Below are 475,605 nucleotides of genomic sequence, written 5' to 3'. Positions count from 1 at the left end.
AGCTCACAGAGAAAAAAATGTGACAATGAATCTATATATGTTCATGTATAACTGAAAAATTGTGCTCTACACTGGAATTTGACACAACATTGTAAAATGACTATAACTCAATAAAAAATGTTAAAAAGAAAAAGAAAGAAAGAAAGAAAGAAAGAAAGAAAGAAAGAAAGAAAGAAAGAAAGAAAGAAAGAAAGAAAGAAAGAAAGAAAGAAAGAAAGAACCTCTATTACCAAAAAAAAAAAAAAAGAATAGCAGTTCTGAAATTATTTTGTTTTTCTTAACTGTGATGAAGAAAGGCTATTTGTACTATGAACATATTTGAAATTGGTCACAGTAGTTGTCAAGGGAAAAAACTAAAAGTCTATCATCAACATCATAGTATATTTTTCAAAAGAGTAATACATTAAATTTTTCTTAGTGATATTTTAAGCTTTTAGAATATGTGAAATTAATACTTATTGCAAACAGCATATAGAGAAACACCTAACAAGAAACTCTATTGGGGGAATGTATAGCTCAAGTGGTAGAGCACGTACTTAGCATGCATGAGGTCCTGGGTTTGGTTCCCAGTACCTCCATTATAAATAAAGATAATTACTTCCCATTTCCCCCCCAAAAAAAGAAAATCCATAAAAATTTTATAAGAAAGGCAAGAATCTGTAGTATTTGAACCAAGACCACTCCCTTCCTTCCCATTCCCACACCCCACTCAGCAAAGAGGAGGTGCCACTAAATTGTAGCTTTCTTTTCCTTCAATTCCTAGTTGGGGGGCTCTCTTCCTGGAAGGATCAGTATGTCAACATTTCTCATCCTGAGCCCAGCTATGTGTTGCTGAGGCTGAGTCCCAGGCAAGTGTGGTTGAAAAGAGAAAGTTCCCTTCTTGCAGCCCCCACTTGTCAGATTGAGGCACTACCCTGGGTGCAGTGTGTTAAAAAGATTGGGATCCTGATCATCTTGCTCTTTCCATGGCTCATGAGTTGGTGGTTCCACTTTAGGCTGATGCCCCCTACCAAGTGTTCATCTCCTAGAGCAATAGTGCCACTCAGAAAGAAGCTTGCCAATGTCCCCAACCCCAGCTCCAGAGCCCTGACTCGGAGATTTTGCCCAAAGGGAGAAGCAGACCATAAAACAGATAGCTCCTAATCTCTTCCCAAAGGAACTGATTTTATTTACAACAGAGTACGGGGAAGTTCAAACCTAAGAACACTCTCAGGAACAGTAGAGGCTATAGTGAAAGACACTGGGTAGGAGACTTGTAGATTTAATAAAAATCCAGACTACGGGTCAGGTAGGAGTCTTCCTGGGGTCAGAACAACTATCAAGCATGAACCTCAAAAACTATTCTTCAAAGGAGCCACAATTTGATTGATTTAGTCTGAAGAATAACTTTTGCCCTCAAGGCTTTGATGAGAACAATAGAGTAATTAGCTGGCAATTTGTGGGGTTTAATAGCTGGACATGGTCAGGCAAAAAGAGCCTTGTCAACATCACTGTCATTCTAGAGTAAAACATCAGAGGCTTAACACTGTGTGTGAGGATATAGGGGGGTGGGAGGTAGGGGGGTTGGGGTGGGAGGTAGGGGGGTTGAAGTGGGAGAATAGACTTCACTAATATAATCCAGGTAATCACCAAAAAAATAATAATAATAAGTAACAATAACAAACCCTGGGGTGGGGAGGGGATCAATACTCAGAGTTACTATGTTACCTAAAATGTCTAGTTTCCAACAAAAAATTATGAGACATGCAAAGAAACAACAAAGTATAATTCATACACTGGGGGAAAACAACAGGCAACACAAACTATCAATACAAGTGATAGCAAATGCATGTTGGGTTTAACAGAAAAAGACTTCATAGACGTCATTACAAATATGTTCACAGAACTAAAGGAAAGCATGGTTAAAGAAGTAAACGTATAGTAAGTCTATTCCTAGTCTTTTGAGGAATCTCCATACTGTTTTCCATAGTGGCTGCACCAAACTGCATTCCCACCAGCAGTGTAGGAGGGTTCCCTTTTCTCCACAGCCTCTCCAGCATTTGTCATTTGTGGATTTTTGAATGACGGCCATTCTGACTGGTGTGAGGTGATACCTCACTGTAGTTTTGATTTGCATTTCTCTGATAATTAGTGATATTGAACATTTTTTCACGTGCCTATTGATCATTTGTATGTCTTCCTTGGAGAATTGCTTGTTTAGATCTTCTGCCCATTTTTGGATTGGGTTGTTTATTTTTTTCTTATTGAGTCGTATGAGCTGCTTATATATTCTGGAGATCAAGCCTTTGTCGGTTTCATCGTTTGCAAAAATTTTCTCCCATACTGTAGGTTGTCATTTTGTTCTACTTATGGTTTCCTTTACTGTGCAGAAGCTTGTAAATTTAATTACCCAGTAATCCCTCTCCTGGGCATATATCCCAAAGGAATCCTACTTCAAAAAGACACCTGCACCCCAATGTTCATAGCAGCACTATGTACAATAGCCAAGACATGGAGACAGCCTAAATGTCCATTGACAGATGACTGGATAAAGAAGATGTGGTATATTTATACAATAGAATACTATTCAGCCATAAAAATGACAACAAAACGCCATTTGCAGCAACATGGATGTCCCTGGAGAATGTCATTCTAAGTTAAGTAAGCCAGAAAGAGAAAGAAAAATACCATATGAGATCACTCATATGTGGAATCTTAAAAAAAAAAAAGAACATAAATACAAAACAGAAACAGACTGATAGACATAGAATACAAACTTGTGGATGCAAAGGGGGACTGGGATTTCAAAATTTGTAGATACTGACAGGCAAATGCAGAATAGATAAACAAGATTATACTGTGTAGCACAGGGAAATATACACAAGATCTCGTGGTAGCTCACAGTGAAAAAAATGCGACAGTGAATATATGTATGTTCATGTATAACTGAAAAATTGTGCTCTACACTGGAATTTGAGACAACATTGTAAACTGACTATAACTCAACAAAAAATGTTTTTAAAAAAGAATAGCAGTTACAATGCTTAAAATAATATCAAAAAGTAGTCTTTCCACACATTGCTGAGTAAAATTTAAATTTCTAAATATTTTTGCAAAGTATAATGCCCATATCTGTAACATTTAAAATATTCATACTCTTTGACTTACTGGTGTTTCTTATAAGACTGTATTTCATAGAAATAAAGTATGTGTGACCATACTTAAGGGAATATTGCAGCATTGTTTTGGCAAAAGGAAAATGAGTTGGAAATGGAGAGATGAATGTGATTCTTCATTAATTGCAAAAGGCAAGTGTCAGAATAATGGTCCAATTTGATCCAATTTTTGTGAAATCAAGTAGCAATAAATGCACATAGACATGCATATTTTCATATAAATAAATGTGGGAGATTATATATCAAAGAGTTAATACCTTGAGAGGTAGGGGACAGATAATTATAGAATTTCCTCTTTGTGTGTATTTTTGTGTTGTTCCGTTAATTTTAATGAAAAGGTGTTACTTTTGCAATTTAAAGTAAACAGAGAAAATTTTTAATTAAGAAGAGGGGGTGGGTGGAGTAATTAGGAAGGAAGGGACCAGAGTAGGAAGGGATAAACTGGAAGTTCAAGATTTACAGATACTAACTACTGTATATAAAATAAATAAACAAAAAGATTATACCATATAGCACAGGGAACTATATTTGATATCTTGTAACTTACAGTGAAAAAGAATATAAAGACGAATATATGTATGTTCATGTATGACTAAAGCATTGTGCTGTACACCACAAATTGACACAACATTGTAAACTGACTATACTTCAATAAAATATATATTGGGGGGGAAAAAAGGAAGGGAACGAACTGCTTTTGCAGCCATTTCTGTGTGCGCTCCTCTTACAGACAGTGCGGCCCTGGGAGTCGCCTCTACGTGGAGGATTACAGTAACCCTGTTGTCAGTGATGAGTCAGAGTGCGTGGTGCTGATGCTGCTGCCATTTCATCACTTCTGTGAGCGCAGCATCCATCCCTCTGCTCTCCTTGCGCCTGGGCCTACCTTCGCCTCAGGCTCCCAGGCCAGCGATGCGCTCCTGGCTGATCTAGATTAGGACAGAGCCACGCTCTCCAAGGCCTCGGCGGGGCGCCCCTCTCGCCGCCCACAGCCCAGGCCAAGGAGACTTGCCGAGCTCCGGCCATGGAGGCCATCTGGCTGTACCAGTTCCGGCTCATTGTCATCGGGGATTCCACGGTGGGCAAGTCCTGTCTGATCCGCCGCTTCACCGAAGGCCGCTTCGCCCAGGTTTCGGACCCCACGGTGGGGGTGGATTTTTTCTCCCGTCTGGTGGAGATCGAGCCAGGAAAACGCATCAAGCTCCAGATCTGGGATACCGCGGGTCAAGAGAGGTTCAGGTGGGAGCGCAGCATGGGCCCGCGAGCAGTGGGACGGTCTTTGGGGCTCGCACAGGCCCTGGGGAAAGAGGACTTCCTGGACCTGGTCGTGGCTTTTAGGGATGATACCGAAGGTCTGAGGGTTTCTGCACAAGCTCACCTTCAGCTAGCCAGGAGTTCAGTGCAGGGAAAGCTGTGCACTGGCAGGGAAGGCCAGTCATTAAGACATACTGCTTGCACCACTACTCCACCAACCTGCCCCTTGGTGGCTGATAAACTAGCTGGAATTGATCACTGTAGTTCATTCTAACATAACTGACATATATAGATAGATGATGTAGAGAAAGAGCTAAAGATAGCTAGATATAAAGATATAGATCTAAATATAGATACAAATACAAATATATATATATATACACACATGTATATTTGCATATGAAATAGACACAGATGATTGATTCCTTCTTGCAAGCAGCACACATTCAACGATCATCCACTATATGCCAGACATTGTGCTGTTTCTGGGGAAACAGCCCAAGGAAACTCATGCAAGGGGATGCTATGTAAACAAAATAGACACAAACATTTCCCTCTTAGAACTTCTGTGCTAGCAGAACAGGTTTAATTTTCTCTTACAACCCTTTGCCAGCTGGAGAGGATGAGGCCTGATGAGTATGACTACCCAGGCAAAGATAGGAAAAGCCCAGGGAGAGGAAACAGCATGGATACAGACAGAAGTGAGAGAGAGCAGTGTACACAGAAAACTTTGAGCCAAAGTCATGTAAGAGCAGCAGGAACTAGATTAAGGGGACTCAATAGCTCATATTTAGAATCATTTATTCATTTATCTCTTGAACACTAATTGAGCATAGGAAATACTGGTTAGGTGGTTGGAGAGAGGGAGGGAGAAGAGAAAACTTCAAACTTCAGTTGTATCCACCTCCCTACTTCCACAAATATCCTTGTACAGGTTCACTTTGAACCTGTGATAGAAAAGGATTAATACTCAATATATAAAGAGCTGTTAGAAATCAATATCACCCAATTAAAAATAATCAGTGAATATGAAAAGGGTGTTCATGCAGAAAGAAATTCCAATAAACATATAAAAGACACCTTTCTCCACTTATAATATGAAAAATGCAATCACAGGTTCAAAGCACAGGAGGTTTTAATCTTTGTGTAGCTTCATGTTGTACTTAGAAAGGGCTTCGCTACTTTGAAAATACTCATAAACCATTAAGTAATAAGGTACTTTAGAGTTTTGACTACAGCTTGCTTTTTGATACCTTGAATCAAGCTGTTCATGAATCAAAATCTTTGTTCATGTAGAATTTTCTGTACACCTACAGGATCTGTTCCATGAATCTTCAAACATAATGGAATTAGAAATGCTTTCAGTCCCCAGGGCTGATTTGCCTGCTTCTGGAGACTTGAACTCATTTACAGTTTGTTCTTAGCATCATCTAGCTTGCACTTTCATTCCCTGGACAGTATTTGTTCTGTTATCATTGGGCCACTCGCCCTAAACCTTAAGCTATTGAGTCCCTCATTGTTTATCTCCTTCATCCAAAGAGAAAGAAAAACTAAAAAAAGACATAGATCAAAAAGCGTGGTAGTCTAAAGCAAGTGATTGTACAAGTAAATCGTTCTGCACCGTCTAATACACTCTAAGAAAACTACCATAGTGCATATTGATAATGAAGTTCCCCAAATCAAGAAGTTGAAATATACGAGGTTTCTTCTGTTTAAGAAGTACAGAAAATGCATAATAGGTTTTAGAAATATTCTACTTACAATGTTTTAAATAAATCATGTCATTTTAAGGGGTAGCTTTGGCTGTTTAGACAGTTTTTTCCCAGCTGATGACTCCTTCGCCAGCCTCTTTGAAATATGCCAGGAAGTAGATTAAAATAGAAATAATCGTAATAATAGAAAGACAAAGATGGTAATGGGAAATGGGAAAATGGAGTATATTGTAATATACCTATCTACTTATAAGCATTTTCTGTCACCTATCATAAATTCATTTTTTATTTTTTAAAAAAATCCTGTTTCAACTACTATAATTTGTCACGAACTCTCCAGGTCACAGAATACTTTAACATTCATTATTTCATTTTGCTTCATGATTACCTGTTACTTAGGTAACACTTATTTCTAGAAGATGCCATCTTAAAGTTTTGCCCAAGTGAAAATTCATGTATCATTATTATTATGGCATGACATTTACATTCTCTTGTTAAAGAAAAGAAAATCATTTTCACTGAAGGATGGTGTCAGTAACCAGAGGCTGCAGAATACACTGAATTTGTTGAAGTGCAGGAGTTTGGGCATGGCCTTTATTCTTTACTTCTTTCTTGTGTTTTAGATCCATCACTCGTGCCTACTACAGGAACTCAGTAGGTGGTCTTCTCTTATTTGACATTACCAACCGCAGGTCCTTCCAGAATGTCCATGAGTGGTTAGAAGAGACTAAAGTACACGTTCAGCCCTACCAAATTGTATTTGTTCTCGTGGGTCACAAGTGTGACCTGGATACACAGAGGCAAGTGACTCGCCACGAGGCGGAGAAACTGGCTGCTGCATATGGCATGAAGTACATTGAGACGTCAGCCCGAGATGCCATTAATGTGGAGAAAGCCTTCACAGACCTCACCAGAGACATATATGAGCTGGTTAAAAGGGGGGATATTTCTATCCAGGAGGGCTGGGAAGGGGTGAAGAGTGGATTTGTACCAAATGTGGTTCACTCTTCAGAAGAGGTTGTCAAATCAGAGAGAAGATGTTTGTGCTAGTTAGCCCTTTCATTTTCAAAACATGCTCTCCCACTTGAACTTAAAGTGATCGTCGTGTGACTGAAGAGAACTGAACCTCCATATTGGATACCAAGTGAGCCTCCTTCCCAAGGGGCCCTCTGACAGGCAGTGAGTGGGGGGGATGGGGGAGCCTGGGCTCTGTACATGGGACTGACACGGGTGAGGCACTGATTTGTGGCATATGCCGGGCAGTGGCTGCTCTGTGTGCCCTTTGTGGACCACATGTCCAGGAGCTGAGGTTTGGGGAGCTAAGCCCCAGGAAAATACACTCACAGACAGGAAAACTCTTTCTTGATATTTCAGCTCTTTCATAGGTCACGATCATAAAGAAATATGTATAGAGGAGAAAAGTAACATGCTGGGAACAATTAACAAAACTAACAAAGACTATGAGATCAGCTTCATCCATGAGAGTACCCTACACCAAATGTATGTGCTGGCTTTGGTTAAGAGGTACCGGTTAGCTTCTAAACAGCTCATCTGGAAAATGAGGGGCATGGACCAGCTATTTACTAAGACCCTTTCAAGGCTTGATGTTCTAATAAAAATGGTGTGAATGTGAAAAGGGAGGCTATTTACACACTGTTATTATTACATTAAAAAATGTATACCCTTGTAATAGAAATAACAAGCTGTGTGTAAGAAACTGTCCCAAGCAAATTATCATGAGAGGAGAAGAAAGAAACACTGTAACCCAAACACCATTCCCTCTTTTCCCTCTGACCGTGCCCGTGGGTTCACTGGCTCTTCAGGTGCATTGGCGGCAACAAGGCAGGGATTGTCTCCAGAAAGAGCCCTGAGGTTTTCTTCCCCATTTTATGAAAAAATAAACTAAGAGTCAGGAGACTCAGTTGGCCAAGGTGAGGTCTCCTGGCTCCTGGTTCTTGTTTCACCGCGTCATCCTGCTGTCCGATGAATAAACTGTTACTAACTTGTTTACTTTGGAAGAGATATGACTGTAAATAAATATTCTCTACATGTTAGGATATGTTTCCTCGTTGATTACAACTCAGCTATAATCCTGAGGGAACCTGGGGTTGAATCAAAGGTAAAACTCATTCAGGTATTATTGTCACAAGGATTTTACACAAGTGAATAATTGTACAACTGAAAAACACATTGGAACTGTGTGGGCTCTAAGTGTTCTTATCACTGGAACACAGTGGATATATTATTGAAAGGAACCAAATACAGCAATGGGGAGTGGGATGGGGATAAAATACTCACCTCACAATGACCTTGGCCACTTGTTTGCCATATACCTACACTGGGTTTCTGTCTACCCTAGAAAGTCAGCTCTTAATTCTCAGGTGAACAGACAGCTAACTGCATCAGAAAATTGGAATGCTTGGCTTGAGGTTCCATTATCTTCTTAAAGAGAGGTGATGCTTTAAATTATTTTTTGAATTGGAGCCAGTTCAGCTAGACAAAGCCTTAGTTTTCACAGTAAGAAAACAATTCTGATGAGAGTCAGGTTTCTCATATCCATTGTGAAAGGAAAGCCTGAGAATGGTAAATTGCTTTGAGATATATCTTTTTTAACATTTTTTATTGAGTGATAGGCATTTTACAATGTTGTGTCAAATTCCAGTGTAGAGCACAATTTTTCAGTTATACATGAACTTACATATGTTCATTGTTGCATTCTTTTTCACTGTGAGCTACCACAAGATCTTGTATATATTTCCTTGAGATGTATTATTGAACTTCAGGATGAATGTAACTGAATCTGGAATTTGGGGGGATCTACTTCAGCCGGAATAAAAAAGCCGGCTTCACCCAAATAATGAAAATTATGGAAACAAAGCACCTTGGACCTACCTACCTGCAGCATCAACTACAAAAGCGAGCCAATCACCATCTCCACATTTAACATGACCTGGTTTGGGTGGAGCTATTAAGTTCCCAGCTTTGTGGTTGTAGAAGGCAAATGAAACATAATACATTGGGGTAACACAAAGTTTCATCAACTACTGTCCTTAATTATGTTTAGAAGAGTCTGAAAGCAAGATTATCCAGTGGCTAAATGATACTTGACTGGATTCTCAGTTCAAAAAAAGGATAGAAACAAAACTATAGTTTTCTTGACTTAAATATACCGTATGTACACTTTCCCCAGTCCTTGCACTTTTTAAGGCAGATTTGAAAATACGCAGCATAGATCCAGCAGAAGTGGCTGAGCTTAACTGCTTCAACAAGTTCTAGAAACTTTAAAAATCATTTTAGTAGAATTCAGTGCTGTGGTCACTGCAACAAGTGGGTTTTAGAAAATGTGTGAAAAAATCAGGTGTTAATACAATATTAAGGGTAAAGCTTTAGAAGCTATTTTACTACATAGGTAAAGAGAAGATAAACTACCTTGTAACAAAGACCACAGCTGCATGTTGGATTAGATTGTCTCATATTTCAGAATAAAATGTACTGTATACCTTTCCTCACTTTGTTGTGCACTGTAATGAAATGTGAAAAAAAAATGTTTTCTTTAGCTGTATGTGGATGAAATTATGCTTGTATTTAGTAAAATAGTTGATTATGTGACTGTGAGATTCCAAGTGTGTGTTGTAGCTGTTTCCAGAGGAGTCTGTAACCGCAGAGTAGCAACCACTACCAGGAATATCAATTAGGTATGACATGTACTATGCACAATAGTATTCACCAGGATCTTAAACCCAGAAAGAGAATATGACTTTTGAAAATCATATGGTCACCATGCTGAAAGTCCCAGAGACCTCACAAGTGCCTGGGAGTTCCATACTTTTGGAAAAATTGGTTCTGTCAAGCCTAAATCTGAATTGCAATTCTTCGTTAAGGATCTTTTCTTTAAAAAATTAAGCATTGTAAATTAAATACCTTCTTTTGTTTTTTTAATTGAAGTATGGTTAATTTACAGTATTATATTAATTTCAGATGTACAACGTAGTGATTTGGTATTTTTGTAGACTATACTCCATCTTAAGTTATTACAAAATAATGGCTATAATTCCCTGTGCTGTACAATATATCCTTGTTGCTTATCTATTTTTACATAGTAGTTTGTATCTCTTAATCCCCTACCCTTATCTTGTCTCTCCCCTCTTCCCTCTCCCCGTTGGTAACCACTAGTTTGTTCTGTGTCTGTGAATCTGCTTCTTTTTTTGTTGTATTCACTAGTTTGTTGTATATTTTAGATTCCACATGTAAGGGATGTCATACAGTATTTGTCTTTCTCTGACTTATTTCACTTATCATAATACCCTCCAAGTCCATCCATGCTGTTGAAAATGGCATTATTTTGTTCTTTTTTATGGCTGAGTAGTATTCTATTGTATAAATATACCACATCTTCTTTACCCAGTCATCTGTTGATGGAAATTTAGGTTGTTTCCATGTCCTGGCTGTCGTAAATAGTGCTGCTATGAACATCAGGGTCTGTGTATGTTTTCAAATTCGTGTTTTTGTTTTCTTCAGAGAGATACCAAGTAGCTGATTACAACTGTTGGCTTCCTTGGAAAGTCTTCTTTCCCCAGACTAAATTGCCTAGTAGTTTTTTCAAGTCCTACTATGGTGTACGTTTAGTGTCAGGATCACTTAGAGTGTGGAGCCCAGATTGGAATATATTTAGGGGATGGTTCAAAAAAAAAAGACATATGTTTGATTCTGAGTCTGGGCATAGGTAGGCTGAGTTTATAGTCACAAGTGAATAAGGGAGGGAGGGAGGGAGGACCAACAATGCAACAGCATTTAACACGCACTCTATCCTCCTTAAAACACTCCTCAGAGCCTGATTAACTTTTCTTCAGTTACGGTAATTCTCTTGGTGGCTTCATTCAGTCCCATGGCTGTAAATAGCGTCTGTAAAGCCAATGAGTCCTGAATTTGTATCTTCAGTTTGTCTCTTTCCCATGGACCCCAGACTTTTATAGCCAGCTGCCTACCTGACATCTCCATATGAATGTCTACTAGGCATCAGAAATTTAACTTGTTGCACTGTCACTTGTTGCCTGAGCTATTCTTTCCTGTTCATCACATACACCCAGTGCGGTCACACCTCACACCTCAGGGCCTTTGTACTTGCTCTTCACTCAATGTGGAATTCTCTTTCTTGAGATATCTGCATGGATTTCTCCCTCATTTCTATCAAGTTCTGAAACCAACAGCTTCCAAAATCTGTAAGTAGCTTCCTGATCCTAGAGACAATGTGGCTCCGGAAGTTTTTCCTGATAGCTCAACATAGAGTCTCTTTAGTCTTCCCTGGGGAACAACAAAGTTTAGGTTGTACAAAAAAGGGAAAGCAAACTTAGAAGGAGAGAATGGAGGACCTGGAGAGTTCAGTTTCACAGGAAGGAATGGATAATACTATCACAGTGCAGCAGTGGGTTCAGAAAGACAGGGACTAAAGCATATCCATAGGATTTGAGGGAGCAGGAAGTCATGTGCGACCTTTGCCAATTCTTTTCTCACTCTCCATCCTCTTCTCTCCAGACAGTCTCACCTACTCTCATGACTTCAGTTACTGTCTTTGCATTGCTGACTCCCAAATGACGGACTCAAGCCCACTCTGTTGAGCATTATACCAACAGAGCCAACTTCCTACTGAACACATCCACAAATTCCTCAAATTCGACATAGCCAGTAGGAAATCAACATTTATCAAAATGTGCTCCTTCAACTCCAGTCTTTCTTGGGGACTGACTTATGCATAGAATGTGGAGGTAGGGATAACAACTATTTTCTTCTAAATGGCTAGCTATTTACCCCACACTATCCATAGAATACTCCATCCTTTACTTCAATGATTAGAAATTCTACCCTTTTCAAATATTAAGTTGTCATATATATAATCTGTCTATTCCTGTCCTAACACTACATTGTTTTAGTTACGCTAATTCCTTAGTGTGTATTTATTATCTTTTTTTCCCTTCAAAATTTTCTTGGATATTCTCATGCCGTATATTAGAATTTAAGAATAAATGTGTAAAAAAGAATAAAATGTGTCAAAATCTTAATCCATGCATAGGTTGAAAAAGCCAGACACAGAAAGAAAACAACTGCATAATCTCACTTATATGTGGAAACTGAAAACCTCAAATACATAGAAGCAGAGGGTAGAACGGTGGTTGCCCAGCAAAAGGAAGTGGGGGAAAAGGGAAGATGTTGGTAAAAGGTTATAAAGTTGTAGTTGGGTAAGATGAATAGGCTCTAGAGAGCTGTTGTACAGCATGGTGACTGTAGATAATACTGTATTGAAAGCTGGAAATTTGCCAAGAGAGTAGATTTCAGATGCTGTCACCACATACACAAAAAAATGATAGCTACGCGAGGAGATGGATATGTTAATTAACTTGACTGTAGAAATCATTTCACTATGTATATGTATATCAAATCATCATGTTGTACACCTTAAATGTATACAATTTTTATTTGAAAAATAAAGTAAGAATAAATGTGTTGTTTCCCCCCAGGTAGGGTTAGGATTTTGATTACACTAATTTACTGACACTGATAGAATATGTCATTCCATTAGTTTAATCCTTTATGTCCATCAGAAATTCTTATATTTCACTTATAAATTTTAGCTATTTTCTGTTTATTCCTAGATATTTTATAATATTTATATATCATAAATATAATGTTTCTATTTTATTTAAATGAGTTATTTTACTCATTACATGTTCTACTTGGTGACTGGAAACCCTTGGTGGGTTTATGTATGTTTACATCTTGTAACTGGACACCTTACTAGACTCATTACGTTCATTTTTCAATTGATGTCTTCTGTTTTCTAGGTAGTCATCATGGTTTACAAATAATGATAGTTTTCTGTCTTCCGTTCTAATATTTATTCTTCTTTTCTTTTCTTTTCTTTTCTTTTTTTTTTTTTTTTTTTTTTTTTGTCTTCTTACATTAGCTAGAGCCTGGAGTAAAATGAATAACCACAGTAATGGTGGGCATCTTTGTCTTGTTCCTACTGGAAGCATTTTAACTTTAAATTATCTTTATTAGGTTATAGAACTTTTCACTGCACTACTATTTTACTAAGAACTTTGAAAAAGAATGTTGAGTTTTTCAAACATGTCTTTTTTGTATCCACTGAAATAATCAAGTGATTTTCTTCCCTTAACCTATTTTTTGTTGTTTATTTACTTACAGTTTACAATGTTGTGTCAATTTCTGGTGTACAGCACAATTTTTCAGTCACAAATGAATATACATATATTCATTTTCATACTCTTTTTTCCTGTGAGCTACCACAAGAACTTGTATATATTTCCTTGTGCTACACAGTATAAACTTGTTTTTCTATTCTATATATATCTGTCAGTATCTACCAATGTCGAACTCCCAGTCTGTCCCTTCCCACCCTCCTCCCCCCTGGCAACCACAAGTTTGTACTCTGTTTCTGTTTTATATTTAAGTTCATTTGTCTTTTTTTTTTTTTTAAAGATTCCACATATGAGCGATCTCATATGGTATTTTTCTTTCTTTTTCTGGCTTACTTCACTTAGAATGACATTCTCCAGGAGCATCCATGTTGCTGCAAATGGCATTATGTTGTCATTTTTATGGCCAAATAGTATTTCATTGTATAAACATACCACTTCTTCTTTATCCAGTCATCTGTCAATGGACATTTAGGCTGTTTCCATTTCTTGGCTATTGTAAATAGTGCTTCTATGAACATTGGGGTGCAAGTGAATTTTTGGAGTAGGGTTTCCTTCTGGGTATATGCCCAGGAGTGGGAAACATATTAGAAAACACTGACCTTTTGTCTGTTTCTTGAAAGTTTGACAGATTTCACTCATAAAAGCTTTTGGGTCCTGCATTTCTTATTTATTCTTTATTTTGTGAAATGGGGTGTAGATTTTTCACAATCCTTTCTACTTATTTCATGATTATGGTTAAACTATATTTTAAACCACAAGAGAGACTGCTTTGTTGTTCACATGTATCTGTTGCCCTTCCCTGGAATAGGATTATACCTCCCTCCTACCATATAGGCTTGGCCATGTGACTGCCAATGTCCTGGCTAGAGGATCTCCATCAGCCTGGATTCCAGAGCAAAGTGGACATGAAGCAGAAGCGCCCCAACCTGCAGTGGACATATGGCCACAGGGATTGAGGATGACTAACATAGCAACAGATAGTCCATCTAGATTAATATGTACATCCTTGTGAGTATATTTTGCTGATTTACATTTTCCTTGAAAGTTATCCTTTCCATCTAGATGTTCAAATGAATTGGTAAACAGTTGTGCTTAGTATAATTTTAAAATATCTGTATTGTTGGATAGAAACCTCTTGTTTATGTGTTTCTGGTTTTCTTTTTATTATTCAGAGGAGTTACAGAGGTTTGTCTATTTTTATCAGTATTTTGAAAGAACCAGTTCTGTTCTTGGTGTTATGAATTTTACTTTTTCTGCATATTTTTATGTTATCAACATAAATGTATACTTTGTCTTTTTTCATGAGAGGGAATATTTCTGTGGTTCTTAATATGCCAAGTAATCTTTCATTGTATTCTGGATATTTTGAATATTACATGACTCTGGATCTTATTTAAATTCTAAGGCAAATATTGGTATTTTTGTTTTAGTAGGCAATTTATCTGGATGGGTCAAGGTCACATATTCCAACTTGGCCTCTGTGGGCTGTCCTTCCAATGTCAGTTTTCAAAACTTTTGCTGAGCCAAGGGGTTGAGGATTAACAGACACACATTATTATATATAAACAGCAAGGACCTACTGTATAGCACAGGGAACTATATTCAATTTCTTTCACTTTGCTATATACCTTAAACTAACATTGTAAATCAACTACACTTCAATAAAAAATTAAAAACATTTTTTTTTGCTGAGCCACTGGGATCTTTCCTGTGTTGGTGCACCACTCAGTGGACAGTCCAAACGCTGGGCAGTGGCTTATCGTTTTCTTCATTCTTCAAAGTAGTTGGTATGCTGATTGGGAGGAGTTCATAATCAATACTGTGTGGTCACTTTCCTGAAGTTCTCCCTCTCTTTCTGTCTCACTCCATTCCTTTACAGTTCCCTGGGGCTTTCCTTTTCTGTGCTCCAGCCAGAGGTCCCAACCAAGCTGAGACACTATTGACAGTAGAAGGGGGAGCTAAAAATAATAGGTGTTAGCTGCTCTACAACAGGTATAAAGCAGGGCTGTCCCTGGTAAACCATGGCATACACACCAGAGTTAAATACTAGTGGGAAAACATCAAAGAAGAGGGACAAGGACATGCATTTGTATGTGCTTTGCAGGGGGTGAGTCATTTCAAATATATATATGGCAGCCAGATGAAGCTTATTTATGAAGTTCTATTTGAGCGGAGACCTGACAGAGTTGAGGAGTGAGTCATGTAGATATCTATGGATTCCCGGGGAAGCACTTGCCAGGAAGAGAGAACAGCAAGCGGAAAAGTTCTGAGGGAGGAACAAAAGGAGTACATTCCAGAAACAGCGAAGAGACAGGTGTGCAACAGCAGAAGACACAAGGGGAAGAGCGGTAGGAGGTCAATGAAGAGAGAGTGGAAGCTGTTCCAGGTAAATGAACCTAGGCAGGGAGCAGGAGGGCTCTGTAGCCCATTGTAAGGACTCGGGCTTTGCTCCGAGTGAGATGAGAGACACGAGATTCGACTTACACTGTACCAGAATCCATCTCCTCTGGCTTCTTTAGACAATGGACTGAAGAGAGACAAGGGTGGAAGCAGGGAGCCCACTGCAGGTGAGAGATGTTGGTGAGTTGGACCAGGGTTGCTGCTGAGGTGATAGTGAGTCAGGATTTGCTGATGGACAGGTGTGAATATGAAATCAGAGTATGTTGTATAACAGTGTGGGTAGACCTGGGTGGGGGAGAAGGAAAGGAGGACTTAGGTGTTAAACATGTTAAATTTGAGATGCCTATTAAGTTTCACATATGGAAAGAAATGTCAAGTAAGCAGTTGCATATGACAGTCTGAAATTCTGAGGTCTAAAGGCCAAGCTGAAGTTAAAAATCTGGCCACCATCAGTGCAGAGACAGTATTTTCCAACATGAGACTGAAAAAAGATACACTGAGTTCTTAACCCTCAGTACCTGTGCACGTGACTTTGCTTGGAAATAGTTAGCAGATGTAGTTAGTTGAGGTCATATTAGAGTAGGGTGGGCCTCTAACCCAATACGATTGGTATGCTTATTAAAAGGGGATATTTATTTATTTATTTATTTATTTATTTATTTATTTATTTATTTATTTTTAAAGGGGACATTTAGACATAAACATGCACACAGGGAGAAGGCCACGTGAGGAAGAGTGATGGCTGCCACAAGCCAAGGAACTATCAGAAGCTGGGAGACAGGCCTGGAACAGATCCTTCCCTAGTGCCTTCAGAAATGTGCCCTGCGGACACCTAGATCTCAGAATTCTGCCTCCAGAACTGTAAAACAATACATTTCTGTTAAGACCCTCAGTTTGTGGTATGTTTTATAACTGCCCTGGCAAACTCATAGAGCAACAATAACAAGGCCTAAGGGAAGAAACAACAGTTCTGGGTCATATCACTCAAAACAGATGTAGTCATTGGCACCTGGGATATACCACATTTACTGCCCAGGCTAGAGCCTGGCTGGCTGGAGGCTGCCCTGGGTTTGTTGAAAATGCTCCACACTGCCTGGAAATACTTATAAAGCTTCTAAAGTTTTGGTTAGGGCGGGGCTGGGTGGAGGCTAACGTGGAGGATGGGGCTGACTCGGTGGGACAACCATGGAGGTAGGCACAGGAGGCTGTGTGACCTGCCAGCAGACTGTCCCAGACTGGGGCTTGCACCCAGGAATAGGGCTCCCATTCAAAAATTTATTTTGTTGTATGGGTTTTTTTTAGCTTTTGTTTTTGTCTTTTACTGAGGGACATAAATACTGGCAGATGGTGGGTAGATTGACATGGAGTGGAGCACATGTGGATTCCTCCCGTTGCTTCCATCTTCTTGTCCAACGAGGAAGTAGGGGCATCGGCTGAGAGCAACAGCAGGTAAGGGGAGGAGTGAATGAGTGATTGCCCACTGAAGACTTGCAGTCATGACTTTAAAGTGCTGGGAACTAGCAGAGCCAGACTGAACAAGACAGTGGCTTAGCTAGGTCAGCATAGCAAAGCAGGATGAGGACAAGAGCATTAATGGTGTGTACAAGGAAGTGAATAGGACAGAGCAGTGAAAATCTGGGAGGGAACAAAATGGCTTGGAGCTGCAGTGACTGGTAATGACAAGGTCTCAGCTGTCACTGGGATGGGGAGGACAAGCTCATGGGAAGGGAGGAGGTTGAGCAGGAGGAGCAGTATTACCACAAGGGAAGGGTCATCCGTAACCTTTATTGATGGAGGCAACAAAAGTTAGTTTGTCGGACATTGATTTTTATCCTTTTGAGGTCAGCATCAAGAGCTCGTATTTTCATCTGAATCCCCATTAATACCTATGGGATAGGTTTATTACTGTTCTCATTGCATTAAATTCTAAATAAACTATAATTCTAGCTCTGATTTTTTGACCTAAAAGTTTTTAAATAGTGTTTAATTTTGAAATGTTTCAGTTTTCTTCATTTAAACTGTTACTAATTCCTACTTTAGCTCACTTATGGTCAGAGGATGTCTCAGATGATTTGCCTGTAAGTGACTTGAACGCCTACTGCAAATTCCCTGGTGACCTGGTACTTTAGAACCCACAACACAAAAACATTAAGCACCAGCATGAAAGATGTCAACAAGGGAGAGTTTATACTACTAGAAGGCCGCAAAACTGATTCTCCAAAACGTCCCATTGCCATGTCATCTGAAGTGTTTAAACATTTTTAAAAAGTATGTTACTCTGAAATACTTTACTTGTATTAATTACAATTCCATAAAAATATTTTCCAGAGTGGGAAAAAGGGAGCAGAGGGAGGCAGGTTAAATGAATAAAAGTCATACTAAATAATGTTTATAATAAGGATATGGTTGGTGATTTCCATAATCAGTATTCAATATACTCCACCACTTTTAAGCACCTATTGGTATCTATTTGACATTATTCACCAATCCAAATAATTTTGTCTCATGACCTATGAAGAGCCATGCATGAAAAGTCGCCCAGTACAAAGTCACTCTGACCACATTCCTTCCCTTTTAAAAACCCTTCCAAGCTTTGTTCTTATTATCTGATTTAAAAATGCTCTTTGCTTTGGTCATTACTATGGGTGAACAGTTACCCCTACAGTTACTATCAAGATTTCTCCCAGAACCAGTTTGGGCCTCATCTACTTTCAGAAGTTCCTGGTGTAACCAACTTAATACCTATGAGACAGATGGAGGGTCAAGGACAGAGGACTGATAGGGAGCAGGTAGAAGGGAAGGGGCCCCAGGTTTAGTCCCTCACTTGCCCGCCTCTGTATTGCTCTTCCTGCCATCTGTCCTCCAGGACAATATTTATTGTCTTGAACCACTCCTTCCCTAGGATAAAATTTCTTTCTCTAGGACCTTCTTTCTCTACATCTGACCTGCACAGCTTCTATCCAGAAAGCCAAGATCAGTCCTAGACCTTGGGCATCTCTCAGGTAGCGGAGGACCAAGAGAGAAGATGAGGACAACCACAGCCCATTTTTAACTGAACACCAGTGTAGGTGTTTCACTGTGACACCAAATAGATACTGAAAAGGTAGTCTTGTCACTTTGTTCTGGTATTGCAACCAATAGTTATAGTACAGTTGAAAAGTAAATGTCTAGGCTCAGCTAAAGTTTAACTCTTAAGCTGCCTCTGGACCATAAATTATTGCCCATTCCAGTCCAGATGTAAGTATTAAGGAAAAGAGATTGTTATCTCTTGACCTTTCCCTTTTTAATTTGTGTATATTTTACTCTCTTAGAATCCAAATCTCATCTGAGGAAAATCAGCTGATTCAGTCTAAGAAGGGTTTGTTTGGGGAGCTAAAAGATCTAGAAAAATTCTTCCATTTGGTCATGGTCTATCTCTGAATAAAGCATCCCCATAAGGGGAATATAGTTACACAATCAACTAAACATAAATTTATTTGAAAACCATGGCCAGGAGGCACAATCCTTTACACACAAACTGCTCAAATATACTGTGCACACCAGGTCCAGTCTTTTTGTTTAATATGGCTATAACCAAATCTGACATAAGACAAGAAAGGGACGGAAACAAAAGTAAATTCTTCAACTGAACTTTGAAACACCATCCACACCTGAGTTTTCAGGTGCAGATAAACCATGGGCCATTTTCTGCTAACAAACAAGAAAAGTGGTTCTTTGCACATAATACATTAAGCAGTTCCTCCAGCTTCAAACACTTCCAATCTCAAACTGATCCCTTCTCACACCTGGTCATGTAAGCAGTACTCCCTGGGTATAGAAGACTAGTCACATATAGAAAAAAATGGTTAATTATAGCAGGCCCAACTGTTCTGCCATGATGGTTGTAACTATAAAGTTTTCAAAATAAAAACTATAAAAATGAAAAATTGTATCGACTAGTTTTTTGGCCACAAGACTAAAAAGTCACTCTGCAACGAGGTCATAAGATTTCATTAAATTTATAGCATCACTTGGTTTGGGGTGAAGGAGAACAAAGCTCTTCAATCCATCATATAATTATGAAACTCTGGACCTCCTAACTGATGCCTTAGTTTCACCTAACTCGGACAGAAATGTTCCCATTTGGCCCTTTAAAATACCTGAACTACTACTACCTTTTTTGCAGAGGCAGACATAAAACTGACCAGGATTATGCAAGGCCCAGCAGGCTGAATGAGAGCTGTTCAAAACCCACTTCTCCCTCGAGGTGAGGACCTGACCTTGGATTAGCTTTCTAGTTTGTTCCCCCTGGAAATCTGATAAAGGTGGACTGTCAGCTGTGAGACAGGTGGGCCTGCTCTTGGTCAAATGCCCCAGGTGGTACCCTGTACCTGGTCTGGGAGGGCAGTGAGTCAACGTAAACACCTGCTAGAAGCCACAGCTCAGGGCCGCCTGCCGAGTGCTCTGCATCTCTTGTTCCTGGGCCCGGGCCCAGGCCCTGGCCGGGACCAAGGCTACACATGGTAGACTGTTACAAGAGGCAGTGGTATCTTATGGCTTCAAAGCCAGGGTGGCTCCTGCCTCCACCTATATAGTCTGTGGGAACTGCTGCAAAAACTTCCACAGAACTGTGCCTAAAGCTGCCCCTGGCATGCTGTCCATGGTGTCTTGTCTGTCCTTTGTCCTTCAGAATAAACTGGTGTCAGACATGGCCTATCCAGGTCTTGAGAGTTTAAATGATAAGTTGAACCCAACACCAGCTACAATGACTGTTGCATATGCACTCGGCAGAGACAACACAATCCTATGTTACCACCAGATAGACACAAACATGGCTATGTATTGGATTAGAATCAACCAAGATAAACCTTTAAGAAATGGTTCAAGATCCTTAAAGGCATCACTGAGGTTTAGGGCAGAGACTATGAAACATACAAAGAAAGGAAAGTACTCATTCATTAAGGGACTGGACTTAACATTTTTAGCAAACTTAGTCATGAGTTATTTCTAAATAAAAGAGCAAGGTACCATGGTACAGAGGGAAGGCGATTTATCCGGGAACCAGATCTGGGTTTCACTCTGGCCATGTGGCCTTAGATAAGATCCTTCCGTCTGCAGCCATCAGTTTACTATAGTTTACTCATTAGAATACTACTGTGAAACCAGTCGCGTTTATGTAACAGCACTACATAATAAGCAAATTCCATGTTAAGTAAAAAAAGGATAAAAATTATAAAGACAAAATTATTTCAATTATATTTTTAAAAAACATGCACAGAAAAAGAAATGGAAGCCACAGACATCAAGGGGGACTGTAAATGAAACTTAAATATCTTTTTTTCCCCTGTTTTCTAAATTTTCTCAAATGAACATATTTTATAGTGGAAAAATAAATTTCAGTTGCATTTCCAACACCCTTGTTACTCACTATGACATTCTGTAATCAATCTTTTGCTCATTATCCTCTTTGGGCATACCATACTAAGATTAAGATTAACCCTGAAAATATCATCCCATATCAGGCTAGTTGTATTATCCTGAAAATGTAAACTGTTTATATAAGAGAATCTAGCAGAAGCAGGATTTAAATATCTTTTATTTAATTAACAGAGCTTAATTACTGTTTCTGACATGTTTCTGACATGGGTATTTATGTATATTTGTTGAATAATTAACGTAATTTTTACTCTTTAATTCATATCTCTAAAGAGCTATGTTTCTTCATATTGCCTGGAATACCTAATTTTCATATTTAGATTTCCATGGACTTTAAGTTTTAAGACAAAATTAAGACCTTCTGAGCAAATCATTCTTGTCCTAATATTAACAGGGACATTTTGTATCAATATACTTACCATAATAAAGTTTGGGGAAAAGTAGGACTTAAAACATCTGAAGATACAAATTCCAAATTCTAAAATATGGGTATTTAAAATTATGAAAGAAAAACTGACTCAAGGAACTTTGGTATCTTTCAGATTTATCCTGTCAATTGTTTGCTTATCTATATTCCTTCCAATGGTATCTTATGTTGCTTCTACAAACATAAGAAGTTCTTGGGACATGCTATTTACATGTGCAAGTAAATAAACTTTACAAATATGTAAAAAGACCCATGTTAATTTTAGAAAGAATAACATGAAAAAAGGTGCTATGCCAGTTTTAACTTCACTGTTTTAATATCATGAAATACAAGTACAAAACATTGTACAATTATATTCTGCTACATGGAGATGGAGTAATACATTTGTGTTCTCACCCGAATCCGTATTGCCCAGTGGTAGCCGCTGTGCCAGTGGCTTTCCACAGGGCTTTTCTACTACTCTTACGAAGTTTTATCAGGAATAAAAAAAGCTTAGAACTCTTTTAAACCATTGCAGATTTATATTTATCTTAACATTCTTGTTCAGCTGCTTTGGAGAACTCTTAAGAAATACAAAACTGCCTTATGCAAGAGATTCGAGTAGGTAATTTTGTGATTTCACGTTGGCCAAGATCTCCCTTATGCTGGCACTGCAGAGCCTCTGTGCACTTACATCACCTTAGAAAAAAAGTGTTGTCGCGATAGCCCTCTTGTTGTTTAGGAAAGCAAATTACCATTTCCTGAAAAGCACAGAATGTTAGTTATTGGCTAAGCAATAATTCATGAAACTTCATTTACATAAGACAAATAACAACAACAGAGGACCATAAAGACCCACGTGTACTAAAGAAAAACAAGTTCTCAAATATTCAAACTGTTTTTGCTACCTCTAAAGTGGTTTAATGACATCAAGTGAGAACACCAGCTAATAAAGAAAAAGTAGACTCTGTGAAACTGTCCAGACATCAGCTTTCATAACATACCTCACAGTTTTCAGCCATTTCAGGTAAGACTTTTCTTATGACAAACAAACAAAAAAATGATGAAAGCAGCATTTACTTTGTTGGAAATGTGAAAAAAATAAAAATACTGCTAATTTCATAAAATATTTGAAACTAATTTTGTTTTTATAAATAAATAAAGTGGTGTTTATCTTTTTTTAAAGTTTTAATTACCATTCTTGCTGTTAAAATTATTTAAAGTTATGTCAACCTTTAAGGATAAACTTCGGGGTACTTAAAACAACATGTTTGGAAAACTGAACCACATTTTTTACTGCCAGGATTATGCTTTGTTCTTGGTCGAATCATCTTTGTTTCTTCTTTTTACATCCCAGTTATAAACCCTGGCCATATCTGCAAGAATTGTCAAAGAAAATGCAAATACAATTCTAAAGATAACATACGCAATGCCTAACTATTCATTTACACAGTGAATCAAAAATGGCAATCACACAAAGTACTAGTGACAATATACCAAGAAAAGACTGAAACTAAATTCCACCAAAGCCAAGTCAAGGCCTCAAATCAGTCACTGCTTAGCATGTCTAGTCAACTATGGCGTTCTATCCGACAAACACAGGCCTTACAGTGTCAGCAGCTTTTAAGACAGCCCCTCATGCATAAAATTTCAAAGATTGTTCAAACCATGCCTTGACATGTAACACTTAAATTAGTACAATTTAATTATCAGTAATTTTATCTCTTACTCTCTGTTTAGTTTAACAGGACATTCACCCCACTTATTAAGCCATCTACATCTTTCCCTTTCCACAAGCACCATCCAGCACAGGCCTTCACACATCAACTATTTCTTTCATCACCGTATTGGTCATCTACATTTTCTCCAATCTTCTAAGAATTTTATTTATTTTTTTTTCTCTGAATGAAGTCTCCACCTTACCAATCACATGCCAACCCTGCTCTAGGCCTCAAGTAGGCCTGCCTTCTCTCACCCCACCACTCAACACCTGTCATATTCTCCATGCTATGGAGAAAAGGGAGAAGTGCAGCCCCTACACTTGAAGAGCTCCCAGTCCAGCATGAAAAACAAAGTCCTACAAGCAAAGTGCTAAGTAAGCACACAGTAACAACAAAACGCCCTGAGAGGATTAGAAAATATTCAGAAATGTTCCGCTGCTCGAGCTGAAATATGAAACATAAAAAGGAGTAAGCAGGTAAGTAGGGGGAAATCATTCCAGGTAGGAGGAACAAAGTGTGGAAATGCGAACTACATGGCACATTTGAGGGGTGAGCAGGACAACTGACTGGGTTACTTAGAACTCCGGGTGTACTGTGGGAGGGCGAGGAAAGGAAGAAATCAGTGGCTTGAGGTAAAGCTGGCTGCAGCCCCTCAGAGTGCCCATGTGCATACCTTACAAGTCACAAGGAACCAGGGAAGTACTATGACCAGAGGAATACACATAACATGCGTGACTCAGTAAATTCAGGGTGGAGATAGTGTGAATGACAGATGGGAGGAAAACAGACTAGAAAACTACCAAGTCCAGGTTCTGGAAGGCCAAAATGAGAGTCACAGCAATGGGCAGAGAGGTTTACAAGGGAAATCAGACAAGAGTCTGCTGATTAGTGGCTTTAGGTGACGAACAAGGAAGCAGTGAAGGCCTACTCCCAGGTTTCTGTCTTGGGTGACTGTGTGGGGCAAATGACTGTGACAGGAACCAGGAGGAGAGACAGGTCAGAGAGCAAAGGCCAAGAGCTGTGTTTCAACATGCCAGCCTTCCGCCTTGACGAGAATACCCATCCCCTGCCTCTTCTCTCCACTGATACAAATCCTACCCTGCCTTTAAAAACAGCCTAAGTTCTACCTTCTCAAAGCCTGCTCTGAACTAATTCCAGTTCATACCTATCTTTCTGTAACTTTAAAATTGCCTTGGTGTTCTGTACATGAAATGAACATACTTATATTTGCTATGAAATATGAAATATTTGTTAAGAAATCATCATTTAGCTGGTTTACATGTACAGTTCTAAACAGCAAGACTTTGCCACTCTTTTTCTTATTTGCACTGATTCCCTCACCATCCCATGCCCCATACAGCTTAGCACACTTGTAGGAACATAGGAGACCCTTAAAATAATGCTTGAGGAACTACTTACTTGACAAACTATTTGGAAGGAAAATGCTCATGTGTTAAATTGAATTTGCTCTTCCCATACTTTCATACTTCAAATTCAGATTAGTCTACCTACAAAGTTATTTAAGTACTAATATTAAGTATTAGTTCCAAATACATCATGTACTACTCTCATAAAATGTGCAACTTACCATTACTCTAAGAATAAGTACATTTTTCTCATTAAAGCAATGCATGTAAGAATGTTAAAAACATCTTTCTCCTTTCCTTCCTTTGCCTTTTTTTAAGAAAGGATACTGACTTCTGTGGTAGTAAATTGATCTCGAAGAAAGTCCAGGTCTTCCTCAAGAGAATCAAGATTCTTTGTGGCAGTCGATAAATTCTTTTCCAACAAAGCCTGAGCTTCATCAATATCATATTCAAGCATTACATTAGCCTGGAGAGACAGAACCATGACAGTCACTAAGCATTTACCTAGTACTTGATAGGTTAGAGCAGGGGTTGGCAAACTACAGTCCTTGAGCCAAATCCAGCTGGCTGCCTCTGTCATAAGTTTTATTGAAACCCAGCTATTTTTTATTCACTTAGACTTTCACACCACAGTGGCAGAGTTAAATACTACTTGTGACAGAGACCATGTGGTCTGCAAAGCCAAAAATATTTACTCTCTGCCCTTTTACAGAAAGTTTATTGACTCATGAGTTAAGAGTGTTTCTTTACATATATTATATCATTTACTCCTCATAACAACCCTGTGAGGCAAGTTATCTGCTTTACAGTTAAGAACAGAGGCTCAGAGAATGTGACAATGAATGTATGTATGTTCGTGTATAACTGAAAAATTGTGCCCTACACTGGAATTTGACACAACATTGTAAAATGACTATAACAAAAAAATGTTCAAAAACAAAACAAAACAAAACAAAAAGAACAGAGGCTCAGAAGTCAGGTGACCTATGCTTGCATAGACAGTAAATAAATGGAAGAATGAGGATAAGAACCACTATGTTTAACATGGATGTTCCTGGAGAATGTCATTGTAAGTGAAGTAAGCCAGAAAGAGAAAGAAAAATACCATATGAGATCACTCATATGTGGAATTAAAAAAAAAAAAAAAAAAGAAATACAAAACAGAAACAGACTCATAGACATGGAATACAAACTTGTGGTTGCCAAGGGGGCGGAGGGTGGGAAGGGATAGACTGGGATTTCAAAATTGTAGACTAGATAAACAAGATTATACTGTATAGCACAGGGAAATATATACAAGATCTTGTGGTAGCTTACAGAGAAAAGAATGTGACAATGAATATATGTATGTTCGTGTATAAGTGAAAAATTGTGCTGTACACTGGAATTTGATACAACATTGTAAAATGACTATAACTCAATAAAAAATGTTAAAAAAAAACCCCACTATGTTTAGTTACCAGATCCTATCTTTCTACTACCTCCATCATGACACTAACTAGTATTACATTTCAATCAACTTTAAAAGTTGTTTCTGAGCTTAAGATACAATAACTTAAAAGTTTTCAAAGACATATATATTACCTATATTTAATCCATTAAGAAAAGCAGCTAACTTTTACTGTCTCCTTCTCATTTCCAACAGATGGTAGGGGCAAAGGCAAAGTTACTGACTTACCACTTTCATCATCTGACAGATGGAATTTAAAAATTACTCAAATGATTGTCATAAGGATTAAATGAGACAACATGAAAATATTTGGCACAAAGTAGGTGCTACATAGATACTTACTGACTGAATATGCCAATCTATGATAATTAGAAAACTGCATAAAAATTCAGGGACAAAAATATTCAATGAAAAGCAAATGCCTCTCCAAACCCATACCCCCAATATCATTCCTCAATCAATTACTGTTGTCTCTTATTACGTTTTTTTTTTTTTTCAGAAAATGTCTACACTTTGCCTACTTTTAATAAGAAAAAATGGAATACATTTAAAAACACTTCATTCACGTCAAAAACCATCAGTATCAGGCATTCATTTGGGAAGTACCCTGTGCCAAGTATTTCTCCCAAGCTGATTCACTCCTCAAATACTGCCTTATCAGCTTCTCCACTTGACGGTGTAATAGGAACCTCAAGACTGACGTGCCCAAAACACAACTCCAAGTCACCGTGAAAACCTGTTTCTCCTTTGCCTGTGATTTGAGTTACAAGTATTTTTTCTATTCATTGCCTTTGACTTTGCTTATGGTTTCTGGGTTTTGTGGCCTAAAAAACCATCCTTATTCCAGGGTTACAAAATGAGTTATCTATGACTTGGCCTAGAACTTTGATAGTGTCAGTATTTCATATAAGTATGTGATCTATTTGGAATTCATCCTCCTGCAAGGTGGGCTCCAGGTGCAATTCTTAACAGAGAGCTCCCTGTTGTCCCAGTCTAGTTTATGGAATTATCTTATTCACACTTGTTGATGGAATGTGAGCCAAGGGAAAGCGAAACCAAGGAGGATAACCCCCAGGATTTGAGCCATTGGGTGGATAACTGTTCCATTTACAGAACCAAAACTAAACAAGTATGGGAATAATGGTGGCAGAATTAAATGTAAAAACTCTGAAAATATTACAGCTAACAAAAAGCAGGAGAAGGAACTAAGGGATAGAGAAGCGAGTGCCTCTCAGGGATGATCCTATAGGACAGGAGGGAGAGCTTCGAGTAGTACTGACTTGCTACTTTGTATGGGAACTTGCCTGAGACAACAAGATCGATGGACAGCTAGCTGGACAGTCAGGAGTGACTCGGCTGGTTGGTCAGGGGACTGAGAGGAGTAAAGTAGGAAGAAATCACAGACAAGGTCTATGAAATCATCAAAATTGAAATACATGATTTAAAAAATGTATTCTAACCTCAAGTTTTTTGTAATAATCTTTTCTCCCTTTAGAGAGAAACTTCTAGAACTAACTCTTACGGTGAAGAAACATTTATCTGAGGTTCAACAGTACTTTCTATTTTACATCTATTGCTCTTCCTTCTGTTACATTTAAGAGAGGAAGCATTAGCTGGAGGGGAAGGAGGGTTGTGATCAGTTTTGTTTTGAGTGGGACAGACTTGAGCATGTTTCTGCAGTAATCTTCATCACACTCCTGATCCCCACTGGACACCACCCCCTCATTCCTTCCACAGTCAAGGGAGATGAGCACTTTACACAGCTCAAACAGTACCACTGTGCAAGGGAAAACATCCTGGTTTACAAATGTCAGCCAAGGAAGCTGCGGCTACTACACTTACTTACCCCCAACCACAGACACACTTTATCAGTAGGAGGAACTGAAGCTTTGCAATACAAGTTATCTGCCAGTAAGAATCTGGTCTCCAGTGAATTGGTGGACTCCTTCAAAAGAAATGACAGTACTGTAAACAGTCCATTTTAACATCAACATTATAAAGGAGAGATCACAGAGCTGAATCTAAGCCATTTAAAACAGTACCATCATGCAGACTAAATACAGTGGTAAAAGAAATGAATGCTGGAGCCAGACAGCTGGGCACGGAGGGCGTGGACTCTGGCTCAGCTACTTACTACGTGTGTGCGCATGCACACACACACATCCAACAGTACCTGGCGCAAGGTAAGCACCATTCAAGAAACATCTAGCGTTAATTATTGCTTCATCAGTGCTTCATGCTCAACTAACCAGTTTTCTGAAGTTTCCTACAAAGTTCAGGACAGAAAAAATGTACTAGAAATGTAGTTATTTTACCAGTCAACCTATAAATCATATATATACATGTACACATAATCTTGTAAATACAATACGCTTAGGAAATTTAATCTTTACAGCCTGCTTTTATTTAATAAATACTGGATTAAGACTAAAAAGATTCTCAAATCCAGTTTTCCCAGCAACTAGCTATATGACACTGGTCAAGTGTAACCTCTTTGCAAAGTTTCCTCGACTGTGAAATGAGAACCCAAAATATAATTTCTAAGATTCTTTCTAGCTCTGTAAGTCTTGGACTCACTCCTTATTCTGAGAGAACAACAGCAACAACAAAAACTGACTTTTGGCGGAAAGGCACATGTATTACAGAAGCACAGTGTCTGTAACCTCAAGACATGTGCTCAAGAAGGCAGACTGGATCTCCCAGCACAGTTCAAATACCAAAGAGCACGTCTCTGCTGAAATATCCTGGTTGGCTCATATTTACAAACAAAAATGCACTTACTTTTTTCTTCTGCATGTATTTTAGAATTTCCAAAGTCTGCTTAATTTCAGGAATCTGACTTTTTAGCCTGTGAATAAGAAAAAGGTTAGCTTAATATTTCTGCCACCAAGACACAGTCTTACTAGCTTTGCATTTTCTGTTGATATGTTTTGAGGGCAATTTATACATATGAAATCTTTAAGATATTTAATAAATTTTGTTTATTAAAATATCTATCCCAGACATAAATATTTACTAAAATATTTAGATATAATAGCAAATATTTATGGAATGCCTACTGTGTACCAAAGCCCTGTTCTACGTGTCAAACACCACAGTAAATCATATTCCACATAGGTGATTCAGAGGTTCTGCATCTGATTAGAATTGGATTTTAAATAGACTAATTTTAAAAATAACATGCATTCAAATATATTCTAAATTGGAAACCACTGGAAACCACCAACTCTGTCAGGCGTGATGAGACTGACTGGACTTAACAGGTAAGTTATATAATAGCTACTAGCCTGGAATAACTGGACATCCACACATAAAAAATTACTCTAGACACAGACCTTACACATTTCACAAAACTTAAGATGAATCATACCTAAATATGTACAATGAAAAACTATAAAGTTCCTAGAAGATAACACATGAGAAAACCTAGATGACCTTGGGTATGGTAAAGACTTTTCAGATACAACACCAAAGACACAATCCATGAAAGAAATGACATGCTAGACTTTATTAAAATTAACAACTTCTGTTCTGCCAAAGATCCATCAAGAGAATAAACAGACAAGGTACAGACTGGAAGAAAATATCTGCAAAAGACACATCTGATAAAGGGCTGGTATCCAAAATACACAAAAAACTCTCAAAACTCAACAATAAAACAGACAACTGGATTTTTTAAATGTACTAAAGACCTTACTTAACAGACCCCTCACTAAAGAAGATACACAGGAGGCAAATAAGCACATGAAAAGATGCTCCAAGGAGACCGAAAGTGGAGTCTTCCGAGCATTTCAAATATCTGCTTAGAAATAGCATGCGATAAAAAGGAACATTATTAATACACTGGTGTTCTTCACTTCATTACATGAACAGCCACAGGAAAACTAAAGGAAATGTCTTCATTATTCTGACTGTAAATTCTCTGTCATGTGATAATGGAATATGGGATGCTACATATATTATATACTTATATATATGTAAGACTTAAAGAAATGGAAAGATATCACATGTTCTTGATTTGGAAGAATTAATATTGTTAAAATGGCCATACTACCCAATGCAATCTACAGATTTAATGCCATCCCTATCAAAATACCCAGGACATTTTCCACAGAACTAGAACAAATAATCCTAAAATTTATACGGAATCAATAAAGACCCAGGATTGCCAAAGAACACTGAAGAAAAAGAATGAAGCAGGAGGAATAACCCTCCCATATTTCAGACAATATTACAGAGCTACAGCAATCAAAACAGCATGGTATTGGCACAAAAATAGACATATGGATCAATGGAACAAAACAGAGAGCCCAGAAATAAATCCAAAGGCCTACGGCCAATTAATCTTCAACAAAGAAGGCAAGAATATACAATGGAGTAAAGACAGTCTCTTCAGCAAGTAATGTTGGGAAAACTGACAGCAGCATATAAATCAATGAAGTTAGAACACTCCCTCACACCCTATACACAAATAAACCCAAAATGGCTTAAAGACTTAAATATAAGATATGATACCATAAAACTCCTAGAAGAAAACATGGGCAAAACATTCTTTGACATAAATCTTAGCAATGTTCTAGAGCAGTCTACCAGGCAATGGAAATAAGAGCAAAAATAAACAAATGGGACCTAATTAAACTCATAAGCTTTTGCATAGCAAAGGAAACCATAAGCAAAACAAAACAACAAACTAAGGAATGGAAGAAAATATTTGCAAATGATGCGACTGACAAAGGCTTTATTTCCAGAATATATAAACAGCTCATACAACTTAATAACAAAAAACAAACAACCCAATCCAAAAACGTGTAGAAGACCTAAACGAGCATTTCTCCAATGAAGATGTACGAATGGCCAATAGACATATGAAAAAATGCTCAATATCACTAATTATCAGAGAAATGCAAATTAAAACTACAAGGTATCACCTCACCCCAGTCAGGATGGCCATCATTCAAAAGTCCAGAAATGATAAATTCTGGAGAGGGTGTGGAGAAAAAGGAATCTTCCTACACTGTTGGTGGGAATGTAGTTTGGTGCAGCCATTATGGAAAACAGTATGGAGATTCCTCAAAAAACTAAACAGACTTACCATATGATCCGGCAATCCCACCTCTGGGTATATACCCAGAGGGAACTCTGATTTGAAAAGATACATGCACCCCAATGTTCATGGCAGCATTATATACAACAGCCAAGACATGGAAACAACCTAAATGTCCATCGACAGATGACTGGATAAAGAAGATGTGGTATACTTATACAATGGAATACTACTCAGCCATTAAAAGAAAATAATGCCATTTGCAGCAACATGGATGGACCTAGAGACCGTCATTCTAAGTGAAGTAAGCCAGAAAGAGAAAGAAAAACACCATATGATATCACTCATATGTGGAATCTGAAAAAAAAAAGGACATTATGAATTCATCTACAAAACAGAAAGACTTACAGACTTAGTAAACAATCTTAAGGTTACTGGGGAAAGGGCATGGGAGGGGATAAATTTGGGAGTTTGAGATTTACAAATGTTAGCCATTATATATAAAAATAGATTTTAAAAATGTTTCTTTTGTAAAGCACATGGAACTATGTTCAATATCTTATAATAAACATTAATAGAAAAAATATGAAAATGAATATATGTATGTATATGCATGACTGGGACATTGTGCTGTACACCAGAGATTGACACATTGTAACTGAGTGTACTTCAATTAAAAAAAAAAAGAAATGAGTTATCAAGCCATTAAAAGACATGGAGGAAACTTCAATGCATATTACTAAGTGAAAGAAGCCAATCTGAAAAGGCTACGTACTATATGACTCCAAGTATAAGACATTCTGGAAAAGACAAAACTATGGAGACAGTAAAAGGATCAGCGGTTGTCAGGTTAGGGGGAAGGGAGGGATGAATACGTGGAGCACAGAGAATTGTTAGGTCAGTGAAACTGCTCTGTTTGATACTGTAATAGTGGACACATGATATCGTCCATTTGTCCAAACCCAGAGAAGATGTGGTATACTCTGGCAGAACACCCAGAGTGAACACTAATATAAACTATGGACTTTAGTTAATAATAACACATCAATATCGGCTCATCAACTGTAACAAATGCCCCACTCTGGTGGAGGGTGTTGGTAACGGGGGAGGCTGTGCATGTGTGGGGGCTGGAGGTAGGTGAGAAATCTATGTATCTTCTGCTCAATTTTGCTATGAAACTAAAACTTCCCTAAAAATAAAGCCTATTAGAAATAATTTTTTAAAAACTACTAGCAACTGATTCTCAAATGACATGAATCTCACTGACAAGAAAATAAAGAGATAAAATATGCTGAAAACACTCAGAGAGGAAAGAATAAAACTTTTAAGCTTTTTTTTTGGACAATTAGAAGCTACCCAAGGCTTTAAGTGTTTTGCGTGGAAAAAAGTGCAAAATAGTTCTGGGGTTCCTGTCAAATCACAATGTAATTTGTAACAAAACAGACTAAGGATACAAAAAGAAAGGTGTGGTCCTTTAAGAATACATTTAACTAAATATTATTGGAGATCAGCATGTAAACAAAGTTTAAATATGATAATGAAAATATAGTTACTGAATCATATAAAGGAAGTCACAGCACATGTGAAAGAGGCTGGCATGGCAAACTTTGTTACACCCTGTGCTACTGACTTGGCAAGAAATGTGTTAGATGAGCCTGACGCTTAAAAAAAATAGTATCACTATCTAGTCATATAGCCTAATGAATAATCTAGAAACACACATTTAGCATTGATTTTTTTTAACTTAGTTTGAAGGCTAATGTTCTATGAATTCTTTACAATTCAACACATGCTGTAGATCTCTCCATTCTGCTTATTTTTGTATATGCTGATATAGGTAAATGCTACAAAGATGTACATTTATTCATTTGTAAAATATCTGATACACATACAACATAAGTATGTTCAAATCAAGTTTTTTTGGTCATGTAAATGACTTCTATGATATATTTTTGCACGTATTACATGTAATAGATAAGCTAGGAAGCATATCAATGAATCAAGCAGCTACAATCCCATTCGACTTAGGAACCACATCACCAAGGCCACTATGCATGTCTGAGAAATACACCCCTCCCCACCATGCTCTGTCCCAAAAGATAGCAACTCTCCAGAACTGTGTGTTTACAGTCCCTTTTTTACCTTTTCAAATAGTTCATCACATCTATGTGTATCCCTAAACAATTTATTCTTTGCGGGTTTCTCAGCTTAATACAAGCAGTCTCTTGTACATGCTTTTCTGGGGTTTGCTTTATAACTCAATTAGGTTCCTAAGATTTGTTCATTTATTTTCACTGCTGTGTAACATCCAATTACAAATATAACACAACTTGTTTTTCCACTGCCCTGTCAATGGACACTTGGTTTAGTTCTAGGTCTTTGTTATTATATGAACAATGGAAATCTCTAGGTCCTGGGAGTGCAAAGGGCAGTGAGAGGGGAAGCAGCAGCTTAGAAGTGAAGTGGATCAAGTCCTCAAAAGGGGAGTTTAAGGTTAAAAGGAAACTTTCTAGGTGTTATTCCTCCCCCTAAAGTGCCCTGTGTGAATTGCATTACCTACCCTATCACTGCTAAAGGGCAGAAAGCCAGTAGAACTAGCCAGAGTCAGGGAGAAGGTAAGGCTGAGGAGCTGAGAAGACAAGTTCCCAGCAGTTCCTCTTTCTCCACTTCCACTCCCAGGGGAGATGATAAAGACAGAGAAACAGAAAGAATCTCCCAGTGGCCAAGTTGTCTGGCTGGGGAGAAGGAACATTTGTTCAATGGCTGTGCCACAGACTGAATAGCAGCAGCATTCTTCCTAACCCTACCCACAGGAAGGGACTTAAATTATTCCCACTCCCACATACATTACTGGCCAAAGTAACTTGATATCCCTGAGCTGACAGGCACAATAATCTGATCAACTCAACTACAAAATTAAATAAAGACAATAAACTCAACAACCTCTACAAGATGAAACAAAATTAAATAGTAAAAGATTATACAAAAAAAGATTATACACACAACATTGTAAACTGACTATACTACAATAAGAAAAGAGAAATGGAAAAAAGATTATACAGTGAGTATTAAAAATACCTCTAAGAGAAAAGAAGATATTGGTAATCTGAAGAAAAAACAAGTAGATGTAAGAAGAGCCAACCAAAAATGACATAGGGATCCCAGGAACTGTAAGATAATTGAAAGATGGCAGCTTATTAATAAATAAAAAATACATAACTAAATTAGAATATCATCATTCTGCAACTCATAATTAATGGATCTAGGCATTGAGTATCATAGTAAGAGACAATTAGATACTATCTGCCTCTTAATGGAAAAACAATACACAAATCTATGAAGCAGTGTTGCCAAAAACAAAAGAAAGAAAAGAAAACCTATGACCAAGACTACAGATCTAATTATCACTTTACTGTAAACAGAAAGTACAAAGAAACATGCCTGAAAACCCACAATTGCTTTGAAATTTAGCAACACACTTCTGAATAATCCAGATTATAGATATAAATGTGAAACAAAAAACAATAAAGCCATGAAATACAAAATTGGCTTTCTTAAGCAATACACAAAAAGCACTATGAAGAGAAATTTTGACTGAAAACATTTAAATTAAGAACTACTTATCAACAGAAACCATAACAGGGGGAGGCTATAGCTCAACTGGCAGAGCATGTGCTTAGCGTGCATGAAGTCCTGGGTTCAATCCCCAGTACCTCCTCTAAAAATAAATAAATGTAATTACCTCCCCTCCCCAGGCCAAAATAAAATAAATAATACAATAATGAACAAATAAAAAATATAAAAAAGAAATCATAAGAAAAAAAGACAAATTACAAAAGTAAGAAAAATTTCTCACACATATAATCTAAATGTGTCCAATATATAAAGAATTCCTACAAATAAAAAGACAACCAAGCCACTATTAAAATGGATAAAACTCTTCAAAAAAGTTTTCTGTATTCACTGTGTCCAATTTTATCATTCTTTTCTGAATCACTGGACCAACACTGTTCCCATTCAGAATATCAATGTCTTCCACTTAACTAAGTCCAAGTCCATTCTCAGCCCTTATCCCACTTGGGCGAGCTATCAGCAGCATCAGACAGGGGTGATCATTCCCTCCTCCAGGACACATTTTTTTTAGCTGGGCTTCCAGAACCCCATGATCTCCTGGCTTTCCTGACCTCACTGAAAGCTTCTTTTCAGTCTTTTTTGGTAGTTATCCCTCTTCTCCCTGTCGCAATGCCTAGATCTTTGATCGTCTCTCTTGGTAATGCAGCTCACTTCAGTCCTCTGACTTTAAATGACTTCCAAATTTTTATCTCCAGCCCAGATTGCTCCCAAAATTCAGACTCATATATTTAATCACCTACTTACATCTCCACCTGGATGCCCAAAAGGCATCTTAAATGTGTCCAGAATTGAACTGCTCCTGATCTTCCCCCAAACCTGCTCCACCCAGTCTTCTCAGGTGATGGTAACTCTCCTTTCCAGTTGCTCAGACCTGGGAGCCATCCTACATGCCTCAGTACGAGAGTCAGCAATTTAAGTCTATACAGAGATTCTCTCCTCTTCCCCAGGGCTTGGTTGTGAGGTGCATTTTCTCCTCTAACTATAACTTCCCTACAAGTGATCTCAAATCCGATGGCTTTAGTCTTCTTTTTCAAATAAAAATAAACTTTTATTATAAAAGCAGCACATGTACACTACAGAGAATTAAGAATACAGATAAGCAAAATAAGAAAAATGCCATATTCCCACCACCCAAAGATTACCACTGTTAATGCAACACTATTGTCAATTCTTCCAGGTATGTCTATGCACATACACATTTTTCCCCCAAAATGAAAGCATACTGTTTATAGCATTTTCTATTCTTTCTTCCATTAACACTCTTCATCTGTCCATGTCAATGACTTTTCATATCATCTAATACCAAGCCCTTATTCAAATTTCCTCAATTGTCACCAAACTCAAAGAAGAAAATGTATCTAAAAACAAACTTTTGTATCTTTGCACAAGTGGTACCCTCATACCCAGACTACCCTTCCTTACTTTAGTCTGCCTCCAAACTCACAACCAGCCTTCAGAATTCTACACAGCCGCCTGCTCCTCTTGGAGCTCTTTGTCTGCCTGCTTCAGATCATACCTTCCCCTGTATTAACTCATTATTTTGTACTACAGTGTCTTGACTGCTACACTTTGTGAACCTAATTTACTTACAAACCTATCATGCCCCTAGATTATGTCCCTGTGTAGATACTGGAACTTATTTCACTCAAAACAGTATCTGGCACCTATTAGGAATTCCATAAACACTTAACTGACAGAAGAATGCTGGCACATGTGCATAGCAGACAGATACTCATAAGTATTTATTACTGGGAACTGATTTCATAAGCTACTATAAAAATACAGGGGAATAAAGGATTGAAAGCAAGGATACTTTTATTCTATGCCCATTAGTTACGTAGTTCTGGGAAAGTCATATCCTCTGTGGGTCTCTCATCTCAACAGCAAAATGAGAAGGATGAAGTGGACACCTAAGATGTTATGCTCTTAGATGCTCTGGAATAAGTACTTCAATATTCATCTATTATGTTTCTAAACCATATTTAGACTGACAATATCAAGTGCTGACAAGGATGAGGAACAAAACTCCCATACACTGCTGGTGGGAGTGTAATATGCAATAGCAACTTTGGAGGATGTTTGGCACTTTCTCATAAAATTAAACATACACTTACCATGTAAGTCAGCAATTCCACCCCTAGGTAATTTCCAGGAGAAATGAAAACAAACGTCCACACAAAGACTTAAAATCAAATGGAGAAACAATCCAAATGTCCATCGACAGGCAAAGAGATAAAAATAGACAAAAATTGTGGTACATCCACAACAACAGAAAATGACTCAGTACTAAAAAGAAACTAATTTACTGCTATAACACCATGGATGACTCTCAAAAGTATTATACTAAGTGTAATAAGCCTGACATAAAACAGTAGTTACTATATGTTCCATTTATATGAAGTTTAAGAACAGAGAAAACTAACCTATGATTAAAATAATCAGAAAAGTGGTCATCTCTAGGACTGGGCAGGGTTGGCTGGAAAGGGGTGGGAGGAACTTCCTGGGGTAATAGAAATGTTCTATATATTGGTCTGGGCAATGGTTAAAAAGTAGATACATTTATCGAAGTTAACCAAACTAAACATTCAACAAACAGACATTTTATTTGTATGCAAATTGTCTCAATCTTTCAAAAGTTTAAGCTATACAAGATTACTCTTTAAAACTTGGAAATTTTCACTCTTACCTCCTTTTCTTTTGAGCAAGGTTGAGTTCCATAAACTTATACTTCTGGTACTGTTCATCCAGCTTCTTTAGTACTGTATCTGCAGTCTCATTCCCAGGCTGTTTCATAAAGGAATCTACATCTTCCTTTAGCATCAGAAAGAATACATTACAAACCTTAGAATTCATACCTCTAATCAGATTTTTGACTGCTTTAGCTTTATTTTTAAAACATAAAGGAAAAAGAGCTTGTGTTTCTTTTTCTCTAAAGGCTTATAAAAAAAGTAGTTATAAAAGTTAGGGACCATTTCAGACAGTGCACATACACTATGTAGCTAATTTATTCTTCCTCCATCTTCCTCTTTTTACTTACACATGGGGAAAGATGACCTTGTCTACTTCATGCATCCTCCATGCAGCACTAGTAGCAAATATGAAAATTACCAACAGTCAAACACATTGCCTAGTCATGTGCCCTACCCACAAAATGATTCAACAGGTTGCCTGCCAAAATTATCAATTTTATCACTTAAAATTTTAATTCAAGTACTGCCACAGAAATCAAGCTAAACATGGTCAGTAGGTTCCTAAAACAAGCCACAAATGCTTCCTTAAGTATCAAGTGGTTGAAATAAAGCAAACCTAAGAGGCAAACAGAACAATCTTTTGTAACAGGAATAATTAACCAAAAGACAAGCAGTAAAACCCAACAGCATTTTTTAAAAATGCAAACTACACAGGCTGGCCCTTGAAGAAAAGCTAGTTACTTAGATAAGGATCAGGTACTAAGTGAAAATATATGGAAGTTTTAAGGAGATTTTATAAGGGCTTTCCAGTAGTTTAAAGAACTGTAGTCCTTCACTGCAAGTATCTTACAGTTCCTGGGATTGCTACATCAGTGTTCTCATCCATGCTTACTAGCTATAAGGAAGCATTTTAACCAAAACAAGGCAAGAAGAAAAAGGAAGAGAATCACAGCAAGGGAGTGCACTAGTAAGTGCTCAGCAAACATCAGCTGTGTCTATACAACGTGCTAAGGGAACAGATGGAAGTGCCAAGAATGCCGTCCTGGGGTGGCAGTCAGGGAAAACTACAGGGAGGTCATATCTGAACTACATGTTGAGATGAAGAGGTCAACAAAGGGACAAGGGGGAAAGGGACAATTTAAGCAGAGAAAGAAATTACTGCACCAATGGAAATGGGGAAAAGGCACAGTCTGGTTTCTAGCCAATATGGTATACTGCCTCCTCTCACCACATACAGTAATACATATTAAGCATCTACCTGCAATACTGAAAGGACAATTTCTGTTTCTCTTGGCAACTCTAAGTACTGCCACCCCTATTTCAGTTAAAGAAACGGAGGCCAGAAGCTGTAAATTAATATGCTCAAGACTAAGCGGCAAGTGGGAAGTAGAGGCAGGATTCAAACCTTGGGCTACTTAGAAACCAATGTTCTTTCTACAGTATTATGCTATTTACAATTGTTTGGGAACATAAAAATATTTATGCAAAATTTGGATTATTATATTAGATTGGTAGAAATTTTAAGGTCTAAAAAAAAACCCATAACATTTTAGGGAAAAATGCATTTTAAGATAAGACTTTATTAAGCCTTCAGATAAAGTCTATCCTCCTGAATTAGATTTGTGAAGCCATCTCTCCGTGACCACCGTGAAGGTAGTATTTTAAGGCACTATGGAAACTCAATTCCACATCTGGTCATGAGCTTATACTGTGTGTTAGGTACTGTGCGGGACCAGGAGAAATGACACTGAGCAAGATAACGACCTCACTTTCCTCCCAGAGGCAGAGCATGACATGTAAGTAGAGGCGATGGAGCTCCACAGACTGCCGAATTCAAATCCTGGGTAACTCACACCCTGCGTGACTCGGGGCAAGTTACTCAGGGGCTCTGTGGTTCACTTTCACCATCTACAAAATGAGAGTAACAGTACCTGCCTCCTAGGGTTTTGTAAAAGCATTAGGAAAGTGCCCTGTATTCAAGACATTTTATGTGTTAAGCTGGGAGATGAGTGTAAAGAAACAAATGGCACAGCTCAGGGAGAAGTATAGAAAATTCTATAAAACTGAATCAGCAAATGTAAATATACAGAGTATACATAAAAGTGGTCTAAATAAAAGAATAAATAAAATAAATGGGTCTTTTGAAGGGTGTAAGATATGATTAGCAAAAAGACAGAGATAAGGCAATATAGATTAAGAAAATTCCCTTAAGATTTTGTAGCAGTTCAGCCAGAAATGAGTAGGGAAAGATAGATGACACCGGGCTGGAAGGTCAGTCACGTTTTCTCTCATTATTCCAACAGTTTTCAAATACTATTTCGAGAATAGCGTTATGGAAGTACTGGGTTGAAACCAACTACTTGCTTCTCTCTGGACTTAGGTTCGTCTCCCTGTTCTGTGAAGATTCCAAATTGCATTCGTCGCTTCCTTTCTGAACTCCACACGATTTATTCTCTACTAAGTTGTTAGGACAATGTTATCTAAAAGCAAATATGATTATACAGTGGCTTTAACTAGACACCTTCCGTTGCCTACTGGATAAAACCTCAGTTCCTCAGCAGGACACACAAGGGCTTCACGTTCTCACCCTCTCCGACTTCCCCAGCAGTCCCTTCCTCCATTCTTCAAAGGAAGGAACCACTGCAGTCCTTCCCCAGACTAGGTATCACTTCCTATCTTCACACCTTAGCACCAGCTCTTCTGCCTTCTCATTGTACCCTAAGTCACCACTCACACATCGGCCTCTCCAGAACCTAGGCCGGGACTCAAGCTTCTCACCGCCTCCCGTTCTCCAGGAAGCAGGGGACGAAATCCAGCTTGGGGATTGGGGTGGCGGTGGGGGTGGCGGTGGGGTAGGGTGGGGGCGGTCCCGAAGACCACCCCGCCCCTGCTCCCGAGCCCTCCGGCCCCGCACTCCCTTATCTTCTGGAGCCTTTTCGCACCGCGTTCCCGCCGAGCGGGTCCCAACAGGGCTCAGTCCGTCCAGGCGCGGAGGGGGAGAGCGGACGGAGTGCTCTCTCCCAAATCCTTTAGCTGAACTCGTTCCCACAACAACCGAGGCCAGGGTGGGGACCAGGAAGGAAGGGGTACCCCACAGAACAGCGTCAAGATACCGAGGAGCGGAGTGGCCCTTACCACAAAAACGGCCTCAGGAATTCCTAGGTGGAGTCGCCGCCCGTTCCCTGCGGCCACGTCTTCCAAAGCACAACCGTCCTTAGCGGCCGCCATCTTGGGGAAGCGAGCGCGCGACTCACTCCCTCTCGAGCGGCCAGTCACCGGGGGCCTGTGATTGGCTCGCTCACAACTTCAGGCCCGCCCCCCGCCTGTGAGGCTGCGCATTCATTGGCACACAGGAAGTAGCTGCCCTTTCCCCCTCGGCCGAGTCGCCCAACCAATGGGTGCCGTTTGGCTGCGCACGGGTGAATGACAAGCGTGGAAGGGCCGCGGAGGCGAATCTAACGCTGCAGGAAGGACCAATACAGTCTCCTGGGAGAAGGGGTTCCGGGGGTTTTTGTGGGTGGGCGGGCTGGAGGCCTCCGGCTGTCTGGGACCTAGCCAGAACGGACCCCACTGCCACCTCAGACAGGCGGCACTCTCCAGAATAGCCTTTGAAGCGACCCGATGTCTTCTCTGATACAAGCAAATCCAGAACCTAGATGCCACCATCGAGCTTGAGCCTCAGTGTCTTTCTGGTCATACCATCTTGACAAGCTTCCAGGCCCTTGAAGAGGACTTGTTTTGTGCCTGCTTCCCAGTGTAGCCAGTGGCCGGATTCTAATAAATACCCCTCCCATTGCATCAAACTTTACCGAAAGCCACCTTTGATTAGACACTCACCACCCCAGCTAAAACGTTTTCAAAAGTTTACAGTCTACATTGCAAAATCCCAAGATCTCTTACGAGGCTTCTAGGCCCAAGAACTTCACCATTTTGAAAGCCAAGTGCATTATACAGACCCAAGTAATTATTCTTCGATCTGTTTTTTGACACCTAACCACCGTATTTGTTCCTGCCTTGGCTGTTCTGGAGTACATCGCAGCGAAGCAGTGCTTCATTCACTCACTGAAAGCCTACCATGAGCCAGGCCCTCTATGAATAAAGGATAAATGTCAGTCCCCTTACTTAGTGAGTGTATATGTATATATATATAATAGTGATTAACATTTATTAAAAACGAACTATGTCCAAATCACTGAGTCATGTTATTTAAACCCCACTGCCCAGTGTGAGGACTGCTATCACCCCTAACTTGCAGACCAGTAAAGGAACTATTGTAAAAATGAATGATTGGTAACATAATAGACTAAATGTTATAAAAGGAACACAGGTGAAGACACTAAGTCGTATTTTAAAATGAGAATAACAGCGTGTACCAACAACACTGTTGTAAAGGTTAAATGAGATTTTGTAATGTAGAATACCTAATAAGTACTTGCCACACAATAGGGCTGAAGTAGTGAGGAAACTAGGCAGGGCTGGAGAAGTGGGAAGATGGAGGCAGGCGGATTGGAGAGAGGGGTGAGACGGGAGGGAGGGAAGTGGGCGGGGCTTTGGACTGAAGGAAGTGGTAAAGGACTGGGTAGGGGGAGGGTTTGCAGGACTGGAAAGAGGGTGGGATTAGAGGACAGGAAGGGGTGGGAGCTGGAAGACTGGACCTAGGGGTGGGGCTGAAGAACTGTTGATAAGGGCAGGGCTAGTAGACTCAGAAGAGGGAAGGGGTTGGAGGGGTGGGAAAATGGGTGTTGCCTAAGGAGTTAAGAAATGGAGCAGGGCAGTAGGACTAGAGGGTGGAGAGGCTGAGGACTGGAGACAGTGGCAAGGCTGAGTCCTGGTAACGGGCGGTGGTAGAGGACAGTGGGAGCTTCTATAGTGTAGTAGCAAAACCTTAGAATATGAAATTGAACAATACCATTATATTAGAATTTAAAAACATAAAATACTTGATAGTTATATAATGCAAAATGCTAGTTACTATTAAAAACCACAAATCAATGGAAAAGAAATTAAGAATGCCTGAATAAGTAGTGTTATACAGTGCTCATGATTTGGAAGTGGTGATATTGTTAAGATGTCTATACGTCTGTCTTCTCCAAATGTAACTATAGATTCAGTGTAGTCCTAATCACCATGATCTTGGAGGCCTTTTTTAAATAGAATTGATCAGCTGATTATAATATTTTATGTTCTTCAAAGAGAACCTGAATACCTGAAACAATCTTGAAAAATATGAATGAACATGGAAGACTATCTGATTTTGAGACCTACAGAAAACTCTTCTAATCAAGTGTGTGTTTGGATCAATGGAACAAAACAAAGTAAAAAAGTAGACCCATAAATATGTTGTCAATTGGTTTTTGAGAAATTTACCAAGACAACCCAAGGGGAAAGGAATTTGTTTTTCCCAAATGTTGCAAGAACAACTGGATAACTACAGGTAGGGGTAGAGATTTACTTTTTACTACCTGTCACCAAACATGAAAATGTATTTTAGATAGATCATATATCTAAACATAAAAGCTAAAACTATAGAGCTTCTAGAAGAGAACTGGAGGATATCTTCATGGTATTGAGATAATCGAATTATTTCTGAACATGCAATAAGCATTAATCATAAAAGAAAAGCTTGATAAATTGGACTTAAAAATTAGAAAACACCTATTCATCAAATGATATTACAAATGTGAAAAGGCAAGCCACAGACTGGGAGAAATTATTTGCACAATATATCTAACAAAGAATTAATATTGAGAATATACACAAAACTACAAATCAATAACAAAAAACAAAGAAAAATATTAAAATGAACAAAATAGTTGGACACTTCACACACACAAAGATTGGAATGACCAGTACGTATATGAAAAGTTACTTAGTCATTAAGGAAAGGTAAAATAAACCATTATGTTATATTACTTACAAACCCACTAGAATGGCCAAAATTTAAAATACTGATGGCAGTAATTTGAGGCCAGAATTCAGAGTACCTAGAATTATCATACACTGCTGTTGGAATAAAGTGATACAGTCATTTTTGGACAACTTTTAGCACTTTTAATTTTACATAAACACATACTCTATGACCCAGCCATTCTACTCCTACATATTTACCCAAGAGATAGACCCACATTTGTCCACAAAAAGACTCATACAGGAATGTTTATAGAGTTTATGTGTGTATCCATTTAAAATTTAGTTTAAAAATAATGAGTATGAAAAATATATTTTCAGATAAACAAAAACTGAGTTTATCACCAGCGTAAGTACCCTAAATAAACTTTTAAAAGATGTACTTCAGGAAGAGGGAAATTATTACAATGCAAGAAGGGATGGTGAACAGAGAATTTGTGAACACTGGTAAATCTAAACAAAAATGTTTCTATATAAATACTAACACTTCTAATCTGAGGGGCTAACAAAATAGGACAGGGCTAAAATACTGGACCATCATAATATGTGAGTTGGGAGAGAATGCCCTTGTAGTTTTAAAGTGTTCTAAGGTCCTTGTGTTATTTGGGAGGGGAGATTAAGATATTAACTTTATTTTTTGATAATTTTGAAGTTTTTGGTAAAATTTCAAGGATAACTAGTAAAACAAGAGAAAGACTGCATCACCTCAAAAACATTGAATTGAAGACTCTCAAGAGTATTGAATGTCCAAATGAATGTTTATTTTACTTGGAAGATGGGGGTGATTCAGTTCAGGCTGCAGAGAGATCATCATTTGTTTTCACATCTGATTCTGAATCTTTTTGCTTTGGTACTTCTACATGGAATTTTGCCTGCATGAAAGGAAGACAGATATGTAAATCTTTCATTATTTATATGTCTTTTTTCTTGTGGTTATAAAATAAATGACAAGTATTTTTACACAAAACTCTGGTCAGTCTTCTTATTATCTAATAGTTGAAGATTTGTCAGACCTGCTGAAACAGACATTCAGGAACCAGGGGACCCAATACATTGGCTGAAGATTGAAGGCAGAAACCTTGTAAAGGTACTCTCTATATTACAACTGACAGCTTACACTTCTAGGCTCAAGATGTTTTCTCTGCCTCTAGCTCTAAAGTTCTACCATCTATACATCTACTAGTTGAAATCCTCCTTACCATTTGATATTCAATGCCCTGGTATTCAACTTAGGTATCACTTCTCTGGAAAGCTGTCCCTGAAACCTCCAGTCTGAGCTACCCACCTCTTCCAGCACTGATCACAGTTGTGTTTGTTGAATAAATAAATGAAACTATTGCTGAATAGGTATCAGAACCCAGCTGAGGTTTGACAACATCAGTTTCTATAGGACAAGGTCTGTATATTCTGTGTCTTTTTACAATGCTGAAACTGCTAGAATTAGTTTTTCTTCTGTGAGAGACCAACAGTGCACAAAATATTGTAAAACTCTGTTCTAACACTGGTCTTGCCTCCAATGACTGCAAATCTCTACCAAGGCCCTAAGGAACAACAGCTCAAACATACCTTATCTCTTGTAGGTGGAGTGGAAGGATTGCTGGTCCTTAAGCCCGGTTGGGTATAAATCATGGGTTGACGTGCCATTAGGGAAGGAGCTCCCAATGGAGTTGGAAGCTATGAATTCAAATGGAAAAGAAAACAAAGTGAAAAATTAATTAGTCTGTGATTGCTGTCCTAAAACAATAGTACTGAGAGGACAAGTAACCCCTCTAGAGCAGATATTACATTTCAAGAATGTCAACTGAAAGGAAATGTCAGTTACAAAAAGAGAAAGCCTCCATCCCTAAACCTGAGAAACTGGCACTGAAGAAGCTGTTGAAAAAAACCTCCAAAGTAAAAAAGAAAGGAAAACCATAGCTTGATGAAAAGAGATACACGTTCCACCTCTGCTGGATTTTGAACAAGTTGAGACATAAGTCAAAACAAGGGCATATGGCCTTAAATCACTGGAATCTATATAACTAGATGTTCTATTGTCCCCTCCTTCAGACCAGAATATACTTCAGAAATATTTACAAAGAGATGGAATGTGACCAGGCCCTCTGCACCTCCTGCGGTCGTCAGAGTCCGCACACTAAGGGTCGTATTTGCTAAAGTTTCAGTGGGCCTGCTGTTTTCCAAAGACTAGCATGTTCAGTTTTGATTCTAGAAAAACAGTTTTTGGTGAGCTGTTTAAAGCTTCCTGATCAGGACACAATAGATAAAAGCCAGCGCCACTCCTGTGAAAAACAGGCACAAGAAACAATAGAAGCCTTTGCAAACAGCTAAAATAAAAATGTCCCACTTGTTAAACCACTACAAAAACATCAGGGCCTTGCCAGGAGTCCCAGTCTTTTATTTTTCTCCAGGGGCATTCCTTGCTTAATTTTACTGGTCAAGACTGCGGCTGTTGGGGCTTGAGGGGGCCCAGTAAATCGCAAAACTTATCCCACAGGAATTCTGAACTAATTGAGATAAAGAACATGGAATAAGATAGACCAAAAATGAAATATCCCCTTTATCACTGAATGGCTAGATTGGCATATGGTGCTCAGGTATGCAGACAGACATGATATGCTTCCCTGTTCAGAATCCCAGAATTGGATGTACAGACCTAAGGCAGTGCTAAAAAAATCAGTCTTTCTAAAGGGACAGGACTGGCAGAGCAGATCATTAGGGATACTTCTGACAGGAAGCTGACTCCCAAGAAGAAAAAAAAAGGCAGATGGGCACAAACTTTTGACTTCATTCCAGATAGAGGCCAAATTGAGGAATGGATCTTCAGGGCTGCTTGTCAAGCCAGACTTGTACTGATTTCAGAATGAGGTAGACCTACTCAGCAAGGTACAGACCAGGCTGGACCAGTGAAGCCCACCTTGATAAGGCAAAGCTCCCACACAAATGACCACCTGGAGGGGTGGAGGGAACTCTGCTCTGTGCAGCAGGCTGGCTCTAGACCAGAGGCTGTAGGCCAATCATTATTCTTCCCACATTAATAATCAGGCAAAACACAGCCCCCTCCCCCACTTCGGGAAGAGTGGGTAAAGGAGGGAGCTTAAGAACACACTCAGGGAGCACCTGTCCACATGAAAGCTAGGAGTGGGCAAAATGTGGTTCTAATACAAAGCAATTAGAGAAAGATTAGAAAGGGCAGTAACTGTGGACATTGTTCATTGTAGATTCAAATAAAGACATATTAAGGAAATTTTAAATTTCAAAAAAAAAGCTATGTTTTAAAAAAGAAGATGTGTGGGGGAAAAAAGGAGAAAATAATCAGCCTGTCCTTAGGCTATTCTTTCATTATTTTACATTCTTACCTATTATATTTTAAAACTATTTATTTTTGTTTTCTTTCAGCTAAAACTCATAAAAATATGTGCATTCAAAAAAAAAAAAAAAAACCTCCAAAGAAGAAAAAGGAAAAGATGACCCAGAGCCACATAAAGTGGAAGGAGTATGATAATTTGGAGGTCATTTGTGACTGAGATAAGAACAATGAGGGCAGGCAGAATCCTTACTGGAATAGGTTCAGGAGAGAATGAGAGGGAGAAATTCAACAAAGTAGTGAATATAACAAAAAGGAAGCCTACTCACAGAATGCACAAGTGGCTACCAGTGGGGAGAGGGAAGGGGGAGGGACAAGTTAGAGGTAGAGGAGCAAGAGGTACAAACTATTAGGTATAAAATAAATAAGCTACAAGTACATAGTGCACAACACAGGGAATATAGCCAGTATTTTATAATAACTGTAAGTGGAGTATAACCTTTAAACATTGTGAATCACCACATTGTACACCTGTAACTTGTATACTATTGTACAGCAACTATATTTCAATAAAAAATTCAAAAAAAGAGAGAATGAGAGGGAAAGAAATAGTGGCATAGCATACAGATAACTCTTTTAGGGAATTTTTCAGTAGCATATTCACGTATGAAATAGCACTGAGCCATTATAATGGACCAATCTAAACAGATCTCAAAAACCTAAGTATAAAATAATGCCAATTATAATCAATTTTTAAGAACCATGTAGAATAGTACTACATGTTTTTCTTTAGTAAAAGTATGAAAATGTTCTGGAAGGCCATACATAAAATTCATCATTGTCATTGTCTCTGGAGAGTTCGAGGGTGACTGAGACAAGGGGTGTGCCAAAGAGCCTTTAGTTTTATTTGTAAAATTTCATTTAAAAGTGATCTAGGAAAAACTATGACAAAATGTTAATATTTAGTAATTCACAGTGCTGAAGCATGAATGTTTGTTTTCCTCTATAGTTTCTTGCATTTTTATTTTTATTTTTTTCCTGTACTTTTAACATTTTTCCAAATTGACATCAACAACAAAAACACGAGTGAACCGGTGGCGAGGCTGTGTGGACTGAACAACTTTAGAGTTCCGGTTACTTGTATTATAGCACATGAGATTTATGTAATGCACTGAACCTATAAAAAGGGAACTGGTGATTTCAATCAATTTTTAACTAAGTAAAGAAAATTTTTAAATCATGAAAACATTGCCAATAGGCAGAACAGAAATAACAAACTAAAAATGAGTTAGAAGAAGGTTGGATAAAAAGCCAGAAAAAATCCAGATAGAATTCTACCTGTCTAAATTCTCCCATTGGAAGTCTTGAACAATAAGAACAAATTCAGCCTTATTAAATTCCACTAAATTATACTTGAATCTCTATTATGTATATATTGATTATTCCCATTTTGGATTCTCTATTAATTCTGGAACAGCTTTCCCTTAACTAGTCCACTTCTACAATCTCTCCTCCTTCCATTTAAAATTATCCCTATCATGCTTTTTATCTGTTAGTGCAAATCATGGGGAGTTTTAACTTTATCTCCCACTCTTTATATCATAAAACTGGTTTTTATTACCATTCTATACATAGGCACTTGCTGTGAAGTCACTGGATAGGCCATTGGAGGTGGAACCTTGAAGAAAAGTGTCAATTACTATATAGTACATTTTTGACTAGTATTTAATAAGAGATATCATAAGATACAGAATACTTTCTGCTATGTATTTAATATTGAGAACAAACATAGTGAACCATTTACAGTCGGGACAATGATCTTTCCTGGAACATGACAGATTTAGGAGGTTAAGGACTTCCAATTACTGCTATGTTGCTTTGGAAGCCATAGCAGAGTTCACAGTAGCTCAAGTTCCCTTAAGAGTGGGAATGGGTAAAAAATGAAGATATTTTGGCTTTTATCACAACAGATGGAAAAAAGTAATATATTTAGTGCTACTGATGTAACATCAAATTATGCTGCCTCCCAACCCTGATTTAGTCTCCTTGCCTATACTAGTCATAACTTTAATCCTTGCCTTAATCTCTTTGTTTATTACTAGGTAATACAACATAAGAGACAAGTCTTTGACTTTAGACTTTGACCCCAGAGTGCTAGTGCTCGGCCACAAGGACCTGAACAAAGAGGCAGAAACACATCTTTAATACCAATGTTTCTGATCTTTCCAAAGTATTCTTCTCCTCTAGCTCCTAATTACACTATTAAAAAATTCTTCATTCTGATATATATCATCTGAGCCAAAATTGGTAACTGGATCATGAATAATTTCTATCCTTGTTGTTTGTGCCCTATTACCGGCACTTACCATTAAGCCCTGCTATTCAAAGTCTGATCATTGGACCAGAAGTATCGATATAAGCTGGGAGCTTGCCAGAAATGCAAAGTCTCAATCTCCATCCCAGACCTGCTACATTTTAGCAACTCCCCCAGGTGAGTCAGATGCACATGAAAGCACAAGAATAAGAAAGTGTAGCAAGGGTCTAAAAAATTCTGTCAAGGGAGAAGCATATGAGAAGCTTCATTATGGTTAGGGGGGATGCTTATTCTCCTTGCCTTCCTATTTTCATATCCCTCTCTTAGCACTGAGGGGATGTAATTTAATGGTCTATGTTTCACATCCTAGTGGGAGGAGTACTGTGCCACAAATCACTATTATCATCGTCATCGTCACCATCAGCAGTATGCTGCTAATATTTATTGAGCACCTACTGTGACCTAGGCACTACTTTAAGCAGTTTACATGTCTCACCTCATAAAACCATAAGAAAAAGACAAATAACCAAACAAAAAATAAGTGGAAGCTTGAACAGATATTTCACAAAAAAGAAAACTTAATGGTTAATAAATATATCAAACAATGCTCAACCAGATTATAAATTAGACACGTACCAAAAATAAAACATACCATGATACCATTAAACACCTGAAAGAATGGCTCATTTTAAATTATACTATTTATATTTTAATTTTAGGTAAGTATTCCTATTTAAATATTAATGAAAAATTAACATCACTATTATTTTATATTAATTAAATAATTAAAATAATGTCAAGTGTTGATGACATTGATAACACTCTTATACCACTGGTGGGAGTACACATTGTTACAGCCCTTTTTGAAAACACTTTAAAATTACCTAGTGAACCTAAACCCTATGGCCAAGCAGTTCCACTCCAAGGTAGATTCTCTAGTGAAACTCTTGCAATGTGTTCATAATAGCAAACACCGTGAAACAACATACATGTACATGTCTAATATAAATGTCTATGCAATAAAATGTTACACATTAACATAAATGAATCTTACCAACATAATACTGATTGAAGGAAGCAGGCCACAAAAGAATATGTACAGTATGATTCCATTTATATAAAGTTCAAAGAAAAACCAACAACACAAAAGAGGACTGAGGTGACCTTATAAAAGTGAATAGAATAAAAGCAAAAAGAGAAACCTCTGTGAGCAGAAGAGAACATTAAATTTCTAATTATTAGTCTCAGAGTGATATAGAGCAATATTGTATTTATGAAAAATGGACAGGATATTGTGAAAAAAGAGCAGATAATGAGAATGTATTCTTGGAAATTAAAAAAGCACAACTCATTAAATAAAAACTTTAACAGAAAGGTTGAATGACAGGAGGACTTGTTTGAAAATGGATATGTTCACTTCATGAAAATTCATTTGTACACTTTCCTATATGAATTTTATGTTTCAATAAAATTTACCAAAATAAAAACAACAAGCAAACAAAAAAACACAGAAACTCTCAATGAATGGGATGAATGGCAAATTAGACAGAGATGCAGAGAGAATTTGTAAACTAGAATATAAATTTGGAGAAAGTACTCAGAATGAAGCACACATAGTTAAGGAGATGGGAAACATGAGAGAGGTGTTAAAAGACAGGTTCTATCCCTAGATGCATCATGGTAAAATTAATTTGAAAAAGATAAAAATTTTTTCCCCTGAAATATTTATTGGATTCTTGCTGAGGTGAGTCTTGGAAAGTTACATATTTACACTATATGCAAGAACAAAAAATACAAACTATTACACGCAAGAGCCATCAGAAATAAGACACAAGATCATATCAGAGTGAAGGAAAAATATAGGAACATTGAAGGGTGCAGATAAAGAGTGAACATAGGATGGAAGGAACAAGAATGGAGATAGGAATTCCTGTGTTCGGAAATATACCTGTTCACTTGGAATGGGTGTATGTGCATGTGTGTGTATGTGTATGTGTAAAACAGACATGGAGGGAAACAGTGATTGAAAAGCTGGACGCATGAAGACATATTGGGGAGACTTAAGAATGGAAAAAGACAAAATCTTAAAAGGAATAAAGCAATTCAGATTAACTGCTGTATTCATTTTCTATTGAAGCCATAACAAATTACCTGAAATTTAGTGGATTAAACAATACAAGTTGGCTTCTGACTCCCCTACTCTATCTTTAAAGTCAGCCACAGGGCATTACTCTGACCTTGCTTCCATCATCACATGTCTTTCCCTGGTTCTTTTGCCTCCATTTTTTACTTTTAAGGACCCTGGTGATTATATTGGATCCACGTGGATAATCCACAATAATCTCCCTATTTTAAGGTCATTTGATTAACAACATTAATTTTATCTGCAAACTTAATTCCCCTTGTCATGTAATGAAATACATTCACAGGTTTCATGGATTAGGATATGGAAATATTCGAGTGGATGTTATTCTGTCTACCACACCTACAGAGGTAAAATAATTAGACTGAAAGCTGACTTGTCAGTGGTGGTGGTGGTGAAGGCCAGGAGAAAGTGGAATGATATCTTTAGAGTACCAAAATGAAGTAACTGTCAGACTGGAAGGGGATACCCACACAAAAACTGAGTTGGCCAGCAATAAATACACTCTTATTAAAAGAAATTTTAATGATGTACTTCAGGTGATCCCATTCAGAGATCTAATACATAGTAAGAAATTATGAGAAAGAAAGTGGCAAATAATGTAGTTAAATCTAAACAAACATTGACTCTGTAAAACAATGAAACAATGTATCACTGTTTTGTGGTAATTTAAACAAAACAAGATACCAACTCATGAAGAAACAGAAAATATGATAATAAATCTATAATTAGGAAGGAGACTGAATTGGTAATCAAAAACCTCCCAACAAAGAAAAGCCTCAGACCAGATAGCTTCATTGGTGAATTCTACCAAACATTAAAAGAAGAATTAACACCAATTCTTCCAATATACTGAAGAGGAGGGAACATTACCTAATTCATTCTACAAGGCCAGCATCACCCTGATACCAAAGCCAAAGCCAATACAAAAAACGAAACAAAACAAAAAAAAACCCTATAGGCCAATATCCCTTATGAATATTGAGGCAAAAATCCTCAACAAAATACTAGCAAATCAAATACAGTAGCATATGGAAAGGATTATATACCATGATCAAGTGGGATTTATTCCTGGAATGCTAGGATAGTTTCAACATATGAAAAGCCAATCAATGTAATATGCCCCATAAATAGAATGAAGGGAAAAAATATGATAATATCAATTGATGCAGGAAAGTATTTGACAAAACTCAACACCATTTAATGATGAAAGCACTCAATAAATTGGGAATAGAAGGGAACTTCCTCAACATAATAAAGACTATATATGAAAAGACCAAAGCTAACATCATGCTCAAGGGTGAAAGACTGAAAGCTTTCCCACTAAAATCAGGAACACAACAAGAATGCCCACTTCCACCATTTCTGTTTAAGATATAGCTAGAGCTATTAGGCAAGAAAAAGAAAGGCATCCAAATTGGAAAGGAATAAGTAAAATTATCTCTGGTTGCAGATGACATGATCTTATATGTAGAAACTCTAAAGATTCCACAAGAAAAGTGTTAACATTAATGAATCAATTCAGCAAAGTTACAGGATACAATATCATCACATAAAAAAGCAATTACATTTAAATACACTAGCAATGACCAATCCAAAAAGAAATTAAGAAACAATTCCACTTACAATACCATCAAAAGGAATACAATACTTGGAATAAATTTAACCAAGGAGTCAAAAGACTTATACACTGAAAACTACAAAATATTGCTGAAATGAATTAAAGAAAAAGACCTAAGAAAGTGGAGATACATCCCATGTCCGTGGATTGGAAGATTTAGTATTGTTAATTTGACCATACTACCCAAAGTGATCCACAGATTCAATGCAATCATATCAAAATCCCAATAAATTTTTTTCAGAAATAGAAAAACTCACCCTAAAATTCATATGGAATCTCAAAGGACCCTAACTAGCCAAAATAATCTTGAAAAATAAGAACCAAGTTAGAAGACTCATACTTCCTGATTTCAAAAGTTGTCACAAAGCTACAATAATCAAAACAGTGCGGTACTGGCATAAGGAGAGACATGGCGACCAGAGGAATAGAAGACACGTCCAGAAAAAACCCTCACATATATAGTCAGTTGGTTTTTTACAAGGGTGCCAAGATCATTCAATGGGGAAAGAAAAGTCTTTTCAACAAATAATGCTGAGGCAACTGGATATCTATATGCAAAAGAATGAAGTTAAACCTTTATCTCACACTATATACAAAAATTAAGTCAAAATTGATTAAACACCTAAACTTAAGAGCTAAATCTATAAAAAAAACTTAGAGGAAAACATAGGGGAAAATCTTCATGACATTGGATTTGGCAATGAATTCTTGGATATGACACCAAAAGTATGGACAACAAAAGAAAACAAATAGATACACTGGACTTCATCAAAAATTTTAAAAATCTGTGTATCAAAGGACACCATAAAGGCAGTAAAAAGACAACCCACAGAACTGAAGAAAATATTTGTTAATCATATATCTGATAAGTGATTAATATCCAAAATATATAAAAAGCTCCTACAACTGAACAACAAAACAAACAACCCAATTCAAAAATGGCCAAAGGTTTTGAATAGACATTTCTCCTAAGACTGTACACAAATGAAAATAAGCACATGAAAAGATGCTCAACATTAATAATCATTAAATAAATTGAAATCAAACCACTATAAGACACTACTTCACACCCAACAGGATGGCTATTACAAATAAAAAAGAAATCCAGAGAATAACAAATGTTGGTGAGGTTGTTGGGAAGTTGGAACACTCATGCATTTCTGGTGGGAATATAAAGTGATTCAGCCACTGTGGTAAATGGTATGGTGGTTCCTCAAAAAATTAAATTCAGAATTATCATTCGATCCAGCAATTCTACCTCTGGGTATATGCTCAAAGAATTGAAAGCAGAGATTCAAATAGATATTTGCACTCCAATGTTCATAGAAGCATTATTCACAATAGCCAAAAGCTGAATACAACCCAAGTGTCCATCAGTGGATGAATAGATAAACAAATGTGGTACATCCATACAATGGAATATTATACAGCCCTAAAAGGGAACAAAATTCTGATAAATGCTATAATATGGATGAATCTTGAAGACATTATGCTATGAGAAACAGCTAGAAACTGTATGATTCCACTGATTGAGGGAAATTCAAAGAGACAGAAAATAGAAAAGTGGTTACCAGGGGCTGAGGGTGGGAGGAATTGGAAGTTAATTTTTAGCGAGTAGAGTTTCTGTTTGAGGTGATGAAAAAGTTCTGGAAACACACAGTGGTGATGGATATACAACATTTTGAATGTATCTGAATGCCACTGAATTATACACTTCAAATGGTTAGGATGATAAATTTTATGTTACATATATTTTACCACAATAGCATATTAAATCAACAGGGAGTGTGGTCAGGGTTTTATAAAATCTTCTGAAGTCCTCATGTGGTTTCAGAGAGTTTGGTGATTATGTATGTTGTTGTCTGTACAGTAACCAAAAAAAAAAAAGGATAGCAATGGAGTATAACTTAGAAGGTAAGAGGCAAAAAAAAAAAAATGAAAGGAGAAAAAAGATTTTAATCATTGCAAAAGAAGGCAAAAAATGAGAGGGGAAAAAAGAAAAATAGGGTGAAACACCGTATACTAGAAATATCCAAATATATCCATAATCACATAAAAACATAGTAACTAAACTCAGGTTAAAAGACAAATTGGATTCTAGTGCAGTTAAAACTGAGTAAGCACAGACAATCTTCCTCTCTCACTGAACACCTAACTATAAAACCTGGATGAGATGCATGGTCAGCTATCAGAAAACTCTGAAAAGTAAGTGTCAGCAGTTAGATCAGGAAAGAAGACCAGAACTCGAAGTAGCACTGAACAGGCAGTGGCCACAGTGGCAGCACAGGAACACTGAGAGAGCCAAACATGTGAGTGAGACGAACTCTACATTAGGTGGAGCTGTGGCTCCATGAAGGGAGGGACAAAAAAAAATGTTTTTCTAATTCTCTCTGTCCTACCACTGCTTGGAAACTTGACTTATTTCAATCAGGGAAATGAATGGGGTTTTTGGCCAGAGAAAAGATACTGGGAGTCCCAGGAAATTGGAAAATACTAAGCCAGTGGAGACACCAAAGCCCAGGTCTCAGGCTGACCACTGAGTGGAGCACACGCAGGACAGACCCAAAGAGGAGAGCAAAGGCTGTGGGAACTGAGCAGACACTGGAACCACGGGCCAGAGAAGTGGGCTGAATGTACAGCTTAAACCTAACCAGGTTAAATGCCTGCTAAAACACAAATATCAACATTCTCCATAATTTAACAAGAACTTGAGTCTTATAAATTAACAGTCAAAACGTCCAGGATGCAATCCAAAATTAGCACATGAAGAACCATGAAAATCTGAACTTGCATAGGAAATGGCCATCAACTGACAGTAATGATGAGATGACACAGATGTTGGAATTATCTGACAAAGACTTCAAAGTGTCTATTACACAAATGCTTGAATGAGCAATTATGAACACTCTTGAAACAAAAGTTAAATAGAAAGTGTCAGGCAAGAAATAGAAGATACAGAGAAAAGTCAAATAGAAACTTCAGAACTGAAAAATATAATAACTGAAATAAAAACACCTAATGGAAGGAAAAAAGAAAGATTCAGTGAATTTAAAGATAGACCAGTACAAATCATTCATTCTGAAAAACGGGGGGTGGGGGGGATTAAAAAGAACAAATCAGTCTCAGAGACCAGTGGGACAACATCTAAAGGTCTAATATTTGTGTTATTAGACTCTCAGAAGGGGAAGAGAATGAGTGCAGTAATAGTTGTAGAAAACTTCCCAAGTTTTAAAAATGCAGATTCAAGAAGTTGTACAAACCTGAACAGAATAACCACCCCCCCAATCCATGCCAAAGCAAATAATAATCAAACTTATGAAAATGAAAGACAAAGAAAAAGTCTTGAAAGCAGCCATAGAAAAATGCAATATCCATGATTCAGATGACTATGGATTTTCTCATCAGAACCACGGGGGCCAGAATAAAGTAGATCATTTTTAAGTGCTGAAAAAAAAAAGAACTATCAATCCAGAATTCTACATCCAGTGAAAACTGCTTTAGGAACAGAAGTGAAATAAGACCATTTTCAAATGAAGGAAAAATAAGAGAATTCATAGCCAGAATTGCTAATACTAGAATTGCTAATGGATGTTCTTCAGGTAGAAGGGAAATGATACCAGAAACAAACTTGGCATATCAGGACTGAAAGAATAGCAAGAGAAGTGCTAAATATCTGAGAAAGTATAATAGGCTATTCTTCCACTCTTGAGTTCTATAAAACATGTTTGATGGTTGTCAGCAAAAAGCGTAAGATCATCTAATGGGTTTTTTTTCAATGTAATGTATGTATAGACAATCATAACGTAAAAGGAGGAAGATAAGGGAACTTACATGATGTTAATGTTTCTACATTACAATTGAAATACTAAAATACTGATTCTAAATGGACTGAAAAGTATGTATTTTCTAATTGCTAGAGCAAATACTGAAAAAAATATACAAAGCTATACTTCAGATTATAATATATAAATTAAAATAGAATACTAAAAAATGTTCAAAGAACCCAAAGGAACACAGGAAAGATGAAACAAAGGAACAGCAACAACAGAAGGGACAGGCAGAAAACAACTATAAAAAGGTAGAACTAAATACAAACACAAATAATGAAATAAAATGCAAATTGTCTAGATACACCAAATAAAAGACAAAAATTGTCAGAATGGACTTAAAAAGTAACCCAACTATACACTGAAGACAGGAAACACTTAAGCGCAATGACATAGGCAACTTAAAAGTTAAAAAAAAATGGAGAAAGATATACTATGAAAACACTTTTCAAAGGTAAGCTGTTATATTAATATCAGACAAAATAGACTTCAGAGCAAAGAAAATAACTAAGGATAAAGATGAACATTATGTACTGATAAAAGGGTCAATCAATCAAGAAAACAATCCTAAATGCGCATGCACCAAATAACTGAGCTTCAAGTTACATGATGCAAAACCTGGCCAGACTGAAAGGAGAAATGGATGAATCCACAAGTATAGCTGGGGACTTAATACTCCTCTCTAAGTAACTAACACAATGACTACACATTAAATCAGCAAAAATACAGAAGAACTGAACAACACAATCAACCAATAGGATCTAATTTACACTTACAGAACATTCCATCCAAGAGCAGCAGAATATACTTGTTTTCAATTGCTCATGAAATGGTCAGCAAGATAGACCATATCTTCCATCATAAATCAAAATTTAACAAATTTCGAAGTATTTAAAGCATGCAAAATACTTTATCTGACCATAAAGGAATTAAACTAGAAATCAGTAAAAGAAGGATAGCAAGAACATCTTGCAACACTTAGCACAATACAACTGATTAAAAAGAAAACATTTCTTGCTCTACCTACTTCCCTAACACAAATTACTATGTTGTATGTATGTACCAAAAAAGAGAAAAGGTAATAATACATCACAAATATTACCATGTTGGGGACAGGAGGGATAGGATTCCAGATGGTTGACATACAGGTGCAGGTATTCAACTGCCAGTTCATTCCACCAGTAATTTCCATCTCTGAAGGCTGACACGACTTCATGTCAGATCTAAAATTGAATTTATAAATCAGCCCATTTGGGGAAATGACAAATCTACTATTTAAACATCTAGTTAGGATATAGCCTTTGAAATAATGTTTATGCTTATAAATAGGTAAGATATAATAGGAGGGAATCACACCAAAAAAAAAAAAAAAAAAAAGCTTTAACAAAAAGATGGCTGTTTTCTATATGAAATTAAGAAATCATTTACAAAACTACATGTTTCAGCTTAGCTTTTATAGATAATTCTGAATTTAAATTTCCCACTAACATAGTTTGCGAGTTCCTAGAAGGAATTCAATAGTAGCAGTTTTCCATAAATAAAGTGACTTGAATGAATACATTTTATTCTAAACTATTTTAATAGCTTATCTAGAGAAAAACCCCTATTATTCCCCATGGTAGTAGGTCAAAAGCGCACCAGAGTAAGAGGCAAAAGTATTGAATTCTGAGCCCCACCAGGTGATTAACTAGCTGTGTAACCTTGACTAAATAACTCAACCTCTTTCCTTATTTGTAAAATGGGGATAAACTATGCTTCATAGCATTAGAGTTATTAGGAGAATAAATAATGCCAGACACGAAATACTTTGCATAGATAAGAGAATAAACAGAAAAAAAGGAAACAAAGTCTTATCAAACATTTATTCTCACTAGGCTGTGTGTTAGCTGTTTTCACAATCTTATACATCATTTAATTTTTATAACAACTATGTGAAGTAGGTATTATAAATTCTCACTTTATGGATGAGGAAACAGTCTCAGAGAAGGCAAATATCTTGCTCAAGGTCTTACAGTAATTTATGGCAGGACTAGAAACCCATACTCTACACCAGTGGTTAAGATCATTATCCCTATTTTCTACATCTATTTCTACTCATCCACTGAATTATGTAATAATCTATTCTGCATACACCTTAGTTTTAATTTTAAGAAATGGTCCCTGTCTCTAAAAGCTCATATTTATTCTGTATTCATCATTTGACTTATCCAAATTTAGTTTTTATCTAGGTGATACCAAGTTTAAAAAGTCAGAGTGCTGAAAGATCTAAAACCAAAACATCAGTCACTGTGTCCTCTTCCCCAAAGTAGCCACTTTTTCCCTTATGCCATTTAATTCCATAATCCTAAAGATGTTTATAGTACATGTCTTAATTTATACATTTTATACATTATTGATTTCCTTTGGAATTAGCACTCTGACACCATATCCTACTTGCCTGCCCACCTCCCCTCATCTTTGAAATATACAATGCATATATATGATGTGTGTGTGTGTGTATGTGTGTGTGTGTGTGTGTGTGTGTGTGTGTGTGTGTGTGTGTGTGTGTGTGTGTGTGTACACACATACATACATATATCCCTAACTCTAGAGCAAGACTGCCTGGGTTCAAATACCACTTCAGCCATTTAATAGCTGTATGAGATTGGACAAGTTACATAACCTCTGTATCTTAGTTTTCTCATATGTGAAATGTAGATTCATTGCATTCATTCAACACATATTCATTCAATATCTACTAGGTGCCAGGCCCCATTCTTGGTGCTTGGAATATATAAAAGAGGTGAAAATATTTGCCTTCATGGAGCTTATAATCTAGTGGAAATAATAAGTATCGCAAGTAGAAAGATTAATCAGTTATTATGTGTAAAATACTTAGAATGAACACTATCTGCCTCAGAGTAAACAATAAATCTTAGCACCAAATATGTCATTTTGATTTTTTCCTGGAGACATCGCTCCTGGAGCTCTCCACCCTTCTGTTCCATTCTAAACTGGCTGCTGTACAGTAAAAATCACCCTGGGACTCCCATTGTTGTTATATTGGGAATTCCCTCCACCTCTCAGTTAAGTAGGGTTCTCTGTTTCCTTGAATCTTATGTGCTACTCTTTATTAATTTACTTCTCTGTTCTTTTGGAGCACACCCTGTAGGATCTAGCTGAGCAAAGGTGCATGGTACATAAATATTTTTAGAGTTTGGGTGTCTGAAAATTTCTATCCCTTGCACTTCTTTGAGAGCTTATCTGAGTACAGAACTCCAGACTGGCAATAAATTTCACTAAAAATTTTTAACAGGTTGAAGTATTGTCTTCTAGTTTACAGTATTATTCTGTAAAGGTCCAATGCTGTACTTATTCCCGGTCCATTGTTTGTGCTTTGTTTTCCTCAATTCTTGACACTTTAACTTCCTCTATTCAACCTCTACAATATTAAGATGTTTTCAAAGTTCCATTCTGGACCTACTATTACCTCTTTATTCTCTACCAAGATGAGTTGATCAAGTCTTATAGCTTTAACTACCACATTGATGACTCACAAATTTTTAACTTTAGGCTTAATATCCAGAGTCATATGTACAACTGCCTCTTGGATATCTAATACACACCTCAAACACAACATGTCAAGAATAGCTCTTGATTCAACTTACCTACTCAAACTATTTCTCCTCCCATCTTTCCCATCATGATATGTGACACCACCATCCACGTAGTAGCTCAAGCCAAAAACCATCCCTTGATCACTCTTCTCCTCACCTCTGACAGCAAGTGCTATCAACTCTACCTCCAAAACATGGCCCAGATGCATCCACTTTTCATTACACCACCTCTAATACTACCATCCCAGACAAGGTGTTCAATATGGCAGACTCTAAAAGAAAAGAAGCAGTCTGTACAGGCAGTGGAATTTTAAAACATACTCCTGGATTTTATTTGTGACTATTTTATCTAGAATTCTGACATCTGTAATGAATAAGAGAGACTAGTTAGCAGTTTTCTTTCTTTGTTCTATCTTCCTTGAGCTTTGATATGAAAGTTAATGGTATTTCATACACTGAACTATACACCTTCCCTTTTTCCTAAAGCCTGGAATTGAAATTTCCTATTCTTCAAAAACTTATGTGGTAATTGGTCTATGCATGTTTCTGCTTCTTCTTGGATGAATTTTGCCATTATATTTTGCTTGGAAATCATCAATTTCCTCTAGATTTCCAAATATGTTGTTACCAAACAGTTGCACAAAGTATTCATGTATAATTATTTTAATATCTTATTCCTCAAGTTGTATACTTTTACATTATCTTTTCTGTTTAATCAGAGGAACTTATTTTATTGGACTTGAACTAAGTTTTGGATGTATTTGGTTTTGTTTGCAAGTATGTTAATTTAAGCTTTTTCTTTATAAATTTTATCTTCCTAATATGTTTTTGTTATTTTATGTCTGTTTCCTTCAGTAAAACAAAATTCTTGTTAATTTCTCTTTTTTTAACAATGATGACTTTTTTTCTGTTTAGCTTCCACAGTGCCCCATTAGCTTTGAGATGAAGTTCTCTTTTTCACTCCCTTCAGATAGGTGATAACTTTCCTTTTGATTTTCTCTTTTGCAAAAGGATTATATTTTTATTTATAAGTAGTTAAGATTGTCATGGTCAACTTTTTATTATTTCTCATTTTATTGGATTATAAGCAAATATAGCCCATAAAATTCTTTATTTTTTAAGGCTTTTTTTGTGATAGCTTTGAATAAAATGAATATTCTGTGTGTGTGTACACTCAGGTTTACTATTTATTATCTATTAGTTAAATTCTTCTATGTCCTTATTTATGTTCTTCTTACTAAATATATCCAACAATGAAAGAGATAGTTTGAAACTGCCCATTATTACTGTCCTTTCTCAAGTTCTCCATGTATTTCTTTACTTTATGTATTTAGCTATTAAGACTACTATATCTCCAGAAATAGTGTCTTATTCTGTTTAGTGCTTTTAACCTCACATTCCACATTATTGTTGTTAATGTTATCACTTCTGCCTTCGTTTAGTTTCCATTTGCCTCTTTAGTTTTTTTTTTTTTTTTTTTTTTTTTGGCTGAAAATGCATGGAATCATTCCCTGAAGTGTTTGTTTAATAAAATAAAAAATAAGTATTACTCATTTAATACAATTTATATCATAAAGTAAGAAAAAGAACCAAGAATACAAAGAACTATGAGGAATGCCAATTAAGACATGCTTAGAAAGAGAAGACCCTTCAGACAAACCAAGAACTTTACTTACAAAAATTGGAATAATATATAACAGATAAATTTTCTACTTTAATTATTTAGGTAAAAAATTCACACATTATAGAACTTTATAACAAATGATTCCCCTATCTAATCTAAAAAATCATTATTTTCTGCGCATTACTCTCATTACACATTACTCTTATTAGACCCTTTCTCGAACATGTATTTATTGGCTCTCTTTTTTAAATAATAAAACACTTACTTGGTGATTGGGCCTTCTCCAAAGTTGAGATCTGTTTTATAAAACAAACACAAATTTTACATTGTGTTCCTACAAATACTTTTTATTAAAATGCATTTTAAAAATACATATCAGAAAATTAATTTAAAAATAGATGCTTACTTCCTACAAGGCTAGCAAGTGAGCCATCCAGGTTGTCTGCTGTGATTGCTCCATCTTGCTGTCTGGCTCCCACACGGTTGTGGGCTTGTGAAGGCAATGTTAGTTGTAATATATCACATAGGGAAAATAATCTGAAAATAATAGAATTAGATGAAAACGTAAACCAAATTTAGGTCAATACAGTAATGATGTATATGTACCTTCCCATTACAAACTAAGAGGACTTCAAATTATTAGGTTAATTAGTATAAAGTCATTTTAAATTAGTCATTAAATAAACTTTAATTGAACACTTGTTATGTGCTAGGCACTGTACTCGGTACTAAATATACAGTTGTGAATAAAGAAGATAAAAATCCCTGCCTTCATTTAGCTTACATTCTATTAGAGACAGAAAATAACCAAGACAAATAAGGTGCATAATATGTTAGATCATGGTAAGTGCTAAGGAAAAAAATATCAGAGAAAGGAGCACAATATGTTGGTGGGATGGTGAGTATTTAAATTTTAGAGATGAAAGGCTCACTGAGAAGGGAACTTTCAAGAAAAGACCTGACTAGTGTAGAAGGGTGAACCATGTCGATCCAGCAGAAGGAGCAGCATGAACAAAGGCCCTGAAGAAAGAGTGTGCTTGGTGTGGTTGAAGAACATTGAGGAGGCCAATGTGTCTGGAGTCAAAGTGATCAAAGGATTTGGAAAGGCAATGGAGGGGTTTGTGGGAAATTCTAAAGACCTGGACTTTTACTCTGAGGTCACCATCTCAGGCTAACTTCCCTGGAGGGATCTGAACAGAGGAGAGACATAATCTATCTGGCATGTATTTTAATAAGATCACTCTGTTATGTAAAGAACGGACTGTAGGGGGCAAGGGCAAAAGCAGGAAGTGGTCAGATGATGGTAACTTGGACTATGGTGGCAGTACTGGAGGTAGAGAGAAGTGGTCAACTTTTGCACGTTTTGAAGGTAAAGTTGGGAAAGATTCCCTGGTGAATTAGATGCAAGGTGTGACAGAAAGAAAGGAGTCAGGGATGACTGCAAGCCTGAGTCACACTGGCCCTACTCACATTGTTCCTAGAAGAAATGAGTTGTTGTTTGCTATTAACTGAGTAAGAGAAAATCATGGATAAAGCAGGTTTGATGTCAAGTATCAAAAGCTTAGTTTTGGACATATTGTGTCTTAGAATCCTACTAGATAGTCAAGTGAATACAGTGAATAGACACTTGGATATACAATCCTGGAGTTCAGGAGGAATGGCTGTAGCTGGAGATACTAATTTGGGAGTCCTTATCTATGAAAAGAAGAGAAATGAGGAGAGATCAGTGAAAAATGTCTACAAAGGAGCCAAGAGTTAGACAAGAAGAAAGCCGAGAGGCAAACTGAAGAAAATGTATCAAAGAAAAGGGAGTGATGGATCACATCCAATGCTGCAGTAAGATGAAGACTGAGAAATTACCACCTGATTTTGCAACACTGGTGACTTTTACATGAGCCATTTTAGTAGTGTGGTGGGAACAAAAAACCTGACTAGTATTATATAACTACTTAAAGTAGTTTAAGAGAAAACAGGGGAAATGTTAACACACTGTTTTCTTACTAAATGTAAGAATAAGCAGAGAAAACAATCAATGAACAACAGAATTAAAAACCTCAACAACCTAATTGGCATGCATAGAATATCGCACCCAATGATGATGTGGTACAGACTTCAACTGCACATGAAATTTCTGCCAAAAAAAAAAAATGGTTACATGCTAGACCATGAAGCAAGTATCAACAAATTCCAAAGGACTGAAATACAGAGGTTCTCTGACATTGTGCAAGTAAGCTAGAATTCAATAACAAAAGAGATTATTAGAAGGTCCCCATATACATGAAATTTTTAAAAATCCACTTCTAAGTAATACATGGGTCAGGTCCTGTTCTAAGCACTCTATATTTGTATTGACTCGTTTCTCCTGACAGCAACTTTATGAGGATAAGGAAGCTGAGGCACAGAGAAGGTGAGTGGTCTACCCAAAGTCAAACAGTCCATGAATGGTAGAGTGAAAATTAAACTCCAGCACTCTGGTTCCAAGGCCAGTATTTTTAAACCACAGTGACTTAAGAGAGAGTGGTTTCAATTGGCCACAGGATTTTCAGCACAACTGACTCAAGCAATGAGGGTTACACAACCTAGTCTAAGTGCTCAGGGTAGCAGGCGCAAAAGTCACCAGAAGTCAGTTTGGGTCTGTTGGCCTTTACCGCCCCTTTCACTCTACTTGGGATTTACATTCATATCAGACTGAGTCCACAGCTTGTCAATCACTACACTTAACCATCTTATAATAGGTATGATAAGCACTAATGATTCCCAAAACACAGGGCCTCAGGAAAATAGTCATTCTTTTGGAAATGAGGCAAACATACAGGTTTTTGCTCTACATAGGGTTTTGTTCAAAAGACTTCTGTTCATAAGAGTTTTGGTCAAACTCACCCGTTGAACATGCAGAAAGTGTGTCCATTGAGAATATATGTACAAAAGAAAAACAGAAACATTTAAAATAGATACAGTTTAAGTTGTCAAGTTAAATTAAGAGCAAACAAATTCTAATACATGGAAACTTTATGATAGCATAGCTTGCTATTACATGGATCTGTGCCCAGAGCAGAGGATTGAGTAGCATTGCTGACACACAATCACCAAGTAAAAAACAGAATACAGCTGATTATGAGCAGTCGTATGCCAATAAATGTATAACAACTAGCTCTCCAGAGAAAAAGGCCTGTTTTGTAGTGTTTGATCAATTCTGTGGTCTTAATATTTCCATCATAGCCAATTTCAAGTTACCAGTGTGACATCAACCAGCTTGCAAATTTCCTGAAAATTTAGCAATTGGGCTCTTGCAAGTTGGTATGAGCTGTATCTTACACACTTACTGAAGTATGAGGCAAACTAACCTTAAGAGATTACCAAGGACGTCCATGTGAAGCACTACAAGGTATGCAGACATACCTTACAGTGTATTTATGTATGTATTACATGTTTCTTTGTAAACTTTCCGTTTTATTTAGTAATTATTTGCACATACGAAATTCAAAAGTTACAAAATGATAACAGTGAAAAATTTCCCATCCATTCCTTTCCGTGAACAAGCACGTTCTTCTTGGAGGCTGCACATTTTAGTCATTTCTTATATACCCTCCCAGAAGGATTCTTTAAGAAATTAAATAAACATATATATTCTTTCTTTTTTTGTTTTTAAAAAGGTGGTAGCATACTACACACTGTTTCACATCTTGTTCATTTTCTATTTGACAATACGTTTGGAGATCAAGCCCCTTATTGATAGTCATTTTGCTATTACAATGTTGCAATGGCTATCCTTCTTCATACACCACTTCACAACTGTGAATATATATATATATATATATATATATATATATATATATATATATATATATATATTGCATAAATTCCTAGAAATGAAGTTCCTAGGTGAAAGATACTTTAGGAAGAGGCAGCAGACATAGTATGTGGTTAGGAAATGGAAGAATTAAAGATTTTAATCCTGTCCTCAATTATTACTGACAATCATTTAATAGAGTTATATTACCTTCAAACCAACCTCTGCTTGCTGAAGCTTTCACAACTGGACTGTTTGGGATGGAGGGAATCAGTGTATGCTGAAGTCTTAAGAGATTACAAGAAAAATGAGGCACTGGGGAATTAACTGAATTACATGTACCCTACCCATTCATCTTAACAGTCCATCCACCCAACTATATACTAACTATATACCTATTTCTGACAAAGAGATAATCAAGAAATAGTGAACAGACTTGTTGTCTAACAGAGGTTGATAGTACAAATCAATTACAATCAACATAACCTTAAAAAGTGGAATGAATAAACAATACATGACCCTTATGGAAATATTGGACAATCTTGAAAAGTTTAAAACAGAAAGTTGAAATAAACCATAATTTTTCCACTTAGAAAGAGCTAATGTGAACATGCTGAAGTAGTATACTTCAAAATTTTTATTATTCAAGTTGTATATATATATGCATATCTAGAGGAAAATATGCACGTGCATATGTGTATACAGGAGTATATAGACACACACGTGCTGAATGTTACTATGCACACTGTTTTCTGAATAAACATTTTGCCATACCATTAAATAATTCTACACAACCATTATTCTCACTAGGGGAGTCCAAAGGAAAGAAATCAGATTCTTCAAAAGAGGAGTTATTCCAGTCCCAATCTCTGACTTTGAGAATCAATCAGTATTATAAAAGATGTTCCTTTGGGAAGTACACCACCCTTGTAAACACTGTGGGACTCCACAAACACAGAAAACTGTATCCCACATTATCATTTAAAATGGCTATATAGTACTTCACCATACTCAAAGCCAGTAATTTATTTAAGCACTCTGATGTTGCTAAAATGAGAAAAATTATTTAGATGGGAACAAAATTAACCTATATGAAAACATTTGTTAACTTACCTATAAGGAGGCAAAATGTCATTTTTCTCTTCCAAAGAAGCTAAATGCTGTTTTAGTGCTTCAAGTAAACTGCAGGGTGCCTAAAAATAAAGTTATTATGAGAGAGTTGTTTTCTGATAGATAGTTCTTAGCAAATCCATACTCCCTACATCAGAAAAAGTTTTGAGCAAAAATCAAGACACCTGTAGAGCAAATGCATTAAAGCTAAATAATTTCTACAAGTCAATTCCTTATTAAAAGGGGCATCTTGGTATGAAATCAAATTTTCAAACTATACATTTACATACTTTTTTAAAAACAACAAAAAAGCCTCTTACATGATGAAATGGCTGCTAGAACCTGTCTCTCCTTTGGTCTCTGGTCTCTGCTGGAATTTCCTTGACTACCCTATGTATGAAACAGTACACACCAAGAGTCTTTCTACTCTATGTTTTCTCTCTCTTCACACCAATTATCTGCACTGAAATTACAGGTTTCTTTCTTTGTATGTTTATTGTTCATCTCATTGGAATAAAATATAAAACTTCATGAAGACAGGGATTTCGTCTGTTTTGTTCAGTGATATCTTAGTGTTTGTGACATAGTAAGTGCTTAATTAATATTTGCTAAATGAATGTGGCTGCATCTTTTTATTCTCCATTCCCATTAAAAATGGAGTAAGTGTTTTTCTTACATTAAGGTCAATTCCCCACCATGTCTCTCTGGATCCAAACATTTACTTCTCAAGAAACATTTACTGATAGACTATTATACACTAGGCACTAGGGATAAAGCCACAGGCTTCATGACCTGGGAAGCTCCAGTCTACAGGTCTGGGGGAAGAGAAATATCACACAATCCCACGTATAAATGTAAAATCAGAGTTGTGAAAAGTACTAGGAAAGACAGGCACATGATATTCATAACAGTGTTCAAATGAATCTGAACAAGTCACAGATGTCAGAGAATCAAGCCCTCCTGGACGAAGAAACAATGAAGCTGAGATGGAGGATGCCCAGGAGAAATGTAGTAGGAGAGAAATAAGCAAAAATCGAGAGAGCAAACTGGATATGGAGGAGATGAAGCTGGAGAATAGGGAGCGATTCGACAATTCAACACCTTAAATGAAAGGCTATGTTGGTGACTTTGGACTTTATCGTAAGAATACTAGGTGACTACTGGAGGACTCTTAAGTGAGGAGTAGATCACATCAGGGTGAAATCATCTGTAGGTCCCCGAGCTTGTGCCCCTGCAGCCGGGATGAGGGGTGCGGCCCAGAGACGTCAGCTTGAACTAGTTCAGTGCAAAGTAAAACCACACAGGATTGCAGACAGAGCAGACACGGCTACGTGAGTTTCCAGGAGTCGCGCTCAACGTGAAGTGCAGGGAAGGGTGGAAAGCAGAAAGATGGACACGGATGGACACCGCAGACGGCCACACACAGAAGGCGGCCTTGCGGGCCCTGGACAATGTCGAAATCCAGGCGGAAAGGATTAGCCAAGGAAAGGAGGGCGATTTCCCCTTAAGAAAACAGAAGCGTTTGGGTGAGCCTTAAATGGTGAGCCTGCACCAGACAGGGTAGCCTCCATGTACATAAAGGAAAGGCTATTGGAAGCACAGGAGAAACTGGCCAACCACAGTCCCAGAGGAAGACCTCAACACCCTTGGAGGGATCCAGCGGCAGATGGGCTGAAAACACTCCTTGAAACTGTGTCATTTGAGGAGATCTCTCTCGAGGAGACTGGTTCAGCAGGTAAAGATGAGGCTGACTTCATTCTGGCCTCCCCAACCTCCCTCCCCCAGGACCCTTGCATTTCACTCCATTCCAGGGTTTCCAGGACGCCTGAGGGAGTGTGTGGAGGGAGCAGCTCTGCCAATCCAAGGCCGTGACAAATGACTTCCCACACTGGCTGAGGGCCAGAGGCCAGTGTCCTGATAAGGAAGCTCTTCCAGTAAAAGGAGCTGATTTACTGAGGAAGGAGTGGGGCTGTGCATGAAAGTTTACCAACAAAGATCCTGGCCTGCCTTCCACAGTCTCTCCCACAGCCATCTACTTTGTTTTTGATTCAGGGGTCCTGGGGACCCTGGGGACCAGAGCTGAGGTAAGGAGGACAGCGGGTGGCCTAGTGGGAAATGTGGACCTCCAGCCTGGGGTTCCTCCTGTCAGGTGTCCCCTGGAGCTCTGGCCACAGGCACTGAGTGCCAAAGGAGGCCAAGGGCAAGATGCCAAACCCAGGTTAACTGATGTTCCTCTGTGGTTCTCAGCAAAGGACCCCCTTCTACCTCCACCACCGCTGTCCAGGAAGTGAGGTCCACGTAGAGAAAAATCAGAGGCCTCCATTTTGGGCAATATCTAGTCATGCTTCTGTAGCCTTTGTTCTGTCTTTTTTAGGAACTCAAGGGCTAGGACTGGATCTCCTTCTTTCCGGTAGGGGTCCAGCCTGTATCTGTGAATGAATGTTGATTGAAATGCGACATCTCCCCCACTAACCCAGATGATCTCACTGTCTGTCAGGTTACCAGTAAGCTCTGCATTATTTCACCCAGCAACATTTCCCATCACAGACCACTCTGTGGGGTTCAATGTCTATGCACAAGTCCCCTTTCTACTTCTATGTACATGAAGAAATGCTTGTGAGGACACATTCCTTTCCTTTAAAGATTTTTGAGAAGACATCAGACAGAAGCTCACTCCCTATCTGCCACCAAACCTAACATTTATTTGCATCTGCAACTACCCTCTCCTCCTGGCCTCCTCCATCCTCTTATCTGATGCCACTACTGGATCCACTGTGTTCTGGATCCAATATCCTCCAGTCTTCTCCTTCTCTCTCCCCCACATCTTCCCACACACATGACTACTCTACAGTCCTGACCAAACATTCCTCCAGTCCCAACCAAGGGACCTGGTTGGGAAAGAGTAAAAGTGCTGACTTAAGGAATGGGGAGATCAAGGAACATAGCTGTGAACGCCCTAAGTCTCCTGGTTCCTCAGAAATCTCTGAGCCTGAAGAAGTTTTCTCCTCCTCCTTTGTAGATGATACAGAGATCTGTACCCCACAAGTTACACACCCCAGCTGCCTCCTAGGCCCAGCCCCCTTCTGGCCCCTAGGTCTCTACAGTTAAGTCACAGCATAGCTCAGCCAGGGTCATGCCTCTGAAACAGCCTTCTCCTGCCCTTCAGGCAAAATAGTAAATAAAAAACAAGATCACCTCCTATGAGGATGGAAAAAATTCGTTGTAGTTTTATCTTAAAGATAAAAACAATGCAGGGGTGATGGTCCCAATTATATCTTCATATAATTCACCAGGATGGCCTCCAAAACCAGTCAGGCTCTGGAGAAAGACAAACTACAGCATAATCAATCCAGCAGTAACCCAAATGCAGCCACTATGGTTTCTTTGATAAAGGTGGGTAAGCATAGTCTCAGGGACATGGAATGGGGCTATCAGTTTGGTGAATATTTCATCTAGAGTGTGGATCAGAAAGAGCCTTCTAAGCATGTGGAAGGGAGAATGGATCAGTGTGATCTTCTGAGGGGTAATCAGATGGTCTAGACTTCTTTTGACCATATTATGACAGAGGGTTGAGAGAGTTAACACAGCCTGGGTCAAAACTGTAAATGCATACCATTCTCCCTCATGCTAAATGGATCAGATGAGCAGGAAGTGGCCAGTAGACTGCAGACCTTGGAAAGTTATATGCACTCCAGAGGATGGGAGGTAAACGCTACAAAGAATCAGGAGCCTTCCATATCAGTAAAATTTTTAGGGTTTCAGTGGCCAGGAGTCTACCAAATATTCCCATTCAAAACAGAAGATAAAGTGCTGCATCTTGAAGAAGGAAATGTAACTACGTTAGGCCTCTTGGGGTTCTGTAGACGGCATGTTCCCACACCAGGGAAGACGGCTTTGGCCCATACTCTAGGTGACCTAAAAGCCTGCCATATTAGTGGGGGCCCAGAGCAGGTCCAGGCTGGGCCAGCAACCGTTCTGCTCGAGCCCTATGGCACCTCTGGGAGGGACCACAGGCAAGTTCAGAGAGCATGAGCCAGACCCTCATCTCACCCATGCCTGCTGCTCTGCCACCTCTGCCTCACATCACACCCGTTGCCATGTGAGACATTCCTGATGAGAAGCTTCCAGGGGAGGAAAAAACCTGAATCCATCTGATTCCCACAACACTGCTCTGAGCCTCAAACCTAAGTTCATTATTCCAAACACTCTGCTGTTTCCACTGATCAGTTCTGTGTGTTTAAAAATCATGCTCTAGTTGTCTTACTGTGAGTCACCATTTCGCAGGCAGCAGGGAATGGCCTCTTTTATAAGAGCAACAGCTCACAGACTTGTTCAGAAGACACGTGTCTATGTGTACATAAGTATAAATATAAATGTTACTATGGGGGAAATGAAAAGACACATGTAAGTATATGGAAAATGATGGAGTCTCAGATGATGATTAACATACTAAACACAAACATAAAGACAAAAAAGTCACTTAAACACATACAAGAGATACACTGACCTGAGTAAGATATGGAATGTCCTTCTGGTCAACTCCAACTTGCTGAAATCACAAAAAAAGGGGAAAAAAGAATACATTATAGCACGAGGTGGTAACAAAGAAAATAACTGTGAGGCCACTCTCAAAGCCAGGAGAGTGAAAGCCTTGCTGGGCTGGTACAAAACCAGATCAAGAAAAACATGTCAAGCTAAAGTATGCCTTGCACACTTAAGCACAAACTTACATTTGTTCCAGGGGTAAAATTAAAAAAGGAAAGGCTTGCCAGATATTCAGTCTTTGCTATTTTGGGAAGACTTATGTCATGTATCTTTTGACTCAGTTTTAGAGCTGTTTCCGGTGGGAAGATAAGTTTGATATCAGTTATCCTCATGGCTGCAAACAGAAATCCTTGTAATATTACTTCTGAGCACAAGTGCACTGGCTGGTACATTTGAAGTACCTAATTTTAGCTTTTAGTTGTACTGTTTACAGAATAGTTAAAAGTACCAATTCCTGTGTGTTTGGGTGGTGGTGGTGGGCAGGAGGAGGTGCAGGCATACTGGACAGTAAACTAATACAGAAAACACCAGAAATGCCTTGGAAAGAAATAGATTTCTATACCTCTGCAACTTTCAGGAACTGTGCCAATTTGGTCATTCTTCCAAGGAACTTCATGTAAATATCCAAACTTTCCTTGCATTGGTTCTTCCTCATGTCAAAATACTTGCCTAAAAATAGGAAAAAATTACCACAAAGGAGCCAGTATCATAGCAATTTCAAGTTTAACTCCATTCTGATGATTCTATTTTAAGCCAACTCTGGATATGATTTTAACTTGTTGAAAACAATTACAATTTAAATCCAGTTATTTTCTGTTTTAACAAACAACAACACTGCTCAATAAGTATAATCAACAGATTTTTATGGAGTAACTACTGCATACTGAATACTGGTGCTAGTAATATATATGACATTTAATAGCATATACAAATAATTTAAATAGTTTAGTTTAATTTCTACAACTTCTACTCTGGAATCTTTTTGATTAACATGAAGCTGTGATGTTCTCTGAGGGAAGGGGCTGTGATTCCTACCCTTTATAACCTTCCAAATGTACTAGTACTTCTTCAGTATAAGAAAAATCTCAAATTCTCATCAATGAATTCTGGAGAACCCTTCCTATGAAACAAATCACTCATCAGGGCTAAATGATGACTGAATTTTTCTGAAAAGTCTAATATATGCTTGTATATAATCAGAACAATTACTTATATTATAGGCTTTATCTTCTTAGGAAAGTCAGAACTGTATTATATTTGACATTGGTGGAGGGATACTTAATGTGTAATGTATAAATGTGGCAATCCATGTCGATTTCCTGATAAATTTCCCGGAGATATCTGTTAGCACTTATATAAAAACTTGAATGTTCAGTGGCTGATTATCCAATAATTTTTAACCAAAAAAGCAATATAATGTCTCATTATTTAAAAATATATATGACCCTATTTTGAATCTAAAACACATGAGTCTAAATGTAGAGATAAAAGGTTTTTATAAATAAATTATTTTTACCAGTTTATTTTTTAAAAAGTAATGTCTATTCTTTAGCTTACCTAGCAGATTAAGGATCCCTTCATTATAGGCTGCAAAGAGGCGAAGAGAATCCTTAAAGAGGAGCATGAAAGCAGCATGTATAATACCATTGGTCAGTTCATCAGGATTTGCCTGTAAATTAAAGTGTAATCAATTACCATTACACTTTTAAAAACTTCCTTCTCCCACCTACAGTTATACAATGACATTTACAAAAATTTTTAAAAGGATTTATAAAGCTCTTACATTAAAATTAAGAAGAGCATCAAACTGAGTTTGAATAACAGGAAGCGTGTTGAGCAGCTCTTTAGTGTTCATAGTTCTCATCAAGCCATCCATCCTATAAAAGAGAAAACAAATTCCTAACATCAATAATTAAGTTTGAGAAGCACGGTGACATTGGCATCTTGAAATAAACCTGTGTTTTTTAACAAACTACATATCAGGGCATGTATGTATTTCAGGATTTCTTGCTTACAAACTAATGGTATTTACTTACCCTCTCTTGGTTTTGGTGATATCAGATGCAATCAGTCTATATGCAAGTGACTTTTCATTCAAGTACCTGCTATATCGTCTGATGAAGGTTGACATAGCATAGCCTAACAATGAAATATCTTTTATTATTTCCAGTTTAACCAATATTAACTACTTACAATATAGCAAAACATCATTTTTCATTCACCCGTATACCTCAACAATATCTCTGAAGCACAAACGCCAGAATGGCTTTGATTAATCATCTAGTACAACATTCCTCAAATTTTCTGTCAAAGATTATTTCTTATTTCCTCAAAGCCTGGATAACACCTCATGTTGTGGTGTTGATGGTGACACTCCTGGACAGAGGAGATAATTGAACTTTATTCGTTCCTTTCACATTTCCACTGAAACTATTGTAAAGTCTTAGCATTTTCCTGAAACTCCCTATCCGTTGTTACAATCCCTCCCCTACCCTCCCTTCAGTCAACAAATGACCTTTCCCCTACTTCACAGACAAAATGGAGAAAGGCCATGATAAAAACTCAACTCCTCACTACTCAACCTCCAAACATACCTTTGTTAATTTATTCAATTTATTTATTCATTCAACAAGTGTTCATGCCTACTATGATCCAGGCACTGTCCTAGATGCTAGAAGTACAGTAGTGAACAAAACAGACAAAAATTCCTGCCTTCATACATCTTACATTCCCATGGCAATTGACAGACAAGCAAAAGAAAAGAAAAACACAGAAATGGTTAGTTGCTGAGAAGTGGAAAGAATAAAACTCAGGCAGAGAAGAGACAAAGGGATTTGGTAGACTGAACCAGGAAAGCCTCACTGGTACATACCTGCATATTTTCTTGTTCATAGTAAGTACTCAAGTAAGTGTTCTATCAATGAATTTAGAAATTATTTACCATCATAAAATGTGCAACACACCACACCCTTCATAATTAAGAAGAATTTTTTTAAACCAGGCATGGTTTTCAGAACATTTCCCTCCTTGCCACATAGAAATACTTCCACCAAAGAATCGTCTTACCTTCCACGACACTTTTATCCAGGAAGTTGTGCAAAGTGAACAAAGAGTTTCTAGATGCAAGATGTTGGATAAAACGCTGTCAAACAAATGTGCCAAGTTCTAAAATTAGTTTCTGTCCACAAATAGAGCTCATTAATGATTTTGTCTATCTATTTCAGGAGCAGTGATTAACGTGAGCACCATCACACCAACCCATTTTAATTTCTGAGGCATTTCAGTTACAGTTGACCCTTAAACAACTCAGGGGTTAGGGGCACCAACCTTCCATGCAGTCAAAAATTCACATATAATTTATAATGAGCTCTCTGCACATGCTGTACCCCTCTGTAACCATGATTCCACATCCACAGATTCGACTGACCATGGATTGTAGTATTGACTATTGAAAAAAATCTGTGTATAAGTGGACCCCTGCAGTTCAAACCCATGATGTTCAAGGGCTGACTGTAATTACAGAATTAATTATTTTAATAATTAATATTAAATCATTTAATAATTTAATTAGTAGAATTGCATTTCCAATCATATATTTTTGCTTTTATTCCTATTCTTTTTTTATGGCTGATATAGTATTCCATTGTGTGTGTGTGTGTGTATACCACAATTTCTTCATCCAGTCATCTGTCAATGGACATTTAGGTTGTTTCCATGTCTTGGCTGTTGCAAATAGTGATGCTATGAACAATGGAGTGCATGTATCTTTTCAAATTAGTATTTCTTCCAGATATATGGCCAGGAGTGGGATTGCTGGGTCATGTGATAAGTCTATTTTTAATTTTTTAAGGAACCTCCATATTGTCCTCCATAGTTGCTGCACCAACTTACGTTCCCACCAACAGTGTAGGAGGGGTCCCTCTTCTCCACACCCTCTCCAGCATTTATTATTTGTAGAAGTTTTAATGACACCCACATATTCTAACTGGTGTGAGATGATACCTCATTGCAGTTTTGATTTGCATTTCTCTAATAATCAGTGATGTTGAGCATCTTTTCATGTGCCTGTTGACCATCTGTATGTCTTCTTTACAGAAATGTCTGTTGAGGTCTTCTGCCCATTTTTTGATTGGGTTGCTTGTTTTTTTCTTATTGAGTTGTTTGAGCTGTTCCTATATTCTGGAAATTAATTCCTTGTTGGTTGCATTGTTTGCATTTTCTCCCAGTCCATAGGCTTTTTGTTTTGTTTATGGTTTTCTTTGCTGTGCAAAAGCTTATAAGTTTGATTAGGTCCCATTTGTTTATTTTTGCTTTTATTTCTATTGCCTTGGGAGACTGCCCTAGGAAAACATTGGTACCACTTATGTCAGAGAATGTTTTGCCTATGTTCTCTTCCAGGAGATTTAAGGTGTCCTATCTTACGTTTAAGTCTTTAAGCCATTTTGAGTTCATTGTTTTGTATAGTGTGAGGGAGTGTTCTAACTTCAGTGATTTACATGCAGCTGTTCAGCTTTCCCAATACCACTTGCAAAAGGCTTTATTTTAAATTGCATACTTTCCTCCATGTTTTTAGTGCCAGTAAGCTCCCATGTAAGTACAGTTCTACGTCTGAGCTCTCTGTTACCCCAGTATATATATGTTTCACTGTGTAATTGCTGTTGCTTTTTAATAAGTTTCAAAATCCAGTCAAAAAATCAAACCTTAATTTTTTAATGCAAAACTTACTGAGAGAAAAGTTAAAGTAGAAAATAACATGTAATTTAATGTTGTAGAACATTTCAGTTGTTCTGTAAAATAGAAAGAGTGTATGTGGGGAGAGGTGGAGAGGTGATAACATAACTCAGGTATCCAGGTTTTCCTGGTAAAGTAAAGCAGTTATGCAGCAATACATTTTTGAGGGCTTTTTTTTTTTTTTTTTTGGTCTAAATCCTCCAAAGAATTGAGAGCAACTGCCATTCTATTATTCACTTTATTATCCAGGGGCTAAAATAGTCTACATCAAATACTGATTACAAAGATATATTCATAAGTGAAAATGGAAAAATCGGGGGGGGGGTTGCAGGAAAAATGGTAATTATTCATATCTTATCAGGGCAAAGGCAGGGGCAAAGGGCATTTAGCCCAGGTCTTTCAGAATGAGTAGGAGTTCACTATGGGAGAAAGACAATCCAGAAAACACAAACAGTATGCCAAGGAGGCCAAGCATGAAACAGCATGATGGGTTCAAGTAAAGATCAATAATTCTGAAGTAATTGAACTCAAATGGCCAGTAAAAGGAGATCCAGCAGATGGGTAGATGTCAGTCAGATTATGGAAGGCCTTAGATACGTGCCAAGTGACCATCATTGTAAGAAATTTAAGGTAACGATGGATAAACATTTGTTGGATACCTGAAGAATGTTTTGTCCCCATTTGTGTCATTCTAGAATCTTACAGCACATCACGAAGCAATTCCTTTTGTCTACTTGCATTTGTGGTTAAAACCAAATTTTGCAACCTCTTTTCTGACTCCACACTGTTCACATGCACAATTCACATACACTGATAAAAGTTGTCATGAAATTAAGCAGTCATTCTTAAAGGAGCTAAACTGCTCAGGTCAGCATTCTTTTTCCAAATTAATTGTTTTCCAAATCTGGCCTTTTAAGAAGAAAACCTAGGATCAATCATTTGATGCATGCTCCCTCTTCCTGCCACACACCCAGACATAAAATGTCCAAGCACTTCAAAGACTTATTTAGACAAAAGAGAGACTTGAAATTCCTTCAGTCTATATGTGCTAGGTTTCAGCTACTGTGCCCATTGAGACCCAGTCTCACTCAGTCCAGGGGGATGAAACTTGTCATTCCTCTTGCTTCAACATTAGAGTGGGCTCCACAATTAGGTCTAGCTGTCATGCTCCTGAGCTGTGGCTCCCCAAATTACTGCCCTATAAGCAAGCCTAGAAGAATTTCAAGTTGTAGCTACATATTATGGCAGAACCAATTGCCCCCACATTAAGCTCACAGGGCTAAATACTCTGCCCAAGGTTCCACAGCGAGAGAGAACAGAGCTTGGATGCAAAGTCAAGTCTTCAGATTCCTAGTGATTTTCCCATTAAGCTCTTCCCCCTCCAATAAGAAATGTGTCGTGGTTCTAGGGACTGAGAACTAAGAAACAAGCCTTGATATCTATAAAGGGTTTAGTGAGATAACTGAGCCTTCAGGATTATTAAGACCTGGATCAAGTTATTGAGAACCTCTTTTCGTGCCTGGCTGATCTTTTGAAAGGAAGGATTCCTTGAGCCTGAAGTAGAATGTCTCATGCTGTATTTGGCTGCTTAGAGCATACAACCTTGAGTTTGAAGGCATTTGGGACATGTCTTCCAACACTTCATGCAAAGCTACTTTTCTGCCTCAGTGGCCTGCTGGCATCATGAAGACAGAGCCTTTTGAATGCTGCATTTGCTCAATGAAAATATGTACTTCATAGAAACATGAGGGATGGGCAAACACAAAGCACAATGCAAAGATTTCAGAATGCATCATCACATTTGGGTGAAAATTAGTTTTTTGGTATCTACTACTATGAACTTCTCCCACTTGTCACTAATGAAAGTAAAATGTAGTAAGCCCTTGACAAACAAAGACTATTCAGCAATTGTGTACAGACAATTCTTTGCACTAAAAAGAAGGAAATGACTACCATTTGAATGTACGCCATGCTCACCTCATTTCCGTGCACCATCAGGTGATGCACAGTAACCAAGGCTTTGAACACCACCACCCAGCTGCTGCTCCCAGTTTTCTCAGAAAGAACATCAGCCAGATGTTTGACACTCATATTTGTTCCATTTATGTACTGGATTAGATCTAAATTAGAGACAGTGACAAACATTAAAATACAGACTGAGAAATAATTTTCAAAACCCAAATTGGTAACTTTAACAAATACAGATGCAATCAAATATCAGACAAATGACAAAGGGAATAATCCAAAACATTTTCTTCATTGCAAGTATTACAGTTTGTATTGACATCTGTTACATAATATTTAATGCTTGTCTACTCTGTTGTTGGATAGGTACTGAGGAGGGTGCATGATAAATATGCTAGTGGATTAGAGCAACAGGCTGACTCTGTCAACTCAAATTCATTTATTCAACAAATGTATATACTCAGTGTCAATGTCAATGCCTAATATGTGCCAGTTGCTGTGCCATGTTTGAGGTTATGAAAAATGAGATGTTCTGATACTTTTTTTAACTCTAAGTCTGCTTCATTACTTTTTCTGTAAAGCTTCCTCTGCCACTTTCTTTTGTTTCTGCATTCCCATGATTTCAGCCTTGGGACTGAACTTTTGGGCTATCAAGGTATTGATTTCAATACCCCTCTTTGGTTCCACACATCATTCACATAGATAAGTAGTGCTTATCCATCAGGTCTTGAGAAGCCAATCCTGGTACATGTCACATTACAATCCAGGGTGGGATTATATATATTGCCCAAGAATCTAGTATGGGGGCCTGTTGAGAATAATGTTCAGGAAACTATAAAATATGTATAAAGGCAATTAATCTCTGTACAGCCTAGTGAACTGTTAGGTGCTTTAATGCATGTATATTATCATGATGATAAGAAAAAACTTCAGAAGGCAAATACCGTGAATGAATAGTTTTAAAGTCAAATACCAAAATAAAGAGGTGATCAGAGGAGTGAGTCAGCTACAAAGGCTTCCAAAGCAGCAAGATTTATGTCTATTGCCAACAGCCCATATTGTATATGAAGTAACTGCTCACTATGAGCTCAGACAATAGAGAGGAGGGTGGCCTGGGAGTCCATTCTGTCTTTGAGCCACAGATAACTAAGACTTGAGACCCTTCTAAGAAGCCTGGCTTGTTTTTCTACAGCCTGTTGTGTCTTAAGTTATATGAATATGTTGTGAATCATTGATGTTCGAGTTTAAAGGGCCATTCGTTGTCTTCCAGGCTCAATCAGAAGTGGGAGGTGATGGTGCGAGTAGGGGAGGAAGCTGGAGGGGAGGGGAGCTGGGAGAGGGGAGGTGGGGGGAGGGGAGCTTGGGGGAGGGGGGCAGGGGAGGGGAGCTAGGCAGAGGGGAGCTGGGGGAGGGGAGCTGGATGGGAGGGGAACTGGTGGGGAGGGGGCTTGGGGGAGGAGAGCGGGGAGGGGAGCGAGTGAGGGGTGTGGGGGAGGGGGCTGGGGGAAGGGAGTGGGGGTGGGAGTGGAGGTGGAGTGGTGGGGGAGGGGCTGAGGGAAGGGGAGCTGGCGGGGAGGGGGGCTGGCAGGGAGCAGAGCTGGGGAGGGGAGTGGGGTGGGCGGCGGGGGGAGGGCTGAGGGAAGGGGGGCTGGCGGGGAGGGGGGCTGGAGGGGGAGGAGAGCTGGGGGAGGGGAGTGGGGGTGGGCGGCGGGGGAGGGGCTGAGGGAAGGGGGGCTGGCGGGGAGGGGGGCTGGCGGGGAGGGGGGCTGGCGGGGAGGAGAGCTGGGGGAGAGGAATGGGGGTGGGGCGGCGGGGGAGGGGCTGAGGGAAGGGGGGCTGGCGGGGAGGGGGGCTGGCGGGGAGGAGAGCTGGGGGAGGGAGTGGGGGTGCGGCGGGGGGAGGGGCTGAGGGAAGGGGGGCTGGCGGGGAGGGGGGCTGGCGGGGAGGAGAGCTGGGGGAGGGGAGTGGGGGTGGGCGGCGGGGGGAGGGGCTGAGGGAAGGGGGCTGGCGGGGAGGGGGGCTGGCGGGGAGCAGAGCTGGGGGAGGGGAGTGGGGGGGGGCGGTGGGGGAGGGGCTGAGGGAAGGGGAGCTGGCAGGGAGGGGGGCTGGCAGGGAGCAGAGGCTGGGGGAGGGGAGTGGGGGTGGGCGGCGGGGGGAGGGGCTGAGGGAAGGGGGGCTGGCGGGGAGGGGGGCTGGCGGGGAGGGGGGCTGGCGGGGAGGAGAGCTGGGGGAGAGGAATGGGGGTGGGCGGCGGGGGAGGGGCTGAGGGAAGGGGAGCTGGCGGCCACCATCAGAGGCACTCCCACACGGGCCAGGCCTCGACTCACCCGCTAGGTGTTTGGGCCCGGGTTCGGTTGGCTCGTCAGTGGTCGCTCTGAGGGCAGCCTTGGACGCAGACGACCCCATTTGAGCGAGCGTCGCAGGCTGCCAGCCACGAGGGTGATGGCGGCGGCGTCTGGCCCTCCTCCCTCGGACCAGCGGTCTGAGCCCGGGAGCCGCAGCCCTAGCGACGGAGGGGGCGCTAGAGATGATGGCACAAAGGCTCAGCCCAGCAGGTGGCCCTCACCGGCGACCTTTTCCTCACACAGCCCAACGCGCGCCGGCACAATTATGAGGTGAGACTTGAAGGCGCGAGGCGCGCGGCCGGGCCCCGCAGTGTGCGGACGGGTGGGCTGGGGCCGAGCGACCCCCCGACAGGCGACGGCAGATGCCTTGCGTAGCGGACGTCCAGGAAGAGAGCCGATGCCAAGCACCGAGTGAATACTGAGAGGAAGAGGGGTGGGTGGGGGCTCTAGGTGGAAGGTCTGGGGGGCTTCAGGTCTCGGGCAGATTGGCGGTCCTGGGACGGCTCTGTGGAAAACCTCCCAGCGGAGGCGGCATGGCTGGGGAGGCTTCTGCCACGCGCCATGGGGGCTGTATCCTCCCTGAGGTCAGGTCCTCCCACCAGCATCAGCTACAGAAGTTCGTAGACTTGTTCATAGTGTTCCTTCATCACCACTTTAATATCCTGGGAATCTGTAGTGATGTTAACTCTCTCGTTCCTGATGTCAGTAGTGTATGCCTTCTCTCCTTTCTTCGTGGTACGTCTGGCTAGAGAGTTACAAATCTTAATCGATCCTTTCAACGAACCATCTTTTGGTTTCATTGATTTTCCCTATATTCTTTTTTGCTGTTTCATTGATTTCTGCTCTTATCCATATTACTCTGTTGCTTCTAGATGCAGTTTAGTTTGCTCTTCACTTTCTGGTTTCTTAAGGTACCTTAGTTTACTGATTTAAGATTCTTCCTCTTCTATAAGATAGGACTTTAGACTTAAGTATTGCTTCTGTTGTTATCAAAGAACATTTTTCTTGTGGTGAGGGCTTAGCACTCAAGAGGTCCTGGGTTCAACCCCCAGGACCTCCATCAATCAATCAATGAACCCAATTACCTCCCCCCCCCAAAGAACACACACACACACACACACACACACACACACACACACAGCGTTTCTTATTATTTCAACCTCCTAAATTTTAGGATTCATTTTATAGAACAGAATACATGCTCTATCAATGTAAATGTTCTGTGTACCCTTGAAAAGATGCATATTTTTCTAGTGTTCAGTGCTGTGTTCCATTAAATGTGTGTTACAGTTCTTGATATTATATCACAAGTGACTGAGGCCCTGTTCCTTTGCACTTTTTACACCCATTTTAGCCCCTGTGCTTCAGCTTGGAGACTTTCTTTTGCTATGTCTTCAAGTTCACTGAACTTCGTCTTTGTTTCTTTTTTGCAGAGTCTAATCTTAATCCCATCCAGGAAGTTTACATTTCCAATAATGTATTTTTCATCTCTAGAAGTTCCATTTGATTATTTTTATGTCTTTCACTGCTCTCCTCGTTATGGTCACATTTTCCTTTAAACCCTGGAGAATTTCATATTACCTAACAAGGTTATATGTTTGTCTGCTTATTCCTTTATCTTTGACATTTCTGGCTCTGTGTCTATTCACTTATTTTTCTCTTGTGTATTGGTAACATTTTTCTGCTTCTTCCTATGTAATTTTGTAATGTTACTTCATTGTGTGCTGTATTTCTATGTGTTCCTTTAAAGAATGTTGAAGTTTGTTTAGACAGTCACCTACATTGATATCACTTTTATCCTTTCAGGGCATGTTTTCTCGAACAGCTTTATTGATACTTCATTCACATATCATACCTATTTAGTCTACAAATTGGTAGTTTTTAAACTATATTCAGACTTGTATGACCATCACCAAAATCATTTTACAACATTTTCACCACCTTAAAAAGAAACCCCAGACTCATTAGCCATCACTCCCTATTTCTTCCTAAACCTCCCATCCCTAGCCAACCACTATTCTACTTTCTGTTTCTGAAGATTTTCCTATTCTGAACATTTCATATAAAAGTAATTAGTTAATATGTGGGCGTTTGGGACCGCCCTCTTTCTTTAGCATAATATACTCCAGCGTCATTCATGTTTTAGCATGAATCAGTACTTCATTCTTTTTTATGGCCAAATAATATTCCATTCTATGGGTATACTAAAATTTATCTATTCATTCATTAATGAACACTGGGACTGTTTCCCTTCTTGAACTATTGTGAATATTGCTTCATGTACAAGTATTTCAATACCTGTTTTCAGTTCTTTTAGGTATATACCTAGGAGTGGAATTGCATAGTCATATACTAATTCTATGTTAAACTTTGTGAGGAACTGCCAAACTATTTTCCAAGGTGGCTGAACCATTTTATAGCCCCACTAGCAATGTATTAGCATACCAATTTCTCCACATCCTTGCCAGTATTTGTTTCCCTTTCTTTTGATTATAGCCATCCGAGTGAATGGGAAGTGGTATCTCTTTGTGGTTTTCATTTAGATTTCCCTGATGACTAATGATTCAGAAGACTTTTTTCATGTCCTTATTAGCAATTTATAGATCTACCATGGAGAAATATCTGTTCTGATCCTTTGATAATTTTTAATTGAATTGTTCATCTTTTTTCAGCTATATTGAGGTATGACTGACAAATAATTGTATATATATTTAGATTGTACAATGTGATGTTTTAAAGTATACAGGATGAAGTTTTATATAGTATACATTGTGAGATGATCACCACAATAAATTAACACATCCATCACTTCACATGCTTACAATATTTTCTGTGGTGAGAACACTTAAGATTTATTCTTTTACCAAATTTCAGTTATAAAATACAATATTATTAACTGTGGTCACCATGTTGTACATTAGGTCCCCAGGACTCATTCATCTTTTTAAAAAAATAATTCATCTTGTAACTGAAAGTTTGTACCCTTTGACCAGCTTCTCCCCATTTCCCTCATCCTCCAGTCCTCGACAAACTCCCTGGTTATGTGAGTTCAACATTCTCAAATTCCACATATAAGTGAGGTCATACATTATTTGTCCTTCTGTGCTTCCTTATTTCACTTAGCATAATATATAATGTCCTCCAGGTTTATCCATGTTGTCACAAATGGCAGAATTTCCCTCTTTTTATGGCTGAAGAATATTTCATTTTCTTTATTTACCTGTCAACAGACACTAGATTGTTTCCACATCTTGACTATTATGAATAATGCTGCAGTAAACAGGGGAGTGCATATATATTTGAGCTCCTGATTTCATTTCCTATGCTATATACCCAAAAGTTGGATTGCTGGATCATATGGTAATTCTATTTTTAATTTTTTTTTAACTGTATATGCACTAAATGGTTTTTTTAAACATTTTTTATTGATTTATAATCATTTTACAATGTTGTGTCAAATTCCAGTGTTCAGCACAATTTTTCAGTTATTCATGGACATATACACACTCATTGTCACATTTTTTTCTCTGTGAGTTATCATAACATTTTGTGTATATTTCCCTGTGCTATACAGTGTAGTCTATTCTACAATTTTGAAATCCCAGTCTATCCCTTCCCACCCTCCACCCCCCTGGTAACCACAAGTCTGTATTCTCTGTCTGTGAGTCTATTTCTGTCCTTTATTTACGCTTTGTTTTTGTTTGTTTGTTTGTTTTTGTTTTTTAGATTCCACATATGAGCGATCTCATATCTATTTTTAATTTTTTGAAGAATCTACAAACTGTTTTACATAAATGCTATACCAATTTACATTCCTACCAGCAGTGCATGGGGGTTCCCTTTTCTCCACATCCTCACCGACATTTGTTATTTGCTGTCTTTTTTATAATGGCCATTCTGACTGGTGTGAAGTGATATCTCACTGTAGTTTTGATTTTCATTTCCCTGATAAGTGATGCTGAGCATTTCTTCATGTTCCTGTTGGCCATCTATATGTCTTCTTCGGAAAAATTCAGGTCCTAGTCCTATTTTTAAATTAGATTGTTTGTGGGGTTTTTTTTTTTTTTTTTTGCTATTGTTGTATTCGTTCCTTATATATTTTGGGTACTGACCTCTTATCAGGTATATGGTTTACAGATATTTTCTCACATTCCATAGGCTGATTTTTCATTTTGTTGATGGCTTCCATTGCTGCACAGCTTTTTAGTTTGATGTCTCACTTGTTTATTTTTGATATTGTTACTTTTGCTTTTGGTGTCAAATCGAAAAAGTCATTGCCCAGGTAGATGTCAAAGAGCATCCACCTAGGTTTAACTCTAGGAATTTTATGCTTTCAGGTTTCACATTTAATCCATTTAGGTTAATTTTTGTGTATGGTATAGGATAGTACTCCAGTTTCATTTATTTGCATGTGGATATGTAGTTTTCCCAACACCGCTTATGAAAAAGACTATCCTTTCCTCATGGTGTATTCTTGGCTCCCTTGTCAAATATTAGTTGACCATGTGTGGGTGGGTTTATTCCTGAACTCTATTCTGTTCCATTGGTCTATGTGTCTTTTATGCCAGTACCATAGTGTTTTGATTACTGTAGTTTTGTAATATCACTTGAAATAAGGAAGCCCACAGCTTTGTTCTTCTCACTCAGGATTACTTTGGCTATTGGAGGTTTTTTGTGGTTCCATATGAATTATATGATTTTTTTCTATTTCGATGAAAAATACCGTTGGAATTTTGATAGAGATCACATTGAATCTGTAGATCACTTTAGGTAGTATGATCATTTTAACAATATTCATTCTTCCAATCCAGAAACACAGGATATGTTTCCATTTATTTGTGTCTTCTTTGAATTCTTTCATCAATATGTTATAGTTTTCAGTGTAGAAGATCTTTCATCTCATTGGCTAAATTTATCCCTAAGTATTTTTGATGCTATTGTATATGAGAGTTTTTTCTTAATTTCTTTTACAGATAGTTTGTTAGTGTATAAAAAATGCGACTGATTTTTGTATGTTGATTTTGTATCCTGCAACTTTACTGAATTTGTTTATTCTAAAAAAATTTTGGTGGAGTCTTTAGGTTTTCCTACATTTAAGACTGGAAATTGACACAACATTGTAAACTGACTATAACTCAATAAAAAATGTTTAAAAAAAAAAAAGACTATATCATCTGCAAACAGAGATAATTTAACATCTTTCTTTCAAATTTGGATGCCTTTTATTTCTTTTTATTGTCTAATTGCTCTGCCTAGGACCACCAGTATTATGTTAAAAAGTGGTGAAAGGGCACCCTTGTCTTATTTTTGATCTTTGAGAAAAAACTTTCAGCTTTTCACCACTGAGGGTGATTTGAGCTATGGGCTTGTCATATGGCTTTTATTATGTTGAGATACATTTATTCTACATCTAACTTATAGTTTTGTCATGAAAAGATGTTGGGTTTTGTCAAATGCTTTTTCTGCATTTATTGAGATGGTTATATGATTTGTATGCATCATTCTGTTAATGTGGTATATATCATGTTAATTGATTTCAGTATTTTGAACCATCCTTGCATCCCAGGGATAAATCCAAATTGATCATTTTGTATGATCCTTTCATTATGCTGTTGAATTCAGTTTGCTAGTATTCTGTTGAGGACTTTTGCATCTTTATTCATCAAGGAGATTGGCCTATAATTTTCCCTCCTTGTAGTGTCGTTATCTGACTTTGGTATAAGGGTAATGCTGGCCTTATTAAATGAATTTGGATGTGTTCCCTTGTCTTCAATTTTTTTGGAAAAGTTTAAGAAGGATTATCATTAATTTTTCTTTAAATGTTCTGTATAAATCACCCATGAAGCCATCCGGTCATGGGTTTTTTCCCCTGGGAGGTTTTTGATTACTGCTTCAATCTTATTTATTATTGGTTTGTTCAGATTTCCTATTCATAATTCAGTTTTGGTAGGTTGTAAGCTTCTAGGAAATTACCCATAACTTCTGTTATCTTATTTGTTGGTATATAATTTTTCATAATAGTCTCATGATTCTTTATATTTCTATGGTATCAGCTGTAATATCTTCCCTTTCATTTCTGACTTTATTTGAGTGTTCTTTTTTTCATTAGTGTAGCAAAATGTTTGCCAACTGTATTTATCTTTTTAAAAAACGAACTTTTAGTTTTGCTGATCTTTTCTATTGTTTTTCTGGTCTCTTTCGTTTATTTCTGCTCAGATTTTTATTATTTCCTCCTTTCTGCTAACTTTGGGCTTAGTTAATTCTTCTTTTTCTAGTTCCATGAGGTGTAAAATCAGGTTATTCGTTGAGATTTTTTTTTCTTAATGCATGTGTTTATTTCTCTAAAATTCTCTCATAGAATTGCTCTCATTGCATCCAATAGAATTTGGTATGTTGTGTTTCCATTTTCATTTGTCTCAAGGTATTTTTACTTTTTTTCTTTAATTTATTCCTTGATCCAATGATTATTTACAGTGTGTTGTTTAATTTTCACATATAAGTAAGTTTTCCTCCTGTTATTGATTTGGTTTCATATCACTGTTGTCATAAAAGATTGATATTGATTTCACTGTTCTTAAATTTGTTGACTTGTTTCATTCTCCAATTGTGACCTATCTTGGACAGTGTTCCAGTCCAGTTTATCTATTTTTTCCTTTGTTGTTTGTGCTTTTGGTGTCATACCTAAAGATCAATTGCCTAATCCAATGTTATGAATATCTACCCCATGTCTTCTTCTAAGAATTTTATAGCTTTAGCACTGAACATGGTAGTCTGTGATACATTTTGATTAAACTTTTGTAAATGATGTTAGACAGGGGTCCAGTTTCATACTGGTCTCTAGTTTTCCTTTCTTGTGGTGACTTTGGTGTTGGCATAGAGTAATATTGGCCTCATAGAATGAGTTGGGAAGTATTTCCTCCTCTTCTCTTTTTGAATAATTTGTGAAGGATTGGGGTTAGTTGTGAATCTGTATTAATTGAAATATTTGGTAGAATTCGCCAGTGAAACCATCTGGTCCTGGGCTTTTCTTGGTGGGAAGTTTTTAAAGCACAAAAATACAATTATATTGCCTTTTATGTTTATCTATGTAGTTGCCTTTACCATTGATCTTTATCTCTTTATGTGAATTTTACTGTCTAATGTCCTTTCATTTCAGCCTAAATGACTCTCTTTAGTATTTCTTGAAAGACAGGTCTGTTAATAGTGAATTTTCTCAGGTTTTTTTGTTTTTGAGGAATGCCTTTATTGTAACTTCATTTTCAAATAATAATTTTCCTGGATATAGAATTCTTCATTGATAGCTTTTTCTTTCAGCATTTCAAATATGTCATCCCACTGCCTTCTGGCTTCTGGTTTCTAGTGAGAATTCAGTTGTCAGTATCTTTGAGGTATCTTTGTATGTGATGAGTCATTTGTCTTTTGCTGATTTCAAGATCCATTGTCTTTGGCTTTAGACATTTCAACTGTGTGTCTAAGTATGGATCTCTTGAGTTTATCATATTTGGAATCTTTGAGCTTCTAAAATGTGTAGATTCAAGAATTTCATTAAATTTGGCAAATTTTCAGTCATTACTTCTTTTAATATTCTTTACGTCCCTTTCTCTCCCTTCTCCTTATCTGGACCTCCCATTATGTGTATGTTGGTATGCTTGATGTTGTCTGATGGGCCTCTGATGTCATGTTACTTTTTCATTTCTCTTTCTGATTCTCAGACTCAGATAATTGACCTGTCTTCAAGTTCACTGATTCTTTCTGCCTGTTCAAACACGTTGTTGAGCCTCTGCAGGGAATTTTTCATTTTAGTTATTATTTTTTCAGCTCCAGAAATTCTATATTGTTCCTTTTAAAACATTTTCTGTCTCCCTGCTTTTATTTTTTATTTGGTGAGACATCATTCTGCTGGTTTCCTTTTGCACTTTGAGCATATTTACAACTGTTGATTTAAATTCTTTGCCTAGTAAGTCCAATGCCTGGGTTTTGTCCAAGATAGTTTCTATTGATTTCTTTTTTCCTGTCAGTGAGTCATATATTCTTATTTTTTGGCTTTCATAATTTTTTGCTGAAGTATGTAACTCTGAAAATTGGATGCTTCCTTCCCCAGTTTGTTGTTCTTCATTTAGTGAATGATTGAGTAAATCACAGTACTGCCACCAGAAAGAATAGTAAGCTACTATTTTAAATGATAATTATGAAGTCTATGCACCATGTAAAATTTTAAAGATTATGTCAAATGGAGAAAATCCACATACAGAACTATAAGATGCATTAGTACTAGAAGTGGATAAAAACTGAAATAACAAGAAAAACAAGAAAGAATAGCAAAAGTGATACTAATTGTATTATGATGATGAAATGACAGATGAATTTCCCTTTGTATTTTCCAAGTTTTCTTTATTATATTCCTTCTTTTACTTTTAAATATTGGACATTTTATTTTAGTTTTGTGTTATGAAAGTAATACATGTTCACTGTTGAAATTCAAAAAACAGTTTACAGAAGATTTCAAAGTGAATAAGATTCCCTTTCTCTGGCCTTAGTCTCAGTCACAGAAGGTAATTAGCCAGTTATCATTTTCTCATGTAGCCTTTCAGACATTATACATATATGTATATATAGGATCTAAAGAGTAATTCTTTATAATTTTCAACTTACAGAAAAATTGGAAGAACAGTACAAAAAAGTCTCATGTACCCTTCACCCATATTGCTCCATTGTTAATATTCCACCACATTTGTGCAGTGTGTGTGTGCATGTGTGTGTACCATCATTATCATTAGGCTTTCTCTGAACCATTTGAGAACAGCTGCAGACATGCTACTCCATCACCCCGAAATACTTTCATGTGCATTTCTCAAAATCAAGGGCACTCTTGTACATAACTGCCCCATTGTCAAGCAAAAGGCGGGGCACAGGAGTGACTGCTTTGGCTTGTAAAGTAACAAGTCCTTTTTAGATACTGATGACTGCAGCACCAGTTGTGGCACACTCCACTGCCCAGGAGCCCCTTCTAGACCGCAGCTAAGAGGTTTTATATTCTGTAGTTATACTCTGAGTGGGGCAGGGCTGAAAGACATAATACCTCATCAGAATCCAAAAGGTAATGAGAAACTGTCTGGAGACAGCCTCTCAGGGGAGATAAGGAGGGAGGGAGATGGCCTTACAAGCTTCCCATTCTCTCGTGTTCCAGTTGGATCACAAGGCATCCTGCCAAGACCCAGATAAATCCTGAATCAAGCTTTGTGTGTATGGATACATGCAAGGTCATGAGGGTACCATGGTGGACCCATTCTATTCAACCCCTACCACTGACTTTTCACCAACCCAACTAAGACTTCTCAGGAGCATGGGACACCCCATCAAATATACTCTAATAAATTGTACTGATAGACGCTTATACAAATTCATTCTGTTTGTTTTAGGCACACAGGACAAGAGTGACCATGACTATGATTCTCTAGTATTATAATCAGGCCCACTTGGAGGATAGACTTCACCCAGGCTCCAAAACTGGAACTAAGCCAGTTAAATATGCCATTGATCCAGGTGCAGTAACGGGTTTTGACAGCTGTACATAGCCTGCCTTGACTGGCAGCACAAAGCCCAGGGCAATGTGACACTGTTCGTTATCCCTGCCGCTTCTACCAGAGAATGTGTAACAGTTTGTGGGTGGCAGGCTAGTATAGGCCTGACATTCACGAAAGAAGCTGTAGCAACGTCTGCAGCAGCATTTTGTTGAGCTGGGGGTCAGAGTCCAAGTCTATTAAGTTTTGTACAAAAAAGTTTCATTAGCGTCCAGAAAGTCAATCTTGTCCTGTCATCTTGGCCTGAGGCTCTTCACTCTTAGAGTCGGCAGCTGCTGGGATCTCTGGGAGAGTCCTTACAGTCTTTGTTGGTCGGCCATCAAGTTGAGAGTGGTGGTGGCAGGCTGGGTTCACTTGTTCAGGTTCCCTGCAGGCATCCTGGGGTTTAAGGGGTGCTCTCTCTACCAGCCAGGACTCTTGCTCTCCTTCCACAGCCACGTGATTGGTGTGACAGTCACTGGACTTCTCTGGGAGTGGCTCAGTAGTTTCCTTTTTGTACTCCTTGTACCTAGAATAATGGATATGGATGATAAAGATCAGGAATATGATGTGACGACTCCTTAAAGTGATGCACCCACATCCAGCAGGCAGAGCCGGATGACAAAGAAGACCTACCTCCAACTCCTCTTTGCTTCTCCCGGATTCCAGCAGCCAGGATTCCCAGGGGTAGGCATGGGTGGAACAAAGGTAGAGTGAGTAGGGTTAATGATGCACTTTAGGCCTCCTACAGCCAGCCTAAACTTCTACCTGCTTCCACTGCTCATAATTAAACATCGTGTTTTGATGTGAGGTACCCTTCTGCAGAACTGCCACAATTACAGCTCAGACTGACTCTCAGAAGTGTGTGCTGCACTGAAAGCTGAGCCTGTCTTGTTAAGTGTTTCCTTAGAGTCCATGCCATCTTTCAACAGCCCCTGCTGCCTGGGCAGCACAAACATGATGCACATTCCCCGAGGTTCCTTGCCCTGAACACCCACACGGCTCACGTGGTCTTGTGCAAATGCTGCCATGACGTTTGTCCCACAGAGGCTGACTTGATCATCTGTCAAGTGCCAGTTCACTCGGCCCAAAGTGACAATATGTTGGCTACTGCCCATATCGTCGTGAAAATACAAGAAGGTGCATTTGGGAGGATGTTGCAAGGCAAGCACCACAGGTTTAAGCCATTTTCTCAGGGGCCGCACAGCTGTGGCTGTCCATTAGTGCAGAGGACAGCTGGATGACTGAGGCTCGGGCCTGCTGCAGCACACGCCTGACGCAAGAGGATTGGCTTGTAAATGTCACAATTCCCTGGAAAGATACCTCCCGTTTGAGTAAAAGATCTGATGAAGAGGTTGGGAGCGGGTATCTGGCCTTAAGTGGGTTGATCCATCTTTGAACCAGGCCCAGACATCTTCAGGAACCAAAAGCGTCAAGGAAGAAGAAGGCAGTGGTGTAAAGATAACTCTACTAATGAGGCGCTTGTAGCAATAGTACAGTGATCTTCCTGCTGCATAGTTTCTGCAAGCACTCCTGTTTCCACAGCTCCTTCAGCAGGACAGTGATCGGCCACGTCTCCTGTCCTGGCATCCTATACTGCTTTCCTCACAGCACACAGCTGAGCTGGGGAAGCCATGTGGGCTCCCAGCAGTGCACTCACTCCTCCATCACTGTTCTGATTGCGGCGTCCTCTCACTGGAAACATCCCTGACAACCTGAAGAAGTATGAAGCAGCCTCAACACATCTGGCCCCACAGTTGTAAGCATGGGGGTATGAGGAATTCCATCAAATCAAACAGAAAACACATTAGCTTCAGGACTTCAGTAGTGTGACCATAGTCAGCTGAGTGAACCAAAATGGCAACACTGTAACCTGGAAAGGTCTTAGCAGTAGTGAGGCACCACCAATAGCCCAGGGGGACGCCACAGGTCTGATGCAGCCTTTTCCTTTTTGTACCATAAAACAGATGGGCCAGTTTGGGGCAGGAGTTAACAGTTTGTTTTTATTCTTTAAATCAGGAACATAGAATTTTTTACCTTGCAAAAGACAGCTCTTTTTCTTTGACTGACAGAGGACTAAGCGTTGTGAACTGACCCCATTGTTTCAAGAAATGTTCCTTGACAAGCAGGCGTCTGAATTCTGTTGGGGCTTATCAGTCGTTCCACCAGGTGGGCAGCCACAGCCATTGAGACTGGGAACTTGCCAACAACCAAGACATTATTTATACAGTGAAAACTGGATATCAGAGAAAATTCCTAACCCTTTGTGAACATGTACGGTTTAAACATGTTACATATTTCAACACCAGTTACACATTCTTGCAATTAATTGGGCCAAGCCTCATGCGCAAGTTTACTTTAGCGCTCTTTCTTTCCTTTTCTTTTCTTTTTTTTAAATGGAGGTACTGGGGATCGAACCCAGAACCTCATGCAGGCTAAGCATGTACTCTGCCACTGAGCTATACTCTCCCCACTAACAAGTTTACTTTTAACGGTTTTTTTTTTCCCTCTTCACTTCCAAGTTTTGTCCAAACTCTAAGAGGACTTTTTGTTTATGTTTTAGCAAAAAGAGGTACTACATCTTATCTCCTCAGCTAGGAGTGTAGGGAGCATGGGGCAGACGGGAAGAAGCCAGCCTGCGGGGTTAGCTGGAGCTTCAGGGAAGATTCTCTCTTTCTTTCAGTTTTATAAACAGCTTTAGTGAGGCATAATTTACATACAATTCACCCATTGGAAGTGTACAACTCAATGGTTTTTAGTATAGTCAGAGTGTTGTCCAACCATCACCACAAGTCAACTCTAGAACACTTTCATCACTTCAGAAAGAAACCCAATACCTTTCTGCCCTGCAGCCTCTGGCCACAGCTAATCTGTTTCTGTCTCTGTGGATTCCCCTGTTGTGAACATTTCACATAAATGGAATTATACAATATGTGTCCTTTCATGTCTGCCCTTTTCCACAGTGTTTTCAGGGTTCGTTGATATTGTAGCAAGTGTCAGTACTTCATCCCTTTTTATGACAGAATAATATTCCATTGTATAGATAGACCTCATTTGTTTATTACAGTTACAGTTTATGGACATTTGGGTTGTTTTCACCTTTTGGCTATTGTGAATAGCTCTGTTATGAACATTCATGTCCAACTTTTTGTTTGAGTACCAGTTTTCAATGCTGTGAGAAATATACACCTAGGAGTGCAGTTGCTCAGTCTTATGGTAATATTATGTTGAACTTCTGGAGAAACTACCAGGCTATTGTCCAAATTGGCTGCACCATTTTACATTCCCATCAGCAGTGTACAGGTGTTCCAGTTTCTCCACATCCCCATCAACACTTGTAATTAGCATACTTTTTTATTCTGGTCGATGTGAAGTATCTCATGGTTTTGATTTGCATTTCCCTGATGACTAATGATGTCAAGCATCATTTCATGTGCTTATTGACAGTTTTCGTATCTTGTTTTGTGTGTATGTGAGATCAAAGTTCTTCATATATTCTAGATAGTAGACTCTTATTTATATGATTTGCGAATATTTTCTCCCATTCTGTGTTGTCTTTTCATTTTTGATAATGTCATTTGATGTACAAAATTTTTTAATTCTTATAAAGTCAAATTGATCTATTTTTTTCTTTGTTGCTTGTGCTTTTGGTGTCATCTAATAATCCACTGCGCAAACCAAGGTTATGAAATTTACTACTATGTTTTCTTCTAAGGTTTTTATTTTTTAGCTCTTACATTTAGGTCTTTGATACATTTTGAGTTAAATATTTGAATATGGTGTAGGGTGGAGGTCCAGCTTCATTCTATTGCATGTGGATATACAGTGGTCCAATCACCAGTTGTTGAAAAGATTCTTTCCCCATTCAGTAGTCTCAGCACCCTTGTTGATAATAAATTGACCATAGATATATAGGTACATCTCTGGGCTCTCAATTCTATCCCAATGATTTATATATCTATCCTTGTGACAGTACTGAACTGTCTGGATTACCATTGCTTTGTATACATTTTGAAATCAAGAAGTGTGTTTGTTTTTCAAGGTTATTCTGGCTATTCACTGAGTCCACAAATTGGCTTTCACCACAATCTCTACAAGTACACAATTTTTACAAGTACCTTTAGACTTGAACTTCTCCATATTCTGTTGCACATGAAATCAGTCATCCATGGATGACTCCCACCTGAATCAGCCACTATGATGTTCACCCAAGGGTGACTTTCTAATTTCATCATTCATTTGACATTTACTAGTTAGTTTTCTACTTAAGTGAGAGTTTTTCTTTCTTCCTCCATCTGTTTTTATCAGTGTGAACTCAGATTCTTATATTATTCAAAGGATTATAATCCTTTACTCTGATTTTGATGCACAAATTGTCCCAGATTTGGCCAATGGGAACCCATTCAGACTGGACATTTCCTTACTTTATGGCTCAAAAAGATGGTCTGGTTTATCTCATACTTTCTGTGCCCCAGCTCTGGAACCAGCCATTTCTCCCAGGGGGGGTCCTGGTTACCTTTAGTGAAGGATAGTATTTGAGAACCAATATCTGGGTGCTAGATGTGCTTATAGCTACCAGAGTATGACTCCTTCTAGACTTAGTGGACAGAGGGAGGAAATGTATGTATGTACACGTGCACATGCGCATACACACACCCCTATATCTTTTTTGAAAAAAGTTCATATTAATACTTCCAATTTCAATCCAACACCATGTTCATTTTATCCTCCCCCCTTTTCATGTTTGTAAGTCATTTCTCTGACACTGAGAAACCTAGCTTGCACTTTACTCAATATATTTTTTGCTCAGTTTACTTATTTGTTTAATGTAACTGATTGCTGGCAGCCTCCTCACCCTGAGAGCACAACCCAACTTTAACTAGATCTCTGCCACATGCCTATTTTACAAATTACAGCTCAGATTATCAGGTTAGAAAAAGAATTTCAAATTGCCCTAAGTCTACCAATGTAAATAGCTTGGAAGGGACATGTGCTGAAGGTTGGCCTGTAAAAATATTCAAATCATTTTATTCCCCTCAGAGTTTCTTTTTAATCACTCTTCTTATTTCACAAAGTAAGTACCATATCTGCTAGTTCCTTATTTAATACTTACAACATTTTATTTTGCAGTAATTATAGACTTGAAGGAAGTTGCAAAAATAGTACAGTGAGTCCCATGTATCCTTCACCCAGTTTCCCCATGGTAAGATCTTTCACATAATTATAGTACAAGTTCAAAACAACATGTTGACAATGGTACAGTACTGCTAACTAGACTACAGACCTTATTTGGTTTCACCAGATTTTACATGCATTCATTTGGGGGTGTGTAGGCCTATGCAGTTGCAGCACAGATCTAGGTTCATGTAATTGATACCACAATCAAGATACAAAACTGTTCCATCAGCACAAAGGAACTCTTTGTATTATCCCCTTATAGTCATCCATATCCCATACCGCCTCCAGTCCCTATCCCTGGCAACATTCATCTATTCTTCCTTCCTATAATTTTGTCATTTTAAGAATGTTACACAAATGCAGTCATACAGGATGTGACCTTTTGAGACTGGCTCTTTTTCATTCATCACAATAACCTTGAGGTCCATCCAAGTTGTGTGTATCAATAGACTGTTCCTTTTCTTTGCAGAGTAGTATTCCACGGTGTGGATGGTTGGTTTAACCACTCACTCAATTGCACGACATCTGGGTTGTTTCCAGTTTTTGGCTATTATAAACAAAGCTGCTAAGAATGGCTATACACAAGTTTTTGTGCTAACATAGATTTTCATTTCTTTGGGATAAATGTCCAGGAGTACAGTTGCTGGGTAATAAAATACATGTATCTTTAACTTTATTAGAAATTTCCAAACTCTCTTTCAGAATGGCTTACCATTTTATATTCCTGTCAGTAATGTGTGAGAGATCCACTTTGTATGTTCAACAGTATCTGGTATTTTCACTATTTTTTCTTTAGTCAGAATTCATTGTGGTTTTAATTTGCATTCCCCGATGACTAATGAAGTTCAACATCTTTTCATGTGCTTACTTGCCATCATAAGTCTTCTTCAGTGATATGTCTATTCATGTCTTCTGTTCATTTTCTAATTGGATTGTTTGTAGTTTTACTCTTGACTTCATACATTCTAGATTGATATAGATAAATGGTTTGCAAATAATTTCTCTCAACAATTTCCTCCTCTTAAATTTTTTGCAGAGCAAAAGGTTTTCATTTTCATGAAGTCCAAAATATCAACACTTTCCTTTTACGATTGTGCTTTTGGGGTGAAGGCCAAGAACCTGTTGTACAGCCCAAGATCCTGAAGATTTTTCTATGATTTTTTTTTCTAAAAGTTTTATAGATTTACATTTACATCTAAGTTCATGATACATTTCAAGTTAATTTTTGTATAAGGTGTACAGTTTAGGTCAAAGTTCTTTTTTTTTTTTTGCCAATTGCTCCAGCATCATTTGTTGAAAAGACTATCCTTCCCTTATTAAATTGTTTTTGTACGTTTGTCAAAATCACTTGGGCATATACCATACTGTATTGATTACTGTAGCTTTATTTGAAGTTAGGTAATGTGAGTCCTCCAAATTTTTCTTCTTCAAAATCAATTTAGCTTCATTAATTTTACATCTGGATATTTTCATCTTTCCTATAGGGAAAGAAAAGAATAGAGAAGAAATGTGGCTGTGGGAAATTAGGGAAAATACATTTACACTGCCTATGCCCTAGGGGTGTTCATGAAGATTTCTGGGTTCCACTCCCAGAGATGAAGTTTGACCTCCAAATGATTATGGTGCAGGTGGCTCTGGACTACACTTTGAAATGTGAAAAACAATAATCTAGGGAGAAACAAGAAGAAAAGACAAAAAATCAACCCCTTGTCACTGTTGTTGAGATTGGGGCTTGCTTTGTTTTCTTTCTTTCACATTCCTCCAATTCCCACTTTAATTCCCAGTATATAATAGGCTTGACTCATAGATTTTACCCTTGACAGGTATCTCAGAATATATATTTTAGACATCAGGAAGGGAGACATAAGGTAGACTCCTCTCAGTGGGGACAAAGAATAGAGGAGGGTGCTGATGCGTCACCTTCACTTCCTTCCACTCACTCGTCCAACATAAGCATCACAACTACAAAACTGAAACACGAAATACTCTTTTTCCTTTAGCTTGTTCTAGGGAGGTGAGTGTTTCTGAAAGTGAAAATAAAGACTTCCAAGTAAAACAAGGGAAATATAAACATTTGAAATATATTCCCTGGGATTTTACTACAGGATGTTCTTGCCAATGTACCTTCCATAGCCTTTAAAAATCTTTCATATTCTACTTAAATCATCTTGCATATGCTTTTTGTAAGCCAGTGACAGGTAGGAGGGTTCATTAGGCCCTAATGAAACTTTCAGGAAGACATCTTATGTTTATTTCTTGCATGCATAAAACTCATCTGTGGGGATATAAAAAGAGCTGCCCCACTGTCTGCTTTCACATGCTGCATGTGAATTTTCAGACCATGTTTAGCACACTAATTGGAAAAAAAAAAAAAGGTTTTTACCCCATTTTGTCTCCTGCTTTATTCTAGAGAAGAAAGTTCTTGCAAAAGCTCTTCCTTTTCCTGTTGCAACTCCTGCAGATGCTGCTGGTTTTGCTCCAGTCTGTCCTCCAACCACTGTAGTAGAGGCCCGCTAACTGCTGACATCTGACTGCACAGGTTCTTGGTAAACACTTTAATAGGAAAAACACAGAGATAACACCCCACCACCAGCAGCCCCCCAACAGTGAGTCAGGAAGAAAGGGAAGGAAGAGAAAGTAGAAAAAGTGCAATAAGCAGACTTGGCAGACAATTTTGTATGGTCAGCCAAGGGACAGTCGGAAGAGCTGAGAAAAGAAGATACCTGTTCTGAGGCCATCCTGAACATCTCCGGATCCTTAAGCCAGAGGTGGCCTGGCTACGCAGAGAGCAGAAAAGAACCCACTTTTTCCTCCCTTAGTCAAAACGGCTAAGAGCAACAGAAGGGTCTCTTTCCCCAGGTCTCAGACCTTCCCACACCATAATGACCGTAACTTCCCAGTAAGCTAGAACTCTGTCTTCTGCAACTTAATCTTACACAAGTCCAGAAAGAAAGTTGTTCACCAAATGTTACATACACTGAAGAAATAAGTACATTAATTCAGCTTCATGTGAGACAGAGATTCTATGGCACTCTTTTTAAAACAAATTCCACCTAATGGAAGTAAATTTTTTCCTTATCATATATGACTTGTTGCAAATGACCACTGTAATACTATGGGGTGTATCTACCAAGATATATGTATATGTGTGTGTACATGTGTGTGTGTATACTTTTGAATAAAAACTGTATGGTTTTGGATGTTACTTTTACCCCACATAACAATAAGCCATAGACATCTCTCTTTGTCAGTAAAGACTCACCTTTCCTTCTTATAGGCTGTACAATATTCATCAGAATGGATGTACCAATTTAATAAGTCCTCTATTGGTGGACATTTCAGTGGCGTCCAATTTTTTGCTACTGTACAGACTGGAATTAATATCCCCTTATTTTTGCACAGTTGTCCTATTTTGAAGGATACATTTTTAGAAGTGAAGCTCAACTTTTTTCTGTAGGGATCTATAAAGTCTTTAATTCTTATTTAGTTGGTCTTTTGAGTTCAGGGCTTCAGATTATACTTAAGCCATCACCTCCCTAGACTTTGAAAAACATCCTCTTATATTTCCTTCCTGTATTTTTTTAACTTTTAAAAGTGATTTAGTGTGTATACTGTATTGGGCTTTCTGCTCCTTGGCCTTGTATAAAAAGTACTTGTATATTTACTGACATGAAAAGATTTCCTCTTTCATGCTCTCCCTTTTATCTGTCTGTCTGTGTATCCATCTCTGTCAACTCCCACCACAGTAGGCTCATTGTTGAAATTTCAGGAAGTTTGGAAACTGGTATGTAGTTGTCTGTACATATAAGGCATGTAAGTTGTCTGAAATCAGCCACGGTAGGGGTATCACGTTGGAAACTGGCAAATACAACAAATTAGGATTCTTCCAGCATCCCTGAGAACTGAAAAGCCCTATCATAAAGCTCGCTCCTGCCTTTCCTCCAGTCTTACTCTAGGTAGCAGGTAGAGTACTCAATTGTCTACAGCATTCAATAGAAAAGTTTGGAGTGGGATTAATGAATGGCAAAGCTCTTGGCAAAGAAAACTCAAGGATAATTTGTACTCATCATTTCAATCACTTCAGCAAAATTTGCTTGTCACATGAGTATTTCACCACCCATACTCAAGAAAAATATCTTACCTGAGCCATTATGAATCTTGGTTACCGAGTCCAGATGCGTAAGGCTAAAGGGATAAAATAGTTTCGGTTAGTAGCAAAGCAGCAATTCATCTAATCTAGGCTGCAGAGGCCCTGGGCAGTGAAACGAGAAGGACGGGCTTGACCTGTGGATCCGCCTGTATGCATCCTGCTCCTCTTGGCACAAGATTTTGGGTAGCTCGACTGCTGATTCAAGGCACACTTTTCCAATGGTTACGTGAGGTACAATGTGAATTGGGATTTCAATTCTCTCATACCTGTAAGACAGTCAATTCAGGTCAGTTTTTGTTTGTTTGATTCCAGCTTTATTGAGGTATAATTGACAAATAGGAATTATACGTACATATTTAAGGTGTACACATTGATACTACACATTGTGAGACATACACATTGTGAAATGATTATGGCACTCAAGCTAATTAACATATCCATCACCTCACATAATTACCATTTTTTAGTGGTGACTTAACATTTATGATCTACCTTAACAAATTTCAACTATATAATCACCATGTCTAGAATCACTTGATCTCTAGAACTCATTCATCCTGAAACTTTGTATTCCTAGACCAGCACTTCCTCAGCTTCCCCTCTACCACCTCTGCCCCAGCAACCACCATTCTACCCTTTGCTTCTATGAGTTGGACTATGTTAGACTCCACATATAAGTGAGAGCACGCAGCGTTTGTCATTCTGTGTCTGGCTTATTTCATTTAGTATAATATCCTCCAAGTTCAGCCATGTTGTTACAAATGGTGTGTGTGTGTATGTATGTATATGTATGTGTGTGTGTGTATACATATATGCATACATATACACATACCACATTTTCTCTTCCACTCATCTACTAACAGACATTTAGGTTGTTTTCATACCTTGTCTATTGGGAATAATGCTTCAGTGAACATGGGAGTTTAGGTATCATTTTGAGATGCTTTATATCACTTCCTTTGGATATATACAAAGAAGTGGATCCATTTTTAATGCTGAGTTGTCAAAATCAGATGTTTTCTATAGTTTATTTAATAGACATTTGGGGACACAGCATACTTCAAAGATTAAACATCCCCCTAATTCATTTAGTAGCTCGATTTCAAAGTAGTCAGAGTTCAAACTGAATTCATCTGGGGAGCAAATTGGAAGCACATTTGCAGAGCCAACATTCTGATAGAAATTCTGAAGTCACTTTGTAAACTTAACAGAAGCCTTAGAGGCTCAAAGTCATTACACTCACTCCCCAGACAAGGGACAGATCACTAATTAATACTGTTTTCAGTCAGGGATTTGCCAGTGAGGTTGAACACATTGATCACGAAGCCTGGGAAGAGGAACTTTAGACTCTTCAGTGACTCCATCAGATTCATCATGTAGAAGGGATGACTCATATAAATACGCTCTTGTTGTAACACAGTGTTCACCAGTTGCCCTCACTTCCCATTTTCTCCCCTGGAGGGAAAATAGGTAAGTAATACACAAATAGTTCCATTTTCATGCTAGAATGGGCTTGTTACCAAGGCCAACCAATCTACCTCTACTTACTTCTCACCCCAAACACACCTAAACTCCACCTAACAGTGGGTTCAGTGGAGCATCTGGGTTGAGGGTCCTAGCACTGTGTGGCCTCGTTGGCACATGGTGGTACATCAGCATAAAATCTAGCTCCCTCCCCTCTCTTTCCCACCCAGCAGAATGTGTCTGGGCCCCACACCACAATCTAGATGGAACAAAAATGATGGAGGATTACAAGTGCCCTCCCCTCCTCACATCCAACTAGTCAGGGAGAAATTCATGGAGTATGCTGTGTGTGGGTTGAACACACTACTTTGAGTATATACTTTCAGGAAGAAGACAAAAAGAACTTTAAACAAATTTTGACCTCCAATTAGTAGGTTTTTGCATTACTCAGTTTAGGCTGCTATAACAAAAATACCAGAGACTGGGTGGCTTCAACAACAGGAATTCATTTCTCATAGTCCTGGAGGCTAGGGAGCCCAAGATCAAGGTGCCAGCTGATCTGGCTCTTGGTGAAGGCCCTCTTCCTGGTCTGCAGACAAATACCTTCTTGTGTCCTCACCTGGTGAAGAGAGTGATCATCTCTCTTGTGTCTCTTCTTATAAGGGCACTAATCCCATTCAGGAGGGTTCTACCCTCATACCTAATTATCTTCCAAATGCTCCACCTCCAAATACCACCATATGAATTTGGGGGTGGTAGGGGGACACAATCAGTCCATAGCAGTTTGTTTTTCATAGTGGTATAGATTAGCAATTCTGAAACTGCTTTTTGTACATTCTAGGATTGAGCAATAAGTAAACATATTATGGATAGGAGGACTAAGTTTCTCCATGTCAGAGGAGAGAATTGTAAATATGGAAAGAGAGAATGCTAGAATGAACCCTAAGGTGTGCGAATGGATTGGATTATCGGTTTGAATTCATGGTGTGTGTGTGTGTGTGTGTGTGTGTACGTACATACATACCTGCATGTACATACATACATACTTTTTGCCAGCTCCATCTACTGAGAGTCTAGAAGCTACTAGAGTAGTAATAATGGGTATACCTAGCACCCAGACCTTGGTTTCTAAATACCATTTTTAACTTGAAGGAACCACAGTACAGGCTAGAATGAAGGGATGGGGACCAGACTTACCTCCTTCTTGAAACAACTAAAAAAGTATTTTTTAAAAAGTGAAACAGTGACTCACAAGATCTTGGAAAAAAGGCAGTGAAGGACAGTGAAACCTGGGGGATTAGAAACAAGCTTGTTTCTCCATGAAGAAAGTTTCCAGGCTACAGCACAGGGAGGGGAACCCCACCTAGAGCTTGATGGTGTCCTTGAGTCGAAAAGATAGAGCCAAGGCTCTGGGAAAGCCAAGGAGGCTTGAATTTGCAGTGCAAAGGACTATAGAAGAGACAGCTGCAAAGAGAAAGAACTCCAGAGATCTTTGGATGGTCCCGTTCAAGTGCTCAGTTGAGTAGCAACCAGGGCATATATGTAAAGAAACTACACAAGGCCACAGAGATAACAACCTAGAAGGAATAAAGGGATAAAGGGAATAAGTACTATCCTCAAAGTATACCCAGGGCCAGGAACAGTGCCTGTTCCCAAGAGCCTTAATAGGAAATCTCATAATTCAGTAGATGACAGAGTATTAAAAAGGTTTGTGCCTATGAGCAGGGAAAATGAACCTTACATTAAATACTGCTTTGTTTTTGCCTGATAAAGCTTAAAAGCAAGACCCAAAAGGATCAAACCATTTCCTATTAACAGCATCTCAAAACAAAGCTCAAGAATATTTAAAGGAATATCTAACACCCAAAAATGTAAAATTCAGAATGTCTGCATCCAATCAAAAATTGCCAGGCATGCAAAGCAGCAGAAAAATCCAACCCCTGAGAGAAAAATCGAATGAAATTGACCCAGAAATGCAACAGTAATTAGCAAAGACCTTAAAACAGATATTATAACTATTCTGTATATTCAAAAAGCTAGATGAAAGACTGAACATGTTAAGTAGACAGAAAGAAAGAAAAAAAGACTCAAATCAGACTTTAAAACATGCTTGAGATAAAAAGTAACACTGGATAGGATTAACAGAAAATTAAACATTACAGAAAAAGGATTAGTGAACCTCAAGGAACAACAATAGATCACAAATAGGAAAAAAAAAAGACTGAAAAACAATGAACAGAGCATCAGTGAACTGTGAGACAGTATTAAGTAGCCTAAATATGTGTAATTGAAATATCCAAAAAAACCAGACTTGCAGACTTAGTAAACAATCTTCTGGTTACTGGAGAAACGGGTGGGAAGGGATAAACCTGGGAGTTTGAGATTTACAAATGTTAGCCACTATATATAAAAACAGATTTTTTAAAAGTTTCTTTTGTATAGCACAGGGAACTATGTTCAATATCTTATAATCACCTTTAATGAAAAAATATGAAAACGAATATATGTATGTATATGAATGACTGGGACATTGTGCTGTACACCAGAAATTAACACATTATAACTGACTGTACTTCAATTAAAAAAAATAGTAATAATTTTAAAAATTTAAAATACAAATACCCAAAGAAGAGAGAATGAAAGAGAAAAAATTTTGTAGAAATAATGGCTGAGATTTTTCTGAATTTGATGAAAAATGTAAACCCACAGGTCTAGGAAGCTCAATGAAACCCAAGCACAGGATACATGAAAACAATTATACCATGGTACCCTATAATCAAATAGTTTTAAACCAATGATAAAGAGTCTTAAAAGAAGTCAGAAAAAAGCCAAATTAAGTAAATAGGAAAGGGTAAAGATGATTGCCACTTTCTTGTTGGACAGTGGAGAAATATCTTTATAGTTCTAAAAGACAAAAAGGTCAACCTAGAGTTCTTTACCCATTAAAAATACGTTTTAAAACTGGAATTGAAAAGATAACCAACTGTTTGTAAAGTAAAACTAATAACAACATATGATGGGCTTATAGCACACATACAAGTAAAATGTATGACAGCAGTAGCACAGAAGCCAGGAGAGAAATGAAGTATAGTGTTGTAAGGTGCTTAATACCACATGTGAACTAGTATAATATCACCTGAAGGCAGACTGTGACAAGTAAAAAGAAATGTAAACCAATATTTCTCTACCAGGGGTGATTTTGCCCTGCAGGGAATATTTGGCATGGTCTGGAGACATTTCTGACTATTACAACTGAGGAAGTGCTACTGGCATCTAGTGGGTGGAGGCCACTGATGCTGCTCAAAATCCTACAATGCATAGAACTTCTTGCCACTATAGTTATCTGGCCCATGGTGTCAATAGTGACAATGTTGAGAAACCCTGCTATATACCCTAAAACAACCACTAAAGCAATATAACAAAAAATTATCACTAATAAACTCACAAAGGAGATAAAATTAAATCATAAAAATTATCCAATTAATCCAAAAGAAGGCAGAAGAAAGAGGAAAAAGTAAACAGAAATTAGATGAGCCAAATATAGAAAACAAATAGCAAGTTGGTAGATTTAAGCCTAACCTCATTAGTAATCATATTAAATGTAAAGAATCCAAATATGTCAATTAAATGGCAGAGATTGTCAGATTAGATAATTCCTAGACCCAACTATATGCTAACTACAAAAAAATCACCCTTTAAATTTAAAAACACAAATAGGTTAAAAGTAAAGATACAACATGTTAACAAAACTCAAAAGAGATTAAGTATGGCTATACCAATATCAAAATTGATTTCAGAGCAAAGAATATTAACAGGGATGAAGAAGGTAATTTTGTAATGATAACATGGTTAATTCATAAAAAATACAAGACAGTCCCAAACATGTACACATATAATAACAGCTTCAGAAGATATTGATAAAAACAGAAGAACTATGAGGAAAATAGACAAATGAACAATTTTGGTTGGAGATGTCAATACCCTTCTCTCAAAACTTGATAGAACAGTGGACACAAGTACCACCTGACCTATAGAAGAGTCTCCTTATTCCTAATCACTGTTTTTTTTTTTTTTCAAGATTCAGGCCAGTTGTAGTACAGAATGTGCCACATTTTGGATTTGTTTGATTATTTTCTCATTATTACACCCAGGTTTGGCAAGAGTACTACATAGGGTTTGTTGTACATAGGTGTTGTTGCATATATGAAGTTTTAAAAACTCATTCTTATAGAAAATCTTACTAAATACATAAACAAAAATATAAAGCATGAGGTTAAAAAAAGAAACATTCTAGCTTGGTTTAAAATCAAATTTCCCCTTTCCTTTCTTTTTCCTTGTGCTTAAGAAATGAGTACAATCAGAGGGGAGGGTATAGCTCATTGGTAGAGTGCATGATTAGCATGCACGAGATCGTGGGTTTGATCCCCAGTACCTCCATTAAATAAATAATAATAAACCTAATTACCTCCCCCCACAAAATAAAACAAAAACAGAAATGAGTACAGTATTCATATTTGTACCCATATATTTGCTGGCATTCTGTCACCTGTGTATGCATTGTATTTTAACAAAAAATATCTGAAGGCCAAAGCTTTTCTCTTCCTTTATTTTTCCCAAAACATGTATTCCAGTCCTCTTATGTCTTATTACCACAAAGTAAATTATATTTAAAGAAGGGGAGGGGGAATCAGTATTGGAAATATTTAAGGGATGAATTGGATAGGGAAAATCAGCATTGGAAATTAAGAGAAAAAGGCAATTACTAGCTTAGGTGGCCTCTGGAGAAATTATTACTATATAACCTCAGACTGCACACCAGCTATTAAGTTGACTAAATGTCTTTATTTTTATTGATTTTGCCCTTTATATCTCTAAATAAGAAACAACAAAGAGATTTTGATTACCTTTTTAAAAAAATATTGACATAATAGATACTTATAAGCACACTCCACTCAACATCAGAATGCATATCCTTTTCAAATGCACACAGAAAATTAACTTATAAAGACCATATTCTGGGTCATAAAACATTCTCAATGTACGGCATATGGAACATAGTCAATAGTACTGTAATAACTCTGTATGGTGACAGATGTAACTTGACTTATTGTGGTGATCATTTTGTAAGGTATAGAATTATCAAATCACTACGATGTGCACCTGGAACTAACATAGTGTGGTAGAACAATTATATATAATTTTAAAAATTAAATATAAAATATGTGTAAACAAAACATTCTTAATAATTTTAATAGGATTCAAGTCACAAAAAGTATTTTTTCTGACCACAATGGAATTAAATTAAAAATCAATAACAGATATCATGAAAACCCCACAGTATTTAGAAACTAAATAACATACTTTCAGATAACTTGTAGATCAATGAAGAGTTCAAAAGGAAAATTAGAAGAGTATTCTGAACTGAATAAAAATGAAAACACATACCAAAATTTGTGGGATACAACTAAAGCAGTACTTAGAGAAGGAAATTATATAATAGGAAAGAAGATAGGTCTCAAATAAAGGAACTCAGATTCCATCCACCTTTTAAAAACTAGAAACAGAAGAACAAATGAAGCTCAAAGTAAGCAAAAGGAAAGAAATAACACAGATCAGAGTTGACATAAAAGCAACAGTAAACAGAAAAAAAGAAAACCAATGAAACCAAAGATAATTCTTTGAGATACTCAATAAAACTGTTACACCTCTAGCCAGATTTATCAGAAAAGAGACACAAATTACCAATATAGGGATGAGAGAGATGACATTACTATAGATTTTACAGATAATAGGTAAAGGATAAAAATATTATGAACAAATTTATGCCAATAAGTTCAACTACTTGGATAAAATTAATAAGTTCCTTGAAAAACACAAATTATCAAAGCTCATTCAAGAAGAAATAGATACCATGAATAGCCCTATACTATTAAATAAATCAAACTGGGAGGTAAAAAATGTTCCCACAAAGAAGTCTCCAGGCCCAAAAAGCTTGACTAGTGAATTCTACCAAGTACTTAAGGAAGAAAGAATATCAATTGTACACAAACTCTCCAATTAAACTGAAAAGAAGGCTATACTATCCAACTCATTTTCTGAAGCCAACATTTCTCTGATACCAAAGCCAGAGAAAGACCTTACAAAAAAGAAAACCATAAACTAATATCCCTTATGTACATAGATACAAAAATTATTAACAAATTTTTAGCAAAGCAAATCCAGCAAAACGGAAAATGAATAATTCATCTTTGTTGATGGGGTTTATTCCAGGAATGCATGGTTAGTTTAGTAATAAAAATCAATCACTGTAACTTATCAATGTTAACAGACTAAAAAAGAAAAAGAACTATATGATCATCTAAATAGACATAGAATGAGCATTTGATAAAATAAAACATATATTATTGATGAAAAAGGAAACTCTCAGCAAATAAGGAATAGAAGGAAACTTCTTCAAAGTGATAAGAGAATCTATGAAAAATCTTCAGGTAACATCATACTTAATGGTGAAAGTTTGAATGTTTTCTCCAAAGATCAGGAACAAGGCTAGCATGACTGCTCTCACTGTCATGAAATTGTATTCAACAGTTTATTAGAGGTTTCAGTGAGTGCTGTAAGGTGAGAAAAATAAACATAAGCATCCAGACTGGAAAGAAAGAAGTAACACTGCCTTTATTCACAGATGATGATCTATATAGATAACCCAATGGACTCTTCAAAAAACCTAGTAAAATTAACAAGTGAATCTAGCAAAGTTGTAGGATACAAGCTCAATATACAAAATCAAACGTGTTTTTGTATAGTAGCAGTGGAAATAGTAGTAGGAAACTGAAATTAAAACAACAGTATTTACAACAGGATAAAAATATGAAATGTTTCAGGATAAGTCTGACAAAGGATATGCAAGACCTGTATACTGAAAACTACAAACCATTGTGGAGAGAATTAAAGACCTAAATAAATGGAGAGATATACCATGTTCATGGAATGGAAGACTCAATATCATTGAGATGTCAGTTTTCCTCAAAATGATCCATAGAGTCTATAATCCCAATCAAAAATCCCAGCAGGCTGTTTTGGAAAACAGCCTAGTAATTTCTTAGAAAGTTAAATACACCTACCATATGATTCAGCCAGTCTGTTGATAGATATTTCCCCAGGGGAAGAGAGAGCGTATATCCATATAAAGACTTGTACACAAATGTTCAAAGCAGCTTTATTTGTAATAGACAAAAACTGCAAGTAACTCCAAACATCTATCAACAGGTGAATGGATAAACAAATTGTGCTAATATTTAGACCATTTAATACTATTCTGTAATAAAAATAATGAACTATTGATACATGCTATAACATGGATGCATCTCAAAATAATTCTGTTGTATGAAATACAACATACTCTACTCTATATTCTACACAACATATTCTATGATTTTATATACTTCTTGGACCAGAGTAAGGGGATTTTTCCTACTATAAGGGATATTATTAGGGAAACTGGTGAAATTAGAATACCATCTACAGATTAGATACAGTATTATATGAATTTTAATGTCCTGATATTGAATGTTATATAAGAGAATGTCATTTTTTTCTTTAGGAAATATCCACTGAATTGTTCAGGAAAAATTATCTATAGGTATAAAGAAAAAAATTATAATGAAAATAAGATAAAATTCTGATATTTGGGGAATTTGGGTGAAGGGTACACAGGAATCCTTTGTACTGTTCTTGCAACTTTTCTGTAAATCTGAAATTATTTCAAAACAGAATATAATAAAACATTAAAAGTCATAACTAAAAGAATCAAAACACTAAGGACAATTTCTAAAACTGAAAAACAGGTAACAGAAAATTAGTGTAATAAATGGCAGGAGAGGTAAAAAGAAATTAAAAGTATGGCAAAAAGAAAGCATAAAAAATGGCAGGAATACTGCCACATATATCAGCAATGATAATAAAATGAATGTATTACACTCACCTATTAATAGACAGATGTTCTGATTGTTTAAAACCAAATAACTCAAGATCTTGCTATATTCTACTTAAAAGAGATATACCTGAAATAAAACAACTGAGGGAGGTTGAGAATAAAGGGACAGGAAAAGTTATAACAGGAAAAGGATACTAACAAGAACTACAACATGCAACAAACAGGCAGTGGCAGAGATTGCTAGCTGCCCTAACCCAAATGTCCTTGGTAACAGAATGCCAATCTTCAGCCAAGACAGAGCTATCTGACAGGCCTCCCTGATACCTTAAGTGTGGCCACGGAACTAAATTCTGCCAATGAGATGAAAATAGAATTGCTTTCTGGGGCTTCTGGGAAGGTCACTTATGAAAAATTGGCTGAGCTGGGACCAGCCATCTTTTGCCCTCCTACCTTTCCTCTTCCTTCTGGCCCTCAATGGAGATGTGCTGGCTGGAGCTCCAGAAGTCTCGTGGACCATGAGGGGACCTTAGGATGGAAATCATACACCAAGATGGTGAAGCAGAAGATAGGTGCTTAGACCCCTGATAATATCACAGAGGCCTGGAATATCTATCTCCAGACTTCTTCCCGAGAAAGAAAGAATCTTTCTTGTTTTAAACTAATTTTATTTATTATTTAATTTTTCCCTAGTATATGTAGTTGAATCTAATCCTAACAGAACAGTGATATTCTTTAGAAAGAAAGAATTCAAGACATACATAAATATATACATACATAAATAGGACAAAGAGAGCTATTTCATATTTTATAAAGGTAAAATAAAGCAGGACAATATAAAAGTCATGAATCTTTATGCACTAACAATACACCTTCAAAATTATAAAGCTAATCCTGACTAAAATACAGGAAGTGGACAAATTTAGTTATGATGGGAGGTTTATACATATCTCTCTCAGATATGTATAATCAAAACAACAAAGAATGAGGAAGGATATAAGCTTATTCTAACAAGGATATACAGGACTTGTGCTCAAGAAACAATACACATTTTTCAATTCATAAAACATTATAAAAATTTACCATGTTTTAAATAAGGGGTCAGCAAACTTTTTATACAAAGACGAAACAGTAAATGTTTTAAGCTGTGGGGGCCACAGGGTCTCTGTCACAACCACTAAGCTGTGCAAATGGGCATGGCTATGTTCCAATAAAACTTTGATTTCCAAAATAGGCACCAGGCCCATGTGGCCTACAAGCTGTAGTTTGTGGACCTCTGATCTAGGTAACAAAAGAAATATCAAAAAATTTATATAAAGATGATATCACACAGGCCACAGTTACCATAATATAGTGCTAAAAATGAACATAATAGCAAAAAATATGCCCCCGAAACCCAGCCCAGATATTCACATCTAAAATCTTTAAATGCACTTCTAAATAACTCTTGAGTTGAAGAGAAAAACAGAAAACACAAATGAATTGGAAGTAAAAAAAACAAACAAAAAACATTGGAACTACTATACAAAACCTATGGAATGGAGCCAAAGTGAAGAGGTACATTTGTGGCCTTAAATGTATTTATTTGAAAACAAAAGAGACAGAAAGTAAACTTAGTTTTCACCTGAAGAATTTAGAATAAGGATAACAGTAAGAACAACACAGCAACAATGCAACATACAGAAAACAGAAGGAAGAAATTAATAAAGAGAAAAGCAGAAATTTTTAAAAAAGAAGAAATCTGAGATACTCAGTTGATCAAGAGAACCTAAAGCTGGTCCTTTGAAAAGACCAACAAAATAGATAGACTTTGCCAATAAAATCAAGAAAAAAGAGAAAACACAAGTTAACAGTGTTAACAATGAAAAAGGGAACATACTTAAAGAAAGACAGACCACACAATCATCCACTCAAGAAGTATTTACTTAATGGCTACTATGTGACAGGCCCTGACACAATACCCACAGTCAATGATCTAGTGAGAGACCATAACAATAACTTTACAGTATACTTAAAATAAACGTCAAATAGCTAGGAATAAATTCAACAAAAGATGCTGAATCTATACTGAAATAAAGACAACAAGTAAAAAATATACAATAGTGGTTGCCAGTGGATGGAGGTAGGGGAAAGGAGAGTTGTTATTCAGTTATACTAGATGAGTAAGTTCTAGAGATTTGTTGTACAACATAGTGCCTATAGTTAACGACAAGGTATTGTGCATTTCAAAATGTGTTAAGAGAGTAGATCTCATGTTGTCTTCTTACCAGAAAAACAAAATTAAATGAAACAAAACAAAAACAATGAACACAAAGAAACTTTGGAGGTGTTGGATATGTCTATTACTTTGATTGTGGTGATAGTATGATGTCTATTTACATATGTCCAAATTCATCAAGTTGTATAAATTAAATATGTGCATTTCTTTGTATATCAATTATGCCTTAATAAAGCTGTTAAAAAACAAACAAAACAAGAAAAAATAGCACTGTGCAGCAAAAATAAGGTCCTAAAGATTAAAGTGATTAAGAAAAGACAACAGAACACTCAATGAGTGTCATAATTTTAATTGTTCATGATTATCTCTATTATTTTATGTGTGATGACATTCAAGCCCTATGTCTGATTTATATGTAAGTTCTAGATAATTTGTAACCCAAAGGAAGACAGAAGCAAAAATTTAAAAGCAGAGTGCAAATAAAACAAGGATAATAAGGCTCAGGAATTCAAACAGTACTTCTAGTAAGGACTGGTGATCCTGTCAGGGTCTTCTAAAGTTAAATAGATTCAGGATTTGACATTCTTCAAAGGAGACAGAGTGAGCATTGGCCTTGGTCTTGCCCAGCAACATGGTCTTGGATGAGCCACTTTACTTCTACAGACTCAAGTTTCTGAAAGACACTCAATGATCTTTTAAAGTACTTTATGCTTGGGGGAGGGTACAGCTTAGTGGTAGAGCACGTGCTTAGCATGCACAACGTCCTGGGTTCAATCCCCAGTACCTCTGTTAAAAATAAATAAATAAATTTAAGTACCTCCCCAAAGAAATATATATAGTTATATATACATTTACACTTTAGGCTCTAATGACTGATAATTCCATTCTTCTTCTTTTCTTCCATTATGATAGCGTTTCTCCTTTATAAGATTAGCACCATTTACTCAGTGTAAAATGAGAAATACATTCTAAAACTCTGGTAGAACTAACATGGAGAATAAGTTTCCAGCTAAAAACTTTCTCCTCAAGCAATGTACTCCCAAGTAGATTTTCCAGACCTCTAATCTTTACCATCTTACAAAAATAAAATTGTTCTTCATACTTGAAATGCTTCCCTTAAAGCATTCCAAAGTTCAGAGAAAATCAGTGCTCTGTACTTCAATTAACAATAATCATCTTTGCTGTGCAGAAGCTTGTAAGTTTCATTAGGTCCCATTTGTTTATTCTTGCTTTTATTTCTATTGCTTGGGTAGATTGCCCTAAGAGAGCATTTTTGAGATGTATGTGAGATAATGTTTTGCCTATGTTTTCTTCTAGGCGGTTTATTGTATCTTGTCTTATGTTTAAGTCTTTGATCCATTTTCAGTTGATTTTTCTGTATGGTGTAAGGGAGTGTTATAGCTTCATTGATTTACAAGCTTCTGCACAGCAAAGGAAACCATAAGCAAAAAAAAAACAACCTACGGAATGCAAGAAAATTTTTGCAAATCATGAAACCAACAAAGGCTTGATCTCCAGAATATATAAGCAGCTCATATGACTTAATAAGAAAAAAACAAACAACCCAATCCAAAAATGGGCAGAAGACCTAAACAAGAAATTCTCCAAGGAAGAAATACAAATGATCAATAGGCACATGAAAAAATGCTCAATATCACTAATTATCAGAGAAATGCAAATCGAAACTACAATGAGGTATCACCTCACACCAGTCAGAATGGCCGTCATTCAAAAGTCCACAAATGACAAATGCTGGAAAGGCTGTGGAGAAAAGGGAACCCTCCTACACTGCTAGTGGGAATACGGTTTGGTACAGCCACTGTGGAAAACAGTATGGAGATTCCTCAAAAGACTAGGAATAGACTTACCATATGACCCAGGAATCCTGCTCCTGGGCATATATCCAGGAGGAACCCTACTTCAAAAAGACACCTGTACCCCCAAAGTTCATAGCAGCACTATTTACAACAGCCAAGACATGGAAACAGCCTAACTGTCCATCGACAGATGACTGGATAAAGAAGATGTGGTATATTGATACAATGGAATACTATTCAGCCATAAAAAATGACAACATAACACCATTTGCAGCAACATGGATGCTCCTGGAGAAGGTCATTCTAAGTGAAGATGGCCAGAAAGAGAAAGAAAAATACCATATGAGATCGCTCATATGTGGAATCTAAAAAATAAAAGCGAACATAAATACAAAACAGAAACAGACTCATAGGCATAGAATACAAACTTGTGGTTGCCAAGGAGGAGGAGGGTGGGAAGTGACAGACTGCGATTTCAAAATTTGTAGATACTGACAGGCATATGCAGAATAGATAAACAAGTTTATACTGTGTAGCACAGGGAAATATATACAAGATCCTGTGGTAGCTCACAGTGAAAAATAAATGTGACAATGAATATATGTATGTTCATGTATAACTGAAAAATTGTGCTCTACACTGGGATTTGACACAACATTGTAAAGTGACTATAACTCAATTAAAAATATAAAAAAACAATAATCATCAATCATCCATAAAGAATAATGCCATCAACAAGAACATATAGTTACCTAGAGGAATTCATAAGCAGTTGCAGACATTTTCAGAAATGAAAACACCAGATGCAGTATCCCACTTGCATCCCTGCATTTGCTTTCCATCTAGTGAAATAGCTATTATCTTTTTCCCTTGCTGAAAGAACGGAGACTGAAAAACAGAGGGTCTCTCATCTTAATTCTGCTTCTGATGTTTTATTTATTTATGAGCTCTCATCTTGCATGTAATTTTTTTCAGGTTTCCTGAGGTATAACTGACAAAAATTGTATACAATTATAGTGTACAACTTGATGTTTTGATATACATATAAAACTGTGAAATAATCACAACAATCAAAACAATATATCCATCATATCATATACAGTTACCATTGAGGGGGGAGGGGTAAAAACACTTAAGATTTACCGTCTTACCAAATTTCAAATATTCAATACAGTATTGTTAACTATAGTCACATTGTTGTACATTAGATGTCCAGAATTTATTCATCCTGAATAACTAGAACTTTGTACCTTTTAACCATCATCTTCCCATTTTCCCTTCCCATTTTCCCCTCCCCTGAGCCCCTGGCAACTACCGTTCTACTGTCTGGTTCTATGAGTTTGATTATTTTAGATACATAAGTAGAATCATGCACTCTTTACCCTTCTGTGATTGGCTTATTTCATTTGGCACAATGTCCTCCACTTTCAAACATGTTGTAAATGGTAGGATTTCCTTCTTATTTAGGCTGAATAATATTTCATTGTGTGTGTGTGTGTGTGTGTGTACATCTCTGATGATTGATGATGTTGCCTTTTCATATACCTGTTGGCCATTTGTATGTTTTCTTTTGATAAATGTCTATTCAGTTCCCTTGCCCACTTTTTAATCAAGTTATTTGATGTTTTTTTGTTGTTGCTGTAATTGAGTTTCTTGTATATTTTAGATATTAATCCCTTATCAGATACATGGTTTGCAAATATTTTTTCCCATTCCATAGGTTGCCTTTTTACTTTGTTGATGTTTCCTGTGCTGGGGAGAAGCTTTTTAGTTTAATGCAATTCTACTTGTTTTCGTTTTTGTTGCCATATCAAAAAAAATTGCCAAAACCAATATCAAAAAGATTTTTCCCTATGTTTTCTTCTAGGAGTTTTATGGTTTCAGGTTTTACATATAAGTCTTTAATCCATTTTAGGTTGATTTTTTTTGTATAGGGTGTGAGTAAAGGGTCCAATTTCATTTTTCTGCAAGTGGAAATAAAGTTCTCCCAAAATCATTTATTGGTTTTATTGTGTACTGTTTGCACTCTTGTCGAAGATCAATTGACCATAGGTGGGTGGGTTTATTTCTGGGCTCTCTATTCCATACCACTGATCTGTGTGTCTGTTTTTGTGCCAATACCATGCTGTTTTGATTACTGTAGCTTTATAGTATAGCTTGAAATTAGGGAGTGTGATTCCTCCAGCTCTGTTCTTCTTTCTCAAGATTGTTTCCACTATTTGGGGTCTTTTGTGTTTCCATACAAATATTAGGATTTTTTTTGAAGATTGTTCTTCCTATTTCTGTAAAAAAAAATATCATTGGGATTTTGATAGGGAATGCATTGACTTTTTACATCACTTTAGGTAGTATGAACATTTTAACAATTTTAATTCTAATCCATGAACACAGTATATTTTTCCATTTATCTATGTCTTCTTTAATTTCCTTCATGAGTGTTTTTACCATTTTCAGTGTGTGTGTATGTATGTATGTATATGTATGTATGTATGTGTGTATATATATGTGTGTGTATATATATATACATGTCTGACTTTGGTTAAATTTATTCCTAAGTATTTAATTTTTTTGTTGTTGCTATTGTGAATAGGATTGTTTTCTTAATCTCTTTTTTGGATAGTTCATTGTTTGTATATAGAAACACAACTAATTATTGTATGTTGACCTTGTATTCTTCAGCTTTACTAAATGTGTTTGTTAGTTCTAAAAAGCTTTTTTGTTGAGTCTTTAGGGTTATCTGCATATATGATCATGTCATCTACAAACAGGTAAATTTTACTTCTGATTTGGATGCATTCTATTTCTTTTTCTTGTCTAACTTCTCTGGCTAAGACTTCCATTACTATGTTGAATAGGAGTGGCAAGGGTGGGAGTCTTTGCCTTGTATTGGATCTTAGAGGGAAAGCTTTCATTTCCCCTGATTATGAAGTTACTTGTGGATTTTTTATATATGACCTTCTTTGTGTTGAGGTAAGGTCCTTTTATACCTATTTTGTTGAGAGTTTTTATCATGCTTTTTCTGCATCAAGTAAGATGAACATGTGGTTTTTATCTTTCATTCCATTAATGTGGTATATCATAATGATTGATTGGCATATGTTGAAACATCATTATATCCCAGTGATAAATCCCACTTGTTCATGGTGTATAATCCTTTTAATATGCTGTTGAACTCAGTTTGCTAGTATTTTATTGAAGATTTTTGCCTCTCTGTTCATTGTGGTATCTTTGCCAGGCTTTTATTATCAGAGTGATGCTAGCCTCAAACAATGAGTTTGGAAGTATTCCCTCTTCTGAGTTTTGGAAGTGTTTAAGAAGGAATGGCATTAATCCTTCTTTAAATATTTGGTAGAATTCACCCATGAAGCCATCTGGTCCTGGGCTTTTCCTCCTAGTCCATCTTGCATATGTCACCCTTCATGTAATTTATAATGTATGCCAGTAGTTACTTCCCTTCTGGATATATCACAAAGATGAATGAGTATTGTTTTTTAAGTTATTTTTCATTATTATCTTTCTGCATGGTGGGAGGTTGGCCTTATCTGTATACACACAAAAGCTATAAGCTTTGGAAATGTTGCTGCATTTAGAGAAGGGAAGATTTTGTGCAATTGGAATAATTTTAAATTAACTAATGGCTCACAAGATCCCTAAGATGCTGGGAACATTCTACTTTTATCCCTTTGGATAAAGACAGGAGTATAAACTTCAAAAAGGATGTTTATTAATACAAGATATATAATTGATTATGTATATGATATTGCACTAATCCCTCAAAGTATAACCCACCATTATAAGTATTTAAATGTTAACTCTCTCACAGTATTGTGTGTCTTTGAGTTGTTCTCAGCTGAAAAAAATTATTGAATGTTCATTTATTCTTTCCATAATTAATTCATTCATTCATTGAATGTTCATTCTTTGCCTATGTTATATTTTCTGTGTTTCTGTCCAGGTTGCCCTCTTCCTTTCATGAATTCCTAGGTCCCTCAAATTTCCTATCACAATGTTTATTCCTTGTACTTTATAGTTCAATCTTGGGCAATACATTTGAGATTCTCTGTAAAAATAGGAACTACAGCTTTTAATTCTTTGATTTCTCTCTACCACTTCCTGTAGGAAATAAACTGCTCTAAATATCCTCTAACTATCTTTCTTAGTAAACAAAGGCCCTAATTTTTAGCTGGTACATTGCTTCTAAGCTAAAATACTTCTTAGTATCTCTTGCAACTAGTTGTTACCATATAACTGCTAGCCAATAAGACATTTATGAAAAGGTTATACATACTACCAGGAAGATTCCTTAAAAGGAAGGTTTTTTTTTTTTTAAACAGCCTTCCATTTGCTGTTTAGAATATCATTGTATGTCTCAAACTTTAACATCCATCTTGGACTATTTGGAGACCCTGTAAATGCAGCAAGAAGATATAAGACACTTGTTTCCCTAATAACGCCATTTACTATCTACCCGTTTACTTTTTTACTGTGATGGAAAATGTAACTTTAACTTTGCTGAAGGCAGTATTTTTAGAGTTTTTGCTTCGTTCTCAACCAAATTTAATTAAAACTAATTCAACCTAATAAATTGTTATGAACATATTATGGACCTAAATAAAAACACCCTGATCTTTTGACTTTCATCTTAGAGCTATTAACATAGGGCTTAATCGAAGGACTATATCTGTGTATAAGACAGATACTATTCATATAATAATACAATGCTAGAACTAAAAAAATACAAAAAGGTTTTCAACTTTATTAGTGATCAACAAGATGAGAATTAAAGCCACAATGCAATACTACTATACACTCAACAGAATGGCGAAAATGAACAAAACAGACATTACTAAGTATTGGTAGAGATGTGGAGGAAGTAACTCTCCAAGATTGCTGTTAGAAGTGAAAATCAGTAAGGACACTTTGGAAAACTGCTGGCTTTGTCTACTAGAGCTGAATACATACATATATACATATGTATTCCACTCCTATTATGTACCCAGCCTAAATATCGAACAAGTGTACATATGTTCACAACAAGAATATTCACAGCAGCACAATTTGTAAAAACCTCTTAAAAATTGAAACTATCTCTCAATGGTAGAATGAATAAACAATGGTATACTCACACAATGGAATATTACACAGCAATGAAAATTACTGAACTATTGCTTCATGTAACAACATGGATGAATCTCACAAACATAATACTGATTGAAAGAAATTAGATCCAAGAGTACATGCTATATTGGCTCCATCTATATATGGTTCAAAAATAGGTGAAAGTAACAGAGTGTTTGACGTCAAGACAGTGACAAATCAGGATTCCAACTAAAGCATCTGGCTACAGAGCCATGTTCTTAATTATTATCCTACATTGTCTTTCTAGGAAAGAGAAAAAAATCCAATTCATTTTATAACTTAATAAAATATTCCTGATACCAAAACTAGACAAGAGAAGTCCAAGATAAGAACATTTTAGACTAATCTCACTTATGAACACAGATGTAACAGCCTTACACCAAATATTAGCTACTAGAATCTACTTTGTATTAAAAGAACCATACATCATAGTAGAGTAGGATTTATCTCAGGAATGCAACAACAGTTCACTGTTTAAAAAGCTTTGAATGTAAGTAATTACCTTTACTAACTTAATGGGAAAACAACCACATCATCATCTCAGGAAATGACAAACAGGCATTTGATAAAACTTAAACATTCATGATTAAAAACTCTCAGTAAACTAAAATTAGAAAATCCCTTAACTTAGTAAAGGAATTGAGGGTCTCTGCCACAAAATCATAACGAACTCATACTTAATGATGGGATGTCAGAAGTATCTCAATTAGAGTCAGAAAGACAATGATATTTGCCACCCAACTCTGCTATTCAATGTTTACAGGTCCATACTAATGAAATAAGAATACTCCTGGGAAAAAAGGATGGACACACACAAATACTGGAAAGAGTCAAACCTGTCATTTGCAGATGATATGATCATCTACCTAGAAAAATCCAACATAACCCAAGGACAAACTATTACTATTAAGAGTTCAGCAGTGTGGCTAGTGAGATCAACATAGAGTAATCCATAGCACTTCACAGCAAGAATAATCATCTAGAATTTATAACAGAAAAAGGAAAAATCCTATTTAGAACAAAAACTATGAATCTAATGAGAAATACTACAGTAGATATCTGTTGGTTTTGCTGCCACATATTCTCTCCTCCGAGAAATAGGACCTGTGAAAGTAAAATTACCAAAACCCACTTCTCCCTTAAGGTGAGGACCTAACCTTGGATTAGCTTTCTAGTTTGTTCCCCCTGAAAATCTGATGAAGATGGACTGTCAGCTGTGAGACAGGTGGGCCTGCTCTTGGTCAAATGCCCCAGGTGGTACCCTGTATCTGGTCTGGGAGGGCAGAGAGTCAACGTAAACACCTGCTAGAAGCCACAGCTCAGGGCTGCCTGCCGAGTGCACTGCATCTCTTGTTCCTGGGCCCTGGCCCTGGCTGGGACCAAGGCTATGCACAGGACAGAGTGGTCCCTAATTTGGGACATGGGCCTCTAAGCCACAGTGGCTCCTGCTCCCTCCCACCGCCACCCAGCATGCTCTCATTTCTTCATACCTGGGCTGTTCACTGGGGGCCAGAAAAGAGCCTAGACTGCTGTGAGTATGCTTGCTGATGCCAGCCTGCCGACAGACTAGGTTTCTTGTTCTGCATCCTGCAAACCCGAGTATATACAGGTGCCAGGATGGCCTATTTCAGTTTCATGAGTGTGAAACATCTACCTGATCCAGAAACCACTGCTGCTGATTGAGCAGAGTGAATGCTGCAACATGCCAACTGAAGAAAATGTCAATATATTTCTGAAGATTAAAATGAGATAAATGAAGGGAGGGACATATACCACATTCATGGATGGGAAGAGTGGAGTATAAATGCCCTACTAAGTCCAAAGCCTGGAACAGTTTGCATTTCTGAGTCTTTTCCTCTAAAACTTTCATGGTCTTATGTTTTCTATTTGGACCTATGCCTTTTAATTTTTATGTCTGGTATGAGGTTTAGACTGACATTTATTTTGTATATGGTAGTCTAACTGTTCTAAAACCATGTGTTGAAAATGCTATCCTTTATCCACTGAATAGCTTTTTCAGTTTTGTCAAAAATCAATTGGCCATCTTTGTGTGGGTCTATTTCTGAACTCTATTTCATTCCATTAGTCTAGGTGTTTATCCCTTAACTACCACCACACTGTCTTGATTATTGTCATTTCATAGTGTCTTAAAATTGGTTAGTATGATTCCTCCAACTTTATTCTTCCTTTTCAAAATTATTTAAGGTAGTCAAGTTTCTTTGCCTTTCTATATAAATTTTAGAATCAATTTGTCTATAGCTACAAAAAATCTTGCTGAAATTTTGATTGCTACTGCTCTAAATCTATAGATTAATTTGAGGAGAACTAAAATCTTTACTGTGTTGTCTTCCAATGAGTAAGTATGGTATATCTTTCCATTTAATTAGGTTTTCTCTGATTTCTTTCATCAACGTTCTGTGGTTTTCAGCATATAGATTTGATACTTTGATTAACTTACACCTAAGTGTTTCATTTTTTGTATTGTAAATAGTACAGTTAAAATTTTGTTTCCAATTTTATATAGAAATATGATTGCTTTTGTGTGTTGATATTGTATCCAGTGACATCACTTAACTCATTTATTACTTCTTGGGATTTCTTTATAGACTCCTGGGGATTTTCTATGCAGACAACCATGTCTTATGCACATAGGGATCAATTTGTTTTTTTTCAATCTATATGCCTTTTATTTCTTGCTTTATTACACCAAGACTTCCAGCACAAAGTTAAATAGAAGTGGGGAGAGGGAACTTTTCAGCACCACACTCTACTTCTAGGAGTATTATGAATGATACACCTTTTGATCTACAGGTGTGATTCTGTTCATTTTTTTAAACTGAGGTAAAAATCAGAAAACATAAAATTCACCAAGTTAACCATTTTAAAGTGTGTGATTCAGTGACTTGTTGTACATTTACAATGTTGCACACCCATTACCGTTATCTAATTTCATATTTTCATCACCCCAAAGCCTATGCCTATTAAGCAGTCACTCCATGTTATGGTGTGAATTGTGTCCCTTCAAATTCGTATGTTGAATCCCTAACCCCCAGTACCTCAAAATGTGACTGTATTTGGAGACAGGGCCTCTAAAGAGGTGATTAAGGTAAAATAAGGTCATTAAGGCTGGGCCCAAATCTAATCTGACTGGTGCCCTTATACGGAAGGGGAAATTTGGACATACAAAGTGGCACCAGGGATGTGCATTTACAGAGGAAAGGCCATGTGAGGACACAATAGGAAGGTAGCCACCTGCAAGCTAGGAAGAGGCCTCAGAAGAAACCAATCTGCCAGCACCTTGATCTCTGACTTCTAGCCTCCAGAACTGTGGGATAATAAATTTTTGTTGTTTAAGCCACCCAGTTGGTGGTATTTTTTATAGCAGCCATAGCAAAGTCAACATTCCCAATTTACCTCTCTCCTCCAATTTCTGTCTCTACAGATTTGCCTGTTCTGGACATTTCATACCATATGTGGCCTTTTGCATCAGACTTCTTTAACTTAGTATTCAGGGTTATAGCATTTGTCAGTACTTCATTTCCTTTTATGACTGAATATTCCACTGTATAGCTACACTACATTTTGTTTATCCATTTATCAGTTGATGGACATTTGGGTTGTTTCCACTTTTTGTCTGTTATAGACAATGCTGCTGTGAGCATTCAAGTATAATTTTTTGTTCAAGTGCCTGTTTTCAGTTGTCCTTGGTATATACCTAGGAGTGGAATTATGTATCAATTTTTGAGGAATCATCAAACTTTCTCACAGCATCTGAACCATTCTAGGTTCCCACCTGCAATGGGTCAAAGTTCCATTTCTCCATGTCCTCAGCAACACATTATTTTTCTTAAAAGAAAAATTATAGCGATCCTAGTGGGTGAGAAGCAGTATCTCACGATGATTTTTATTTGCCTTTCCCTAAAAACTAATGCTGTTGGGCAGTTGCCTTTGTGCTTAGGGGCCATGTCTATGCAAGTCCTTTGCCCATCTTTGAAAATTGAGGTGAAATTCACATAACATAAAATTAACCAATTTAAAGTGAACAGTTCAGTAGGATTTACTACATTTACATTGTTGTGGGACCACAACCCCATCTAGTTCTAAAACATTTTCATTACCCCAGAATAAAACTGCATATCCATTAAAGCAGCTGCTCCCAAGCCTTCCCTCTGATCAACCCATGCCACCACCAATCTGCTTTCTGTCTCTATTCTGGATATTTCATATAAATGAAATCATACAATATGCAGCCTTTTGTGTTTGGCTTCTTTCACTCAGCATGTTTTCAAGACTCCTCCACATTGTAGCATGTTTCAATACTTCATTCATTTTGGCGGGGGGGGGGCGGTGATGTAGTTAGGTTTTTTTAATTCATTTTTAATGGAGGTCCTGGGGATTGAACCTAGGACCTCATACATGCTAGTCATGCACTCTACCACTGAGCTATACCCTCCCCGCTACTTCATTCATTTTTTATGAATGAGTAATAGTCCATTGAACAGATATACTAAATTTTGTTTATCCATTCATTAGTTGATAGACATTTGGGTTGTTTCCACCTTCTAGCTATTGTGAATAGTGCTGCTATGAATATTCACATATAAGTGTTTCAGTACCAAACTGTTTCCACAGCAGCCTCACCATTATACATTCCCTCCAGGAATGTCTAACAGTTCCAGTTTCTCTACATCTTTGCCAACAGTTGTTATTTTCCATTTTTTAAATTATGGTCAACTTAGTGAAGGTAAGGAATATCTTGTTATAGTTTTGATTTGCATTTTCCAAGTGACTAATGATATTGAGCATCTTTTCGTGTGCTTGTTGGCTATTTGTACATCTTTGGAGAAATGTCCATTCAAGTCCTTTGCTCATTTTTAAATTGAGTGTTTGTCATTTTGTTGCTGACTTGTAAGAGATCATTATATATTCTGAGTACTAGACCCATTCAGATAGAAGATTTGCAAATATTTTATCCTGTAGGTCATCGATTCACTTTCTTGATAATGTCCTCTGATGCACAAAAGACTTTAGTTGTTATACAATCCAATTTACCTGTTTTTGTTATTCATGCTTTTGGTGTCACATCTAAGATTCCATTACCAAATCCAATGTCATGAAGATTTATCCCTATGTTTTCTTCTAAGCATTTTATGGTTTTAGCTCTTTTATTTAGGTCATTAATGATCTATTTTGAGTTAATTTTTGTATACAGTGTATGTGGATAGCCAGTTGTCCCATCACCACTTGTTGAACAGACTCTTCTTCCCTCATTGAATGACATCAGCACTCTTCTTGAAAATCAATTGATCACAGATATGCAGGCTTACTTCTGGATTCTCAATTTTATTCCTTCGGTCTCTATGTCTCTACTTGTGCTAGGTCCACACTCTTTGGTTACTAAAGCTTTGTAGTAAGTTTTGAAAGCTGGAAATGTGATTCCTCTAACTGTGTTCTTTATATATATATGTGTATGTGTGTGTGTGTGTGTGTGTGTGTGTGTGTGTGTGTGTGTGTGTGTGTGTGTGTGTGTGTGTGTGTGTGTGTATAATTTTGGCTATTCAAGGCAACTTGCAATTTCATATGAATATTAGGATCATCTTTCCCATTTCTGTAAAACGGGGCATTGAAATTTCAATAAGGATTGTATTGAATCTGTTTATCTCTCTGGGAAGTACTGTCATCTGTGTCTTGCAATACATGAACATGAGATGTCTTTTAATTAGGTGTTCTTTAACTTTTTTCAGCAATATATTCTAGTTTTAACTTTTACAAGCCTTTCCCTTTCTTGGTTAAATTTTTTGCTAGATATTTTATTATTTTGGATGCTACTGTAAATGGATTTTTTAAATTTCCTTTTTAGATTGTTCATTGCTGGTGTGTAGAAATAAGATGATTTTTGTGCATTGATTTTGAACACTTCAACTTTGCTGAATTCATCTATTAACTCCAGTAGCTTTTTTCTACATATAGGATCATGTCATTTGCAAATACAGATAGTTTTACTTCTTACTTTCCAACTTGGATGCTTTTTCTTTTTTGCCTAATTGTTTAGGCTAGAACTACCAGTAAAATGTTGAATTAACAGTGGTGAAAGTGGGCATCCTTGTCTTATTCCTGATCTTAGGGAGAAAGCTTCCAGTCTTTCACCACTGACTAAAATGTTAGCTGTGGGTTTTCATAAAAGCCCATAAATGTTGAGGAACGTTCCCTAGATTCCTTGTTTTCTGAGTGTTTTTATTATGAAAAGATGTTGGAATTTGTCAGATGTGTTTTGTGCATTGATTGAGATGATTGTATGGGTTTTCCCCCTTCATTCTATTAATGTGGAATATTAATTCATTCTCTTATGTTGAACTTCACTTGTATGCCAGGGATAAATGTCACTTGACCATGATGTATAAGCCTTTTAATGTGCTGTTGGATTCAGTTTGCTGGTATTTTGTTGAGGATTTTTGCATCTGTATTCATAAGGAATATTACTTTGTAATTTTGTGTGTGTGTGATATCTTTGTCTGGCTTTGGTATCAGATTAATGCTGGCCCCAAAGATGAGTTAGAAGTGTTCCCTTCTCTCCTGTTTTTTGAGACAGTTTGAGAAGGGTTGTGTTAATCCTTTAAATGTCTGGTCTTGGAGTTTTCTTTGTTGGGATTTTTTTGATCCAGTCTGTTTAATTTTCAGAGGTATTTTTAAGTTTTCTATTTGTTTTTGAGCCAGTTTTGGCAATCTGTGTGTTTCTAGGAGTTTGTCTATTTCATTTAGGTTATCTAATAATTGTTCAGTTTTACTTTATAATTCTTTATTTCTATAGTCATTAGTAATGTCCCAACTTTTACTTCAGATTTTAGTTACCTGGGCCTTCTCTCATCTTTTTCTTTGTCAATCTAGCTAGATATGTCAGTTTTGTTGATCTTTTCAAAAACTAACTTTTGATTTCTTTGATTCTATTGTTTTTCTATTCCCTATTTATTTTGTCTTGATTCTATTATTTTCTTCCTTCTGCTTCCTGCTTTGAATTTAGTCTGCACTTCTTTTTCTAGCTGCTTAAAGTGTAAACTTAGGTTACTAATTTGAGATATTTCTTTTTTAAAGTAGGCGTGTACAGGTATAGATTTCCCTCTGAGCACTGCTTTTGCTGAATCCCATAAACCTTGTATTTTCATTGCAATTAGTCTCAAAGTATTTTCTAATTTCTCCTGTGATTTCTTCTGTCTCCCACTGGTTGTTTAAGAGTGTGTTCTTTAATTTCCACATATTTGTGAATGCTCCAGACTGCTTTCTGTAACTGGTTTCATATTCCATTCCATTTTTTGCAGAAGATGTTTTGTACGATTTCAGTCTTCAAACATTTATTGAGACTTGTTTTGTGAACTAACATGTGGTTTATCGTGGAGAATGTTTTATGTGCACTTAAGAATGTGTATTCAGCTGCTGTTGGGTGAAGTCTGCATGTGTCTGTTAGGTGTAGTTTATAGTGTTGTTCAAGTATTCTATCTGTTTATTTCTTCTAATTGCTCTATCCTTTATTGAAACTGGGGTACTGAAGTCTCCCACTAGTATTGTTGAGCTGCCTACTTCTCCCTTCAATTCTGTCCACTTCTGTGATATATTTTGGGGTCCTTTTGTTAGGTATATGTATTGTTTATAACTGTTATATCTTCTTGTTGGATTGACACTTTTATCATCATACAATGTCCTCTTTTTTCTCTTATAACAATTTTTGTCTTAAAGACTATTTTTTTTCTGATATTAGTAAAGCCACTCCAGCTCTCTTTGATAACTATTTGCATGCAATATCTTTTTCCATTCTTTTACCTTCAACCTACTTTTGTCTTTGAATCTAAAGTGAGTCTTTTGTAGATGGGTTTTTTTTTTTCTTTTATTCATTCTGCCAATCACTGCCTTTCAACTGGAAAGTTTACTTATGTTTATATTTCATATAATTACTGATAAGGAAAGACTTCTGCCATTTTGCTATTAGTTTCCTATATGTCTTATGTTATTTTTTGTTCCTCAATTCCTCCATTACTGCCTTTTGTATTAGAAAGGCATTTTCTAGTACACTATTTTGCTTTCTCTCTCTCTCCCTCTTTCTTTTACTATATATCCCTATTTTATTAATGGTTTTCCCTGGAAATTATAATTAAAATCTTAATTTATAACAGTTTAGTTGAAATCAATACTTAGTGTCAATCAAATACACAATGTTCCTAAGTAGCCACTCCCATCCTTTTATGTTATTATTACCCATTATATCTTTATAAAGTGTCTATCAACTTAGATTTGTAACTGTTGCTTTATGTAGTTGTCTTTTAAATCATATAGGAGAAAAAAAGAGGAGTTACAACTGAAAATACATTAATACTGACTTTTATATTTAATTATGTAGTTATCTTTCTGGTGTTATTTCTTGGTGTGGATTCAAGTTACCATCTAGTGTCCTTTTATTTCAGCCTGAAGGATTCCCTGCAGCATTTCTTGTAGGACAGGTCTACTAGTGAAAACACTCTCTCAGTTGCTGTTTACCTGGGAATGTCTTAATTTCTCCTTCATTTTTAAAAGATAGTTTTGCCAGATACAGAATTCTTGCTTGGTACTTTGTGTCTTAATCAGCACTTGAATATGTCAGCCCATTGCCTTTTGGCCTCCCTGGTTTTTGATGATAAATTGCCCCTCAATCTTATTGAAAATCCCTTGTATGTAATGAGTCACTTGTCTCTTATTGCTTTCAAGATTGTCTTTGGCTTCTGACACTGATTATAATGTCTTGATGTTGGTCTTCTTGAGTTTATCCTGTTTGGAGCTGAGATTCTTGACATGTATGGGTTCATGCGTTTCATGAAATTTCGGAAGTTTTTGACCATTATTTCTTTGTATACATTTTCTGCTCCTTTCACTCTTTCATCTTCTACTGGGAGTCCAATTATGAGTATATTGATAATGTTTAAGATGTCCCATAGGTCTCAGGCTCTGTTCATTTTTCTTCATTCTTTTTTCTTTCTGCTCCTCTGACTGGGTAATCTCAGTCCACCTATCTTGAAGTTTGGTGATTCTTTCTTTTATCTCCTCAAACCTGCTGTTGAACCTCTCTAGTGAATTTTTCACTTCCCTTACTGTACTTCTCAGTTCCTGAATTACTATTTGGTTCCCTTTTATAATTTCTCTTTATTGATATTCTCTATTAGATATTTTCTGTCATTCTCATGGTTTAGTTAGTGCTTTGTATATCATTTCCTTTAGGTTTCTGAGAATATTTTAAACAGTTGATTGACATTCTTTGTCTATAAGCTCCGTGTCTTGGCTTCCTCCAGGAATGTTTTCATTAAATTTCTTTTTCCTGCTTATGGCCCATAATTTTTCTTTGAATGCCAGGTTTTTGTTGCAGTTAAAAACTGGACATTTTGAATATTATAATGTGGTAACCATGGAAATCATGTTTTACCCCCTCTCTAGAGTTTGTTGTTGCTGCTTATTTTATTTTGTCTGTGTGTTTAGTGACTTTACTGAACTAATTTTTTATAGTCTATACTCTGTAACACGTGGCCACCGAGGTCTGTCCTCTTAGCTTAGTGGCAATCTAGTTAATTGACAGAGATTTGCTTAAATGCTGAGATTCTGGTGTTTTTTTTCCTTAAGTATTTGCCCAGTTGCTATAAAATATTGACTAGTTTCTAGAGTTCCAATAAAGTTGATTGTGACAGTTTTTGCCAGATTATTCACTGCTTTTGTGGAGGACTTTTAAAGTTTCCTGAGTCTTATTTATAGTCTATGGAAAATATTGTTGTTTTTGTTTTAGCAGGCAATTTACCTAGTTAACGTCAGGCTGAAATTTCTACAGTGGGCTGTGGTTACAATGTCAGTTTAAGATCTTTCCTGCATGTGTGCCACCCAGACCTATGTGGTGGTCTGCTGGGATACAAAAGAAAATAAGAGCAGAGAATGTCCCAGAGCTGAAATACCAGTTCTGTCTGATTGAAAGCAACCAGCAGTTTGACTCATAGAATATCCACACTCTAGATCTATCATAGAAAATTTCACAACATCAAAAATAGAGAAATTCCTAAAAGCTGGCAGAAGGAAAGAAAAAAGTCCCCTACAAAACAGCAAGAATTAGACTGGTAAAAGATTTTTCATCAGTATCACTGGATGTTTTAAAAACAATGATACAATGCCTTTAAAGTTCTGACAGGGAAAATGTTGATTTGGAACTCTTTATCCACTAGGGTTATTAATGAAGAATAAAATATTTTTAGGCAAGCACAGACCCAGAATGTTTAATGTAAATGCACACCTTTCTTAGGAAGTTACTAGAGGGCCTTTAACAGCAAAATGACAGAAAAATGACATGCAATCCAGACAACGATGGATCCAACCCAGGAGAATAATAAAGGAAAGTCCCAGGATGTCAGCTGAGACCTGAGTAGTGTAGGAAGATGGAAGGCTTTAGGGAGTGATCCTAGGAAAAGAAAGGACCCCCAAGATTTGTATATTACTCCTAAGAATTTGGAACTCAGGGAGGTGATGATAAAGGCAGAAAACTAAGGGAGAAAAAAACCACTCAAAAACCCATGAAAAAGCAAGAAGCTATACAAGAAAGGAAATGGAACCATAGTATACTACTTTACCCTGCTCAGTTGTATATGGAATAATATTTACAAAATTGTAACAGTATAAACACTTTTCTATTCTTAGAATCAACTAGTAGACAAAGCACAGAAAATGCAATTGTGGTTATGACACAGAAACAGATTATGACACAGAAACAGATTTTTGCAGCTGTGAAAATATAGAGGTTAATGGTAAAACTGCAAGTAACAGTAGGAAGCCAAAAGATACTGTCTGTTGTTTGTTGTTGACAAAGAAGGGGCAAATTCCATTTTAAAGACCAGAAAACTAACAACAAAAGAACAAAAAGTAGTAATATAACTAAACCGGGGAGAATGGAGATGGGGCAGTGTAAGTGACCTAACTCATTTGTGAGAGCAAGATAACATAAGAAGAAGAAATAATATCTAACCTTAGTAAATCAAGAAAGAATATCCAAACTATATTGCTTAGAGATATCAGAGTAAACTTCAGAAGAACTAAAAACAAAATTAGGAGAAAGGGGTTCCTCCTGAGTAGTGAGACTATATGTCATAAATTTTCATGTACCATTTGATATTTTTATGCATGTGCATCTATTAGTTTGATGAAATTTTGTAAAAATTAAGACTTTTGTATAGTTCAACATTCCAGAGCTATGTAAAGATACAATTAAGTCTCCACACACTCTGCTCCCTCATTCCCACCTCCTCTCTGCTAAGATGACCAATGTGTTTCCTTTCACATACTGTGTGTATTTACAAGCATCCTATACATACTATTCTTGTACCTTGCCTTTTTTATGTAACAATATGTCTTGGAGATATTTATGTATTAGTACTGAGCTTCTTCATATTTTTAATGGCTGCATATGATTCCATTATTTAGATGCATCATAATTTATTTAGTCAGTTCTGTACTGACAGGCATCTGTTATTTTCCCCAATTCTTTGCCATTTCAAACAATACTATCATAATAAATTGACAAATATTTTAAGAAAAAAATTTAAGGCATTCTTTGCTTCTGTCTCTCAATTAGATAATGAACTTGGCTTTCATATCTGCATCCTTAGCATACAGAAGCTATGGAATATGTTAATTTAGGTTGAATTGAATTTAAATGTGGAAACTAACCTATGCAAATATTTAAATAAGATACTGTAATTCTAAAATCAATTTTATGGCACAGCAAAGACAAGAGTATTATGGCTAGAAATTCATAATACTCTGCATACTCAGTCTTTGCTTTACAATTAAACAGAGAAAGGAAAAGTAACACTGCAGCTCAGTAAAGGAAAACTGGGACAGGGCTATGGTCAGGTAATTGCAATGAACAGACTGCTCACATGATCCTAGCTTTCTAGATAACCAATATTCAAGATGCTGAAGAGCTTCTAACTTCTCACAGAGATGTTAATGGGTATACGTAGACTACAGAATCCTTAGTATCTTACTAATGAGAGAAAGAAAATGGAACAAATCAATCGATTTCCTGGACTGGAAATTAACCCACCAATACATACATACTTACTCTGAGCTCTTTTGGGCCTGTATGGATTGAAAGCAAGTGTAGAGTACCCGTCCAGTCTACAAAATTAAAAAAAAAAAAGAAAGAAACAAAGAAACAAAGAGAATAAGGTCACACAGAGGATTAATACTGAAAAAGGTATAGCAATTTAGTAGACTCTAACCTAAAACTCAAAGGCCCCTCTGGGAATGGAAGTTTAAAAGAGATTCCAAAGATGGAACATGGCATAAACGAAGTCTGTGTAAGAAAGATCAAATACTCAGTCAACATCTGTTCACATGACAGCAGAGAACTGCTCACAGACTCAAGAACCAAGAAACTAAGAACCAGACCATTCACATTGCTTTGTTGGACACTGACAAAGTCCTTCAAAAACTATTTATAATGACAATAAATAAATTTATGATGACAAAGCCAAAGCATTTCAAATGAAGTATGAAGTTCGAGATACTGAACTTTAATGTTTCCAGAAAAGACTGATTTTGTGAACAATACTTATTATTAACATAGATTTTTGAGAATATAGCTAACATACTAAACAACAGGACACACTTGCTAAGTCATCAAAATTCACCCTCATTGTAAGATGACCAAATGAGTTATCATCCAAACCAGGACACTTCCAAAATGGAAAGGTGCTAATTGAATGGGAGCCTGGGACTGACAGAGGCAAGCTGGGATACGTGGCCAGGTTCTTCCTCACTCTCCTGGAGCCACACTGACTTCCCTGATGTCCCCCAGACATGCCACACTCACCTCACGGTCTTTTCACTGGCTATTCCTCTACCTGGAGTGCTCTCCCCCAAGAAATCCACAAGACTTGCTCTCTCACTTTCTTCAGGTCCTGACTCAATCACACTTCTTATTGAAACCTTCCCTGACCACCCTATTAAAACTGCAGAAACATTTTCTCTATTCTGTGTGTATGTGTGTGTTTATACACACAGGCACATATGTGCATGCGCACACACACACTCACACACGCAATACCTTTGTGTTTTTATCTTCTATGAAACAGGAAAATATAAGTCCTACAAAGCCTTGATCCATCATCTGGTACATGGCTTGCGTGCGGACATCTGCAAATAACAAAAATTAAAATCTGCTGTCAATAAACTATATCTCCCAGACATGAAGATTTAAAGATAGTAATAGCATACAATCCTCCCAGGATTCAGATTCTAAAGGCAGAACAGGGATATATTCTAAGGACAATATGATTGTCAAAGAATAAACATTTTGGTAGGTTAGGGAAACACCATGGGAGACTGCAATTAGATAAGAAAACATTAATAACTCTAGGCTGCCTAGCAGCCCACGACTAACCGTGCTATGAAATGTACATAAATGGAAAACTTCAGTTAGTCCAAAAAATCCTGATAATTTCTTCCAGGAGAACTGTGAAAGAAAGGAAGGCATTGGAAGGAGTCAAAAAGATTTCTTGGAATAAGCCTTTTGGTGGACAGCTTCTAGGGAAGTGGGTATGTTAGACCTGATACTAAAGAATGGAAGTGTGGAACTATCACAGAGCAAATGCTTATTGAGGAAACCATCAAACAGAAATGACCGCAACAGAATTAAACTCAATGTTCCAGGGAATAGAAACAAAACATCACAATATGGTTATGCAATTTTTGAAAAGGAAGTAATAACAATATTTGAAAGGATTAGTTAAAAGATTCCCAAAATCTGAACAGAGGCAAAGTTTAAAGATCTTAATTCTTCAGACCACTGTTTATGGATACAAAAGATCGGGTATTACAACCAAACAGTGCAGAGCATGGTCTGGTCTGCTGACTTATGCCCACTTAGTTTGGCAGTATGTTCTTAAATATACTTAGCATTTATACCTTTTGACCTGGAATGGGACTTCTCCCCAATATCTTCCTAAGAGTTAAGACCAAACAGTACCCAGCAAAGAATATGAAGGAAACACTGTCTGAAACTTGGTGAAAATACACAGCATTGTATAAGTGGTCTCTGTACCGTGGTAAAAATTTTAATACCTCTAAGCCTATTTCCCGATCAGTTAAATACGGATAAACATCACCCCTACTTTGACAGGGCTTTGTCTGTATTTTAAAAATTGCAAGATCTTTTAGCACAATGCCTAGTACATCAAAGGTAGTTCAGAAGCAGTCATTACATTTCGTTTCACCCACAACCACTGATGAAGAATTAATAATCTGAGTCTGAAAAGGATTACTGTCCATACTGTGCCAGCCAAAGTGCTTTTGTCAAGATCTATTTTTGGTCCTCAATTTACCTGATCGCTCCCTCCTTGAAACACTGTCTTCACTTGGCCTCACATTCCCACTCTTCTCACCTCTGTCCTCTTAACTTCTTGGCTCTTCTTTTCCAGTCTCTTTTGCTGGATCCTTCCTACCTGCCCAAGGCTCAGTCTTCAGTCACCATGTCTTCTCTCTCTACACTCACTCCCTGCGGGATTTCATCAAAACTCATCTCTACACTGGCCACTCCCAACTCCCACCCAAGAAACTCTAGTCCCAGTCCTCCACCCAAACTCCAGATGCACATCTGTAGTTGTGTGCCTGGTACTCTGACTGGTTGTCTTAATACTGTGCTACTCAGAGTGGCAGGTCCGAGAACTATTTGTTACCTATTCACAAGGAGAGAAGAGCTTGAGCTGGAATGGAAATTAATGTTCCGTTTCCTTCATTGAGAAAGTCTTCTTAAGGAAAATGTAAGCTGAACTAAACAATATGCTAAGTTGACATGAATAATTTATGTTTGGTGTAAGCTCCTTGTGTAACTGGTCATGGACCAAGGCCAGTGCAGGTGAGCATCACTTGCCTGCCAGACATTTGAAACTCAGTATGTCCAAAACTAAACACCTGACTTCCTCCACAAAATCTGCCACTCCAAGACCACCCCCCTTCTCAATCAGAAGCAACTCCATCCATCCAGGTGTTCAAGCCAAAACACTTGAGCACATTTTTTACTCCTCTTTTTTCTCATATCCTATACCCAATTCAGCAGCAAATTCTGTTAGCTCTACCTTCAAACCATAACCAGAATTTGATCCCTTTTTACCACCTCCTCCTCAACTACTACCGTGATCCAACAAAGCCACTCTACAGTGGCCCTCAAGGGCCTTCGGATCTTCTGCTGCCCCTATTACCTCCCTGTCCTCACTTCCTATCACTCTCCCTCCTCCTCACTCAGCTCCAGCCATACAGGCTTTTCCTCATACAGTCCAGCCACGCTCCTCAGGACTGCTGCATAGATTCTTCCTCTCTGTCTGGAACGCTCTTCCAAAGATATCTGCATGGCCAATTCTCTCAGTTCCTTCAGGTTTTTGCTTAACTGTTACCTTCTCCCTGCGGCCTAATCACATTAGTTAAAATGTAAACCCCACCCCCAGCCCACAGGCACCCCATGCCCCTTAGCCTGATTCACATTTTTTCCTCAGATACCTTAATTCCTTCTAACTTACCTCCTAACTGCCAAATCCAAGAGATACAGTTTAGCCTAAATGCATGCCATCCAGGAGAACTTTCTGCAGTTGTGCTGTCCAGTTTGTCTTTCAGCATTAGAACAGGTCATTATTTCTTCAGTTGAATATCATATGAGGCAGCCTGCTTGCATTCAGGGGCCACATTATATGAGAAATATGTATTTGTATACACTAGAGACACATTCTGAGAGGAGATGTTCACATTTATGAGACAGTCTGAAGGGACAACAGAATCACAGCCCCCAGTCCCTGGTGTGAAAGCAGAACAGCATCGTATTTGTAAGCATCATATTCTTTAATTTACTCTTGACTTAAAATTTCCCTGAAACAGAAACTACAGGCGCCAGTTAATAATAAAAAATTTTAAAAGGAGACTATATGTACAAGTGTTTCTAGAATAAAAGGCCTAAGATAGCCATTGCATTACAATAAAATTTTCCTCCAGCCTTCACTTATTCTATACCTTGTCCTAATAGAGTTTCCATCTAAGTCTGTTTGGTAAAAAGCGCATAGAAATGTATTAGCATATCAAAAATTGTTTATAATGATTCTAAGGAGTTTTGACTTCTAACTTCTAGAACAGAATGCTAGTTTGGGAAAATAAACTTTTTTAAAATGATTGGTTATAGAAAACTGCTTAATTGTATTTGTAATGGTGATAAATTAACTCACTACGACATTACTGCAGCAGTTCTGATTATGTCACTTCTTATACAGGGATCAAGCAGATCTTAGAATTAGGAACAAAACTATAGGCACATTTCTTCTTTTACTATGCACTTACAGGGACAACTTAAATCAGTGCCAAGTCTCATGAAGTTTATGAAATAGGGCTGCATTATTTAAATTACTTCCCTTTTTCTTTTGAAAACCATGTCCTATAGGTAAAATTTGGATAAGGTCATTGCATGCATATATGATGTAACTAAACTCTCTCTTTCCCCACCACCAAACCTACACTTCCTCCCCCATTTCCTGTTTTCACTTAACCAGGCAAAGCAGACGCTGATCCATAGAAATCTCAGTTCAGATACTGACTCTGTCACCTACTAAACCATCTGGTTTGGGACAAGGTATTTCAGTTCTGAGCCTCAGCTTAGTTTCTTCCCTTAAGAGCCACACTCAGGAAGTGTTTCAAGAAGCAGAGAGTGGTTGTAGTGCCAAATGCTACGTAATACAGAGACTTAAAATGTTTATTAGATTTCAACATTGGGTGTCACTGATGATTTTAGCAAGATCCACTTCAACAGTGATGGGCTAGAAGCTAGACTAGCATTGGGTGAGGAGTATGGGTGAATGGGTGAGAAAGTCTTTCAGTCTGGCTGTGAAAGAGAAGACGGACCTGAAGGGGTGGGACTTGGAACTGTGTTTTTCACTGTGTTCTCTTCAACATGGGATGTGTGAGCATGTTTGAAAGCTCTATGAAGGCAGAGATCTTGCTTCTCTCATTCACCGATTTATCTCTAGCACCTTGAAGACACGGTCTCTGTTGTAAGAGGGAAGGGGGAAGATGGGCACAGTGATAAGTAAAGGGAAATGGTGAAAATTCCTTTCTAAGTGACTCCTGTTTCCTCTATAAAGGAGGAAGCAGTGGCATCTACTGAAAGTGAAGGAGGAAGTAGGGAGCTCAGAGGTGTGGGGATAAGCAAAAAGCTGAGGAACTAGTTCAGATTGAGACAAAAATGATGTGAGACTAAATGCCTTGCATGATCTGAGACTGAAGCCCTGGAAATCCACAACAATCTATTCATCGTACACATCAGCTTGGCTGGGAGAGTTTTCCTTTAGTTCTGCCCATAGTTTTACTACCACAAACACTTTGAGATCTCAGTTGACAGACCTGCTGTATTCTTATTGTTAATCATTCGAATGTTGTCTGCCCTTCAACTCTAGATATGTAATTGTGCTCTGTGTCCTCAAAAGTTTTACTGATAAATACTTTGGCATCTTTCTTTGGTATTGTGATAAGCATGGGACAAAATGCCATATACAGTCATCCCTCAGGATTGTTCCCAGGACATGGCCCCCACCACCCTACAATACCAAAATCCACAGATGCTCAAGTCCATTATATAAAATGGCCAAGTACTGGCATATAACCTCTGCACATCCTCCTGTATGCTTTAAACTGTCTCTAGATTACTCATAATACCTGATGCAATGTCAATGCTGAGTAAATAGTTGTAAATACAACATAAATGCTATGTAAAGAGTTGCCAGCACACAGTAAATTCAAGTTTTGATTTTTGGAACTTTTTGGAATTTTTTTCCCAAATATTTCCAATCCATGGTTGGGTGGATCCATGGATACAGAGCCCACAGATATGAAAGGTCAACTGTACTTGACTTCACATGCTTCTACTAACAACTCTGTCACAGAGGAAACAATGGCACAGAGAAGTTAAAAGACCTTCTCAACAAGCAAGTGACCAAAACAAGATTCTAACACAGGCCTATTCACTAACAGAATCCAAAGCTAGGGTTCCCAACTCTCGTGCTATTACAACTCTCTGAACTTTCTATCTGCAGTTTAAAAAATTAACACTCTCAGAAGTGTCTTTCAGCAGAGCTTTTATTACATTTTCTGTTATTTGTTCCTTTTGCTTTCCAGGGTGAATTTAGGGGTAAAGGGGAATAGAGTCTGCAACTTACTCTCAGACACAGACACATATACACATACACACGTATGTACGAAGAAAACAATACAGCAAGTGTTACAAACTGTTACCATTTGGCAAATCTGGGGGAAGAGTATTCAGGAATTCTTTGTACTGTTTTATTAATAAGAGACTGTAAACGTCAATTTTGTAAATTTCACCCTTCACACCTTTGCTTCTTCCAAATGGACTGTGGTATTCAGCATTCAGCAATTTTCAGTTTATAGTTTACTTATTTATGTATTTTTTGGTTAGCAACCAATTGTCAGGCTTTAGTCTTGATTTCCTGAATACTGTCAAAATGGAGTACTGAAATGTTATTTCTATTAAAAACAATCAATATGACATAAATCATTACTTTGAAAACTACAAAATAAGAATAAAGACATCTGTTTAAAGATAGTTACATTTTGATTTAAAATAAGCATAGCCCATGTAACAGTGAAGGAAAAATGATACTCATTTCTGAAAACAATAAACATTGCAACCACATGATACTTACCAACATGTGAAGGCCAAACAGTTATATGTGGGTGGGAATGATACCAGCCCACAACCCTCATGGGGCGGCCTGTCAGTTCAGCCAACCTGTGTGTCTGTCAAGGTATTTTCAACTTGTGGGAACAAAACCTGCAATGCTAGTAAGGGCTCAGAAAACATCTTGGAGTTTAAAATAAACCTATTACAATTTAATGTCAACAAAAGAATGAAAAAAGACCAATGCCCAGAATCTCCCAGACTTCCCATTTAAAGCCAAAGGTGTTTCTTTTTTTAAACATAGAATCCATCTGGTTTCCATTACTGTATAGAGTTATACCCTCTTAATCCAATTTAGCTAATACTTGACCACTCAAATACTTATCACTGTGCTACGTGAAAAGAAGTTTCTAAACCTTTGGAAGTCACATTATTAAGTAATCTATCCTCACTCTAGCCCATCCTCCTCTCATTCTTGAAAAAGTACAAGAGTTTAAAAATTCATTTGATTTCTCTCTGGCAGGCTGCCAAGGTCAATAATAGCAACCAAGTTGGTTTCAGAGACAAAATGAACAGTGACCCCCACTTGTCTAGAAATAGCCCCCCAAAGAATATGTGCCTCCTTTGTTCTAGAAATTAAAATCTACCATAACTATCTGAGACTGTAACTTGAGATAAAAACTCAACTGGAGATAAGCTGTCCCCTTCTGCAGCTGATTGATTCTCCCACAAGTTACTTACATTAAAACCCAATCACCCTTTCCATACAACTAAGTCTAACAATACTTTTTAAATAATGTTTTTTTTTAATTTTCAAATGCCAAGAGAAGTTACTTAACTTCTCTAGGCCTATTTCTTCAGCAGCAGCCTGGTGGGAATTCTGCTTCACGTATGGCTAGAGCTACACCTACATACCACCTCTGCCCCAGCAAGTCCACAATCTAGGAATTGATCCTGCAGATACACACACACATTGTGAAATGCAGTACGTAAAAGGTTACTTGCTGCAGCACTGTTAGAGTAAAAGGTTACAAATAACAGCACAGTCATAAGGATGAGGTGTTGCTGTATCTCTAACTGATGTGGACAATTCTCTACATACACTGTTATGTAATGTCATAAGCAATCATATATATTAGATACTTTTTTAAAAAGAAAATATTCATATATGTTTCTGTGTACACAGAATTCATCCATAAGGACACATGAAAACCTAACAACCCTGGTTATGTCCAGGGAGGGAAAGGGCGGGGAATTGGGGCATAGAGGTTGCAGAGAAATACTTATTTTGTACAACTTTTCATACCTTTTAAAGTCTGTACCATGCATATGTACTATTTTTTAAAGTTTCTTTTTAACTGACTACAAGACTTAATCCAAAAGAACAATAAATTATCAGAACCACTGATGCAAATTTAATTTGTTATAGCTGAGGTATGGGGTCACATCTGATCATTCTTCCGTTATATTTAACATGGAATCTTACATTCAGTTCTCAGTATTGCACTTTTTTGAGAGGCAGCCTCAAAAGAGAATCTCAAAAGGGCAGAGACTAAGATGGGGTTGGGGTACTAGGGAGGGTGTAGGGAGGAAGGAGGAGGTGACCCCCGTAGAGTTCATTGTCATAGGATTTGACCCCGGGATCTTTGGGCATTTAAGAGCAGGAATGTTAGAAATGTCTAGTTCTTCCAGTAAAAAGTCACTCAAAATGAGGAACAGAAATAAATTCTGATTAATGAAGCAGCTGGATCTAAGGGGGTAAACATGAAAACTGGGAAAGAGTCACCAAGAAGAAAACCTGTGAAATCTCCTAAAGCAGCAAACAAAGGAAAGTGGGGCTTCCAGAGCACAGAAAACTGTCTCATCGACCAAGAAGGATATCTCTGCCTCTGTTGAGGCCGCTGACAGCTGCTCTGGAGAAATTTCCACTCGGTCCTTCCTCTTATCAGAACGTCGCAAGATGATGACAGAATGAATATGAACAATTCTGACGGTGTCGACCTAAAGGAAAATCCACAGAAATGTTTACTTCTGCTCCTCTCAAATAACAATTAGAGGACTGTGATGTATTACATTATCAGGTTCAAGTTTCCATGTTAGAAAACTGGCATTTTTCTCACAAATAATGGAATGTTTCAAATACATCCAACCTCAATATATACATTTTAAAACAAAAATATGAAGGATAATATTTAGATCAAGGAAGGACTTCCTGAATGATCAACTAATTGTTTGTTTCCAACTATGTGCAAAGCACTGTCACACAAAAGAATACAAGTCAGAGTGCTGACATTCCAAGTGTTCATAATGCTAACATCTGGTTGAGTAGCAAGTATCCCACATGAAACTACTCCAAAATAAATGCAGTTAATCAATGCTACAGGAATTAAGAGGAAAGGAGTCACTTAGACTAGAAAAAAATCTTCATAGAAACAGCAGATGAGTATATCTATTTCCTGATTGCTGTGTGTGTGTGTGTTTGTATGTGTACACATATAAACAGAATTTCTGTAGATACTAAATCAGTATGAGTGAGATGTTTGGGAGACAAGTTGGCCAACTGATTTAAATACACAACTTGAGGCAGAATGACTGACAGTAAGGCTAAGGAGGAAGGTTAGACTGAAAATATGCTTGACCGTGAAGTAATCATTCAGTGCTGGACTAAGTGTATGTCAGAGATGTAGAGAGAAGCAAGATGGCAGAGTAGTAGGATGCTCATAGCTCACCCTCTCCCACAGATACACCAAGACTCACATCCACAGGCCCACTCAGCCAACCAGAGCACCTGCCAAACTCTGACAGAACATCGCCCTCTTTGAAAGACAAAGACGCCAAAAATCTGGTAGGAGAAAGGAAAAAAGAAAGAAGGAAAAGCAAAACAGTGTGGGACCGGTCCCGCGAGGAGGGAGCGGCAAAGGAGGAACAGCGCTCGTTCGCTGGGGCTCCCCTCTCCAACGGGACAGAGGGGGAGCCTCCAAGGCTTGGATCTGCCCAGAGCACACCTTGACCGACAGAACTGAGTTAAACATGCACTAAGGGTGCCCGCAACACCCAGCCCGAGACGCGAGCTGGCAGCTGGGGGCCGGGACAGGCCACCCGAGCCGGGCAGAGGACTGGGGAGGCTGCGCTGAGGTGGACCCAGGGGACTGCAGGGGGCTGCGCGCCGTGGCTGGGAGGGGATACAGAGCAGAACAACCTCAGTCCCCTATACATTGTGAAAAAACCAAAGCAACACGGCTGGTGTGCCCTGGGGGGAGGGGCGCCATAGCCTTTGTCTCCTCAGACCTGCGCCGCCATTACCTCTGCTTCTCGCCAGAAGAGAGGCAGGCCCGGCCACAGCCACCGTCGCCTCCCGAGCACAGCGCCCAGGCTGGGGCAGGGCCGGGCCCTGAATCTGCACCCGGGGACTCCGCGGCCTCCTGGGCAGGACTGAGACTTGTTTACAGCCCGAGGCAGATAGGATCTTTCTGCCCTGGCACCTCAGAGAACACGCGCTGCCAAGATAAACATGGAGCAGGGGCGGGGCGGTTCCGCGGTCTTCCCCAGCCCGCCTTTGGGGCGCCAGCCCGAGGCGGAGCGGGCAGCTGCACAGAGCAGTGGAGCGACTGGCACCTGGAAAGGGCGGGCAGCCACCCGCTTTCCTGGCAGGAACGCAGCACCTGACCGCAGCACCTGGGAGGGGGCACGACCCGCCCACCTGCCTCCCCCCCCCCCCACGCAGCATCTGACTGCAGCATCAGGAGGGGGAGGGGGAGGGGGAGGGACCCGCCCGCCCACCAGATAAGAGCTCAGCATCCGACCGAGTGTTGGGAGGGGGCGCAATCTGCTAGCTGACAGCCACTGGGAGCAGCACAGAAGAGGGTGCCAACAGAGGGCCCCTGGAAACAGCAAGCTGAGTTCGCAAAACAGGGCAAAGACACAAAGACCTCTCAATTAAATCATTAAGAGCACATCGTCTCCAGGAGAACTAGATAACTGATACTCCTTAAGCCATAGTGCCAGCGAGATATGAGCAATATGAAGAAGCAGAGGAACCACTCCCAATTAAAAGAGCAAGAGAAATCCCCTGAAAGCATGATCCAGGAAATAGACATTGATGGCCTACTAGATCAAGATTTCAAAAAAGGAGTCATCAAAGTACTGAAGGAACTAAAAGAAATAGTGTTTAGAGATAAAAAAAAATATGTCAAAAATGACATAGAAGCTATAAAGAAGAACCAAGTAGAATTAATAAACTCATTTGCTGAGATGAGAGCTGACCTAAAGGCTGTACAAAGCAGACTAGATAATGCAGAGGAACGAATAAGTGACCTAGAAGACAGGACAACAGAAAGCACCCAATCAGAACAGCTAAGAGAAAAACAAATAAAAGATAATGAAAACAATATAAGGGACCTATGGGACAATATAAAGCGTGCCAATCTATGCATAATAGGGGTTCCAGAAGGGGAAGAAAGATCAAAGGGAATTGAAAAGGTATTTGAAGAAATCATGACTGAAAACTTCCCAAACTTAAAGAAGGAATCAGATATCCAAGTACAGGAAGCTCAGAGGGTCCCAAACAGGAAGAACCCAAATAGACCCACACCAAGACATATCATAATCAAGATGGCCAGAGTCAAGGATAAATAAATGATCCTAAAGGCAACAAGAGAAAAACAAAGAGTGAGTTACAAGGGAACTCCCACAAGGCTCTCAGCTGATGTCTCTACACAAACACTACAGGCCAGAAGGGAGTGGCAAGATATATTCAAAGTCCTGAATGAAAAAAAGATGCAGCCTAGGATATTCTATCCAGCAAGGCTATCCTTTAGAATAGAAGGAGAGATAAAGAATTTCACAGACAAGCAAAAACTAAGAGTTTAGCAACATTCAACCCATGCTAAAAGAAATATTGACAGGTCTACTCTAAATAGAAAAGCAGCAGGATGCTACAAAAATGAGAAACTCATAACTGGAAAGGAGATAACTGTCATGAATTCCAAATAGAGTAAACACAAAATTGTCAAAGAAGACATCTAAATCATTAAGAGTGGGAGATGGAAGCAAGGAAAGCCACTGTGGAAAACACTATGGAGATTCCTCAAAAGACTAGAAATAGACTTACCATATGACCCAGGAATCCCGCTCCTGGGCATATATCCAGAAGGAACCCTACTTCAGGATGACACCTGCACCCCAATGTTCATAGCAGCACTATGTACAATAGCCAAGACATGGAGATAGCCTAAATGTCCATCAACGGATGACTGGATAAAGAAGTGGTGGTATATTTATACAATGGAATACTATTCAGCCATAAAAAATGACAACATAACACCATTAGCAGCAACATGGATGTTCCTGGAGAATGTCATTCTAAGTGAAGTAAGCCAGAAAGAGAAAGAAAAATACCATATGAGATCGCTCATATGTGGAATCTAAAACAAAACATAAATACAAAACAAAGCATAAATACAAAACAGAAACACTCATAGACATAGAACACAAACTTGTGGTTGCCAAGGGGGCGGGGGGTGGGAAGGGACAGACTGGCATTTCAAAATGTAGAATAGATAAACAAGATTATACTGTATAGCACAGGGACATATATACAGGATCTTATGGTAGCTCATGGAGAAAAAAATGTGACAATGAATATATGTATGTTGATATTTAACTGAAAAATTGTGCTCTACACTGGAATTCGACACAACATTGTAAAATGACTATTACTCAATAAAAAAAATGTAAAAAAAAGTGTATGTCAGAGATGGAAGAAACAGATTTGAGATTCATTAAGAAGGAAGAATTCACAAGATTTGGTAGCTTATGGACCATGGGTGATAGAGGACAGGAAATTGTCCAGCATGACTCTAAAGTTTCAAGGATGAAATTCAGTAGAACACAGGACTAGGTGTAGAAAGGATCAAGAAGGAAGGGAGATGAGTGTGTTTTCAGATGAGCTGAACTGAGATGAGAAGCTGTAAATAAAGGCAAGGAGTAGTGTGGGGAGAGGGAGCTGAGGTCCAGGGTGAGTCAAGGAGGGACTCACAGGTAGGATGCGGTACAGTAAGAGAAGCCGGGAAGGAAGACAGAGGAGTCAAAACCAGAACAATGACACGGTTCAAGAGTTTCAGGAGAAAAAATGGGGATGGCATTGCCAGATATTGCAGGCACAAGGGTGAAATCTGAGAGGAGGGTTTGAAGGAAGTTATAGATCTACACTGTGCAACCCAGCAGCCAGGAGGCACATGTGGCTACTAAGCTTGAACGTGGTTCTCCTTCTAGCCTTTAAATTCCTTGCTCATCCTATAAAGAATAAAACATTCTCCCCTCTCATACAACTTTCCTTAGAATACACATGTATCTGCTAGAGCTTATGACATGTTCTGTTCTATTTGTTGACTTAACCTCCTCCTCTACTAGAACATAAGCTCCTTTAGAGCAGGAGACAAAGAGCTGATCTTTGACCAGAAACAATGAAAGCATAACGAGAATGGGGTGACATGTCAGAAAAGATCTGCCAACCGAGACGTCTATATTCAAAGAACATACCCTTCATAAATGAAGGCAAAATGAAGACATTTTCAGGTGCAAAAAATCAAGAGAATTCATTAGCAGCACAGAAATGCTACAGAGAGAAAGGAAGGGATGAGGAACACTGTCAAGGGTAAAATATGTGAGCAAATACAAAACAGTAATAACAATGTCATGTGGGGCTTAAACTAGAATTGAAATGCATGACAACAATAATCTAAAAGGTAGGAGGATGTAAAGCTCTGGTATTATTCAGGAAATGTTAAAACAGTCATTCATATTAGACTAACAAATCAAGAATGCATATTGTAATATGTAGGATAATGACTAAAAGGAAAATAAAAGAATGTTATAACTAATTAATGGAGGATTGAGGGGAATAATAAGATATATTTGATGAAATACTATAAATATGAAAATGATGAATATTTTGAAAAATAAAGTTACATCATTAAGATTGGCAATGTGTTTATCAGGAGTTGATGCCCAGGCTGAATGCTCTCTCTCTCTCTAGTCAGAGAGGTTTCACTGCCTAAGAGGAATGAGGAAAAGAAGTTCAGGATAGGATGGTGAGGCTGGCCCAGAAATAGATTTTTAAAAAATACAAGCATAAATAAAGGTCACAAAGAACTGAAGTGTTTGGGGAACAGACTGTTATGGTCATAGTCACACAAGAAATAAGGTACTCCAGCCTGGGTAGATGGGTCCCTACACTTTTCCAGTCTTGGAATTAAGGTACTAAAACTCAGTTCCTTTTGCTCCTCTGTCCTGGTACAGATCAAAGGTCAGCAGACTATGGCCTGCCCCACTTCCCTCAGGCCAGACCTGGCCACATTCATTCATTTGCTACACTGGCAAAGCTGAGGAACTGCCACAGACACTAGATGGCCCACAAGGCTAAAAATATCGACCGTCTGGCCCCTTACAGAAAGTCTGCATGCCCTGGCCTGGCTCTCCAGGGATCGCGGGCAGGTAACACGAACTTCCTATCACAGGGGATGTATGTTAATTCATAAAATATGTATTATCAAGTATGTACTACATGCGAAGCACTACATGAGGGCCTAAGTATAACAAGATACAGCAGTCACATCCAAGAAGAGAGACAAGTGAACATACATGCACTGAAGTAGATATGCTCAAGGAGATAGCCTATGGGTCACGGCAGGTTCCTTAAGGAGGCAGGTGGCACCTGGGTTGAACTGCAAAGGATAAGGAGTTAGCCAACCGTAGAAGGAGGGGGAAGCAGTCCAGGTATAATACCCAGCAGATACAAGCAGTGAAACAGCACAGTGTAATCTGGAAGCCAACATAATTTACCATGGTTAGAACCTGGATCCACGCAGACAAATGTACAGAGATAAACAGAAAGGAGATCATGAAAGGCCCTGAGTGCTTCAGTAATGAGACTTCATCCTGAAGGTAATAGGAAACCCTTTGAATTTTAAGCAGAGTTACATGAGACTTATGTTCTCAAAAGGTCACATCCTAAGCAGTCAGAAGACTAGAGGTGAGAGGGACTCATGGCAAGGAGGCTAGTGTAGAGGCTAATGCAGTGGTTGAGAAAGGAAGTGATGAGGACCTCAAATAAGGCAGCAGTAGTTGGGAAGAAGTGTTGGGAACAGACAAGAAAGCAATCCACATTAATGGTTCTGAATGGCAGGCAGTGGTTCCCAACTTGGCTGCACATTGGAGTCCCTTGGGGAGCTTTTCAAACTCCTGCCACACAGGTCTCACCCAGGACCAACTGAGTCAGGACCAGGAGTTTGTAGAGATTACTAGGGGATTCCAAGTTGCTGCCAGGTGGTAAGGGGACTACTATGGCAGGAAGAATGTTGGAGGAGCAGGTTTGAAGAAGAGGAAAGGTTAGCTTTGAACATCTTAGTTTAGGATGCCTGTGTCTAGCTACCCTTGGATATCCAGAGGGCAGTTGTGTATGAAGTTCTGGAGCTTGAGATAATTTATACTAAGCGGCATGTATAGAGCATTAACCACAACAAGCCAGAATGGTCAGCATTTATTGGCAACCTGCTATCAGTCAGGCATTGGAAAAGTGCTTTTCCTGTATTAACTTAATGAACTCTCCCAATCACCCAGTGAGGTTGGTACTGTTGTTATACCCATTCTACTGATGAATGTCTTACATACCTTACCCAAATCCAACTCTCCCCAAAATTCTGTGAAGTTTGTGGCTGTCATTATCCTTGTTTTACAGATAAAGACAGCAAAGCTCACTGATGTTAAGTAGCATGTCCAAAGTCACACGATAAGTATCAAAGAAATTATTTGAAGACAGATCTGTCTAACCTCAACATCTGCTGCAGGTAAAGCCATAGGGAAGGTAATGTTGTCTAGGAAGACATTCTGGGAAGAGGAGGCCAAGACAGAAACTTTGAGAAGACCAACTTTAAAGCCATGGAAGAGAAGGAAGAGCCCATAAAGGATGGGAGGGAGAAGGGAGGAAAAGGCAGACACCGCAAAAAGAAAACATACAAAAATCCCATGAGACTTCAGAGTTGTAAGGACAAAGATGTAGTAATATAAACACCAAGGAATAATCCACTGCTGGAGCAGTGTGGATGTAGCTGGAGAGGTGGAACTAGAAACCAGACCTGGCGGGTTTCACTGGAGAAGGTAAAGAAGTAGTGATTGTATCTGATTCTTTTAAGAGGCCTGGCTCTTACAGGAAGGATATAAGACTAGTTAAGTACAAGAAGATACAGCATTAAGAAGTTATTGTTCTTTCCCTTCTGCAAATGAGGGAAGCACAGCTGAATCCTAAGGGAAAAGAGCTGGGTAACAGGAAGAGGTTGAAGACTCAGAAGAGAGACAAGAGATTGGATGTGCAAGGTCCCTGAAGAAGCTGCAGAGGAGCTTCCTCTGGAGAGGAAGTGGACTTCTTTCCTTGATATGGGAAGAAGGGAGGCAAAGTGGTTAACACGGAGAAGTTTGTATCTAAAGGTAGTAAGTGGATGGAGTTGTTGCCAGATAGCTTTTATCAGCTCCACTGTCTGCTTGGCAGAAGAGGACATAATTTATTTTTATCATATTAAAAAAAGCCATAGGTCTGCGATACAATGGGGAAGCTAGAACATGCCAGAAAAGGTGGGGTGGGAGTACAGGCAGGAGAAAAGTCAAGGTGGGCTAAGAACTGCACTCCCCAAGTGCAAGTTTTCATCATGCAAAATTATAGCACACGTACCTTTTCAGCAACTGTGCGCATTTCAGTTCCAGTATATGTAAATTTGGGGTCACTCCTTTTGGGGATAAATTAGAAAAAAAAGGCAACTGAGGTTTGGAATATACAAAGGTATTACAGCAAAGTAACAGGACTAGCAGGTTTTGCAGTGAAACCTTAGCAGAGACAAAGGAAGAGGAGGGAAAGTAAACTGAGGCTAGAGCTGTGCTCATACACCTGTTAGATGCAGTATTAGACCCACGCATAAGTGGCTGAGTGCATGGTTTTCATGGACAAAACAACTCCTACGATTCTGGGTATTAAGGAGGTGGGTTTGACCAGTAGACACCATGCTAAGTTTTGAAGTTTAAATAAAGTTAACCCAAAGCTTTCACCACCTCAGGCATTCAAGACAGCAGGGATCTCTGAGATCACTGTAGAGCCCACCCGGAGGAGGCAGAAAGCCACTGACAGTTTGGATGGAGAAATGAATGAGGGGGGGGGTGTCTCTTAATATGCACATTATCTGTCACAAAGAGCTTTCACAGGTTCACTTATGATCTTGGTTCCCCTCACCATTTATTTCAGATAGGGTCATACATATTTCAACTGAAAATCGTCCTACTAGAAAGTAAGGTGGACACCAACCTTCAGGGTTGAGGCGGAAATCAAAATGTAGTATTGAGGGCGCTCCAGAGTTACAACGTTAACTTTAAATGCAACCCTTACAAAATATTGCCAAACTTGTGATAACTGAAGTTAACAATGGCATAGAGATGAAAAGATAGGAATAAACAAATATAATCTTACCTTGTGTCATCATTCAACTAGAGTGGGAAAGAGCAGAAAACATTATTGATCACATTAAGCATATCAGATGTACATGGATGCAGATTATATGAAAATTAGGTCATGCATTCCTGTACACCGGCATTGAAAGCCTGGAGAAATCCTACTTCGGACTGTCAACAAGTCAGCTCTATTTACTTATCCTCTTTTGCCCCTGTGCAACATTTAACGGAGCAGACTTTCGCGTCTTTGAACCCCATGCGTGTCTTCGGTTATTTGGTACCCTCAAAACGCTTCCTAGAGGGGAGAGTGGATGGACGCGAGGCTAGGGGCCCTAATCGTGGTCAGCTACTTCGTAATAAATTGATGTCCTCGTTATACTATAATGTCTGTCTGGTCTGACTTGCGGTTTTGGTCAATGGGGTGACAACTCCAGAACTAAAGAAAAGCCACAGACTTCAAGTGAAAAAGCAAGCCTCCCCCTACTCCCTGAGGCTTATGCGGATCGCTGGGGGCTTGCGGAAGCGTTAGACGACCAGAGGAAACGGGGCCCCAAACATAGTACCATTCAGAAGATATGTCCAAGGAGCTAAGCCAGGGGTGCTGTGGCCTCCGCAGCCCTGGGCACAGCCAGCACCCGACCTGGGGACGCGGGGGGACTGCTCGGCAGGGTTCCGGCCAGGCTGAGTGGCTTACTCACCTCCCCTATACACAGCCCCATCACCTCCTCCTTCTCTGTGCTCAGAGCGTGGTTGAGACAGACAAGGAAAGCATCCGACTCGAGATGAACCGCCTGCACCGCCTGCACCACCTGCACCGCCATCTTGGTCCGACTGTGCTCACGTCCGCTTCGGGCCCACTCGGGCCTGGCCAACCGGGTGCTCCGGCGCGCGGGTTCCGCGGGGGCGGGGCTTGGAGGCGAGAGGCGGGCACGCGGGGGCGGAGCTCGGCCGCGGGGGCGGGGCCGGCCCAGCGGCACCTGGGAAACGCCCGCGCCGGTTGGGGCAGGCGTGGCCGTCGGGGCGGAGGGCGGTGGCCGGCCGCGGTCGGGACGTCAGGCCGGGCGCAGGGGGCGGCGAGGAGGCGGTGCTCTCGGGCCGCAGGCGGACGTGGTCTGTAAGCAGCGCCCGGGCGGCCGGGCTGGCGCCTCCCGAGCGTCGGCGCCCATTTTGCCCGCCCGCTGAGAAGAGCCCTGCGCGGCCTACACGCTCCGGGGACCTCCCTCTGAGGCGGCATCGCCGCGCGCGCCGGCCTCTTTACCGAGGGGCCGCTCCTTTGAGATTCGGTCCGAAGTTCAGGTTTTGTTTTATTTTGTTTTGTTTCCAAGTTAGGGCCCCAGAATTTTGTACAACTCTCTTTCCTTGGACCACTTCCGGTTGCCGGCCCGTGCCGTACCACTTCGCTTCGGGTGACCTCGGCCCGAATGCCCCTCGGCTCGCCCCGGGCTCACGTCCCGATCCCGGCTTGAGTGGCCCGGGGTGGGTGACCTGAAGTTTTAGCCTCGCTGCTCTCGAGGCGGATTAATTAGCCCAAGAAACATTATATTCATGTGAGTAACCTCTTGGCAGAAACAGTGCTATACTGTATCTGAAAAGTATCACTCTTAAGCTTGCCTGCTGCTACTTTCTGTAAAGGCTTTTAGGTATCGATTTGTTGGAGACAGGGAAGGGGAATGGGGAACTTCAGTTTTTATTCAAGGTCGGATGTATCGCAGCAGAGATGCACAATACAAGTTTCCCTGACCGTCCCTGTCTCGATGATATCAGACATGGTGAAATTACGTGTAAAAGTAATTTTCTTTGGACGTATAACAAACGTGCAATAGGTGAAAGTACAGATCTTCCAACTCCCAAGGTTAGGAAGTACACGTGGATTTCAGGAATGATTCTAAATCGAAGGAAAATATATGGGCTGCATCCACAGCCCATCAGTTTATGGCTGTGTTGAATCTGCTTTTGTATGCCCTGTGTGGTTTTGAAGCCAGTACTGGAAAGGGAACGTGCCCACGGTGCTACCTGAAGAGGTGTTGATGCTTTGCTCTTTTCTCCCAAGTCAGTTCCAACCCAAGGCTCCCCATAAATAGTTCCACTGGATGTGGGCCCTATCTCTAATATTACACATGCCAGCAACCTTCATTTTGACCTAATGCTTAAGAACCACATTGTACATCCTTCCATGATTAATTTTGATAACGATGAACCGTGGGCAAAATTGCAAGTGTGTAATTACATTGGACCCATCTAACTTTTCTCTTAAGCTTCAGTTTTAGTTTTACATCATCTATTATTTTCAATTGCTGTGCGTGGCTAGTGTGCCCAGCCCTGATGGTGCTCTTATTATTATGTTTTGTGATGGTATATTTTGCATTTATAAGCATTTTTAGTCACCTTCGAGAAGAAAAACACCTTTGTCTGTGGTTGGTGTTAGTCAGTTTCATATTCCAGACTGATATTTTCAAACTTTTATATTGCTCATGGCCACATTTTACAGCTCTAAACGTTTCATTGGAGTACAAGAAAAAGCCCTATTAACATTTATGGCAAGCTTATTATGTGCTAGACACTCTACTAAGCATTTATATATCTTGTATGTGTAAACTGCCCCAATTGGAATTACCCTCTGCAACTTCCTAGCTGTGTTACCTCATGCAAGTTACCTAACTTCTCTGTGCCTTACTTTCTCATCTTTAAGTGGGGGTTATAATAGCATCTATCTAATCGGGTGATTGTGTGAAGATTAAAAGGGTCAATATATATAAATCATATAGGAAGTGCTAAGAAAGTATTGACAATTATGATCAGTATGTTCTTTAATTCTCATTTTACATGTTAGAAAACTGAGGTGTACAGAGGTTAACTTGTCCGAGGTCACAGAACTAGTAAGTGGCAAAGTCAGCATTCATACACAGGCTGGGCTGACTTCAGGGCTTGCGTTCTTGGTAACTTCACTCATTGTAATTAGATGAGTTTATTAATTGACTTCAAATAAAATAAGTGTATTCAACTGATTAATGTTTAAAAACTGTTCAAACACCTGGAAATTAAACCAAATTATACTTTTTTAAGACACAAAATAATTCATTCTGTAAAGGAAAAATTACGGTTTTACTTAATCTACCTAGGGAGGCCCATCTGTGTTGTCTATCATCTATTTAAAACATAGTTTACAAAATGCCTCACTAAGATACAGTGTATCTCCACCAGTGTGGTCCCTGGCCGGTGGCATCAAGGTGGGAACAATCTCTTTTAGTGCATTCATGGGTAATAAAGCTACATAAAAACTTTTTTTAAATCTATTTGAATATGCAGCTGGTAGTATCCCTTGAGTTGAGTGGAACAGGTCTATGTTTTGTGTATTGTACTGCACCTTGTATCTAAGTTTATCTTGAGGTTTTAAGACGTTATCTTAGTCCAAGGGGTCCTGAATTTTGTGAACAAGTATCATATGCAGAAAAATGTTCTCTAGTCAAATAAATTTGGGAAGCGTTAAAATAAAGTTTCTTTACTGCATAACAAGATTCCCAAACTTATTTTGACCAAGGAAAAAGTTAGGACAAGTGTTCCAAGAGTCCCATTTAGGGAAATTGTGTTCCATTCATACAACCTGTGATTTGGTGGCTTTGCTCTTAATCCCTTGGCTGTTCTCTGATTCATGCTCATCTGGCAGCTTCTCAGGCCCTTGATCACTTCAGTCACCTTTCGCTAGGCCTTCCTGCCACCTCCAGGTGGTGGCATACAAGTCTGGGGTTGTGTGCAGAGGTTTGCTCCTGCCCAGCATGTTGTCCTCTGGGTCACAGCAGCACATCATGCCACCTTTCTTCTAAGAATATTTTGTAGTGACTCACAGGCCTCTTGGTTGTGATTCACACTAATTCAGACCATCATCTCCAATGTGTTTGCCCGCTATTGCACTGGAATTATTTCCTTTTAATGTCAGTGTAACCAGTAAAAATTTGCTTTTCATTCAAAACAAATTTAAATGTCAGTGTTTTAGTTGTGGCTGGAACCTATCTGTGATGTTGAAATGGTCCTTAGACCCTAACACTTGATTTCTACTTTAAAGGAGGGAGGGTGTGGCACACTTTGTTGTTGTTGTTGTACTCAAAATCCAGACTTTAATATATTTTATTTTGACATTGGTATTTACTAGGTTTTTGTTTGTACCCTCTCTGAAGCCTTAGGGAGGAGAGGCAGAACAATTGTATCTGCTAAATGGGAAAAAAAATGGCTTTGAAAAAATAATATATCGCTATCCAATACACCTAGAGAATTGATCTCTACCCGTGTCTATGTGGCCTTTGTCCGTCTACCCTCTCTACTCACCATACACACCCATCCACTCACAGGAACCCTGTTTGACTAGTACTGTATTAGTCCTTTTATTGACGGGCTTCTAATACTGTATTTGGGGGTGGGGTGGGGACAGGACTTGTGAAATAAGCAGAGCAAAATGCAAGGCACTTTACAATTAGAGGTCAAAATATGAATTTTAGTTGAGACAAACGCTACAGTAGTCATAAAAGGCAAGTTGTTTTCATAGAGAAGGCAGGCACCTGCACTCTATTGTCATAGTTCTGAGATAAGCACAGGGGCCTGGGGAGCCAGGATATGGAGCTAAAATGAACTGGTATTGGGGGAAAGTTTGTCTTAAATACAGTGGCAGTGGTGCTGGCTGGAATTGGTGAGAGATGGGATGTAGCAACTGAAGAGGAAGAAGTCCACAGTAACTCCTCATAAGTTTTGAGTCTGCAGGATCAGGAGAGGTTGTGTGGCCACTGAGAGAAACAATGTTAAGGAAAAACAACAAAGTAGTCAGATTGTTGTTCCTGAAAAGAGGGCTTGGTTTACCTCCATTAGTTCTTTCTGGCACCATGCTATGTTCTGGCATCTTGTTTGCTCTTAACAATCTCACTTTGAGAGTTTAACAACCTCCTCAGCTGTATGGCAGTTCCTCTTCTACCTGATGGCCACCTAATGTGAATGGAAGGCCTTGGTTTTGTGGAGCAGGTCCCCCAGTGCTGTATCTGGGCTCTCTGAAGCACAGAAATCTAGTGAAACCATGCCTTGATGCTGTGAGCTGGGTCCAGACGATTCATTCCTGTAAAATGCAGGTCAAGTTATTGTGAGGCCCTGAAATGAGATCCAGGACTGGGCAGGGGGTTCTTACGGGGTTAGAGCCGAGGCTGCATTATGGGAAGAGTTTGCCCAGAAGGTGTGCTTCCTTTACACCTGTCAAAGGGTGCAGGGGCTTTTCTGGCCTTCTGACTTAGGAAAACAGAATTTAAACCGACACCTCTATGGAAAAATGAGCTCCTGTGACATCCTGAAGCAGTATTACAATGACACAGTCCAGGACCCAGAGGGATAACTATCATTTGATCTCACTCAGCTCTGAACTGTCATGAGCCCCAGATGTCTCTTGCAACTGAGAAATTCCATGATGCTACCTTAAATACTTTCCCTAAAATGAAAACCCCTTTCTGGAAATGCCCAGCCGCTGTAAGTAACCTTTCTAAGTAAACTGATAAATAGGTCATTTGCCCTTAAAATGAGCTTTTCTTTTCAGTTTAGAAAGCCATGCACATGATTACGTGATTTGACCATCACAGTCTTACCTCTTAAAATGGAAACTGCTTGGAAGGGGCTTTTACCTGGGGAATGTGGCATGCATGTGTCTGTGACACTGCTTTCCTGCCCAAATAAGCGTGCCCTTCAGCACACTCCTGTGCGTATTCCGTTGCCGGCTGCATTTTCAGATGCTGCTTCGTGAATGTAAAGACTAAGACCAGTGCCCCACTCCTGTAGTGCTAGTCCTCCATTTCCACAGTCCTCCTCACCTAAGAGAATTCTTGAGTGCTTCACAGTCACCAGCATTACCCGAGGCTCTGCCTGAGTGTCACTTCAGTGTCTTGCAGGAAGCTTCAGATATCCTCAGTTCTATTTAGGCTGTGCCAGTAGACATATACGAGGTTTGGTTCTAGTTGGTGGTTGCTAGTTCCAGGTCACCTTGCTCCTTGGTGAGTTCATTGAAACACAAAAAGTCACACCTGTGTCCTGTGCGCGGGTGCTGCAGGCTTAGGTGGAGAAAAGCAGGGCTAGAATTGGAATCCAAAGCCCAGAATGGCAGGAGAGGATGTGGGGGCTCCACCCGATCACCTCTGGGTTCACCAAGAGGGTATCTACCGCGACGAATACCAGCGCACGTGGGTGGCCGTCGTGGAAGAGGTAACTGTTTACATTTTGTTTATTTCTTTATTGATTTTGCTTTCAAGAAACTTGGTTTCTAACCAGTCTCAATATCCTGAAGTCTTTGGTTTTATTCTTGATCATTTCTTTCCATTAGGAGACGAGTTTCCTAAGGGCACGAGTTCAGCAAGTTCAGGTTCCTTTAGGTGACGCAGCCAGGCCAAGTCACCTTCTTACCTCCCAGCTACCTCTCATGTGGCAACTCTACCCCGAGGAGCGCTACATGGATAACAACTCTCGCTTGTGGCAGATCCAGCATCATTTAATGGTACACATGTTGCTTAATAACTTTCCATTGCATTGGGACTCTTATAACAGAGTACTCTATAAACTTTTCTTTTTCTGACAGGTCAGGGGAGTGCAGGAGCTGTTGCTTAAGCTTTTGCCTGATGATTAATCTGGTAAGTGTTTCTGTCTCTCCCCTGTCCCCACCCTCCCTTCTTTTTCACACTATTCGGCTGTGGTGATTTTAATGATCTATTTTTTTTCCAGGTGCTGGGATGCTAGGAAGATATGCTCCTCTGTTCTGTTCAGTACATGGCAATCACTTCATCCACTACCACAGTGCACCCACCTGTGGGCCTGGGGGGAGGGAGTGGGTTGAAAAACTGCTCAAGAACACAGAAGTTTAGGAAGGGTCATGAAGAACACAGCAAGTGGAACTGCAGAGGAAGGGTTATGCAGGCAGAAAGCAAGTCAACAAAAGTACTTAGTTAGGATACGTACCTTGAAATTGACTCCTTTGGAAATTGCCATAGAACCTTTAATGGACATCATCAGCTGGAACTGGGATCTGATGAATCCCACAAAAGTCAGCACCTGCTGCAGAACAGATGCCCTGATCACCAAGGACTTGGTACTGATTTAGAGAGAAGAGAGCAGCTCCTAGCAGCATCAACATCTATTTGTCGCTTATTTGCCCTGCAGCAATTCACCTGCCTTTCCTTCTCCCATCCTGTAAATATCCTAGGTTTTGCTCCAGTGTTTCCCATCCCAGTACTGACCTAACTTGGATCTACTGAGAACTTAGGGGGCTCTGAAAAAAAAAAAAAAAAAGGTTATTTGCAGTAATGAAGTTAGCTCCAAAGGCTCCTGGGCCTTTTTCCTTTCTGAAATATCTTCAAATTATTAGACGTTGCTGGTCAAAATCGTGGGCACGTTGAAATTCATTCTCTGGTTACAAATATTTTAAATAAGTTGGTTTCTGTAAGAGCTCCAGAAAACATTTTAGCTGCCTAACTAGCGCCTTTCTCAGGAATAATAACACCAAGTATTGCTGATTCCTAGAAAAGCATTTACTACCTAATTACTACAAGAATTTCCTGAAGTAAAATAATCTTAGCAGTTTATATACATTAACAGTAAGGTTTTGCTTTCTAAAAGTCTTGAGGATAATAGCTAGCATGTCTTGAGTCCTTACTGCCTTCCAGGCAGTGTTCTATGCACTTTATATACTTTATCACATTTAATCTTTCCATCAATGCTTTCAGGTAGGTATGCTCCCCATTTTACACATGAGTAATAAGGAAAAAGGCTCAAGGGTGGTTTACAATGATCAAGATGACTTGAATTCAAGGGTTTTTTCCCCATGTAAAGCTATTTATATCTTCCAAGTCAAATGGAATATTATAAAATACAGTTGATTTATCCTATGAATGGGAAGAGTATTTTTTAGTGTAATTGTTTTGCAGCAATTGTATGAACAGACTGCTTGTCTCAGAAGAAAATTCCATCTAGAGGGGGCTTTGAAGTCTTTATGTACAGAAGACAAAGTAAAAATTATTTTTCTCATTTTAGTTTTCTGGATATGCTGCAGAAGGATCCATGCCAGAAACAAGCCTGTGAAATACAGAAATGTTTACAAGGTAGTACGTTAAATGCTTTTTTTAAAAAATATTTTTCCACTTTGTGAACTAACTACAAGAGACCAATTGTTCTTTTTGTCAGCAAACTATATTAAGTCCTCTCAGAATGTAGTATTTCTGCAATTAACTCACCCTGAAGATTTTCCTAACTATATCATTAGAGATGCAGAAAATAAGAAGTGATATGATCTAAGATTGGGGTTTGCAATCTTGGTTGTACATTTAAAATCACCTGGAGAGCTTTAAAAACTTGCCTAGAACAATTAAATCAGACTCTCTAGGGATGGGGTCTGGGCAGGAATCAGTCAAAAAAAGCTAACCAGGTGATTTTAATACACAGCCAGAGTCGAGAATTACTAAGCTGAGCAAAGTCCTTTTTTTTAAAAAAAAAAAAAAAGACTCATTTTAAATGGGTTGGTTATACTTCACTGTGGCTGACAACCCACTTTTTAAAAGCAATCAGGTTAGAGGGTGAAAATACAATTGGAATTCACGCTCCCAAAGTCAGCAACTAACTCTTAAAGGCAAAAGCAAATTTCAGCTAAAGCACACTTGATGTGATTTGTCCATTTGTTGTTAAGTTTGACCAAATGCTAGAAGATTTTACTTTTTTAAACCTGTGAGTTATTACTATCAGAGCAACTAGAAAAAGCTGCAAGGCTATCTGAATTTGAAAACTGACTTTTTAAATAATTTTCCAATTATTAAAGTAATAGAGATGGATGCCCATGAAAATATAGAAAGATGGGTGGGAAAAATGTCCAGAATTCACCCAAAGACTCACCACCAAGAAAACCTCTGTTTGTATATTTCCTTTGACTTTTCACTTTCATTCTTGGACTTTTTATGATGTAAGCAATATTTTCTAAAATCTTTTAAAGTGTTCATGTATAATAATAATGCCATTTTATTCATCCTTTTCTTCCCTTCCTCCAAATTTAAGAAAAAGGAAAAAGGTTTTTCACAATTTCTTCTCCCAAGGAAATTCTTACCTGATTCTGATTCTTACCTGATTTGAATTAGAAACAAGAATCAAGTTAGAGCTGGTTCCACCCCCTTGCTAGTGTGGAAGGATTGAGGGCTGGATGGACTAAGAGTACTCCCGAGGTGACAAGCACAGTTTTAAGGGCTTCAAACAATATTAAGTCATTTAATCCTTTCATCCATAAGGTAGGTACTGCTATGACCCATTTTATAGATAGGGAAAGCAACACAGAAGTCATGTAACTTGTCCAAGATCACACAACTAGTAAGGGGCACAGTGACAGTTTGAACCCTAAATCTGGACTTACACACCCAAACATACTCTCTTTCTAGTCAGAATTCTTTCCTATCCTGGGCTAACATGCATGCCCCCTACTTTAGTACCAGGGGACTCAGATCAACTGCAGCTGATATAAAACCTTTAGGCCAAGTGCTTCTTGACCCAGGGTCTGTGTATAGCAGGAATCTGCAAATATTTTATGTAAAAGACCAAACAGCAATTACTTTAAGGCTTTGGAGGACAGGAAGTCTTTTGGGGGTGGTGTGTTTACAATCTTTTACAAAAACCATTCTTAGCTCAGCTGTAAAAAAAAGAGGGGAGGTTAAAAACCACTGCTTATATATATGTATAACTGAATCACTATGCTGTACACCAGAAGTCAACACAAGTCAACTATAGTTCAATTAAAAAAAAGAATAAAGCCACTGCCCAATACACAATACTACATATAAAATAAATAACAAGTTTCTACTGTATGGCACAGGGAACTAGATTGAATATCTTAAAATAAACCATAATGGAAAAGAATCTGAAAAAGATACTATATATAAATGAATCAGTATGCTTGTGCACCTGAAATTAACACAGCATTGTAAATCAACAACACTTCAACTTAAAAAAAAAAACCACTGCCCTAGAAAAAGGCACATAAGTACTCATCTTTAAAGAAAAGGAAATTATATGTAAAAATACCTTTCAACCACTTTGTAAATCATACTTTTCTTCCTCATTAGCCTGTTGACAGGTCTCTAAATGAGAAACAATTCACTGGTCTTGGGGACATGCTGTTTCTCCCAGGTCTGTAGATCTAGACCTCCTGGTGCCCAAGTCCTGTGAGATGGTGACTAGGGTCTGCCTGTCTGTTTTGCAGCCAACAACTACATGGAATCCAAGTGCCAGGCTGTCATCCAAGAACTGCGTAAGTGTTGTGCTCGGTATCCCAAGGGAAGATCTCCCGTCTGCTCAGGATTTGAGAAGGAAGAGGAAGAAAAGCTGATGCTGAAGTCCACATCCAAGTAAAGTTCTGCTGAGAAGTCAGACGCTGCTCCGCACTTCCACCATGCGGGTTTTATTTGTCCTCCTGACTCTTTCTTCAGGTCAGGTAGCAGCAAATAAATATCAAATGAAAACGTCAACTATAAAAGTTAACGAATATGTCATCTATGCAGAACAAATACAAATATATTAAACAACTATGTAGAATGTAATAAAACTGAGCTGCTAAAATAAACCTTTTAAGTGAAAAAATTTGGTTTGGTACTTGTGGTATTTTGACTTAAAATATGTATTTGGTCTTTGTCTCGTTCCTGGCAGAGCTCCTGAAACCCTTGGAATGTCCTAAGTGATAAGTGCAATAAAGGTATCTTTTGTCACCTTAATGAGATGACTGGAAAGCGCCCAGGTACCTTTGGATGGGGGCTGGTTGCCAGGGGAACCAACTGTGGGATTTTGACGGTTGGAACTTTCAGTTCCCGCCCCCACCCCAACCCTGACCTCAAGGAGGAAGGGGGGCAGGGGCTGGAGAAGACTGAGTTTTGTCGCCAATGATTTCATCAGCCATGACTGTCGTCAAAAATCACAGTAAGAGAAAACCAATGAATCATGGAAGAAATAATTAGTGAATGTTTATTGTGCCCACACCAAAAAGAGTGTGCACACCAGGAGCACTCCAAAACAGGCCCAGGCCCAGGGCTATGCTGGTATACAGCAGCGTATATAGCACGGAGGCAGTGGCTGTTTATTCTTCCAAGTGATTGGTTATATTAGAATTGTCTTAGAAGGTAGGGAACTGGTTACAGGTTACCTCCTAACAGCCTTGGGAAACAGTTTTTGTTTTGCTTATGATTTCCAAAGGCATAAGGAAGAAATGACCCAGGTTAGTCTTGCAAAATAAGCTAAATTAAGCCTAAACTGGCTTTGTCTGCTCAGGGAATCTTCAAGACTGGTCTCAATTTTTTATTTTAATGCTGTAATGAAGCATCCATAAAACCCAAAGCGATGGGGTTCAGAGAGCTTCTGGGTTGGGGCACTAGAATGCATCCATGTGCTGAGAGGGGGACACACCCCTGTTCCAGAGGAACAGCTTACTCTCTGTACCTCATCTGGCTGTTGTTCATCTGTATCCTTTAGAATGTCCTTTATAATAAACTGGTAAGTGTTTAAGTGAATGTTTCTAAGTTCTGTGAGCTGCTCTAGTAAATCAGCCAAACCCAAGGAGGGAGTCAGTGGGAACCTCAGGTAACAACCCAGATTTGCAGTAGGTGTCTGAAAATGTGGGAGCAGTCTCGTGGGAGCAGACTAAGCCATCAACCTGTGGGATCTGATGCTAACTCCAGGTAGCGTTATAACTGAATTAAATGCGTAGGTCACCCAGTCAGTGTCCAATAATTCAGAGCCAAGTGCCCTTCCAGGTGCATCCCCACCGAAGTGCTAGCCAGAAGGCACTTCATATTTGTTCAATGACTGGTAGGAAAGGCATAGAAATGATTCTTGTAATGTTTAACAGCCTTAATTTATCATGAGAACTGGAAGAAAAAAACTTCACTGGAAGTCAGGCAGCGACAGAACTAGAATTCTTAGGTGGTTTAGTCTACACTTCATATCCTTATAATCAGGACCTGTTACAGTGGCTCCTGATGATGTTAAGAGAAGGAACAGGTGGGGGCAGGACTAAACAGGCCATTTGCTTTTCTCAAACAGGTGCCAGAACCACCATCACTCCACTCCCACCCCCACCCTCTGCAAAAAGAAAAAAAAGAAACAGATTCTGATAGGTCCTCATCTTAGTCCATTCAGGCTGCTGTAACAAAGTACCACAGACGAGGGGCTTCCACAACAGGTACTTACTTCTCACAGTTCTGGAAGCACGAAGTCTAAGATCAAGGTGCGTGCGGGCAGATTCAGTGTCTGGTGAGGGCCTTCTTCCTGGTACATAGATGGCTGCCTTCTCGCTGTGTCCTCACATGGAGGAAGGGACAAGGGAGCTCTCTGGGGTCTGTTTTCTAAAGACAGGAATCCCACTCACGAGGGCCTTATGCTCCTGACTTAATCACCTCCAAATACCATCATCACCTTGGGGGTTAGGATTTCAACATGAATTCTGAGGAACCACAAACATTCACTCCATGACAGAAAAAGTCTACATTGCAGTGAATGAACTAAAATAGTCCCTGATGTTCAAAGGCTGTTTGAGACAAGTGTTCTTTAAAGCAGCATTCCCCACATTGTTTCTAGGAATTGCTGTAATGTGGGAAAAACTGGTTTTGCAGATAGCATCTCTCAGGGTGGGTGAATGTTCTCCAGAGAGACTTGGACAAATGTTGCCTTAGAGATGTTTGGTCCACAAACTAGGGTAAAAGTGCTACATTCTCATGAAGTCATTTAAATAAACTCTTGTGTTACTAGTAAAGCAATTTAATGAAACATTTTATAACTAATTTTACATCATATACAAATCTAAGTTACATTTAAAGTTGTCAACTGAGCTCAAGATCACTAATTATCAGAGAAATGCAAATCAAAAGTACAATGAGGTATCACCTCACACCAGTCAGAATGGCCGTCATTCAAAAGTCCACAAATGACAAAGGCTGGAGAGGCTGTGGAGAAAAGGGAACCCTCCTACACTGCTGGTGGGAATGCAGTTTGGTGCAGCCACTCTGGAAAACAGTATGGAGATTCCTCAAAAGACTAGGAATAGACTTACCATGTGACCCAGGAATCCTGCTCCTGGGCATATATCCAGAAGGAACCCTACTTCAGGATGACAGCTGCACCCCAATGTTCATAGCAGCACTATTTATAATAGCCAAGACATGGAGATAGCCTAAATGTCCATTAACAGATGACTGGATAAAGAAGTGGTGCATTTATATAATGGAATGCTACTCAGCCATAAAAATGACAACATAATGCCATTTGCAGCAACATGGATGTCCCTGGAGAATGTCATTCTAAGTGAAGTAAGCCAGAAAGAGAAAGAAAAATACCATATGAAATTGCTCATATGTGGAATCTAAAAAAAAAAAAAAAAAACATAAATACAAAACAGAAACAGACTCATAGGCATAGAATACAAACTTGTGGTTGCCAAGGGGGCAGAGGGTGGGAAGGGACAGGCTGGGATTTCAAAATTGTAGAATAGATAAACAAGATTACACTGTATAGCACAGGGAAATATACACAAGATCTTGTGGTAGCTCAGAGAAAAAAAATGTGACAACGAATATATATATGTTCACATATAACTGAAAAATTGTGCTGAACACTGGAATTTGACACAACATTGTAAAATGATTATAAATCAGTAAAAAATGTTAAAAAATAAAGTTATCAATTGATAGAGGTGTCGGATTGACATTAGCAATCACTACGTGATCAAGTAGACTGCTTTCCTGTGCTTTATTACAAAATTATTTTTATTGAGTTAACTACTCAAGTTTCAGGCTTTTAATTTTTTCCCCAGGTATATGCTTTTATTTAGGGCTCCTAAAGCTTCAAATCAATTGTTCCTTCCTATCTTTGAACTCAGTCCTTTCTCAGTTTAAGGCAACATCTATCAGCAGACATTGATTTAAATCTTATTCTTAGCTATTACTATGACATACAAGAAAATAAAACCCATCAACGAAGCTGAACATTTATTGAGTGGGTTTTGTTGTTTATGTGTTAGGGACCATGATATGATTAGCACTGAATCTCCACACGATTCCTATTACATTTATGTTCAGTATTTGGAAGGCATCTGAACTTGTATGGCACTTACTTTAACAGGTTTTAAAGCCCTGCTAAGTAGTCACATGTTAACAGCAGAGCTAGAATTTTATTAGCAACAGCTCCCAACTCTGTATTTCAGTGGTTCTCAACTTTGGCTGCTCTTTAGAAACATGTTAAAAACTCAGGCTGCCCCACCGGTTCCTGAGACCAGTGAAATCCGTCTCCAGGATGGGAGGCAGGTGTCAGTAGTTTTCAAACTTCCACAGGTGATTCACATGTGCAACCAAGGCTGAGACACCAGCTCTCACTAATCCTCAAAGCATTTCTTACCATTTCACATTCAGAAAGGTAGACAGTTTGGGCAAGTCAATACATGATTAAGAAGGCCCCAGAACAGCCATACAACCCTGAATGCGCCTAATCTCGTCTGATCTTGGGATATGGTCCCAGACCTGGGGTTCATGACAAAGAAATGAAGCTGATTAAGTTGGTGGAGGGAGCAGAGAGGGCAGCTGTCAGATTTTGCCTTAAGTTTCCCTCAGGGAAGACACTGAGATCATCATGAAACATTAATGAGACTCAGATATTCCAAATCTAACCCTACACCATTTTTTTCACCCAGAAATTTATTGCATTTACCAAACTATACAAAAGTAGACATTTCCATTAAAAGCCCAAGCATTAGTCATGTCCATCTTTCTGGCAAATATCAAACAAAGGATGACGCTGAGAACATTTTTACAACAGCTGATTAAACAGTAACCGTATTTCAAAACCAGAAGCACCCACTCCAAGAGCATCTCAGTGAGAATGATGTGAGATTCACTCCTTTACTCATGTCCTGTGTTCTGCCAGGTCCAGTAGGGGGCGCTGTCACCTCTCCTGGACCAGGTAGCGGAAGACTAGGTGCAGGAGTCCAGACCCGCCGCTGTCCTGCTGCTGATAGTCCAAGTCTGAGTGGTGAGAAGCCCAGACAGCAGGACAAAAGTCTTGCTTGTACATTATCAGCCGCTAGTCCCCATCGTACCTGGTCCCGTCACAAGGAAGGATGCTGGGGGGTGGGGGGACAGAAAGAGCACACAGGGGCTCTGGGGCCAGGAGGAAAAAGGGAGAGAAGCCTCACAGGATGTTTCCGTGCTGGTACGGGCAGCACTCAGGGTCAGAGGTCCTCCCCAGCCAGGCCAAACTACAGGCACAGAAGCCCCAAGTGTGGTGTTACCATCCCCACCAGCCCAGGGAGCCAAAACCCCAAAGACGTTCAAAGCCAAGACTGAAAACACTCAGTCCCTCCATCAGTCAAGGAAAAGCTGCCCCGCAGAGGAAAGCACGCGCCTCATGACACAGGCCTTGCCCATCGCATGAACACACAGCAGTCCTGGGCGCGGTTGCCTGGTCCTGGGGTCTCGGTTTTGCATGAAGGGGTGGCAGGGGTTCTTTCAGTGGAAGTCTCTCTCCTTTCAGCACCTGAAGCAAAGACGCTGGCAACGGGGCCTCAATTTGGAGGCTCCCCTAACTGCCATCAGTGAAGTACACTTCGGCTTAGCTGCAACCCGAGGTGCCACCGTTCAACATCGGCACACTCACCAGGCCATTCGCAATGCAATAGGATGAAGCCACCCCATGATAGCGATCTAAGCGTGGCCCTTGGGAGGGACCTTAGTTCACTCTATCATCTCTCATAACCTGCTCGAAGCAGCTCACATGAACCTGCTCATCTCCGTTGTCATCACTGATACAGGAGAACAGACATGGAAAGGCCACTCGCCCCACAAGCAGTGCACACGGGCACAGGGCACCTCAGTTAGGTTCTGCAGCCCCTATTCCAGTGGTCTGGGTGGGGTTATGTGGGTATGATAATAAGGTATCATCCTTATGATGTTTAAAGAGAGTTCTTAACCTTTTAAAGACACACCAAAATATGATAAAACAATACATTTGGCATTTTTTTATCAACAAGCTATAATTTAATGATCTTGCTTGATAGGTAATATGTCTGAAAGTTTCCATAATAAAAAGAGAAAAAAAATGTTTTGAGTTCTGGTACAAAAATACGGAACAAAGTGGCTCGTACCGTTATGACTCAGGGATGACTCACACATACTGCAAGCAAACTAACTTATGCTGCCTTAAAATACTAGCATAACATAATAAGGAGAAAAATGCAAATGAATTCTAAAAAATCCCACACATCCACTGGTAGCTACAATTTCCAAATTCAACACACCACTCCCAAGATAAAAGTCAAACATTTCAAAAGAAAGGCATTAAAAACATACATTTTGCGAGATATCACCTGCAAGTTGAAGAGTTAATTCCAAGTTTTCTGCATTTTCAGAATTCAAATTCTCAAGTAATCCTGTGTATCAGTCCCTTTTCCAGATACTTTTCTATGAGTTCATTATTCATACAGTCAACAAATACTGAGCACCTTTAGGCACTTAGCTCCCTGGGTGTGACACCGAAGACAGAAGCCCTGCCTTCCTGGAGGGGATGTTATAGACACTCTAACAGGCCATTAGAGAAAAATGTGTTATGTTTCTAAGCATGGGCATGTCTATAAACTTTTATTTTAAAGAAAATTCCTAAGAGTTGAGGTCATCCTGAAATGTAATCTGTAAAAAATTTACTTTCCATGTGCTATCGTTACCGTTCTCAATTCTCAAATGCTTGGAATGCCACCACTTTAAAACCTTGTCTATTAAACAGAAATCCAAGAGCGTCTTCACTCTTCCACCTAAAGTCACCAATTTTGCCATAATAAGTCCTTTGGAAATAGCCACAATATGCCTTATCTCATATGGTGGAAAACATCCCTAGATAATACCTTAATGCCTCTAAATGATTTGCCCAGTCTGACGAATGCACCTATTGAGTGGTCTCCTTAAAGACCTTCCCACCAAGGACTACGCCTCCAGCTCAGCATCATGTACCTTCAGTACAAGGTCGTTCCATGTTCAGCTTTCTCAATTATAGTGTGTATGCTGCCATTTTGTTGGGATAATTTCTAGCCAATCTGAAATCTACTAAAAAAGAAAGCAGACACCAGGGTACCAACATCTTTCATGCTTAAAGGCAAATGTATTCAGTCCCCTTCCAAGCGGCACAAAATCAGGTATCCTATGCGCTTGCTATTTCTCTTCCAAATCAAGCTGGAGACAACTTTTGAGGATCCACTCATCCTCCACCATCTTGCACCATATTCTGGTAAGTAGCTTACATAGGGAGAAAGGAATATTCTCACTGACCTACAGGTTAGTCAAGTGGGGAGCAGGCTGGGAGGAGAGCTAAGTCTATGGTGTCTTCCGCTGCCATCAAGCTCACAGTAGGGCCGCATCACCTTGCACCAGCAGATAGGCCATGGCAGGGATAAAGGCACGGGAGAAGAGGAGGAGTAGAGACTGGGTGTCCTATGATGGAGTGAAGAGGCTGCTGGTTGGAAGTGAAGTCATCCTTTTTAGGATGCCATGCCAAGGAGAAAGCCTCCAAAAAATCCACCAGTCACCAGAACATTCTTCTTCACAAATGACACCACCTAGGAACAGAAGACAGCACATCAGTTATTCTGCTAAGGATATTGTTATTAGGAAGTAGGACACAGATCAGAAGGTGAGATGCTGGGTCTTTGTCTACCCATTGTCCATGGCTATTTTCATGGTATACACTTTGCACCCTCACTCGCCAACAAAAGTCACCAAACCTTCTATTGATCCTTGTGGGTTTAACCTTTGAAAATGCCTCTAAGGTGAAGATACTCCAGGTAAGGCCGACAAATTGGTGTGTCTACACACACTGTACGTGAACAAGGTAAGTCTCACCTCCTCTGCTTTGCTTTTGACCTCCGTAGGTATCTGGTTGCTCTTACGGATCTTCAGCTGCTCCTTGGCTTTCTTCATGTCCTTCTCCACGCGCTGCCAGTCGACTTTGATGTACCCAGTATGGTTTGCAAGCTGTAGTTTCAAAACCAACAGGAAGAAAAGAAACACATTCTTATTTCTCTTTCTCAGAATAAATCACTGAAATGCATTGTCAAAAACCCTTCTTACTTGCTATTTTGTAGACACTTGCCATCCAGTTTTTTGTATGACAATGACATTCATTTAACATCTACTCAGCACCCACCGTACATGCAAGGCCCTAGGCCTGGCACCGGAAATCAACAAACTGGCCTTCAGTGACTGCTGGCAATTCTTTTACTGTATTTATACTCTTACTAATCTCTATAAAGTTTTAAGTTAGCTTAAAAAGAATGGCAAAATGAAAATCAGAATTAGAAGTCAAATGGAACACAAAGAAACCTTAAAGCCAACATAAGTCTGAGTTTCTTGACAATATGAACAGAGCAAGGCTATCAGGTAGTGATCACTGCTGCTCAGAAAGAAGTCTTCCAGAACGTGACCCCACTGAGCCTCTCATAAGTAAGTTCATTTAAGGGGAACCGGGAGAAGCACATCCAAATATACCTAAGAATATGCCTTCTTCCCTTGGGAAAGACAGCAGGCCCAAACACAGCAAAAACAATTTCATCAGGAACGTGTGAAGAGAATAAAACTGATTCAAGTATGTGTCATACTTGACGGCTCAGCGCTATCCAAGGACTGAGGAGCCTGATCACAGTCCACCAATCTTCCACGATAAATTAGCTCTACCTGGATATCTCGAAATACCTAAAACTGAAATTCTTCTCTACTGTCTAGTCTTTTTCTACATCCTTGCTCTTCCTCTAGTCTGTTTTAGCTACTTCACAAGTAATCAAGGAAATGAACATTAAAATTAATTAGCTACTATCATTTTTTATCAGCTTTTCATAGCAGCTTTACTTGTAACAGTCAATAACTGGAAACAACCCAAATATCCATCCACACAAATTGGGCCATGTTCACCCAACAAGATATTACTCAGAACTAAAAAGAACAGACCACTTATAGCAGCAACATAATCGAATCTCAAAAACTGTATGCTAAATTAAAATTCTGACTCCTTTACTCCACTCTGTCTCCCACAGGACAAAGTACATAGAACTACTTGAAGATTCTGATGGCAAAGAGGGCATCTGACTGGAGAAGGCCAGAGCTGTGCGTGTCGCATTGTCCCTCCAGTATCCCCTGGCCTAGACTCCAGGCAGGACTCAAAAACATTTTGTCAAAATTCAACACACATTCATGATAAAAACTCTCGGAAAAGCAGAAATAAAGGAGGAACTTCCTCAACGTGATAAAGAGCATCTACAAACACGCGCTTCCTGGGCACAGGCGGAGCGCTTTCACCCAGTGCTAAGAACAAGCCAGAGGCGTCCGCTCGGCCTGCTCCTATTCAACACTGTCCTGCAAATGAAGTCAGATACATGGAGAGGCAGGCTGTGTGCATGGAATGGAAGGCTCAACATACAACCGAGGTCCAATTCTCCCCAAACTGAGCTACAGTGACTGCAGTCCCCATCCCAGCAAGACGTTTTACAGATATATAGACAAGCTGGTTCTAAAACGTGTATGGAAAGACAAAGGAACTAGAACAGCCAAAACAATTCTGAAAAAGAACAGACTTGGAGGAATCACACTATCTAATTTTAAAACTTACTACAATGCTACAGCAATCAAGACACTGAGGTAGTGAAAAAGGGACAGACAGACAGACAGATTAACAGGACAGAATAAAAAGTATAGAAACAGACAACTCAATTTAAAAAAGGGCAGAAGATCTGAATAGACACTTCACCAGAAAGGATATCTGGACAGCAAATAAGCACATGAAAAGATGTTCTACATCAGTAGTTGTATCATTGTGAGCCCAACTGGGACACAGCCTTAGGGCAAAGGTGAGTACCTGAGGAAAGCCAGAAGAGCACCTAAAGCTGTTATAAGGTACAGGAATAAAACTGAACCACAGATGTACAAGATCTAAATGGGAAAAATAATAAAAGTTTAGGCAAAGACATTAAAGAAGACCTAAGTAAATGGAGAGAAAGCCCATGCTCACAGAAAGATGACTCAATATCATAAAAGATATTAATTCTTCCCAAATGTATCTATATGGTTCCCATGCAACTTAAACAGAACTTTTAAAAATAATTAAACAAGGCTGCTCTAAAATTTAGGAAAAAAAGTATGCGGGAGACCCTGTCAATCTAGAACTCTATCCCTGGCCCATCGGTCAGCAGCTTCCCTCCACCACACATTTAACTTTCACCCAACCCATCTGGAAAGCCCACTCCAATTCTGATTCTCATGTAGAAGTTACCTTGCTAAAATGAGGGCTCGAATCCAGAGACTCTGGCACAATTCAACAAAGTATGGCTCGTACAGAGCAGTGGTTCTCAAACTCTGCTGCATATTAGAATCACCTTGGAAGTTTAAAAAGATTCCGACAGAGAAAACTCCAATTCGAAAAGACACGTGCACCCCAATGTTCACAGCAGCACTATTTACAACAGCCGAGACATGGAAGCAACCTAAACATCCATCAACAGATGACTGGATAAAGAAGAGGTGGTGTACAGATACAATAGAGCACTACTCAGCCATAAAAAAGAATGAAACAATGCCGCTTGCAGCAACAGGGATGGACCTGGAGGGGGTTCTTATGCTAAGTGAAATAAGTCAGAGAAAGACAAAGACTGTGTGATATTACTTACATGTAGAATCTAAAAAATGATACAAATGAATTTATTTACAAAACAGAAACAGACTCACAGACATAGAAAACAAACTTATGGTTACCAGGGAGGACATGGGGAGATAAATCACAGATTTGAGATTAACATATATACACTACTATATATAGAATTGAAAAACAATAAGCTTCTACTGCACAGCACAGGGAACTATATTCTATATATTTGTAATAACCTATAATGAAAAAGAATCTGAAAAGGAATATGTGCGTATATATATGACTGAATCACTTTGCTGTACATCTGAAACTAACACATTTGTAAACCAACCATACTTCAACTGGGGGGAGCGCAGAGCTCAGTGGTAGAGCACATGCTCAGCACGCACGAGGTCCTGGGTTCAATCTCCAGTACCTCCATTAACAAAAAAAACCATACTTCAATTAAAAAACAAATTCTGAAAAATATTCTGATATACAAGGACACCTACCCCCATGAAATCAAATGGGGGGGGGGCAGGCCCTAAGCATCCGTGTTTTTTTTAAAACTCCAAGGTGATTCCGATATGGAGTCAAGTTTGCAAACCAACGCTACAGACCAGCCTCAAAAAACCAGCACCCAGTGGTTCTAAAATAAACTCTGGGCGGAGAGACAGCAGAGGACATCTGACTGCAGTGTCATTTAGCCCTCACTTCTCAACACCAACTGCTCTGGATCCTTGTCAAACAGTACACGAAAACAAGTACAAAGGCTACCCCAGTGTCACACTGCCACACACTCTGTTCTATTCCTAACAGACAAGTGGAACAGCAAGCAGAGAGGAACAGTTCACATACAGACCTGAAGGAGAAAAAATCCACCTCCCACAGCTGTTGCAGCCAACTTTCCAACCTTCTGGAATATGAAACCCGTGCACCTACAAAAACCAAAGCAACATCAGACAAGTTAATACGTTGTCAGATAAACACAAACATGCACTTGGAACAACGTTCAGATCCTACTCACCTTGGGATGTTCCAGCCCCTTCCTTCTCCAGACACAAAGCCTCAGAAAGACCCTGGCTCCACTCTTGGCTCTTCTACTTACTTAATTTTGTGCTCTTGAGCAAATCCCTTAAAACTCCCAAGTATGTTTGTAAAAGATGAATCTGGCTACATTGTGGAGAATGGATCAAAGCAGGGAGGAAGAACAGCAGACTCCGGCGTGCAGGCTGCGCCGGTGGCACAGGAGGGAAGGGGGCTGGCGGGCTGGGCCAAGGCATTCGGTGGAGACGGCAAGGAGGGAGCAGCGAGCACATAAAACACAAGTGTGTCCTTTCCAGAAAACTTGGCCCTGAAGACGGCTTGTAAAAGCCTACCCGTACGTCTAGGCTCCCCATTTCCCCATTACCTGTCTGCCTTCATTTTCTACCACTTTCCCCTTGATACAGTTCAGCTCAGTAGGAGAAAATAATAAATATATCTTAAAATAGAAGACCTCACCAGGATTTTAAATGTTCTTAAACGAAAGCTAGATATATCTCAGAAGGGACTTCTAAAGTGGAGGTGGTAGGTCTAGTAAATAAACAGTAAGGACTCATCTTAATTCTTAAATCTGATTATAAACTGAAGTAAATTGCCTGCACCCTGCATCCACTGGCCCTAAGTCCCTCACATGAAAGCATTAACTGACATTCTGCAACTGAGACTGTTTAATCAGAGATAAATGCAACCAGCTGGACCATGACCTAGCCCTCATTTCTCCCACCTTTTTTGAAAAACCTAACATCATAGATAAAGGTGTTTTTCTCCTTCAAAGAAATTGGGAGAAAAAAGGAAGTATATATAAACTCCAGTAATTTTCTTCTCAGTCTCTTTTATCTTTAAAATGAGTTCTATAGAGTAAAGAACAGAACATATGTGGAATTCTTTAAGCCATGTGTAAATGTGTCCCAGAACAAGAACCAAGAATCAATTATATAGCAATAGAAAAGATATCCTGCCCTCAATAAACGAAAATTCACAATACTGCCAACCAATTAAAAATTACCAGGCATGCAAAGCAGGAAAATAGACCCATAATGATGAAAAAATAAAATAAATTGAAAGCAACCTAGAAATGGCACAAATGCATCCAAAACCATTAGAAGTTTTTAAGACTGTATTCCTTCCTCTAGCTTCTATGTATTCAAGAAGCTAGAGGAAAGAACGTACACTTGATGGAATTAACAAGCTTAGATACTATAGAAGAAAAGATTAGTAAAACATGACATAACAATAAGAACTATCAAAATGAAACAGAAAAATACATGAACATGGTTGTGATACTGAATTACAGTCATACACTGCGGAAGCCTGGGGGAAGGGTATGTGGGTTCTCTCTGGGTTAGCTTTAACAAGCACCTGTGAATCTACAGTTACCTCAAAATAAAAAGTTGAAAAAAACAGTGTCAGTGAACTATGGGAAAATTTCAAGCAGTGAAATTTGTCTAATTGGAATTGCTGAGGGATAGAAAAAATATTTGAAGAAATAATGAGAAAAATATTCCAAATTTGATGAAAACTGGAGGGAGATCTGAAAAGCTTAATGAACTCAAAGCATAAGAAACACAAAGAAAACTATACAAAGATACAATACAATCAAAATGCATAAAACAAATGATAAAGAGAAAAATCTTAAAAGCAGCCTGAAAGGGAGGGAGGGACATATTAGGTACAGAGGAATAAAATTCAGAAACAGCACATTTCTCACAGAAAATAATGCAAGCCAAATGATAATGGAACATTTTTAAAGTACGGGGGTGGGGGGAACTCTGTCAATCTAGAATTCTTTACCCAGTAAAAAATAGCTTTCAAAAAACAAAGATGAAGTGAAGACATTTCTCAGATATATAAAAGCTGAAAAATAAATCATCAGCAGAAGAAAAGTACAAAGAATGTTAAAAGGAAATCTTTCAAGCAAAGGAAACTGATACCAGATGGAAATCTGGATACACACAAAAGCATGAAGAGCACAAGAAATAAACTATGGGGTAAATATGAAAGGTTTCATTTTCATTATTAAAAACTATGAGAATTCAACGTTTAAGGAAAATAATGAGAATGTATTATGCATTTATAACAGATGTAAAAGTAAAATGCATGACAATGAAAACAAAGGGTAAAGAGGTAAAATGGAAGTATTCTATGTGAAGTGGTTGTATCTTTTGATGAAAGAGCAGGGTAAGTAAAAGATGTATCCTATAAACTCTAAAGCAATCACTAAAATTACACAATTAAGAGACAGCTAATAAACCAAGAAAGAGAAATTATGAACAGAATTATGAAAAGTATGTGATCCAAGCAAAAAAGAAAAGAGGAAATAAGCTGGACTTCATCAAAATTAGAAACTTTTGTGCATCAATGCACATTATCAAGACAGTGAAAACACAATTTAAAGAACAGAAGAAAATAAAATCATGTCTGTATCAAAAGAAAGAATTATTTCAACTCAACAACAGAAACACAAACAGCTCAATTTAAAAATAGGCAAAGGACCTGAATAAACATTTCTCCGAAGCAGATGGACAAATGGCCAGCAAGCACATGAAAAGACGGGCAACATCATTAGGCATAAAAACCACGACACTTTACACCCACTTTTTAAAAACAGGAAAATAACAAGTGTCGGTGAGATGTAAAAAAACTGGAACCCTTGTACCCTGCCGATGAAAGTGTAAAATGGATCAGCCACTATGGAAACAGTTAAATGATTCTAAACTGTTAGACACAGAATCACCATATGATCACGCAATTTCACTCCTCCTAAAGACCTGAAAACAGGAACTCAAACAAATACCTTGTACACAAACATTCATAGCAGTACCATTCACAAGAGTCAAAAGGTGAAAACAACCCAAATGCCCAAAAATGAACAAATGAATTAAAAAGCCATAAAAAGGAATGAAGTCCTGATGCACACTACAATGTGAGTGAGCATCAAAAACATTTTGCTAAGTGGTGTGTGGAGGGGAGAAGACAATGGGGAGTAACTGCTCAACAGGGATGGGTTTTATTTTGGGGTGGTTACACAAAAGTGTGAATGTACTAAATGCCACTGAATTTTATACTTTAAAATGGTTAGTTTTTTGTTATGTGTATTTCACCTCAACCAAAAAAAAGGTACATACACACACACACACACATACACAATATACCTATTTTTATTATACATATATACACATACATGTATATTTGATCCAAAAGGAAAAAAAGAGAATACCAAGATGATAAATTTAAACCCAATAATAACAAAAAAGGAAGAGATTGTCAAATTGGATTTTAAAAAAGGAAGACACATCTACATGCTGCCTACAAGAAGCCCAGTTTAAACACACAGAGTCCACCTTCCTGAACTTTGCCCCAAGCGCCTCTGTACCCTTTTGCTGTAAGAAATGGTATCCACGAGTACAGCAGCCCTCAGCAAGCTCTGTGACTGCTCCTAGGGAGTCATCAAACGTGAGGCTACGTTTGGGGACCCTCAAACTCTGCAAACTAGGGACTTCAGTGAGGGTCAATATACAAAAATCAACTGCATTTCTATAACAAAAGCAATGAACAGTGACAAATTGAAATTTTAAAAGTAACAGCATTTACAGCAACACCAAAAAACAAAATATTTATGGATAAATATGATATAAGATGTGCAAGACCTGCAAAGCATTGTTGAGAGAAATTAAAAGAAATCTAAACAAATGGAGAGATAAACGATGTTTATAGGTCAATGCTGTTAGGCTTTTTGTAGAAATTGGCAGCAAGCTGATTCTAAAATTCATATGAAAATGCCAAGCACCTAGAACAGCCAAATCAACTTTGAAAAACACACTTGTAAGATTCACATTAACTTATCTCATGACTTACTATAAACTTACCTTAATCAAAAACAGGGTGATATTGGAACCAAGATAGACAAATCAATTCAACAAAGACATACAGTCAATCGATTTTCAACATAGGTGCAAAAGCAATTCAGTGTAAAGAAGTATAGCCTTTTCAGCAAATTGTGTGGACACATCAGATATACATGCAAAAAAGGAACTCAGATTCCTACCCTGCAACATACACAGAAAGTAAACCAAAATGGACCATGGAACTAAATGAAAATCTAACCCTATATATCATGCAGAAGAAAACGTAAGAGAAAATCTTGGTGATATAACACCAAAAGCTATAAAAGAAAGAGTTCATAAACTGCATTTCAACATTACGAACTTCTCTTTGAAAGACACTGTCAAGATAATAAAACTAGAGTAGAAAAATATATTTGCAAATCACATATCTGATGTAAGACTTTTATACAGAATACATAAAGAACCCTCACAACTCGGTAGTGAGAGAGAACACCCCAATAAAAATATGTAGAAAATACCGAAACAGATGCCCCTCCAAAGATACATGGATGGTAAAAATAAACCTGTGGAAAGATGCTCAACATCTTTATAATCAGAGAAATGTAAATTAAAACCACAGTGAACCATCACTTTATACCCACTATGATGTTCACAAGCAAAAAGACATTATGCCAGAAATAGACTGACAGATACAGAAGACAAACTAGTGGTGACCAGTGGGGAGAGGAGAGGGAGAGGGGCATGGTAAGGATGGGGATTAAGAGGTACAAACTTCTGTATATAAAACAGAGAAGCAACAAGGATATACAGTACAGCATAGGAAATTTTAGCCATTATCTTGTAGTAACTTTTAATGGAGTATAATCACTAAAAATACTGAATCACTATGCTGTACACCTGAAAGTAATATAGTATTATAAATCAACTATACTTCAAAAAAAAGACATTATGCCAAGTGTCAGTGAGGATGTGTGGAAATTGATGAAGATGTAAGATGGTACTTTAGAAAATTGCTGGGTAGGTTCTTAAAAAGTTAAGGCATTCACTTACTATGACTGAGTCAACCTATTTCTAGGTATTTACCCAAAAGAACTGAAAGTATATGTTCATACAAAGATTTGTGCACAAATTCATAGCAGTTTTAGCCCCAAAGTGGAAACAAACATTATTCATCAGAGGTGACTAGATAAACAAACTGGTTCATCCATATAGTGGATGACCATTCAGCAATAAAAAGGAATGAACTACTGGTTGGTACACAAACAGCAAAGATGAACCTCGAAATTAGTATGCTAAGTGAAAGAAAAAGGCCAGACAAAAAAGAATGTGTCCTGTATAATTCCATTTATATATATAATTCTAGAAGATGCAAAGTGATCCATCGTGACAGAAAGCAGATCAGCAGCCACGGGGGCATGAAAGGGAGGAGGGCGACATCCCAGAGAGGAAGAGGAACTCTCAGAGTGATGGATATGTTCACTATCTTGCTGGTGGTGATGGTATGAATGTGTACACGTCAAAACTTTTCAAATCTATACGTTCAACAGGTGCAGCTTATGATATGCCAATTTATTAAACTGTTTAACAAAGTAAGAAAAAAAGAGACTAGCCAAGAAGTTCCAGAAGGACAAGATCGCACCTGCGCACACACTGCTGCTGACGTATGCAGAGGTGTTGCGGCAAAGTAGCAGGAAAATGCAATAAACTGAGTTGGGACAATTGGATATTCCACATGGGGAAAAAAGATGAAAAAAGGACTCTACCACACATCAAGCGCCCAAAAAAAGTCCAGGTGGGTCTATAAATCTAAATGTGAAAAGTATAACAACAAAGTTCTAGCACATGGGGTAGATAAAGATTAAATAAGACACAAAAATTATTAACCACTGAGGTAAACATTTATAAAACTGACCAACATTAAAATTAACATCAGTTCATCAAAAGATACCAAAAGAGAAATGAAAAGACAACCACAGGGGAAAGGGGGGGAGGGATAAATTAGGAGTTTGGGATTAGCAGATACACACTGCTATATACAGAACAGATCAACAGCAAGGTCCCACTGTAGAGCACAGGGAACTATATTCAATGTCTTCTAACAGCCTATAATGAAAAAGAATATGAAAAATTGTATGTACATACATATGTATGTATAACTGAATCACTAGGCTGTATGTATACCAGAAACTAACACAACATTGTAAATTAACTATACTTCAATAAAAAAGAAAAGAAAGAGAAGACAATCACAGAAAGCAGAATGAGTAAAAATATCTGCAATATGTACAACCAACAAAGCACTTATGTTCACAATACAGACCTAATCAAAGGGGAGTAGTGCAATGTAATGAAAAGCACTGGAGATACCACCAGCTTTCAGACTGGTAAAAATGTAACAGTCTGACAATGTCAAGTGCTCACAAGAATGTAGAGGATCATCATAAAAGAGAATTAAATAAAGGCCATTTGCAGCAGCAACATGGATGGACCTAGAGATGATCATTCTAAGTGAAGTAAGTCAGACAGAGAAAGACAAATACCATATGATTTCACTCATATGTGGAATCTAAAAAAGAAAACAAATGAATAAGCAAAACAAAACAGAGTCATAGATGCAGAGAACAAACAGGTGGTTGTCAGACTGGAGAGGGGAGGGTGGTGAGAGAAACAGGTGAGGGAGATTAAGAGGCACAAACTTCCAGTTACACAACAAATGAGTCACGGGGATGAAACGCGGGGAACACAGTCAGTAGTAATTCAATAACTTCGTACGCTGACGGATGGTAACGACTTACTGTGATGATCATTTTAAAATACATAGAGGAACCGAATCACCATGTTGTGCACCAGAAACTAACATCTAATTATAGGTCAATTATACTCCAAAAACAAACCAACCCATAGAAAAAGAGATCAGATTTGTGGTTAACAGAAGCACGGGGGCGGGGGATTGGATGAAGGCAGTCCAAAAGCACAGACTGCCAGCTATAAGATAGTAAGTACTAGGAACGTAATGTACAGCAGGACAGATGTATAACTAACACTGCTGCAGGTTACATATGAAAGTTGTTAAGGGAGTAAATCCTAAGAGCTCTCATCACAAGCAAAAGTGTCTTTTTCTATTTTTTAATGTTGTATCTACTTGAGATGATGGGTGCGCACTCAACTTATTGTGGTCATCACTTCATGATGTACGTAGGTCAGATCATTATGCTGCACCCCTGAAACTCACACAGGGCTGCATGTCAATTACATCTCAGAAAGACTGGGGGTGCAAATGAGGATAGATAATAACAGTGCCAATTTCAAAGTTGTTGTGAGAAGGAAATGACATATCTATATACTTAAAAGAGTACCCGGCATGAAGTAAATACTGACCATGCATAACTATTAAATAGCACTTTAACATGTTTAGATGTACGGTATACATTAAATGATCAATTTCACAAAAGTCAATGTATTTTCATTGGTTAAAGACGACAGTTCTTATAACCACAACACTGAATCATACAAAAAAAGATACCGGACCTGTTTCACAGGACTTACCATCCAGTGACACCTCCAATTAACAGCTGGGTTGCCACGCTATACTTTTCTGCTGAAGGCCCAGATTCCTGCCCAAACAGCTTGCGCCACCATGGCTGCTTTTTAGCCAGTTCTGCAAGGTCCAGTGACTCAAAATTTCCCTCAAAGTTTCCTACAAGAATTAGGATACTGAATAAGAAAATAGTTTTACAATAAATCAGTACCATTTGTAACTTTTAAGGTAACCAAGATAGTTATAAGACCCTTGAAATATTAATCTATTTTAAATAGTAAATTAATTCAAACTCTGACCAGCAACTTTTGAAAATCAGACTAAAATCAACAAACATCTTAGAGAAACAAAACCTGGAGAATTCAGAATTAGTACTCTAGTTTTTCCTCTCAAATTTAAAAACAACCGAAAGGACCTAGGAAAAACTGTTAGTAATGATAATGTATCGTAACTGAACTGGAGTTTCTTCATTTGTCTCTCTCAGGAGTAACTCAATACTACTCAGCAGTATTACGTGGATCTCCAGTGATGGCAAAGATAAGAGGTAATGTTCAATTGAGGTCTTAGTACTTATGTGGCAATGCGCTAAGGAATAAATGTGTATATCTAATTAAATCCACAGAACAAAGTAGGTATAGAACAAGATACTATTTATCAAACCATATTTTACTAATAAATGAAGACTCAGAGGTTAAGCGATTTCTCTGCTCAAAAAGGGAAAAAGAGTTAACAAAATGTCTAATCCCTCTCTCTCCGGGAAGATAAATTTAATGAAAGATGCACAAGACCTGTACATGGTAAGTGAAACAACACTGTAGAGTGGCAATCTCAGTCAAAAAGTAGGCTTTCATCTGGAAACGGAGAAGCTGCTTCTAAAATTCATATGCAGCTGCAAAGGACCTCAAATAGTTTTTTCAGTCGGTATGGCTGCACAACAAATCACCCTAAAACTTCATGGAGCCAAAACAATCATTTAGGAAAATACTGTGTGCCAAAAGTGGCCAAAACAGTTGTGGGAAAAAAAGAACAAAGTTGAAAAAATTTCAAGACTTCTTTAAAGCTACAGTTAACATACAGGTAACCAGTGCCAAGACTTAAAAACTACTGTATTTGGCACAGTGTAGAAGTAGATGTACACATATAGTCATCTAATTTTCAATAACATGGCACCGAAGTAATTCAGTAAGGAAAAGAAAATGTTTTCCACAAATTGTGTTACAACTACTAAGTATGTGTTAAAACAAAAAACACCTCTCACACAAAATATAATTGAATACTTAATTCTATAAGGATCACAGAGCCCAATTTAGCAGAACGAAAATATGGACGTTTAAGGAACTGGGTCTTCTATGGCCTCACAATTAGTTCAATGAAGTTTTATTCTAATGTAATCACAAAACATCACTGCTGTGTTGAAGAAGAAACTGCCTCCGTGGGTTAAAGAGTATCACTGAAAACAAAAATGACTTTTGAGGTTTCTTTCATGTAATTTTGCCAAATTACAGTCATAGGGGATCCAAAGCATAGATATTTAGTTCACCCAACTTCAGTCATTCAACAAACGCTAGTAAGCACTATGTTGACAAGGCAGCAGACTTGCTTATAGGCCCAGGAAATCAATGCTCAGAGTATTACGTGATCATCAGTATCATAAAGATTGAAATTCATGACGTCAATCACCAACTTTCTCACAGCAGTTTCCTAGGTGCAAATTATCTGATCATCCTACATATTTGAAGTGAATGAGGGCAGTCTGGTTTGCGAGGAAATGCACTGTGCAATCCAACACCTCAGAGTCACCTAAGTTCAGTGGTGTGCTGTTGTTGGAGACGAAAGTCCAAAGAGATAAAGAAGCCTCCTAGGTCTAAAGGTGCCAGAATGCTTCCGAGAACAGGGACAAAATGTCTCCACGCCCAGGCTGCCAGGGGCGGGGCCGGAAGGCTTGCTGAGCCGGAGCGCGGACAACACCCGGGAGCAGTTCGGCTCCCGCCCGGCTGCTGACCTTGGCCGGACCTTGGGAGCGGCCGGGCCAGGGCCGAGCCCCAGGCGGCCTCCCCGCCCCTGCGCCGCTTGGGCCCCCGGGGGAGCTCCGCCGGGACTGCGAGGCGCGGAGCCCTCCCTCTTCCGGAGCCCGGGCAGGCGGCTCCTCGCGGCGCCAGACGCGCGCGCGCCTTCCCTTACCTTGACTGGCCGCAGCCATTTCGACGAGCTCGTCTCGCGATGACACCCGCAGGGGCTCGGCGCGGCAGGACGCTGAGTGGCGCGCCGCCGTCACCGTAAGGTGGCTTCCGGCACGTGGAGCAGATGTTTCCATTCCCACGGCGGCGGCGGAAGAGGGCGGGCGGGGCGCGCGGCGGGCCCTCCCCATCTGCGCGCGCAGCCGCGTCACAAGGTTCAGCGGCCGGGGTCACGAGCCCCTCGGCCCCGCCCAGCAGGCGCGCCGAGCCGCGCGTGCTCAGAAAGCCTCCACGGGCGGGGCTGTTCAGCCAGATGCTGTGGGGCTGGCTTCTCTCCTAGAAGGGACTTAGTTGTACGGGACCGCAGCGCGGCCCTTCCCGAGTCAAGACTGTTCTACCCCTCACTTTACTAAAACTCAAGAAAGCTGGCTTGTCGTCTCCGTTCATGAAGCATTGACCAAATATTTATCAGGGCCTGCTACGTGCCCGATGCTGTTCCACTAGGGGAAGACACATTTAAAAAACAGCTACCGCTATAACCAAGAGGAGCACTCAGAAAGAAAAGAGCTTTCTTGCGTACGACGCCTACGGAACCTTTTAACCACGTGCCAGAGCACCTCTCCGCCCCCACCCGTAAGCCACTCCTCTCGTCACTCCATCCCAGTTCAAGGCAACTTCACCTTTCCCAAAACCTTGCTGTTAATCTGAACTCCTCTCTCAAATCCACAAATCCAATTCATCACCCAGCACTGTAAACGCTACCTTCACAGTGAATTCAACCATTCTCACTCCTCCACTGCTACGATCCTAGCCCAAGTCACGATCATTTCTTGTCCCCCTCCCCCGTTAACAAGTCTATTGCTCCTGCCCTTGTGCTGCTAATGTCTATTCTTTCCACTGTTGCCAGAAAGCTCATGGCCCTCCGCTACTCAGAACTCTACCGTGGCTCCCTATAACCCTTAATGTAGAAACCAAAGTCCCTTTGCCGAAATGTAAACTTCTCAGTGAGACTTTCCATGACTGAAAACTGCAAAACCCCTCCTTCCCGTCCTGCTTACTTTCCTTTTGTGCACAGCACTTACTTTACCTTCTAATAGACATAAGGTACACATATAAGTATTGCTTATTGTCTGTCACTTGTTTCTATCGCGCGCTCTTGTGCACACTGTGCCTAGGACTGTCTCCCTAGGACAAATAAGTAGTTGTCTGCTCTTGGGCAAACCATTTAACCTCTGACCCTTACATGGTTCATCTGTACTCACTTTGCAGTCTCATTCTGAGCATTAAATCCGATCGTGTGTAAAGCATCTGGCAGAGAATTATCACTCTATATTGTAACTGTCTCCCCGACTGTACTGTGACTTCCAAAAGGCAGAAACTGGATTTAATTCATGTCTGAAGCCTGGAGGTATAGCATAACTGTTCAGAGCATGACTTCTGGAGCCAGATTAAATGGATCTGAATGCTACAGTTTACAAACTGTGAGACCATGGCCAACTTGCCTAACCTCTCTGGGCTTCAATGTCATCACCTGTACAATGAAGACAAAAACACTAGCCACATTAGAAAGCACTTAGAACAGTTCCTGAAATACATAACCTGCCAGCTCTCTGCAAACTGGTGCCTGGCAGAGAGAAGGTCTCAGCAAATGTTTACACAACAAGGCTTCTTCCTGATTGTTTCCAAGCTGGACAACACCTTGCCAATTGCTCCCAAACACGTTCTCATCTGTGCAGAATTGGACTGTCAGTAATAACATTTCTTATAGAAACCTTGGTCACTATTCTTATCAGAACCTATACTTTGAGGTCCTTGGGGAGATTCTCACGGCTCCTAATATACATCAAACTGAGTAGGGGCTTTGCTTCAGCTCAGCAAAGCTACATTTTGATGTAAGGAGATAATAGCCTCAACCAGGGCCAAATGTAAACAACCTCAAGAAGCCTCAATGCAAGATGAGTAAATACCTGAATGCTGGGTGATTGTGAGTGCCATGTAGAAAAATGAAGCAGAGAGAGATCAGTAGAGCCAGTGTGGGCAGAAAGCTTCCAAGGTCCATATTTGAGCCCACTGAGAAGGCAAGATTTGAGCCAAGACTTGAAGGAGATGTGGGAGTGGAAATGTGTGGAGATCTGGGAAACGTAGCCAGAGTGAGATGAGACCTTGGAGATAGGGAGAAGGGACATGCAGATTGTGGGGAATACTCTTGGTCATGGTAAAAATGCAGGAGTTTACTCTGAGTGACATCAGAAGCCAGTGGAGTGTCCTGAGCAAAGAAGTGACAGGATCCGCTTTATGGTTTTAAATAGTCATTCAGTGGTGTCTGTGAGAGGAAAGGGTAGAAGCAGGGAGGGCAAGTGGATTCCAGCATCTTAAACAACATTTAGAGCATTTCTTGCTGCGGCTACAAAGGAAGGGGGTTGGGGCACACTAGGAATGCAGATACAAATTAGAGCTCCACTTCACCTTGACTCCCCCTTCCTTTCCTTAAAGCTTGTGGTGGAAGCAGCAGCCCTGCGCCCCTGCTGCTTTCAGAGGGGAACGGGTTAAGCTTTAGCTCAGCCTCCCTTTTCCTACTCACTTCTTCCTGTGGCTACTTCTTACTGCCAGAAAGGAAGCAATCCTGTCCCCTAGAGCTCAGGGCTAATGCTGCTGTCACATCCAACCAGTAAGGTTTCCTAAAATTCTTTGCGAAAATTTTGGGACTTTTCACCAAATCATAAAAAAAATTTCCTTTTTTTTTTCCCCTGGGAGCCAAAGATATTTTAGAGAAGAATTAATCTTGCATTTCTCCAGTTGAATGTTTTCTTGCAATAAGAGCCATGCAAATAGAGCTACCCACCTGTTTCTTTCTGTGCCTCTTGCCACTAAGCTTCAGCGCCATCCGAAGATACTACCTGGGCGCAGTGGAACTGTCCTGGGACTATAGGCAAAGTGAACTGCTCAGTGAGCTGCACATGGACACCAGGTAAAGGTATATGCTAGAGGGACCCATCGGGATTGCGGGGATGTGACTCTGGCTGGATGAAGGGGCAGACATCAAGTTAGGGTGGCTGTGATGCTACTTAAGCCCTGTAAAAGCATTTCCAGGTAAGGTGTGCAGGCATCTATGTTATTAGCACAAATGCTAATTGCCAATCCTTTTCATAGATCTAACCTATGTATTGATATTTTTTCCTGTTTTGTCCACTGCCTCTATTTGCCACATGCTGCCACTCTGGAAACTAGAGGGTACAGGAGAGTGAGGGCATAAGAGACAAAACAGAACTTCCCTCAGCTTACCCCCAAGTTTCTGTAGAGGGAAGAGCAGTAAGAGCTGTCAATATTACACACAATTTTGGCGTAAGGAGACTCTTCGCCATTAGTTCAGAAGCTTTTCATCTTTTGTGGTTCTGGTACATTTTGGGAGAGTAGTGTTAAATAATCTTTCCAATATTATCTATGATCATTTACTTATTCAGATTTTCTACCTCTTCTTCGGTCAGTATTGGTTATATATATTTTCCTAGAAAGCAATCTATTATGCCTAGATTTAATAATGTATTGGTATCAAGTTACATGATAATCTTGTGATATTGTTAAACTGTCCTGTGTCTGTAGTTACATCTCCATTCTTATATTGTGTACGTTCTCTTTAACTCTCTTAAATATAGTATTTCCAGAAAGTTTCTCGGTTTTATTGGTTTTGTCAAAAACCATCTTTTGGTTCTATCAGTTTTTGCTTTTATGCTTATTAATTTATTTCTTCTTCCTAATTTCCTTTGGTTCATTTTGTTGATTTAAGTTTTTGCTTATCGAGTTGAATGCTGACATCATTTCTTTTAAATTGTGTTTTGTTTTCTTTAAATGTGTATTATAAAGATTTAAACCCAATACATACACAACGGTAATTAGTCTTTTTTGTTTTTTTTTTTCTGCTTTGCTGAAATGAAGGGAATATTTCCTTTTAAGTTTTAATTTCCAAAAAAGGCCAGAACTCTTCAAACACTCTACCATCAACATATAGGGATGCCCTTCTCCATGCAATCACATCAGCAATAAGTTTTATCTTGCTTTTTTACTTTTGCCAGCCTAGTAGGTATAGAGTGATGTTGCATCATTACATTAATCGCATTCTTTTTGTTTCTAATGAAGTTGAGCATCTTTCCAAATGCTTGTTGGCTACATTATTTATATTTTAAGATTTTACTATTCATATGTTTTGCTCATTTTTCTTTGCGCTTTCTTTTTTTAATTATGAGAAACATTTTATCATTACAAATGTTAACCCTTTTTGACGCTGCATTCATATACTAATGTATATTGCAATTTTCCCCAAGACCTGTTGTTTGTCTATTGACAGTGTTTATAACTTTGACCAAAAACATTTTTAAGTTTTATAGTAAAATACATCTCTTTTCTTTCATATCTTCAGAGTTCCCAGTGTTGGTTAAAAATGTTTTATGCAACTCACAGACATAGTAAACAATTTTGTGGTTACCAGAGGAAAGGGGGTGGGAAGGGATAAATTTGGGACTTTGAGATTTGCAAATGATAACCACTGTATAAAAATAAATAAAAAACAAATTTCTTCTGTATAGCACAGTAAACTATATTCAATATCTTGTCGTAATCTTTACTGAAAAAGAGTATGAAAGGGAATATATGTGTGTATATATATATATATATATGCTTGACTGGGACATTATGCTGAAAGCCAGAGACTGACACATTGTAACTGACTATACTTCAATAAAATAAATAAATAAACTTTAAAAAAATGTTTTCTGCACACAAAGGTTGTTTATGTATTCTCCCGGATTTTCTTGCAAGATTTTTTTACTGTTTTGCCTTTTACATTTATGGCTTCAATTCATCTGATAATTATTTTTGTATATGGTATGTGAGTGGGATCTGTCTAGTTTTATTTCCATCCAGACCGATAGCCTATTGCAATGGCACCTTTTATCAAATAATACATCTTTTGCCACTGATTTGAATAAAAGCATTCATAATATAAAATTCTCATATATATTAGTATCTACTTCTGGATTCATTATGCTGTTCCATTTATCTACTTTTATCTTGTTGTGCCAATCCCATATTGATTTAATTACAGTGGGTCTATAAATATCTTCTGTTATCTAGTAAGTGAAATCAATCCTCAACTGCTCTTTTTGTATCTTTCTTAACATTTCTTAGGCATTTTATTCTTCCATGGAAAAACATTAAAATATTTTTTCAATTAAAAAGATCCAAATCCTGTTGTGATTCTAATTGGAATTTCATTAATCTTACACATTAATTTTATTAATATAATAAATGTAAGTAATTTATTTTTACATTTATGCCTATGCATTTTATAAATGTGTGGCTATTTTTTTTTACCTTTTTTATTGAGTAGTAGTCATTTTAAAATGTTGTGTCAAATTCCAGTACAGAGCACAATTTTTCAGTTATACATGCACATACATATATTCATTGTCTCACTTTTTTTTTTTCGGTTTGAGCTACCAACAAGATCTTGTGTATATTTCCCTGTGCTACACAGTATAATCTTGTTTATCTATTCTACGTTTTGAAATCCCAGTCTGTTCCTTCCCACCCCCCACCCCCTTGGCAACCACAAGTTTGTATTCTATGTCTATGAGTCTGTTTCTGTTTTGTATTTATGCTTTGTTTGTTTGTTTGTTTTAGATTCCACATATGAGCACTCTCATATGGTATGTTTCTTTCTCTTTCTGGCTTACTTCACTTAGAATGACTTTCTCCAGCAGCATCCACGTTGCAGCAAATGGCGTTATGTTGTCGGTTTTTATGGCAGAGTAGTATTCCATTGTATAAATATACCACATCTTCTTTATCCAGTCATCTGTTGATGGACATTTAGGCTGTTTCCATGTCTTGGCTATTGTAAATAGTGCTGCTGTGAACATTGGGGTGCAGGTGTCATCCTGAAGTAGGGTTCCTTCTGGATATATGCCCAGGAGCAGGATTCCTGGGTCATATGGTAAGTCTATTCCTAGTCTTTTGAGGAATCTCCATACTGTCTTCCACAGTGGCTGCACCAAACTGCATTCCCACCAGCAGTGTAGGAGGGTTCCCCTTTCTCCACAGCCTCTCCAGCATTTGTCATTTGTGGATTTTTGAATGACGGCCATTCTGACTGGTGTGAGGTGATACCTCACTGTAGTTTTGATTTTCATTTCTCTGATAATTAGTGATATGGAGCATTTTTTCACGTGCCTATTGATCATTTGTATGTCTTCCCTGGAGAATTGCTTGTTTAGGTCTTCTGCCCATTTTTGGATTGGGTTGTTTGTTTTTTTTCTTATTAAGTCGTATGAGCTGCTTATATATTCTGGAGATCAAGCCTTTGTCGGTTTCATTTGCAAAAATTTTCTCCCTTTCCGTAGGTTGTCTTTTTGTTTTACTTATGGTTTCCTTTGCTGTGCAGAAGCTTGTAAATTTCATTAGGTCCCATTTGTTTATTCTTGCTTTTATTTCTATTGCTTGGGTAGACTGTTCTAGGAGAACATTTTTGAGATGTATGTCAGATACTGTTTTGCCTATGTTTTCCTCTAGGAGGTTTATTGTATGTTGTCTGATGTTTAAGTCTTTGATCCATCTTGAGTTTATTTTTGTGGATGGTGTAAGGGAGTGTTCTAGCTTCACTGTTTTACATGCTGCAACACATAGTGGACAATATTTGATGTTGCCTGTACTTAATTTTAGTCATTTTAATGACTCATGTATCTTACTGTATGTTTAATTTGCATTTCTCTGATGACTAAAGATGTTAGGCATCTTTACATGTGTAATTGGCCATTCCTGTGTTTTCTTTAATGAAATGTTTATTCAGATCTTTAGCCCATTTTAAAATTGAATTGTTTGTCTTATTATTGTTGAGGTTTGAGAATTCTTTGTATATTCTGGATATAAGTACGTTTTCACATGTATCTGTTTTCAATATTTTCTCTCAGCACAATTGTTTTCATTTTGATGAAGCCCAGTTTACCTTTTTTTCTGTTGGTTGCTTGTGGTTTTGGTGTCATATCTAAAAAGCCATTGCCAAATCTAAAGTCACAAAGATTTACACCTGTATTTTCTTCTAAGAGTTTTATAGTTTTAGCGCTTACATTTAGTTCTTTGGTACACTGAGTTAACTTTGGTGTATGGTGTGAAGAAGGGGTCCTTCTATAATCTATATAACCTGCAGTTGTGCAGTGTTAATGACCCTGAAGTGGAGGCCCAGATGGTCAGTAGCCTGCTATCTAAGTGAACCATCAGGCACTTGTCCATTAATGTTGGTCTTGTTAAATATTAATATTGAGATAATTATATTTAATGCATTGTGCTTTTTACTGTAGCTTTTGCCTAGCATGCACCCTCAGACTGTTATAGTGAATAATAGTCTGAGAATAAAATTGAATTGAATGAAGAAAATGATTTATTTGTTATCTAGCTTTCTGTTGTTTTATGGGCAGCCACATGTATTTACTAGGAAAAAGTTGATAGAATTTTTGTTTTGATGACACCACTTTATAGTCTAGATCATTTTGATCCTGATTAACAGGATAAGCTGACTCTGGACACATCCTGACAAGTTCTGCCAAGGTTTGAAGTAAACATCTGGGGAAATTCAGTTTTATATTATCTATTCCTGCAGCTGCTCAACTTCTAAACAAGGGTCAGGGAATATAATAGGTTTTCCGATTGGGTTTAGGTAAAATGTGAAAGAACAGTACAGGTCAAGGACATTGTTGCCAGATATATTTGGCAAGACTTATACATCAAATCCCAAGGGAAATAGCAAACAAAAAAGCTCACAAAGGTTAGGAAGGAGTAAGACCCGTGAACCCAAGAACATTTTGTCACTTATCATGCAGATTACCCTGAAGTTGAGACATAAATCACATCCCACTTCACTTGGGCCGAGGCCTTCTTTTTCTGTCTCAGAATCCTGTTCTTTTACCCGGCCGTTGGTTTCCACTCTTCCATCAGAGGGAGGAAAAAATGTTTCTGTGTACACGTGATCTTGTTCCCTCTGCTCTTCCACGCTTGGTCTAGTAAACTTTTTTTATGTGTCTTATAATTTCATTTTAGTCAGTAATATTAAAGTGAAAGCACTGTGCTCGTGTATGTCAAAATACCTGTCTCTGGACGTGGGTCTGAGTCTTGTTAGAAACTAGTGAAAACTTTGGAGAAGCTGAATAGGGTAGACTCAGCAAAATCAAGGAGATGGAATGGGAAAAGGGGACAGGAACAAATTAGGGGCGAGTTGATGACTGTGAAAGGGCATAGTCTGAAAGTGGTCAGGAGATGGGACAAATGAATTGATGGGAGGAGTCTACCCAATGATATAGACATCAAATAATGTTGTTAAATAACTAAAAACCATAGAGGTCTATGCCAAGGCTAGTGCCATGGAAATTTCTAGAGACGAATGAAATCAGATCACATTTAAATGTCAATTAATATCATGGGTTCGGTTACTCAGAAGGGACAGTGAGATGGAAATTAATGTGCAGGAATTTTATTTAGAGTATTCTTGGGATCAACACCTGGGGAAGCAGGGGTGGGCGGGCGAAGAGGAAGGCTGGGCTGCAGCGCAGGGGTGGACAGAGGGGAAGGCTGGGCTGCAGCGCAGGCCCACCTCCGAGGAGCTCTGGAGCTGGAAGGACCCTTCTGAGGCCCCTGTATCTTCATACTGATCAGTCATTAAGCACTGGTTGTGCTGGGAGGGGGCGTGACCTGCTCCGGAAAGAGGTATGGTCTATTCTGGGAATGGGCGTGGCCTACCCTCGGAAGGCCCAGTGGGCTGGTTCAGGAAAGGGAGGTCCAGGCCCCTCTGGGTTGGGGGTGACCCCGGGCAGGCAGCTCTCTGAAGAGACTGAAGGTTGTCTTAAAGCTGCACCTTCCCCCAAGTGGCTGTGGTTCGAGTAGGTTCCTTCCTCCCCACTTCCTCCCCTTCCCCCTCTTTCCCCCCTTCTCCATCCCATCCGCCCCGCTCCCTCGACCTCCCCGTCCTCACCTGTATGGGGGCAACTTCTCCAGGTCCCAGACGCCATGGCACCGTGCCCCCCAGGTGGTGTGGCTGCCCTGGGGGGTGTGACCCGTTGCTGGTCGCCTCGTGGGACCACTCCCTCTTGTTCTCTGCTCGTGCCCTGGGGCTCCTGTCCTGGCCTGCTGCTCCTTTGGTTCGAGTAATCCCAGGGGCCCACATGGTGCCCCTAGCTTCTGAGTCAGTGAGACTTATGTTTTCCCAATGGGGACTGGACCTAGGCGGTGGGCGGCACAGGCGCCCTAGATGGGTCTTGAGGAAAAGAGGTTCTTTTGCTGCCGTTGTTTGGTTCCTGAACCCATGTGTTCTTCTTATTGGGGACACAGAACCATCTCTGAATTGATGCGTATACAGCACCTTGCAGGTTGGACATCTGTCCTCACTGGGCTCTGCCTCCATGCTGGAGCTTTATCTGTGCCTTTAAGAGGTCATTCCACTGCTGTCTCTGGCGGCTTCTGGGTGGGGTGATAGGTGATAAAACCCATGCATGCCATGGTCATGGGCTCACTCAAGCACTTCCTCTGCGGTACAGTGGTCCTTGGTCTGATGTGATGTTACATGAAGTCCCACATCAGTGAACTAAACCATCAGATACTAGTGCTGAGTTAGGCCCTGCAGGAGGGAAAGGCTAACATAGACCTGGAATCCAGGTCTTTTCCTGTTAGAGTGAAGCGCTAGCCCTTCTAGGATGGAAGGGGTCCAATACAGTCAATTTGCCATCAAGTAGCTGACTGGTTTCCATGATGGACAAATTGAGAAGTCAGGATTGGTTTCTGTTGCTGGCAGATTGAATTTAGGGGGGCAATGCTAGTTAAATCAGCCTTCGTCAGTGGGAACCCTTGCCACTCGGCTCACATCTTGCCTGCACTGAGATGGTGCGTGTAGAGGCTGCTGAGGTGAACCGTCGATGATTTTGTCACGATATTGTTTGGGGCTTCTTTCACAGTACAGACTCTCTGATGGCATTAACATGTGACCTGAAGATACTTTTATTTTGTATTAGTCACTGATATGTCTTTGCCCCAGACATCCTTGTCCCTGATCTTTCGGTCTTTTTCCTTCTAGGTCCCTGAACACACAGCCAAGCCATTTTCTGCTGCCCATGAGTCTGTGTATATCTGAACCGTGAGCCCTTTCTCCTTCCACACAAAGTGAACAATCAACATTAGCCACAGTTCGGCTCACTGGGGGATTTTCCTTCACCACTGTGAATTAAAGCCACCCTGAGTGAGCCCATAGCGCAGCGCGTCAAGCTGACGCGGCTGTAAGCAAAGCTAGCAATTGGTCGTCAGGGACCCCTCACGTGGCTGTGCGTGCGACTCGAAGTAAATGCGGATGCGCTTGTTCCCTCTGCTCCAAGCACAGCCCCACTCCTTCCTCAGTAAATCAGCTCCTTTTACTGGAAGAGCTTCCTTATCAGGACACTGGCCTCTGGCCCTCAGCCAGTGTGGGAAGTCATTTGTCACGGCCTTGGATTGGCAGAGCTGCTCCCTCCACACACTCCCTCAGGCGTCCTGGAAACCCTGGAATGGAGTGAAATGCAAGGGTCCTGGGGGAGGGAGGTTGGGGAGGCCAGAATGAAGTCAGCCTCATCTTTACCTGCTGAACCAGTCTCCTCGAGAGAGATCTCCTCAAATGACACAGTTTCAAGGAGTGTTTTCAGCCCATCTGCCGCTGGATCCCTCCAAGGGTGTTGAGGTCTTCCTCTGGGACTGTGGTTGGCCAGTTTCTCCTGTGCTTCCAATAGCCTTTCCTTTATGTACATGGAGGCTACCCTGTCTGGTGCAGGCTCACCATTTAAGGCTCACCCAAACGCTTCTGTTTTCTTAAGGGGAAATCGCCCTCCTTTCCTTGGCTAATCCTTTCCGCCTGGATTTCGACATTGTCCAGGGCCCGCAAGGCCGCCTTCTGTGTGTGGCCGTCTGCGGTGTCCATCCGTGTCCATCTTTCTGCTTTCCACCCTTCCCTGCACTTCACGTTGAGCGCGACTCCTGGAAACTCACGTAGCCATGTCTGCTCTGTCTGCAATCCTGTGTGGTTTTACTTTGCACTGAACTAGTTCAAGCTGACGTCTCTGGGCCGCACCCCTCATCCCGGCTGCAGGGGCACAAGCTCGGGGACCTACAGATGGTTTCACCCTGATGTGTACCTGGCTGCATTTTCCCAGCTTCACCACAGCATTTCCGTGGTTTTGGTGGGTGGAGGGCAGCTGTACCTCACAAAAGAGGTCTTACAGCCTCACATCCACCTTTCACTCTAAAGCACTTTGCTGCATTGTACATTTTCAGTCGTTCTAACCAGTGCTCTGCTAACCTGGGGTGACAGCATTTCCACAGATTTATAGCTGTCAGTGAATTGTCTGAAAGCAAATCAGATGAAAAAGAATGTTTCCAACCAACATTGTTCAAGTAATGACAATGTTTGTGCTTCCTTGGATGGTTTTATAGCTGTTTAAGCACACAAATTATTTTTGCCTTTTATAAAGCCTTTATTATGGTATAATTCCTGTACAGTAAACTACACATATTTCAGATGTACAATTGGATGAATTTTGATAGATGCCTACACCCATGAAACCACCAGCACAATCAAGATAGCTAACATTTCCATCACTCCCCAAGCGGTGCAATGTTCAAATTCCCAATTTATCCCTTCCCACCCTCTTTACCCCCTGGTAACCATAAGTCTGTTCTCTATGTATGTGAGTCTGTTTCTGTTTTGTGCATAAGTTCATCTGTGTACTTTTTTTTAGATCAATATGTAAGCGATCTCATATGGTATTTTTCTTTCTCTTTCTGGCTTACTTCACTTAGAATGACATTCTCCAGGGACATCCATGTTACTGCAAATGACATTATTTCATTCTTTTATGGCTGAGTAGTATTCCATTCTATATACACCACATCTTCTTTATCCGTTCATCTGTCAATGGACATTTAGGTTGTTTCCATGTCTTAGCTATTGTAAATAGTTAAGCAAACAAACTTTTAAAAAAGAGATTTTCTGCTTTCTTCTTGTGTGTGAGAGTGTGTGTGTGCACGCACGTGCACAGAAAGTTTATTGCAGGAGTTTACTGGGGCTTACTGAGGCTCACCAAACCAAACTTGGGTCCTCTCACTTGACGCATAGCAAAGCCAATCTATTGACTCCAGGTTGTGGTCAAGAAAAGAGTGGTGTTTATTGGAAGATGCCCAACATGGCATTAAACAGAGAGAATGGGCAGCTCATGCTCAAAAGACTCAAACTTCCCAATGGCTTTCAGGGAAAGGTTTTTTGTTTCTTTATTTGTTTGTTTGTTTTTAGGATTTTCAGGGAAAGGGTTTTAAAGGCAAAGTGAGGAAGAGGGCCCCGGCATGCATGGTCAAGGTTCAGATGTCATCATCACTTACTCATTCTCTGATGCTTTTCATTTCTTTATGTAGATCCAAGTTTCTGACTTATATACATTTTCTTCTTTCTGAAGATTTTATTTTACTATTTCTTGCAAGGCAGGTCTACTGGCAACAAATTCCCCTAATTTTTGTTTGTCTGAGAAAGTCTTTATTTCTCCTTCACTAATGAAGCGTAATTTCACAGGGTACAGAATTCTATGTTGATTGGTTTTTTTTCTCTCAACACGTTAAATATTTCACTCTACTCTCTTTTCACTTGAAAAGAGAGAGTATCTGAAGAGAAGTTGGTTGTAATTCTTTTTGCTCCTCTTTAGGTATTTTTTTTCCTGTGATTTCTTTCAATAATTTTTCTTTATCTTTGGTTTTTTAAAGTTTGAACATGATATGCGTAGGAACAGTTTTTGAGCATATTTCCTGTTTTGTATTCTCTGGGCTCTCTGGATCTGTGGTTTGGTGTCTAACATTAATTTGGGTAAATTCTCAGTTATTATTGCTTTAAATATTGCTTCTCTTTATTCTTCTTCTTCTTGTACTCCCATTATGTGTATCTTTTACCTTTGTAGTTGTCCCACAATTCTTGCATATTCTATTCTGTTTTTGTTCAGTCTCTTTTTTTCTTTTTACTTTTCAGTGTTGAAAGTTTCTGTTGTCTTAATCTCAGTCTCAGAGACTTTTTTCCTTAACCATATCCAGTCTACTAATGAGCCTATCAAAGGAACTCTTCATTTCCATTACAGTGTTTTTGACCTCTAGAATTTCTTCTTGACTTTTTCCTTAGAATTTCCATCTTTCTGCTTACATTATTCATCTGCTCTTGCATGTTGTCTACTTTTTACATTAAGGTCTTTATCATATTAATCATAATTTTTTTTAATTTTCTGGTCTAATACTTCCAACATTCTTGTCATATCTGACTCCAGTTCTGCTGCTTGTTCAGTCTCTATGAACTGTGGGGCTTTTTTTGCCTTTTAGCATGCCTTGTAAGTTTTTGTTGAATGGTGGACATGCTACACTGGGTAAAAGGAACTGTGATAAATTAGGACTTTAGTAATATGGTGGTGAGGAGTGGGAAAGCCTTCTCTAGGTCTATGGTAGGTCTCAGTCTTTTAGTGATCCTGTGCCTCTGGACTATGAACTTAACCACTGCTTCTCAGTCTCCCCCACTTAAGTGACACAGAATGGCTAGTGGGGGCTGGAGTTGGGTATTTCACTTCCCCCAGGTAAGTTAGGCTGTAATTAAAATCCTAGAATGATAGGCTGTGGTAAAATTATTTCTCATGAGGGCAGAATGCTAGGGCATTTTTTAAAATGGCTACTTCCCCCTCCCCTACTGGGAACACGAGGTTTTTTTCTCTGATATTCACTGTGAAGACCTAACTCACAAAAACCTGGGGGGTTCTGATAACAGGGTCCCCCTGAAGTTCTTAACTCTCAGACATCTACACAACAAGCCTCCAGCAATTCATCAATTACAATTCAGGTGTTCCTGCTCCAGCACTGGATCCCACCGGCATTTCTGCTTGCTGCTTTCTGTTCTACTAAGTTGTGATTCTCTGCATTCCCCTGTCTGTCTCTACAATGCGAGGGGCAGCAGTTTTCCCTGTGACTTCATTTCTCTAAGAATCTAAGATTTTTTGATTTTTCACTTTGTTCAGCTTTTTACTTGTTGTTAGGATAGAATGGTGATTTCTAAGCTCCTTACATGCTGGATTGGAAAGCAAAAGTCTAATTGTCTGCTTTTTGTTATGTTGCTTTTAAAGAAAAATTAAAATTTTCCTAACATCGATTGTCCTCAAACTTTTCCAAAGAATTGGACAGAAGAGATCACTCCCTAACTCACTGTAAGGCCAGCATTATCCTGATACCAAAGCCAGACAAAGACACTATAAGAGAACTACAGAACAATATCCCTTATGAACACTGATGCAAAAATTTTCAACAAAATACTGGCAAACTGAATTCAGCAGTATAGGAAAAGAATTGCACATCATGAGCAAGTGGAATTTACTCCTGGAATGCAAGGTTGGTTCAACATATCAAAATCAATCAATATAATGCATAACATTAATAGAATAAAGGGGAAATATCCAAATTATAAAGGAGGAAGCAAAATAATATCTGTTCATAGATAGTATGATCTCATATGTAAAAAAACAATAAAAAGAAATTCCACCCAAAAAAACCATTAGGACTAATAAATTCAGGAAAGTAGCAGGATACAAGTCAACACACAAAAATTCCTACATGCAAACAATGAACAATCTAAAAAGGAAACTAAGAAGACAATTCTATTTACAGTAACATCAAAAAGAACAAAATACTTAGGAATTGACCAGAAGGTGAAAGAATTTTACAATGAAAACTTAAAAATTTTTCTGAAAAAAACTTAAGACATAAATAAATGGAAACACATCTCATGTTCATGGATTGGAAGGGTTAATATTGTTAAGATGTCAATACTATCCAAGTAATTGAATGCAATCCCTATCAAAATGTCTATGTTGTGTTTTGCAGAAACAGAATACCATCCTAAAATTCATATGTACTCTCAAGGGACCCTGAATAGCTAACATATTCCTAAAAAAGAAAAAAGTGAGAAGACTCACATTTCTTGATTTCAGCACTCACTATAAAGCCATCAAATTTTGTGGCAGTGGAATAAACAGAGACATGTAGACCAATGAAACAGAATATGAAGTCCAGAAATAAACCCTTGCATTTATGGTCAAATGATTTTCCACAAGGGTTCCAAGACCATTCAATGAGGAAAGACAGTCTTCTCAACAACCATGCTGGGAAAACTACATATCCATATGCAAAAGAATGAAATTGGACCTTTACCTAATACCATACATAAAAATTAACTCCAAATTTATCAAAGGCCTAAATAGAAAAGCTAAAACCATAAAACTCTTAGATGAAAATATAGGGCAAAACTTCATGGCATTGAATTTGGCAGTGATGTCTTGGATTTGACACCAAAGACACAAGCAACAAAAGAAAAACAGACAAATTAGAGTTACTGAAAAGTTAAAAATTTTGTGCATCACAAGACACTATCATCAGAGTTAAAAAAAGGAACTCACAGAATGGGAGAAAATATTTGCAAATCGTATATCTGACAAGGGATCAATATTTGGAATATATGGAGAATTTGTTAAAACACAACATGAAAGCAAACAACCCAATTCAAAAGTGAGCAAAGGACTTGAACAGACATTTGTCCAAAGAAGATATACAAATGGCCAATAAACACACGAAAGGATGTTCAACATAACTAATCATTAGGGAAATGCAAATCAAAACTACAAAGATATACCGCCTATCACCTATTAGGACAGCTATTATACAACAAACAAACAAAAAACAGAAAGTAAGTGTTTGTGACAACGTGGAGCAATTGGAACACTTGTGCACTCTTGTTGGGAATGTAAAATGGTGTAGCTACTGTGGAAAACAGTATGGTGGTTCCTCAAAGAAAATTAAAAATTTCTATATGGCCATCAATTCTACTTCTGGGTATGTACTCAAAATAATTGAAAGCAGGGTCTTGAGACATTTGTACACCCACTATTCATAGCAGCATTATTCTCAATAACTAAAACATAGAAGCAACCCATGTACCCATCGATGGATGAATGAATAAACAAAATGTGGTAAATACATACAATGGAATATTATTTAAGCTTAAAGGGGAAGAGAATTATGACATTTGCTACAAACTGGATGAACACTGAGGACTTCATGCTAAGTGAAAAAACCCGTCACAAAAAGATGAATACTGTGTGGTTCCACTTATGTGAGGTAGTTACGGTAGTCAAATTTATAGAGACAGAAAACAGAATGGTGGTTTCAGGGCCTGGGGGAGTGGGGAGTTATTGTTTAGTTAATAGAGTTTCAGTTTTACAAGATGAGTTCTGGAGATGTATAGTGGTGATGGTTGTACTTATATTAATGTACTTAGTACCACTAGACTGTACACTTAAAATGCTTAAGATATTACATTTTATGTTTTGTGTGTTTTACTATAACATAAAAATTGGGAAAAAAATTAAATTCTTGTAAGTCAGTGATTTTCTAATTTAGTAATCTTCACCATTTTTAGATTGCATCTTCCTTCTCTAACTCAGCATTCCCACTAAAGCCTTTATAAGAAAAAACAAGATTTCTTATGGGAATAAACAGTTCTCTTATGTGGCTGCTCCTGAAAGGAACACTGAATTTTTTGTTATTTCAGCATAAGATTGAGAAAGGAATAAGTAGCAACAAACACCAGATGCCTTGTTATTTATTTCATATCGTGGCAATTCAGATATGACGTGGCTATCGCTCCAAGCCTGCCAATACCTACAGTCAGGTGCTGCCTCTCCTCTCCTTGCGTTATTTGTAACAAGACAGTGTGTGTCCTACTGGCTGATGTTCAGGGTTCCTTCTTCAATGGTCCCTCATATGAAGCATATCCACCGTTTATTTGTGCCATTTGCCAAAAGCCCCTGAGGGTCAACAAGACATAAGAAACAACACCCACTCCACATCTATTTATGTATCTTTAAAAACCTCTTTTTTCCGTATTTATTTGTAACATACGTTTTGCACACAGTGGCGTGAAATATATGGTTTATAACTGAATGCATATACATTTGTAGGGGATGAGTGCTCAAACTGTTGACCAATTGAGGTTTGGAGAACAAGCTCTATGTGTGAAAACTTTCTTCCATGCCTTGTGCCTATACTTCCTTGGCTTGTTGAAACAATACCAATTGGTAAAATATGATGAGACATAAGAGCTAGATGTCCAGAGCATAAGCCAGAAACAGAGGCTTTCCATGGCATATAGAAAACTGCAAAATTACTCCATGGGGTTCAAAAACAATTAGGGATATTCCTGGTATCCCTAAGAAGGGACATACTGACAAAATCTGAATACTAGGTACTTAGATGAATGTTATAGCCTTTTTTAAAATTGAAGGATGCTGTAGTTATTATTTTGGCAAAGGATTTTTTTTTTTACTGGCAGTTTATGAGTATCTATTTTACAACTTCTCTTATCATATGGAACCTAATGTATCAGATGAGTTTCAAAAACAGTGTTTTGATTTGATAAATGTTAGGGATTGTCTTAGTCTGTTTGGGCTGCTATAACAAAATACCATAGACTTGGTGTCTTATACACAACAGACCTATTTTTCATAGTTCTAGAGGCTGGAAGTCCAAGATCAGGGGGCCAGCTGATTTGGTGTCTGATAAGGCCTCTTCCTGGTTCATAGATGGCTGCTTTTCCTTGTAACTTCACTTGGTGGAAGAAGTGAGAGATCTCTCTAGAGTCTCTTTTATGAGGGCACTAATCCCATTCATGAGGGCTCGGCACACATTCAGTCTATAGCAGAGATTTATACACAACTTCGAATTTGGCTTATTAACAATAGAGGAGAGTGGGATGGAAGCATTACCTCCAGCTGTTTTTCAAAGTGGGCTCAAAAAGTGTCAACCAAAATGAATGAGATTTTCCCTTTCTTCACACAGGTTTTCTCCTAAGGTGCCAAGATCTTTTCCATTCAACACCTCAGTTATGTACAAAAAGACTGTGTTTGTAGAGTTCACGGATCAACTTTTCAACATTGCCAAGCCCAGGCCACCATGGATGGGTAATGTAAATAATATTAACTCTTCATTATGAAATTGGGTATCTTATTTCCTTGCAAGGATTCCCCAGTCTTGGGGCTGCAGTTAAAGAGGGCAGCAACCAAAGAGAATGTTCTCTTGGTAATAAGGCTTCCCTTATCACTGGCTCTCAGGGAAATACACTGGCTGAATGGTCTCCATCTGTTTGCTGGGCCCTCCTCCTCTGCTTGTTCTCTAGATGTTAGAGTGCTCTTTGTCATGGAACTGGGTTTGTTTTATTTTCTTTCTGCTTTTAATCCCTAGCTGATCTTATCCAGTCTCATAGTTTTAAAATATCATATATAATAACTCCAAAGTTGATATCTTCAGTTCAGACTGCTTATTTGATACCTCCACTTAGATGTCAAATAAGCATGTAACAAGATGTTAAGCTGAGACATTTCCTACCTTAGAATTATTGCTGAAATCCCACTCCTGGGCATATATCTAGAGGAAACTCTAGTTCAAAAACATACATGCACCCCAATGTTCACAGAAGCACTTTTTACAATAGCCAAGACATGGACACAACCTAAATGTCCATCAACAGATAAATGGATTAAAAAAATATGATATATATGTATATGTATACATATGTGTATGTGTGCATATATAATGGAGTATTAGTCAGCCATAAAGAGGAGTGGAACAATCTCATTGGCAGCAACATGGATGGACTGAGAGATTATCATACTAAGATACTAAGTAAGTCAAGCAGAGAAAGGCAAATATCATATGATATCACTTACATGTGGAATCTAAAATATGATAGAAAAGAACTTATTTACAAAACAGAGACATATACATAGACATAGAAAACAAACTTGTTGTTACCAAGGGAGAAAGGGAGAGGGAGCGATAAATTAGCAAATACACACTACTATGTAGAGAATAAACAGCAAGGTCCTACTGTGTAGCACAAGGAACTATATTCAGTGGCTTGAAGTAACCTGTAATGAAAAAGAATATGTATGACTGAATCACTATGCTGTATACCAGAAACTAATACAACACTGTAAAGCAACTATACTTCAATTTTTTTAAACGGGGGAAAAAGTAATTACTGCTGACAATTATAGGTGACAAGTATCCTCAAATTCTAAAGAGAGATACGGTTCTGCAACCCTTACCCCATCTTGCACCTCTAGCCTGTATAAATGGAGAACCATTTAGAAGATTTGACACAGGAGTTTGGGAGATGCTGACTAGTGCATGATTTTTATAGGAAAAAGTGCATGGAAAAACTTTCAAGACCAGAGTCTTGCGGAGCTTCCCCTGATGGCATAGTAAGGAGAGTGGGCCATAGCAATAGCTAACTGCACTGCCACTGTTAGGTATGGGGCCAGAAAGGTCACAGGACAAGAGTTGCCTCAAGAAGACTCTGCCTGAGAGGTCTTCCTGCCACGGCAAGGTGACTCCAACAGAAAAGATCTATGTGATTGTACTCTCAGAAGCAGAAACTGAGAGGAGAGGTAAAAGTGACAGCTGGAGAGGACATGTCCCATGTCAGGGAAAGGGGAGTAGAATGTCCCCATATTAGGAGGGAGAGAGTCTCTAAATAACTCATATAAGTTCCCTAAGAAAGAAAGATCTAGAACTTCGGCATGTGCCACTTCCAAAGGGTACCAAAGCCACGTAACCACTGAAAGATCAAGAAAGACCTTGTCATCATGCCCCTTTTTGCGTCGCTGTCCTTTTCTCACTAGTGCCAAGCTTAGAGTGCCCAGAGGCAGTAAGGCGAGCAGGGGAGGAGGCTTAGGCGAGGAGGCTGAGAAAGCACTGGAGCTGCCAACCAAACTACCTTTTCCCATTACAGGTTTCCGAGCCTGTCAGAACTGAGCTGGGGTGGGGGTGGGGGGGCTTAAATTGAAGGAGACATAAAAAGTTTGATATTAGATCAGACTGGATTTATTAGTACCTTAAAATGAAACTGTTAATATGTGAAGGTTACTGAAAAAAAAATCGGATTGTTCAAAGTGCAAGAAAGACAAATTCTGCATATGATTAAAAACTGTGAAAAAATAAACCTATTTCACATTTTCATCCCATTGAGTCCAGTCAATTCAATAAACCATTTGTAGGCATCTTATACTTAGTGTGCGTATAAGTCAGAAGTCTTGATTTTCCTGTTAATTTTCTGTGCCATGGCCTGACTATCGCCCAGTTGCACAGACCAAAATCACAGGACTATAGTAAAGAAAATATCCCTAGCTTTTCATTGGCTGAGTCCTTGCCAGGAAAGGAGTCTTTCTTCCTACTGGGCTCGGCTATCATCACAGGACGTGAGAGCGCCCCCTTCTGGTCTCCCAACTCTAGTTAATTCAAGTTTCTGGTTTTTATTTTTTTTACAGACCCTTCCTCCAAGACAAGTACCAAGTCTGCTTTCTTCTTTTATTCTTTTTAACATTTTTTATTGAGTTATAGTCAGTTTACAATGTTGTGTCAAATTCCAGTGTAGAGCACAATTTTTCAGTTATACATGAACATACATATATTCATTGTCAAACATTTTTTTCGCTATGAGCTACCACAAGACCTTGTATTTCCCTGTGCTACACAGTATAATCTTGTTTATCTATTCTACATATGCCTGTCTGCTTTCTTCTTTTAAATTCCAAATTCGTCCAAACTGCTGTAGCCCATAAAATCCTGCGTGTTATTTTCCCTGCCTTCCTCTATAACCTTATTTATTCACTTTGCTGCAACCGCATGTTACTCAACTCGGCCAAGCTTATTCTCGTCTGAGGACTTTTGCATTTATTTTATCTGATTTGAGTGCTTTTCCACCAGATCTTTGAAAGTTTTGCTGGAGTTTGCTGCATCACCATTTTCTAGCACACTGCCTTCATTTATAGCATTTATAACAACCTAAAATTTTCTTGTTTATTTACTTACATGATTAATGTCCCTAGAACATGAGCTCCATAATTTATCTTTTCAACTACTGCATCTCCAGTGTTCAGGACAGTTCCAAGAATATAGTAGGAACTCAATTACAAGTTGAATGAATAAATGCATTGAGTGAATTGCCAGAAACCTGTCCTCAGAACAACCATGAGGCTGAGCTGGTGACAGGAGTGAAGGCATTCATTCATTCATTCAGCTACTGCTTTTTATCAACAGTCACAGGGTCATACTTCTCTACTGTGACTTTCACTATCACTTTTGTAATAACAGCTTTTCTGGAATGCCACCCTCCAAATAACCTTTGGGGGGCATCTCATTCTTGCAGGTCTGCTAGGTCCTACCATCCAGGCTGAAGTTTATGACACAGTGGTCATTACACTTAAGAACATGGCTTCTCATCCTGTTAGTCTTCATGCTGTTGGCATATCCTACTGGAAATCTTCTGAAGGTGAGTAAAACACCCTCCTGTTTCCCTGTCACCTAGGGACAGAAGAGGACTGAGTACAAGGTCATACAGCTAGTGAATGGTGGGGTCGAGATTCCACCCTAGGCCCAATACATGAAGACAAAAAACAGTGTCATTTTAGATTTTTTTAGATTCAGATTTTCCAGATATTTCTTCTGCCTCTCCTTCCCCCAATTTCTAAATATGGATGCCACCATGTTATTAGAGCCAACTAGCAGAACCAACAGGGAAGAAGGGGCGACGCTGTGGACCTCAGCCTGAGACACATGACAGTGCCAGCTGACCACACACACCCTGTCCACACTTCCTCTGCTCTGCCGATGGATGCCTGCTCCTGAAAGCTCCCTGATCACAGAAGGATAGCCCCCGCCCACTGTGGCCGTACAGCAGAGGTGGGCAGTGGGGGAAGCAGATATAAGGCCACAGACAGACAAGGGACACAACCAGATTAGAGCTAGGGGTGGACAGTGGAGACCAAAGAGATTCTCACAGTCCCTGGGCCACAGGGTCTTTGTATAAGCTACCCAGCAGTCTTGCTGAGATAGCTAACAACTTCAAAATACCTGGTTGCTTATTTTCACAATGCCCTGGTGTGGTGCTTTTAACGCATGGTAGCAGGTGCTTTGATATTCCTCCCATCAAAATCTGTGCTCTATAATTCTTCCCCTTTAATCTGTGTGGGTTGATAACCGCTGTGATACACGTACAATCGTTTGTGACTTCTGAGGCTGTCATTAAACCTTCAGCCCAGCTATTAGATATGTGATTTAAAAAGCCTCCAGATGATTCTAGCCCTCAGCTAGCCATCATGGGGCATAGAAGCCAACCTATCTGTGCCCTATCTGAATGCCTGATCTACAGAATCAATGAGCATAATAAAATTGTGATTGTTTTACACCAGTGTATTTGAGCCCGTTTGTTAGCCAGTCTTCTCAACTGGAAGCTCTATGATTTCTTCACCAACTTTTCTCTTTTCATTGGGTATCTCAAGCTCAAAAGCACTTGAGAAAGCTTTGACTGGCTCAAGGGATAACTACAAAATGACTGCCTTTTAGGAGTGGGCTCTGTTGATTCTGTACACTCATTAGGATATCTTCCATGCAAAAGGCGCACTGGAAGCAGACAGGCAGACTCCTTGAACTCTCAGATGTTCCCACAATGTTGTTCCTCATATAAGATGAAAATTACACAAAACACATTCTGCTTAGAATATTTTCATCTGGCTGATATATAAGCTCAGGTAAGACTCTGATGGAAAGGAAATAAACATTCTGAGCATCACCTCCTATTTTTCCAGCTGTCACTCTCTCACTGTCCACTCCAACAACTCTTCATTCTCATTGGGATCCACTATCCACGGACCCTAAAGTTTTCACCATCTGCCTTGCCTCTTAAGTCTTTACTTCCCTCCTTGCCCAATTTGTATGCCCTGGGCTCACCACAACTTTGCACAAGTTCCTGGCCTCCTTGATCTCCATTCTATCCACTTGGCTAAACCACTACCTTGGTTAAATCTCTTCCACACCTATTGTCCTAGCAACCAAGTGAGTGGTCATGGTTGAAGTGAAAGTCACACAACCAAGTAGAATTGTATCACTATGTTGATAATGCCACACCTCAAATGGTCCCTCAGCCATCCTACTGCTACACTTCTCCCAATCCATTCACCGTCCTTCTCCTCAGCCTTATTGTTACGAAAAGGGGTATTCTTTTCCTAATGAAGTATTTCAAATATAAAAGGTACAGGAAATAACAGAGCAAACAAACATGTACCCATCACTTCACTTTGCCAAATCTTAACATTTTGCCATCTTTGCTTAATTTATTTGAAAGAATTAAACGTTATAGACACAGTTGCAGCCATTTCCCTATTCAAACGTACTCATGGTTCAGAATTTGATACCAATCCACAATCACACAAGGGCCTGAACCACAGTCTCCACCCCTATGTGTAACTCCAGGCATTTCTAAATGTCCAACACGGTGTTCCAAGCACAGGTGTTGATCTGCCGTTGCTTCTGGATGAAGCCAAGTGTACCCAGTGCACACTGGAGGGGGCGCCCCTTTACCAAAGAGGCTGACCTTATAGTGGGGACCACCCACCTGCACTTTCACAGTGGTCTTTGTTTGCTGAGAGTTTGTAATAAAATATGGGCAGAGTAGGGGCAGTGCAGGGGGTTTCCTGTACTGTTCTGCTGGAGATGTCCCTCTTTTAGACGTATAGATGCTGTGGGATAAGATGGGGTATAAATGAGGAGCACCCTATTCGAATGCCTTGGGCTGCCCTGGAATGCCAGAAACCATTCTAAATCCAACAAGTTAAGGTAAGTTGCTAAAAAAGTGTTTCAGTAGAAGTGTTAAGGTCAGTGCCTTTAAATATTTTCTACTTCTGTCTACTGAAATGACCTAGAAGCAATAACATTTCATTAACAATGAACACATAGAGCGTTCAGCTTAGAATAAAGGTATCAGGCTAAGCCAGGGATCAATTTTAACATCACTAAGGATGGGACAGCCAGAAACTATCTACCCCCAACGTGGTCTGCCCTGCCAGAGAAGAACCAAGTTTAAAACTTTTTTAAAAACCCTACATCTCACCCTTCCCTGAGCTTTACCAGGTGCTTAGTAAAGAGTCTAAGACAAAATACATACCCAGTGTATATCTACTAAGTTGAATTTGTTACCGCAAAAGGTAAAGACCCCGGTGCTTGTCATAGCCGAAAGACAAGTTTGCAGTCGGGAGATGGCGCGGTGTGTAGTGAAAGATTTTAAAAGATCTATTTTTAAAAAGGAAGCATACAGCCCCAAGAACGGGAGGCAGGCTGACCCAAGGGAGGAAAAGCGGCGGCTTTTGTCTCCCTTCTCTTGCACCTGGCTTGGAGGTGCTCTCTTGATTGATGGACGCCTCTTGCTCCTGGAGTGCTCAGTCGTGTTCGGCCCCTTTGCACATGTCCTTCCCCATGATGCGCACAGAAAACCCATGGGCGGCGGGGGCTAAGCCGCAGTGCTAATTATAACACAATGAACATCGATCGTGTCCAGTTAAGTCCTTTCTGCTACTGCACAGTCATGGCTGTCGGGTTTTAACCAGGTTTGGTCTTTTTGTTTCTTTGTTTTGTTGGCACTCATTTAGAAGAAGTAAAATCCATTTATGCTGGAGGCGGGCATAACATCATCCTACGAACCATCCTCCCTCTCCTCCACCTGTCTGCCCAGTGGCCCCACTTGTCTGACAACCTATCAAATGGACTTAAATTAGACAAAAAATGCAATAATGGAAGTAGTATTACTCGTTAGAATCTGAAGGTCTCAGAGAACTGCTCAACCATTCATATTTGCATTAGTGGTGAAGAGCTGCTCTGCAGTACGAGGCTTCTCACCATTTGTAACTGCTGCTTGCAGGTATTCCAAATTAAGTTTCAGAAACACAGTTTCTTGTGTAGAATCTAGTGGCAGCAGTAAATTGATGTTTCCTTGAGTGCACAATGGACACAAAAAGGACAATTTTATCCCTTCTTGATTTAGGTGCTGAATACAAGGATCAAACCAGCCAAAGGGAGAAGGAAGATGATAAAGTCATTCCTGGTAAAAGTCATACCTACGTTTGGCAGGTCCTGAAAGAAAATGGTCCAACAGCCTCTGACCCACCATGTCTTACCTACTCATATCTTTCTCATGTGGACCTGGTAAGGGATTTGAACTCAGGCCTCGTTGGAGCCCTGCTGGTTTGTAGAGAAGGTAAGGATAAGCAAGGGTAAGACGGAGCTGAAGCGAGTGCAAACGCCTGGGTCTGCACTTTCAGTGCATCTGAAAGAGGCTTCTGTGCCCAACATGATGCCCATGAAAAGGGGCATGATCCAGTCTCTGAGAGGAACATGTGCCCATCCTATGTAGCCGTAAAAGTTCTGGAATTAGGTCTCTCTTCTCAAAGCACTTCTACTTTCTACTACAAATATCCTATGGGCTGTCTCAGTAGTGCCTTTCGTCAATTTTGTGTTAGGTTCCTGGAAACCTCCATGCAGGTAAACATATCCAAGTGTATGATCAATGGTGCCTAGCCCACTTCAGGGGTTTAGTTTGTCATACTGGACCCAGAAACATAAAAATCTGAGAAAAGCAAGCATTTATATATGTTTACAAGTTTTTATTCTAAAAATCATGTACTTCCAACTGACATAGTGACTCAGTATTTCTGTACATTAGAAAATGATCACCACCATAAATCTAGTTACCATCTGTCAAATGCAAAGTTATTACAGCATCATTGACTATATTCCTCATGCTGTACATTTTATCCCTGTGACTCATTTATTTTGTAACTGGACGTTTGTACCTCTTAATCTCCCTCACCTATTTCACTCATCCCTTCAACCCCTCCCCTCTAGCAACCACCTGTTTGTTCTTTGTATCTGAGTTTTTCTCCATTTTGTTATGTTTGTTCATTTATTTTGTTTTTTTATATTCCACATATAAGTGAAATGACATGATATTTGTCCTTCTCTGTGTTACTTATTTCACTCAGCATAATGCTGTCTGGTCCATCCATGTTGCTGCAAATGGCATTATTTCTTTCTTTTCATGGCTGAGTAATATTCCATTGCATAAATATATATATATATATATATATATATACCACATCTTCTTTAGCTAATCGTCTATTGATGGATACTTAGATTGCTTCCATATCTTGGCAACTGTAAATAATGCTGCTATGAACATAGGAGTATATACAATTTTTTGAATTCGAGCTTTCATTTTCTTCAGAAAAATACCCAGAAGTAAAATTACTGGATCATAGGGTAGTTCTATTTTTAACTTTTTAAGGAACTTCCATACTGTCCTCCATAGTGGCTGAACATACCCACCAACAGTGCACAAGGGTTACCTTTTCTACACATCCTTGTCAACACTTGTTATTGGTTGTCTTTTAATCCATTTTGAATTTATTTTTCTATATGGTATTAGAACGTAGTCCAGTTTGATTATTTTGCATGTATCTGTCTAGTTTTCCCAATACCATTTGTCAAAGAGGCTGTATTTTCCCCCATTGTATGTTCTTGCCTCCTTTCCTTTAGGTTAATTGACCATAAATGTGTGGGTTTATTTCTGGGCTCTCTATTCTGTTCCACTGATCTCTGTATCTGGTTTTGTGCCAGTACCAGACTGTTTTGATAACTAAAGTATAATCTGAAGTCAGGGAGCATGATTACTCCAGCTTTGTTCTTTCTCACGATTGCTTTGGGTGTCCTGGTCCTTTATGGTCCACACAAATTTTAGAATTATTTGTTCTAGTTCTGTGAAAAATGCCACTAGCTTTTGAAAGACATTGCATTGAATCTGTAGAATGCCTTGGGGATTATGGACACCTTAACAATATTAATTCTTCCAATCCATGAGCACAGTGTACCTTTCCATTTGTTTGTGTCATCTTCGATTTCTTTCATCAATGTCTTATAATTTTCTGAGTACAAGTATTTTACCTCCTTGGTTAGATTTATTCCTAGGTATCTTATTCTTTTTGATGTGATTGTAAGTGGGATTTTCTTAATTTTACTTTTTGATTGTTCACTGTTCTATCCCCTTACTTTCAGCCTGTATGTGTCTCTAGATCTGAAGTGAGTATCTAGGGGTCTTGTCTTTATACCCATTCAGCCACTTTTTGTCTTTTTCTTGGAGCCTTTCATTCATTTACATCTAATTATTAATAGGTATGTACTTATTGCCATTTTCTTAATTGTTTTATGTTTGTTTTTATAGGTCTTTCTTGTTCCTTTCTTCTTTTGTTCTCTTCTCTTGTGATTTGATAACTTTTTTTAGTGTTATGTTTGGATTTTTTTCTCTTTTGTGTGTATCTATTATAGATTTTTGGTTTGCAGTTACCTTGAGGTTCATATATAACAATCTATATATATATATATATATATATATATATATACATACTATATATATATATATGATTTTAGGTAGATGACCTCTTAGGTTTGAATGCATTCTAACAACACTACATTTTTAATCACCTCCACCACTTTTAATATTTTTTACTTCATATTTTACGTCTTTTTGTCATGTATGTACCTTAACTACTTATTGTGGATGTAGGTGGTTTTGCTCCTCTTCTCTTTTAACATTCCTACTAGCTTTATAAATGGTTTATCTCCTGCCTTTACTGTACATTTGCCTTTACCAGTGAGAATTTTCCTCTTATAATTTTCATATTTCTAGTTGTGGTCTTTTCTTTCTCCCTTAGAGAAGTCCCCTCAACATTTCCCATAAAGCTGGTTTAGTGGCACTGAACTCTTTTAGCTTTTACTTGTCTGTAAAGCTTTTAATATCCTCATCAAATCTAAACAAGAGCCTTTCTAGGTAGAGTATTCTTGATTATACGGTTTTCCCTTCACCACTTTGAATATATCATGCCACTCCCTTCTGGCCTGTAGAGTTTCTGCTGAAAAGTCAGCTGATAGCCTTATGGGAGTTCCATTTTATGTTACTTGTTGCTTTTCCCTTGTTGCTTTTAAGATACTATCTTTTTTTTTTTTTTTTTAGAAGAGGTGCTGGGGATTGAACCCAGGACCTCATGCAAGCTAAGCATGCGCTCTACCACTGAGTTACACCCTCCCCTCAAGATTCTATCTTTGTATTTAATTTTTGCCATTGTAACTACAGTGTGTCTTTGTGTGGCTTTCCTTGGGTTGATCCTTTTTGGGACTGTCTGTACTCCCTGGACTTGGATCTGTTTCCTTTCCCAGGTTAAGGAAGTTTTCAGCTATTAGTTCTTCAAATATGTTTTCTGCCCCTTTCTCTCTCTTGTCCTTCTGAGATCCTTATAATGCAAATGTTAGTATGTTTGGTGTTGTCCCAGAAGTTTCTTAAAATGTTCTCATTTTTTAAAATTCTTTTTTCTTTTTTCTGTGCAGCTTAGGTGATTTCCACTACTCTGTCTTCCAGTTCACTAGTCTGTTCCTCGCTATCACTTAGCCTACTGTTGATTACTTCTAGTGTATTTTAAAATTTCAGTTATTGTATTCTTCAGCTCTGTTTGGTTGTTCTTTATATTTTCCCTTTGTTAAAATTCTCACTGTGTACATCCATTCTTCTCCCAAATTCACTGAGCATCTTTATGATCATTACTTTGAACTTTTTTTTAACACTTTTTATTGATTTATAATCATTTTACAATGTTGTGTCAAATTCCAGTGTTCAGCACAAATTTTCAGTCATTCATGGACATACACACACTCATTGTCACATTTTTTTCTCTGTGAGTTATCATAACATTTTGTGTATATTTCCCTGTGCTATACAGTATAATCTTGTTTATCTATTCTACAATTTTGAAATCCCAGTCTATCCCTTCCCACCCTCCACCCCCCTGGCAACCACAAGTGTGTATTCTCTGTCTATGAGTCTATTTCTGTCCTGTATTTATGCTTTGTTTTTGTTTGTTTGTTTGTTTGTTTGTTTTTGTTTTTGTTTTTTAGATTCCACATATGAGCGATCTCATATGGTATTTTTCTTTCTCTTTCTGGCTTACTTCACTTAGAATGACATTCTACACGAGCATCCATGTTGCTGCAAATGGCGTTATGTTGTCGGTTTTTATGTCTGAGTAGTATTCCATTGTATAAATATACCACATCTTCTTTATTCAGTCATCTGTTGACGGACATTTAGGCTGTTTCCATGTCTTGGCTATTGTAAATAGTGCTGCTATGAACATTGGGGTGCAGGTGTCATCCTGAAGTAGATTTCCTTCTGGATACAAGCCCAGGAGTGGGATTCCTGGGTCATATGGTAAGTCTATTCCTAGTCTTTTGAGGAATCTCCATACTGTTTTCCACAGTGGCTGCACCAAACTGCATTCCCACCAGCAGTGTAGGAGGGTTCCCCTTTCTCCACAGCCTCTCCAGCATTTGTCATTTGTGGATTTTTGAATGACGGCCATTCTGACTGGTGTAAGGTGATACCTCATGGTAGTTTTGATTTGCATTTCTTTGATAATTAGTGATATGGACCATTTTTTCATGTGCCTATTGATCATTTGTATGTGTTCCTTGGAGAATTGCTTGTTTAGGTCTTCTGCCCATTTTTGGATTGGGTTCTTTGTGTCTTTCTTATTGAGTCGTATGAGCTGCTTATATATTCTGGAGATCAAGCCTTTGTCGGTTTCACTTGCTAAAATTTTCTCCCATTCCGTAGGTTGTCTTTTTGTTTTACTTATGGTTTCCTTTGCTGTGCAGAAGCTTGTAAGTTTCATTAGGTTGCATTTGTTTATTCTTGCTTTTATTTCTTCTAGGAGAAAATTTTTGAAATGTATGTCAGATAATGTTTTGCCTATGTTTTCCTCTAGGAGGTTTATTGTATCTTGTCTTATGTTTAAGTCTTTGATCCATTTTGAGTTGATTTTTGTATATGGTGTAAGGGAGTGTTCCAGCTTCACTGTTCTACATGCTGCTGTCCAGTTTTCCCAACACCATTTGCTGAAGAGACTGTCTTTATTCCATTGTATATTCTTGCCTCCTTTGTCAAAGATGAGTTCACCAAAAGTTTGTGGGTTCGTTTCTGGGCTCTCTATTCTGTTCCATTGGTCTATATGTCTGTTTTTGTACCAATACCATGCTGTCTTGATGACTGTAGCTCTATAGTATTGTCTGAAGTCTGGGAGAGTTATTCCTCCAGCCTCTTTCTTTCTCTTCAGTAATGCTTTGGCAATTCTAGGTCCTTTGTGGTTTCATATAAATTTTATTATGATTTGTTCTAGTTCTGTGAAATATGTCCTGGTGTGCATCCATTCTTCTCCCAAATTCTCTGAGCATCTTTATGATCATTACTTTGAACTTTTTATAAGATAGATTACTTACCTCCACTTTGCTTACTTCTTCTGATGTTTTTATCTTTTTCCTTTGTTTAGAACATAATTCTTCTGTCTCCTCATTTTGCCCTATTTTCTGTTTTTATTTCTGTGTATTTGGCAGGTTACATTTCCTAGTCCTGGAGAAGTGGCCTTATGTAGTAAATGTCTTATGTGTCTCAGCAGTGCATTCTCCTCTCATCACCAGAGCCATATGTTCCAGGGGTGCCCCCACATGTGGGCTGTGTGGACGCTTCTGTTATGATGGAGCCACACTATGGGCATCCTGGTAGGGAGAGTTGGCCCCCAACATAGTTGGCAGCCAGGCCCTTCCTTGTGCAGAGGCTGTTGGTCCCTGTTGGGTAGGGCTGGTCCTGGTGCAGCTGGCTGCATAGCCCTGGGAGGCCCAGGGCTGGTGCCACTCCACTTGTGGGTAGGGCTGGGTGCCAACATGGCTGGCAGGGGGGCCTGGGGTCCCAGGCTGGTTCTGGTCTGCTGGTGGGCCAGACTGGGTCCCCATATTGCTGGCTGTTTGGCCTGAGAGGTCCTGGGACTGGTGCTTACTGGCTGGTGGCCAGTGCTTAATGGCTAGAGAAAGGGCTCCAAAGTGATGCTTGCCAGCACCAGTGTCCTTATGGTAGAACAAGCTTCCAAAATGGCCACCACCAGTGTCTATACCTAAGTTTTCAATTTTTTGAGCTATTGTAAACATCATTCTTTCTTACATTTTGATTTCTAGTTATTCACTGATACTACATAGCATATAATTTATTTTTAACAGCTTTATTGATATATAATTGATATACAAAGAACTGCACATATTTAATGTGTATAATTTGATGACTTTGGACATAGAAAAACACTTAGCACCAAATCAAGGTAATAGACATATCCAGCACCTCCCAGAGTTTCCTTGTGTCTCTTAGGGTTTGTGTGTGTGTGTGTTAAGAACACATATGAGATCTACCATCTTAAGAACTTTTGAAGTGTACAATACTGTATCATTGAGTATAGGCACAATGTTGTAAGCAGATCTGTAGAACTTATTCATCTAGCATAACTGAAACTTTATACCCCTGAACAACAACTCCCCATTTTCCCTATCCCGCCTCCTGCCATTATATGAGATATGTAAGTGGAATCATTTAGTATTTGTCTTTCTATGACATTTTACTTAGCATAATGCCTTCCAGATTCATTTGCATTTTTGCAAATGGCAGAATTTTCTTCTTTCTAAAGGCTGGATAATATTCCATTAATATTCCATTCTATATATCATGTATCTCTTTTTAGTAATTAATTTTTAGAAACACTGATATAGGAGATGTGACACCAAAGAGATAACATTGCTTTCTAACCAAGAGACAAAGGACACATTTGTGCTCTCAAGCAGTTGACGAAGAAATGTGTCCCCCTAGTGTCAATTTCCTGTGATACGCTTTTCAATAAAAAAATGCTCTCACTTCTTTTCCAGGGAGTCTGGACAAAGAAAGGACACAGACCTTGCGTGAATTCGTACTACTTTTTGCTGTATTTGATGAAGGTTAGTGAGCTGCTATGTGATTTTTGGTCTCCTGAAAGAAATGAAATATATTAATTTAATCTGGTCCTTAAACATGAGGGCCATTATTGTCTAGAGGAAGTGATTATAGAAAAAGCATAAGCTACATTACTGTTCAGGAAGGAAGGAGATGGGGATTGAAATGAATTCCAAGAAAAAAAGTGCAACCTGAGTTCCAATGGAAGAAGCTTTTTCTTGCATCCTTTGCTCATGCTGTTTCTTCCACTTGCAAAGCCTATCTCCAGCTTCACACCGGTAAATTTCTCCTTCTCCCCATGCTCTAGGTTAGATGCCTCTTTATATATTTCCACAGTACCTGGAGCTTCCTCCTTATCACATGAAATCATCATTGTCTGCTTTATTTAATATTTATCTTCTTTGACCCCGTATTCCTTTCCATTCAAGCAAAGTTAAGCTCCTTCTCTTTTCTCCCATAATACCCTGTTCTCATGTCTATTACATCACTCTTCACTCTTTATTACAATTGTCCACTTCTCTGTCTATTCAGGCTAAATTGTAAGCACCTTGAAGACAGAGGCTCTGTGTTCTCTGTCATCAGTACTTAGTGTTCAGTAGTGCTGAGTAAATATGTTTGACTGAATGAATAAATGAGTGAATGAATGTATAAGAATTCTCCAAAGGCTGGGTGCTTCAGAAAATTTCAGTCCTTTACACAAAGGGGCAACTTCAAGGAGCTGCTGTCTACAATAATATTTATAGTGTTTTCACTCTTATTAATTGAAATTAATTTCTGCCTGAACGAAGAAGGTTGGGAAGCTTTCGGGTTCTTGGGTTTTCATTGCACCAAGCTAACGAAGCAGTTAGGACAGGGACAGGTACTGATGAATTTCATCTGCTTCCTTTTAAACATGTCACCTAATGAATAAAATGAAATCATCATGGTGCAAACTTACCAATATTCCCCCTTCTCCTAGTTAACATTTGTTATTCCTTTCCACCTACTGATATGGATAAATATAGGGACAGATAATCAGTTTGAGCAAGAAATTTCTTCTCCCTTTTTCTTACTGACTTTGAAGGAAAGTCATCCTTGCCTACTGTGCTGACAAAAATGCTTAAGGAGTGAGAAATCTTTGCCTCATGGAAGGGAGGGAAGGAGAAAGGGAAGGTCAGTCGTGAGACAGACACATAAGTGGCCCTCTCTGTTTGCCTCCTCTCTCTTCAGGGAAAAGTTGGCACTCGGGAAAAAATGAGTCCCTGACGCAGGCTATGAATCCTCCATCTGCTTGGGCCCAGCCTACAATGCACACAATCAATGGCTATATAAACAGATCTCTGCCAGGTATGTACAGCCTGCTCAAGAATCCTCAGGGTCTTCTGCATTCACTACCAGAACTCTCTTCTCCAGTTCTCAGACAGTTCTGCACCCCAGAGGAAAGCCCACTGAATTCTCTCTGGAAGGTCTTATAGTACAGTGGCTGATTCTTCTTCCAGTCACCTAAAAATCATGGACTGCCCATATACACAGAGCTCACAGATTTCTCTTTTCTTTTGCTTAAATTAAGATGGGCATCCAAGAATGAACAAATATTTAAGGAAGCCTAAAACATGAAGGGAATATGCAAAGAGAAACAAATAAAAATAGAGAATGCTTAAAACAACTTATCAAAAGCTCTAAGTAGTATTTTAATAAAGATTCAAGAAGATACTGCATTGAAACTACTATACATAAAATAGATAAACAAGTTTGTACTGAATAGCACCAAGAACTATATTCAATATCTTGTGGTAATCTATAAGGGAAAAGAATAAGAAAAGGAAAATATGTATGTGTATGTATAACTTAAACATGATGCTGTACACCAGAAATTGACACAGCATTGTAAACTGACTAGACTTCAATTAAAAAAGAAAAGAATATACTGCAGTGAAACAGTAATAATATGATTGGAGCTTCTGAGTTGGTGAACACATGGAGATTTGGGCAGAGTGCCCTCTCCAGGGGTGCCACTCTTCCATCTGGCTGTTCCTGAGTGACAGCCTGTTATAATAAACAGGTTATCTAGTAAGTGAAAAATAGTAGTAATAGGATTATATGAAAAAGTAACAATCAAAACAAGAATAGCTCTCACTTGCATAGTTGAATGCAGGATGGTGCCATTCACAGAAATAAGGAACTCTGGAAGAAGATGAGGTGATGAAGATTGAAAATTTTGTTTTGTACATGTGGGCTTTATGAGATATCCAGGTGAAGATATGGAGAAGGTGACTGACTGTGTGAGTCCGGATTTCTGAGAAAGATCTGAAATAAGAGCGTTAACAGCATATGGATAATCATTAACACCATGAGAATGAATGATTGTTCAGGGAGGGAGAGAATTTGATTAAGAAGAGAATAAGGCCTAGGGATGAGCCCTGAGGTGATCTAGCATTTAATGGATGGATAGAGGAGACATCAAGAAAGGAGACAGAAGAAGGAGCAGTATAAGAATTAGGAGAACAAAACCCTGAGAGATTTTGGCACAGAGGCCAAGGGAGGAAAGAATTTCAGGAAGGAATGAATGGTCAACAGATGCCATGAAGACTGAAAAATATCCATTGAATTTGGCAGCATGATAGTCATTGATGACCTTGGCTTGAAAGTACCCCTACTGTCTTAGGAAATTTGGTTCCAGTCAAGATAATAAAATTTGTAGGGACAATTCATCCATCTTATCTTAGGAAGTGTTTTCCACTTCAAATTCTCTAATTCTTGACCGTAGTTGTCTTATTCCTACTTTACAGGTCTGATTGGATGTCACAAGAAATCGGTCTATTGGCATGTGATTGGAATGGGCACCACCCCTGAAGTACATTCAATTTTCCTTGAAGGCCACACATTTCTTGTGAGGAATCATCGCCAGGCTTCCTTGGAGATCTCGCCAATAACTTTCCTTACTGCTCAGACACTCCTGATGGATCTTGGCCAGTTTCTATTGTTCTGTCATATCTCTTCACACCAACATGGTAATATCTGTGCATCTTAAAGACTAGCATTATAAATATCGAGCTCTTCTTTTAATGGAATTTACTGTCCACTGTCCAGTATAGGATTATATTAGACCTCAACTGAGTTTCCCTAGTTTTAGCCAGTTTTCAAAGTAAATATTTTACCTTGAGTATAAGGGGGCTTGATTATTAGTAGTACTTGTGAATTTACTGGTGAATCTACCTGTGAAATAGACGGAGGGGAAATGGTCCAGGGAAGAATGAGGTGGTGAAAGTGAGGGGGACAGTGTATCTATCATTGGTTTCCCAGCACGATACCATTAATGAGGCTTCAATACTATGAAGAGAGGGATTTGGGGTCATAGCTGAAGAGATGTTTTATGAGAAATTCAGGGAAATGGAAAAAAGTACAGTGCATAGGTTGTAACCATAAGGGCTCCAGTATATTGCAGTGCTCAATATGAAACAACAGACAACTGGTATACATGGAGATGAAGTGTAGATACTTGGTAGGAGATGAGAGACATCTAGGAAACTCAGGGCATGTCAGGGGATAGAGGATACTGGGAGAAACAACATGCGAGTGGAAGTTGGTGAGCATATGTGAGGTACTGCATGAGGTTTTCAAGGACTACTTGACTTTGCAAAGGGTCAAAGGTCCTGTATAAGCAAGTTGGGACAATGGTACCTACAGTTTCAAATTATTGTTAATATGAGCCCATTTCTCACTATAAGCTATGAAAATTCGTGTTACATGATCATCTCACCTTTATTTTCCTTCTTGTATATTCACTCTGATAACTCTTAATCTTGGACTGATCTAACAACCCTCTTTGTCTACTCCTTTATTGTCACCATTGAGAGCTTTTGGAGGAAAATGTTGAGGAGGCCCAAGCTTTCATGTTTAAGAGCACTTGTCAAATTACCCAGGACATACTTCACAGAACTAGAACAAATCATAATAAAATTTATATGAAACCACAAAGGACCTAGAATTGCCAAAGCATTACTGAAGAGAAAGAAAGAGGCTGGAGGAATAACTCTCCCAGACTTCAGACAATACTATAGAGCTACAGTCATCAAGACAGCATGGTATTGGTACAAAAACAGACATATAGACCAATGGAACAGAGTAGAGAGCCCAGAAACGAACCCACAAACTTTTGGTGAACTCATCTTTGACAAAGGAGGCAAGAATATACAATGGAATAAAGACAGTCTCTTCAGCAAATGGTGTTGGGAAAACTGGACAGCAGCATGTAGAACAGTGAAGCTAGAACACTCCCTTACACCATATACAAAAATCAACTCAAAATGGATCACAGACTTAAACATAAGACAAGATTCAATAAACCTCCTAGAAGAAAATATAGGCAAAACATTATCTGACATACATCTCAGAAATGTTCTCCTAGAACAGTCTACTCAAGCAATAGAAATAAAAGCAAGAATAAGAAAATGGGACCTAATGAAACTTACAAGCTTCTGCACAGCAAGGAAACCATAAGTAAAACAAAAAGACATCCTACAGAATGGGAGAAAATTTTAGCAAGTGAAACCGACAAAGGCTCGATCTCCAGAATATATAAGCAGCTCATACGACTCAATAAGAAAAAAATAAACACCCCAATCCAAAAATGTTCCTATCACTCTTGTATTAACCCTCTCTTCAGGTTTCTTGGTTGCCCTGGGAAAGAGATTTAATCTTACCATGCATCAACTATTCTCCCCTTATGTCCTGTGAGTGACCTTGTCTATAGTCCTCTGTAGTGATGAAGAATAGGGACCTCTCTTCCTCAGCTGTTACATAATATTTATGAGATTTTTGACAAGACATTAGGGGACAAAGGATGTCATACAGGACAAGTAAGAGGAACTTGATCCTATAGGGACAGAGGAATATGCACAGATACTTGTCACTATCTAGTTTGAAGCCTGATTCAGTTTAAGAGGAGTTTGTTTTACACTTTGTTTTTGTTTTATTCTTTTGACACTTCTTTACACTGATTTTAATCCTTGTTTTTCAGGGGAAAAAATGCTTTGTCTTATTAGGCCTCGGACAAAACCCTTCATTTTTAGATCCAGAATGAATTGTTTAAGGCCACATGAACCCAGACTAGTCATTTGCTGCTCCTGAAATATGCCTTGTTCCCCATCAACCAGTAAACAGGTCTCCCTTCTTGGTATTGATCTTCAAAATACCCACAAGGCATAGATAGGTTAGGGATTATTATCCACATTTTATAAAATATGAAGATGAAACTGAGATTGTTGAATAGACTTGCTATAGGGTTTACAAGTAGTCACATGTAGACATGCTCTTAAGACATATAAAATATTTCCTTAATTCTAAGTTGTACCTTTTCATGTCTTATGAATTTGGAATATGTCCTGAAATTTATATATATATTAACATTTTTTCCTGATGAGCTGTTATCGTAATTCAACTGAGTATATAAAAACAATCACTAGGTAACTGTGGGAATGGGGAGTTGGTCTGACCTAAGCTTCCAAATGCTGAAAATATGCAGTTCCTCAGGTGTCCTTGTTTATCATTTGGGAGTTGGGGAGTGATAGGCCCAGAGTAAGTTCCAAAAGAGAAATATTCATATGTATTATAAGAGTAAACAAGTGAGTCTTAAAAAGGAGGTAACACACAAATTGGAGCTGAGTCAGGCAGAAGGGAAATGGTGAGTGCAAAGACCAAAGGAAGAAACCAGCAAGTCCTAGATATGGAGAAGGTAATCCATACAGGAGACTTGCAAGAAAGAGCATTGGTGTAGAGAAGGGAACACCTAGGAGAGGGCCTTAAAGGCTAATAAGAGAAAACAAAGTTGTAAGAGTTAAACCAAGGAAGTCTCACTGTAACCTGACATGGTTTGGTTTGTCTGTCTCCAGATGGTATGGAAGCTTATGTCAAAGTAGACAGCTGCCCAGAGGAACCCCAACTACGGATAAAAAATAATAAAGAAGAGGAAGATTATGATGGTGATACCTACGACTCTGACATGGATGTGGTCAAGTTTGATGGTGACAGTGCTCCTCCCTTTATCCAAATCCGCTCGGTTGCCAAAAAGCATCCTAAAACCTGGGTCCATTACATTGCTGCTGAAGAGGAGGACTGGGACTATGCTCCCTCCTCCCTCACCTCCAGTGACGGGTGAGCACCTTCTGACCCTTGGTGCTTTCTCTTCAAAAAATAATCAAAAAGTTCTTCCTAGTTATTCAAAGCAACAAATCCCTGAGCCATGTTTAGGGTTGGGCACAGGTACAGAATCAAAAGGCAGGGTCATTAATATGTTTGAAAATTAACATCATGGATGCTTGTATTTTTCTCACTCCTTTCCTTGATTAAATCATGACAGCTGTTTCAGAGCTGGATTTTAGCTACCTGTCCCTTACCTAGAATTCTCTATTCCAACCTCTCATCTTTTTGTGTCTCATACAGAAGTTATAAAAGTCTGTATTTGAACAATGGTCCTCAGCGGATTGGTAGGAAGTACAAAAAAGTCCGATTTATAGCATACACAGATGAAACATTTAAGACTCGTGAAGCTATTCAGTATGAATCAGGAATCCTGGGACCTTTACTTTATGGTGAAGTTGGAGACACACTTCTGGTAAGTTGAGGGAAAGCTATAACGTTGGGATGGAAGAGAAACTCTAGAGGACTTTGAGTTTTTTAAAACTTCCTAATTGAGCCTTGTCTACAATGGGCATGATCTTTTAAAAATTATAAATGTTACACAAATAAATGTGAATTATAAACTTGTTTTAAAATGTTAGTATATAGAAAACAAATTTAATGCTATCCATTAAACATGTCACTTCTTTGAAATACTCATTGCTTAGACTTTGATACATATCCTTCTAGAACTTTTCCACTAGTTATATAGTACAAAAATCAGCAGACTAAGGCCTATGAGCCAAATTTGTCTCATGGTCTGTTTTTGGAGAGCCTTTGAACTTAGAAGGATTTTACATTTTTAAAGAGTTGTAAAGAAAAGAAGAGACTGGATGTAGCTCACAAAGCCCAGCACCTTTACTATCCATCCTGTTCCAGAAAATGCTTCCTAACCCTAGACATAGAATATTAAGAATTCTTATGCTGCAAAGAACAGAATACTCAATGAACAGTGTTTTTAAAAGTTAGGACTTTTTTTAAAAAAAATCAATTTGGAGATGTATTGTTGGTTTCATCAACTCAGCTACTAAAGAATGTCATGAGACTGGATAAAGAAGAGGTGGTGTATTTATACAATGGAATACTACTCAGCCATAAAAACCGACAACATAATGCCATTAGCAGCATCATGCATGCTCCTGGAGAATGTCATTCTAAGTGAAGTAAGCCAGAAAAAGAAAGAAAAATATCATATGAGATCTCTCATATGTGGAATCTAAAAAAAAAACCCCACACAAACAAAGCATAAATACAAAACAGAAACAGACTCATAGACATAGAATACAAACTTGTGGTTGCCAAGGGGGTGGGGGGTAGGAAGGGATAGACTGGGAGTTCAAAATTGTAGAATAGATAAACAAGATTATACTGTATAGCACAGGGAAATATATACAAGATCTTGTGTTAGCTTACAGAGAAAAAAATATGACAATGAATATATATATTTGCATGTATAACTGAAAAATTGTGCTCTACAGTGGAATTTGACACAACATTGTAAAATGATTATAAATCAATAAAAAATGTTTAAAAAAAAGAATATAATGAGACATAAAAGGGCAAAATAGCATTTGATAATCTCAATAGTTTTATAAAAACATTTATCAAAATTCAGCTTCCATTCTTAATAAAGTCATTGGGAAATTGGGATTGCAAGGGACATCCTTATCCTGATAAAGATCTGCAGAAAACTTAGAGTCACTTTTGTACTTGGTAGTGAAACTCAGAAATCCTTCTAAGATCAGGACAAGACACAGCTAACAGGTATCACCATCTCTATTTAATATTTTACTAGAAATTCTAGCCAGTATCCTTAGGAGAAAAAATTAAAATTTAAGATTGAAAAGGAATAAAGAAAACTGTTACTCTTTGAAGATTAAATAAATGGATGACAGATAGTAGGACCTAGATTTCTAATTGTTCGAGAGGGTAATTATAAATAAATAAAAGGAAAGGCTAGAATAAATCATGTGATGCTGAATTAAAGTTGCAGACAATAATGTGAATTCATGTTTTCCTAATACAGATACAAAAGGATATTTATAGAAATAATTATAGATATATATATATATATTGGGGTTAGTATATTTCCTAGCTCTGCTGACCGAGAGGGCCTAGAAGCAATGACACCCCAGGTCTATGTTTCTAATACCATGCTCCAATAAAAAGAACCAAGGATCCATGGAGAATGAACAACTCTAGGACTGGGCCAAGGAAAATGCAGGATGAACCTGGAGTATCTTGTGGTTCCAGAAAGTAAGAAAGTGCTCAAAAAGGGGGGGGGTGGATGGGACAATGTCAAAGAAATACAGGCGCTTCTAATGGCCAAGCTGGAAGAATATGAGCCAACAAAATAAATAAAGTAGCAATTAAAATTTGGATGTCTGCTGAAGACACTGCTTCCTCTCAGTCTTTCCCACCATTTGGGCACTGAATTCCCCAACAATGGTTCCAGTGGTAGAATCTTCATTGGATGAGCAGGCATGAATGACTAGGAAGATAGTTGATTACAGCATTAAGCAAGGATAGGAGAGCAACAATGTGGAAGCAGCAGTTAAGAACCCTGAGGACATCAACACAGCTTCTATGTCTAAGGTTGCGTGATATGAGGATAAAAAACTGACTTCTACTTGCAGTCTTGTCTTAAACCCACTCATTTGGTAAAACCCACTAAGCAGCAGAATGATGGAGGAGAAAAATCACACAGCTCTGCAACTAGCGTCTTTAAATCCATGACCATAAATTGCTAGTGTGAGAAGGTGCAAGGAATGCCTCTTGAAGCAATTAAAATCACTTTAAATGAATGGAAAGGAGCCTTTAATGAGAAACTTAAGTAGCTGTCTCAGCAATCTTATGCAAAGACTATTTTGAGCTTTATCTAGGCTCAAACTCCCATACTGTAGATATAATGGAGTTTTTGTTTTCTGCAGAGAGGCCACACTTTTCTTGTTGATCCTAGTTGTCTTAGTACTTGATCTTATATTTCATTTATACTTTCAGATTATATTTAAGAATCAAGCAAGCAGACCATATAACATCTACCCTCACGGAATCACTGATGTCAGTCCTTTGCACTCAGGGAGATTTCCAAAAAGTAAGTGTTACCTCACTTTTATATGTCTTACTTACCTGTAGATACAGATGAGGTCACAGCCCCAATAATAATTTTATACATTCTTCCCCACATGTGTCATTTTTCTCTGGCCATCATTTTCTTCATGTTTATCCTACTTGGGTTCACTGATCTTCCTTGATCTGTAAATGTATGTTTGAAAATATGATTTCCCACACCCTTGATAGCTAGTCTTTTAAAATCCTACTAATCTGGTAGTTGAAAAGTGGTATTTCATTGTTGCCTTTATTTTAATTTCTTTAATTTCTTTTTTTTTTAATTTCTTGTAGTATTGATCATCTTTTCACACTTTTATTGACCATCTGGGTTTTTTCTACTGTGCCCTTTCCCATTCCCTCTCCTCTATTCTCCCATTTCTCAATGGCTGCCAGCCATACTTTTACTTTTATAAAACTAAAGGTGATAACATTTACATTTTGTACTGTTATTTTAAATAACTCCTTGCTTTGTCTATATATTTATTCTAAACTTAAAAAAACAGCATTTATATTGCTTTAGTGTGTGTTTCTTATTATAAGTATATGAGTTTACTGTAGAACTAGGTGATATGCTATGATTGTTCTTTTGTCTACAGCTCTAGGCTTTGGCATCTATTCAGGTCACTGTGGCTTTGATATCTGTTTTTTTTAGCACTTGAGATTTTTTTCTTCTCATACATTTTCAGTTACGTAGTTAAAATGGTTTTAAAATATTGCTATCTATTTGTACTAGTGGGTAGACCTGCCAATTTCAATTCAAACTAACGTGCTAGCAAAAATCTCCTGGACACATTTTTATTCTAAAAAAAAACGTGTGAATCTTAAACTTATAAGAGGTACAATTTTAGTTTTCATTTATTGAGAAATTTCATATGTGCATATAAATTTGTAGAGCCCTTGCAATAAAAACAACATGATTACTAATATATGGCTTGTTACACTTCTAATCAAGCTATTTGGGGTTTTGGATGTGGGTAGGTGTGAAACATTTGAAAGATATGCCAATTCTGCCAGGAAAGATATTCAAGTATAAATGGACAGTGACTGTAGAGGATGGGCCAACTAAATCAGATCCTCGGTGCCTAACCCGCTATTACTCAAGCTTCGTTAATCTAGAGAAAGATATAGCTTCAGGGCTCATTGGCCCTCTCCTCATCTGCTACAAAGGATCTGTAGATCAAAGAGGAAACCAGGTGAGTTCATCTCTTTCCAAGTGCTGGGTTTGAAGCTAAATTGAAATGACAATGCGTACGAACTTCCAGATAACGTTTCCTATACTCTCTCAGAAAATATTGGCAATAAAAGAAATGAGCTCATTTATTATACGACAGCCTAGACATCCTCCCTGCATGTTTTATCGTGGGTGACTACAAGTTAACTTATCTGCAGCATCTAGCATAGTGCACAAGATTTAGTAGGCGTTCAATAAATATTTGTTGAGCAAAATACAGGGCAAGATATAAAATATTTCAGAATGTGATTAGAATTTGGAGCACTTCTGCTGTTTTAGAAAAACAAGGTTAAGTACTCTGAATTTGAAAAGCTTAATTCTTCACAAAAACTCATTGTTTGGTTCCATATTGCTTAGGCTTGACTACATGTCCATTTGGTTATTTATGATATATAGGATTCCTACTTGTCAGGAAACATTTTATGACCTTTAATGCAGGTAAAACATGTAGCACACAAATCCAGAGAGGTGTCAGTTTGGCCATGTGTCTGTCCTGACTAATTTTTCCTAATTATAGCTTTTCCATCAGTTTTTGGAAGATGACTAAAATATACCTGTATTCTGCAATCTCCTCCCTTCAGCATTTTGGTTTCTGTAGCAATAGGCTATACAAAATAAAATTTATAATATTAGTGAAGTTTGCACATCTTAGTGGACTCAATTAGCAAGTGACTAACTCATGACTGTGGTTCATATGCAGTGTTCTTCTGAAAAAAACTTTAAACTTTGTGAATGGAAAACTTAAAAGTATTAGTGTTAGCATTTCACGGTTCATCTTGGCTTTGTTATTTGATTTCTGTTTTGTATTTTTAACTTCTTATAGATTAGTAGCTTTGTGGAAGGGCATTTGCTAGATGAAAGTTTAAGGAAGGCATTAATCTTACTTGACTTGACTAAATTGTTTAAGAAAGACATTGAATAATCACTTAGGTCTTTAAAGAGTGAAAATCCTGTAATCTGAACACAGAAAGAATGATGCTACAGACTCTACCCAAAAAAATCAGCCAGAGTATGGACTTGTGACCGGAGGAAAATTAAGTTTAATGGGTCCAGTCACCCTCTTGCCCTGAAGACACATTTGCTCTAAACATACTCACTGTTCATAGCACCCACTCCCACTCCCAGGCCCTGGGACATGCCATCGTAGTAAGTGGAATTGAACCAACGGACTATAGATATATCATATGCATGCCATCACTTCCATCACAGACTGCTAATTTCCACCTGTCAATACTGGTAGCATTTCTTTCTTTCTTTCAATGCATATAATTAACAGATGATGTCAGACAAGAGAAATGTCATCCTGTTTTCTGTATTTGATGAGAATCAAAGCTGGTACCTCACAGAGAATATTCAGCGCTTCCTCCCCAATGCAGATGGAGTGCAGCCCCAGGACCCAGAGTTCCAAGTCTCCAACATCATGCACAGTAAGCAAAGCAGCACTTGAGTGCAGTGGGTAATGAATAAAGGGAAACTGAAGCCACCAAACTGAAGTCCAGTTAATGCATTAATTTATATGCCATGCAAAAGTCATGTTTCCTTAAAAATTGTTACATATGAACATATACAATTTTATATAAATGCATAAATATGATCATATAATGTATTTTTTTCTTTTAGAAGGCAATCAAATATCTAGAAAAGTTTGTTTTTAAAGGGTAAATCAAATAAAGATACAGTTTTCATTTACTCAAACATACACAAGCCATCCTTAATATAAAATGCACTCAGTTGGTAAATTACACCAGAAGGACACAGGGAATGCAATTTTACATGTGAAAAACAATTGCCAGCTATAACAATTTAACAGTCAGATTAATGAAGGCATTATACCCTTATGAAAAAAACATCTTTTTTTCCAACTTTATCAAGATGTAATTGACAAATAAAAATTATATATATTTGGGGGGGAGGGACATAGCTCAGTGATAGACCACATGTTTAGCACACATGAGGTCCTGAGTTCAATCCCCAGTACGTCCTCTAAAAAAAATTGTACATATTTAAAGCATACAATGTGATCTTTTTGATATTTACTTGGCTTCGCCTTCCCTTTTACCTGCCCATTGCCTTCTATATTATACCTTTCCACTAACCATTTTGTGTCCAGGTAACCCATGTTAGAATATATTGTTACTGTGACTATATAATCATGTACAAGGACATATGGCCACTGTACTAGTCTGCTAGGCTTTCCATAACAAAGTGCCGCAGACTGGCTGGTTGCGACAATAGACATTTATTTCCTCACAGTTCTTGAGGCTGTTTCCTCACATGGTCTTTCCGCTGTGCATGCACATGTCTGTGTACAAATTTCCTCTTCCTATAAGGACACCAATCATATAAGGTTAGAACCCACCCTAATGACCTCATTTTTAAAGAATTACTTGTTTACAGACCCTATCTCTAAATGCAGTCACATTCTGAGGTATTAGGAGTTAGAACTTCAACACACGAATTTGAGTGGGAGGAACATTCAGTCTATAACATACATACCTATGTGTTTATATACACACACAAATTTGAATGGTCAAAAATATGATACAAATTTCAACCTCACTACAGGGAAATGCAAAATAGAATACCATTGCCGTAGCACTTTTTACCTATCAGACTGGCAAAATTATAAGACAGTACTAGTGGGCTTGTGAGTAAAAGAGTGTTGTCATACAATGCTAGCGGATAACTAGAAGTCTTTTTGAAACCAATCTGATTGAAACCACTGAAATTAAAAGTATGTGCCTTCTGGAGCCCTGGTTCTGGCTAAGACAGAATAAGCATGTGTCACTCTGTCTATCCTACAAACTGCAACCATTCTTACTTGCATTCTGTAGGATAGTTAAGGATTTTACCTTAATGTATGGAGCAGCCATCTGAGAATGTTGAAAAGGTAAATTAAGGAAGGAGACTAGAAAGAATTAAAAGCATGCAGATTGGAAGAAATAAAACCGAATATGACACGATTATCTACATAAAAAACTCACAAACTACACAAAAAAGCTCCTAGAACTAATAAGTGAGTTTAGTCTGATTGCAGAATGCAAAGTCAACCTGCGAAAGTCATTCATATTTCCATGTAACAACAGAAAACTGTTGGAAATCTAAATTACAAAAATAATACCATTTATAATAGCTCAAAACTGAAATAAATGTAACAAAACATGTGCAGGACCTGTACACTGAAAATTACAAAACACTGATGAAAGACATTTTAAAACATCTAAAAAAGTGAGACACATACAACGTTCACAGATTGGATGACTCATAAAGATGTCAGCTATTCCCAAAATCATCCATATATTTAATGCATTATTAAAATCTCAGCACGATTTTTTGTTGGTAGGGAAAAGTATATTATAAAATTTATATGGAGAGGAAAAGGAACTAGAATAGCCAAGACAACTTTGAAAAAGAAAAATTAAGTTGGGGGGCTCCTATTACCTGATTTTAAGACTTACTATAAAGCTACAGTAACCAAGATAGCATTGTATTGACAAAGATGAATGACTTAGAATACATACTGCAGAAACAGACACATACATACATGATTCACTGATTTTTGATGAGGATAGAAATGCAATAGCATTGGAACAATTGATCATCCATATAAAAAAGATGAACCTCGACCTAAATCTCACACTTACAGATTAAGTCAAAATGTCTCACAGAAAATGTAGAGGAAATTTTTCATGACTTGGAGCTAGGCAAAGTGTTCTGATAGACGATGCCAAAATCAAAATTCATAGAATGAAAAACTTGATAAATTGGATTTCATCAAAATTAAAAGCTTTTCCTCTAAAAAAGATATTGCTAAGGAGAATGAAAAGACAAGCCACAGATTGGTAGGAAATATTTGCAAATCACATATCCGTATCTAAAATCTCAGACTCAATGGTGAGAAAACAAGCCAACCTCTAAAACTGGGCAAACGATTTGAACTGACACATTACCACAGAAGATATATGGAAGGGAAATAAGTACATGAAAAAAATGGTCAATATGATTAATCATTAAGGAAATGCATATTAAAACCACAGTGAGATACCTGTACATGTCTGTGATTAGAAGGTATCATACTGTCTTGAAATTTTACAGAAAGGCTGCAAGGATAGTAGAGAACTCCCATATACCCTTTATCCAGGTTCACTCATTTTTAACATTTTGCTGTGTTTGCTTTATTTCTCTTTCCCTTATGTATCTATTTTTATTACTTATTTTCCATTTGGGAATAGGTTGTAGAAATTATTAGCCCCTTTAACTCTTAATACTTCATTGTGTATTTCCAATGAATAATGATATTCTCTTACATAACTAAAGAGTTGTGAAATTCAGAAAATTCAACATTGATGCATTATGTAATACATTGACACAATACATTTATCTACCTGGCAGCCAATATTTCAGTTGTATCCATCAATGCTGTCTTTTGTAGCTGGATCTAGTTGTCCTACTTCTTTGAAATCTGTTTCCTTGAATTTGGAACATGAGCAGATACTAATTTTTATCACCAGATCAAGTTTAGTTTTTCTGTTTTTTTCCTCTGTGTAGTTGTCATTTTTCTCCTTGCAACTAATCAGGAATTTGTAGGGAGATATTTTGAGGCCATGCAAATGCCCAGCTCTTCATCAAACTGCCCCCCAACATATAGCATCTAAATCCATCATAACCATGATGGTTTATGACTCTCTTCACTTTGAGATTAGATCTTAGCTGATCAAGTATTAATAATTTATGTTTTTGGAAGGTATAATGTTATCTCTTCTTGGGAATAAGGTAACAGACATAACATATAATCATTTCTAATCATATCATGACAATCCAAAATAATAAATCCAGATACTGCTAAAAAACTTTTATTCTCCATTTCTTTTGCAGGCATCAATGGCTATGTTTTTGATAGCTTGCAGTTGTCAGTTTGTTTGCATGAGGTGGCATACTGGTACATTCTAAGTGTTGGGGCACAGACTGACTTCCTCTCTGTCTTCTTCTCTGGATATACCTTCAAACATAAAATGGTCTATGAAGATACACTTACCCTATTCCCCTTCTCAGGAGAAACTGTCTTCATGTCAATGGAAAACCCAGGTTAGTTATTTATATTATTCTTTTACTAACAGCTGTGATTGCTTCATGAGACATTCATATGGTCTTTTGCCCTCTAGATCATATTTGTGTCAATACTAAATGATTCAAGTGATTTTGGTAATTGCAAGGCATTTTAATGATAGCACCACATCAAGTATTTAACTTAAAAATCTTTGCTCTAAAATGTTCCTTTACTTACTGTGGGCCAAAATTTTAAGTGTGTTTACTGAATTATAGTGGCAAATATACTTTTATATATGCAATTAACATGTAGGCTCTAAATATACTTCTACGTGCCTTGTGAACATTGGTATTGTTGGATAAATACCAGCTAGAAGCCTTTGGGAAGGTCATAATAATCTCCTTTAAGACACATACCCTAAAAACCACTCTGAAGCCTTCAGGACGAACGTGGCTGTCAGGATCTTGAAGAGATATCTATACTCCCATGTTTTTGCAGCTTTATTCACAGTAGCTAAGCTGTGGAAACAACCTAAATGTCCATTAAAGGATGAATGGATTAAAAAATATGATATAGGAGACAGCACAAGATGATGGAGTACAAAGGCCCTGAGCTCACCTCCTCTCATGGGCACACCAAAATCATAACTATGTGTAGAACAACCATGAATGAAAAAGATCAGAACCTACCAGAAAAGATGTTCTACAACTAGAGATATAAAGAAGGAACCAAATGAGATGCGTAGGAGCAGAGTCTTGATACAGTCAAGACCCATAGACTCAGCTGGGCGACCCAGAAATGGGAGAATAATTACAACTGCAGAGACTATCCAAAGGAGTGAGAGTTCTGAGCCCCATGTCAGTCTTCCCAGCCTGGGTGTCCTGCACCAGGAATATGAGCTTCCAGAATATTTGGCTTTATAGGCCAGCAGGACTTACTTTTGGGAGTCCCAGAGAGCTGAGGGAAATAGAGACTTCACTCTTAAAGGGTGCACACAAAATCTCATCCACTCTGAGACACAGGGAAGAAGCAGTAATTTGACAGGAGCCTGGGTCAGATCCACCTGCTGATCTAGAGAGTCTACAAGGTAGGCAGGAGGCCAGTGCAGCTCACCCTGGGGACATAGACACTGGTGGCAGCTAATTTTTGGCACTCCTTCTAGCACATGGACAGTGGTGCTGGAAAGCACCATTTTGGAATCCTCTCTCTAGCTTATTAGCCCCAAGACTCAGTCCAGCCCTGGCCCAATGGTCCATAGGCACAAATTCTGGGACAACTCAGCCCAAGCAACTAACTGGGTACAGACAGAGCCCTACCCACCATCAGACAGGCTGCCTTAAGAACCCCTGAGGCTACAGTTGCCCTTGGACATGGCCCTGCCCACCAGGCGATCAAGGACGTGCCCCACAAACCAGTGTACAGGCACTACACTTGAGACCCCAGGGCCTTCCAGCCAGAGACTCTGGGTCCCAGCTCTACTCACCCAGGGGCAGAAATCATCCCCATAGTCCCCTGGGCCTTGGCCCCACCCAATAGGGAGCCTGCTCTAAGCTTGGGACCAGCCTCACCCACCAGTAGGCAGACACCAACCACAAGAAAACCACAGCCCTGCAACATGCAGACCCAGCCCACCCACCAGCAGGCCAGACTCTGCCAGGGACCAGCAGGGCCTAAGCCTCTCCCACAAGCAAGCCAACCAACACAAGCTAAAAGACACCCCAGGCCCCACAGCCAAATTGGTCAGGAACTGGCCCCACCTACCAGCAATCTGACACCTGTTCTGAGACCCCTGAGCTCTGCAACTGGACCCCAAGGATAGGTTCTGCCTGCCAGTAAGCCAGCACTTGCCTCAGGACCTGGCTTTACCCACTAGCTGAGGGCAACAGCCCAAGGGTTTCCTGGACCCTGACTCTGCCAACCAGTAACCCAGCACTAGCTCTGAGACCCCTGGAGTTCCACAGTCGTACGCCTCATCACCCAGTCCCACCAACCAGCAGCTGGCAGCCTCTACACAAGGCAGGACATGGCAACCAACCAGACCAGGGGTCAGCCAAGCCTACCAGATTGCCCACTTAGCCAGCCCACCACAACAGAAAGACCCATGCAGCTCTCTTAAGGCAAACCCCTAGAGCACATAGCTCTGGTGATGAGAGGAGACTTCACTGCTGGGATACATGAATCATCTCCTACAAAGGGCCACTTCTCCAAGGGGAGAAATGTAACTAACCAACCACATACATAAAACTATAAACAGCAACTGAGACAAAATGAGGTGACAGAGGAATATGTTCCAGACAGAGGAACAAGATAAAACTCCAGAAGAAGAACCAAGTGAAGTGGAGATAGCCAATCTACCTAAGGAAGAATTCAGGGCAATGATCGTAAACATGATGAAAGAACTCAGAAGAAGAATGGATGCACACAGAGAGAAGTTAGAAGTTTTTAACAAAGGGTTAGAAAATATAAAGAAAAACCAAACAGAGATGAAGAATACAATAATGGAAATGAAAAAATACACTAGAAGGACTCAACAGTAGACTAAATAATTCAGAAGAATGGATCAGTGAGCTGGAAGACAGAGTAGTGAAAATCACTGATGGTAAACAGAAAAAAAGAATGAAAAGAAATGAGGACAATTTAAGAGACCTCTAGGACAACATCAAGCCCACTAATATTCACATTATAAGGATCCCAGAAGGAGGAGAGGTAGAAAGCGGCTGAGGACATAATTTAAGATATATTAGCTGAAAACTTCTCTAACTTGGGAAAGCAAACAGTCACCCAAGTCCAGGAAGTGCAGAGAGTCCCATACAGGAGTATCCCAAAGAGGAATCATGATACATTGTAATTAAAATAGCAAAAATTAAAGATACAGTATTAAAAAGCAACAAGGGAAAAGCAACAAATAACATACAAGGGAAGTCCCATAAAGTTATCAACTCACTTTTCAACAGAAGTGCTAGGCCAGAAAAGAGTGGCACGATATATTTAAAGCAATGGAAGGGAAGAACCTACGACCAGGAATACTCTGTCCTACAAGACTCTCATTCAGATTTGATGATGAAATCAAAAGCTTTACAAACAAGTAAAAACTGAAAGAATTCAGCACCACCAAACTAGATTTCCAACAAATGTTAAAGAAACTTCTCTAAAATGAAAACACAATGATAAAAAATCTATGGGACACAGCAAAACCACTTCTAAGAGGGACATTTATAGTGATACAAGCTTCCTCAGGAAACAAGAAAATACTCAAATAAACAAACCAACCTACCACCTAATGGAACTAGAGAAAGAAGAACAAAGCCCAAAGTCAGTAGAAGGAAGGAAATCATAAAGATCAGAGCAGAAATAAAGATTTTAAAAATCAGTAGAAAAGATCAAAGAAATCAAAATCTAGTTCTTCAAAAAGAGAAACAAAATTGATAAACCTTTAGCCAAATTCATCAAAAAAAAAGGGAGGGAGAGAAGGTCCAAAACAATAAAATCAGAAATGAGAAAAGAGAAGTTACTACCAACACCAAAGAAATACAAAGGAGCATAAGAGACTACTACAAACAACCATATGCCAATAAAATGGACAACTAGAAGAAATGGAAAAATTTTTAGAAATGTACAATCTCCCAAGACTAAACCAGGATAAAATAGAAAATATGAACATACCAGTCACTAGTAATGAAATTAAATCAATAAGTTAAAAACTCCCAACAAATGAAAGTCTAGTACCAGCTGACTTCACAGGTGAATTCTACTAAGCATTTAGAGAAGAGTTAGAACCTATCCTTCCCAAACTAATCCAAAAAATTTTAGAGGAAGGGATGCTTCCAAACTTATCCTAAGAAGCCAGCATCACCGTGATACTGAAACCAGACAAAAATATAACAAAAAAGAAAATTATAAGCCAATAACACTGATGAACATAGATGCAAAAATCCTGAACAACGTATTACCAAATAAAATCCCACAAGACATTAAAAGGATCATACACCATGATAAAATGAGATTTATCTTTGGGATGCAAAGGTTTTTCAATATCCTCAAATCAATTAATGTGGTACAACACATTGACAAGTTGAAGAAGAAAAACCACATGATTATCTCAATAGATGCAACAAAGCTTTTGATAAAATCCAACACCCATTTATGACAGAAACTCTCCAGAAAGTGGGCACAGATGGAACATATCTCAACATAATAAAGGCCATTTATGACAAACCCACAGTTAACATCATACTCAATGGTGAAAAGCTGAAAGCATTCTAAGATTAAGAACAAGACAAGGATGCCCACTCTCGCCACTTTTATTCAACATAGTTTTGGAAATCCTAGCTACAGCAGTCTGAGAAGAAAAGGAAATAAAAGGAATCCAAATTGGAAAAGAAGAAGTAAAACTGTAACTGTATGCAGATGACATGATACTATACATAAAAAATCCTAAAGACACCAGCAAAAAACTACTAGACCTCATCAGTGAATTTGATAAAGTTGCAAGGTACAGAATTAATATACAGAAAATCTGTTGCATTTCTGTACACTAACAACAAACTATCAGAAAGAGAAACTAAGGAAACAATCCCGTTTACAATTGCATCAAAAAGAATAAAATACCTAGGAACAAACCTACCTTAGGAGGTAAAAGACCTGTACTCAGAAAATTATAAGACACTGATGAAAGAGATGGAAAATGACACAAAAACAGATGGAAAGATATACTGTATTCATGGATTGGAAGAATTAGTATTGTTAAAATGACCACACTGTTCAAGGCAATCTACAGATTCAATGCAATCCCTATCAAAATACCAATTGCATTTTTCACAGAACTAGAATAAATAACTTAAAAATTCTTATGGAAACACAAAGGACCCCAAATAGCCAAAACAATCTTGAGAAAGAAGAACAGAGCTGGAGGAATCAGGCTCCCTGACTTCAGACAATACTACAGAGCTACAGTAATCAAAAGTGTATGATACTGGTGCAAAAACAGACATATAGATCAATGGAACAGACTAGGGAGCTCAGAAATAAACTAATGCACTTATGGTCAATTAATCTATGACAAAGGAGGCAAGAAAATACAATGGAGAAAAGACAGTCTCTTCAATAAGTGGTGCTGAAACACTGGACAGCTTCATGTAAAAAGAATGGAAATAGATCATTTTCTAACATCACATACAAAAATAAAGTCAAAATGGATTAAAGACATAAATATAAGACCAAATACTATAAAACTCCTTAGAGGCAAACATAGGCAGACACTCTTTGACATAAATTACAGCAATATTTTTTTGAATCTGTCTCCTAAAGCAAAGGAAATAAAAGCAGAAATAAACAAACGGAACCTAATTAAACTTAAAGGCTTTTGAACAACAAAGGAAACCATTGACAAAAAAGACAACCTGCTGAATGGGAGAAAATACTTGCAAATGATATGACCAACAAGGGGTTAATATTCAAAATATATAAACAGCTCATACAACAACAACAACAACAAACAGGCAACTCAATTAAAAAATGGGCAAAGACCTGAATAGATATTTTTCCAAATACACACAGATAGCCAACAGGCACATGAAAAGATGCTCAACAGTTTAATCATCAGAGAAATGCAAATCAAAACCACAATGAGATATCACCTAACATCTGCCAGAATGGCCATTATCGAAAAGAGCACAAATAACAAATTTTTGCAAGGATATGGGTAAAAGGGACCCCTCCTACACTGTTGGTGGGAATGTAAATTGGTGCAGCCACTGTGGAAAACAGTATGGAGCTTTCTCAAAAAACTAAAAATAGAACTACTATATGACCCAGCAGTTCCACTACTGGGTATTTGCCTGAAAAAAAATGATAACTCTAATTTGAAAAGATACATATGTACATCCTAATGTTCACAGCAGCATTATTTACAATAGCCAAGGTATGGAAACAACCTAAGTGTCCAACAACAGATGAATAGATAAACAAAAAGTGGTGTGGAATAGTACTCAGTCATAAAAAGTGAAAGATAAATACTATATGATATGACCTATATGTGGAATCTACAAAAATTAATAAATGACTATAACAAAACTAAAACAGATTCACATATATAGAGAACAAACAAGTGGCTACCAGTGGGGAGAGGGAAGGGGGAGGGACAAGTTAGAGGTAGAGGAGCAAGAGGTACAAACTATTAGGTATAAAATAAATAAGCTACAAGTACATAGTGCACAACACAGGGAATATAGCCAGTATTTTATAATAACTGTAAGTGGAGTATAACCTTTAAACATTGTGAATCACCACATTGTACACCTGTAACTTGTATACTATTGTACAGCAACTATACCTCAATAAAAACTGGTTCCAGGATTGAATAACAGCCTAAAAATTAATTGGTTCACTGAAAGCCCTGGTTATATCACTGAGGCCAGAGACTGATCTGTATATTTGTAGCACTGGCCAAGTCATCTTATGTCTGTGTCACAAGTTGGAGTAGGAGACTGGCAGCTGAAGTGTCTCCAAGGGAATTATAATTTAATTTTCTTTGCATCTGTGATAATGTCTCCTTTCTTATTTCAACTGTATATATGTGGAATTTCTAATTTTTATTTGGTTTTTATTTTATTGAGTTTCATCAAAGAATCAAGTCTTCTTTAAGCTCTTGGATTGAGATTTATTAATTAATTAGTATAATTTTAAAATTTATTTTTATTCACACATAATACAAAAAGATGTTCTCATTACAAAAATTCAACTAGTACAGATATAACTAAGGTTCCTCTTGATCACTATTCCCAATCCCAGGCCCTCCTCAGAGTATGGCAGATGCCACTCCAAATCTGTTCATGGGATTTTCATTTTTCCTTTTCTCACCCAGTTACTGTCTTCCTCAGGAAAAGGAAGTATTTGTTTTATTTAAGCTATAACAGTGGAATTTTAGAGTCAAAAACTGGATTTAAATTACTCATTCCAGCTCAGTCCTGGACTACGCTGAGCCAACGTGGGTTTATACCATCAAAAATATGCTTCAAATATCATGAAATTGGGTTCTTATACTCCTTGTCTTCCTATTTTGTAATGTACTCCTTTATTTTGGTAGAAAACATCCTCTAGTCACTTCCTGAGAATGGCTGCACTAGAGGTAGATTTTTTGAATCCTTGTATATTAGAAAATTTCTTTATTCTCATTTCCCATTTCATTGATTATTTGGCTGCACATAAAATACAGGGTATTCAGTTAAAATTTTGCTTGCAAATATTGTGTGAGTTTATGAGGCTGTTGAGGTAGCTGATGGGTAGGTATATTTTTTTCACTTAGCTTATGCATCTACTTTACCACCATGAGATTCCTTCACTCAGGTAATCCTGTTCATAGTAGAAATATTTCACTTGCATTATGGTGGGATTTTATATTATTTGTATCCTTACTTATCCTACAAATTGGCCACAATGGAGGTTAGGCATTGTGTTATGTGATTTGAATGCATTATTAGATACTGTTAGCCTCATTTACAAATTAGAAAATTAGAGCTCAGAAAGCTCAACTGACTTGCTTAAAGTCACACAGCTGGTAACTCGTAGAACTATGATTTGAACACAGGCAAGCTTATGGTAGAACCTGCACCACTGTGTTATACAGCAATAACAACTAGCCTATATAAAGTTTCCAGATTAAGTCATCGTCATCATCAAAGTGTTCTGTGTGACTATTAAGACTCTTCATTATTGTGTATGTTAATTACATTTCTCTATTTTATGCCAATATATTCGTTTTGAATCACAGCCTTTTCTTGTGGTCACAAACATATATCACAACAGCAGCAATGCAAAAACCACTTTTACTGCCATTGTTTGAGTGTTGTTACATGTGTCAGGGATTTAACCTAACAACCTGCAATATGATGGTACTGACTAGAAATTTTTTCATTTATCTGGGAATAGAAGAGAACGTCTAACACAGATCTTGCTTACAACCTAGGTATTGAGTAACCAGAGTCTTATTCTTCCTCATCTCCAGGTCTGTGGGTTCTGGGGTGCCACAACTCAGACTTTCGGAACAGAGGCATGACAGCCTTACTGAAGGTTGACAGTTGTGACAGGAACACTGGTGATTATTATGACAACACATATGAAGATATTCCAACCTTCTTATTGAATGAAAACAATGTCATTGAACCCAGAAGCTTCTCCCAGAATTCAAGGCACCCTAGCACTAGGCAAAAGCAATTGAAAGCCACCACAACTCCAGAAAATGACATAGAGGAGATTGACCCTCAATCTGGAGAGAGAACACAGGTCTCTAGTGATTTATTGATGCTCTTGGGACAGAATCCTACTCCACATGGATTATCCTTATCTGATCTCCAAGAAGCCAGAAATGGGACTGATAATCATTTACCTGGAGCAATAGAAAGAAATAAGGGCCCATCTGAAGTGGCACATCTCATCCTAAAGCTCCATCACAGTGGGGAAAGAGTATTTACTTCTGAGCCAGAACTATCATTAAATGAGAATTTAGGGACAACCGTAACAGCAGAGTTGAAGAAACTTGATTTTAACATTTCTAGTTCATCAAAAAATTTAATGACTTCACCAACAATTCCATCAGGCAAGTTCTTGACAGATACTGAAAAGACAGCTTCCTTAAAACCCCCAAATACACCAGTTCGTTTTAGTAGTCAATTAGGCACCATTGTATTTGGTAAAAATTCATCTCACTTTGTTGGGTCTGGGGTAACTTTGGCCTTCAGTGAAGAAGATAATGATTCCAAGTTGTCAAAAGCAGCTTTAATGAATAGTCAAGAAAGTTCACTGGGAGAAAACGTATTATCAATGGAGAGTGATAGGTTAGTTAAAGAGGAAAGAGTTCGTGGACCTGCTTCATTGACCAAAGATGATGCTTTATTTAAAGTTAATATCTCTTTGGTAAAGACAAACAAGGCATCAATTAACTCAACAACTAACAGAAAGATTCACATTGATGACCCGACATTATTAATTGACAATAGCACATCAGTCCGGGAAGGTGTTATATTAGAAAGTAATACTGAGTTTCAAGAAGTGAATTCTTTAATTCATGATGAAACATCTATGGACAAAAATACTACAGCTTTGGGACTAAATTATGTGTCAAATAAAACTATTCCATCAAAAAATATGGAAATGGTCCACCCTGTGCCACTAGATGCAGAACATCCAAACGGCAAAAGCATACTTCTTACTAATGTGGCTAATGTCCAAGAAAATGATACACACAATCAAGAAAAAATATCTCAGGAAGAGATAGAAAGGAAAGAAAAATTAATCCAAGATAATGTACTTTTGCCTCAGGTGTCTCCAGTGAGTGAAACTAAGAACTTTCTGAAGAACCTTTTTGTACTAAGCAAAAGTTTAGAGGAGGGGAGATACACTTCAGTACTTCAAGACACCAAGTTATTAAATGATTCAGCAAAAAGATCAGGGATTCACATGGCCCATTTCTCAATAATAAGGGAGGAAGCAACCTTGGAAGACTTGGAAAATCAAACAAAGAAAATGGTAGAGAAGTATCCAAGCACCACAAGTATCTCTCCAAATCCAAGTCAGTGGAATGTTATCGCTCAACGTGGTAAGCGGGATTTGAAACAATTCAGACTCCCACTGGAAGAAATAAAGATTGAAAGAGGGGTAATTCTGAATGACCGCTCAACTCAGTGGCCCAAAAACATGAAATATTTGACCCAGGTAGAAGACAACAAGAAGGAGACAAGGGCCATTACTCAGCCCTTCTTATCAGATTGTCATGGCATCATTCAAACAAATGGCTCCGCATTCCCCATTGCAAAGGTATCAGCATTTCCATCAATTAGACCTACAGATCTGATCAAGATCCCATCCCAATACAACTTGTCTCATCTAGCATCAGCCTGTAGTTATACCTTTGGGAAAAGGAGTTCTGGGGTCCACAAAAGCAGTCACTTCTTACAAGAAGCCAAAAGAAATAACCATTCTTTAGCCTTCCTAATGTTGGAAATGATCAGAGGTCAAGGAAAAATCAGTACCCTATGGAAAAACATCACAAACCCACTCCTGTACAAGAAATTTGACAGCACTATTGTTTTGAAACCAGCCTTGTCTAGAGCATCTGGCAAAGCTGAATTTCTTCCTAAAATTAAAGTTCATGAGGAAGACTTTTTCCCTACGAAAACTAGCAATGATTCTCCTGCCCACCCGGAACTTAGGGAAGAGATCTTCCTTAAGAAAACACAGGGACTTGTTAAATTGGATAAAGTAAATAAACCCAGAAAAATGCCCTTTCTGAAATGGGCAACAGAAAGCTCTGAAAAGACTCCCTCCAAGCTGCTGGGCTCCCTTGCTTGGGATAAACAATATACTACTCTGGTACCAAAAGAAGAGTGGAAGTCCCTAGAGAAATCAGAAAAAAGCACAGCTTTAAAGATAAAAGACACAATTTTTCCCCTGGACCCTTTTGAAAACAAACATTCAACAGCAGCAATAAATGAAGGACAAGATAATCCCGAAAGAGAAGCCACCTGGGTAAAGCAAGGAGGGACTGGAAGGTTGTGCTCTCAAAAGCCACTAGTCTTGAAACGCCATCAAAGGGAAATAACCTTTACTACTTTTCAGCCAGAGGAAGACAAGATTGACTATGATGATACTGTCTTGATTGAAACAAAGAGAGAAGATTTTGACATTTATGATGAGGATGAAAATCAAGGCCCCCGCAGCTTTCAAAAGAGAACACGACACTATTTTATTGCTGCAGTGGAGCGGCTCTGGGATTATGGGATGAGTGCATCCCCCGATGCACTGAGAAACAGGTATGGCTACATTGGTTGTTCCTTTGTCCTACTATTGTCACCTTTGTCTTTACCACGTACTAAAACAATAAGAAAGACATGAGTCTGCAGCAGTGAGACTCCAGAGGTCATTGAAGAATAGAGGAAACTGAAAAAAAAAGTGGGGCTTACAAAAGGGTAGAGGAGTCAGAGTCAAGAAGCAACAATGGGGAGCAGGAATAAAGTCAGCCTCACCTATCAGCCTTATGAGGTGCAGGATAAGTCCCATGAGCAAGCCCTGAGAGAGGCATCAGGAAGAAGTGAAGTGTGTGGTAAAGAGGCTGAGGATACAGGGGAAGTTGTTTTCCATAGTACTGGGGATCCAGAGGGCAAAGTGGGAGAATTTGATTCTTAGGGGAGCAGATGGAGGTTGGACAGGGAAGAGAAAGTACAGAGAAATTTGGAAGATAAACATAAAGAGAGTCAATCAGTCAACAAATATTTATTGAGTACCAACCATATAGCAGACAATTTCATAGGCACTGGAGAGCAGTAAAGTAGGTGCTTATATTCTATCAGGATGGGCAAGAGATGATAAACTAGTAGAAAACTAAATAAGGGAATGTTGACTAAATAAAGGGATGGTGCTGCTCAGAAGGCAGAATCGAATAATATGGTTATTTGCCTGTGCTGGTCAGAGAAATTCTCTTTGTGGAGTTGAGACCTAAATGATAAGAGGTCAGCTAACAGAGCTCTGAGAGTAGATGTTGCCAGATAAAGGGAACAAGAAATGCAAAAGCCCTGAGAATGAAGCAAGTTTAGCATCTTTGAGGAATAAAAAAGGACCAACATGAATAGAGTACAGTAAAGAAGTGTAGGGTAGGGGGGAGGGACATGAGGTGGCAGAGATGAATGGTCAGATAATATAGTTCCTACAGGAAGGGTAGATGCCCTCTTCATTACTCGTTGTCAATTTCTGACCTTGCTTTCTGCCTGTTTTCTGCCACAAGTGAGCTCTCATTGCTGTACAGCAGCAGTAGAATATTTCCCCTGTCTTTCCCACTCTCCCAGACCTGTAGCTTACATTTTCTGCTGTTTCATTAAAGCTCCAACAACCCTTCTTACTCCTAGCTGATGCTGTGCAATGAAGCTCAGCAGCCTTCCAGCACCGCATTTATTGACATCTGTACCTATATAGTGTCGTCATGCTTACGACAGTAAATGGACTCTCTGTGCTCCTAAGGCCAACCACTCAGGTTTTCCACTTGATCCCATCTTTTCTCCCCTCATAAAAAACATTGCTTCAACAATTCCCTTTTCCCCTCTTACATCATCTGTTTCTCCCTCTCCACTGAGTTAGTCTCATCAGCATCAATCATGCTATTGTTTATCCCCTTATATTTTCAGAAAACATTTAAAGATCATTTTTCCTCCTTGCTGCTTTTGCTTCTTTTCCTCTCATTTTTTCTTTAAGCCACTCCAAAGAGGCTTTTATCTCCATTTTTCCACGAAAACTACATTTTCAAGGTCACTTGCTGATGTTTACATTACTACTTCTCACTCCTCATCTTAGTTTAACTCTCAGTTGTATTTGATACCTGATTACCCCGCCCTTGATACATGGTCTCACTTGGTCTCTCTGATGCCACATTTTTCTACTAAATTCACTGCCAATCTTCCTTTGTCAACTTTGCTGGTTCTTCATCTCCCTAACCTTTAAAAATTAGAGTGTCCTAGGTATAGTTCTCTCTTAACCCTCCTCTTTTCTGTTTACACTCAACCTTGTGATGACCTAATTTACTCTTATAGTTTTACATACTATCTATATGCATACAATTTCCAGTTGTATACCTCCATCCTAGTACTCTCCCTTGAACTTGAGATTTGCATATCAATTCCTTATCTTAACAGGTACACAATTAGACTCTTAATTTCTGCCCCTTCCCTTCTCAGAGCCTGCTGTTTGCCCAGCCTTTTCCATTGGAAGTCAATGACATTTCCTTCCTTTCAGTTACTCAGACCCCAGACCTTGAAGTTATTCCTAACTCCTCTTTTCCTCTTTCTCTCTCATGACCACATCTAATCCATTGAAGAATCTTGTTGCCTATCACTTCAAAAATAACCAGATTTTGATAATGGACTGAGTATTGGATAAGATGAAAATGTAGCGAAATGGAAAGTTGGAGATGGTTGGCAAGGGAAAAAACAGGTTACAAAACAACAAGAGAATACATAATAAAATGTTACTCTAGATGCTGTGAATGTAATGTTTTTAATTTTAAAATGTTGTTTCTCTGTATTTTCAAATTTTCTATAATACATATGTACTGCCTCTATAATAACAAAAAGCTATTTAAAATAATAAAATCAATAAACACACACTCAATCCAACTACTTCTCTCCACCTCAGTGGCTACCATCCTGGTCTAACTCCTCATCAGTTCTCACCCAAATTATCATAATAGCCTCCTAACTAGCCTTCTGACTTCCAGCCTTGCCTTCATGCAGTGTTTTCCCAACACCACAGTTAAAATAATTTGTCAAATTATAATTTTGATTACAGTTCTCTGTCTCAAATACCCCAGTGGATTCCCATCTCACCCTGAGTAAATTCCAAAGCTCTCATCACGCCCTTCAAGTCTGTGATATTTGACCCTCTGAAACTTCGCGGCCCTTATTTCCTAACATTGTTTTCTGCTCACACTTCTCCAGCCACACTGGCCGCATTGATCTTCCTCAAATGGAACAAGTATGCCCCTATCTCTAGGCCTTTGCATTTTCTGTTCTGTGCTTAGAATTCTCTCCCCTAATATCCTAATATTAATTCTATTACTTCCTTCAGGTTGTTGCTCAAATTTCATTTTATCTGTGAGCCTTTGCCTGAATATATATCTCCTGCCACTCTTTCTCAATGCACTTACTACCACCTGAAATATTATACATTTATTTGTTTATTATATATCTTCCCCAACTAGACGGTAAGCTCACTGAGAGCACAAAATTTGAAGATTTTGTTCAATGGCACATCCCCCAAACCTTGAACAGTGCCTAGTACATAACAGATGCTCAAATAAATATCTGTTGATTGAATTAGTGAATGATGAATGTATAGAGGCAAGGGCAGGTCTTTCATGTATGTCCAAACTCCAGGGAATACCAATTAAATGGAATTGTGTGACACAGCTTCCACGGGCAAAAATGGAGGCAGGGAGACCAGTTAAGAGGTTATTGCAGTCATGCAGATAAGAGAAGGCAGTTTTTCAGAACACGGTGATGGTTGTGAAAATTAAAGAAATGGAAGGGTGTTGAGTATAATTTGAAGATGAGCAGAGATTGTTAGACTGAATATGGGGGGAATGGTGAGAGAGGACTCAGGGAACATTTTTAATTTTTGTCCTAAGCAACCAGGTGGATGATGGTGACATTTAATGAGATGTGGAAGGCTTGATATAGAACAAATTTATTGGAGAAAATACTCAACAGTCAATTCTGTATATACTTGAGATGCCCATTAGACATCCAAATTGAGATGTCAAGCAGGCACTTGGATAGGCATCTGGAATCCCAGAAAGAGGTCTGTGCTAAAGATATAAATTTGGAGGTTATAAGCATATTAATAGCATTCACATAACACTTGATGGGATGATAAGGGAGTAAAAGTAGATGTAAACCATGCCCACTTTAAGCTAGGTCCCCAAAGGGCTACGTCCTCAAGACAGGTAAACTAGTTAACTTGCACTTTATTAACTTACATCCCAGTTTTCTGTCATTTGTGTTGTCCATGAAATCTCTATTCTTGATCATAATTTGAGGAAGTCTTGGATTGGCAGTGCCTGCAGACATCTGACAGAAGAAAACATAAAACCTCTATAGTGGAAGAAACTCACATTCTAGGCCTCAGGTTATTTTCACAGATCTTCCAGATACAATTTTCAGGTCCAGGAATTATCAGATACAGTTATTAAAACACCTATGCATCATGAAGAAAGAATTGGTGAAGTAGTAGATAAATTAAAAGAAATACACAACATTGTAAACTGACTATATCTCAATAAAAAAGTAAAAATTAAAAAAAGAAATAACACAGAATGCAGCATGCAGAGATTTTCTTAATGTAATATAGAAAACAGATAATAAAAGACCATAGCCAACTGTATTTTCCAAAGATGGATGTGCCAATATATCCTGTCTTATATGCTCTTGTACGATGTGACTTTGCCACTCTCCTATTCAAAAGATAGAATCTAATTGCCCTCCTTTTGATCTGGGCTGGCATTATGACTCATTTGAAACCAATAGAATATAACAGAAATTTGTGACCTGTAGATGTGGTGTAAGTGATGCTATGTGATTCCTGAGGCTAGGTCAGAAAGTATCATGCAACTTACATCTAGTTCCCTTGGGATTCTTTCTCTGGAAAAATCCAGCCACCATGTAAGAAATCTGACTACCCTGGTGCTGCCATACTGGAAACGTGACATATAGGCCCTCTGATCAAGAGTCCCAACCGAGTCCAGCTTTCCAGCATTCTCCACCAAGGCACTAGACATGTGAATGAAGCCATTTTGGACCCTCCATACCAGCCCAGATGCCCACTGGGTGCCACTGAGTGACATTAGACACCATGAAGAGCAAAACTATTACTTAGCCAAGCCCTGCTGGGATTCCTGACTTAACAGAATTCTCAAGTTTAATAAAATGGTTTCTGTTTTAAGCCACTAAGTTTTGAGGTAGTTTGTGATACAGCAACATATAACCAAAACAGAGACATAGAGGATAGAGTGTGAAGGACAAACCTATTTTTATTTGAAATCTCAGAAGGGAAGAGTGACTAGAAGAGGAGAAGCAATATTTGAAGAGGTAATGTCTATTCTACTCCTGGGTATATAGCCAAAGAAAATGAAAACACTAATTCAAAGAGATACATGCACCCCAATGTTCATAGCAGCACTATTTACAACAGCCAAGATATGAAAGCAACTTAACTGTCCATCAACAGGCTATTGGATTAAAAAGATGTGATATATATATATACACATACACACACACATACACACACACACACAATGGAATATTATTCAATCATAAAAAGAATGAAATTCTTCCATTTCCAGTAATATGGATGGACCTAGATGGTATTATGCTTAGTGACAGAGAACGAAAAATAGTGTATGTTATGACTTATATGTAGAATTCTGAAAAGTAAAACAAATGAATGAATATGCAAAACAGAAACAGATTCACAGGTATAGAGAACAGTCTGGTGTTTACCAGTGGGAAGAGGAAGGGGAGAGAGGCAGGATGTGGGTAGGCTACAGGGATGATGGAACAGCACAGGGAAATATAGCTATTATTTTGTGGTGACTTTAAATGGAGTATAATCTATAAAAATGTTGAGTTGCTATGTTGTACACTTGAAACTAATATGATGTTGTAAATAACTATACTTCAATTTTTTAAAAATCAGATAGACTTAACCCCAAATATATTTTAAAAAGTAAATGTAGATGAATTAAACATACCAATTAAAACATCAAAATGTCAGACTTGATTAAAAATTAATGCCAACTACATATTGTTTACAAGAGACACACTTAAAAATCTAAGGACTCAGGTAGAAAAAGACTTTAAAGCAAGAGGTTTGTAGAGATAAGGAGGAAATGTTACAATAATGAAAGAGTCAATTCAATAGGCAGCCATACATTCCTAAATTAGTATAAACCTAACAATATAGTTTTAAAATACATAAAGCAAAACTTGACAGAATTAAATGGAGAAATAGATAAGTTTACAATCATATTTAGAGATAACTTATTTAAAGAACAGCCTCAAGCATCAATAAGGATATACAGTTGACCCTTGAACAACACAGGTTTGAACTGTGAAGTTCCACTTACATGCAGATATTTTTCAGTAATAAATACTACAGTATCACACAGTCTGTGGTTGCTTGAATCTGTGGATGCCAAGGAACCGAGGGTACAGAGAGCCAACTCTAAATTATACTCAGATTAATCCCCTCATTGTTCAAGGGTCAACTGTAGAAGATTTGCACATGACTAACAAAGCACACCAACACTGCAGAGTCAACATTTTTTCAAGTTCACATGAAACATTTAATAAAGTAGACCATATGCTGTGCTACAAAACAAGAAATTTTAATGGATTAAAAATATATAAAAATATAAAATATGTTCTCTAATGAATTAAACATTAATCAATTAGAAAGTTAACTGAAAATTAAGCAACACATTTCTAAATAATTTGTCAAAGAAGAAATTACAATGGGAATTAGAAATATTTAAACTGAATAAAAATGTAAATATGATGTATCAAAACGTAGTATGTAGCTAAAGCAGTGCATAGGGAGAAATCTTAAAGAAGAAGGAATGACAGTCACTGCCAGATATCAAAACTTACTGTAAAGCTACAGTAATTAATAAAGAGTAGTACTGATACAAAGACAGACAAATACATCAAAGTGTAACCCTGGATTATAAGGTTAGTTTAACATCTTTTTAAACCACTGTAATTTGTCACATGAACAAGATAAAGTAGAGAAAACGTATAACTCTCTCATTACATGAAAAGAGGTGTTTGCTTAAAATTCAGCATCCATGCATGATTTTTAAACTTTTAGCAAATTAAAATAGAAAGAAATTCTTATCCTGAGAAAGAGTATCTGCAAAAATGTACAGCAAGCATTGTATTTAATGCTGATCCATTGAAAGCTTTCTTTTAGAGATTGGGAACAAATCATCACCCCTCACTGTCACTTCTATTCAATACTGTGCTGAACGCTCAAGCAATAAAAAAATATATATATAAGGTATAAAGGTTGAAAAGAAAGGACTAGAACTGTCCTTTAGTACAAATGATATGGTTGTATACATAGAAAAAAATTTTTAAATCTACAAATAAATGATTAGAATTAACCAGGAAGATTCACAGTTTTGTAGAATTCAAAATCAACATACAGAATCAATTATATATCTATGTAATAGCAGGAAACAGGTAGAAAATGAAATTAAAAGAACATGTCAGTTACAATGGAATAAAATAGTAACAGGTACCTAGAAATAAGTTTAACAAAGATTTTTCAAGACCTCTATGGGAAAAATATGGAAATTTATTAGGAAACTTTAAAGAAGACCTAAGTAAATGCCAAGATATACCATGTGCATAGACTGAAAAATACAATATTATGAAAATGTAAACTATCCTCTAACTGAATACAACCCAAATGAATATCTCAGCAAGTATTTTCTCTTATATAACTCAACAAGCCTGATTTTAAAGTTACTAAGAAAATGTAAAGGGCCAAGAATAACCAAGACCCTCTTGAAGAAGAACACAATGGGAGGAATTGCTATATAACATACTGAGACTTATTTTAATGCTATAGTAACTAAAACAATGTGATGATTGGAATAAGGATAAATAAGTCTAAACATAACATAAAACCATAAATCTCTTAGAAAAAATAAGAGAATATCTTAATAACTTCAGGGTAGGAAAAGAAAGAATTGATATCAAAATACAAAAAGTACCAACCATAAAGAATTTTTTGATAAATTTCATTACATTAAAATTATAAGTTTATGCTCATCAAATGATAACAAAAAAGAATGAAAAATTAGGCACAGAATGGGAGCTGTTTGCAGCACAAAAGGCCAACAAAGACTTATATCAAGAATATATACTCCTTTGACTCAATAAGAAAAAAGAAGATTATCCAGTAGCAAATTTGGCACAAAAAAGAAAAAAACAAATTTGGATAGGCATTCCATAAAAGAGGAAATCCAACTGGCTATTACCCATAAAAAAGATGCTCAACGTCATTACTAATCAGGAAAATGCAAAATAAAACCACAGAGACACAGCTGTCCAACCACTAGAATGGCCAAAAATGTAAAAACACAGTCAATATCAAGTGTTTGTGAAGATCTAAAGCAAATGGAACTCTCATATATTGCTGATGAAAATGGAAAATGATGCAGCCACTTTGGAAAAACAGTGTGGTAGTATCTACCAAAGCTGAACATACGCATATGCAGTTCCACTCCAAAAAGTGCATATATGTGTTCACCAAAAGACCTGTGGAAGAAAGTTCATAGCAGGCTATGTATAAGCACTAAAAACTAGAAATAACTTGAATGCCCATGATTGTGGTATATTGGCACAATGGAATACTATACAGCAACAGGAATGAACAAACTGTAGCTACACACAACAACACAGATGAATCACAACCACAATGCTGAGTAAAGGAAATCAGAGGCAAAATAATGTATGCAATATGGTTCCATTTAAAAAACAGGCAAAAACTAAAGTATATTCTTTAGGGGTGTGTACAATTATGAACAAAAGCAAATAAATAGAAATATCAGAATAGGGGTTACCTTTAGTGGGAAGCAAAAGGATATGACTGGAAAGGTAGATAACAGTGAGTCTTCTAAGCTGCTGGCAAAGTTCTTGATCTGGGTGGTGGTTGCATTTTTGTACCAAAAGCATTTATATTTTATGCACTTTATTGTATAATTTTAGTTTGCAATTTTAATAGAATTTTAAAAAGTAAAGAAAAGCCATCCAAGGACTGAACCTTGACGCTGTCATATTTAGAATATGTTTATAAACCATACATCCATTAAACACTCAGCAAATATTTTTCAGTACCTACTATGTGCCACGCACTTGTTCCAGGTGCTGGAACTTCCAATTCATTATCAATTCTACTAAAAGTGTCTCTGATACAGTGAAGGCAACAATATGAGTTGTTTCTACTCACTTGGTCATGAAGATGTTGCTTTTCCTCTGCCTTTTCTCCAGGACTCAGAATGGAGATGTCCCTCATTTCAAGAAGGTGGTTTTCCAGGAATTTACTGATGGCTCCTTTACTCAGCCCTTATACCGTGGAGAACTAAATGAACACTTGGGACTCTTGGGACCATATATAAGAGCAGAAGTTGAAGACAATATCAGGGTGAGTTGAGGACAATGGAATTACAAGAAAATTAATCCTATATATGTTTTTTTGTTTCTGATTCTAAAAACAATGTATTCTTACTTTTGAAAAAGTTGAAAGTATAGAAAATAAGGACGTTGAAAAGTAATTTCATAATTATCATTTTGGTGTCTGTTCTTTTCTTTTTCCTATGTATTCTCTTTATGTATTCAAAATTATAAACTGCATCATTCTACTTCTTTTTAAATAAATATAATGTTATAAACATTTCTTGTGTCATTAAAACACTTCCTACATATCTTTTTTAAGTGATGGAATATGAGTCTATGATATGAATTTATGGTTTACTTAACCATTTACTTTGAACAACCTTTTAGATGGTTTTTTTCCCACTATTTAAGGAATTTTGCAATCACAACCCTTCTCCTAGGATAAAACTCCAAAAGTGCAATGTACATGAACATTTTAAGGCTTTCTCTAATGAATTATCTGTTAATGTCCTTTGCACAGTTAACTTTTCTTGTTAATTTATATTACCATATTATAGAGCATTGATATATTAATGATCATTGATCATTTTAATGAATAACATTTTTCCAAGTTTGTTTTAAATTTTATGTATACTGGTTTTTTAAATAAACAGACTTGAAAGTTTAGGTAGTAACCCATAAATCTTTCCTTTGTGACACTTTCATAGCTTTAATGTTTATAAAATCATTTCCTATACAGAGATTTTTTTTCTTAAAATCACCTATAATTTCTTCAACTTTCCTTTACAGTTTAATTTCTTAACATTTAACTTTTTAATCCATCAATAATTCCTGTAGACCAGAAATTGTTTTGGTGCATTGTGTGAACCAAAGATCTAGAAGAATCTAAGATGGTGGGATTGTGAGTGAATTTTTTTCTGACTTGGATTTTATTTTACTTTCCATATGTTCTATGAAAATACATATTTTTTAATCTGAAAAAAGAAGTCTTCTTTAAAGATCATATGCATTCATCCTGGAATTTGTCATGAAGAACCTTAATTGAAGAGTATCAACTCCTGGGGTTATGGTCCTTTAATATGCCTGGTAGTGACATGTTCCCTTTTACTTTGGAATTGCTTTTAAGTATTTAGAAATTTTCTCCTTTGCAAGTTCGAGTTCAGACCTTAAGGATTTTGGAATTCAAAAAAATTTTAACACCTTTATTATGATATGGTTCCTATACAGTAAACTACACATATTTCAGATGTACAGTTTGATGAATTCTCATAGATGAATACACTTATGAAACCACCACCAAAATCAATATAGCTAACATTTCTGTCACTCCCCAAGAGGTGCAATTTTTGTGGAATTCAACAATTCCTCAGTTTCCTTTGTAGATCTTTAGGTTTGAGTTCTAACAACATCCATTCTCTGTACCACTTCCTCCAGGCATTAAAAACTTGGATAAAACTCCCTAAACAAACATTGCTATTAGGAATGTAAACCTTAAGCTAAGAACTTTACAAGGTCATAAGACATAATACTTGCTTTTTTTGTTCTTCCGTCTTGGTCTGCAGGTAACTTTCAAAAACCAGGCATCTCGTCCGTACTCCTTCTATTCTAGCCTCATTTCTTATGGGGAAGATCAGAGGCAAGGAGCAGAACTGAGAAGAAAGTTTGTCAAGCCTAATGAAACCAAAATTTACTTTTGGAAAGTAGAACATCATATGGCACCTACTAAAGATGAGTTTGATTGCAAAGCCTGGGCTTATTTTTCTGACGTTGATCTGGTAAGCGGGTCTACATGGTGCTAGACATTTTCTGGTTTAAAAGAAATGGTCTTTGTATTATCTGCTAAGAATCTGGTGTTTATCTTAAGCATAATGAGAAGCTTGAAGAGGGGAGATGCCATCATATTTATGTTTTAGAAATATCACTCTGGAATCTTCTAAAGAGGAAGAATTGTACTGTGGGAAGATGGGCAGTGGGTTGGAGTGTCATAAAAGTTGATGAGAAATCCAATCTGGTTCAAAGGTGAGAGAACTTATGCTCATAGGATTGGTGTCTTTCCTCTCAGGAAAAGGATATGCACTCAGGCTTGATTGGGCCCCTTCTGATCTGCCGCACCAACACACTGAATGCTGCTCATGGGAGACAAGTGACGGTGCAGGAATTTGCTCTCTTTTTCACTATTTTTGATGAGACCAAAAGCTGGTACTTCACTGAAAACATGGAAAGGAACTGCAAGGCTCCCTGCAATATCCAGATGGAGGACCCCACTTTTAAAGAAAATTATCGCTTCCATGGTAACATACTCCACACCCAGATATTGCTCACTGTGAAAGGCAGTATGCTCTATGACAAATGAGCCTTAAGCCTGAGGCTTGGACATTGTATGAATTGAGAATATATGTACGGGAGTGGAACCCTATAGGTATCAATATTTTTGAATGGAGTGGAGGGAAGGAAACCCCCACAGTAGATTTTAACAGCTTTGTCTGTCTTCTCTTTCTCCAGCGATCAATGGCTATGTGATGGATACACTACCTGGCTTGGTAATGGCTCAGGATCAAAAGATTCGATGGTATCTGCTCAGCATGGGCAGCAATGAAAATATCCACTCTGTTCATTTCAGTGGACATGTGTTCACTGTGCGGAAAAAGGAGGAGTATAGGATGGCGGTCCACAATCTCTATCCGGGTATGAGCTGGTTTGTGCTCTTTCTTCACCTACAATGCCTGTTGAGTACTTTCTTTAAAGGTCTAGGCAATGGGGACACGACCAGCAAACAAAGCAGACAAACTCCCTGCTCTTGGGTAACCTTACCCTACAGACAGATAATAAATAGTTTAGCCAATGAACATGATAATTTCAGATCCAGATAATGTGGTATAAAGGAAATAGAACAGAATAAATGGATAATTAATGTCACAACACTTTCCTAAGAAAAAGGGATTTTTTTTCCACTTCAAATCCCACATAGTACCAGTAGTTACCCAAAGAGGGATTTGTTTATGTCAATATGTCAATTAATATGTCAATTAAGCACTACTCACGATGCTGAGCAAAACACAATTTCATTTTAGTTCTCCACTGTCCCTTTGAAACAGGTTTAATAGTGGAAGTAAACTTCCCTTGTTTCTGTGTAAAAATTCTGATAAGCTCAGCGACTTTTCTGCTCACTCTTAAGTAATAAGCAGTCCTGCAGCCAATTTACATTACAGATATAGTTCAAGTCAGAAATTACAATGTCCACTGTTTCTCTACCTTATGCTTACTGTGCCTCCCCCTCAACCCCTTGCTGGCAGATACTTAAAGTTGGCTCTTTGTCTTGTGGGTTACTTCCAGGGGCTCTTCAGACTCTCCCTTTTGGGAACTTCTCGGATGAAATCCCCTTGACCTGGGTGGGTGGTCACGTATGACTCATTGCTCAGCCCCTCAGCATTCACTCACCTCTAGCTTCTTGCTCCTGGCTTACTTCCACCTGCGAGGCAGCCCTAGAGGACTAGATCCATGAGGACCTCACCCTGACTTCCTTCCCTCTCCCAGGGAGCCCACATCTCGTCCATGAGAAATGCACCTTTGGCCCTGAACATCCTTGACATTGCAGGCCAGTCCTAATGCAGTGGCTGTCTCCTGTCTCCACCACCTAAGCGTTCTGTACCCCAGCTCTCCCATTTCCCAGGGCCAGAACTCAATCTCCAGTGTCTGCAACTGTAGGAATCACACAGCAAGCGCTTTGGGTTTGAGGGTCCAGGAGTGGTGGAAGTGACTTAGGCTGATCTCCTTTGATACTATGTATAAGCCAGTGTGTCTTATGCACATTTTTTGGTAAAAAGAAATAACTTTTGTTCCTTTTGTTTTTGAGAAGGTGTTTTTGAGACGGTGGAAATGCTACCATCCAAAGTTGGAATTTGGCGAATAGAATGTCTTATTGGCGAGCACCTACAAGCTGGGATGAGCACCCTTTTCCTGGTGTACAGCAAGCGTGAGTAGCACTCTGGGCAGAGGCTCCATGCCTACCCGCCTACTTCTATACAGCATTTCTCCTTCCTAGAATGGTTGCCTTCACAAAAAATAAATACGAAGCTCAGAGTTATCATCAAATCTGAAATGAATGATGCTGGTAGAAATCATCCTCAGAGGAGGGCAATTATGCCTGAAGCTTTGAACACTTCCAACCTGAAACTCCAAGATCTCCAAGAGCAAATTTTTGAAATGTAATTTTGGTTCAATTACCAAAGATAACTTATTAAATATAAATATAAAGAGTTTGAGATTTAACTCTAAACAAGTAAGAGAGATATGGACCCTACTTTCCTCAGCTGCAAAATGTGAATAGTTCTAGCACCTACCTGTGGGGGTGAATTAAATGAGATAGTATAATAAAATATTTAGTACACCTCTTGGAACATGGTAAACACCAAAAAATATGAGCATTTGTCAGTATTCTCACTGACTCGCATCTGTGAGGCTGAATTTTCTGCACTTCTAATATTGTGTTCCCCTCGTTTGATTTCAGAGTGTCAGACTCCACTGGGAATGGCTTCTGGACACATTAGAGATTTTCAGATTACAGCTTCAGGGCAATATGGTAAATACTATCATTTTCTCCCAAAGAGCTGGGCTGATTATATCTTTTTATTTCTGTTGGAGAGATTCAGACGGCCAACCCATCTGCATGCTTCTATTAATTCCATTCCATAGGTGCCTCTCAATTCCATTTTCTCTTCTCTGCTTCCCACTGTGACCACCTTAATTCAGACCATCATCACTTCTTCTCACCCAAGTAATGCCACTGTCTCCTTAAATGTCCCACCTGCCTGCAGTATTGCTTCCCTCAAGTCCATTCTCTTCACTCTGAGCAATGGTAAGTAAAGCTTGGATCAGAGCTACAGAGAGTCCTCAAACATTGTCTCAGAGCCAGAGTCAGCAAGCTACAACCTGCAGGCCACATCAGTGTGTATGTCCTTCAAGCTAAGAACCATTTCTCTATTTTTAAATGATTGGGGAAAAACCAAAAGAAGAATAATATCTCATGGCATATGAAAATTACATGAAATTCAAATTTCATTGGCCATAAAGAAGCCACACCCATTCATTTACAATCATCTACAACAGCATTTAAGTAGTTGCAACAGAGACCAGATGATCTGCAAAGCTTCAGTTATTTACCATCTGAAAAAAGTTTGCCAAGCCCTGTTTTTGATGGGAAAAAAATTCCCTTTGATAAAGAAGCTTGAGAATTATATACTAAAATAGTATTGTTTTTCTCTGGGTGGAAGAGTGATGTTTTTTCTTTGATTTTTATTTTTACTTAGGCTTCATTTTTATCTTCTAATTTTTCTCCAATGAACATACATTATGTAATAAAGAAATAATAACAGTATTTGATAGTTCTTGTAATATCAGCTAATTAGAGGTGCTAACAATCAACAAAATTATTAAATTTTAGAAAATAAATGGACAACAAGGACAAGCAAAAGACTTCTGTGCTTTTACGACTTTACTGCCTCCACAGCTAGGATTAACCTTCTCAACAGAGTAATTTTATTCCCAAGTGTCCAGAACCAACCCAACTGAATCTAGTCTCTCTCACCTTTTTCTGCCTAAGGACAGTGGGCCCCAAAGCTGGCCAGGCTTCATTACTCCGGATCAGTCAATGCCTGGAGCACCAAGGACCCCTTTCCCTGGATCAAGGTTAGTAAATGCATCACATTCAGTCATATCACACACCCGTCTCACAAGCTCAAAACATGATATATCTCCCTTATATCAAAGTCATTTTCATCAAACTCCAGGTAATAGATGGGGAAAGAACTGTAAGAATAGAGTGGCCTGTAATTTGTACCAAAATAGTCAGGAATAGAATTCAGTACACTGATGTGTTCTATTTCTGTGTTTTCAGTCTTTCTACTGGGATTAGAACACCTGAATGCTTTCTATAACATTGAACTTACCACCTCCCAAGACAGTTTATTCTATTATCAGATGCCTTCAACTGCCTAGATTTCCTTGTGCCCTCCAATCTCTTTATTTTAACACAAAAACAAATGGCTCAGTGCCTCAAACCACAAGCCAAGAGGACATGGCTTCTTTATTTTGTAAAACAATCCATCTTCTTCACAAAGTCTACAGCACTGGGTAGTAAACGCCTACTGAATTTAGTCCAGTCTGGTAAACTAACTTGGAGTCAACAACTTAAACAGTGTCCTTAGGTTAACTCAGTTTTGTTTTAAATGACTCAGTCTTTCATATTTTCTATTGAAAAACAATGTGGGGAGAGGGTCTAGCTCAGTGATAGAACGCATGCTTAGCAAAGTCCTGGGTTCAATCCCCAGCACTTCCATTAAAAAATAAATATATTTTTTAGAAAGAAACATAATATGAACCACAAAGGCAATTTTACATTTCTTGGTAGCCACATTAAAAAAGAAATATGCAAAATTCATTTTAGTAATACATTTTCTTTAACCGAACCTAACCAGAAAGCTGATGCACCATGGGGAAAGGGCGGCGGCGGGGGAAGCTGGTGGTAAACCGTGTGCACATTAGTGCTGACTGATCACATCAGCTTTCTTCTTCCTCTTCCTAGTCGGCTGAGGAAATTCCCCTGCATATTTTCTTCCTTTGCAAGGTTGCATCTGGTCTCCTATTTTTTTTTTTTCCTGAGGTTAAAATAATAAATAGGGGCCCGGGAAAGATCAGCTGAGTCACCAGTAAGCAGGCACAAAGAGTACCTCTGTTAATGCCGCATCGGCTCAGCTGCTTGGCTGCTGTGCGTCTGTTCTATTTATTTATTTTTGGTAATAGCATCCTCGTTGCCATTTAGGGATTTCTAGCTGCCCCACCAGACACAATCTAATGAGACTAGTAAATAGAGTTCCTTTTCCACACCTAGCCAAAGAACCCTGAGCGATACAGCCCATGACATATCCACTAATTAGATTTGACCAATGTTCATTGACTTGAGAAGTAAGGTTTTTTTATACTTTAGCCAGTCAGGAGCAAAATATTAAAGGGTACAAGGCTTCCTTACTATGTACTTAAATCAAGCTACTAAAATCCTTACCACAACCTTTTAAGGTAGATGTTACTATCACCTGCATTTTAGAGAAGGAAGTTGAAGCACAGAAAAGTTAAATAACTTGGCACACAGCCAATAAGTGGCTGGGCCAAAATTCAAACCGTCGTAGCTGGGGGCCAGCATTTTATATATAGATATATAGATATATAGATAGATCTGTTTTCCCAACTCAAATGTAAGTTCCATGAGGGGAGGGCTTTGTTTTTGTTGTTCGTTTCTTTATTCCCAGTACCTAGAACAGTGCTTGGCACATAACAAGTGCTAAAAATATATGCTTTGAATGAATGAATGTACATATAGATTGAGTTTACAGTCAACTGAAAGAGACAGTCATTAAGCACAAGAGTCACGATCAGTCCTACCTGAGTGAGACAGGCATCTGTGAGACGTTAAGTTTGCTTGTTAGAGCAGTAACCAATGGCAAAATTCCTGTAGCGGCTGCCTCCTTAAAATGCTTGCATGACCCATGTTCTCTTCTTTAAGAATCAACCATTCCTTACAGTTCTGCCACTCTTAGTCACTCATTCATTCCAAAGCATTTTCCAAGCATCAGTATTATATCAGATGCCGTGTTAGGCTCTGCGGCTAGAGAGAATATAAAAGTTGACGTTTATCAAGTGCTTCATACGTGCCAAGCACTGGTCTCATCACATGACATGTATTAACTCCTCAATCCTTCTGATAACTCTCTGAGATCAATACCATTATTATCTCCACTTTACAGATAAATTGAAACAGAAAGAGGTAAGGTGTCTCAAACAGGTTTACTGCCTTAAGGATCTCAGTCTAAGAAGGAAGGCAAAAAGCAAAGAAAACTTTACAGTATGGTGCAATAATTTACTATAATGAAATTGTCTATAAAGTGAAGTGGAACACAGATTTGTCTGGTGAGTCAGGAAAGTCTAACCAGGAGAAATAGTTTCATCTAGGCTGAGGCTGAAGTGTGGGGAAAGCGCTATGTTATGGGTCAGTACGTGCAGCACAAAGGATGTGTGTAGAGGAAGCTGGGACTCAGTGATGTGAGAGTGACTTCCTGTGTCAGGAAGTAGTCTGGGAATTCAATAAGCACACTTCCTGCTCGTTCTCATCATTTATTCCGCAGCTTCACACAACATTGGTATCTGCTTCACCTGCACATTGAAGGTAATACTGGGCATATGTGTGTCAATGTAGATTCTTCTTAAGCCAGTAATTAATTTCAGAAGGTGGTATGTACATTTAGAATAAAATGTTGTTTTCATTCGTAGGTGGATTTGTTGGCACCAATGATTATTCACAGCATCATGACCCAGGGTGCCCGTCAGAAATTCTCCAGCCTGTACATCTCTCAGTTCATCATCATGTATAGTCTTGATGGAAACAAGTGGCAGAGTTATCGAGGGAATTCCACGGGGACCTTAATGGTATGTAATGGGTCCTTTCAGGGGAATGCATGAATCTTTTAAAGAGCTTTTGACAGATTTCACATGTGGAACAAATACTCATAGCTTCTACACATTCAACCCCCGCAAAAGAATTTTCCACTCATGGGCAATAGGAGTGATTATGGACATATGGACAAAAAGTGGTAGCATCAAGGATCTCACAGATAATAGAAATGAAGAGATGCTCTATTGACAGAAATATGTGATTCAGGACTATGTCGATTGATAAGATTGTGAGTTTGCTTGTGAATATTCTAGGTCTGAAGTGCTAGTACGGCAACCAGGCTCAAAAACACAGCAGCTTCATCTACACTTCCCTCATTCTTACATCCTCTGATGAATATCCCCAAGCCCAGCCAGCTCTTTCTTTCTCATGCCTCTCGTGTCACTTTGGGGATCCTGTGATCAGTCCCCTGCCTAAAGCCTTTCAATGTCTCCCTCTTGTCTTCAGAATAAAGTTCAAAGTCCTCAAATGGCTCTGTGCAGGGTAACTCCTGTGCGCTCTGTAGCTCCAGCTTCCTGCTTCTCTGCCCTGCTTCTTGTTCTGTGAGCCTGGCCTGTGTGGAACCTATCAGTAGGCTACCTTAGCCTCTAGCTTTTCAGTTGGGCTTCACCAACAGGGAGAACTGGCAAGAGATCAGAGGAAGGGAGGAGAGTGATAGCAGGATATTTATTCTCCTGGCTCCCTCCTGGTAGAGGATTTGGCTGTATCTCTCCACTGAATGTCACTTTCTCTACCTGTTCCTGTTACTACAGCTTAGTACCAAACTACCTCAAAACTTAGCATCATTAGAAAACTCATTTTGTTTTGTTGTTGAATTCTGTGAGTCAGGACCTTGAACAGGGTACAGCAGGGGTGTCCTGTCTCCCTTCTCCACAATATCTGGGGCTCACCTGGGAAGATTCAACAGCTGGGTGTGGAGTCATTTGGAGGCACCTTTACTTGCATGTCGGGTGGTGAGGCTGACTAACCTAACCTGGATTTCTTACACGGCATCTTAGGGACTCCACTTTGAGTGTTCCAGCTAACAAGATGAGACTACATCACCTTTTCTGATCTAGCCTCTCAAGTCACCAGAATCTCTTCCAATATATTCTATTATATATAAGCAAGTCATATATCCACCCAGATTCAAGGGGAAGGGACACAGACCCAACTCTCAATGGGAAGAATGTAAAGAAGGAAAGTAAAGAATTTGTGGTCTTTTTTGTAAACCACCACAAGAACCTACCTAATTTTTCCTAGAACCCTGTCTCATACAGTAATTGGTGCCAGCAGTAGACTGAAGTAACAGGAATTCTAGGATTATGTCACTAATATATTCAAGGAACACAAGTATAATTCTTGGATGTTGGGTAATCCATGGCATGTGGTGGCATCAAAATTCCTCAGATTATCACCAGTGATACTATGGGATGAATTTCAGATGGTAAGGAAAATACTGGGAGATTAAATTGATAGTGCCAGTTAGTTGCCATGGCAACAACGGTAGCATCACCTAATTGTAGAGAGACCTGTCTTCTTTTTATGGACTTCCGTTTTACAGCATACATAAGCAAAAAAGAATACACACAAAGAAGAGCACCCATGAACATACACAGAGAATCCGGACGCATCCATGGAGCTCTGAAAGAGCCTTCCATGTCCTGTGGTTGTAGGCAGATACTTGGACTTAAGATCAAATCTAGGGGATAAGCATATGAATTGCAGAGTTGCAGTGATAATTAAGTGGTAAATCCTACCAGGCCTATTATGCTAAGATAAGGGCACTGGTAGAAAGGACTGGAACCCTGAGACCTGTGATGAGGCTGAGAATTGCAAACCTCCACACTGCCCTGAACCTCCTTTGCCTGAGGAGGCATCTCTCCCTAATCTCTGAAGCAGCCATCCCTTCCCTGAATAATTCTTTCAGTGACCACACCTGGAATAGTTGCCTTACAAGCCAGTGGCTAGTTTCCTCAGAGCCCATGGTTGGCCACTGGCAAAGCCAGGTGAGTCATGGAAAAATGATGGATCATCACAAGTTAGATCAGGTGATGATGACAACAAAATTGCAATTCCAGGTGTGGTATCTCTTCTGGAACAAATTAACACAGCCCCAGACACTGGATATGGAACTTCAGACCTGGAAAATGCTTTGTTCTTCATTCACATTGGGAACCAAAATTAGAATATTTACACTTACAAAGTAGGAACAAGAGTATTAACTTTGTTGATCATGACTCAAGGTGATGCCACTTCCCCTTTCCTTATCATAATATAGACCCAAGGAACCCCAACACCTTGACATCCCACAGAACACCATACTGGCTGGCCCACTACATCGATAACATTGTGCTGATAGGGCCTGGTAAACAGGAAGTAGCAATCACTCTAAACACTTTTGTGACTAATATACACACACACAGAGACATAAATATGATATATATGTGTGTGTGTGTGTGTGTGTGTGTGTGTGTGTGTGTGTGTATCATTGTCTACTAAAAGAAAAATGCACAATGTGAGAGTTGTGAGTTAAGGTTTATTCAGGGTCTTTCTAAGGACTATAGTCCAGGAGACAGCCTCTCAGATACATAGCTCTGAGAAAATGCTCCAAAGAGGTTGGGGGGAGGCTAATTCATATTTTTTTTATTAAGGAATATATGCAGCCAAGCATAAATCTTGGTAAAAGATTACTGCTAGTCCCAAAGAACAGATATCTCAAGTTCATGATTATAGTGCTTTTCTATGTGTGGGAAGATGCACGATTCAGGGTTCATCAAAATTCTTCCTAAAATGCATCTTAACTATTGAAGGGCCTGTTTGCCCAAAGCACAGAGCTTCCTGTTATCGTCTGTAATTTCCTGTCCAGAGCACAGAGTGCCTCATCCTGTTATTGCCTTCATCCTTCCCTCTGCAGCACCACGTGCTGTCCATCAGAGACTGCAGCAGGTTAATCTTTGTAGGCCTAGATAGTAAGCAAAATGCTCTTCTTTCGTTTGTAGTGTGCTATGTGTGCATATAGATATTAGCATGTCTTGTTCCTGACTTTCATGAGAATGGATCTCATATTTTACTGTTTAATATAATGTTCACCATTAGTTTCAAACAAATATTTTTCTCATGCTTAAAAAGTTTCTTGCTCCTCCTGCTTTATTTGGAATGGCTGTAGAATTTCATCAAATGCTTTTTCAGCGTCTTGATATGATCTCATTTCTCCTCTTTGCTATTATCAAATTATCCTTACGTTCAATGGTGTGCTGGCAAATGTTTAACAACCGGCTCTGGGGTGAAGTCGGGGGCAGTTAGGGGGACAGGCCTTTATTTGTAGCGTTTGCTGATTTCCATGATGTGCATATTTCCATCACACCTGACTTCAAGCCAAGTGCAGAGTTAGGGGCAGAGGCTCCTGGGGAAACTGCCCTTCATCATGGTGTATTAATCATTTAAAATTTATTGCTAGGGGGTATAGCTCAAGTGGTAGAGTGCATGCTTAGTATGCACAAGGTCCCGGGTTCAACCCCCAGTACCCCCTCTAAGAAGATAAATAGTTAAGTAAACCTAATTACCTCCCCTCCCCCCCAAAAATAAAACGTTTTAATTAAGAAAATTTTAGCTGGATCCAAGTTGCTAACATTTTATTTAGAATTTTTCTATCTACACCAATCAGTAAAGTTGGTTTACCTTTTGGGGGGTGCTGTATTGATCAGTTTTTGGCATGAGAGTTATACTAAACTTGAAAATAAAGTGTAAAAGCGTCCATCTTTTTCCATTAAACTATGGCTCTAGAATACTTCAATGTAGTAATCATATGTTTAATGAAAGTTAGATGGAAAAGCCACTGTGTCTTATTTAGTGCTAATACTTAACCTATCTTTTCCGTTCCTTATCTGATTGATACTCTCATTTTGTTACCTGTAGTTAGTTGCTGTGAATGTGTACATTAAAGTTCTGTCTCCCTTCCTATGCCACACCTTAATCTACACACACGCACACATGTCTCTTTTTTCCCTTGTCAGCGTTGGTTTTTGTCTATTCTATTGGATTGTCAAAAATCAACTCTTGGTTTTAAAATCAAACAGATTTGAAGGTGTCGTTTTCTAATTCATTCATTTCTGTCCCAAATTTTTTAAATTCTCCTTTACTTTCTTTCGGTTTATTTTATATTTTGTTTATTAGAATGTGGAGTTAAGTGACCAGTTCATTTATTCTCAATCTTTCTTGTTCAATGACAAAGATAGAATAGTCATTAACTACCCACAGGAGGGTCACTCCTCCAGCAGTTATTGAGTAACTACTATTTTCCAGGTGCATAAGCTGGAGCCCCTGGATTTGGCCTACAAACTGCCTTCATATGGACTAAGAGTAAAGAAAGTTTTTACATGTTTAAAGTTTCAAAAACAAAGAAGACTATGTGACAGAGAATATTTGTGGCATAAAAAGAATTTCCATCTCTTTCTTTACAGAAAAAGTTTGTGGACTGGTGGTCTACTCTAATGGCAGTAGAGACACCTAGACAGTTAACATTAACCAGAGCCCTTCCATCCCAGAGTTTGCCTAATCTACAGTTTTCAGTCTTAATCATCTTCCTCCAGTACAGCGGCTCTCAAAAGTTTTGATATCTGTGTATGATTCATACACAAAATATTTTTTCATAAGCAATACTTCTCATCCTAGAAGTCCCTCTTAAAAGGGGGGAAGGGAAACCGAAATACCCTTTAAGGATCATTGCTTTACTGCCACTATTTTCAATATTTTATAAAATTTTGAATGTTACTTTTGAATTGTCAATGAACATTTCAATGATGCAGTTCTTTCCCTCATTCTCAAGTTAAAAAGAACACTAATCAAGTCCTTTTAAACTATCTTTGGTCATGTTAAATCAGTGTTAATTTTGAAACAAGTTGATATATAGCAAGAGAATTCTGTCAGAATCACTGTAATCTGGCCTTGGCCCAGCCATCCGTGCTATGAAGATTCTGAAGGAGATACATAAATGAGGCAACAGCAAAAGCGTTTTCTAAAATTATTCTCGTGTGCCCAGCACCAGGCTATGGTAATCCCTCCCCCGACCTCCTCAACGCAATTTCGGACTGGAGGTCTAAGGAGGCATTTCCTTAAGCCGGAACCCAAATGCTATCACCAGTCACACGTGTCCTAAGGACAGTAAGGCAGCCGGCCAGGACTGCAGCCCAGAGTGAAGAAGAGTGTACCCGAAAAAGGAAAAGCACAGAGGAGCATGCGCCCTTACCACCTTAGCAGTAAGGTGGACTAGGCTTTGGGGCTCCAAAGGACCGATCCTGGCGGCCAAGTGAGAGCACAGGACCAGGGGCTGAATCTGCCCGCCATGGGCCTCTCCCCTATTTCCTTAGCCATTGCTTCCACACTGTTGAAACAGAAGTGGAAAAGAATACCCTAAAAGCCCCGCCCATTTTGAGGCGCTTAATTCAGAGTGACAGCGCTCCACACGGTCTCCCTCCCTCCCTCCCCTACCCCCAAATAGGCAAAACCAAACTCTGCTCCCAAAGGGCGTCCTTAAATCTCACCCCCAAAGATGAGTGCTGAACACTCAAGCTTCAGCCTAAAGGATGCACTTTCCCAAGCTGAATGATTGAGGGTGAGATTATGTTCTGAAGAGGTCTTGTTACCACTCCTCTCAAAACTAAAGAAAATAAAACTGAATTAAAACGACAAAAACAAAAAACAGCCAACTCGGTTTGCATGTAACATTCGGACCAAAAAGGCTTGGAACTTGAGTGTTTAAAAATGGAACGCCACCCCGTCTTCGGGGAACAAGGACACGGTCTGGCACATACAGGATCGCAAATACCAAAGAAGCATGCTGATTTTACGTATCTGAGTTACGTAAGAGTCGCAGAAAGATCCCTCCTACAAATGCAAGCTGTCACGTGGACTGCCCGTCCCTCTCGGAACAGAACCTGAACTGAGGATTCCGAGGCACGTCGGACGCATTTGCGCCGGAGCCCAGCCCACCCGCACCCCAAGCCCACCCCCGGCCCGGCTTGGCACCGGACACAGGTGCACTGCAGCTGTCGGAGTAAGACCGCATCGCATAGGCTCTTTGTGACTCATCGCCTGGCGCAGCCCGCATCCTAGGCACACTGTCCATTTCAGACGGACGAATACGTCTGGCAGCTAAAAGGGAACTGTTTCTCCTTTCTGCCTCCTGACATGGAGAGAAGGTGTTCCCGGTTCATTGATGAAGTAAATCTAAACCGCAAGTTACGAGTCTCAGAATGGCTTTCACGGATTTGGGGCTGTGGCGGCAGCAACGTTGTACTGGATCAAATGATCCCACGGACGAAACAAAGAAAGGAGAAATTGGTTGATCACACAGACATCAAATAGGCTGAGGAATCAGTCACCACAAACAGATCACATAGCTCAGGGATTTAGCCAGACCTGTGCAAATTAACCCTCACTAGGGAACAAAGACCGGGGGGAGGGGGGTTTTGCAGGCGGGGTGGGGGGCTGGTAGGGACAGTTGGGTGAAAAGATACAGGGGTGACGGACTGTCACGTTCGTGCTGGGTGCAGGAAGAGAGCCATGTCCACCACTCCGATCCTATCATATTGTTTTTTTCTCCCACTATTGCGGAAGTAAGGTAACTTTTCGTCCACTTAAGTGTTAGGGTGGCAACAGGAATAAGGCGAACAAAGGCAGAACCTCCGGGACCATCGTCTTTTATTTCCCCCTAAACGCAAAGGTGGATGCGTGAGGTCTGGGAACAGGCGAGAGGGAAGGCACCGGGATCATGTGACTCGTCAGATCCCCTGGCCCGAGGGGGAGATGCTCTCCTGCAGCACGAGGTGAAGGAGGTGGTTCTGCTCGGCACTCAACAGCGGCCACATCTCCACCTGCAGCGACTTGACGGCTTCCGTGTCCTTCTCGTGGGTGGCCATGACCAAGGACTGGAGCAGCAGGAAGAGCTCCTCGGGAAGAGGGCCGCTAGCCTCCTGCCCGTGGCCGTCAAAGGCCTCCCAGCAGTATTTCTCCAGGGTGTGGGCATGCTCCGGCAAGAGCTTGGCGGGCGGCGGCTGCAGCAGGAGCAGCAGCAGCACGCGGGACACCTCGCAGCGGACCAGCACGTCCGAGAAGGCGCCCAGCGCGGCCGGGGAGGGCGCGACGGTCGCGGAGCCGGCGCCGGGGGGGAGCAGCGCGAGCGGCGGCGGGGCGGGGGCCGCGCTGGAGCCCGGCTGGGGCCCGGGCGGCGGCGGCGGCGGCGGCGGCGGCGGCGGCGGCGGCGGCGGCTGCAGCGGGTGGCTGCCGTGCTCGCGTGCCAGGCGCTGCATGCGCGTGAAGACCGCCAGGGCGCCGTTGTAGTCGCGCGCCAGCAGCTGGCAGGACGCAGCGTCGCCGAGCGCCTGCAGCGCGGACAGGGGCAGCTGGGGCAGCTGCAGCTGAGCGGCGCGCTGGAAGTGGCCGGCGGCGGCGGCCGGCTGGCCCAGGTCGCGCAGGGCGGCGGCCAGCTCGAGGCAGAGGGCGGCGGCGGCGGCCGGCTGGCCGAGCTCCAGGTGCAGGCGCACGGCGGCGCCCAGGGCGCTGGCGGCGGCCTGCAGTGGCTCCCCGTAGGCGGCGGGGCAGACGAGGCGCTGGCGCGCTTCGCGCTCCTGCCGCAGGAAGAGGCGCGCGGCCTCGGTGAGCGCCAGCGCCTCCCCGGGCCCGTGGAACAGCGCCTGCTGGCAGCGCGCCACGGCCAGCTGGCACCAGGCTGCGTACGGCAAGCACTCCTGGGCGCGCAGCTCGCGGCCCAGCTGTGCGAACTGCTCGCCGGCCTCCGCCACGTTCGGCTTCCGGAGGAACCGCTTCTTCAGCTTGTTCGACACCTGGCGGTAGCGGGCCAGAAAGTCTCCGGCCTCGGGCCCCGGACCGGCGCCGCCGCCGCCACCCAGGCCGGCCGCGGACGCCGCCATGTTCGCCGTCTGGACGCTTCCGGGCGCGCTGACGACACAGGGCGCACGTGCGGGGGGGGGGGCGGTGGACCACGACGTGCCCTGCGTCCGCCCCGGCCCTCCGGGCAGCCGCGCCGGCTCGGCGGTCCCCGCCCTCCCGCTTGCCCTGGTGATATGCAAAACAGCCAGCTCGGAGGCCGGGCCGGGACTGGCTGCGGGCCGCGTATGCAAATCGAGGATCCTGAGGCGGGGCCTGGCCTGACGTCCGTTGCGTGTGTAGACCCAGGGTGCAGGGGCGCGGCCAGGCGTCCGCTGTTGCTAGGCGACAGTTTGTTTACGCAGGTTGCTACGCAGGGCATCTCGCAGCATCTTCTAGAGAACATGACCCAAAACTAAGCTCTTGACCCCACAGGAGCCTAGTGCCGACTTGGCATATTTCCTGATTGTTTCCCGCCCACCCCGTCCCCCATCACGCCTCAACCTTCCCGTCAAAGCCCCAGCCCCAGTGGAGTTCGCGCCAAGCGCTCGGTCCACGCGTCCATTCCGCACCAGAGTTGCCATCTCACGTCCGCCTATCTATTACGACGCTGCGGCCATGGTCTTGAGCGCCACCTCAAGGACACTGTCCTCCTGAAGACTTCCGCCTGGCTCTGACCTGCTCGGAGCCAATGGGGGAGTCTTCCGTCGCCCAGCCTCAGCCCAGACCCCACTCCACCCCTCCCCCATCCCAGTCGGCCTCTCCCATGCCCAGGGCCACCCCAGGCACTGTCCCCGTGAGACACCACTCCTCTCAGTCACCCCCCCCCCCACCACGTCCCACCCCCTAGGCCAGACCCCTGCCACCGCCCCAACCTTCCAACGAGGGATGTTCCACAACCACCTCCCCCGCAAAGTGACTGAAGCATGCGCACATGGGTTTCCGAAAAAACACTATTGATTTCCAATGACTTTGCCCAAGGCACCAGGCAGGCCGCGGCTGCCCCGGCTGCCCCGGCTGCCCCGGCTGTGAGCGGGCCTGGTGCCCGTCGGCCGAGGCCCGGAGCCCCAGGTCATGTTGGGCAGCTACTGCCGGGCCGGGACCACTTGGGAAATGGTTGTGGTCCCAAAGAAGCCACCGAGGAGTGCACTGTTGTGGACCGCCAAGTCCACGAGCTCTGGAGTGATGCGCCTCCTGCTGCTGTTGTGGGCCTCGTTGCCCGCCAGCTCCAGGACCTTGGCCGCCAGGTACTGGATGATGGCCGCCATGAAGACTGGTGCGGTGGAGCTCAGGCGCTGGGCATAGTGGCCCTCTCGCAGGAGGCGCTCCATGTGGCTCACGGAGAACGACAGCTCGGCTCTGGTGGTGCGGGAGCAGGAGCGGTTCCGCCTCTGGTGACCATGGGATGACCCTCGACGGCTGTTTTCCTTCGGCATGCTGGGCGTAGGGTGCGGTTTCTCCCACTGGCCTAGCTCTGCGGTGCGGCGGGATGCTGGGCGAAGCGGTGCGGTGAGGTGCAGTGGGATGTGGTTCGGTGAGATGAGGTGCGGTGGGATGAGATGGCGGCAGTTGATCCCAACGTCTGCAGACAGCGGGTATCCAGGCCTCTACTCCGCAGCCTAGCGACCATGGGCTGGCCCCTCATTGGTCAGGGCGCACGCCCCGTGACACGTAGATCCTGTGACGTCACTGCTTTCCCATTGGCCCCCAGCCCCCACCCCACCCCCCGCCCCCGCCCCCGCCCCCTTGGGCCTGGGCTGGCAAAGAAGTGGTGCTGGCAGGACGCTTGCTCACTTGCTCGCTGGACCCTCTCTTTGAGGGAACTCCCACTGTCCATGGGACGGGAACTCTAGGATAAGAGCAAATGGCGGACGATCCAGTGGTACCAAGTATACACTGGCGGTGTTGGGCCACCGTCACGGCCATCTAATTCCAAAACGTTGAAACCACCCCCAAAAGAAGCCCCTGTATCCGCCAGGCAGTCATCCCCGCTGCCCCCGCCTGCAGTTTCCCCCACCCCACTCCCACCCCCATAGTCCCCAGGCGACCACTAATCTGCTTCCTGTCCACAGAGGTTGGCGTGTGCTGGACACTTCCCGGAGACGGAATCATACAATACAGAGGTGGCCTTTTGGGTCTGGCTGCTCTCACCTAGCGTAACGCTTTCATCGTGGTTCATCCACCTGGTAGCACAATCAGCACTTCATTCCTTTTCGTGGCCGAATAGTATTCCACCACATGGCATGACCACACAGGTTGTGTATCCTCTCCTTAGTTGATGGACATTTGGGTGACCGCCACCTTGTGCCTGTTGTGAATAGGCTGTGGTGAGCGTTCCTGGACAGGGTTCTCTTTGAACACCTGTTTTCAATTCTTTGGGGTTTATACCCATGAATAGCTTTATGGGTTTACTTCTGGTCTCTTCATTCTACTCCATTGATCTATGTGTCTGTTCTTATGCCAGTACCACATAGTTTTGATAACTGTAGCTTTATGCTAAGCTTTGAAAGAGGCAAATGTGAGTCCTCCAGCTTTTTTCTTCTCTCCCAGGATTATTTTGGCTATTCAAGGTCCCTTGAAATTCCACATGCATTTGGGATTGGCTTTTACATTTCTGTAAAACAGATCATTGGGATTTCGGTAGGGGTTGCAGTAAATCTGTAGATAAATTCGGGTGGTATTGCCATCTCAACATTATTAAGTCTTCCAGTCCGTGAATGCTGATATTGTTCCCTTTTTGGGGGTCATTTTAAACGTCTTTCAGCAGTGCTTTGTAGTTTTCAGTGCACAAGTCTTTACCTCCTTGGCTGAATTCATCCTATGTATATTTTATTCATCTATCTTATAACTGTTGTCAGTTTTACGTTTGGACTTTTCATTGCTAGTATATGGAAATACAACTGATTTCTGTGTGTTCGTCTTGTGTACTTCAACATTGTTGAGTGTGCTTATTAACTCTAATAGCGTTTTGTGAATTCTTTAGTGTTTTCTGTACATAAGATCATGTCATCTGAGAACAGAGATACTTTTACTTCTTCCTTTCCAATTTGGATGCCTTTCCTTCCTTCCTTCCTTCCTTCCTTCCTTCCTTCCTTCCTTCCTTCCTTCTTTCTTTCCTTCTTTCTTTCTTTCTTTCTTTCTTTCTTTCTTTCTTTCTTTCTTTCTTTCTTTCTTTCTTTCTTTCTTTTCTTTCTTTCCTTTCCTCATTGCTCTGGCTAGGATTTCAATGACAGCCTTGAGTAGAAGCACTGAAAGCAAGCATTTTTCTTTTGCTCCTGATGTTAGGGGAAGCACTTTCAGTCTTCCACCACTGAGTATGACATTAGCTATAGGAATTTCATAAATGCCCTCTAGTGTGTTGAGGAACTTACCTTCTATTCTCAGTTTGCTGAGTGGTTTTTATCATGAAAAGTTCTTGGGTTTTGTTGAATGCTTTTCTGCATCAACTCAGATGATCATATTGGTGTTTCCCCCTCTATTTTATCATGTGGTGTTGATTAATCAGTTTTCTTATGTTGAGCCATCCTTGCTTTCCTGGGAAAATTCTTATTTGGACATGGAATGTAATATTTATTATATGCTGCTGGATTCCATTGGCTAAAATTCTTTTGAGGATTTTTGCATCTATATTCATGAAGACTATTGGTCTGTAATTTTCTTTCTTGTTGTATATATGTCTAGCTTTGGTATCAAGGTAACGCTGGCCCTATAGTGTGAGTTAACATGTTTTTTCCCCCTTTTCTATCTTTTGGAGGAGTTTGAGAAGGATTGCCATTAATTCTTCTTCAAACATTTAGTAGAATTCACTAGTGAAGCCACCTGGCACAGTTTCTGGGACATAATAAATGGAATCAAGGATTTATATAGTCATTAACTATTTGTTGAATTAATACACTGTCTCCCTAAGAAGGTTTCTAATCAAGAAATAAGAATTGAGTTTAAATGAAGCAGATATATTTATCAAAAATAATGCTATGATTTCTGGGGCAATAATATAAATTCATTAATATTTTTATCCCATAAGAAGAAAAAAATGTTACATGGCAGAACAGATATTTTAAATCCTCATAATACTATAACTCTGCTGTCTGATTATATAACAGATGTGCATTTATTCCTGTTTCAGTGTATTCAATCACATACAGGATGCCAGGTGTTTCCTGAGAGATGACTTTCAACTTTCCTTATAGTATACGCTGTGGTTTAAATCTAAGCCTTTTGAATGGGCATTGCTACCGTATTTCTCAAACTGTGTACCTTTTCCCTTAAATATGTCATGTACTCTTCTCTAGAACCTAGGCACGCCAAGGTCCTAAACCCCACATGTTGGATATATTAATGCCCCACATTTCACACACACAGCCCATTCTTGGAAAATCATTCTGAGAGCAGCGTGGTATGCTGCTTACTCCCAGTTCTCTTTCACAGCTTATTCTGCCCCAAGGTGGTGGGTGCTTCTCAAACTTCATGATCTGATTCAGTTGATCTGGAATAAGGCTCAAGACTATGCATTTCTAAGTGCTCCCAGGTGATTCTGTTGCTGCCAGTCTGTGCCCCTCACTGGCTTAGCGAAGGCCTGAGTGGCTTCCTCCACTTTAATGAGCCTTTTACAGGACTCCCAAAGTAGACCTAATCTCCATTGTTCCATTCTTCTTCCCGTGGTTTTTGTCCTTCACATATTATTTCTAACATCTGTCTAGCCAGGGTGGTTTCATTTGAGTGTGGGGTGCTGTTGAGAAATACACAAAGCAAAATTAGAAGAAAGATACAACTGGGAAGGATTGCTTTCTACTCTGCCTTCACTTTACGTGTGTCTGTGCTAATACCCTCCTACAGGTCTTCTTTGGCAATGTGGATTCATCTGGGATAAAACACAATATTTTTAACCCTCCAATTATTGCTCGGTACATCCGTTTACACCCAACTCATTACAGCATCCGCAGCACTCTTCGCATGGAGTTGATGGGCTGTGATTTAAACAGTAAGTGTCAAGTCATCCCATAGCCTTCCCTCTCCCAACCATGGGAAGGGTGAGTAACCATCCTAGTTTTCCTGAGACTAGGGGAATTTCCCAGGACTCAAAACTATCCATGCTAAAACCAGTACAGTCCTGGGCAAACCCAGGACTTGGTCATCCTAATCATGGGATTCCCCAGGGGCAGCCACCTCCTACACAAGGCAAATTATTAAAAAATTAACAAGGCAAATCAAAGTCAGACAGAGCTGAGCAGAGCTGACCAGAAAATATGGGGCATGTTAACAATAACGTGCAAAAGTTAATGCCTTTGAAATGATGTCGTGATGATGGTAGCCCTAGAATGTCAGTGGAGGCATGCCAGCAGAACCTCAGCTGCATCTGTTCCTTGTAATTACATTCTTTCATTTCTTTGAGGTTGCAGCATGCCGCTGGGAATGGAGAATAAAGCAATTTCAGATACACAGATTACTGCCTCATCCCACTTAAACAATATATTTGCCACCTGGTCTCCTTCACAAGCCCGACTTCACCTTCAAGGGAGGACTAATGCCTGGAGACCCCAGGTAAGAGGGAACAAATTTGCCATTTACCTGATACAGAGAAAGAAGTAGTGGTTGGGAAAGAACAGGAGAAGCTCTTAACTTCTTCAGAGTTACTTCGAATACTTGGTTATTCCTAAAAAGAGTGTCAAGGAAGGTTGACTATGCACAGAAAACTCCACAGATTTTTAGTGGATTTGCCATGCAATTTCACACAGCATTCACTGGAGGAAGTGATCCTGAATTGAACTTCCTGGAGACATCTCTATATGCAGTACTGGGCTTTGCAGTATTGCAGTACAGTCACAGAACTGTAGTAGCTGAAGTCCAGTTTTACAGAGAAATGTCAACAATTAGTCCTATTTGCAGGTTTCTCGGTGTCTCAAAGGAAAGAGTCGGTTATGAATGTTCATTGGGCACAGTTCTCTTCTGGAACCACTCAGTTTGTGATTTTCAGTCACTGAATAGCTTTGGGGGATGACTGAAGTTAATGGTCTCTGCTCCTCCAAGAGTTAAACAAAACAGGTTGTAAGACACATTGCCAAATTTTCAATACTGCAGTATTTCAGCCCTCAAGTTGCTTAGAATCTAATAAGGAAGACTGAGAAACAGATCCTTAAAATGCAGAGTGATAAGTGCTGTGATATGATTAAGAAGAAGGGATTTGGGGATTTCTGGGAGCAAATACTCCCAACAAGATACTACTCTATCTTCCCTAGGGGAATAATCGAAAAGAGTGGCTACAAGTGGACTTGCAGAAGACAATGAAAGTCACAGGGATCACCACCCAGGGGGTGAAGTCTCTCCTTACCAACATGTATGTGAAGGCGTTCCTCATATCCAGTAGTCAAGATGGCCGTAACTGGACTCTGTTTCTTCAGAATGGCAAAGTGAAGGTAGGCTGGTCTCCTAGGAAAGGCACAAAGCCTCTCGTAGAGTTTGACATTTAGAAACCTAACAAGATCGATATATGACTGGACTTTCAGGATAAACTGTACTGTGTATCTATAGTAACAGGACACTATGAAAGGCACTCTGGGAGGACACAGTAACTTCAAGCAAGAATGTGTAATCCCAGGAAAAGGCAGAGTAGAGCCAAGAGCTAAGTATCCTCATGGATGTTGATGTCATTCAGGATGATGGCAAGAATCTGAGGGATGGAGAAGAAGAGTTATTCACCAAATGCTTAATGATGTCTGCATCCTCATCAGCAACTTAGATTCACCAAGAATTAACCCTGGCATGGCCCTTACCAATCTCTCTAGTACAGTCTCTTGACATTTGCTCTTTTGCTCTCTAAGCTCCACCCATCCTAAGACTGTCAAGTCCCTAAAAACAGTGTGTTCTTTCTCATACTAGGTTTTATACATACTGTTTCTTCTCCCTAGAACATTTTGTCTAGGTACTTCCTCCTGTCCTGCCCCTTTCACCTGGCTCATTCTTCAAATCTCAGATAGACATCATCTCCTCCAAGAAGAATTTCCTGTTCCTTCAAGGCTGGACTAAAGACTTCTGCTTCTAGCGGTTGAGTTGACTAGAGGATTAATAATACATGCTCTAGAGGACATTGCCATTTTAAAAAGGGTATACCTCTGATGCACGCTACAATCGGAATGAACCTTGAAAACATGCTAAATGAAATAGGCTGGACATAAAAGGACAAATATTGCATAATTCCACTTATATGACTATATTAGTTCTCCAGAGAAACAGAACCAATAGGACGCATGTGCATGTGTGTGTACAAAGAGATTTATTATAAACAATTGGCTCACAGTCAGACAGAAAGGATTCTCTCTTACTCAGAGGAGGGTCAGCCTTTTTGTTCTATTCAGGCCTTCAACTGATTGGATGACACTCACCCACATCAGGGAGGGCAATCTGCTTTATTCACTGTACCATTTAAATGTTAATCTCATCCAAAAACATTCTCACCAACACACCCAGAATATTGTTTGACCAAATATCTGGACACTCCATGGCCCAGACAAGTTGATACCTGAAATTAACAATTACAGTGAGGTACCTGGAACAGGCACATTTACACAGACTGAAAGTAGAATAGAGGTTACCAGAGGCTGGGAGGAGGGGACAATGGAGTTATTGTTTGATGCGGACAGAGTTTCAGTTTTGCAAAATGAAGAGTTCTGGAGATGGATGGTGATGATACCGGTACAACATTATGGATGTACTTAATGCCACTGAGTCATACACTTAAAAAGAGTTAAAATGGAGTCGGGGTATAGCTCAAGTGGTAGAGTGTGTGCTTAGCATGCACAAGATCCTGGGTTCAATCCCCAGTACCTCCTCTAAAAATAAATAAACCTAATTACCTCCTCCCCGCCAAAAAAGGCAAAAAAATTTGTGATGCTTTGACCAATGCTAAGAACATTTTTTTTAAAGACCAGTTAAAATGGTAAGTTATATATTATGTATATATTATCACAATTAAAAGGGCTGTGTCACTGACAGTATATACTTCACGCATTGCTACACTCAGTAAAGAAAAGGGCATCTCCAGCCCCCTCACCACCAACAGCAAAAAAAAAAAAAAAGAGCTTTTATTTTAAAATAATGAGCTTAAATCAGGGCTAAGAGAGGTGAAAAGTGAGAAAATGTAAAATGGAGGACCTTTTGTAAAGAGAAATGATTATTTTACTGTTGTTATTGGGAGACCAAGCTTTGAGCAAAATGCAATAACTGAACGTGAGACTTCTGCATTAAGTAGTGAACCCCAGAAAGGAGCTAAACTAGTTGCAGATAAGTAGCACCTCTTGGCATCTGGAAGAACCGTTCTCAAGTCCACTCTAGAAAATGCACTTTAGGTCTCCAAGATTCCTACATAGTAAAATGACGAGGTCATAAACATAGATCAGCAAACATGCAGGATACAAGCCAACTTGACAAAAAGTGAGCAGAAACAATCAACATCAGATATTGACATTATCAGATTTATATCATAAAATAATTATGCACAAAATAGTTAAAGCAATAAGCTATGGAAAGATAACAATAAATGACAAATTATCCAAAATTATTAGGCAGTTTTGGGGAAAAAGTAGTATAAAAATACAAAATAACTGTTGAAGTTTAAGTCAAAGAAAGACTTAATAGTGAATTAGGCACAGCCAAAGATAATTTAGTCAATTGGAAGATATATCTGTCAATTGGAAATTACCCAGAATGGAGCACAGAAGATCAAACATATGAAAAAGAAATTAAGAGACATAGACTATATAGAGAAAGCCTCACATATATGTGATTGGATTCCCAGAATGAATGAAATAAACGACCACTTTTGCCACTTCTATTCAACATTGTACTGGAAGTTATAGCCAGAGAAATTACAAGTGAAAAATAAATTAAAAGCATTCAGATTGGAAAGAAAGAAGTAAGACTATCTCTCCTCACCAATAATTTTATATGTAGAAAATCCGAAAGAATCCACAAAAAAAACTATTAGAGCTAATAAATGAATTCAGCCAAGTTACAGGACACATGATCAACACATAAAAATCAGTTGTATTTCTATATACTAGCAATGAAAAATCCAAAAAGAAAATTAAGAAAACAATTTCATTTACAATAGCATCAGAAAGAATAAAATAGGAATAAATTGAACCAAGGAGGTACAAGACTTGTACACTGAAAATTATAAAACGTTGCTGAAAAAAATTAAAGAAGACCTAAGTAAACAGATATCTTGGGTTCGATGATTGGAAGACATTATTAAGATGGCATTACCACCAAAAGCTTTCTACAGATTCAATGCAGTTTCTATCCAAATCCAGGCCATTTTTGCAGAAATGGACAAGTGACTCTTAAAATTCATCTGGAATTGCAAGGGACCCCAAATACTGAAAGCAAACTTGAAAAATAACAGTTATAGGACTCACACTTCCCAATTTTAAAACTTACTTCAAATTACAATATGCAAAGCAGTGTGATACTGATACAAATGTAGACAGATAGATAGATCGATGGAATAAAGTCCAGAAATAAGCCTGCACATCTATGGTAAATTGATTTTGAATAACAGTGCCAAGACCACACAATGGGAAAAGAATAGTCTCTTCAACAAATAGTGCTGGGAAAACTGGATAGCCAAGTGCAAAAGAATTAAGTTACTAGACACCATATACAAAAACTAATTCAAAATAGATCAAATACCGAAACAAAAACTAAAACTATAAAACTCTTAGCAGAAAATATAGAGGTAAATCTTCATGACCTTGGATTTTACAAATGGTTTCCTAGATGTAAATCATAATCACAAACAACAAAAGAAAAATAGATATAGTGTAATTCCTCAAAATTAAAACCTTTTGTACATCAAAGGACAGTATCTAGGAATTAAAAATACAACCCAGTGTGGGAGAAAATATTTGCCAATCATATATTTGATAAAAGGTCTAGTATCCATGATATGAAAAGAATTCTTAAACTCAACAAAAAGACAACCAAATTTAACAGTAAGCAAAGGACTTCAACATCAGCATCATTAATCATCACAAAAATGCAAATCAAAACCACGAACAGCTATTACTTCACACCCACTAAGATTGCAATAATTTTGTTTAGTATAAAAAGTAAAAAGTGTTAGCAAGGATGTAGAAAACCTGGAACCTATATTGTTGACAGGAATGTGAAATGAGCAGCCACTGAATAAGACATCTTGGTGCTTCTTCAATAAGGTAAATGTAGAATTACAATATGATTCCAGCAATTCTTCTACTAGGTATGTACCCAAAAGAACTGAAAATAGGCAAGTAACAAAAACTGGTACGAAAATGCTCATAGCAGCACTATTCATGATAGTCAGCAGGTGAAAATGACCCAAATGTCCATCAACTGATGGATAAACAAATTCTGGTCTATCCATACAACAGAATATTATTCAGCGATAAAAAGGATAGACTTACTGACATATGCTACAGTATGACCACATATTGTATCATTCCATTCATATGACATATCCGGAATTGGCAAATAAATACACAGAGATGGAAAATAGATTAGTGATTCCCAGAGGTTGGAAGGAAGGGTAAGTGGAGCATGGTTCCCTAAAGGAAGTAGATAGTGGTGAATGTACTAGATGCCACTGCATTTTACACTTTAAAATGGTTAAGATGGTAAATTTTATGTTATGTACATTTTACCACAATTAGAAGGAACCAGGAGAAATATACATTACCATGATAAGAATGGCAAACTGACATGTGATTTCTAAGCAATAATGAAAATCAGAAGATAATTAATGATATCCATATGATGCCAAAAGGAAAAATCTGAAACCTCCCCCAAAATAAAATCTGGTGAAATTTTTTTCATGCATTCTAGCAAAAACTAAAAACTTTTCCAACATGTATAAGTGATTTTACCACCCAGTAAGATCCTGCCAACATAAAAAAAGAGGATACTTATTAACCTTATGACAGTAAATTTAGAAAATCAGGTAAAATAGATTAATTTCTAGTACATATAATTTACTCAGGAAGGAATAGAAAACCTTGAAAGTCCTACAACCTTTGAAAAATTGAATTGGTGTTCAAAAATCTTCCTACAAAGAAAATTCCAGATTCAGATGGCTATACTAAATACTCTACCAAATTTTCAAGGGAGAAATAATACCATTATTACAAAGATTCTTCCAGAAAAACAGAAAACGATTGTACATTATCTAGCTTTTTTAATGATGACAATTTTTCTACAAAGGAAAATAATAGGCCAATTTTATTCATGAACATAGATCCAAAACAAATTATTTGCAGTATGTATTCAAGTTGGATTTATCCTAGGAATGCAAGTTTGGCTTAACATTAGAAAATTAATGCAATCCATCACATTAATGGACTGAAGGATTACATGGCCAATAAATACTGAAAAAACATTTCATAAAATTCAGTATATATTCTTAATTGAAAAAATTAGCAAAGATATGGAAGCATCGTAAGTGCCAATCAATAGTTGAATAGATAATGGAGATGCCATATAGATATATGTAATGAAACACAACTCACCCATAAGAAAGAAGGGCATTTTGCCATTTGCAGCCCTTCATTCACTTTTTTTCACTTCAAAAACCAGAACCTTATAACTGTCAGAGACATTTCCATTACATCAAAAACAACAAAATACCTAGAAATAAACTTAACCAAGGAGGTTACCTATACTCTGAAAACCGAAATGACACAAAAAAATGGAAAGATTTCTTGTGCTCTTGGATTGGAAGAATCAACACCATCAAAATGGCCACAGTACCCAAAGCAATCCACAGATCCAACGCAACCCCCAGCAAAATACTTGCAACATTCCTCACAGAACTAGAACAGACAATTCCAAAATTTATAAGGAACCACAAAAGACCCCAAACAGCCAAAGCAATCTTTTGTAGGTCTCTATTTTCCCCCTTTCTTCTTTTTGTTCTCTTTTCTTATGGTTTGATGACTAGAGACGGTCCTTTAACATTTGTTGTAAAGCTGGTTTGGTGGTGCTGAAATCTTTTAGCTTTTGTTTATCTGTGAAGCTTTTGAGTTCTCCATCAAGGCTGAATGAGAGCCTTGCTGGACAGAGTGTTCTTGGTTGTAAGTTTCCCCCTTGCATCACCACTCCCTTCTGGCCTGTAGAGTTTCTGCTGAAAACTCGGCTGATAACCTTATGGGAGTTCCTTGTATGTTATTCATTGCTTTTCTCTTGCTAGTTTTAATATTTTCTCCTTATCCTTAATTGTTGTCAGTTTGATGACTATGTGCCTTGGTGTGTTCCTCTTTGGGTTGATTCTGTGTGGTACTCTCTGCGCTTCCAGGACTTGGGTGACTGTTTCCTTTCCCAAGGTGGGGAAGTTTTCTGTTATTATCTCTCCAAAGATTTTCTCAGGTCCTTTCTCTCTCTCTTCTCTTTCTCGGACCCTATAATGCGATTATTAGAGCACTTCACGTCGTCCCAGAGTTCTCTTAAATTATCCTCATTCATTTTTATTCTTTTTTCTGTTTTCTGTTCTGCAGCAGTGATTTCCACGAATCTGTCTTCTAGCTCACTGATCTGTTCTTCTGCCTCGTTTAGTCTATTCTGGGTTCCTTCTAGTGTGTTATTCATTTCAGTGATTTTATTCTTGAACTCTGTTTGGGTATTCTGTATATTTTCCACCTCTTTGCTAAAAACTTCGCTCTGTGCATCTACCCTCCTCTTGAGTTCCCTGAACATCTTGGCCATCATTACTTTAAACTCTTTCTCAGATGGATTGCCTATCTCCTCATCACTTATTTCTTCCTCTGGGATTTTATCTTGCGCCTCGGCCTGGGAGATATTCCTCTGCCGCTTCATATCTTCTGTCTCTCTATGTGTTTGCGGACTCCTTCCACAGGCTCTGGGATTGTTGTTTTCTTATTTCTAGTATCTGCCCCTGGTGGATGAGGCTGGACTAGAGGCTTATGCAGGTTTCCTGGCAGGAGAAGCCAGTGCCTGCCCACTGCTGGGTGAGGCTTGGTCCTGGACCTCTGGTGGGCAGGGCTGTGTCTAGAGGCCTCTGTGGCTCAGGAAGTCTGCTGATGGGTGGGGCTGTTCTCCCACCCTGTATGTTGTTTGGCCTGAGGCTTCCTTACAGGCTGTTGGGTGGGGCTAGGGCTTGGTGCTAATGATCCAATCAAGATGTCAGCCTCCAGGAAAGCTCATGTAGATGAACACTCCTGGAATGTCCACCACCAGCTTTTATGTCCCCTGAGTGAGCTGCAGCCGTCCCCCATGTCCCCAGGAGATCCTCCAAATCCAGCAGGCAGGTCTGGCCCAGGTTCCTATGAAATCACTGCCTCTGCCCTTGGACCTGGCGGATGCGAGTTTCTGCGTATGCATCCCAAGCAAATGACGTCTCCGTTTCTCCTAGTCCCTTGGGGCTCCCTGAACCAAGCCCCACTGGCCTTCAAAACCAGATGTCCTGGGGTCTCCTTCTCCTCCCAGTGCCAGGGCCCAAGCTGGGGATCCTGACGTGAAGCTTAGAGCTCTCACTCCTGTGGGAGGGCCTCTGCAACTTAACTATTCTTCAGCTTGTGGGTCACCCACCCTGGGGGTATGGGGCCCAATTATATCAGCATTACGTCCCTCCTACCATCCTGCTGTGGTTTCCTCTTTATGTTTCCAGTTGCAGAAGATCTTTTTTGCTAGGTCCCAGTCTTTTCTTCAATGGCTGTTTAGCATTCAGTTGTGGTTTCGTTGTAGTCACGAGGAGAGGCAAGCTAGTGGTCCTATCACTCCGCCATCTTGACCGGAAGTCTGCCACATCCACTTTTATTAAAAACTGTACTGGAGGCCCTAAGCAGTGCAGTAAGATAAGAAAAATAAATAAAACATGTTAGGATTGGGAAAAAAACAAAACATTCATAATATGTGGATGATACAACAGCATTCATAGAAAATCCAAAAGTATCTATCTAAATTATTAGAATTAATAAGAATATTTTGCAAGGTTGCTGAAACAAATCAGTACAAAATTTAAATGTATTTATACATGCTGGGAACAAATAGTTAGAAAAAATAATTTAAAATAGTATCTAAAAATTCCAAGTACTGAGTTGTACTCTCCTTACAGCCTACAAAAAACCATCTATCGATCTATCTCTAGATATATTTTTAAATTCAAATAAAGCCACCCATACCTCACCTGCAGAATAACTAGAAGACAAACAATACCCTAAGTTTCAACTTACAAGTAAGTAGGACATAAAAATGCCGAGCTAGCTGACCGAGCTCCACAGCTCAGCCTGGAGAGAAGAGTCCAGGAGAGACTGTGCAAAAAAAAAAAAAAGAAAAGAAAAGAAAAGAAAAGAAAAGGAAATTTCAGTGTGAGACCTTTCACTTCTGACCCTGAGTGATGAAATACTAATATTTGAGACTTTCTGGATCTTAGCATTGGCTTCTGGAGAACTGAAAGGAAAGAGATTGAAAGCATGTAGGACTACATTTGGAAAGGCACTGTTTCTGGTGAAGGAGGATACATCCCTTGGAGGTTTGGTGCTGAAGAAAAAAAGAAGTCAAATGGTGGAAATTAAGTGTTCTGTGAAAGAAAAACGAATCACAAAAATCACAGGACAAACCCATCCCATCTGCTAAAGAAACTGCACTTCACTTTATCAACAGTAGAGGGTGCTCCTGGACTGAGAAATCTAACAAGGTACCCACACCTCTTCCCTCTGCCTCCATAAAGTCACCTTATTTCTGGAACGAGAATATATAAGGAATTCCTAAATGAACAGAAAATGGCAGATGAGGTAAAATGTATTATTCTTGATTTTTCACTCCCTCCTTTGAAAACTCCATTGACTTTGGGCTTGACAACAGTACTCATTTTGATCAATGCATGGTGAACATGCTTGTCCCGTGGACATGACAGACATGCTTTCAAACAGAAGCTTTAAATGTGATTGTATGTTTGGCTGGGGCTCTTGTGCCACTTTAGGCATTTTGATCTCACAACCTGAGAAGACACAGTCTACATGAGCCTCAGTCTGAAGCAGAGTTTCAACCAACCAAGAACACTCTTGGTTTCTAAATACCATTTCCTACTAGAAGGAATCTTCTACTGGGAGCAAAGGAACTGCACAGTGATCTTGGAACATCTCAGTGTGCCAAAGTGCACAAAGCCTAATGAGGTCACATGAAAAGAACACAGGAGCTGGCTGGAAGGGGTTCCTACTGGCCAGATCGGAGAGACTTTGAGCATCAAAAAAAAAAAAAGTGACAATAATGGATACAATACAATGGATACATACAAGAAAGAAAGCATCCAGGAGTCCACAATCATTGCAAAAATATAAAGGTGGGAGGAGTGGAGTTTTCTCCACGGAAGAATTCCAGCTAAGAAATGTAGAAGTGACAAAACTAGGAAATCAATTTGTAACCATCAATATACTATACAATGAGTCATCTACACTTCAATTTAAAAATCTACTTTTAATACTTGTAATACTTGTAAGGAGATTTAATGGATACTAAAAGTGTTGGATGAAAGCTTAATGCAGAACAGAATATTTACACAGTCTCAAAGTATCGCCCCACAGACTGTTAGGAAAAGGAAATGATTACCTTTCTAACAGAGAGATCTGGTGCACAGCACCTTAACTAAGGAGTCAAACTTTGCATCGTCAATAATGGATCAAATAGGCATCATGTGTCCTCTATTGTGAGATGAGCAGTCACACAAATTTAGAATGTGGAGCATTCTATGACACAATGGCCCTAGACTTATTAAAATGTCAATGTCAGGGGAGGGTGTAACTCAAGTGGTAGACTGCATGCTTAGCATGCATGAGGTCCTGGGTTCAATCCCAGTACTTCCTCTAAAAATATATCAATGAGTAAACCTAATTATCTCCCCCTCATAAAACAAACAAACAAAGTAAAACATCAATGTCGTGAAGGACAAAAAGAGACCAGAGACTAGAAGTCTGTTTAGACTAAAGGAGATTTAAGTGTTCATTGTATTATTCTTTCAATTTCTTAAGGGGAAATGACGAGGAATATGTCTCACAGAAGGAGTACAAGCCTCCAAATACAGCACAAATATTTACCAAAGAATCTCTTTTGTGTCTTAAAAGTTTTATCAAACACACAAACTTTAACAAATGTTCATAGTATATTTGCCATGTGTATACATTATGCTACATATTCTGTGTGTGTAAGGTAATTCAGTGACCAAGGTCTCTGCTGTCATGGAACTGGTATTTTGGGTGGAAAAAGAGCAAATGGTCAGTAGGGAGGTAAACAAAAAAATGAGAAGATAGGGAATGCCATAACGGAAATGTGCAAGGAGAGATTTCAAGCTGACAAGAGTCCTGTTTTAGAGGGTGTAGAGCTCTCCAAAGAGATAACATGTTGGGGGAGGGTTTAGCTCAAGTGGCAGAGCCAGTGCTTAGCATGCACAAGGTCCTGGGTTCAGTCCCCAGCACTCCATCAAAAAACCAGCTAAATAAATAAACCTAATTATCACCCCCTGCGAGGAAAAAAAAAAGAACCTATAAAAAAAGAGATAACATGTATAGCTCAAGGAAGTATATTCAGTTTCTCATAATAACATAACGGAGAAGAATCTGAGGAGAAAAATATATATACATAATTATATGTATAACTAAGTCACTTTGCTGTACACCTGAAACTAACATTGTAAATCAACTACACTTCAATAAAAAAAATTTTTATAGTATCTGGGACTAAAATGCCATGATGTTTGTAACTCCCTTGAAGTAGTTTGGAAAGTGGGTGATAACATTCCAGAGGTTAGGCATCACCGCAACAACAGGCAAGCAAGGGTGCTCTTAAGTCTAGGTGCATGGAACAGAGTTATCCAGTCACCTCCCAAGGTTCAGCCCTGGACTCCTGGAAGCATGGATTAGTCGATGGGAAGTGAAAAAACAGTCTGTGCCTCATGGTAGCCATTGGGATGGATGCAAAGGAGGGTGAGGAGACTGGCGGCGGGGGGGGGGGGGGCCGGGGGAGAGGAGTATCAACGTTATCCTTATTCTCCTATTAGATGACTAATAAATGCCATCTTTCCTCTTGCAGGTTTTTCAGGGAAATCGAGACTCCTTCACACCCGTAGTGAACACTCTAGACCCCCCACTATTTATTCGCTACCTGAGAATTCACCCTCAGAGCTGGGAGCACCAGATTGCCCTGAGGATGGAGATTCTGGGCTGTGAGGCACAGCAGGTGTACTGAGAATGGCGCCCCCACCCCCGCCGGTTCCATCGCCCCTCTGTCCCGGCCCCTGTCCAGCATCCCTCTCAGCCTGGCCTCCTGGTTCCACCCTTTTTCTGTGTATTTAAAGTATACAGTCCTAGCAGATCTGCCCTGAAGCCCCCGAAATTGTCATGAATCCTGCATCTTCTGGGAGTGTTGCATCCATTGGTGGCAGCTGTTCCCAGATCGCTCCTTCCTTCCAGCGTCTTTAGGCAAAAAAGAAATGAGACAATCCACCTGGAAAGCATTCTCTTCCTGACAAGTTAGGTCTCTTCCACAGCCGCCACTTCCTCCTCTGTGGCAAAATGAGGCGTTGAAAGGGGGCAGGAGGTATTCACCATGGGAGCATTTCTGATGAAGCCTTAGACATTGAAAATGAAACTCTCACTTGTTCACCGAACATGTTTGGAGATCATATCACCACAGCCTTGAAGTCAAAAGATAAGTTATTTTGACAGTCTGCAAAATGGAGATAATATGAGAACTACTGCATTAAAGTCTGTTCTTGCCTCTTCATAGACAGATATAATGATCTTCGTTAGTCATCTTGGGGCATTGTTAGTGGCACATTCTTACCTCAAAAACTAGTATTCTTGGAGTAGGGGGGTGCAGCTCAGTGGTAGAGCAGGTGCTTAGCATGCAGGAGGTCCTGAGTTCAATCCCCAGTCCCTCAGTTAAAAAAAAAAAAACTGTTGTTCTTTGAGGCTCGAAGATGGGATTCAATAGCCCCCTAAACCCCCCATCCCCCCGTCCCTTGAGACTATATATAATATTATGTATGAATGTGTATCTACATTTTCTCTGACAGAAGTGTCCAAAGATTTAATCAGACTTTAAAGGGTTAAAAGGCTTTAAAAGAGTTCATTTTAATCTCAGAAAAATAAATAAAACCCATGGCTATCTGGGCTAGGAGATACAACATTATAATTCTAATAATGCACTCATTTTGCTCCCTCCCTCAGCTAATTTCCTGCTGAAATGACCCAACAAAAATGTAGGGGGAAATTCTATAACATGACTGAAAAGCAGTCCCACTTACATAGTTGACGTACTGAGGAGTCAAAAGAAATGAGGTAGGCCCGGTTGTGTTCTTCGTTCACAGCGACCTGAGACACGCCAGACGGCAGCGCGAGGGAGCGTCCCAAGGCAAAGCGATCTCGAAGCAGAGGTCCCTAGTGTAAGAGCAAGATTGCTTCGTTCTCAGAAAAGGCAAGGGAGTAACCGCTTTTCCCCACGCTAGATCGTCTTCCAATAGTTCTTCTTGACCCTGATGTGACCTTTTGGGGGACTGTCACGGAATCACACCCCACAACTGATGAAGCTGCAGTCTGTTAATGTTAGAAGTCAACTTACAGAAATCAACATGCTGCTTTGCTTTATAGCCTGGTAGAGAAGTTAACCCCAAAGGTGATATGGTTTTAATCCCTGTAAAAGGTTAACCAGTTTTATGTCTAACTTAATTATCTTTCTTTGGCATTCCTTTCCCATGGGCTGCGTACATCTCTATTTCTCAAATGCTCTTGGAACCAGCTCTTCTGTCTTCCTGTTGGTTTCCTCAATAATCAGTTAAATAAAACATTGACACATATAAGCAAATGCCTTTGAAACTTGTGTTTTTATACCGGAAATTAAAATGTAAACAATGATATTTTAAAAGAAAAAACAAATACAGGCACTGAATCACAGGATGGACAGTTTAGAAAAACAAATGAGTGAGTTAGGAAACCAGATTAAATTGAACTCAGAGTTGAATGATATAATTTATGAGAGGGGAAATAACATTTTAAAATGAGAAATGGGGCCTTGATCCAGGAGCCGAGCTTACAGAGAGAGAGATTGAGAAATGGGGAGTTACTGTTCAACTGGTCTAGACTTTCAGTTCTGCGAGATGGCTCAGTTCTAAAGACCTGCCTACAGTTAATGACATTTTACTGTGCAAAATCTAAGAGGATAAACATCTAAGAGGATAGCTGCATAAAGCGCTCTCACCGCCATAAAAATTCAAACTTCTTGAAGGAAAGATAAGAGTGGGTGTGGTCATACAAAACAATAGGAGAAAATTTCTTTGAGATGAAATAACAATAATAAGAATAATAAAATAAATTTGAAGAATGAGACTGTGCATTGTTTGCCGACATCAACCTACTCAAGTAGGACAATAGACATTGTTGCTGAGGCCAGAAGCTCCACAGCATTTTACTGGTTGAGTTATTTGTAAGATCCCTGAGATCACAGCAAATTAATTATCAGAAGGCCCCTGAGCACGACGGAAGGTCTGGCTCAGTGGTAGAGTGTGTGCTTAACATGCAGGAGGTCGTGGGTTCAATCCCTAGTACTTCCATTTAAAAAATAATTTTTAAAAGAATAAAAAAATAAAGTGGATGTGTGTTTAAAAAAAGATTGCTGAGCAAATTCAATCTCCTATGAGAAACATAATTTGTAACGTTAAGTGAACAAACCAATGTAATTTTCTGTCACAAACATTTTATCAAACATAATCTCAAGATTACAAGAAACAATCTTCAAAACATATATATTAAAACAAGACTATGTCTCAATATTATAGAAAAATCTATATCCTTTTTAGTAAACAGACTGTGTAGAAGCTTAGGTTTACAATGACAAGATACAGGTTAAGTGTGGACTTAACTGTCATGTTTACAAACTGACCATAACTATTTCTAACCTTCTTCTAATCAAAGAGTAATGACTGACATAACAAGTCCCAGAAATGTGTGGGTATTATGTCATCCATATTGCTAACCAAGAGTGAGACTTTCAGTCGCATACTCTTCTACAAGTAAGAACAAAATCTTCAAAACATGCTGTCAGAATAGATCACCTACAAAGAACATTTAACTGATATCGATGGTGTTCTCCTGTTCTTTGTCTAACCTTCCTTTGGGAAACTGCCCCCTCACATTCCACTGTATTCCTACTTGGTTCCTGTTTGTGAACCAAGATTCCTTTTGGTTCCCAAATAAGTTTGAGTTGGGTTTCTGTCACTTGCAACCCAAAGAGTCTGTTCTAAACTGCATAATTTCTCCATTGCAATCTTCAGTTCAACAAGACACTGAGGAAACATTTACAGAGATGTGAAGGAAACATTTCCTCAGTGCAATCCAAGAAATTTTCAAGCCAGAATATGTATCTATTCCCATACGTCTATTTTTAGACCAACCTTTCTCCTCATGTGCAACATCTAAATATTCAAATACCTACTTCACCAAGCTAGCTAATTCCTGTCCATCTCTTAAATATCACTTAATCCGAATCTCCTCTGGGGAGCTTTTTCCTCCCATGAGTCCCACTCATACAGTGCCTTAACCTTCACTCCCTTCTGAAACGCCAATAAAATACCAATAAAATTTAAAAGATTGGGGGGGGGGACTTCAGTGTAACAAAATTTTAGAAAGTAGAAAGAATACATAAAGGGCTAACTAACTTAGAAAACTCTAGAAAGCTGAATCCTAGGCTGTCAATGGGGAAAACCAGAAGCAACTGGATTTACACTACAGAATGTGCCGAAACAGGCAGGAATTGGTCGCTTTGGGTTATTCTGGAAATGGAGGTGAAGATGGGGGGCTAAACTAAGTAAGATTACTTGAGAAGCTGTCTAATTAGATAATGTGAGAAATACTTTAATCCTACAATCCTCTTTTCAGCTCCACACAGCAACAGTAGCAGAAGCCTGGAGGTTAATTCTCTGGAGAGGGTAAGCTGCAAGGTCTAGGAACAGGGAGACAGCAGGCATGGTTGTTTACTGAAAACAGAAGGATCGAGGAAGATGCTTACTCAATCTTGACATTCAGTAGCACGCCTTTCTTTCTTACCTCACAGATGGGAGTTACCATACTAGAAGGATGTTAATGAGGACTTTGGGCTGCTGCTGCATAGTACAGACAGAGAGGGATATGCTTGGCACTTGGGTGATCCACTGGGGCATTTCTTAGGACTAAATGCATCAGTTAGGGCTGTGGCCCATCCCACTAGCCCCCTTTGTATAAGTTTTCTAGAGGTTATGACCAACCAGAATCCTGGAGAAACTGTAGCAGAATGCAGTGAACCTAATGTGACAAATCAGTGGATCTGAGTGGTGCAAGAGGTAGACCATAGCTGTTAAAATATGGTGGCCTCCAACCAGAAAACTACTAGAGCTCATCAATGAATTCAGTAAAGTTACAGGATACAAATCAATATACAGAAATCTGTTGCATTTCTCTACACTAACAACAAATTATCAGAAAAAGAAATGAAGGAAACAATCCAATTTACAATCACATCAAAAAGAATAAAATACCTAGGAATAGACCTACCCAAGGAGGTAAAAGACCTGTACTCCGAAAACTATAAGACGTTGATGAAAGAAATTGAAGATGAGACAAACAGATGGAGAGATATACCGTGTTCTTGGATTGGAAGAATCAACATTGTTACAATGATCATGCTACCCACAGCAATCTACAGATTCAATGCAATTCCGATAAGATATACCAATGACAGTTTTCATAGAACTACAACAAATAATTTTAAAATTTGTATGGAGCTACAAATGACCCAGAATAGCCAAAACAATCTTGAGAAAGAAGAATGGAGCTAGAGGAATCATGCTTCCTGACTTCAGACTATACTACAAAGCTATAGTCATCAAAGCAGTCTGGTACTGGCACAAAAACAGACACATAGACCAGTGGAACAGGATAAAGAACCCAGAAATAAACCCACACCGGTATATGGTCAATTACTCTATGACAGAGGAGGCAAGAATATACAATGGAGAAAAGACAGTCCCTTCAATAAGTGGTGCTGGGAACACTGGACAGCTTCATGTAAAAGAATGAAATTAGATCACTCGCTAACACTATATGCAAAAATAAACTCAAAGGGGTATAATTATTTTGCAAAACAATCTGGCATCATCTACTAAAGTTGAGCATATAGCTACCCTATGGCAATTCTGTTGGCTAATGACCTAGATGTAGAACTGCCATGTGAACCAAGAGACAGGACAACACTAGCTGTAACAGCTCCAAACTAGAAACAAGCTTTATTGTATATATGTCCTGACAGCTCAGTTTGATTGCTGTACAGTAATCCATTATATAATATATATTACAATTTATTTATCCACTGATTTTTCTCATAGAACCCTGACTGGTACATTATCTATGCCAGTTCTTCCATGGAGATGATTATCTTTTTTTAAAAAATTGGTTTGTAAGAGTTCTTTGTATGTTAAGGATATTAATCTATTGTCTGTCATACATGTAATGAAATCTTTCACCTAATTTGTTATTGGCCTTCTATCTATCTTTCTTTACAATATTTTGCTGTATGAAAGCTCTATATTTTGATGCAATAAATTTATCAGTATTTTCACTCATAGCTTTTGGGTTTTACAAAATGCTTAGCGTAGCTTTTGCACACCAAGATTATAAAAATATAGACTCATATTTTACTCCAATGTGTATATGGTTTTATTTTTGTTTAGACCTTGATCTGTCTAGAATTTATTTTTGTGTGTAGGGCTCTCACGTCTTGCCACACTGACATGAATGTCATCTTCATCATGTATTGAAGTCCCATATATACACTATTATAAGCTGTGGTAGATACCATGTGGCAAGCAAAATATCTTGGAATTCTTCAAGCCCAAGAGGGTATGACTACCTTGAGGATGGGTTTCAGTATCAACACAGTTGTTTATGCATAGCCAGAAGAAGTGTGCATGCGTAGCTGTCAGAAAGACTGGGGGCGGATCCACTGCAGTAAATGATATCATAAGGAGCAGTGGAATTCCATTTGGAACTTCAGAGACCCCAAAGGAAGACTCTGGCCAGCTTATCCTGAAAGCTCTCTTGGCGCTAAGTCAATTTATGGGTAAGTGGCTTCCCAGTTGACACTGGTCTCTTTAAGCCCTATGAAACAGAGGATGAGTGTATCAGTTATAAACGTCTTAAGTAATATAAAATTCAAATTGGAGTTTCTTTTTCTCAGAGCAAGCAATTGAAAGGTGGACAGAGAGAGGTGTTGGTTTGGTGGCTTGAAATTGTCAGAATAGATGTACATTGCCTCATGGCTGCAAGATGGCCCCTCCAACTTCACGTAACACTTAAAGAATATTCAAGGAAGCACAAAGGGAAAATGAGAGCACCGACTCTTTCATCAAGACAGCAGAAAGTCTTCCCAGAAGCTACCCAGTAGATTTCTGTCAGGCTTCATTTTCTAGCTTCATTATCTAATGATGCCATGCAGCCACTGCTAGCAGCAAGATGGCTGGGAAAAGGAAGACTCAGCTTTTCTAGCCTCTCTAGTTGTATGAAATAAGTGAAAAGGGTGTGAGAATGACAGGCAATGAGAAATGTCTGCCAAAATTCACCACGCATTCATTTATTCAAAAAAACTTAAAAAGGGGGGAGAGTATAGCTCAAGTGGTAGAGCTCAAGCTTAGCATACAAAAGGTACTGGGTTCAATCCCCAGTACCTCCTCTAAAAATAAATAAGTAAATCTAACTACCTCCTCCCCTCCAATATAAATAAATAAAAATATATAAAAGAAATTAAAAAAAATTTTTAAACATTTAAAATTTTTAATTAAAGAAAACAAAAAGAAAAAAAATTTATTGAGCATCTGAACACCCTGTGTGAACAAAACAGACCAAAATCCCTGCCCTCAAGGAGCTGACATTTTAATCAGGAAAGACATGATAAAATAAGTAAGTAAACCAAGGGGAGAAGGCCTAGCTCAGCGGTAAAGCACGCGCTTAGCGTGCATGAGGTCTTGGGGTCAATCTCCAGTACTGCCGTTAAAATAAATAAATCTAATTACCTCCTCCCCCCTAAATTTTTTTAAAATAAAATAAACATGTGAACTATATACTATACTATATTCTGATGAAGTTCATGGAGAGACAGCAAGCAAGTAATCTGATTAGGAAGTTCATGACATAATGATACGATTTTAATAAAGCCTTCTCAGGAAAATCGTCATTGAGAAGGTGATATTTGAACACCTGAAGGAGGTGAGAGAATGAGTCATGAGCAGATGGAGGGGAAAGCATTCCTTGGAGAGAGAATAGCAAGTGAAAAATTCCAAGGTAGGAACCTGCTGGGTTTGTTCAAGACGAAGTGAGGCTAAGTTCCACTCAAACATGGAAGTATGCAGTGGTAACTTATTGTTGCACAACAAGGACTTTTCTTTTGTGGCAGTACATGGACACTGTCCCTAACCTAGTAATAAAAATGGCAGCAAGCAGGAAGCTCTGAACTCCTGTGATCTGGTGGATTATCCATCCACATCAGATTCACTGGCTCCAGAACTTCTTATCTGCTGATTCAGTAATAAACCCAAGTCAAAAGGAAACAAAACAAAATAAAGACATGGGACTGAAAATGACGAAATCAGGTTTAGGAGGGAATGTCAGGTATCTTGTCTCCTACAGAAGAGTACATTTTTGTCTTGTGCTTTTTTGGGTTTTGGAGGGAGGGATGTGGTTCGCTTTGGAAGCTGTGTTCAGGATTCAAGAGTGTCAGTCAGTGAATTATTCTTGTGTTCATGACAGGTGAGAAGTTCTGCAGTTAAAAAGTAAACCACCATTTTCTAACGTTTCAGACAAAGCTGCTTTGGAAAGAAAACATCCACCCTTGGCATCAAGTCCATGGAACCCCAGCAGCTGCTGAGTGTTGGGTTTCTGCTGTGCTCTCTGACTTGCCTCTTGTTGGAAACTGTAGCTTCCTCTGTGTCACCCCTATCTGCCTTTGGACTACAAGACAAAGCAGGATGGAATCCAGGCTCAAGGGGTGTGTTGGCTGTTAGGATGAATATTCCTATCTTCATAGGGTGTAAGATTTATGTCTCAGGTCAGGAAAAACTGCTTTGTATTTAAAAAATAATGTTTGCAGGAAAGCAAACTATTCTGGTTTCATTCCATTTAGTTCAACAAGCACTTACCCATCCACTGTGTGCCAAAGCCATAAACCTTCAACCTCTCCCTGGGGAGACAATAGGACAACCTCTCCCTGGGGAGACAGAATGACCATTAAAGTGTAGGGGGAGGGATCGGGGAGGATTTGACAAAGGAAGTGAAATGTAGGCTAAACCTGATGACCCACTGATCCTTGGCCAGCACTGGAAACCATGTTGCTGGTGAGTGGGGAACCCTCTTGACTTTTCCATGGGCACATTGGTTTTACCCACATCTTCCAGTGATCAGCACACTCCCTCTAAAGTTCCTTCTGCCAGTTGCCCTGGCCTCTTCCTGCTCCAGATGCACTGGAGTACCTCCATCGAAAAAACCAAACAAAACAAAAAACAAGCAAAAAAGATATTTGGTCGGGGGAGAGTATAGCTCATTGGGAGAGTGTGTGCTGAGCACGCACAAGGTCCTGGGTTCAGCCCTCAGTACCTCTACTAAAAATAATAAATAAATAAACTTAATTACTTCCCCCCAAGAAATTTTTTTTAATTAGAAAAAAGATTTTTAAAAAAAATCTGTGGCAGAGATTATTGTTCCTATTTGACATCCAAGGAGACAAAGATGATACCCAACTAAGGATACCTTTTTTTTTTTATGTGCATCCCTTTAACCTCTTAGAGGAAGCACGGCCAAGTAGTCAAGAATATGGGCTATGGGCAACTATGAGAACTTGATATCTGGGACAACCATCTGAACTTGAACCAGGGTTCACATCCCAACCACATTATTCCCTTGACCTCTCCTCAATAAACATTTCTGCTTTTCCTACAGAAAACCATAGGTCCTGGCTGAGCAACTTTGGGGATTACTTATGGGATCTGATCAAGAGCTCCATCCCTCCAGCAGCCATCTTGGCTTTTCTTATCACCACGGCAATCCTGGGGACCCTCTACTGCCTCACGTAAGCAGCCGCGGGATGAGGCGAGGGGATGGGACAGGGAACCAGAGGGAGAGACAGCAACAACCCAGTTCCCTGCCCGTCTGCACATCTGTCATTAAGGGAAAGTTTTAAGGAAGGTGATTCTGGGAACAAAAGTCTGAAAGTTCATACAACTGGAAGAGGAGAAAAGTGACATGATGGTTATTGAGCTGCGCAGGCCTGCACTTCTAGCTAACCTGATCTTACGTCTAACCTGCTACCCTTCCCTGTGCACGCTTCTCTTGGAATAACTTATCCTTTTACCCTAGAGGTCTTGAAAGAAGGTCATGGACTGAACCTCAAGAAAATGGGCAGACCCTCCTCAATTCCTCCATAACGACAACAAATTCTTATCAGGATGAAAGGAATGTAGCCCCTGCTCACACCCTGACTGTCATCACCCCCCTGTTTCCATTTTTCTATAAAACCCCAAGACGCTTAACCCAAAGTGAGCTCACAGTCTTTAAGGCATTAGCCTGCTGTCACTCTCCTTGCCTGGCAAAGCAATAAGGCCATTCTTTTCCAATTCTCCCAAAACTTTGCCTCCAACTCTCAATTCAGCTATCGGGGTACAGAGGGCAGTTTTTTGGCAACACAACCCCCTTTTAAAAAGTCTCCTCATTCTCTCTTTTTTCTCCAACCTGCTCCATCCATTACCAACAGCTTACAGGTGACACTTAATCACCAGTGTTTGCAACTTATCATTTGTTTCACTAACTTCATTAACTCCCAATTATCCTTCCCCTTGATTTAGGAACTCTCAAGGAAAACATATGATGAACTGTGTTATCAATTGCCTGGCAATTTACCAAAATAATTATCTATGTAAATCATATGAAGCCAAAGAGATTCCTGAAATAGCAAACAAAATAGTTAAGCTTAGCTAGATAAGCCCAAATTCCATTAATTCAATCACTGTGTACCAAGAGATGACTACTAGCCTGTCTCTGTCCTGGTTGCTAGAGACAGAGAAATAAGATGATCGAATAATTGCAAACTGGTGAGTCAGTGGTGTGATGGGAGACAGAGTCCAAGTGGGGAAACCCATGAAAGTGTGGGACAGGGTTAAGAAAGGCTTTGTGTAGTAAAGAACTGTTGAAACTTCATAATCTAATAAAGGGGCTGAGGGCAAAGATCAGATTAAGGGTATGGCAATCCCAGCTAAGGCTCTTGATAACCTCGAGAATAACCCCAGATAAAGAACCATGTCTAGAAAACAACCTCTTCTCAAAAGGGAGCATTCCTGCTCCATCTCTGTACAGGGGGTGTGGAGATTAAGGGCAGATAACCTGTTTTCGGCTCAGAGGTCTCTTAACCAAGAAGAGCCACACCCAGACTTGAGGGAACCAGATACTCTGGACTTTGCGCTTGACAGAGTCAGGATAGAATTTTAGTCTTGAGGGAAAGTTGTATCATGAATCAGGTGTTCTGGAAACAGACAGGGAGACAGGAGTTTGGTGGGCAGGGTATTATCAGGAATCAGTGGCTGTGGAGGATAGGGGAGGAAGGGAGAAACAGAACTGCCTTCAAGCCCAACAAAGCTTGGGTGATGCCTTCAGAGATGTCCTACCTTTATAGCCATGTCTCTGACAGTTGGGAAGTGGGAGGCCCCAGGAAGTACAGGCAACTCCTGGCAGCTCAGGCAAACTCTGAAAGAGCTAACAGCTGAAGAAAGAAGGGTGGCATATTTCTGTGTGCACAGTGGGGCAGCTGTGTTCCAGGTATGGAAGGAAGAGTGAAACATATCAGGTTGTCAGGAAGACAGGCTGTGCTGGGGACTGGCTATATGTTCACCAACCCTGTTACTTCCTCCCAAGCACAGAGGAAGACTGCATTTCCAAACAAAAGATGCCAGGACTCAAGTCAATATACAGTGGATTCCATATCTTTTAAGTCTGTGACTCAAATTAAGACCAGCAGGCCAGCTGCCTCAGGAACAGCAGAAGTATTGCTTAAACATGCACATTCAGAGGGACTTCTGTAAAGATAAAGCAGACAACATGCCAAGAGAAATACTTCCTTCTTTGAAGTAAATGTCTCAACCTGAGGAGAAAAACCACCAAGTCTTTGCTGGGAACAAGTGAGATACAGCAAAACAAAGGAAGACATTGATGAAAAAATATTAAAGGAGATGTGGAAAACAGGCTACAAAAAGCTAGCACTATTAAGTAGAGATCAACAAAAACTTTAGTGAAAATAAGATTAGAGAGAATAAATGATAGACGCAAGAGACATATAATGAATTTCGTGGTGGAAAAGAACCAAAGTAGTACAACAGAAAATACTTAAAGGTGTAATTTTTTTAACATTGCAGAAATAAAGTAAGGCTTGAGTCTATAATCACAAGGGCACATCAAGTCCCAGGAAAAACTGGCACTTGGTACTGGACACATCGTAGTTTGTCAATAACACTTGTTGATTTTTTATTAATGCATTTCACAGTAAGGACTGCAAACAGTTTCTCTGTGACTCTTTATTCATCCTCTATACACCACTAGCTGCAACTGTAATGAAGGCTTAAGCTAGCTGCTCATTACCTGAGGAAATCAACATGGAAGCCTGGTTAATCCCTTGGCACTCCAGTGGCAATCAGGGGAACTGACTGGTGCTAATAAGTATGTGAAAATACATATATGAGGAATAGTTAGTATGGTTTATAATAATGAAATATAGAACCAGCTTAATGATTCTTGTCTGGTGAAAGAAAGCATGAAACATTCCTACCATGAGTACTATTTAGTCACCAAACGTTGTACAAGGATAATGACGCGGAATCATATTTTTGAAATATTGTTGAGTGGAAAAAAGCAGATTATAACAGGATATATAATTTTACTCAATTTGTTATTTAAATCATATTTAAAAGCCTTTAAGGACCTAGCCGAAGTATTAGATGTTGGTTATCACCTTGTGGTAGTGAATAGGTGATTTTAATTATGACTATTGTTGTTGTCGTTATTTATTTTCATGTTTATTTTTGTCTATCTGCACTTTCCAATTTTTCCACAACAAACTATATTGTTTAATTAGTAAATTTTTTAAAAGATACTTTAAAAACAAAAGAAAAACTCTCTGACCATACTTCTACTCTACCTCCACCTCCAATCCCGACTATACTAGAAACACACTCTTACTCTTACTTTCTCAAGTCATCAAAGCATTTTCTCTGTATGAAAGCGTGTTCTCCCTAAGATATCATTTGGTTCATATTCAGAGAAGAAGCTGTCTAAAATCCTATCTTGGAAAAAGTGATGTAACTACAGGGTAACTGTGAACACCAAGAGAGTGTATTGGAATTTAAATTCAGTTCAGTTGTCGTTATTTCCTCTTCCTTTCCCAGTATTCTTATAGGTGAACCAGTCCAATCGAAGTACTAGAAGATTCAGTTGGGCAAGTGTAGTGTTTGGCTTGCTGGATTCCAAGAGAGTGGAGCGTGTGCTGTTGGCTTACAATGAGGAAGTATCTATCAGGTAAAATTAAATTGTCTTCCATCTCAAACTGTCTTTGCCTTTGTTTTCTCCTTTCAAACATGCAATTGAAAAAATGATAATAGCATTATTACTGTTTTAATTATAAAACAGTACATAGTTATTGCAAAAAAAGTTTATAAAATATAGAAAGAAGAAAACATACTCATAACTCTAGCACCCAGAAATAAACATTGTTTACATCTTGCTATATCTTCTTTCAAAATTTTTCCATGCTTATATTACTGTTACCAAAGTCCTACCCTAAAGTCATTAAGAAGTCTCCTACATTGTTTTCAAAAAGTTTTATAGTTTTGTCTTTTACATTTAAGTTACTCAGAATAAATTTTTGTATGGTGTGAGGTAAGGTCTAATTTTATTTTTTTTTTAATATTGTGAGAAGCTATACTTTCCCACTTATGAACTTTGAACTGAATTCCTGTGCCTAAAGGAAGTTCTAGGGATAGGGAAAAGCAGATAGTTGCAATAAATTCCAAGAAGCAATAAATTCTGAGGAGTAAAACCAGATTCTGAGCAATTAGCACCCTGAACTGGAACCAGCCAAGCAGAAAAAGGTGTGGGAATGTTGACAAAAGACCATCCATCCACTGAGTCAGCCAAACTGCCCTCCCGGTAATTTTCCACCCTAAGTTTGCCTCAGTAAAAACTTTAACTAAATTTTGTCCAAGGGAATCACTCACTCTGAAGTTCCTCCGATTACAGTAGTTTAGATAAAGTATCTACCTTCACCTGTAATCAGTCTTGGTTTCCCTTTTGATAATATGAATCCTTGATATGCCCCAGTGCCACTTATGCAAATCTGTCCTTTCCCTACTGCTCTGCAATGTCACTTTCGTGTTTTTTTAATTTAATTTTTAAAAATTGAAGTAGAGTTGACTTATAATATTGTGTTAGTTTCAGGTGTACAGCAAAATGATTCAGTTATGTATATATTCTTCTTCATATTCTTTTCCATTATAGGTTATAACAAGATATTGAGTACAGTTCCCTGTGCTCCTTATTTATCTCTTTTATATATAGTACTTAGTATCTGCAAATCAAACTCCCAATTTACCCCTTCCCACCCCCTTTCCCCCCGGTAACCATAACTTTGTTTTCTATGTCTGTGAGCCTGTTTCTGTTTTGTAACTAAGTTCATTTGTGTCCTTTTTTCAGATTCCACACATAGGTGATATTATAAGATATTTGTCCTCTGTCTGACTTACTTCACCTAGTATGATAATCTCTAGGTCTATCCATGTTGCTGCAAATGGCATTATTTCATTCTTTTTCACTCTTTTTATGGCTGAGTCATATATATAATATATAATATATATACATATTATAGGTCTTGCTATCTAGAAGACAAATCCCCCCCCCCACATCGTTCTTCTAGAATGCTTTGGCTATTCTTGTTCTTTACAACTCCACATACATTTTAAAATTCAATTACCCAGTTTCACAAAACATATTTGCTGAGATTTTAGATTGTCAAGTGTCACAAAACCTATCTGTTGAAATTTTTCATTGGAATTGCATTGATACATATACCTAGGACTGAAATTGGTGGCTCCGAGGGTAGATGCATGCTCAATTTTCAGAGATAATGAAAACCTGTTTTCCTCAATAATACTACCAATTTGTACTCCCAGGAGCAATGTTCTTGGGCATGGGAGCCATCAATCATGTGAGCTCAGCGTCTTAGCAAGAAAACTGGGAGATCTGGCTCCAAACTCTTGCTCTTGGATTTTCCCGTTGGCTGTGAGGTACTGGAAGGTGCGAATAAGATTACATAAAGTGATGAAGTGCTTATAATACTGTGAGGTTACTCGCTTGGGGTCAAGGGGGCAAGGCCTTTATCAGGTAAAGATGTGCACAGATGGTCGGCAGACCTGAGCTGTGTAAGCCAGTAGATGTTTGTTTTGTTCATAAAGTGTTTCGTCATTTAGGCCGCTGTTTTAACGCCACGAAGGAGCTAGGATATTAAAGAATGTTGGCTCCCTTTGCTTCCACTGATCCATCAATTTTTGGTGGCATTCACAGTAGGAGATGTATCCTAAGACGAGTAAAACCAGTTTGCTGTTGGTGGCAATCAGGTCTTCCATCGCTGAACTGCAGACAGCCATGTAAATGACAGGGTACCAGCAGCACAGGCGCTAAGAGGTACTTTCTCAACGTCCTGCGCCCGCATCGATTTATGGGTAGAGCCTGGAGTTGCAGGGACGGCCGTCGCAGCCCTCGGATGCTTCCCAGCATCCCCCCGAATTCGGCCAGGCTGTGCGTCGGGTGTTCATACAGCGCGAGTCTGGGGGCCTCTGCGGTTCGGGGGCGGCCTCATTCCTAAGCGCCCCTGTGGGATTCAGCCCCAGGGCCCTCAGCAAGAGCGGCGCCTCCTTCCGGCGCTCAGGGGTCCGGCGTGGGCGGGTCGGGGGCGGGGCGTGGGCGGGGCGTGGACGTGCGCGGAGCTCCTCCCGCCCGGCGCGCCGCCTGCGGGGTGGTGACGGGCCCGGCCGCGCCGCGTCCCCGCCGCCTCTGCTGCCTCCGCGCCGCAGGCCCCGAGCTCTTGCACTCCAGACTCTGCCGGGCCCCGCGTCCCCGCGTCCCCGCGTCCCCACGTCCCGGCTCCGGCAAGATGACGCTCAAGGCGAGCGAGGGCGAGGGCGGGGGCAGCATGCGCACGGCGCTCTCCGACCTCTACCTGGAGCACTTGCTGCAGAAGCGCAGCCGGCCCGAGGTGAGCGGCCCCGCGGGTCTCCCTGGCGCGGAGAGCGGGGCGCGTACTCGTCTCTAGGCCGCGCCGCCAGCCGCGGTACCTGCCCCGTCTGCGGCCCTCTCCTCGGGGGTTCGGCCGCCGCGGCGGCCAGCGGGGTTCGTGCGGGACTTCGGGTCGTCGCCCCTCGTCGCACTTCCAGATGGGAATCTGGAGAGGCCAGGGCGCTGATTAAGGTCAACGAAAACTTCTTCATGGACGGAAGTAGGGTAACAGAAAGACTTGAAGGAACGGATCCAAGAGTGAGTCTGCTTGGTTGTTGTCGAAATGCTTGTTTTTCTGTCAGCGGAAAGGCTGGTAAAAGCCGAGCCTGCCTCAAAAGTGCTCACTCATTGTCCCTCTGCATTTAGGCAGGGCCCCGGGTACTAGGGTGCAGATGGGTGGTCCGTGGCAATTTGTGAGCAGAGGATCATTGCAGAGGTAATTCTGCCCTCCAGATTCCTGTGATGGCCAGTAAGTACTGCTAACCTCTGTCCCCAAGGATGCCTGGAAGGGAGGGTGATCATTTTCTTGTTATCTCTCAGACTTCTGGGTGTGGCGTGGACCCAGCAAGGTAAGGTTGTCACTCAGGGCCTCTCCCACCCAGGCACTGCCAGCAAATGCTTCCGCACTCACTCCTCTAAACGCTGAGGCCATCTCCCAATTGGAGCCATCAGCCACGGCACAGGCTGGCGGCCCCCCATGTACCCCAGCCTTCCCTGTCACGGTGGCCAGGCCCCAAGAGTAAATGTCCACAGAGACAAAGAAACAGAGAGAGGCAGGCAGAAGCTGTGTTGCCTGAGATAACCCAGCCTCAGAGCTCACAGACTGGATCTCTTTCCTAAACTGCAAGGTCTTCCACGGCACAGCTGTTTCACCCTCACTTTTTACATTTTAAAAGCCTAGTAAGTGGGTCCTCAGACATGTTTGCTAAATTGATAAGTGACTGGAGAGGTGGACATTAGAGATTCAGCAAAATCTTCCACTTTCACAGATGAGAAAACTGAAGACCCGTGAGGTAAAGCAGACTGTAGAGCTGGGGATTCTGAAACGATAAGCGTCAGAACCCAGGCCAGAGCTTGTATCTGCAGCGCTAAAGCTCAGTGTGCTGTCTGCTTCGCCACATCGTCTCTCCTTTCCACTGCAGTCAGAGTGCACCCTGCAAACCTGCCTGTCATTTCAAATCAAGACTGCAGTAGTCTAGGCTTAAAGGAGTGGCAGAAGGGGAACAGGTGGTGAAGACACTATGGTTGTTCAGATAACAAGACAAAATTAGAAGTTATGCGGTAAAATGTGCACTAGGAGGAAATCAGGGTCTAAAACTACCTGCTACCTCATGAGCTTGGACATGTGATTTTTTTTATGGAGGTACTGGGGATTGAACTCAGGACCTCATGCATGCTAAACATGCACTCGACCACTGAGCTAGACCCTCCCCTAGCCCTGATTTTTTTTTTTTTTTTTGATTCCTCACAGTCAGCTCACTTGGCTGAGTCTTAACTTTTTCAAAAAAAAACTTTCTGAAGTTTACTTTTAGCAACTTCATTGAGGTATACTTAGCAGATATATAATTCACAAATTTGATTGTACAGCTCCATGAAACTTGACAGATGCATACAATCATGTAATCATAAGCATAATCATAATGTAGAACATTTGCATCACTCCAGAAAGTTCCCTTGTGGTCCTTTATTAGAGTTATTCCTTCCACCCCTGGAAACCTGGAAACCACCCTGAAAACATCTGGGAAACATGAAACTTGGTCTTTTTCAGACTGTCTTCTAGATGGAATCCAACAGTGTGCAGTCTTTTCCACCTGGCCCCTGCGCTCAGCACAACCTGAGCCTCAGCACCCAGACCTCAAGTAAAGCTGTCTGCTCCTTGTGAGTAGGCTTGAGAGACTGTGTGCATTTTTGAAGAGAGGCCCTGTGGAGCTGTGAGTTTGTCCTGGAACGTTGGAGACAGCCTACTGGTTAGGCAGTTGGTTTGGCTGTATGTAAGGATATGAATAAGAAGAAAACTTGCTAAACTTCCACAGGGTGAGAGATTGCTTGACCCCCTGAGACCTGCCTGTCCAGTAGCAGTCAGCATGTTTTCCTGGACAAGCAAGAACCAGGAAAACTTCTAAGGAAGTCACTGGCTTGAGAGGAATTCATAAACTTATGTTGCTTCATTTAGGGGGTGTTGCTTTCTACAACAGTTCTAAGGACTCAAAACCCAAAGTTTCACTTCTGATCGTAGCCCACATTTACTATTGAAAAAGCATTGTCAAAAGATAATTTTGCAGTAAGTTTGAACTATATCCTGCCTCCTGTATTTAAATATACATTTTCTACCTTGGGGAAACTGATTTTATAAGCTGTCTCTGGCCTTCTTTTTGTGTGTTGTAGGGGGAGGCAATTAGGTTTATTTATTTATTTTTATTAATGGAGGTGCTGGGATTGAACCCAGGACCTTGTGCATGCTAAGCACGCGCTCTACCCCGAGCTATAAATTCCCGCATCTCTGTCCTTATTATTTATAGCAATCCATTAGTGCACATAAAATTGGTTGTAAAATTCCTAATAATGCTTTTCTCTTCAGTCCTACTTGAAGTAGCACTTTTCCCATGACCGGAAGCAATAGGTTGACAGTCCCTGAAAATTCACATGGGCCTATCCCACATCGAGAATGACCTAAGATCTAAGTCAGGCTCCAGGTGAGTTTCCACTAAGACCTGTCTGTTGGCTCTTAGGCCGTCAGATGCCACATGACTGCACACTGCTAGTCACTCATTCTGATGCAGCATTGTCATTGCCTGCTGTGCCCAGGCCTGGTGCCGGGACCAGGAAGGGAATAAGGTGTTGGAGCCTGACTCTTGGGGTGTTCAGGATGTAATTGGCAAACAGAGGTCCAGGGCAAGGGACCTCCATGTGCAAAGATTCTGGGCTGACAAGGTCTTGTCCCCTGGGGCAAGGGAGATAGAATCAGTTGACATTTCTCTGATGGCAGAGATTTTTCCCCTAATCTGTGAGTTGCTCAAATCTTGCACTGTTGCTAAAAAAGAAGGAGTCTGGGAGGAGGGGAAGTGACCCCAGGGTGGGGAACAGGAAGAAAAGCTCTGAATTAGGGAACCAGAGTACAGGTTTTGTAACATGGAATTTTCTTTGCGGATTCTTCACTTTGTCCCTTCATATAGAGAAATATACATAAGCAAAATACAGACAGTTGACCCTGGAGCCAAGTTGGGAGAGCGATCCTCCAGGTGGTTGGCCACTCCATATAACTGGTAGTTGGCCATTCTTTCGGAACCACGGTTCACCTGTCACCTCGATTCCGCGTCCATGGAATCAGCCCACTGTGGGCCGTGCGGGGCTGTAATATTTGCTAGGGAACAAATCCGACTGTAACTGGAGCCATGCAGTTCAGAGCTGTGATGTCGCAGCCCCAGCTGTGTCGGTTTTTGCCTTTTCTGGACAGGTGCCCTGTGCTGCTTTATCTGCCTAGTTCATTGTGATTTGAAGACAGTTCTTGCCAGAAAATCCTGACTCTTAGGCCTTCCTCTCCCCCCAGCTCTGTCCCCCAGCTCTTGTCATTTGTGGTTAAACAGTGCTAACCTGTTTCTAATACCTTCAGCATACTTGGTTTTCTCGCACTTTTTCTTGTTTTTTTGTTTTTTTCCACAAAGCAGAATATGATCTTGACCAGGCCTAGGTCTGTGGGAGGCTGGCAGCTGTGGCTGGGCAGGTCCCAGGGTCTGCCCTGTCCAGTGATCACTTGCCTCCTTGTCCTGGGCCTTGTTTGTTTGTGTTTTTTTTTTTAATTTTTTTTTTTTGGTGGGGGAGGTAATTAGGTTTATTTATTTATTTATGATTTTTTTTAGAGGAGGTACTGGGAATTGAACCCAGGACCTTGTGCATACTAAACATGCACTCTACCACTTGAACTATACCCTGCCCTGGCCTGGGCCTTCTGAGCCTCCACGGAGAAGCAGTTGGCAGAGAGCCTCATGGTGGGCTGGGCGAGCATTTGTTCTTAGCTGTGTTCGCTGTCACTGGCTCTTCATCCGATTGGATGAGAAGCCAACTTTTTAGTCGCCCCTGCTTGGTTTACCCCCCTCACCACCACCCCACCTCAGCCAAGTTTGCCATCTCTTTTTAATACCAGCTTACTTTTAGCGACTGCCCCTGCCCTTTGAAACCTGCAGATGTTTCCTCAGAAGGGCTTTCAGAGCAGGAGGCGTGGCCACTCCGGCAGTTCGTGTGATTAAAGGCCAGGAGGCTGCAGAGCAAAGGGCAGCCATCTTCCACTAGAGCCCCTCCTGTCCTGCCCAGTCCCTGGTGGGGAACTCGGCCGAGTGCAGTCTGCTACCTTTCACGTCCATTGCTCGTCCACCATCGCTCATGTCGCTCATATCGCTCATGTCGCTTCCGAGTCGCTTGGTGGTGGGGAGGACTCAGAAACCGGCTCCAGCCTGGGAAGACAAAGTAAAGGGAATACACAGATACGTATCTTTAGAGCACGTTGGAAGGTATTAGCAGCTGTGGAAACAAGAAAACAGAGGAGTGCAGGGGCCCCGTGACCAGATGAGCAGGTAGACCCTGGGGCAAAGTCATGACCTTCCCTGTTCTTCTTGGTCTGGGCCTCTGAGCAGTAGGACGGCCTGGGGCCAACTTGTGTCTGCAGCCCGATTCCTCCCTGCTTCCCCGTCCCCCTGTGAGGCTCTGTTTGCTTATTTCGAGGAAAGCTGTTCCCCCAGTCTGTGTTCTATGACCACCTTAAGCTTGATGGAGGCTGTATTTCCCATATGTCCTCTCTGCTGTGTAAATGAATGATTGAGTGGTTCCTCCTCAGACCATGACTTGACAAACTTGATGATGCTGGGATCTCGTGCACTTTGTGTGGGCCCAGAGCCGCAGGCTGAACTGAGGAATCACCTTTACCCTGTGTCTGTCCTTTCGTTCCCACATCTGAGGTGTCCGTTGATCTTAGTCACCATTCGCAACCTCTGGCTAAGTGTGATTGTGGCTTTTAGTCATCAGAACGGGAACATCTTGATGGATAAGCACATTTAAAAGACCAGCCTTTGCGATCGCAACTCTGAACTTTTCTGGATGGAATGTGCCCTGCCTCTGGTGAGCTTTGCTGAGTCCTTAATTTAAAGGCTGACATGTGAAAAGTCATCTCTGTAATAAAGCTGAATAAGACGAATATCTGCCTGTTCCAAGCACACCATCACGTAGGCTTCTCCTCCTTTCAAAGGGCATTTTGTTTTCTGTGAACTAAGACTTCCCGAGCTGTCACTGTTTAGAACGTCAGGCAGGGGTCCGCCCAGGCTGGGTCACAGGTAAATCATCACAAACGGTTCATCAGTGATACATTACAGCACGTGATAAAATAATATGATCCACATTTCCAGACTTTATGGCCACCTGTAGACTCTGCTGTCGTTGCTAACACGCTTCAATGATAGTTGCTGATAAACCTGTAGAATTCATTTCTGAGTTTGTTTTTCAGCTTTCTCAGCCCCACAATTACTAGTAAAAAGACACTGGTCAGCGAGGATCAAGGAAAGTCCTCACTTCTATTTCATGCTTTGAGGCAAGAAACTTGAGATTTGAGTTCATCATTTATTCACAGCAATCATTCAGTCAGTGATCCTTCAATTCCTCATTCCATACATTCAACCTATACTACACATCCACAGGAAAAGCATACAATAGTACAGATGGTTCATTTGAGAAAAAGATTTCTTCTTTCCAAGTTAGTGCTGCTTTGTCTCCTGTTTTCTTGAATCTGCTTAAAGAGAGATTTGATCTCAGACTCTTTAAATGGATCTGTGGCAGTAGCTACGTAGCTTTGAAGAGTTCCAGGTCACCATCGGCAGTGCTTTGATCACTGTGTATCGTGGCCTCTCACTTTCCCATGCCAGAGTAGGAATGGGAATCTCACAGTATGGGAACTGAACCTGCACAATGCATATTTCTCAAGGATCTGTAGTTCCCATACCATTCTTTGGTACCAGACAAGATCTACTACCACAGTCAGGATGTAGAACTGCTCCATCACCACAAATACCTCCCCAGTGCGTTACAGTTCTGTCTCCCCTAGTCCCGACTGTCTCTGAGCCCTGGTCTCTAGCTCTATAATTTTGGCATCTCAAGAATGTTATATGACTACAGTCACAGAGTACGCAGTCTTTTTATTGCTGGGAAATGGCCCGTAGTGAGGATGTACCATAGTCTTTTGAACTGCTCACCTACTATAGGCCGTCCTGGTTGTTTCCCAGTTTTAGTAATGGATTAAAGCGTTACGAACCTTGATGCACAGGTTTTGCATGAACACTTCTGTTGTGCTGTGGCTGGGATGTAAAGTAGTTGTTTAGGTTTTTTTTTTTTAAGAAAGTGCCCAACTCCCTTCCTGAATGGCTGTATCATCTCTCCCTGATACGTAACGGTACTGAACACCTCTTCATAGCCTCATTTGCCATCCTTCCTCATAGCCTCTTCTTTTTTTGGGGGGGGGCATTTAGGTTTATTTATTTACTTATAGAGGAGGGACTGGGGATTGGGCCCGGGACCTCGTGCACACTAAGCGCGCACTCCGCCCCTGAGCTGTTACCTCCCCCACTTTCATATCCTCCTTACTGAAATATATGCTCATGTCTTTGCCCTTCCACTTTCTTCCTTTTCAAAATTCTTTTCACTACTCAAGGGCCTGTGCCTTTCCATCATGTACACGTCGTCCAGAGGTGCTTTTAACATACCCTCCAGGGCTCAGGCGAGTGGAACCACTTGTGTGTGAGGAATCACATCTCAGGTGCAGGCGAGTCAGAAGTGTCCCACGGCCAGGTCTTCTGAGATTTTAAAGGGCAGTCGGAATCTCCTGATTGTCACTAAACAAAACAAGTGTGTAGCCAAAGTAAAACAGATCAGGGAGACATTACTTTGTCACTTCTGCTTTTTTGGCTACCATTAGAACTTTAAATTAGACACTTGTTCCTTCATTTATTCTCCCTCTTGCTATAGTCACACGATCAGGAGCCTCTTCCCTTCGTTTCTGTTTTCCTTCCAACCCCCATCACGTGTGTGCGACTTAGTGTTGTCAGGGTGTGCACGTGTACCACCTGTCCTTTACCTGTAATTGTTCGGTGATTCGCTAGAGGCAGATTCTGAAAAGGGAAAACCATACTATAAATGCGTTTTACATTATTGTGACTGGCTACCGACCCAGCAGCTTTATCCCACTTCTCCTGGTCGTGCTTGCACGTCTGCTCAGGAGACATGAACAGAAGTCTGCTGGGGAAGTTCTGGGCCACATGGCCCTGGCCTGGCCCTTCTTTCTGCCTTGACAGTGGAGCTGAAGATTGGATTGGCAGCTTTTTGGGAGAGCGTTTCACCCCAAGCCTCATTTCTTTCTCTGTGTTGAGACTTCTGAGTCGAGAAACTCTGAAATCTCTCACCCCCGATGACTTCCTTTTTTGTGTGGGGGGCTCTCTATCTCCCTGCCCGCTTTGCTCTCATTTAAGCAGGGCCCAGAGTACGCGCAGGTTGTGAGCTGCCAACCTGAAGCCCTGCGCAGGCCCGCAGGTGCAGTGTTCACGGGCTGACTGGCTCATCTAATGTAGAGTGCCTGCAAGTTCTGTGCCCCCTGGTGTCATAAGTCAGCTTTCTAAATACAGCCCTTTGTCACACAATTCGGCATCATGTGACTTCTTTGCAGTTCTAGCTGCTAGCCAAGGCGGTTTCTCTTTCTCACCACTTCCCTCATCTGAAGATGCCTAGTAACCAACACAACTTCAAATGTCACCGTGTTATCAGGATGAAAGTCCATTCAAATTAAAGTGCTATTGTATATTATTTTGTAAGGAGCACCCTTATCTTATGAGACATGTATCCATCCGCAGGCCTCTCCCATCCTTGCCTCTGATCTTCCAGTCCTTTTCTCTCTAGGCCCTTGGGTAGGCCACTGGGCGCTGCCCAGGAACAAGTGAATGAGTGAATGAATATAGATCTAGATAGATGGACACACAGACAGACAGAGATTTCTCCACAAGGTGCACCACTCATGCCCCACCCACTGGGAATGTCTTCCCTCCACTCTGTCTGTAAGGGGCACCCCTGGGGGTGGCTGTATTGCAGCTGCCATCCATTTTCAGCTTGTACTCAGATGCTGAGTTTGGAGTAATCTCACGGATGATCACTCCTTCTCAGTCTCCTTTGCTTGGATTTGTTCCTCTTCCATACTGTTTTTGATTTACTATTTTATCAGGAGTGGCCAGTGGGCACTTTGAGAAGTTTCTACGGGCCTTGTCTAAGACCTGCGCTACTTCAGCAGCCATAGATGAGAAAGATGAGAAAGAACCAGCAAAGGAGACTGAGAAGGAGCGTTTCAAGGAGAAGAGAGTGGTCATCTGTGCGATTACTCCATTTGTTCCTCATACTGTTGATGGATTTGGGAGGTGCTCCAGGTTTGGGCTTTTCAGAGTAGTGTTGCTCTGAGAAGGGCACAACACCACTTCCATGGGATCCCCGCCAAAAAGCCATAACCTTAATCTAATCACAAGAAACCATCAGACAAACTCAAGTTGACCACGTACAAAACTATAGGCCTGGCCTCTTCAAAGATGACAAGGTCATGGAAGACAGAGAGAGCCTGAGGAACTTGTGCACACTGGTGGAGATTAGAGAGATGTGAAAACTGAGCATACTGCATGCTCCTTATTGGAGCCTGGACGAGGTACATGATGATTGGCACAGATGATGAAATTTGAGTATGAACTGAGGACCAGATGATGGTATCATAGTAATGCTCAATTTTCACTTTTGAGAGTGCTTTTCTTCTTGGAAACACATAGAAGTTGTCCTCAGATTACGCTCAAATGGCTCAACACTTACACTGTATAACAGTAAATCCCTTGGTGCACATGATTTCCGCAGTTCATGCTCTTACCTGCTGGGCATGAGGGTTCTAGTTACCCGCTCCATGGCCCTTTCCCCCTCTTTTTTTTTTAGTATTTTATTTTCTTGCAGGGAAGTTACTAGATTTATTTATTTTTAGAGGCGGGACTGGGGATCGAACCCAGGACCTTGTGCAGGCTAAGCATGCGCTCTACTGCCTGAGCTATTCCCTCCCCCATTTCAGGCTCTTAATGCCATTTCTCTACAGTGTTTCATTTGAAAGTTTTTAAACTCACTGAAAGATGAAAGAATTTTATAGTAACTTCCATTAACCATGCCTCCTATTTTCCACACTTAACATTTTGCTATGTTTGCTTTAGCACCTATCTATCCCAAAACCATCTGTCTATTTATCTTTTTTTTGCATTTCAAAATAAGTTGCAAACATGAGACTGCTTCACCTCTGAAGGCTTCAGCATGCATACCATTCGCTAGAGCTCAGTATTTCTTTACGTTTCTTTTTCCTAATTTTGTGGTTAAATTTACATACAGTGAAATGCACTAGGTGAGTTTGAACACTGCATGCACCCCTGAACCAAAACCCTTGTCACAGTATGGAACATTACCAGCGTCCCACCAGACGCAAGCAGTGGTTTACATTTTTTTTACTATACTTTTGCTTGTTCTAAAACATCAGAAATGGGACCATTGTAGTAGCTACTCTTTTGCGTAGAGCTTCTTCCACGCAACATCGCGCTTTTGAGGTCCATCCGCATGGGAACTTGTACCGGCAGTTTGGTCCTTTTACTGCTGAGCACTATTCCATTATGTGGATGTGTGACAAGTAGTTTATTTGCTCTCCTGTGAGTGGACACCTGGACACCTGTTTCTGCTTTCAGCTACCAAGAATAAAACTGGTATAAACATTCATGTATGAGCCTCTTCGTGGGCACGTGTTCTCCTTTCTCTCTAGGAGTGAGACTAGGCACATGTGTGTTTAACGTTATATAAGAAATTGCCAAGCATTCCCACAGCAGTGGATGAGAGTTCCCAGCACCTGCCTTTTTCATTTTAGCCTTCCTCGCGGGGTGCCGTGGTATCCTGTGGTTTTACCTTGTGTTTCCCTAATTACAGTGATGTTGAGCATTTTGTCAGGTGCTTATTGGCTGTTCACATCTTCATTAGTGAACAGTCTGTTCAAATCTTTGTCCAGCTTTTCATTACGTGTCATCCTGTTACTGAGTTCTAAGAGTTCTCTGGACGTTCTGGATATCAGTCTTTGTCAGATGGAAGAATCACAAACCTTTATTCTCAGGCTGGGCCATGCCTTTCTGGTTTCTTAAGTGTCTTTGGTGAGTAGCTTTCAGTTTGGATGAAATCAATTGTTCGCTTTGATGGTCATCACTCCTCTGTTTCCTAAGCCGGCGCCTCGCTCAGTGGCCTTTCTTGATGAACAGATGTTCTTACTTTGAAGTACTTATGCTTTCAGTTTTCATTTTATGGTTTGGATCCTTTATATCATGTATAAGACATTTCTGCCTACTCCAAGCTTACACTGTCTTAAAGTTTGGTCGGATCACTTTTCACCTTTGGGCTTTGTGTATAAAATGACGTGGAATCCACATTCATTTTCCCATATGGGATCGATCCAGCACCACTGATTACAAAGACCATCCTCCCATCAGCACTCCGGTGCCTGAAATTACCTCCAATTTATGATAAAGACGTCTTTCCATCTCTTAGTGTCATTCATCTAGCTTTGCTGTCTTGGAGATCTGGGTAAAGGAGTCACAGTGGGTGTGTCACATTGGGGCAGTGGGAGGGGTGGGAGGGGTGGTGGGTGAGTGAAACTGGCTACCACAGGAATAAGCATTGCTTTGCAGAGCCTTTGGGGGTTTCAGAGTGCTGCCCACTTCACACACCACTCTGTTGTTTTGACCCAATAGGCCGCATCGCCCCAGTTGAATGCTGTGACTGAGGACACGTGCACCAATGGCTCTGCGGCCCCCGGGAGCCCAGCCCAGGCCAAGGGCCAGGAGGTGCGGAAGGTGCGACTCATACAGTTCGAGAAGGTCACGGAGGAGCCCATGGTAATCCTTGTCCTGTTCTCCCCGCACGCCAGGTGCCGCTAGGCCCAGCTCCTCCTCAGAGCAGCACCTCGGGTAGAGATGAAAAACATTTCTCCCAATAAATCACCTTAAAATAAAGCTGACCATGTCACTGCTTCATTTCAGGGCATCACCCTGAAGCTGAATGAGAGGCAGTCGTGCACGGTGGCACGGATTCTGCACGGTGGCATGATTCACAGACAAGGTACTCAGCTGGGCTCCTCAGCCCTCGTTCAGTGATGAGCTGGTTACTCCCCGGGAGTGTGTTTGTGTCTGTGCCAAGAGATTTTGTTGTGGCATCATAACTGGCTCTTTAGAATAGTTGTGTGGTGACATCTTCGTGTGCTTGCCCAGTGGTGCCAGCTCTCCCTCTAATTAGTTAAGCCCCTTGCAATAGACCTAGAATACATAGCAGTGAAGAAAGCAGACCGTCTCTGCCTCCTGGGGCTAACAGTTAAACTGAGATAATACTTGTCAAATAAATGATGCCAAGTAGATGTTGTATCTCCTTGATGTGAAGCCGCCATCAGTTTTCAGAGGCATCCTTTAGTGACAGCGCTTGTTTGGTGTCTAGGGCGGCACAGATGTTCATAACCACTCTTCACAGAGAATCTTAAGCGCTGATTAACTTTACCACATGGTAGCATTTGGCGGTTTTAGGTAAACGGTCAAGTGCTTGCCTCAATACGTCCCTGGAGGCAGTCTAAAGAACATTCGCATCTCTCAGGGTTGAATGTTTTCAGTCCTCTGTGTCTGACACAGTCTGTCTGTGGCGTCTCGCGTCTCATTGGCAGCTCTTGTTTGAACATCTGTTCTGCTGGGGACTGACTTTTCATTTTGTGCTAGGCTCCCTTCACGTCGGGGATGAGATCCTAGAAATCAATGGCACAAACGTGACTAATCACTCGGTAGATCAGCTGCAGAAGGCAATGGTGGGTATTCGCGATGCCATTATCTCCATGAAGTGTGGCCCCGCATTGGTGTCATGGGCCTCATTTTCCGTCACAGGGTTTCTGCCTCATTGAAGGGACTCTTAACCACTGTTGGTCCTTGTTCTGGGCAAGAAATGACAGCTCTCTGTTTTCATTTAGCAAACTTCTGATACAAGGCAAATAACCTGCAGTGTTTATCTAGAAAGAACATCAGACTGGGTGGCAGACAGCCCCAGTCTTGAGTGGCAGCCCTGAATCCCTGCGCTCCTTTTATTCCACCCCCAAGAATTAACTTCTCTAAGGCACCTGTAAGGGGGAAGATGAGAGTAATTGCTCTTCTCACATCCTGGATCTGCTATGAAGAGTGGATGGAAAAGTTGAATGTGCTCTTTAAATTCACTTGATCTTTGTCAAGCACCATCTCCACCCCCACCCCCCGCCCCGAGCACACCAGAGACCACTCCTGTCACCACAGCATGACAAAACACCATGCAGTGCTTGGGGGTCATTGGCCACCACCAGTAGGAACCACACCTCAGGCACTCAACAACTTGGGGAAAAGTGTAATTTCAACCAGACTGTGGTTGTTCACTTGGGACAGAGATGAGGAACCTGTTTAAGGATAGACCTTGTGTCTGACCCAGATGAAGGAACGGGGACCAGATTTACCCTACTTCTTGGAGCACCTCAAATCCTCAGTGTCCATGCACCTAATGAGTGGACAAATACTTGAAGTATTCAAAATACTCGAAACAAAAACTGATAGGACTGGAAGGAGAAAAAGACAAATCCACAGTTATAATCCGAGATTTGATATCCCTCTTATAATAACTGACAAAACAATTAGCCAGAAAATCAGTGAGGGTCTAGAGGATGCAAACAGCATTATAAACCAATTTGACCTAACAGACATGCCACATTCTCCAGGATAGACCATCAAATGAGCTTCAACATATTTAAAGGACCCAAATCATACAAAAGTGTATTGTCCACCTACAATGAAATGAAATTAGAAACCAAAACCAGAAAGATGTCTGGAAATCTCTAAATATTTGGAAATTAGCACACTTCTGAATGACTCACAGGCCACAGAAGAAATCACAAAGAAAATTAGAAAATATCTTGAAGTGAATAGAAATGGAAACCAAGCCTGTCAGATTTTATGGAACATCACTGGAGAAGTGCCAAGTGGAAGTTTCAAGCAGGCATGCCTGTATCAGAAAATGAGAAAGGTATTTTTAATCACTGGCCTCAGCTCCCACCTTAAGAAACTAGGAAAAAAAAAAAAAAAAAACGGACAGGACCATGGCAGATTAATGTGGAAGGCAAAGGGGTTTATAAAAGAAAACTCTGTAGTAGGTTACTTGTGGTGATGGGGTGTGTGTATTTACACATTTATATATGAGCTAATTGGAGGCGGCGAGGGAACCAGTTCATTACTTTGAAAACTGGTAAATCAAGAGAAAAAACGATGCGTTTGTCCTTTTTTCCATAGATGAACTCTACTGCTGGGTAATCAGAGAGTTAATTAGGGGAAGGTTTGTCTATAGAAGTGAAGGGCTGATAGAGTTGCACTGTCACCATTTGGCAACTCTGAGGGGAAGTAATTGACCGAGCATTGAGCAGCCACAGCTGCTACTGTCAAACAAAAAAGTATAGAAAAGATACCACCTCTGAAATTGGACATGAATCTGATTAAGCGTTTTTCTTGATTCAACTGCTGACTGATAGCAGTGAGAAACTCTATAGGACCAACAACCCAGCTCCTCCCATAAAGGAAAGACTAGAAAACACTGTAGGGAGAGCAGGTAGGTGAAAAGCATCTTAGAAGACATCAACCAACTGCATAACAAACATTTTGAATATGTGAACATTCAAAATCTGTGCTGCTTTTTAATTTATGCAAATATAATCAATTATGTAAAAGTTAACGTGTGTTATGTGGCAAAAGATTTCATAAACAATAGACTTGGAAAAATATTTCTTGTGCCTCTAATAGGTGGACAGTTAATAACTCTAAAAGTTATTAAAGTGCTTCTAAACTGTATTATAAAAAGACAAACAACCAAATAGAAAACCAGACAAAAGGTAGAAAAGAAAAAGCATATAGCTAATGAGCTTTTGAAAAGCTGCTCAACTTTGGTTACGGAAATAAATTTACAAAATAAAGCAACCATGAAATATATGTAATTCTGGCAAGAATTTGGGGGAAAGGGCTGCTCATATATTGCTGATGAGGGTGGAATTTCTACAGTCTTTTGGAAAAATAACGTGGGATAGCCATGAAAACGGTTTTACCGTTTGATTCTGCATTTCCATCATGGGGTTCTAGTCTATATCAATCAAATGCAGATATGGAAGGATATATGTTCAAGGATGTCTGTTGCAGAAAATGGGAGTAAAAATAAAAAACCGGCAACAATCGACAAGCCCAATAATGGGGGTGATGGCTGAATAAAGTAGGACCCAGCCACAGCCATTAACAAGAATGAGCGAGGTCTCCATGTGCTGGTCTAGAACTGTACCCATGAAGTAACGGAAACCAGGTAAAGCAAGTTACAGAGCAATGCATATTGTATAATCTCATTTTTGGTAAAAACAAACAACAAAAACAGAAACATACAAATACGTATATACGTGTGTCAATATTTGTAAATGTTTTCATTGGTGTGGAGACAGGTATGTGCCAGGGTTTGTTTTAGGTATTTCTCAGGACCTTTTGGGTCAAGTGTGGAGAGAAAGAAAAATCATTAACCTTTTCTTCTTTGTCCGTTGTACATCTCCATGTTATTCTGCTGGTTTATGGGGCACATGCCACTTTTGCATTGAACGAAGTACTGTCCTATGAGATTTCAAAGTGTGCGGTAAAGGTAGCTATTGGGAAAAACACTTGACCTAGTGAAACCCCAGCTCACCCAAGTTAGTTTCATTTCCCTTTTCTTTTTTAATAGAAAGAAACCAAAGGAATGATCTCATTGAAAGTAATTCCCAACCAGCAAAACCGTCTTCCTGTACTGCAGGTAGGTGGCTCCGTTTTCTCTATCGTGAGGATGGCTGGATTCTTCCGGCTTTGATTGCAATGCTGTGATTCTAAATATCCCAGCAAGTGTAGCTGCCTGGTACCCTCTGAACTAAATGAATATCTGAATATCCGTTACCAACAGGCAGGCCTTGTTTCTGACCACTGGCATGACTGTGCTTTGCCTGTCTGTAGTGGATGTAAAGGCACAGGGTAGTTTCCTAACTCACAGGAGGAAAAATACAAGTGGCCAGGGAGCAAATATTCTCTAATCTCACCAGTCATCAAAGGACCAGAAAAGGAAATATCTGTGCGATACAAGTTTGCACAAAGAAAATTGGCAAGTGTTTTTTTAAATAGTAATAAATAAACCCAGTAATTAATAGTGCCAAAGTAAAGAGAGTCTACCATGTACAGGTCACTTTGCTAGAAAATGGGGGTGCCATAAGGAGAGATGACTACACACCCAGTTCATACACAGTTAGCTCATCAGTGGCAAGGAGAGAAACAGCTTGAACAGGTCCTTGCGGGTAAATGTGGAAGAAGGGATTTAAAAACAAATGACTCTGAAGTTTCTGTCACAGATTAATTATAGTATGATGCTATAATTTTCTTTGAGTAAACTTTTTAAATTGAAATTTTGCTATATATGGGCATATATACAACAAAGCACAACAAATCGTAAGTATAAAACTAGTTGAATTTTCACAAACTGAACACCCATGTGACCAGCAGCCAGCTCAAGAGACAGAACGTGCCCAGCACCCTGAGAAAGCCCTGTGCTCATTTCTAGTCACCCCAACCCTGACTTCTAACACCAGGACTGAGAATTATCTGGGTTTTTTTCCCCTCATTTTGGCCATTGTGATGGTGGTATTATATTGTGATTTTAATTTGCATTTATCTGGTGATTAATGAAAGTAAGCTCATTTTTATTTTTCTATTTTTAAATGTACTTTATTTCATTTATTTTTGGGGGGTTGGGGAGGGAGGTAATTTGGTTTATTTATTTATTTATAACGGAGATGCTGGGGATTGAACCCAGGACCTTGTTTCTTGCTAAGCATGTGCTCTACTGCTTGAGCTGTACTCTCCCCACCCCACAGCAAGCTCATTTTTATATATTGGCTATATTTCTTCAGATAATGCTTGGAGAAATTTACCATTGAAGCTGTCAGGACCTGTGTGTGTGTTTGGGGCAGGGGAGGTTGATTTTCAATAACAGGTTCAAGTTCTTTCATAGATACACGAATGTTCATATTTTCAATTTCTTATTGTTTCATTTTTGGTAAATTGTGTTTTTCAAGGGATTAATGAAACATATTGGTGTGAAACTGTTTATCATATCTTCTTATAACCTTTTAAATGTCTCTAGTGTATCTCCTGATCTCTAATGGGAAATTGTGTCTTCTCTAGTTTGAAAATCAGCCTTGCTAAGGCTCTTAATTTCATGAATCTTCAAAGAACCAGTGTCACCTTTGTTGATCCTTTCAACTCTGTTTTCTATTTCATTGCTTTCTGCTCTTTATTATTCCTTTCTTTATTTCTTTGGGTTGGATTTGTACCCGTAATCTTCCTATCAGAGGTAACCGATGTTAAATTCTGATATAACTTCTTCCAATTTTTTTCTATCTGTAAACACATTTTTTTTATTTCAAGCATACAGGGTATTGTTTTTATTTAATGATATTCTCATTTAATATTGTATTAGCAGCATTTTCCAAGGACATTAAATATTCTTATACAAATTGGTTTTTATAGTTGCATGGTAATATATTCAGTAGGTAACCGTACCTAACTAATGCCCCATTCTTGGAAAATTAGATTGTTTCCAATATTTCACTTTTATGGATAATGCTATGGTCAAGACATTTATCCATGTATTGTAACTGACAACTTCTGCGTAGAAATAGATTGTGGGGTCAACATATATCAACGTTTCAAGACTTCAGGCACATTTATGTTTATTTATGGTATTTGTGAAAAGATTTCTCAGTAAACACATGCATTTCAGATGGTAGCTGCTTTGTGTTCCAAGCCTGACAGCTCAGACCCAATAACCACAAACGTGCTGACCCAGAAAGGCACTTCAGGGCTGCCCCCTCTGCAGTCACTTGTCTCTCCGCCTTTAGTCAGTCGGTCCAGAGCCTGCTTATTTACAGCAGAACTTTCTACTTAGCATTTCTCTTGAAGTTGCTGCTGCAGTCCCCCGCCTTCTTTTTTAAAATTTTATTGATTTATTTATTTTTAATTTAATTGTTACTTTGTGGGGGGGATAGATTTATTTATTTTTTAACAGAGGTCCTGGGGATTGAACCCAGGACGTCAGGCTGTCCCCCGCCCCCCGCCTTCTCTTGCAGATGTTCATGAGAGCACAGTTTGACTATGATCCCAAAAAGGACAGTTTGATCCCTTGCAAGGAGGCGGGACTGAAGTTTGTTACTGGGGACATCATTCAGATCATCAACAAGGATGACAGTAACTGGTGGCAGGGACGGGTGGAGGGCTCCTCCAGGGGCTCAGCAGGGCTGATCCCGTCTCCCGAGCTGCAGGAATGGTGAGCTGCCCAGGTCCGGGCGGAACTGGCGTGTGGATGGGGCCCCATGCCTGCACAAACAATTGCTTCGCTCCAGAAATCTGTAATCTTACATCTAGTTTCCGTCTACCTGGCATCATGGAGGGGGTGGGCAACAAGGAGTTCAGAAGCTTGACTGGCAGGCACAGGTGCCGGAATAGCTCTTCGCTCATCTGCAGACCTCTGTTTCCCTGAAGGCTTTCCCTTTGGTTGTAGAGCAAGTGACCACGCTGGGACTGGAGCCCCCCCTCCCTGGTCTCCTGCCTCCCAGACTGGTGTCCTGGGAAGATATCTTCTGAGTCCTGCAGAAGACAGTCAGATTTTAAATATGTGTTCTTTATGCAAATTCCTGGCGTATAGGAAAAGTAATCCCTGTCCCCAACTCAGATTGCTCACTTAGGCCTAGGTTACACCAGGTGGCCCTCGGACAAGGTGGTCTCACAGCTAATGCTGGACTGCCCTCTACCAAATAACTCCAGGGTAAAGATTATAACCTCAAGGGGTTTTTCACATAGCAGTATTGTAGTTTTAAGCCAGGATTCTGGGCCTCATCTCCAGGGATGATCCAGTGCACAGGGAGTTTATAAACAGGAAGTGTTGTATAGAAATCAGCAAAGTAGAAGTATTAGAATCTATTTCATGTAGTAACAGATGGTATTGTATTATGAAAGTGTTGCATGTGTGTGTTATTATAGGTGTACAAGTGTGTAATACAGGCTTGCAGTGTACAGTATATTTCTCATAGTGAGGTGGGCTCATCAGAATTCAAAAACCACTGGACCAGAGAAAGTGAGTTGTTTCAGGGTTGTGTTTGGAATCTGCTGAGAAGCACACAGCAGTCACAGCACACAGGGGACCAAGTCCCTTCTGAGGGCCACTGCTCCAGACGCTGTCTTAGGCACTTTGCGGACATCCTTGCCTTGGACACATGAACCCTCATCACGTCCTCCCTCACCACTCCAGCTGGGTCCTTCTCCCTCTGTCTAGGCCTTCCTTCTACACATAGAGACAGGCTGAGAGAAGGGGGGCCGGCGTCAGGAGAGATGGGGGCTCAGTACTGGCACAGGGAAGAGCATTGGCATGAGTGAGGCAGGAGACAACAGAGAGTGGCTTACAAGAGGGACATGGAAAGAGACAGAGAAACAGGGAGACTGCGGGGGAGCAGCTGGCGGAGGGTCGGGGTGACCCTGGGGCTTTGACACCGAGTGTCCCCCAACACCCTTGGTCATCTTGTCCTTCCAGGCGGGTGGCAAGTGTGGCTCGGTCCACCCCTAGCGAAGCTCCGAGCTGCAGTCCCTTCGGCAAGAAGAAGAAGTACAAAGACAAGTACCTGGCCAAGCACAGCTCAAGTAAGCTGCCCAGGGCAGGTGGCGCAGGGGGCACCCAGCACGCAGAAGGCAGGCCACCTCCTCAGGGTTCCCTTGATCACATTAAGTGCGGTTGGTGAGACCGAGCCCGCACGTGCAAAGCGGGTAGCCAACTGCACAGCCTTCCAGACCCTTCTCAGTACATCAGTGCCATCAGCACTAGCAGCTGCCAGGTCTCAGCCACCCTAGAGGGCAGTGTGTTTCACTGAGAATGAATTCTGGCCTCGTTCTTGCCCTCCCATGGCAGGTGGGGTGGGGGGAGCATCCAAGAGCCTAAGAGAGCAGAGGGAAGAGGAGGGCATGGGGTCCAGAACGTTCAAGTCCAAGAACTGTCCCTGGACTGGCCCACTGTTCCCAGCTTGAGAATCAGTGTCACTCGGCTCTCTTTGTCTCTAGTTTTTGACCAGTTGGATGTTGTTTCCTACGAGGAAGTTGTCCGGCTCCCCGCGTTCAAGAGGAAGACCCTGGTGCTGATCGGTACCTCTCACTGCCCCTCTGTGCTGCTTTGCCAGTTAGAGGATATCTCTGTTCTGAGTTTCCTTCCTTCCCTCAAAAAAAAAGGGGGGGGGCAGTTACAAGGAAAGAAAAAGAGAAATGAGGTGTCTTGGGTCCTCCATGTAGAGCAGACAGTGCCCCATCTGGGTTCACCTTACAGCTGAGAGCAAAGCTGATGAGTTTCTCAGCAACTGATTCTTAGGTTGTCTGTCCATCCGGCTGGCAGCAGGGATGTTCCAGTCCTGTGCTTTTTTTTTTTAAAGTGCATATGGTAGAGAGCTTTGTCAGCACACTATAGGGCCCTCAGAAGTGTTCTGAGCGTTTGGAAATGGAATGAGTTGCTGTGTTCTCTCTCCAAGCCTTTCTTCCCTCCCTCCCAGGAGCCAGCGGGGTGGGCCGCAGCCACATTAAGAACGCCCTGCTCAGCCAGAACCCAGAGAAGTTCGCGTACCCCGCCCCGTGTGAGTAGCTTGGGGGGGGGGGTGCCACTCCCTGCCTGAGACACCCTAGCAGTCTTTCTGTTTGTGATTTTAATTTAAATGTTTGATTGTAAAAGCAAAACACAATTTGGAAAGAACCACATTTGTACCCATAATTACTCCAACTAACAAAATAGCTATGTTGTTTGTCTACATAACAAGCGGTAGTAAACATTTTTATTCTTTTAAAAATTAAGCAAATAATACACTGTTAAAACTTCTATTACTTTTTTCATTTTACTTTATACTATAAACATTTTTAATGTGCCTAAATCACTCTCAGTCCATTGAGTGGTGAAGGAAATTACATTTTCGTGAAATGTTTCCTAAATCAAAGCGGCAGCTGTTCTAGATCTGAGAAGAATCAGGCCGGTGGTCAGGTGGGCGCTTCGATAACTTCCATTCCCAGAAGTGAATCCGTGTAGAAAACTGGAATCAAAACCTGATATTAGTATTTTTTTATTCATTGCTTTTCCGTTTTGCCTTCAGGGACACAGTGAGAACTGAAGTAGAAAAAACTACAGAAGTTGGCATGAGAAGTGAGTTAGAGAAAGAGGGTGAGAGGTGAGGATAACACAGGTCAAAGAGGAGTCGTTTTAAGTTGGAAAGAAAGAGCTGCGTGGGTAGTTGCGGACTGAGGAGACAAGTGGACGGTGCAGAAGACAGGGGAGGCGATGCGTTCAGTGAGATGAGACGCAGGGGAGGCTTGTTTCAGCTACAGTATCTGTAGCACAGTTTACCCACAGGACCATTTATACGAGTAGCAGTAACTGGTGTGACTTTGGAACATTTCAGCATTCATTAATATGAGCTTCAACCAAACCAAAGTACTCTTCTTTCCAAAGTATGAAAAGGAGACTTTTCTTTTTTAATTTTTTAATAATTTATTTTTTAAGCTTTTCTTTGGGGGGAGTAGTAATTAAGTTTATTTATGTATTTATTTTTAATGGAGGTGCTACGGATTGAACCCAGGACCTCATGCAGGCTAAGCATCTGCTCTACTGCTGAGCTAGACCCTCATATACCCTCCCCCCAAAAGTAGACTTTAAATATACTTCCAAGAAATCCTGACTAGACCCTGTAGATCTGTCATGTCTTCATTTCTGACCCCCAGCGTCCCTGGGTCGGCTCTCAAAGGTTCAGTGTGTTCTCAGTGGCCAGGGGATCTCCGGGTCTGCATCGTTGCCTGCACTCACCCGAAGGGTCCAAGGCCTGAGGGGATGGTGGGGACCCCAAGTTGGTCAGGGGTTTGGGTTCTCGCGCAGATACAAGCCGGCTGCCCAAGAAGAGTGAAGAGGACGGGAAGGAGTACCACTTCATCTCCACCGAGGAGATGACCAGGAGCATCTCTGCCAATGAGTTCTTGGAGTTTGGCAGCTACCACGGCAACATGTTTGGCACCAAATTTGAAACAGTGCAGCAGATTCACAAGCAGGACAAGATCGCCATCCTCGACATTGAGCCGCAGGTGGGTGGGCGGGAAAGGAGGAGCTCTGGCTGGCTTCATGCTCGGCCCCCGGTGACCTGGAGCGAGCGCAGCGCTAGAAACGGTGACAGCTAACTCCAGTTTTCCCCTCCTTTCTTCCTTCCTCGGCTGCCTCTTCTAGACCTTGAAGATTGTTCGGACGGCAGAACTTTCACCTTTCATCGTGTTTATCGCACCGACCGACCAGGGCCCCCAGGTGGGAATGAAGGTGTTGTTCGGGGTGGGCAGGCTTCACACTCCAGGCCACGCAGACTGGGAGCCCCCGCCCCGTTCTGGGCCAGAGTGGTCACACAAGCCTGGCTGCAGCTTGTGACCCCGTCTCCTGACAGCTCCCTGGCCCCTGCTGTCCTTCCTGCAAGGCCCAGAAGCCATGTTCGGGTCACTCAGCAGACAGTTGTTAAGCCACTAGCTAGGCCGGTGCCTGGGCTTGGTAGCAGGGACAAAGCAGGTCAGACACAGCCATTGTTGCAGAAGCACAGGTGCGGGAAGCGGCGACGCTGAACCCAGCACGCGGTGTGGCACGCCCTCCCCGCCCCCCAGGCACTTGCTGTTGCACTGAGCAGTGGAGATGAGTCCGGATCAGCACATGGAGGCCTTCTCAGTCCTTCTTAGTGGCTGCATGGGCTCTGAGGCACATACAGAGCAGAATTGCTTGGTTTCGTCATTCCCTTCTTGATGGCTACTGAGGTGGTGGAAAGCTGTTATCCAGCCCCATTTTGGGCCAGTCTAGTGGAGGGGAAATGGAACCTCATTGCACTGAAGTGGCTGAGTGCCTGTCAGACTGCCAAGGGCCGTTTGTATTACCTCTTCTGTGAACTGCCTAGTCAGGTCTTTGCCTTAGTTCTCTGTCAGGTTGCTCTTAATTTCTAGGAACTCTGTTAAGTAGCCATTTGTGGTATCAGTTACAAATTGTTTTCCACCAGTTTGGCCGGGTTAGTTGGAGACCCTCCGAGAACTGCACTGGTCTTAACTACTGCCTCTCCATGCCCTAGTGTTAACATCCTAGGTCTTCAGGGTTTAAGGTTTCTGTGTCTGTGTTGTTCGTGTGGTATTGCTAATCCCAGCTGCTTCCATTGAGAGTAGAGTGTCAGGCACAGTACTAAAGCTTGAATTACACGGTTCACCCCAGGTCGGAATGAGTAGGACTTGAACTCCTGTTTGGGTGACTCTTGAGGCCGGGTGTCTTTCCTCAGCATCAGCAACCAAACTAGCAAATCTTTTTCAGCCAGTGCCCCAGATGGAAAAGCCAGAGAGCGCCCTTGCCCCTGGGCCGCCTCCCTCCAGGTCCCCGGCCTTTATCCGCTCAGGCCCTGTGGTCAGGGTCGACCCCCGTTACCACCAGCTCAGGCCAGCGCCCCCAGCTCTGCCAGGCCTGGGGCAGTGGCTGAGGCCCGAACACCATTTTGCCCTGGGGTGTTAGGGTTTAAGGTTTGAAGCTGGTGATTCAAAGCGAGGCAGTAGTCACGAGACTACTCCCCCTTCGTCTGTCCCGCTGTAGCTCCCATCCTCGGCTCTTCCTCCCCCTTGCAGACCGAAGCCCTGCAGCAGCTGCAGAAGGACTCGGAGGCCATCCGCAGCCAGTATGCTCACTACTTCGACCTCTCACTCGTCAATAACGGCGTCGAGGAAACCCTTAAGAACCTGCAAGAAGCCTTCAACCAGGCGTGCAGCTCTCCACAGTGGGTGCCTGTCTCCTGGGTTTACTAAGCCTGCAGAGGGCGGAACTACCATCCAACCCTCCAGCTTATGGAGTTCTATTCCTCTTGCTTTAAGACCAACAGGCTCGCCCCAGCTAGTTCTGTCAGCTTCCAGCTCTCTGCAAATACCCTAATTAGGCCAGTGGGCGTCAGTCTTGTTCAAGTTTCTGAAGGGCTGGGCTCTGATTTGCCTGATGGGCCCCATCAATTAGGATTTCAAAAGGATCTCTAGAAATTGGGGGCCAAAAGTACCATCCAAATGCAGCTGCTAATCAAAGATGGTGCACGTGGGGAGGGAAGTAATGGGCCCCGCCCCTCTAAGGCCTGCTCTCCTTTACCTTTAATCACATTTGTCTTTGCTTTGAAGAAAGCAGTTTTAACCGCAACTTTCTCAAACGCCAAATGAAACAGCTGTGCAATAGAATGATGTCTACTCTGGGAAACCCTCAAAAGCAATAAAAGCATTGCTGTATTCAAATGCCGATGGCCTTGTACGTCTCTGGGTTTCCACCTGCACCCCAAGACCCTGGGAAATGTTGCTGGCTTCAGCTCCAGAGGACGCCAGATGCCTCTCCTGGGTTCAGAAGTCTCCCTTAAGCTTTTAACAACCTTGTCTAGAGGTCAGACTCCCATGTGGATGCAGGTGGTGTGTGCTGGGCTAGGCACATGTACACGGACATGCACACACGGGAGCAAAGGTGAAGGGGAGCACCCCACCACAGGCACACGGTTCACGTCCCACTCAGACTTACTGGTGGCAGAGCAGGGGAAACTTACAGTCAGGTTCCTGAGCAACAGCAGCAGTGATGAGCCTCTCCTCACTGCGTCCAGAGACTCCCCCAGAAACTGCTCATATTCCATTTTTGGCACCAGAAACTAGAAGCAACCCTACACCTTTCTCTCACCCAGCCCCTTCTTTCCTGTCACTCAGCTGGCCAGCACAAGTTTGACCCAGATGTGTCTGCAGACACTCGAAGGGCCGTGGACTCCAGGCACCTCCGCCCAGGCCCACTCTCCCACACTCAGCGCCAGCCTGCCGTCCGCTACTCTGGAGGTCCCTGAGCTCGATCCCCTCTTTGCCATATCTAGTCAGCGTGTTGAATGAGGATCCCAGAGCACTCGAGCCCATGCCAGCATCAGGCCCAAAGGTGAATGCTGCAAGACAGAATCAAAAGTAACCAAAGGAAAAACATCAAATCTAAACAGGACATAGAGTCCCCTGCATTTTTAATCAAAACATTTTTGTTCTACTAGGTTTGAGATAATCAGAAAATCCAACAGGAATACTTTAAAAACTTCATAAGTAAACTTTAATAAGTAAAAATTCCAACCTTCTCCCAGCAAGGAGTGATTGCCTCTTGAAAGTAAATGAGGGTTAGAAGGAAGAGAAGAGAGGAATGGTTTTTTGGCTTCTGTCACAAACATAAGTAGCCTGATGGAGTTAGGTGCAGGGGTTGGTACACACAAGCCTTGAAGAAGCGCACAAAAGACTGCAATAGCCAGAGACAGCAAAGAGCTTACAAGACAGACACCATGAGTCCTCAGCCAGGCCGGCATCTGGAAGGGAAATGCGGATTGACAAAACGTGACTCAGAGACTAGAATAGACCACTGTCCTCACAGGACACTGGGAAAAAAAGTTTATCCCTTCGATGGCAACACAGTTCAGTTTATTTTTACTTGCTCTAGACCATCTCATTGAGCAGACTTTTAAAAAACTTTTTAAGCGAGGGAAGGGGGGAAGCCAACTAGGAGAGGAGTCCGGTGTCAGAATGGCCACCAGGAAACAGCTGCGGACAGTCACTGGCACTGCTCGGTCTGCAGGGTAGGCCGCTCAACTCTCCCAAGCAGAGAAGTGGGTGGTGGCAGATCGGCCTCCTGCACCCCTATCCTTAAAACAGGACAAGGTGGACAACCACACCAGGTAACATCACCAAGGTCTCAGTAGGAGCTGAAACGTGCCGGAACACTCCCCCCCCTTTTCCAGGACCTAAGTTCCATTCCCTCAATTAATTTCTCCTCCCAGCTGGACACAGTGCTTAAAGTGGTCTCCACTACTCGGAAACCATTTCCACTTTTATTTTCTTCTTCTTTTTCTTCTTTTTGGTGGTGTCACTGTCCTGAGAGAAAGGAAGAAAGCATCCGTTAACCGCTGCCACTCTCCCAGAAGGAAATCAGGGAAGTCCACACCGTCAGGTAAGCCTCCTGAGGCTCTCCAAGGGTATCCTGGGTTACACGAATTTTGAACTTAACACAGTCCTGAGTTTTTCAGTGACACCCCAGTGGTCTATTTTCAGAAACAGGAGTATTCAGATTCTGAAGTCACATATCGTCCCCACCCACCGACCACAGAATTCTGTGAGCAGTTACTATAAAGAGCTAGGGAGCCTCTGAATAACCAAGGCGGCACCACCGGGGATTGTCCTCCCCTCCGAGGACCAGGTGAGCCCCAGTATCCCCAGACGCAGCCATACACACCCCATCGCCTGGCTGGCCCGCGCTCTCCAGGGCCACTTTGGCCTTCTTGTCCTTCTTCTTCTTCTTCTCCTTCTTGACCAGCTGTGGAGCCACTGGAGAGGTATCGTCACTTTCACTCTCTCGCTTCCGCTAAGGTGGAGACAGTTGATCAAATGTTAAGTCTTAGGCAAGAAAGGATGAGAAAGGTTAGCTTCAGTAAGAGGTGGGGAGCCAGCAGCAAAGATCCCAATTGGATGCAACCAGACAAGGCCCTGTTTACCAAGGGTTCAAGCACAGCCCTGTCACCGAAGGCCAGCAAGCGCGGGCTCGGCAGGGGCAGCACAGCAGCGGCGCGTCCTCCACCCGCCCAGCCTCGCTGGCACAGAAGGCTGGACCACACGCCCCCAGGGGTGCACCCACTAGTCCTCAAAGGCAGCAGGCCAGCCAGGAATTCACATCTGACTGGCCCAGGAGCAGCTCCTCTCAGGACACACAAGGTCTGAGGCAGAATGTCCGGCTGCCCGCACAGTCGCCAAGATGAGCTGAACAGAACCACGTCTCTGAGAGGACAGCCCAGACCAACCACGGCGTGCCGCTCACCTTCGAGGCTTTCACCGCTTCATCAGCCACCTGCGGGGCCTTCGCTGCTTTGGCCACCACCTCTCTCTTCACAGAATCGCTGAAAGAGGAGACAGAGCAATAGCCGAGGTCCACCAAATGGCTCCACTGGCGCTATCTGGCACGTCTAAAGCCACCATCAACGCGCTGACACTGGACAGAAGAACTCACCAGTCACTGTTGCAGACTGACTCCCTCTAGAGTCCCACGAGCCAGACTAGAAAGGGGTAACTGTCTGCGACGCAGTCGCACCCCCACCGGCAGTCCAGGCAAACACCTGCTGCTGCTGCTCTACACCCGCCAGGGCCTCTCGAGCCACCACATCTACCCCTCGGGCTCCTGAACCTGCCATCCTCAGCTGGGGTCAACATACCGCCTCCGCCCTCACCTGTAGTCTACATACTCCTGTGTCCAGGCGGCCGGTGTGCTATCCGTGGGCTTGCCATGCTTGTCCAGAAGGCCCTGCTTGATCATCAGCCTCTTCTGACTGGCCTGTTGAAAGTCAGGGTTTCCACATTACCAGTGTCAACACACAGGGCAGGTCCTGACTGCACACACGGCTCCTGACTGCGCAGAGCACTCAGAACTCACCCCCTCCAACAGGAGCGACCGTGGGACTTATCAAAGGTCGCAGAGCTTATTAATATTAGTGAGGGCCTCTGCAGGGTCATACTGTGGCACCCCACCCCACCCCACTCTGACCACAGGGCCTTTGCACATGCTATTCCAGCTGCCTGGGACTCTTCCCTCCCCTCTTCTCATCAACATTCACATTCTGTACTTCACACTTTAAGTGAAGATCCCTTACCACAACTCTGACCAGGCCAAAGCCCTCACTGTGCACTCTTTAAGATGCTAGGCACCTCCCTGTACCCCATGATTAAGCCCTCAACTGTGCTGAAATGCACCACTCCATTAGGTAATTTGAGTGATGCCCATCTGCCTCCTGCCATAGACTGAAATCTCTAAGGTCTGACACAAGCCCGTTTCTATCTACCATCAACTCCCCAGAGCCCAGCACAAGGCCAAGGATGTGGCAGTGAAGACACACCAAGAGTGAGCATTTGACAAGGCAAAACAAAGTAGCACAGCAGGGCACAGGCCCAGTCCCACTTACTTTTGGACCTAAGCCCCACTTCCGAGGGTAAGTGTCTCTCTCCATGATCACTCTCTTGATCTTGGCCACTATACCGTGGTCACAGGTGGAAATCACTGCCGTGGTCATTAATGCAACAGCTGCAAGCGTTGTAAAGAGAGAAAATGATTTGAAGGGAAAATACTTGATAACTAATGAGACTGAATTCCACTGTCTTATGTAAGGGCTTAATTTCCAAAATATAGAAATAGCTCATACAGCTCAAAAACAAAACCCAATCAAAAAATGGGCAGAAGAGCTGAACAGACATTTCTCCACAGACATACAGACAGCCAACAGGCACATGAATGACGCTCAACATCACTAATTATTGAAAAAGTGCAAATCAAAACAAGGTCCTACTCTATGTATATATAATGTATAACTGAATCACTTTGCTGTACACAGAAACTAACATGACATTGTATATCAAGTATATGTCAATTAAAAAAAAATTTAAAACTCTAAGCTCTAAGCTCTACTGTTTGGAGATTTCCTTTGCTGAGGACTGTATATGGAGAAAATCCACCATTAGGGGAAGAAAGCCTGCAAAATCATGTTAATTTATCAAGTTTAAAAAAAAAATACTGGTACGCATCACCCTAACAAAAAGCACTGGTTTCTGGGCCCTCAGACATGCAGTCCCCCTTCACTGATGGTTTACTCCTCACTGGAGAGCCAAACTGCTGAAACCCTCCGCCTTGCCTGTGCCCTCTGCTATGACCACCCCCAGACGACCAGCGGTGGTGATTAGATCAACCCACCCAAGGGGCCAGGCCTTGGGGACCTCCTCTTAGTGAGCCCTCTTACCCATGCAAATTGCTTCCCCTTTGGTGGTGATGACCACAATCTCTTGATTGACTTCAATGCCATCCTCATATCGGAGAACACCCGGAAGCATGATCTTCGCCCCATAGCAGATTGCATTCACCTGCAGGGATGCAGCCTGTGAGCCTCCTCGCTGCCCAGGTCGCTGCCCTCCATCCCACACCCACACCAGGACAGAGGAGAACAAGGGGGAGGGGGCCTGCAAGCACCCCCCTCCCTGACCTGTGATACAGGACTCACAGCTTCCATGGCCACTGGCCACAGTCCAGTTTATGTAAGGCCTCACAGAAACATGCTGCCTCAGAAATGTAAGAAAGGGCTTTAAATGGCTACTCCTATGTCCATGGGACTTAAAGGTGCTTTTATTTTAAACCAAAATCCAGCCTTAGTTTTCTTGAATTGCTCTTCTCTATTCCTCATCATTAAGGGAAAAATTCTGACATAGCTGGGAGATCTATTAGATTTATTAGTTGTAACAGGCTCCCAAAGTAACTCACAAACAAGACTGCCAAGGCCTGCAGAAGCAATCACACAAGTTTTGGCGCATAATTTCTAGAACAGGTACAAGTTAAGGCCAAGTCGCTTAAGTTCAGCAGCACTGAATGCATCCAGTCTGCCTTGCGCCATCCTCACTCACTCATCGTATTCCACCCTCCCTTGAAAACTGCAGACTGACCACAGCACAATGGTAGATCATTTATGTTGTTCTGTTTATGTAATTAAGTTTTTTCAATCTTTATAGGGGCATGTTTTAGTATACCTCTTTTTGTCTTTTATTACAAACTACAACATCTATACAGTTTAACTCACCAGACACCTATTAATTTGAAATCTGAATATGGATAATCAGCAAGCTCAAATTATTAAATATATACAGAAATTTGAATTTTTTAAAGTTAGAGAAAAATTGTACTGCTAGGTAATACTGAACAATAAATGATTATGCACTTGGCCATAAAGACAACCTTACTTATAAAAGGCCACATTCCCTGATCATAATATCATTAGAAATAAAAGAGCGATTTACACAATTCTGGACTACTTGGAAAGTACAAAACTCATCCTTGTATCGCTACTAAAGAGGAAACCCAAACCACATAACTGCATATTTACTTTTATCATTAAGAAGATTAGTCTCTATAAAATTATTCAGTAAATTAAATACACTAAGAAAAAAGGCTCAATAAGTTCAGTGGTGTTTAGGTTTTACAGCCTCAAAGTAGCATTTATTTAAACAAAATAAAGCTTTTATTGAGATTCCTAAAGGAAAAGAAAAAAACCCGATCTCTGAAACTTTCTAGTCTTTTTATCCCCATCAGAACGACATCTATAGCAGTAATTTCGGTAAATCAAGGGTTCTGAGGCACATACGGAACTACCAGTTCACAGGAGGGCAATTGTTTTGTACCACTGCCAGTCTATTTCTTGAACTAAGTTACTTACCTTGGGAGAATCTTAAAGTAAATGTTTAATTATCTTGCTTTATTGAAATGGAATTAGACCTAGCATTAAACTTTATTATATTTCGTCTTGATTTAATAAAGTTAATCATAAACACTTCCATTAACAAAAAAATTTAAAAAAGAAGAATCCAGTGTCCAATCTACGAGACTGAAAAAAAAAAAAAAAACCCCAAAGGAAAATAATAATTACAAGTTCAAAAAGCCGTATTTCACCTCTTTAAAGAGAATGAAGTTTTCAGAACAGGCACCACATCTCATTTTTGAAGTCACATGTTGTCTAACCATGGACTCAAACCCCGGAACTTACGGCGCTGTCCTTCATAACTAGTCGTTTATGAGATGTCAGCAGTTTTTCCAATGGGTACACAACTCGTCGCAGGTAGCTCTCATCCTTGTGGTTGTCATACAGCCACTGGGCATCAAGCACGTCATGCATCGTCACCATGTGGTCCTGAAAAGCAGCCATGTATGAAAATTACTGAAGTGTCACTGTATGTCCAATAGCCAAATGGACCTCAAGCTTCCAAATGCTGATTTAGTATTTGTCTTGTCTGCTAGTCCAAGCTCATCAATCTTCAGTGTCTAGATTCACCCCTATTCTGGATATCTTAAACTGCTGCCACATTAAATCTAAGCAGGCATCTCTGTAGGCTAGGAGGTAAATGAACACAGTAATGCTTTGCACTCAATCATCAACCGTAGCCTGTTTCAATGTCCCAAAGTTTAATTAACAGAACAGGGAAGCTGCCCTGAACTGAACTCAACACTTTGGAAATTGCCTTTTCTAGGATGTGAAGCAGGAAGAGTTCAACCAAGGGCTGGAAAATACAAGTACCAGCTCTCAAACTTCTAGCCCCACAATGATGTACCTTTTCACTCATGACTCCAGAACGAACCCTCCGAAGTTCCTGCATCTGGCCGCCAACTCCCAGTAACAACCCAAGGTGCACACACAACGTCCGAATGTAAGTGCCGGCCTCACAACTCACCCAGAAGATTCCTAAGACACATACGCAAAAGTAGCACATATTTTCCTAAGTAAATATGTCACTGGTTGAGAAGCCCAGTTATTCTCCATTTGCACCAGTGAAACCAGAGACAAGACACAGGCCATGATTACAGCATATACTAAGGCATCTCCTTTTAACAGAATACAGTTGTCAAGAATGCACTCCTGCCCACGTGTGCTCTATGTCAATTCAGTTCCTCCCAGGCCCAGTGACCCACCTAATCTCCTTTCAGGGTCATACTCAATCATTTTGCTCTCGTAGATAGTCCGCACTCGTAGTTGCCTCTTGACTGCAGCAATAAGTGGGGGGCGCTGGAATAAGGCACCTGTCAGGGTTTCTAGGCCCTGAGAATAAGCACAAACCAAAGCACTCTCACTACATGGGCTCTCACGTAAGATCAAGAGGGCGCGTGCAGGGAGTTTAAGGACACAACTGAAACACAAAAGGTCTCTTCCAATCACTTAGGATCTAAAAGGCCCTTTCAATTGTTGATTCTTCAACTACAGAGACCCTTTCCTCAGAAGGGACGTGATCGGAAGTGCCTCTGCCACCTGCAGTCACCCGTCCAGGCTGGCTAGAGCAGCCCATTGAAAAGGACACACAAGAGGCCATCCAGGAAAGCCGACCTGTCTCCAAATACCTAGGGACTTCCCTCCAGACTTACCCTAGAAAGTTGCGTCCCCCCTTCAATAGCATTGTGCAGCCGGACAATTCCCACATACTCTTTGCCTGTAAAGTGACAAGAGTAGTACAGGTGTGGCCACTGAGTTTTCTGTATTTTTTAACTGCTCTTATCACTCCCATTTTGAGCAGCCAGAAAAAGCAGGCAGTATGACCTCCTGTTTCTCTAAAATGTACATTAAGACAGATTTCATGGTGCAGATGTGGGAAAGGAATGAAGATAACTCTCTCACCGAGAGTTCAACTTCCATCATGCGGACAGGACAGTTGGGGTGCGCTACAGGGTCTGCCTGGAAATAACCTTGCAAGATCAAGCAGAATCTTCCCAGATGAGATGAGAGGGACAGGAACTTTGGGCAGAAGCAGAATGGATGTGGAAGAGCCTGGAGCGGTAAGCCTAGAGCGGGACTCAGTGCTAGAAATATGACTAGTACCTAGAACCCCAAGAAAGGCAGACCCACCAGGACCTGGCAGAAGACAGAAGGCACGCAGAAACCAAGAGTATCACTGCTTATGGGCTTTTAACTAACACAGAAATCATTTCCAAGAGCCCAAATAAATGCAGAAGGGAAAGGAAATGCAGAAAGCCTTCCAATCTCAAAGCAGCCACCTTTCCCCTCCCTCTTCCACATACCTGCACTCTGCTGTGATTTCACCAAGCGAGTGGCTCGTTCAATGCACACTATTAAACAACCAGTCACCTTGGGATCCAAGGTACCACTGTGGCCTGTCTTCTCTACCCGAAGAATTCGTCGGATCCAGGCTACCACCTCATGGGAAGAGGGGTTGGAGGGCTTGTCAAGATTAATAAAACCCGTCCTAGACATGGGAAAGAAATTACTGTGTCATCAGTTCTGGTCCTCTACTGAATACTAAACCTTAAGAGTGAAAAACAGCAAAAAGACTTCACCATGGGTACAGGTTATATGATATTCAGGGCAATGCTATTCTAAGATGCCACCACCTCCTTGAATAAACTGATCTCAAAGGGCCACTTTGTAAAGAGACGTTTGAACAGTGCTTCCTCCCAAAATACATACCTGATATAGTCTCCAATCTCCCTTTTCAGAGGATTTGATCCACAAGGAAGAGGCGTATAATGTGTTGTCCTTACATTTAGCTTATCGAAATTCTAGAAAGCAATGATACAACACAAAATAAACAAATCACTACCACTACCAACCATGATATGGTTACACTTGGGGTTCTTTTCTTAACTTGGATTTTGCTTCTATATGTTCAGTATCTGCTGTGACAGACTGTCAAGCCTCTTTACTGGGAATGCTACTCATATGAGTAAGAACCAATCTGATCACTCCTCTAGAAAGAGACTTTTGGGGTACTACAGAACAGAGTGGGCTTCACTGTGTGGGCTTAAGAATAAAACCTGTGCTAGTCTTCTCTCCAGGAACAAAAGGAACTAAACTGAGGAGGACCGGCCACCAGCTGGTTCCTACCCTAGTGCGCTCATCTCGCCCCTCTCACGCCTGCTCCTTTTCACTATCCTTTCCAAAGCTCAGCCACCAGTCAGAAAGTTCCCTTCAACTGAAGCCCATCTTCCCTATCACCCAGTTTCGCTTCATCTTGGTACTTAACACAACCAGCAACTTTTTAGAAACTGTCTGTATTTCCTGACCCTAGATTTGAAGTTCCATAACAGCAGGAACATTGCCTACCCAGTTCACTAGCAGATGAAAAGACAAGCAGATGCTACCTAATTGGCAGACATGTCTGGCCAAGCTGAAATTCAACTGGATTGAATTATACAAGCAAATCTCATTTCATCTCATATATATTGGTTTGTTCAAACACTGCCAAGGGGTCTTTCAGTAACTTCCCTCCTAATCTCATAGCTGGTGCCCACTATGTCACTCGTGAAACTTCTCATTCAGTTCGTTACTGAACTATCCCATTTAAAGGCCAACACAATACTCAGTAACTTCTAGAGAACTACATGCCAGACACTGTGGCCAAACACATTTCATAGATCACGACCTGCAGCTCCCAGGTTGCTTTCACTAAGAAAATACTATTTGCCAACAGCCTCAGAGAGATTAAATAGCGGACCTAAGGTCACATACTAGTCTGGCTTCAAAGTGTACGCTCTCAAGCAGGTCCCACTCCACAAACTGGTACAGGTCTGTATGGTGAAGCTAACTACAGAAACTGAATATTGTTTATAAATTTTGATAACAGTTTGAGGTTGCTACGACATTTTAATTGTATTCTACAACAGTGTTGGCTGTGTTGGAAATAAAGAACCCCCCCAAAACCTGGTTTTTCATGTCAGACACCTTGAGGAACACTGCTTTAGTTATCATTTAGCATTCCCTAAGTCCTAAGGATGTGCTCTTAACCAACTGCCTATCTAATATTCAGAAATAATGTAAAAGCCAGGCACTGACCTGATGCATAGTTTTAAACACATACCTTTAGTAGCAGAGGCCACTGAGATGTGTCCAACTGAGCAACTTTGGATTCAGGTTTGATAAGAAATTCTTCAGCATGTTGTATTTCCTGGCACACAACAGAAACACATGCTATTAGACCTCCCACCTGACTGCGAACAATTCCATTACTACCATAGACGTCTATGCCTTTTAAATAAAAAAGGAAGTCTTTGCCTTTTTACCAAGAGAAAAAAAAGAAATGAGTAACTCAGAAGGGTAAGTGAAGTTAGTTTCTACAAGACCACTCAATTCCAGCCCGCTGCTTAAAAATTTTTAAAAACAGTTATTTTCTGTAGTCATCTAATTAACTTTTTTTTTCCCCTCAAAGCAAAGTAAAATATATTCCTACTCACTGCTACATCTTCTTCCGGCAATGATTTCCGCTCTTTTTTCTTCTTATGTTTCTTCGGCAAGATAAATACTTGAAAAAAAAACACACACACACACAGAAGTTGGGGAGTTTTTCCGGAAATACAGGCAATAAAGTTTACAGTAGAGAATAAAATTGGGGCAAGTAGAAAATGGATGTTTGGTCTAAGAATATGGGGAAAAGTAGGTGTGTTAAAGGCAAGTGCGTGGGCTGCACGGCTGGGTAGCCGACAGCAAGCAGTCGCACGTGTCAGCGGCTTCCATTCCGGTTCACCACGTGGCCGTAGCGGGGCTTAAACATGCCGAAGTGGTCGGCCGGCAGACCGGTAAGTTCCGTAAGTGACCCCGAGGGCTTGTGGCCCCTAAACTTTCTTTCGACTTAAGACCGTGCAGGTGCCGGCACCCGAGCACTGGGCCCTGGGCCCCTTTCCTTCCCCGCGCGTTCCTATCACCTTTTCTTCCCTTCACCGCGCGGCGCCGCCCGCGGCGTCCGAGCTGGCGGCGGCAGACGCCTTCCGACGGCGACCCGGGCCCTAAGGGGACTGTACCGTCGCGGGAGACCCGGGGCTCGCGACGTCACGTCACTGCGGGGGCCTCTGGTTCTTCTGCCCACACCCATGGGGCCAAGGCCAAGCGACAAGGTCGGCAGGAGGCCCGGAGGCTGCAGCTCGGGCCGCGACGTTGTCCCCCCAACCCCCCGGCTCTCCGAGCGGGCGGAGCTGGTTTCAGCCCAGAGCACTCAACCCGGCCACCCGCCAGGGAACGACTCTTACCTTCCTCATCCGCCATGTTGCCCAGCGGAGCGTGCAAACCGCGTGGGCCACCGCCGAAGGAACGACGGTAGACTCCCGCCGCCGTCAGGCCTTGCCGCTAGGGCCCGCCCACCTGCGCGCCGCCCCGTACGTGTCGCGCCGTGGGGCGGGGACAGGCTGGCGGGGCAGAGCCCGCAGCGCGCGCGGGACGCCGGCACCATCTCATTGGCGGGCTGGCGCCGTTGGTGGCGCGTCTGCGCATGCGCCTTGAGCCTCGCCCCGCCCTCATTGGCTCGGTCTGAGGGCGCCTGCGCAGCCCGCCTCCGCCGCCCGTAACCTGTGGGCGTGACAACAGTTCCCGTCTCTTCGCTGGGTTTAACCCCGGCGTGGGTACCTCGTAAGCCCGCTGAGCGCTCCTTACTTTTGCTCACCAACCGTTTAAGGTTGGTGTTGGATCAGTCCTATTGGAAAAATGACGTTTTACCCACAGAGAGCTTGAAAGTCCTTTGCTATTTTTTAAAAATTCACATCCAGCTAGAACCGCACTGGCCAATAGGAATAGAGTGCGAGCCACTTGTGGCGTTTTAAATTCCAGCAGCCACTTGGACAAACGTGAAACTGATTCTAATACCAAACTTTAACCCAGCCATCATTTCAACATATAAGCAATACACATCATTATAAATGAGATGATTTTTTTTTTTTCTGTGCCAAGTCGTTCCGGTGTGTTTTTCACTTGCAGCACATCTCGATTTGAACTCCACAGCGCGGCTCCATGTAAATTGCTCAACAGTCACGACTCGCTACTGGCGAGATAATCAAAGTCCTCAGCATCTACCAATCCATGAGTAGTTCATTACTTCCCCCATTCTCTTATAATGCTTAATTGGTACATATTTGGATAATTCCAGTTGTCATGAATCGTTATCTTATGGACTTTACCTTTCTCCAACACTTATCTGATCTGTTAGCAAAGCCTGTCACCTTTACCCTCAAGAGATCCAGAATCTGATGGTTTTTCACCACTCTCACTGCTCTTACTGTAGTTCACTCCACCATTATCCCTCTCCTAGATTTCTCCAGTCACCTCCTGCAGTTCCCCCTACTTCTGCTTTTTCCAACTGTACTGTCTTCTCAACACAGCAGCTGGAAAGAGCCAAAAACTGTAAATCTGGCCATGTCCTTCCTCTGCTCAAAGCCTTTTAGTGGCTTCCCACCTGTAGTGGAATTACGAACAGTGATCCCCGTAATACATGTCATAACCGCTGGACCCTATGAATATGCACGTATTTTTTAAAAGGGTCTTTGTAGATGTAATAAAGTTAACAATCTAGACACGAGATCATCCTGGATTACTCAGGTGGGCCCCAAATCCAATGATAAGTGTCCTTAGAAGAGGAGGAAGAGGGCACAGAAAGAAGAGGAAAAGACCACTTAAAGACAGAGGCAGTGATCTGACTGATTTTAGCCTTTCAGCCTCTAGAACTGTGAGAGAATTAACTGTTGTTAAAAGCCACCCCGTTTGGAGTAAATACGAAAGTGCAATCTCCTTTCATTCACCCCTCTCCTGCCTCAGCCCTCATGGCCGTTGAAGACTACTCCACAGGCACACTCCCTCCTCTTGAGGCTTTTGCACCTTCTGTTCCCTCTGCCTTAAACGTGCCTTGTTCACTGTCTGTCTCTTCACAGGAATGTTAGCCTTATGAAGCCAGTAAAGTTTTTTAAATGAATCTGTGTCTCCTGAACCCAGAAACCCCTCAGACCCTCCTTTACCAGCAGAAGCAGTTCCTCCTCCCCATCTGCTGATGCTGACTCTGCCTTTCTTGGAGATTTTGTAATGACATCACCTGGTCAGTTACCAAGCAAGGAGAGGCCAATTCTCCTTATGACCTACTCCTCCCATCCTGCATTGTCTCCAGTCCCAGGACTGGGGGAGGTGGATGCTGGAATGGCATTGCCATGTGCATCCCACTGGCTCGCCCCATAACTACATGTCCTGAGAGGACTAAAAGGACATTCCTTTCACCAAAATGTGGAGACATACTTGGGTGAATGCTCTGGAAAACTACTCTGGGAAAGGAGGTGGGCGCTGTTGCCATGGAACGGGCTTGCGCTCTCATGAGGTCCTAGAGCAGCAGAATCTAAGTGGTGTCACTAAGTCTCATACAGACAGGATGCGGATCACAGCTGGCAGCTGGAACCAGAATGCTTTCGCCCCACGGATCTTTGCTGGTGGCTAATCGATCATAGATAGTATTCCAGTAGTAGACATGCTCTGTATAACCCTGTCAACTGAAATAAATGCACAACCTTAAAGTTAAGAGTTACGTTTTATTCAGTGGACAATTATGAGGACTCAGCCCTGGATGACAGCCCCTCAGATGGCTCTGAGGGACTGCTCCGAAGAGGTAGGGGAGGAGCCAGGATACATAGGAACTTTACAACAAAGACCAGGTAGTTGGAACAATGAAAGATTACTTGTTATCTAAAGAAAACCAGGCATCTCAAGTTAAAGAATTTAGCGCTTTTCTATGTATGGGAGGAAGCAAACATTTGGGCTCATTGAATTCATTCCTTTGACAAGCACCTAGCTAGCTAGGGCCAGTATCCTGTCCTTTCTTATTCTGAGTCCCCTCAGAGGGCACCATTGTGAGTGGCTGCAGAGGCCTGGCTGCAGGCTTGTCTCCACTGGGGGGTGGCAGCAGCCACTGATGACTTGATGACTTCAGCACTCTGTTTACCGATATGGTTTGCAGTATTTTTCGTTCACAGTGCTCTCTCCCTTGGTCCTAAATTCGACCAATATTTTGGGAGACATTTCATGACCAATTTTGTCCCACGATACTAGGAAGGCTCATTCCTAGATCGGGCAGAAGATTCTGTCGACATGTCACTCAAAAGTGTTAACAGATATCAAGCCCTGTTGATACTCAAAAATTCTCTGGACCACCTGTCTTACTAGTCTGTCATGATCCAGGAGAATATTCCCTCTTGTTGCTTCTTCCCATATCTAGAGTTGCACTATTAGAATTATTGGTCTCACACAGAAGTATATATCTGACCTACTGTTTCAAGTTGTCTAGTCATTATTTTATCAGAGGCTCAGTCACACAATTGGTAATGCAAGAAACAATTTTGTAAAACAGGCAAAATATAAATAATATAGTTAGCAGTATTGGTAAGGTCAAAAGTAAGAATTTAAGCCAAAAACTTCATTAGGTGCCCCTCAGTGTATCCCCAGGTCATCTGACTCAGTCTGTTCTGTACTGATCCTTATCTTTAAGGAAGATGTTATATACGCATTGTTCATAAGACTCCCAGCCAAATTTCCTAGTGTTATTACATTGGTTATCTTTAATATAGTTTGACTTTTTTCCAACTTAAGACAGCCTTTAAATGTAAATGTCCATACCCTGGTGTTAACCATATAAGTCCTTTCCATAATTGAGGGAGGTTATATCCTTTGGCTGAAATTTTGCTTGTTGCCTTGATTGAGCTCAAGTGATTCTTATATGAAAATTCATATTCATGGTCAGGCTCAGAGCAGGTATTATTAATTGGCCAGGTGAGGTCTCCCACCTTGTAATGTCAATAGTGGCCTAAACAGAACTATAATTTCTTTTTTTATTTTTCCTAGAATAAATTTTCTGAGGGCTATCTAGTTAGAGCCTTGGAGTAGGGAAACCCACCAAGATAACACAGAAGTACTAGATATGGGTAATTTACCATAAACCTAACAATTGGATTAGTTCATAAGCAAAGGTGTGAGCAATTATCAAAGTCATTGGTATACAGGCCTGGTCCGGTGTCTCGGGTCAGCTGTCTACCTCAGATGTCATCTTCCTCTCATCCTGGCCTGGTAGCTTCTTCTCCATTTGAGCATTGTTTTTAGGTGAGCAGTCCTCTATAGGCCAGTCCACTGCAGGGGCACTTTCAGACTGGAAATTAATCCAAAAGTCAGCTTAATTCAGCTTTGCTGTGTATGGTCTAGTTAAGAGTACCTGGTAAAGGGTCCTTCCATTCAGGTTGGAGATAATTCTTTTAGTCATACCTGTTCCAGTATGTATAATCCCCTGGTTGCAGGTGATGGGGCATCGGTCCTTCACCCAAGGAAAGATTACTGAGCTTCAGAAACAAACCTAGAGTGTCCTGTTAATAATTCAGTTAAACTTTGCAGCAATGTAACATAACAGCAAGGAATGATCTGGTGAGTCTTAGTAAATACAGACCTCCAGCTAAATCTGGGATGCCTCAGAGGGCCTGAAACATCCCAAAGAGAGATTTAGAACTAGAATTTAATATCCACTGAAATTTAGTCTTTTTCTCTCTAAGGTTACCCTCATTTTATCAAATATAGCCAAATGAAGATTAATTTGTCCGCAAGTCTGATTATTTGATCACAGAGGCTCTTTTAAATTGGCTGTGCTGGAACTTTTTATAAGGAGTCTCAAGCTGAAATTTTAACAAGGTCTCCTAAGGCCAGGAAAGCCACATTAAGGGCTTGTCATAGATTTTTGCCTTACCGATTTAGGTGAATTCTTTTCTCTTTAAGGCCCTCAAAATACCTTGAGATTCCTACACCTGTTAGGAGGTGATTTTCCTAATTTATCTGATAGAGCCACTGGGGACCTAAGAATTTCCAGTCTCTGCAGGGATCAGATAGAGAGAAAAGATAACTGTTCCAAGTCTGCTTACATAGGTATAATTTATCAAATTTCTGTGAGTCATAATCAGCTTAAGGAGAAGGGTTTCTTTATATCTGGGACACACAGATTAAAAGGCAGTAATATTTCAGACAAAATAAAAAATTATAACCATATTCATCAATTTACTCAGTCCCATGTAACTAATCCTTTTTTGTTGTTGTTGTTAAGTTTTATGAAATCAGAGGCTCCATCAGACTTTTAAAATTTCTTACCCAGTTCAGTTCAGTGCTATAATCTGAAACTTATCAGAAAATAGTAAATCTCCTTGAAGAGAATGCATTATGCAAAGGCATCAGAATAAAACAATAACTGTCTATAAATGACAAAAGCCTTAAAGCATGGTTAGTTACACTGTAATCGATAAAGAAATCTGGTTACAATAACCAGAATTATGACTGGTAACGTTTCAGACATACCAGATTTTTAGGGACTTTATATAATTTCTAGAATATCTATGTTAATGACATTTTTTCATACAATATAACCTAAGAAGATTTATTATTCATTTGGCAATACTTCCCTAGTGATTTAACGTACCAAATGAAACTTATTAGTTTAAAATCTCTCTTTGGGATGTTTCAGGCCCTCTGAAGCATCCCAGATTTAGCTGGAGATCAAAAGAATTCTGATTAAAATTTGATATTCGGGAAGCTTGTTAAAAATTTTTCAAAATACTTGGTCAGATAAAAGCATAGATCATTGTGGAACAGTACTCATTCATTAACAAGAAAATATTTCAAAGATAAATGCACAACAGATCACTTAAGGGGTAAAAGAAACTTTACAATCTGTTACTAAAGGTGGATTTAACATTTTAAGAAAACTTTGTCCTCTTAACAGAGAGAAAATCAAATATAGCCTTGTACCAGCTCACCTCTAAGATTCATTTACTTCAACTAAATTTTTTCTAAACTTAGCCAACCCTGACCATATACAAACTCTTTCCTCAGGGTTCCTCTTTCACAAACCTTCCACCACTTTCTGTACCCATATTATTTTGTCCCTTATTTTCTCTTCAATTCAGAAGTAACCAGACTCAGGATGAAGTCACTATTTTTCCATTAACAAAATATAATTCCATTCCTCATGCCTTCTTTTATACGCTCGTCTTACTTTCCTAGCATACTGAGATGTTTCCCTTAATAGTAGAAAATATTTCAGGGTGGCACCAACCATTTATTAATATTTCTAAACACCTTTAGTTTCTCTGTAAGAGGAAGTCAATGTTCAGTAATTAATGTTTCAATCTTATTTTATCTGAAAATGGCATAGCCACTTAATAAATTCCCATCATTTAAGTTAATTTAGCACAACTCTAGAATTTTAAGATACCAAATATTTACAGAGATTATCTTAAGCATACATTTCTAAAAATATACTTATTTTTAAAATATTTACCCAAAAGCTCTTATCTCATTTGTGTTTAGTTTACTTATAAGAATTTAATCACATCAAATTACTATTATTTTTCTTTTGATAAATCTGCAACAGATATAACAAGATCTTATCTGACTTTCATTAAACCTAGGTATAGTAAAGGTATTAATATCAATGACTCTAAAGATGTCTAGATTAATTAGAACAAACTTAAACTAAACTTAATACCAGGTATTAACTTAATATTGAATATTTTCCAGTTCACGTGAACCTGAAAGTCAATTTGGCCAGTTTTTATTTTAGAAATATTTAACTTGTAAGCGCTTACTTTTAAGTCAATTAGAGCTCTTTTATAAATTTAATTTTGATATATTTTAGCAGTAGAGACATTTCACATCTATAATGTGTACACAGACTTATAAACAGACAAAACTAGAGATCTCATAGCTTCACTTTAAAACTTAGTTGAGAGTTAGGGGTTACAATATAAATTTACTGCTTGTAAATAACAGTTGGGATCCCAACTGTTTGCTTACTATTTATGGAAAAGACTTTCAAGATTTGTATTTATCCTTGACAAAGTCTGAAGGACCCATCAGAGTTCTGAGTTCTAAAATGCCAAAAATTTCCTTGGCCTTAAGTTTTACCTCATTGAGCTAATTAGGCTCAGTCTCAGGTCATTGTTTGCTGTATTTACATTTTTGATCTGCAAGACAAAGACAGTTGCTTCCAATTCCAGTTCCCCAAAGAACTGGTCTGTCACGTAGGTCCAATGGCAATGGCAATTTCCCCTCCAAACAAAGAATTCCATGTTTTAAAACTTTAGCGTTTACTTTACCGTGTCTTCAAAGGCTTGCATGAGGCATTTAGTAAGATCCCTCTTCCTTGAGTTCCAAGTTAAACCCAGGGTAAATCTCATTATTTTTATTAGCCCCTGAATATTAGTTTTTAGTTTTACTTTGCATTGTATGGCTCAGGTAACTCTACTGGTTTCCTTTAGCATGTTTAATATTTCCTGAGGAGCACATTTATGTGCCCAGTCTTATAATACCAAGCAAGAGAAGCGTTCCCCATCGAAACATAGCTGTCCCACAAGATAACTAAGCAAAACAGGTTTACATAAAGTCCACTTAAATATAGCAATTTTTATAAACTTTTATCTCAATATTATCAACTCATACCTTTAATGTTAGTTTTTATTAAGTTTAATCAATAAGTCTCATTTTTAGAAGGAATCTTCAAAGCCTTTTTCTTTTATCTCTTGTCCATTTTATCTAATTTTATATGAAAGTCTCTGGGATCCCCAGAAGAGTTTGAGCCAAAGGACTTAGGCCCTTGTCAATCTTTAAATTTGATTAATTAATCTGTTGCCCCAATTGTTGATCAAGTATCTCAGTGTATATTTTTTCCAGCCCTATAATTATATATTTTTTAAACTAGGGTAAATAGAATGAACTTGTTTGAACGTTAATGTTGGGGACCAGTAGGTGGCCCCTTTGGCCTTTTTAATCTTACATAGTGTCGTATCAAAACCTTGTATCTTAATCCATAAATGTCCATTTTATTTATCCCATTTTAAATAACCATCTGAAAAATATTTATCCATTTGGGGTAAGCCCCTTATCTTTTTTCCCTTGTTAAGAAAAAAATGTTTTAAACATTTTCTACATCCCTTTTTCCAGTTACTCAACCTAATTAACACGAATTATTCTTATGTCTTTATTAGCACCTCTCAAACCCATTGAGGGGAAAGGGAAAGCACAAGTGTAGCCTTCCAGACCGGTTTTTGTTGTTGTTGTTGTTGTTATTGTTGTTGTTGTTTTAAACTAAGGGAGTTCTTAGGTTACCCATTAGATATATATTTTTCCACCTTTAAATTTGATTGGTTCTTATAGGTACCAATAAAACAGCTGTTTATAATGAGAGCTCTCTCAAGTTTTACCAATTAGAAGTTTCTCCAATTTAAAGGATCCATCATCTGGCCATCAATGAAATATATTAGTAATGATTTTAAACCAATAAGACAAAGAGACTTCCCCACAAGAGAGTGGGCGGTGCTGCCTAAAATAAAATTCAAAAGTTTACTCCCCCAAAAAGTAAAGGCCTTTGTGGTCCAGGCTGATGCAACAAAAGTTAAGATGGTGAAATGCCTGAGAATTGGTGCTATCAAAGGAGTGCTCAGAACCCCAGTCTATTTGCTTGGCTGCCATGTGTACACCATACTTGTACTTTTGGATGGCAGAGACCAAGTATTTTTTTTAAAACGCACACATAAACACATACACATAAAACGCCCAGAGAAAGACAAAACATTTACATTTCAAGGGCACAGGAAGAGAAATGCAAGTTCCTCCTAAAAGGGCTTTTGTTTTTGTAAGGTCAGAATTCTGAAAAAAAGGTTGTTATCAGGCCAGCATTTTTTTTTTTTTTTTTTTTACATTTAACTGCGCACACAATAAAAGAGCCGTGGCTTAATTATTTTCAGGGTAAGATTTTCTTTAATTCCTAATTAAGTTGTAAGTACATAAGCCTGGCTAGGGTATTAGTTGGAGGCTGGCAATCTGTGTTCCTTTTTCTTTTGTTCCGGAAGTTATATTCCCCATTTAAGGTCCGTTTGTCAGAGTGAAATCGCTAAGGGCTTTCCCTACAGGGACAGCTGCACGGCATGAGGTCTTCGCCTCCACCGCTCCTGCAAGTCTCTCAGTCACCTTAGAAAGTCATTGCCAGCCAGGAGGGTTCCGTCTTTGGAGCCAAATGGCTCTCACAAGATTTCACTTTTATCTGGACAAACTCTACTAAGGTAGCCAATTCAAGGAAAGATGACAGGCCAGTTGTCCTCCTTAATTACCCAGTCCAACACTACTTAGTGTTCTCTTAACTGAACAAAGTCTTCCCAGTCTTTCAACTGAGGATAAAACCACTCAGTGTCTAAAGTGAGCAAAAATCTCCCCAGTGGCTTTCACTGAGGATAACCCAGGTACCTCTTCTTGAAACTAAAAGCTTCAAGGATAACCTACTCCTCCAGAGAGTAGTGTAACAGCACCGAATAAAACTCAGGGTCATCGACCAATAACGGCAGATCCTAGAACCAGGAGAGACTCACCCAAATTCGTCTGGACTCTCCAAGGAGGCGGGTGAGCACAAAGGGCCTCTGCTCATACCGAGGCTCTGGATCCTCGGAGAGTTCATGTGAAGGAGCGGAGTCTGCTCTGGGTCCCTTTGTAGTGGTTGCCAAAACTGTCAACTGAAATAAATGCACAACCTAAAAGTTGAGAGTTATGGTTTATTCGGTGGACAATTCTGACGATGACAGCCCCTCAGATGGCACTGAGGGACAGCTCCGAAGGGGTAGCGGAGGAGCTAGGATGTATAGGAACTTTACAACAAAGACCAGGTAGTTGGAACAATGAAAGATTACTTGTTATCTAAAGAAAACCAGGCATCTCAAGTTAAAGAATTTAGCGCTTTTCTATGTATGGGAGGAAGCAAACATTTGGGCTCACTGAATTCATTCCTTTGACAAGCACCTAGCTAGCTAGGGCCAGTATCCTGTCCTTTCTTATTCTGAGTCCCCTCAGAGGGCACCACTGTGAGTGGCTGCAGGTGAGTGGCTGCAGAGGCCTGGCTGCAGGCTTGTCTCCACTGGGGGGGTGGCGGCAGCCGCTTATGACTTGATGGCTTCAGCACTCTTTGTTTACTGATACGGTTTGCAGTGTTTTTCGTCCACAACCCCAACAACAAAGACTCTAGGTCTGGTGAATGGCAGCCTGCCTTGAATCACCACAATGGAAAATCATGGCCCCTCATTTAATTCCCAGACCCAGTCCATTCACAGACTCAGAGCCCTCAAGTGAAGGTGAGGCCAGGTCCATGGAACACTGCTTTCCCCTGACACCACAGAATGCCACTGTGGTCCACTGGTCAGAAATGAAGTGTTAGTCTGTATCTCTCTCCCTGTACTCGCCTCCACCCTATGGCTGTTTCTCCAGTTCCCGATTGCCTAATTGGAATAAACACAATGGCAGCTGGAAAAATTCCCACAGGGGCTTCCTGATTAAAGGACTGAGGACCATTAAAAAAAGAATGGTCAAAAGGAAGCCCCAGACACTGTCCCTTCAATTATCTGGCACATTATCATAATGAAGTCCCAGGGGACTGACTTGATCATCTCATTGTCCCCCAAGACATGCTTCTCAACTACTTGAATGGCACCGGGCTGATGCGACCTGATGCACAGGAAACAGCAAATATTTCATCACGGAGTGAGAAATAAGCCCCCTGAGAATTCAGGGGCCCAAGACCTTCCGGAAGTTTCTGGGCACCAGTGGACTGAGGCATATTGAGATGGTCCCCTCCAAAGAGAAAAACAAGTTGCTGTACCTCAAACCCACTGTCCCTAGGAAAGAAGTACAATGCTTGGCGGGCCTCTTTCTAGAGGTGGCACACCCCATTCAGCTGCTACACCGAGGCTTTTCCAAGTCTTGATAACAGATTCACAGCTGAGGCCTCTGGAATTTGGGATAAGACCTACACACACACACACACACACACACACACAAATTTGCTGGAAGGAAAAGCCCCTGACTTGCTTTTTAGTCCTTGATTGAAACTGAGTGAATGTGTGATACAAGTGACCTGAACTACACATGACGAACTGGGGATTGTTTGACCAACCAAGTCTTGAAGTTAGGCGTGAGCAGCAACACTCCACCAGCAAGCATAGCGGTGCGGCTGCTGGGGAAAATCGTCTGGCAGTTCCTTAAAAGATGAAATATACAGTTGCCATATGACTCAGCAATTCCACACCTAAGTGTATATGCCCCAAAGAATTGCAAATAGGTGTTGAAACAGATGCTTGTACTTGTATATTCGCAGCAGCATTATTCACAATAGCCAAAAGGTGGAAACAACTCCATTGTCCCTCTACAGATGAGTAGATAAACAGAAGTGGCCTATCCAGAGAGCAGAATATTACTCATCATGAAAAGGAATGGGGCACCATTACCTGCTATAACCTGGATGAACCTCAAAATCATCATGCAAAAGGAAACAAGCCAGACACACAGGGACAGAGGATCTATGATTCCACTCACATGAAGTAGCCAGAATAGGTTTTCTAGCAAGACAACAGGTAAGTAAATGATGAAGCTTCTGGAAGATTATAGCTCCAGCCATCTCATCTCTTCCATCCATCCTCATCTCAGCTGAAGCCGCAGACATGATGGGGCAGAGAGAAGAATCCCCACTGTGCCCCGTCCACTATTTTTCCTTCTGTCAGAGTATAATCAATGTGTCGATTTCTGGTGTATAGCACAATAGTTCAGTCATACATGAACATAAATATATTTGTTTTCATATTCCTTTTCATTATAGGTTACTACAAGATATTGAATATATTTCCCTGTGCTGTGCAGTATAAACTTGTTTATTTATTTTATGTATACTAGTTAGTATCTGCAAATCTCGAGCTCCCAATTTATCCCTTCCCATCCCTTTCCCCCGCTGGTAACCACATATTTGTTCTCTATGTCTGTGAGTCTGTTTCTATGTTGTAAATAAGTTCATTTGTCTTTTTTTTATATTCCACATATGATTGATATCATATGGTATTTTTCTTTCTCTTTCTGGCTTACTTCACTTAGAATGACAATCTCCAGGTCCATCCATGTTGCTGCAAATGGCATTATTTTATTCTTTTTTATGACTCAGTAGTACTCCATTGTATAACTAACCTGCATTTTAAAAGTTTCTGATGATGAAGCTAATTCCTGACATATTTCCCTAAGTATGTGATATTTCTTCTGCCTTATACATATAGTATAGTAGGAAGGTGAAGTTCGGGTGTTTCCACTTGGGTCTTTCCCCCATGACTGCCTCATTCCATGATTTAGGAAACTGACATGGGGATTCTGCCAATTTTGCATATTTTAGCCATTCTGATAGGTATGCTGTGTTCTCTCATTGGAGTGGTAACATGCATTGCCCTAGTGGCTAGTGATTTTGAACATATTCCCATATGCTTATTTACCATTTGTACATCCTCTTCAGTGAAATATCTCTTCCTATCTTTTATCTATTTTCTAATTGGATTATTAGTGAGTTTTGTTTGTTTGTTTTGTTTTTTACTATTGAGTTTTGAGAGTTCTTTACATATTCCTGATATGAGTCCTTTGATAGATATGTGGTTGGCAAACAGTTTCTCCCAGTCTGTAGCTTGTCTTTTTATACTTTTAACATGGTATTTTCTAGACCTAAAGTTTTACTTTTGATGAAGTCCAATTTATCGATTTTTTTTTTCTTTTATGGATTGTGCTTTTGGTGTCATGTCTAAGAACTCAGCATCGGGTCCAAGGTCTCAAATATTTTCTTCTATGTTGTCTTCTACAAGTTACATGTATGGTCAACTTTGAGTTAATTTTTGTATGAGTTGTGCGGTTGTGAGGTTTTGGTTAAAGGGTTTTGTTTTGTTTTTGGCCAATGGATGTCCAGTTGTTCCAGCACTATTTCTAGAAAAGACTATGCTTCCTCCATTGAATTGCTTTTTATTGATTGATTGATTGATTGATTGAATTGCTTTTATACTTTTGTCAAGAACCAGTTGGGCAAATTTATGTGGGTCTATTTCTGGTTTGTCTGTTCCATTCTACTTATCTACATGTCTATTTCTCTACCAGTACTACACAATCTTGATTACTGTAGCTATATAATAAGCCTTGAAATTGTGTAAAGAAATTTATGTGTTGATTTTGTATCCTATAGCCTTGTAAAACTCATTTATTAGTTATGGGAGTTTTTCCTATAGATTCCTTTGGATTTTCTACAAAGACAAGTATATCATCTGCAAATCAAGACAGTTTTATCTTTTCTCCCCAATCCCTGTGCCTTTTGTTTGTTTCTTTCTTTCTTTGTTTCTTTCTTTCTTTTCTTATTGTATTGGCTAGAACTTTCAGTACTATGTTGAATAAGAGTAGTGAGAGTGGGTAACCTTGCCTTGTTCCCAGTCATAAGGGAAAGTGCCCAGTTTTTCCCCAGTATGTGTGATGTTAGTCATATGTCTTCCATAGATGTTCTTTAACAAGTTGAGGAAATTCCCCCTCTACTCCAAGTTTTATGAGAATTTTTATCATGACTTGGCATTGGGTTTGTCAAATGTTTCTTCTGTCTCAATTGATATAATCATATGACTTTTCTTCTTTTGCTTGTTAACACGGTGGATATCATTGAATGATTTTCATATCCTGAATGAGCCTTGCATTTCTGGGATAAACCCAACTTGGTCATGGTGTATAATTCTTTTTATGTGTTTGTGAATTTTACATCATTGGCTTTTCACACACATGTATCACTGTCTCCTCGTGTTTTCTCCCTTATCCGGAAATTGGAGAAGCATTTTCTTTTCCAATATTCTCTCTTTTCACAGAGAATAAGTTAGATGCATGGCCAGGTGCTAAAAAAAACACTTGCTATTCAGACACTTATATAGTAAACAATTTTATGGTTACTGGGGGAAAGGGATAAATTTGGGAGTTTGAGATTTGCAAATGTTAACCACTATATATAAAAATAGATAAAGAAACAAATTTCTTCTGTATAGCACAGGGAACTATATTCAATAACTCATAATAACCTTTAATGAAAAAGCATATGAAAATGAATATATGTATGTATATGCATGACTGGGACATGATGCTGCATACCGGAAATTGACACATTGTAACTGACTGTACTTCAATTAAAAAAAATTTTTTTAAGACACGTGTATGCCAGAGTGCAGGAGATAAAGCCTATGGAAACTCAAGAGACTACCCTTAATGATGTTTTGAAATTGTCCGGACCATGCTGGATAGTCACTAAGTTGCTGCACCTCATACCCCCTACCACTCAGAAAGAGTCACAGCAGTCGGCGGGACTCCTTCGATTCTGTAGGCAACATGTACTACACCGAATTGTGCCAAAGCAAGGCATTCAGCAAGTAATCTGTGACATACATGTTTCCAGTGGGACCCAGCACAAGGCACAGGCCATGTGACCAACTGCAAGGCTACAGGGACTTCTAGAGTGTTTTTAAAAATTATTTTAAAATTTAAAAAAATTTTATATTTTATTGAATTGTAGTCGATTTACAATGTTAGTTTCAGGTGTACAGCAAAGCGCTTCAGTTATACATATACGTATATACATGTATTTTTTTTCAGATGGATTCCTAGAGTTCTGAAGCAAATCATGCCTTTCAATTAACAGCTTCTGGCTTGCTCTTGGGCTGTGGGCAAGGCTGAATGCCCGACCCCGTGGCACCAAGGAGCCATGTACTTTCACCTGCCCCTGATAAATTGGGTGCTAACTGATCAGGCTCTGGGAGTGGAATATTTGACACCAGACTCAAGCAAGTCCAGAAGTCACCTTAAAGTTGCTCGAGCAGGTGACTCACATCTCTACGGCCCCTGCTGCTGCATGCCACCCTTGCCCTTGACTCACACGTAGATCCTCACAAGTATACGGCCAAGGTCTCAGAAGGAAGCAAAGGGTAGACTCAATTGGTTGAACTGATGAGAGTATAATAAGGCGATTTTTTTTTTACAAAGGTGGGAACAAGGTTAAAGGAATCAGCAATGAGCGGTGAGGTGCCCTGGGACTGACATCATCAGTTGATGTGGTCCCAGCCACTGCTGCGGCCACAGCATTTTGATGGCTCTTCCCAGCTGCTGTGTTGTGAAGACAGTATAGCTGGAAAAAGCAGAAGTAGGGGGAACTGCAGGAGGCGACTGGAAAAAATCTAGGAGAGGGATAATGATGGAATGGACTACAGTGAGAGCATTGAGACCAACCCTGAGCCGCTAGTAAGGTAGCATTCCCAGGAGGGACTAGCCCGCCACCTGGTGGCAGATTGATGAAATCAGCCCACATCCATCTGGCAATTTGTCCTCGCTTGAATAGGTACCTATTGTAATCCATCTTTCTGCCGACATTCCCACCCATAGACTGACGGTCCCTTATTCGCTTCCACAGTATTTCACATAACAGTGCTTCCGATCGAGGAAATCATTATAAGACAGAAGACCTGGGCCATGTGCTCTCGCGGAAGGATTGCACTAATATTACCGGGTGCCGCATGGCCCTGGAGTACCGGCCTGCTGGGATGGTGGATGGTCAGTCTATTGAAAACTCAGTTACCACACTAGTTGGGTGAAAATACACTGAGGGGGCGGTGCTATCTTACAGGGGGTAGATGCTTCGAGTTGGCGCTGGCTCTAAGGTGCTGTTTCTCCACAGCAGGGACCTCTGGGTCTAGGAATCCAGCGTGGAAGTGGGAATGAGTCCTCTCACTATCACACCTGACAATCTCCTCTCAAGGTATTTCCTCCGCAGCCTTGAGCTCTGTTGGTTCCCAAGGGAGGAATGCTTCAACCAGGACCAGAATGCTGGTTCCAGCATATTGCAAGTTGGGACTGCTATCTGGCCATGGAGGGGTCTTTATGTCACTGGACCAACAGGCAAACCAGAGGTCTACCGAGCAGGCTTGGATGGTTGAAATGAGGTGACAGTGGGATTGGGAAGGACTGTGTCTTGAATCCAAGGGATCGTCTGGGGCACCTCCTGGTACTACCACATGCAGGCAGGACCGCTGAGGATTCAAACTCAGTGGGAATAAAGGTATGGGTCACTCATCAGGTAAAGAATTCTGACCTACTGAGGTCCTGGCTGGAAAGCAAAAGAAGGACAGGGAGGGCAGTGGAAGAAGGAAGTTGTAAAGACCAGCTATGGTCTCAAGACCAGTTACAGATGTGGGAATTGCACTAGCTGTGTGTGTGTGTGTGTGTGTGTGTGTGTGTGCGCGCGCGCGCGCGTGCGTGTGTGTGTGTGTGTGTGTGTGTATGAGAGCAAATTCTGTTCCCGCCATTGAACCCTGCCTGATTTGAACAGAAGCAATGAACCCTACGGGACAAGAGCTGGCCAGAAGGCACCCGACGTCGCATGGGTCAGCATTCTGGGCGATGCCCCTAACTTTGGTATCAGTGCTTTTCTGGTTACAACGTATGTTCACAAAGGGAGGAGTGTGCTTAGAAGAGTTGGTGCGCAGTCATTCTTGGACCCAGCTTTTGAAGCCTGAGTATTCGGGTGATTCGGGTTCCTGGGGACTTTTTCGCCGTTTTCAGCAGAGCTTATCACTGCCTACAGGGATCTCTGGGGGAAGGGCACTAAAGAACCATTAGTTTGCAAAACAGCCGGTGGAACAGGGAAGTCACAGAGCAGTCAGGCTTTTCTTTGTCCCTAAGTATGCACATCGCAGGTGCGGGCTCTGGTTTTCGGCTGTCGTGACCCTGGGGCCTGGGCACTCGGCTGGTCCGGGACTGGGTCTGGGCTCCGCGGGACGGTGGCGCGCAGCGCTGGCGCCGGGACGCCGGGCTCGGGCCCCCCGGCTTAGGGGCGGGGCGCCGCGCCTTCCGCAGCCCCCGGGGCCCCGCGCGGGAGCCCGGCTCCCGCTCCAGGGCTTACCTCGGGCCTCTCCTCGCGCCGGGGTGACGCCCGTCCCCTCCCGGGCGGGGGGTCGCAGCGGGCGCTCGGGGCGGCGCTGGGCGGGCGGGCGGGCGGGCGGGAGGGCGCTGGGCCCGCCCCGCCGGCATCCCCGGCCGACTTCCTCCCGCCGCGGGCGGCCGAGCAGCTGGAGGAAGCGGCGGCGGCGGCCACGATGAGCGCGGGCGATGCCGTGTGCACGGGCTGGCTGGTCAAGTCGCCCCCTGAGAGGAAGCTGCAGCGCTACGTGAGTAGGGGCGCCGCCCGGCCGGCCCTCGCAGCCCGGGGCCCCTCTCTCCGCGCTCGGGGCGGCGGGCCAGGCCGGCGGACGGAAAGCGACGTCGCCCGTCGGGCCGGACCGCCCGAGACCTGAGAGGAGCGGGCAGGCGGGGGCTCCTGCAGGCGGCGGGCGCGGCCGCGGCCGCGGAAGCGTCTCGAAATTCGAGCGCCCGGTCCCTGGCGGGGACTGGCCCCGAGTCCCACTGCCTGCAAGGGTGACACGGCCTGGGACAGGGAGAGGGACCGCGGGACGGGGCTGTCCTGGCCGGGCGCGCCAGAGGCTCCGCGTTCCCCTCGGACCTCGAGGAGTGTTCTTCTGGGTGGCTGTCGGGCTGGAGCCTCATTTTCTCGTGGTGTCGCCTCAGCTTTTTCTTTCTCCGGACACCCGACTTTTCTAGTGCCGGGCGGACCCCTGGACTTGGGCTAGGATGCAACAAGGGGCGCTCGGGGGAGCACAGCTCCCTACACAGGTCATTCCCGTTTGAAGTGTACTAGCGACCGCCGAACAGTCATTGTCTCCATCAACGTCCTCAGGACATGGGCTTTAAAACTTAGTACAGTTGCTCAGAGCCCTTTCTCCACTGACCCGGGACAAGACTAGTGTCACTCTCTCAGGAATCTTTAGGAAGTTTTTTAGACGAATGTTCTACTTAGCACTAGATGCCATAGATCTATACATACCTACATTTTTCTGATTCACGACCAGTGTGCCCCCTTCATCATGCTTTTTGAGTCCTCAAGTCTAGAAACACCAGCTCCAATATTTCTCAGCCTCTGAATCACCCAACTGCTTCGCTCATAGTGCAGCTGCTTTGAGGACTAACTGATACTCAAAGGAGGCAAAAGGAGGAAACCTGCTCCTCAGGAGCTACATGGGCAGGTGAGGATTTGCCCCAGAGCAATACTGGCAAAGTCGACTTCACGTAGGTTTCCTTGTTGCCCTTTGGAATGTGAGACATTTTCAGTCTTCACTGGATATTGTCAGAGGGCGCTCACTTTTGAGCAGACCATTTAGAAACCAAGAAGGTGAGGTTTATGGCAGTTGTGTTTGTTTTTTTTTTTTTCCAGTTGTTTTGTATCTTGTCCCGAGCAGACTGGCTTAGGGAAATTTATTAGTATTTCATCAACTTTGCAAAGGCATGGCTCTATATATCTATCATCTCACATGTCTCATTCTTTCGAGGTGGAGTGGAGGTGTGGCGGGTTGTGGACTTTGCACAGCTTACAGGCATGTGGCATGTGTGATGGTGGGGGCGATGACGGACACTTAGATGTCATCTTACCAACACTCCAAGACACAAACCCTGACATCCTAGCCCACGGTTGGGGACTTTTTCTAATGAGGAGCATAGTCTTTTAAACAGTGAATGCTGATTGCTTGGAAGGCGTGCCTGGAACACACCTCAAAAAGTCAGTTTTCTCTTTTCTCTAAGTCCTGCAGGAATCCCTTGTTGCCACTAGATGGCGATCATTTGTCAGTTCAGCGGGGCAGGGACAGCGCTGTGACTCACCGCCACCTTTAACTCGGATCCTGTGAGGAGCAGTTATTCCTTCTTCCCTTAATTTGACCACCAACTGTGAACCAGGACCCATGTCACTGGTTAGAGCGAGAAAAAAGACCTGATCCCTGTCCTCAAGAAGTGCACAGCCTAACCTTTGTAACACAATAACATAATAGCTAGTTACTGGCACAACCAGGGCGATAACCCAGTTCTTTGTGCTGCCAGGCCAAGGAGCAGCAGTCCGATAATGTTTGTGAAATTACAAATGGAAGCTGAGTCTGTTTTTAGGCAAGTCTTTCAGTCCCAGGTGACCTGTGTTTAATCCTATTGGATCCATGAGCCAAGGCAATCAGAAAGTTGTATCGCAGCTCTTTTAAAAGATAGTGATTCCTTTCTATTTTTTGTTTCATAAATATAGGAATATATTCTTGTAAACAGTCAAATGATCTAAATTTAAAGTTTTGATTAAGTCCAATTTGTCAATTTTTCTTTTCTGGATCATGATTTTACCATCATCAAATCTAAGAACTCTTGCCTAACCCTCGACCTTGAAGACTATCTCCTATGTTTTATTTCCTGAAAATTTTACATTTTTTACATTTTATATTAAGATCCATGATTCCTTTGGGTTAAATATTGTGAAACGTGTGAGAGTCATGTTGTGGTTCGTTTTCTTGCAAACCGATTCCATTTCTTGAATAGACTGTCTTTCCTCCACTGATTACTTTTGAAACTTTGTTAAAAATCAATTGGTCATATTTATCTAAGTCTATTTCTGTGTTCTGTAATCTGTTCCATGGATCTCTTTGTTCCTCTTGATGCTAATTGCTGTTTGATGACAACAATTTTATAATGATTCTTGAAATCAGGCACTTTTAAGCCCTCCCACTTTGTTTTTCTTTTCAGGGCTATTTTGGCTACTGTATGTCCTTTGCCTCTCCACTCACTTGATTTTTGTGTGTTACCCTTGTATCCTGCAACCTTGCTAGACTCACGTACTGTTTATGTTAGAACTTTCGATACTATCAGTATTGCATAGAAAATCTGAGAGCAGGCATCCCGGAGTTTTGTGTTTTTTTTTTTTTTATCTTAGGGGGAAAGCATCCTTGATTTTTCCTTTTGTAAGGGAGAAAGCATTTAGTCTTTCACCTTTTATGTCTGTTAGCTGTACGCTTTGTGTAGGTGCCTTTTATCAAGCTGAAGTTCCCTTGTATTACTAGTTTGCTGAGGCTTTTTAAAAATATTTATCTTTTAAAAATTATTTATTTACTTATTTGTTTTTTGTTGAGGAGAGGTAATTAGGGTTGTTTATTTTTTAATGGGGGTACTGGGGACTGAACCCATGCACACTACCACTGAGCTATACCCTCCCTCTCTGCTGAGGCTTTTTATCATGAACTAGATTTTGTTAAATGCCTTTCTTGCATCTATAAAAATAATAATACGCTTTTTCTTTTTTGTCTGCTACTGTGGTGAATTACTCTGATTTATTTCTGTATTTTGAGCCAGTTCTGAGCTCCTGGGATAAACTTCACTTTGCTGTGATGTATTACCCTTTTCATGTATTGCTGGATTTAATTTGCTAATATTTTGCTGATGATTTTTGTGTCTTTGTGCATGAGAGATATTGGTCTGTAGTTTTCCGTTTTTGCACTATCTTTGTCTGGTTTTGACATTACCATAATGCTGGTAACCACTACTCTTATCTCTGTATTTATGTATGTATTTTTGATTTATCGATTTATTGATTTATGTATTGTATTCCACAGATGATTTGTGTTTCTTTCTCTGTCTGACTTATTTCACTTAGCATAATACCCTCTAGGTCCATTTGTGTTTTTGCAAATAGCAAGATTTCTTCTTTTTATGGCTGAGCAATATTCCATTGAATATACAGACCACATCTTTATCCATCAGTGGGCACTTAGCTTGCTTCCCTATCTTGGCTTTTGTAAGTAATGCTGCAATGAACATAGTGGTGCAGATCTCTTTTCTTTTTTTAAATTTTTATTTAGTTCAATTTATATGAGGGGGCGGTATTACATCTATTTATTTATTATTAGTTTTTTTGTAAGTGGAGGTACTAGGGCTTGAACCCAGGACCTCTTGCATGCTAAGCATGCGCTCTACCTCTGAGCTAGACTCTCCCCCCAACAGATATCTTTTTCTAACTAGTGTTTTCAAGTTCTTCAGTTCATATTTATATTACTATAAGGTGAGGGTATAACTTTATTTTACAAATAGTTAATCAACTGATTCAACACCATTTGTTAAAGAGTGCTTTCTCTATACATTTTTTCTTTATATGTTGCCAGAGAGGGTGTATTTTAAGGAATTTGCATATGATTCAAAGTCAAAGCATATCAAAGTATATACAGTGAAAAGTAAGTTTCCCTTTTTCCCTTTTCCCCCAGCTACTCAGTCTCTGTCTCCAGCTGGAGATTTTCCTTCCAGATATATTGCATGCATATACAAGCGTATTTTTTGCACAAATGGTAGCGTGCTGTATTCACTATTTCATAACCCTCCTTCTTGGCAATATATTTTGTGGATTGCTCCATAGTAGCATATATAGATCTCTCGCTATTTTTAACAACTTCATAGTATTTTACTGTATGGAGATACTATGATAGAGCTTTGCTTGTTTCTAATCTCATGCCGCAGTGAGTATCTCTGTGCATTGGTCCGTGTAGTCATGTGCAAGTGTGCTTATAAGAAAATTCTTAGAAGCGGAATTGCTGAGTCAAAGGGTGTGTGAGTGTAAAATGCCAATAGATACTAAACTGTTGTCTTAAGAGTCAGTTTTCACTCCCAGCAACAGTGCATCAAAGTGCTGTCCCTCTGCAACCCCCAAATGCAGTGTTATCAGATGGTGTGATCTTGGCAAAGTCAGTAGTTGATAAACGGTATTTTGTTGTAATTGCATTTCTTTTTTTTTTTCTTTTTCTTGCTCAGTCTTTATTTTTTTAATTGATTTATAATCATTTTACAATGTTGTGTCAAATTCCAGTGTTCAGCACAATTTTTCAGTTATACATGAACATGCATATATTCATTGTCACATTTTTTTCTCTGTGAGCCACCACAAGATCTTGTGTATATTTGCCTGTGCTACACAGTATAATCTTGTTTATCTATTCTACAATTTTGAAATCCCAGTCTATCCCTTCCCACCCTCCACCCCCTTGGCAACCACAAGTTTGTATTCTGGGCCTATGAGTCTGTTTCTGTTTTGTATTTATGTGTTTTTTTTTTTTTTTTTAGATTCCACATATGAGCAATTTCATATGGTATTTTTCTTTCTCTTTCTGGCTTACTTCACTTAGAATGACATTCTCCAGGGACATCCATGTTGCTGCAAATGGCGTTATGTTGTTGTTTTTATGGCTGAATAGTATTCCATTATATAAACGCACCGCTTCTTTATCCAGTCATCTGTTGATGGACATTTAGGCTGTCTCCATGTCTTGGCTGTTGTAAATAGTGCTGCTATGAACATTGGGGTGCAGGCGTCTTTTTGAAGTAGGGTTCCTTCTGGATATATGCCCAGGAGTGGGATTCCTGGGTCCCAAGGTAAGTCTATTCCTAGTCTTTTGAGGAATCTCCATACTGTTTTCCACAGTGGCTGCGCCAAACTGCATTCCCACCAGCAGTGTAGGAGGGTTCCCCTTTCTCCACAGCCTCTCCAGCATTTGTCATTTGTGGACTTTTGAATGATGGCCATTCTGGCTGGTGTGAGGTGATACCTCATTGTAGTTTTGATTTGCATTTCTCTGATAATTAGTGACATTGAGCATTTTTTCATGTGCTTATTGATCATTTGTATGTCTTCCTTGGAGAATTGCTTGTTTAGGTCTTCTGCCCATTTTTGGATTGGGTTGTTTGGTTGTCTCTTATTAAGTCGTATGAGCTGCTAATATATTTTGGAGATCAAGCCTTTGTCGGTTTCATTTGCAAAACTTTTCTCCCATTCCATAGGTTGTCGTTATGTTTTACTTATGGTTTCCTTTGCTGTGCAGAAGCTTGTAAGTTTCATTAGGTCCCATTTGTTTGTTCTTGCTTTTATTTCTATTGCTTGGGTAGACTGTCCTAGGAGAACATTTTTGAGATGTATGTCAGATAATGTTTTATTGTATCTTGTCTTATATTTAAGTCTTTAATCCATTTTGAGTTCATTTTTGTGTCTGGTGTAAGGGAGTGTTCTAGCTTCATTGCTTTACATGCTGCTGTCCAGTTTTCCCAACACCGTTTGCTGAAGAGACTGTCTTTATTCCATTGTATGTTCTTGCCTCCTTTGTCAAAGATGAGTTGACCAAAAGTTGGTGGGTTCATTTCTGGGCTCTCTATCCTGTTCCATTGGTCTATATGTCTGTTTTGGTACCAATACCATGCTGTCTTGATGACTGTAGCTCTATAGTATTGTCTGAAGTCTGGGAGAGTTATTCCTCCAGCCTCTTTCTTTCTCTTCAGTAATGCTTTGGCAATTCTAGGTCTTTGATGGTTCCATATAAATTTGATTATGATTTTTTCTAGTTCTGTGAAATATGTCCTGGGTAATTGGATAGGGATTGCATTAAATCTGTAGATTGCCTTGGGCAGTGTGACCATTTTAACAATATTGATTCTTCCAATCCAAGAGCATGGGATATCTTTCCATTTTTTCAAGTCTTGTTTAATTTCCTTCATCAATGGTTTATAGTTGTCTGTGTATAATTCTTTCACCTCCTTGGTTAGATTTATTCCTAGGTATTTTATTACTTTGGGTGCTATTTTAAAGGGGATTGTTTCTTTACTATCTTTTTCTGTTGATTATCGTTAGTGTAAAGAAATCCAACTGATTTTTGAACGTTAATCTTGTAACCTGCTGCCTTGCTGAATTCTTCGATCAGCTCTAGTAGTTTTTGTGTGGACCTTTTAGGGTTTTCTATATATAGTAACATGTCTTTGGCATATAGTGACACTTTTACCTCTTCTTTTCCTATTTGGATCCCTTTGATTTCTCTCTCTTGCCTGACTGCTGTGGCTAGGACTTCCAAGGCTATGTTGAATAGGAATGGTGATAGTGGGCAGCCTTGTCCCAGATTTTAGTGGGAAGCTTTTGAGTTTTTCACCGTTGAGTACTAGGCTGGCTGCAGGTTTGTTATATATAGCTTTTATGATGTTAAATATGTTCCCTCTATACCCACTTTGGTGAGAGTTTTTATCATAAATGGGTGTTGAATTTTATCAAATGCTTCTGCATCGATTGAGATGATCATGTGGTTTTTGTCCTTTCTCTTGCTGATGTGATGTATTACACTGATTGATTTGCATATGTTGAACCAGCCTTGTGTCCCTGGGATGAACCCCACTTGGTCATGATGTATAATCTTCTTTATGTGTTGTTGGATTCTATTTGCTAATATTTTGGTGAGGATTTTGGCGTCTATGTTCATCAGTGATATTGGCCTATAATTCTCTTTTTTGGTAGTATCTTTGCCTGGTTTTGGTATCAGGGTGATGGTGGCTTCATAGAATTTGTTTGGGAGTATTCCCTCCTTTTCAATTGTCTGGAAGAGTTTGAGAAGGACTGGTATGAGTTCTTCTTTGTATGTTTGGTAGAATTCCCCAGTGAAGTCGTCCGGTCCTGGACTTTTATTTGTAGGGACGTTTTTTATTGCTAATTAGATTTCATTTCTAGTGACTGGTTTGTTCAAGTGTTCAGATTCTTCTTGATTCAGTTTTGGTGGACAGTATGTTTCCAGAAACTTGTCCATCTCCTCTAGGTTATCCAGTTTGGTTCCATATGGTTTTTCATAATATTCTCAAATGATATTCTGTATTTCTATTTTATTTGTTGTAATTTCTCCATTTTCCTTTCTTATTTTGCTAATTTGTGCTCTCTCTTTTTTCTTCTTTGTGAGTTTGGCCAGAGGTTTGTCGATTTTATTTACTTTTTCAAAAGACCAGCTTTTGATTTGATTGATTTTTTCTATGGTTTTTTAAATCTCTATTTTATTTCCTCCCTAATCTTTATAATTTCCTTCCTTCTGCTGCCTTTTGGGGTTTTTTGTTCTTCTTTTTGTAGTTCTTTTAGCTGGTGGGTTAGATTGTTTATTTGCGATTGTTCTTCTTTTTTGAGGAAGGCCTGTATCACTATAAACTTCCCTCTTAGCACTGCCTTTGCTGTGTCCCATAGATTTTGAGTGGTTGTGCTTTCATTGTCATTTGTCTCAAGGTATTTTTTAATTTCAGCTTTGATTTCCTCATTGACCCAATTTTTTTTTAATAACATATTTTTTAATCTCCATGCTTTCCTTTTTTTCTCCTTTGTTTCTCTGTTGTTGATTTCTAGTTTCATGGCACTGTGGTCAGTAAAGATGCTTGAGATAATTTCTATCTTCTTAAAATTGTTGAGGTTTCTTTTGTGCCCAAGTACATGATCAATCCTGGAAAATGTTCCATGTGCACTTGAAAAGAATGTATATCCTATTTTTGGGGCATGTAATGCTCTGAAAATATCCACCAAATCTAATTTTTCTATTGTATTATTTAATTTCTCTGTTGCCTATTTATTTTCTATCTGGAAGGTCTGTCTAGTGATGTTAATGCGGTGTTAAAATCTCCAACTGTGATTGTATTCCCATCAATGTCCCCCTTTATCTCTGTTAGTAATTGTTTTATGTGCTTAGGTGCTCCTATATTGCGTGCATATATATATTAATGAGTGTAATATCCTCATCTTGTATCACTCCTTTAATCATTATAAAATGTCCTTTATCTTTCTTTATGGCCTTTGTTTTAAAGTCTATTTTGTCTGAAATCAGTACTGCAATACCTGCTTTTTTGGCTTTTCCATTTGCATGGAATATCCTTTTCCATCCTTTCACTCTCAATCTATGTGTGTCCTTCTCCCTAAAGTGGGTCTCTTGTATGCAGCATATTGAAGGTTCTTGCTTTATTATCCAGTTTGCCACTCTATGTCTTTTGACTGGAGCATTTAGTCCATTAACATTTACAGTAGTTAATGATAGATGTGTGTTTATTGCCATTTTGAACTTATCTTTGCAGTTGACTTGGTATTTCCTCTTTGTTCCTTTCTTATTCCTTTTGTGGTTTGGTCATTTTCCTTTGTATTACTATGGATTTTATTTAGTTTTTGTGACTCCCTTGTAGGTTTTTGGCTTGTGGTTACCCTTTTCTGTAAGTCTATTAGCCCATTACTATATCTCGAACCCATCCTACTGAAAACAAAAAATTTAAAAAAAGAAAGAAAATAATACTCTATATTTCCCTGCCTCCCTCTCCCACTCTCATTGATTTGTAAGTCTTCTTTTATAATTTCGTGTTTATTTTCTTTGTAATTCATGAGTTATCACCTTTCCAGTTGTGAGTTTCTCATTTCTGTAGCATCCTGCTGCTTTTCTCTTTAGAGTAGACCTTTCAGTATTTCTTTTAGCATGGGTTTAGTGTTGCTAAACTCTTCTAGTTTTTGCTTGTCTGTGAAGTTCTTTATCTCTCCTTGTATCCTAAAGATAGCCTTGCTGGATAGAATATACTAGGCTGCATCTTTTTTTCATTCAGGACTTTGAATATATCTTGCCACTCCCTTCTGGCCTGTAGTGTTTGTGTAGAGACATCAGCTGAGAGCCTTATGGGGGTTCCCTTGTAACTCACTCTTTGCTTCTCTCTTGCTGCCTTTAGGATCATTTCTTTATCCTTGACTCTGGCCATCTTGATTATGTTATGTCTTGGTATGGGTCTGTTTGGCTTCTTCCTGTTTGGGACCCTTTGAACTTCCTGTACTTGGATATCTGATTCCTTCTTTAAGTTTAGGAAGTTTTCAGTCATGATTTCTTCAAAAACCTTTTCAATCCCCTTTGCTCTTTCTTCCCCTTCTGGAACCCCTATTATGTGAAGATTGGCATGCTTTATATTATCCCATAGGTCCCTTATGTTGCTTTCATTTGTTTTCATGTGTTTATCTTGCAGGTGTTCCGATTGGGTGCTTTCTGTTGTCTTGTCTTCTACGTCACTAATTCGTTCCTCTCCATTATCTAGTCTGCTTTGCACAGACTTTAGATCCGTTCTCATCTCAGCCAATGAGTTTACCAATTCTACTTGGCTCTTCTTTATAGCTTCGATTTAATTTTGACGTATTTTATCTGTCTAAACACTATCTCTTTTAGTTCCTTCAATACTTTGATCACTCCTTTTTTGAAATCTTGATCTAGTAGGCTATCGATGTCTATTTCATAGATCGTTCTTTCAGGGGATTTCTCTTGTTCTTTTAATTGGGAATGGTTCCTCTGCTTCTTCATGTTTCTCATACCTCTCTGGCACTGTGGCTTATGGAATATCAATTATCTATTGTGGTCCTTAAAGGAGTTTATTTATTTATCTATCTAATGCCTATGTAGGAATAAAACTTAAAAAGTAAAAAAAAAAAAAAAAAAAAAAAAAGGAGGGAGAGAGAAAGAATTTTAAAAGAAGGGAGAAGAAAAACGTTTGAAAACAGTGTATAATGAATTGTAGAAGCGCAATTTGAATCAGACTAGCATTCGAGTTGAGACGTCTTTTTTAAAAACCCTTAAAAAGAAAAGGAAAAAAGATCAAAAAACGATATTTTAAACCTATTTATAATCAATAACAGGAGATTAAAACCAAAAGAAATGAAAATGAAATCAGGTGGATTTTAAAAAAAATAATGATATAACTACTTTAAAAGAAAAATTTTAAAAGGAATTAAAACTAGAAGCATATACAATTGTTTAGAAAGAAAAATTTAAAAAGGAATTAAAGCTAGAAGCATATACAATTGTTTAGAAAGTAGAAATTTAAAAGGTAATAAAAATAGAACAGATAAAAAAAGATATGATAAAGAGAGGATTTTGAAAAGGGGGAGAAAAAAAGGTTTGAAAACAGTGTATAAAGAATAATTGAAGAGCAAGTTGAAGCAGAATAGCAATTGGGTTGAGACGTCTCTTAAAAACCTTTAAAAAAGGAGGAAAGAGAAAAAAAGTATATTTGAAACCTGTGTTTAATGCATAACAGGAGATCAAAACCGAGAGATAAAAATAACATGACGTTGATCTTTCAAAATATTATTTTAAAAGAAAAGTTTTAAAGGGATTAAAACTGGGAGGATATATAATTGTTTAAGAAGTAAAAATTAAAAAGGTAATAGAAAATACAACAGGTAAAAACGATTTTAAAAAGGGGGGGGAGGGGGTGTTCTCCTGGAGATTGTGCTCTGAATGTGAAGTCTTTCTGTCTTCGTCCTGTTTTGGAAGCTCAGCTTGCTGTTTCCCGAGGCACTGCGTTGGCGCCCTCGTCTGTGCTGCTCCCGGTGCCTGTCGGCAAGCAGATCGCGCCCCCTCCCAGCACGATGTTCCTGCGGGAAAGGCGGGGGGCCACCCGCCCTCTCCCGGCGCCGGGCGCTCCGCAGCAGCTCCGCCCCTGGTCTGCGCTCCGCAGGCGCCCCACCCCCACCCCCAGCCCGCGGAACAGCCCTGCCCCTGCTCCGCGTCCAAACTCAGCTCCTTGTTTGTCCTGGCGCCGAACTTTGCGAGGCACCAGGGCGGAAGGGTCCTATCTGACTCGGGCTGCAGACAAGTCTCCTTCTGGCCTCCGAGGCTGCCGAGCCCCCAGGCACAGATTCAGGTTTCATCCCCACCCCAACCTGGGTGCCGAGCGCCAGAGGATATGGCGGCCGCACCTGAGCCCCGCCTCTCTTCCCCCCGAAAACCTTCCGCGGGTTTTCAGAGATGGGGGTATGCACCCTTCCCCCCAGCGCGCATCAGCCGTGCTGTTTCATGGAGGGCCCAGGTGGTTCTGCCCTGTGCACCCACAGCCAGGGCACGCAGCCCCCTGCAGTCTCCCAGGGCCGCCTGGGTGCAGCTGCCCGCCTCCCCCGCCCTGCTCGGGCAGCCTGGCCTGGCCCCCAGCTGCCGGCCCGCGTCTCGGGCTGGGTGTCGCAGGGACCCTCTGTGCCCATTTGACTTAGTTCTGTCGGTCAAGCGCTGCTTTGTACAGATCCGAGCCTCGGAGGCTCCCCCTCCGTCCCGCTGGCCTCTCGGTTGGAGAGGGAAGACCCAGCAAATGAGCGGCAGTCCTTTGCCTCTCCCTCCTTCCCCGCGGGACCCGTCTCGCTCTGCTTTGCCTTTTCTTGTTTCTTTTTTCCTTTTCTCCTACCAGATTTTTGGCGTCTCTGTCTTTCGAAGAGGGCGATGTTCTGTCGGAGTTCCGCAGGTGCTCTGGTTGGCTGAGTGGGTCTGTGGATGTGAGTCTTGGTGTATTTGTGGGAGAGGGTGAGCTACGTGCGTCCTTCTACTCCGCCATCTTGGCCTCGTCCCTTTTGTCTCAGTTTTTAAACCGTTATTGACTAGTTTACGTCCACCGCACAGGTAGTACACTTGCATGTTTCAAAAATTTAAAAAATACTTAAAACATACACTGAGATATCTTGTCCTCACGTCTGTCATCATCTATCTTAATTGTCCTTAGCCCTCAAGTAACCATTTTTATTAGTTTTTTCCTTCATCCTTCTAGTATTTCTTTATATAAATACAAGGAAATATGTATATAGCTTATTCCCCTTTTTCTTCCACAAAAGATAGCTTACTCTCTGTACCATTCTATATCATAGTCTGTTCATTTAAGAAGACATCCACGTGGCCAACAGGTTCATGATGGAAAGGTGTTCAACATCAGTAATCATCAGGGAAATGCAAATGAAAACTACAATGAGATATCCCCCACACCTGTTAGAATGGCTGTTAGCAAAAAGAAAAACTAACAAGTGTTGCTAAGGATGTGGAGAAAAGAGAACCCTCGTGGACTCTTGGTGGGAATGTAATTTGGTGCAGCCACTGTGGAAAACAGTATGGAGGGTCCTCCAAAAATTAAAAATAGAACTATCATATGATCCAACAATTCCACTTCTGGGCATTTATCTAAAGGAAATGAAAACACTAACTTGAAAAGATATCTGCACTCCCACGTTCACGGCAACATTATTTCCGATAGTCAAGGTATGGAAGCCACCTAAGTGCCCATCAACAGATGCCTATGGAAAGATGCGCTGTGTATATGCATACAGTGGGACATTACTCAGCCATGAAAAAAGAATGGCAGCCTGCCATTTGCAACAAGGTGGAAGGAGCTTGAGGGCGGTATGCTAAGTGTAGGGTCTCCACAACCTGGGTTGACTTGAAAAGTGGGACTCTCAGCTCCACCTGCCAAAGCCCTTGGACTCAAACATGTCTGCAAAGCAGGGGTGGTACCTTACTGCGCAGTGTGACCCCATTAGGGCAGCGTCTTGCCACATGTCTCACACTTCAGGGAGGCCTGTGACACTTCTTCCCCAGGGAGGTTACCTGCTTAGCGCTTGGGGCCCTGGGACACCATGACCCTGGGGCAGGGTCGTGCCCGGTGGGCAGGGCTGTGCGGGGGCCCACAGGAGCCCTGACTGTGTGTTTTATATTTAGACTTTATCCTGGTGCAGATGTAAGGAACGGGTCCGGTTTTTTTCCTTCCACTTGGCTATACAGTTGTGCTGGCACCGCTTGCTGAAAGCGCCCTCACTGGTTTGAGATACTGCCCTTCCTAATCAGATACGAAATTCCCACACTTATTTCCGGTTCATTTCTGGGTTCTCTGTTCTCTTTCACTGGTCTGTCAATTCAGGTGCCATCATTACCCTGTTCCAATTCTAGAGGTTTTACCATCGGCTTCAATACTGATATGGCTGGACCCCTTTAGAGTTCCTCTTTTTTTTTTTTTTTTTTAAAGAGTTTTTAGAGTTTAGAGGTTGGCTCTTTTTGATTTTCTTTTTCCCACATGAACTTTAGAATCAGCTTGCTTACTTGCAAAAGAAAACCTGTTCTTGGGAAGGCGGTTTCTGTGACAAGGGAGAGCTGACGTTTTGATGATGAGCCTTTCTGGCCAGGAGCATCTGTCTTTCCAGTTCAAGTCTGCTTTTATGTCTTACAGGAGTACTTCCAAGTGTTTTTTTCACTCTGGTCTTTACATAATTCTTTTTTCTTTTCTTTTTTTTCACTTTTAATTTCTGCTACAGTAAAATAATATAAACAAAAGCTCTTAGGGTCTTCAATAGTTCTTAAGAGTTTTGGTCTTTACATCATTCTTATTAGGCCTGTGTGTGTGTGTTTGTTGGTTGGTTTTTGTAAACGGGGTTTTCTCTCCATTGTATCTTCTAACTGTTGTTTGTCTGTGTGAGGCTATTGATTTCTGTCTTCACTGAGTTCCTTTGAAAATAGAACTTGAGCCAAAGCTCCACTGGCCAGCGCTTCGTAGGGGTGAAGACCTCAGTGCAGTGACAGTGATGTTACTGACTTGGCCACAGTTTCATGAGAAGACACAAGGTCATGTGGACACAGCTGAGGGTTCATTTGGGTTGGGCCTGGGCGGGAGGGGAGAGACTGTCCACTGAGGCAGCAGGTGGGCCCGGATTCATTTAGAGATGCACAAAACTGGGTGCAGTATAACTTCAACATATTAATACTCTAACCTCTTACGTTTGCATCCTCTTACTGTTTGTAGTGTTTCAGCTGATGCTTTTGCAATTTCCTGGGTGTACAATGTCATCTAAAATAGAAAAAGTTTTACTTCTTTTTTCAATCCTTATGCATCTCGTTTTTTCTTTTCCCCTTGTTTTTTCCCTCAACAATCCACCCATGTTGGTTAACACTCCACTGTGAAACAGTAATATTGATAATGGGCAATCTTATTTAGATCTTGTCTTTTATAGGCATGCCTCCCCCTGTCCCTGAGCGACCACCACCCTAGTCTCAGTTTCTGTGAGTTTGACTATTTTGGGGACCTCATATAAGTGGAATCACACAGTATTTGTCCTGTGTCTGGTTTACCTCACTCAGCATAATGTCCTCCAGGCTTATCCATGCTGTCACAAATGGCAGGATTTCCTTCCTTTTTGAAGGCTGAATAATATTCCACCGTAGGAACACATTTTGTTTATTCATTCATCCATCAGCGAACACTTAGACTGTTTCCATGTCTTGGTTATTATGAACAATGCTGCAGTGAACACGGGAGCACAAGTATCTCTCTGAGATGCAGAATGTAATTCTTTTGAGTATGTACCTGGAAGCAGGATTGCTGGCCCATATGAGTATAAAGTTTCAGTTATGCAAGATGAGTTACTTCTAGAGATCTACTGTATAGCATCGTGCTTGTAGTCAGCAACACTATATTATGCACTTAAAAGTTGTGAGAAGGTTAGATCTCATGTAAGTGTTTTTACTGTGTGCACACACACATACACATACACACAGTAAATTTTTGGAGGTGATGGATTTGTCTATTACCTTAATTGTGGTGATGGTTTCACAGGTGTTTATATATGTCAGACTCATCAAATTACGTACAGTTCTTTGTCAGCTATACTTCAATAAAGCTGTTCTTCAAAGAAAGAAAGATACTGGCTTTGGGGCTAGGAGAATCCATTTTCTTCATGTTAGTGAAATATTCCACGATTCCTGTATTACCAAGTGTTTTTTTCATCAAAAATCATTATTAATTTTTAATAAAAAGTTTTTCACCATATGAATTTTGCATTCAATCTAGCAAAACAGTGAATTCTACTAATAGATTATCTAATATTAAACCACCTTTCCATTTCTGGAATAAGCCCTGGTTGGACAGGGTATATTTTAATTGTGTTGTTGGATTACGCATACTAGCATTTCATATTGGATATTTGCATCAGTATTTATAAGTGAGATTGGTCTTTGGCTTTAAGTTTGCCTTTATTTATTTCTGTACAGTCTTTAGCAGATTTCGGCATAAATTTTATACTTGGCTCATGTAAAAAATTGGAAGTTTGCCATATTCTAGAATATTTTAAGTAAAGTTGGAATTAACAGCACTTTGAACTTTTGGCAGAATTCCCCCTCTAAACTATATCTGGTGCTTTTTTTGTGTGTTTAGATCTCTGTCAACTCTATTTCTTTTATGGAAATTGATCTGTTTAGTCTATCTCTCCCTGAGTCAGTTTTGTAAATTGTACTTTTCCTGGAAAAGTATTTATTTCATCCTGGCTATCAAATTAATTACATATAATTTTATGAAATGTTCTTATGATTTTTTAAAATTTGCTTTTACTCTTCCGAGAGGTACTTCTTCCTTATCATTGTGAATTTGCACTCTGTCCCCTTTTCCCCTGTTGGTTAGGTCAGCTGGTGGTTTTCCTTTGTTGATTTTTGTTTTTGGAGTTGAACCAGTTTTTTGATGATAGTTAGTACTACTTCTTAATTTCTCTAAGTCTTTAATTTCTCCTTTTTTAATGTATTAATTCCTCCGTTCGATTTTGGTGTATTTTAGAGATGAGGAAACGCAGAGTGACCACACACTCCTTCTAGCTATTGTACCAGTCAGGGCTTTCATTTGCAAGCAACAGAAACTGATCCTGAAAAAATAGACACATAAAAATAAATAAACAAATGTCTTCTGTACAGCACAGGGAACTATATTCAATATCTTGTAATAACCTTTAATGAAAAAAGAATATGGCAATGAATATGTATATATGTATATGCATGACTGGGACGTTGTGCTGTACACCAGAGATTGACACATTGTAACTGACTACTGCAATTTAAAAAAAACAAACACAAACAAAAAAACCCAACAAAACAAAATAAAACAAAACATATTGGGTATCTCACAGAAATGTTGAGAGTGCTGGAACCAGCTTTGAGGTTAAACAGCCAGGAAAAAACACCCAAACCACAACTCAGAAGTAGTTCTGGTGAGAAATCTGTTGTCACTACTGCCTACCTGCTCCTCTCTTATGTCAAAGAGCGTGGATGACTGGCAGGCTGAGTGATGCCACTTATCTCTGGTGTTGTCAGGAGCCGACCTAAGAGTCTGTGAGCTGTGAACGAAACTGTCAAGTTTCTGCGACCTACACGAAATAGTAGGGAAAAGAAAGATGAAAGACAATTACTGAAATGTCACAGCAAAGCATAACATATGAATGGTTCCTCTGGTTCCTGATTCCTGTTTCCCTTTTGCTCAGCCAGTACCTTAGCCGATCAGGGTTCTTCACCTGGTGAGGTGACCTAAACCTTCATTGCAGAGAAGTCTGAGTCCTTGGTGGTCCTACCAGTGCGTTTTGGGAGTTGGGAGATTAGGGTACTCAGACTCATCTGAATGCCTTGAGATTCTCCAGTCCGGTTCTCAGGGTCCCAGCCTTTCTTAAGCATGCTCTTGATTCCACACGTGAGATCTGGTGGAATAATTTGGCAGTTTGTAGTGGTCTGAAACTCAGGTTAGTTCTGGGTGTTCACAGCCTGCGGATGTAAGATATAAGAGATTCTTTTAGCCCTGCCATAGAAAGGCGAGTGTTTCGACCATGCCTCTAGCCAAAAATTGGTCTTTGAGCTTGTCAGCCTTTTTCTTTAGACTCTCCAGCCCATTCCAAAGCACTTGGTGCCTCACAGCCTTCATTGCTGATCTGTAGTAGTGAACACTGACCTCCCTCTCTTCATGCCTCCCGCAAACCCTGACCTCCCATCAGTACGTCAGTGTGATCATTCAAGTGCTGTGGGGTCTGCAGGAGCAATCTGGAGGCCCCAGCTGTGAGGGAGACTAGGAAAGAAAGGGGATTGATGGGAGTGCAGCAGAAAAGGAATATGTGAGGATGATTTTAGAGTAATAACCAATGGGAGTTGTCAATTGCTTAATTAAAAGGTATGTGAGAGAGGGGGACGCTGAGAAGGTTGGCCAGTCACACCAGTTGCTGTGATTTGAAAGGATATTAATGGTATCCTCATTAAACACTGGCCACGTTTTCGACCCGTCATTTGTTATCCGGACACTTCCAGTGACAGGAAGCCAGTTATGTAACATGCTTCCCAAATAACCGTGTGACAGCTCGGACTGTGAGAATCCGGTCCTGCTGCTGTTGCCCCATCTCATCCTGGTCCACCTCAAGAGCCCGTTCATGCAGCCACCCCTGAGTTCCCTGCTCCAAACTGCCACCAGGACTGAGTCAAGTCCTCCGAACAGAGAATGTCTCGGGCAGAACAGAGGAGAGCCAGGCGATCCTGCCTCATTGGGATGCTGTGCTGCTGAGCGGGCAGCTGGAGACCCCATCAGCTCTGTTCTGGCAGCCGCATCACTGATGAGTCACACGGAGCTTCCTGTCAAGTGAACCCACTTTTCCTCTGTGCTCTCTCTTCTCTCATCTGTCCTTGTGCTGTAGAGGTTTTGTTTTGTGTTGGCCCAAAGCTGGACCTTACATTGATTACTGTTCAATTTCACCTTTTTCTTTGCAATCGGTCCTTTGTGCCAGTCTGTCAACATCTTTTTGGGCCCTGATTCTGTCATCTAGGGGACAGAGGGCCTTAGTTTGGGGGCCAACCCTCAAAGCCAGCACATTGAGGCTGGAGCATACTGAGTTTGAATCAGTAACTGGGGGGCAGACCACAGTCATTGGTATTGGGGTGTGTGTCCAGAGCTCAGCGTGGGACCTGGAGGGGAGGTAGGAGTTGAGATCGTGGGGTTGGGGGTGAGATGATCCAAAGAGAGTGTGATGAGGAAGAAGGAAAGGGACCTAAGACAGAACTTGGCAAAGGACAGCGAAGCGTTTTCTCTATTTGCAATAGAGAGCTGGTTGCATTGTCAGGACCCAGGGTGTGTTTTCCAGAGTTCTGCTCATGGCTATTTAAGTGACTGAGGCTAGAGTGCTCTGGGTAGAAGACCAGAAAGAACCCCCCTTTCCCCACTTAAGACCTTCTCCACAGTTCTTTCTCTGAATATAAGTAGCCACTTGTTCAGAACCTGCAGAGAGTGGAGAAATACACACCACAGAGAAGCAAAAGGAAACCAGCTCTTTCTCAGTTGGCCGCTGGCAGCTTTCACCACCATAGTGTCTCTGCATCCACTCGCCTCTAGATCATCACAGTCACCACTCAAATCTGGTTTTATTTTCTGAGACATTAATATGAGGAATCCATCACCAATCTCAGTAGGACACATGGCCTGCAGAGGTGGTATTCCTGTACTTCCGTAAGGAAGACAGTCCTATCTGGTTGTCTTTTTGTGCCTTAATACCTGCAGCCCCTATTTGAGGGACTGCTCTCAGCCTACTAGAGACCCTTTTCTTTGTACTTTAGAGATCTAGGAGTTTCTGGAAATTGGCACCCCATACCCCTTATACAGGAAAGGCAGCAGTGGGGACTCATGGAGGCTCTTGGGGGCTATCACACGGCCATTGGCTTTTCTTCAGAGCGATCACTCTGGCAGCTGGATTGAGAACAGACTGTAGGGACGAGGACAGAATCAGGGAGAGCAGGGGAGAGATGACAGGGGAGGGGGGCAGGGGAGGGGTATATTCCGAAGGTAGAACCAGCAGGGTTTTCGGATGGATTGGTTTTTCGACGATGGAGGTGTCATATAGTGTGGAGGGAACAGATTTAGCCTTTTGATGGCTCTTTAGTTTCTTTCTGATTTTTACCCATTAAAAATAATGACATTAGCATCGTTGTGTACATGGTGGAAAATTTTGGCCAATCTGATGGGCAAAGATATCATAGTTTTACTCAGCAATTTCTAGATATATGATTTGGGGCCATTGGTTTCTTCCATGAAATGCTTCTTTCTTTCGCATTTTTCCTATGAGGTCATTTATATTTATCTAAGTGTTTTCATAGAAGCTCTTTCTGGACTTGGTTTCTTAAATTGTAGCTCCCTACAAGTTCATTATTTCAACTTTGCTCAAAGAGTCTCTCACCACGGAGATTTTTGAATGTTTGGTAAGCAAATCTGTACATCAGTTCCTTTATAGTTTCTCATTTGTTTGGTATCTCGCAGTATATTCGTGTAACAATTAACCATCAAAGATGAAAAGCAAATGAAATGGAGAAAAATCTGTTTTATAATGTTGGCGTGGGGCAGGCCTCCCAACTTGTGTTATGCTGGGGTAGCGCTGAAGGGACAGCAGGGGTCGCAGTGGGTGTCCTTCTTGGGGTGGAGCACCCCTCCTGGTCCTGGTCCGTCCCCCGCCCCTTGCACTGGGAGCGCAGGGGCCACGGCCTGCAGTGAGTGTCATCAAAGTTGGGGCTCCTTCCCTTGCAGGTTGGTGCCTGAAAGTGCCTGAAAATGCGGTAGCTTCCTGCCAAGTAGTGCCTGTCAAGTGTGTGGGTAAAAGCCTTCCTCTTCACTGCCCAGGCCGGGCCTGCCCCTTCCATCCATGACGCTGCAGCTGCAGGGCTTAGCAAAGCCTTCTGCTAGAGACCTTCTATTTGGGTAGCTCAACTTCTCTTGCCTTCTTTCCACATAAGAAGTTGGCCTGGCTTTATCTCCACTTGCCAGCATGGTCCCGACGGGCTGCTGTACTGTCCCCTCCCAGGCCTCCTTTTCTGTAATTGTTTCGGTTCATCACCACCAGTTCCTATTTCACAAGAAGCAAGGCTGTTACATTGTGGCTTTCAGCGCTGACAAGAAGTCAGTGGTTTGGGGTCTTTGGCTGTGAGTGTGGTGTAACTCGAAATTAAACTGAAGTTTGAGTTGTAATTGCACCCCACCCAAATTTTCACACCAAGTGAGAATTCTAACATTGCCTGGCCCAAAAGCAGTACACACTTCAAAGCCTTAGACCCGAAAATGTGATTCTGATCAATGTAAATATGAAAGAAATGAAAAGCATTGTCAGAGAATTTCCTCCAAGACCGACGCCAGACTCAGAATGTTTCTATCTTTGAGATCTTTGGAACTTTAGAGACCAGATGACTCTCATACTCTTTAAACTATTTAGGCACAAAAAAAGATGCAAACTTTTTCAATAATCCTGATACCCAATTCATAAGAAGATCACAGTACAACAAATAAACCTGTAGGCCAATCTCAGTACAACAAATAAACCTGTAGGCCAATCTCAGTACAACAAATAAACCTGTAGGCCAATCTCAGTACAACAAATAAAACTGTAGGCCAATCTCAGTACAACAAATAAACCTGTAGACCAATCTCAGTACAACAAATAAACCTGTAGGCCAATCTCAGTACAACAAATAAACCTGTAGACCAATCTCAGTACAACAAATAAAACGACAGCTCAGTCTCAATACAACAAATAAAACTGTATATCCATCTCACTTAATGGAGATATGAGAAACTAATTCCAGATGTGTTGTATTTAAATAGAAGAAAATGAAATGTAATTTCTGGAAGAGAATGTTATCGAATCTCTGTCTGATCTTGGGGTTGGGAAACCTTTCTAAACATGAAAGCAGACCAAAAAGTGTAAAGGAAAAGATAGATTATTGCTGTATGAAAAGAAAACATTTTGGCTCATTCATTTATCCATTCATTCAGTCCTTCAACAAATATTTAGTGAGCATCCTGTATATGCCAAGCACGACTTTAGGCATTGGTGTTTCAAAAAACAATATTAATCTTAGAAGGCAAATGACAAATATGAAAATTTTTGCCTCATATGCAGCAAAGAGTTCATATCCTTTAGCTCTATCTCAATCATGAGAAAAAGAGCAACATGCCAATTGAAAAATGGGCAAATTATATGAACAGAAGTTTACAGAATAAGATCTGCAAAGGCCCCCCTGTTAGACCTTGGGCAAACACAGATGTAAACAGCAGGCTTTTGTGACTTCAGACTTTCTCAGAGAAAGAAAGCGACATATTCCTGAGTACATGTTTATATAATTCCCCTCCGTGAAACTCATCAAAAAGAATGAAAACAATCCCAAATAGGGCAGGGAAATCCAAGCAAGCCATGGAAAGACCTCACCTCCGCCCTGGAAGGGCGGTGTCTGAAGGGTTCCAGTGAAGGCTCCTCCACTCGGAAACAAGGGACAATGAGGAGAGCAGGAGGGGGGGTTGAGGCAAGAGTGGGGTGCAGACTAGAAAAGCATCTTAGGATGATGGTCTGCGTGCCCCAAGGCCTGCCTGACTCTAGTGCTGCATAGAAGCTGAGCCTCATTAGTGTCGGTGCTGGCCCTGGACCAGGGCTCATCAATTCACTCAACCAATGCGTCTGCATCCTGATTCGCACATGGGTTCCTGGGATGCAGACATACATTCAGCTCAGCAGGGAGGAGGCCAAGGGAATTTGCCTTGAACTATAAACAATAAAGGGTTCTTCCTTCTGACAGACACATGCGCTTTGAGCCAGTAATGAAACCAAGTTGACATGGAGGCCGTTCTCTTCCACTCCAGGTACTTGCAGCTAAGTCTGCAGGCAGGTGCCCTCTGGGATCTGAGCTTCTCTGCTGCTGAGACAGGAGCTTAAATAAACACTGATGTCCTGTGGTCTCTTGGGCAGAGTGGCTTCTATTGATTCAGAGTCTCGTGCTGGCCAGAGGCTGGGAGGCGGTTTTAGCAACTTCCTCCAACCAGAACAGCGCTGGGAGCGGGGACCCCTCCTCCTGCCCGCCATCCTCACCTCCTTCCCTCCCGCCCTCTGGCCCCAGCTCACATGCAGAGACATCTGTACTTTGGGGCAATGAATAGATGGCAGGGTTTTCTTTGTACTTTCTGCTGTAGTGCCACATTTTTAGAAAGCCTTTCCAGAGGCCAGTGTTGGGTAAATGTCCACCTCTGTTTTTTCAGTGCTGTTATAATTTCCTTACTTCAATATAAGACTTCAGTTCTGGCGGAATTTATTTTGATTATATGTGCAATGAGATAAACCCTTATTTCATCAAGGTTGCCTGTGCCCTCTCGGCGCCAGGCACTACTGGGACACCAGAAGGCTTTCCCTCAGTATTAAACCTCAGCTATCTTATATCTAATCATGCAAGAGACTAGGTTTTCCAAATGCTTTCCAAAGTCGTGTCTTTCAGGAAAAAGAGCAGGAAGACCTCTTGCTGGACAGTGAGCTCGTGCACTTTCTCCTTTTCTAGACCTTTTATCCTCGGCTTGGGAACCCAAATACACACCCTCCTTACTTCCTCTGGGGATGTTCTGAGCCCCTGGACCTGCATGTCTGTAGTCAGTGGACTGCAGCCGATGATCTCGCTGTGGCAGGTGGTTAAGATCCGGGGTCCTCGAGTCGACGATGCGAGTTCCACCCAGTGTGCTTCTCTGTGCCTCAGTTCCCTCACATGTATACAGTGGTATAAAGGGTATGGACCCCACAGGATCCATGTGCAGGTTAAATGACTTAATGTAATCCATCCAAGGCACTTAGAACTGTTCCTGGGACATGGAATTATTATTATATCCAATATTCTTGTCATAGTGACCTGTGACCCTTACCTATGGGTATACATATGGAGGGACCGGGGCTCTGTCAGGGCATCCTGTTGCTTTCCCATTGTTGACGGAGACAGTCCTGGGAGCCCTCCCCACTGTGTTCACGGGTATGAGGCTGAGATTATTTTCATGTTTTTGTAGTAAAATATACATAATAGAATCTTGAGCACTTTAATCAGCGGTATTAGGTTTCACAAATCTGGGCCACACATTCTTCATCAGGACTTTCTGCCTCTGTTGACAAGCCATGGAAGCGGTTCCTGTGGGCCAGGCCATGTCCAGGACAATGACAGGAAGTTATTCCACACCTGGGACAAGTCCCAGCTCGATCTGGTAGCCAGCAGAAGGTTACAGGCCATCAAGCTGAAGGGTCACCTGCTCCTGGAAATTCTCGACGCACTGCCCTGGTGTCCCAGGGCTTTCATGGTCCCCCTTGGCAAGGAAGTAGAAGGCGCGGAGAAAATAGGACATTCACCAGAATTTCGTTTCTTCAGGGATGTTCACCTTTCCCGACACATCACCACACCCCAAACTTCTGGAGTGTTTTCAAGGTGAAACCCCAGGAAGAAGATGGGAGCTGGGCATCGATGAAGTTACCGAAAATCTCCAAGTTGTTACCAAATGCTTTCTCTCATCTCATGTTCTGGGACCACATCCAAGATTCCTGGGGGCCTTAAACCTGGCAGTCAGGGATTGAGTCGTTAGGTTTTGTAAACACTAAATAACATGTACGGAGTATATGTCAACAGCAACGCGACAGCCAGAAAAACAAGATGAGGGAGACCTGTTCTAGTCAGAAGGACAGAAAGATGTGAAAGGAAATGAAAAGTCCATAAATCAGACAAGAGCCAACCTTCTTCCTCTTTCCTTTCTTCCCCCGGTGTCTTCTGGACTCCAGAGAAGAATGTTTTTTAGGCAAAGGGACAGAAATGTTCCACTCCAGAGCAAAATGAGGGGAAACTGCTTTGACAGTTCTGCATCCTAGAACCATCTTTGCTGAACATGCTCTGACATGTGACTGTGAGGATACTAAGCTCTGTCACTGGGTTTCTACCCAGACCCTCCCAGTGAACTGCAGGACTAGCAGGAGCAGCCAGCTCAGAAACCTGCCTGGTAAAGGGTTAAGATATGGTACTAGGTCACCAAGCAGGTTGAAGGGCACAATCACACTTCCTCCTGTGGTTCTGTTTTCTTTCTTCTTTACTTTTAACTGATTTTTTTAAAAATTGAAGTATAGTCAGTTACAATATGTCAGTTTCTGATGTACAGCATAATTTTAACCGTTTTTTTTTAAAAAAAGTTTGTTTATTTGTTTTCGGGGAAGGTAATTAGGTTTATTTATTTTAATTTATTTTATTTTTATATGTACATTTATTTACTTATTTATTTACTCATTTATTTATTTTAACTTTTTTTTTATTGAGTTATAGTCATTTTGCAATGTTGTGTCAGATTCCAGTGTAGAGCACAATTTTTCAGTTACACATGAACATACATATATTCATTGTCACATTTTTTTCGCTGTGAGCTACCACAAGATCTTGTATATATTTCCCTATTTATTTTTTAAATTATGTTTTTGATGGAAGGACTGGGGATTGAACCCAGGACCCCAGTGCATGCTAGGCCCATGCTCTACCACTGAGCTATACCCTCCCCCTACTTTCAACTGATCTTATTAATTCAAGTTCTTAAATTAAACAGTGTTCTTGAACCGTGAAAGGGAAGCCATGAAGAAGACACTTCTTTTTCTGGAAAATTAACTGCCTTGACTGCTTCAGAGGATTATAAATACAAGTTGAGAAAGCATCAGTGAAGCTCACTGTGCTTGTTCCATTTGGGGGACTCTAAGCACTTGATAACATTGTGCAATAATCGTACGTGCCCAGTCATGAACCAGAGCCTCCGGTTCGGCTTAGACCCCTCCCTCTCCCTCCATGTCTCCCTCTCGAGCTTCATCATCTGTCACTCCAACCTTCCTGGCAGTCACAAGTTCGTCCAGGTGGTACATTTCATCACAGTGCTTGGCCCATGAGACCGTTGTGAGCATTGTAAGAGCAGGGCCTGGGTAGCACTCATCTCTGTATCCCCCGCACACATCCCATTCGATAAAGGTCTTTTCACTGCAGCATTGAGTGCATTTATATTTAATGTAACTATTGACGCATTTGTATTGAAACCAAGCATCTCACTTTGCACTTTTGGTTGGCCCCGCCTCTTCTAGGTTTCCTCCTCTTTACTTTCTTGACTTCTTTTGGATTGTTCATCTTTTTGTAAACTTACTTAGAAATTTAATTAGATCCCCAGGAGGTTGGAAAGAAATAAGAGCTACTGTGCATTTCACCTGCTGTATGTGCGTGCGTGCGTGTGTGTGTGTTTGTGTGTGTGTGTGTATGTGCAATTTCATCACGTGTGTAGATTCATGTGACCACCACTGCAATCAGTATACCGAGCTGTTCCAGCACACGGGTTACTCTTGGTAACCCCTTACAGCCACTGCAGTCAGTCACATGGTCCACAGTAGTGCACTGTTCCCGATGCCGGAAGTATTTCAGGGACCAAGACAGGTGATGTTCCTGTTGTCACCCAGCCTATGGGCTAGATCGCCACAGGCTGAAGCGCCAGGAGAGCTAGAGGCCAGCTGGTGTTCGCTGGCTGTGTCTTTGTTCTGCGGTAACTTCAGCTGCCCCTCAGACTAGGTCCACTTGCGACTCTGCACCTCCGTTTACCTGTCAGAGGGAGCGGTCGGACACAATTGGAAGGCTTTTCACACCAGATCCAGGCCTCACTGTCCGTAGATTCTTAGCAACCAACGGCAGGTTGCCGACCCATCCTGTGCACATGCGAAGGAAATGATTTCATAGCTTTGAGATTTCACTAGTGCAGAGGGGGCAGGGGGCCAATTCTGCTGAAACAAAGGGACAGTGAGCACTCTTGCCAGAAAAGCAGTTCAAATCAGAGGTGTCTCTTTACAAGCCTCAGAGACACTCAGGATGTTTCTCAGCTCATGTCAGTGTCTTTTGACCGTGGATACAAGCCAGATGGGCTACTTCAGTTTTATGGGAGTGAATTCTGGAGGCTGAGAAGTGAAGCTTGCTCTAACCCAGCCAGGTTTATTTTCTTGTGCAAATGGAATTGAGTGCAGGAATAAAGTGCTCAAACTTCTAACCTTTGTCCCTTGTAGTCTTCAGCCTTGAAAGCCTGTTTTATTAACCGACTGAAGCGCCTAACTTCCAGCTGAGAGACTGCTTCTATCTGGCTCACTGTCCCAGCCCCAGTCCCAGCACATAAATGCGTGGCGAGTCCATCCGGGTGATGAGGTTTGTTATGAGCCCATACAGCTAGTCATGTTTTTGAAGAGGAGTGCTTAGTGAGCAGCCGTCCTGGGCCAGGCACCAGGGAATGAAGCAGAGATCGAGGCAGACGAGGACTCCGCTGACACGAGAAAGAAAAGCCCTAGGTACTGAAAGTGGTGCATAGGGCACTAAGACAGGGTGAGAGGTGGAGAGGGACTGTACGGTTGATTAGTGGTGGAGAGGGACTGTAGGGTCGGCCACCTTCGTGTGGATGATCAGTGGTCTCTCTGAGGAGGTGACAGTTATCTCAGTGACAGGAAGCTGAGATCTGAATGACAGCTGTGCAGATATCTGGTGAAAGAAGGAACAAGTAGGGCAAAGGCCCCGAGATGGAAATGAGATACATGTTCAGGAAAAGCAAAAAGAACAAGAGAAAAAAAAAAGAACAAGCAAGTACAGTCAACAGAACTTGCAAGGATCACTCTCCAAATACCAAAGAGTTGGGTTTAGAAAATGGATAGATGGCCATACTGTTTCCTGAGGTCCTGGAAGGCTGCAAGAGGAGTAGGTTTGAGGCATGTGCAGTGAGGAGCTTGGTTTGGGGCACGTTAAGTTTGAGAGACCTCTTAGATGTGTAAAAGTAGAGATGCCAGATTGTTGGTTACATGGATCTGAAGTTCCCGGGAAAGATCTGGGCTGGAAACATAATTGTGTAAATCAGCATCAAATGGATGGTAATTAAGAGAAATCATACCAGATGAAGGCACGCAGGGAGAGTGGGTAGTTCAATATGGGAGGACAGCCCAGAATAGTGTGTGTGAATGTGTGCGTGTGTACACATCACATTTCTGATGAGAGAAGGTCTGTGAGTTTCATCGTGTTCTCTAAGGGGTTCACAACCATGAACGGTTAGGAGTTCACAGTGGTTCTGAGATAGACGTCTTCCATTTGTTTTTGATGATACACCTGCTTAGAGATGTTTCATGAAACTGCCTTTGATCTCTGTCTACCCTGAGGCTCCAGGTAGATTTTGTGTCCACACTGCCTCTTGACTTCTACCCTCTTGACATGCCTGATCAACTTCTTCCTTTCCCCTCATCCTTGGCGAGTTACCTTTACAAAGGGGGCTGCCTCTGTGCATCACAATCTGTAGAGATGCTTGTTACAAATGCACATTCCTGGGCCCCAAGCCAGGCCTGCTGAATGAGGCTTACTGGAGGTGAGGCCCAGAAATGCACACTTTCAGCAGCTTCGTGGGTCTTCTATTCATCGCCCACCCCTACACTGTTCCTTGCTGTGCTTCAGGCTCACAGACCACTTCTCCAGTGTCTAATGTGTTGTTCTGACTGTCCAGTGAATTCTTCATTTCACATATGCTATTTTTACCTCCACAAGTTCCATTTTGTTCTGTATAGATCTTCCATTTCTCTCTTCACCATGTACACGTTTTTCTGTAGATGTCCGACATTATAATGACTGTTTAAAGAAATATTCTCTGCTTCTTATGTCACCTCTGTCATTTTTAGGTCTCTGTCTATGGACTGATTTTTCTCCTGATTATGAGCCACATTTTCCCACTTCTCTGCATTTCTAGTAATTTGGGGGGGCATGCTTTACATCAGAAATATTATATTGTTGAGTGGCTGGATTTTGTTGTCTTCCTTTAAAGAGTGTTGAATTTTGCTTTGGCAAGCAGTTCAAGACCTTGAAGTTCAGCGTGACCACTACAGGGCTTCTTAAAGCTTTCTGAAAGCTAGTTTGGCCTACTCCTAACTAAGGTGTGGCCTTTCTGTAGTCTCTGCTGAATGGTCCAGGTTTCTCCACTGTAGGCGGTCAGAACTCAAACATCTCCCAGCCCCGTGTGCGCTCTGTTGCTTACTCAGTGTGTGTGTGTCCAGTGGTTGTTTCTGGATTTGCCTCACGGGGCTTCACCCCACTCACATGCATGTTAGTGTTCAGCCAGAGTCTCAGCAGGAAATCCCTATGGAGATTTCTGGAGCCCTTTCTGTACAGAGCACCCCCCTCTTCAGTGCTTTTCCCTGCAGATTTCAACCACCTCAACCACTTTAGAATTCTGATCTGTCTTCTCAGCTCTGCCAGATTGCTGTGTGGGCGGGGGTTCCTTCTAGACGTGTCTTCTCCCTGTGTCTTCTCATTGTCTTTCCTCGGTGTGTGTCTGTGTCTCCAAATTTTTCCTGTTGATCAGGGCACCGGTCACCTTGGATTAGGGCCCACTTTCATGACATCATTTTAACTTGGTAAAGACTCTGTCTCCAAATACAGTCACACTCTGAGGTCTTGAGGGTGAGGACTTCAGCATATGAATTTGGGGGCAGGGACAGAATTCAACCCATAACAGGGAAACTCAGATTCAAGTACTAAGGTGGTAGCACTTTCCTCAGCCTTTACACAGCGCTGCCTCACCCTCACAAGCACTTGGACCTTTGTTTAACCTGGTGGGTGACTATCAGGAAACCACCTGGCAGGTGTTTGTAAACTGTGGAATCGGCGCGTGCCTTTGCTCAGAAGGAGGAGATGCACTTATTCCTCTAACAATTCCATCCAAGCGAACAGGCCAAGGATCTAGACACATCTTCCTAGAGGAGTTCGGTTTGAGCCTCCTGCGTGTTCAAGAGACGAGCACAAACACTTTTCCACAAGGTTACAGGATGTTGCACGGTTTTGCTGCTGGAGGTGGTACTGCCGGGGTGGCAGTGCGTCACCCTGGTGGCTGTGGCAGGAAAGGCTGATGGGAAACCAATCTTCTTTTGATGGTCAGAGCTAGAGAAGCCCTCGGAGCCCATCCGTGTCGGGGGGGCAGGGGGAGCGCTTTCTTCTTATTATTTATCTGTTGAAGAGCCTTGGCCTTTGTCCAGAGAACTTCCCACCATCTGGCTTTGTTTCTCTGCCTAAGTTATCAACTGCGGATGCTGACTGCCAGGACCTCCTCATTCACTGGGGAGAGCAAATGGTGATGCTCTAATGCCATCCTTCATCTTCCTTCATCAGGCAGAATACCTTTATAAAAAGGTGTCTCCCTTCATATGCCCACTGGGACAGCTTAACTAGGAAAGGCAGGGTCAAATAATGAAGTGGTTTCCTGGCATCCTCTGAGGATGACAGATTCTTTTTTTCATTTTTAATATCACGATGAACTCATGGGTTTAAACATATTTGATGGATTTCGAGCCACTGTAATTATTATACTGATTCAAACTCAAATTCTCCTGTCTTCAGCCACTGGGAGCTGTTTCACTGGGAAGAGCTGTTGCACTGGCTGATTGCTTTCAAGAGTCTTTGTCACATGTCTCTCACTTCCAGAAGCCCAGAAGCCTGGTTCCACCTACTTAGCAAAGCGCTCCAAGAAGTACCTCCCCTTACACGGGCCTCTCAGCCATCACGTCCCCCTGGAGGAGGCCTTCCATGGATTCCCCTGCCATTCATTCAACAACATCCTAATATGCTGGACACCGTGCAGACACTGGGGAAGCAGAGATGAACCAGCCACAGGCCCGGCCACGCACAGTCTGGCGGGCAGCAGGGGAAGCGGGCAGATGGACACAGAGACGCAAGATGAGTGCTGTGACACTCTGGGAATCCACAGGCAGGGACTTCTTGGAGCGCTCTGCTAAGTAGGTGGAACCAGCCTTCTGAGCTCCGTTAGGGCCCGACTCTAACTCCCTTGTCCAGCTCCTTGTCCCCCCCAACACTGTTATTAAAGGCTAAGAAATCTGTTTCTGTGGAACTAAGAGGAGTTCACTTGAAACTTGTTTCAGCACCCAGTTTGACTTCCTCTTTCAGAATCATTTTTGGGAAGTACAACAACTTCCTGTTCACATTTCCCTGCCAGAGTGGCCTTGGGAAAGTTTGGGGTGCCCCAGGCTCCGCAGAGCGTATGAACATGCTGTTATTTCTCCCATCTGAAAAACAAGGTCTTAATCACACGGCTTTGTCCCTCTTCCAAGTGGCCACGTCTCTCCTCATGGCTTTATGCAGTCGCTAAAGGCAGAACCCAGCCCAGGCTCGCCTGCCTGGCACTGTTCTTCTTCCCTGTCCCAGCCCAGCATGGAGCCACCACCTCCCTCTTATTCTGAGCCGTGTTGCAGGTCATCAGTGACGAGTGGCCTTCCCATCTTCAGAGATTTGTCAGATTTCTCTGCTGCCTCAGATCTCATGCTCCCTGGGCAGGGAGGGCGCTGAGAACACTCCAAGAGGTGGCTTTTCCTTTGCCCCTGGCCTCCTGGGGAAAGCTGATGGGCTTATAAATGTGTCAGGTGTAGATGAAGCTAAAAAGATACGCAAGAATTCCCATCTAGTGGTCACCAAGCCTCCTAGTGGAACCCCGCACTTCCTGCTGTCACACAGGCCACTGGCCTGGAGAGCAAACCTCAGAGCTATAAATCTCTCCACTTGCATTCACCAACTGCACCATGGAGCATCTCTGATGGAAGAAAGCCCTGCGGCTGGCCCGGCAGCGGGGCCTCCTTGTCTGAGCGTCTGAACTTAAGGAGAGAGGGACTCGAGGTGGGGCCTCCTTCCTCCTTTCTGCTTTGCAAGGAAATTTACAGAAACTGTTCTCAATTGCAAATACCGCTTTCCTGAGGCCTCATACCCAAGGCCTGATGGTCTTACTTCGGGACTTGGCTCTTTTCAAGATTCATGCAGCACTAAGGGAAGTTCCTTCCAATTGTTACTGTTTCTCAGCAGGGGACCGATAGCTTTTGGCCAGATAGTTCCTGCCACCCCCAACCCTTCAGCTTCTAGGACAAAGAAAACACTGTATTTTCAGGTGCCCCTAGGGCACCTCAAGTCCTTGCTGAGAAACACTGGCTTCCATCATTCCATCCCAATTCTCTGAACCTCAAAGTCATACATCAGATGGATGCGAAAACAGTTAACCTTTCCCAGAGGGGATAGTGTTGGAGATTAAATAGGTTATGGGACAGCACTTCAAAAACAGTGTCTCACATAGGAAGTGTAACCAGCCACATTACTTAATTGTCTCAGAAATCTACTTGTGTTTTACTCACCATTGGGGGCCTTATAGAAAAGACAGTCATATCGACCTCAGATAATGCTAATCTTCTCTCCTCTCCAAGGGATGTGATTTTTCTTTTGTGTTGAGCAATTCTCTACAGGGTAAATAACAATGTTGGGTGGCACTGACCACAGCAGGCACTTGTGATTAGCATCTGATTTTAATGTATGATATTGGCTTTGGGATTGAGACAATGGTAAGAAAGCTTCCTTCTTGTTCTTTTTTTGGTGGTGGTGGGGGTGTAATCAGGTTTTTGTTTCTTATTTTTTTATTAACAGAGGGACTGAGGATTGAACCCAGGACCTCGTGAATGCTAAGCACAGCCTCTACCACTGAGCTACACCCTCCCTCTTGCTCTTCATCGTTAAGATTTTTTTAAAAGCATCGGTATACTTAAATTTGGATTACATGCCTTTGCGGCATCAATTGTGAGAATCGTATAATATTCGTCGACCTGTGGGGTGCATCCCCAAGCATGACCGATCCTTCAGCTCATCCAAGGAAGCCAACCTGCAGGGGATGCGCTCGGCCTTTCACGCAAAGCTGGCCGGGCTTGGGGTTTCACAGGGGTGGGCGTACTTCTTTTCTGCCCCTCGTCGCGAAAGGGGCTCTCGGCGGGGTCTGAGAAGCGCCCGCACCGCGCGCAGTAACGCTTGTTGGGCTGCCCCGCAGGCCTGGCGCCGGCGCTGGTTCGTGCTGCGGCGCGGCCGCATGAGCGGCGACCCCGACGTGCTGGAGTACTACCGCCACCGGCGCTCCGGCCGCCCGCTGCGCGCCATCGACCTGCGCGAGTGCGCCGTGCGCGCGCCCGCCGGCCCGGGCTGCGTGCGCAAGGAGTTCCGCGACCGCTTCGTGTTCGTGGTCCAGACCGCCGCTCGGGCGTTCTACCTGGTGGCCAAGACGGAGGAGGAAATGCAGCTGTGGGTGCGGAGCATCAGCCAGGTCTGCAACCTCGGCCACGTGGAGGACCGTGCAGGTGAGAACGAGGCTTGGGCGAATTTATTTTATTTTATTTATTTTTTGGTTTTTGTTTGTTTTTTGTTTGAAGGGGGGGTACTGAGGTTTGTTTGTTTGTTTGTTTGTACTTACTTTAATGGAGGCCCTGGAGATTGAACCCAGGACCTCATGCATGCATGCTAAGAACGCACTCTACCATGGAGCTACACCCTCCCCCTGGGCTAATTCATATCAGACCTGTTCCCACCGAGTATCATGCCAGGCTTCAGATCTGAGCGTGACAGGGGACTTCGACGGCTTCAAAGACACCTGCTCTCACCACCACAGACAATGCATACACTGAAAGTAAAACATGGCAGAGGATATCCTGGAGGGCTCCGATTTTTCTAGAAATATGAAATATCGCCACCTTTAAAAAATTCTTGGAAGTCCAGTTTTTCTGTTGCCTGTTGGATTGTTCAGTAGTAGAGGGGAGATAGACAGAACTCGGCTACTTATCATACGCAGGGAAGAATTCCTTGTATCTCCAAATGGCTCAAGGTCTCTGCGATGAAAATTAGCCCCAAGTTTGCTCTGAGCCATTTGTGGGAGCAGATGACCCACAAGGCTCTTTTTTTCTCTTTCTCTCTCTTACAACCCCACGCCCACCCCCACACGCCACCGCCGCGCGCGCGCGCGCGGGGAGACACACACACACACACACACACACACACACACACACTGTCGTTTCTATGTAATATACTCAGCATAAAACACTTAGGGGTATGATTAACTCACCTTCACGGACTTTGTTGCTGAGCCCCTGGCACCGTGCTCTGACCCTCAAACAATGAAACTTTGAATCTGGTTACTTTTAGCCTCTTCGTCCAGCAGACAGAACCTCACCCGTATGTCCCACATTGCTGAATGCTTCTTATCTGCTGCGGAAGTATCCGCATCCTGACGCTAGGTGGCGACGAAGAGCCAGTGTTGCATCTCCCTCTAGGGTGTGCCCCCTGCCCACAAAGTCCTTTTCTTACAAACCAGGGAAGTTTAGTAAGTGAAGCTACTCAGTCACACTGAGGAGCTTTGAGAGCCCTCAAATAAAGGGAAATGGAATGATGGCAAGTGCTTTATTCTTACTACAGCAGATACCGCTTGCTCGCAAGGTTGCAATGAATCCAACACCATGCAAACAAAGCAGAGCCCCCTGACCAAGTCCTCCAGCCCCAACTAGATACAAATTTAGGTGTCATGTGTGTCCTCGGTCAAGTTCTTCATCTGGGAGTCATCCTAAAACATAGGTATGTAATATGTTTCCCAATATCCAGAGAGGAACAGAAATGAGTAAGGCGCCAGGCAGAAAACAGAAAGCTGTGGCATGAAGTTGCAGGAAGCTACAAACCCCCCATGACCTCTTTCATTCCCTGGAGCCCGCCTTAGTTTTTCGGAGGATGTGGGTGCTGAGTCCTCTTCAGCTGAGAACCACGCCTGCAGAGCTTTCTTGTGGCTTTTCACAGATACATTTGGTTCTGTCTCCAGCAACCATAGGTCGTCAGCACATTGTGGCCAGGAGCTCAGTTAGCGGATGAGCGCGTCTTATCCTCAGACCAGGAAACTTGGAGCAGGTGGGGAACTTGCCCAGCTGGATAGGCGAGCCTGGCCTTGCACCCAGGCAGTTCTGGGCCACTCAGGAATCCTGGATTCCTGCCCACTTGGTTCCAAAGGGACATAAAATTGTGGCTTTTCATTGGGAGATTCTGAACATGGCCTTCACAGCACTTTCTTTCTTTCATTCCTTTCCCTCGTACATCGTTAGCAGTCAGTCATGAACACTGCTCTCTGTGTGGTAGTTGGCCTTTGTCCTCCAGGCAGGGCAGGGTCGTAGTCTCTCTGTACTGGCAGAGGTATAACAGTTCTGGGCACACAGTAGGTGCAAAAAGAAGTATTCTCTATAGACATAAGCAGATGTATATATCTATGTGGGCATATATGCACAATGCACGTGTAGGTTTATGTATAGGTATTTGTTGTGCATAAATACATATCCAGATATGTGTATATATCTGTGTGTGTTTGTTGAGTGAATAAACAGTGATGCTGGGCTGGGGCTTTAAAGAAGCTGTGTGTGGACTATCCAACTTCAGAGTTTCAGGCCAAGAATGCTTGGCTTTTGGGGGGATGTTTTTGGTTTTTGTTTTTTGTTTTTTTACTCTTAATTGATTCAACACTTCACTCTGGGAACACTGGCCCTCTTTCCCAGACATTGTTTATAGCTTGGGGAAATGGGCTCCTCCATCAGTACAAACACCAGCTGCTATTCGCATTTTCTGTTGGGCCTCTTAGATGCTGTTTGAGAAATCGTGTTTGAGCCAATATGAGCCGTTCAACTGGGAAATGATTTGTCCTGCAGATTCCGTGGAGAGCCTCTCTCGCACAGCCTCCTCTGTGCAGCCATCCCCCGCCAGCGCCCTTCACACAAGAGATGACCCAAGCTCTAGTACTGTAGCCACTGAGGAGACCGGAAGTGAGTCAGAGTTTCTCTTCCTTCCTGATTATCTGATTCTGTCCAACTGTGAGACTGGAAGACTGCGCCATGCCAGGTACGCTTCTCTCTTTACAGAACGCACCCAGCTTCCTTGTGCTGCCCTCGTCACCGAGATGCGCTCAGCATCCCTGACTAAGTCCGTCCGTGCAGCAGGAGCACCTTCTAGTCAACCACTAGAAAGGCTGAAGCATGTAGGGTACCCAGCGAAGTGACTCAGGGATTTTAGCGTTGTGGCTTTCAGTTCTAACCTTGCATTTTCATCTGTATCTGACACTTACAGGGTGAAAAATATAAACCAACTCTTTTTCCCTCTGCATCGAGGGGTTGGTGTCAGCGAGGGTTGTAGAAGGAATGCGGCTCTTACAAGTTAAAGAAAGGGCTGGCTGTATTGGAGGAATGGGTTTTGTGGTGGGAAGATGTTTTCTTCCTCAGACTTCGACCCAGGGTCTATCAGTCATCTCTGTGTGCTTGTCTTCCCTCAGCCTACCCACCAGACGTGAGAGCTGGTCCAACTCCGACCGCTCCTTGGAGCAGATGTCATCTGACGACGTTTTCGTGGACAGCCTGCAGCCGCTGCCCCTCAGCAGTTTGATGTTCCGCTCACGCCAGGGCAGTGGCCCTCAGGCTGCTCTGGTCTGGACTAGAGACACCAATGGGCCACCCAGTGACCACTTTTCTTTACCATTGCTGGAAACTTCCTTAAAGGCCAGCATTCAGGTCGATAAAAATCAAGGTTCCTTGCCCTATGGGGTAAAAGACCAAGACGTCCTGGCCCACACACCCCCTCCCCGGCCCCCTAAGCCAAGCCATCTCTCTGAACGGCGCCTGGATGAGCAGCTGGTGTGGAGTGGGCGCAGCAGCATCGAGAAACCAGAATGCACAATGGTCCCGAGAAGAATCTCTCTCTCTGGTCTAGATAACATGAGAGCCTGGAAAGGTAAGTGTTGGATGCTCACATTCAGGTACAGAGAGAATCCCAGCTCCTCTTTACTCCTTGTGTTCTCGGAAGGACGTTGGCCAGTGTCCTTTGCTCAAGCCAGTCCTGCCTCCCAGTGGGGTTAGGCCCTTGGTGGAAGCTTCCCGAATACTAACAACTCTCCCGCTCCCAGGGTGCCCCCACCCTGTACTCCTGTGACTCTGGCCAACGGAAGAGACAGTTGGGTCCCTGGAGATGCTGGAAGAAGTCCGAGCCCTGGTCCCTGAGCCATGTTCCTGCCCATGTGATGGGCTTCCTCTACTGCCCCCACCAACACCAAGCTCCTGGTGCTTGGAGCAGCTCAGGGACCTGCTTTTGCCTTTTTCTGTAAATCCATTGATTCTCATGGGGTTGCCTTGTCCTCTCTCTCTCTCTCCTCCCTCTCCATCCAAATATAATCACTCCTGCACTGCTACCTATAAGGCCATGTTTTAAAGGAATTATGGAAGTTTAAGGAATGCAAACTCATTTCAAATTGTATAAATCTCTCATTCTGACTGAGGCACTAAGTCACTCTGACAAAAACTCCCCAGTATCCCTAGTAATGTGACCACTACACATGGAACTTCCTTCTGAAATGAGTGAGATGACATGTGTGAACAGTGCACAGAAAAGGAAAACTGAAAGAATAGGTGAGCAGATTTTGGAAAGTGAAATGAACAAAACCAGTAAAACAATAGCATATGAAAATGAGTTAAAAGCCTGAAATTGAAGAACAAAAAAATTTAAATGATTGAAACTTTCAAAACAGACATAAAACAATTAGGTTGTGTTGTTTTACACGAAGGGAAGCAAAGGCTAAAGCTGATCGAAGTGGAGGTTGTCACCAAGAAGCAAAGACCAGGACCGCAGTGGCGGACAGACGCCGAAAGGGCCGGGTCCGGGGAGGGAAGGCGGCAAACCGATCGCTCAGCCTTCCGCCTCCAGGTCCCGCGGGAATCGGCGGCCGAGCGGGCTCAGGGCTCATTACTGTCCTGGCGGGTCCCCAGTGACCCGGCACCCTTGTTGGCGAGGCCGTCTGTCCCTGAGGCTCCCCAGCACCCCCGTCATAAATCAAGTGACCTTGTGTGTGTGTGTGTGTGTGTGGAGGGGTGCATCTCAGCTCCGCCCTCTCCCCTGGGGACCCACCCAGCCTGCATCAGTGCCACTCTTTTTGAGGGGAGAGGGGTGTCTACCAAATGACTTGATGTGAAGGAACAGGACAAATTAAAGATCTTAAGGATATGTTTTGGTACAACTTATAGAAGAGGTGAAGGTAACCTAGACGTGCGTGCCTCGCCTTTGTGACCTTCAGGAAGATCACCCTCAGGGCTACCTCTCGTGGCCACGGTCTCTTAGGGTGTGCTTGTCAAAGAGACTCTGACACACCAGAGTTGGGGACCCCACCTTGTGCCAGTCAGTTCTTTGGTCACCCGGTTCTCTGGTGGCTTTCATCTGCTCATCCAGGTGACCAGTCTTAATGAAATCACCCGAGTGGGGGTGGCTTGGTCAGTGGCCACTTTGTGCAGTTGCCCGAGGCCCGGATGCGCCCTTTTCCCTGAATGCTTAGCTTCTTGATATCCTGAGGAATCTGGGATTCAGCCACCTTGTTGATTCTGAAGCTTCATCGGGTTCTCAGCACCTTCCTCCTTTCGTGAGATCGCTGAGGAGAACCTTTGCAGAGTTCTTCAAAGCCACCGATTAGGTGGCCCCCCAATCCTGGTGGTCGTTCTGGCACTTGCGAGCAGGCCTCGGGCATCGTGCTGGGTGCTGGGTGCATGGGGGGCATCCCGAGTGCTCTGGGTACGTGGTGAGGCCCTGCTTCTGCCCGAGCAGCGCGGAAGCAGGAAACCACGATGGCTCTCAGTGCAGAGTGTCTGGCCCGAGGTGACTTGACTTAGCAATTCAAAAACCTTTGCAGATGCAATCTTGGCACCCACTAGATTGCAGATTCAACTGTGAGGCTGCAAGTAACGGTGGCTAAGATGTGACATTAAGTGATGGGTTGGGGGAGTGAGGTCTGCCAGGTTCAGTAACTGGAGGGCAGGCCTGCGCTCCTCAGGCAGCAGGTCCCGCTGTGCCGCCGAGACAGCTGGGCTCTGGGCCTGAGCCTTGTCCGGCAGTTCCCGTCAGTCTTCAGGCAGGTTGTGTGATTTCTCTGAGCCTCTGTTCCCTCCGTTATAAAAGTCTGAAAGATGTTTAATTTCTAGGTTTGTGGTGAAAATTAAGTGAAACCAATATACAGTATCCAGCAGACCGTAGATTCTTAATTTCCTTCTGTGTTACATCTTTCCTGTTCAATATTCTTATGCCTGAATAAGGAAAGTACTAATGGTCTATCTCATACCCAAATTTCTTACTTCCTCAAGCAATCTGGACTCCTGTATTCAGTACATTGATCTGATCTTTCCCTTGAGAAAATGTAATTGGGAAATGTTTGAAATCTTCATGCTGCTTTGAAGGCTGCTCCCCCCGCCCTGTACCTGTCAAGAGCACCCAGATAGCTGCCACCAGGCCCCTGTAAGTGACGGTGCCTGGTTCACAGCGTAGTGCCATTGCACCACGCTTTCTGCACACACGCTTCTTTGTGTGAGTGCTGCCTGAGCCTTTGTGTTTTATACTAAGAACTGTAAATGTTTATGGCTGTAGAGTTTATATTAGAAATTACCTTTAAAAAAATCAAAATGAACTATCCTTAACTTTTAATTTCCCCACCCCTAGTCCCTTAAAGGGATTTAAAATAAACCTCTATTATAGAAAACTTCACACATTTACAAAAGTAGGGAATGGTGTGATGACCTCCTGTGTACCCTTTCCCTGCTTTAACAGTTACCAACAGATGACTGATCTTAGTTTATCTATACCCAACGATTATTTTGAAACATTTTTCATGCTATCACTTCATTCATAAATATTTTAGTATTTATAAAAGATAAAGACTGTTTTAGATTTTAGACTCTGTATCATCTCCATTCCCTGCAGTATCTGATTATAATGCTATACCTTTGAACTACAGTTTAACAAAAACATTTGAGGCAGGGTTATTTTGCTTTTCTTTCCTGGCTTAATTTGTTGCTTAATTATAAAAATGATATATCTATAGTGTTGATAAATATTCTAAGAGTTTTCAATTGCAAGTGATTATTTAATCAGCAACATCTTTAACAAAACACATTCCTCAGCTTATTTTGTTAAGTTTTTATTGTATAAGGAGTGAGTGAATACTTCCTTCCTGGAAAAAAACAAAATTGAACAATCAGAAATCCCTACTATATCCTTTTCAAAGCATAAATGAATCTGAACACATCCACTGCAATGCAGCTGGCTCGCCTTAGATCATGTCAGCACAGGTCTTTCTTTTTTTTTTTTTTAACCCCTTTATTATAGTATAATTCCTGTACAGTAAACTACACATATTTCAGATGTACAATTAGATGAATTTTGATAGATGTCTACATAAATGAAACCACCACCACAATCAAGATAGCTTACGTTTCCATCACTCCTGCAGCCACAGTGATCTTTAAAAATGTAAATCAGATAGTCAGTTCCTTGCTAAAAACCAGTCTATGGTTTTTAGTGCAATGATTTCTCTTTGCACTTAGAATAAAATCTAAATTTCTTACCGTAGCCTGCGAGGCCCAGTGGGCTCTGTCTTGCTCAGATCTTTTTTCTTTTATTTTTCTTCCAGTCTTTCTGAGGTGTAATTGACATGCAGCCCTGTGTGAGTTTCAGGGGTGCAGCATAATGATCTGACCTACGTACATCATGAAGTGATGACCACAATAAGTTGAGTGCGCACCCATCATCTCAAGTAGATACAACATTAAAGAAATAGAAAAAGACACTTTTGCTTGTGATGAGAGCTCTTAGGATTTACTCCCTTAACAACTTTCATATGTAACCTGCAGCAGTGTTAGTTATACATCTGTCCTGCTGTACGTTACGTTCCTAGTACTTACTATCTTATAGCTGGCAGTCTGTGCTTTTGGACTGCCTTCATCCAATTCCCCAACCCCTCAGTGCCACACTTTTAATCGTTGTAGCTTTCTGTCTTGACACCGAGTAAAAGCCCACCTGTTCTTTAAGAGTGCCATGCCTATACCAGGCCAATTTTACAGTCAGCTAGTCAGGTTCCAGACATACATATACAAATATATAGGCGATTTGAGGAGGATTGCACTGTATCTATAGATCAACTTGTGAAGATTTGGCATACTTACAATACTGGGTTTTCCAATTCGTGAAGGGGAACTGTCCTTCTATTTATAGAGGTCATATTTTGTTTCTGTCTATAATGTTTTACAGCTTTTAGTGAAGACTTGTGTATCTCCTTAATATATTCCCTTGTATTTGTTATTTTTCTGTTATTCTCAATGGTATTTTATTTTAAATAACTTCTTTGCTGTTGCATGAAATAAATTAGCTTTGTATTTTGATTTTGTATCTACCTTTTCTAAACTATACATTTATTTGCATTTCCTTTGTATACAATCATATCACATGCAAATACTAATAACTTTTTTTTATAACACATATCTTTCATTTACTTTTTCTTATGTCACTGCTTGGGCTAGGGAGTCTGGGACATCTTTGAACCGTAGTGATGAAAACAGGGATCCTTGTCTTACTCCTGATCTTGGATGGAAAGCTTCCAGCGTTTTGCCATTGTAATGTGGTTTGCAGTTGATTTTTGTAGATAACCGTTCATTAGATTAAAGACATTCTCTGATATTCTTATCTTGCTGTGTTATTTTTAAAAATCATGAATGGGTGTTCAATTTATTGAAGCATTTTATGATCATGTGATTTTATTAATGTGAAGAAGTTTATTGGCGAATTTTTTTAAGTATAGTTCATTTACAGTATTATATTAGTTTCAGGTATATAGCATAGTGATTCAGTATTTTTACAGATTATACTCCATTAAAAGTTATTACAAAATAATGGCTATAATTCCTTGTGCTGTATAATATATCCTTGTTGCTTTTCGGTTTTATACACTGTAGTTTGTATCTCTTAATACCTTACCCTTATCTTACCTAACCACTAGTATGTTCTCTATGTCTGTGAGTCTGTTTCTGTTTTGCTATCATATGTTCATTTGTTGTATGTTTTAGATTCTACATATAGATGGTAATTGTACAGTACTTGTCTTTCTCTGTCTGACTTATTTCACTAAGCATAATATTTTGCAAGTCCATCCATGTTGCTGCAAATAGCAGATTTTTTATGGCTGAGTAATATTCCATTATATATATATAATATATAAGTATATTATATAGTAATATTCCACTATATATATATATAAAACTTCTTTACCCAGTCATCTGTTGATGGACACTTGGGTTGCTCTCATATCTTGGCTGTAACTAGTGCTGCTATGAACCTTGGAGTGAATGTGTCTTTTTGAATTAGTGTTTTCATTTTTTCCTTATGTACACTCAGGAGTGGAATTGCTGGATCACATGGTAGTTATATTTTTAGTTTTTTTAGGAACCTCCATACTATTTTCTATAGTGGCGCCAACCAATCTACTTTCCCACCAAAAGTGTAGGAGGGTTCTCCTTTCTCCACATCCTCGCCAACTTTTGTTATTTGTGGTCTTTTTGATGATGGCCATTCTGACAGGTGTGAGGTGATATCTCACCTCACATTTCTCTATAATTTGCATTTCTCTAATAATTAGCAGTGTTGAGCATCTTTTCATATGCCTGTTAGCCATCTGTGTGTCTTCTTTGGAAATATGACTACTCAAGTCTTCTGCCCAGTTTTTGATTGGATTGTTTGTGGGGTTTTTTTTTAATATTGAGGCGTATGAGATGTTTGTATGTTTTGGATATTAACCCCTTGTCAGTCATATCATTTGCAAATATCTTCTCCCATTCTGTAGGTCGTCTTTTTGTTTTGTTGGTGGTTTCCTTTGCTGTGCAAAAGCTTTTAGGTTTATTTAGGTCCCATCTGTTTTGTTTTTTGTTTTTGTTTTTTGTTTTTTTTTTTGCTTTTATTTGTTTTCCTTAGGAGACAGATCCAAGAAAGTATTGCTATGATTTATGTCATTGTTCTGCCTGTGTTCTCTTCTGGGAGTTTCATGGTTTCAGGTCTTGTAGTTAGGTCTTTAATCCATTTTGAGTTTATTTTTGTATATGGTGTGAGGAAATGTTCTAACCTCATTCTTTTACATGTAAGTGTCCAGCTTTCCCAGCACCACTTATTGAAGAGACTGTCTTTTCTCCATTGTATATTCTTGCCTCCTTTGTCATAGATTAATGCACTGTAAGTGTGTGGGTTTGTTTCTGGGCTCTCTATTCTGTTCCATTGATTCATATGTCTGTTTTTGTGCCAATAGCACACTGTTTTGATTACTGTAGCTTTGTAATATTGTCTGAAATCTGGGACGGTTATACCTGCAGCCTTGTTCTTTTTTCTTAAGATTGTTTTGGCAATTCAGGTCTTTTGTGTTTCCATATGAAGTTTAGGATTATTTGTTCTAGTTTTGTGAAAAATGTCATAGGTATTTTGATAGGGATGGCATTAAATCTGTAGATTGCTTTGGGTAGAATGGACACCCTAACAAGATTAATTTTTCCAATCCAAGAGGTCAAGATAGCTGTCCATTATTTTGTATCGTCTTCAGTTCCCTTCATCAGTGTTTTACAGTTTTCCGAGTATGAGTCTTTCACCTCCTTGGTTAAGTTTATGCCTAGGTATTATATTCTTTTTGATGCAATTTTAAATGGGATTTTTTTTTTTTACTTTCTCCCTCAGATAGCTCATTAGCGTATAGAAATGTGACAGATTTCTTTATATTAATCTTGTATCCTGCAACTTTGCTCAATTCATTTGTTAGTTCTAATAGCTTTTTAGTGGAGACTTTAGGGTTTCCTATATAAAGTATCATGTCATCAGGAAATAGTAACAGCTTTACTTTTTCCCTTCCAATTTGAATGCCTTTTTATTTATGTTTCATGTCTGATTGCTGTGGCTAGGACTTCCAATACTATGTTAAACAGAAGTGGCGAGAGTGGGCATCCTAGCCTTTTTCCTGAATTTAGAGGAAAGGCTTTCAACTTTTCACTGTTGAGTATGATGCTAGCTGTGGGTTTGTAATAAATGGCCTTTGTTATGTTGAGATATATTCCCTCTATGCCCATTTTGTTGAGAGTTTTCTTAATCATGAATGGGTGTTGAATTTTGTCAAGTGCTTTTTCTGCATCTATTGAGAGGATCATGTGATTTTTCTCCTTCCTTTTGTTAATGTGGTGAATCATGTTTTATTGATTTGCAAATAGCGAGCCATCCTCGTGTTCCTGGAATAAATCCACTTGATCATGGTGTATGATCCTTTTTATATATTGCTGGATTTAGTTTGCTAATATTTTGTTGAGGATTTTTGCATCTACATTCATCAAAGATATTGGCCTACAATTTTCTTTTTTTGTAGTGTCTTTGTCTGGTTTTGGTACCAGGGTAATGGTGGCCTCATGGAATGAATTTAAAGTGTTTTGTCCTTTTCAATTATTTGAAATAGTTGAGATGTATAGGTATTAGTTTTTCTTTATATGTTCGGTAGAATTCCCCTGTGAAGCCATTCAGTCCCGGAGTTTTGTTTGCTGTGATTTTTTTTTTTTTAATAAAAATTCAATTTCACTACTAGTGATTGGTCAGTTCAAATTTTATGTTTCTTTTTGATTCAGTCTTGGCAGGTTGTATATTTCTAGAAATTTGTCCATTTCTTCTAGGTTGCCAATTTGTTGGCATATAACTATTCATACTATTCTTTTTTTTTTTTAGCATTTTTTAATTGATTGATAGTCATTTTACAATGTTCAACCACAAGTTTGTATTCTATGAGTCTGTTTCTGTTTTGTATTTATGCTTTGTTTGTGGGTTTCTTTTTTAGATTCCACATATGAGCGATCTCATATGGTATTTTTCTTTCTCTTTCTGGCTTACTTCACTTAGAATGACATTCTCCAGAAACATCCATGTTGCTGCAAATGGCATTATGTTTTTGGTTTTTATGGCCGAATAGTATTCCATTGTATAAATACACCACATCTTCTTTATCCGGTCAGCTGTTGATGGACATTTAGGCTGTTTCCATGTCTTGGTTATTGCAAACAGTGCTGTTATGAACATTGGGGTGCAGGCGTCTTTTTGAAGTAGGGTTCCTTTTGGATATATGCCCAGGAGCGGGATTCCTGGGTCATACAGTAAGTCTATTCCTAGTCTTTTGAGGAATCTCCATACTGTCTTCCACAGTGGCTGCACCAAACTGCATTCCCACCAGCAGTGTAGGAGGGTTCCCTTTTCTCCACAGCCTCTCCAGCACTTGTCATTTGTGGACTTTTGAATGACGGCCATTCTGACTGGTGTGAGGTGATACCTCATTGTAGTTTTGATATGCATTTCTCTGATAATTAGTGATGTTGAGCCTTTTTTCATGTGCCTATTGATCATTTGTATGTCTTTCCCTGGAGAATTGCTTGTTTAGGTCTTTTGCCCATTTTTGGATTGGGTTGTTTGGTTGTCTCTTATTAAGTTGTATGAGCTGCTAATATATTCTGGAGATCAAGCCTTTGTCGGTTTCATTTGCAAAAATTTTCTCCCATTCTGTAGGTTGTCGTTTTGTTTTACTTATGGTTCCCTTTGCTGTGCAGAAGCTTGTAAGTTTCATTAGGTCCCATTTGTTTATTCTTGCTTTTATTTCTATGGCTTGGGTAGACTGCTCTAGAACATTTTTGAGATGTATGTCAGATACTGTTTTGCCTATATTTTCTTCTAGGAGGTTTATTGTATGTTGTCTGATGTTTAAGTCTTTGATCCATTTTGAGTTTATTTTTGTGTCTGGTGTAAGGGATATTTATACTATTCTTTATGATTTTTTGTATTTCTGTGGTATTTGTTGTCATTTCTCCTTTCATTTCTTTTTTGTTTATTTGGGTCCTCTATCTTTTTATCTTGATGAGTCTGGCTAACCATTTATCAGTTTTGTTTATCTTTTCAAAAAATCAGTCCTTGGTTTCATTGATTTTTTTTCTATTTTTTTAATCTCTGTTTCACTTATTTCCTCTCTAATCTTTATTTTTTCCTTCCTTCAGCTGACTTTGGACTTTGTTCATCTTTTTAAATTCTTTTAGGTAGTAAGTTAATTTGCTTATTTGAAATTTTTCTTTTTTCTTGTGGAAGACCAAAGTTCCCTCATAGAACTGCTTTTACTTTATTCCATAGATTTTTGGGTGTTGTTTTCCATTTTAATTTGTCACAAAGTATTTTCTAATTTCCTCTTTGACTTTTTCGTTGACCCATTGCTTTTTTAAGTAGCATATTGATTAGTCTCCATGCATTTGTGCTTTTTCACACTTTCTTTTCTGTAATTGATTTCTAGTTTTATACCATTGTGGTTGGAAAGAATGCTTGATATAATTTCTGTCCTCTTAAATTTGTTGAGACTTACTTTGTGGCCTACCATGTGATCTATCCTGGAGAATTGTTACTGTGCACTTGCAAAGAATGTGTATTTGCTGTTTTGAGATGGAATATCTTGCAGACATCTATTAAGTCCAACTGGTCTATTGTGTCTTTTAAGACCACTGTTGCCTAGTTTTCTCTCTGAAAGATCTGTCCATTGATGTAAGTCGGGTGTAAAAGTCCCCTACTGTTATTGTGTTACTGTCAATTTCTTCCTTTATGTCTGTTAATGTTTGCTTTATATGTTTAGGTGCTCCTGTATTGGGTGCATATATGTTAACAGGGTAATATCCTCTTGTGTTGATCTCTTTATTATTATATAATGTTCATCTGTCTTTTCTTATATCCTTTGTTTTAAAGTCTTTTTGTCTGATATGAATATCACTACCCCCACTTTCTTGTCATTTCTGTTTGCATGAAATACCTCTTTCTATCCCTTCACATTCAGTCTATGTATGTCTTTGACCCTGTAGTGAGTCTCTTGTTGGCAGCATATTGAAGAGTCTTGTTTTCAATTCAGTCAGCTCCCTATGGCTTTTGATTGGAGTATTTAGCCCATTGACACTTAGAGAAATTATTGATAGGTATGTCCTTATTGCCATTTTATTACTTGTTTTCTTATTGTTTTTGTAGTTCTTCTCTGTCCTTCTTCTAGTTTCTTCCCTTGTGGTTTATTTTATTTAGTGTTATGTTTGCATTCCTTTTTAGTTTTTGTGTATCTATTATAGGTTTTTGATATGAGGTTCATATATGTTGACCTATAACTATGTCTACTTGTTTTAAACTGGTAGCCATTTAAGTTCAAACAAATTCTAAAAGCTCTATATTTTTATTCCCCTCCCCCACATTTCATGTTCACAATTTCATATTTTCTCCATCTTCATATCTATCCCTTAACTGTTTATTACAGTTACAGTTGATTTTATAATTTTTTGTCTTTTAATCTTTGTACTGGCTTATTTAAGTGGTTGATCCACAGCCCTTACTATATATTTACCTTTTCTAGTGGGATTTTCCCTTTCCTACAGATTCTTCCTTCTTTTACTCTTAGAGAAGACCCTTTAACATTTCTTTTAGGGTAGGTTTAGCATTGATGAACTCTTTTAGCTTTTGCTTTTCTGATAAGCTCTTGTCTCTCCTTCTTTCTAAACAGTAACCTTCCTGGGTAAGGTATCCTAGGTTACAGGTTCTTCCCTTTCAGCACTTTGAATATATCATGCCACTCCCTTCTGGCCAGCAAAGTGTCTGCAGAGAAATCAGCTGACTGCTTTACAGGGAATCCCTTGTAAATGACTCTTTTCCTCTTGCTGCCTTTAGAATTCTCTCTTTATCTTTAACTTTTGCCATTTAAATTTTGATATCTTGGTGTGGGTCTGTTTGGGACCCTCTGTGCTTCCTGTACCTGGATATCTGTTTCCTTCTTTAGGTTTGGGAAGTTTTCAGCCATAAGTTCTTCAAATACATTTTGATCCCTTTCTCTCTCTTCTCCTTCTGGAGCCCCTATAATGTGAATGTTGGTAAGCTTTTGATAGCACCTGGAAGAATAGAATTTTTTTATACGCTTTAATCCAAATCAAATTAGTCCCCTTTGGCAGCAAAGCTGCTGGTCTTTATGGCTTGCCTTGCCCTGGTAGAACTCCTGCTGATTGAGCTGGTGAGGTGGATTGGAGCATCCCATGCTAAAATACCACAGAGTCTCACCATTGTTAACTTATGGCCAGTAGTTTTTTTTTTTTTTTAATGCTTCCCAATACAACATAAAATAATTTTATTGTATGCTTTTGGTTTTTTTAAATAAGTTTGTACAGTTTTATCATTGCTTCTTGCAGAATGGCTTTTCTGAGCTCAATCACTCAGCCATTCCAGTAGTCTCATTTCCCTCTGTTTGCTAATATTTTATTTAGGATTTTGGCACTGATAATCATAATTGATATTAATGTATACTTTTCTGATATGTTTTATCTGTGTTAGGTTAACTACTAAAGTTATACATGTCATAAAAAGAATTAGAAATATTCCTTGATTTTCTAAACTCTGGAACAATTTATGTAGCATTGGGACTATCTGGTCTTTAAAAGTTTGCTAAAATTGCCTGTTGAAACCATCTAATATTGGTGCTTTGGGGAGGTAGCTCCATGGTAAGTTTGTCTGTTTTATTCTATGGAAATTTATATGTGTTAGATTTCTATTCCTATTTGTGTCAATTTTGGTATGCTATATTTTTTTAGGAAATTGTCCATTTCATCTAGATTTTTAAAAATGTATTTATGTAGAGGCATGCAGAATTGTCTCTTATAGCTCAGTGGTAGAGCATTTGACTGCAACAGAATTGTCTCTCATGCTTTTTAAAATTTTCTCTGTTTCAATGATAATTCCTTGCCAGTTCTTATTTTGTATATTTGTGCCCCCCTTTTTATTGATTATATTGGGCTGCCTTTTGGTTAATTTTTCCCCCAAGAAACCAAGATTTTGATTTTAAAAAATCTACTATTTCTCTGAACTCTATTATTTTCTGCTTTTAGCTTTATTTTGTAATTTCCTTTGTTTTTCTCTATTTTTCTTTTTCTAGCTTTGAACTGAGTATTTAACTTATTTTCATCCTATTATTTTTATCAATATAGCTGTTTTAATAGATTTTACCATTCTGGGTAGAATCGAGCATTCATTTATTCCAGATACTTGGTGGGCCCTTTCTTTATTTTTTTTAAACATTTTTTTTAATTGAGTTATAGTCATTTTACAATGTTGTGTCAAATTCCAGTGTAGAGCACAATTTTTTTCAGTTATATGTGAACATACATACATTCATTGTCACATTCTCTTTCACTGTGAGCCACCACAAGATCCTGTATATATTTCCCTAAGCTACACAGTACAATCTTGTTTATCTATCCTACATTTTGAAATCCCAGTCCCTTCCCACCCTCCTCCCCCCTGGCAACAAGTTTGTATTCTATGTCTATGAATCTGTTTCTGTTTCGTATTTATGGTTTTTTTTTTTTTTTTGGTGGGCCCTTTCAATATGTAGATTCATGTGTTAATTTATTTGTGGACCTTGGACTATGATTTGAATATTAGTAATGTACCACTGTTTTGTTTTCCTTTTGGGGAAATCTAATTAAATGTATATCACATCTTCTCTTCCTGAAGTCTTCTATTTCAACCGCTTTTTCTGTGATCCTTTTTACTTCCTTATTTTTTATTCTCTTAGTTGTTTTCTGTCCTTTCTTCAATGCCACCTACTAAATTTGAGTGTCTTCTTCCCTTGGAATCTTGTAACTTAGGCTTCATTTCTGAGATGGTTTTCTCTATTTCTTTAGTTTCTTTCCTGAGTACAGTTAACCAATTCTTATTTCACTTTTCCTATTTCCCATCCATTTCTGTCCTTTATTTTAAAGCAAAATGTTGGAAATAGACTTGATATCTAATGTTAAAGGAATACTCAAATTATGGTACATCTGTGGAATGAAATACAGTACCAGTGAATAAAAGAATGAAGAAACTCTTTACTGTGTTTTTCTGCATTGATCTCTAAGATATTAAGTGAAAAGAAGCAGGTTGCAGAACAGTGAGTATAATATGGTACCATCTATGACTGTATCTATGTGTGTGTGTGTGTATATATATATATATATATATATAGTTAATTTTAATATATAACTGGTGACATTTTTTTGGCCTCCAGAGATAAGACTGGATGGCTGTGGGAATGAGGGAAGAGGAAGACTTTCCACTCTATACTCCCTTGTTTTTGCTTTTGAAGTTTTAAAATTATGAGTGTATTAACCTATTTCAAATAAATAAAAATAAAAAGTAATAATTCCTTCCTAGACTTTACATTATAACAGTGAGAGTCAGGCAATAAGCATAATTTAAAAACAAGGGAACTCATTACAGCTAAAAAATAAGATTGTATTAGTAAGTCCTTACCTATATAATAGTAATTACTCTAAATGTAAATGGGTTGAGTTCTCCAATCAAAAGGCATAGAGTGGCTGGATGAATTTTCAAAGACACCCAAGTATATGCTACCTACAAGAGACTCAATATCACCTTTAAGGGCACACATATTCTCAAACTGAAGGGATGGCAAAGATACTCCATGCAAGTAGAAACCAAAAGTGAACAAGAGTTGCTATACTTATATGAGACAAAATACACTTTAAGCCAAAAATGGTAACAAGAGACAAGGACATTATATATGATAAAAAGGACCAATTCATCAAGAAGATACAACAATTGGGAAAGAAATGCACCCAACATCTGAGCACCAAAATATATTAAGCAAATAATAACAGATCTGAAGACAGAAATAGACAATAATATAATGACAGGAGAAGACTTCAATACCTCACTTTCAAAACTAGATAGATCATCCAGACAAAATCAACAAGGAAATATTGGACTTGAACCATACTTCAGGCCAAATTGATCTAACAGACATATACAAACATTCCATCCAATAGCAGTGGAATACACATTCTTCCTCTCAAGCACATGGAACATTGTCTAGGATAAATCTTATGATAGGCCACAAAACAAGTTTTAGAAAACTTAAGAAGAAATCATACCAAGTATCTTTTCTGAACCACAGTGGTATGAAACTAGAAATGAATAACAGGAAGAAGACTGGAAAATTCACAAATATGTGGAAATTTAGCAACACACTCCTGAACAACCAATAGGTCAAAGAAGAAATCAAAAAGCAAATTAAAAATTTTCTTGAAACAAATGACTATGGAAACACAAAATACCAAAACCTATGGGATGCTGCAAAAGCAGTTCTAAAAGGGAAGTTTATAGTGAGAAACATCAATATTAGGAAAAAAGAAAGATGTCAAATAACCAACCTAACTTTACACCTTAGTGAACTAGAAAAAGAACAAACTAAGCCCAAAGTTGACATCAGAAAAGAAGCAACAGAGATCAGAGCAGAAATAAATGAAATAGAAACCAGAATAACAAGAAAAGATAAACAAAACTGAGTTTGTTTTTAAAAAAATAAAAATGAGAAAACTTTAGCTACACTAACTTAGAAGAAAAGAGCAAAGACTCAAATAAATAAAATCAGAATGGAAAGAGGAGACATTACAACTTATACTCAGAAACACAAAGGATTGTAGGAGACTACTATGAACAATTATATGTCAACAAATTGGATAACCTAGACGAAATGGATAAATTCCTGGAAACATACAATCTACTACAACTGAATCATGAAGAAATAAAATCTTATCAGATCATTCATGAGAAAGGAAATTGAATCAGTAATCAAAAATCTCCCAACAAAGAAAAGTCCAGGACCAGATGGGTTCACTGGTGATTTCTACCAAGCATTTAAAGAAGAAGTAATACCAATATTTCTTAAGTTCTTCCAGAAAACTGAAGAGGAGGGAGTACTTTCCAAACTCATAAGGCCAGCATTACTCTTTTACCAAAGCCTGAGAAGGACACTACAAAAGAAAACTATAGACCAATGTCCCTGATGAATAAAAATGCAAAAGTTCTCAACAAAATATCGGCTAACTGAATTCAGGTTCACATTAAGAGGATCATACACCACAGTCCAGTGGGATTTGTCCCTGGGACGCAGGGATGTTTCAGCATATAAAAATCAATAAATGTGATACCTACATTAATGGAATAAAAGACAAAGATCACATGATCATGTCAGTATATTCAGAAAAAGCATTTGACAGTATCCAACATCTTTTCATGATAAAAACCCTCAAGAAATTGTGAATAGAAGGAGCAGACATTAACATAATGCAGGCTATACATGACCAATTGACAGCTAACCTACTCAGTGGTGAAAGGCAGGAAGCTTTTCCTCTTAGATCAGGGGAACAAGACAAGGGCTCCCACATTCACCAGTCTTACTCAGCACAGAAGTGGTCAATGCGATGTCTAGCCAAAGTGATCAGGCAAGACAAATAAAGAAAAGGCACCCATATCAGAAAGAAGGAAGTAAAGTTGTTATTTGTAGGTAATATAAGGATACACACAAAAAACTTAGAACTAATCAACAATTTCAGTAAAGTTGCAGGATACAAAGTCAACATACAGATATCAGCTGCATTTCTAGACACTAAAACCTAAAAAAGAAATAAAGAAAATAATCCCACTCACAACAGCATCGGAACCAGCAAAATGCTCGGGAATAAGTTGAACCAGGGATGTGAGAGTCCTGTACGCCAAACACTGCAAGGCTTTGATGAAAGAAATTTAAAAAAGACACACACAAGCGAAAGAGATCCTGAATTCATGGATCGGAATTAATGTTAAAATGTTCATACTACCCAAATCATCTATAGATTCAATGAAATCCCTATCAAAATTGCAATGGCAATTTTTACAGAAATAGAAAATTCCTAAAATTTGTATGGAAGCACAAAAGACCCTGAATTGCCAAAGCAATCTTGAGAAAGAAGAACAAAGCTAGAGGCATTACACTTCCTGATACCAAACAACAACTACAAAGCAGTATTAATAAAAATAGAGGGGCCAGGAGTAAAGCCCCATGGATACAGTCAGCTGATATCTGACACGGAAGCCAAGAATACTCAATGGGGAAAGGATAGTTTCTTCAATAAATGATGTTGGGAAAACTGGATAACCACAGGCAGAAAAATGAAATTGGACCCCTATCTTACACCACTCTGAAGATTAGCTTGAAATGGATTAAAGACTTAATCATGAGTCTTGAATCTGTAAGACTCCTAGAAGAAAACTTAGGGGAAAATCTCCTTGACATTATTCTCAGCAATGATGCCAGAAGCACAAGCAGCAAAAGCAAAAAGTCAATAAGCAGGACTACATCGAACTAAAAAACTGCACAGCAAAAGAAACAATCACCAAAATGAAAGGGTAACCTATGAAATGGGAGAAAATATTTGCAAACCACATATCTGATAAGGGATTCAAATTCAAAATCTATAAAGAACTCATACGACTCAGTAACAATGGCAGCAACAACAAAAGCAGACTGATAAAAATGGGCAGAGGAACTGAATAAACATTTTTCCAAAGAAGACATACAGATGGCCAACACATACAAGAAAAGATGCTCAACATTACTAATCATCAGGGAAACGCAAATCAAAACTGCAGTGAGATAGTTAGAATGGCTATCATCAAGAAGACAGGAGATGACGGGTATTGACAAGGATGTGGAGAAAAGGTAACTCTTGTGCACTGTTGATGGAAATATAAATTGGTTCAGTCACTATAAAAAGAAGTATGGAGGTTCCTCAAAAAATTAAAACTAAACTGTCATATAATTCAGTAACCCTATTTCTGAGTATATTACTCAAAGGAAATGAAAACAGGATCTTAAAAAAGATATCTGCACTGCCATATTCACTGCAGCATTATTCATGATAGAGATATGGAAACAACCTAAATGTCCATCAACAGATGACTGGATAAAGAAGATGGAATGGAATATCATTGAGCTATGAGGAAGAAGGAAATCCTGCCATTTGTGACAACATGGGTGGATCTTGAGGTCATTATGCTAAGTGAAATGTCAGAGAAAGACAAATATTGTGTGATATTTATATGTGGGATCTGAAAAAGGCAAATTAGTGAACAGTAGAATGGTGGTTACCAGGAGCTGGTGGGGTGGGGGAAATGAGAGATTGATCGAAGGGTGCAGACTTCCAGTTAGAAGATGACTAAGTTCTGGAGGCTCTAATGCACAGTAAATTGTGATTAAGATAGTAGATCTTAAATATTCACAACACGAAAAAAGAAATGGTAAACACAAATCTTATCTTTTTCTATGAGTATGTTTCTGAAGTATAACTAATGAACTCACTTAGTGTTGTAGGTCAGTTATACTTCAGAAACAAACAAACATAGAAAAAGAGATCAGATTTGTGGTTACCAGAGGCTGAGAGTTGGGAGGGGGGGAACTGGATGAAGGCGGAAAAATGTACAGACTTGCAGCGATAAGACAAATAAGTGCTGGGGATGCGACTGTGCGACACGATAAATGCAATGAACACTGCTGTATTTTACACATGAAAGCTGTTATGAGAATAAATCCTAAGAGGTCTCATCACAAGGAAAACTTTTTCCTGTTTCTTTAATGTACCTATATGAGATGATGGAGGTGCACTAAATTCATTGTGGTTGTCGTTTCATGATGTGTGGAAGTCAAATCATGATGCTATACCCCTGAAAATCATACAGTGCTGTGTGTCACTTATAGCTCAAAAAACTGGAAGAAAAAAAAGAAATGGCAATTATGTGATGGTACAGAGCTGTTACGTAACGTTATGATGGTTATTTTGCAGTGTATGTGTAGCCAATCAACATGTTGTACACTGTGAATTTACACAGTGTTATGTGACAGTTATATCTAAATAAAGCTGTGTAAATAAGTGTACGGCCTGTTAGAAGGGAACTGCAGGTGGGGGCAAGGTTATAATATGAAAAAGGGTAATTAGGGTAGTTTTGATTGAGAGGGAAGATGTGAAGAAACACTTGAAGGAACTGCGGGCGCAAGGGTGGGGGAGGGTAGAGCAAATTGCTTAGCATGCACGAGCTCCTGGGGTCAACCCCCAGTGGCTCCATTAAAGTAAGTAAATAAATAAATGAACAGAATTATCTCCCCTACAAAGCATAAGCAAAAATAACCCCAAAAAGTGAGGAAGAATAAAATATGCAAATTAAAATTTTGTTTTAATTCTTTAAAAAAAAAAAAACTAAAGCAAAGACCTTCAAGTGGGAAAAGCTTGGTGTCTTTGAACAACAGCAGAGTAAGGCCACTATGATTGCACTGAGAGAGGAAGGAGAAGTGGTGACTGATGAAGACAGAGCGGTAAGGCAGAGTGAGAGCACATGGTCCTTAGAGGCCATTTTTCACCACGCTGGCTTTTTTCTTGCAGCTGATGTAGAAGGCCAGTCTTTAAGACAGCGAGACAAGCGGCTAAGTTTAAATTTGGTAAGTTTGGCTCTTGCCTTCCTTCAATATTACCAAAAACTGGCCTGACCTGTATATGTCCCCTTGATGTCTTCTGAGACTCAGCACTCTGATTCTCTGAGAACCCTTCCACTCTCCAATTAAGGCTTCAACTCGCCGGGAGCTACTGGACTCAGTGTTTTATATAAGGACCCTGCCGGTCCTAGTGGCCTGGACACTTCTCCAGCTCAGGGTAGCTGCTCAAGTCCTCACATCATACTTAAAGCATCTGCATAAAGTCATCAACCCCTGTCATCCGGCAAGAGATCACACAATAAGTCCGCAGGCAGAGCTTGAGTTAGAGGCCTGTCTGACTTTCCTAGGGAAGGTCAGAGTTATTCTTGGGTAATTTGCCCGCTGGTAGCAGTTTCTGTGACTGTTCCACAGTTCCTGACCTATACCTGGTCTCTTGCAGCCGTGCAGATTTTTTCCCACGTACCCCGCAGCCTCGGCCAGTGCCGAAGACAGCTACGTGCCCATGAGACCCCAAGCCACCACCTCTGGCCCCGGACCCCACGGCAGCCCTGATGACTACATCCCGATGAGCTCAGGAAGCCTCTCAAGCCCATTGCCTGACCTCCCTGCGGACCTGGAGCCTCCCCCGGTGAACAGAAACCTCAAGCCTCAGAGGAAACGTAAGCGCTAGAGAAGCCATCCCAGAACACTGGGAGGGCTAAGGGCAAGGGTTGGATGGGAAGAGCTGGGGAGCCTTGCTGGCCCAGGTTGTCCTGATCAAATGGGACTTACAGTCACTGTGGGCGTGGGCGTGCGCGTGCGGCCGACAAAGCCAAGTCCATTCCAGCGGGCTCGTCTTTGGCCGTGTCTCTAACGAGGCCTCAGCAGTGAGTGGCGATGGGTGGGAATGGAATCCCCCTGGCGTCTCCCTATTTAAAGAGCACTAAAATGTAATCTCAGTGCTCTCCTTTGTTAGGTGGTCAACAATGACCTCTCACCCACATTCCTGAATGTTGCACCTGGTCAGATGTAGCATCGCTCACTGCCCTGCGCATGCCTGACAGCAGAGGTGTTTGGGGGAGGAGAGAGAGGACTTTGCAAATGAGCAGCATGAAAGAGGAAAAGCAGGTCACAGTCACTTGCTAACTTCATTCTTGCTCATTCGCCTGGTGCACGCCCACCTCTCTTTGCTCTTTGGAAAAACCATTGCTTCAGGTGCCCATGCCCAAAGCTGGTCCCAAAGTCCCCTACTTCCGTCTGACCGATTCCAGTCTCGCCCTCTTCAGTTTGAGTCAGATCACACTTAACGCTGTGTTTGCTGTGTGCAGAGTGCTGTGCTAGGCACTGGGGCTGGGCGGGGCTGGGGATGCTAAGATGAGGAAGCAGGCAGATTCTTCTGTTTGGTGGGGGGAGGGTATGTAAAAACCACCTGGAAGAAGGAGAATTGTGAAATAGCTACTAAATAGGAGAACAGACCCCATCTTACGACGTTTAGAAGAAGTTGACCATTCCTTCTGGTCAGAAAACAGTTTCACAGGGACCTGTAACTTTGAGGGAGTTATTATGGTTTTGCTCCATTAATTTTCTACAGCAACACTGTCCAACAGGACTTTCTGTAATGAAGGAAATGTGGCTGTTGAACAGTTGAAGTGTGGCTAGTGCAACCACCGAGGGACTGGATTTTAAATTTTATTTAATTTTAGTGCATTTAAATTTAAACAGCCATCTGTGGCTAGTGGCAACCATATGGGACACTGCAGTTCTACAGGACCTGGTGATCGAAGGCACAGAGATTTTGGATGGACTTGGGGTTGGGGATTCACTGGGTGGGTGTGAAGGGGGACCCCTGGGCTGGGAGGGGATGGTTCTAACAGGTGTGGCTGCAGGGATGGATCCTGGGGCCCAACCAAGTGCTTCTCTAGATGCCAAGGCCACTGCAGTGAACAAGCCAGAAAAAAAACGCTGTCCTCCCAGAGCACGGTCAACCTAGACCTGAATCAGATCATCACAAACTGGGGGGAGCTGTGACGGGGAAGCTCGGGAACTCATGAGAAACTATGATGTGGGGACTGATCTTGTCTGGAGGTCACAGGAGGCCTTCCTAAGCGGGGGACGTTGAGCTGACATCTGAAGGTGGCTATAACCAGACAGAAGGACCATCAAGTAGACAATGCACTGAGGGTGGGGAAGACCAGAAGCTGGGTGATCACCTCTGCCTGCAATAAGAGGCACAATGTCAAGTGTGAGGTAGGCACTGGGAGGCCGTGAGATCGGAGCCTTCATCTGTTCTCTTCATACTGTGCCTCTGACACCTAGAACCACGCCTGGCATGTAATGAGCTCTGAATAAATGGATACTGGCTAAATGTAGCCCCAGCCGGCCATGGGACCATTTGCTCGGTAGTTGTCCTTTCCACTCCTGGTGACATGCACGCTCGTCATCAGTGCTGCTTGTTAGCAAATTTGGATTTGATGTGCTTAGTAAGTGGAACGTCACGGTTTTACAATCTTTAGATTCTCGCCTTGAGCCCCTGAGAACTTACTGGAGATTATGTGTTATCTTGTAGTACGGCCGCCTCCCCTGGACCTGAAAAACCTCTCCACCATCCGGGAACACACATCTCTAACCAGGACCCGCACTGTGCCCTGGTGAGTCTTTGCTCAAAGAGGCCTCGCCCAGCACACTCCCAGTCTTGGGTAGGCCTCCTTGATGAAGTGTGGTTGCAGCCCACTTGATCTAGCTTAAGCCAAAGGAGGGATGGGATTTATAATCATGAGCCAGAAGCGTCGTAGGTCACAAAGGAAGGGATAGGACTGAATCTTCCAGGATCGTGGACTCGGGAGCGGAAGTGCTGCCGGGAACCCCAGGAATCCTCTGTCTCCGTCTCTCACGCCTGCTTCTCTGTTCACATTTGCTTGTTCCTCTTTCTGGGAGAACTCTTATGGCCAAAGACAGCTGTACCAAAGATCCTTATTTACATCAGACAATTCTAGTACCAACAGAGATGGGTCCTTTCTCAATCACAATTCACCTTTCTTGGCAGAGGGAATTGTATTGCTCCAGCCTGGCTAGAATCAACTATGGTCCGGGGAGAAGGGCCAGTAGTACCCACACAGCTTCCAGAAGCCCAGTCGCGTGAATGGAGCAGGAGGAGGTAGTTGTCAGAGGAAGAGGGGTGGCTCACTGGCTTGGTCAGCAAACCCCCAAAATGTATCTGCAGTCTCTCTAGAAATTGCAATTTCAGATGTCCTGAGCCTGGCTCAGCAGTTTCTTAGTTCACTCTAAATGCCACAGGACACAGTTACTTTGGAAAGCAGAATTCAGCAATGAACTCGATTTTCAGACAAGGCTGCAGCATCTCAGCCTGTGCTCCTGACTCCGGACTAGGATGAGAGCTGATTTGCAGTCTTGTTCTCCTCCCATCAGAGGAATGGCCACACTTCCCCTCTTTTCCTGGTGACTTTGAGCATCTTTGTTTTGTTTCATTTTGTTTTTCTCTAAATGATATGATGCCTCGGTCTCTTTCTAGAAAGTTCATGAGCTGTGTCACACAGAGGACCTGGAAAAAAGTAGCCTTTGAGAATTGGGAGCCATTTGCTCCCTAGTGGGACAGAAGCTGCTGCGTAGTGTCCACTGCTTCGGGAGTTGCTTTGGCCAGAAGGAAGTTGTATCTGGAAGGGGAGGGCCAAAACCCCCCAGGGGCCATGTCCATTCTTGGCTGGCTTTCCGAGCAGCTGTGAGACATTGCTTTGACCTCATCTGTATTTTTGTTCTCAGCAATCGAACCAGCTTTTTCTCTCCAGAAAGAAATGGTATTAATTCTGCAAGATTTTTTGCCAATCCTGTTTCCAGAGAAGAGGAAGAAAGCTACATCCAAATGGTAATCCTATATTTTTCACACTCTTCTTACTCTTCATCCCCATCTGTGTTCTTATGAGTCCACTCTAAAGGAAGCATGTTCTTCAAACAAGTACTCGATTGTCATACCAGGCGACAGTATTTTCTAGACTGAGAACAAATCAATACAAAGAGCACCCAGGGCTGAGATGTGTAATGGGAAAACGGAAGTGCCGGCAGTTCTTTTCATCAGGGCTGGGATATCCTGTTTGAGCCCAATAGGTCTGTAGTTCCCCGGATGTCCAGGGTTTAAGCTGTGAAAATGCACACACTGGAGGTTCCCTTCTGCTGCACCTTGCAGCCCTGCCCTGCCCGCCTCTTACAGAGTCTTCCTGCACACCTGAGTGGCTGGGGACCTGGCATCTCCTACCCTCTGCCTTGGGTTCTACTGAGAAGGGCTTATTGAGGAGACAGAGGGGCTTTTAGCACCTCTTGCAACTATCAGACCCTTTAGCCAGAACTGTTACCATTCTACAATTTTCAAATGTCAGGAACCCTAGAGAGAACCTGTCTGAACTATGAAATTTTGAAAAGAGATCTTGGAGGGACAACATTTAAGGCACAATGACTATATATACTTTTGAGAAGACACTTCTGCCTTCCTGTACATGAAGATAACAGGCAATTAAAATTCTAAAAAATGGCCACCTCCAATGAAACAGTAATTAAATGCTTCATTTGGCCTTTCTTTTTGATAGATTGTGCTGTAAGGACACTTAACCATGTGCAGGTGGAAAGTGACTTGTGCCAATCTGCTGTGGAATTCACAATGTTTTTCACACTTCATAATGGCCCTTGGGAGACTTCTAGAAGAAAACACTCTTATAAAAGATACTGACCAGCTGTGCTTTGTCTCCAGAGAACAGAAAAAGGAAGTGAATTCATAACCTAATGGAAGCCAGTGCAGAGTCATTCCAGAAACAGGCAGTTCATTTCTGATCTTTGAGGCTGTGAGAAAGAGCGCTGCATCATTAACAATAGAGTTAAGGATTGGTTTCTTGCCTAAGTTTATGATCATTGGTTAATGACTGTCTCTGTACATTACTAGACAATGTGACACAGTAGATTAAAAGCCCAGAATACCAACTGAAGAAAGGTAGCTGTGAGGAAGACACCCTAGAAATGTGTTTAAAGTCTATCCCACCTCATTCAGTGTGTGTTTCAACTTCAGTATTTTCAAACAGCTTTGACTTCCATTATTTCAGTTGCTCCACAAAACAACCCTGTTTGGTGGACAGAATTCAGACAATTCAATTTTGATTTGACACATAATTATATGCATTAATTTTTTTCTCTCCTTGTGGACAAGTTCTTATCTGCATGTGAAAATTTAGTCTAGGGGCTAAAATACAAGTTTTGTTTTAATAAAGTTATATAACCTTCTTTAGTTGATTTTTTTTAATGAAATATACTTTATGTACAAGACTGTTAGTCTTGAGTGCACTACATAATGATTGGCATTTCCATACATCATGAAATGATTGTCACGGTAAGTCTAGTAACCATCTGTCCCCCTGCGGAGTTACTACAGTATTATTGATCCTTTTCCTTAGCTGGACAATACATTCCTGTAACTTGCTTATTATGTAGTGGAGGATTGCACCTCTAAGTCCCCTTCACCTGTTCTGCCTACCCCAGCCACCCATTTGTTCTCTGTATCAGTACATCTGTTTTCATTCTGTTTTGTTTGTTTTTGAGATTTCACATATAAGTAAGATCATGTAGTATTGTCTTTCTCTGATTTATTTCATTCAGTATAATACCCTCTAGATCCATTCATGGTGTCATAATGGCAAGATTGCACTTTTTTGTGGCTGAGTAATATTTCATTGTGTGTGTATACCACTCTTCTTTATCCATTCATCTACTGATGGGCGTTGAGGTTGCTTCCATGTCTTGGCTATTGTAAATGATACTGCAGTGAACATTGGCATGCATGTAGCTTTTCAAATTAGTGTTTTTATATTTTGGGAGTAAATACTCAGAAGAGAAATTGCTGAATCATGTGGTAGTTCTGTTTTTAATTTTTCAAGGAATCACCATACTGTCTTCCACAGTGGTTGCATTAGTTTACATTCCCACCAACAGTGCACAAGGGTTCCCTTTTCTCCACACCCTTGCTAACACTTGTGATTTGTTGTCTTTTTGATAACAACCATTCTGACAACTGTGAGCTGTTACCTCATTGTGGTTTTCATTTGCATTTCCCTGATGGTTAGTGTACGTTGAACATCTTTTCATGTGCCTGTTGGCCATCTGCATTTCCTCTTTGGAAAAATGTCTGTTCAGATCCTCTGCCCATCTTTTAATGAGGCTGTTTGGTTTTTTTGTTTGTTTTGTTTTGTTTTTTTGAGTTGTGTATGTTTTGGATATGACCCTCTTCTTAGATGGATCATTTGCAGATATCTTCTCCCACTTGGTAGGCTGCCTTTTTGTTTTATTTCTAGTTCCCTTTGATGTGCAAAAGCTTTTTAGTTTGATGTGATCCCATTTGTTTATTTTTGCTTTTGTTTCCATTGCCTGGAGGAGACATAGGCAAAAAAAAATATTGTTAAGACCTATGTCAAAGAGTGTACTGTGTATGTTTCTTTTAAGAGTTTTATGGTTTCAGGTCTTACATTTAAGTCTTTGATTCATTTTGAGTTTATTTTTGTATATAGAGGGAGAAAGTCATCTGGTTTGAGTCTTTTGCATGTAACAGTCCAGGTTTCCCAACATCATTTATTGAAGAAGCTGTCTTTTCCCCATTGTATAATCTTGCCTTCTTTGTCATAGATTAATTGACCATATATGTGTGAATTTATTTCTGGGCTCTTTATTCTGTTCCATTGCTGTCTGTGTCTGTTTTTGTGCCAGTACCACACTGTTTTGACTGTTGTAGCTTTGTCGTATTGTTTGAAATCAGGGAGCATGATACCTCCAGCTTTGTTCTTTTTCTTTCTCAAGATTTTTTTTGGCTATGCTGGGTCTTTTGTGGTTCCATACAAATTTTAGTATTATTTGTTCTAGTTCTGTGAAAAATCCCATTGGTATTTTGATAAGGATTGCAATGAATAAGTAGAATGCCTTGGAGACATTTTAGCAATATAAATTCTTCCAATCCATGATCACAGTATATCGTTCTATCTGTTTGTATCATCTTCAGTTTCTTTCATCAGTGTCTTAAAGTTTTCTAAGTACAAGTCTTTTACCTCTTTGACTAGATTTATGCCTGTGTATTTTGTTCTTTTTGATGTGATTATAAATGGGATTGTTCTCTTAATTTCTCTTTTGGATAGTTCCTTGTTAGTGTATAGAAATGTAACAAATTTCTGTATATTCGTTTTTGTATTCTGCAGTTTCACTGAATTGATTGATGAGCTCTAATAGTTTTTTAGTCTTGTCTTTGTGATTTTCTATATATAGTATTATATCATCTGCAAACGTTGACAGTTTTGCTTCTTCCTTTCCAATGTGAATTCCTTTTATTTCTTTTTCTTGATTGATTGCTGTGGCTAGGCCTTCCAATACTATGTTGAATAAAAGTGTTGAGACTAGGCATCTTTGTCTTGTTCCTGATCTTAGAGGAAAAGTTTTCAACTTTTCACCATCAAGTATGATGTTAGCTGTGGGCTTGCTATATACAAACTTTATTATGTTGAGGTATGTTCCCTTTATACTCACTCTGTTGAAAGTTTTTATCATAAATGGGTGTTGAATTTTGTCAAATGCTTTTTTTGCATCTATTGAGATGATCATATGGTTTTTATTCACATTGATTGACTTTCAGAAATTGAACCATCCTTGCATTCTGGGGATAAATCCCACTTGATCATGATGTATGTATTAAATATATTGTTGACTTCAGTTTGCTAATATTTTGTTAAGGATTTTTGCATCTATGTTCATCAGTGATATAGGCCTATAGTTTTCTTTTTTTGAATGGTGTCTTTGGTTTGGTATTAGATATTAGGATGCTGCCCTTATGGAATGAATTTTGAAGTGTTCCTTCTTCAAGTTTTTGGAATAGTTTGAGGAGAGGTGTTAATTCTTCTTTAAATGTTTGGTAGAATTCACCAGTGAAGCTGTCTAGTCCTGGACTTTGTTTGGAGTTTTTGATTACTGATTCAATTTCAATGCTAGTAATCCGTCTGTTCAGATTATCTCTTTCTTCCTGATTCAGTCCTAGAAGATTGTATGTTAGTGGAATTTATCCATTTCTTCTAGGTTGTCCAATTTGTTGGCTTATTATAAATGTTCATAGTATTCTCTTATGATTGTATTGCTGTGCTATCAGTTGTAATTTCTACTCTTTCATTTCTTTCTTTGTTTATTTGGGTCCTCTGTCTTTGTTTTTCCTTAATGAGCCTGCCTTAACAATTTTGTTTATCTTAAAAAAAAAAAAACTAGCTCTTGGTTTCATTGATTTTTTTTTTTCATTGTGTTTTTTTGGTGTGGCCTCTATTTTATTTCTTTCCACTCTGATCTTTATTATTCCCTTCCTTTTACTGAGGACAGCAGCCAGGAGCTCAGTGTGGGCTGGGGGGCACATCAGGGCAGTCCTGGCAAGCCAGCCTAGAAGCTGCCCTAGGCAGTTTCAATCTGCTGCTTCCATGCTGGGACTGGGAGCAGGCAAGTCTGTGTGCGTTCTTCGAGAGTGGAGTCCAGTCTCAGTTTCTTACAGCCCTCTGGTAAGCCCCACTGGTTTTCAAACTGACTAAGGGGGCTCGTCTTCCCTGTGTCAGACCCCATGCTAGGGTGCTTAATGTCTGGCTTGAACCCTTCGTTCCCCAGGGAGGAGCCCCAAGCCTGTGACAGTTCCCCCTCCTCTTCTGTGTCCCTCACTAAGGGTAAAGGTCCCAACCAAATCACTGCTCTTCTCTTCTGTCAGACTCTGTGTGGATCTTTTGTTAAAGCCTTGGTTGTAGAAAAGCTGTCCAGCTATTCCCCAGGTAAATTTCAGTGAGAGTCATTCTCTCTATAGCTGTAGTTTTGATATGTCCATGAAGAGAGCGTCATCCTTCTCCACCATCTTGATCCCACCTTTTCTTTTGTTTTTCAAGATTGATTTGGCTATTCAAGGTTCCTTGAGATTCCATGTGAATTTTAGGATGGTTTTTTCTATTTCCGCAAAAAACACCGTTGGGATTTTGATAGAGAATGCTTTGAATCTGCAGATTGCTTTGGTTAATGTAATCCTCTTTGGAGGATTTGGTGAAGTATCTGTTGAATCCTTTTGCCCAAGTTTTAATTGGGGTTTTTGTCTTCTTGTACTGAGTTTTGAGAACTCTTTATATATTCTGTGTATAAGTCATGCAATGGGTATGTGAGTCACAAATATTTTAAGTCTGGATCTTGTCTTTTCATTCTCTTCTGTTCTTTGAAGAGCAGAGATTTTAAATTTGATTAATCTCAATTTATTGACTTTTTTCATTCATGGGTTGTTCTCATGTCTAAGAACGCTTAGCCTAACTTTTGATCATTATGTTTTCCTCCGTATTTTCTTCTAAAAGTATGATGGGGTGATGAAAATGTTCTAAAATTGATTGAGGTGATGATGACACAGATATGTGAATATACTAAGCACCACCAAATTGTTCACTTTAAATGGGAAGATTGTATGGTATGGGAATTATATCTCAATAAAGCTGTTTGCAAAACAAATCCTAAAGATTTTGGCAAATGTTGACAAGCAGACCTTTACAATTGAGTCTGGAGATTGAACGATAGTTCCCTGGGCTACGTGAGCAGCCCAAGGGGCAAGACGAAGGTCATGATATCAGGGGTTCCCCAAGGAAACTGTCCAGCAAGATTACCTTGCAGTGAACCCCACAGCTGACAGACACCACCCATGTACTCAAAGCTTCCACTCAGCTTTTTGGTCTTTCACTCTTAAATATGAACAGCCAGCCAGTAATTTTATCAGACATCTCAGGAGAATTCTCACGTGAAGGATAGGGACCCAAACAAACAGATTGGAGGAAACAAAACCTATGCCAGAAGGAGAAACCATTTTTAAAGAATCTATTATTACAAATATTCTCTGAGAGATGAGCTCTTACTTAATACATAAGTTAAATGAATCTATTAAGTCAAACAAGCACATTAACATATTAAAGGAGAAAATGATGTGATTGTCTCAGATGCAGCAAAAGAATTTGATAGAACTCAACATCTATTCACATATGGGAACGAGATATATAAATAGAAGTTGCATCACTGGGGAAAAGATGGTTATCCATATGGGGTACAAACAAAATAAAAATGAATGAATTGTATCCCTATTTCACCACCATAGGTTAAAATCAGTTCAGGCTAGATCGTTACTTAACCACTGTAGACAGTGATGGGCTATTAGCAACACACTTAACGAACAAGTGATTAATCTCCTGAGTATATGAGGAAATCTGAGAAAAATTAGAAAAGTACAAGTACTTCAATATAAAAAGTAGCAAGACAAAAACAAACCTGAACAGATAATTCACAGAAGAGGAAAAAATGACCCTTAAGCATATAAAAAGATGGCCAATTAGTTAAATTAGCAAGGGCATGGGAAATCAAACCGCAGTTAGATACCATTTTCCCCATATCCGGTGGGTGATAGTAAAGTTGAAGGTGCATACATCCCGGGGCCACACTGGAAATTCTTCCACAAGCTGCATGAAGGCTCAGAGCTGCATCGCTTGTAATAGCCTCCAAGTTGGAAGCAACTCAAATGTCTGTTGTTGGTAGAACAGTTAAATAAATTATGCAGTGGAATCCTCTATTCGAATGAAACAGAATGAAACGGGGCCAATGCTTTGACATGGGTGAGTGTGACATATGTAATAAGGAGCAAAAGTTGAAGTCACCCAAAATGCATACAACATGGTTCTATTGATAAAAGTTGAAAACAGACAAAACTCAAGATTATGTCAGTTAAGGATACTTGCACACTGATAAAACTATATTTAAAAAGACAAGGAGTGATAAGCACAAAATTCAAGACGGTGCTCAACCTCTCCGGGGCAGAGGAGGAAGTCGCAGGGGAGTAGGCACTCCCCACGCCTCAGGTGTGGCCGTATCCCACTTCTGAAGCTGGATGCTGAGTCCATGGGTGTGTCTTTGTATTGTGTAGAGTACCTTTAAATGCATTTGAGATGCCTTTACTAGAGCTTCAATAAGTGCGGTTGGTTTTTTCAGGATTTAATCTCTAAGGAATCATGGGCCTGCCCGATCCATAAAAAAAAAATCCTTCTTGGGGGAGGTAATCACCAGCTGTTTCGAAGGTGACTGAAGGTCTAGCTTCATGTGAAGCCCAGGTTGGCTCTGTTGTATTTCAAAGCCAGCTCTCATACAGGATTGCAGGCTGAGCTATTATCATCTGATGGCAGTTACCCAAGTGGAGACGTGACTCACTCTGCTTCCCCGGGGCCGCCCGACCAGAAATCGTTAACCTGCATCCCATGATGTTGGTTTCTAGGAAGAGCACAGAACAGCCAGCTCCCTGACGTGGACAAAGAAATTCAGCCTGGATTATCTAGCCCTGGACTTCAATTCCGTGTCACCAGCCCCTGTACAGCAGGTAGGAAGTACTTAAAATCAGCCCTAATCCTGCCTTCCAGAAGTCCTGGTGTATTTCCCTCTGGGGTATATTCTTTGGGTGGATATGTACAAATTTATGTGGTATTCATACTCCTTAAAACTTGGACCGTAAACTTTATTGAGTGTAAGCTGTGGTATGAATGAATAGTAGGGAAGCAGTGGACAACAGCTAAATATTCTTGAGCAAAGGATGCTTAACAGTGTGTTGTTTGATGAGAAAACCCACTTGCTGAACAGGATAGACAGTATGATTCCATCTTGTGTGTGTGCAGAAAAAACATCTGGAAGATTTCCCTTCTCCTTTACCTTTAATTTCATTCCAACAACCTAAAATGATACTCCAGAAAAGCGGGTCAGAAGGGGAGACGGATGACTACAAAAGGCACGTTAGTCGGTTTTAGTAGGCTGTGCAGTGATGAGCACCCCAGATCTCCAAGTTGAAGGGAGCAGAGGTGAAGAGCGATCTGTACACAGACACACAAAGTGTAGCATTTCTTTCTGCAGGTAACTTGATAGCACTGTAATCTACCACACTCGAACTGCCATTTTCCTGACTTTTTCTTTTAATTTTTAGAATTTTTTTAAATTGAAGTATAGTCAGTTACAGTGTGTCAAATTCTGGTGTACAGCATCATGTCCCAGTTATAAATACACATACATATATTCATTTTCATATTCTTTTTCATTAAAGGTTATTACAAGATATTAAACACAGTTCCCTGTGCTACACAGAAGAAATTTGGGTTTTTTTTTTTACCTATTTTTATATGTAGTAGTTAATATTTGCAAATCTCAAACTCCCAGGTTTATCCCTTCCCACTTCCTTTCCTCCAGTAACCATAAGATTGTTTACTATGTCTGCAAGTCTGTTTCTGTTTTATAGATGAGTTCATTAGTGTCCTCTTTTTTCTTTTTTCTGTTTTTAGATCCCACGTATGAGTGATATCATACGGTATTTCTCTTTCTGGCTTACTTCACTTAGAATGATGATCTTTAGGTCCATCCATGTTGCTGCAAATGGCATTTTATTATTTTTTATGGCTGAGTGGTAGTCCATTGTATAAATATACCACAGCTTCTTTATTCAGTCATCTGTCGATGGACATCTAGGCTGCTTCCATGTCTTGGCTATTGTAAATAGTGCTGCTATGAACATTGGGGTGCAGGTGTCTTTTGGAAGTAGGGTTCCTTCTGGATATATGCCAGGAGCGGGATTCCTGGGTCGTACGGTAAGTCTATTCCTAGTCTTTTGAGGAATCTCCATACTGTTTTCCACAGTGGCTGCACCAAACTGCATTCCCACCAGCAGTGAGGAGGGTTCCCTTTTCTCCACAGCCTCTCCAGCATTTGTCATTTGTGGACTTTTCCTGACTTTTAAAATTCGATGTAATGACAGTCTTTTTGTTCTCCCCTTCAGAAACTTCTCCTTTTAGAGGAGCAAAGAGTAGACTATGTCCAAGTGGACGAGCAGAAGACGCAGGCTCTCCAGAGCACAAAGCAGGAGTGGACGGATGAGAGGCAATCCAAAGTGTAAGACAGCTGGGCTTGCTGGGCCTGAGACTTGGGGCTTGCTTGGAGGTTTTCACTAGAATTGCACTGATGGTCAACACAGGTTAAGATGCAGAGAGAACTTATGGTACCTGTGGGCTTGGCAGAACCTTTGGGAGAGAGGACATATTTGGACACATTGAACGGGGAGAAGAAGGAAGTGGTTTCCTGACAGAGGGGCCCTGGGGGAGCCCAGCCCTCCCCTCCCAACCCGTCGCAGCAGTGTCCCTCCCCAGCCACGCCTGCCCATGCCCAGAGCCTCAGGGAGGCTTGGAGTTGGCTCCACAGTCACAAAAGACAGAGATGGAGGATTCCACTGGGATGTAGAACACTCCACTCAGGCAGGGTAGGAACAAGAAAAAGAAGAGTTGGGAGGATAATTTCCCCAGTGTTTGGTTAAAGAGCTCTCCAGTGGAGCATTTGGAGTGCAGACTGGAAGCAGTATTACTACCAACAGGCTGACATCGTTTGACTCCAACGCCTGAAAGTTTGATCTGTCTCCTGTGCCTTCCATTGGACTCATAAATTATCCCAGGAGAGAGGCACCTGGAGAGTATCGTGTCCCCATCCCTGAAAGCGCGGTTGAAGAGATCAAGCCTAGTGATGGTGGCGGAATCTGCATTCCTCACTCCAAAGACTCCAGTGACAGAGGCGTCGAGTCCCGGGCTCCACGATGACGGTATCAGCTTACACTGGGGGCTCTAAGGATCATCTCTTCCCCTACAAGACCTTGGAAGCTAGGCTTGGCAGAGATTGGTGCTCCCACTTTGAAGAAAAGAATACTAAGAGCTGGAGGAGGGAACATTTGGCCCAGGATTACTCATGGAGCCGAGACATGGAGTCTCTTTCCACCGTCTCACGCTGCCTCTGAGGATGCTGATGAAGTCCATCAGTTTGGTTAATTCTGAAGATGTGTGGGAAACACACGCCAACCCGGGATGAGTCACCGTCTCCTCTCCCTTTCACAGGATTTTGAGCAGGTGCTTTTATACTTGAAAGGTATGCATGTCAAGCCAGGGTTTCTGTGTGTGGCGTTGAAACTGGGAACTCTAAGGTGATCAGTAGTTCCCTTTAAATACCTCTTGACAATCTGTGTGAATTCCATCCCTGGTTCACGTGGTCCCCTCGCAGCGTGTTTCCCATGAGCTGGCTAATGCTGGTGGAAAAACTTATGCCACCTCGGGGAGGGCTACCCCTGGCTATCTTCTGCTTGACTCAAGCTTTTGTGTGACAGTTATGAGCCGAAGAAAATGAACAAACCAAAAAGCAAGCCCCATTCTCAGGTTTCCTGGCTAATGTTTCCCTCCTGCTTTAGTGGCGCCTAGACCTTGAGGAGGGCAGATATTCACACTGTGCATTGAGGGCGGCTTGTCGCCTCTTCCTTTATGGGGCACTGGGGTTCAGGGGCCCCAGACAAAAGTCTCAATCTGACACAGAGTTTTACCTGATGCTCTTTCCTGAGCCTTCTGAGCACCTGCAGGCAGAAGACAGATCTGAACAAGTGGGTAGTAAGCAGATACTGACCTACTGTTCTGTCCCTGTGTCTTATACATGAGGCTAGATCACGTAGGCAGGCAGGTCTCTGACAGTTGGGGTTAGTCAGAGCAATTGTCAGCCTTATGCAGAGTTTCATGGTTTTGAACTGCTCCAAAGGTAAGTGTCAACATCTTGGTTTTTCAGACCATAAAAGAAGTAATTTTGATGTTCCAAGCAGCAGGATCTGGTGACATAATTTTCTTCCTGGAACAAGATGGGGGAACACTGCCAAGTGCTTTAACTGACTTGAGTCCTTAGTGAGTCTGGATGGAGCCACAAGAGGGCTCCTTGCACCCCACGGCCTGCTCCATGTCACCACACACAGAGTCGCAAAGAGTCACAGAGCCTCAGGCAAGAATCCAGGGCAACAGACGGCCAGTTCCCATGGATGGTAGCTTCCTCGTTTGTGGGCCACCTGTGTTTAGGTCGTCAGAAAAGTTGTACACCCAAGTGTCGAGAACCTCACCAGATTGGGGATAGATTGGAAAAGTAAATACAGCTGAAATGATGTCAGCAATGAAATGTCATCCAGGTGACCAAAAAAAAAAATCTGTTTCTACAAAACATTTCCAGGGCCATAGTTACTGCACGAAACAACAGACACTTGACTGGTGTGGCTTGTTTGGAAGTGATTAGGGATTTTTTTTTTAAAAAGATGACTTCACCTCATTTCCAGGGTGTATGCGATGATGTCTTGCTTTGATAAAACCGCTCATGGATGACTCCACAAAAACAGAACAATTCAGGGACACAAAATACAGGTGGTTTCTGAGCTGACAGCAGCGTATGCTCTTGAGAAAGGCACCAGCGTGGACTAGCTGTGCCAGCAGAGAGCCATGATTCTGAGGGTCTGTTTTTTTTAATAGAAAGGATCCCAGATACTGCTCCAAGTCAAGTGCACATGGCACAGCTGTACGCTGTGCAATACACCTTTCTAGAAGATTTGAGAATCATCAGGACAGTGTAGTGATTAATCCCACGTTCTTTTCTGTAGCTTCTTTTGGCTTCATTTCCTTCCATCTCGTTTTGTTGGGAAATACTCCCAGGTCAGGAGTTGTGTCATGCAGAAAAGGCGGCTGAAGGGTGTCAAGCCCGTGAGTCCCCAAGTCCTTGGGCCACCAGCACCAGCTGGATCATAGCCTTTAGGTCTGAGTTGCACCCGAAGGCTCCCCTAAGGCCCTGCTTTCTCCTGTCAAGGCCACCTCCTCTGCCCCCATTCACACCACCTTTGTATCCACAATCACGCTGATTTTTAAAAATTCACTGTGTTTTTACTGTTTCATTTCTGGCATTAATAAAAGTCTTGGAGGAATTGTGCCCGAAGTGCCCGCTTATTTGTTTTAAGTGACAACAGCTGATAAAAATAGGGACCACGGTTTGAAAGCTGAGTATGTGAAAATAGACTTCATTGCCATTTTGGAAATACAACAAACTTCACCTGAGTCATGTGGAATGACCTACATTCGTGGCATTTCACTGCAAACAGGTGGCTGTAATCAGCACTGCTTCTGGTCAGCCAAACCGCATCCTGACACCCTTTTTTTCTCTGACATTAAAAGCGGCAGCTCGTGACCTTCCTGTCCCCAGCAGGGGTCCAGCGCCACCACCTCCTCTTCTCCACAGTGAGGCTCCCAGCTTCTCTGGGCGCTGTGCAATCTCTGGGTGACTGTGCCAGGCAGAGGCCACTAGGGTAGCAGGGGCTCCGGAGTAGGGGAAACAGGCCAAAGGCAGAGACCCGACAGCCAGGGTGCTGAGGGGGAGGGGAAGCCACGTGAAAGTCCGCGCCCTGGGGAAGTATGAGGCTGGTTACCCATCATCCCCCGACCTGAAGAAGGGCAGGTTGTCCACGAGGCTTAACCAGAGACGCAGGGCCCGGGGACTAACCTAAAGCGGCTCTGAACCCCAGGCCCCTTGTGCTCCGGCCCCCTTCCTCCACCAGAGGCCTCCCCAAGTTTCCGGATTTCTTCTTTATTTTCCTCAATTTTAAACTGCCTTTATTGTTATCATTTCCTTATTTTAATTGTGCCATTTGTTTTTATAAATGTAATTTTTATTTTCTGCAACTGGGAGAGTGTGGCACTGGTGCAGGCTGGTTGGGTGCCCTCACGCCCCCCCCCCAACACACACACACAGGGGCACTTGATTTATGACGGGGGTGCTGGGGAGCCTCAGGGACAGACGGCCTCGCCAACAAGGGTGCCGGGTCACTGGGGACCCGCCAGGACAGTAATGAGCCCTGAGCCCGCTCGGCCGCCGATTCCCGCGGGACCTGGAGGCGGAAGGCTGAGCGATCGGTTTGCCGCCTTCCCTCCCCGGACCCGGCCCTTTCGGCATCTGTCCGCCACTGCGGTCCTGGTCTTTGCTTCTTGGTGACAACCTCCACTTCGATCAGCTTTAGCCTTTGCTTCCCTTCGTGTAAAACAACACAACCTAATTGTTTTATGTCTGTTTTGAAAGTTTCAATCATTTAAATTTTTTTGTTCTTCAATTTCAGGCTTTTAATTCATTTTCATACTTTATGGTGATAGAAGTCATCAAGTAGTTACCTGTATTTGGAAAAATTATTATTAATTAGAAGAATGATTATTAATTATAAGACGAGAATTTTCTGGAATGATGGAAATGTTCAATATTTTAATCCGGGTGGTGGTTATACAGGGGCTTACATACGTAAAAATTGATCAGTCCTTAAACTTAATATTTGTACACTTCCCTGCATGTAAATTATACTTCAACAAACCAGTTAACATGAGGGGAAAAAAGACTCCAGGGGAATTAAAAAGTTAATATTTAGAAACACAACCATACAACGTAGAAGAAACTAGAGGAAAACTTTTTATTATCTTGGGGTATGGAAGACCTTCAGCAGCAAGTCACAAAAGACAGAAGCAATAAAGGGAATACTTATTTCCTTTGATAACTCCATCTACTTCAACACATATTTCGGGAACACCTGCTACATAACAGGTAGTCTTGTAGGCACTCTGGAACTAAGAGCGTGAACAAAAATCCCTTTCCCTAAGGAGCTTATGCTCTGGCAGGATGTGGGGCACTCTTGGTGCTCCATCCAAATCCTCTAGGACACCTTTCACTGTTTGACGTGGCCCCTGGCTTTCATGTGCCTTTGCTGCCAACAGCCCGCACCTGGGACTCCCTGTCAGTGGAGAGCCTCTCCGGCACCTACTGGAGCTGCTTTACCTGCGAGAGCAGAGAACACCTCGGGATGCACTCCGCCTGCCCTCTGCACTGAGCAGGACAGCATTCTGAAATCTCAGTTCCTTTACCTCAGGTTGGGACAAAGTCTAAGGAGAAATTGCATTGCAGAGCTCCCCAGTGGAATGTGGCAGGATTCCTCCTCTCCCCGAGACGCCCCCTCGCTTGGACTCCGCCCCTTCCCCGTCCCGCCTTCCCGCTGTCGCCTGCCCAGCCTTCGGCGAACCCAGCTATAGCACACTGAGTTCTGGAAAAATGGCTGTAAAGAGATCTTCTGTCCCACTTGCTCGTCCAGAATCTAGCCACTCCCCATCAAGAGGTAGAGTCTCCGTCCTCTCCTCTAGAACCTGGGTCCTACAGGGGACAGAGCTTCTGCCTGGCCCTCTCTCAGGATACACACCCTTGGAATGCAGGCATCACGCTGTGAGGAAGCACATGCCACATGGAAAAGAGCGAAGGCCCTGGGCCCTCAGACTCTGCTGCCTTCCCAGCTGGTAGCTGGCACAAAATTGTCAGCCGTGTAAGACCCGTTGGAAGCAGATTCCTCCAGGCTGCAGTTTGACCACCCAGATGTGGTCCCATGCAGCAGATGTGAGCCTTACCCCGAGTGGCCGCCCAAACCAGAGATGTGTGTGCGAAGTAAATGACCATCGTTACTTTATGTCACTAACTTTGGGTGTGGCTTCTCATGTAATAGCAGTCACTAGACCACCAACCTAAGACACAGGTGAGACAGGAAGTTAAAAAAAATCAACTTGTAAATTATACTGTATCTTAGAAACTGATGAGTGGTATGGAAAAGAAAAAACAGCGTGAGGAGGAGCAGGTGTGCACTGTCTGGGGGGGCGGCCACATGAGTAAGGAGGGGGAGAAGATGAGACCTGAGCAGCCTTGGAGATGAGGGAGCCACAAGCTATGTTTGCGAGAGCCTTCAAGGCAGGGAGCACAGACTGCAAAAGCCCCAATTCAGCAGAAAACTTGCAATGCTGATGGCACAGCAGAGGAGGTGGAGTGGTAACTGAGGACTCGCAGATTATAATATAGGGCCTTATTGGCCATTATAAGGCCACTGGCTTATGTTCTGAGTGAGAATGGAGCCAGTGCAGGGACCTGAGCAGGGGAGACATGCCATCTGACTTACATTGTGAAACGATCACTGAGCCACCACAGCTGCTGCACGCGGTCAGGTGAGACTCTCCATCACCGTCGTCACATCACGACCACCGCCACCATCCCCACCGACAGCACCTCCCTCCCTCCAGCCCACGTCAGGGTGCTCCAGGTTCTGTAAGGCAGGCTGTTCACCTGTGTGGAGTGACAGGGACCGGATCTGCCCTGCCACTTAACCTGAAAGAACTCCCTAGAACCAGGCAAAATACATGAAACACAGGCTGTGAAGAGGGTGGCTGTCGGGCGGGGAAGGACAGTCAGGGCTCTCTGGGAGACGAGAAAGGAAGAGGGAAGCCGTGCACTGGCCCCAGCTCACTGTCCCAGAGACCTTCCAGACGGAGTCCAGCCGGGTCCCTGGGTCTGGGGCCAGCCTGGTGGGCGGAGGACCGGAGAGGAGGGAGCCCTGCACCCGGGCAGAGGGTCCCACGGGAGGACACACAGACCACCGAGCAGCACAGGCTCCTGAGGAAACTGAGGCCGGGGACTGGGCCACCCCAGTGGATGAAAGGTAACTGCCCAGCGCTCAAGCAAGACAGGGACTTGCAGCTGTCCCCGCCGGCCAGAAGGGCAAACCTCGCCATTCAACAGGCATCGGGCCAGGGCTCAGAAGGGTGGACAAAAGATGGCTCCTCCACTGAAAGCCGCTCTGGTCCCAGGCAGCAGACCTTGAAAGACTCCAAGGGCAAAGGCTCAGTGTCTGACACTGAATCAAAAACTACCAGGGGATACAGAGCAGGAAAATCCAACCCTTAACTAGGAGAGAAATTCATCGCTGAACGGCCTCCAGATTGGAAAGGAAGAGGTAACACTGCCTTCATTCCGAGAAGACATGATCACCTACGGGGAACACCCAACGGCAGCTACAAAAGAGCTACTAGAATAAGTGAGTTTAGCAAGGCTGCAGGATATGACATCTTTTCCCAGGAGCCACCTCCTTCTAACTAAAGGCTTAAACCATGGTCCCAGCACTTTTCCTTCACTGGCCTGAGAGCAGGCCAGTGAGCCACAAAGCTCCTACTGTGGTGTTTCCGGGTTGTTTCCTCTTCTCAAGCAAACCAAGTTTTTAAAAAATTTTGCCGAGGTTGGGAGGGTTTTGCTCAGTGGTAGAGTGCCTGCTTAGCATACTCGAGGTACTGGGTTCAATCCCCAGTACCTCCATTAAGAAACAAACAAACCAACCTAGTTACCCACCCCCCACCCCCCAATTTTTTTTTTTAAATTTTGCCGAGGAGACGCAGTGGTGACAAGGATGTGGGCAACCAGCATTCTGGTGGGACAGTACATTTTCTGGAGAGCAATTCCACACTTCAGATTGAGAACTGTAAACATTTAACCAATTCTACCTCTTTTAACCTATCTTAAGAATCATTCATGCAAAGATTTATACACAAGAATTCCACTGAATCTTTACTTATAACATGTCAAAAATTGACAGTGATTTAAATGCTCAATAATGTTATCTTTTACGTATCCCTTCAATAATGCTTTCGAAGAATTGTTAGGATAAAAAGTTCACGTTAGATGAAAAATATCAGGAAAAATGCTAAGCTTGCAAAATATATATTATTGTTATACATTTGGTACATAAATACAACTATAAAACTAAGGAAATGTTCCAGAATGGTGACAGTAGTTAATACTGGGTGACAGGACCTCTCTTCTTCCACATCTTAAACTGTCTTCAATTACGTTGTGCTATTTGAAAATCTGGATCCCAGAACCTCCCCTCCAACCAGAGGACAAAGGCAGGAACATTTGGAGGTGCCACAGTTGAAAACGAATTCAGACACAGCATCATAGCTCAGTGTTATTTTCTGTAGTTAATAAGCATTTAAGCACCAAACAAACCAAGGGGACCCTGAGCGCCCAAGCGCCAGTACAGGCAAAAGAGGAGGCCCCACAGTGAAGCGGCTACTACTGTGGGGGTCACCCCCCTAGGAAGGATGCGCTGTCTAGGAAGGGACACAAGGTTTGACCTTAACCTCCTTCCCCCTCCCTGGCTTAGCGGGAAACAGGGGGCCCAAAGCGCTGCAGGGTCCGCATCACCAGAGCTAGCTGGTCCAGAAAGTTGACGATGGAAATTCGCAGGAGGCGGGAATCTTCAGCTCTCCAGCGGCTGAAAGGGAGGGAAAAAGAAAACCCAGTTGGAGGGAGGTGCTAAGTCCCACCGTCCCCGCCCTGCTCGTCTATGACCCTGCGCCCTTTGCCATCTCCCTTAGAGTGCCCCTCAGGTGGAGCTGGGTGCAGCGCACCGGGTCACCTCCCTAGGCCCAACCCTTGAGTGGCCCCACGTTGCCAATCGAGCGCCCCTCCGGGCAGACCCGGCCACCTGCCGCCCCTCCCCATCAGCCCCTTCTAGAACTTACACCGCCAGGAGGCTGCCGCTGACTGTGAGCTCCTTCCGAACCGCCCCTCGGTGGGGTTCGGCATCTGGGGCCAGGGACCCACGGGCGATCTCCGCCTCCAAGGTGGACGGGAAAGGCACGTCTAGGGCGCTGGCGAGATTCGGTTAAGGCACCATCCACGTAGCTTCTGTGCGCTGGGCCCTGTCTCCGGCCCCCCCTGACTAGCCCCAGCCCCTTCGGGGCCGCTTCCATCCCACTCCTGGCCCATTCTAATGCACCCCAGCCACCCCGGTGCCCCCTGCTCTCATTTTTTCTCCCCCCGCCGTGCCTGGCCCGTACCCCGCAGCCCGAGTCCCCCTTCTCCCCTTCGCTCCCTGGCTGCCCCTGACTCATCTGGTCCTCTGTCCCACCTCCCACAGCAGGCAGCCCCCAGCCCATTCTCCGCTGCCCCCTCGGGCAGGATGCAATTCGTGCAGTCGGCTTCTCGGCCTTCCGGCCGTGGACATGGGGTTTCCGCCCGGCCCCGAAGTGGGCTGTGCTGGCGCTACACGCGGAGCTCCGCCGGCTGCAGCGGCTGCTACCCCTGCGCCTCCGGGGCTGCCCAGGCCATCCTGACGGTCCCGGGCTCCAGCGCCGCCCGCCGCGCCGCCTGCGCTCGCCTCCGCGCCCGCCGCCTGCATGGCTGCCGCGCTCCGCCTCCGACTCCGCCCTCCGGACGCCGGTCGGCTCGCCGCGCCCACCAGCGGCCGAGAACCCCGGGCTCCCTCCCGAAGCCCCGCCCCCAGCGCTGACCCCGCCCCGCCCGCGGCCGAGAAACCCCGGCTCCCCCGTGAAGCCCCGCCCCCGCGCTGACTCCGCCCCGCCCGCCTGCGCAAGCGGTCCCTCCGCAGCCCCCTCCACCCTTGCCGACCCCACCCCCTTCCCCGCCAGACCACGTGTGAGGCCACCGGGTGCCTGGCCCGGTTCACGCCCTGTCCGTTCCCAACGTCCCCGAGACATGTGACTCCACATGGACGTGGAAGTGACTTGTGGAGGGGGGTGGGGTCGGATAGCCCCGGAGGGCTACCGCTCTGCACCCGGCCTCCGTCGCAGGTGTGAGCGGAAAAACCAAAGCAGGCGGTAAAGGAGCCGACCGGCCGGGCCGACCGGTTTGCTTTTTAGGAAGAACACTGAGTGGCTTGCGTGGACGTCGAGCCCGCCTGCGGGGACCCCCGCACAGAGGCAAGGAGAGAAATGACAGGGCCTGAACTAAAGTAGTGGCAGGGGAACAGGGCTAATGTCCTGTGTGGAACGTCAGAGTGCAAAACGAAAATCGCTGGGATCCCAATTCAGTGAGTGACTGTGGATGCGTATAGGAATCCCAGGACAACATGCCAGGGTGTAAAATTACTCGTTCTCTCTGTGTGACGCCATCGTGGGTGATTTTAACTTCTTTCTTCTGTCTCCCGGCAAGGTTTTGAGAGCGACCTTACGTGGCATTTTTCATCCAAAATAAGGTTTTAAAGTGACGTGAAATTTCCGATGCTGATAGGCCTGTTACTTTTCTATTGTCCTCCTTTGTAATCACAAGGAAGGACTTGAAGCTGAACTGGATCATCAAATCCTGTTGGATCTCCCCTCAAAGTAGGCCCTCAATCAGCCCACGTCCCTCCCTCTCCATTGCTAGTTCCCAGGGGCAGCCCCCGTACCTCCCCGAGCCCTTTGACAGCGTTCTGACTAGTTTTCCTCTATGCCTGCTCCTCTGCAGCCTGTCCTCCACACAGCAGAATCCGTTCTGAATGTCTAGCATAAGTCATGTCACACCGTGTCCCTGCTTAAAATCCTAAGACACTTTCCCTTGGCCCTTGGAATCAGATCCAAACTCCTTGTTGTGGCTTATAAAAGCCGGGTGTGACCTGGCTCCCAGCTCCTCCACCCTCTATCTCCACCTGTCTGCTTCCTCATTCTGTGCAGCCTCTGGGGCCTTCTCTCTGCTCCTGATCAAGGGTGCCCCGCCCCCAGCCCTTTCCACTTACTTCTATTTGGAAGACTCTGTCCCCAGACTTTCCCATGGCTGGCTCCTTCTTGTCATTAGGATCTTGGCTCCAGTGTCGCTTCTGAGAGGCCTTCGGGGTCACCAATCTAGCACACTATCCCCAGGCACACTTCATCACATTTGCCCATTTCAGTTTGCTGCATTTCTAATAATCTGAAATTAAAACTTTGTTTTGTTCACGTCTACGTTGTTGATGGTACCTTTTCAGTGCAGTTTATGCAATAGGTGGTGTGTTGCCTGCCAGCTGAAACAGTATTAAGTACAAGACTCAACCACTGCCTTGGGCCTAGCACTCCCACAGGTAGGCGGTTCCTTCACACATATGGAACAACCTATGCGCAAAGTTACTCACTATAACATAATTCGTAATAGAAAACTGTTGGGTACAGGGCACATGCCCCACAGCAGCAGGGAGCTGGTGAAATTCATTATGGTACAGTAGTCCTAAGCAGCAGTAGAAAACCATGAAAATCTCTAGTGAAAATGAACTGATTTCCAGGATGTGTTGTTATGTGTAAAAAAAATCAGAATGCAAAGGACACACACAGACACACGTACTTATTGGGGGGGAAAAAGATACAGGACAGACAGAGAACCTGGAAACTGATGAAAGTGACATGGGTATGGGACTTCCTGTAATACATCTTTTTGTGCAGTTTTGACTTTGAACCATGTAAATGATTTATATGTTCAAAAGTATATTTGAAAGAGTGAAAAAAATCAAGTGCTTACACTGAATAAAAACAAAAGCCAATGAGCCTAACTGCATGTCCAATCGATAACAGAACCACAGAGAGAAAATAAGTCTGGTACCTTTTAAACTCAGCCCTCTGTGCTCCCTTCACGGGGTATATTCCAGGGACAGACAGCATTGGCTTTACTCTCAGTGTGTCTGTTGGTGGCGGTGACAGTGCTGAGATGACTGTGAAGCTGTCCGGGGTGCACTTTAAGGTCGACTCTATCCGGTAGAGGAAGGGAGCAAGTACACCGACAGATCGAGCTGTGGGGAACATGGCTGTGGAATGAGGGGAGGTGACAAAGAAGTGTGAAACTGGGTTGGAATTGGGGGTTGCAGTATGAACTCAGAAAATGTTTGCGAGTTTTGTCCAGTGCAAGAGTCTAGAAACAACGACACCCCAGTAGCAATGAACGCACCCCGTACCAGACCTTGGTTCTCAACACCGTTCTCCACTGAAAGGAACCACAGCTCCTTGGAGAAATGGAGGATCCTAGGTCTGGGGCAGGAGAAAATACCAGATGAGCCTGAGGCACGTTTTAATGCTAGAAAATAAGGACATGCTTGAAAAGCAAAAAGATGAGGCATGTCAAAGGGATACAGGAGCCAAGCAGGAAGAACCAAAGCTAGAACAATTTGAGTGTCAAAAAGGATATTAAACCTTTGGAGAGGAGTGTGACTGGGAGGCAGCACCAGGGAAGGTCATATTATGTATTTATTATGTATATATTTCCATCTGGAGGAGACAGATACATGGGCATATCCATTTAAAGAATCCATTGAGCTGTACATGGATGATTTATGCATATTACTGTATGCATGCTGTAGTCCGATAAAAATGACCCCCAAAATGACACTCTTGGATTCTAAGTTGTTAAATGAAAAAGCAGTGCCATCCACTGTGATAACTGAGAAAAGAGAGCGGGGGGTGAGGGGAAGGAAAGCTCTTCCTAGAGAAATACCAACTAATAATTGTAGAAAATCAGCCCACGTCTCTCCCTCTCCATTGCTAGTCCGACCGCATACTCACCAGAAACAAGTACGTGCTCAACAATAGCAACAAAAACCATTATTTTAAAAATGTGCCTACAAGTTCTTTGATATTCCTCCTTACAAAAAAAAATGGAGCTTAATTTCCCTCCTTTTGAGTGTGGGCTGGACTTACTGATTTGCTTCTAACAAACAGCACATGGAGGAAGTTACACTGTGGAAATCTGCAAACCAGGTCATAAAAGGCTTTGCAGCTTCAGTCCTTTTCTCTTTCTTGGCTAACTGTATCAAGGGAAGCCAGCTGCCACGTAATGAGATGAGATCCAGGTGTCAAGAAACTGATGCCTCCAGCCAACGGCCACGTGAGCTAGGCTAGAAGCAGATTTACCAGACCAGACAGGCTTTCAGATGACTGGAGTCCTGACCAACGTCACTGCCACCTCATGAAAGAGCCTTGTGGATGAGCTGGGACACTTTTTCATCTGCAAGGAGCCTTTGTACTTCCTTTTCTGTGAACTCTTTGTTCATATCTCTTTCCCATTTTTCTTTTATTCTTATCAATATTTATAAGTTTTTTTATATGTTGGGGTAGTAACTTTGGCTGTGACATAAATGGCAAAAGAGTTTTTCCTGTTGGTCATTTCTCTTTTTATTTTGCTTCTGGAGAGATGACATGCCAACTGTTTTAGTGTTATTTAATTGATCGATCCTAACTTTATTCTTTTTAAATATAAAAACCTACTCTTTTTAAATGTAAAAAATTCTGAAATTTACCTGGAGCAATATAATGAAAAAGTAACCAGGAACATGCTAGGAAAGGATAGTAATTGCAGAAAATAGCTCCTAGATCCATAAAATGCTTAGCAAAACAGATGCAATATGCAACACGCTACTGCACAGTGTGTTTATGTTAACAGAGAAAGTCCCAGGATGACTTAGAGCTGGATGGACACACGACGATTTCTGAAACCTTGCTGAGGAAAAATAACTCGACATGGGCAGAGGATGGCAGGACGAGCATCAGAAGCTTCACACATTTGCTTTGGTCACATTCTCCAAACGCTCTGAAAACAGCAAGATGTGGCTTAGGAAGACACAGCCATTCTAGCCTAAACAGAAAACAAAACAGCCCAAGGAGCCCAATCCTCTCAAGAGCCTTTCAGCTATTTCCTTCCTTTGTTCTAAGCATTAGGCTCCAGTCAGAGAGAACACCCTGCCCTTTCCGATGCTAAAAAGAAACTGGAAGAAGTGAGCAAATGATAAGGTTGTTCAGGTGGAGAGAAAAATCTAGGATGGATACTGTTGCATAAGCAGCTGACAGAAACGCAATGTAAAAAGAGAAAATGGACTTTGGCTTCCAGTCCAGCAGATGAGGCGCTTGGAAGTCTGTCTGTCCTAATAATCAGTAAAATGCTGAACAAACAAAATCAACTCTTCCTAGATCTGCCAGACAATGAAGGTCAGATACCAAGAATCACAACCTAACAGGACGAAGCCCCACAAGCAGAAACCTCCATGAGAACAGAATTGTGAACTAGAATTGTAACCAACAGCTGGAGGCTCAGTGTGGACAAGGCTGAGGGATAAAAAACTCCAGGGGGACCTGGTCATAGAGGCTCCACATTTTGTGAGCTTTACCTCAAGGAGCTCTGTCTACTAGGTCCTCCCAGGGAACAATGGAGAGAAATTCTCTCATGCTTCTGGCAGGGGGTAAGGAAAATACCCATATTGACACCCACTGTACGATCCCGTTCTTAATAAGATCTGCCCACCAGAGAAACTAACCAGAGCCTGAACTACTAGGGTTTTCCAGAGCCTAACTGCCTGGGAAGGGAAGGAAAATGCACAACTCCAGCTCACTCCAGCCTCACGGAACCTCCAGGGGGAGGGAGGACTGAGAAGCATAGGTGAAGTTCACAGCCCAGGGGTACAGGCTCACCAAAGACTGACACCTAATCGTAAGACAGACTGCTTCCCTCCCTCAGCCCTCACCACCACATTACTAAAGGACTATTTACAGCAGTTGCTTTTACCCAGTACAGCATGCCCAACTATCAAGAAAAAGTAGCAGGCTACTGAAGGCAGAAAATGCACTTTGAAGAGACAGAGCAAGCATCAGAATCAGATTCAGATGAAGCAGAAATATTGGAATTATCAGACTAATAAATTAAAACAACCAAAAAATATGATTAACATGTGAAGGGGCTCTAGTGGAAAAAGTAGACAAAGTGCAAGAAAAAATGGGTAATGTAGCTGTGAAGTAAGGGCCTCTGCCTCCCATTCAAGCAGAGCCACCAACTCAGCAAGCACCTGCTCTCAGAACTGGCTGGGAATGAGCCTGCCTTCCAGGGACCTGTCCCTGTCCCACGGCCCTCAGCACACTGTCTTATCATATGCCTGTTCACAGGGTTGTCTCCCCAGCCTGACAGGTAGCCCCTGAGAGATGGAGGTGTCCAGGCTCCCCTCTGGATCTCCCGGGCCAGACAGGCAGGTGAGAGGAACAGGCATAGACCAGGTCTTACTGAGACCGCCTAAACAGAGCCAGTGAGGGATAGAGAGGAACTGGGAGGGAGGGACAGTGGGTTGGGGACGTCCCACCCAGGGAAGGGGCAGCTACTGCCTGGGCCTCTGCCCCTGGGGAGGGAAGGCTGCTGGGCCTGGATTTGGAAGGCCATGGGGCGGGGATCAAGTGGCCTGGATGGAAGTACCTGCCCCCTGCCCCCTCCCTGGGCTCCGGCCCTGGTCCAGTCACTTCCCACTGCAACAGTGGTCCCCGGCGGAGACACTCCACCCCTCATGCTGCGGTCCCTTCTCCTCCCCGCCCAGCCATCCCCTCCCCCCGCCTGCTGTACCTTTCCTGTTGACTTGACCCCCTTCCAGACACAGAAGTAGACCAGCACCCAGCGGGCCAGCAGACACAGGGCCACCTCCCAGTTGAGGGCCCCTGGCACCTCCAGCCCCCCAGAGAGCCGCAAGACTTTGTTCCTGGGGGAGGGAGAGCGCATGAGGGCTGTGCTGGCCGAGGGCAAAGAGACGCGGAGCTGGCCCGGGCGTGGTGCTCCCCCTCCTGCAGCCCTTGAGTCCAGCTGCTCCGACCTGTGCACCTGGGCCCAAGCCTGCAGCCTGGACGGTGTCCCTGCAGCACGTGTGCCTGGAGCCCACGAGCCCCTGGCGGCCCGGCCCCACGCCATCCCCGGCACGCGCGGCAGCGGCAGCGGCAACGGCAGCCTCGCTCCCCCAGGCCGGCAGGCACAGCCGCGCCGCATCCCTGGCTCATCCCCCCGGGGCTGGGCCCCCACCCCCGCCCCTGCAGACTTGAGCTGTGGGCGGGGGGCCAGAGGGACAGGCCGGGCGTGGCCCAGAGGCGCCTGACTCACTCCCAGAACTCGATGACAGGGGACCGGCGGTCGGCAGGCTGGTCAGACATGAGGGTGGCCCGGCTGGCACCACGGCAGAGACTCCGAGGTGCACGGGGCTCGCTCTGGGTGCGCAGGCTTGGCGGGAAACGGCCACGTGCCCACAGACCTTGTTGGGCGCGCGTCTGTTTGGGCATGCGCACTGGGGCGCTCGAGCCACACCACGTGAAGGGGAGGAGCGTCGTTCGGAGGTCTCATTGGCTAAGCAGCTTATGGGGTGTCTGGGCCCGAGGCAGGGCCAGTCTAAAGGGACCAGACCGTGTGGGTGTCTGTTTGCGCAGGCTCACTAGGGTTACACAGCGCTCTACGGGCTGGCGCTTCATAAGGGAGCGCCCATTGGCTAGAGAGCCTACGGGGTCTCCAGGGTCTGTTGGCGGGAACCAATCACGAGCCAGGAGGCGGTGCCAGGGGTCTGTCTGCGCAGGCGCCCTGAGAATCCCGAGTTGCACTGCTTGCGAAGGGGTTGAGTTTTGTGACGGGGCACGTTGTCCTTCAGCTACTCCTCATAGCGACGGTGGGAGGATCCAAGATGGGGTCTGACGCGGATGGCGGAGGAGCCGTGAGGGCAGCAGATGCAGGCGCAGGTGCCGCGGTTGTTGCAGTGGAGGCAGCCGGTGGTGGCCAGGGCGCGCCAGGTGGCCCTGGCGACCTAGGTGGCCCCGGTGAACCCATCCACCCTGGTGACCCTGGAGACCCTGGCGACCCTGGCGACCTCGACGGCCCAGGTGCTCCCGGAGGCCCCGGTGTCGCAGGAGAGGCGGATGGTGCAGCCGGTGGCATTCCCCAGATTGAGCGGGCACCCCAGGCACCAGGGCCTGGTGGAGATGCAGCACCCGCGGCTGGAGGTCCGGGTAATCAGCTGCTTCAGTTGTATCCTATTTGAGGAGCCCTGGCGGGCTGGGTGGCCGGGGGATGGGCTGGAGGTGGTTTGGGGGGGTCTTGCAGGCGAGTAGGGCCTGAAGTGTAAAAGGAGGGTACTCTTGGCTGCTGGGGGGTATGGGCCAGGGGTGGTCTGGGCTGACAGAGGGTGGCAATGGTGAGGCAAACCAGTCTGCCGTGAACCAGAGGGTAGGGGCTGTGACGTCCAGGCTGGCCTAAGTGTATAGGGTGGGAGGTTGGGGATGGCCCAAGGGGCGGCCTGGGAGGCAGGCGGGTCTCAGCGAGGAGGAGGCCAGCGGCGCAGGCAAAAATCAGTCGTGTGGATGGTGCCTTAACCATATCTCCACCAGCTTCTTCACTGTGCCGTTCCCGTCGCCCGTGGAGGCGGAGATCGCCCACTGGTTCCTGACTCCAAATGTGGAACTGCAAGGGCCAGTTCAGGAGGAGTTCAGTGTGAATGGCAGCGTCCTGGCTGTGTCAGTTCTACAGTGGGCCGGGGAGGGGCTGGTGGCAGGTGGCCAGAGCCAGTCTCCGCCCAGGTGGAGCTGTCATGGAGCCAGGGAGGGGTGAAGTCTAAGGAAGAAACGTGGTGCTGTGGTGCTCTGGGATTGTCGGTGTGAGGGGACAGGGGGAGGAATGTGCTTCCCCTCCTCCTAACGAATTTTATTTTTCCCTCCCTTTTAGCCGATTGACTGCTGAAGACCCTGGCCAGCTCCGAACTTCCATCGCCTCCTGCCTTGACCAGCTTTTCCTGGTGATGCAGGCCATGCAGTGCTTTGTGCCCCCGAGTTTTGCTCAGCCTCAGCAGGGCAAGGGGGGCTAACCTAACTGATGTGTCCCGCTCTAAGCACCCTTCCCCAGGGCACTGCTCTCTGCAGTAGTTGCCGCTTTGTTATTGGGTTCTGATCTTTTGCCTCTTCTGGCCCTTGCGCACTCAGGGCCCATGTATTTTGTTTGGCAATTAAACGTTTGTTAATTACAGAAAATAAACCTGAGCTACTGCTATTCTACTGCACCTCCTGGTAGTCTTGCGTTTGTCCTCAGGTTGGAGGGGAGGTTCTGGGGTTCAGATATTCAAGTAGTACAATGTAACTGAAGACAATGTAAAAATGGAATAAAAAGAAAATTGTGGCCTGCCATTCAACGTGATTAGCTCCCTCTAAAATATCTTGTATCCTGCAACCTTGCTGAGCTCACTAATTAATTGTAATAGCTCTTTTACAGTCCCGTTGGACTTTCTACGTACACAGTCATTCTGTCGGTAAATAAAGGCACTTTTCTTTCTTTCTTTCTTTCCAGCCAATGCCATTTGATTGATTTCTGTCATAATGGATTGGATTTTCCTGCTTTTTGCATGCCTGGTAATTTGAGATTGGATGCCAGGCGTTATAAATTTTCCCTTGGGTGCCGGATATTTTTCCATCCCTAAAGTTATTCTTGAACTTTGTTCTGGGATCCTGTTAAATTACTTGGAAACAGTTTGATCCTCTTGAATCTTAAGATTTACTATGTGGGACCAGAGAAGATCTTAATGTAGGATTAATTTAATTAACTTCCAGTCTTCAATGCTAGGGAAGGCTATAGTTAGAAACAAAGACTCTTACCCATGATTACTTAGGGTGGCAGTAAAATCTATCTGGACATTTCACTGGCATTTTCTATTAAAATTAAAGGTGTGCGTTTCCTTTAACCCACCTTTGGGAATCTATCATTAAAGAAAAAAGAAACACACACACACACACACACACACACACACACACACACACACACACACACACAAAACCTCTTGTATATGCGAACAAGGCAGAATTGACCACAATGTGAATTACAGCATTGTTTGTCATTGTGAAAAATGGGTCGAATGTACATCAATGGGGAAAACGTTTAGGAAGTCATGGTAAGTCCGTCCTGGAGCAATAGCATATGGCAGTTGAAGAGCAAGAAACAGATATGAAAACAGATTAAACGAGTTGCATCATTTCCCCTGCTGATGTACATTCTACTAACAAGAGCTATGCTTCTGATGGAATTGACTTCACCTCTGATTCCAGGAGTGGGCATGTGGCTCAGGCCTGGCCCATCGGAGCACTGCTTTCCTCCCGCCATGGTGATCCCATCCAACTAGTGACACTTTCGGGGCTGCAGGGGGTAGCCTGGTAATGGACAGAGGGGAAGCTAGAGCCAGAAGAAGGCAAATCTCAGAGAATCAAATCCTGGATCCAGCCATGCCTGAAGACAGAACTACCTCTGGACCTTTGAGTTACACAGACTGAGAAATTCTCCCTTTGGTTTAAGCCAGTGTGGATATTTTGATTCTTTTCTTTTCTTTTTTCTTTTCTTTCTTTTCTCTACTTGCAATAGAAAAATCTTGACTATTATTGAGTTGAGGGATCATAATGTTATTTTTTATTTAACTACTGCGGTGAGAGGACTTTGCCCTCCTTTATTACTTCAGGAGAGAAATGAGCCTATTTTCTTCCTAAGGGATTGGCTCCTTGCTAAGAAACCATCAAGCCATATGGTAGGAAAGGGGACAAATCAGTTTTTGTGGGTAAGACTCCAAAGAAGAGAGGGAGGGACTTCAAGGGGCAGCTGGAGGAAAGGACAAAAGCTGGAGAAGGGGCACAAGACTCAGTCCTTTCCAGAGAGTACTCCCCACACTTCCCCAGAATTGTGAAGTTAATTCACCTGGGGGATGAGACCTTAGTCTGATTCTCCTTCCCTCACCCAGAAAAACCCAGAATCATTTTGCTGCTCTGGCTCTATAGATGGACTGCTGAAGCTGCTAGGTTTGCTCTAAAACCTCTCAGGTCTTATAATTCCTCAGATCCAAATCCTCCAGCGGGCTCCCTCTCACTCAGAGTTGAAGTCAAAGCCTTACAGTGGCTCCCAAAGTCCTATGTGATGGTGCCTGCAACCTCTCTGGCTTCATCCCTTCCCCTTTCGCCCTTGCCTGTTTGGATCCAGCCACACAGGGCTCCTTTCCCCTTCTGCAAAACTAGACCCATTCGTGCCCCCAGGGCCTTTGCACTGGCTTTTTCTTGTCTGGAACTCTCTTCACCCAGAGTTGCACCTGAATCACTGAAATGTCCCCCTATGTGAAGTTGTGTCCTGCTTTCTCCTCACTTGCATTACTTACCAGGTGTTGGGGGAGGTTAGAGGTAGGTAAATGTATCACAATGGAGGTACAGCTGGGCCAGCAAGGTGTTCCAGATTTTAAGGAGTTTGGGTGCAGTGAAGCCACTGAGGAGTTTTGAACCGAGCTGCGACATGATCTGCCTTTCTAGCTCCACTTCACTTAGTTCTGGGGTTTTATCTTGTTCTTTCATCTAGAACACGTTCCTCTGCTGCCTCACTTTGTCTAAGCTGCTATTTGTATTTTAAAAAAAAAAAATATATATATATATATATATATTTAAAGCTTTAAAAGGGTAATACACTATGGTCAAGCGTGGCTTATTCTAGAAATGCAAGATTGGTTTAACATCATCTATGTAACCTATCATATTAACAGAATAAAGGAGAAAATCCACATGTCCATCTCAGTAAGTGCAAAACAGCACACCGACACAATTCAGCACCCAATCATGATTTAAGACAAAATAGCAAACTAGGACTAGAAGGGCTACCTCTCGGTGTCAGAGCTGCCGAGGTAACACAAAGCAGTCAAGCACTGGAGGGAGCGGGACTTTGCTCACATGGAGAAGAAACGGGGCAAGATAGCTTCAGTAGTGGGTGCTGGCCTCTCACGGCCAGCAGGTCCCTCCTGGCAGCCTGTGCAGAGCCACTGACCTGACTGCACTTACCTTGTGCTGCAGAATAAACGAAGGCCCTTGTCCCCTCCCTTCAGGACACAGATACAGCAATGGGGTTGGCTAGTTGCCATATGTTGCACATACTTAAGCAGAACAAAGGAGTACACATTGAGTCTGAAACTGGGAAAGATATCCCCACACAAGGCAATGGGTCCAGCACAGGCTGTGAAGGTGTTTTATTTCTTGGTAAGGAAGTGTTCCAGACCAAAGGCCCATTCTTATGTGGCTGAGTGGGGGTCAAAAGGCTGCATGCATGAGACTGCCTTTCCCAACACTATAGCTAGCATCATAGTGAAAAATACAATGTTTTTCTTGTAAGATCAGAAACAAGGGGAGTGATGTCATCAAAATGGTGAAATAGGAGCTTTCTACCGTCTTCCTTGTTAACACCACCAATTTTGACACCCATCCAAAGACGAGAATGCCTATGCAGAAGTCGAGGAGTCCAGCAGAGAAGTTCCAGCATGCTGTTGGAGCAAAAGAAACCCACGACTGGATGCACTAATGATGATAAGAGGAGCACTTTCACTTTACCTGTGTCATCCCTCCACCAAGGCAGCAAAGCTCAGTGCCGTCTTAGCCAGCAATTTCTCCCACAGGGGAAAGGGAGAACATGTGAGTGAGCACCTGGCTTCTCCAGCTGTGTGGGATACAGCCAAACAGACCCACTTCTTTCTGATTCCATCAAGAATACTGAGTGTGCTGCATGACCAGGGGGCAGGGAGCAGCTAGAAGAACAGTGCCCAGGGCTCTTGGAAGGTATAATAGGGATGTGGATCGTACTAACCACATCAAGGACTCAATCAGGAAGCCAGCTCATGAGCCGCTGGGGATGCCTCACCTGTGGGTACCCCTAATGCTCTGCTGACCTCACCCACACACATCCTACCTCATGTTCAGCTCTCTGTGCGTGCACCTGAGGGCAGCAAGTGTGAGCCTTTGTAGACAGCTAGGGAGCATGTGCAGAAAGCTGTCCAGGCTTTGTGGATTGGGAGAAAGCATGCAAAGGTGAGCATTTGTCACTGCCTTAGGGAAGACGAACAGATGACTCTCAGCCCTCGGTGTGGCTTTTGAGAGAAGGCATGTAATCTGAATAATTCCCCCTCAAGAGGAAACAAGAAGTGTGGAGCAGGAGTATCCATAGAAAAGCTCTAAGAAAACCTCAGAACCCCTAACAGGGCTGATAAAATGTATTTCTCTCCTGAAGCCAGTCATTAAAGACTGGAGGGGGTGACTGCTTATTCAAATGTGAAGACAGCAATGCAAGACATAAAAACTCAAGGAAACATGACATCACCAAAGGAACACAATAATTTTCCAGTAACTGACTCCAAAGAATCGAGACCTGCAATTTTCCCAATAAAGAATTCAAAATAGTTGTTTTCATGAAACTCAATGAGTTACGAGAAAGCACAGAAAGAAAATTCAACAAAATCAGGAGAACAACACATGAACAAAATGAGACGCTTAACAGAGAGATAGAAATCATAAAAAAAGAACCAAACAGAAATTCTGGAGCTGAAGAATACAATGAATGAAATGAAAAACGGAATAGAGAGCATCAACATCAGACTTGATCAAGCAGAAGGAAGTATCTGTGAAGTAGAAGACAGGTCATTTGAAATTATCCAGTCAGGAGAGAATAAAGAAACAAAGAATGAAAAAGAGTGAAGAAAGCCTGCATGAAATATGGGATACCATTAAGAGAAACAACCTATGCATTATTGGATACCCAGGAGTTGAAGGGAAGGAGAAAGGAGCAGAAAACTTATTTAAAGAAATAATGGCTGAGAATGCCCCAAATGTGGGGAGAGATTTGGACATCCAAGTTCATGAAGCTCATAGGTCCCCCCAAAACTGCAACTCAAAAAATCTTCTCCAAGACACATTATTACAAAACTATCTAAAATCAAAGACAAAGAGAAAAAAAAAATTAAAAGTAGCAAGAGAAAAACATCCGTACATAGTAGGGAACCTTCATAAGGTTGTCAGTGGATTTCTTAGCAGAAACCTTGCAGACCAGAGGAGAGTGGGATGATATATTCAAAGCACCAAAGGAAAGTGCCAATCAAGATTACTGTACCTAGCAAAGTTGTCCTTCAGAAATGAAGGAGAGATAAAGACTTCCTCAAACAAACACAAGTTAAGGGAGTCCATCACCATTAGATCTGTCTTACAAGAAATGTTGAAATAATTTCTTCAGTCTGAAATAAGAAGATGCTAATTAGTAAAATAAAAGTTTATTAAAATACTGATAAAGGTACGTGTATAGTCAAATTCAGAATACTCTAATACTGTAATGAAGTGGTGTGTTAAATACTTAACTCTAGTATAAAAGTTAAAGTACAAAACTATTAAAATAGCTATAGCTACAATAATTTGTTATAGAAACACAATATAAAATGATGTAAATCATGACATTAAAAACATAAATGTGGGAGGGAGAAGTAAAACGTAGTGTTTTTGTATGCATTGCAATTAACTTGTTATCAGCTTAAAGTGGGCTGTTATATTTATAAGATGTTTTAAGTAAGTTACCTCATGGTAACCGTAAAGCAAAAGCCTGTAGTAGATACACAAAAGATAAAGAGAAGTGAATCAAAGCATACTACCACATGAAATCATCAAAGCACAAAGGAAGGGAGCAAGAGAGAAAGAAAGAAGCAGGGGAGCTACAAAACAGCCAGAAAAAAGTAAGATGGCATTAGTAACTCTTTACCTATCAATAATTACTTGAAACATAAATGGATTGAGTTCTTCAATCAAAAGACATTGAGTGGCTGAATGGATTAAAAAAAAAAAAGATTCGCCTATACATTGCCTACAGGAGATTCACTTCAGCTTTAAGGACACACACAGGCTCAAATGAAAGTATGAAAAAATATATTCCATGCAAATGGAAACCAAAAGAGAGCAAGGACAGCTACATTTATATCAGACAAGATAGACTTTAAGTCAAAACCTGTAACAAGAGACAAAGAAGGTCATCCTATAATGATAAAGGAGTCAACTCATCAAAAGGATATAACAATTGTAAATATACATGCACCCAACATTGGATCACCTAAATATATTAAGCAAGTACTAAGAGATCTGAGGGAAAAAATAGACAACAATACAGCAATAGCAGGGGACTCTAATACCTCACTTTCAACAATGGACGGAGCATCCAGATAGAAAATCATTAAGGAAACATTGGACTTGAACTATACCTTAGACCAAATAGACCTAACAGACATATACAGAATATTCCATCCGACAGCGCTAGAATGTGTGTTCGTCTCAAATGCACAGAACACGTTATCCAGGATAGATCATATGTTAGGTCACAAAAGAAAGCAAATTTTAAAATATTGAAATCACACCGAGTAACTTTTTCAACTACAATGATACGAAACTAGAAATCTGTAATAGGAGGAAAACTGGAAAGTTCCCATATATGTGGAAATTAAATACTATACTCCTGAAAAACCTGTGCGTCAAGAAGAAATTGAAATGGAAATAAATATCTCAAAACAAATGAAAATGGGAATACAACATACCAAAACTTATAGGATGCAGCAAAGTAGGTCCAAGAGGCACATTTATAGCAATAAATGCCTAAATAAGGAAAAAGGAAAATTTCAAAGAAAAAATCTTAACTCTACACTTCAAGGAACTAGAAAAAGAAGAACAAAGCAAACCAGAATTAGCAGAAAGAAGGAAATAATGATCAGAGCAGAAATAAATGAAATAGAGACTAGAAAAAGATAAAAAGATAATAGAAAAGATAAACAAAACAGAGAGTTGGTTTTTGAAAAGATAAAACTGACAAATTTTTGGTTAGACTAACAAGAAGAAAAGAGATAAGTCTCAAATAAATAAAATTATAAATGAAATTTTATAAACGAAAGAGGCATTACGGCTGATACCACAGAAGTCCATAGGGTCATAAGAGACTGCAATGAACAACTGTATGCCAACAAATTGGATAATCTAGAGGAAATGAATAAATTCCTAGAAACAGGCAACTAACCAAGACTGAATCACGAAGAAATAGAAAATATGAACAGACCAATAACAGTAAGGAGACCGAATCAATAAGATGTGATAAGACACACACACACACACACACACACACACACACACACAGAGGAATATTATTCAGCCACGAGGAAGAAGGAAATCCTGCCATTTGCTACAACATGGATGAATCTTCAGGGTATTAAACTAAGTGAAATAAGTTCAGATAGAGAGGGACAAGTACTGTACTGCATGATCTTACTTATATGTGCATTCTAAAAAGGTGGAACCTACAGCAATAGAGAATAGAATAGTAGTTGCCAAAGGTTGGGGTGTGGGGGAAATAGGGAGATGTTGGTCAAAGGAACAAAGGTCATAATAAAGGTTATAACCAGGAGGTTATAAGATGAAGAAGTTCTGGGGATTTAACGTAGAGCATGTTGAGTATAGTTAACAATACTGTATTATATATTTGAAAGTTGCTTAGAGAGTAGATCTTAAATGTTCTCACCACAAAAAAGAAATGGTAATTATGCGAGGTGATGCCTGTGCTAAGTAACCTTATTGTGGTAATCATTTCATAATGTATGTGTGTAGCGAATCATCACATTACACACCGTAAACTTACACAATGTTATAGGTCAACTGAAAAAATGCACAGCCTAGAAGTTGAGACTTACGTTTATTCGAGGACCTTACTGAGGACTATAGCCCGGAAACAACCTTGGATAGTTCTGAGGAACTGTTTCAAAGAGGTAAGGGAGGAGCCATGATATATAGGAGTTTTTGCTTAAAGAAGTATTAGAACATCAAAAGATTACTGCTAATCACAAAAACAGACATCTCAAGTTAAGATTTTTATTGCTTTTCTATGTATGAAGAATGCAAGAGTCTGGGTTTATTGAAACTATTCCTTTGATATGCATCTGGGGCCAGTATCCTGTTTTTCTCCATCCTAGATTCCCCTCACAGGGCACTGTTGGAGGCGGCTGCAGTGGTTGATGGCTTGATGGCTTGATGGCTACAACATCCTTTGTTTACTGAAATGACAGGCAGCATTCTTTGTGCACAGTAGGAAAAATAACAATGACTAAAACCTAATTAGTTAAGCCTTCAAATCTATGTGTTTTAAAAATGAACTGAGTGAAGCCAAAAAAAAAAAAAAAAAAAGTAGATGAGAGCTTAAAAGACGGAAATTAAGGAAATTAATAAAGAAATTTTTTTTAAAGGAAAAAAGATTCACCCAGCATCTTTGAAAATAGAAACAAACAAGGCAATCTGCTGGAAAATCAATAAAGAAAAAAGATGTAAGTTACCAATAAAAATGTTAGGAATGAAAAGACATAATTATGGGTACAGCAAAAAGTCAAAAATAGTAAGACAATTGAATCAATAAACCCATTTCAATATATTTAAAAACAAATTATCCAGAATAGTTCTTCTAGAGAATAAAAAGAAAAGTGATTGCTATTAGTGAGTGAGCCTGTGTCTCTAGGATGTCCTTTTACAAGTCCTTCTCAGTTATCGTCTCAGTGTTCCTACCAGGATCCAGCAGCATCTTTGATTCCTAGGAAGCTGTGATTCTCTCTCCATCCATCTCTTCAGATTTTGGAGCAGCAGTTTCCCTGGTAACCTCTGTTCTCTGCTGGATCTAAGAAGAGTTGTTGCTTTTCAGTTTATTCAACTTTTTATTTGTTGTCAGGAGAGGAGTGACAACTTCCAAGCTCTTAACCTGTCAGACAAGACCTTTACATGTTGGTATTTATGCAACAAATTTGAAAGCTTACATCCACACAGAAACCTCCACACAAATGTTTATAGCAGCTTTACTCATAGGTGCCAAAAATTGGAAGCAAAGAAGATGTTTTTCAGTAGGTGAATGAATAAACAAACTGTACTATATCTCTACCATGGGCTATTATTGAGCCATAAAATGAAATGAGCTACCAAGCTATGAAAAGACATGGAGAAACTGCGCATGGATGTTGGTAGGTGAAAGAAGCCAGTCTGAAAAGGTAACATAGTGTATGACTCTATCGTTGTTAAATTAAAAAGACAAAACTATAGAGACAGTAAAAGATCAGGCACAAAGACCAAATATTGTATGACTCCACTTATATAAAATATATAAAATAGGCAAATTCATAGAGAGAAAGCAGATTAGAAGTTACCAGGAGCTGGGGACTATGCTAATAAAAAGTTATTGCTTAATGGCTAAAGAGCTTCTGTTTGAGGTGATAAAAAGGTTTTGGAAACAGATAGTTGTGGTGGTTACACCACCTTGTGAGTATAATTGATGCTAATCAGTTGTACACTTAAGTATGATTGAAAGGCAAAATGTGTGTGTGTGTGTGTGTGTGTGTGTGTGTGTGTGTGTGTGTGTGTGTGTGTTTATTTGCGTGTGTTGTGTGTGTTAGTCAGTTCGGGCTGACCGCTTAAGCCACATTCAACACATTTTCACAATTCTCTCTATGGGCACAAGTTCAAGGAGTGCATCTTGTTGTTCACTCTGCCTGGAAGGAGGTGGATAAAAGTGTGTACCTACTGTGGTCATTGAGGAGTATGTGATAGCTTGTTAAAATGGTCAGGACTTTGAAGGAAGAGGACCGGAAAATTGACAGCAAGGTGGGCTGGGAAAGAGACGTACAACTGGATTTCCAGGAATGGGCCCACAGAGTGAGGAAATGTGCATCCCTTGGGAATGCTCACCAAGCAGTAGCCACCGCAGGGGAGTCTTTCAATAGTCAGGTAGATAAGATGATCTGTTCTGTGGACGTCAGTCACCTCCTTTTCCCAGCTGCCCAATTCTTGTTTGGTGGGCTCGTGAAAAAAGAGGACGTGGAGGACACAAGTGGAAGCTATGCATGGACTCAACAACATGGTCTTCACCTCAGCAAGGCTGACCTGGGTACTATTACTACTGCGTGCCCAACCTACCAAAAGTAGAGTCCCATATATGGAGTCATCCCTCAAAGAAATCAGCCAGCTACCTGGAAGAAGTTTGCTTATATTAGACCCCTTCCTCATGCAGGGGGGTGGCAAGTGTTTCTCTCTGGAATAGACTCCTTTTCTGTGTATGGACCTGCCCTCCCTCCCGCCATGGCTTCCAGCACGGCACGCTACCGTCCATGGACCTACTCAAGACCTAGTCACCATCGCAGTCTGCACACAGAGGCTCCACAGACCTAGATCTGAGGCATTTCCCTGGCCATCTGGGGCTCCGTGCGCTACTGAACCAACGAGCCAGGGCGTCGTGGTGTTGGCTGGGGTGACGGAGCCTGATGATCAAGAGGAGAGCCCTGCTGCTACGGAGCAGGGCTGGGGAAAGGCGTGCCTGGGACCCAGAGAATTTGGGGGAGTCCCTCCTAGTACCACTACGTAGGACAGTAACATTTGGCGGAAGGTGGGGGCAAGTCCTTCTGGACGGGACCCGCAAGGGCTCAGCCCCTCAGGAATGACGGCTTGGCGCACCCCATGCTGATCAGCTGGATGCTGGCTGAGGGCAATAGGTACAAGGGAATGGATAGTCCACGGCAGAAATGGAAAAATACCACCTCTGGCCTCATGCCTAATTGCAGAAACGAGGACTGTAATGCTTGTGCCCATTTTATTTCTTGTTTCATACGTTATAAAAGTTTGCGTTAGCCGGTCTCCTCCTCCTCTCCCTAACTTCCCTCTGCTGTTTTATAGCGGATGAGTTGGTGGAAGTTAACTTCATAGTTCAATCCACGGCCTATAGGCTGTCCCCACGATACGATGAATGAACTAGAGGTGGCAGGCGCGCCCCACTGAGAAGGGTAAGACTGTGAGCCGCTGGTGTCGGGGAGACAGTGGGTGTGTTTGTGTTTGTTTGGAGGAGAGACGCATCGTGGTAGACAGGAGACTGACTTTGGCATTGTTGTCGGAAAGCTTGCATGATGGATTAACACACGTTAAAGCCCTTGAAACAGCATCTGGAACGTAGTGAGTGTTTGCTGTTACTACGTATTAAAAGCAGAGGTATAGATGTGGAGGAGTCAAAGGGAGCACTGTGGTGGATTCTGTGGCCTGGCCCCTCAGCTTCTGGTCCAGCCTTCGTGTGGTGAGCCTCCTTCTGCTGCACACGTTGGAGAAATAAAAGCTGCATCTCCCTGGGCCCTTTTGGAACTGGCATTCTGGATGCGGTCAAGTTTGGCCAGCTCGTCGCACTCACATGTGGTCTGGAAGGCCACGTGAGACGGAAATCTGCTTCTGGGTGCTCTTGCCGGGAGTCACGGAGACGTGGGTTTCCGTGTGAGCATCAGAGTGTCTGTGTGGGGTGAGAGGCAGGGTGAGAGCAGTGGTGCGCTTCGCCACCTCGGACAGCCGACGGGTGGCATCTCTTTGCAGCTCGGCGTTCGGTGACGTCACGTTGGTAGCCCGAAATCGGCCGCGGTGGGAGTGTGTACACCACGGAGGTCCGTGAAGCCTCTGGGGAGCCCATTGTTAGAGGTTCGGCAGCACGCCCCTGGGTCCAAGGCTTCCTGCCTTGTGGCCCGTGCGGGTCTAGCCGCCGCAGTGTGGCTCTGGAAGCCAGCCAACGTCCTGGGACTTGGACCATCGCCAGAGGCAGGGGTTCCCAGAACCACGGGTGGGGTCAGCAGCTTGCCGATTCTCCTCCTTCCTTGTGGCCTGGGTACCAGCTCCCTTGAGAGGTCAGTTCTGTGGCGCTCTGGGTCGTCCCCAGAGCTCAGCCTACATTCCATTCTTGGCGCTCTTTAAATGATTCTGTAAGCACCTGGTTCTGTGTGTTCAATTCCCCGTGTAAAGCCAGCGCCTGGTTCGGTGTTCGATTCCCTGGGTAAAACCCGCCGGACAGGTTTGAGGTATCTGCAAATGAGCCCTGACTGATACACGAGGTGCCCCAAGTAATGCTCAGATGCCCGCATCTACCCTTGGAGTGCTAGTCGGGGCACCAGCAGGAAGATTAAAAGTGTTGAACCGAGGGGCGTTTAACGAAAGGACTGTCTGGAGATGTGCGAGGAGGGGAAGGGACCCGACCAGCAGTGCTGAGCGGGAGCTGCCTCATGCGGGCTCTGGGGAGCTGAGTGTTAAGTTGCCAGAAATCTGGGAGCAGTGTTCAATGCGGCCATTATTAGAATTTATTTTATTTTATTTTCTAAACCACTTCACTGACATATGCTTTATATATAAAAAACTGTCCATATTCAACATATACCACTCCATGAGCTGGGCCTTAAGTATACATCTGGGAAACAATCACCACCCTCAAGGCCATAGACATATCCATCATCAAGCACAGTTCCTCCTTCCCCTTTTATTATTTTGTGTGTGTGAAGTTGTAGAAAGAATACTTAACATAAGATAAACCCTCTTAGCAAATTATAAGTTTACACTGCAGTACTGTTGACTTATAGGAACTGTGCTGTTTGACAGATCTCCAGAAGTCATTTTCTAATTGTTTTAGCACTGGTTACCGTTACCCATGCTCTGGGGGTGATTTTTGCTTATTGGATGTGTGTATATTGGAAATACTGTATAATGGTGAGGGAGTACACATCTCTTCTCAACTCTGTGTTCAGTGACATCATGCTGGTGGTTTGAAATTGGCCAGGGTTCGAGTATTGATACCTTGGAGACTGGGAAATGCCACAAGTCAGGGCTTGGTTTATGATTTTGTTGATGCCTAGACTTAAGGAAATGATGAAAGAATGCACTTACGATTTCATGTCATATCTGTAGCTGTTCCATTGTGAGTAGCATAAGAATTTGAGGAAACTCTTCTCCAGTATTCCAACACTGTTGTTTGAGAAGTTTCTCATGTCACTGATTAATGTATGAAGGTCTGCCATATGTCTCCACTGTTTCATTTTTGCCATACTCATTAACATGAATGAAAATATCAACCAATATTCATATGAGGACCACACTCTTTCATCATTTGCGACCACAGATTGGCTATGGTTAACAAGAGTTTGGCTAAAAGCTAACTAAAGCAATCTGTGAGACTCCAAGAGGTATGTGGAATTTGCAATAAAGAATGTTATTGTTTTATTACTATTTGTAAATTGTGTGCCACACATTCTCTGTGTGACTCAGTTATAACAGAATTCTAAGGGGGAAAGTATAGCTCAGTGGTAAAGTGCATGCTTAGCATGCATGATGTCCTGGGTTCAATCCCCAGCACCTCCATTAAAATAAGTAAATAAATAAATAAACCTCATCCCCCCCCCACCGCAAGATGTATTTAAAAAATTAGAAAAAAAAAAAAGAATTCTAATAAACTTACATATGTATGGATGCGTACTTTCTAACACCTCCCTGCCCGCTGCCTGGAGAGCCCGTTGTCGGACGTTTACCAGCATGCTGCAGCCGACAAGAATGGGCAGGCACCAGGGGCGGGCATCTTCCCTATGTCAAGCCTGGGCCTAATCAGCAATCTCCTTAACTGGCACCCTGAGCAAGGGAGCCTCCTGAGTGACACCAGCCAGCTCGGGGCAGCCTCTAGAGGAGAGAACAGGGCTGGCAAAGGAGAGTAACCAGCACAGCAGGTAGAAGAGTGGCCTGGAAACAGCAGAGAGCAACCTAGACAAGGCCTGTGTCACTTCCTGGCCCTGAGATGTGAGGGGCGGGGCCTGGCACAGGAGCATGAGCAGTCATCACCACTGGCTAGGATAGCAGGGAGCAAAAGGAAGGGGAGGGGACACACCAAGTGGAAGTTGAGGGAAAGTAGAATAACCATCAGTCACCACAGGTATTGTGACCTCAGTATCTCCTTAGAATCCAGGAGCTTAATTAGGGCATTTGGATTTGAATCGATTTAAAATTTTTCTGTGACAAAATCTTAGCTTACTGTTTCCATCCTGTCCCTCAACTGGGAGGCCCTGTGAGTCCTTGGCTTATCTTCGGGTCATACCTCTGACTTCAGCTAACATGGATTATCAGTCAGTAAAGATGCTGTTTCGATGCTTGGTCATGTAAATCATTGGCTTCCCACTAAAAATATTCATGTGAACATGTGTGGGGTCAGTTGAGTAGCACTCTCCTGTGGACTGAATGTTTGAGTGCCTACCCCAAACCCAATTCATATATTGAAGCCCTAACCCCCAATGGGATGGTATTTGGAGCTCTGTCTTTAGGATGCACTGGGGTTTAGTTGAGGTCATGAGAGTAGAGCCTGTACGATGGTTATTAGTGAAGGCACCCTTCAGTAATAACCTCCCAATTTGGGGAAGACCCATTTTCTTGGCAGCCATGTGCTTCCCCTGCTGTTTTACTTTTGGTTTTACTTAGGGAGGGTTGGGAGAGGTTTTTGGGGTAAGGCCGTAGCCCTTATTGCCTGGAGTAGATGGTTTCGGAGATGCTGTCAAGGCCTTGGGAGTGGAAAGCTCTAATTAATCTCTTGGTAGTGTCTCTGAGCACTTGGCCTCTTTCATAGCCCGCCTTCAAGGGAAGTGAGTTTCTGGGTTGGCCCAAAGAAGGTGGCTGCCTGTGGGACAGGAGCTCATTAGCATGTTTTTAAGAAATTCTCATTGTTCTTAGAATTTCAGTTTGAGAGTCGCAGAGACTTTTTCATATGATCCGCTGTCCCCCAGCCTGCCACCCTCCCCTGGCCATTTACAGATGGGGTAACTTAAACACACACACACACACACGGACCACAGGCATAGTGACAGAGTTTCTTTCTCTCAGTGTACACCAAGTTGTAACCATGGTGGCCAGTGTCCCCTCAAGGCTAAGTCAGCCATGGCGTGACTCCATTTCCGCTGCCACATTTGCACCAGTTTCCTGCTCACCTTCCTCTGGACTCACTGTGTCCCCCTCCACTCCAATCCTTGGCCTCCCCTCCAAGCTGCCTGGTCCAGGGAAGGCGGGGCCTATTTGCGCAGGCGCACTTGGGGGGAGCGCGCAGTGCTCAGGAGCGGGGCTTCGTGAGGGAGCGCAGTCTCTCCAGCGACAATGCCGAGCCGACGGGGTCTCCTGGGCAGCCCGTGGGCGGAGGGGCGGGCTGGGCGGCAACCAATCACAAGCCAGGAGGCTCGCCTGAGGTGAGTTTGCGCAGGCGCACTGGGCATCCTTGCGCACGAAGGGGCGGAGCTTCTGGAGGTGGCCTCAGTCTCAGCAGTTCGCGTTGGCCTCTGAGGGGGACGGTGCGGCATGCAGGCCCCAGAGGATGACGCCAGGGGTGCCACGGACGGTGCAGGAGGCCTGGGCAACCAGCAGAGCCCCCAGACTCCTGAGGGCCGGAGTTCAGGCAGTCTAGAAGTCAAGGGTGACCACAGTGGCCCGGAAGGCCAGGGCGGCCCTGGCAGTGAAGGAGCAGTGGCCGAAGCTGCTGTTGCTCCTCCCCAGGTTGAGCAGGCACCGCGCGCCCTGGGACCTGCTGGAGATGCAGCGCCCGTGGCTGTAGGGCCTGGAAGTGAGCTGCTGGAGTTGTATCCTTTCCAAGGAGCCTCCCTGGGCAGGGGCAGTGGTGCGGTGGCGGGGAGCATGGCGGCAGCCTCAGGAGGGACAGAAGGTTGTGCGGGGGGCAGTTAGGGGCAACGGGAGTGGGCAGCCGGGCAGGACAGGCTTGCCCATGCCTGAGGAGCCTGGGGTGCGGAAAAAGGACTGAAGGGTTCGGGTGGCGGCTTGGGTGTTACGACGTTGTGGAAGGGAGCTTGACCATCCTGGGGCAAAAGCCCCCCTCTGAGGTGTAAGGACGCCTGAGACGCTAGCAAATTCAGTAGCGGATGGTGCCTTAACTGCCTCCCCCAGCACACTTACTGTACCTTTCCGATCCCCCCTGGAGGCAGACATGGCCCGAAGATCTCTGATCCCAGTTGCCCGACGCCACCAAGGGGTGGTCCAGGTGTCTACAGTGAATGGCAGCGCCCTGGCTGTGTCAGTTCTGGAAGAGTCTGCAGTGCGCGCGGGGAGGGGGTGGGTGGTGAGCGACTGGTGCTGGGGTCCGATCTCCGATCTCCGTCTTAGTGCTGTGATGGAGGCGCTGTCGGGCTAGGTATAAGGACGGGGCTGGTGCCTGGACCTACCTGATTCTTCTCATCGTTAACCTGATTTTCCTTTTCCCTCACTTTTAGTAGATGGACTGCTGAAGACCCCATTCTCTTCCGAACTGCCATCAACTCCTTCCTTGATCATCTTTCCCTGGTGATTCGGAATATTCGGCGTTTTCGGCCCCGCCTCCCCTAAGCCTAGGCCGAGGAAAGAGAGCTGAGGCCTAACGCTGTGTCCCCTACTAGGCAAGGTATAGGGAATTCAGTCTTGGAGTAATTGCCACTTTGTTATTGGATCTACTTTTTTGCCTGTACTGGCCCTTGGTGTCTCTTGGTTCATTTGCTTTGTTCCTGTGTTGCATAAGAACTAGGATGTGTAAATGTTTATTACTGAAGGAAATAAAATTGAGCTACTTACCTTGTGTCAGTTTCTTTTCAGCTAATGCACTTCTGGATTTTCTTATCTTTGTCCTTGTGTTGGAGGGAAGGTTCTGAAATTCAGATATTCTAGTAGTACAAGGTAATTGAAGACAATTCAGGAAACTGAAAATCAAGCCCTATGTACACCACTAACTACTGTCAACATTTTGAAATATTTTCTTGGTTGTACTTGCACATTAAATGTACAATAACGTACATGTAGAAGTTAACAACTTAAGGGTTTAAAATTTTTTCCTGAATTTCTTGTCATTTAACATATTAGTTTTTACGTTTTCTAAAAGCTCTTCAAAACCATGTTATTGAATGGATGCCTATAAGATGCATTATACTGTAATTGTTGAATGTTTAAGTTGTTTCTAATTTTTTATTACTATAGTTAATGATTCAGTGGAATTAATGTATATAATTTGTTCCATGAATGGTTATTTCCTTAAGATAGATTCCAAAAGGTAGAAATATTGACCTCAATGTTTACTTTTCTATTCCTTTCTTAAGACTCTTGATCACAATTATTCTTTAGAAAATATGCCTACCACCAGATTTTTCATTTCCCAATATCCTTGTCACCATTGGGTTGGTTTCCTACTAAAATAAAAAGCTTAGTTTGCCTGAGAAGAGAAAAAACCCAGGCTGACTGGACTTGTTTGAGATGAGTGAGGAAAACTGCGGGGACAGTTAAGCGTCTGGGCAGGGAACTTAGCTTCCTCTAATATGTTTTTTATCCTGCATTCTTCTAAACTCACTAATTAGTTCTAGTCACTCTTTTGTAGGTTCTGTTTGATTTCCTACATAGACAATCATGTTTGCAGATAAAATTTTACTTCTTCCTTTCCAGTTGAGATGTATTTTATTGACTGACTTCAATCTCCTTTTAATGGGTTGGATTTCTCTGATTCTTGGCATACCCTTTTTATTGGGTGCTGGGTAGTGTTTTTTCCGTAAATATATTCCAGAACTTTTAAAATTGAATATTGTTAACTTACTTAGAAACAGTTTGATCTTTTTTAGTCTTGCCTTAATATTTGATCTGTGGGAGCAGAGCAGCTTTTAGTGTAGGAGTAAATATTTTCCACACTATTAAGGTCCCTCTGAGTACTATATATGATGTCACCTGAATTAGGAGGTTTCCATTAGGGCTCCCGTGGGACCCTCTGCCCGGGTGCAGGGCTCCCTCCTCTCCGGTCCTCCGCCCACCAGGCTGGCCCCAGACCCAGGGAGCCGGCTGGACTCCGTCTGGAAGGTCTCTGGGACAGTGAGCTGGGGCCAGTGCACGGCTTCCCTCTTCCTTTCTCGTCTCCCAGAGAGCCCTGACTGTCCTTCCCCGCCCGACAGCCACCCTCTTCACAGCCTGTGTTTCATGTATTTTGCCTGGTTCTAGGGAGTTCTTTCAGGTTAAGTGGCAGGGCAGATCCGGTCCCTGTCACTCCACACAGGTGAACAGCCTGCCTTACAGAACCTGGAGCACCCTGACGTGGGCTGGAGGGAGGGAGGTGCTGTCGGTGGGGATGGTGGCGGTGGTCGTGATGTGACGACGGTGATGGAGAGTCTCACCTGACCGCGTGCAGCAGCTGTGGTGGCTTCAGTGAGGTTCTTTTTCTTTCTCCCTTTTTAAAAAATCGTTTTTTAAGACCTCGCTTCTTGATGGGGAGGTGAGAATTTAGCTCTTTCATGCCACTGCCCCGTTTCCCCTCCCCCTCCTCCCCAAATGGTTTTGTTCTCTTCATTTACTGGGGTATGAATAAGCTTGTCCCAAAGGAGGAAACCACCAGAGGTCACCAGGACACAGCAGGAGTGGAGTCATAGCAGAGAGCAACCCGGCACGACTGAATCAGGAAGTGTGCCTGTCCCTAAACCCTAGCAGTTCTACTCCTGGGGAACAGTCACCACCCCCTTAGGGGGATGTGTGGGGATGCCCATCATGGCATTGTCTGTGGAGGCAGGAGTCAGAGCCACCTGGGTGTCCCACTTCTGCGCTTGTCGTAGACCCTCAGGCAGGTCTGGTTAACTCAGGGTCTTCCTCCTGTGACATGGACATTACCAGAAGCCAACATACTAGACCACTGCTCAGTGTGTTCTTTGGGTGGGCTTCCCCTCACATATCTGACCAGACTGTCCCTGCCGCTTCTCTACTGACATGGTGTCATTCTCGTTTCCAGTGATGCTGAGTGTTCCTTTCCACCTCTTTCAAATAGGTTTCCTTTACCGTCCGCAACATTTCACATGTCTCCCTTGACATGTGTTTCGACCTAAATAGCATCTTTGTTACTGATAAAACTGATTGGGATGAATGTGGCTTAGGTGGGAGAGCCAGGTCAACTTGCGGACTTCCTTCTGGTCAGCCTAGACCTTGGGCCAGTCCTAAGAGAAACATAATGGCTTAAGACCAATGTATAGTAATACAATTCCAATGCTAACTGCCTGGAGTTAGGTCAGATTTCACAGGTTGAGACCACAGTCCTCTACAAGACACCTCTCACTTCAGACAACATTTGCAAGCTCCGGGATTCTCAGATGACCCACACTTCTGGCCAACTGGCAAAAAATGTGGGGGTTTCCACTACTCCCTCAGGTTCAATAATTCACTATAACAACTCATAGAACTCAGGGAAACACTATACTTGCTATTACATCTTTATTATAAATGCTGCAAATCAGGCCCAGCCAAAGAAGAGATGCAAGTTCTGAGAGTCTGGAACACGAAGCTTCCATGTCCTCTGGACTAAACTGAATCTCCAGGCATCCTCTCTTTCCTGGAGGTTGATGTCTCCTGGCTCAAAGCCCCAATCCTCTAATCATATAATTGGTCTTTCTAGCATGGCCAGCCCCCATCCTGAAACTATCTAGGGGTCCACCATGTGTTACGTGATTTAGCATAAACTCAGATGTGGTCCGAGAGGCCCACCATAAATAACAATTTATCACTCAGGGAATTCCAAGGATTTAGAGGTTACCTCCCAGAAACAAGAATAAAGACCAGCCAAAGTCTTTATTATACAAAACATAGTTACCCGGGTCATTGCCTGTCCCTGGTGCTGGTGAAGATGGAAGGAGAAAGACACCAAATTATTTGCGCCCAGCACTCCAGCCATACTTGTTTTCATTGTGCTTAGCTTTATTGCTCTTCACAGATATTGCATTTTATACAAATTGAAGGTTTGTGGAAACTCTGCACAGAGGAAATGTATTGGCACCATTTTTTCCAACAGCATCTGTGTCAAATTTTGGTAATTCTCACAATATTTCAAACATTTTCATTATTATTGTATGTGTTATTGTGATCTGTGATCTGTGATCAGTGATCTTTGAGGTTACTTTTGTGATTGTTTGGGGTGCCATGAACTCCATGCATATAAGACGATGAACTTAATTAATGCTGTGTATGTTCTGACTGCTCCACTGACTGGCTCATCCCCCCTGTCTCTCCTTCTTCTCGGGCCTCCCTATTCCCTGAGACACAATAATATTGAAAGTAGGCCAATTAATAAACCTACCATGGCCCCTAAGTGTTCAAGTGCAAGGAAAAGTCACACATCTCACTTTAAGTCAAAAGCTAGAAATGATTCAGCTCAGTGAGGAAGGCCCAGTGAAAACCAAGACAGGCCAAAAGCTAGGCTTCTTGCGCCAAACAGTTAGCCAAGCTGGGAAAGCACAGGAACAGTTCTTGAAGAAAATTAAAAGTGCTACTCCAGTGAGCAGATGAATGATAAGAAAGTGTAATAGCCTTATTGCTGATATGGAGACGGTTTCAGTGGTCTGGATAGAAGATCCAGCCAATCAAAATATTCCCTTAAGCCAAAGCCTAATTCAGAGCAAGGCCCTAACTCTCTTTGATTCTCTGAAGGCTGAGAGAGATGAGGAAGCTGCAAATGGAAAGTTTGAAGCCAGCAGAGGTTGGTTCATGAGGTTTAAGGAAAGAAGCCTTCTCCATAACATCAAAGTCCAGGTGAAGTAGCAAGTGCTGACAAAAAAGGTATAGTAAGTTGTCCAGAAGCTCTACCTAAGATAATTCATGAAGGTGGGTACACTAAACAACAGATTTTCAATGTAGATAAAATAGCTTTATGTTGGAAGAAGATGCCACTTAGGACTTTCATAGCTAGAGAGGAGAAGTCAATGCCTTGCATCAAAGCTTCAAAGGACAGGCTGACTCTCTTGTTAGGGGCTAATGCAGCTGGTGACTTGAAGTTGAAACCAATGGTCATTTGCCATTCTGAAAATCCTAGAACTCTTAGGAATGATGCTAAATCTACTCTGCTTGTGTTCTATAAATGGAACCACAAAGCCTGGATGACAGCACATCCATTTACGACATTGTTTACTGAATATTTTAAGCCTATTGTTGAGACTTATCGCTCAGGAAAAAAAAAAGATTCCTTTCAAAATACTGCTGCCATTGACAATGCACTTTGTCACGCATGAGCTCTGATGAAGACGGACAATGCAATGAATTTTGTCTTCACACCTGCTAACACTGCATCCATTCTGCAGCCTGTGGATCAAGGAGTCATTTCAGCTTTCAAGTCTTATTTAAGCAACACAATTTGTAAGGCTATAGCTGCCATACATGGTGATTCCTCTGATGGATCTGGGCAAAGTCAATCAAAAAACTTCCTCATTAAGACATAGAAAGATGGAAGAGAATGCTTCTCCTAAATCACTACCGCCAACGACAAAATAAGCAGATAACATACAAAATAATTTTTCTTGAGCCCATCAAAGACCTGAGGTGACCTGGGAACCAGGTGACCTGAATCCCAAATAGTGACAAGCTCTTCTGAGGAGAGATGAGACTCGGGAACTCTTGCACTATTGGCAGTGCATGGAGTGGGGGAAGGGATGACAGCCAAACCCAGGTGGGAGGAAAGCAGCTCAAATGCTAATGAATGGAGCAGGTTCAAGAGAGGTTGTACCAAGAGGAAGCAGAGACAGCATGTACAGACAGCTTTCAAATTTTGCTGTAATGGGACAGAGAGAAACAGTAGCTGTGATAAATGATCAGAAGTTAAGCAGAGCCATGTCACAGGGTCACCACCAGCTGCAGGGGAGCTGGGAACGTGGATGTTAGCTTTCACATGCTCTAGTGTGGAGGTGGGCAAGGGAAAGGGAGATAGCCTTCAGGGTGTGCTACACTGAACTTAGTTTTTGACTTCCAGCTCTCTGGACCAGGTCCCATGACATCTGGTGTCCTGTTTCTCCTTATGATAAATAAATAGCCTTTGAGTAGAGCTGTGTCCATAGGTTTCTATTTCTTACACATGAAAGAGCTTGATGAGAAGGCAGGGGGTGGCACAGCTAGGCAGCCCTCAGCCAGTCCCATCTCAAAGGAGCAAGAGTTTCACCGGAGAGGTGGGAGGCATGTCTGCAAGCACCAGTGGGAAGCAAGGATAATGCCAGCCCTGCATCCCCAACCTGAAGGCTATGAGCAGCTTCCTTGTCGGTTTCAGTCAAAGCTGGGAAAAGATGCTGAGATGTAGGGGACCTTGTTGGTTATGGAAAGGGCCCTAGGAAATAGTTGGCACTAAGTGAACTAAGCAGACTTGCTCTGTTTCAGCCTCAGGTGTAGCAGGAAACCAGAGAGAAAGGTCAAGGTCACAGAGGCCTTCCTGTCATGCCAGTGGGGTTCCCTGGGAACCAGGGAGCCCTCCATCCCTCAAGGGCTCAGTCACAGATGATGGAAACACTTAGCAAGGCTTGTGGTAGAAGAAATTCAAGCCTCAGGTGGGGTGTTCTCAATAGCTCCTTCCAGCCCTAATAGTCTATAATTCTAAATGAAGTCTTTAAGAGTCAACTTAATTTCTGTTCTCTTGAATGAGTAGAGTGATAGTCACTCGTGGTCAGAGGAGTCTGAATCATGGTGAATTGGGGAAGCATGGACAAAATTGGCTACAAGACTGGAATGTGACCACAGAGGGACCCAGGGTGGGCACCGTGGCCCAGGGCCTGGCCCTCATCTAGGCCAGTTCAGAGTCCAGCTGCATCACAGCTGTAACAACACAGACCACTCTCATCAGACTGTAAGACTGATCTTGTGCAACCAAGTTCATGGGCATTGATGTTCAAAGCCCGGAGAGCAAAATATCAGTAGCCATGAGAACAATACCTGTCAGGTAGCCCTGCGGGTCAGCTGACCCTGGTGGAGACGCTCAGCGGCCAGTCTCCAGAGGGTGGTCCTTCCTGATGTTGAGCTACCTGTTCACCTCCTAACCTAGAATCTAAATCACCCCTTGTCTGAAATAAGGACTTCACCCGGGACATGGGCCCTGCTCCACCCACTACACTCCCCTGTAATCTGAGACCTCGTTCCCTGAGGATCCCAGTGCTTCCTCCTCTGTCTGGCTCGCTCTTGCATCATCCTTCCCCGAAGTGTTTCTTCAAATTATTATGCTGCCACTTGCTTCCCTAAAGTCACAAGCGTCATTGAGGAACAGAAAAGAGAGCTGGTTTCCCTGTGGTGGGAAGGAGAGATGAAGTAGACCTTCCTTCTGTCTTCCTTTGAAACATGCCCTTATTTCATGTGCCAGTGGGGCTGCGCACAGATTTAGGGGTTGGGGGGGCGTGAAGCCCTGGTGCAGACGCCCCAAAAGTTGAGTCCCTGAGATGGAGAGAGGAGGAAGGAAGCATTCCCTGAGGGAGAGTCAGCACTGTTCACAGAGAGATGCTGAGCTTCTAGAAGTCTGTGCCTCTAGGTTTCTGAGTTGGTACCCACGTACGTGCCTACAAAGACGTCTGCGAGAAGAAATCGGGAAATGACAGGCAAACCTTTCTGTCTTGTCGGTGAGGGTGGTGTGGAAGCAAGTGGGTGACTGGCGGCCCGAATGGCTTGTGTCTTGAGGAAGCATCTCACTGTCTCACTGAGCAGAGTCACCAGAGAGACCCCAGGGCTCAGTCTGTCTCTGTCAGTCCCGTTCTTTGTCACTTTCTACTGGGCAATTTTAGAGTGGGGGGTTGTTTTTTGTTTTTTGTTTTTTACGAATGAATTCACTTCCTTTAATTAATTCATATTCACCGCAGCTGTAATCTCTTAGGCATGCACAGGAGATACCTGCAGCCAGAGAACAAGGATGATTCAACATATGCAAATCTATACAACACAGCACACGAATAGAATGAGAAGCCAAAGTCATAAGATCATCTCAATAGACTCAGAAAAAACATTTGACAAAATACAACTTCCTTTCAGTGGGAGGGTAATAGCTCAGTGGTAGAGTGTGTGCTTAGCATGCACAAGGTCATGGGTTCAAGCCCTAGTACCCCCATTAAGAAAAAATACGCTCATAAAATAACAATCTCCAAAGAGAAAATGTGATGTCAGAACGAATATCTTTTTCAAAAAGATGTTAAGTGATGGATCAAAAGTAAAAAAAAAAAAAAAAAAAAAAGAGCTTTAAAAAAATACAACTTCCTTTCACGATAAAAACTCTCAGCAAATTGGGTATAGAAATAATATATCTGAATATAACAAAGGCTGAATACAGCAAACCCCCCAGCTCACACCATACTCAACAGTGAGAGGTTGAAAACGTTTTCCTCGAAGACCAGGAACAAGACAAGTCTGGTCAGAATGCATGCACTGGAAGCTTTCAACCTCTAAAATTTCAAATTTTTGGCAAATTGGTATTAGGCCCATTAAATGCTTTATCTTGGTGAACAAAGTATTTGTGCTTGAAAAGAACATGTAGACTACACACCTCTAAAATTCAGATTTCTGATTAAGTGTTCGAAAAAATATCAATTCAGTCAAGATAGTTGACAGATTTTTCAGCTCGTCTATGGCAGAGGCCAACAAACTCTTAATGTAGAAGAGCAGATGGTAACACTTTTCAATGTTTAAGCCACATAGGGTCGCTCTGCTGCTGCTGTTCTTTCTTCTCCTTCTTCCCCTTCATTCCCCTCCCTCCTCCTCCTCCTCCCAGTTCTTCACAACCCATTAAAAGTGAAACACCATTCTTAGCTCAAGGGCTGTTTAAAAACAGGCCCTCGGCTGGATTGGGCCAGTAGGCATGTTTGCCAGTCCCTGTTCTATGTCTTAACAGATTGTTTTGTCTTGTTCTGTCACTTGCTGAGAGAGGATGTTAACATCAGCTGTGATTTTGGATATGTCCCTTTCACCTGTTAGTCCTAGAAATTCTTGCTTCATGTGTTTCGAAGGTATGTTATCAGGCAAAAACGTATTTATGACTGTTTTATCTTCCAGATGGATTAATTGCTACTTTTACTCCGAAATGTACCCCCTTCTCTTTGGAAATAGTTTTCCTTGAAGTCTGGTTTATCTAATGTTGCTGTGCCTACATCAGCCCTCACTGCTTACTATTCACTTGCATGTCTTTTGCTATCCTCTTACTTCCAACCTATTGATGTGTTAATATTTTAAGTGTGGCTCATGTAGACAGTATGTAGTTGGGTCTTTGAACAAATCCTTCTAACAATGTCTGCTTTTAAGTTGGATTATTTGACAAAGTCACATTTAATATAATTACTGATGAGGTTGGAGTTAAGTCTACCATTTGCTACTCCTTTTTTTGCTTGTCCTTTATCTTGTTTGTTTCTTCTCAACTTAGTTGAGGTGAAATACACATATAAAAAATTGCACATTTTTTAAGGATACGATCTTATGAGTTATGACAAAGGTATACACAACAGAAGTCGAACTACAGAACATTTCCATCACTCTCTATATTCTGCTCCCAGACAACAAATATAGCTTAGATTTGCTTTTCTAGAACTTCATTTGAACGAAATCATACAGTATGTACTCTTGTGAGTCCACCTTCTTTTACTTGGCATAATGATTCTGAGATTCATCCATGCTGTTGGGTGTATCAGTAGTTCATTCCTCTCTGTTGCTGAGTGGTAGTCCATTGCATGGATGTACCATTATTTGTTTACCCATTCACCTATCAATGGACATCTGAGTTGTTTCCAAATTGGTTATTATTAATAAAACTGATATGAAAACTCATGTACAAGTCTTTGTGTGGACATAAGTTTTTAATTCTCTCGGGTAAATTGCAGAAGTGAGATTGCTAGGTTATGTAAGGTAAGTATAAGTTTAGTTTTCTAAGAAACTGAAAAACTATTTTCCAGTATGGTTGTACCAATTTACATTCCCACCAGTAAGGTATGAACTTTCCATCTTATCTATATTCTGTTTTACACAACCTTATATTTTTCAACTTTATTCTTCTTTTTCAAGTTTGATTTGCCTATTCTAGGTTCTTTGCATTTCAATATACATTTCGGAATCAGTTGGTCAATTTCTGCAAACTCAGAATTTTTATCGGGTTTGCAGTGAATTTGCAGAACAGTATGGTGAGAACATACATCTTAAAAATACTGAGTCTTCCAATCCATGACCATGATACATTTCCCCATTAGTGTAATTTTTCTTTAAGTTCTCTTATGAGTAGTGTTTAGTTTTTTACTGTAAATGTTTTGCACATATTTTATTAAATGCATCACTAAGTATTTCATTTTCTAGGATAAACAATGGTGATTTTTGAAATTTCACATTTCTTTTTTTTTTTTGTAGATTACTTAGGATTTTCTACATACACAAACATGTCATCTCTGAATAAAGATAATTTTATTTTGTCCAATCTGTATAACTTTTATTTCTCTTTCTTGCCTAGTGCACTGCCTAGGATTTCCAGGACAATGTTAAATAAAAGTGGTGAACATCCATGCCTTATTCTCAGATTTAGGGGAGGGAGTTATAGTTTTCATCATTATCATGTTAGCTATAGGATTTTTGTAGGTTCCTTTTATCAGATTAAGGGTTTCTTTCTGGTCCTACTTTTCTGAGAGTTTTTATCTTAGTGCTTGTTGAATATTGTCAAATGCTTTTTCTGCATCTGTTGAAAAGATCATATGTTTTTCCTCCTTTATTTCCTTAATATGATGAACAACACTGACTGATATTTTAATGCAAAATCAGCCTTTAATTCTTGGAATAACTCTCATTTGGTCATAATGTATCATCCTCTTTATATGTTACTGGATTAAATTTGGTAATATTTAACTAAGTTTTTTGTGTGTAACTTAATGAAGGATATTGGTCTAGGTTTTCCTTCCTTGAAACATCTTCATCTGATTTTGGTATTGTGTAATGCTGTCCTCATAAATGATTTGAGAAGTGTTTCCCCTCCTCTACTTTTTGAAAGAATTCATGTAAGATTGGTAATAGTTCTCCTTTAAGTATTTGATAGTATTCACTAGTAAAATCATGCAGACCTGGAGATTTCTGTCTCATTTCTTTCATAGATTTAGGGATATTCAGGTTTTCCACTTCTTCTTGAGTTAGCTTTGGTAATTTGTGTCATTTAAGGAATTTGTCCATTTCATCTAAATTGACAAATTTATTCACAAGTATTATTCCTAATACTCCCTGGTTACACTTTTTATCACTTTTATTGGTATTTTTAAACACTTTCAGTTTCATGGATTTTCCCTATTGTTTGTTCATTCTACACTTTATTCATATCTACTCTTATCTTCATTATTTCTTTCCTACTACTTATTTAGATTTTAATTTTCTCTTCTATATCTGATTTTCTGCAATTTTGTTCTATCAATTACTAAATTAATTTTCCTCTTGATTGTGCCTTTATCTATTTCTCCTTTCTTTTCTGTGAGTTTTGTTTCATGTATTTTGAAGCTTTGTTATTATGTCTTCTTTATGAATTGACCCCTTGATCATTAGCAAATGTCCTCCACCTCATCATATGCCTTGTCTTAAAGTCTACTCTGCCTACTTTTAATATAGCCACTCAGACTTTCTTATGATTAGAGTTTGCATGGTATACCTTTATCCATCTTTTAACTTTTACCAAATCCATGTCTTTATATTTAAAATGGATTTCTTATGCTTAGCATGTGTTTTATTTTGCCTTTTTATCCACCTTGACAATCTCTGTTTTTTAATCAAAGCATTTAGACCATTTACAATTAATGTAACTAGTGATATGATTGAGTTTAAATCTACCATCCTGCTATTTATTTTCTATTTGTCCCATGTGGTCTGTGTTCCCCTTTCCATCTTTTCATGACTTTTTCTAGATTGAATAATTTTTAAAATTCCATTTTATCCTCACTATACCTTTTTTTAGATCTAGGGTTTCTATATGTATTTTACCTCACCGTAGACTACCTTCAAATAGTTTAAAATCATTTCACATATAATGTAAGAACATTACAACAATATACATTCAATTACTCACCCGTGTCCTTGGTACCATTGTCATACATTTTATTTCCACAGCAGTTATAAACCCCACACTATGTTGTTAATATTTTTGCTTTCAACAGCAGTTTGCTATAATTGAAAGAAATATTAAAATGAGAAAAATTTATATTTACCTACATATTTTCCATTTCTAGGACTCTTCATTCTTTCGTGTAGATCCAGGTTTCTATCTGGAATAATCCTTCCTTGAGAACTGTCTTTTATATTTCTTGTAGTGTGGGTTTTCTGCTGATAACAGCTCAGCCTATATATGTCTAAAAATAATCTTTATTTGCTTTCTTTTTTATTGAGGCAAAATTGACGTAACATAAAATAAACCATTTTAAAGCAAACAATTCAGCAGCATTTGGTACATTCACATGTGAAAGGATTGCCAAGGACTGAGATGAGGAGAGCAGCTAGAGAAATTAGCCTTGGGTAGAAGGGCAGAGGCCTCTTCTACTGAGGCAGGAAATAAGCAAGGATGTTTGCTGCTGTGGGTAAGTCTGAAGGTGTGATATATGGGACAAGGAACTGACAAAACTCTTGCCTGATTATTAGAAAGGAGAGAGAATATCACAGAGGGCTTGGTAGCCCATGAGGGGGACTTTGGCTTTGACTCTGAATGAGATGGGAGGTACTGAAAGGTTCAGAGCAAGCAAGAGAAAGGGGGACCTGATCCTTATCTTATCACTGATCCTGATCTTATCACTGATCCTGAGTTAGGATTCTGCTCCGTTGGTGATGTTGAAATAATGGGGCCATTTCAGATAATTACAAGGTCCAGGGCCACTTATTCAGGCAGAAGTTTCTGATAGACTGACTTTGATATCCTTATAGGATGTGCATGCACTGTGATTTCAAGGTCTGTGCACCTCTTCTTGGTGTGGGCACTGATGGGGTTACCACTTCCATTCTCCTGGCCTCTGCCTTACCACTGGCCTCCTGAGCCTAACTTCATTCCTCCAATTCTGAGTGTTATCCCTTCAAGCCTGAAACCTGTCTTCTTGGTCTCCGGACCTTTCCTCACCTCTGCTTCCCTTTTCTAAGTTGAAGCTCCAAACTTAAACCCTTCTCTGACTCTGAGTTGGGCTCTGCAGGTGTGAGTTTCTGTGCATGGTTTCATGCTGCTGGCGAATGGGACCCTAGTGTCCCAGTTTCTTCTGGAAGGCTTAACCGACATAGAGGAGTTGAGGCCTTTGCTCCTTGCCATCTTTCTGTGGTCTGCATAGTGGCTGTGTCTGGGAACCTGGGCATTGTCAGCCTTATTGTAATGGACTTCTGACTCCACACTCCCATGTACTTCTTCTTAGCCAACCTCTCACTGCTGGATACCACCTATATCTCCAACACAGTGCTTCAGATTCTAGTGCATCTGCTGGCACCAGTGCGGGTCATGCCCTACCAAGCTTGCCTCACACAGATATTCTTTTGTCACTTCCTGGCACCCTAGGAGTGCTTCCTGCTCACATCCATGGCCTATGACCACTATGCAGCCATCTGCCAGCCACCGCACCACCTAGTCCTCATCGGCCAGTGGACCAGGACAGGAGTGGCTTCAATCTCCTGCCTGCTTGCTTTGGCCAATGCACTCACCCACAGCGTCCTCACAGCTCTACTCAAGTTCTGTGGGCCTCACCTTATCACCCACTTCTGTGATCTCCATCCACTGCTCAAACTCTCTTTCTCCAGCACGTGGGCCAACTAACTTGCGCTGTTCTTCTTCAGTTTCCCGGTGGCTCTCGCACCCTGTGCCCTGGTTGTGATCTCCTATATACATGTTCCGGCTGCTGTCCTCAGGATTCACTCTGCTGAGGGCCGAAGAAAAGCCTTTTCCACCTGTGGCGCTTATATCACTATGGTCTATATTTTCTATATCACTTTAGTCCTGTGCTACATCCTTCCCAGCTCTGCATACTCTAGCTTGAGAGACCAGGTTCTCTCTGTGCTGTACATGGTCCTCACTCCCATGCTCAATCCTGTCATCTATAGCATGCAAAACAAGGCGGTGAAGAGGGCTTTGTTCAAGGTCCTTGGGAAAGAAAGTACCTCCTAGGCACTAGTCATATCAAATCCAGGCCACACTCCTTCTCCAAGGTGAGGCCAGCACATACCTGATGCTTTGGGAGTGAATCTAATCGCATAGGAGTTTGAAATTTAGTGTGGGTGATCCATTTGATGAATCCTATTTTGTGTGCCAGGTTTTCCGCCAGTCCGGCAAAGATCAAATATCTCTGTTGCATTTTTAACTCTAAAACATTGTTTTTTTATATTTAACTCTAAAACATTGTTTTTTATATTTATGGAAGTAAAAGATGGTTATTGGATAAGTTGTGCAGTTACAGAAACTTATAAAATGACCCCCAGAAATACCCTTCACAATCTCACCACCGAGAGAGAACCACTGTGAACACTTTCATGGTTTCCTTCAGGTTTCTTTTTGAACTACAAATGTATGTGCATGTATATTTAAAGCAGGAAAACAAAACTGGAATCACTGTGTATTTATAGTTCTGGATGCTTAGAGATTTAAAAATTTTTTTCACCTATAATATATACCCAGTATAAAATCATTTATGCTTTACACAAAATATGTTATCAGAAAGTAAAAATTTCTCATAATCTCAATCTCCACACTAACTACTATTAACAGTTTTATGTGTATTCTTCTAGATTTTTTCCTAGGATATATTAACCAGCATTTACAATATTTTGTAACAGAAATAGGCTCATACCATGCACTAAACTGGCTGTTTATAATTCCTATTCCATGAACTCCACACTCTTGTCATTTGTACAACTCTCTGCTGGCGTTGTTGGTCTGTTCTGTATTGGTTTCTAAGAGTTATTTTTGCATTTTAAAGATACTTGCTTTAGTTTACTATTTGGATTGCTAATTTTTTCCTAACTTGTTTATCCTTTCATCTTATTTACAATGTTTCCTTGCATAACAGAGTTTAATACTTTTGTGTAATTAGACATTAGGTTTTTTTTATTTTGGCTTCTGCTTTTTGTATCCTGCTTTATTTACTCTCTGACTTATAAGTAATTATCCCAACTGAGTCCCAATTTGATGATTTCGTGGTGTTTTGTGCCATAAATATGTTCAACATTTCTTATATTCAGACATCGATTCATTTTTATTCATTCATGGCTTCTGGATTTTGTATTATGCATAAATTTCTTCATCACTTTTTCTCCTTTTATTTTTATGGTTTCATATTTTCTATTTAATTGTATGCTTTCATTTTTTACCATTTAAAGTTTAATTCTTTTGGAAATTTATTTTTCTGTAAAAAGTAAGGTCTAGATTAGCTTTCTTTTTCTCCTGAGTTGTGTGATCCAAGTAATTTCACCATTGTTCTAATTTCGGTTTCACTCTGGCTTGTGACTCTTAATTTTACATTTTTTCTCCAGTCACATCTCTGGCCTGGTCTCGTAGACACAACTGCTGGTGTCCTGGATGATAAACCCTACCTTCTCGTGAGGATATGGAACTTGATTTTTATTTTGAACGTCAATTTTGCAGCCACATATCTTAGCCTTTCTCCACATATCCTTCACTCTACTACATGGCAGAGTAAGTAGTGTTCCCTCATTCCCTAACTGGGTAACGTGCTATCATTACAGAGACCTGGATAAATACGTCATGGGGGAACACATTGTTCCTGCAAAATTATGAACTCAATAACCTGAAAACTCTCTCATCACTAAAACTAGGACTCTGTATATTTACACATGTGCATATGAAATCTTTGAAACAAAATATTCATAACAGCATTTTTTATAATAATTAAAAAATAGAAAAACTCAAATATTCAAGTATCCCCAACTCAACAGTCTTCTAGCCCACTGATGCCCTAACTTTCTCTCTCTCATCCCTTTCTTGTCCTCATGTTTCTCCCTGCACCCGTGGGAAGGCAACCTAACCTGAACCAATCAAATCTCTCTGTCTACATGTCTTTCTGATCCTGTCTCTTCTCCAACCCCCAATCCCGACTTTCTGTACTGTATCCTTCAGGTCATTTCTTCAGAGAGGCTATCCCAGATCACTCAACCCAAATTAGCTGGAAGGATAAATTACAAGAACAAACAAATTTGGGGGTTAAAAATTTTAAAGATGACATTTCAATTTAGTGGAGAAATATGAATTATTCAATAAATGATGTTGTGACACCTGACTAACCTTTGGGGACAAAACAAAATCAATGTCATTTTTTTGCACCAAAATAAATTCCTAGTGGATTAACATTTTAAAGTACTAGAAGATGTTGTGAGTGTCAAATTTTATAGTTTTACAGTGGGTAAGGCTTTCTATTGGACATAAATGACAGAAATCATAGTGAAAAGATCAATCAGTTAAACACATTAAAAATTTTTTTAAATCTCCGTATAGAAAAGAAATATGAACAATTAAAATGAAGCAATGAGGAAGGAAAGTATTTTCAAATTATAGCAAAGATTTGATATCTTTAACATACAAAGAGCACTCACCAATCAATAAGTAAAATATGACTATTACAATTAAAAAATAGAAAAAGGATATTAATGTTCTCAGAAGAGGGGTTACCACTAGCCAAGTGTCATATGAAATGTTGTTAAGCCACTAGTGAAACAATATTGAGATATGATTTTGGTTACTATATGGGCAAGGATTTAAAAGATTGAGAATGTTCTTTTGGGGGTGTATTATGGGCTTAATTATATCCCCTCCATTCATATGTTAAATCATATTCTCTAATGTGATAGTATTTGGAGACAGAGACTTTAAGGAGTTAATTAAGTTTAAATGAGGTAATAAGGATGGGTACCCAATCAAATAGGACTGGTGTCCTTATAAGAAGAGTAACAGACATCAAAGAGCTCTCTCCTTCTCTCTTTACACACACACACACACACACACACACACACACACACAGAGGAGAGGTCATAGGAGGACACAGCAAGAAAGTGGCTGTCTGTAACTCAAAGAGGAGGCCTCAACCAGAAACCAACCTGCTGGCAGCTTGATCTTGGACTTCAAGTCTCCAGAACTGTGAGAAAGTAAATTTGTATTATATAAGCCACCTAGTCTGGTGTTTTATTATGTCAGCCTAAGCTGATAAATACAGGGTAGGAAGTAAGAAAATGGGCACTTTCTTACACAATTTGATGGAGTTAAATTGATGCAAACTTTTTAAAGGACAATTTGTAACATGTATCAAACACTTTAAAAAGAGCTTACTCTTTGACCCGACAACCCATTCCTTCTAAAATCCTGTTGTACATAATACATTACACAAAAACAAATTTACCAGGATATTCATTTTGGCATTATTTATAAGACTGAAAAATTATGAACAGCCTGAAGGTCGATATGTAAGAGATTGGTTAAAATAACTATGGTATATATATTCTGTGGAATATTATATAGCTAGTAAAAATAATGTGGAAGGCATAGGTTTCTCCACACCCACTAACAGCCCACTTCTGGGTCAATTTGGGGAACCCTGTCTGGAAAGGGATGGTCTTTCTCCTTCTTCCTTTCCTCTAGCTGCCCCTTGCAGTCCCTCCCCTCCTTTGACTTATTTGCCTTCTTTTCTACGATAATATGGGTTGATCAACAAGAAGCCAATCCCTTAGTAACAAAATAGGCTTATTTCTCCCTTGAAGTAATGAAGGAGGGCCAAGTTCTTAGATTACAATAATAGGTTAAATAATAAATAAAACTATGTTTCCTTAATTCAATAATAGTTGAGACTTCTATATCAAGTAAAAAAAAAACGGAACAAAAACGATCAAAAATACCCACTTTGGCTTAAGGCAAAGGGAGAATTTCTGAGTCTGTGTAACTGAAAGTTCCAGAGGTAGTTCTGTCTTCACATGGCTGGATCCAGGATTTGGTTCTCTGAAATTTGCTTTCTTCTTGCTCCAGCTTTCCCTCTGCCCATTACCAGTCTGCTCCCCTGCAGCCCCCAAAGTGTCACTGGTTGGATGGATCTCCATGGCCGGAGAAAAGTAGTGGTCCAATTGGCCAGGCCTGAGCCACATGTCCACTCCTGGAATCAGAAGTGAAGTCAATTCCATCAGAAGCATAACTGCTGAGGGGAAAGGAAGGGGGTGTGTCTAGGGGGGACTAAGGATACTGGTACCAGGAGAAAGGGACTAGATGCTGGATGACAAAACCAACAGATGTCTTCTGCAGGGCTGCAGACGTTTCATCAAATTCAAAATCAATTTCCAATGTTTTAAAGGAATAAGACTAGGAAGGATTATTCCTTAATCTAATAGAGCAGACCATTATTTTCCCAAAATAAAAGTATTTGTTTCAAAAGTAATACACACATGATGAAAATATTTAAACAACACCTAAGTGAAAAATGTATAAGGTAGAAGTTTCTTTCCCTGACGCTATTGTCCAGAGATGAGCATCCCTGACAGCGGGGGTGGCCCACTCCAGGTAGTTACTATGCACATCCGCACACATTCACACGGTGGGGGCGTGCTGTGTAAACAGGAACACAGAACACCCCGCAGAGACTCTCAACTTGTCTTCCTCTCTGTCTTAGTACCCAGATACCTACCTTGCTCTTTCTTCAGCTGCCACATGCTATTCCACTAGGATGGACTTACTGTGCTTACTGACTCTTTACTCAGTTGATGTACATTTACTTTCTTCCAATTTTTTACACAATGCTATAATTAACATCCTGGTTGATTCTGCCTTGTCTGAATATGAAACAGTTTATGATAGATTCCCAAAGGTGGGTCAAAGAGTGAAAACAGCTTAGACTTTAGTATAAAATACCAAATAACTGTCCAGATAGATTTACTACCACTCCAACTGATAAAGAGTGTACAAGTCCTTGTTTCTAACAAATACCAGAGGTTGCTAATTAGTTGAATTACTCTTACACTAAAATGAATTTGCTCCACTTTGTTCTCACTCAGCAAAAATCCTTTCAAGCAAGACTTGAAAGGATTGAATTGTATCCAAGTACCTTAACAGAATCGCAGAACAAAGCTCAAGAATATGTTTGGGAACACAAATATCCAGCATCCAAGGTAAAATTTCACAATGTGTGGCATCCAATCTAAAATTACAAGCATGAAAAGAAGCAGGAAGCTCCAATGCCACGAGGAGAGAAATCAGTCACAAGCAGGCATCTCAATTGGAAAGGAAAAGTAAAACTACCTTATCTGCAGACAACCTGACCCACTATGTAGAAAATCTAATGAAACTCACAGAAGAGCTACTAAAACTATAGGCAAATCAAGTAAGGTTGCAGGAAACAGTATACATTAGAGGGAGCTAACTTCTCCTCCATACACTTAACTAATTGTCCCCAAACCTTTTCTTCAGTGATCTGAAACAAGGTTAGTAGGCCACAAAACTCCAATTCTAGTGTTTCTCGGTTGTTGGATCTGCTCCTGCAAATTAAGCTTTTTGCTTTGGCAGGTATCAGACCTACTGGTACAAGGAGGTAGGCAAACTAGAATTCTGGCAGGAGGACACACTTCCTGAATAGCAACCATGTACTGTAGACCAACAGCCTTAAAAATAAATGGAAAAGTAAGTTTTTAACTCAATAAGTCTACCTTTTGGAATCTATCTTGAAGACAACCTGTCAGATAAAGACTTACAGTGAAGAATTCCATTGGGTCATTACTTATAATAGGGAAAAATGGAAACACATTAAGTGTTCAACACTCACATTATGGTAGTTCTTTTACACATCCAAGTACATGGTTTTTCTGGCGGTGGGGGTAATTAGGTTTATTTATTTATTTGTTTGTTTATCAAATGGAGGTACTGGGGATTGAATGAACCCAGGACCTCATGCATGCTAGGCATGCACTCTATCGCTGAGCTAGACCCTCCCCCAAAGCAAGTACATGTTTTTGAAGAAATTTTAGGAAGAGGAGAAGCTGATATATTAAATGAAAATAATTCAGGGAAAAATTAATCTTGAACTTGCAAAAATTACATTATATTATTGTTATATATAAACACAACTATAAAACTAAGAAAATATTCCAAAATACTGACAGTAATCTCAAATGACAGGACATAATTCATTTTAATTTTCTTCCATTTCTTAAATTGTTTTCAATTACCTTGTACTACTAGAATATGTGAATCCCAGAACCTCTCCCGTGAAACCAAGGGCAAAAGCAAGAAAATGTGGAGGCGCAGGACCAGAAAATAAACTCAGACACAGAATGATAATTCGGTTTTATTTTTTGCTGTAACAAACATTGAAATACCCTCCTCCTCCAGTAACAGGGCAACAGCAGGGCCAAGAGTGCCCAAAGGCCAAAACAAGCAAACAATAAAGTGGCAACTAGTGTAGGAATCGATGCCCTGGGGAAGGGTGCACTGTCTAGGCAGAGACCCTAGGTTAGTCTTAGGCCCGGTTTCCTGGTCTAGGCTTAGTGAAAAACAGGGGCACAGAGTGCTGCATGGTCTGAACCAACAGAGAAAGCTGGTTGAGACAGGAGGTGATGGAAATCCGGAGTTGGCCAGGGTCTCCTGCAGTCAGTCGGCTAAAAGTGAGGGGAAAAAAAAATCAAGTTCAGTGTGGTAATCCTGCACCTAATTCTTTCTGCCCCCTCAGGTGGTGACAGGCCCAGAGCACCATGTCCACCTCCTCAGATCTAAATTTCGGGTGTCTGCAATTCACTGTCAGAATGACCCCAGCCACCTGTCACCACCCCCACCTCGGCCCCTCTCAGAACTAACATAGCTAGGATGTTGCCGGACACTATGAGCTCCTTCTGAACTGCCCCTTGGTAGGGCTGGACACGTGGGGCCAGGGACTGGCCGGCCATCTCTGCCTCCACGGGCGACGGGAAAGACACGGTGAGGGAGCTGGTGAAGGGGCAGTTAAGGCACCATCTCATGGCGATTCTGCCTGTGCGTCAGGCTTCCTTTTCATTCCGAGAGCTGCTTCCCCTCAGGCCACTCTTAGCTGTCCCAATTCCCTGAGGGTTGTCCCCCTCCTTTCTGGTCTCTCAAGCCATCTCCTCCCACAATCTCTCCTGGCCACCACTGGGCCTTCCCCCCCAGGCCTTCCCCCCCAGGCCAGCCCCTCTAGCCCTCTTGACCCCTTCCCCTCCTCCCCCTATATCCCCAGGCTGACCACCTTCTCCCCATCCCATCGCCTCCCTTAGGTCCATCCCCATGGCTCTCTGGGCACTCCTCAAATAGGATACAACTGGAGCAGCTGGCTCCCTGGTCCTGTGGCTGTGGGCCTGACGGGCCCGCCCAGCCTCGATGCAGCGTGTGTACCAGGCCACTGCCCAGCGTGTCCACCTGGTCCCGGCGCGGCGTGTCCACCGGGTCCCGGGGCAGCGTGTCCACCCAGGCCTGGCATGGCGTGTCCACCCGGCCATGGCGCGGCGTGTCCACCAGGCCCAGGCAAGGCGTGCCCACCCAACCCGCGCAAGGCATCTCCGCCCGGCCCAGGGGCGTGCGGGGCCCGTTCGACTGGTGGGGCGCCACCGGCGGCGGCACCGGCCTCTCCCGCGCCACCTCCACCGGGGCCTTCCTGGCCGCCAGGGACATCTGGGCCGCCCTGGCCTTCAGCACCTCCGGCCACGCCGCCCCCGCCCAGATCTGCGGCCTGCATGGCTCCTCAGGCTCTACTCCAGCCCTCCGCGCCCAGGCTGAGCTGCTGACGGGCCGGGGGCCCTTCGCAAAGCTCCGCCCCTAGCGGGTGACGTCACTCGGGCTCCCGGGGCGCCTGCGCAAACCGGCCCTCGCGCTATTCCCCTGCTGTCCCTCTGGGCACGTGGCCGTTTCCCGCCAAGCCTGCGCACCCAGAGCGAGCCCCGTGCACCTCGGAGTCTCTGCCGTGGTGCCAGCCGGGCCACCCTCATGTCTGACCAGCCTGCCGACCGCCGGTCCCCTGTCATCGAGTTCTGGGAGTGAGTCAGGCGCCTCTGGGCCACGCCCGGCCTGTCCCTCTGGCCCCCCGCCCACAGCTCAAGTCTGCAGGGGCGGGGGTGGGGGCCCAGCCCCGGGGGGATGAGCCAGGGATGCGGCGCGGCTGTGCCTGCCGGCCTGGGGGAGCGAGGCTGCCGTTGCCGCTGCCGCTGCCGCGCGTGCCGGGGATGGCGTGGGGCCGGGCCGCCAGGGGCTCGTGGGCTCCAGGCACACGTGCTGCAGGGACACCGTCCAGGCTGCAGGCTTGGGCCCAGGTGCACAGGTCGGAGCAGCTGGACTCAAGGGCTGCAGGAGGGGGAGCACCACGCCCGGGCCAGCTCCGCGTCTCTTTGCCCTCGGCCAGCACAGCCCTCATGCGCTCTCCCTCCCCCAGGAACAAAGTCTTGCGGCTCTCTGGGGGGCTGGAGGTGCCAGGGGCCCTCAACTGGGAGGTGGCCCTGTGTCTGCTGGCCTGCTGGGTGCTGGTCTACTTCTGTGTCTGGAAGGGGGTCAAGTCAACAGGAAAGGTACAGCAGGGGGTGATGGTAGGGCTGGGGTGTCATGTCTGTCCCCACATCCCCCCTCCGCCCCCAAGTGGGCGGGGTGAGTGAAGGCAGCTCGGGCGGGGATCTGGGGCTGCTCACCTGGCTTGCTCAGGCTTGCCCACGCCCTGGCCCCTGGGCTGGGCGCTACTGCTACCTATGCAGGGATCTGAGGTGGGCCCCAGCCTGGGAGGGATCCTGGGCGTGGCGCCCACCTGCGAGCTTAAGGCTGATGCACCCGCCACGTCTCAAGTCCTCTGTGTAGCAGCTTCACTAAACCCACGTCTGTCACGTCCAATCCCCACACAGCCCAGTGGGCCCAAGAGAGACTGGATCCCCCGCACCAACGTCGGCTGGAGGGGTGGGGCTGGGTGAGGGCGGGGGTCCAGCGGGGACATTCTTACTGTGCTAAAAAGCCACTGCAAACATAGCAATAAAAACATGCCGTTTTCCAAAGCCGGCTTCTGTCCCTCTGCTTGTCTTGTGGGGTGGGGGGAAGAGGTGGGCAGGGACTGAGGGTCAGGGGAGGTGCAGGTGGAGGCCTCCCACCTGAAGCTGAGCTGCTTCTGGTCAAGTGTTTGTTCTGAGGGTCTCTGCGCCAGGCTCTGGGGATAGAGCAGGCAAGGCAGCCGGCAGAAAGCCTTTTCCCCAGGGAGCTGACACACTTGGGGAGAGGGTAACAGTAGGCTAAAGACGGACACACCGAGCTGGGAAGGGAGATGAAGGGATTCAAGAGAAAACACAAGAAAGAGCTGTTAGCAAGTCAAAGCCACAGATTTCAGGAAGGACTGGATGTGGATGATGAAGATTGTTGTCAAGGAGGACCTCCAGGCTTTGGCATAACTGGGTGTTACTGAGATGAGGCCATCAAGGGAAAAACCAGGCCAGACAGGGTGCCAGATGACGAGCTCTGCTTTGACCTGCTAACGAGCTCCTCGTGTTTTCTGTATCTCTCTGGAATCTCTTCGTGGTCACTGTCACGTGCAGGCTGCCAGTCGTGCTGAGCGCCTGAGCCCATGCTCTCCCTTGGGCTCTCTGACTCGCGCTGCTCCGTAGACACCTGTGTAGCCAATGCCACTGCTCCCACCCACCTCCTTGCACACTCTCTGTTGCTAGTAGATGTAGACAGTTTTGTCCCGTCCCCAAAGGAATTCAGAGACAAGACGCAGAGGTTAGGAAAGTAAAGTGGGGACTTATTAAGGGATGGGTAGGACACTCTTCAAGGGGAGAGCAGGCAGGCCCATGTGAGCGGCTGCCCTGAGTTTCTCTGGCAGGTTGGTTACACAGGGTGTAAAAGTGAATGGCAGGATATTCATTGGGGAGGGAGGAGTTTGGGGTCCTATTCCGGGATTTCCATCCCAGCTCCACCTTCCTGAGGGGAGGAGGGATTTGTGTCTGTATTTAGTCTGGATGGAAGTGTCATGGCCTCGCTGCATGATGGGCACTTCTGATCTACAAGGCTAATTTTGTTCAAATGAGGGCATAATGAGTAAAAGGTTACATTCGGACACTGGAGATTCCTACCCTTTCCCACCTTTCTTTGTCAGCCTTCAGGCCACTCATCACCCTAAAATGTATGACCACTTATGAGCCCAGAGGTTCCTGCTTTTCTCTGCCCAGGGACCCTTGGTGCTTATGTGATGTGTGGTTTCCTGTATTTGGCCTGTGCCCGTCTTTTCTGCCCAATTCCTGCCATTTGGCCTGCGTCCCCCTTTCTCTGCTCATATCTAGCTATCTGCCTGCTCTAACACCTCCACTGTCTGCCTCCATCCAGTCTGTGCACAGGGTGGGCTGGAAGGGCAAGGGAGGTCACATCCCAGGACGTAGCTCTGTGCCGATGCAGCCAAGAGTCACCGAACAAATGCCTCCCTTTCTTCTTTCGAGGGACATTTCTGAGGTGCAGGTAACTGGTGAATGAATGAAATGAAATAGGAGTGGATGGATGAGCACTGGCCTCCTAAGCTGTTGTTACACATCTCAGTGAAGCATGGGGTGGGGGAGGGCTTTGTGAAGGGATACATCCACACTTATGCTACGTATCCCTGCGTCACATGAATTGCTTGTAATGAGAAGGTATTTATTAGGCACACAATAAAATCAAAATGAAAATATTACAGGAAAATTTAGATGAATTTTATTTAAATTTTGCATGGGGAGAGACTTCTAAGCCTGCTAACGATGGCATATTTATAAGCAATAACATTTATTGAGTGATTACCATGTTCCCATCACTGTTTGAAGCAATTACCATGAATGAGCTCATTTCATCCTGAAATATACCAGCATTTTTATTGTGGTTATCTTTAGTAGTGAGATGATGTGACTTATTTTTATTTCCTTTTCCAAACCTGCCCGTACTTTTTCTATTTGTGACAGTAAGCATGGATTGCATTTCTAAGCAGAAAAAAATTAAGAAACTCATTCAGAAATGGTTCAGAAAAACTTCTAATTAGTTCCCAAGTGAACTACTTTGCTGAAGTTTTAATTATCCTGTTTAATTCACTGGAGGCCAATCTTTCCTTTGAAAGTGTTTCTAATTGGCACCCTTTCTTGATGCAATTAGGAGTACCTTGACGAAGTCCCTGAGGTCCCTGAGCCTTGGGGCCCAGGCATCATGCGGGCCGGTGCAGAAGAGCCCTGCCTGGCTTTGTGACTTTGAGCTGCTTCCAAAAAAGCAAACCTTTCTCAATTCCACACATACTGCTCATTCTACCTGGAGAGTTATTCCCCGAGAGGACAGCTGCTTGTTAGCTTCATCAGCATTTCATCAGCGTCACACAAGGGAATAGCTTGCTTTTCTACCCTGCCAGGTACTCACGTATACGTGTACACATGTGTGGAAACACAAAATACACACGCACACGCACACGCAGAGCTGGATGCTCACAGGGTGGTCAGCGCATCACAGCCCCTCCTCTCCACAGCACTAGTCCTACCTACCCTGAACACTTCTGGCTGAGTATTGGTCAAAGCCTTTGCATTTCTGAATCAGAGAAGACTTGTTTGGAATATAGTAAATGGATTTAAAACGCATTAGGCATAATCTGTAACGATTAAGGTGAAGAGGTGACGGGACCAAGGCATATAAATTCGAGGAAGTTGATGGCTAAATACATCAACAAGGCTCTCTTTGCCAGATACTCAACATCTTTTTTGAAATCCTGAGCTTCAAGTTGATATAGACACCTAAACCTAAATGTCCTGAAGGACCCGGAATGCAGCCAGCTCCCAGCTGACCTCACTGTGTCTCCCCACTTCCCAGATGCTTCCCTCTTCCTCGCACTCCCATAGCCTCCACTGTCTCCTCTAACCTCCACGTCCCCAGTCCCCCTAAATATGTCCCAGTCACTCTCCCTAGGCTACCTCAGGCCAGGTTGGCATCATCTCTTATGTCACAGATTCTTGTACCCCTTCCCTCTGGGAACACCCCCCCCCCCCCGCTGGGGAAGTCAGTGGGTTATCATCACTTCACGTCTGATGACCCTGCTGACCCCTACCGGGACCCTGGGCATCAGGTCAGACGCACACCCTGTCCCACCAGGCCCAGGAGAAGGTCTCCCTCCTTCCTGGGGCCCCCTGTGCTGCCAGATCCCCCACCCCATTGCCTGGGAGTGATGGGACTCCCTGTCTGCACCCTTCGCCCACCCTCAGGCTGTACTTGTCCGGGCACATGTGTGTGTGTGTGCATGTGCAGGGACACCTGGGTTGGTGCTGTCACTCCTTCCTGTCACAGACAGCAAGGCCCAGTGGACAGGAACCCACAGCTGTACTCCTGTCAGCGATGTTCCCTTGTCTTACGTGCGAACTGGACCAGGGCAGTAGTTACAAAGGGGTCATGGGCTAGAAGGCATTTGGGCTGTGCCTGAAGGGCCAGTGAAGGCTGGATAAGCGTCAGAGGTGCGGGAGGGCACTCCGAGCAAGGGGCCTGCCTGGGCTGAGGAGACCAATCAGTACCTTTGGTTTTCAGAAGTCTTTACTGCGGAAGCCCCAGCGCTACACACCTGCCCCTCACCCGGCTTCAACACCTGTCAACATTTCACTAGTTTATTTTGAAAGTAGGGAAGGACTTAGGGGTGAGAGCAGTGAGAGCTATATTTCTTTTTTGTTTTGTTTTGTTTTGTTTGTTTTGTAGGGTTTTAATTAACTCAAAATAAGACACATACATGAATAAGATGATTCAAGACCACAACTTGTCTCACAAACTTTCAAGCCTTTTTTTTTTTTTAAGTTCTCCTTATGCTGAGATTCCCTCTGAATCTCCCCTGAGGACCAAATGTGAATGCAACTTTGATTTAGTCTCTTTGCCTGAGTTTGTTTTTAACAGAGAGGTGTATTTCTTAAAGTGATAAAAGAAGAGGCACCACCTAAGCATGTACAAATAAAGGGGGGCCCATGCAGTGGTCCCCTCCCACCCTTCCAGGGTGCAAGCTTTTCTAGGACCCAGTCCTCGCTGCCACTGATTCCACCCCCTGCATGCTGGACCAGGCACGCTTTTGAAGTGTTGTCCTGTGTGATCCTCACCGCAGTCCCAGGAGGTGTGGAAGAGGATTGCCCCATCTGCGGACAACCTGGGCCTATCTTTCCACACAGCATCGTCTGCACTGGACTGTGACCAGGAATTTGCTGGTCTGTAAGCTCCCGGGCACAGCCTCTAGTGGATTCTTCCCTGCTGTCACCATCTTCTCTCAGTGACTTGCTGTGGCCTTGGCACTAGGAAAAATTATCCATGTCGTCATCCTCCAGGATCTACCACTCCAGTGGAGGAGGGCCCCTGCAGTGGCTCTGAGGGCCTCTTTGTGGTAGAAGATATGGTCGTTGCCCAGGGATGATGAGGGAGGTGGGAGGGCCACGAACTGAGGAGAGCAGGCGAAGCTGGAAATCACTGGTGCTTATGGAATTTTTCTGTATGTCCAGGGGAGCGCTTTGGGGGCTTAAACTATAAGGCAGTGTATTGCTGACCGAACACAAGGTCCAGAGGGAGGTGGTCACAGTGTTGGTCTCACTGTTCAAGGAAGGCTCATCAAGGACCCAGACCCCTTCATCCCTGACCCTTTGAGCAGTGTGTGCCTGCTCCTAGGACTGGTGGTGGAATGACTCCGTCCTTCCTACGAAAGAATAGCTCGGAACTATTGTACTAACATAAGTTGCTTTACTGTAGTCTTTTTAATAAGGTGCCTAATTTCCCCAGCCTAATTTGTGAGTGTCTTGAGGGCAGGGACTGTGTCTTACGCTGTTTTACATCCACAGTGCTTGGTTCATGCGAGGAGCTCGTTCATCCATTCATTCAAGAATGCTGCTGAGTACTGTGAAGCAAAGAGATGCAGGGGTGGGAGTGAGGTCAGCAAACACTTTCTTGAGATCAATATACCTGATCTGAGTCCCTGAGTCACAGAGGCCTCAGCTCAGTGGGATATTGAACCCTTTCATTCCTTGAGCAACTGAAGTCTGAAGCTTATGGAACACCTGTTATGGGCCAGGTGCTGGGGTGACAGAGGTTAATCACAGTTCTTGCCTTCAAGGAGCCTCTACCCCAGTCGGGGAGATGATAGGTGAGGAGTAAGCATGAAGGGCCACACAGGGAGGACGCCTTCCCCAAGCTGCCAGGAGCAAGTGGCCCTTTAACAGATCAGGGGATGCAGAGGAGTCAGCAGCCCAGCCTGGAGGCCGGAAGTGGGGCAGGTCCTGAGATGCCTTAGTGAGGACAGTGAGCAGGAGGAGGGTGGAGTGAATTGCAACCCCCAGCCACTGCTGCTTTGGTTTGCATCCTTTTGGCCAGACAAGTGGCTGCTTTAATTTCCTGTTCGGGCCATGTCTTCCTGTCAGTGTCTATGTCTCCAACAGTGCCCCAGGTGATAGATACAATTGTCCATGAAGGGACAGTGAAACATTCACAGACACCCCAGAGCTGCCCCATCTTGGAAAGCACTGGGATTCAGTCCCTCTCTCTGAGCACAGAAAAGGTGGGCAGTGCGGTGATGCGCTGAGCTCTGGGAAGCGGGCTAGGCTAGTTGTGGTGGAGCCCACCTCCCCTTCACCTCGTCTTGGACTGCCGCCTCATTCAGTTGTGGCTCTCGAGGAGTCTCTTGAGGGCACCCTTGACTTCCTTGTTCCTCAGACTATAGATCACAGGGTAGAGCACGGGAGTGACATTGGTGTAGATCAAGGAGACGATTTTGTCCTGGTCCGGGCTGTAGCATGACTTGGGGCGAATGTAGATGAATATCGCGCAGCCGTAGTGCAGAAGAGAGACCAGCAGGTGCCCGGCACAGGTGGAGAAGGCTTTGCTCCTGCCTTCGGCTGAGTGGATTCTGAGGACAGCAACAATGATGAAGCCGTAGGAGAGCAGGATCAGGAAGAAGGGACTCAACAGGATGAGCGTGCAGACCAGGAAGATGGCAATCTCGTTGGCTCGGGTGTCCGAGCAGGCCAGAAAAAGCACCGCAGGAATGTCACAAAAGAAATGATTGATCTCATGGGACTGACAAAAGGGGAGGAAGAATATCAGTGTAGTCAGGGCGAGGGACAGTGCAAAGCCACTGACGCATGCCAGGGCCAGCATCTGCAGACAGAGGGCCCTGGTGACCGTGAGCGGGTAGCGCAGAGGCCTGCAGATGGCCACAAAGCGGTCGTAGGCCATCGCGGCCAGGAGGAAACACTCTGCACCGCCCAGGGCGATGAAGAGATGCATCTGCAAGGCACAGCCCAGGAAGGGCATCCGCTGGCTCCAGGACAGGAAGTTGGCCAGCATGTTGGGGACGATGACCAATATATAGCAAATTTCAATGGCAGACAGGTTGCAGAGGAAGAAATACATGGGGGTCTGAAGGGAGGAGTTAGTGCAGGTGATGAGCACGATGGTGGTGTGCCCGGCTAAGGTGACAAGATGCATGATCAGAAAGAGTCCGAAAAAGAAGATTTGTAGTTCAGCCAGGTCCCCAAAGCCCAAGATGATAAAGTCAGAGCTCAAGGTGTGGTTTTTCTGCAGTGGGGCCATCCTAGAACTTCTGGGCTGGAGGAGGCCGCTTCCTGGCAAGTTCTGGGCGGCGGGAGACCGTGGGGCCCTTTCCACAGGTGGGCTCAGCCACTGTCCTCGTTCTCTACACCTTCTGTTCATGGAGGATGAAGAACTGCCGGCTGTGACGCTGACGCCACTCTAGTTCACCTGTCGAGTTATTACAAAATGAACCTAGATGAGTGAAGTCTACGTACGAAGTCGTTTTTGTTTTGAGGGGCATACAATTTTCTTCACATTTAAATTTCATCATTGAAACGTTACAGTGTTTTCCTCCGCCAATTTTATAAGCTCTTGGAGTGCAATACATGTTATTTTTGAGAGACAAACCAAAGGTTAATTTCTCAAGGTTCTTGCCATTTGCTTTGCTGTTTGCTTTAACAGCATTTTATAGAGGATCTTTTATATACATTTGTAATTTTTTTAATTACAAAAATTGTTTTAATTAAAAAAAAAGATTTGCGATCTGGTTTGTTTTTCATCTAATTTTAAAGCAAATCATGTACCAAATTTTTGGTCCAAATTGTGTAGGATAAGTTAAATTTAAATTGCATTCTGTTAACCAGTGTGAGTGTATTCCTGTAAGTATAGTTACGTTGAAATAAAGTTTTAAAAAGCAATAAATAAATAACTAAATAAATTTCACTGAGCTCAAATTTTTGAAATAAAGATCAACGGACAGCTTTAAGTGTTCATTGTGTTAAACACTG

The 475,605-nt window shown here is 41.1% G+C and overlaps 19 protein-coding genes and 2 non-coding genes across 33 annotated transcripts; 8 read left to right on the top strand and 13 right to left on the bottom strand.

Moving 5' to 3' along the window:
* The first annotated feature begins 3,977 nt into the window (after window positions 1–3,977).
* RAB39B (RAB39B, member RAS oncogene family) lies at window positions 3,978–9,731 on the top strand. Its single transcript, XM_006194635.3, has 2 exons — window positions 3,978–4,391; window positions 6,742–9,731. Exons 1-2 carry the CDS (start codon window positions 4,177–4,179, stop codon window positions 7,166–7,168), a joined length of 642 nt encoding a protein of 213 aa, XP_006194697.1. The 5' UTR covers window positions 3,978–4,176; the 3' UTR covers window positions 7,169–9,731.
* A 12,134-nt stretch (window positions 9,732–21,865) lies between these two features.
* VBP1 (VHL binding protein 1) lies at window positions 21,866–40,748 on the bottom strand. Its single transcript, XM_032475594.1, has 6 exons — window positions 40,594–40,748; window positions 37,455–37,579; window positions 28,873–28,939; window positions 27,938–28,036; window positions 24,969–25,107; window positions 21,866–22,929 (listed from the first exon to the last, which is right to left on the bottom strand). Exons 1-6 carry the CDS (start codon window positions 40,684–40,686, stop codon window positions 22,859–22,861), a joined length of 594 nt encoding a protein of 197 aa, XP_032331485.1. The 5' UTR covers window positions 40,687–40,748; the 3' UTR covers window positions 21,866–22,858.
* A 3,362-nt stretch (window positions 40,749–44,110) lies between these two features.
* Window positions 44,111–80,341, bottom strand: LOC116661886 (phosphatidylinositol-binding clathrin assembly protein-like). The gene is made up of 16 exons (XM_032474709.1): window positions 80,263–80,341; window positions 77,948–78,090; window positions 74,306–74,381; window positions 73,276–73,378; window positions 73,023–73,116; window positions 72,797–72,908; window positions 71,802–71,908; window positions 71,202–71,243; window positions 66,698–66,777; window positions 65,795–65,871; window positions 62,201–62,284; window positions 62,060–62,090; window positions 57,677–57,797; window positions 48,291–48,347; window positions 44,932–45,039; window positions 44,111–44,237 (listed from the first exon to the last, which is right to left on the bottom strand). The coding sequence occupies exons 1-16, from the start codon at window positions 80,339–80,341 to the stop codon at window positions 44,157–44,159; spliced, it is 1,395 nt and encodes a 464-aa protein (XP_032330600.1). The 3' UTR covers window positions 44,111–44,156.
* Window positions 68,755–157,568, top strand: CMC4 (C-X9-C motif containing 4). Of its 5 annotated transcripts, none has more exons than XM_032475593.1 (3): window positions 68,755–68,778; window positions 154,989–155,056; window positions 157,192–157,568. In XM_032475593.1, the coding sequence occupies exons 2-3, from the start codon at window positions 154,999–155,001 to the stop codon at window positions 157,338–157,340; spliced, it is 207 nt and encodes a 68-aa protein (XP_032331484.1). In that variant the 5' UTR covers window positions 68,755–68,778; window positions 154,989–154,998; the 3' UTR covers window positions 157,341–157,568. The 5 variants fall into 5 exon arrangements, with proteins under 5 accessions (XP_032331484.1, XP_006194700.1, XP_014423179.1 ...); XM_006194638.2 differs by lacking the exon at window positions 68,755–68,778 and adding an exon at window positions 148,094–148,495; XM_014567693.2 differs by lacking the exon at window positions 68,755–68,778 and adding an exon at window positions 153,335–153,459.
* On the bottom strand, window positions 94,932–147,893 carry BRCC3 (BRCA1/BRCA2-containing complex subunit 3). Of its 3 annotated transcripts, XM_032475589.1 has the most exons (12): window positions 147,647–147,893; window positions 146,968–146,984; window positions 146,182–146,236; window positions 138,339–138,458; window positions 136,483–136,570; window positions 130,836–130,924; window positions 129,849–129,904; window positions 109,016–109,090; window positions 99,303–99,434; window positions 99,160–99,203; window positions 97,402–97,571; window positions 94,932–96,496 (listed from the first exon to the last, which is right to left on the bottom strand). In XM_032475589.1, the coding sequence occupies exons 1-11, from the start codon at window positions 147,767–147,769 to the stop codon at window positions 97,420–97,422; spliced, it is 951 nt and encodes a 316-aa protein (XP_032331480.1). In that variant the 5' UTR covers window positions 147,770–147,893; the 3' UTR covers window positions 94,932–96,496; window positions 97,402–97,419. The 3 variants fall into 3 exon arrangements, with proteins under 3 accessions (XP_032331480.1, XP_032331482.1, XP_032331481.1); XM_032475591.1 differs by lacking the exon at window positions 109,016–109,090; XM_032475590.1 differs by lacking the exons at window positions 146,182–146,236; window positions 146,968–146,984.
* MTCP1 (mature T cell proliferation 1) lies at window positions 148,359–154,231 on the top strand. Its single transcript, XM_014567691.2, has 5 exons — window positions 148,359–148,495; window positions 153,019–153,170; window positions 153,289–153,459; window positions 153,541–153,592; window positions 153,684–154,231. Exons 2-4 carry the CDS (start codon window positions 153,066–153,068, stop codon window positions 153,586–153,588), a joined length of 324 nt encoding a protein of 107 aa, XP_014423177.1. The 5' UTR covers window positions 148,359–148,495; window positions 153,019–153,065; the 3' UTR covers window positions 153,589–153,592; window positions 153,684–154,231.
* Window positions 157,569–161,644: 4,076 nt separating the features above from the next.
* Window positions 161,645–178,388, bottom strand: FUNDC2 (FUN14 domain containing 2). The gene is made up of 5 exons (XM_032474487.1): window positions 178,230–178,388; window positions 176,057–176,207; window positions 168,484–168,559; window positions 164,852–164,983; window positions 161,645–164,568 (listed from the first exon to the last, which is right to left on the bottom strand). The coding sequence occupies exons 1-5, from the start codon at window positions 178,360–178,362 to the stop codon at window positions 164,491–164,493; spliced, it is 570 nt and encodes a 189-aa protein (XP_032330378.1). The 5' UTR covers window positions 178,363–178,388; the 3' UTR covers window positions 161,645–164,490.
* Window positions 178,389–180,743: 2,355 nt separating this feature from the next.
* Window positions 180,744–280,552, top strand: F8 (coagulation factor VIII). Of its 3 annotated transcripts, XM_032475653.1 has the most exons (27): window positions 181,068–181,193; window positions 192,469–192,682; window positions 196,184–196,305; window positions 199,554–199,676; window positions 203,220–203,432; window positions 210,020–210,088; window positions 211,293–211,409; window positions 212,852–213,073; window positions 215,954–216,215; window positions 216,504–216,675; window positions 219,240–219,333; window positions 220,329–220,543; window positions 221,858–222,008; window positions 225,457–225,666; window positions 233,631–236,433; window positions 245,221–245,374; window positions 246,909–247,121; window positions 247,409–247,637; window positions 247,849–248,031; window positions 249,203–249,319; window positions 249,854–249,925; window positions 250,946–251,031; window positions 253,666–253,821; window positions 266,549–266,693; window positions 267,105–267,253; window positions 267,949–268,125; window positions 278,780–280,552. In XM_032475653.1, exons 3-27 carry the CDS (start codon window positions 196,230–196,232, stop codon window positions 278,933–278,935), a joined length of 6,564 nt encoding a protein of 2,187 aa, XP_032331544.1. In that variant the 5' UTR covers window positions 181,068–181,193; window positions 192,469–192,682; window positions 196,184–196,229; the 3' UTR covers window positions 278,936–280,552. The 3 variants fall into 3 exon arrangements, with proteins under 3 accessions (XP_032331543.1, XP_032331542.1, XP_032331544.1); XM_032475651.1 differs by lacking the exon at window positions 192,469–192,682 and having other exon boundaries at window positions 180,748–181,193; XM_032475652.1 differs by lacking the exons at window positions 192,469–192,682; window positions 267,949–268,125 and having other exon boundaries at window positions 180,744–181,193.
* Window positions 257,444–261,859, bottom strand: F8A1 (coagulation factor VIII associated 1). Its single transcript, XM_032475654.1, has one exon. The coding sequence runs from the start codon at window positions 261,754–261,756 to the stop codon at window positions 260,608–260,610; it is 1,149 nt and encodes a 382-aa protein (XP_032331545.1). The 5' UTR covers window positions 261,757–261,859; the 3' UTR covers window positions 257,444–260,607.
* On the bottom strand, window positions 262,654–264,276 carry LOC102508515 (histone H2A-Bbd type 2/3). Its single transcript, XM_006195460.3, has one exon. It carries the CDS (start codon window positions 263,146–263,148, stop codon window positions 262,798–262,800), a length of 351 nt encoding a protein of 116 aa, XP_006195522.2. The 5' UTR covers window positions 263,149–264,276; the 3' UTR covers window positions 262,654–262,797.
* A 13,258-nt stretch (window positions 280,553–293,810) lies between the features above and the next one.
* Window positions 293,811–317,586, top strand: MPP1 (membrane palmitoylated protein 1). 2 transcript variants are annotated; one of them, XM_032475926.1, is made up of 12 exons: window positions 293,811–294,052; window positions 304,893–305,036; window positions 305,181–305,259; window positions 305,901–305,986; window positions 308,938–309,006; window positions 311,366–311,562; window positions 312,823–312,929; window positions 313,344–313,424; window positions 313,823–313,903; window positions 315,187–315,389; window positions 315,529–315,603; window positions 316,938–317,586. In XM_032475926.1, the coding sequence occupies exons 1-12, from the start codon at window positions 293,951–293,953 to the stop codon at window positions 317,112–317,114; spliced, it is 1,401 nt and encodes a 466-aa protein (XP_032331817.1). In that variant the 5' UTR covers window positions 293,811–293,950; the 3' UTR covers window positions 317,115–317,586. The 2 variants fall into 2 exon arrangements, with proteins under 2 accessions (XP_032331817.1, XP_032331816.1); XM_032475925.1 differs by having other exon boundaries at window positions 316,906–317,586.
* Window positions 317,587–318,388: 802 nt separating this feature from the next.
* DKC1 (dyskerin pseudouridine synthase 1) lies at window positions 318,389–329,039 on the bottom strand. 3 transcript variants are annotated; one of them, XM_032475927.1, is made up of 15 exons: window positions 328,888–329,039; window positions 328,099–328,166; window positions 327,726–327,812; window positions 326,336–326,427; window positions 325,930–326,114; window positions 325,279–325,343; window positions 324,832–324,958; window positions 324,474–324,604; window positions 323,912–324,055; window positions 322,124–322,244; window positions 321,296–321,414; window positions 320,567–320,670; window positions 320,161–320,239; window positions 319,582–319,710; window positions 318,389–319,223 (listed from the first exon to the last, which is right to left on the bottom strand). In XM_032475927.1, exons 1-15 carry the CDS (start codon window positions 328,901–328,903, stop codon window positions 319,158–319,160), a joined length of 1,533 nt encoding a protein of 510 aa, XP_032331818.1. In that variant the 5' UTR covers window positions 328,904–329,039; the 3' UTR covers window positions 318,389–319,157. The 3 variants fall into 3 exon arrangements, with proteins under 3 accessions (XP_032331818.1, XP_032331819.1, XP_032331820.1); XM_032475928.1 differs by having other exon boundaries at window positions 328,099–328,149; window positions 328,888–328,992; XM_032475929.1 differs by lacking the exon at window positions 328,099–328,166 and having other exon boundaries at window positions 328,888–328,994.
* Window positions 320,291–320,419, bottom strand: LOC116662300. Its single transcript, XR_004318340.1, has one exon. It is a non-coding gene; the product is annotated as a small nucleolar RNA SNORA56 (small nucleolar RNA).
* LOC116662296 lies at window positions 324,247–324,378 on the bottom strand. The gene has a single exon (XR_004318336.1). It is a non-coding gene; the product is annotated as a small nucleolar RNA SNORA36 family (small nucleolar RNA).
* A 16,597-nt stretch (window positions 329,040–345,636) lies between the features above and the next one.
* On the top strand, window positions 345,637–415,558 carry GAB3 (GRB2 associated binding protein 3). 2 transcript variants are annotated; one of them, XR_004317922.1, is made up of 11 exons: window positions 345,637–345,708; window positions 377,489–377,792; window positions 380,166–380,355; window positions 380,783–381,237; window positions 399,624–399,679; window positions 400,113–400,332; window positions 402,219–402,300; window positions 403,430–403,532; window positions 410,991–411,092; window positions 412,530–413,659; window positions 414,341–415,558. XR_004317922.1 is itself a non-coding variant. In XM_032474982.1 (10 exons), the coding sequence occupies exons 1-10, from the start codon at window positions 345,637–345,639 to the stop codon at window positions 412,644–412,646; spliced, it is 1,701 nt and encodes a 566-aa protein (XP_032330873.1). In that variant the 3' UTR covers window positions 412,647–415,558. The 2 variants fall into 2 exon arrangements, 1 of the variants encoding a protein (XP_032330873.1); XM_032474982.1 differs by having other exon boundaries at window positions 412,530–415,558.
* A 4,401-nt stretch (window positions 415,559–419,959) lies between these two features.
* On the bottom strand, window positions 419,960–421,698 carry LOC102514530 (EKC/KEOPS complex subunit LAGE3). Its single transcript, XM_032475175.1, has 3 exons — window positions 421,390–421,698; window positions 420,946–421,074; window positions 419,960–420,695 (listed from the first exon to the last, which is right to left on the bottom strand). Exons 1-3 carry the CDS (start codon window positions 421,602–421,604, stop codon window positions 420,581–420,583), a joined length of 459 nt encoding a protein of 152 aa, XP_032331066.1. The 5' UTR covers window positions 421,605–421,698; the 3' UTR covers window positions 419,960–420,580.
* A 288-nt stretch (window positions 421,699–421,986) lies between these two features.
* LOC116661885 lies at window positions 421,987–428,265 on the bottom strand. Its single transcript, XM_032474708.1, has 3 exons — window positions 428,063–428,265; window positions 427,318–427,670; window positions 421,987–422,123 (listed from the first exon to the last, which is right to left on the bottom strand). Exons 1-3 carry the CDS (start codon window positions 428,236–428,238, stop codon window positions 421,987–421,989), a joined length of 666 nt encoding a protein of 221 aa, XP_032330599.1. The 5' UTR covers window positions 428,239–428,265.
* Window positions 428,266–428,508: 243 nt separating this feature from the next.
* LOC106728829 (cancer/testis antigen 1) lies at window positions 428,509–429,995 on the top strand. The gene is made up of 3 exons (XM_014553674.2): window positions 428,509–428,971; window positions 429,331–429,456; window positions 429,665–429,995. The coding sequence occupies exons 1-3, from the start codon at window positions 428,631–428,633 to the stop codon at window positions 429,801–429,803; spliced, it is 606 nt and encodes a 201-aa protein (XP_014409160.1). The 5' UTR covers window positions 428,509–428,630; the 3' UTR covers window positions 429,804–429,995.
* A 14,856-nt stretch (window positions 429,996–444,851) lies between these two features.
* Window positions 444,852–446,189, top strand: LOC106728828 (EKC/KEOPS complex subunit LAGE3). Its single transcript, XM_014553673.2, has 3 exons — window positions 444,852–445,211; window positions 445,534–445,659; window positions 445,857–446,189. The coding sequence occupies exons 1-3, from the start codon at window positions 444,934–444,936 to the stop codon at window positions 445,966–445,968; spliced, it is 516 nt and encodes a 171-aa protein (XP_014409159.1). The 5' UTR covers window positions 444,852–444,933; the 3' UTR covers window positions 445,969–446,189.
* A 19,443-nt stretch (window positions 446,190–465,632) lies between these two features.
* LOC106728830 (cancer/testis antigen 1-like) lies at window positions 465,633–467,122 on the bottom strand. Its single transcript, XM_032475297.1, has 3 exons — window positions 466,630–467,122; window positions 466,157–466,285; window positions 465,633–465,960 (listed from the first exon to the last, which is right to left on the bottom strand). The coding sequence occupies exons 1-3, from the start codon at window positions 467,043–467,045 to the stop codon at window positions 465,822–465,824; spliced, it is 684 nt and encodes a 227-aa protein (XP_032331188.1). The 5' UTR covers window positions 467,046–467,122; the 3' UTR covers window positions 465,633–465,821.
* A 6,819-nt stretch (window positions 467,123–473,941) lies between these two features.
* On the bottom strand, window positions 473,942–474,877 carry LOC116661884 (olfactory receptor 10V1-like). The gene has a single exon (XM_032474707.1). It carries the CDS (start codon window positions 474,875–474,877, stop codon window positions 473,942–473,944), a length of 936 nt encoding a protein of 311 aa, XP_032330598.1.
* Window positions 474,878–475,605: the final 728 nt, after the last annotated feature.

This window comes from Camelus ferus, chromosome X (assembly GCF_009834535.1).
Source record: "Camelus ferus isolate YT-003-E chromosome X, BCGSAC_Cfer_1.0, whole genome shotgun sequence".
Taxonomy (NCBI): domain Eukaryota; kingdom Metazoa; phylum Chordata; class Mammalia; order Artiodactyla; family Camelidae; genus Camelus; species Camelus ferus.
The sequence above is the reverse complement of the archived record's forward strand: the minus strand, read 5'-3'. Positions and strand labels throughout refer to the sequence as shown.

Excerpts from the sequence above, each read along its gene's own strand:
- BRCC3 (XM_032475589.1), bottom strand. The coding sequence starts at position 147,769 with ATGGCGGTGCAGGTGGTGCAGGCGGTGCAGGCGGTTCATCTCGAGTCG. Across the intron at positions 136,571-138,338 it reads CGGCCTCAACAGAGGCAGAG|AGGTTGGCTGAACTGACAGG; the intron begins ATATCCTTCTTG and ends TGACAGACACAC. Across the intron at positions 99,435-109,015 it reads GGCCAGAAGGAAGAGGAAAG|GTATGAGAGAATTGAAATCC; the intron begins GTAGGAGGGCAA and ends ACTGTCTTACAG.
- RAB39B (XM_006194635.3), top strand. The coding sequence starts at position 4,177 with ATGGAGGCCATCTGGCTGTACCAGTTCCGGCTCATTGTCATCGGGGAT. Across the intron at positions 4,392-6,741 it reads GCGGGTCAAGAGAGGTTCAG|ATCCATCACTCGTGCCTACT; the intron begins GTGGGAGCGCAG and ends CTTGTGTTTTAG.
- MPP1 (XM_032475925.1), top strand. The coding sequence starts at position 293,951 with ATGACGCTCAAGGCGAGCGAGGGCGAGGGCGGGGGCAGCATGCGCACG. Across the intron at positions 294,053-304,892 it reads AGAAGCGCAGCCGGCCCGAG|GCCGCATCGCCCCAGTTGAA; the intron begins GTGAGCGGCCCC and ends TTGACCCAATAG. Across the intron at positions 312,930-313,343 it reads CCTGGCCAAGCACAGCTCAA|TTTTTGACCAGTTGGATGTT; the intron begins GTAAGCTGCCCA and ends CTTTGTCTCTAG.
- LOC102508515 (XM_006195460.3), bottom strand. The coding sequence starts at position 263,148 with ATGCCGAAGGAAAACAGCCGTCGAGGGTCATCCCATGGTCACCAGAGG.
- LOC116661884 (XM_032474707.1), bottom strand. The coding sequence starts at position 474,877 with ATGGCCCCACTGCAGAAAAACCACACCTTGAGCTCTGACTTTATCATC.
- LOC116661886 (XM_032474709.1), bottom strand. The coding sequence starts at position 80,341 with ATGGGGTCGTCTGCGTCCAAGGCTGCCCTCAGAGCGACCACTGACGAG. Across the intron at positions 73,379-74,305 it reads GGATAAAAGTGTCGTGGAAG|GCTATGCTATGTCAACCTTC; the intron begins GTAAGACGATTC and ends TTTCATTGTTAG. Across the intron at positions 45,040-48,290 it reads AAGTGCCTATGTATAGAATG|CTTCCAACTCCATTGGGAGC; the intron begins GTAATAAAAACC and ends TTGAATTCATAG.
- DKC1 (XM_032475927.1), bottom strand. Across the intron at positions 326,115-326,335 it reads GAGATTGGAGACTATATCAG|GACGGGTTTTATTAATCTTG; the intron begins GTATGTATTTTG and ends TCCCATGTCTAG. Across the intron at positions 325,344-325,929 it reads GAAATCACAGCAGAGTGCAG|GCAAAGAGTATGTGGGAATT; the intron begins GTATGTGGAAGA and ends GTCACTTTACAG.
- F8A1 (XM_032475654.1), bottom strand. The coding sequence starts at position 261,756 with ATGGCGGCGTCCGCGGCCGGCCTGGGTGGCGGCGGCGGCGCCGGTCCG.
- LOC106728830 (XM_032475297.1), bottom strand. The coding sequence starts at position 467,045 with ATGCAGGCCGCAGATCTGGGCGGGGGCGGCGTGGCCGGAGGTGCTGAA. Across the intron at positions 466,286-466,629 it reads GGGAGCCAGCTGCTCCAGTT|CTCCCTCACCGTGTCTTTCC; the intron begins GTATCCTATTTG and ends CCCCTTCACCAG. Across the intron at positions 465,961-466,156 it reads TCCGGCAACATCCTAGCTAT|CCGACTGACTGCAGGAGACC; the intron begins GTTAGTTCTGAG and ends CCTCACTTTTAG.
- LOC106728829 (XM_014553674.2), top strand. The coding sequence starts at position 428,631 with ATGGGGTCTGACGCGGATGGCGGAGGAGCCGTGAGGGCAGCAGATGCA. Across the intron at positions 428,972-429,330 it reads GGTAATCAGCTGCTTCAGTT|CTTCTTCACTGTGCCGTTCC; the intron begins GTATCCTATTTG and ends TATCTCCACCAG. Across the intron at positions 429,457-429,664 it reads AATGGCAGCGTCCTGGCTGT|CCGATTGACTGCTGAAGACC; the intron begins GTCAGTTCTACA and ends CCTCCCTTTTAG.
- FUNDC2 (XM_032474487.1), bottom strand. The coding sequence starts at position 178,362 with ATGGAAACATCTGCTCCACGTGCCGGAAGCCACCTTACGGTGACGGCG. Across the intron at positions 176,208-178,229 it reads AATGGCTGCGGCCAGTCAAG|GAAACTTTGAGGGAAATTTT; the intron begins GTAAGGGAAGGC and ends TAATTCTTGTAG. Across the intron at positions 164,569-164,851 it reads TCAAAAGCAAAGCAGAGGAG|GTGGTGTCATTTGTGAAGAA; the intron begins GTGAGACTTACC and ends TTCTGTTCCTAG.
- F8 (XM_032475651.1), top strand. The coding sequence starts at position 181,048 with ATGCAAATAGAGCTACCCACCTGTTTCTTTCTGTGCCTCTTGCCACTA. Across the intron at positions 211,410-212,851 it reads TATAAACAGATCTCTGCCAG|GTCTGATTGGATGTCACAAG; the intron begins GTATGTACAGCC and ends CCTACTTTACAG. Across the intron at positions 248,032-249,202 it reads GGTCCACAATCTCTATCCGG|GTGTTTTTGAGACGGTGGAA; the intron begins GTATGAGCTGGT and ends GTTTTTGAGAAG.
- LOC116661885 (XM_032474708.1), bottom strand. The coding sequence starts at position 428,238 with ATGCCCAAACAGACGCGCGCCCAACAAGGTCTGTGGGCACGTGGCCGT. Across the intron at positions 427,671-428,062 it reads CCTGTCATCGAGTTCTGGGA|GAACAAAGTCTTGCGGCTCT; the intron begins GTGAGTCAGGCG and ends TCCCTCCCCCAG. Across the intron at positions 422,124-427,317 it reads GCAGCCTTCCCTCCCCAGGG|GCGGGCTCGACGTCCACGCA; the intron begins GCAGAGGCCCAG and ends GGGTCCCCGCAG.
- MTCP1 (XM_014567691.2), top strand. The coding sequence starts at position 153,066 with ATGGCAGGAGAGGATGTGGGGGCTCCACCCGATCACCTCTGGGTTCAC. Across the intron at positions 153,171-153,288 it reads GGGTGGCCGTCGTGGAAGAG|GAGACGAGTTTCCTAAGGGC; the intron begins GTAACTGTTTAC and ends TCTTTCCATTAG. Across the intron at positions 153,460-153,540 it reads AGATCCAGCATCATTTAATG|GTCAGGGGAGTGCAGGAGCT; the intron begins GTACACATGTTG and ends TTTTTCTGACAG.
- LOC106728828 (XM_014553673.2), top strand. The coding sequence starts at position 444,934 with ATGCAGGCCCCAGAGGATGACGCCAGGGGTGCCACGGACGGTGCAGGA. Across the intron at positions 445,212-445,533 it reads GGAAGTGAGCTGCTGGAGTT|CACACTTACTGTACCTTTCC; the intron begins GTATCCTTTCCA and ends TGCCTCCCCCAG. Across the intron at positions 445,660-445,856 it reads AATGGCAGCGCCCTGGCTGT|TAGATGGACTGCTGAAGACC; the intron begins GTCAGTTCTGGA and ends CCTCACTTTTAG.
- VBP1 (XM_032475594.1), bottom strand. The coding sequence starts at position 40,686 with ATGGCGGCCGCTAAGGACGGTTGTGCTTTGGAAGACGTGGCCGCAGGG. Across the intron at positions 28,037-28,872 it reads AATACATGCAGAAGAAAAAA|GAGTCCACCAATTCACTGGA; the intron begins GTAAGTGCATTT and ends TTTCTTTTGAAG. Across the intron at positions 22,930-24,968 it reads ATTTACTACCACAGAAGTCA|ATATGGCCAGGGTTTATAAC; the intron begins GTATCCTTTCTT and ends CAATTCTTGCAG.
- LOC102514530 (XM_032475175.1), bottom strand. The coding sequence starts at position 421,604 with ATGCAGGCGGCGGGCGCGGAGGCGAGCGCAGGCGGCGCGGCGGGCGGC. Across the intron at positions 421,075-421,389 it reads AGAAGCCGACTGCACGAATT|CGCCCTAGACGTGCCTTTCC; the intron begins GCATCCTGCCCG and ends GAATCTCGCCAG. Across the intron at positions 420,696-420,945 it reads AGCGGCAGCCTCCTGGCGGT|CCGCTGGAGAGCTGAAGATT; the intron begins GTAAGTTCTAGA and ends CCTCCCTTTCAG.
- CMC4 (XM_032475593.1), top strand. The coding sequence starts at position 154,999 with ATGCTGCAGAAGGATCCATGCCAGAAACAAGCCTGTGAAATACAGAAA. Across the intron at positions 155,057-157,191 it reads AATACAGAAATGTTTACAAG|CCAACAACTACATGGAATCC; the intron begins GTAGTACGTTAA and ends TCTGTTTTGCAG.
- GAB3 (XM_032474982.1), top strand. The coding sequence starts at position 345,637 with ATGAGCGCGGGCGATGCCGTGTGCACGGGCTGGCTGGTCAAGTCGCCC. Across the intron at positions 402,301-403,429 it reads AGGACCCGCACTGTGCCCTG|CAATCGAACCAGCTTTTTCT; the intron begins GTGAGTCTTTGC and ends TTTTGTTCTCAG. Across the intron at positions 403,533-410,990 it reads AAGAAAGCTACATCCAAATG|GAAGAGCACAGAACAGCCAG; the intron begins GTAATCCTATAT and ends GTTGGTTTCTAG.